The sequence below is a fragment of the Drosophila navojoa genome, chromosome 5, assembly GCF_054131105.1.
Source record: "Drosophila navojoa isolate 15081-1374.11 chromosome 5, UAZ_NAV_1.0, whole genome shotgun sequence".
NCBI lineage: Eukaryota > Metazoa > Arthropoda > Insecta > Diptera > Drosophilidae > Drosophila > Drosophila navojoa.
The window spans coordinates 19,756,492-20,296,892 of NC_142893.1; the positions used below are offsets into that span (position 1 = coordinate 19,756,492).

General features: G+C 39.9%; 45 protein-coding genes, 3 long non-coding RNA genes and 3 other non-coding genes across 151 annotated transcripts; 25 read left to right on the plus strand and 26 right to left on the minus strand.

The window, feature by feature from the left end:
- Positions 1 to 21,632: 21,632 nt before the first annotated feature.
- On the plus strand, positions 21,633 to 23,812 carry Pgm2b (Phosphoglucomutase 2b). Its single transcript, XM_018103211.3, has 2 exons — positions 21,633 to 22,648; positions 22,701 to 23,812. The coding sequence occupies exons 1-2, from the start codon at positions 21,730 to 21,732 to the stop codon at positions 23,630 to 23,632; spliced, it is 1,851 nt and encodes a 616-aa protein (XP_017958700.1). The 5' UTR covers positions 21,633 to 21,729; the 3' UTR covers positions 23,633 to 23,812.
- A 6,809-nt stretch (positions 23,813 to 30,621) lies between these two features.
- Positions 30,622 to 154,689, minus strand: LOC108654630 (protein 5NUC). Of its 2 annotated transcripts, XM_089261247.1 has the most exons (8): positions 154,530 to 154,689; positions 153,581 to 153,816; positions 153,368 to 153,518; positions 153,041 to 153,297; positions 152,681 to 152,975; positions 152,317 to 152,614; positions 151,678 to 152,250; positions 30,622 to 30,635 (listed from the first exon to the last, which is right to left on the minus strand). In XM_089261247.1, exons 2-7 carry the CDS (start codon positions 153,799 to 153,801, stop codon positions 151,691 to 151,693), a joined length of 1,782 nt encoding a protein of 593 aa, XP_089117373.1. In that variant the 5' UTR covers positions 153,802 to 153,816; positions 154,530 to 154,689; the 3' UTR covers positions 30,622 to 30,635; positions 151,678 to 151,690. The 2 variants fall into 2 exon arrangements, with proteins under 2 accessions (XP_089117373.1, XP_017961595.1); XM_018106106.3 differs by lacking the exon at positions 30,622 to 30,635 and having other exon boundaries at positions 151,546 to 152,250.
- On the minus strand, positions 34,454 to 37,481 carry hui (hase und igel). Of its 2 annotated transcripts, XM_089261248.1 has the most exons (4): positions 37,335 to 37,481; positions 37,184 to 37,269; positions 35,004 to 35,250; positions 34,454 to 34,933 (listed from the first exon to the last, which is right to left on the minus strand). In XM_089261248.1, exons 2-4 carry the CDS (start codon positions 37,236 to 37,238, stop codon positions 34,585 to 34,587), a joined length of 651 nt encoding a protein of 216 aa, XP_089117374.1. In that variant the 5' UTR covers positions 37,239 to 37,269; positions 37,335 to 37,481; the 3' UTR covers positions 34,454 to 34,584. The 2 variants fall into 2 exon arrangements, with proteins under 2 accessions (XP_089117374.1, XP_089117375.1); XM_089261249.1 differs by having other exon boundaries at positions 37,184 to 37,398.
- kn (EBF transcription factor knot) lies at positions 53,455 to 88,525 on the plus strand. 12 transcript variants are annotated; one of them, XR_016196917.1, is made up of 12 exons: positions 54,892 to 55,858; positions 60,059 to 60,276; positions 60,333 to 60,388; positions 68,856 to 68,929; positions 71,588 to 71,656; positions 83,456 to 83,537; positions 84,967 to 85,147; positions 85,366 to 85,647; positions 85,727 to 85,874; positions 85,938 to 86,230; positions 86,925 to 87,336; positions 87,785 to 88,525. XR_016196917.1 is itself a non-coding variant. In XM_089260882.1 (11 exons), exons 1-11 carry the CDS (start codon positions 54,146 to 54,148, stop codon positions 87,874 to 87,876), a joined length of 1,671 nt encoding a protein of 556 aa, XP_089117008.1. In that variant the 5' UTR covers positions 53,455 to 54,145; the 3' UTR covers positions 87,877 to 88,525. The 12 variants fall into 12 exon arrangements, 11 of the variants coding, with proteins under 11 accessions (XP_089117008.1, XP_017961439.1, XP_017961433.1 ...); XM_089260882.1 differs by lacking the exons at positions 54,892 to 55,858; positions 86,925 to 87,336 and adding an exon at positions 53,455 to 54,321; XM_018105950.3 differs by lacking the exons at positions 54,892 to 55,858; positions 87,785 to 88,525 and adding an exon at positions 53,455 to 54,321 and having other exon boundaries at positions 86,925 to 87,432.
- BEAF-32 (Boundary element-associated factor of 32kD) lies at positions 90,162 to 92,470 on the minus strand. 2 transcript variants are annotated; one of them, XM_018105953.3, is made up of 2 exons: positions 92,081 to 92,470; positions 90,162 to 91,046 (listed from the first exon to the last, which is right to left on the minus strand). In XM_018105953.3, the coding sequence occupies exons 1-2, from the start codon at positions 92,316 to 92,318 to the stop codon at positions 90,493 to 90,495; spliced, it is 792 nt and encodes a 263-aa protein (XP_017961442.1). In that variant the 5' UTR covers positions 92,319 to 92,470; the 3' UTR covers positions 90,162 to 90,492. The 2 variants fall into 2 exon arrangements, with proteins under 2 accessions (XP_017961442.1, XP_017961441.1); XM_018105952.3 differs by lacking the exon at positions 92,081 to 92,470 and adding an exon at positions 91,278 to 91,649.
- Positions 91,553 to 92,337, plus strand: LOC149091163 (uncharacterized). The gene is made up of 2 exons (XR_016196918.1): positions 91,553 to 91,639; positions 91,862 to 92,337. It is a non-coding gene; the product is annotated as an uncharacterized LOC149091163 (long non-coding RNA).
- LOC115561870 (uncharacterized) lies at positions 93,381 to 94,953 on the plus strand. Its single transcript, XR_016197105.1, has 3 exons — positions 93,381 to 93,568; positions 93,637 to 94,448; positions 94,516 to 94,953. It is a non-coding gene; the product is annotated as an uncharacterized LOC115561870 (long non-coding RNA).
- Patronin (calmodulin-regulated spectrin-associated protein patronin) lies at positions 95,786 to 115,875 on the plus strand. Of its 50 annotated transcripts, none has more exons than XM_089262135.1 (25): positions 95,786 to 95,941; positions 96,830 to 97,227; positions 101,299 to 101,610; positions 101,683 to 101,771; positions 101,837 to 101,972; positions 102,034 to 102,284; positions 102,345 to 102,445; positions 103,499 to 103,651; positions 104,762 to 104,875; positions 105,151 to 105,348; positions 106,213 to 106,275; positions 106,475 to 106,618; positions 106,693 to 106,822; positions 106,889 to 107,252; positions 107,363 to 107,464; positions 107,763 to 107,909; positions 108,094 to 109,815; positions 110,323 to 110,559; positions 110,631 to 110,826; positions 111,303 to 111,377; positions 111,677 to 111,766; positions 112,324 to 112,428; positions 114,088 to 114,282; positions 115,286 to 115,568; positions 115,633 to 115,875. In XM_089262135.1, exons 2-25 carry the CDS (start codon positions 97,198 to 97,200, stop codon positions 115,775 to 115,777), a joined length of 5,382 nt encoding a protein of 1,793 aa, XP_089118261.1. In that variant the 5' UTR covers positions 95,786 to 95,941; positions 96,830 to 97,197; the 3' UTR covers positions 115,778 to 115,875. The 50 variants fall into 50 exon arrangements, with proteins under 50 accessions (XP_089118261.1, XP_030238067.1, XP_030238078.1 ...); XM_030382207.2 differs by having other exon boundaries at positions 95,794 to 95,956; XM_030382218.2 differs by having other exon boundaries at positions 95,794 to 95,956; positions 114,088 to 114,156.
- Positions 117,434 to 118,243, minus strand: LOC108654517 (U3 small nucleolar ribonucleoprotein IMP3). Its single transcript, XM_018105955.3, has 3 exons — positions 118,015 to 118,243; positions 117,743 to 117,954; positions 117,434 to 117,681 (listed from the first exon to the last, which is right to left on the minus strand). Exons 1-3 carry the CDS (start codon positions 118,149 to 118,151, stop codon positions 117,485 to 117,487), a joined length of 546 nt encoding a protein of 181 aa, XP_017961444.1. The 5' UTR covers positions 118,152 to 118,243; the 3' UTR covers positions 117,434 to 117,484.
- APC10 (anaphase-promoting complex subunit 10) lies at positions 118,265 to 119,523 on the plus strand. Its single transcript, XM_018105954.3, has 2 exons — positions 118,265 to 118,529; positions 118,589 to 119,523. Exons 1-2 carry the CDS (start codon positions 118,391 to 118,393, stop codon positions 119,041 to 119,043), a joined length of 594 nt encoding a protein of 197 aa, XP_017961443.1. The 5' UTR covers positions 118,265 to 118,390; the 3' UTR covers positions 119,044 to 119,523.
- LOC108655072 (ras-GEF domain-containing family member 1C) lies at positions 119,254 to 122,558 on the minus strand. 2 transcript variants are annotated; one of them, XM_089262150.1, is made up of 6 exons: positions 122,357 to 122,558; positions 121,155 to 121,928; positions 120,326 to 121,087; positions 120,123 to 120,266; positions 119,861 to 120,066; positions 119,254 to 119,798 (listed from the first exon to the last, which is right to left on the minus strand). In XM_089262150.1, exons 1-6 carry the CDS (start codon positions 122,369 to 122,371, stop codon positions 119,561 to 119,563), a joined length of 2,139 nt encoding a protein of 712 aa, XP_089118276.1. In that variant the 5' UTR covers positions 122,372 to 122,558; the 3' UTR covers positions 119,254 to 119,560. The 2 variants fall into 2 exon arrangements, with proteins under 2 accessions (XP_089118276.1, XP_017962259.1); XM_018106770.3 differs by having other exon boundaries at positions 121,155 to 122,124.
- Positions 122,907 to 125,586, minus strand: CtsK2 (Cathepsin K2). Its single transcript, XM_089261730.1, has 4 exons — positions 125,439 to 125,586; positions 124,091 to 124,285; positions 123,814 to 124,022; positions 122,907 to 123,711 (listed from the first exon to the last, which is right to left on the minus strand). The coding sequence occupies exons 2-4, from the start codon at positions 124,277 to 124,279 to the stop codon at positions 123,009 to 123,011; spliced, it is 1,101 nt and encodes a 366-aa protein (XP_089117856.1). The 5' UTR covers positions 124,280 to 124,285; positions 125,439 to 125,586; the 3' UTR covers positions 122,907 to 123,008.
- Positions 126,903 to 127,335, minus strand: LOC108655107 (uncharacterized). Its single transcript, XM_018106818.3, has 2 exons — positions 127,152 to 127,335; positions 126,903 to 127,092 (listed from the first exon to the last, which is right to left on the minus strand). The coding sequence occupies exons 1-2, from the start codon at positions 127,245 to 127,247 to the stop codon at positions 126,949 to 126,951; spliced, it is 240 nt and encodes a 79-aa protein (XP_017962307.1). The 5' UTR covers positions 127,248 to 127,335; the 3' UTR covers positions 126,903 to 126,948.
- On the plus strand, positions 127,631 to 129,839 carry LOC108653063 (protein 5NUC). Its single transcript, XM_018103345.3, has 6 exons — positions 127,631 to 127,937; positions 127,992 to 128,127; positions 128,194 to 128,450; positions 128,506 to 128,782; positions 128,867 to 129,167; positions 129,221 to 129,839. The coding sequence occupies exons 1-6, from the start codon at positions 127,705 to 127,707 to the stop codon at positions 129,787 to 129,789; spliced, it is 1,773 nt and encodes a 590-aa protein (XP_017958834.2). The 5' UTR covers positions 127,631 to 127,704; the 3' UTR covers positions 129,790 to 129,839.
- On the plus strand, positions 137,472 to 143,723 carry nw (narrow). 3 transcript variants are annotated; one of them, XM_018106108.3, is made up of 4 exons: positions 137,473 to 138,105; positions 140,576 to 140,951; positions 141,048 to 141,197; positions 142,471 to 143,723. In XM_018106108.3, exons 1-4 carry the CDS (start codon positions 138,054 to 138,056, stop codon positions 143,411 to 143,413), a joined length of 1,521 nt encoding a protein of 506 aa, XP_017961597.1. In that variant the 5' UTR covers positions 137,473 to 138,053; the 3' UTR covers positions 143,414 to 143,723. The 3 variants fall into 3 exon arrangements, with proteins under 3 accessions (XP_089117270.1, XP_017961597.1, XP_017961596.1); XM_018106107.3 differs by having other exon boundaries at positions 137,474 to 138,105; positions 141,045 to 141,197; XM_089261144.1 differs by lacking the exon at positions 142,471 to 143,723 and having other exon boundaries at positions 137,472 to 138,105; positions 141,048 to 141,456.
- LOC108654637 (protein 5NUC) lies at positions 146,279 to 150,638 on the minus strand. 4 transcript variants are annotated; one of them, XM_089261662.1, is made up of 7 exons: positions 150,420 to 150,638; positions 148,463 to 148,701; positions 148,256 to 148,406; positions 147,938 to 148,194; positions 147,530 to 147,806; positions 147,172 to 147,472; positions 146,279 to 147,115 (listed from the first exon to the last, which is right to left on the minus strand). In XM_089261662.1, the coding sequence occupies exons 2-7, from the start codon at positions 148,684 to 148,686 to the stop codon at positions 146,535 to 146,537; spliced, it is 1,791 nt and encodes a 596-aa protein (XP_089117788.1). In that variant the 5' UTR covers positions 148,687 to 148,701; positions 150,420 to 150,638; the 3' UTR covers positions 146,279 to 146,534. The 4 variants fall into 4 exon arrangements, with proteins under 4 accessions (XP_089117788.1, XP_089117787.1, XP_030238064.1 ...); XM_089261661.1 differs by having other exon boundaries at positions 148,463 to 148,703; positions 150,277 to 150,638; XM_030382204.2 differs by having other exon boundaries at positions 150,162 to 150,638.
- Positions 154,690 to 156,808: 2,119 nt separating the features above from the next.
- Positions 156,809 to 158,881, minus strand: LOC108652856 (protein 5NUC). 2 transcript variants are annotated; one of them, XM_030382205.2, is made up of 6 exons: positions 158,625 to 158,881; positions 158,413 to 158,563; positions 158,104 to 158,357; positions 157,754 to 158,048; positions 157,401 to 157,698; positions 156,809 to 157,340 (listed from the first exon to the last, which is right to left on the minus strand). In XM_030382205.2, exons 1-6 carry the CDS (start codon positions 158,843 to 158,845, stop codon positions 156,856 to 156,858), a joined length of 1,704 nt encoding a protein of 567 aa, XP_030238065.1. In that variant the 5' UTR covers positions 158,846 to 158,881; the 3' UTR covers positions 156,809 to 156,855. The 2 variants fall into 2 exon arrangements, with proteins under 2 accessions (XP_030238065.1, XP_030238066.1); XM_030382206.2 differs by having other exon boundaries at positions 158,620 to 158,793.
- A 1,956-nt stretch (positions 158,882 to 160,837) lies between these two features.
- insb (insensible) lies at positions 160,838 to 161,731 on the plus strand. Its single transcript, XM_018106113.3, has one exon. The coding sequence runs from the start codon at positions 160,975 to 160,977 to the stop codon at positions 161,491 to 161,493; it is 519 nt and encodes a 172-aa protein (XP_017961602.1). The 5' UTR covers positions 160,838 to 160,974; the 3' UTR covers positions 161,494 to 161,731.
- A 2,913-nt stretch (positions 161,732 to 164,644) lies between these two features.
- Positions 164,645 to 167,909, minus strand: qkr54B (quaking related 54B). Of its 2 annotated transcripts, none has more exons than XM_018106110.3 (8): positions 167,686 to 167,909; positions 166,838 to 167,206; positions 166,654 to 166,778; positions 165,944 to 166,428; positions 165,778 to 165,879; positions 165,475 to 165,710; positions 165,007 to 165,314; positions 164,645 to 164,925 (listed from the first exon to the last, which is right to left on the minus strand). In XM_018106110.3, exons 2-7 carry the CDS (start codon positions 167,133 to 167,135, stop codon positions 165,232 to 165,234), a joined length of 1,329 nt encoding a protein of 442 aa, XP_017961599.1. In that variant the 5' UTR covers positions 167,136 to 167,206; positions 167,686 to 167,909; the 3' UTR covers positions 164,645 to 164,925; positions 165,007 to 165,231. The 2 variants fall into 2 exon arrangements, with proteins under 2 accessions (XP_017961599.1, XP_017961600.1); XM_018106111.3 differs by having other exon boundaries at positions 167,680 to 167,909.
- Positions 167,910 to 168,063: 154 nt separating this feature from the next.
- On the plus strand, positions 168,064 to 173,240 carry Tes (testin LIM domain protein). The gene is made up of 4 exons (XM_030382203.2): positions 168,064 to 168,505; positions 168,566 to 169,230; positions 169,973 to 170,894; positions 170,955 to 173,240. The coding sequence occupies exons 1-4, from the start codon at positions 168,199 to 168,201 to the stop codon at positions 171,569 to 171,571; spliced, it is 2,511 nt and encodes an 836-aa protein (XP_030238063.1). The 5' UTR covers positions 168,064 to 168,198; the 3' UTR covers positions 171,572 to 173,240.
- On the minus strand, positions 172,724 to 180,929 carry LOC108654498 (uncharacterized). 3 transcript variants are annotated; one of them, XM_018105861.3, is made up of 2 exons: positions 180,710 to 180,929; positions 172,724 to 176,377 (listed from the first exon to the last, which is right to left on the minus strand). In XM_018105861.3, exon 2 carries the CDS (start codon positions 175,470 to 175,472, stop codon positions 173,874 to 173,876), a length of 1,599 nt encoding a protein of 532 aa, XP_017961350.1. In that variant the 5' UTR covers positions 175,473 to 176,377; positions 180,710 to 180,929; the 3' UTR covers positions 172,724 to 173,873. The 3 variants fall into 3 exon arrangements, with proteins under 3 accessions (XP_017961350.1, XP_089118330.1, XP_089118332.1); XM_089262204.1 differs by having other exon boundaries at positions 180,593 to 180,929; XM_089262206.1 differs by lacking the exon at positions 180,710 to 180,929 and adding an exon at positions 180,321 to 180,345.
- Positions 180,930 to 181,528: 599 nt separating this feature from the next.
- Positions 181,529 to 182,066, minus strand: robl (dynein light chain roadblock). Its single transcript, XM_018103055.3, has 3 exons — positions 181,971 to 182,066; positions 181,833 to 181,911; positions 181,529 to 181,772 (listed from the first exon to the last, which is right to left on the minus strand). The coding sequence occupies exons 1-3, from the start codon at positions 181,971 to 181,973 to the stop codon at positions 181,561 to 181,563; spliced, it is 294 nt and encodes a 97-aa protein (XP_017958544.2). The 5' UTR covers positions 181,974 to 182,066; the 3' UTR covers positions 181,529 to 181,560.
- Positions 182,067 to 182,278: 212 nt separating this feature from the next.
- Positions 182,279 to 183,336, plus strand: robls54B (roadblock similar 54B). The gene is made up of 2 exons (XM_018103056.3): positions 182,279 to 182,394; positions 182,448 to 183,336. Exons 1-2 carry the CDS (start codon positions 182,371 to 182,373, stop codon positions 182,748 to 182,750), a joined length of 327 nt encoding a protein of 108 aa, XP_017958545.1. The 5' UTR covers positions 182,279 to 182,370; the 3' UTR covers positions 182,751 to 183,336.
- Positions 183,149 to 198,808, plus strand: EDTP (Egg-derived tyrosine phosphatase). Its single transcript, XM_018105860.3, has 6 exons — positions 183,149 to 183,818; positions 195,493 to 196,262; positions 196,558 to 197,196; positions 197,267 to 197,449; positions 197,521 to 197,940; positions 198,085 to 198,808. The coding sequence occupies exons 1-6, from the start codon at positions 183,702 to 183,704 to the stop codon at positions 198,218 to 198,220; spliced, it is 2,265 nt and encodes a 754-aa protein (XP_017961349.1). The 5' UTR covers positions 183,149 to 183,701; the 3' UTR covers positions 198,221 to 198,808.
- Positions 187,006 to 189,841, minus strand: LOC108658429 (glucose-induced degradation protein 8 homolog). 2 transcript variants are annotated; one of them, XM_030382162.2, is made up of 3 exons: positions 189,275 to 189,792; positions 189,023 to 189,216; positions 187,006 to 187,843 (listed from the first exon to the last, which is right to left on the minus strand). In XM_030382162.2, exon 3 carries the CDS (start codon positions 187,797 to 187,799, stop codon positions 187,185 to 187,187), a length of 615 nt encoding a protein of 204 aa, XP_030238022.1. In that variant the 5' UTR covers positions 187,800 to 187,843; positions 189,023 to 189,216; positions 189,275 to 189,792; the 3' UTR covers positions 187,006 to 187,184. The 2 variants fall into 2 exon arrangements, 1 of the variants encoding a protein (XP_030238022.1); XR_003979987.2 differs by lacking the exon at positions 187,006 to 187,843 and adding an exon at positions 188,818 to 188,907 and having other exon boundaries at positions 189,023 to 189,841.
- On the minus strand, positions 198,747 to 200,180 carry Lhr (Lethal hybrid rescue). Its single transcript, XM_018103057.3, has one exon. The coding sequence runs from the start codon at positions 200,055 to 200,057 to the stop codon at positions 198,969 to 198,971; it is 1,089 nt and encodes a 362-aa protein (XP_017958546.2). The 5' UTR covers positions 200,058 to 200,180; the 3' UTR covers positions 198,747 to 198,968.
- A 494-nt stretch (positions 200,181 to 200,674) lies between these two features.
- Positions 200,675 to 202,449, plus strand: Bap55 (Brahma associated protein 55kD). Its single transcript, XM_018105862.3, has 3 exons — positions 200,675 to 200,999; positions 201,084 to 201,926; positions 201,994 to 202,449. The coding sequence occupies exons 1-3, from the start codon at positions 200,798 to 200,800 to the stop codon at positions 202,227 to 202,229; spliced, it is 1,281 nt and encodes a 426-aa protein (XP_017961351.1). The 5' UTR covers positions 200,675 to 200,797; the 3' UTR covers positions 202,230 to 202,449.
- A 75-nt stretch (positions 202,450 to 202,524) lies between these two features.
- Positions 202,525 to 204,048, minus strand: Mtap (Methylthioadenosine phosphorylase). The gene is made up of 3 exons (XM_018105863.3): positions 203,858 to 204,048; positions 202,965 to 203,744; positions 202,525 to 202,903 (listed from the first exon to the last, which is right to left on the minus strand). The coding sequence occupies exons 1-3, from the start codon at positions 203,906 to 203,908 to the stop codon at positions 202,865 to 202,867; spliced, it is 870 nt and encodes a 289-aa protein (XP_017961352.1). The 5' UTR covers positions 203,909 to 204,048; the 3' UTR covers positions 202,525 to 202,864.
- Positions 204,049 to 204,313: 265 nt separating this feature from the next.
- LOC108653512 (threonylcarbamoyladenosine tRNA methylthiotransferase) lies at positions 204,314 to 206,160 on the plus strand. The gene is made up of 2 exons (XM_018104058.3): positions 204,314 to 205,415; positions 205,473 to 206,160. The coding sequence occupies exons 1-2, from the start codon at positions 204,420 to 204,422 to the stop codon at positions 206,139 to 206,141; spliced, it is 1,665 nt and encodes a 554-aa protein (XP_017959547.1). The 5' UTR covers positions 204,314 to 204,419; the 3' UTR covers positions 206,142 to 206,160.
- A 2-nt stretch (positions 206,161 to 206,162) lies between these two features.
- Positions 206,163 to 212,688, minus strand: l(2)k01209 (uridine-cytidine kinase-like lethal (2) k01209). Of its 2 annotated transcripts, XM_089261723.1 has the most exons (9): positions 212,482 to 212,651; positions 211,266 to 211,508; positions 208,406 to 208,692; positions 208,233 to 208,339; positions 207,992 to 208,162; positions 207,322 to 207,458; positions 207,075 to 207,261; positions 206,419 to 207,012; positions 206,163 to 206,355 (listed from the first exon to the last, which is right to left on the minus strand). In XM_089261723.1, the coding sequence occupies exons 1-9, from the start codon at positions 212,544 to 212,546 to the stop codon at positions 206,239 to 206,241; spliced, it is 1,908 nt and encodes a 635-aa protein (XP_089117849.1). In that variant the 5' UTR covers positions 212,547 to 212,651; the 3' UTR covers positions 206,163 to 206,238. The 2 variants fall into 2 exon arrangements, with proteins under 2 accessions (XP_089117849.1, XP_017959546.1); XM_018104057.3 differs by lacking the exon at positions 211,266 to 211,508 and having other exon boundaries at positions 212,482 to 212,688.
- Positions 212,689 to 213,160: 472 nt separating this feature from the next.
- cnk (connector enhancer of ksr) lies at positions 213,161 to 219,255 on the plus strand. Its single transcript, XM_018104047.3, has 3 exons — positions 213,161 to 213,433; positions 213,604 to 213,767; positions 213,996 to 219,255. The coding sequence occupies exons 1-3, from the start codon at positions 213,376 to 213,378 to the stop codon at positions 218,685 to 218,687; spliced, it is 4,914 nt and encodes a 1,637-aa protein (XP_017959536.1). The 5' UTR covers positions 213,161 to 213,375; the 3' UTR covers positions 218,688 to 219,255.
- A 44-nt stretch (positions 219,256 to 219,299) lies between these two features.
- Positions 219,300 to 220,365, minus strand: Prosalpha5 (proteasome alpha5 subunit). Its single transcript, XM_089261724.1, has 3 exons — positions 220,262 to 220,365; positions 220,049 to 220,195; positions 219,300 to 219,987 (listed from the first exon to the last, which is right to left on the minus strand). Exons 2-3 carry the CDS (start codon positions 220,179 to 220,181, stop codon positions 219,383 to 219,385), a joined length of 738 nt encoding a protein of 245 aa, XP_089117850.1. The 5' UTR covers positions 220,182 to 220,195; positions 220,262 to 220,365; the 3' UTR covers positions 219,300 to 219,382.
- Positions 220,366 to 223,355: 2,990 nt separating this feature from the next.
- Positions 223,356 to 225,146, plus strand: Vajk4 (chitin-binding protein vajk4). The gene is made up of 4 exons (XM_018104063.3): positions 223,356 to 223,479; positions 223,571 to 223,810; positions 223,873 to 224,352; positions 224,436 to 225,146. Exons 1-4 carry the CDS (start codon positions 223,471 to 223,473, stop codon positions 224,694 to 224,696), a joined length of 990 nt encoding a protein of 329 aa, XP_017959552.1. The 5' UTR covers positions 223,356 to 223,470; the 3' UTR covers positions 224,697 to 225,146.
- An 884-nt stretch (positions 225,147 to 226,030) lies between these two features.
- Roc2 (Regulator of cullins 2) lies at positions 226,031 to 252,008 on the plus strand. Its single transcript, XM_018104066.3, has 2 exons — positions 226,031 to 226,314; positions 251,688 to 252,008. The coding sequence occupies exons 1-2, from the start codon at positions 226,161 to 226,163 to the stop codon at positions 251,867 to 251,869; spliced, it is 336 nt and encodes a 111-aa protein (XP_017959555.1). The 5' UTR covers positions 226,031 to 226,160; the 3' UTR covers positions 251,870 to 252,008.
- On the minus strand, positions 228,031 to 238,252 carry Tret1-1 (Trehalose transporter 1-1). Of its 2 annotated transcripts, XM_018104048.3 has the most exons (8): positions 238,114 to 238,252; positions 234,749 to 235,032; positions 232,886 to 233,925; positions 232,452 to 232,602; positions 230,698 to 230,823; positions 229,158 to 229,943; positions 228,806 to 229,091; positions 228,031 to 228,746 (listed from the first exon to the last, which is right to left on the minus strand). In XM_018104048.3, the coding sequence occupies exons 2-8, from the start codon at positions 234,857 to 234,859 to the stop codon at positions 228,559 to 228,561; spliced, it is 2,688 nt and encodes an 895-aa protein (XP_017959537.1). In that variant the 5' UTR covers positions 234,860 to 235,032; positions 238,114 to 238,252; the 3' UTR covers positions 228,031 to 228,558. The 2 variants fall into 2 exon arrangements, with proteins under 2 accessions (XP_017959537.1, XP_017959538.1); XM_018104049.3 differs by lacking the exons at positions 232,452 to 232,602; positions 232,886 to 233,925; positions 234,749 to 235,032; positions 238,114 to 238,252 and adding an exon at positions 230,914 to 231,237.
- On the plus strand, positions 242,774 to 242,846 carry TRNAM-CAU (transfer RNA methionine (anticodon CAU)). Its single transcript has one exon. It is a non-coding gene; the product is annotated as a tRNA-Met (tRNA).
- Positions 248,395 to 249,500, minus strand: LOC108653516 (uncharacterized). Its single transcript, XM_018104065.3, has 3 exons — positions 249,250 to 249,500; positions 248,830 to 249,165; positions 248,395 to 248,777 (listed from the first exon to the last, which is right to left on the minus strand). The coding sequence occupies exons 1-3, from the start codon at positions 249,301 to 249,303 to the stop codon at positions 248,631 to 248,633; spliced, it is 537 nt and encodes a 178-aa protein (XP_017959554.1). The 5' UTR covers positions 249,304 to 249,500; the 3' UTR covers positions 248,395 to 248,630.
- A 35-nt stretch (positions 252,009 to 252,043) lies between the features above and the next one.
- On the minus strand, positions 252,044 to 252,116 carry TRNAM-CAU (transfer RNA methionine (anticodon CAU)). The gene has a single exon. It is a non-coding gene; the product is annotated as a tRNA-Met (tRNA).
- A 201-nt stretch (positions 252,117 to 252,317) lies between these two features.
- TRNAR-UCU (transfer RNA arginine (anticodon UCU)) lies at positions 252,318 to 252,390 on the plus strand. Its single transcript has one exon. It is a non-coding gene; the product is annotated as a tRNA-Arg (tRNA).
- Positions 252,391 to 252,429: 39 nt separating this feature from the next.
- On the minus strand, positions 252,430 to 252,935 carry LOC108653518 (small integral membrane protein 12). Of its 2 annotated transcripts, none has more exons than XR_016197171.1 (2): positions 252,686 to 252,827; positions 252,430 to 252,639 (listed from the first exon to the last, which is right to left on the minus strand). XR_016197171.1 is itself a non-coding variant. In XM_018104067.3 (2 exons), exons 1-2 carry the CDS (start codon positions 252,832 to 252,834, stop codon positions 252,509 to 252,511), a joined length of 261 nt encoding a protein of 86 aa, XP_017959556.1. In that variant the 5' UTR covers positions 252,835 to 252,935; the 3' UTR covers positions 252,430 to 252,508. The 2 variants fall into 2 exon arrangements, 1 of the variants encoding a protein (XP_017959556.1); XM_018104067.3 differs by having other exon boundaries at positions 252,705 to 252,935.
- Positions 252,936 to 253,546: 611 nt separating this feature from the next.
- LOC108653513 (uncharacterized) lies at positions 253,547 to 264,495 on the plus strand. Of its 2 annotated transcripts, none has more exons than XM_018104059.3 (9): positions 253,547 to 254,268; positions 260,814 to 260,930; positions 260,986 to 261,069; positions 261,159 to 261,253; positions 261,717 to 261,894; positions 261,962 to 262,150; positions 262,331 to 262,624; positions 262,688 to 262,900; positions 262,999 to 264,495. In XM_018104059.3, the coding sequence occupies exons 1-9, from the start codon at positions 254,233 to 254,235 to the stop codon at positions 263,104 to 263,106; spliced, it is 1,314 nt and encodes a 437-aa protein (XP_017959548.1). In that variant the 5' UTR covers positions 253,547 to 254,232; the 3' UTR covers positions 263,107 to 264,495. The 2 variants fall into 2 exon arrangements, with proteins under 2 accessions (XP_017959548.1, XP_030238050.2); XM_030382190.2 differs by lacking the exon at positions 253,547 to 254,268 and adding an exon at positions 259,608 to 260,336.
- On the minus strand, positions 262,997 to 271,809 carry LOC149091164 (uncharacterized). The gene is made up of 2 exons (XR_016196958.1): positions 271,563 to 271,809; positions 262,997 to 263,340 (listed from the first exon to the last, which is right to left on the minus strand). It is a non-coding gene; the product is annotated as an uncharacterized LOC149091164 (long non-coding RNA).
- Positions 265,256 to 288,724, plus strand: atos (atos homolog atossa). Of its 3 annotated transcripts, none has more exons than XM_030382182.2 (8): positions 265,256 to 266,379; positions 279,323 to 279,364; positions 283,163 to 284,506; positions 284,570 to 284,706; positions 285,161 to 286,541; positions 286,608 to 287,552; positions 287,629 to 287,972; positions 288,104 to 288,724. In XM_030382182.2, the coding sequence occupies exons 3-8, from the start codon at positions 283,337 to 283,339 to the stop codon at positions 288,297 to 288,299; spliced, it is 4,173 nt and encodes a 1,390-aa protein (XP_030238042.1). In that variant the 5' UTR covers positions 265,256 to 266,379; positions 279,323 to 279,364; positions 283,163 to 283,336; the 3' UTR covers positions 288,300 to 288,724. The 3 variants fall into 3 exon arrangements, with proteins under 3 accessions (XP_030238042.1, XP_089117360.1, XP_089117359.1); XM_089261234.1 differs by lacking the exon at positions 265,256 to 266,379 and adding an exon at positions 273,147 to 273,234; XM_089261233.1 differs by lacking the exon at positions 265,256 to 266,379 and adding an exon at positions 275,866 to 276,719.
- A 3,244-nt stretch (positions 288,725 to 291,968) lies between these two features.
- On the plus strand, positions 291,969 to 294,209 carry Egm (acyl-CoA dehydrogenase family member enigma). Its single transcript, XM_018104050.3, has 3 exons — positions 291,969 to 293,097; positions 293,220 to 293,544; positions 293,608 to 294,209. The coding sequence occupies exons 1-3, from the start codon at positions 292,025 to 292,027 to the stop codon at positions 294,130 to 294,132; spliced, it is 1,923 nt and encodes a 640-aa protein (XP_017959539.1). The 5' UTR covers positions 291,969 to 292,024; the 3' UTR covers positions 294,133 to 294,209.
- Positions 294,210 to 294,795: 586 nt separating this feature from the next.
- tou (bromodomain adjacent to zinc finger domain 2B toutatis) lies at positions 294,796 to 337,301 on the plus strand. Of its 11 annotated transcripts, none has more exons than XM_089262061.1 (19): positions 294,796 to 295,419; positions 311,243 to 311,616; positions 319,207 to 319,433; positions 319,517 to 319,774; positions 320,712 to 321,193; positions 321,649 to 322,394; positions 322,460 to 322,554; positions 322,753 to 323,720; positions 323,776 to 324,048; positions 324,197 to 324,553; positions 324,621 to 324,686; positions 324,766 to 324,810; positions 325,599 to 325,640; positions 325,705 to 329,886; positions 331,774 to 332,393; positions 332,690 to 333,163; positions 334,248 to 334,872; positions 334,938 to 335,059; positions 335,119 to 337,301. In XM_089262061.1, exons 3-19 carry the CDS (start codon positions 319,286 to 319,288, stop codon positions 335,273 to 335,275), a joined length of 9,660 nt encoding a protein of 3,219 aa, XP_089118187.1. In that variant the 5' UTR covers positions 294,796 to 295,419; positions 311,243 to 311,616; positions 319,207 to 319,285; the 3' UTR covers positions 335,276 to 337,301. The 11 variants fall into 11 exon arrangements, with proteins under 11 accessions (XP_089118187.1, XP_089118188.1, XP_089118180.1 ...); XM_089262062.1 differs by having other exon boundaries at positions 322,463 to 322,554; XM_089262054.1 differs by having other exon boundaries at positions 322,460 to 323,720.
- Positions 337,302 to 403,890: 66,589 nt separating this feature from the next.
- Positions 403,891 to 408,956, plus strand: en (engrailed). The gene is made up of 3 exons (XM_018105291.3): positions 403,891 to 405,855; positions 407,808 to 407,905; positions 408,276 to 408,956. The coding sequence occupies exons 1-3, from the start codon at positions 404,409 to 404,411 to the stop codon at positions 408,522 to 408,524; spliced, it is 1,794 nt and encodes a 597-aa protein (XP_017960780.1). The 5' UTR covers positions 403,891 to 404,408; the 3' UTR covers positions 408,525 to 408,956.
- Positions 408,957 to 431,608: 22,652 nt separating this feature from the next.
- Positions 431,609 to 479,578, minus strand: inv (invected). Its single transcript, XM_089261235.1, has 3 exons — positions 477,800 to 479,578; positions 432,294 to 432,454; positions 431,609 to 432,189 (listed from the first exon to the last, which is right to left on the minus strand). Exons 1-3 carry the CDS (start codon positions 479,193 to 479,195, stop codon positions 431,917 to 431,919), a joined length of 1,830 nt encoding a protein of 609 aa, XP_089117361.1. The 5' UTR covers positions 479,196 to 479,578; the 3' UTR covers positions 431,609 to 431,916.
- Positions 479,579 to 495,453: 15,875 nt separating this feature from the next.
- E(Pc) (Enhancer of Polycomb) lies at positions 495,454 to 509,462 on the minus strand. 6 transcript variants are annotated; one of them, XM_089261229.1, is made up of 11 exons: positions 509,287 to 509,462; positions 506,657 to 508,024; positions 506,427 to 506,562; positions 506,126 to 506,364; positions 505,894 to 506,048; positions 505,653 to 505,820; positions 505,035 to 505,225; positions 504,600 to 504,973; positions 503,725 to 503,849; positions 500,056 to 503,660; positions 495,454 to 497,673 (listed from the first exon to the last, which is right to left on the minus strand). In XM_089261229.1, exons 2-11 carry the CDS (start codon positions 506,807 to 506,809, stop codon positions 496,328 to 496,330), a joined length of 6,492 nt encoding a protein of 2,163 aa, XP_089117355.1. In that variant the 5' UTR covers positions 506,810 to 508,024; positions 509,287 to 509,462; the 3' UTR covers positions 495,454 to 496,327. The 6 variants fall into 6 exon arrangements, with proteins under 6 accessions (XP_089117355.1, XP_089117352.1, XP_089117354.1 ...); XM_089261226.1 differs by having other exon boundaries at positions 509,266 to 509,462; XM_089261228.1 differs by having other exon boundaries at positions 509,253 to 509,462.
- On the plus strand, positions 498,288 to 499,118 carry LOC108654183 (translationally-controlled tumor protein homolog). The gene is made up of 2 exons (XM_089262111.1): positions 498,288 to 498,415; positions 498,474 to 499,118. Exon 2 carries the CDS (start codon positions 498,519 to 498,521, stop codon positions 499,035 to 499,037), a length of 519 nt encoding a protein of 172 aa, XP_089118237.1. The 5' UTR covers positions 498,288 to 498,415; positions 498,474 to 498,518; the 3' UTR covers positions 499,038 to 499,118.
- Positions 509,463 to 510,623: 1,161 nt separating the features above from the next.
- On the minus strand, positions 510,624 to 523,679 carry qvr (glycosylphosphatidylinositol-anchored protein quiver). Of its 5 annotated transcripts, none has more exons than XM_018105296.3 (7): positions 523,113 to 523,679; positions 520,364 to 520,481; positions 520,228 to 520,304; positions 519,664 to 519,711; positions 518,022 to 518,078; positions 516,200 to 516,346; positions 510,624 to 516,097 (listed from the first exon to the last, which is right to left on the minus strand). In XM_018105296.3, exons 3-7 carry the CDS (start codon positions 520,274 to 520,276, stop codon positions 515,871 to 515,873), a joined length of 528 nt encoding a protein of 175 aa, XP_017960785.1. In that variant the 5' UTR covers positions 520,277 to 520,304; positions 520,364 to 520,481; positions 523,113 to 523,679; the 3' UTR covers positions 510,624 to 515,870. The 5 variants fall into 5 exon arrangements, with proteins under 5 accessions (XP_017960785.1, XP_017960786.1, XP_017960787.1 ...); XM_018105297.3 differs by lacking the exon at positions 523,113 to 523,679 and adding an exon at positions 522,878 to 522,962; XM_018105298.3 differs by lacking the exon at positions 519,664 to 519,711 and having other exon boundaries at positions 523,113 to 523,674.
- Positions 523,680 to 524,135: 456 nt separating this feature from the next.
- On the minus strand, positions 524,136 to 532,530 carry Prip (aquaporin prip). Of its 2 annotated transcripts, none has more exons than XR_001925722.3 (5): positions 532,311 to 532,530; positions 525,779 to 526,005; positions 525,576 to 525,719; positions 524,564 to 525,085; positions 524,136 to 524,491 (listed from the first exon to the last, which is right to left on the minus strand). XR_001925722.3 is itself a non-coding variant. In XM_018105292.3 (5 exons), the coding sequence occupies exons 2-5, from the start codon at positions 525,968 to 525,970 to the stop codon at positions 524,456 to 524,458; spliced, it is 795 nt and encodes a 264-aa protein (XP_017960781.1). In that variant the 5' UTR covers positions 525,971 to 526,005; positions 532,311 to 532,530; the 3' UTR covers positions 524,136 to 524,455. The 2 variants fall into 2 exon arrangements, 1 of the variants encoding a protein (XP_017960781.1); XM_018105292.3 differs by having other exon boundaries at positions 524,663 to 525,085.
- Positions 532,531 to 540,401: the final 7,871 nt, after the last annotated feature.

Consider the following 540,401-nt stretch of genomic DNA (forward strand, 5'->3'; position numbering starts at 1 on the left):
TCCCATTTTATTTTATTTACTTGGCGGAATACGCGTCGATTCGCAAGTCTGCGCGATTGCTCATTAAATTTGAGACGCCAAAAAAATTATATATAGTTCGTAATTAAGCATGAACAATTGAGCATTTGATTATAAACTGTTTCTTACCTTATTTCCTCTTCTGTGCAAATACAATATATGTATATAGAATTATAGTATATATCATAATCAAGAAGAAACTTTTAAGATTTTCCATTTGTATTGAAATCTCAACTATTTCTTTCCCTATTTCCTCTTGATAAATATACAATACAATACAATACAATACAATATATATATTTGTACATATATAATTCTACTAAACCTCCAACAAACTACATTTTTAATTACAAATTTTAAAATTATAGATTGATATTAAAACTTAAATTCGAAATTGAATGTAAATATTTTTATAATTTAAATTCATATATGTATATGATAAATATACAAGTTTTCTTTTTATAAAATAAAATAATATTCATTAAAATAAAATACATTTAAAAAGAAATAGATATATAATATATAAATAATTTACTTTATTTATGAGAGGTATGAAAAAAAGGGTTAATAAATTCTAAATACAAAATAAAATTACAATCAATTCAAGAATGATGAAAATTAGAATAAACAAAAACTATTTTAACTGCTAGAGAAAAGTTTGCTTGAATTTTATTATATGTATATTTATACATTTCTTATGTCTAAAGAAGAGTATTTGCGCTTCAAGCTGTTAGAATTATTATTAAAATATTTAACAGTTTTTATATTGTCTTTGTTGTTGTTTTGTTGTATTGTTTGTCATCCCAAAGGCAACGATCGCTCGCACAGTGGGTCACACAGTGGGCAAGACAAAGAGAAGCCAGCCAGAAGTCATCGCCAACACTGTAAACAACAACAACAACAGCAACAACAATAGCATCCACAGCAACAATAATTGTTGGAGCAGAACTAACAGTTGGCAGCTAAATAACTTGATCATTTGATAGAATAAATTGTGATTACCTCATTGATTAATTTGTTTGGCTTGGCGGCGACCTCAGTCGTAGACTTTATCTCCGTCATGCGCCTTACCTCTCTGGCCTCTCGCCCCGCCCTCTTTGAATTTTATATATATCCATTTTTATTTTTTATTATATTTTTATCAATGATACTTGGATACTTTGGCGTTTATTTGATTGGAGGCATCATTAGGTATGCATTACTAATTATTGTAATGGAATTATTTATGATTATTGGCAAAGCCAACGGCGATTCGACATGCACATTGTTGATCAACAGCTCGTGTATTTAGCAAAAATGTACACATAAAAAGAAAATAATAATAAAAAATTGTATTATCACAGCAAACAATCCTAACGAAAATCATCTTTTAGCTAATTCAATTGTCTTTTTATATTTGTTTATTAAGAAATATGCAAGCGAGGAAATAACTATTAAACAGCCTTCATTTAATATGCGCTTTTACAGTCAGGCATGTTCTCAAGCTAAGCTCAGCTTAGATCTAACTTCTTTAATAACCGTTTAGACGTGCATAATCAGTTTTACTTATTATAGTCATTAACTTGTCAGCAAAGACATAATATGAGTCTAGAAATTTATTAAGCCAAACAATTGCGTTTCGAACTTAATAAGCGAGACTGCAAAATGTTTATAAATGTAATAATGATTCAATAAAATGTTGATCTCTTTTATCCTCAATAAACATAATTGCTATATATCCTATCTTAAAAGAATTTTCTGTTGCTTTGTATTTGATTTCAGAAAAACTAAGTTTCTTTTAAACAGAACCACAAACCTGAACCAAGAACTGATATGCTCTTCATCTAGACCAATATATGGACTAATCCATTAACCGTAACTAATGATAGTTTGTAGAACGTTCTATTGAAGCATCTATCAAACTGCCTTGAAGACTTTTAGAAATTGTGTCATGATAAGCAAAAAAAAGAACGGGTTTAAGATTCAACTTAAAAATATACTTTGCGCAGAGTATAAAAAACTATATATTGCTGAAGAGTGCTACTTAAAAAGTATACACAAAATTCATCTTACTAACGATTAATATATATATAATGTATATATATAAATATACATTTTTTTTTTACTCACTGTGTTTCTTAATTATTTTGTTGGCTTAAAGCAATAAAGTTAGGAACAATTTAAAAAACTTGTTATTTTTAATGTAGCATTAATTAGCATTTAATCAATATATTTCATGTTATATAGATTAATTGATTTCAAATGCGCTTAGCTTATCTCGATGATACTTGCTGTCGATTGAATAACTTCATTAATCACATTCTAACTACTTAAATGGATGGAACAAGTCTGAGTATTATAAACAAAAATTTGAGATACGTGTATAATAAAAACACATGTATGTATAATGTCAAAACTTAACAAAATCTATTAGTTATATAACAAGAAATATTGAATGTGAATATTCTCTTTCAATTTCTCGTTCTTTTTGTCTGTCGAAAAAAATTGACTTTGTCCTTGAGTCGTTGGGCGTCAACAATTTATTGCACATGAAGGATATAGACTATAGAAGAAAAAAGTACTGGAATCACTTGGAAAAATGTGAAAAAAGCTGCCAGACAGTCATAAAATGTCAAGACAATAAGGATACTCGATGCAGGGGAAGTGGCAGGAGCAGGAGCAGGAGCTGCAGAGGCAGTGACAGCGGCAGCAGGAGCAGCAGGCACTTCCATTTCGCCATTTGCCATTTGCATTGCCATCTACATCTACATCATCGATGGCTTGAGCCATTGTCGCGCCATCGATTGTTATTCAAAGCAGCCATAATCTGTGCCAAGGAGTTGCCTGTCTAAGATGTTTGGCTGGATTGAAGGGGTTGGGTTTTGGCTTTGGCTTTAGTTTGGCAAGTGTTTGGGGAATTGGAAAACGACTCAACAGGTTTTAGCTTTTAAGCCCTTTTGTTGAGCAGCGCCCAGCTCTCTGGCCAATGTCGGATTCTGTAATCGCTAATGGATTATTTAAAGTGCAGCCACAGTTGCGACTTTAAAGTGCGCCACATACTCTCGGTGGCTGGCAGCCACCTTAGCCGGCGGCCACTGTAATTAGATTGTGTATAAAAAAAAGGTTAGGTTACCCTCGCCTGCACTGATGTGGGTCCGTGGTAGGGTGGATGTCCCTTACCCACAGCATAGCCAAAGGTCAACACCACTAAATGCTGCCATGGCTGACCACAAAATAAGTCTTTTGGTCCTTTCCTGCGGCTAATGTACGCCAAATCCGGCGCATTTGTTTTACGTGTGTGTGAGTAAAATGTAACTGTTCTTTTTGTGTTTTTATTGTGAGCCTGGCCATAAATTACATATTAGCTGTAAGGATCTCTATAATTTACGAGCGGGTTAAACATGACACTGGGTCCAATAATTACGCGCACATGGAAGACCTACTTCTAATGTTTCCAACTGTTTCGAGTTAACATTAGATAAAGCTGCCGACATGAAGCTGATTCAGGTTTTTGTTTCACATATTCTATATATATTAACTGTGGGAATATGGGGTGTTATATAAGTTCTCTTAAAGTACATAGGTAATGAGCTAGGTCTCTGTGTTCTCTAAGTCTACGCTTTTTGCTCCAAAAAATAACATGTGGAAGGCAACTGGTATAAAGGGAATGTAATATTGATATTAAAGTAGACCGATCCATATAGTTTTTATAAAATCGATTAAAATTTATCTACATATAAGAAACTTTGAATATATATTTCATACCGTACATATTCTTAGTACATCTACTGTACAATCTATATAAATATACATAAATATTTAGTAATAATCAGTTTATCACCAATTCTAAGCTCATCCATACCTTGAGGGTATTTCCTAGTCTTTCACTCTTAAGTTTGGAGACTGCTAACTATTGGAGGTAATGCCCCTTGCAGTGGGGTGGAAAGTTCAAGTGCTCAAGTGGCGTTGGCTTATTGTCGCTCATCACATGTCGTTGGGGTTTCTCTGACTTTTATTATATGACAATTACCACAATCTCAGACATATGCGAATCGCATTTCAGGCAACAATCTAATCGTAAAAAAGAATGAAACAGCACTTTAGGTAGCAAATAACCGTTATGTGCGAGCCTGAACTCTCAACACTTACATAAGGTTCACAATATTGCTTATCATGTGAAGAAAATGAACAAAGAGTTAGTGAATGTCAAGAAATGAAAGTTAATTCTCATACACATACATGCTGCAATACATAATACGAAAAGATAGAAGAGCAGTGCTAACGATATGCTCTTCTCTTAGATATTTTCTTTTATAATGGTTTTTATATAACTACAGATCAAAAGAAACCAAATTTATTATTAATGCTTGAATTAATATTATGGAATAATGGATAGACTATTCATGATAAATTAATTAAACTGAGCTAATGGCAAAGATTTTTTTATGTATATTATATATGTATACCGATTTGTTATAGTAAATTTATATAAATTATCAACTGTGAAATTCTTATAAAAAGTACTTTTCCAAAATTTATGACCATCCATTACTTGAATTATCTAAAATTTCAATGAAATGAATTTCTAATTTAATAAAATGTTAATAAATATTTGTAAATTATCTAAAAAAAATTTAAACAAATACGTTTTTTGTGTTATTTATTTTTATTGAAGGGGTAGTTAAAGAAAAACTAAATAAAAATCATTTAATTGAATACAAAATTTACTATTCATATATTTATACTTTCAACATGTTAATTATTGTAAATGATATTTATTAAATTAAATTAAACAATTTTTATTTATATTTTTAAATTAACTGAATAAAAATAATTTAAAAAAATATTATTGACAGAAAAAAGTATTTAATTTAATAACTGCACATATATATTAATATTTAGCATAAGTTATAAATATTTGTAAGTAGTATATATAACATTATTTCACTAATGCAATATGAAAATAAATTGCTTAAACATCAATTAGGTTTATTTATTATGAATTTAGTAGTTGATTATTCTTTTCTTGCTTCTTTCAAATATGTTTAAAGCATTTTTTTGGTATAAAGCCTTACCTTCATAAACTAAAGTGATTAAATTTTTTTTTTTTTTTATAAGTAATAACTGATATAATATCCATATTTAACATGAAAAATATTATTTGTTTTATTAAAAGAATCTAGATTTAATTTTCATGCATTTCCATAATAAACATAAATACTTGCAATTTAAAGACGTCGAAAAAGGGGATATTACGAGAGTAGGTCCGCATTTTAATGTTAAAATCTTTCGGGCAGCAGAAAAATAAATATGTATTTGGCTGGGAGCATAATAAATGCGTTTGCAAAAATGCTTTTGTTAGCCATTAAAATATTTAACGGCTCCTGGGGTGGGCGTCACTTGCCACATGGCACATGGCACATGCCACGTGTCCCTCGCCTCCTCTGCGGCTGCTGGGTAGACTGAGCTCAAGCTGTGCACCTAATGCCAAGCTCGGCGCAGGTCGTTGTAGTCGCCTCTGCGAAATGCCACCAATGCGACGCTGGCTCCGCCCTAAACTGCGTCCGCCGCTCACTTGGAAGTTAGACGACGGCGCCAACTGCGCAGCTGCAGAAAATTTGGATTCGTCCAGTTGGCGCATGAGGTTGAGAGGGGGCGCTGCCGATGCCAATGCCAATGCGGACCGAGTTTGAATCTGGCTTCAAAGCTGGCCAAGACTGTTTCAATCCCAAACCGTTTCGCTTGCCACGTCTGCACAAGGCTGCCTTCGAGCAGAGCCCGTGAAGCACATAGGAGACAACGAGCGTTGCTCTAGAGGCAGTGGGAGTGGCCGTGGGAGTGGGCATGGGAGCTGTGTGAGCGAGGCAGACGAGATGAGCATGAGCCGCCTTATGTAATATATTGTATGCTGTACAAACTACTAATAAATTGACGTTATTTCACGAAATGCAAACATTTTGTAAACAGAGATTGTTATCAGACATATTCTTAAAGTATTATGATAAAAATATATATACATATTAAATAAAAACCTATAAAATAGTTAGCAGAGAATAGCTTTTGATTAATTCTTATAAATTGTTACTAAAATTATTTTTTTTACTTTTTTTTAATATTTAAGAATTTCTTACATAGCAACTTTCAAAGTTGAAGCTTTGAGAAAAAAGAAATAATAAAATTTTAAAAATTTGTTTATTATCATTAAAAAAATCTCACTAAGACAATGCTGATCTTTAATGAACGTGTGATATATATAGAGCACATTATTTACTTTATAATTTAATTCTTAAAGAATATAAGTATAGAAAATACAGCCTAATACTATACGTAATTATACCCTGAACCCATTGAAAATGGGAAATCAGGGTATAATGGTTTTGTTAAAAGTATGTAACAGGCAGAAGGAGGCGTGGCAGACCCCACAAAGTATATATATTCTTGATCGGGGCGACAAGCTGAGTCGATTTGGCCCTGTCCGTCTGTCTGTCCGTCCGTCCGTCCGTCCGTCCGTATGTATGAACGCGTCGATTTCAGAAGATATAAGAGCTAGAGACTTCAACTTTTTTTTAAAATGTCCATATATATCACGCGCAGATCGAGTTTATCACTAAAAAACGATAACTCATTCCGATACTTTTTTATCGATAAAAAACCTTATCGAAGATCACTTAAAAAATTATATCTCCTACATCTTTCAAGCTAGAGTCTCCAAATTTAAAATGTATATAAAGATGTATTTTATACAATTTCGGTTTTTGTTTAAATTTACCCCCCACCCCTAAATCCACCCCCTCACCCACATCTTTGTAAAAGTCGTATATCAAATACTAGAGACTTGTGCTTCGGTATACACATACATTTAAACATTATGATTACGTTCTGAAAGTTTCATTACGATCGTACGTCTAGAAATTAAATTATTCAACAAATAAGTTCTCAAAATATTGCCACACTGCAGCGCAACCCAAGCGCAATCGCCTGTATATGTGAGTGTGTGTGCGCGCGTGAGTTTATATGTATGCGTGTGTGTGTGTGTGCGTGTGTGTTTGCTAATTATTATTGAAATATAAGTTGCTTGTAGGGTTCAGGGGATCTCGTAGTCGAGCAGTCTCGACTAGAGCTTTCTTTCTTGTTTTAGTATTGTCATACCCACAATTAATTTAGCTCATAACCCTATAAATAATGGATGACACAATATTTGAATGATAATGCCAAAGGACAGTCGTTATACCCGGAAGACCCTATAAACGAATAAGTGGGGACCAGAATATTCGTCGCAATATCCGTACGGATACTTTAAGAGAAGTCGTTATAGCCGTATTCTATTGTACTTTAAAAAAATTTGGGGACTTTTATTATCAAACCAGTATACTCTGATTTCCTATCTTCAATGGGTTAGAGTTATTTTTGTTGCCTCGAAACGAAACAAGAATTTTAATATTATTATTATTGTCAATTTTTTCCTAATAATACTTATAGATCAAAGAAGAAAGAGAAGAAAAAAAGAAGAAAAAAACTAAAAGAAATGAATTTGCTGTTTTAAGCTATTGTTAATATAATCGGATAAGAACTGATATGGTATATAAAAAACATTTCACAATTTATATGTACTTATTTATAAATAAATTCATAATTTATATACACTTTATATAAGCTAAATTCACAATTTATATAAACTACTTTATATGATATCTGCTAAAGTCTTCCTTCGATGTTCCTTTAAACTGAGCTAGTATTTCTATTCAATTATGATTTTATTTTTCAAGTTTACTTTAGGAGTTTTATTGATGTTCCGCTTTCCATGCATCTGCCTGTCTATACATCGTAGAAGTGCATTCTCTACTCCGGCTATGCATTTTGCTGTGTGCATTTGCATGCAGAGCACGTTGAGCCAATTAGCACTAATGCAAGGCTCATAATTTCACACCTTACGGCAGTGAATGTGGGCCTGGCCCGAAGTGAGGGCCAAAAAAGTGCGGGGTGGCGACGGCAAGTGAAGAGCCTGGAAAACCAGTTGCTGACTGGTCGCCAGATTGGAGAAGGAGTTGTAGTTCGAGTTGGAGTCAGAGAAGGAGTTGGGGCAGGGGTCAGCGTCACATGTACGCATGCAAATGAGCAGCTTGTGGAGCTCTCTGGCAAATGGAGCACGTCAATGCTGCATTGCGGTTGCTGTCCGTCTGTTCGTCTCTTTGTCTGTCCTTTGGTCCAGAAACAGGGTTTTTATGGGCACACCTTGCGCACGAGCATATGTGTGTGTGTGTGTGTGTGTGTGTGTGCGAGTGCTTTGTGGCTTTTGGACTCTGCCATATTGTGTTTGGTTGTTGTTTGTGGAAGGTGTTGATTATGCCTTTGATATGCAAATGAACCGGTTTTATAGTCGAACTCGGACTCGTTTCCCCGCACGACCGCCCGACTGCCCGACTGTAGCGACCTGGAACGTCCCGTCCTCTAGCTGTTGGCCAACAAATGGCGCTAATGATGGCTGAGCCGTCCAAGATGACGATGACACCGCTGCTGCTGTTGGTATTATGATACTCGTCAATGTACTCACATGACCTGCTAAAGACTTGTCGACAAAAAGGGTTCTAAGCACTTGCCGATTACGTGCCAAATCCAGCTCGAATTCCGAGCTACAGCTCCGACTCCAGCCCAGCTCCAGCTCCAGCTCCCTTTTTCATCCCCAATTAGAGTCATTAGGCAAACAAGCACAACATTGGCCGGGCCAGGTCACCGAAGGTGCGAAGCGTGGGCGGACTCCTTTGGAGTGATTTACGACACAAATTACGGGCTTAAATGGACAAACATGCGTAGTTTTAATCATAGGCATCCATTAACGCCCTCGCCAACTATGATAATGCACGGACGGCCTGCCGTCCCCAAGTGGGCATAAGGAATGTGACATAAATTAATTAACTTTTTCACACACGTTCGCCGTGTTCTCGGCTTGTTTGGCCAGCCTATTTATGCAAAACTATTTCCAGGACACGCTTCACAGCCCTTAGAATGGGTTTTTATATTTACTTTGTTGCGTTCATTGCTCAACGGGGTGAAGTTACAGATGGGCACTATAAAGTGTTGGAAAGTATCACCCATCTCAATTTACGCGGCTAATGAAGAAATCGTGTATCTAATTATTATTATTAAATGAACGCATATGGCTCTAATAGGCAAATGGAATGTGGAAAACTTTTCTTTATTCAAGAGGAATTTAGATTTAAAGTTGTTAGAGATTGCAGAAATACTGCTATAAATGGATGGTTAGGATGATTCGTGTTAATATTCACTGAATGAGTGAAACTATCAAATTTATTGGCTATTAGAATATAGGATCAAGGTTTTCGGATCTGTCAATTAAAGTATATTTACCCTATATACCCGAATTGGCTAATGTATTATTCTTTTTAGGTTGCCCTACAGATGTCTTTCAGGTAATTCCCATTTGGAATAGTCTTTATAATTTTCTAGCAGGTAATTCTAGGAGATGCTTTAAAGAAATGTCTATAAAGGGTTGTCCATATTCAATGGGCATCAAAAAATTATGTCTACAAATATGAAAAATTATGTTTATCGTCATCAGCAAGATAATATAAGAGAAAAATTATTAGATAACATAATAAATTATATATAATTATAAAAGTTTATAAAACATGTTTCTTAACAAATATTATTAATTTTATATTATATCTCTAACTACTAATTAAAAATAAAACATAGTTACCTTATTGAAAATCTTATTATTGAAACAACTGTCTTACGTTCTTATCCATTTCTCTGTATCACCTTGCTTAGGTTTTGGCTCTTGATGCCAAGATATAATAAATCAACCAACAAAATTTCTTGATAAAATTCTTTAGGCTCACATCAAGTGTATGTTTGCTTAATAGTGAAATATAGATTCGAAAATTGTTTTAAAAATAGATGGTCAAGGAATTTTGAAAGTTTGACAAAGTGATATTACTTGGCTGTGAAGTAACTTTCAAGATTTGGGTCAGGCGGGTTTGACACTTTTGATTGTCATGACCCAAACGTTGTCGCGTAACTTTTATCAGAAAGAGAGAGAGAGAGAGAAAAGTACTTGAAATGAAAATGTAAAAATGTCTAGGATAGAATGCAAAGCGGGGGAACTAACGCTTGGAAATCGCTCTCCCGGGAAATTATAAGTATTTTGCCTAAAAAAAAAAGAAAAGACACAAAATATTTAAAAAGTTGCGCCTAATTGTAAACGTTCGCTATGGATGGATGACACTTTATGAGTACTCCAGAGGGCAGGGAATTGGAGGGCAGGGCAGAGCTGGCCTGGGTGCGCATATTAAACACCAAAAAGAGCGTAAATTTTACACTACAACTGCGAAGGGGGCACATGCAATTGAATTAAAATGGGCGCAACAGTCCGACTGGGTTTGGGGGGCTGTGGACGCGCCTGGGGCGACAGGACACGGGACTTAACTGGCATTAATTATGACAGGGCAGAGGGCCGGACAACAAGCAATGGTGCCAGTGCAAGCAATGGGACACAGACGGTCCGTACGGCACTTGCATATGTCCACATCCGGCTAGCCGCTGGAACGGGGCCGGTGCAATGTCAAGGCAGGTGCGTGCTTCTGGCCAAATTTAATTGACCAGCAAACAGTGCAAACCTACAAAGCCAAGGACTTGCCACAACTGACACAGTGGCGCAACAGAGTGGATACGCAGAGTGGGTGTTGGTGCTGCACGCATTACGTTAATTCCATTTGGTGTTGTTGCCCGGCTCGCCGGCTGCTCGGCTGACTGGCAGCCTTGTATTTTGCGTGCCCCACCTGGGAGAGCACATTAAATAATTACCGCAAATGGGCTTGGCGATAATTTTTGCACCAAAACCCGTGGCCGCGAGGCAAAAAAGAAAAAAAAAAAAAATGTTTTTAATTGTAATTGCGAAAACAATAAACAAATGTGCCACGCACTGTCCCCAGTTTCCAGTTCCCTGCCTTCTGCTCTCTTTCCCCTGCTCCCTGTCCAGGGGACACTGGACATAACTCTGTTGCGTAGTGCATCCATAAATACACGCGGGAAATGCCCTTTGGAATCATATGTATTAAATAATTGTCGAGCGCCAAAAGGCTGTAGACTGCTCGACTGCGAGATACTCTGGATTATTTGTGTAAATTGTTTAAATAAATTATAGGATTCTACTAAATGTTTGATTTAAATAATTTATTTAAACATTTTTTTAAATTAATCCATTTTATTTTAATCTAACTTTGTTTATATAAATTTTTATTTTTTATTTATATATTTTTATTTTTTATTTATTTATTTATTTATTTTATTTTTTTGTATAAGTCAAATTTTACTTTTATTTTTTAATATTTAACTAATATATTATTTATATTTATATTTTTTTATATTTTATTTTTATCTTCTAAATTATTTAAAATTATTTCCATTAATTAATTTTCGTTATTAATTTAATAAGCAGTAAAAATGGCTAGCAATATACAATTATATATATACTAAAATATTATTTGAATATACAATGTTTAACAATTTCAATAGCACCCAGTTCGGTATCGAAGTCTCAAAGTTTGTGGAAACATCATCGAGGTAGTGCAGCATACCCCATGAGTAAATATGGAGAGGGTGCTGGTACAATTGGCGTATTATTTAATTATAGCCAAGGGCTGCGCTTTATTCGATATTCGTCTGTAAAAATGCAGCCAGAGTGCATTTAATTTGCATAAACCGTTGCAGACCTTTGGGCGCAATCGCATCGCTTTAAATAAGCCTCGATTTAAAGTCGATTGCGAGCGCATTTCACATCGATGCCACAACGAGCTGTTGGCACCTGGCACCATCCCAGGTGCCCACGCCTCGACGCTGCGCAACTTCTTCTGGCGCTTCATAATCATCTCCCTGGACGGTCGTTTAGTGCGGCCCATTTAAAAATTCATGTTCAAGGCGCAGTCCAAACCCCAAGTCGAGTTAAATTCAACCCGTTCGCCTCGGCTGCGACGCTTTCATCATTTGGCAATTAGTTAATTTTTGCTGGCGGCCGCATTGAAAAATCTTCCAAATTAAAACAAACAGTTGTCGCTGTCAAATCGAGAGCAGCATCTTGGGCCGCTGCGCAGCACTGGCTCATCGGACAAGTATCTTTTAATTTCTTATTAGCTGGCGTATTATCCCCGCGGACATTGCGGCCATTAATATGCAGAATCGTTGTTGGCGTCAGTCTTGCCATTAATTTTAATGAGTCAACAACAAGAACAACAACAACAACTACAACAACAACTACAACAACAACAACAAGTGCTTGCGGCGAAAGGATTTGGCAGTTTGCGGTTCTCAGTTAATTACTTAATAATTTGGGCAGGTGTTATTTTTAGGCAAGCCAATTTATAGAGTCACCTTCTGCCATATCAAGCGTTGAGTTTGAAACTTGAGTGGAAGCAGCGGGTGAGTTGACTAAGTAATTAGAAGGCTGCAAGCTGTTCAAAGAGATTATTAGGCAGAAAATGTTCAAAAAAGTTGGCGAAAAAATGTTGTATGAAGTGAAATTTCAATATACGAATATAAAATATTAAAAAAATATATATATGTATATATTCTCGATTTACGAAGAATTCTAAGCGAACCCAAATATGTTGTTATTTTTGTATATTTTTTAACTTTGTTAGTGACTAATAGAAATAAATTAAAATAAATTCTTAGAAATAATTCAACATGCCATCATTACAACGAAAATGTTACTCTTACTGTCAGCTTTTTTTTTCATTTAAAAATTAAATTAAAATTTAAAAAATTAACAATTAAAATCAAATATAGGTGAAATTTTGTATTCACAGAACAAGAAAATAATATAAATGAATTAATAAATAACTAATTAAGTAAATTATAACAAAATAAATAAGGAAATAGGAAAATAAATAAATAATTAAAAATAAATAAATATGAAAATAAATAAATAATAAACAAGTTTACAAATAAATAAATTAATTAATCAATAAATAAATAATTAAAGCATTAAATGAATAAATAAGAATATAAATAAAATAATATATAAATATTAAATAAATAAATAAGGAAATACATATATGAATAAATAAAAATAAATAAATCTATAAATAAATAATAATAAAATTCATAAAAAAAGAAATTAATTAAAAAATAAATAAATAAAAAATAATTAAATGAAGAAATAATAATTATCACCAAATAAAACATTTTTTTATTAATCAGAAAAATGTGGTACTATGAACTTGTAAGGCCAACGATGTTTTAGCAAACTTTAAGCTGTGTAATTTGGTTCTTTGTTTAACTTTAGAATTCTAAAAAATAATAAAAAATAAATTATAATGAATAGCTTATATATATGTATGCATGTATATTATATACAGTTGCACCACCATTGTTCAAACAGACAAATCTCTACTTAGATTGACGCCAATTTCGAGCAACTCTCAGCGATGATAGAGCACTTATTCCACACATCAATGCTCATATTTGCTTCAAATTGATTTCGGTTCATTGACTTTCAGACAACCAAGTTAGTTCCAGTTTAAAGTTTACAGTAAATATTTAAACTGAAGTTTAGTTACACACAAACCGAAATTTACAATAGGGAAACCTTCTCAAATCTCTGCCTAATTAGAAGTTGAGCATTTGTCTAATAAATGGCAGAAATTGTAAAACTTTGCAAGTGCTCGCAATTCGCAGCGAGATGCCAATGTGGAATGGAGCTCAATTTGCTTGCTAGACACGCACGGAGCTCTGTCTGCCAAATGGGCTGAAGAGCGATGACAGGGCTGCTTGTGGCTTAAGCCAATTGCACATTAATCCGTAATTTGCTCTTTGCCGGCGGGGCGGCTAATAATTTTTAATGGGAATCGAATGCCATATACGGACGTACTTGCCACTCTTTTTTTAGGCTGATGGCTGCCTCTATGTGTGTGTGTGTAAGTGTGTGTGTGTGTGTGGATCCACGCTGATCTGTGGAAGCCACAAGTTAAGGCTGATTTTGGCTTTGATGGAATGCCATTCGAAAATGCTCAGCACGTGCAGCTGCAGCCAGCTGAATTGTGGCATGTGAATGTGGCAGCAACTAGGTAGAAGCTAGAGAGGGGGGAGAGAGAGAGAGGGAGAGACAGAGTGAGTACGTAATGTCTTAGTAATTTATTGGCTTTAATTGCGCGCACTTAGCTGCCGTAATTAACAGTTAGTTGGCGACACTTTTAATTGAGTTTCAGCCCTTTTAATTTATGAACTGCCCGGCCATATTCGGCTTACGCTGAAACATTTAATCAATGTTCGAATATCTCAAATCTGTGCGCTAACCAAAGTTGTAGTCGCTCGAGCGACTCGCACAGCTTTATAAATATTTATGAATGTGCTGCGGGGCAGACCTAATGACAATGTGATAAGGACAATTAAGGAGAAAGCAGCGCTGCTGCAGGGGGTAGGGGCAGGGGCAGGGGCAGGGGCAGCAGGCCACAAATAAAATGTGTCAACGCGCTTCTGTGGGCATTCCTGCGATCCGGCGATCCGAGTTGTAAACAGAAACAAAGTGCTGTAAAATATTACTGCATCTTTGATCACTTGTCATCCGCGATGATGATGAACGATCTCTGCGAACGAGAACGCGAACGCGTCTCTGGTAACAGAAACAACGTCTTCAGCTCGTCCTCGTTGCATTCCCATTCCGCGAAACCTGTTGACAACACTTGCGACAAGCGAAACGATCTCGCTTTTTCTGCTCTTCCTTGACAAGAAAACATAAACTAACAAAATAAAAAAAATAAATAAAAAAAATACTAAAATAAAAAAAAACGTGCTGACCAAGGTGTCGATATCGCACAATGGTTTTAATGATGGGATCTCAGTCGTCTGCAACAAAAGAACAGAAGCAGCAACAACAGCAGCGGCAGCAGCATCCTGGACGGCAACGGGAATCGGGACTGAAACGAGAGCCAGCCCAGCCACCGCAAGCAAAAAAGTGAAACGTGGCTTGTAGCAGCAAATCGCCGAGATGCCATCGCTGATAATCAATAATTTTTATATTTTTGCCACATCGCTGCTGCGGCTGCGGCTCCAGCTCCGACTCCAGCTCCTGCTGCCAGTTGCAGCTTCCTCCTCAGCGTCGGCATCGTTCGTCACTCAAAGAACTCAGTCGCACATCAAGTTGCCTAACTGCCGCTCTCTAATTCAGTCTGGCTAAAATCAGAGCGAACAAACATTTTATGAAGTAGTGCTCACATTATTTAAAGTAATCTAAACCCAGAGAGAGGAGAAACATTGAATATGCGCACCTATACAATGCTGTATTATTGTATACAAAATCCAAACTGTACTATACTATACCATATTATAATGTACTATGCCATACTAAACTAATCTAATATCTATACCATTCTAATTTATGGATCATCCTATAAAGCTTTGCATTAAAACTGGCTTTTATTATATTCAGAGTAATCAAATTTAAATCAAATTAACTAATCCCGAAAATTTGCTTATTGGTTATACATATTATGTACATCAATTTCATAAATTCAATTCGAATCTCAAATAATAGTTTATTTTTCAATTTTGTTTACAAAACTTATTAGTCAGACATGAAATAGCAAAATAATATTTCTCATATTCAAGCGTATTTCGAATTTGCTTTGATTATTTGAAATAATTATTAACGGTTCAGCTTCTATGTCATAAAGCTTAAATTTAAATGAATTAATTATTATTTAATCAAAATTTAAGTCATAATTAATAATCATGATAAAAAAATTTTTTTTTAAATATTTTAGTGATATTTAATTAATTATAATTTAATATTTAGCAAAAATTAATTATTTAATCAACAATGAAAATTAATTACTTTATCAATAATAATTAATTAAATGTTACATAAATATTTTTTTAAATTATATATATATTTTTTTTAATAAAATGCTTCTATATAAAAATTTGTTTTTCGTAATTTCTTTGTTTTTTCCAGTTCATTCTCAAAATATGAATATTTAACTTCTTGTATTCATTTAATATATTTATATCATTTAATATATTTTTCGTATATATTTTTTTAAGCTTGTTTAGAAACAATTGATGTTTAAGAATAAACGAAAAATATTATTATATTATATTATATTTATTTATTTAAATTATCAAAGATAACTTATGTCTTCGCCCAAGAGTAAAACTCCATATCAACTCCATACACGCCTTCCTCATACGTATGTCTGTATGTATGCAATGCACACATGTGACTAGAGTTTTGTTGCACTAGTTATCTGATATTCCTTTTGCTCGTCGAGGCGGTTTACTTGGTATGCAAAGCGAGTTGACAGCCAAACTGAAAATGCCAAAACCCATTTAAGACAACTCGATGCAAACTCACATTGCCGTAGTTTCAGCTGTTTGCCGTGGAGTTAGTCTCCTGTGGCTGCTGCGCGTACACTTAACCCCTTAGTTGCTCAGTCATCCCCCCGCACCCGCCCCCTAGTAAATGAAAGGGTTTTTGCGCCAAAGTGCAAATTCGTGCACATGCGACAGGCACATTTCCAATTGGCATGCGAACCCACTTTGAGTTGTTGACACGTTTCTGATTTGTATTTTATTTTTTATTAATGCGCAGAAATCCGAAAATTTTGCGGACAAAAATGCCAACATTTCCATCAAAGTTCGAATGAAGGTTGTGGCCCAACCCTTTGCTAACGATATCATGGGTGTGTGCGTGTGCGTGTGCGTATGTATGTGTGTGTGTGTGTCTGTGTCTATGTCATTTTGCATGTCACATCTCACAGAGCCTCCATCCAAGCAAACATGAAAATCACATTGGGAAGCTTCAACATCATCAGCTGATTAGATCAGCATCAAAATGAAATCATTCCCAATTTTAGTTCGACTTCTGTCGAGTTACTTCCCCCCGCCAGGGCACGTGCAATTAGCCAGGCAGTTGGGCCAATCCAGGGCGATTCTAATGGTGATTGCCTAACCGCTTATGAGCTGCTCTAATCTTCTTCGCAGGCTGCCTGCCCAAGCAATCAAAGCTCGACCGTTTCCAATTAGACACGACTCTGTGTATGAGTGAGTAGCAACGGGTCCTAGATGACTGCCAGTCCTTGGTCCGTAGACAATTTTCGGTCCAGTTGCAGGGCACTTGGTGTTTCTCGTTGTGGCGGAATGAAATCAAAAGTATTTCTCATTCTGTGAGCCTTCACTTGATTGTCGAGGCTGCCTCTGCTGCTGCTCCTTGTCCTCCTTCTCCTGCCTTGAAGCTGACTGCACAGACGACTGAGCCGCAGACGTGGACCAAATTTGATGTGCAATAAAAATGTTTGTTCTTTAGATTTCTCATGTAAGAATGTTCTGAATGTGTGGCGAGGCGCTAAAGGAACAGCTGAAACTACGACATACCCTGTAATATAGGCAGCCAGAAGGAGAGCCTATGCTGCATATGCATTAATCATGAGAATATAGCTTGAAGGCAACTATTTATAAAAGAATCTGAAGAAGGCCTTTTATAAAATGTTTGGCATTAAGTTAGTTTTAGTAATATATAAACTCAAAGGTATAATAAATATATAAATAAATAAATTAGTAAAATTATTAAAAAAAAAAAATAAATAAATAAACGAATAAATAAATAAATAAATATACAAATATAAAAAACAATATATAAAAACGTATGTATCTTCTGAATATTTATAAATATATAAATATATATTAATAAATTAATATATAATAATAAATTAATAATAATGAATATGTTTATTTTTTTATTAATTTTAATTTTTATAATTATAATTTTAACATTTCAATTTTTTCTTTAATTTTTAAATGTTAAAAAATATATATTAAAAATTATATAAACTTATATTTATAAATATATATTTATATTATATTTATTTGTATTATTAATTTTAATTTAGTATAGTTTAAATTTGTAATTTAAATTTAAATTAATATATATATACATTTTTTTATTAACTAATTTTGTATAATTAAATTTTTAATTTTTTGTTTTGTGTTTTTTTTTATATTTTATTTATTTTTTATTTTTATTTTTTTTTTTTTTATATATACAGTAGTTATATTTATTTATTATTTTTGTCTATATATTACCACACTCTTGAATCTAGTTTCGCCCAAAAACATTTGCCGTTATATCATACTTCTGCTATCGTTTTTATAGGGTACAAAAAGGGCAAAGCTTTATGAAAAATTTTCTCAAATTGGATTTCTGACCCTTTGGTTAGCGATGTGTGAAGGTCCTTGGGCGATGCGACTGGGCATTTGTATTTGCATCTAATACATAAACATAATGCGTTAATTTAAAAGTATGTGCCAGACGCAAGCAAGACGGTCAAAGATGGTACGGAAATGTACCCAGAGAAGGGGAGAGAGAGAGAGAGAGGTTGCAAAAAAAAAGTATATTTATATATATGCAAACATTTTGTTGGGCGGTAATCAAATTTGCGATGTGCTCTCTGCCTTCCTTCTTCGGTAAAATAAAAATGTAAAAAATGAATTGCTGCGACTGTGCTGTGCAGGTTTCCCCCAAGGACATGTTTTTCTTGTTGTTGTTGCTGTTGTTTTTTTTTTTTGCAAGACCACAGGACATGAGCGATACAAATAAACAAATGATGTAAATTTCATTTTCACATTTTGGCATTTGGAAACGGGGAGTTGGGCAAATATATTCGAGCACTCAAATTGAAAATATGAAAAGCCACACAAACAAATTACGCAAATTTATTTCACTTTTTTTTTCCTTTTGCGAAGCCAAACTATCCCCCGTCTGAGAGCTGAAAGTTGAAAGTGAAACTGAAATCTAGACAGCTGAGAGCTGAGAGCCTTTGATTAATACCCTATCGAATTGGATTTAGCCAACAAAAGTTCAGCTCGGGCCATTTGCATGTATTTCGCATTTGTCAGGCGACAGTTAAATGTCCTCGTTCGAGACATTAAAAACCACTTTTCAGCTCTGGGCCAAAAGTGTCCAACATATTTCCATGGACGCATAAAGTGTCAAAGTCAATTTGAGCGGCATCCGAGATGAGATGAATGATTTGGTTTTAATTTAATGGATTCTAGCAGGCAGGTGCTTTTGCTTCCGCTTACGCATTAGCTCCTGCTTTCGCTCCTGCAATTGACTTCTGAATGACAAGAGACGCAGCTCTGACAGATTTCACTTTTTCACAATTTATTTGAAATGTATTTCGTAAAGTCAGCTCGCTCTATATTTTTGGTACCATTTCCTGTGGCTTCGCAAATGTATAAATTAGCATTTTAATAGGTTTGATAGCATTAGATATTGGACTTCCTTTGGCTTCCCTCACATGCTCTCGCATCGTGAGCGGAGGGCACTCGGGGGTGCCATAAAAGATTCACACAACGCCAATTTTGCAGTTCGCTTGTCCCAAAACAAAAGGAATCAACGTCGATTATATAGGCCGGGTCGGGCGAATGTCTATTCACCATAATCTCAAATTCCCATTCCCATTCCCATTTTCACATTCTCACAGATCAGAACGATTAAAATTATGCAAAGCACATTACGGCACAAGTGCATAAATGTGCACAGCCGTAGAGCATACGCCGTAAACACCCAATATTTGTTGCCGCAGGAAAAGATTTTATGGCCTGTGTCATAGAAAAAAAAACGCAAGCACAAACAAATAAATTGCCTAGCTATTTTCTATGCAAATTGGAAAATTAGCCAAAGCACCAAAAATAGATAGAGCCATAAAGCAGTTAAGGCGAAAATCAAAGAATGTGAGTTGGAGTAGTGCGCTTATTATATAAACTTTAATGTAGCTCAAAAAAGTCTCCTAAATTTAACTGGGAATAGTGAGAAGACTGTATGAATTGAATTTTTTAAGTATGAAAACTAAGCTGTGTGGAGGGTATTGAAGTATCCTTTCCTGTAGCCCTATCTAGTACTAATAATATATACAGTTTTCTATATATGAATAGCAAGCGTAAAATAATTAAAGGTCAGACTTTTTTCGATGCAGAAAACTCCATAAGAATATACGCTGTACTCAGCTCTTATTATTTCTATTCACATCTTGGCATCCTGTTTGATAAGTGGATAGAACTGGTTCCAAATATATACACATACATGGTAGCAGACAGACAGTAAATCTATCTGAACAAGAAACAGGCACTTAGGGACTATGTGTACTTTGAATACAAGACGTAAGCACAAAGTCAATCATAACAGCCAAAGAATTTTAATCTATTCTCTATTTCATTTTGAAAATAATAAACCAGTCTAATCAGTTTTATATATTTAATAGCAGTGATTGTTATCAATATATTTAGCTGTTGAATACCTTAGTTGCATTTGCTTGTATAAGAAATTCCTTCTAGTTTTAAGTCACGAAACAGCTTACTATAAACTGAACCCTATTCTTAAATTTCTCATCTGCCTGTAGATTGTTGTACAAGAAAGTCTTTGGATTACCAGGGATGTAGCAAAACATCTCTTGTTCTTATAACACAACTCCAAGTGCTACTTCTTTTAAGATTAATTCTCTTGAGCTAAGATTAAAGTATATTAAATTTTCTGCATTCATCAATTTGAATGCTCCGCCCAATATTGTACCAAAAATGTAAAGTTAAGCCGACAGGGCAAGGGAATTTGCGAGGTCAATTTGAGTGCCTCAGCAGGCAGAGCATATGTGGGCGTATGAGTGAGTGGGCGTAGCTGTAGGCGTGGTAATATGTGTCTATGCCGCCTGCCTGCCTGCCTATTCGAGTGTCCATTTTTAATTAACACTTTGACAATTTGACGCGAAATGCATTTTGTGTGCTCTCAACTAATTCTATGCCAGCGACAAAGAGAGAGAGAGAGTTAGAGGGAGAGAGAGAGAATGCGACTCAGACTGCCAGAGCGACTGCAACTGCTACTGCGACTGCATTCCGATGAGTTGTGGCTGGGCTCCAGCCGAAAAGCCATTGCGTTGAATGTTTAGAATGCAATTGACGTGCCAATGTATGTGTGTGTGTGTGTGTGTGTGTGTGTGTGTGGGAATGGGGTGTTACTGGATCAGAGCAGCATAGAGAGTGCCAAAACAAACAGAGAGTGCAGAAGGCGGGGGCGAGGGCCGTAGGGGGAGGTGTATCTAATGCCTCGTCGTGGGGTTACCTGCCTGATAAATGTTGCATGCGCCTGTGTAACCCAATTACCGTTGCAAATTACTCACACTTGCAGCGTGGAAATGCCAAGTTTGCAGCACGTAACATGAACGGTTAATGGGCGCAGGTTGGGGGCTCTAGACCCGCTTTGCATAATTGATGACAAATTGAAATCATGTTAATGCTTCCACACACACACATAGACTGGGGTGGGGATAAAAAAGTATAGAAATTTATTGCAGCAGAGAAATCCTTTAGCTGCAATATCTTAACTGTATTTGGCAATTGTCGTGGCTGGCCATAAATTCATCAAGCAGCCAAAATCAAATTGCCAATGGATCAATTTGTGGTTGTCAGTGCTTAGTCCAAATGGTGGGGTCGGTGGGGTCGGTCCCCGGGGCCGTATTTGATGGTCGTAAATCGAGATGAGCTTCACATAAATTTTCAATTGGTCAACTCGAACGTGGCCCAGCGCCTCGCTGTTGGCCGGGCCATGCAAATGCTGTGTGGGTCGAAATAGAGTTGCTCTACAACTCAGTTGAGACAGGGGCAGACAGCTCTCAGATCTGGAACTTGTTTTGACATTTTTTAATACGATAATATCTAAATTTTATAATGCTAGCACCAAATATTCCAACCACAGGAGCGGAGCTGCTTGAAACCCTACAGCTGTCCGGGCAACAGGATCTCGATCTGCAGATCAAAAACTGGATATTGTGGGACCGCAATGCGGCCACGGTGCAGCAGGTGGTCGACGCCATCAAGGACAAGGACTGGGACGCATTGCGCGCCCGTCTCTGCCGCCGCTGTGGCTTCGGCACGGGCGGCATCCGATCCGGGATGCGAGCGGGCTTCGATTCGATCAACGATCTAGTCACCATTCAAATGGCCCAGGGCCTCGCCAACTATTTGGTGGAGATGCATCCCAACGTGAAGAAGCGCGAGACTCAGGGCGTCATCGTCGGCCACGATGCGCGCTACAACGGCAAACGCTTCTCCCAGCTGATAGCGGCCGTGCTCTTGAACCAGAACTTTCGGGTGTACCTATTCAATCGGATGGTGCCCACGCCGTTCGTGGCCTTCGGCGTGGTGCATCTGAAGTGCCTGGCCGGCGTGGCAATAACAGCCTCTCACAATCCGAAAACCGATAACGGCTTCAAGATCTATTTCGATAATGGAGCGCCCATCCTAACGCCACACGACAAAAACCTACAGGCAGCGATGCTGAAGCACCAGGAGCCGCTGGCATCCTCCTGGGATCTGTCCATACTGGATGATAACCCACTGCTGTTCGATCCGTTCCGAGAGGTCTACTCGGCCTATTTTGAGCAGCTGAAGACTCAGCTACCCTTCTCATTCATCGAGACTAACGAGTGCAGTCAACTGCGCTTCATCTACACCCCGCTCCACGGGGTTGGCTTTCACTACGTCCGTGAGGCGTTCTACCAGGCGCGACTGAAGCCCGTCATTCCGGTGCTGCAGCAAAAGGACCCAGATCCCGAATTTCCCACTCTTCATTTTCCAAGTCCTCTAGGTAAGAATAAGCAGACTGAGATCGTTCAAATGCACATAAATCTTTCTTTCAGAGGGTCTGGGCTGCTTGAATTTGGCTATAAAGAAAGCGGAGGAGGAACATTGTACCATCATTCTGTCTAACGATCCCGATGTGGATCGCTTGGGTGTGGCTGAGCTCGATCCGAAGGGCAGGTGGAAGAAGTTCAATGGCAACGAGCTGGGCGCTTTGCTCGGCTGGTGGGCGTTGGAGAATTACAAGACCAGAACGCCAAAGCCCAATGTATCGAACTGTGTCATGATATCCACCGTGGGCAGCTCGAAGATTCTGGCCGCCATGGCCAGAGCCGAGGGCTTCACGTTCGTAGAGACCCTGGTGGGCTTCAAGTGGATGGCCAACAAGGCGCTGGAGTTGGCGGCGATTGGCAAAACGGTGCTGCTCGCTTTCGAGGAGCCCATTGGCTTCATGTTTAACGTGAAAGTACCCGACAAGGACGGCATTTCCGCCGCCGTCCAGGTGGCCACAATGGCCTGCTACCTGCGGAGCACTCGCAACGTGACGCTGATCGAGAAGCTGCGCGAAATCTACGACACCTATGGCTATCATGCCACCATTGTCAGCGCGCTGCACTACAGCAATGTGGATGAGGTCACCGCCATCTGCAATCGCATGCGCAGCCATGAGGACAACACCATGGGCACCTATCCCAAGTGCATCCTCAATGGCGAGTTCGAGGTGCGGTATGTGCGCGACTTGACGCTGGGCCTGGACACGTCGTTCCCCGACCTGAAGCCACGCCTGATGATCAGCGCCAGTCGGCAATTGCTCACGTTCACCTTCAACAACGGAATGGTCATCACGTTCCGCACCAGCAGCAGTGAGCCGAAGCTGCGCTACTACGCAGAGATGTTCGGCCTGCCCGAGGAGAAGGACTGGGATGAGCTGCAGGACACTCTGCAGCGCATGGTGGATGCCGTCATCACTGAGTTCGTCATGCCACCTTAGTCTGCTTGGCTGTGCTAGTGGGACATATACATATACATATACATACATGTGTATATGTATATATTGCCTAGAAATGGGTCGCATTGCACTTGGTACAGCGTTCGAATCTTGTTCCACGACATATTTACATATATACGCTTGACATATTTACATAGATATGAATAAAATTAGTATAAGTAGTGAGTAAATAATTTTTATTTTTATTTTTCCTTTTTCTCTGTCTTTATTTCTTCATTCACATGACACATACGAACAAATTTGGTATAAGAAGTGAGCAATTATTTAATATATTTATTTATAGTATTCTGTTTCTCCTTTTTTCTCTTAATTCTCTCTCGCTCTCTGACACTTTTTGTCTATCTCTCTCTCGCTGTCTATCTCTCTCTCATTTTTTTCCAATTTTATCTCTTACCTTTTTCTATTTTTCTCAGAAAATCTCTTCACAATCTTCGCCTTTCTCACTATCACAGCTCATCAATCTCTTTGTCTCAGTCTTAGTTTAATCTCTTATCCTTTTTATACCCTGAACCCATTGAAAATGGGAAATCAGGGTATAATGGTTTTGTTAAAATGTATGTAACAGGCAGAAGGAGGCGTGGCAGACCCCACAAAGTATATATATTCTTGATCAGGGCGACGAGCTGAGTCGATTTAGCCCTGTCCGTCTGTCTGTCCGTCCGTCCGTCCGTCCGTCCGTCCGTCCGTCCGTCCGTCCGTCCGTCCGTCCGTCTGTCCGTATGTTTGAACGCGTCGATTTCAGAAGATACGAGAGCTAGAGACTTCAACTTTTTTTTAAAATGTCCGTATATATCACGCGGATATCGAGTTTATCACTAAAAAACGATAACTCATTCCGATACTTTTTTATCGATAAAAAACCTTATCGAATATCACTTAAATAATTATATCTCCTACATCTTTCAAGCTAGAGTCTCCAAATTTAAAATGTATATTAAGACGCATGTCATACAATTTCGGTTTTTGTTAAAATTTACCCCCCACCCCCAAATCCACCCCCTCACCCTAATCTTTGTAAAAGTCGTATATCAAATACTAGAGACTTGTGCTTCGGTATACACATACATTTAAACAATATGAATACGTTCTGAAAGTTTCATTACGATCGTACGTCTAGAAATTAAATTATTCAACAAATAAGTTCTCTTAATATTGCCAACACTGCAGCGCAACCCAAGCGCAATCGCCTGTATATGTGAGTGTGTGTGTGTGCGTGTGTTTGTTTGTATGCGTGTGTGTGCGTGTGTTTGTTTGTATGCGTGTGTGTGTGTGTGTGCGTGTGTGTTTGCTAATTATTTTTGAAATATCAGTTGCTTGTAGGGTTCAGGGGATCTCGTAGTCGAGCAGTCTCGACTAGAGCTTTCTTACTTGTTTTCTTATTCGCCTATTCGCTTTATCCATCTAATTTGAGCTCTCACTTGTTTCTTTTTCAATGACGCCCACTATCTCAATTCCTTTATCTATCTCTCTGTACTTTTCTACAGCTCTATTTCTCTTTTCCTCGAGATTCTTCTATTATCATTATATTATCTCTCTCTCTCTCTCTCTCTCTCTCTCTCTCTCTCACTCTCTTCCACTGTTTCATTTTTTTACTATCCTGCGCTGTTTCTGTAATTTTCCTTCACTTTCTATACTAACTATGGGCTTATATCCTCCTATTCATTAGCCTACGTCTGTGCATACATATATTTATATAGTTACCACTAATATTTCGAAATAACTGTATGTGCTGTAGCATAGCTATATGAATACACATTTGAGGTTGCGAAACATTTTACACATTTGATCAAATGCTGTCGTACCGGGTCGTGTATAATCGTAAAGTCGTATCAAGATGCTGCTGGCTAAAGGAGCAAACGTCGACAGCTCATTAAAGTGTCAGAATAGCGAGCCGGGGTCACAGAAGGCCAATTATGCGTACGGGCCAATTGCCCAATGCGGCACTGAAGCAACAGCAACGGAGGGGGCGGTGTGGGGGTGGGGGCGGACGGTCCGTTGGTCCGGGGGTGTTGCGGCGATATGTGTGCTGGCACCGGGCATAGATATCTGTGCGAAAGTATCTGCCAAGACAAACACTGAAATTTTATAGTTCGCTTCCTAATTGCACTCTGGGGGAGTTTGAGTTTCTCTTTATTTTCGTTTTTGTTTTTTTACTTTGTGTTTTCTGTTACTCTGGTGCAGAGCTCGTCCAACGACCGTTGTAATCGTCGGCAATTGCACGGAATCAGCAAGTCGGCAAAAATAATGAAAGCAGTGATTAAGACAAAGAGTAAGAGAGAGAGACAGAGAGAGAGAGAGGGAGAGAGAGAGAGAGAAATGTCAGATTCTCATATGCAACTGGCATCAACTTTAACATGTGGAAAGGATGAAAAGGATGTTTGGTTTGCAGGTCAAACGGAATATTTCAATAGCCTAAAACGGGCAAGACACATGTGAGGGTAAACAGGTGAAGGCAAACACTCGGCTCTCCCAGAGGTCGCAGCCAAATTTGTTCCAAGTCAAATTTTGCAGCGAAACAAAGGCTAACAGAAAGTGAGGCATCCGCAAAGTAAATGGAAACTGGCAACAGTCGAGCACCCCTGCTCCTCCCCTGCTCCTGCTCCTGCTCCTCCCCCTGCTCCATTTCGTTTTCTGTCTTCTGTCAGCCATTAAATTCGCCCAAAATACAAAGTGGAAAAATATCCAAACGCACACGAATTAAATATTAATCATTGTCGACGAGGCAGTCTTATCCCAGACCCAATTCCCAATTTGAGTGCCACTCCCACCGCCCATCGCCCATCACATGCTTGCTTGCATGTGTGAGTGTGTGGACTCGGGCTGTAGGTTTATTTGGTTAGTGGAGATACGCGAAGGCTGGTGCATTATTAAGCACTGTTTATGCGACATTAGGAACATAAAAGACAGCCGGCTAACAGTATTCCAAATGAAATGAATGTTCCAGGTCTGCAGACACGGAAACTTTAAAATTGAGCGGAACAGTCGGGCGCATCATCTATGCATGTGGCCGGGCTACGGACATGTCTTGATCCTTGTTCCAGTTGGCTTCCAATTGGAGTCTCGTTGCGTTTTGTTGCGCATATGTTGCGGATATTTATGAACATTCTGTAACAATGCGACCGATTGGACAGCCCACCCCCGGCTGCAGTGCGGCAGCTCGAGGGGATGCGATGCCGGCGACTGCAACAATGGCATCTTAAATTCGCATTTGAAATGAGGCGCTGCCAAATTGATTACGTGCCACTTGCTCACATCGTCAATTTCCGTCCATATGCGCGGCAAGGGCTGCTGCAGCCGCCCTCCCTCCCCTGACCAAAACCAGCACCAGCATCGCATAACTCTGCCCTCCCACTCCCGCTCCTCCACTGCGAGCACACTCGAAAATTTGTGCGTCGCGTTAATTGCGCGCATTTGTTGACTTTGGTTTCTGCGGTTGCAGTTTTTCAGTTGATTTCCTCTAATTGGGATAAGCATCGGCTAAGCATTTCCATGTGACCTCTACATGAGAGGGGGATGATACACCACAATCAAGCCTACCAAACAAATAGTTAACAGTTTTAAAATGTGTTTAGATATGCGAGTACTTGTCCCTTAGCTTTAGTATTTTTGTTGGCTTCTATTTGGTATTTTTAGTGTATATTAAAAAACTGCAAATATTTATTCAAACTGATCTGTTTGCAGAATAATGTTTATTGTTAAACTTGGAATTTAAATTGGGGTATTTACTTTTAATGCTTTAAGAAGAGCTGATTATTATTATGTTTTATTATTATTATTATTATTATTATTATGTTTATTATTATATTATATAATTAATTTTTGAATAATTTTTAACATTTTTTTTATATATATTAACTTGTACAAAAAGGCGTTAACCAATTGTGAAATATGATATGATTAATTTTAATAAATTATATACTTTTCTAGTTAATATAAAAAAAAATTGTTGCAGCGATCTCTTGAAAAGTTTTTTTTAAATTATATTAAAAGTAAATTTAACTATATTAAAAAATTAATTTAAATGTTTTTAATTTTCAAGAATTGCATTTTAAGCTTTGACTATTTATTCTAAACGATTTATTTAAACGATTTATTGTTAACGATTTAAAATTTAAAGTCTATATAATTTTAAAATTTATTAAATAAAGATAAATATAGTAGATATTCAATGAATTTTAAATTTCAAAAATATTATATTATTTATATATATACATTATACATTTTTTGTATATATTATATACATTTTATAAATACGCACACTTATCAACCTATTTGAATAAAATTCAGGCAAACTATTCTATGATCTTTTATATCGCTGTGAAATTCTCATCACATTAATTCTCGATTATATTTTATTGTTTTATTATTTTATTCTCAATGAATGAAATAAGCTAGTTCTGCTTGGAGCAACTGAAAGAATATTCTCTGAATATTTCCGTTAGATTCTAATGGATTCATGGCAGCTGCAAAGATCTCTCTCTTTATGTCATGATTTTGCTGCTGCTGTTGTTGTTGTTGTCTACATTTATTATTGTTTTCACTTTTGTCGCATAAAAATGACAACAAATTAGTTTGGCTGCCACGCGGTTTCCCGCTGTGTTTTTCACAGTCCTGATGCATATATATATATATTTTTTTTTTTTGTTTGATTCTTTTTTTCTTTTTATTATTATGAGTGCACGTCCTTGAGTACTTGGTCATAAATTATGTGACCGCTGTTGCTGTTGTTGTTGTTGTCGTTGCCGAGCCGGAACTACCTATTCAGAAGGTATCATAGAACAACCCTCACGCCCCTCGCACCAACAGTGGCTTGGCCAGGGTGTAGTCAGTCGACGTGTTTGATTAGCTTTATTAAATATGCAAACAATGAAATTTTTGTTTTGTTTTTGTTAAAAAAAGTGGAAAATTTTTGACGTTGAATTGCGAGCACAATTCAATTAAATGAGCGAAGAGGTAGCACAAATATATTTTTAATACCACTGCCATTGCCTTCAGGACTATCTGCCTACGAAAATGCTCTGACAACCCCACAGATTTGTTTTAGCAAATTAAAAAAATATATATAGAAGACCTGGGATTGCATTTGAATTTTTAAATATTCATTTTCAGTTTTTTTCGCTTTTTTTTTGTTTTTTTTTTTCTGTTAAGTTACCGTAATAAATAAAAATGTGGCAGACAAATTTTTTATGAGCTTTAGCGTGCATAATTCAAAGGCGTTTCCATTCGGTTTTTTTTTTATTTCTGCTTCAAGTACTTGATATTTACAATGAACAAATATATTAATTAAGGCTGCGCAGCTGTCTGAATATTTAACTAAGAAACTTTAAATTTTTTACTAAGTTTTATTATTGAGAAATTTGTCATCCTATTTATTCTATTTTTATATGAAATCTTGGCAAATCAAAGTGGGATGTGGCCATTGGATTTTCTTATGCGACTCTAAATGCTCCAATCACCAATAAGACAGAGCTTGAGCACTCCCTAAGAGCGAATCGTCTGCCAAAAGAGAGCGCGCAACAGCAAGAGAACGTCGTGCACTGCTTTATCGACGCGCGCGCTGAGTGTGTGATGCCTTGCGATTACACTTGGATAAATGCTCTAAGCTTTAGATATACATATGTAGAATACTATATATGTATGTGTGTATATAGTTAGGTTTCGTCGTGAACACTAAAGCACAATTTTGGGGTTTTATTATGTGTATACATAATAATATCTAATAATAATTATTATTATTTTAAGTCTTATCTCCGTAGTTTTACTTAATAATGTAATGCAATACTAATATAATATTCTAAAAATTAGAATTTGTGCAGATCAAGTTAAAATGTCTTCATATATAATTTTTATTTTTTTGTTCTTTTACTTGAAATATTCAAGATATTTTTTAAAAAAATTTGTATTACTCATACAATTGTAAAAAAAAAAACGAATTGTTATACATAGAAAAACTATTTATATCATATAAGATAATCATCATAATTTGATCATTTTAGTAAATTTATTATATTAGGAATATCATAGTACTTTAAACAGGTAATTAAATTATTTTTTGGAAGAAATTTTAGTCTAATTCGATGATCTAGTAGGCTTGGTAAATTTGATCTTCAGCAACTCTATTGAACAAAGTTGATGCAACATGTTGTCGACTGACAGAAACTCTCCAAAAAATGTGTCCGGAGTCGTGAACTTGAAATTCGAAATATTTCATCTATATACGTATATTTTTGTGTCCATTCTCAAGGATTTCGCATTGTCAACAAATGCGCTTGCCACAGAGAAATGCCACGCAGGAGTAGGTGGATGAACGGAGTAAGGAATTCCCTGGTGGCCGTCAAGGAAATCCAAATACGTTCTGGTAGATACGTAGGTAGGATAGTATGCGCATATGTAGATGTCCATGTGGATGCGGATACGGATGCTGGAAGCTGAATGTTGTTTATGATGCTGTGCTTTGGGTTAGATTCCACCCTTTCGGGCATTGCCACTGGCATTAGCGTTGGCTAAAGGGATGCACTTACCGTTCCTTTAACTGCCAACGAATAACAAATAACTAAATGTCAGAAAGTGCACATATTGTATAAAATGGTTCATTAAAAATGTCAATTAAATTTTGCTACCCAAAAAATATATATACAATTTTGTAGAAAATTTTGAAAAGGATTTAATGAAAGCAATTCATTTAAAGTTTGAAGTGGATGCATTAGCTATTTAACAGAGAGACTAGAGCTAAGTAAAAACAAATTTATATTTTTATATATTTTTATTTCATAAATACAATCTAACAAATTAATATTATTTACATTTACTTTAATAATATTTATTATTTACAATATTATTTATAAATTGTTGCTTATATCTAATAGCAGGCGAATAAATGTATTATTGTTCATAATGATGAAGATCATATCAAAATATATAAATATACATATATTACTTGTGAAATATTTCAAATTTACAGATAATTACAATCAGATATAGTTATCTTAAATACTTTTAAAATTACCAGGTTTTCTTGCTATACATTTTAGTTTATTTTCACATCCAAGTAAAATTCCCATGTCAAAATCCAGTTAATACATTAATTAAAAGGAAATCCTTTGATAATCGTTCAATCTGAAAAAAAATATTCTTGTTTGCGCAATCGAAGCAGCTTAAAGCACTTGGCCAAATCATTTGCATTTGCCTCTCCGAATGATGCCCACACGCCGCTTGGCGCTCATCAATTATTCGTGCATCAGTCGGACTCTATCACGGTGCCTGGATGGCTCGCAGTTGGCAGTTGGCCGTTAGCTCGTCTGGCCGAGCATTGTTTAACAATTAAGCGAACAAGTTGTTTAACTTTACCTAAACGATTTAAGTCAACAGTGAACGAAATGCAGTTCCATTCCCCGCGGCAAACGGCTCACTTGGCTCATCCAGATCCGCATCCACATCCTTGTGCTTGCGATGAACAGAAATCACAATTTGCCTGTGCTTCCGCTTCCGATGATGCCAACGACAGCAGGCTCTCCTTTTTTATGGTCTTCTTTTTATCCATTTTCATTTTTTGTTTTTGTTTTTATTGCTCTTCATCCTCAGCTGGCTTCGCATTCGCATCTGCATCTGCAGTCGCTCCGCTGAAATGGCAAAAATTTGTCAACAGTTTTTTGATTTGCTTGCCGTTTTTTTTTTTTTATTGCGACTTCTGTCTTGGACAGGTTGTTTGTTTTGCAGCTCGTAGATTGCAGTGTATTCATTCAACAGGAGGCACGAGGAAGCAGGCAGGACGTCTGTCTAAAGAGTGAGAGAAATCATTCGATTTCGGGCAGCTTTGCCGCCCACCCAGATTCATCGGCATCCACATTGGCGATCCAATAATTAAATTCGCTGGCATATCGGCGTCTGCTCAATGGAATTAACTGTTGTCAATTATCCATGTGAGGACCCGCCGCTGCTTTCATGCCTCTAAATAGCAAAAACCTGGCCTTCTTGCTCTCGGACGCCAATAAAATGTCACTTGGCCAGCGTAGGAATCGCCAGCGTCATCGGCAGCGGCAGCGGCATTGGCAGCGGCGTCGGCATCGACAGCGGCGCTCGTGTCCGGCGGCAGTCGGCGTTGGGTTTTGTACACTGAATTTGGCATCGCCTGCAAATGGAGTTGGAGTTGGAGTTGGAGCTGGAGCTGGCGATCGTTCGATTGGAGTCTTCTGGCCAGGTGGCGTCTTCGGCGGTGGCCAGCGAGACCACACAAGTTGCTTAATTTGTTGCGCTCCATGCCCCAGCCACAAGTTGTCTTCGCTTGACTCCCCATCAATCAGAGAGTGGCCCGCTTTTTGTGCCACCGCCGCCAATCTCGTTTCATAAAAATTCAGAACACGAGCGCAGCTATGCGCTTTTTGCGTATGCCCCGTATTGTTACGACTCGAGCATTTCGATGCTCACGACGCAGCTTTTCTCTCCCCAGCCACTATGGTCATGACAGTTCCATCAAATTGCGTTTCATTTCTTGTCTAGCGACGAGCGATGACGAGTCGAGGCTAGAGGCCAAAACTTTGCTGACAATTGCAACACAACAAAAAAAAATAAAATAAAACAAAATAAAACAATGTTTACTGAGAATTTGCATGTGATATACTCTGGTACTCTGGCTAAATTAAGTCAACTCCAAAAGTATTCAATCAACTAATTAAATATTTAAATATTTATGTAGATTTATATTGTTATATTTTAAGTTGTAGATTTAAATGTTAAGTTAAGATAAAATTTATATACGATTTTTTAAGAGTTTTTCCCCCGTAATTGAATAAAAATAAAGTGTCCCACATAACTAAAGAAAATTAAAAATATTGTTATATTTATTATTATATATTTATATATATTATTATATATTGATATATATTATTAGCTTATTATAACTCAAGGCATAAATTGTGATTTATATACATAATTGACGTAATTACCCTTTTATGTAATGTTATTTATTCTGAGCATATATCAATCATCAGGCAGCAGGTAATATGTTACTTTATATAAACTTCTTGAGCTCAATTAAAATTATTTTTAAATTTTATTAAAACATATTTTACACATAAAAATATAAAAATATGCTAAGCAACTAATTTTTAATATATCCTTTTTTTGCTGCTCTGAAGAGGACGAAATTTAAAAAAAATAATAATAATTATAATTAAAATTTAATATTAAATATTAAATTTATTATGTTGTAATCTCTATAAACTCTAACAAAAATACATTTCATTTAGCTTCTAACCCAAAATCAACATTTTAAACTAAACTACAAGCAAATTATTAAATGCTAATAGATTCGGTGGAAATTGGATCAAAGTGGAAAGTATTTAAATAGAAGTAGGTAAACTCAAAAATTGTCAAGAGTATGAAATTCGGAAAGCAAACCATGTAGAGAATTTGATTTAATGCGTGCGCTAGTAAATTCATTACACTTTCACGACTACGTGGAATAAATTATAATAAAAGACGACGCACATATGCGCGAGAGAGAAATGAGCACTCAGAACCGCATGGCAAAGGGCAGAAGGTGGAAGGCATCTAAACGAATTACCCGTAAACCCCAACATAATCAAGTAAATTAATAGATGCGCCAACAGGCAACAGCCAACAGAAGAGAGTAACAAGAGCTGTGGAGCAAAACAGTTGCGGCAGCAGAGATCAAAGTAATTAATTATAATAATTAAAAACTTTTTGAAAAGCCGTGCGCCGAGTCGACAGCGAGCGAAGTTGCGAAAAGTTTTCAGTCTCTGCCACCAGGCGGGTGGATAGCTGTTGAGGCTGTGCTACCCTATAATAATACATAGAGAAAGGGGTATATACACGCTCGAGGACAATATATGAGATTCTTATATTATATTATCTACAAATTTAGCCTGAGACGGTGCGGTACAGCTGAAGAGCATGTCATATAATATATAATAAATATATGTATATGAATGGATTTATATTATCTTACACCTAAACACCTTAAACAATGTCAGTGCAGTCAGTTAGTATAACAAAACTATATGAATATAAATCAGAGATAAGTAAAACCCCAGATGATACCATAAAATACCTAATCATAATTCAAAGTCTAATATTTGAGCTCTTGAATGAAACGTAAAGAGTATATATATTTACTCTATGAACTCATCCAATCCCTATCATTTCAATACAAACCCAATGACTGTCTTATGTAGGATATTCTATAGTCGAGCCTTATATGCTATGATTGCTCATTTTCAGTTGAACTCTGGATGCTGGTAGTACTTAACCAGCTCGAGCTGGTGCCAAAGTGCGTGTACCTGTTGAGACTTGAGCAATTCCCCAAGCAAATAACATATTCATATCTTGTCGTGGTTGCTGCATCTTTTGATTTACATGCTCATCCACATGCCATCCAGCCACGCCCCGCGCCCCTGCCCCACGCCCATTAGGCAGGCCTGTCGCCATAGTTTGCCATTTGTCATTGCGGCACTACTCGTTCTTTTAATCAGCGCTAGAAGCCGCGTCAGGTAGTTCCGCTTGGTTGAGCAAGCTCTCTCGCTCGGTTGACGCGCAGCATTTACCAACACTGGCTGCATATGTGCACACGCCCACTTCGTTGCCATTGTTTGTGCCCAGTGGCGCAGGCTGTGCACTTTTTGCGAGATTAAACAGCATCCGCTCGCGAGCGGGTTGCAATCAGCTAAAGTGTCTGCCAGGCCCGAGCCCGAGCCTAAGGCAGCTGATGCAAAGCCGAGGGGGGCTGCGGCACGCCCACGTGCAAGCAATTGAATGACCTTTGAGCAAAAACAAGAAACAAAACACTGTGGCTGTGTATTACACTTTTTATTACACATCACTAGGCCACAGACCATATTTCTTAGCATAGGTGTGTGCGTATGTCTGTGTAGGGGGTGTGGGTAGGGAAGCGGGGGCGGAGGAGCGGAGATTGGCATTTAATTCGTCTTGTAGCTCGTCTGGTCGTATTTCCATTTGCCATCGCTGCCGATGGTGCCAGTGGTCTCGTGGTGCAGGTTATTTCCGTACGCATCCTTGGTATCCGTGTAGCTGATCACAACGCCTTGAGGCTTGGGTACCTTGCTCTGGCTAACTCCAGTTGGGCTGTAGCTGCCAGTATTGGTATTGCCGCCATAGAGGCCTGGGTTGTAGCTGCCAGTGTTGTAGCTGCCAGTGTTGTAGGCGCCTGTATTATAGGCGCCCTGGGTGGCTGCTGCCTGGCCAGACACTGGCCGATAGCTGCCAGTGGACGAGTCCTCACCAAAGCGTTGTCCGATGATGTCGGGCCTGAAACAAATACATACAATATGCATTGTAATATTGAAACTCTTCAATTCTATTTCGACTCTTTACGTACTGCACGATATGTTGAACGGTTCCACCGCTGATGGTGGAGCCATCGGTTTGCTGCACATGATGGGTCGAGGTGAGGAGGGTGGTGCCACCGTTCGACGAGGACGACGACGATGACGACGAAGACGACGACGACGAGAACACCTGGCGACGCAGGCGTCTCAGCAATTGGGCACTAACGGGAAACACATTCGATTTGTGACCCTCGGAGTCCAGTGTGTAGATTGCCTTGGGAATAAATTGGCCAGCGTCTGTTGAAATTTGCATAGAGCACAATGGGCATTAGATGTATTTGTTGTAATGCGCATCATTTCATAAAAAATATGTTTGTTTTTAAGAAAATGTAAGCATTCACCTTTCTTAGCTATATTAATATTATTCTAATATTATATATTATTTTTATTACATATTAATTTCATGCAAATTTGATTCATTTGATGCAATTGCGCCAGCAATAGACTTAGAAAAATTAAATAATTTTTTTAACTTTCTAAGAATTTCGTATTTGTTGCATATATAATTTATTGTTTTCTTTGGATGACAATTTCTCGATTTTTAACTTCATTAGCAGCTCAATATAAAATATACCACGTAATAAATTGTTCTATAAATATAACCTCTTTGAATACATTAAAAAATAAAATGTTGATAAAAATATAAATAATTTCTACCAATATTTTAATATTAAATTATTATTATTTTAATATAAAATTATTATAATAATAATATATAATATGACAAAAATCTTAAGTTAAAAATTAAAAATTAAAACTGTTAAGTAAATTTGCCTGTTTAATGAAATTTATAAATTTAGATTTCGCATATAGTATATACATAGTAATTAAAATAATACGATAACCAGTAATTTCTTAGTGAAACACTCCAATGAATATTGTACTAGACCTTTTATTATTATGTGTATATATGTATGAAGCTATTATGTACTATATACTACCAAAAGAGCTTAACAATATTTTCTGCAACATCAATGTTACTTTGAAATTCCATATATAAACCTGTTTGCATTATAAATATTTTTCGCCGTATTCAATGAAAATCAATGTCAACTAATTATAACAATTAAAGCTAAGCAGGATTAAGTCTTTGTTAACCGTATACAGAGCTAAAATACAGTTACTTGATAAAGCTGCTAGCAACTAAAGCTTGTATCTGATGCATAGCCTGCTCTACTACAACTAATTATAGAATTTAAGTTTAATTAGTCACAGGGCACATTTAAACTTGGCTTTAATGTACTTTTAATGGCTTAGAATGAAATGCTTAAAATACGCAGATCCCTATCAAACAGATGAACGTTTTTAAATGACTCAGACTAAGGCTGTTTAAGTATACCCAACCATTAAAACCAAGAATTAAATACTCTGCTTCGCCAACTAATTTTGAGAGAGTATTACAATAAATATCAAAACTTCATTTGCTGCCTCTATAAAACTTGGTAACGGTAATAAAGTATAAATGGTAATAAAGGTTTCGTACAGTATTAAATAATTCCCAATTCCATATCGGCTCTTCTATATAGTATCACTTATATGTATATATCATCCAGCATTGAAATTGTATTAATGTTATAATAATCTTTAAGAACTTTGAAAAACCAAATTTGATTTATCAACTTGTTTGCATTGGCAATCATCCTCCCATGGAGCCTTCAAGTTATTAGCTATAATTTTTATATGTACGCATTATAATCTATAATGAACATGACTAAGCGAAATATAATTATAATATATATAATTGTTGTTATAAAATGAACTTGAGATGGCTCTACAGCTATTCAGTTTCAATGAACCTGTTTTATTCATTATCTGCTTTTTTCGTTAGACAAAAACAGACAAAACAATGTATGGAGTGGGTTTACCTAAACATTTACTCATATTTATAAATACATATATATGCGAAGATGTTCTGCGTAGCTTGACTTTTTTTTTTATCACATTTTCGTATTAGCATACACGTCTTCAGAGGCGTTAATGACGAATAAAGTCGAGATGAAGACGATAATAGCAATCGTTGGGCCTGAGTTTGAGTTCGTTTTCTAATAGTCGAAATGCGTTGTTCATAGAGGATGATGTAATTGCGGCATGGGGCTTCCAACTTTAGCAGAGTCTATCAGAGTTCTAGGCGCTGATGACGCATCAGCTGTTTGGCTGTCATCGTACTCACCGGAAGCGGCACAGGCAACGGCGAAGAGGGCGAGGGCGATGACAGCGTACTTCATGTTGATAAACACAATCCAATTAAAGATCCAACTACAAATATTCACCAAACACACAGTCACAGATTAGTCAGCAACGGCAGAGAACGCAAAACTTACACAATACGAAAGACTTAAGCAACGAACGCGACACGATAAAACTCCAAAGCGACTAAACTGCCGATGCCGTTGCTGGCGGCTTTTATATGGAAATTTTTAGCGCTGACGTCGTGCGAATAACAAGAAGAAGAGGAAGAGGCGCTCAAATCGCAAAACCAGCCAGACAAACAAAAGCCCAGACCCAGACCCAGACCCAGACCAAGCCCAGAGACGAAGCCAAAGCTGAAGCAAAAGAACTCAAGTCATAAAATCAAAAAGTCTTATGAGTTGTTGAAAAACGGGAAGGCTTACTCCACACCAAGTGAATACATGAGCACATTATATAGGGAAGAGTCTCTCTCTTATACTAGAAATTTCCCATGTCTGCAGAGTAAATAGAGTCAAGTTGTTTTTAGATCGGCATAATTCATAGCATTTTGATGTTAATGATGAAAAACTTGCAAAACGAGATCGGGAATAGGTGTTTGTTAATTTGGAATATCTGGGGGATTTTGTCAAACTCGATTTGTTGATTTTGTTTTTTTGTTTGTATTTTTATTCATATTCACTCACTTTAACTTAATGAACCACGTGACGCTCTCTCTCTCTCTCCCTCTCTCTGTCTTTTTACATTACATCTCTCTGCCACTGAGGGCCTCTTTGTATTTTGGCCAAGTGTGGCTCTTGCCGGCTGAAGTGCTGACCTTATTTTTAAAGTATCTTTAACTTCTTTATTTCCTTTGCTGCTTCGGGCAATAACCTCTCTCTTTCTTTCTGTCTTTCTCCCTTCTCTCTCGCCTCATTCTCTCCTTTCTCCCTTTTTCTTCGTATCTTATATATATATAAGTATTTACTTCTCTTTCTTGGAAATGCAATCAAAATAATTCACATAATAAGTGTGTTCACAACAAAGTTCACATTGCTAGACTTCAAATAGGAAGCTATAGATAAATACCTAATTTGCAATTCAATATTTTGTTGACTTAAACCAGCTCAATTCGAGTTCGGCAAATTGATTAACCCGTTGACTACTAATTAGGAAATCGATTTAAGTGTTTGCGACACTAAACACCAAAATGTTAATATTATGTGAATTCATAATAATCGACTAGTGGGTATTGATTCCATTCCATTCCAGTTAAGCTGAACATTATCAAATTAGGAATATGGACTAGCGAATACCATTTATATATTTATTCAATAAATACCTAAAAGTTATTAAGGCTTAAAAATAAATTCCTAATATACGCTCTTCAAGTTGCATTTAATAACCGAATATTTAATTAGAATTAAATTAATTTTAAAACATTATAATCTCCTGCATCATTAATCAAGCAAAACGTAACCAAATTCACAATAATTAATTAAGTTATCTAAACGTCAGCATGACATGAACACACATTTAAAATATGCTGATAAAACTTGAATAAGTTAATTAATAGCAAGCTATATCAACTGATAATGGATTCGTGTATAATATTAATTTTTTAATAAATATACTTAAGGAACATTTAATATATTTTTAACTAAATATTTAAAAATTCATTACAGCTTTATTTTTATTAAAGATGTTCACTCTTAGACTATTCTCATTTAAATATTAAAATTTTTCGTGGCTATACATATTTGAATTTTTTTCTAGAAACGCAGACTGTTTTTGTTTTTTATATTCTTTTTTTTTTTTTTTTTTTTTGTATTAAGTAAACAGTAATAAAATCTTAAAACCGGTTTGATATCCAGTGTGTATATAATATATAAAAATGGCATATATTAAAATTTTATTGTAAAATTATGATAATACATATGTGATAAGACACAAAATAATATATTAGGAGCAGTTGCAAAACTATAATCACTAATTTAGATCACTCTTGAAATCTTCCACAGTTATGAGAAAGTTTCATGCATTTTAATACATATTTAATAATATATTTTAATTTTGATTATTGGTAAATTATAAATAAAGTTCACCAATTTAGCCTTTGCAAAACTAGTTTAAAGTAGAGAAATAAATCTGTCATTTCATATATAATGCAAATTTAAATATGGGCATCAAAATATCTCACGTGAATAGAATTAAATCTTAAGCAATTACATCAGTTACAATGCAATGCAAATGCCTTATTGAATGACAATCGGATGAGTTATGGAATTACAAATGTAATTTTCGGCCAGACTTTGCCAATGGACTTGTGTTTTTATGCATTTTGTACACGTTTAATATAAGATTAAATAAAAAACGGCCAGCAAATGGTGACAGGACAGTTTCCATGCTTTGCTCCCAGTTCAAGTAGGGTATTCTCTTTTTTTTTCTCTTATAAAAAAGTGGGAAAAAAGCGCAAAAAACAATTTATTATTTGGCGTTAAGGACTGGCAGCACATTAATCATTTGTGTCCGAGTTGTGGACACTGGCGAAAATTTCGACAACATTTTGTTTTGTGGGCTTGGCAAAAGTTTTCGATGATCCGCAGAGAAACAGCCCTTCGGACGTCGGAGTGCTTGCAACGTGTTGAAATTACACAAAATGCTCTACAATGTGTTAAAAACTCAAACGGGCTGCTATAATAAAAACCAAAATAAAATATTTCATTCACACAGAGACAAACGGCATAAATTTCCTTTGAGAATAGATTCGTTTGCTCCGAGACAGACGCTACAAAATAACAAAAAAAAAGAAAAAAAAAAAAAGAAGCAAAAGCAAAATATATAAAACACTGGCCTCTGATGAGAGGGTGTCTGTGTGCAGTTGTGCCTGCGTTGGCTTCGAGGCAGCGAGATTTCGGCGGGGTTCCGGCTGGACCTGCGGCTCAAGGTGATTATGTTTGACAGCCGACCTGGGACAAATCCTGGACATCTACGGGACATGGGTACTAAGTGCTGAACTCAACCTTAAGCCGCAGCTCCAACTCCAGGCCGACTCACTGAAAATTGGCTTTAGTATTTGATTTATTAGCTCATCACACTCTCGCCACTATTTCAAGAAACCTCACCATAGATATTATTCTGGTACAGATATGTATATACTGGCAGTTATTGAACTCAAAATTTAAACTAATAGATATTGGATGAAAATCATATTTTAAATGATTTTTTCCAATTCACTATAAATTTAATTTTAGCTCAGTTGAAAGTAGGATCAAAGACAATTTGGAATATATTAATCATATGAATAGTCTGTCATTTAGCTATATTTTTATGTATTTAGCGCATGTATAAATAGACCACTTATTATTTCTGCACATTTTGTATCATCTTTCCTAGCTGCCATTTTGATTTTAAAAAACATTAAATATATTAATATTAAATATATAAATAATAAATAATAAGTATAAAAAAAATAAATAAATAAATAAGTAAATAAATAAATAAATAAATAAATAAATAAATAAATAAATAAATAAATAAATAAATAAATAAATAAATAAATAAATAAATAAATGAATAATTAAATAAATAAATAAATATATATATAAATAAATAAATAAAGAAATAAATAATCAAATATTAAAATATGTAAATGTAAATAATGTAAATGGATATATTAATTTTTATTCAATATGTAATTTCGTGCAAGTATTTCGTATAAGTAATTTAAAAAAAATAGGTTTTTTTTTTCAAGTATTTTTTCCAAGTATTTTCTAATAGTATTTCCGCCAGGTAAATCATCTACATTTTGTCGTCTAAGTCTGCAATGCTTAGCAGAGCAACCACACACTTCGATTCACTTTACTGTACTGATCCACTGACCCCAACCAGGTCTAGGCGACTGAAGAAATGCTTTAGCTGCTGCCCCTTAAATAGGGCGATTTGCACTCAGAGCCTAGGTCGCGCTCAAATGTTGAGCTCGGTAGAGGCAGGCAGGGGTCGTTGCAGATGAGCTTTAAGTGACCAATGGGAACGCTCTCTGCTCTCTCTCTCTCTCTCTCTCTCTCTCTCTCTCTCTCTCTCTCTCTCTCTCTCTCTCTCTCTCTCTCTCTCTCTCTCTCTCTGCTTCAAGCATCCTAACTCCCCTTTACTTAAATATAAACACCAATTGATTAACGCTGCATACATATAAGCTTGATCTTGATCTTCTATTGCTCTTCCTCGTCCCTGGCTTTTGTTAGGCAGACAGACTGAGAGGCAGGCGGAGAAATAGGTAGAGTGAGTAACTGATATTAGGATAGGCATATATTCATATAACATATAGAAATATAATAATCGTAATAGCTTATGTACATTATTATTTATTATTATGAATAGGCATAGACAGCAGTTTCTTATGTTCCATATTTCTCTTCAGGACTAGAACTTCTACATTGTCTGCCAATATCTGGCTAAGCCATCCTATACCATTTCCAATGGATTTATTAGCCATTTCGACTTGTTCATTTTCATTTTGTGCCTTTCTTATATTTGATGACCCGAAAACCGAATGAACTCAAATCAAGAGAGTGAGAAACTCTTTTAATCAAGATCATTAATTATCCCATCACTGTTTCCACTTAGAATTTATTTCAATAGTAAGATTATCCTTGCAAGAGCAGCAACTTTCAACATCATCAGCATGAGCCCTGCCTACATTTGGTTGTCGTTTTGTTGCGACGCACTTTGCTGATTTCTCTGGCGATTTTGGCAATCAGAAAATGCGCACAAAATAATGCATGGCGATGGGGACATGATTAGTTTGTAGCCCGCAATATGAATAGCAAGTGGACCTGGTCCAAATGAAATCACTGAGAGCCAGACAGAGGCAGTCTGTCACACACAAAGCGAGCCACTCCAGACTCAAGAAGTCATCCAAATTAAAGCGTAATGAAGGCAGGACAACGAAGACAGCCGTCTGCCAGGCAGCTACGTGATGGTCAAACAGGAATACAGTGAGGTAAGTGAAATACGCGAATCGCATCGAAATTAGCTACACGAAAAACTCTCCCAGAGAACTTGACTTTACTCGACTGGAGTCGAAGCTCTTTGCCTGTTCAGGCTGGGATTATGTTCTCCAAGTAGCATATGCCTTATCATATCATTTAATATTATCTGCAACTGCATAATTCTTTTGTTCCTGGGAAAAGCAAATAATGGCTTTTGTTTCATTTTTTTTGCGAACTGGCACACGCCTCGACATGATTGCATCCGGCGTAAGGAAGCTGTAGCGGCGCATTTTGTTGAACAAGCGCAGTTCCGGGCCTCCTTTCCGTCCGGTTTCATCCGCAATTTTCACGCCCACTTTGTTTGATGATGACAAATCTTGTTGCGTGTTTGCCGATTTGCGACGTTTATCGGATTCGCCCTGTTCCGCTGCATCCCGTAGTTGGCATAATTATGTTTATTTTCTGATACTGCTCCCGGGCTCATTAAGGTCACGTGTCGCTGGCAGGTCGACTCGAACGAGCGGCACGTGCTAATCGGCGGTTGCATGTTCCTCTGTCGCAACACCCTCCCTGCCCCGCCCTGCTCTGCTCTGCCATCCCTCAGATACAAGGCTGATAATTGAAATCGCAAAGCCCGACATCGAATCGAAATGGCTTCATTTAAATGACCATTCCGCCGGCTCTACCCCTTCCAATGCCTGTGCGTTTTTGTGTGTGTATGTGTATGTAGCAAAAAATAATAAGCACTTAGCTGATTGTCTTGGCCAATTCTCGTTTATTAATTGTTGGCAATTTGTGTGCTTCAACTACCAGAGGGAGATGAATTTTTAGCATATTCTCTCAGATGTAGAAGGAATTTATTAAATTCGCCAAGTCCTATGTCTTTGCTTATATTTGAGAATTAGTAATTGTCATAGCTTCCACATATCGTCGTTCTGTTATTGCCAAGAGAAAGATTTATGAGTAAAATATAGATTTCAATTATGTTTTATATTTTACATTATTATTTTATATTTTATATGATATTGTATCCTTTTATTAAATCGTATATTATATTTCTTATATATAAACATTTATGCATTTATCATAGAACAAGGATGAAAAAGGAACAAAACAAGACTGAAAGAGCGAAATGGAGAGAAAAAAAAGAAGACATTGAAGAAAATTCATATTTCGTTTTACTTTGTAAGCCAATATCAAAATGTAGGGACAGCAAAAGAGAGAACGTATACAAGTATAAAACTATATCAATTAATTATTTCTTATCCATAAATATTATTCCTAATACTTCTCTAATATATATTTGATATTTAACATAAGCAACTTTAATGTAATCAAAAGAATTTTATTTAAATTTTCTGCTGCTTCCCGCTGTCTTTAAATTTCGTTGTAAATTGACAGATGCTTGAATTGAGGCTTATTAAGGAAGATGACTATCATACATGCACACACACTCTCACATACATACATACGCACACTTTCACACACACATATGTCGGTCACAGAGTGTGTTTTTTGGCTGTCGCCCGAAGGACTCATAAATTATGTATAAAAACCTCACACAGGCCAAAGCCTTTTTCCGAAACTTGGCTGCCAAGAAGTGTGCTAAATATTTTAATACGTGAAACCATAAACCTGAGTATTTATAAATTAACTTTGCCATACACACACTCACACACACACACATGTCTGACCCTTTGGCATAAGGACAATGGCCTTTGGTCGGGGGCCTGCCTCATCAGGCATTCGCACTAATGTGCCTGACTTAATAATCATCAAATTTATATGCATGGTTATGTGCTTAAAGTGATCCGTGTTGCCAAACAAAGCCCACAACTAAACAAATAAAGGACATGCCATAGAAGACGGCAACTGAGACCGAAGCAGAGACAGAGACAGAGGCTGAGTCTCGAGCTGAGACTGAAGGAGGTTCGCAAAATGCAAAGTGTCAATATAACAGCTCAAACGAGCTCAGCCTGGGTCTGGGCCTGAGTCTGGGCCTGGGTCTTGAGTTGGCCAGACTAGGTGTGGCAGGACCTTCTGCGAAGCCAAAGAACAATGACCACGCCCATACTCTATGCACATACCGTTATGTGTCTCTCTGTGTGCTGTTTGTGTTGTGCTGGACGCACTAAATGGCCAAAAGGTTGCTCCCCAGAGAGTCGCCGTTGTATCCTGCACTCTGGTCCAGTGCAGTGTAATGATAAGTCTTGGATATATTTTTCACCAAAAATTAATTATGAATACCGTAAGGATATGCCATACAAACAGACACACACACACGCACACGCACACTCACAGTTGTTTATGTTATTTTGACAAAGATTTTTATACTTAATTATTTTTGGCTACCAACGGAATGGTGCTGCTGTGCAGTCTCAGTTCTCTTCTCTTCTGCTTCGCTCTGCTCTGAGTGGATGTCAGGGACAATAAACACAAATTACAGTTACAAATAACGCATATGACCAAATTTTTTTCTACACACTTGCACGTAAATTAACATTTTCACGAAATTTCTGTCGCTCGCGCTCTCTCGCTCTTTCCAGCTCTCCAGCTCTCCAGCTGTAACCCCTTTTTGCAGGGGGTTGCTAACGCCCCGGACGACCTGTGGTAATCTATCGTCGCGGCACTCGAGACGTGGCGGCAAAAAATTGAAATAAATTACCAAAACTAAAGGCACAACTGTTCGCATAATGAAGTTAAATTATATTGGGCTGGCGCTGCAAATGAGAAGGGCGTCAGCCTCGGGCCTCGAGCCTTGGGCCGATGGGTGTGCCGCTTCTCATTATGCAAATCGCGGCATCGAGGCGCGATTTCGGTTCCAGCCCGGCCAGCGCAGCCATCGATAGCCACCCCCCGCAGTGCAACAGGCCGTAAATAGGGACATTAGCGTCAACAAGCATTTCGACTAACATCTATTCCGTGGCCCAAAAAGTGTGACATGTCACTCGAGACCTGGCCAAGGGGAGTGAGAGAGACTCGTAGGTGTATTGACACTGTCCAGTCTGCTGCTGTTGGACGATGTTATCATTTAATTCGTTGAAATTAACACGAACATTGTTAACTGTAAATGAGCTAATTAATCTAGCAAATGTCTCCCCAGCCATATACATATATATATATAGAGAGAGAGAAAGAGAGAGAGAGACAGAGTCGAGCTGATGCCATCGCCACATTGCATGATGCGAGCTATTCGCGTTTTTGTGGTTCTCCAGAGGCAGCCCCAACTCGGGCACACGCATGTTTACACATGCTCCTTCGCATTCCAGCAACAACTGCATTCGGCACTCCCAGCGGGCGCCACTAAACCCAAATGAGATGCACAAGGCACATCGTAAACTTGCTGCCTTCCCCCAAATGTGCTCTAAATAATTTACTGATCATTTTAAGCACAATTTTAAATTTCAAACTCTTCGGTCGTTAGGGAAAAAGGGCTGGCATAAAAACTAAGGGAGTGAAGGGGAAGAGTGTGCTGGAATAGAGAAGCTGGACAGAGAGAAAGAGAGAGAGAGAGAGGGGTTTATATACAATGCTATAAATATGTATAACTCTTAATTTACTTTGTCTTCTCAACTGTTGAGACATTTTTTGAGATGCAAAGCTAAATTGAACGTAGTCCTTGAATTCTTCATACTATTCGTAAATAAATACATAACAAGTAAGAAGACTCTAGTCGAGACTGCTCGACTAGGAGATACCCTGAACCCTCCAAGCTGATATTCTGATCATTCAGCACTTCTTTTATGCACGCACACATACATTTACATGCATCCACCCTCACGCGTCCGCGCTCTGCTAACTGCGCAGTAAGCAGCGACTGCGCTTGGGCTGCGCTGCAGTGTGGGCAATAGTATGAGAATTTACATGGTGAATAACTTCTTTTATAAACATACGATCTTAATGAAACTTTCAGGGCGTAATAATATGGTCAAAATGTGTGTACATTCCAAAACACAAGTCTCTAGTACTTGAAATACGTTTTTTACAAATTGAGGGCGAAGGGGGCGTGGTATCCAAAATCTGTTGATTACAAAATGTTTGTATTCATCATATATATATACACTGTAAATCTGAAGTCTCCACGTCTAATAGTACTCCGATGAGGCACAAAAAACAAAATCAATTTTTCGATTATTCTCGATAAAAAAGTTATCGGATGAGTTATCGAAAAAATAAAGCAAACTCGTACTGCGTATGGTATACACGAGTATGCACACAAAATTTCAGCTCTCTAGCTTTTATATCTTCTGAGATCTCGGCGTTCATACGGACAGACGGACGGACGGACGGACGGACGGACGGACGGACGGACAGACGGACAGGGCTATATCGACTCAGCTCATCGTGCTGATCAAGAATATATATATACTTTGTGGGGTCTGCGATGATTCCTTCTGCCTGTTACATACTTTTACACAAAAACATTATACCCTGATTTCCCATTTTCAATGGGTTCAGGGTATAAAAAGAAAATGCTATTTATAAATTGGCCAATGAGAAACGTATAAAATTTTAACTGAATTTTTTATTACAAGTAACAGCAGCTCCAATAATTATATAAAGGGTATTATAGTAATATTGCTGCTCTAGCTCTTAAGCTAAAATACCCTATGTGTTAATTAGGATGGTATACAAAATTATAACCCGCAGTAACTAGAAGGATTTATATGCACGACATGCGATGATAGCTTTTGATTAATCAAACTTATATATAACCAAAATTAGGCAGACAGACAGATGATGTATGTCTATCCGTTATAATACTCATTCATGTTTAGCGTTTATGTGAGTTTATTTGTAAAAATCAAAATCACAATTAAATTTAATAGTAAACTTAAGTCTTTTGGGTCGACAGAAATGGCCCATAAACAACACACGTTAGGGAATTTCCTATTCATATTTATTATTCGCGCAGCATTAAATATTTTTAAAACTAATTATGCAATTAATTATTTAATTAGTTGTATTTAATTAATTTTTTTATTTATTATTCAATTATATTATTTTTTAAATTAATTTTTTTTTATTAAAGAATAAATTTACTTTAAAAGTAAATAATATAATTTTAATAAAAAAATGATTGAACAAAAAAATAAATTAAATAAAATTGAAAAAAAATAAATTTAAATAAATTAATTAGTATAAAAATTGTTTTTAATGTAAAGCTGAGTAAATAATTTTCTGCATAAAAAATATGAAACTTAAAACAAAACTTGAATTAAATTTAAATTTTTATAAGTTTAAAATTAACCTTTGTATATTAATATTATCTCTGTTTACATGAGAACAAAAACTGTAATATTTACTATCATTTAAAGTTACATAAATTAACGATCAGCCTGCACCGGCTTCATATATAGATAGATGTTAAACTAGCAAACGAAGTTAATACAATATGGATAGCTCGCATTCATACAACATAATTTTATAAAATTTATAAAGCAAATAGTTTGTGCTGAAACTTAACTTTTCTATAATTAAATCAAATTTTCGATTATTTAGTTTCTCTAATTTTTGGCTAACTGTGATCTTTTTGCCCATTTGCAGTTGGACGTGTCTCCGAAAACAAATCGTGAACAATGAATCGTGAATCGTTGGCCAATTTTGGCCAGCTTTTGCTTTGAAGCTAATGAACTTTGTACCCAAAATTTGAAACATTTTCAATAACGCATTTTTCATAAGATTTTTCATTTGATTTGGTTTGCAGTGGCAGTTGCGCTTATTTGGCTGCTGCGTATTTATGGCATGCTTCAAAGTTGTTTTCCCTTCTTCAACTTATCGCAGCCAGAGATCGCGAGCCGATCTCCAAACAACTGGTAAATATTTATGAAACGGGCATTTCTGATGCTGTTGCTGTTGTTGTTGCTTTTTTATTTTTTCCGCCATCCAGTTGAGCTGTTCAGTTGCCAGCGACTGGCAAACAGGTCTGCTCCGGTGATAAGCTACTCGGGCCGGGCCATCCATCCATTGAGATGTGCGAAAAAGTTCAAACACCTTGAAGGGCTGTGAGAATCTTTCAAAGGACTGAGAGCAGACCACACAAAAAAAAAAAAAAAAAAAAAAACAAATCTCAGCAAAAAAAAAAAATATTTCTCTTATGTAAACGAAAGAACTGCGAACTGCGAACCCCCTGACGACGTTTAGCAAGCGCTTGGTAAATATTTAAACTCTGCTCGATTGTTCTGCAAAATCGTTGCATTTGGTCAAACACGTGTTCGAGATAATTTAATTAAATTTACTTGGCTTTTTTGTTACAGCTCTCTCGCTCTCTCTCTCTCACTCTCTCTCTCTTTAAACTAAAACCAGCCACGTGCCAGGCCCGCTGGCAACCTGACCAACCCACTGGCAGGAGGCACTCCAAACCGAACTTGACTCAAGTGGCAAACACTTCAGCACTCCGCCGTTACGGTTGGGGTAATTTCTCAATTGTGGCAAGTGCAATTTTATTTGAGAAAAGCGTTTAAGAGGGCGGCTCAGAGGGTTAGAATAGGTTAAGATGGGCAGATGTATATATACAATATATGTATGTGTATCTATTACCATGCATCAGAATCGTTTTCTATCTGCGCGCATCGAAACTTTTGGTGGTCCACGGCTTTGTTTGGCTTGCAGACAAAGCAACTGTCATATGTTGTCATTTCCAAAGATACTTTCATTGTTAGGCGTAGCGACAGCATCTGCCAGCTCAAATCCGCCGAGAGCAGAGAGAGTCTCAAACAAATTCCATGAATAGACGATGATGATGATGACTTGAAGAACTCTGCGGCTGCTGCACCTCTGCGCTAACTCTCTCTCTCTCTCTCTCTCTCTCTCTCTCTTTCTCTGAGAGTTGAAGTCGTCACAGTATCGAAGAGAACTGTAAAACTTAAAATGATTTATGCTCAGAGTGTGTGTGTGTGTATTTCAGTGTTTGTTGGCATCGCATCTCATTCAACTGCTGCGACATTACTCAGAGCTAATTTGCATACAGCAGGAAGAGGAAGGATGGGGAGGCGAGCAACAAGAACAGGATCCCAATAGGACCTCGACTAGCGGCACACTTGAGAAAATGCATAAAAGGAAACTAATTAAGTTGTTCGCGCCTCAAATTTCTCCGTCTGTCCGCTCGGCTTTATTTATGGCTCGCCCCTGTGAATGTCTTGCATATGGACAGAGTCACAGAAATATTCCTTTATCTTTGACAAATGGGCCATTTACATGCGAGTCTTGAGTTTTGAGTACGTTTAATTTATTCATGGCCCTAATAGCAAAATGGCGGCCAGCGAAAGGGAGCGCAAGGGAGTGAAGTGCGCCTTTGTTGGCTAGTGTAGAAAATAAATAGTTGCAAAAAAATAATTCACAGTTTTCACATTTAATTTCAATATTATTGACAAGTTTCTGAGTCAATTTATAGTAATCAAGTACTCTCGCAGGTATATTCTGTTGAGAAGAGATTAAGGGAATTCAACTAAGAGAATGTCTGATAGAGATCTTATATTACTTATGCTTATTTTACTTCATAATGAATAAACAGAGCATAGATGTTGGGTATTTGGAGTTTCTGAGAACAGGGAGCAGCGTATCATATTTCGAAGATCAATTTCTCATTCGTTTCGTTCTAACTGGAGAGCATTTAAGGAGCTAATTTCTATAGACATCAAACATAGACTGTATATTGAAAGACTTCTGGAACAAAACTATATTATAAATATGGCTGCCAGGCGAGACCTAACTTAATTGGCTAGCCAAGAATGGAGTTAGTATGTATTTAAATTGTGGACTTAGTTAAATAAATATACATACGTTTTTTAATAGAACTCGAATCGGGTCAGTTGTTAAAGGAAAAACCGAATATTAAAGTAACGCCAAATTTGATCATTTTTCGGCTTGTGCATAATTTTTGTTAATTATTTTAAATATACTACATTTGATTTATACTTCATCTGAAAGATCATTTTTTAACATACAATAAAGCATTTTCTATATTTTAAATTCAACTAATATTACAGGTTTTATGGACGTTTGATGGTGACAAATAAAAACCGAATATTTATGTTGGACACTGTACTTGCTTTTGCTTACTCATTTCGAGACTTTAAAATGGAGTCAATATTCAAATGTATTTTTGTAAATAATAATAATAATAATTAGAATATATATTAATATATATAATAATTATAATAATTTTAATAACTATATGAATAATATAACAATAATAATATTAATAGTAATAATAATAAACAGATCTTAAACAACTTTTGAGTGTTTTTATTTAATTTTTATTCTCATATATTTCCCACTCATATCTCTTGCCATAACATACAAAAAAGAATTTTCCCATTTGGAAAACTTAAAAAAAATTGGTTTTAATCTCCAGCTTATCAAAGTCGTGTCATCACTGTCAGTTCTTGTTGTCCTTGTTTACTTTGGCTAAAAGTCAAGCCGCACATTTATCGAGTCAAGCATTTGTGTTAATAAGCACTCATTGCGTGCAATGGAAGATAAACAATTTGGTTAATCCCCTAAGTCGAACAGCGAGACTTTAATTGTCAGGCAGGACTGTGACTGTGAATGTGACTGAGGCTGTGACTGTGACTGTGAGTGATGCTGCGGGGCTTATTATTTGGCAATGGGTTAGTGAGTCGCGGTCATGTAATCCAATTGAAAACAATTCGAATTTGCGTTCCCAATGACAAACAAATAATGGCAGGCAGAGCGGCCAAGGGGAAGGAGGCTCAATGGCAACTAAGGTGAGGGGAGGGGAGGTGTGTTGAGGCAAAGCGAGGTGTTCTATGACAGCTGCCAGGCAACGTACAAAATTTGGTACCGGGCCCCTGGGCCCACATCCCATGGAGAATAGCGCGTGATAAAAGGGGTTAATCGAACGTCCGCTAAAGTCGTTGGACCAACGACCGACCGACTATTCGCTCGGGAGCATCCAAGTTGCGGTCTCTGGCACGGATTTATTTTTTTGTATCTCCCTCTCCTTCTCTCTCTTTCTGTCTTTTTCAGTGAGGTTGACGCGGCGCTAATGAGCTGCCTGAACTGGAAAATTCAGAAATTTTTCTCAAGTTTTGCGCGTAGATTTTTGGGGCCTGACTTTGTGTGCTCCAGCAATTGCCTAATTGGCGACGTCTGGGGACGTGTTTTGTTGCCCTTTTGATTCGAGCATTAAATATGAATGTACTTCAAAATTCCTGCGCCTTATTTGACTCGCACAAATCTATTGGGAGACATTTCGACTGTCACTAGCTGGCCGAAATAGACTAGGCAATATGTAGACAAATACATGTAGAGCTATTGAGGCATATGCCTGTTCGCAGTTGAGTCAAAGGCAGGTTCGAACGCCCCTTGAATTAATTCACAGAAGCGAAACACAGGCAACCCTTCTGCTCTCTCCCTCTCTCTCTCAGTCTCTTTGAATGGCAACCGCAAAGGCGGAGAATGCAAATGGTTTGCCTGCCAGAGCCGACTGCCCGTTGTTTTTTCTGACGAGGCGTGAAAATTGTGAAAATTTTGTGGGCGGTTTCGCTTATGTTTGTAATTTTCGGACAACACACCGAAATGCTAATCCAAGTGCAGAAGTAGGTACTCGAATTTGTTTGACAACTTGTTTACAATATGGGAAAATCCGAAAATCATTTGACTTTTCGCCTAAAGTCAAAAATTAATGGAACTAGCTGAAGATGAATTCATGTAGTTAAGCTGAGAATAAGATGTTGAGATAATCATGTTCTTAGAAAATAAATCTATGATACAGTATATTCAATAAAAATGTTATAATATTATCAATTTTATAAAAATAGCTGCTTGATTGAAATTTATTTGGCATTTTTTTAAAAAAGGATAATAAAAAAAATAAATATATTAATAAACGGCTTATTAAACAGACTAATAACCTGTCTAGCAATATATTTAATTTAATATAATAAATAATAAAAATAAACTATGTATTTATTTATTCATCTGTACGTCTTATTTCATTATATATTTATTTTATTAAGTAATATTTATGTAATTCATTTGTGCATTTATAAAGTTAGATTTGATATCAAACTAAAACTAACTAAGCACTGGCTGCTAAAAAAAACTCAGTTTAATTTATTTAATTTAAATTGTTCGCGCAATATAAAAAAAATATTCTTTCCAGTATTTTGTTTCAATATTTCGTTTCGTTTCGCAGTGCACTGCCCGCAAGCAGTGCAACTGCTTAGCCGACTGCTTGGCTAAGAGCCAGTCGATACGCTCGCGCTCTCTCTCTCTCTCTCTCTGTCGTGCACACTGCTCTCTTTGGCTGACTGGATTAAGTGCCGTTGAGACCGCATTGGCCAATCAGAGGCAGGCACACAATGACATTTTGTTTCGATTCCCAAATGACTCGATGCTCGCTGCGCTGTGGGATGGGGCGTTGACACTTTTGGCTGCCGGTTGTGCTGCTGCCTGGGCACCGAAATGCTGGCAGCCGTTGTCTGGGAATAGCTATAGATAAGCCAACGCGAGCAGGGGGACCTGTACTTGGCCCAAACAGTTGGCACAGCGGACCCGTCTGGCAATACGCAATACACACGCCTCTCGCCCAAGGTCCATGGGGCACCCACGTGGGCTCTGCAGAAGAGTCGGAGACACCGATGCTGCTGTGCCAATTCCAACGTCCCACAACAGGTCAGCGTCGGCGTCCTGGTCCCCACGCACATGCACACACGCACACGCACACACAAAAGATATTCTCCGACGCCTCTGCTCTCCCGCTCTCTCTCTCTCTCTCACTCGCTCGCTCTTGCTTGTTCAAGTAGCTCTCGCTCTGACTCTTGGCTCTCTGTCTGGCCCACGTCCTCGCCCAGCGAGGAGCGTCGAGTCGTCATCGTTGGTGGATGGTTGCTGACAGTTCGGCTCTCGACGGACGTTGGACGACGGACGGGCACAGGTTTCCCTTTGGCCTGAGCCACGGCGACGCTCGATGCCTGGCCTGCAAAAACCACCACTCCCAGCGATAGGTTAGATTTCCATTCGCTCATGCCTTACGCGCTTACTCGGTCGCAGGCAAGTCTTGTTGCTGCTGCTGTTGTTGTTGTTGTTGCTGCTGCGGCAGCGTGCACCCTCTCCTGCCAGCCACCCGCTGTGCTCCTGCGGCGCACGCTCGTTTCGTTTCCACCGCGACTTCAACTCTCGTTGGTCGTTGCGGCTTGACTAGCGCTGCCTTCGCCGGCGTCGCAGCTCGCAGCTCGCAGCTCGCAGCACACAGCTCGAAGCTGCGCAGTTGCCTTGGCCGTTGCCGTTCGATTGCAGCAGCAGCATCGCAGCGGACTCGGATTCAGTTGGGGTTTAACAGCCACTCGGGACGGTAGCGCGCGCCGCTTAAACTTGTTGCGAGACCAATTTTCCGAAAATCCCAAATTCTCCGCGGTGCATTGGCACTTACACACACACATACTCACACGCGCTGACAGCATTCGCCCGCTCACCACGGCCTACACCAATACACAATACTGGGTTCAATTCAAATCCCCAATTACAATCGCCTTTGCTTTGCTTTCGCCTTCAGTGCCAATTTGTGTGCTCCGGTATTAAAATTAAGGGCTCATCTCCATCTCTGAATCTGCATTTGTATCGTCTCGGTATCAGTATCTTTATCATCAGTGTCTCAATCCGTGTCGCGCTTCATCGATTGGCCGTGCCTCTCCAGAGAGATCAAGTGACCCAGACAACAACAACAACAGCAAACAGTTTTTTGTGCTCAGTGTCAAATCGTGGCAATAATTTCAATAGCAGCGCCATCGTCAACAACAGCATTCACAACGGCTGCCACAATTGCCCCAACACCTGCCGCGAGCAACTATACAAAGGTGAACGAATATCCGTACGCTGATCTCCATCAGCATCAGCACCATCACTTCGCTAGCACAGCGCCCCTGACCAGCGCCGATAGCTTCAAGCTGCGCTCCGAGGAGCCGGTGCCGGGCTTCAGCTCGGCCTCGCCGTGGCCCACTCTGGAGCTGGGCATGGAATGGGGACGCAAGCTCTATCCCACCGCGGGACCCCGATCCGCTGGCGGCCTGATGTTCAGCCTGCCGCCCACAGCGGCGGACATGAACCAGCCGCGCGGCCCGATGACATCCCTCAAAGAGGAGCCCCTCGGCGGACGCTGGGCCATGCAGCCGGTCGTCGATCAGAGCAAGTAAGTGAAATGCTTCAAGTGTGTGATCAACTGAAGGATTATGAAACTTGAAAGTGTTGAACAAAGCGTAGAATGAAAGCATATGCATAAAAGTGTGGAATGAATGAAAGTAAAGAGTTGGAAAACACGGAAAGGTTTCACTTGAATTAAATTGTGAATGAATTATTGTAGTTGAATGAGATTCTCACAGAAAGTTCGTATGGCTTCAGATCATCTTGATAAATGATCAACAGTTTATTATCTAATTTAAAAATATTTAATAAAAATGCCTGTTTAATTTAATCAAATGTTCATTAGAAGTAAAATTTAATATTCTTATGAATCAAGTAAACTTTTCCATTCAAGTCTCAACATTTTTGCATTTGTTTTGGTGGCAACAATTTCGAAGTACTTCAGCAACATTTCACATTGAGTGCTTAATATAACAATTTCTAGGCAAATAATGAAATTAGACTTATCAGAATTTAGTTTATTAAAATCGCGATTTCATAGAAATTAAAGCTATTCGAAATTCTAGTTAATTTTTCTAAGATTTCCATTCGCATTATCAATTTCGAAAACGTGGCAACATTGCTGGCAACATTTCGCATGTTGCTGCAACAAACAAAAAAAGTTTAGACAAACAAAAAGTCTCCAAAAAGCGTTTGTTTACTTTTGGCCAAAGCCGGCTTTAGTCCGATGCGAGTGTCCCCCCAGGGGGGAGAGATATTTGCGAGAACCCGTAGTCAGTCGGTCGGTCAGGCCAAGGGGCTTTTTATGGACGCCCCCGCAGCATGGCAAACCAGACAACAACAACAACAACAAATTCCACTCAAAATTCCACTCAAATAAGAAACAACTCGGCTAGACATCTTCATAAAGGGCGCCGCACGCACTTTCCGGGGTTGACTCCTGATGCCGGAATGCTGACTCCGTAATGCGTAAGCCTCTTTGCCGTAGCCGTCGCAGTCGCCGTCGCCGTGAGTTGGTGTGCTTTTTATTTTGGACGCTGTGTGCGCTCAAAGGGATGTTTTTGTTGGAGCTTCACTTTCGCTTTTGCCTTCGCCTTAGCCTTCGCCTTCGCCTTGGCGTTCATTTCAATTGAATTACAAGAAAGAAGAGCGCCCTCCGGCTCAGTTTGGGGGTTTGCAACTGTGGCAAAAGCTTCGCCTTGTGGCACGCTGTTTTAGTTGCGTCTGAGATGTTTCTAGCGTGAGATGTTCGCGCCGAGAAGAAGTGCGCGTGTGGCAGAAAGCGAAACGGCAACAACAGCAACGGCAACAGCAATTGCTACTGCGAGTGCGAGTGCGAGTGCGAGTGTCACATTGTTGAAAATGACCGCGGGCTTTCATTCCGTGCATTCAGCGACGGCAAATCAACAGCAGCAAGCACACACACACACACACATACACCTGCACAGCGACACAGGTGGCCACGGCAGCAACAACAACAGCAGCAGACATTCGCATCTGCTGCACGAGGACAATCTGCTGCAGGATCACAATCACAATCAAACCCTGAGCAACAACAACATTAAGATAATGCGCTGTGATGTGAGGTAAAACGGCGTAGATTTATAATCAAGTATTTAATATACATATAATACGATAAGGGCTGTATGTATGTTTGTGAGTGTGAATATTAAGAGAACGAGAATTTTTAGCAATGTATTTATAGTTTCTTGACATGGATTAACATCGTCAAATCTGTGAAATTACTAGTTTATTTTTCTCAGCCTTTCAGAGTGTTTATTTATTTAATATTTTTTAGATTATTGCTAAAGAAAAAAACATTTTTTTATAATGGTCATTAAAATGATAAAATATTTAGAAAATTGTTATATATAATACTAATAGATTTTATCCAAAAATTTATCTTGTCGCTTATTTGCGATTGATTTTAAAATTAATTGAAAAATAAGTATATAAGTATATATATTTGAGGGTTTGAAAGTGGAGAAACATATCTGTAAAAATTAAACATAATGTTTTCAATTTTGATTTTGAATCATTAAATTTGCAAGCTAAAAAATTTGAATAAATTCAAATATAATTAATAGGCATATTTTTTCTAAATGATTATTAAATGTTATATTTTTAGAAACTGAGAAAATGAATTAAAAGAAATTCATATAATTTTTAAGCTCATGTTAAATACATATGAGTAAAATTAAATATATAAATATATTTAAAATATTTATATAAAAACTTTTTACAATGAGTAAAATTAAATATATAAATATATTTAAAATATTTATATAAAAACTTTTTACAATGAGTAAATTTAAATATATAAATATATTTAAAATATTTATATAAAAACTATTTACAGTTGTGTGAAATAATTCTATATTTTCGAATTGATTTTAATGAGCAATTTAAATGCAAAATATCCTTACAGTTTATTGAGATATTTATAATTATATAAATCTGTATACTTTCCCTAAAAATGTGCCTGTATTTGTTGGCAAATTTTTTTAAATTTGTTACGAGTAAAATTGTAAATCCAATAGAAATACGAATTGAATATTTAATAAGCCAAAGTTCTCTGGGCAAAAGTGTCAGACCAGGAAATAGGAGTTAGAGTGGCTTCTGCATTCTGCTTAGAGTAGCAATTGCAACTGTTTATTATCATACTCTTAGTTAAACCAATGTGTTTGGAAAACTTTGAGCAAGGAATAAATTGCCCACTTATCAGCGAGCTAATCAATATTATTTCCTAGGTAGACCTTCAGTTATTTATATATTTATTTATCTGTTGTCGCACACACATTGAGCTCAATTTTAGTCTAAAGTTGCAACAAAATGTTTGAGCATAAATCATAAAAAAATATTCGAAATTTATTTCAACAAAGATTGCGGCGAACTGCAATCGAGAAAAACAATGCAACAATGGCCATAAACTGCACAGCAACACACAGCAGCAGCAACAACAATGACTGTAATCGAAGTGTATTGTAAATAAAGTGTCCTTTTTAAAGGACATTCAATGGGAGTTTAGTGCAGTTGGAGCAAGCAATAAAAACAATAAAAACAAAAAATAAAAGAAAAGCGCAAAATGGAAATTCACGTGCGCGGAAATAGGCAAAACGTGACCACGACTCGTGCCCCGCCCCAACCTGTCCTTACCTGTCTCTTTTACCTGCTGGTCACCTGGGCATCGATTTCCGACAATTAAATGTTGGCATAATAAAATCAACAGCAAAACGGCCACAAAACGTTTTTCGCAAATTGGCGGCAAGCGCAAACAAGCCATAGAATGGAAAAGTCCACACAATTGCGACTGAAGTCGGAAAAGTCAACAATCGAGTGCTTAGCCACCGAGCAGGACACGGCCAGCAGCAGCGAGCGAACAGTTGTACACTCGCTGTTTTTTATTTGGCCAGCTCACTTTTTGGTGGGGTCATATACATACACACACATATATATATACAATACATATACATATATTTGTGTATGTAGTCCTCCTGCACTCCATAACAATAACCTTTCGCCCAGAATGTAACATGTCTGGCATTTATGTGTCGTACTCCAATATCATTCGCACTTGTGTGTGTGTGTGTGTGTGTGTGTGGGCAGCCACTCCCGATTCCCAACTCCACACTACCCACACTCGTCTCAGCTCCCCACTCACCTCTGTGCATTGGTCCTGCTCCTGTAGCCTGGCACATTTCTGCTGCAGCCACAAATTGTCTAATTTCATTTGTTTTTGCGAATCGCTAAATTGAAATTGCATTAGCAAAGGCGCATAGTTGCATTTTTCAACTGCCTCGGGGCCAGAATCGAACATTTTAGTAATTTTAGTCGTATTTTTACGAGTTTTAAAATGGAAAATGCTGAGAAAATTTGTGAAAGCTGCATTACTGCATGTAAATTATTTAAATAACTGCATATGCAAGCAACAAAAAATATGTTTTCAAATTGAAGATATTTTTTTGGAATTGACAAAAACTATTTTAATTACAACTACTCGATTTTTAGAAAGAATGAAGCTTAGTAAAATATAAATAAAAAATATTTAATTATGTTTGTTAAATATAAATAAAAAATATATACATATTATAGTTATCAATCAAAATATCTAAATAATATTTATAAGATCAATTCAAAAGATCAATAAATAAGAAAATAAAAATATTAAATTATGTTTGTTAAATGTGAATGATAAAATATATATATAATATAAATAGAATAGAAATATGAATAGAAAAATAAAATAAAAATAAATAAAAATAAAAAAATAAATTTGAAAAATAAAATTAGAAAAACAAAATTAAAAAATATAAAATATTAAATTTGCCAAATATTCAAATAAAAAAAAAAAATAAAATATTTTGAAAACCAATATTATAAAAATCAAAATAACTAAATAATACTAAAAATTAAAGTAAGATCTTATGAAACATATAGATGTATGTTATATAAAAACATATCGACATATATAAATATACTTTATATTGCATACGTATGTATGAGTAAAAAATCCCATTCGCTTTTATCAATATGCATACATTTGTCGCCGTTTCAATAATAACTCCACTGAATGCCCTTGAGAATCAATATTCATATTTTGTATGAATAATAATTAAAGTAAAGTAAGCAAATAATGAAAAAAAAAAAAACAAACGACATTTGCTGTTTGCATAACTTAAATTGCTTCGATTTTTTCATTGTTCTTGTTGTTATTGTTGTTGTTTAGTGGCGAGCATAGTAGATAATTTTCAAAACGATTTATCATTGGGGCTATCATTAGCTGAGCCAAGTCCTCTGGCATTATCCTTTGGCAAATGTGTATATAATTGCGCCTGGACATTGGATAGCTGGCATAGGAGTTGCTGTCTGCGCGATACTTCTTGACATTTGCCTGAATAAATAATAGAAATCTGATAAAATCAGCATTTTCTAAATTAAATTGTTCGTTATGCACACAATATACATACACATGTGTGTGTGTGTGTGTGTGTAGTATGTGTGTGGGTGGGAAAGAAAAACGCAGACGAACTACTCGGCCGTGTCCGAGGGTCGCCAGCTCTACGGCTAGGTAGTTAGCATTGCCCAGTAATTGCGCTGACAGACAGACAACAGCAGGAGAAGGAGGCACAGACACGAGTCATAAGCCATAAGGTGAGCGTCAGTCCACTAACAGGAGCAGTAGCAGGAGCAGCAGCAGTAGCAGGAGTCGGAACAGGAGTAGCAGTTGCACTGTTGACATTTGGCATATGGAGTGGACAAGCCTTTTGGCCCATGTCCCATATCCCACATCTCATGTCCCATGTTCATGTTAAGGTATATACATATGTGTGTGTGTGTGTATGTGTGTGTGTGCCTGTCCTGTACTTATAATTACAGTGTTTGCTTGGCCCACATAACATAAATATTTGTTGACGAGTCGCTCGCTCGCTCTTGGCCAGAAACGGACCCCTGCCTGAAGCTGTTGTGTGTTAATTCCTTTATTCATCAGGATTATTGTGTCACGTTGAAGTTGCGCTTATGCGCTTTTAATGATAGCTGTCACTGGCCACTAACCACTAGACACTGGACACTAGACAGTGGACAGTGGACAGTAGACTGTGGCTGCTGTTTAAATGTCACTGTCAAGTAATTGAGTTGTCTGTCCCAAAACAATGTGGCATAGCATTATTATTAGTTGGGCGTTCGCCTAATTGCGGCTCTATTTACATTGCTAATAGCATAATTTGAAGTAGGCCTACGTTTTTTAAAGACACCTCTTTTCGGGTTTTTTTTCTGTCTAATTGCAGCCTGGGCATTGGCCGCGCCCACTTTGAGAAGCAGCCGCCCAGCAATTTGCGTAAATCGAATTTCTTTCACTTTGTGATTGCGCTCTACGATCGCGCCGGGCAGCCCATCGAGATCGAGCGAACGGCCTTCATTGGCTTCATCGAGAAGGACTCCGAATCGGATGCCACAAAGACCAACAATGGCATCCAGTACCGACTGCAGTTGCTCTACGCGAATGGTAAGTGCGACATCTATAGAATGTGTACAAAGTGTCTGAACTCACCCTTAATGCAGGTGCCAGACAGGAACAGGACATATTTGTGAGGCTCATCGATTCAGTAACCAAAGCGGTAAGTTTAATATTTCCCATCAATAGACTTTAATAAATCCTGAATAAAACTTTATTTTCAATTTAAATTAAACTTAATCTATTCCATTCAGATTGAATATCAAGAAAAATTGAAGGGCAGAATCCGAGATTAAACTTTTATTTACTTTGATCAATCTTGAGATTTTTAAGACATTTGTGAATTTAAACTTAATTTGAGGCTTTTAATATAACTCAACTTTAGTTAGGTTTTTAGGATATCTTTTATGCTCACCTTTAATAACCTCTATTGCACGATTTTTCCATATTATATCAGTTAACAGCTCTTTTAAAGAACCAACCTTATCCATTAAAAAAACTAAAATCTTATATAGCATGAGCAAATATATTACGATTCTATACAATGAAAGCGCTCAGATATATAGCTTAATTTGATTGCTTCCCGGGGTAAATCTAATAAAGATTAATTTCAATACACTTAAAGTTCGCTTCCCTTACACTATCCGCTCGCTGTTCATCTTTTTTTAGGCAAATGCTTTGTGCCACGCAATCGAAAACTAATTCATTCCACTTGGCTGGAGTCGGTTCGCCGTCCGTGCACTCTGAACTGGCTGGGCAATGTTTTTCTTGCTGATTCGAGCATAAGTTGCATTCGAAATTGATTGTCACGGCTAATTAAGTGTGTCCCAGGTTCTATGCCCTGCTCTATGTATGTGTGTGTGTGTGTGTGTGTGTGTGTGTGTGTGTGTTCGTGTGTGTGTCCTGCCAATAAATTGAGTCGTCAAACGGTGCTTCGATAGCTTCGCAGTTGAAGCTGGGCAGCCAAACGAGCAATTCATTCACACAGCGCACTGCTCATCGCATCGCCTACGAAAGGGGTGTGACTGAGACTCCGGCGTCTGTCCCGGCCCAATCCCATTGAACATGGCTAATGCGCTTTGTTGTGGGTGCTGCGCATTGATGTGCGTTATACACGCTGCAGGCTATGCCAGTGCACCATATGTCAGCTTTGTCTAAGGCCTAATGCGTGTGTCCTGCCCCCTTTCGCTGTCGCCTTCCGTTTGCCTCCTCTCTTTTCAAGGGCAATTAATTTCTCGAGTGACAAATTTTTATAGACGTTTGTCGTTTCGTTTGCTTTCGTGCAATTTCTTTGGCATTCCATTATTTTCGCCTTCCATTGTGGGCGTTGCTCCATTCACCCGATCGCAATAAATTTATCCACAAATTATCGATATCTAAGCGTAGCCCGTAGCCCCCCTGGTCACCAGTGCTGGGAATCCATTATGTGCGCTGCTTGCAGTGTGAAGGAAATTGAATCGCAAAGACATTAGCAAACCCAGCTAAGCCCTTCCATTAGCAATCGATAATATCGTCAACGAATTGTCATTTGTGCATGTAATATTTATAATATATAATTATAATATTTATAATATATAAGACCTTGATTATTAAAATATATTTCAAGAACTAGACAACGAAATTGTTTATAAGCATATCTATAAGTCTATCTTTTCTATCGTGCGAATCTCTTGGTTCTTAGAACTATCTTGAAAGCACAACAATTATCAATAACAATAATAATATCAATATACAAACTGGAGAGGGTTGAAATAGGTTTATGTAGTCTACAGTAATATGTTAGTTTATGAATGCTTGTTTTACCATTATATTTTATATTGTAACTTTCAAAATATTGCATTTAATACAAAAGAATATTAAGCAATAAATAAACTCTCAAAGTTTTATTCAAAGTCTTCGAGTGCTTCACTCCCCTAAAAAGGCTGTGCAACATTTAACTGTCTGTCAGTTGTCAGACGAGTTTAAAATGAGTTGCAATTGCCAGAGTCAACTGAACTGAGGGCCAACGAAACAAAAAAGGCAGGAAAAGAACAATCATTTGATCGGATTAGTTGGATTTTGGTATACTTGCCAGAGTTGGTCAGATGTCAACCCCCTTTGGATATGTTTTTCTTTTTGTTTTTTTGCATACGCGTGTCAGGCGGCGGGCAGAGTGTTTTATCTGAAGCACAAACGGTGCGTAACAGGTAAACAAGGAGGCGAACGTGAGCCGGGGATAAGTGTATTCTTATCAGGGGGTGGCGCATGGGTGGCAAAGTGAAATTCGAAACTGTAGCAGCAATGCGATTAAACAGCATCCGAGTGCTGTGTGTGTGAGACATTGTCTTAGGCATTGATGTGAAAGCAATGCCAAGGCAATACAATTGTCACGTGCCGCAGCCAAAAAAGTGAACGAGAGCGAGGGAGAGAGACGACAGAGAACCCTTGCCCGTGGGCCGCGATTTTTATCGCCCGTGCCCTCACTCTGCTCCTGCTGGGAGGCTGGCAATGTTGCAAATCATCGTCATAATCATAATTACATTCGATCAGATAACGGGCAATACAACGCGACCAAACGCCACGAAGGCGGCGCAATTGCAATTTGAGCTAACGACCAGCAGCAGCAGCAGCAGCAGCAGCAGCAGCCATCAGCCAGCAGGAGCAGGAGAAGGAGGTGCGCTACCACGACATTCAGGATGTGTACGGCTCAATTGGTACGCCGTTCGCTTCATTTGCGCTCATATTTCATAGCGCTCATTCGCGTACATGTCCTGGCCCGGGTGCTCGGCCTGGCTTGGTGGACCCGGCATAAACATAAAACAAAAAGCGACTGCCAACTGCGACAACTGCCCAAAATCCTTTTGGTTGCCAGCCCCGATGCCAAAAATCGCGCTTATCGCGATTTACACGCATTATGCGGCCGGCCAAAAAAGCGCAGCGAAATTCTAAACCGAACAACAGTAAAGGGCGATTGGTGATTGGTGATAGGCGGCGATTAATGCAGCTAGATAACGGGATGTGCACATTGTGCAGCAGCAAACAACTCAAAATGGTGCAGCCTGCGCTCTCTGTGAGCTAATGAGTCGTTGAGTCGCCTAAAAGAGCCGTTACAGCAGCTAAGCTGCCCAATCGCAAGCGTTGATAAATATTAGAGATGTGTAACACTAACAATGACTGGCAGCAACTCACTGCGCTTAGTCGAATAACTACTGCTGCGAAAAGTAACATCGTCGCTTGTGTCACCTCTACATTGCTTTCATTTAACCAGTGGCGGCACTTCATATGCAAAAACAAGTTTGCAACCGTGACTCCAATGGAAATCGCAATAATGCGCATCACTAATGCATATTGGCGCACACACTAACACAAGCACATAGATCACACACGCCATTGCCAGTGCAGTCACGTTTGTCTCGCTCTTTTCGCCGCATGAGCAGCAGCGTGCGGCTTCTGTTGCTCTCTCGCTTGCGCCTTTGTGTGTTTGCGTCGCGTTAATTAAGCGATAATATTAATTTGTGTGTCAACACTTAAATATAAAGTGTGCAAAATTTTCGATTAATAACACATTTCACATTTCATTTTGCCATTTTATCCAGTTAACAATTGCTTTTGTTTTTATTGCTCTTATTGCTGTAGGCAATTCAGTAAATTTAACAGATTGCGCAGTGAAAACAGAGCGCCATTTGCGTTGCTGATTTGCTTACACACATACATACATATGAATATGCGTGCGTGTGTGCGTGTGTTCGTCTCTGGTGTTGTGCATGGCAATGCGATTAAAAATGCTTTCACGGCAAGTGCTTTTTTCATTTCTGCGGTCGCCGTTGCACTGTGGGGCAACGAGACAAAAAACTGCATTTCATATCGCGCTCATTATGCAAATATTTTTGTCTGCAACATTTGCACATATCTGTTGTGAATATATACAAATATATGTAAATATATTATGTTAATATGTCACACACATGCATATATATGAAGGTTATGTGTATATACATATGTTCATATAGGAAAGCATACGTATGTTGGTTTGTGCTCTCTTCTTTGTTGTCTATATCAACTAGAATATGTAATTTTACTCCATTTGAATTCCTTTAGAATTGAACATTAAAAAAAAATAAAACATTTTGAATTATCTCTTTTATTAAAACTATTTTTTATCAATAAATTTTTATTTCATTATTAAAATTTTTTTTTTTTTTTATTACAAACGAATTTTGTTTTAACATGTGAGTGTTAAATATTTATTCAGAAAATACTTCATTAAAAAAAACATATTGTCATATACGTATTGGTAAACACATACTCGTATTTGGTTGGATCAGCATTCTAATATCAAATTAATTATTTAAATATATAATATTCAAATATTAATTTAAAATAGCCAGAAATATTTCCCATCGAAAACCTTAAGTAAAGCACGCTCAAATGCATATACTGTGTGTATGTTTTTTATTATATATGTATATTCAGTTCCTCGTATAAATCCTTACATGTTGTCCTTTTACGAGTCCTGCATGCTGGACGCTGTCTGCCGTAAATTTATGCGTTAAACCGGGCTCGAGAACTGCGCTGATAAATGATGCTTTAATAAATTAAGAGTAACCCTCGATGTACTCTTTTTTTTATAAACAAAGGTTTTTTATTTGCTGTATTTTGCTTTTTGCTGTAGTCGTTTGTTGCTGCCAGCGATAATTTATCTCGTTTGGCGAGATTTTTATTTTCACGTTAAAATATGCAGCATGCAAGCGCGTAAATAATGCAAAAGCCGTTGCGCTTTTATTTTTTATTATTATTTAAAAAGCGATAATAACAATTTGCAAAAATAAAAGAGAGCAAGGCATTTAACGTCGCAATGTTGCAACATTTTTATGCAGAACGTTTAAAATTTAACAGCCACGTCAATCGCCAACTCTTCAGCTGGCAACAACAGCTCCAACTCCTGCTCCTGCTCCTGCTGCTGCTACTGCTCCTGCTACTCCTGTTCGTGCTGCTGCCTCAGCTTTCATTACCAACTGCTGCCTCCATTTGCCTGCCATCAGTTGGGCTCGTCACATCAACACTCTCTGCTCTCTTTTTTTATCATTTGTTGCTGTCTGTTGATTTTTTGTTGCTTTGATTGTTCGTTTGTCGCTTCTTTTTTTTTTTTTTGTTGCCGACTCCTGCTACTGCTCCTGTTTGGTTGGCCGCCAGGTCTGCTCTGGCCTGTGATAAATCGTAGTTTAAACGCTTTTACTCCAGTTTTTAGTGGCGTCCGTTTAGTTTTTTATTAGATGCAGCATTTAGGGGCACTTTGCCAGCCCAGATTTGCTCCAGATTTCCAGGCTCACTAATTGTTTCATCTCCTGTTTCTCTCCGAATGATTGATGGCTTTGGAATTTGCTTATTTATCAATGGTTTTCGATGTGAATGGCTTCTGTGTATGGGTGTATGGGACGAAGACTTTATGCGGGCGATTGCAGTCGAGGGAATATGAGGTTGAATGTGGTTTACACTAAGAAACGTAAACACAAATATGTAAATGTAGTTGAATAAATTTTATATAGACTACTATTACATATCTAATTTCATGCTAGGATTAAGAATTCGAATGTCTTAGTTAAGTATTAATTGATATCTGTTGAGTATTGATTAGATCTCTGTTGATTTACGTCAATCTTAAAATTATTATGCATATTAAATGTGTATTACATTTCATATATTATTATTTAATATTCTTTGAGTTAATTAATATAAATAGAATTTTTTAATAATATTATATCTAGTTGATATATGTATATTATATATTCATTCTGCCTACTTACCCTAAATTATTCATTATCTGTATTCGAATTCATCTAATATTTATATATATACTTGCCATATTCCACATATTATGTATTTTAAGTGTATATACATATCATATAGACGTTTTCCCTTGACATTTCTCTAAAATTTTATGCCTAATAAATATATTTTATATTCTAAAATATATCAATACTTTTTTAATTATCCGATAACCATTTATAATCATGACAATATTTTATATATTTTTTTAAATATACATTTTAATATATAATATATACTTATCTCAGCTCTTCTCACTTCAACCACTCATTATTATGTATTGTAAATATTACAAATACATGTTGGCAAAATCAATTTTGCGCAAACATAGAAAAGCCATTAGAACATTTGTCCGAAACAATCCTTGACGAAGGATCTAACAGCATAGCCTGTAGACCGGAAGGGAACAGCTTCGAGTTCGGGCTCGGCTTGGGTCTGCTCTATAATTAGCTCGCACTTGTCCCACAAAAAGCCAACTCACACTCTGGCACAGCTCTAGCTGGCAACTAGTTGACATTGAGCCAAGGCATTGGCTGGATATCCTTGGCAGGATAGTTGTTGTTATCCCGGGGACTTACAGAGGGCTTCGGCTGTGCATGGAAGGGCAAGGCTGTTAATGTTTTCCTTCCTTCGTTTTTGTCGAGAGGGGGAAATTATTAACCCGACAAAAACGGGATAATAAGGGATGATCATAATTTTACATGTGCCACTGATGCTGCTGGCTTTACCTACGCCACAGCGGGGGGTGGGCAGGGTGTTGCAGTAGTACCCGGTAGTACCCGATGCCACTTACCGGTTACCGGTTACCGGTTGCATTGAAATTAATTTCTGATTATCTGTTTGGCTTGGCCCAGCGCCCAGCGAAAACAATGCGCATATGCTTGTGACGTCAGTCGAGCCCGAGCGCACTCGTCCTTGACGCGCCTGCCCTGTGGCAGTGCGGCAAGTGCGGCATCATCCGCCGGTGGATGATTCGCTCCTCTTCCATGTGTATCTAGGTAGTTATTGTTATTACTTTTGCGTGTACACGGCTCACGGAGTACATGCATTTTTACAGCTCGTACTGATAGTGATGAATGAGTCCTCTGTACCCACCCGTGCGTCGGGTGGGCGGGGGTCTGCTCGCGCATATGCCGTGTTTTCACCCAAACTAATTCATTGGATGAGTGTTGGATTACAGCGGGAGTTGGCCAACCCGCTTTAATCATTTTTAAATTAGAGAACTATGCGCCTTTTTTGGGTGCTCTGGCTGGTTTGGGTGGTTGCTGCTGCTACCTCTCGTTTGTTTATCTATTTGTTTTTGTTCTACGCGAAGGCTAACACGGGCTCGAGTGCTCGCCCCTTTGCATCTTCAGCTCCTGAAATTGCAGCAGATTGTCTGACGAGAGAGAGCTGCACTTGCGGTTTCCATTCCCCTGCCTCGACGAGTGCCAAGTGCGTGTGCCTCGCACATGCCACGATTTTTCTATAGTCACTGCCACTGACACTAAAATGTTTTGCCTACCCCTCCGAGGTAAACATGCTTCACCGAACTTTACTTCTTTTTTTTTTGCCGCCTAAGCAAATATAAATACTAATACCGAAATTGTTCCTCCCACAGTTATTATTAGCCAAAATTTCGACCACCCGCTTCGAGTGTGTCAATATTTGCCCTGTATGTGTGTCCCATATGTCGTCCGACCTTCTGACCAGCTCGAAACTCTCGAGTAGTTGCACTGTAATTAGCATTTATGTGTGTTTGCATTCGCCTCCACACACTTGAGCAGGGTCAGGGGACGGGGCAGTGGCAGGAGCAGGGGCACGCTTGATAACAGGCTTCCATTGATTTGTAGTCATGATATATGTCCGTGGAGTTAGTCAACAAATTCTGAGCATTCAAGTCAATCAATGGCTTAGATCAGTTGACCTCAATTTGCGGTAAAACACACTTTAAGCCTTAATAAAAAAAAAGCCTGAATAAAAAGTTTTCATAGAGGCGAGCAGAAAATACTTTCATGGCTGATTTATTTGCAACTAAATAAGAAGTTTTAAGCTTTTATAGTAAAGCTAATTATTGTCAGTTAATTGCATTTAATAGTATTTATTTAACCGAATTAATGTTCTTAAGTGGATACGATAATGATGCTGATGACGATTTTTAAAATATGTATTAAGTGTTTTTTTTGTCTTGATTGATAATAAAAATAATAATTTTCGATAAATATAAATAATAAATATATAAATATGTATACGAACTACTTAATGGATTTTCCTTTTAATATATAGGGCTGCCAGGTGGGTTAGTCGAATATGGAAAATATATAAATATGCGTATGAAATAGTTAATTATATAATTATTTTCTGAACCAAATTTATTTTTTTAAGCTTCTCCTAAGTTTATTTTTAATCTATTAATAATATTTATATATTATTTTTTGTGAAGTTATTTTTATAAAATGCTGTATAAAACTGCCCCAATCAAATTTTAAGTGATTAGATGAAATCTGAATATTATTAGCTCATTCCTATAACAAGTAAGAAGATATTGAAAAATAATCTTCAGATAATTAAAAATGATATATAGATATATATTTGTATATATACATATGTATATGCTTTTTACAAAGCAAATCACAACTAAGCTTGACTAACAGATAAAGAATCTCTTTTAAGTCTTTCCCAAATTTAGTAATTTTTTGGAGAGAGTATTTATCAAATCTTCTCTTCTTTTGTGGGTTATAAACTGACAATGGGCAGACATCAATTCCAATAGTAGCTTAAGCCCATCTAAGACCAGCTAGCCAGCAATTACTTACAATTTGTGTTTCTGCTCTACTCCATTGCAGGCCATCATCTACGAGGGCCAGGATAAGAACCCGGAGATGTGCCGTGTCCTGCTGACGCACGAGGTGATGTGCAGGTGAGTGAATCATATACCGAAATGCGGATTCCGTTTTAATAATCTGCAAATGATTTGGATGCATTGACTTGTGCCTTGACTCGCGCTCCTCACACTAATCCACACCTTTGATTCCCTGCTCTGGCGCACCCTCTGGGGAGGTTTCAGTTGCCGCTCTTCTCAGCTCCCCAGAGCTTTGTCCAAGTATTTATATATTTGGCTTGTAAGCTTTGCTGTGCTCCTCTCTCTCTCTCTCTCTCTCGCTCTCTCTCGCTCTCTCTGTTGTGTTTTCTTGAAATTGGCAGCTACGCTCATTTGTTTTAAGCGTTTTCCGCGTGATTTTTCCCCTACCCAGCTTTTGTTTTCTTTTTCTTTTGAATTTTTCTTTTTACTTTCTTTGAGCTTTTTGTGCTCGCTGCCCTTTGGTGGCTGCTTTAATATTGTTGATTTTTTTTTAGTTTACCTCTTCTGCCCGCAGCTGCCCCTGTTCCTCTCCCATTTTATCCTATTGCTGTTCTGTCCTTCTGTCTGTCGGCCTTCGTTTTATTTTTACGCTCAAACGCACGAGAGCTGAAACGTATAAATGGCAGATACTCCTGCTCCACCTCTCGCTCTCTCTCTCTCTCTCTCTCTCTCTCTCTCACTCATTCCATCTCGCTTTTTTTGGCTTTTGCTATCGTCATCTAGCATCATCATATCTCTGGGCAGTTCACCCTTCTAGCGCCCAAACAGAGGCTGACAGTTGAAGGTTGCCTCCAAAATAATACAAACTGAAAGCCCCAACTGCATGAATGACTACACAATACCCTGTAATGTCACTGCTATGTAATATAAATGTCAATTCACTTTTTCACGTAATGAAACTGGCAATTCTTTTCTGTATAAAAACTTTAAAACATTCAACTTGGTTCAACTCGATTGAGTTTATTCGACTTATACAATGATCAGCAAATACCCCATATCTGTTGTCTTCCATCAAACATTTGCCTAGATTCGAATCACCTTTCCGATTATGGTGAACAAATTCATCTGATTTCAAAATAAATCCATTTTTAACTAGTTCGAAGTGTATTAAGCCCCAAGTAGCAAAAGAAAAAAATCCAAACGCACAACAAAAAATTACGCAGCTTCGCCCCCTTTTTTTTGTCAGCCAACAGCCCCTGCCCACCACCCACCGCCCATCACCCGTCGCCCAGCGCCCGTCGCCAAGCGCGATGCGGCACAGCTTCAGGGTGCGCTTGGCCGGCCATCTTTTATTATTTCGGATTGGCACCCAGTTTTTATGTTTGCGTAGCATTATCAAAACAAGGGGACAACGCACAGGGGTTGACTGGCCCCTGACTACAGTCGCTGCCCCCGTCGCGTCGCTCCCCCTTCGCTGTCTCTGGCCGCTGCTGCCACCCGCTTTCAGCCTTAGCTTTCGCTTTGGCCAAGAAAGCAGCAAAAATCAACAGCTTCGCGTAACACAAAGCAAATACAAATACAATGGCGTCGACGTCAGCGTCGGTGTCATCGTTAGCTTTTGCGTCGCAGTCGCAGTCGTCGTCGCAGTCGACGTCGCAGTCACGGCAATGGCTTCTTCTTTATCGTTTGGCATTTCGCCCATTTTAGTCATCCATGTTTATGTTGTGCCCAGGACGAAGCCAAAGCTCAAGCTTTAGCTGCAGCCACCCAGTTAGCGTGCCCACCCTTCTGCATAACCCCCCTCGTCATACCCACACCCTCGCGCACCCCCCCTAAAAACGCTGCCCAGCGGCTGTGCGGCCAAAAATTACGCAGCCATTGAACTCGATTCGAGTGCGTGCGTTCGTGTGTGTGTGTGCAAGTGTGTGTCTTGTGTGTGTGTGTGTGTGTGTGTGTATGCGAGTGCGTGCAAAAGGAATTGTAAGAATGCATAGCTCCAAATATAGAAAAAATCTTTTTAATACGTAATTTCATATTACATATTTTATTGCATCAAGTAAAATAGAACTTTTTTGCACCTATGTGGTTATTGTATAATACTTAAATATAAAATGTAATAATGAATAATATATTTTTGAAATATTTTTGATATGCTAATTTTTTTTTTCATATTTAATTTATATATTTATTTATTTATTATTTTTTAATTAACTTAATTAAATGTACGTTATTTAAATATACGTTTTATGTGCTGACAAATTTTTAATAGGCTTTCACTGCAATAAATATTATTAGCATTCTTTATTAAAATTACTTTTTATTTTATTTATTTATTTTTTATTATCAAAGTTTTTCTTTATAGTTTTAAAAAGCAAGAGCAGACTAACAGAAATTTTAAAAATTAAATTTTTATATTGTTCATAAATTAATATTGAAACTAAATACATAGTTTATTTTATTTTTTTTTTTATATTTTATTTTGCTTATGGATTTTTTTTTAATAATATTTTTTTTATTATTATTAATTTTTTTATTTATTTGCGTCTTCCTATTTATTAATAATAAACTATGCTAAGCTAATTTAAATAGGATAAATAAAAATTTTCAAAAATATTATTAAATTGATGTTTATTTATGCAATTTCTCTTACTTAAATTTCTCTACTTTAAATTTAAAGCATTTTATTTTGATTTCTTCTATTTAGACTGAAATTATATTAATTCAATTCACCTTTAAGATATTTAAGCAATTTCTTTATTTTTCGTTTACCTGCAGCCGCTGCTGTGATAAGAAGAGCTGTGGTAACCGCAACGAGACGCCATCGGATCCCGTCATTATTGATCGGTAAGTTGTAAGTTGTAAGCCGCAGTGTGTCCCCAACACAACTCCAACTTCAGCTCCACACAAAAGATGACATTTTAAGCTGCTTTTCATCAACGTCGCTTTTTTTTTTTTATTTATTTATTTTGCCTGCCTGCCTGGATGGCTCGATGGCTGACTGCTTGACTGCTTGGCTGGCTGTTTGGTTGGCTTGTGTGTATTGCGCATATCGTTGATTTATTGGCATTATTATCAACTGCAATGTAAAACATGATGCGGCAGCTAGCCAAGTCGAGGCAGCAGCCACAGAGCGAGAGCCAACAGCTCTCAAAGCTCGGAAAGTTCATCAAAAAGGCAAATTCTATTTTCATAAATTTTGTGAATTGTAAATTGAGACGAGTGCAGCAGCAGCAGCAGGAGCAGCAGCAGCCGCAATTCGACACCCCAAAGCCCTTGTTACCCTTCTCCCTCTCCCTCTCCCTGCTGCTGCTGCTGCTGCTGCTGCCTGACTGACTGACTGTCTCCGCCCCCTTCTCATGTCACGTGTCAAGCGAATTATGTTAATTGTATGCACATCCTTTGCGGCTGCCAGAACCGCAGCCACTTCCCTGCCGGCAGTGCGTCGGCTCTAATTGGCTTCCCAAAATATTATTAGTGGCATACAAATTGTTTGCACAAGATGTATAAGTAGCCACGCGATGGGCGGCACGCCCTCAACTGCGGAAGCTGAGGCGAATTCTATTTTAATTGAAACTGAAAAGCGTTTGTTAAAAATAATTTTTGAGCGCATCACATAGAGAACTCTTGATTTAAGCGATGTTGACGAAGATTTTGGCTACTCAGAATTGTGGTTGTATTAGCTCTGCACTTTCACTAAGAAAAATCTAGCTTGATCTGCAAGACTTGAAATCAATTTGCGTTCATATAGAATATCAAATATTTATTAAATCTAGTTTTTTCTTTTCCATTGTAAAGGTCTTCTATATATGCATACATCTTCCCCCTGACTCGTCTAATTCCCATCAGTTGCCCCTCATTCAGTTGAATAATTGAAGCGAGTGAATATGCCAACTATTTCAATACTCTGTTCCATTTAGATTTTCATTCTTCAAGTACGTTTTAGTTCGCTCTTCTTCTTCTTGCTGCTGCCTTATTGGCCAGCACAGGCACTGCACGCGACTGCAATTCAGCTGATCAAAGTGGATCGCACCTTATGCAGATGGCCAGCGATGCGACAACTTCATTGCAGTCCCTTCAAATGGTGTCTAAAACTATTTGGCTGCCGGCCGCATTTGTGTGGAGGCAATCGCCTTTGGCCAACTGGATGGGATGGCCCACCATGGTGGTATTCCACGAAAACTGGCCGCAGCAGCAACAACAAGAGACCAGAGACTTAATGATTCTATTACATATTGCGCAGCGAAGCTGCAGATGGAGCCTCATTTATGCGCTGGCCAGGCGAGTCTAGGCTGGCTGGTTGGCCAGGCTGGTTGTCTGGCAATCAGACCATAATTGGTGTCATAATTAAATTTAATTGATTGCCTGTTAATGTTGTTTGCTCTAAAACAAAATGAAAAGCAACAGCAGAGCCAGCCCCGGCAGCAGTTTGCAAATTAGGAAATCTATAGCAGCAGCAGGAGAAGCAGGAGAAGCAGAAGAAGCTGCTGTTGCCCAGAGAGCTGCGAATGGATGCGGCAAGATCTGAAGCCCATTCGCATTTATGATCTTGTTAAAATTGTTGAGCGTCTTCTTCTTTTTGCTGCATCGAAATGCCAGCAAAGAACAGTTATCGTCCAGAGGTACACAGAGAGGGATCTGGGATCGGATCTGTAACTGGTATCTGGTGTCTGGTATCTGGTATCTGCTGGATCTGTCCACGTGCTCAGGCGCGATATTTACGATTATTAATTCATTTTTCGCCTGTTTATTTGCGCAAAGCGAGCGAAGCGGCTTGTTAGCCGCACAGCTGTGGCATTGACCAAATTGGTTAATCCCAGCCAACATTCTCGACCGACTCTCGGTCAGTTGGCATTTTCGCTCGGCACATGTCGCATTTGTCAGCCTACCTGTAACTTTTGTCGGCAATCTCTGCGAGATGGGCGATGGTAGATGGTAGATGGTAGAGTGGAGCAGCGTGCCAGGGCGAGGTGCATATCAATCAGCAACTCTAAACTGGAGTCGGCATGGATCAGTCGAACTGTAGCTCCTACTCCTGCCTCGGCTCCTGCTCAGCTCAGCTCAACTGTGGCCTGGTCTCATTCATATGCCAGTAGTTCATGCCGCCTAAGGCCGACTAAGACGCAACTCGTTCTGCCTTTTGGATAATCTATGTGTATGCAACTAAATGTTGCAAGAGCTCCACACGCTAAAGCGCTAACTTGGCTGGTGGTCGTGCACATTTTGCCACTCAAGCAACGATATTGTGCCTGGGCTGAAAACTTGTCACTGGGCGCGCAACAATTGGAACTGATTGAAAATTCCGACTGAATCGCCGTCGACAGCATTTCAAAGTGCGCTTGGCTTGGCTTGGCTAAGCCAAAAACTCTTGATACATATGACAACAACAGCAGCAGCAACAACAGCAACAACAACAGCAGCAGCAGCAGCAACAACAGCAGCAGCAGTAGCCAATCGGCCGCCCAGTTGCCTGCCACTTTCATGACGCTCGAACGTGTGCCGTGAGAGCTGCTGCTGCTGCAACAGGAGCAACTCCAACTCCAACAACAACAACAACAACAACAGCAGCAGCAGCAACAACTAAAGCCTTCGTTTCCACATGTTTTATTGATGAATTTCTGTTATTCATGCAACGATCTGCAGTTGGCCGGCAGCGCGAGCGGCTTTACAGATCCCGAAATTGTGCACACAATGCAACGAGCGCACAGTGGGCCCAAAACATAGCCAATCAATTCAAAATCCATTTCATGCAATTATATTTAAATTATATTTATTCGACTGCTGCTTACCTCTCTGCTCCAAAGCATTCCTTAAAGCGCTAGGAAATGACTGTGAAAATACTTAGAGTTTTCCAATTTTATCTCCAATCGGACTTTGATTTATATTTGCCAACTGTCTAACTGTAAATGTAGAAATTGAGTTTTGAATCAAGAATTATTTTATGTATCGTAAATTGCTTGTCATTATACTATGAGTTGGAAATATTTAAGTTTTATTATTTAAGTTTTATATTTATTAAGTTTAAAATGCATATAGTATAGGGAATATAATAAAATATATATTTTTCTTATTAATTAATCTTATCTTAATTATTTTATATATTTCAATTTCTATAAATAAAATATTTTTTTTTTCTTATTTATTTTTTTTATAAATATATTTTATTTTTTTTTTATATTTGTTTATATTTTATTTTTATTTATTTTCTGTTTTAATATTTTTTTTAAATTTTAATTTTTTTATTATTGTTGAGCACCTAAAAACATTATTTTGAAAAGCTTTTAGGTGCAAAGCTAAAATAGAATGAATAAAACATAAATCTATTTAATGCAATATATAATATTAGTAATAATTTTAATCAGTTTTAATATAATGAACAGAAATCAGACAACTCTTGATAATAATTATTATGGGGATTAAATAAACTATAATTGTAGCAATAAGATAATTAATATGAACAAAGCCTTAAAGAACTACATCTCATTATTATAAATATTTAATTTTAATCTTTAGTATAGGCTTTACAAATTTAGTTGATAATATTTTTATTCTATCCTAAGTAAATTCTCAGTATTTTAGTCACAGTGCCTAAAGTTATCTGAGGATTTGCAATTACCAGCGCAGGTGAGGGCACAGTCTGCAGTTACAGCTACAGCTATAGCTTTAGGTTTCTCATCTGCCTCTCCTCTCGCTCCCCTCGCAGCTGATGCTGTTCGCTCTTCGGTCGCAAGTTTGAGGAACCGTCTCGGTTCAGCTTTTATTTATGATTTGCGAGGACATTCGCAGCATTGTGTGGATCGATTGCTACGCATTTTGTCTTTTTGTTTTTCGTTGATGTTTTTGCAGTTGTTGTTGCTTTTTAGGTATGCCCTTCGTGTGTGTTCCATAATTAAGTGAATTTAAAGCGCACTTCAGCGGTGGTCGCATTGTCGCCACCGTGGAAAGAACTCCTGCATTTCTCTGTTCCTGTGTCTCTCGTTGTTGTTATTGCTTTTGTTGTTATTGCTGTTGTTGTTGTTGTTAGGTTGCCCAATTTTGTGGTTGTTGCTTGTGTCGACTGCGACATGTTTCACGTTTTTTTCACACATTTTCGCTGATTGCTGTTGAGCTTGAGCTTTGTTTCTGTCTTCCGTTTTCGGTTTTTTTTTTTCCTCCAACTATAATCTCATTTCATGTGCCCATTACATGGGCCCATCTGGCGTATGCGTAATTAGGCTTTATCTCACTACATTAATACACACTCACATACACTCACACACACTACACTCACTCCCTCTACAGTCAACGATTATCGCGTGTCAAATTCCCGATTCGACTTTTTAATTTGAGTAAATTGTGCACCAAAACAAAAACAAACAAATACCACATCAACCATCTGTTGGCAAAGCGGAAAATTGTTATTTGCCAGAGTGGTCAACAGGGCTGACAAAAAAAGGGAGAAAAGAAGAGGAAGAACGAGGCAGAACAATCGAAAATTTGCCGCTTTTGCATTTATCCATGTCATTGGCAGTTTCTTCGCTTTATTTCAATTTTCTATATTTTGTACCCGACGCGACAAATAAACTAAGTGCAAATTCACCGGCAACTGCGCCCCGCCCACCAAGGCCCTCGAACCCCCAAGGCTCCCCAGCCAACCAACTAACGACGGCGACAAATAGAATTGACGTTTTGTGGTGTCCAATATGCAAACAGTTCAGTTCAATACAGTGGCGGACAAAAAAGTGAGTTCAGCTGGATTGAAATTAGTCTGAATTTAGAAATGCATTTTAACTGAAAGCCTATATGGATTTAGAAATATATATTAGCTGAAACAATAAAAATAATAAATAATAATGATTTTTATATATATGAGCTATAGAATCAAATGTGCAATATATATTCTTTGATTCATAAATCTCTCACTTCAGTTCCAAGCTTTGCACATTATTGCGCGCCACGACTGTAAGCACAGCATTGGCTGCGTGCGGCAAATGGTTTTTTTTTCCTTTTTTTGGCCATTGCATGCCTTGATAATCGCGCTAAAAATGATGACAAAACTGCTGCTACTTGTGGCTACAATTTTTAATTTTCTAAATGCATTCAAACCCATCCACTGCTGCCCTAACTCAACCAGGTGGACAAATGGCACGAGTCGAACGAGACTGTGCTGGTTGTGTGGCCACTCAGTCAGTGAGCAAGAGCGAGAGAAAGCATGCGATGTTCACGCTTTGGGGGAGGCTACTCAAATATTCAAAGCGACGCAGCAGAAAAAAAAGAGAAAAAATGTAACGAAAAGGAATAAAACGCAGACACAAATTTAACGGCACTTGTGGTCAGCAATCGACAGGCATATGAAATATTATGCAGACAGAGCGAGATAGAGTGTGTGTGTGAGATGAAAGCAGATAGAAAGGGAGAGCAGAGCTGAGCAGAGTCCATAACAGTTAATTATCGCCAAAGATAACCAAGCTCGTACATTTGCTTCTTTATCGCTGCCAGACAGTCGCGTCCCAACAGATGCAGCCACATTTCTTTGAGCTGGCTGGCATCGGCGATAGGCGACTGCGACTGCGACTGCGACTGCGACTGCACCTGATTCGCACCTCATAAATCAATGGGAGAAGCGCAGAAATTTGGAATATTCGAATTGAATTTTGCATTTCAAAGAGCTCGCACAATTTGCATATTTGTTCGCCTGTCTATTGAAATTGAATTATTAATGCAAATTGTTGCTCATCCTCTAAATGGCATTCGATGCGCATCGTTAGCTCCTGGGAAAAGAACAGTTTATTAAATCATAAATATCTATTTTCAAATTGCAGAATAATATTTTTCGCTCTCTCTAGTTTTCTTCCTCTTTTTTTTATTTTTGTTTAATACAGAGCACTTTATGCTGTGAGCTTCAATTTGCTGAATTTAAAAGGCTGAACATTGTAAATATTAGGCAGAATTTTTATTATAGTAGTATAGTATTATAGGAAAATAACGAATTATGTTTATATACTTTTGATTTCCCTAAACAATATTAGAACTTTGATAGAATGTCTGAGTTAATAGTTTCTTCCCTGGGTTTTAAGTTATTGTAGTGCTATAGATATTGAATATTCCCTTTTTAGGACTTTCATTCGTTATAGCAAGATAAGATATCATAGACTCTATTTTAAAATAGTTTTCTGTCTTTCACTCCACAATTTCAATTGATACTCAAATTCTACATGAATATCCTTTTGGATTATCATTTAAATACCTAAATTTACTGTTAATCCCATATCATTGATACGATTTCTCAGCCTCGTCGAGCACATGATGAATTAACAATGTGGTGTGTGTTTCAAATTGCATAATGTGCATAATTGAGATGACCGCGAGGTTATTTAAAATTTACAGATGATGCAGATAAGGGGAAAAACGTCTTGGATATATGTAGGTCTGATTAGGCAGCTGCTGAAGGAGCGCTACTCATATGTGATTCCGCTTAGCCATTTTCCGTCTCAGCCATTTACGCATACTGCATAATTAATTATATTAAAAGCGTTAACTGGCAGTCAACACACACACACACACACACATACATATATACAGACTTGCGTGTAGGTATAAAGTAGTTAGCATAATTTGCGCATTTCAATAAGGTCGATAATTTGATGGCTCCGTAGTTCGCCAAAGGTTAGCAGGCATAAGCCGAAAAGGAGTAGCAAAAGTTAAAGGCGCCCACAGATACATAGACACACGCACGCACACATGAACATCTACAGCTGTAGTAAGGCTGTCTAAGATACTTTCGTTCTTTGTGCTTCTTGTTTGTTGTATCTCTGTCTGCTTGTAGCTTTTATCGATGTCTGATATTTAACCTCGATATGGTATTTTTATGGTCACACACACACCCACACACACACATGCTGCATGTGTGTGCTTACAGAAATAATCAGTTTAAAGATGAAGAAATCGCAAACAAAAAGAAAAAGCTGCCATTGTTGTTGCCTTCTGCGTTCCGTGAAAACAAAAACAAAAATACAACAGAAAAACAAAAACAACAACAGTTACGAGGTATTTCCCTGGTCCCAGCGGCATGACACCGAGTCCCAAAGCAACCCCCAACACACACACACTCACGCACACAGAGCAGCAGCAGCAGCCGCCCCCTTCGCACTTGTTTAGATTCATTCACCAAAATGAACGCACGCAATGAAAGCTTCACTCAAAAGATATCCAAAAATTCACTCAAGCACTCACTCATTCACTTTCGCTCTCGCTCGCGCTCTTTTTGCCTCTTCTCTCTCTCTCTGTCTCTCTCTCTCTCTCTTCTCTCTCGCTCTGTCGGCATATGGCTGCTGAAGGCTAAGCGAAAGTGTTTTCAACAAGTTCCATGCTAATGTGGTTCTCTTCCGGATGAACCACAATGAAATCGAAAGCGTAACAACAACAACAACAACAACAACAACAACAACAACAACAGCAACGAAACCCAAGCAAACAACAACAAAATCCGCCCTCAAAGTCTATTGAAATACAAAGAATCCCAAAAGCTATGAGCTCTCAACAAGGCGAAGACGTTCGCAAGTCGCAAGTGCGATTCTGATAAGGATTGTGCCGACGCGACATCGAGACGGCTAACGGGAAATCTTTGTAACCGTTGAGGGTTTGCGTAAACTGTGGACTTTCGACTTGCTCTGTATATGTATGTATGTGTGGGTGTGTGTGTGAAGTCTTGTGCGTGCGCCGCGAAGCGTGCAGCGCTAAGCTGAGAAAGAGCATAAATAAAAGTTCCAACAACAATAGAGCGAACAACAACAGCAGCAGCAGCAGCAGCCCTGAACCTCAACCTTAACCTGAACAACAGCAGCAAAATGGTGACGTCGGCGGCCATCTTTTGCCTTTGTGTGCGTGTGGGTGTGTGTGTGCAAATGCCATGGAAATGGCGCCAAAGTAAGTTTATTCTGTCGCTCTGTGCGTCTGTGTGTGTGTGTGTGTGTGCGTGTCATTGACTTTATGCGGCAATAAAGTTGAAAATTTTGAATATTATCGTTAGTGAAAAATTAGCGCCCAGTCGCCCGCAGCGCCAGCCAGGTGAGCTGGGGCTGGCTCACCTGTGCCCGTGGCTCAAGCGTTTGGCGTGCGCCACAAACGCCTACGGCTACATCCTGTTGACGCCCTCAGATAATATCGCCGAATGCTTGAGCGCCCGAATGTTAAGTCCGGAACCCAAAACGATTTATGCACGTTTCGTATTCATCATTAAATTGTTGTGAAAAGCGATGCAAAGATAAAGCTCAATGTTGTTATTGCTGTTGTTGTTGTTGTTGTTATCTTTACTGTTGTCGCTGTTGTTGTTGCTGTTGCTGTTGATTCACAAATTCACAGTTAATCGTGGGCACGAAATTCGCTCGAAGCTGCAAAAGTTTACAACCGACTCGAATTTATTTCAATTGTTAGCCGAATGCCAAAAGGCAATTCCATTGAAATTTTGTTGTTTTATTGTTAAAAAGATATTGTTGCGCATCTGGAATTTAGAATGTTATACGATTACGATCATTCAGTGTTTAATTATCATTATTACTTGTCATATTATCTGTCATGAGAGCCAAAAGGAATTTCTTTTTATACAAGAAATGAAGAAACAAAAAATATTATGAAATTAATCATAGAATTTAAATTATATAAATTCATACATTCAAATTTATTTTGTTACTACGTCTAGTTTGTCCTTTTCCCAGATTATACGAATGCAAACGCAGCTAAAGCCTACGTAATCCTTCAGTAATAATCAATCGATTGTTTTTCTATAAATTTAAATGAATATTATGTTATAGTAAAATCTTACATTATTATATAGGTCAAAATACTAAGCATTTACTAGCTTCGTACAGCTGGTGAAACTATCATCTGTCTACATACATATATATTACAAGTAATTAACACAGTAGAATCTCGAGAATTCGAAATGGCAAGGGGATAATTTTTTTTTTGAGAATTATTGAGAACGAATTTTTTTCAAGGGTATAGAACTGATTTTTTATTTGTCGCGATTTTCGATCGAGACTCTACCGTATAATCTATTGATATATTATGTGTATATATGTACATTTCCATGCCCTTCTCCTTCACTTGAAGATCATAGAATCGTCCTCATCTTTAACTCCAACTTCAACTACTTAAGAATCCTAAGCAGCATTCAAGCACATCGAGCAATTGACAGCTTTAGCCCTAAAAAATAGATAGAAATAGACAGAAAAAAGCAACAAAAACAACAACAACAACAACAAATATGAATGACCAATTATGCACTTCGTTGGCTCTACGTGCTCTAGCTGCCAATGGAGTCGATTCATGGCCATTTTGTTCGTTTTGGCCATTTTGGCGTTGGCCCGGCCAATGTCATGTGCGGGCGTTTGATGATGCGTAGCTTTTCATTAAATGAAAATTTCGCGTCGCTGGCAAGCCACGGCGACGCCAGGTGGACGACAGGATACTTTGTTGGCGGCGGCCAGGACAAAGATGGAGAGACACTTTGATTTATTGGCAGGACGCGAGCTGAATTTTTAATTGTCCAGGACGACATAAAGTTTGCGACGCTGCGTGGTCCGAAATCCAGATACGGCTTCAATTGAATCAGCGCTGGGATTCTCACAGTCCTTCGCATCCTTCGCTCTGCGCTAGGCATATGCAAATGGGACGCCACGATTTTTAGCTCTCACAATTTATGCGTCCTGTCAGTATATTTGACAACATTGTAATTCAAGCGTGCGATGCGCCGTCCTCTCCTCGCTCGCTGCTTCCGAGAAAGTCAATTAGCTGCCCATAAAGATGCGCAATGCTGACAATGCGAGGGCTGGATGCTAGTCAAAGACAACAACAACAGCAACAGCAATGAGCGCAGCTCATGATCCATAAATGAGTTAACCTATGCAGCTCTCAATATCCACTCGATACGTATTCAAATTACAAAGTTGCATCTGTGGAAGGTCTCATGCGCTCCCTCTCTCTATCCCTCTCTCTCTCTCTCTCTCGCTCTGTCTCTTGCTGTGTAATTCGATATTGCATCTGACAGATACGACACGGCGCTCAGTTCCTAGGGGATTGCCGATGGCCTTGTTAATGATGCTGCTCATGTTGTTTGCTGTTCTTGTTGTTGTTGTTGTTGTTGGCACTGTGTATAAAATGAAAAGAACAAAAAAAAAAAGCAAAGATGTATGCATTGCACACATAAACACATCTGTTTTCATTCCCTTCCCTCACACACACGACTTCAACAAGTTCACAATCAGCTCGCGTGGCCATATAGCACCAATTTCTATAAATCGTATATATATATACATATGTATGTATATACATTACTCATAGTCCAAAATGTGTCCGAGCTCATAATTAATTTTTGCCTAACGCTCGCCGCACTCAAACTCTGCGATAAGCCAAAATGTTCTTTCGGGGCATGTGTGGCATGCGGCTCGTGTGTGTTTTTCTCTGCCTTCTCTTTATTTTCGTGATTTTTTATCGAATACAAATTGAATGAAAATGTCGCCTTAATTGCTGTTGCAATAGTTGTTTTGCGCTTAAAATTTATTAATTTTATTTTTTCAACAATTAAAATTATTTTTCATAAATCAATTTTCATTCAAAATCATTTGCGATAAACCTAAGCTCAAGAAAATATTCATGCATTTACGTAATGCTTTCATGAAGTGAAAAGGGGATCTGGGTAATGTCCGACTGGCTGTCCGTCTGTCTGTAAAACACTTTGCTTACACATCAACAACATGCCTGGCAAATTTCAAGATATCTGAAAAATATTCAACAAAATTTTAGATGAACTTAACTCTCATGATCTACAGTAAAACCATATTGGGCATCATGTTCGAATTCCCACTCACATCGAGGCAGCCTAGTTGGGCTCAGCTGGAATATCTTTCAGCACATCGGGGACAAATTTAGGATATCCTCTTAGGGTACACAACAACAATAACAACAAACATTTACTCATTTATGACACATATGCAGATGTTTTCGAGCTGTGCCCGCACCTTCCGCGCGCGGGGCAAGCAGCATGCAACGCCCTCTTCAGCTAATTTGTCCAATTTGTCGAGTGAAAAACAACAAAGAGCAGCGAGAGAAAAAAGTGTGGAGAAAAAATGGAAAGCTGCGAAAATGCCAGCCAATCGAGTGTAGGGGAACCCCCGCAGCGTCAGTAGCAACAAAATATTATTTCGGCAAATAAAATCAGCGAGCGTCGGCAAGGGGGCCAGAGGGAGGGAGGGAGAGAGGTAGACGACAGGCCGTGGGCTGTTGCTGTATGTATATATGTATTTTACCATTTAAATGCGCGACACACGGGTGTCAATTTCTCGCATATCCTGCCTGCAGGACATCCCATTCACATAACTGTCACCCTCGAAGTGCACGTTTATCGCACGCCGCGCTGTCACGCCGCAGGCAGAGCAGCTCAACTTTGGGCAGGCAAGTGGATTGACTCAAGCCCGAGGCAGCACATCTGCCACAAAACGTGGCAAGTGGCAAGTGGCAACTGCGAAAGGCGCAACCGATCATTAGCAGCTTACAAAGAGTTCTGACTCAATCAGTAACCGAAGCTGTTCCTTATCCCCCACAGTCTGCCTTCAATGATTCCATTGCTAATGGGTATTCATTTCGAACTCTTTTCATTTATTTTTGCAGCTTTTTCCTGAAGTTCTTCTTGAAGTGCAACCAGAACTGTCTCAAGAATGCTGGCAACCCACGGGACATGCGAAGATTCCAGGTGAGTTTTCATATGGAAATTAATCACGTATTAATTACTAAAACACCATCTAAAGTGAGAAGTCCGAAATTCCTTTGAATCTCTTGAAATTCTGTATATAAACAAGTAAGAAAGCTCTAGTCGAGACTGCTCGACTACGAGATCCCCTGAACCCTACAAGCAACTGATATTTCAAAAATAATTAGCAAACACACACGCACACACACACGCATACAAACAAACACACGTACACACATACACATGCAAACAAACAGACGCATACACACACACTCACATATACAGGCGATTGCGCTTTGGTTGCGCTGCAGTGTGGCAATATTTTGAGAACTTATTTGTTGAATAATTTAATTTCTAGACGTACGATCGTAATGAAACTTTCAGAACGTAATCATAATGTTTAAATGTATGTGTATACCGAAGCACAAGTCTCTAGTATTTGATATACGACTTTTACAAAGATGAGGGTGAGGGGGTGGATTTAGGGGTGGGGGGTAAATTTTAACAAAAACCGAAATTGTATGACATGCGTCTTAATATACATTTTAAATTTGGAGACTCTAGCTTGAAAGATGTAGGAGATATAATTTTTTAAGTGATCTTCGATAAGGTTTTTTATCGATAAAAAAATATCGGAATGAGTTATCGTTTTTTAGTGATAAACTCGATCTGCGCGTGATATATACGGACATTTTAAAAAAAAGTTGAAGTCTCTAGCTCTTATATCTTCTGAAATCGACGCGTTCATACATACGGACGGACGGACGGACGGACAGACAGACGGACAGGGCCAAATCGACTCAGCTTGTCGCCCCGATCAAGAATATATATACTTTGTGGGGTCTGCCACGCCTCCTTCTGCCTGTTACATACTTTTAACAAAACCATTATACCCTGATTTCCCATTTTCAATGGGTTCAGGGTATAAAAAGTGCAACTAATTAAATTTCTGGTTTTGCTTAAAAAAAAACTGTTCCCTCTCTAATTGCTCAGAGTATTAGTAGCATGTATCTAGAGCTTCTTCGGTTTCTAAATTTTCTTATTGAAATATGTCGGAGGCCAAAATATACATATATAGCTGAATCTACTTCAAGTAAATTTTCTGCATATCTAAAACTTCTTTGCATCATGACTGTATATTTGTAGATCATTAGAGTATATCTAGGCCTTCAAATATATATAATACATACTTTTTCAAACTTGGAACTTCTTGGCATATTAATATATCTATATATATATTTAAAAATTCCCTTAATTGTGGTTCTATTCATTATTATAACTCCTTAGAGAAGGTCCCTTAAAATTCCTGAAGTACCAGACTCCCAGAATTCTTCACCGTTTCCTGTTCTAACTTTTACTATGAATTATTTTTATTAACTAATCTTGCTCCTAACTTTATAATAATATTTATAATATTAACCATCTCTCGCAGGTTGTAATCGCCACCCAAGTGGCCGTTGACAGGGAACTGCTGGCCATCTCGGACAATATGTTCGTGCACAATAACTCGAAGCACGGACGCCGCGCCAAGCGACTGGACACCACGGAAGGTACAGGCAACACATCCCTGTCCATATCCGGTCACCCCCTAGCGCCCGACAGTACCTACGATGGTCTGTAACAAAATTCCAATTACTCGATCAGTTAGTTTAGTTAGTTCCATTTGTGGACGACTCTTATTTCGCTTTTGTTCTTAGCGATTTTCATTTTGATTCTGTAGCAATTGGCAACTCGAACCCGTTTCTTGATTTTCCTTCTGTTGAACGATCTGTTGATCAACGCCCAGCGAAACGAACCATCCAACTGACCATCCAACGGTCCTCTATTTCAGGCCTCTATCCACCTCTGCCCGTGGCCACGCCCTGCATCAAGGCGATATCGCCCAGCGAGGGCTGGACCACAGGTGGCGCCACAGTCATCATTGTGGGCGACAACTTCTTCGACGGCCTGCAAGTGGTGTTCGGCACAATGTTGGTCTGGAGCGAGCTGATCACCTCGCATGCGATACGGGTGCAGACCCCGCCGCGACATATACCCGGCGTGGTCGAGGTGACGCTCTCCTACAAGAGCAAACAGTTCTGCAAAGGCTCACCCGGACGTTTCGTCTATGTCTGTAAGTATAGATACTGCTGCCCGGCAGCCCCCAGCCCGAAGCATGTCTAAGCTTTCCGTTTGCATTCCGATCGATCAAGCAGCTCTCAATGAACCCACAATCGACTACGGCTTCCAGCGACTGCAGAAGCTCATACCCAGGCATCCCGGCGACCCGGAGAAGCTGCAGAAGGAAATCATTCTTAAGCGCGCCGCAGATCTCGTCGAAGCTCTCTACTCCATGCCCAGGTAAGCCGCCTCAGCCCCCCTCGCCCGAGCGAGAAGTATCGTAATGCTTCGCTTGCCTCTCAGCAGATCACCCGGCGGCTCCACCAGCTTCAACTCATACGCCGGCCAGCTGGCGGTGAGCGTGCAGGACGGCAGCGGCCAGTGGACCGAGGATGACTATCAGCGCGCCCAATCGAGCAGCGTCAGTCCACGCGGCGGCTACTGCAGCAGCGCCTCAACGCCACACAGCTCGGGTGGCTCGTACGGCGCCACAGCAACCACCGCTGCCGTCGCAGCCACCGCGAACGGCTATGCGCCCGCACCGAATATGGGTACTCTATCCTCATCGCCTGGCAGCGTCTTCAACTCCACTTCAAGTAAGTGCCCTAAGCGTGCCTCTAGCGTAATCTGAACTGATCCTTTGATCGGTGATCTAGTTCCTGTATATTGAATAGTTGAGAATCTGATATTAAACGTTCATGGACTAAGTAATCTAGAAGTGAGTTATATAAACTGTAGAAAGTCTATGATTTCCATATCATAGAAAGATCTATGATATTGATAAGAAATCATCAGAAAATTGAGAAATATTTCTCATGAATATACATATAATATCTAATATGTATTATACAAATCTATATAGGTATTTATTTAGCTCTCATTCTTTTATAAATCCTTTCAATCTTTAATAAAGCTATCAAAAATTTTAAATACCTCAAATATTATCCAAATACCCATTGTACATACGTTTTATGTACATTTAAATATTATTTATTAAACTTAATTCTCCATGCATTACAAAAATATAAATGCATAGCATGAAGTTGTACAAACTCATTAATTAAAGAGAGTTCGACGTTAATAGTTTGCTCAATTTGGATAAACGCTTAGCATATAGTATTTGTTTTATAATTTTCACAACCACTCAATCACTCATGAGATACCCGAAACAAACAAAACTACTCAAATATACTATATACTCGCCCCACACCTACCCCGCCCCAAAATTCGCCTACAAAGTGAATCAAAATTTGCTCAGCAAGTGCATTTTCGACATTACTCCACCAACAGTGACGACGCCTTGGCACTCGGCTCTAGTGCAACACCATCATGCCACCGCCGCAGTCGCCCACCCGCATCACTATCCGCATCCGCATCAGCCGTGGCACAATCCCGCCGTGTCAGCAGCGACTGCGACGGCCGTTTAAGGACTGCAGGATGAGGCGACATCACTGATTGCATGGAGCCTGGAGCAGGGATGAGGAAACAGCCAATGCAGCCAATACACCTACACACGCACACCCAAGCATACACACAGAGCACAATCTTATCGGCAGCGACGCCCCCTAAATGCTTAATCAACAATTGGCGCCATCTGTTGGTCGGTAGCAGCAGCTGCTGCTATGATAACAGTGAATATCATCAACTCCAGTTCCAATTCCAATTCCAGTTCCAGTTCCAGTTCCTGCGACAACTGCATTGCGTGAGTGTTTAAGATTCCGTCGTCGTGTCTGTCATAAAACACATACACAACAGCTACAACAACAACAACAACACACAACAAAACACACGTTTGCTGGTATTTTTAATTTTTTTTAAACATTTTTATAATGCTTAACTCATATTGAACTATGTATAAATATACATATATTCATTTTCATTTGGAAAGAAAAATATTTATTGGGAAGGAAAAAAATATATTCATGTTACAAGATGTCAAAATCCTGTATGATTGAACATAGAATATATCGAAATCTGTAACACTAAGTAGCTGACTTAATTGAAATTTGAATCATCTGGATAGCTACATTAGACCTCCAATTTTTAAGGAATATATATGTATAACACATTAAGCCATGAGAGACTTAGTTATACACCCAATATGTATATTCTCAGCTTTTAACAATTTCTTTGGTTTCTTTTACTTGCAGGAGTCAGCAGCTTGAGCTTCAATCCATTTGCCCTGCCCACCTGCAACACACAGGGCTATAGCACCAGTCAGCTGGTGACATCCAGTAAATAATATTATTAAGTTAGTCGGATGTCCTTGCTGGAGCAGCACTCACATACTCCAAATGTAACCAATGAAAATAACACAAAAACAAAAAGACGCTCGAAAGTGCAATAAGCGAATAAAAATATGTTTCCAATATTCAATAATATTTAAAATAAAATTACTTTAAATATTTATTGAAAAGAAAAACAAAAAATAATGAAAGCAAGTTGTTTATTTTTGATTGATTACATTTTTTGATAAATGTCCTTGTAAATTAAAATAAAACAAAAAGAGAAACTGTTTTAAGTCCATATCAAACTAACAGAAAACATATGAAAAATATTGAGAATAAAAACCCATTCATATCATATAATAATATCATAAGAGAATGTGAAAGTTGAAACGGAGCCAAGTCGACTCTCTGCACATTTCAGCTATGCTTGATTAATCTGTATATGTACATATACATATATATGTATAAATTATTTTATTTGGATGTAGTAATCAGAACTGTGAATAGAACAAAATATACCAATTTACACCTATATATACCAACACAAATACGAACCATCTGAAAGTAATACGAAAATATTATACAAATACAAAAACATGAAACTAACATAAATCAATTTTGGATATATCTAAATGCTTGTATACGAAAATTAAATACCAAAAATGAAAAAACATAAACTAATATATAAATAAATATACATATATAGATCTTTTTTATTTTGTTCACAAAGTTCAAGCAGTTTATATCATATACCATATCATTTTTCAAAAGTTATACGAAAACAAAGAAGCCCAAAATAAAAAGTCGAGCACGAACCGTAATCAAAATGATAAATACCTACAAATAAAAGTTATAAAGAAAATATATATACGATTGGGACTAGCTAAATATACCCAAGAAATATTGAAATTCGCAAATTAAAATAAATTAAACTAAATAAGCATAAATCATACTTAACGAACGTTCTTTGGCAGTCATATAGGTGCACTTAATCAGATCCCATCATGCATTAACTAAACTCTTTCAAAATCAAAAACAATTTTCAAACTCATTCGCATCCACTATAAGGAAGAAGAAGAAGCGGAAGATTAATCAACTAAAGACATTTGTTGACTAGCCTCATTACATAGGGAATATCGTAGATATCTATGTACATATATATAGATATGATATTTGGAGGTGCATATACATATATATATATAAATAGTAAGAACATTGTTTATTACTCGATCTGTAGGATTTATTGTAATTGATATTGTATAATAATATATATGCCTATTTCTAGAAACAAACACATTGAAAGCTAAAATAATAATACATTATTAATATAAAAAACAAAAAGGAAAAAAATAAATAAAAAACATTTCTAGTTCTAAGAATGCATAAGCCATACGAATTAGCTCCAGAAATCGATTTGTAAATTATACTATACTAGTAATGCTCTCTGTTTTGTAAATCTCAACAAGTTATTTAAATAAAATTTATTTAAAACATATGTCAATAATTTTCTCAAATACGCTTTTAGACTGACTCTAAATATCCTGGACTTCACGTTGTAAAAAGCAAATACGTTGAGTCTGTAGCAACTGGGGAGTTATTTAAGTAGTGGAGCTATATCTCAAAACTTTGGAAGACATAGTGGTATCTGTTCTACTATATATAACTGCTTTGTGATGGCCAGCCCTTCTAAAAATATCGTTTCTGTTTTGAGTCCCTACAATTAACAAATCTCTACGTCTTAATACTACTGAAGCGTACCAACTAATCTTCCAAAACTCGAGTTCCTATCAAGAATGTTTCGCAAAATCAATTATTATTCACTTCAGAAAGTCATATTCTAAGAGAGGATTCAAGAGATGTTTTAGTAAATAGAATACAACATATTTCCTAAAATATAATTTTGAAGCATAGAAAATTTATCAGCAGGGAAGCTAACTGTAAGTCATTATGATAAGAAAATTCTGAATATCTACACATATAGATGTGTTTAGAATTAACCAAGATAAGCTCATTTATGTTTGCTGGGTAAGCAGCAGAGATAAAATTATTTAATTAAGTTATTTATAGATTTACAGTTACTACAAAATGTGGTCTTAAATTGCTATTTGGAAAACTGGCTTAGTCTGCTGTGAGAGGCGGATCTTACACAGAAAATATAGAAGTGTTATAAAGACACATTAACAATCGAATTGTTTACAAAACTTTTGTGTACAGTTGCAAGCAATTTAATACATCATTGCATAAACAAATTTAGAAACGTGAATATAAAATTACTTTGTGTTAATAAAAGTATACAATATTGTGGAGTTCTTAGGTAAATTTATTAGCGTTTTGTAAGTTTTGCATTAAATATCTGAATACATATACAATCTAAATTATCAATATGAATTCGTCTCTGCTCAGATGTGTGTGTGCTTATTATTAAATGTTCCAACAAAGATTGCAAATTGTACGTACAAAATACGTAAAAAAGAAACATTTAGCCTACATGAATAGATTGATAAGATATTTAATATATATATATATTTTTTTTTCTTCTTTTTTTAATGGTTTTTCTGTTTTGTTTTCATTTACTTCGTGAATAAAATTAAAAGTGATTTATGTATATCCGTAACTTATACTTTGCATTACTATTCAGCTTTAGACGCAGCCTCCTCATTCTCTTTGTACAAAATTTCATGTATTTTTGCGCGCACATACAGCTTGCGGTTCACTGACAATTGTCGCATACTCGAAACGAGGCTCATAGCAAAATAATAGTCATCGTCCTTCACTTGTTCCTCCTGCTGCTGTTGTATGATGTAGCTAAGCTGCTCGCTGACAGTGGTCAGCCGATCGATGGATGTTTCCAAATTGTTCTTCAGGGTCTTTGCAGCGCTTGTGGGCGCTGAGACCACGGTGGCAACAACTGGATTAGCATTGGATACTCTGTTGCTGGTCATTACAGTGACTTTGTCGCCTGTGTCTAGCATCTCGTCCTCGACCACTTGTATGGGACTGTAGCAGAGCGGATCTTCATTGTATATGATATCTTTGATGTCCTCGCTCACCTCGTCGTTCTGCTCATACTCTTCCCATTTCTGTGGCAGTGCACCAGATATGGATGCATGCACGTCAATTTTTGGTTTCGCCACACGCAGCGGCTCTCGCACAACTTTTGCCTTCGCTATGCGAGATGTTTTTTCTGCAGAGACGACAAATGAGAAACGAAAGCCACAAAAATTTATTAGTTAGGCTCTGCGATAATAAAATCAAATGTCAATTAATTGCCGGCTCGCAGCTGTAAGGCAGGGCTGGGCGTCTCATCGTTTTACGATAGTTTCCAATTGGGGACAGTCGCGCGGGATCGATAGGTGCGTCGTCAATAGGTCAATGTATGTTGTCGTGATAAGCGCCAGTTGCATTCTACGTTTACCTTTTTTTAATGTAATAACTGCTGGTCGACTAACGGGGCGCTGTTGTATGGGATTAACGAGCACCTCGTCAGCGTGCTTGTGCCTTAAGTGCGTCCACAAATTGGTCGTATTATTTCCCTTTAGATTGCTGGCCATGCCACCACGCGATATATTGTTGCCGCAATAGCGACAAACCGCAAAGTTTTCGCACTCCTCATTGATGTCGTAATGCTGCCACACACTGCTAACGCGACCTTTAGGCATTTTTATTGAATTTTCTTAATAAATTTTTGCGCTCAATTACAATTTTTTCCCACAAAAAACGCAATAGCGATGTTAGCGTTGTTGGCGACGGTGTTGAATAACTTTAACCAGAAACAGTGTTGCACAACGATATTTTATCAAAGAAAAAAAAAATAAATAACAAAAAAAATATCAACATTTATGATTGCATATACAAAATTCTATTCATTAATTTAAAGCACTCAAAAACTGATTTTTCTTTTTATGATTCATTTATTGATATGTAGGAATCATTATATCTGGTTTTCAATTCGTTCAACGAACTCTGCATTTTTTCGCACCTCAATTACCCTCAGCTGAGTGCATGTAATTGTTTGAGTCAATTTAAAAATTTAAGAGACGACGCGGCCCGACCGATTGTAATGCTTCGAATTATATATCATGTTAAGTGCAGAGCACATAACATATCACAACACTAGGAAAAGCGGTGGCGATGACAGCAACAACAATAATACTACCCGTCTCTGAACACGCGTGGCAGTGTGAGGGGACGTGCGTGAATATCAGATCCAAAACTTACCGTTAGTCGTGTGCAAGCATCTATGGCGCAATAGGCTGCCAGTTCCTGTTTTCCCGCTATAGGATAATAGATCGCCACAGGTTTTACAGCAGGCATATGGCTCTATTCGATCATCACAAGACACCAAGTTAAAGAATCTCCAAACGCAGCTCTTCGCATTTCGTGGTTCGACCAATTTGCAACGCTTGTCCCCCGACTTAAGAAGATTTCTTAGCTCCGATTTCTTTTCGACGTGCATTGTTGCTGTCCTATTTAGACGGTATCAACAAAAATATATACAAAAAGCAAAATGTAAAATGTACTTTGCGACACGCATGTCACGATTTTTAGTCACGCACAAAACCGTGTTGCAAACCACAACAGTCCAATCGATGAAAAACTTTACAGCACTAATATACAAGTGCACGAAAGTTATGACGTCACAAATCAATTTTTTGTTTTGCGCCTATGGACAAATAGTTCAAATTTTGTAACGAAAGTCGGAAACAGAAGCTGAATTCAAACATCAAATGGTTTCAAAGAAACTTGAGTCTTAGCAATGAAATGTAGTGTTTAAGCATTTGAACTATGTCTAGTTTTTAATATTTGTTAGTGAAATAATTTACATACATATATTCTTGAGAATTCTCGAGAGAGAGAGAGACTGAAAAGATTCTGTAAGGATAGTCACAATTCATATGCTATCACTCATTGGGCTCAGGTAATTACAAAATTAAATTAAGAATAAAGGTAATACAAATAAATAAATTAAATATATGTATACATATACATACATGTAATATAATAAGGTCAACAAATGATTCACACGATTCAGATATGTTGTAAGTTAATTTCTGGTGGATATTCGATAAGTGTTCGATAATCTGAAATTTTGGTTGCATATTCTTACAAGTTTGTATACTCCAAAATGTTAATAGCAGTATGTTTGGAATTTTTAAACTTGTGAACTCGATTAAAAATAAGTCGTTTTTTTTTTTTCAATTGTTTAGTGCTGCATAATTTCTATCTGTTTTTGTATCAATATCTTAGCGCCGATTGTTAAGGCGGTCGGTCGATAGTCATCTTTAACATTATTGAAATACAATCACAACATAAATATTTAGTTGACTGACAACTATTTCATTGAGCTACACTTGGGTAAAAGCAGCTGATTGAGGTGAACCGGCTCACTCGCTCTTTTTTGTGAAGTGAGCCAACTCACTCATATGGCTCACTGGCTCACCTGCTGATTGCTCGTGAGCCGATAGTGATCGCAAGCAACTTGAAAAAAAACTGTCAAAGTACTTTTAGCTCACTCATTCATGAGCTACCCAAGTCTACATTGAGCAATAGCATTGAAAATATAAATGTCACATTCGCAGTTTCAATTGATTTAGTTCGGAAATTATTTCTATCTGTGTGAGAATGATACTGTGCTGGCAAACCAATCCACTCAATTGAAGTCAAATGACACATGAATCTGCATAATATTGTGTGACAGTTTGATTGGTACGTATAAAAATTCAATATTAGCCAATAAATATATATGGAATTTCATTCATTTCAACTATTAATAGAAAATAAAAGCCGAATAAAATGGGAGATGAATTGGGCAGCTATGACACTGCGGCTATAAGAGACAGAATTAAGTGTGGAGAATTTAAAGTAGTTCCGAAACGAAGTCACAGTACAGTCTGGAACATCTTTTCCAGAGTTGTTGATCAGAATGCAACTGAGATTAATTATGTGATATGTCGTACGTGTCCGAGTGTGTTCAAATTTAATGGAAGTACTTCGAATTTGGTTCAACACAAATGCTATCTAAATTCAATCGAAGAATCACCGATCGAATCAAATGAATCACCCAATGAGGTGAAGAGAGGGAATGTCAATTATTGGAATACAATTGTGAGTGAGAGAGAGGATGTACAGAAATACAGCGGAGCGACTGCAGGCCCGTTGGATGAACAAAATGGCTCATCTGTAGTAGATAGTGAACCCAAGGAGAAACTTGCACTTCTCTTAACTGAGTGGATTGTGAATAGCTGTCGTCCATTGGATATTCTGGAGGATTCCGGCTTTAAAAAAGTGGCAGAATATTTGATCAAAACCGGTGCTAACTTTGGTAATCAACTCCACGCGGAAGAACTTTTACCACACACCGACATCTTATCTAAGAGCATTAATACACATTATGATAACTTAATGAAGAAATTGGACTTCGAAATGAGTAAAGCTATGGGCAATGGATACAGCCTAACCTGTAGCACCATGCCAGACAGATATATGAAGAAAACATACCTGTGCATGACCATGCATTACATCAAAGATAGCATACTAGTCAATCGCCTGCTTTCATTTAGCTGCCTCGAAGAGCTGGACTGCACAGGTCAGCATTGTTGAATTTATATTATATGTATATTGAATTCAGATTTAAACTTATTTTCGTCCATTAGGTTCTTTTCTGGAGGATAAAATTGAACAAATCTTGAGGAGGGACTTGAGGGACGATAAACCCATATTTGTAACTGTTGCCGATTCAAAGCTTAATGAATCATCCTTAGGACTTGAAGTCGTAAGCTGTATTAGTGATTTGCTCAATAAAACCATAGAACAAGCGTTCAGTGAAGTAAGCGAACTTAAAGAATTCTTAATTAAAGGCAAAGAACTGACCAATGATTTGCAAGTATCGGGCGCCCGAATAAGCTTAGAGCATGCACTGATCAACGATGTTCCATCCAGATGGAACAGTATTTACCATATGCTCAACTCGATAAAAACCTTTTGGGTGGATTCGTGTAGAGGGGACAGTGTTGAATTGGAAAATATATTCTGTATGAAATACCATGACTTTTCGGCAATTGTTGAGATTCTCAGCCATTTTGTGAAATGCAGGAATATTTTGGAGGATGAAATGTTACCAACTTTGCATTTGGTCATTCCAATTATACACAGATTGCGAAAGCTGTGCAGCAGTTCATCTTCCAACTTAATTTTAGCTAAAATGAAGCTTAAGCTGAAAGAACTTTTGGATGAATTATCAAACCAACATATTCGAAAACATCACAAAATGGCCATGTACTTGTTTCCACCCACCAATCAACTGCTGCAGTGCACCCAGGCCGAAAAGGAAGAGATAATAGAAGAATGCAAGCTATTAATGAAAAGATATTATCTTTTAGAAAGCGAGCATAGAGAGGAGGAAGTTCACATCAAACAAGAAGATGATGATGATTTGTTTTCGGATTTCGTTATATTGCCTAAAACAAAAGATAAAATTATTTTAGAGATTCGAAGATATTCCAATCTTCAAGTGCCTCTAGAAGGATGCAATGCTTTACGCTGGTGGAACATCAACAAAGAAAATCTTCCACTATTATACCGCGTAAGTTGCAGCATTCTGGGCACACCTGCTTCTAGTGCAGCATCTCAAGAAATATTTGATAAGGCGCGAAATTTATTAAGTGATCGCAATCATAATCATGAAATGACTACTAAAATAATATTCATAAATAAAAACTAGACATACAATAAAATGTATTTATCTAAAAATAAGAAATGTATTAATACACGCACTACGGTTTAATACTTTTATAATTGATTGGTTTTCTCTATATCTTAAATTATTTTAATGACTCATTTGATTCAATTTAAGAATAGCGTTGCTGATGGTTTGATAAATTGTGGCGGCAGGTCGATTGGACAACAATATACTGCTGCTAGTGTTAATAAACGCCGTCTATCGACGCTGTCAAACACTTGCATTCAGAGAAAATTTTGGAAGAGCAGCAGCTAGTTGTTATTCGATATAAGTCCATTTGTAATTAAATAGAAAGTGTTAAATTGAATGCAAACCGAGCGCGTAACGTGTAAAATGCATTTGTATGAATCCAAGCGGTAAAGCAATGTTAAATATAAGAAGAATGTGCGTTTACCACGCACACATATCAACATTTTTCGGTCATCATTTCGTTGCTGCTCGCAAACTGACGTCAACGTTGGCGTCGCTGCCGCAGTCGCCGTCGCCGTCGTCATCATACGCCTAGTCGCCAATGAGAGCGAAGAGCATAACAGTGTCTACCAGTTCGACGGCGTATCGCGCATAAAAGAGAGAGAAACAACGGCGAGCGCAACAGCAACAACAAGCAAGGCAAAAAAAAAAAAAAAAATGTTTTCATTTATTACTGCCTGCAATCGCGGAAAAGTGGAAAATTGCAAAAAAGCGAAACTGCCACACTAAATATTGTGCATTAATAATCTTAAAACTAACGTCAGTTGATCAAAAAGTGCGTTTCTGTGTCTATTCTGACCCCTATTTGCAACAGCTGATGCTGCGACAAGCCACTAAAAATCATTGCCACCTCTGCCGCTGCGTAGCTGCTGATGCAGTGCACTGCGCTGCTCTACTCTGCTCAGCTCTGTGCTGCTTCGCTTCTGTTAGTCTGTTATTCTGTTATTGTGCCAAGCACAATTCCACGGCAAAGCCAACCCCCTGTTGCCGCCCACTGCAAAGTTCGCCCAGTGAATGATTCACAGTTTTCCTTTGCTACTTTTCTTCTCTTTCTATGTTTTGTGTTACTCCGCATGTTGTTGCTTCTGTTGTTGCTGTTGCTATTGCTGCTGTTACTGTGCTTCGCGAATAGTTGGCAAATGCGTGCGCGCAATTAATTTCTGCGAAAAATTCACAAAATATGTAGCTGTAAAAGTGCTTATAAATATTTATATATAGTATATGTTTGTAATGATGTGTTTGTGTGTGCGTGATTTTAGGCTGCTCGACGGCTGAAGTGAAAATTCCAAGCCAAAGAGAGAAAAAAGAAGCAGAAGAAGGAGAAAAAGAAAGAGAGAGATAGTGCGAGTACGAGAGCAGAAACCCCAACACAATAAGGAAAGTGTGGAAAATACAACAACGACAGCGACAACAACAACAATCAACTGCTCGGCCAGTGAAGAAAGAAAAGTGAACTGCAAGTGCAGCGGAGACTGGGCGTCGGACAGCCAGTGACATCCGTTGCCCCCGCTGTTGCAAGTGCAACTGCAACGGCAACAACAATTTCATCGAAAGAATTTTAGTCAAAGCTGTTGGCTCGGTAAAACGGTAAAGTGCAGCGTCATCATCGTCATCTCCCATCTCCAAGATGGATGCCGAAACACAGGAAATACGACAGGTAAACATATTTTTAGCCATTACATATGCCAAACCCCCCTGCTTTAACAGAAACTAATCCATGCTGCTGTTGTTGCTGGTGTGCGTGCGCTCCCACACACAGACTCGCTCACTTACATATGTATGCATACAAGTGTGTGTATGATTGTGTGAATGTGAGTTTGTAAGTGCTTCTAATAAGTCATTATGTATGTATGTGTGTGTCTCGCAAACTAAATATCGCGCTCATTAAAATTCCTGCACCGACTGAGACTTCGATGCCGCTGCCGCTGCCGCTGCCGCTGGATGTGCCGACGTCGCTGTTGTAGCTACTCCCCAAAGAGTTGGACGACGACGTCGCCGTCATTAATTCGTTTAACGCCTTTGCAATGCGCTCATCAAACGCTGCTAGCTTGTCTGCCGTCTGGCCATAAGCGTAACGGCATAGCGACGTCGACGCCGACGTTGACGTTAACGTTCAGTCAGCCACCTACTCTCTTTGCCAAAATGGTGCGCTGAGGTAACCGCTCACGCCACGCTGCCGCCGTTGCCGCTCCCACTGACCGGCCAAGTAATTGGCTAGCGCCTTAAAATGCGACCGACACCTACTTACCGTTTGACTGGTTTTAAGCCCAATGCAAACAACAACGGCCGCGTCAGCGTCAGCAGCAGCAGCAGCAGCGAAGTCAACAGTAACAGCGACGACGCTTGCAGAGCAATCAGTGTGGCCAGCTGCTACGTATTGGCATTGGCTGCCTGCTGGCTCGCTGCTGTTCAATCAACTTTAAAACTCCCATTCATAAATTGGTTCCGCAGCCGGAAAATACTTTTCAATGCGGCTGCTATTGCTGTTGCTATTGTTGTTGTTTGTGGCGTAAACGTTTGTTGTTGTTGCTGTTGTAGCTGCTGCCGCTGCTTTAACTGCTGTTGCATGACCTAATCGCTAAATAAAACACAGCCAAGAACAAACCTACATTTATATGTACATATGTACATATGTTTGCTTCTCTATAATGTACGCAAAACCAAGAAAATGAGACACACAACAAAATGTAACTGATTAACTGATGGTCTCACTTTTTGACAGTTTGGCAACCTTCAGAGCTCGACTCTTAGCTTTGAAATGGGTGTGTAGCTTGCTTGCGTGCGTGCTACCGGCTCTTGGCTCCCTTTCCCCCTCCCCCCTCCCCGTTCACTAAATTTGCTTCAGCTCCCTAGAAAGCTAAACGCCTCATAGACAATCGACTGTTTCCAACTTTTTATCTAGCTGCCATTCCAATAGCTGTTGTTGTTGTTGTTGTTGCTGCTGCTAAGCTCTTTAAGCAATTAGCGCATTATGGGCTTTTAAAACAACAAAAAATAAAAGAAAAGAAAAGGAGGCCCATATAAAATATAAGGCGCACGCTCAGCAGCCTCAAAACATTTGCCGACAATGTCTGCGTTGTTCTCTTCGCTCTCTTTCCCGTTCACTTTGTGCTCTCCGGCCTCTCGTTCTCCATTATCCAAAACACAAAAGTTCGCTCACAATTGTCAAAGCAAAGAGTTTTTGTGTGCTCCTTTTGCATTTATATTTAGCCTATCGTCACATTTCTCTGGCACGCCAGCCAAGAAGAAGAGCAACAACAACAACAACAACAAAAACAAGAGCAAGATAACGACAAATTCATAAATAGCGTCAAGCCGTAATTTGAATTGCGAGCACTTCCAATGTGAAGTGTGTATGGGTATTGGTGCACTCAAAAATACTCACATCCATGTCTGCACATGCACATACATACATACATACGTACATGTACGTGTGTGTTCCATATGTACTTATTTATACATACATACACCATGCTAGAAGCGACAAAAGTTGAACTATGTATCTATGCCATCCATGTGGGCGTTGAAGCCAACAGCAATTTATTATTGCCGCTGTGGCTGTTTGACAGTAAAATGTTTACATTTTGAAATTTGAGTTTCAAGCACGCACACAAACAAACACTTGAGCATTAGATAATCATAACAAAAGAGCTAAAATAAAAAATGCATTTTCTTGCCACTGTTGAATCTGGTGGAAAGTGTGTGAAGAAAAACTGGTTGCACAGGAAGTTTGGCCACCTGTCCACATCTGTTCATCTGTCTGTCCGTTCGCCATTCGACTTGTTGGCCAATTCGCATAGTTCGACGGTCTTCGACCTACGCCAACATATTCGACACTCGTTAACCTGTTGCTGGAAAGACTGCAGTACAAATGTATCGATTTTCAACTAAATATTCCTTTTATTAAAGGTTATAGATCGTAAATTGGGGTCACTTAGTTAAGAGCTCGATTAACTACATTTATTATAACTAAATGGTACTTTATTAAAATCAAATATAATTAATTCCTTATACTCTGTGTCCCATATAATTATTATATTAATTAATATAGGAGTTGATAATTTATAGACATGATTGGTTCTTTATTTGTATGACCTTGTTCAACCTCAACAACAAATAATTTTTTTAAATATTCTCGCATCAAAAGCCAGTTGAGGTCTTCGGATAATTCGCTCTTAAACAATATAGAAAACTTGTTTTGGCTAAACAGCAAAGCCCGTTGGAGCTGTCAGAAACTGCCTGCCAATTATGTTAACTTGTCTAATATATTACATTTATTATATGATTGAAAACCTACTCTCTATTTTTGAAAAGGAAATTATCATTTGACTTCCTCAAAATAAATCCACATTCAGTGAAAACTATTAATAATTCTGTTATTTGGTACAAAACAAATAGAAGTTCCTTATCTATCATTGGGTCAGTTTCACATGCCAACATAATCCGGCACTTATAAATCGTTCAAATATAAGTGAAAACTGATATTTGACTCTTTCTTATCGAGAACACATTCCTTAAAGACACTAAAATGTCGAACATATGTATGTTTGTTTTAGAATGGATTCGCCTGTCGATAAGACAAATTGAATCACTGTTAGAATTTGTAAGTCTTATCTATGAGTGCGTCTGCTGAATTAGATGATCGTTCAGCCAACTTGTTAAGAGATGAACGTTCTCATTCCGATTAGATTCCATTAGGAATCCAATTTAGCCAGACACAAAGAGCATGCTCCAAAAGTGGGCGTTACTTAAAGCGGATAACGGAGTGATTCCAGAAAGATAAAATAAAGATTTGACTTGATTCATAGTGAATCAGAGTTGAGAATTGCAGGTCTGGTCTGCAAATGAGTCGACTGAATCGTTCAAGTACTCTGTCAGATATGTCTGCTCCCATTCCGATTAGATTCCATTAAGATTCCAATTGCGCAAAAGGAGCAGTAAAAAGAACTAATAAGAGCTCATGCTCGAGATGCTTCTAAGAAGAAATGGGCAAAACTCAATGGCTGAGGCGTATAAAATAGAGTTGCAATGGAAATAACTCTCTGCACTTGAGATTCTCAAAAGATGCAACGGCTGCAAACGGCAATGGCAATAGCAAAAAGTGTTCACTGTTTGGCCACGGGCCCACGGTCTGGGCATTCCCTCTTTTTCATGCTGAGTGACCATCCAAGACAAACAGACACTCGGACAACTAGGCAGACGGAGAGACGGACAGACACAATGAAGAAACGGCGCACGCCAAGCCAAACACCAGCGAGTTTATCGAACTCATATTGAAGATTGTACGCATGGCTTCACACACATACACAGATGCAGCAGGGCACTGATACACACAGACCCAGCTGCGAGAGCGCACTACATAATTGCCTCGATATTAAAATGCAGTATTAAGTACGCCGTAAGGTTTGCCAGCCAACTGCTGAATTAATGCCTTCATTTCAATAACCTTCTCTGTTAGCCGGATGTAGATTTTGACGCAGCATGTTCAAAGAAATTGCACTCCAATTACATCAATCAAAGAGTGTGCAAAAAAAATCTGTATATATCTATATGATATACAGTATACAACCAATTCATTTCCATAGCTGAAATGGAAAGTCTTGCTTATGCAAATAGTATAAATGATATTATTTGACTGCTAATATTGAATAACTATTTAGTCTATAAGCACTTCTGTGTTTCCTCTTCTTTCTCCTCTATTAACAACATTTTCTCCATTGCTTTGCAGGCTCGTCAACGTGCTTCCGTCAAATGGCTGCTCTCGAAAGCATTCAACAATCGCGTGCCAGACAACCTTAAGGAGCCGTTCTATCGCGATCACGAGAACCAGGAGCGCCTCAAGCCACAAATCGTTGTGGAGCTGGGCAATGCGACGCTTTATTGCCAAACTTTGTCCAATTTGTACTCCGATCCCAACTACCAAAGCTTAAATCACTGGTCAATATTACAGACGCTAGCGCGCAAGGGTGTCCCTGTGGCCGAGTCCTCGGACATGCCCATTACCGAAACGGTATTAATTCAGACGAATCCGTTGCGAATTGTGAGTAATCCACGACAGTCCAAACATTAATTGAAATGCATTAATCAACTCGATTTTCTAATTGTTCTGTAGAACGCCCACATGTCTGTGATAGAATCGCTGATGGTTTTATATGCAAAGGAAATATCATCGGGTGACCGTGTTGTGTCGGCAATACGAAGGTATGTAGCAAGTCAACTTGTGTTTGTATGTATAAAGCTTTGCTAACATTCTTATGCACTTGCAGAATATCTGGTAGCAACTATCAAGCGCCTCCAGGCCAGTCCTACGAGCAGGGCCTGCTTGCATGGATATCGCATGCGTGCGCTGCGCTTAAGAAGCGCATTGTGAAGGAGCTAGAGTCAAGTGTGCCGGATGAGATCGTAAGGCGAACATTCATTCCAGTCGAATTCGCAATTTTAATTTCGATTATACTCTTTGCAGGGTACGCGTCTGCAGACGCCGGACATACCGCCAGTGCGGGATTTTCAGGATCTGTGCGACGGCATCTGCCTGGCGCTGCTCATTTCCTACTACTGCCCCAAGGTGGTGCCGTGGACGAGTGTGCGCATCAACTATTTGCCTGCCGTTGAGGACTCCATACACAACATACTGCTCGTTAGCAACTTCTCACAAAAGCATTTGCCATACGGCGTCTTCCATATGACGCCCGAGGATATAACATATATGCGAGGGTAAGTCCTTCTCGATGCACTCCACTCGATTATCATAGCTAACCTTATTCTTATTGACAGCTCAATGAAACTGAATCTGGTGTTGCTGTTGACGGATTTATTCAATTTATTTGAGATACACCCAGCCAAGTGCGTCTGTTACCCGGGCATGGATGGGCAGGGTAAGTTACAGACCATCTCAACTCAACTCATTGAACTATGCACCGCATCGCATTCCAAACTACCCCTCGACCCAACCCATTGGCCTTTGTGTGTTTTCATCTGGGGCATGTCGTGGTCCTCGTCGTCGTTGTCTGCGTTGTCTTTGTTGTTCTATGAAGTTTTGTTCAAAAGCATAATTTGCCTATGATTTGCTTTGCCTTTTATATTAATTTCTTATATATTATATTTGTTTTGCTTTAGTTTTTGTTTTATGGCTGCGTTTTGTAATAACGAAAGAGAAATTTAATCAGTTGATTTATTTAATTGGCTAACATTTCGATAAACTCTATGGGAAATAGAACACGTTAAGAAAGTATATTTTTACACTAGCAGATCGAGTCAGTCCTCCATCCTACTTATCGATTCGTAGTTCTCTGCCTATGAGTTGTTCTTTCTTTGCCTACACGCGAAGCAATAACCAAAGCAGCTTTACATTAGTTGTTAACAGTTTCACTAAGCAGATGTGCATTTTAGGATGGAGCAGCCACAAATTGAGTCACCCTTCGTTGATAGCACCTTTTCCACTGCCGCTAACCAGACCAGTAGACCATACGGAAATTGCTCTGATTTACTGCGGTTGGTCATCCCCATCACATCAATTGGCGCCCAACAATCATGTACACCACAATCATTTAGTTTTGATCATTTTATCCGGCTGCAGTCATCCCGCACGTGATCCATTTCGAAAGCAATATGAAGTAGTTAACCTAATGAACAATTCAATACAATACAATACAAATCAATTGAAATCAAATCAAATCAAATCAATTTTCTATTTGATTCTCTTTCTTTGTTTATGTGCAAACGCTTGTGCAAACCACAAATCACCTGAACTGAATGGGGTGCTAACACCATGCGCTCTCTCTTTATTCAACAACAATACACACACACACTGACACCCATGCAACTACAACGACAACTGCAACAACAACCAAAACACCAACAATATTATTATTGACAACAACAATTTCGTACACTTTGATCAACTGACACCTGGCTGACGTGTCGCGCAGATGTCATCCAAAGGCGGAGCCAGGGCGCCAATGAGCACGGAATCTGCCATAGACGGGGCCTCACCGTGCAACCCGTAACGCCCATACCCGACTTACGCAGCGATCTCGACCAGCCGCCCATGGGGTCACCCTCGAGTCGGCCGCCGTTTCAAGGTTTATCTCACTTTGTCTCTCATTCTCTCTCTATTAATTGCAAAACATGCTCGAGGGGTCCCCCCAGACCCCGAGAGTTATTTCTTTCTGTGTGTTTATTGTGTGTGCCCCGCCAACCCCAGCTCAAATTCCATTTGTTTGTTGCCTCGTTTCTTAACATGAATGTTTTGCATTTTCATTGTTTGCTGTTTGTTTAATTGTTCGTTTGCCTGTTTTGCTCATATTCCGTTTCTGATGTTTATTTCCCCCCTTTGCTACCCCCACCCACAATGCCGCCGCCGCTTTGCTCTTGCAATCTAATACTAAGCAATCGTAGCCCAAGTCAACTAATATCACAGCCAGCATTCAAATCGACACTAGCTCGTTTAGTAACAACTATAATATATCACTGCACCCATACCAAAAGTTGGAGTTGTTGCTGCCGCAGCTCTGCACACTCCTCTGTTTAAATTATTTCCTCACATGAGATCTTTAGCTCCAATGCATATTTTTTTAAAGCACTTTTTTGCAATGCATCCCAGAGACTTACACAACTAACTGACAAGACAATAGAATAATAATTATTATCAATTTTGAACTTTGATTGTGGTAAGTTAGAAGTAAATGGAGTGGAGTGTGAGTTTTTAGAGGTAAAAAAGTGTATAACTTTCAAACTAACAATCATTTTCTTTATAATTGATCAGCTCATCAGGAAATTTATTGAGCAATCCTTATAGATAATCTAGCTTTTATATTGTATAACTCAGATATACTTTTACAGTATGTTAAGAGCTTCCACTTGGAAAGATTGTCTGATTTTAATCATAAATAAAACTTTGAATTTAAGATCATTTAGACTGTATAGTTTTCTAAAGTAAACTTTTAGTCCATTGCTAGAGGTATATTACTGAAGATTTTTAGGGAAGTAATTCTCAACAATATTCTGTGGGCAAGTTTTCAATAGTTTCCCTAGACAGTCCACACGGATCTACGACCTCACTCTGCATTTGTTTATTTATTTTTTTGCTTTTGCTAATTTGCTTTGCTCATATGCATTGGCATTTCAAGTTTATGTGTTTTTATAGAATTGATTTTTATTTGTTTTGTGTGTATTTCCATTTGTATTTTTAGTTCCGCACACAAATTCATTTAGCGTCGGCGTCGGCAGCTTAAATCGCAGATCAACTCCGCCCACCGAGTATCAAACGATGCAGTCAAATAACTTTGATGGCAATCAGGCCGAAGGTAATTAACACTGGACTTTTATTTACAAGCTTATTTATTTTTATTTTCTATTGGTTTAACAATTTGTAAGCCGAAGTGTAAAGTTTTAATTTTAATTGAAATTATTTTGTTTTGTTTCTTTCTTTTCTCCTGAAACACCAACCGAACCATTAACCACACATGCTTAAAAACTGTCCGACTCCCACATCCACGCCCACCTGCACCGCAACGTGCTGCTAACGTGAACGTCACTGCCACCACCACCGTCGCCTCTCTCCTCGATTCGCATGTGTCAGCCTTCGTCGTGCACAAGTCGCGGGGCATTACCACACTTTCATCTATGCACTCGCAGCAGCAACAGCAGCAGCAGCAGCAACAACATTATCAGCTTCAGCAGCAACAGCAACCGCAGTCACAGCAGGAGCCCTTGGTTCCAGCTCGCTTGCGCCAGGCTAAAGAAAAGAACAATGTCGAGTCGAAGGCAGACGAGAGAGGTTTGGCAGACTTTTAACTCGTATTTCATATTATTTCGCCACACACACACACATTCGCGTGTCCGATCCCACAATTGCGTTAATTGAGTTCCAGAGTGTAGGCAACTGAATAATTAGCTGCATTACGTGTGTATTTATTCTATTTGAAGAGATAGATCATCGCCTCAGTGGTAGCTCAAGACAAAATATTCAGACTTGTCAGAGTTAGAAAAGAAGAGATTTTAGATTAGCAAGAAGTGAATGATTTAACTGCAGTAAGTTAAATCGATTCAGTTTATTCTAGGCATTACTTACGTATTCAAATGTCATTTACTGAGAAATTGCAAGGGAAATTAGAGGCATAGGCATAGGCATGCTATGGAATCATATATTTAAATAAATAGAAATACTTGAATTTTAGGTTGAAGCAACTTGATTGGAAGTTTCATGCAAGTGTAAGAGGAACTTTTAGATAATTCTTGAGTATTTTGATAGAGAGAAACTACATTTTAAGAGCTAAACATAGAATCGTGAATTGAAACACCAATAATGTTTTTTTAACTACACCAATATATATTCAATGAAAGAATATCTTAGAATAAAATATATTAAAATATAAAGTTCAGTTAATAGTTAGCAATAGGAAAAGTGAAAAGACTTCTCAACATTGAATTAACATAGATTCCCCTTAGAGCAATACCCTCGATCATAAATCACATTTTCTATTTTTATTTTATTTAAATTTTGTTCTGTTTGTAATCTTAATTATATTTTGCAAATCATTTGAAAACTTTCATTATCATTTTAGTTTGCATTAACCTTATGATTTTATTATTACATTTTGATTTCAAATTAATTTGATTCTTAAATTGACAATCGAAACAGGCGATTTTGTCGCTGCGGGTCGACCAAGTAACTGGGATCAGAACCGGCGTCCAAGTTTCGCAGGTATGCAAAAACAAATTCGTCATTAGTCGGTGTTTGAATTCCCGTGCGTGTTTGTGTGTTGAATGTACTTATATAAGATATTTAGTTATCTTCGCTTTTGGTTATCTATATTAACTAAATGCGAGTTGCTTTTCCCTTCCATTTGATCGACGAGCCCGTCAAGCGAACTGAAGACTAACTATGAATGATCACGTTTCAGGTCGTCGGTCGCGACGAAACTCCTCCAGCGAAGATTCGCAGCTGACGATCGAGAACTTTGGTGGCTCACAGGATCAGATAAACACGCTGGGACGCTACGAGCGTGAACGGGACAGAGAGCGAAAGCTATCGAACACAAGCGTGGGTAAGTAAAGATATATGAATCTATGATTCACTCATTTGCACTTTCTCAATTCGTTCTCTTTTATCAATTTTCAGAACCTGCCGTAGCTGTGCGATCTTCGATTGCAGATGCTCGTGGCACGTTGCAGCTAGGCTACGATACGGATTCGGGATCCGAAAAACAGGATCGCGAAACGGAAAAGTATTCAATGCGCCGACAGGCTAGGTGGGTGACCCAATAAGAAATCAATAGGAAAAGCAGCCCAATAACTATCTGTCTTCTCTTCAACAGCATCGACAATGTGCCCACAGCCTCTGCGCATAACCTGTCCAATGCGGGCAGTCCGTTGCCGGCGCGTAACAAGCAACATTCCATCGACAGGGGGGACTACTCGAACGCCGAGCACTACAATGACGCCCGTTCGAGTGGCTACGATCCGGAGAGTACGCCCGTGCGTAAGTCCTCGACCAGCAGCATGCCAGCGAGCCCGGCTACCTGGCAGTATGAGACGTGTGACGACGACCTGCGCTCGCTGGAGAATGCCACCAAGCTGTCGACGATGCGAATGAAGCTGGAGGAGCGGCGACGTCGCATTGAGCAGGATAAACGCAAGATCGAATTGGCAGTGCTGCGGCACCAGGAGAAAGTTTGTCAGGTTGGTAATCAAGGTGTTAGATTTGAACAGCCCTTGAGTTTAGTGTTTATAATTTAGTTTGTATACTTGTAAATGTTTTGTATTAATTGAAATTGTTTTATTTTTATTAGGAGGACTTGGAATCGTGTCCGGACGTCTTGAAGTGGGAGACCATGAGCAACGATTCAAAGCGCACGCCAGAAATGGATCCAGCCGACATGGACAAATACCAAGTGAGTTTCGCCGCCACACTCAAGTCTTGCATCTCAATGTGTCCACTCCAGAGCTTGTTCTAACCTTCGGATAAATGTTAATTCGCTTGTCTCTCTCGTTTTATATACCTCTCCCTACACACGTTGCGTTTATCAATGTTCGTGGTTGCTTCAACATAAACATAACAATTGTACACAACGAAAAACACACTCGACACTCACACAAACAAACACACAACCACCCACACACATTAACACACACTTAACATTGGTCTTGGATGTGTCGTGCCATGGATTACAAAACAAACAAACAAAACAGCAAAGCATTGCCATCATGAACATGAATCTGCAGGATATCCAGCAGGATATTCACCGGCTGGCCACCCAGCAAAGCCAAATGCAGGCGCAGCATTTGCAAGCGCAGCAGCTGATGCAGGCACAGCAAATAGCCAACATGCTGAATCAGGTAAGCGACACACAAACACGCACCACGCATCTCACCCAATTGCCAAATTAACAGATAAACTCAGTTCGGTTTGTTATTGCTTTTTGTTTTTGTTCTTTATTTGGTCTGCCTTTGTCGTTGTTTGTGCCTTTGTTCTCGACTAACTGTGTGTTTTGTGCTTCCCACCCGCTAACCGCATCCGCAGCAGCAAACCTATGGCTCGCAGCAGCATCTGGCCGAGCACCATTACCAGCAGCGACCCATGCAGCAAAGCTTTGGCTCATCACCGCATCTTCCGCAGGCCTTCAATGCGCCCGTCAGCGCCTACAACTCCCGTCCGCCCAGCCGCGATCCCTACCAGCAGCAGCAGCAGCAGCAGCATCATCCACATCAGCAGCCCATGCAAATGCCTCCGATGCAGTACGTCAACGAGCACGGCCAGTACATGTCGCCGCCCGCTCATTACATGCAGCCGCAGAGCATCTACAGCGACAACGGTGGGGCGCCCTACAACAACCACTCGCCCTATGGAGCGCCCCCGATGCAACAATACCAGCAGCAGCAGCATCCGCAACGCAACAGCGTCTACGATGAGTACGGGCAGCCGGCCAATCACTTTTACCTGCATGAGTCCCCGCCCCAGCCGCTGGGGCACCCGCAGCGTCGCACCTGGGCGCACTCGGCGGCAGCGGCTGCCTACGAGCAACAGCAGCAACAGCAAGCTCAGCAGCAGCAGCAGCAGCCACTGTTGGATGTGAATGCCTGGCAAACGCAGAAGAAGATGCAACAACAACAACAACAGCAGCAGCAGCAGCAAAGCTGGCCAAATCGGCCACCTTCCAGCGCAGGCGCGTCCCAGGGCTTTGTGCTGCATCAAAACGGAGGCGGAGGCGGCGGAGAGCTGCAGCACCTGTTCCAAGTGCAATCGTCGCCGCAGCATAGCCAGCGCATGCATGGCGGTGGCAGCGGCAGCTCGAACGGGGTGCAGCGGCAGCAATCGCTGACGAATCTGCGTGACAATCGCTCGCCCAAGGGCAACATGGGCCAGAATATGGGCATGGGACAGCCGGATGACATGATGGCGCCTCAAAGTATTTGCTTCATCGGCGACGAGGAGGATGTCGATGAGCTGGAACGAAATATTATCGAGTCAATGCAATCGACTCGCATTTCCGATTTTGTGGCGCAGCAGCAGCGTCTGCATCACCAGCAGCAGCAACAGCAGCAGCAGCAACAGTTGCCGGCGACGCACAGCGGACGCGGCAGCAGCTCTGAGGATTACGACAGCGGAGAGCTCATTTCCAATAAGCTGAACATCACAAGCGGAAATCTCACCTACCGCATACCCTCGCCCTCGCGCCCCTCCATACAGGCCAACAGCTTTCAGGATCCGCGTGGCGGTGGTGACAGGAACGGCAGCAGTGAGGAGCAGCGACCCGAGAAGGGCTTCTATATATCGTTCGACAACGACCAGCCCAAGCGGCCCAAGCCGCCTTTGCGCGCCAAAAAGTCGCCGAAGAAGGAGTCCAGCAGGGATAGTGTGGACAACCAAGTTGTCGTTAAACGTGAATCGCTAAGTCAACTGCACAACAGCAACAACATCGCTATCGAGGAGGCCAAAAGCGCCGCGGCCGCTAGGCACAGCATTCACAACTTCCCCGGCGGCCAGTCTAACTCACCAGCCGGCAATGCCACCTACAACAAATATACAGACGAGCCGCCCATCCAGCTGCGCCAGATCACCACGTCGGGAGCCGAGCCCGATGCTCAAGAGCGGCGGCACCTCGAGGACCTCACCAATCAGCCACAGCAACAGCCACAGCCGCTCTCTCCCTCGCGTCTGAGAGCTGAGCACAGTATCACCAGCGCCGAGGCGGCCAAGAATAAGGCGTTGGTCATAGGCGCCGACTCAACTAATCTGGATCCGGTAAGAAACGGGGGAAAATAAAACTGAGTCCTTTGAGATATTAAATAGATAGCGAATGCAGATAGTTACTAAATTAAGAGATATATATATATTTCCTAAAGTATTGCTAGTATTTGGTACAAAGGTCCTTCAATTATTTTCTAATTAAAACATAATGCGTTCAGAATAACTCTTCTGTAGAGACTTGCAAATCTACCAGCTTAAAACTGGTTGTTCTTTAAAACCTCAGCGAACAATTAAGATCGTCGTATTCATGATTAATCATTCAATATGAGAACGAAAAACTTACCTGAGTAGGCTTAGTTGGTAATAAACAGTTTAGTAATCATGTTTCGATATTTTTAAACTTCTAAAACTTTGTCACATATTTTTTTTAAATTTTGTATATTTTAAGTGTGTTTTTTCTAGTTTTTACATGTAGTGAAAGCTGTTTCAGCGGATGGTAGTAAAAGCCCTAATTAATTTGGTATAGGACAGTTTAAAGATTTTAATTTTATCCTTTTCCAGGAATCTGTTGACGAAATGGAGCGTCGTAAGGAGAAAATAATGTTGCTCTCGCTGCAGCGCCGACAGCAGCAAGAGGAGGCGAAGGCGCGGAAAGAGATTGAGGCGTCCCAGAAGCGAGAAAAGGAACGAGAGAAGGAGGAGGAGCGCGCACGCAAAAAGGAGGAGCAGATGGCGCGACGAGCAGCCATATTGGAACAACATAGACTAAAGAAAGCCATCGAAGAGGCCGAGCGTGAGGTAAATCACAAATCAAATACATATACATACATATATGCCATGTTTTAATGCTGATTCGTTTTTGTTTGCAGGGTAAGACTCTGGACAGGCCCGATTTGCATGTAAAGCTGCAGCCTCAGTCTTCAAGCACCACGCCTCGTCTTAGACAGCAGCGTGTGACCAGGCCACGCCCCAAAACCATCCACGTCGACGATGCCAGTGTGGATATCAGCGAGGCTTCAAGCCTATCCAGTCGGGGAAAGAAGGGCTCGAGCTCAAATCTAACCGGTGAGCGTTTCGTCGAAACTTTTGCACGTTTGCGCTTACTTTCGGCCTCAGACACACAACGACAACAGCACTCGGATCGAGTGAAATACCGTAGCTTTCTTCCTTGTCTGTGACTTTAGCTAAGAGAGGGCTGTGCTCAAATCTAAACTTAGGTCGCAAGTCTACTAAGACTTTCTCGAGAGTACTACTAAGCTATCTGTATTTATTTATGAGTAGTCTGTGTTCAATTCCCCGCTTTTTGAACTATGTTTTATGTGTATTACCTACTTGTAGAAATGATCCCTAAATGTGTATGTTGTTTGTTATGTGTGTAAAGAATTTCGGCTTGTCGAAATTGCAAACGAATTTTTTGCGTTACGTATTTTAATAATTTGTGCCGCTTTATTTGATTGATTTAATTTGTTTTGCCATTTGTTAATTTTTGTTTTTATTTTCGTTTTAAAACTTGGTTGTCCCTTAAAAAAAAAAATGTACAGGCTACGGTCAACTAAGCTCCAATTCAATGAAAAGAGATTTTTATAGGGGCTCACAAGACTCGCTTACAGTAAAAGGTAATTTATGTTTTTGTTGCTTTCTTATTTAATGTCATTGTTCATATCATTTGGTATATATTTTTATTATTATTATTTTTTTTTTTAGTTATATTAAGCATGCGATTTTTGGTTTGCGTAGAAGCTTGGCTTGGTTTTGATATCTATTTAGTTTAATTATTTATTTTACTGGTTTAGGAACTTGTGAATTGACGAAATTGTCATTTCTAAGCACTTGAACTAATGTAGCTCTTATAACAAATTGATTTTGGGACGAAGAATTTTATTGTTAAGACATAATTACTAATCTCGTTCAACAGAATCACCCGATGATTATCCCAGCACAAGTTCAACTCCGATTGGACGACGGGGATCTTACAAAACTTCCAGAGGTTGGTGCTGGGTAACAAGTAATAAGATTGTTTGTTTTTCCTTTGTTTTTTCTGTCCCTTCTGTTTTTCTACTCTTGCTTTTGTTGGTTAGTTCGTGTGTTGACAGCGAAAACCAAAAACCAAAAAGGAATCGCTGGCTCGGACTTGTAACATTAGTCCCCCCACACGCTGATTAACACATTTCAATTTATTCCCTTAACTATAGTTAATTAAGGCTAAAATACCAAAACAAAACACTGCTAAGATATTATATTTTTAATATACCTAATACACCCAAAAGCCACCTTATATATTTTAAACTAACCCACATTAAAAAAAAGAAACACGCACTGGGTAAAATTCACAGGGGTCAGCGTTATTATTATTTTCTTTTTATATGATTTTGGTTTCGATGTTAACTATTATGGTTTTTGGGGATCGGGTTGACATTTCAAAATGTCGCTTAAGTTTAAGTTTACCAATCGCATCATCATATTTTGTGTTGTGACAAAACTTTAAAGAAATCTGAATCTTGATTGATAAACGTATTATGCACTCGGCTCTCTCGTATCGCCCGTGGTGCCAACTTTTTACAGAGCCAGCCGTCGAAAGGGGTCGCACTCTATCGCGTATATCAGTTGCTAAGGGCAGCACACTTAATTTCCGTGGCAGAAAATCCAATTCGCTAATGAATTTGTGCGGTAAGAAGCGTTCCACAGCTAAAAAAAAAAAAAAAAATTAAAGCTGCTTGCCTTTTACTTTTTACTCTATTTTCTATCTACCTAACTTGTATCTGATTTTGTGTGGTAGCCTTAATGATGATATATCTTAATTTCTACGTTTTTGTGGTTCTGGTTAAATGCAGATAATTATGATTTATGTCTATCTATTTATTTTACTCTGCATTGGTCGAAGGTTTCTATTGTCATTATCCATTAGTGTGAGTGATTAGCTATATCTTGACTTATTTTCTTTCATTACCATCTTTGATTGTCATTTTCTGGTGAAAGTTTACATTTTTGTACTCGTACTTTGTGTAATTTATTTAGTAATATTTAATAGTTGTTCAATAGTCGACTTTTTAAATTTATTTATTTATTTACAAATATATTTTTATAGTGTTTCTTGATATCGAATGAGAGTAATGCAGAATAACAATTATAGTTCATATACATACATACATACATATGTATGCATATTATTTTTTACTAACCACAAATTTATGACATGAGTCAATCTATGAGTCTATGCTATGTATATTATTTTTTTATTATTTGTTCCCTTTTTTGAGCATTTATAAATACGTTGATTATTAGTTGCTTGTGAAAATAATTTTTGACTTCAACAGAAAGTTTTCCAGCTTGCATTACTCTCGTTAAAAACATTTTTCAATTTACATTTCGTAAGCTTAAATTAAAAATGTATTTTGCAAAAATACCAGAATTTTTATTTTTATGTAAATGTAGGCTTTTTTTCACTTCATTAGATTTTTCTAATGAGTCGTTTATTTCATTATATTTTATATTTATTATTATATTAAAATTTGATTTTTTTATTGATCAATTCAACGACTATAAATGAAAGCGGTGGCGGCATTTCTATAAACTGTTTCTATAATTTGAACACTCGAACAAGATTCCGTTGTCATTTTGGCAATCGTTTGATATAATTCGCAATTGGTTCTGGTTTGCTTTTCGACTTGTATTGTCCGAGTTTTTCTTTTTTCTTGGTGGGGAACAGGATTGTGATATTTATTCCCTAAATTGTGAATTAACCGCACACACATACATATATATACGCACATCAGCATACGCACACTCTCTCACAGTCACAAGCACACTCGAGCTTTCTCTCGCTCTCTCTATATCTCTCTCTCTCTCTCTGCTGGTCTCTCAGACTGATCATATTTAGGCCTTAAGTATATACGATCTACAAAATTGTTTTTAACTAAATTCAATGCACACATTCTCTTTTATTTCTCGTTTCTCTCAATTCAAAACTTGTGTACAAAAATGACCCGAATTAACAACAAATGTGAAAAAAATAACCAAAAATCTATTAACTGAATCGATAAATGCCTTAACATTCATCGCTCGATCGCTTCCATCGACTTCATCCTGTGGCAATTAACCAAATAACCAAATCGAAACTGCATCGAACCGAATGAATTGTTTACTGCATGGACGGCTCTTCTCTCTCTCACGCTCGCTCGCTCGCTCGCTCGCTATCTCCACCTGTGTCTCTGTCGCTGACTCGACTGCCTGTGGTTGTTGGTGGCTTTGTGTGAACTCTGTGTGTCTCAATGCATGCTTGATGACTGATGTTCGATGAACGCAACGATCTGCTCGCTTACCGGTTAGACACAGATTCGGGACTGGGACGGGCCACTCCGCCGCGACGCGCTCCGTCACCAGGAATGGCGGCATCAGGTAGGCATATGCCATCTCCCTCTGGACCAGGCTCTTTGCCGCCAGGTTTGATATCGAAGCGTCGCGGATTTGATGATGGATCAAGCGATACGTCTTTAACTGTGAATGCTAACATGGAATACTCGGGTTTGTACTTAGTCTCAAAAAATTCTCAAGCTATACATCCACAACAACAATCAATCAATCAATCAAACATATCGTACATATACACCATATTCACATATTGGTTCTTCATGCATATACATCATTTTGGAACGCCTCATAGAATATTCACATGTTTCGTTCATTTCATTTACATTTGTTCAGTTCTCGATTTGTTGCATCCATATACCAATTGGTTTTTTATTCGTCTCTTACGTGCATTCGTTTCCCGATTCCATATAATTATGATTTTGTGACATTAAACATACATATCGAGTGTTTCCGCATATAAGCCCTATACAAACGTACATCCATGTACTACGTAGGGACGTCGCGCGTATTTCGATTCCATTCGATCTTCCTTTACGTCGTCAAATCCACGATTTCGATAGTCAAACCGAGCTGTGTCTTCTATAATATTACTATTAGTATTATATGAAAATGAAATTCTAAAAAACCCCAATTCGGCCCAATTAACCGCTGCACACTTGCAAAAAAGAAAAATTAATTTTGGTTAAATTTAAATGCAAGCAATTTTAATAGTTTTAAGTTTTTATATAAATTTGTTTTTGTCTATTTTTTTGTGATTTGTATATTTGTACCTATTATAATTTTGGAATGTTTTAGAATAGCTAGTTCGAAATGTAAGTACACAATTATTATAAATTAGAAAGCTCATTCACAAGCTGCGGCCTGTTAGCTAAATTCCATATCAATTAATTATTTTGAGTTTCTGTATCAAATAATAACAGTAAACATGCATACAACTGCTCTACTAATCCAGCCCAACACAGGCCAAAGTTCTATGAAATAGACCAAGGATCACGCCTTGTATGCACGTTGCCTGCAGATTAGAAGCAAAAATAAAAAGAATCGAAGTATTTAAAATTGAGAAAGCTTGCCATTAACACCCGAGTAGAAATCCACGATTAGATAGCAAATTTCAATTGTTGTGGCATACTATAATATTTGTGATATTCATTCGTAGGTCCAAAACTCTACAAACAACCAGCGGCCAAATCGAATCGCGGCATTATTCTAAATGCCGTTGAGTACTGTGTGTTTCCCGGCGCCGTCAATCGGGAGGCCAAGCAGAAAGTGCTCGAGAAGATTGCGCGCTCTGAAGCCAAACACTTTCTTGTCCTCTTCCGGGATGCGGGCTGTCAATTCCGGGCCCTCTACAGTTACTTGCCCGAAACGGATCAAGTAACGAAGCTGTACGGCACGGGACCTAGTCAAGTCGACGAAGTCATGTTCGATAAATTCTTCAAGTGAGTATTTGAAACTAGTGAATAAAAACATTTCAATGACAATTTCGAATATATTTTCTTGCAGATACAACTCAGGTGGTAAATGCTTCTCGCAGGTGCACACAAAGCATCTGACCGTTACGATAGACGCCTTCACAATACACAATTCCCTGTGGCAGGGCAAGCGGGTACAGTTGCCCAGCAAAAAGGACATGGCGCTTGTGATTTAAGCCGAAGTACGAAGCTACTTTGCCCATGGCTAACTATTCTGCAACTTTGAATCATCTGCGAAAGCAAAACGAATTAAAAGTTTTTACTACGACACCAAGAGAGTGCACTAGTGCTTGGGTTTTGGGGCAGGACTCTGTGGCAAGGTCAGGGTCAGGATTAGAGTCGGGCTCTGGGTCTGGGTCAGGGTCAGGGTATGACATATAATGGCTTAATAACTAATTGCACACGTTTGAGCGACAGCAACAAATTGGAATTTACAAAAATATATTGTATTTATATTAATACAATGCGATAAGATATTTAACTTGAATGTATACACCATAATAATAGAAAAAAAACAAAACAAAAACAAATCGATCAATAGAAAAACCTCCCGATATAAGAGCCAAAATAAAATCCAGCGGATGATAGCTTACAATTTTTTTGTCACACACACACACATACACACATGAACACATTTACACACAACACACATACAGAGATAATTCAAAGATAATGAACAAGAGATATTGTAGAAAATCCTTATTTTATTAATTTGTTTTAAATTGTTATGAAGTTTTTTATGCGAAATATTGTTGTTTCGCCCCGAAAATTGTGAATGGGGGGCCAAGAACAAAGAATTCGCCAGTCGACACTAATTTTAACGCCACTAGCTATTTATTTGTAAGACTAATTAATATATACTTTTTATGCAAACTTAAAAAGGAATAATAATACAACTAATATTTAAATGATACATACATACATATATACCTATGCAACAAACTGAAAAAGAAAAAGACTTTTAACTGGCTGACACATTTATGAGCTGTCGTCCTTGTTGTACAAACTGTGGAAATGCTAAACACAATTCATTTACTAAATTAATTAATTATTTAATTAATTTGTTACATTTTTAACACACATGGATTTCATTGAAAAGTCAAATGCTTCAATGAACTCGACAAAAATTCGTAAGATACGAGGAATATTATTCAAAAATCATTTTTTAAGCTGTTTTCTTACTATATTTTAATGAATTTTCCTTTAACTTCACTTTTAAAGTCCCTGGAAAAATATATTTAAACTTGTTAGCGAATAACTGCCATTGACATGAATTTAGAAAAAATTGCCTAAACTTCCGTGAAAAAAATCCCTTAACTCTTTTCAGACCGCTCAACAGTGCAGCTAAAATCTGTTTGTTTTTTATATTTAGTATGCATATATAAATAAACTCATTTCTTTACTATAATTTGATTTGAATTTGTTTAAATAATCGATTATCGAGCTAATTAGCAATCTAAAAAGTGACAAACTAATAAGGCATTAAAACTGTGTGTACCGCCATAATTAGAAGGATTATTATTATATGCGGCCTCGGGCATATGTAACAAAATGGGATAATACGAGGATTTGATTGATAAACAAGTTTATAATATGTATGTACTATATATATATTTATCTGTGTGGGCGCTGTTGCGCCCTTGGCGCGAAAGGCTCCAACCTAATGAATTATATTAATGCGATCTAAACATTATTATATGAAATGTAATAAAGTTATTAAAAATGAATAATTTAACAAATTATGTTCACGGATGCATTTTCTTTTAAATACAAATAGAATTCAAAAGATGGAAAACAGCTTGCCTTTTTTACTACATAAGAAAACAGACAAATAAAATTTAAATGTCATATATTATCGAGCTTAAATATGGTATAATTAGTTTCTACATTTGGAAATCATCGCGCATATCATTATAACGTAAAACATGCTCCTTAATTTTGGAGCCATCAACCCATGTGACGAAATCTTGCAAATTGCGAGAGACCAGAAATGCGGGATCCTTAACCATTTCTGGGCCCACACGCACATGGCCCTGCTCAATGAGGTCGGTGGCATTCTTAAGGTTCTCCGCCATTCGCACTGCAATAGTAAAAGTATTAGACTATGTGCACATTATAAATCATGTATCATTCGAGCTCACGTTTAACCATAACCACGGGCAAACGTCGACGACAAAAGTTACTGGCACACATTTTGCTCGCGGTCTCTAAGGTGAGATGATCATTGGAAACACCCAGCGCATACAGTTTGTTCATTAGCATTGTAGAAGCCTCAGCTTTGAATGGATCAGTTGCATCCAGTTTGGCTATTTTCTCCACAAGCTCTCTGATCTCACGCGCCAATTTATTGTATCTATGTAAACAGAAGCAAAAATTTAAATGGTCAACAACTGAACGAATGTTGAGTCCTTACTTTGTGTAGTCCTCGCGCTTTTGTATGTGATAGCGCCGTAGGATTTTGTTCTCATTGCCGCTGTTGTCCACTTTCCATGTGATGAAATCTACTTTTTTGAGCAATTTCTGCTCGTGATATTTAAGTTTTCGCACCATTATGAATTTACTTTATTTTTTATGCTGCTCAAAATGCCTTGCACATGTGCGTTGTTGTGATGCAGTGTTGGTGAACGTAACGAGCCGTTGGAGAACTGAACTGCCGTCAGCTGTTTTCGTTTGGCAACCAGTGTTGAAAAGTTGTAAGATGAAGAATTCTCTGGCAAAATGTCAATCATAATTGAATAAACAATATTTGCAGTTTTGTTTACGTTTATCTAAGAGCTACTAGTCAAAATATGGCATCTACTATTGACGAAGAGTCCACCACTAAACCAGCTGCAACCAGCGATGAGGATCCACTCGCCGAGGAACGACTTGGCTATGTACGCGAAGTAGGCTCACAAGCTGTTTGGAGCTTGTCATCCTGCAAGCCAGGTTTGTTTCGAATAAGAATGACAATGAAAAGTGAAATTAAAAAATTGATTTCAAACTAGGATTCGGCGTTGAACGCTTGCGCGATAATATAATGGACACATACTGGCAATCGGACGGCCAACTGCCTCACTTGGTCAACATCCAATTTCACAAACGCACCAACATCAGCCAGATTTACATATACACCGACTACAAGTTGGACGAAAGCTATACCCCATCGCGCATTTCGATACGCTCCGGTACAAACTTCAATGATCTGCAGGAGCTGCAGGTCATCGATCTGACCGAGCCGAATGGCTGGGTGCAGATACCCATTAAAGATGGCAATGTGAAGTCGCTGCGCACTTTCATGCTGCAAATCGCCGTGATTTCGAATCATCAAAATGGCCGTGACACTCATATGCGGCAAATTCGCGTTCACGCCCCCTGTGGCGGAGAAAGCAAACACTATCCCCTCGAGCTCTTTGGCAAATTCGGAACCGTTGATTTTCAAAAATTTGCTACCATACGTTAATTTGAAAAGCAATACTCTGAACATCTATAATTTTCCATTCGAGTATTCACTGTAAATTCGTTGAGTATGACGCTCCTCACGTAAATCATTTATTTTAAGTTTATTTATATAGTTAGTTGGTAAAGAAAATCCGATAATCAAACATATTAAAATGCCCTCTAATTGAAATCTATTCAATATTGAGTACTTACACACCTTTATATATATATATTATTCATATATCAATTTATTGGAGCTTCAATTTGAATACAAACAACCAATTGTTTACAATCAGTTAAATATGTGTGTGTGTGTGTTGTGTCTGTTTGTAGCCTAAAGACTTAAGTACAAATTAACAATACGATTGCGTTTTTTTTTATGTTAGATTATTATCGTTTTTGCGATTGCAAATGCAACATGGAAGTTTCAACAAAAAATAATGTGTACAAACTTTGTGGAAGTTTGTGCGATGCTCGATTTGATTCAATATTCGCCCAAAAATGAAAATTCTGTCTTATGATATTTCGCATATGTTCGGTTACTTTGCAGCTTTCAGCTCTTTGTAATGATCTTTTTCTCCAGCATCGACTGGTGACTCGCATTCGTATGAAGCCTTCTTAAGACCGTCATCAGTAAAAACTTCAGCCTTCTGCAAATAGGCCACAACGTTGGCCAGCTGCTCGTAAGGGCACTCAAGCTGTTGGCACTTATAAAAGTTACGCAGCTGCGTGCCAAGAAGTGTGCACTTCTCAAAGTTAAGGGACCCATCAGCGAATCTGAAAATGCATTAATTATTAGGGCAAATTCAATTTAAATAATTCAATTTTGGTATGCTTGCCTAGTTGGATGACTCTCATGAATGGCGTAGATATCCTTTAAAAATAGCGAGAAGAATGGTATAATGGCACGTTCTATTTTATTAGCCGTTTCTCGTTCGGAGCGCCAAATGGCGGCTTTCATGGTCGAGCGATAGTTCTGATAATCGGAGCTGGGATCCATTTGATGTTCCAAGCCCTCAAACTTAGTTGTTTGCAGCTTAGACCACTGCAAGAAAAGTTTAGTTTATGATCATTTGATTTGAACTTAGAAAAGTTACTCACAGTTTTCTTAAGCCGTGATATAGCTGTTGTATTGAGAGCCGTCAAAATAGCCATCAAGCTGTTGAAATTTCCGATATTGAAGCATTCCAATGCTGTTTCAATCCAGAACTCAATCATCTGCACTCGCTGAGACTTTTTACCAAGCTGGGGAACGGAATATGATATGTGAACAAGTTATAATTGAAATGTGTTCATTTACTCACCTTCAGTATCTCCGTGGCAGTCAACGAGGATAGCTGGTTGAACCACTGCACGTAGGCTTCAATGCTCACCTCAGCCTGCTTAGCTGATGTGCCCTGGGAGCCTAGTGTACTGGCTTTTGTTTGCGACATACACACCTTAAATCCGCCGTTGCTTATCAACTCGATAAACTCCTCCAGCCGTAACTGTGAGAGATAGGCATATTCAATGGCATACAGTTGGTGTGCCAATTCGAAGGCGCTGCTGCACTTGGTCATCACATTATCTGTTTTATAAACATTCGCAGCAAAACGCTTTAGCGACTTAATGCTGCTCTGTCTCCCCAACGAACTGGCCGAGGCCTGCTTGGCCAGCAAATACTGCAGTTGTGAGCGATGACTGGCATCAATTTTGTCGAGGACGTCAGGCACGCCATCGAGAAAAGAGTTTACAGCTTTATTGGCGTTCTGTTTGCGCAACTGTTGAAGCAGTGTCTCGTTCCGGAAGTCATTGGGACACAAACGTAGCCAGTGGTTCAGCAGACGCCGTAGATCATCCTCTTGGCCGTGACACTGCTGAAGCAACAGCGACATCAGCTCTTGAATCGGCGCAAACAAACGTGCGCATAATATAAATGCGAATTCCATATCTTCGTTTTTGCAGCTAGCCAGGAGGGTGACCAGTGTGCTCAGATTACCAGCGGCTGGCAAGTCTTTGGCATAAGCTGGCGTTGTTTGGCAATCGTTAACTAAATCACATGGCTCTGTGATTTGTAGGTGCGCGCTCTGCAAATGGAGGACCATTAAAATTAATATTTGGTTATTATTATGAATATTTGCGAACTGCCTTTACCAGCATAGCGACCGACGCGACGTCAGCTTCATCAGACGAGCTGGGAATGTCACAGTACATCGAGTCTGTTTGGGTGTCACGAACATTGATTTTCGAATAGGGCATGCTCATTGAGACACTGTGGAAGAGGCCGTCGTGGCCTGAGTCACAGCTGCTGATATTCGAGCTCTTCTCGCCCAGTGTTGTGGCCGTTGACACATTGGAGGCCGAGGTGGAGCCAATCACTTGATCCGAGTCGGTTATGGCAGAGCTGCTCGACATGATTGAGGCATTTGAAAAAGTTTGATTCAATTGACGACCCAAAGGATCGCGAGCTCTGTTTTGCTCTCCATCTGTGGTAGTCTGTGAGGAGAATGTGGAATTGGAATTCGTTCGATATTTCAACGCATTCTCTGGCGTCGCACGTGCCAACGCGTTTTGCTGTCGAACTGGCTGCCAGATCTCCGTTTGGTGTGACTGATGGTTGAAGTGCTCTTTGGTTTCCACAGTTCGTTCGTCTAGCACCTGCCCGTTACGTGAGACCAGCACCTCCTCGGTGGTGGTCAGCGATGATTTGACAGTCAGCGATGTTTCCACTTCAATTGGCTGTTGCGCGAGTCCAGCACGGAACAGTAACTGATTCAAATGCTCCACAGCCGGCATCTGACCATCAAGCAGGGCGCTCTTGATAGCACTGGCATCATCCGCCGGTAAGCCATCCAGTTTGACCGGCACCCCATTGATCAGTAGCACCTCCTCCTGTTGCACCGAGGACGACGTCTCGCAGTCCACAATCTTAACATCCTTGCCGAAAAGAGATTCTACTGCATTCATAATGTCTTCATCCATTTTGATGTTTGATCAGTTAGTCAATAGTAGGGTATATGGTAATTAATTAGGTATATGATGTTGGCTTTGTGTTGGTAAAATGCATATGACCCTGGGGGTTTCTTTGGATTAATATCAATGCACTAGACTAGCGAGCACATTTCTGCAATAAGGAATTCGAATTAGGCAAATTAGACAACAAACGCGCACACAAAGAACAGTTGAATTATCAATGCGATCAATGCTTCAACAATGGGAATTGTTAGTGAACAAAACGAGAACGTGAATGAGAATTCAGCCTTGTGACACGGGGTTGACAACGCCCACCACTTTCCCAAAAAGTGGGTTGGGCATTTGGGGTTTCTGTCTTTTTTGTTAGAATTGTAGCTACACACCTGCAGGAACAACATTTGGTATTTGCGTTCCAATTCACGCACGATTTACATCTTTTATGGTGTCCGCATTTTCATGCACATTAATTGCCTGTTTCTGTTGCGAAATAAACAGTTTATTCGGCGACTATTTATATTTATTTATTTATTTCCCACTCCAGCAGTGTTGTGTTGTTCACGAGTGAGTGAACACTAACTAGAACATGAACTTGAACCAGTTCACTCAAAGGAGCCGGTTTCCAACACTACTATTGCCCAAAAATGAGCAGTTTTCTTCACGCTTGACTGAATATACATATATTATTTACCATATTCAATGGTAAAGAACACATTTAGATTAAATAATAAAACTACTTAGTTCATCCTTATACCTATTTAGACGGCAAGTCATCTTTTGAAGCCGTCAGTTTTATTATACTGCAGCCCTGAACTCTCCAGTGTGATGATTGGCGGTAAGTTTAAAAAAGCAACCGAAACGTGGAGACATTGCAAATTGATGAATTAAAATATATTGATATGAAATGAAATCATTCATATTCAAAATTGTAATTAATTTGTTAAGTCTTAAAACAGTGAAAATTTATTTGTGCGTCATTTTCTAAATTCCAATCTTCCAAAACATTGACATATATTTCGCTAAATAAACATTTTGTCGCTAAACAATCGGATAACTGCACTCGGTGGCGATCCCGCAGAAGTTCTTGCCACGTGGCAAGCGGAAATAGCCATCTTCTCCCCAGATCTTGTCCCACGAGTTCTTGACAATCCAAAAGTCCTGTCCATTTTCAGAGCCATAGCCAACGACCAGAACGGAGTGATTCACCTCGCCATTGTTGCATTCCTCATCGGCATAAATGCCTCTCTTGTACAGCAGCAAACTCTCCAGTCCGTACACCGAGCAGGCCAAGGGGCCCTGAGTTGCAATCACCGTTTTCATGGCTTGTTCGTCCTTGGGAGGAATGACTGCAAATCCGGTGATTTGGGCACCTGACAAGTTGCTTGTGTACTTGCACGTGTCCTTCTTATCCACGTAGGGATATTTGCTGCCAACGGCAATGCCATCCTGTTCCTTTACAAAGTTGAAGGCGTACTCCTGGTAGCCGCCGTCGCAGCCATCTAGACCCAGATGCCTGGGTCCACAATCGATCAGGTTTTGCTCCGACAGATTTGGCAATTTACCCGTCTTCCGGAACACATGACCCTCGATAGCGCCCGTGGTGGCAAACGACCAGCAGGAACCACAGTCGCCCTGAAATTTGACGGGCGTAACACCGCCCTTCTCACGCCAATCAAAGGAGTCAGGCAGCTTTTCATTGGTTGCCAGCTTGGGTGCCAGACGATGCGCCCTGGCACTCTGACTGAAATCCAGGGGAGAAGAAGAAGACATCACAGTTGAGCACATAATTAGTTTTTGCTATTATATGTCAAAAGAGTTGACTTTGATTCGTTTGCTCACTTACTCGCCGGACGATGACTTCCTTAATCCAGTCAACTGCTTGAGGAACTCAGCATTCGTTAGATCAGCAAACGCATTCACAGCCAGCTCATAGGTCTTAGCTCCGCCCTTGAAGGCCGCATTGGTGGCATCAACCAAGTTCTTTCGTGCACCAAAGATGCCCTCTCTCAACTGGCGATCAGCTGCCGAGGCGTAAGTTTTGCCAGATTGCGCCTGCGGAATATACATATATTTCATGTTGTTTATCCTCAACTACTTTTGCTGCGCTCAAATATACTCACCAAAAAATCACCAAAATTTTGTACATCTTTGAGTGCAGGGGGTGAGGGCAACGTGCTAACCAGTTGTGAGACTCTTTGATGCAGTTTGTTGGCGGCATTTCCCAGATTAGCACCAAAATGTCCACCGAAGCCACCAAACTGAGCAGAGGCTAAGGCCACGAACAGGGTGAGAATAAGCAACTGCCTCATTATGATCTGTAAGTATGAAAGAAAATTTCTAATGTGTGATTATTTCTGGTCAACACTTCAACTGGGCTTAAATCTAGAAGTTGTCTATGCCAAAACAAAACGTTGGGCACTGAGATTGACTCGGAGATATTATCTAATTATAAGTATGTATATACCAGACAATATAATTTCGCATACAATCACAAGTTTATAGAAAACTAATTAATTTTTAATTACTATTTAATAGTATTTAGAATTTCGCATTGAGAATTGTTGCCAGGCATCGTAAAATGCATTTTATAAGCTTTTAGTTTTCATCAAGTTTCGCCAGCTCATTAGCCGGCTTCAGGTTTGTCTCTATGAAACCAAATCAAACGTAAATCCACATCAATGTGTATTTATTATTATTGCATTTGCTTAATAATTTTCACTTGAGCGATGATTAGACGGTGCTGTAAAACCAGAAAACCTTGCACCTCATCAGATCGAGCAGATTACAATTAAAAAAAAAAAAAAAAAAAATCATTTTATTGACTTGTTGTGGCTGGCTATGGAGCTCACTTAGTTCACTTATTACGTAATTAATTGGTTTACACAAATCACATTTCGTGTTAATTAGTTAAGCATTTCATTTTGGTTCTTAATCACATTTGATTGACTCGCGTCAACATTATTTAAAAGCCAAGCATTTGATTCTATACACTTCTAAAGGTTTTTATTGTGCTCAATTTTCTTTATTAATTTTTAAGGTTCTGAAATTATTAAACACTATTCTATAATATAAACAAAAGTTACTTTTAAATATAGCTTGAAACAATTGTTTTAGGTTATTTAATATATATTTTTAAACATTGCTTTTTTTAACGAAAAATAATTAGTTGATAAACTAGATTTTTGTTTAATTTTAAAAGTTATTTTGGATTAAAAATCACATCTTTTAAATAAAGTTTTTTGTTATTACTTATACAAATAATTTTAACTACATGATGAAGGACGAAAAAATTCGTAAATCGTGTCTGTTGGCACTATTTTGATCAAATTGTCTTCAACTTCACTTTGATTCTTAGTCACACTTAAGAAGTTTTGTCATATATATATTTATATTATACACTAAATACCCTTCTATAAATGAATAATTAATTATCAGCTTTATAAGCGCTTCTCTAGTATTAGAAATAACCTTTCGGTGCGGTTCCGTCAATAACAATGCGAGACACAGATGTTAAGCGTTGCGCTTATAAAGCTGCGAGCGTTCATCGTTGTTTGATTCTGCGTTTTCATGCAAATTTAATTAGAAATGTTTAATACGAAAATTTATAGGCTAGTCGCCCCTCGTCTCTAGCTTTATGTGTGTGTGTATGCATATGTAAGTCACAAACAATATCGTACAAAAACTGGATGCTTTTACAGTTTCGGCTTGCCGCGACGCTTATAATATAAAGTGTCGACTGGTTTTTGGGATTTATTGTCGCTAATTAGCGACATGCATAATAGCAACAACTGTGTGACATGTTTAAAGATATACATTTTGATATACATATATGTATGTATATGCAAAAGTGTTTGTATACCTTCTTCCAAGAAAACGGAACACGTTCTTCTTTAGAGTAAACAAATTTTGATCGGGAATAAAAAATTTTTAATTTTCACGGGGACTCCCTGAACTGAATCTGTTTATGTGTCAAGGAAGATGCAGCACATCTTTAATTGATGTAAATATTAAAGTAGTATATAACTGAAACTATTACTTTATACACATACATACATACATATGTACATACATACATATGTATGTATACTTTAAGCATCATATGGATATACATATGTATTTTTCCCATTTGAGGAGCTTCTCTTCTAGGCTATAAACAATTTTGTTGCAGTCATTTTATTTAATCACTTAATTAGTTTTTGCTACTATATATCAAAAGCCTTGACTCTGATTCGTCCGCTCACTTACCCCCCGAACCCTGACTTCCTTATGACAATCCAGTGCTTAAGGAATTCAACACTCGTTAGATCAGCTTAAGCTCTGAAATTAAACCATTAAAGTAGAGTTATAAAATAAGACGTCTGCGAGGACACACACCCTACAAAATATATAAAATACATTTATATATTGTTATATACTATAGTTTTATGTTTCACTATCTGCACTTTTCCATACATTTTATTGCTGATATACTTTCATTTTCAAAATATAAATCTTTCAATCTTTAACCTGACATATTAGGAGCATATATTTAAATGAATTCTCTTGTGACACATTTTCGCAGGGTTCAAGCCGCTCATTGCTGTTTCTATGCCGCGGTTTTTATTTTTTGCTTGATAAACATGTTTTCCTGTGATTCAATATTTTGTTTTATTTGTGTGTTCATTTTAAATGTTAATTTGAGTTTTGCATATCTTAACAAAATACATATAAAGTATATATAAGTGTTTGGATATCACCTATATTGGGTTGTTGTTGTATAAAAAGCCGGTTAAAATTGTTAAAAATTGAATTACGTAATGAATAATGTATGCTGTAAGCTCTTGTTATTATGATTTGTTTCCTTAAATTACAAATAAAAGGTAATTAAATTGGCTGTTTATAAATATAATTTAATAATAACAATATAAATCATTTTTAGTATGTCATTTAGACTAACTTAACATAAAGCATTTAACTAATTTATACTGCTATAAGCACTTCAATTCTTTTTCAAGGGACGCGGACGTGATGTGAGCATTGGTTCCTGTGGCGTTTCCCTAATGGGCGTTGCCTCTGGCAGGAATATAACGGGTAGACTCAGGTCCACAGGTGGAGCTGCCCAATTGTCAGTCATGGCGAATCGCTGCAAGTGTTTAGGAGAATTGTTATCTAGGCTCAACTATGTATACTTTGGTTGCTTACCCCACTGGGCGCATAAATTGAGCCGCGTTCGAACTGAGGACGAGCTGAAGCCAAAGCCAGGATGAGAGCAACCAGGACTACATTGATGACCTTCATACTGTTGAGGATATGTTGCTAAAGATCCTTGTATAGGAAATGTTCTCACGATTCGAATGCTGTGATTGCAATGATTCTGCATTGCGGACTTTGTTTATATACATACACCTTTCCCTTTGGGAAACGGATGCAAAAACCCAAAGTGCATAATATAAAATGTTTATTTAAATTTTTTTAAACGAAGTACTTGCAATGCTTCCGTTGTATGATTCACATGCAATTTATAATGGAATTGCCTTCTGCCTTCATTCATTATTCACTTTCAATTGAATTTTTTTCACAAGTCGGAACCAGGTATTATTAGTGTGTCAAATGGAATACCATTCCTTTAAATAAGAGGAGATTTTCATTTCTTGTATAGGCAAGTTATAAACGTATGCTTGTCGAATTCCCTAGTTCGTAGTTGACTTATCTACTCTAGTCATTTATAGAGTAAATAATAGTATTATAGAAACAAATGAATTCAAGTTATAAAACTGCTTCAATGTTTTTTAAGTGGAACTTGGATTACTGGATACTCATAGTATTATTATTGCTCGTTGAACTGAATTTAGGCTTTAAGTTCTCCATAGTACACAACAATGATATACGAGGCAGATATGATTCTATCAAGAGCAAAGTAGAATCTTGTACCAAGGTCGACGATGAGAGGGGCCTGTGCTTTGGGGGGATGGCGCGAATAGCTACAGCGTGAGTATCTTCTATGAATTGACATTTGAATCGAACTATCTGCACTATCTTCAGTGTGGCCGAGGCGCGAGCTGAGGGTCCAACGATTTACCTGAATGCTGGCAATACCTTTCAAGGCAGTCCCTGGTATACTTTATATAAGGGAGATCTGGCAGCTGAACTTTTGAATATGCTCGAACCAGATGCAGTGGTAGGAACCTAAAATGTCATCAATTCACAAATCATCTTCGACTCACCCATTTCCTGCCCGAAACAGTCTTTTGGCAATCATGAGTTTGATGACAATGTCGATGGGTTGATGCCCTTCTTCAGAAAAGCAAAGTTTCCCATTGTCTGCACCAATATGGACTTCCAGAAGAATCCAATATTACGAAATGTAACAAATTTAGTCAAATCGTTCATCATCACTAAATTCGAAATGAAAATTGGAATCGTGGGCTATGTAACACCCAAGCCAATGAAGTCGGTGGCACGGCTTGAAGTGGAGATACACAATGAAATACCAGATATTAAGTGTGTCTAAAACTTAAATAGTTTTGTATAACATTAAATTACTTTATCCCCTCAGCGCCGAGGTGAAAAAACTAACCGATATGGGTGTTAAGATCATAATTGCCCTCGGAAACTCGGGCTACAAAAAGGATCAAGAAATTGCCGAAAATTGCCTGGGTGTTGACATCGTCGTCGGTGGACACTCGAATACCTTTCTATTCACTGGCTCGCCCCCAGCTGATGATATACCAGAGGGCAATTATCCGACTGTGGTGACCAGGTCGAATGGCCAACAAGTGCCGGTCGTTCAGGCATATGGCTTTAGCAAATATTTGGGCAAACTTGATGTCGAGGTAAGCAGAACTACTGAAATGGGTGGATTTAGGAGCTCCAGCAGTACACTAAGGGCATATATTTATAAAACTAAATTCGAATAGTTTGACAGTGGCGGATATCTGATAAAATATACGGGCGCGCCCATACTGTTGGATGATTCGATACAGCACGATGCTAGAGTGGACTCTATGTTGGCCGCAAAGCGAGATGCAATAGACAAGCTTGATGAAAACATTGTTGGGTCCACAAAGGTGCTGCTCAATGGAGATCCTGCCGTGTGTCGACAAAGCGAATGTAATTTTGGCAGCTTCATTGCAGATGCCTTTGTCTACGAACGTGTCATTGAGAACTACGGCGGGGCCTATTGGACAGACGCAGCAATAGCACTAATTAATGCGGGAGGTAAATGAGTCAAATGATCAGATATTTTAGCCATTAAGTAAACTCTATGGCAGGAATACGCGCAAGCATCGAACCGGGATCAGATGGATCTATATCAGAATTGGATATCATAAAGGCTTTGCCCTATGGCAATCAAGTGGTGGTGAGCCGCATTACTGGCCAAGATCTTCTCAACGCATTGGAGTACTCGGCCAGCCTGCGTCACTCCAAAAGAGATGGGGGATTTCTGCAGGTCTCTGGTATTCGAATGGTCATCAACTACAATCTACCCAAGGGAAAGCGCATCACAAAAGTAAAAGTTCTCTGCGCTCATTGCCGAATACCCGAATATCTTCCCTTGGACAAGCAGCGACACTATTGGGTGATTGTGCCCCGTTATCTTGTCAACGGTGGCGATGGTCACATTTACTTCAAGGACGCCACAGAACCGAAAATCGATGAGCTAGAGCTGATAGATAGGGAGATCTTAGCCAAGTACTACAGGGAGCATAAAGTTGTTTATCCCATGATTGAAGGTCGCATAAATATTGTTGAGAAAAAGCGTAAATCAAGTGCACCATCGTTCCGACAGAAATTTGTCGTAGTTTCCATTACTGTAATCACAACATATTATATTTCTTGAGTTATAAATTCGATTCGATTTCGTAATATACTTGTATGAAATCAATAAAATGTAAGACAATTATGCTTAAAAACTAGGCCAGAATTCTTTCGTCTAGATATACCGTGAGATATCAATGAAATACAATATAGAGCAACTCGATCATCAGAATTCAGAAACATATATGATTTTGCTATAATCCACATCTTTCCTCTACCCGTTATATTAAAAAAAAAAAACACATTTAAACTAGAGTATCTTGTAATCAAAAGGTTTCTTATTCGCTATTAGCCACATTCTGTATAGAGCAACTGCAAGAGACTCTTAATCGCAGTCATTAATTGACAACAATACCTTAAGCTAAGGTCTGAGTAAGTATAAGTATATAATACGATCATCTTCATTCTTCCACGGTAGATCATTAGCGATCTAATGTGGACTTTCGTCAGCTCAATTTTGTTGTTGTTATTTTTTGTTTTTGTTAATTACTTAGTGTCGGGTCGTCGTACCGCCAGCTTGTGCATTGACCCTCCACCATTATACGACGCCCTTGGGTGAAGATGTGTGAAGTTTTTATTTAACTCACCTAGGTATGTATCTGTATATATAGAGACCCTCTCTGTAACAAGACACGCACTAATAAACATGGTCCGCTTAATCTGCTCGCGCCTAACCTTAGCTACCTCTTTGTCTGCCTGTGATCAACATGGAGCACCAATTTAATCTAGTGTTCTAAGCATGTTAAGCTCATCTACATGCTGATGCAATTCGAAAGGCAATTAATTCAAGAGTTTAGCAAAAAATATGAAATATGAAATATATAAATATAATTATTTAGTAGATTCCGATCAGTTTTCTTTAACAGACAAATTTTAAGAAAGTTTACACTTTAAACTATTATTTAAATTACAGTTGAGGCGCCAAACCTAAGATAAATATCGGATATTATTAAGTCTTAAAAGCGTGAAAGCTTAACTTTTTCGAATCCAATTAATTTGATTTAGTATATAAATATGAATAAAATATTTATTTCTTTTTCATAAATGTTACTATATTAACTCAACAGAATTTAACAGAAATTAACTAAATAAAATTCTAGTAAATAGCAAAATAATTAAAGATTTATAAAGCTACGGAGAATGTAGGCAGAAACCTAAATTAACCGCTTTGTTCTGTTGAGCTGAGAATAGAATATTAATAAATTGTTTTTTATTTATAAATATATTAATAAATTGATTTTTTATTTATAAATATGTAATCATTTTTTATATAATACATCTGTCCATAGAATATACCGATAAAGCTCCCAATACTCGCTGGACTATATAAAAATGTGGCATTCAGCAGATTTGTCAACGAAATATAAAGTAAGATCATTTCTTATTAATAATTTAAGGATTTTAATAAATTTATTACCGTTTTAACTAATTCAGTTCAAGTGTTCCGCCTTTCGAATGGCCTCTTGGTCAACTTGCTCCAATGTGCATTCGCGTGTGCTCGTTGAGCTTAAGACCTCCGCAATCCTTGCGCCCGCCCTTGACTCTAGCTGCCCGTAGCTACCGGCGTGCTTTGCAGCTACTGCTGCTGTTGTTGGTCTTGTTCTTGCTGCTGCTAAAGTCGTGAGAAACACACATACATACAGGCATACAGACATGCATGCACTTGAGAGGCAGAGCTAAAGACAGCAAATGACTCGGTCGTAGGCGACACACAAAACACTATCTGCTGGCTCGGGCTTTGACTTTGACTTTGACTTTAACTTTGAGTTTGGCTTTGACTTTGACTTTGACTCTGGCCTAGGGCTTATAGCCCCGGTAACTGGGAAGCCTTCTTCTTCTTCTTCTTCTTCATCTCGTTCTTCTGTAATTATAGCGAGCAGCTCATACTTAAACTCTGTCTCGCCACTTGATGTCAGCTGTGCTTTGGATTCTTAGTTTTCGGCTCTCCCCGGGGTCTTTCGCTGGGCGTCGGTCAAGTGCAGAATCGGGCATTTTGCACGGCACTTTAGCTTTCAGCTATCAGTCATTCAGTCATTCCATCATTCAGTTAGTCATGGCTAACAACAATAACAACAACAGCAGAAAAAGGTTCTTGAACTCACCCACACCCGCACCCGCACCCGCATTTCTATTCGCCTTCATAGTCTTAAATGCCGAGATGTTGGCAGTGGCATTTCAATTTCGCAAATAGACTCGCCACTAACTAAGTGTGCGTGTGTTTGTGTGGGGTTGTGGGTGTGTGTGTGTGACCGTAGTCGTGGAAAATAGACCTAAGACCATCTGTTAGGCCAACACTTGGTAAGAGCTCTCTCTCTTCCCTTCCCCAATTTGAACGGTAAATGTGCTTATAAAAGAGAACTTCCGTCTTTGAATTTCATTGCTGATTTCCTGCACTCTGTATTCTAATAGCCATATTAGTGGCATTAACTGGCATTCACGCTGCTCTACATCAAATTGAGCCGAGGAACTGTAGGGCACGTGAGTGTCCCCACGGAAGATCATGTTCAGATGATAAGTAGGTTGGGGGCTGAGTATGTGGAATAACAGTTGAAGCAACAAATTAGTTGAAAATAATCTTCATTCAGTGCGATTTTCGTGTTTTGACTGTGCTGTAGTTGTTGTTGTTGTTGTTTTTCTTTCTCCTGTTCATGGCTTTGTTATTTTGTTGCCAGTTGCCTATTGCTTTTTGCCTTTTGAGTTTTGCCAGTTGGTCGTGATTTTTTTGCCGCAGTTCGCCAGAAACGTTAAATTGGCTTCACCTTTTGACATGGAATTCGAAATGACGTGAATCACACAAAGAGGAACTCAAAACTTCGCTGCTGTTGTTGTTGCTATTGTTGTTGGTCTTTCGTGGACATCACTGGCATGGGCTAAATTTGCCTCGTCCTCATTCTATTGATTGCCTAGCTGGCCAGCTAGCCAGCTCTCTGCTCAGCCATAGGCCATTAGGCATCAGGCATTCGACCAAGAATCGGGCATCGGGCATCGGGTATTGGGCATGCCAAATGCTCATGTCTCTTTGACTGGCTTTTGTGATCGAAATTATTTACCGTTGATATGGTTATGGCTAAAGCTGCTAACAGCTTGCTCCGATATCAAGAGGCGAGCCACAGACGAGTAATCTCCTTAAAATATAATACCCTAGCATAAGCATATAACAGCTCTGTCACGATTCGTGTAACGCATGAGTGGGCGCATTTCCCGATTCCTGCAGCGTGTTCTACACATATTTTATGGTCATTCATTTATATAGGTATATGTATACATATAAGTAAATATATTTATATTGTTAAGTTTGACTGATTGACTACGCTGCTGAAAAAAAATCAAATATAAAGCATGAAATACTTGAAAAGTAATAAAATATTTTTTTGTCATTTTTTTTTTTTTTTTTTGCTTTATCATAAAGAAATTTGGTAATACAGTTATCTAATTTTGCTTTGGAATAATAATAAATTATAATTTTGCCTTTTTATCGAACAATTAATAATGTGGGCGAGCCTCTTAAAAATCATATAGAGACTGCCTTTATCTAAAAGGAATTATTTGCAAGCATTTCCTATAATGATGATTTTACATACTTGATACATACTTGATATCTATTTAAAGATAGCTCAGTTTCCGGATGATTTGATACTCGAAATATGTATAGATATATAAAGATATTTTGAATAAGCAGAAGAAGCCAATGTCCGACTAGTGTTTGTTAGGTTGATAGAGATTATATTATTATTGGAGTATATCTTGTATCTGCACCTCAAGAATTTGATATTCAAACCATAATAGTCCGCCCTATTATTTGGCAGGGTATATAAAGTTCATCCTGGGTAATAATTTCGTTAGTTACGCTTAGCCTTTATTGCAAATGCTGATCGCGATTTCGCATATTTTAATAACTTATTGGAAAAGTCGATGGGACTGCGAAGCATATGAATTTATGTATGAATAAACCGGAGGGCAATTTTCTGGGCTTGGCCATCACGACACGTGGTAAGTGATGCAGGCCAAGAGATGCAAATGCTGATGACCTTCGCATATCAAGGACAACAGCAGGCAGCAGCAAAGGATGGTTATAAACACACACACACACAAGATGTATATGTATTTACGTAGATATACCGAGTTCAAATCAAAAGCAAATGCCAAATGGGATTTTAGCTACGGATCAGCATCATGAGCTGAATGTCATTATAGAATATTTAATCCTTTGATTTGATGCGGAAAATCTACCTGTATAATATGGTTGATAAGCATTCCCGTCTTCGGTCTCTTCCACTCTCCATTCTCCACTCTCCAATAGGCAACACACCATGACCATGACCATGTCATCATCATCAGAGCTCAAGTTGACGCTAAAGTGGATTGCGAGTTGCTTTATACAGGAGCAATGCACGCACCTGAGATACAGATTCAAATATTTATTTACATTGGTGTGCGCGTGCTAGTGTGAGTGTGTGTGTGTGTGTGTGTGTGTGTATGGGTTGGGGCAAAAATAAACCGAAGCAGAAGACGCGCTGTTGCGCGTCTGCGCGTGTTGCCAAAGTCCGTTTGCAAAGTCGAGGATTTTCTACCAAAAGGCGAATTAAATTCCTCAATCTTGTGCCAAGTTTATTTTTAGACCAAACAGCCGCAGAGCACCGAACAAGTCGCTGCGAAAACTAGCAATGAAATAAAGCAAAGAAAAGGGATACAACAAGAACAACAACAACAGCAACAACACAGAAGGTGAAGAAGAAGCACAACAGCAGCAGCAAAGGTGCAGACGAAGACGAAGGTGAAAAGAACAAGAAGAAGAAGAAGAAGCATCAGCAGCAGCAAAAGACGATCCAACAAAGTAAGCACACAAATGGTGAAGATCAGAAGATCAACTAGACGCAGCAGCAGCAGCAGCAGCCGCATCATCAGCAGAGGCAGCGCAGCAGCGACAGCAGCAGCACTAAAAGAAGCAAGGGAGCAACGGCAACATGTATGGATGGATATGGCTAAATGCTGTTAAGACGAAGGCCATCCAAATAGTTGCCTTTAGACGCCAAAGTTCTTGATCCAGCAGCAGAGCTGTGTCGATAGGTTCAATTAAACAGATCATTCAAACGAACTACTGAACGATGCACTTCAAACGTCCATTAACCACTTCCTCTGCACACGTCAGTTCATTTGATATCCCATATGAACTGGGAACTAGTACGTGAAATGAACGACTTACATGTGACTCATTGAACTTATTCATCATACTGAACGAGAATGCTCAACACTAAATCCAGATAGCGAGGAGACGCGACGCGGCGGTCACATTAAACTGAATGCGTCGACAGGCCTACGAGTACACTGCTGCAGCAGCGGCTGCGGCTGCGACAGCGACGTCATCGTCAGCGTCAGCGTCGGCGTCGGCCCGGCGGCAAAATCAGCCTCGACAACAACAACACGAACAACGTCAATAAACGTTACACGTAGGGCGGCCCAAAATCTTGGTGCGTTCCTCGATAGAATTTTTGATTGCAATACGCACGCACAGACCCAGCCACAAGCTCAGCCAACTTTTTGCTGTTGCTGTTGTTGCTGCGGCTGCTGGGCAGCAGTCAACAACCGCCCAGATTCGAGCTGATGCATAGGCCCAGCTCTACTTAGTACTAGACCCATTGCCAATGCCAATGCCAATGCCAATGGCAATCGCAGTGCGGCAATGCGAGGCGTTCGCAGGAAGCGTCTTTTAAGCCTGGCCAACTGGGAAAATGAACGCATTCCATTTCCCATGACTCTTAATCACCTGGCCATTATTATATTTACTCGAGCTGCGCGACTCGCCTATAATTATACCCCACACCCACCTATCCAGCTAACCAACTATTTAACCATCCATGTGTCGAATTGGATTAATCATCGATTATGCCGCTTCACGTTGAAAAGACACAGCAAAGCAAAGGGGGATGCCACAAGAAACAAGAAGATGCTGAAGCCTCAGTCTAGAGGAATTTCTAGACAATACGAGATACCTAATCTTCTTATTTATCTGATTGGAAAATCCCAATAAGACTTTAAACGCTTCACACAATTTGCTAAAATTTAATTTATTTTAACATTTTCTCTATAAAGAAATAAACAAGGTATTACAAACATTGTAAACATTTTTCTTTGTATATTTAATATTTGATTCTATTTAAAAATACAAAAAATATATATTAATTTTAATTATATAAAAATTTTAAATACAAAAAGTTTGACATAATATGTATTATTAATTGGTATTATAATTAATTAATACCAACCATTTTTTTTGTTTGTTATTTAACACAGGAATTTGAATGTTTATAGCTTCCTTGTTTCTTGTAACATTAAAGGAATTTTTTTTAATTAAAAAAGTACCTATTCAACAGATGAATGAATAAGAAATCATAAAATGTTACCCATTAAAATGAATAACTTTTTCTGAATTGAAAATCCATAATATATTCCTTGGTAGGCACACATACATACATACAAATGTATAACGAGTTTATATGTGCATAAATATGTATGCATATAAAGCATTCTCCATGTATACGAATTCATATTGCGGATCTTTCGCTTGACTCTTGACTTGATGGTATATTTGATGGGAGCACCCGCAGAATTATTGTCAAAATGCAAAAGAGAAGATCATTATTACATTTCACGCTTCCAGGCAGGGATCGTAAAACCGAAACCACAAACCAGTCGAAACGTCAGCGGCGCAGTCGACATCGTTGACGTTGACGTTGACGTCGACGTCGACGGTAACTGCGATAGCGTACCAAATTAATGGAACCACCGCGCAGGGCTGGAGCACTATGGGCAAGGAGGCGGCGGTGTTCGCGACGCAGTTGTGGCAACGGGAACGGGAACGTGAACGGGAACGGGGCCCTGCCACAAGCCCAGGTAAGAAGTGGGACCAACAGAAGAACCTAAAACCAAAGCCGCGTTGTGGGAGAAAGAATAAAACTAACAATGAACAGCGCGAACTGCGACTCCCATTGGAATGATGGCAGCAGCGTGCAATCCAGGCACGTTTGCATATGTGTATGTGTGCGAGTGGAAGTGTATAAAAGTGGCTGTCTGTCTCTCTGTGTGTGTGTGTGTGTGTGCCTGTGTGTTTGTGTTTGGTATTTCGGTTTTGGCCCGCTTGTCTGTACCTTTGCACCGACGCCGACGTCGCGGCTTTATTGCGCTCTTTGTCTACCAGTCAGCTCTGTTCTACTCTGTTCTGCTCTGTTCTGTTCGACTAAGAGCAAGAAGTCATCAAGTCTTAGTGCCGCACGATCGCAAGCACGCACACAAACAAACAAACACACACACACGCACGCACACACTCACAGCTATTGCACACGATCACGATATGCGCAAATAGCCGTTCGGCTTTTGGGAATGGGTACGGGTTCGGGCTTGGATTTGGGTTCGGGTTCGGTTTCGGATTCGGACTCGGATTTGGTTTCGGGTTAGTTCTTGTAATTTCTTTTCTGCTGCCATCGTCACACGACATACATATGCATGTACATGTATATACATTAGTATTTGTATTCTTAGCTGCTTTCGTTGAGCATTCATTCATGTTCACACACATACATATGTATACACCCTGTATATATGTATATAGAGAACTCTCTCTGCCATACATACACACGTGTGTGCACATATGAATCGGCCTTTTGGGCCCGGCCGCCAATTTCCTTTTTAAGCTAACAATCTGGCCCTCTTCACGACATTAGCCATTGTGTACTTGGCCAAGCAACAACCGATCCGTACAGAGCAACTTCAAGCAGAAGCAGCCAAAAGTCCTCAGATTCTATTTGTGTGTTCATTTGGTGCAAGGATTTAAGACGCGTCACTGTGGTGTTTGTGTGTGTGTGCGTGTCACTTTGTACTTTGTGCCTGTGTCTGTTTACGTGTGTATGTGTTGGGTGCGAGTCATCGGCATCGTCCATCGGCTGAATTCGTAACGTGCTGCGCGCATTGGAATAGGAAGTTCACATCGCAACTGGAAACTGGAAATTGGAAGTGTTGGCGTTCTGGAATCAAGCAGTCGCAGCAGCAGAAGAAGTCGCAGCAGCAGCAGCAGAAGCAGCAGCAGCAGCAGCGGGTTTCTTCTTCGACTCTTGACGGTTCGCGGTTGCGTGATATAGCCTGGCTATCAGTTAGTTCAGTCGAAGGCTTACAGTGAACGCGACGAAAAGTGCCAACGGTTCTTCGATCTTTCAACAGCATCTACGCGTTCGTTATTCAAATTCAATTGTGCACAAGAGATCCCCGAGAGTTTCAAACCTCTTGAACAAAATCATGGCCAAAATCATTTTGTTTTGTGTGCTCAGCCTCTTGGCATGCGCTGCAGGTTAGTAATAATATAAGAAAAATTATAAAAATAATACAATTGAAAACAAATTAAATTAATAACAATGTGAAGATTGCAAACATATATTTTTTTAAATACTTATAGCTTAGATTACTTTTGTTTATAAAATATGTTAACAGATATATTATCTGAATTTTTGTCTTTTTTTTTTTTAATAGGATTTTTGAAAGATTGTATTTAGTTTTTACTAGAGTTTTAACTAAAATCTTAATTCGAAGTATTAGAAAAAATTACATTGAATTTTCCAATATTTCTATAATATTCCTTAGGATTATATAATTTCTTTCTTTAAAGCGGCATTCACAAACTGAATAAATCATTTTTATTAACACGTAACCTTCTTCCCTTTTGAATTAAAAACGAATTAACTAAAAGAACAAACTATGTAGATATTTGATAAAGTTTAAGAAGGAATGATAGAGAACCTCCATCATTATTTCAAAGTCATTAAATATGAATTTTCTTCAAGCCGATTAAGCCGAATCGTACCCGCTTTTCAAATGCTTTTTTTTAGAGCTCTAAGCTATTTAGATTTATTTTTTTTCAATCTTGTTCTTAACCCGACCCGATCTCGAGCTGATCGTGCATAATAATCATTTGGCTGCTAACCGGAGGGAAGTTAGGTGCCAACAAATAACTAGGCAGGAGACCATCATTTGATTGCATTTGCGCCGCGAGGCTCGTGAATCGAGATTTGCGATTTGCGATTCGCGATTCGCGATCTGCGATCCGCCATCACCAGAGCTGACTTTGAGTGCATCATTAGAGACGTGCTAGATTCGTGTAGAAACGCTACAGAATGAATATGGGGGCCTGCAAGGAGAGCCTAGCTAGGCAATTACCTGGAATTATAGTGCTCCAACTAAGTTTGGAGTCGAGAAACTGGGCGAACTGCAGTTCAATTATTGGGTTACCTGATGGGCTGTTCATGTAGAGGTCCAAGCCAAATTAGCGGCGATTCAAAATGGGTTCGCAACTGCTTTTCCGCGTCTTCAAGTGAGAAGGGGTGGAAGTGAGAGACGAATGAAAATAAAATCAATTATATTTTAGTTAGTTATCTCTAACAAATATTTGATAATATAATAAAAGTTATTCACAATATTTAGAGAAAAATTAAAAATAGTTATGAGATCGCTAAAGATATTTCTCAGTTCCAAATGCTTAACAATTTATATTATTTTTTAATACTATTAGAAATATTGAGATGAATTTGAGCATGCCGAATATTCTATTCACGAATTATTATATATGCCTAAATATAATTAAAATTATCTGGCATCGCTTCAATAAAAGTACTTAATTAAATTCACTGTTGATGTATTAATTATAATGAGAGTTTATGGTACTTTGAGTCTTTATTCATTCACTTCAGTATAGGAAAAAAAAGATCCGAATCTAGATACAGAATGCATATATTCATTAACTGTCCGCCTGTCTGTCTATCTGTTCATCTGTTTGTCTGTCAGTGCTACGTTTACTTTGACTTCGGTGTGTTTGTGTCTTGCATTTAAAATTGCCGGAAATAATTTCATATACAAGCAGAAGCGAGGCAAACATTGGACCCTCACATAGGGTCTACAGGGTAGTATCCATATAGTTCTCTGTTGCCTATCCATGACCAATTCCATAAATAGGCTCTTCCGTTTGGCTAGAGCCAACGAATCAGCATTGAAAATGAAAATATAGCTAAAGCTGTTTGTACAACCAATACAACTGCACACACACCCAGATTGTTGTTCTTGTTGTTGTTGTTTAGCATGGTCATGAGGTATTCGACCATTCAAGCCAGCTACCTGTCAGCTCATGTCCAAGCAAAGTCAACTCATTGTCATCTTTGAGAGTCCCAGACGATTATATAAGAGAAGAATGAGAAGAAGGGGGTAAATAGAAATCCCAAAAGCTGAAAGATACTTTATTATTATTCTGGATACCTTCTAAAAACATTTTTCTTGGCATTGAGCTAATTAATGTCATCATCGCCATTATTTTTCATCAGATTTTATGTAATTAGCTTAAGTATCTGTATCTGTATCTGTATCTGTAGTTGTCCATCTGTACCTTTGTGTATGTGTCTGTGTATTTGCTGCGGGTCATAGACCGATAAATGCTTCTGTTCATCATCATCATTATCATTGCCATGAATCATCAAGCACTTGACTCTAACTCTGTTTTCCCTTTGTCCAAGTCCGAGTCCAAGTTGGTCTTCTGCTTTTTATAGAACCGTGTGTTTGTCATTCGGATTGCTCGTTTTGGTAATCCTATTTAATGATATTTACTTTGGATACGATTACGATTTCGATTCCCATTGCCGTTACGGTTACGCATTGCGATTGTTCAGTATTCAGAGCGGATTGTCTCATAGGTTCATTGACCTACGATTTTGTTTTTTGTTTTCATGGAATTTGATTTGATTTCTGTGGTCTTCTTCTTTTCTTCTGCTTTGGATTAGGTCAACGCATTACGACTATACATTTGGATGGTGTGCAGTACTTTATCAGTCGTATGAATCCGTATTCACCGGAGCTAAACTATTTCTTGGCCTATCAATACTGCCGATCACTGGGCCTGCAATTGGCCTCTTTCGAGACCAAGGAGAAGGCCGAGTCGATGACTACATATCTGAAGAATGCCGGCTATGGCAATTATGATTTCTGGACCTCCGGAAATCGTTTGGGCACGGGCATGTTCCTATGGATGAGCACCGGACTACCGTTCAATGCGACATTCGATTTCTTCGAGAATTCGGCCGATGCCATCCAAGCGGGCCTGCTCGATCCCGTCGATCACAATAGCAACACCTCGCCACAGCGCACGGCACGCGACAGGTAAGACATGATTCGATTCTCGGGATGACCACATATTGAGGCGGCAGGACACATTTAACTTGAGGCTACCTAAAATTGTTTTTGTCTATATAGCAGCAGTGGTGCCGAGAAGGGCTGCGTCATACTGAAGCAGCCGACGTTGAAATGGATGCCCGAGGACTGCTCTGCCGTAAAGGATTTCATTTGCGAACAGACCCGCTGCTATTATTACAACTATGGCAGCATTCCGGTATCGTCTGCGCAGGGGTAAGGACTACTAGACAGAGAGAAAGAGAGAGTGAGAGAGAGAGAAAGCAACGAAAAAAAAAGCAAATATCTAAATTATAAATCATAAAGGAAAATATAACTTAAAAACTACGTCTACAATTCCCTCCTCTAAGTAAAATAAATCGAGCTATACGAATGCTTAAGTTGCACTTTAAGCATAAATCCTTAATTAAGTATATAAACAGCCAAGCCAACCCAGCCCAAAATAAATATTTATATAACGAATAACGCAATGATACGTGATTGATAAAACAAGTTAATTTAGTTGACCACAAAACGAAACAAAAGATATCAAACAAGAAAACAGAAACAGAGACTCACTATGGAACGTTGCCAAGCGTTCAGTTCAAAAAGTAATACAATACTTAATCAAATAGGTGAGCTAAACCCCAAATCGTTAAACTATACAATTATTACACACATATGCCATACAGATATGCAGATCCTGAACCTAGTTCTGGCTCTGCGTATCTGTATCTATGTTATATACCTAATACAGAAGACTAATGCGCAGCTACCAGCCTATTTATTACTAACTTAAAGAACACTACCAATTTTAATACATATACATATATATACATACAACAATTCGAGGTTTAAAGAAAATATTTCAAACCCGAAATTTGAGAAATCTAAACAAAAAGTATATCAATTTGTGCAAGCAACGAGAAAAATAATGAACAATTTTTTTTAAGCTAATAATGTTTGCAAGATATGAAAAAAATGTAATACAAAAATATATTGAAACATTTTAAAACAACCAACAAAAAAATAGAATGAATGCTAAATATTAAAAAAATAAAATACAAACAATTTTTTTTTGAAAGATCGTTAAAATGAAAACAAACAAAAGTAAAACAATATAGATATAAAAAAAAAAATAATTGAATAGGCTGAAAACATAACACTTCAAAATTTTTCGAGAGGTTTGCACAAATTGGAGCCATTTGAGCGTCACTTTCGAGACTCCTATTGAAATTTGGTGGTTTGGGGCTTAGCTTCTCCTATAGAATGTTGTTGCTGTTGTCGTTGTTGCTGTTGTCACTAAGATTTGTGCTCAACTAACTAACTTTAGCTTCAGACTCGCACTTTCGCACTAACCCAAATGCCAAGCTCGCTGCAAGTCAATCGGCCTACTATGTAACACACTGATGTACATGTATACACATGTACACATGCATTGCTAATATATAAATACATATGGTTATGTACATATATGTAATCTTGGTTTATTTTGTTCCGCCTGCTGCAGACGCCCCATTACTTCAACCACACCACGCACACCTGCCGATCTGTTGAACCTGCCATCGACCACGCCACTGCCCCTCATCATGTCCACCAGCGCCGGCAGCGGCAGCGGCAGCGGCGGCGGTTTGTTTGCCAAGCCCAAGTCGTCGATGTCGATGTCCGATTCAGCTCATCAGCCGTCGACTGTGTGGTTCAAGCTGAATCACGATCGCTCGCTGGCTGATGCGGATGCCGCCGATGTGGATGGCGACCTGGAGGCTGATGTGGAGGAGCACGATGATGCTGATGGCGAGACTGATTTCGATGAGCATGAGCACGAGCATGAGTCTGGCGATGCCTCCAACGAGCACGCACGCGAGCTGGGCGATGCCGACGGGGATGTTAAGGAGCACGTTTTTCCACTAAACGACAACGAGCTGCACAACGAAATGCATTCGATCGAGGAGCTACAGCTGCAGCTGCAGGCTCAGGCTAACGAGGAGCAGCCCGAGCATGAGGAGGATGCACCAGAGGCGGATGAGAATGCCAGTGCAGACCATGAGTCGGAAGCTGACGCTGAGTCGGAATCTGAGCCTGAGGCGGACTCGCACTTCGAGTCGTCGGCCAGGGTCAGCGATGCACCAGCAGCCAAGCTGCCCAGTTCCACAGAGTCGCCGGCCATCGAGGTGCGTCTCAAGCAGATAGCACAGGATTTCGAGAAGATGACCAGCTCCCAGGAGCTGCAGCGCGCGGCTGCTGCAGTCGTCAGCAAGGATGAGATTACGCCACAATCATCGCTCTCACTCAGCGATCTCATACGCACGCTGCGTCCCAACGAGCAGCAGATCATACCACAAATCGACTCCGACTACTCCAATGCAATGCGTGTACTGGGCAAAACATCCGCCGTGGTTGGCAACGAGGACTCACGCAAGTTCAAGGTGCTGCCCGAATCACACAACTTCTAGGAAACCTAAGGCATAAGTGCGAAGTGTAGGCTTCAGTTTTGTGGGGCACTGTCGTGGGTTCCACTGAGGAATGTTCATTAACGATGCCCAGAAGGTGCCCAATGGCGCTTCTCTCTGCGGACCCACCACAGCTAACACATACTCTCTCTCCATAGATATTAATTAATTACAATTTGTCCAATCCGAGCTGAGAGTCTGACACACTTCTTATATACTACTTACTATATTACTATATAATAATATATGCTTTAATTGTATGACAAAAAATAAAAACTCTTGATTAATAAAACGAATTTGGTAAATGTAAAAACGAGGCCTTTCAAATAGCTCCCCGAGGTGTTAATGAGTCGTACTGCAAACGCTTTAATAGCTTAACAGCCAATAATCGTAAATTACTTGACTGAAGTTAGGCGATGAATCAGAGGGTCTCTGCAGAAAAGTGCAAATCATTTTTCTTAATTTAAAGAGGATTAAAAGTGCTAAAACAGAAAACGAAGCTGAAGCTGAAGCTGAAGCCGAACCTGAACCAATGTCGGACTGTTTGTTGGTCAGTGAAGTCAGTTGATTGTGGACAGAAGACATTAACCAGAGGGCGAAGATGTCTGCCAAAGGAACACCGTCTGCAGTTTAGCTCTAAAGCCAACTTCAACTGCTGCTCAAACAATGAGTCGAGTTCGTTTGAACTGACTGATGCGAAAGGCAGTTTTACACCTGCCCATATACCTATGCATATATGCGCATCTATATATTGTATGTATTTGTGTATATGTGTATGTGTATGTGTATGTGTTGGTGTTTGTGTGCAGACTCTTGGTTCGTCGAATAACCTTGAAAAGTTTTGCTGGGTCCAACGAACGTATAAAAAAGAAAAAAGAAGTTTCTCTTTTCTTGCTGAAACGGCAATCTCAGACACACAAAAAGGTAAACATTCCTCACGTACATCTTTGAGCAGCTACAACAACAACAACAATAAAAGTAACAGGGATAACTGAGTGCGGAACTTTTTCCTTTTCAGTTTTTATGGCCTGCACCCAAATGTTAAGAATTTTTGTATATTAAGATTATATGTAATAATAATAAAAACTGTATTATAAATGTCTGGTCGTTAACGCTACGAAACTCAGGTTTATTTGGTCTTTTACATTATAGTATATAGAAATTATTTGGAAAACCCTTGTTATTACAAACAGCTTGAAAGCCTATAAAATCAGCTCTATGATACGAAAGAATGCCTTTTCTTTAATCCGACAGATTATTATACGAATCAACATATAATAGCCATCTAAACTAGCGTAAGACATGCCAATCGTTGCATAGGAAAAAATACATTAGGACTATGAAAACCACAATGTGTATAATGCAAGCCATATAATCTGGAGAGTTTGACATGTATTCGTCGGAATAAAACATTTTCATTGACGATTTATTATCTTTAGCATCCAGATAATCGACTCGCTGTCTCTTAGCATCCAATATGCTCATAATATCGGCGTGATTCAGAATCGACTTATCCAATAAAATGGGCTTACCACTGAAATTAGTTAGATGTCCATAATCGTCAAACTATAAATGGGGATATTTAATGCAAATAAATATGTAAGATTGTAAATTCCATAAAGATAAATCAAAGAAACCAAATCAAATGACAAAAGATTGAATTAATCCTTAGAAGATTCCCTATGAGACTATAAGCTACCCAAAAGACTACTTACTACTACTAGAGGATCTTATAGAATACTTTTGATTAGGCTTAAAAATAAATACAACTTTATAACTTTGACAAAAGTACATAAATTACAGCACACACTTAGCTTTCCTAAGCGCACACTTAGCTTTCCTAAGGAAAGTTGTCAATTCGACCAGGTCGTCATGGAGTTCGTGATTGCCAAGCGACTATAGAGTAGAGTAGATAAACATTGATGGCAGAGTAAACAAAAATGTATAGGTTTTATATATGGATCTTACCAAGGCATCGGGATGTATTATATTCAAGAGATCAGCTGTCCATTCCCCCTTATGGGCTGTTTACCAATTGATGCCGTAAAAAGTATCGCCTTAAGATAAAGCGTTGCACCCTTAACTCGAGCCCTGTTCACACTTTAAATTATCCAAGAGTTAGTTTGCATTTTACTTGGGTTTGTCCAAATAACAAATTATCTTACACTGTAGCTACCCTACCCAATCCTCCAAAACACAAGCCCTTCTCATCGTCACCTGAGGGACACCGCTGACAGCTGGATCGTATCGGGCGTGCATATCATTATTATGTAAGATTGTGAAGCTAAGACACTGAACGTGTGAGAACAAGAATGTTAAAATTATTATAAAACGCAAAACTATTAAGCAATCCATGGAAAGAATCCAGTAAAGTTGCTATTATTTTATTGTTGAATGTAAACATGTTGCCAGATAAAACAAGTGTTACATTGTGAATCAAATTATACAAAATATATCGATTCTAGAATAACCGTGTGTTTTAAGCTTAAATTTATTCAGCTTGCCTGTGCTTATAAAGCAAAACAGCCTCTGGTTCTGTTTAACGTAATGTTTGCAGTCATGTATTGCAACAAGACGTAACATAACGAATTTTTCAATGACTCTGTTAAATGACAGTTCAGATTATTGTCCAATAGCGCTTAATACCATTTGAAACTGAAGGTGCTTTGAAGATCTTGCACGACAACGTTCAGAGCTTCTTTCCTCTCTCGAGCCCGCCAGACGCGTGTCCAATATATTTAGTGTTTGTCCACAAGATTTCAAGATGCCGATAAGTCAAATGCGAGCTGCTTGAGGTTTGTTCGTTCGCTTAATCGACTCAAGGCCATATTCAAGGTAAATATCGAATCAAAACAAATATCCTCAAAGATTGTGCACAACAAAATAATTTATACCTAATATTTGGCCTTTCTATATATCATTTTTCTTCAACGATTACATACATACATACATTCATACAAATTAGTTGTAGCTATAAGTTTATATAACTTTTTAAAACCAAATATAGTATACATACATTATGTTCTTCTTGATGATGGCAATGAGTCAGAGCATTAAAATTATGCACATAATTTAAATGACTTGAAATTCAAAAAAATACTATGACTATATACACATATTAGAATTAATTAAAAATACGATTTACTACAACTGTAAATAGCATCAATGCTAAGGAACTCAACGTGTTTTTTATGGAATCAGATCCCGACGATTTACTTTTGCCGGAGCCTATGAATTGGATGCGACCTTCGACATCGGGATAAATGTATTTACGTTCCTGCAGATATTGACGAACTGCTTCAACAATAGTTTTTTGCATACGTATGGACACAGGATTAACCCGATCAATCAGAACGTGTCCGTCGCCACCATCGACCAGAAACTGTGGCACAATCACCTTATAGTAGGCGCTGTCGTTCAGATAGCTGTACGATGGCACCAGGCAGTCGGCGCAGCGCACTTGCACAGACACAACTCGTTTACCCTCTGGCATATCTGGATTGTAGACCACGTGAATGCCGGATACTTGAAGGAATGCTCCATCTGAGTCCTTGAACCTAAGTGCAGCGGAACGCTCCAAAGCGATCCTCAAGGTTTTGCCAGTGATTCGTGTGATATAAAGATCGTTTTCAAAGGGCAGCACGGTAAGCAGATCACTCTGTGTTATAGTGCCATCGGGTTTTCGATCGATTGAACTACGTATACCTGAAATAAGAGAGTTAATACGTCAAAGTTGCTCTGAATTTATGGCACGAACTTACCGCCGCCTTGATGCAAGGCAATAGCTGCATCTGTCCAGTAATCACCGCCCTGATCTTCCAGTACACGGCTGAATATCATTGCATCCGTAATTAGATTTCCCATATTACACTCTACAGAACGACAATAGTTCTTACGGCCCTCCAAATACACTTTCGTATGGCCAACCACAGACTTCTCCAGGGCAGTAATATTCTCTCTGTACATCTCTAACAGATCTAGTACATCCTTCTCTTGCGCCACTCGAGCATCAAGTAATATCGGCGAGCCATCGAACTCAATGAGATTTCCATCTTTATCGAACTGTTAAAATTTCTCAATGTACATATATTTCATAGAACTGTTTTAGATTCGACTTACCTTCACATGCAATTTCCCCAAATACTTTGTGTAGGCGTAGGCCTGTACGACAAGAACTCGTTTTCCGCTCTTCTGTGTTATTATAGTCGGATATGGACCGTCAATACTTTCGACGCTTGGCTTTGTTCCATTGAACAAGAATGTGTTCGTATGTCCGCCTATGACGATATCGACTTCGGGACAGTTTTTAGCTATATCCTGATCCTTTTTATAACCAGAGTGTCCTAAAGCAATAATAATTCTATGGCCCTGTGCCTTAAGCCTAGCTGCCTCTGCGCTGAAATTAGAAAACTTATGTAAGACTTGGATATATATGTGCGTGAGAAAAAAGTGTTAATAGTTTTTTTTACTAGAAATTTTATTTCACAATTCTATTCTATTATCATAAAATTAGTTCATAGTACTTACTTGATAGAAACAATCTCCTCATTAAACTCCACATCGTTTTTTATTGAAAGCGATTTCGTGTCAGGTGTTAAATATCCAATCACAGCAATTTTTGTGCCATTTGCATCGAGTATAGTTGAATGGGCAAAATTTTTAGAGGCAGCTATTGCTGGTTCCTTGGTAAGGTTGAGATTGCAGGCCAAAACAGGAAAATTTACGTCATTCAGAAATGGTATTAGACCCTCTACCTTTTCATCAAACTCATGATTGCCCAGAGACTGCAATAAAAATATTATAAATTAATAAATCATTTAAGTGCATTTTAATAATGTGTTTCACCGTGGCATCTGGTTGCAGTCTGTTGAGAAAATCGCTGGCAATTTTATTTTTAAAGACTGCAAACCATGCGGTTCCGGTATACGTATCACCGGCATTCAAATAAAACACCGGAATTCCGCCATTTTTAGCCTCGGCACGATATTTGCGGACTCTGCAATAAAATAATATTCGTCAGTTGAGCAATAAAATATATTTAATACAATTTACTCATGGGCAATACGCGCAAAGCCGCCGAAACATTTATTGCTTTTGGCATCCTCCGGAGAACAGCTTTCGCTGTTGACATTCGTCTGCTCGAACCTCCCGTGCATATCATTGTTGTGGAGTATTAAGAACTCGGTGGCTACTACAGGCTTCACTTCTATAGGATTTGCCGTTATCCAATTGGTATGGAACCAGAGAAGTGCCAAATATTTCCATTGCATAATCATTTTATCTCTATATTCCTCTAATAAAGAAAAGAAAACATTACAATGGATATTTTATTGAAATTGTTAAGTTGTTGTCTCTTATAGGTTCTATACGATATGATAGAATATAAACACTTAAAATTATATAATATGCTAAATTTGCTGATTAAATATTCAACTATTTAACTATAGATTATCAAAGGTGTTTTGAATATACTCTATCGTGACATCCGTTTTTTCCCTAGATTATAGTTATACAATGAATCAATTACTCATAAATTGAAAAAGAGCAAAAACTGCTATCTATTAGGTTGTCAACGTATTGCCATGCGAAAAGATACAATTATAAATAATTTAGTAATTCAAGAGTCAATTATTAATGTAGTCTTTTATTCAACCTATCTTTTTTTACACAATTATCCGAAGTAAAAGTAAACAAATTTTTGCGTGATAATAATATCCATTAATTAAAGGGACTTTATTTGAACTATCATATAAGTTACATTTGTGTGCTTTTCGCATCTTTATTATCAAAGTTACTTGTCTAGCTTTGAGATAGTTCAAGCTTAATTTATTTGCAGTCTTCATAAACGACTTAATCAAATTTAAGTTTGCTGATTCCAAATGATTATTGTAGCTGTACATAGTATCATTTTATCTTTTTGTCAACTGCTAATTGGAAGACATAAACACGATTATATTATAAATATAAATGCATCTGTAGTTTCCTTCCATCATCTATTGACTAAGGGTAATAGTTTTATCTTTCATAAAACAAGTTATCTGTATTGCCTCTTTAACATTTATATCCGAGCAAGCCTCACACTGAGCGTTCCACTTTAATAAACAAGTTTTTGCTTTGAACAGTAAATATTTGTAGCCCAGCTAATTTGTTTATTTAACAATGATTTAAAATGTATTCAGTCTTATAGCGTATACTGCTTCCACCTCAAAAATTACGTTTTCATTTTCTATAGATGTCAATAACATTTAAATAAAATCTCCCGCTGTTTTTTCTTAAAATACCTTGCCGAGCTGCTTTTTACAAAAATTAAAATCTTAAACCTTAAATACCCGATAAACAAGGGTTTCATGTGTAGAAACAGAAATCAATTTAATGTTAATAACAATTAGTTTGTAGTATATATGTATATTTAATAACAATTAGTTTGTAGTATATATATTTACTACAAACTAATTGTTATTAACTTTATATAGCCCGATGATTGCCTTTAACGTTTTGTATTAATGTATGTACATATATTAAAGAACATTTACTTTAACAATTAGCCAATTTTATATTTTATTGCCACAGCAAATTAGTAATGATTTGAAGTGTTGTTTAGCATGAATATAAACTCATTTTGTAATTTTCAATAACATATTATATATTATGCCGTCAACATTCAAATAACTTAAAATAATCACATGAAAACCAATTTTCACGCTTCACAATTGCCATGACATGGAAAACTCAGAACCGTTACCTAACTTACAAGCAATTACTTTGAAAGCGGGTAACCACTCCACGAGAGCTTGTTTATTTTCTAATATACACTCAAATAGTACGTGTATGCACCCATGCCAAAGTCTTGTGTAAAGGCTACTTACAATAGGCAAATTCGAATCGATTATGAAAACTGTAAATTATTGGTTGCCTGGAAACAGGACCACTCCTCGCTGATGTAAACAAATGCTACTTCACATTCGCGAAGATCACAAAGCCAACTTGTTCGCGCTGCCAGCGAACCAACCGTCGAAGCCAACGTCCACAGTCGCACTGTCTGCGATTCGATGGCTTTCAAATGCCGCCAGAGAGTCGAGTGTGTTCAAACAAAGGCGCAGACCTCGTGCGCTCTTTGAGTGCACCGCCGATCGGTCGTTTATAGAAATTGTGATACACTTGCGGTTCTTATTGGTGCTGAGCAGAGTGGAGCGAAAACAACGCAAAGCACAGAGACCGGCGTGCTCTGTGACCTTTGAAAGAATAGAGAGTGAGATTAAGAATGCAATATAGACATGCTTAAATGAGAGCAGGCAAGATAATTTACGCTCTGTTTGAGTTGCCTTTCGATCGATCGCTAATTTAACGACATTTATACTACTTCTATTTCTGCTTGGCAAGCGAAACATCCACGCCAAATGAAGAGAAGCGATAAATAAGAGGTGAGCGGTCTGGCGCAGAAAGCCAAGGCGAGAACGTTTGGGTGAGGGAGAATGAGAGTGAGAGTAAGAATCTAATCTAAGAGAGTGTCCAAGTGAGAGTCTTAGTGATAAGGGGCATGGGAACGGAAGTATGAAATAAAGCACATCATTGGAATTACTTACAGTTGCGTTAGCTGTAGCATATCGACTCTTTAAGTGCGATATCAGACGCATGCATGCACAATTTATCTATATTTGTACAATCTACATACATACATACATATCTTGGGACGGTGTTCAAATTAGATTGAATAATTTTGTAATTCGCAGACGCATTGAATCGGAAATTAAAGTAAAGTGTCTGTGAAAAGGATTTAATTTTAGAGCGCACATTCTCCAGACCAACAGAAGAACCGAACACATGTCTAGTTTATGCAGGGCATATCACGATAAGCATACACAGTTTGATTCCATTTCATTCTAGTTTTGCCCGATCTGAATTTCATTTACTTACGCAAAATAATAACATTTTAAAATTGCAAAACATTCAAAGTGATAAAAAATTAACTTATCTCAAGTTGAGATTGGACTATAAGTTATTATGATAATAAACTTTACTACATGAACGTAATCTGTTAACGTCTCGATGGCTCTGTTCTAGTATTTGCCGCCACACGTGCTGCTATAAATATAAATGAGACGAAAGACTTTTCGATGGCTAGGTAATGCGTGGAATATTGTGCTAGAGATCTGTAAAGGCATTACGATATTTATTGTACATTCATCATCTAATAAATTCAAACTTTTGTATTATGTACATTTAACAGTTGGGATACGTATTCTGTTCAGACATATGTATGTAGTTACAGTTAGCTATAAACTAGTTAAAGAAACGTGTGATCAAGGAAGACAATAGAATCAAGGCCACAGAGCCAAAGATGCTACCAGCAGCATCCTTGGGTCCAATGATAACGATGCGACCCTCGATCTCGGGATAAACGTAATGGCGCGCCTCCAAGTATTCGCCAAATGCAAATTGATCGTTTTTCTGCAATAGCTCAGTGTGCGGGTTATTTTCTTCAGTGAGAACATAGCCATCGCCGCCGTTCAGTAAGAACTCCGATATGATGACATTATAGTAGGCAGACATGTTAAGGTTGCTATAGCTAGGCACATTGCACTCGGCACAGCGCACGAGAGCAGAGGTCACACGATGACCCTCCTCCATGTCGTAGTTGTACTCCACTCGCAAACCCGCAAACTGAAGAAAGCCTCCGTTCGAGTCAAGGTTTCGAACATACGCCGATCGCTCGAGGGCTGCATGCAATGTTTTTCCAGTTATGCGCGTCAAATAGAGCGTATTCTCGAAGGGAAGGGTTGTTATAATATCGCTGCCAGTAATCGAACCAATTGAGTTCTTGTCAATGGATGCTCGTATTCCTAAAAGAGAAACATATGAATCATATATCATGGGAATATAAAAATGTGCAATTGTATCAAACTTACCGCCTCCTTGGAGCAGAGCTATGGGTGCATCAGTCCAGTAGTCGCCGCCCTTGTACTCTAGCACCCGAGCGTGAACCATGGAATCGGCAATCAGATTGCCCAGATTACATTCCCTTAGGCGGCAAATATTGCCACCCTCTAGGGTGACCTTCGTGTAGCCCACGATTTTCTCCTCCAATCTCGTGATATTTGGCCGATAGACTTCGAGCAAATCTAACAGCTCTTGATCCTGAGACACTGATGCATTCAGCAGAATTGGTGCTCCGTCGAACTCAATTAAATTCCCCTCGGCATCGAACTAGCGTACAAGTGTAAATTTTCTACTGTATCAATCATACCATGTATAAGTCTAATCACAACTAACCTGCACGTGAATCTTTCCCAAGTATTTTGTGTAAGCATAAGCCTGAACCACTGGCACCTTTTTTCCGCTCTTCTGAACCACTGTGGTGGGATAGGGTCCTCGCACTGCTTCAGGATTGGCGTCGTTCTTGTCTGCAACAGGTTGATTGGCGTCCAAATAGGTGTGCGAATGACCACCAATGACTATATCCACCTCGGGACACTCTCTGGCAATATCCTGATCTTTTTGGTATCCGGAGTGACCCAAGGCAATAATAATTTTAATGCCCTGAGCCTTTAACTTCTCTGCTTCAGCACTGGAAGTAGATGATTTCGTTTTGATTTATCAAAACTATTACAAGAAAGACTCGAGCGAAATTACTTGATCGATACGATTTCCTCTGCAAATTCCACGTTGTTTTGGAAGGAAAGATCTTTGGTATCTGGAGTCAGGTAACCGATTACACCAATCTGAACTCCATTGCTCTCCAGTATCGTGGAGTTGGACAGTTTCTTAGCGGCAGCCAATCCCGGTTCCTTCGACAAGTCCAAATTGCAAGCCAACACAGGGAATTCCACGGCGTTAAGGAACGGAATTAGGCCTTCGACGTTCTTATCAAACTCGTGATTACCCAGCGACTATCAAATGGAAAATACGAACAAAACAATAAATTAAACAAATCAAATTTATAATCCGAATCGCACTCACAATAGCATCCGGCTGTAACATGTTGAGAAAGGCGCTCGTAATGTTGTCCTTAAAGACTGAGAACCAGGCTGTGCCGGTGTAGGTGTCACCTGCATTTAAATACAGCACAGGTGTGCCTCCCTTCTTGGCCTCCTCACGGTATTTGCGAACTCTGCAAGAATTTGAGTATATACCATGAATCATCGTTCAGTCGCGTCAAGTCGAATTACTCACTCGGTGGCAACACGTGCAAATCCGCCGTAGCACCTGTCCGTATTGGCATCCTCCTTGGAGCAAGTGCCTCCATTCTTGTTTGTCTGCTCAAATCTCGCGTGCATATCATTATTGTGCAAGATAATGAGCTCTGTTGCTACACTGGCCTTCGGAGTAATGGGATTGGCATAAGTGTGGCTCAACAGCAAAGTACATGCCACGATAATCAGCTGATAAGTCATACTCGACCTGAAGAGCTAAGTACATACATATGTACATAAACATACGTGGTATATATCAGGTTAATTTTTTTTTAATATAGCAATTCGATCTGAGATTTTAATTGCAACTGTCAGCAAATAAGTAAGTATAAGCTCTGCGCTCTGTGGGGCTGATCAATGCAGTGATAAGTCAATCAGAATAAACAATATATTCATTATCATTAATATCTAAGTAAAATTAAATGTCATATTCAATTCAGAAAAACTGTTATCTAAATCAGCTTATCAAAAACAAAAACCACAAAAACAATCAATCTTCAGGTTTATTATAGCGTCTAAATCTAATCACTGGGTATACTAAGCCATCGTACATGGCTGACGCGTATGTAATACGTGGAACGTCAGAACTCAAATTTTCGTTCATTCATATTGATTTATGATGTATGTTTTAGTTCTAATTCTATTTACTGTTACGTATAACAAATAGTTGGGCATATAATATGTACCGAGTACTATTGTTATATGTGAATGGCTAACAATTAGCGGATGTTTCTGCGTAGGCTAAAAGAATGAATCTATGCTGGAAGCTATATACCGCAAGTACTTTACTCTCTCTCTCTCTCTCTCTCACTCTCACTCTCTCATCTTTTGTTAGCACAATAATACAATTGACATTTGCACGATATCATCTGGCACGGGTAATTGCTCTTAAATTACTTTTACAGATCGCTGAAGCCGCTGCTACTTACATGCTCTTCTCGCACAATCCGCCAACAAACTGGCCCGAAATCGTATGGAGCAGCGGCTATAACCGAAACACTTGAACTGAGGAGCGAACGATTACGATACGAGCAGCGCGTGGTTGTGACTGCCTCTTTATTGTTGTTGATGTTTTTTCCCGTTTTTTTTTTTTTTTTTTTTTTTGTGTTTTTTTTTTTTTTTTTGGCTCTGTTTCAGGTAGTGGCAATGATTTTTAATAGCTGTATTGTATTTCGTTTTTGCTCAGTAGATACGAGCACTACGACTCTAATAATTATTGCTCTTTCCGATTATCTCTTCGAATTTGTATTAGTTTTTGTAGTTGTTGTTGCATTTGTCAAGCAGATAGAGCGCTTATCACCTGCCGAATCTGTATAGCAACTGGTGTCAATTCACTTAGCTAGCTGATAAAAAAGAAATGTATTCACAATTTGCAGAATATTATAAATATATAAATATGCTTGTATACCTATAGACAATACTGTCATTTCACAGGCACGAAAGGCCTACATACAAAGTGTCACTTATCCCAAACAGCTGCTTCAACAGAACGTGACGTTCCCACGCAAACATCAACAACAATCCAATCATACACATATGCTCTTTTCGTGTATTTGTTTCAGCTACTGTAACTTTCGCAACCGTTCAAATATGTGTACTCATACACATTCATAGCTCATATTTTAGTGTCAGCACGAAATACCAAAAAACAGCCGCTTTGTGAACTTGCAGTCACAAAAAGTTCAAGAATGTTTAAATAAAGATCTCTACAACAAACATTACACAGTCCAAACAAAAGTATGGTAACCAAAAATCGAACTATGCATTGCGAAAGCGTTTTGATTGTCCTTATATGGGACTATCATAGAAGCTCTTTAAAGTTGATCAAATGTACATATTTATTTATCACTGCGAGATTATCATTTAAATGCATTGATCAGCTGCTCTTAACCAACTCTCGAATTTTATATTAATATAAAATGATTTTTGGTTATTAAATTTCATCAAGTTTTGTTGGCCTGTGTTATTTATGTTTTCCAAAAACTTCTTCAGCTATCAATATTTGATTCGTCAATGTGACAACAAAGCAGCATGTTTGTGCTCCCAATTGTAAATCATCAGAAAATCTGAAATATGTATGTCTCTCTTTATCATTCAAATTTATTATGTATGTACATATGTATGTAGAATACTGGCACAGCGTACAGACTCGTATGCCTGAATATATAACATAAATTTTGTTTTTTCTAGTTGGCACAAAATATTTATTAGGCTTTCTTCCAGCTATGTATATGATGATGTTCTTAAGTTCTTAAAACGTCTGACAACTTCCGCACGGTAATATCTTAATACTTTTACTGATTGCTTCCATTTGCCACGGTATTTTACGTATCGGTTTATAATATTGAATTATATATAAGAGGTATTTGAACTAATTATAGGGTCATATTTGGTAATATAAATATGGTCCAGCAGAATTGATGCGGAATACCATTGCAAAGAAACAAATTTTTTTCAATTTGGGGTTTGCTTTTCTAATAATCATTAAAATCATAAGGATGAGCAGGTAAACATGACTAACAGAGCTTAACCCTCATCCTGATCATATTGTCTATTCTTAGGGAATTGTAGCGGCTTATCTGGTCAAACCATTGGATCGAGCTGCCAGTTGAATTTACTGAATTTTGTTTCCCTGTCTTTCTATCTCTTTCTCTTACTATGTGAGAGTGCTGAGCCCGGAGCAGAGAAGCCCGGTAGAGTTTTCAATTCTAGTATTTCCTTGGCCTCCACATTTTATAAAGTGTAAATAAATGGCGTTCCTATTTGCTTTGTTATATTCAATATGGAAATGACAACACTGATGTAAATAACTGTTTATCTTATCTCTGCAATGCGAATACTATTAGAGCAATCTAGATAGTCTGTTTAATTTATAAAATAATCAAGGCCACAATCATTATTTGACTATCGAGAAGTTCACCTAATTTACTTATGACACATTCTAGCTAAAAGTGCTAAAATATTTCATTATCACTTTATTCGTCATGAATTCAAAAAGTATTTATTTATTTATTATAAAAATAGTTTATAATAGATAATAACAAAACACATGAGTATAATTCCTTACTTGACTTTAAAAGGGATCAATAAATTTTATAAGATATATATATATATATATATATATATATATATATATATATATATATATATATATCTATATATATCTATATGTATATTATAATTAGTTAAAAAGGTATAGATATAGATATAGTGGAAATAGAAATGAATATTTATTGAGCATTTCTTGAGAATAATCTATGATTTTGTTATAACAATGCGATTCTCCATCCCGGTATAAATAAAGCTGTGACCCTCTAGGTACTGCTGTAGAGCACCCTTATCATCTTTCTCCAATAACTCAGTGAACTGATCTTGCTTTTCGATGAGTTTATATCCATCTCCGCCATTCAGATGAAAATCGGTCACAATAACGTTGTAGTATTCCGTTTCATTGAGTTTGCTGTAGGAAGGAACACTGCATTGGGCACAGAGTACTAGAGCGGAAGTTACTCGGTGTCCCTCAGCCTTATCGTAGTTGTACTCCACACGGATGCCAGATAATTGTTGAAAACCACCGTTGGAGTCTTTGTTCCGAACAGACGCTGAGTGCTCCAAGGCATTGAGCAGAGTCTTTCCGCTAATGCGTGTCACAAGCAGACGATTCTCAAAGGGAATCGTTTCAGCCATGTTTCTATAAGTTATGGAGCCATTAGCATTCTTATTGATGGAAGTGCGTATGCCTGAAAAATGTGGATTTTTCAATTGGGGAACCATCATTGATTTATCTACTCTGTACGTACCGCCACCCGGTATCAGAGCAATGGCTGCGTCAGTCCAATACTCGCCGCCCTTGCTTTCCAACATGCGAGAGTAGACCATAGAGTCGGCCATCAAATTACCCAGATTGCATTCTCGCCAGCGACACACATTACCTCCCTCGAGATGTACCTTAGTGCGGCCTATAACTTGCTTTCCCTTGGCCGTAATATTTGGACGTAAAGTATCCAGTAAATCCAGCATATCTTGCTCCTGTGCTACTGAGGCATTCAACAGAATTGGCTCACCAGCGAATTCAATTAAGTTTCCATCCGCATTGAACTAGACTCAAAACGCAGTTTATTTTAGGTAAATCGAATGAAAGTTCAGGTATTACCTTCACTTGCAACTTGCCCAAATACTTTGTGTTGGTGTAGGCCTGAACCACAGGAACCTTCTTTCCGCTCTTCTGAACCACTGTGGTCGGATAGGGTCCTCGCACTGCTTCAGGATTGGCGTCGTTCTTGTCTGCAACAGGTCGATTGGCGTCCAAATAGGTGTGCGTATGACCACCAACGACTATATCCACCTCGGGACAATCTCTGGCAATATCCTGATCCTTTTGGTATCCCGAGTGACCCAAGGCAATGATAATGTTGATCCCCTGTGCCTTTAGCTTTGCAGCCTCAGCACTTGAAATGAATCAGTGAAAATAGTTAAGAGCGACAACTACTAATGTATGCTCACTTTATGGATGTGATTTCCTCATTGAATTCTACATTGTTGATGTAGTCCTGCTTGGTTTTTGGCGTCAGATAGCCTATTATGCCAATTTTAGACCCGTTAATCTCCAGAACTGTAGAGTTGCTCAATTTATTAGTGGCAACCAGGTCGGGTTCCTTTGAATAGTCCAAATTCGACACAACAACTGGAGCGTTTATATCCTCCAGAAATGAGACAAGCCCTTCGATGCCGTTATCAAACTCGTGGTTCCCTAGACACTAAACCCGGCTATTAATATCAAACGGAGATCATTGTGGCAGTCAGTTGTCCTACCAGCGCATCCGGTTGAAGTTTGTTGAGAAAAGTGCTAGCAATTTTATCCTTAAAGATTGTGAACCAAAGAGTTCCGGTGAATGTATCACCTGCATTTAAGTATAATACGGGAGTACCGCCATTCTTAGCCTCCTCGCGATATTTTCGCACTCTGTAAAAATGTATAGATTTGTAGATATACGAATATAGCGGAAGTAAGTAGACAACTTTACACATGTGCTACCCTTGCAAAGCCACCGAAGCATTTATTCATGTTCGCATCTTTCTGAGTGCATACTGCGCCATATTTATTCGTCTGCTCGAATCTCGCGTGATTATCATTATTGTGGAGAATTGTGAATTCAACAACTTGTTTGATGGAGTCTTCGATGGGATTCGCGCGAATCAACGCAGCGAATAGCATGCAAAAATCTAAGATATGAAATAGCCTCATTTTGAAACTGAAATGAAAAATCTCATTCTTTAACGCTTTTATATAATTCTAGCTCAGTAACGCCTCAGTTCTGCTACGGCAATCAAGTAATCTTAAATAGACTTTGCAGATGCTTGCTCTAGTGAGCCAAATTTAAACCCTATTTGGATTACACTTTAAATCTAAATCTCAATCAAATGATTAAAATAGAAATCCATTGCCATGTCTCAGTCAGAATATATAAAGATCTGAAAAAGATCATCACACAACATTCAACTATAATTAAAATGAAATGAATGTTACGTACACGCTCACAATATAAATATGAACTGGGTATCGCTCTTTCTACTGCTTACTCTCTCTAATGCTTTACATATATGGAGGGTAGAGTAGCGTAATAATACAATAATACATGTTAATAATGTTATTAGAAAAAGTTAATGCTTTCTCTGTTATATCAAACTAATAACATTGTCATCTAACATCTACTGAGCATATTTAGGCTTGAGGAACATTTTTAAATATCCACAAAATATAGACAGTGTGTCTTACACTCAACTCTATGCACTCGTCCTACGATCTGGTAGTAAACTGAAATCAAATTGTTAGAAAACAGCATTTAAATCTATTTCAATCTCTTTCTGTCTCTCTCTTTCTTTTGCTAAACAGGTACCTCTGGCGATAAGTTGGCTCTATTTGTTGCAAAGAGCACGATCTGATAATTTCAATTGCTCAATGTACGGAAGCTTAAGTCTATCTCTCAACATTTAATTTGTATAATCACCAATTCACTTATTGCAATTAATTGTTAATTCTCAGAATTGATTTATAGATGATGAACTCAAAAATAAATGGAATGGCAATTTAATTTTTATGATATTATGATATATTTAAGATATATGTAATATTTTAAAATTATTATAATATATTAATAATAAAGTTATATTTCATAATATGAATAATAAAACCTTATCATATAATAAATAATAATATATTCAAATACAAAATATATAACATATTCAATAATCCAAACTGATCAATATTACTAGAAATTTATTGCATAATTTAATTGATATAGATGCTATAAAAGCCATATATTCAATATATATATTTCAATCTGTACTTTACTGCACACAGTATTAAGTCTCTATATTAAACTATCATTCATACGATCTAATCATAAATTTTAGTTGCTCCTAATATAAATAACTTTTGTGTTTGCTATAAAACACACTGAAAAAAAATTAGATTTTACCAAAAATATTTTTCCTCATAATGTACCTATGTTTTTAAAGAGATTCATAATATTGAGATTGATAATACCGTTATAAATTATATATAACTTCAATTGTTTGTATTCAAATAAAATAAATAAAGTTTATAAAGCAAACATTTTATTTATATCAATATTAATTAAGGTAGCTTAGTATAAGAAAATGTATATCATATTGATGATATAGGACCTTAGGTAATGCCATAGAGTTGCATAGTATTTCCACGTTATGTGAATCTAGATTTGCAGTGTATTTATAGGGTGTGCACTTATCATTACAATGACAGGTCAAAGCGTAGTCTGCAGCCATCGAAATCGAATCGAAGAAATGGCTGTGAAGCGTGCCAGCTGCAAATGCTTGGTGTGGCTAGCAACGACATGTCGAATGCGCTGCACTGTGCAACGGGGAAAGGGAGTAGAGCAGACGAATGTGAGGATGGCCGACTCAGAGGAACCGCCACGAGACAACAGAATAACTGGGCGAGGGTGAGCGGGAAGTGGACGAGATAGCAGGCCGCTGCAGTTAGAGAGCAGATTGTCAGGGGTTGCTTTCGATTGCAGCGCACATATCCTGCCTATATCCTGTTGCCTTCCCGCTCCAGCTGCCGGCAGCGGCCGACAAATTTAAACAGCTGCAACAATTTTTCGGTTGCCCTTTAGTTTCCAGCCTGGGCACATCCCTTAATGCCCGCCTGTCTCTTATTGCTGGTTGGGGTTGCTTTCAGGATCGCGCTCCCTGCAACAGCTCGGCTGGGGTGCATTGGACGCTCGACGTTCAGTTGTTGTGATCGCCAGGTGAACGAAGGTTGTGCCGCGGAGCAAAGCGAACTACAGTATACATTCGGAGCACGACGAAAACTGAAGAAGAGGATCTCCTATGTCTGGAAAATTGATTATGAAACGCAAACGAGCAGATCAGCTTAGGACTCAGCAAGCGGACCAGCAGCATCAGCAAGATGTGGACACTGAGTCGACTGCCGAGAAGCGCCACCGCTTGGAGCTGGATTCCAGATCTAATACACCACCCGTGCAGCAGTCGCATAGTCCAGCCATCGATGCTGGCGATGCGCCGAATAGCATTTTGCTTGAGGCACTGCAAAAGATCATGGAGTTGCAGTCAGAGCTGGATTCGTTCGAACACGATTTGGATGAGCGGGAGGCCGGTGCGTTTGATAGCGATGAAGAAGTGCAAGCAGATGCCGAGGTGGCAGCCAACTTTCCACCCCAACCCGCAGTCCCAAATCGACGCAGTGAGGCCGAAGCATTAGGCTTTGCCATGTGCGCACGCGAAACGTTGCTTTTTCTGCAAAGCGAGGGCATCTCCACGGAGTCCGTGCTGTACAAGGCGCTACTCGGAAAGCTGGTGGGCCAGAGCGATGGACTACTGCATGCCTAAGCAGAGGAGCACTAACAAGTCCCGATTTGGGACATTCTAGTCAATTTACTGCAATTATATTGTACGTAAAACGAATATAGCAAAAGGAGTTGGGCCTCAGACAGCATACGTTATGGGTTCCAGCACTTTTTACAAATTCTAGTTTTAAGTCAATTAACTCTAGTCGGTTATTGTACAGCAATATAAAAACTAATTTAAGTTTATTGAATAAATTATAAAAAATAAATATACACTTTAAAACATCCTCGATTCCCTCTTTCTGTTGAGGCAAAAAATTAATTACAATTTTTTATAGAGAACTTGTAGATGGATATATCTCACTTCTGGTTTGTGTCTTTGCTAAATAAGGTGACATAATCAGCAGCCTATGACAGCAAGCAAATTTCAAAAATTGAATTTCTCAAATTGACAAAACGAAACTAAATAAAAAATCATGTTTCATATATGTATTTCTCTTATCCTTTTAAATAATGCGTACACAACAAGGTTTTCAGCATACATTTTAAATATTTTTATTATTATTTTCATTATTTAATTGTACATGAAATAATTAATGAGAATAACTCAATATTTGTTTGTCTTCGTAGTTTTATTGTTTAAACATTTTAGGGCGGGGAAGTTTTTTATTTAGTATTGAATATTATTGTTTGTATTGTAAATTGTATTTTAACTTGCCATTCAATTTAAGTATCTTTTACATATATAAACATATATGTATATGTATATCATTAAAGTTCAGTATTATGGTTTAGGGAACCGATTTTAAGTATGTTTTGTTTATTATTTCTATAATAACAATAATTACTTGAAATAAATGTATGTATCTTCTTTTTTACTGATATTGTTTTACAAACTAGATTTTAATTGTTTTTAACAATTTAACGTTCACATGGTTATAAGTAAATATTTTTCTTGCTTTCTTTTTTGTTGGACAAGATATTCAATTATCTGTTTTCGTTATGAATACACATCACTAACAATAGGTTAGAGTTTTTATTTTATATATTTATATATTTGTATCAATTAGCTCAGCTTATAAGTCATACAAAATAATAGTAATAATAGAAAATCATTGAGAGGGGCTTTCAAAATTATTCGAACTTCGACTTATTCGACTTCGTCTATCGAACTGGAAGATTGTGTTTCAGAAAATATTATTGCTCCATTGATTACATTTGGCACAAACTGTCTTTCGTTTTTTCTAGTTATTTCACACTCTATTTTTATTTTGGCATGTGCTGTATATCTTTTGGGGAAATATTTTTGCTTTTCATCGCACAATTTTTTAGGCAATATGCAATAAATTAGTTTACGCAAGCTTACTAAAGTAGAAAATACAATTGGGAATTATGTTTTTGAGCTTTTTGACTTCGCAGACAATAAGTTATGTAAATTCAATGAGTATTATTTTCGTTTTTAATAGTTTTGTTTGTTGTTTTAATAAAGTAATCATTTGCAGCATTATCCACATATGGGCTTCGTCTCACAATTTCTGAATAATATAAATACGTATTGTATATTAAGTTATCGAGTATTTGTTCATATTAATATTTTATAAATATATTTTTAGTTTTACTTTTATTTTTATGTTGTCAATCGTTTTTTTTTTTTTTATTTTTAGTTATTCGAATGTAAATATTCAATTCTGTATTTGTATATATAGTTATATTTAATTTATTTTAAATGTGCCCAGTTATATAGTTTTAAGTAATTAATCTCATAGATTTCCAGCCCTACTGCTCCACTGCAGTGCACAATCACACATACATATATATATCCTTAAATATATATACATGTCCGATCTTCAGTATATAAATGTTAACAAGCAAAATAACCTGTGGGATTATTGTAAGTTGTAAAAACCATTGATTTATATTAATATTCGAATTAATTTTCTATTTATAACTGCATTTTTAGTTTTAGTTTAGATTAGTTTTTAAGAAATGCATTTCTATTCTGAAGATCGAGCATAATATACAGAAATATATATGTATGTACGTATTCGAGAAATGTTTACAGTTTGTTGTTCAAGCCGATTTATAATATTTATAATAAATATATGTATATTAGTATTTTTTTATTATATGTATATGTAAGTTAAAGTATCATAGCCAGCTTTAAGCTGACCTTTCTAATTATTTAACGGTCTCTTGATAATTTGTTATTTATGCACGCACTTTTATTACGAATATCTTAAAGATGTTTTGCTCTTCGTGTAAATATAGATTAAAAAACCGGACAATATATCCTTGGCATAAATTGTCTGTCGTTCATCGTCCATCAGCCAACACAAGGTTAAAATATCAATTTGTTGATCCAGCTGTATTATCATCCAACGGTTTCCTTGCACTCAAAAAAATATATATATTACATATATATTATATTAATTATTTTAATATATATATTGTATATGTTTGTATCTAGTATATACACGTATGTATATATAAGTATGTATATATATTAGAGGTTTCGTTTGTAAATATTCTTTCCATTTAGTGTACAAAGTATTTGTGATGTTGCTCTCGATTTGTTGTGGTTGCTTGTTTCTTGTTGTTATTGTTTAACTGTATTTTGTTATTGTATCTGTTTAGTGGTTCAATGTGGTTTAGAGAAACTGCACTGGCAAGAACGGAATCTCACGAATATGAAGCGAAGGAATGGAAGGGCTGTAAGAGAATGCAAGTATTAAGAGTATTTAGAGATTAGAGAAATGTCAATTGTGTTCTCGGATTGTGGTGTATTACGTCAGCAGCGCCTATTTGTGAATGCAAACAAATAGTTTATCATGATAATAAATATTGATATATAATTGAGTATATGCATTGGATATGTATATTGCAACAAGCAGGCATAATTTTGAACTCTGTCTACGTATTTACATCTCAAATAGTTGCTGTGACATGCGCTTTGGCTGTGCAAGGAATCATGAAGGAATACTGCACTGGACTGAACAAGGGATGGTTGTAATATCCATTTGATTAACTGTGCTCTGAACTGCTTTTTGTTTTGCTTTGTTCAATACCTTACTAATAGCATACTGGACGCAGTTAAAGTTGTTGTGTTGTTTTGGGTATGTTGCATGTTGTTCTTGTTTTTGCTGCCTAATGTGTGAATGTTGTTGTTGTTGTTGTTGTTGTTTTGGCTGTTCATGTTATTCTGGCTGTTGCTGTGGATGGTGCGTTTGCCGGCAACTGCAGCACTCATTTGGCCATACATCACATTCGCAGATATAGAATCTGATTTAATATTCACATCGTTGGAACTGATTTTATTATTCCTATTTAAATGATTGTTGTTATTGTTGTTGTTTTTGTTGTAACTGTTGTGCGGTGGGAAATTTTGTAGTGAATGTTGTTGTTGCTGTTGTTCATGTTGCACTGTCAACAATTGTTGTGGAATATGTTGTTGTGTCTGTTGTTGCTGCTTCTGCTTCTGCATTATAAAATACTCATTATTATTATCAGAATACATCAATTCAAAGTAATTGCAATATGCCTCGTCTCTGGCTGTTACCTTGTGGCTGCCATTGCTGTTGCCCTTTTTGTTGTCATCTGCCTTTTGGTTGTTGTTGCACTCCACTTGCACAAGGCTGCTGCTGCGTTTGTTGTTGTTGTGGTTCCTGTTGCTACTGTTGTTGATGAATCGGGTCATATAGTGGGGTTTCGGTATGGGACTTGTCACACTCCTTATGCTTCTCACACCATCTCCATTGCTCGCGTTTCTCGAACCCAACAAATTTCACCTGTTAACATGACTGCGATTGTGGTTCGAATTTATACCTGTTGCATTGTTCGGATTTGATGACGCTACGGAGCCACTAGCTGCAAAGATACAAGCCTGTATTTAGTTACTCAAACTTAAATAATTTTCTATCATAAAATACAAAGAGTTTACTTAAACGAACTAGAATAATTAATGTTGGCTGATGAAAAGTTGAGCTGCAACTCTAATATTGCCTATATAAAACCTCTTCTTATGTACCTGCGTATCCAGGTGAATGTTGATAGTAATCCCTTCGAGAGTAATCCGTTTCATAATCTTGAGTTTCATAGTGACCGCCACGAGTTCCTCCACTGACGCCGCTGATGTTGCCAACGCCGCCCAATATGTTGTTGGGCGGTCCGTGAGGCCCATGGGCGTGTCCACCGTGCGATGCATAGCTGTAGGCGTCATAGGTTTGATGCGGATCATAGGAAATGCCGTCGTCATAGCCCCGCCTACAAAATACCAATTAAAATAGTATCATAAGCTATTGGTGGCTGAATTAATTTATTTTAAGCTCACCCGTAAGTTTCATCCATTGCTGTTCTGGCCTTCTCTAGGATGGACATGACCTTCTGCTTGGGCGCCAGGACATTTTTGCTAAACGACGCTTGTTGCGAACTTCTGCGTATTAAAAGAAGTTCGAGTTAGGCCAACAGCTAATCTCTAATGCAACTATAACACTTACCTGTAGTTGTGATGAGCCGAATTTTTCGACATACTGGAGCCACCACCGCCACCACTTGAGTTAACCAGACCCTGACCCCCCATGGCATTAGCGCCGATGCCGGCGTTCTGCATATGCGCAATTTTCTTGTAGTTACTCTTGGAATTGGAGTCGTTGTCATTTAGGCTAGTGCTATCCATCAGCTCACGCAGTTGCTCCTGCCGTATAATATCGTTGCTATCCGGTATAAGATATTTGCGCAGCTCGGCCATGGCATACGCGATGCGCGCATATGCCTCTGCGGGTGGCGCAATCGTTGATATCTCCACGTGCAGGTCGCTGTTCAGGTGAGCGTACTTGGGATCCTTTGAGCTGCGTAGCTCCTCTTCCTTGGCACGATCCCTCATCGAGTTGCGACCAAGCACCGTCATCTTGCACAGCGTTTCCTCCTGCAGGCGACGCAATGAGTTGCCCTTGGGGCCAAGCAGCTTGCCCACAAAGTTGAACTGCAAGAAAAGAGATTTGAGTGTTAACATTTGTACATAAAAGATAGATATATCAAAAATTTGAATAATCTTATAGATTAATTATAAAAATATATCATCTAAATAGTCCTCCTAGCCAATTGAATTCAAATCTTAAGCGACAGATCATCTTATATATAGTTAGATTACATAGAACTGTATATAACAATTCATTTTGGCTACAATGAATATCTAGTCGTAAATCACCTTCGGATGCTCGCGTATGGGCACCAACACCCGCTGCGATATGCGCAGTGGCTTCTCCCGGTATATGTCTGCATACTTTTGTTCCCGCGACGGAATGCGTCCAGTTGTCTGCACCTTTTCAATCTCTGCAAAACACCAAATTGTACTATTTGCCATATAAACTGAACTTAAGAAACACGCTCACCGCCTTCCAAGAGCTTCTCGGCAATGGGAAACTTCCGATCCATGCGATTCTTCTCGGCCATGCAATCGCGTATGTACTCGCTGGCCTTTTCGTTCAGCTGCACATTGCCGCTACCCTCGGGGCCGCCATGATCGCGATCGCGATGATCGTGGACATTGCTGTCGCCATTGTGGGCGCCGCCGCCGCTGCTGCCTATGCTCTTGCGTGGTTTTCCACCACCACCTCCGCCAACATACTCATTGCTGTCGTCCTCATTATATGCGGAATAGTCGCCGTTGCTGTCGTACTTTTCGGTCATGTTTATGGGTCAATCAGGTGGCAAGTCAGCGTTTGATTTGGCTAATGGATACTCAATGACCCGCACGGCAACTACAATAATCAATCAACTAATTGTTAAATGTAAGTATATACATATATATAGGTATATGTATATATTTATATGTATTTATATTTCAACCCTTTGACAAAGTCTCACTTAAATCAGTTTTCATAGGCGCATTCAAAATCAAATGCAGCTACTTCTCCCCACCTACCCGCTTATACACACACTAACACACACGCACACATTCATTCGCATACAGCAAAGCAAAAACAACCACCGTGCGAAATTCAAAGTCAATTTGTTGCCGAAAGACAGGAGAGACCGGTAAAAACGCACATTAAAGCAATTTTATTTCATTTCGTTTTCAATTTATACACGATTTCTGATCTTTGCCAGCTTGTTGGCCACTTTTTGCCACTCTCTGGCTTGTTCAACCGTCCGTCCGTTCGTCGACTTCGCTGTCTGTCCTGCTGCTGCACTTTCACTTTTCAGTGGGACGCAGTTGTTTCCACCTACGTACACATACATTTATTGCATTTTCTTGATATTTTAGCCAAGACGGTTGAGATCTTTAAGATCACTTTTTCTATAGCACTTCACTTTATTGCTTTCCAGTATGCAAAATTCAGGTATTTAAAATCTATTTTCTAAACGTTTTTGCACGGAATATGTTTCCATATTTTCTTTATGCAATGGCTGGCAATAAAGTTTTGGTTTTCGCGAGGGCTGCAGATTCGCGAAAACAATGCACAGCAAAAGAGAGCTGCAGCCAAGTTAGCTTTCATTCGAAATTCGAAAATCAGCTGAGCGAGAGTTTCAAAGGTTGATGTCTAAACTAAGAGAATTGAATCCACACTTAACGAAATGCAACTGTGCCTTCGCTTAGCCATGGTATTTTTGGTAATTTTCTATTATTCGTGCCCAGTCACACTAATAAGTGCTTTGTCTTTGCGAAATATTCATTTCATTTGTTTCTTATTTCATTTAATTTAATAATTCCATTTAATGACCAGTATATGAGGAATGACTAATTGACAAGATGCCCAACGCCACTACTAACAATGGCAACGCCAACTCCTGCGTCGAGACGCCCACGGCGCCGGAATGGCTGTCTAAGCTGGAAAGCCGACGCGAAATGTTGAAACGTTCGAAACTTGGCCACGAGTCAGGAGCCGGCGCTCCTTGTGGCGAGTGCCTGGACAAGTGTCCTGGGCTGGATCTGCACTTCTGGCGCAAAGTTTGTCGTAACTGCATGTGCCGGAAAGACCAGCACATGTGCACGGACGATGATGCCACAGGCTGGGCACAGTTCGAGATTCTGGGCCAGATACGAGCCAAGCCAGCATGTTAGTATTAGTAACCCTGGTGTTTGTATAGATCTATATTTATGCATCCTTCTCTCACAGACATCAAGATTAAGGCCCTGGCCAGCCAGCCCGTCCAGGTGGAATGGGTACCACCAAATGCCGCGCCGGACGTGATCTCGGATTACATGGAAAAATTGGGCGCAGCTCAAATTCCTGTTGCTGGCAGCGACGCTGCACACAAGCGCAAGCAGCAACTGGAGTTCCAGGTGCCGCCCCATGATCTGGACGCTGCGCTCTGCGACAATCTCACGGAGACAGAGGCCCAGCAGCTGCAGCAGTACGTCCAGAAGCTGCGCGACCAATGCGTGGGCCAGGGCATCGTTGTTCGAGTAGGCCGTCTTACCCATGCTCAAGTGGAGCACATTGTGCCGCCCCAGCTGCCGGCTGCACCAACGCCAGTCGTGCCCGAGGCCGCGCGCAAGGTGTTCCACTCCTTGGGAATAACGCCCGTTGCGGATGCCACTCTAAACGAACTGTTAGCCAATCCAAAGTTGGCCAATGCCCTATCCCTGCAAGGAGCACATCCCCAGCCGAAGCTGCTAGTGGCCTTCTCGGAGCCCTTGAGCGATTCCACCACGGAATTCGATGCACATCCCGCTCTGAGAGCCGAAACGAAAGTAAAACTGTTGGGCATCAGCAAGCCCTCCATGCAGAGCCTCGTCACGCATGGCGTCATCTACGATAAGCTATTGGGATCGTTGAAGGTAAGACTGTCACTTTAGCCAAGCTCTCTATTTCCATTACGCATATTTATATACTTATTGGAGTATATGTGAACTCGTGTCGTAGCAGGCAGCTATTGTCTTGTGTTAATTACTAATAAGCATTATTATTTCGTTATGGGGTATTATCTGTTAGGTGAATTTAAAGTATATATGTTTGGAGAATTTGTTTTGTGGTGTGTTTTTAAGTCTATGTTCTACTGAGGTGTGCTTTCTCATAATTTGGTGTATATATGTATGTCATACAATCGAGGCTACTCGTGTCGTAGCAGGCAGTTATTGCCTTCCGTAAATTACTAATAAGCAATATTGTAAGTTATTTCGTTATGGTGTATTACCTGTTAGGTGAATTTAAAGTGTATATACTTGGAGAATTTGTTCTGTGGTGTGTTTTTAAGTCTATGTTCTAGTGAGGTGTGCTTTCTCATAATTTGGTGTATATGATTTTAGGTGAATTTGCCGCCTTCAATTTACTTGATTCAATTTTCATTCCATGTTTGAAAATATGGTGAATTTGAAGTCTCCATTCTACTTAGGTGAATTTTCATATATTTCCTTACCTCCTTAATTAATATTCACCAAAACTGAAATGTATATCCGATAAATTCAACAAAACTTAAATGTCTCACTCAACAAATTAATTTTAATGATTTAATTAGTTCAATCATTCTTTATTGATCAATCAATATACACTCATTATCACTTTTATATTATCCACTTGCAGGAAAAGAACCTTAATATTTCACGGGATGCTCGCCTTGGGCCAATCTCTGAGTTCCGCAAGGAGTATGTGAGCAATCCGCAGTTCAGAGCGGAGATCAACACGGTGTGTCCTGCGCCTGTTATGAGCACAACACCACTCAAATCGTCGCCAGCTACGCCGTTCCACTCGCCACTGCCGCTTAAAAATCCGGTTGCCGCTCGCTTTGGCGCTCAAATGCGTCAGGACACGCCCATGCGCCGTGTCAAATTTGGAGGCGTGTCCACCATTGTGTACGATTGTGGTCTGCCCGCCCACATTGACTACGACCGGGACCCAGTGTTTGCGCAAATCGTACAGGCGGAGCCTTTGAAGCAGGCTCTACAGGAGGTGCGCTCCGGACGACCTGCTGCTCCAGTTGTCATTGCATCAACACCAGTGCCCACGGCTAATCTTCATCAGCTCCATGGCCTGGCGCCTGCCACCAAGGCGCAGCTGCAAACCGTGGGCGTGGACAAGCACATGCTCCACTCGGCCGTGGCCAATGCGCCCTACTACAATCGCCTGTTCCAAACGCTGCAGGAGAAGGGCATTCGCCACGATCAATGCCAGCTGCTGGAGCCGCTCAAGCAGGTACACGATTGGCTGCTGAACGATGAGCAGCTGCTGGACGACATCGACAAGCTCTTCGCAGACATGGCCAACGCAGCCAGTGCAGGCGGCGACATCAGTTATGGCAATGAGATGCTTACCAACTCCGCCAGTCACGACTCGGGTTTCTGCTCGAAGCCTTCGACGCCTGGACATGCGGGCGAGGACCTCAACGCCAGCTTGGGCAAGTTTGCAAGCATCCCAGGCATTGAGCACATGAATATGTATCCCAACTGTGCCGCCATGTCGGAACAGTTCCAACAGCTACACGTGGGCGACGCAAGCGCACCAGGTGGTAAGTAAAGTGGGGCAGACCGATCTAATTATATACTACACATGTATTCTCTACTTGCAGATGCCGCAGCTACAGGCGCACTCGCTGTATCGAATATCAAATGCCGTGATTGCGGCCTGGCCATTGAGTTCGGCGAGGTGGCCGTCAAGGCGGAGCGAGCGGGCAAGGAGATCGCTTGGCATCCGGGCTGCTTCAAGTGTCAGACGTGCCGCGAGCTGCTGGCGGACTTGGTGTACTTCTTCCACCACGGCCAGGTCTACTGTGGACGCGACTTGGCCATCAAGCTGAAGATACCCCGCTGCAAGGCCTGCGACGAGCTGATCTTCACCAAGGAATATACCGCCGCCGAGGGCGCCACGTATCACATCAAGCACTTCTGCTGCCTGCAGTGCGACGAGCCGCTGGCTGGCCAGCAGTATATACCCGATGAGAAGTCCAACATGCCGCTATGTCTGGACTGCTATGACAAGTTCTACGCCGGCACTTGCAAGCGCTGCCAGTTGCCCATTGGGCCGGCCGATCAGGGCGTTTCCTGGGGCGACATCCACTGGCATGGACCGTGCTTCGTCTGTGCCGGGTCTCAATGCGCCAAGTCCTTGATTGGTGGTCGCTTCTGTGTCAAGCAGGACATGCCCTTCTGCAGTCCGGCCTGTGTGCGCAGCATTATTCCAGCCTAAATCTCAGGCAACTAACAATCCAAACAGTATTTCAATAATACGCACAAACAATTCTTCAGATATATACATATATGTATGTATATCTATGTAGTATTTCCACAAGCCATGCAACAATGCACAATTACGAGGTTGAATTAATCCTGCTATATTTAACTAAAGTGCCTAGCCTATACGCCTATATAGTATGATGATCTACCAATATACATATATTTATATACGTAGCTCATACTCGATTTAAAGCCGTGCCAATTTATGGAAAACATTTACACGCTCGCCTTTGAGTATATATATTCATATATTTATATGAAAGTGTCTATTTATACATCTAAAGTATTATCTATACACCTTTTTTACAACATTTTATAAAGCACTTTACACAAAAAAGTTTTGAAATAAAATGCACTCTAAAAGGATATTTGTTTTCTATACAGATAAATATGGGAAATTATTGGGAGAAGATAAATAATGAGCTTGCGAAACCTTTCAACAAATTTGTAAGGAGTCATACGAAACCCAAACCCAAACGCTTCAAGAAAACACAGGAATATTGTTGTATTAATTTTTACGTATTTGCTGGTAGTTTTTATTGGTAATTGCATTTCATTATTAATTAAACATAATATTTCCATTTTATATGTATTATGTGTGTATGTATAAAGATTGTTTTCTGTTTTTCTTTATTTTATTTTGACATTTTGAGTTCATTACGAAAAGCGAAACAAAAGGAAAATCACATAATTTGCTGAATTGGAGAATCGGGAATTGGGCTTGTGTTCAACTCTCAATCGAGAGCTCCAAGGATTAGGTGGCCTGCAAACCCTTTGCAATTTCTTCTTCGGTTTGTCGTATATATATATATGCATATGTTGGCGTGTACTCTCTGTGTCGTCTGATCTTATATGGATCGATCTATATTTGTGTGTCTGTATGTCGTTCAGTGAATCGAAACGCCTCGCAGGGCAGGTCTTTTCAGTGGATCACGATTTAGTATTTATGTATAGGTGTAAATAGGTGTGTATAGGTTAAATGAATTGATTTTTATGTCAAATATATGTTCAGCATGAGTTCTATGTTCAAATGTTATCTGTTTTTATTTCTCTTCAGTGTGAGCTACCAATTTGTTGATTTATCTTAACACTATTTTTCTTTTGCTCTCTCTGTCTCTCTCTCTTTCTGTTTCGCTTGCTCTTGTTTTGTTTCGTTAATTTATATATTATATTTTAATAAGTATTAATTACATTGATAATTAGTTTAATTATTATGCTTGCTGGTAAACAACTTTACATGATAGGATTTTTAGTTTAGATTTCTTTTCTTGTTTGTTTCTCGTTTGTTTCTTGTTTGTAATTTGCTATAAACAGAAAACTATGCCTTAAAATAATACTTTAGTTACAAGTTTTATTTCTCGCGCTTTGCATTAATTTTGTTCGCCTACTTCGTTTGCATAACTAAAAAACAATCAACAAAATGAGTTAGGTGCAAATAAAATAATGATTATTATTATTTTTGTTTCTTTTTGTAACTAATATTTATATATATATCTATACGCTTGGGTGGGGGAGTGGAGGAGGGTACCGGGTAAGAGGGAGTTTTCTATATAAAACGACAACTAATAGTAGGCCTTAAAGTTAAGATCGGGGATTCGCTGCAGAATAAAATCAAAACAAAACAAACACTAATTACAAAGCGATCTGGCTACATCGGCTGTGTGAGGGGTCCTGCAAGCAGCCAGTGTTGCCACACGTTGGGCGCGAGCAATTCGCTTGAGTTTTGTTCCATTTCTTCTTCCGTTTAATACATAACCAAACCGTGTTGAATGCAGGCAGTGGCAGATACCAGACACAGACGCACAGATACAGATACAGATACGGACATCGATTCGCATTCAGATTCGGATGAGGATGCAGACTCAGTTGCTCCCGTCACACACGCACACTTCCTGACACACACACACACACACACACACATGCATACATACACACACGCGCCCACATACATCTTAAAGCTATACACAAAAAATGTCAAGTTAAATGTACGAAAAGATTTGCAATCGCCAACGTGTTGGAGGCCCTCCTAGAACATAATGCGTGCGAGGAGCAACAGAAAAAGCAACGGCAACGGCAACAGCAACAGAGGCCGTTGCCATGCGAGGAAGCTTCTGCCATTCATTTCCATACTCTGCCCGCTCCCGTTTCCATTTCCATTTCCGATCCCCTTCCTGCTCTTGTTCCTGTTTACGCTTAGCATCATCTTCACTGTCGTCTTCGCATTCATTCGCATTCGCGTGTTGCAGCGTCGGTTGTCAACAATTCGTGTAGACGCCTTGAGTGTAATACAGCTCGGTGATCCGCTCCGGCAGCGTGCTGTACAGGTTGGTGATCAGGTCGTGCGGCAGGCGCGACCACGCCTCCTTAATGCGGAAGATGAGGTCGTCCTTGCGCGAGAACTTTCGGCCGCCATCAAACACCTCGCGTATCAGCCAGCCCCAAATGTTCTCCATGATGTTCAGATCGTGGGCAATTGTGGGCCACTTTTGCGTCTTCAATCCCTCACCGTTGAGCAGCTCCTGGGCGGTGGGCAGAGCATGCGACATCCAATTGTGGTCTTGCAGCACAAACTCTGTGTTGCCGCCCAGTTTGCTGACAATGTTGGGGCGCTCCCGTAAGATGGCCTCGATGCAGGATTCGGGCCGCTGCTTGGCGGACGAGACCTCCAGATGGATGGGGCCACCGACGCAGATCATCAGGTAGATGTAGACGGAGTTGCCACGCGGCCGCTGCGACAGCGTGCGCTCATAGTTGCGCAGATCGTGAAAGTAGTAGGAGAAACCATCGGGGCCATCCAAATTGAAGCGTCGCTCATCATGGAAGATCACACGGCGCCAATGCTCCTCGCTCCACACGATGTACGTGTTGGCAAAGTTGAGTCGCTCCGTTTGATTGTATTGCGAGAGGAGCGGCTCTGTTTTCAGTTTCTTGGCACAGTTGGCGGAGCCGGAGGCGGATGTTGACGAGGCGGACGACGACGTTGAAGAGGATGACGACGATGAGCCGGACGACGATGCAGATGCTGACACTGATGAGGAGCCAGGCACACTGGCCGCGGCTGTGGCACGCAGCAGCGCATTTGCCGCGGCAGCGATATTGCTGTTGCTGCCACCGGCAATCGCAACTGCGCCGCGTGGCTGATGGCTGATGATTGTGGGTGAGACGCTGGAGCCGTTCGATTGCTGTGTGGGCGCATGGCTGGAGGCGGTGCCTCCTGTGCTGGAGCTGGCCGCCGAGAAATTTGAGTTCTGATTGAGCGCATGCACAGGCAAATGATTCTGTTGACTTTGCTGCACCTGCTGTTGCTGCTGCTGTTGCACCTGCACCTGCGCCTTGTGCTGGCCGTGATGGCTGTGGCTCAGCTGCGACTGTTGCTGTTGCTGCTGCGGCTGCTGTTGGTGCTGCTGGTAGTAGGGATGGTGATGATGATAGCTGATGTGCTGCTGGTGCTGGTGTATGGTTGGCTGTTTGAGCTGCAGCTGCTTCAGCTGTGTCTGCGACTGCGCGAGCAGCTGTTGCTGCTGCGCATGAGCTGCGGCTGCGTTGTTGTTGCCTGCCGCCTGCGCTGTGCCCACATAGTTGCCCTGATGATTCAGATAGTACTGCAATGCCATTAGCTTGTTGGTATTGTTCACTGCGCCCGCGCCGGCGCCTGTGCCGCCGCCCCCCACAGTGCTCATCGTGGTGACGGGCACCGCTGTGCCGCCTGCCACTAGCTGCACGCCTCCTGGATGTCCATGGGCGGCTGCTGCAATGGCGCCCGCACTGGCGGCCAACTGAGCTGCTGATTTCGGATCGTAAATGAACTTGTTAAAGTTCTGCAGATCGTCTGGACTGAGCACTAGTGTTTTCATTTGAAGTCTGGATTGAATCGCTGCTATTTTGCTGTCCCTTGCCCTGGGGTGTTCTCTGCTGTTGCTGTTGCTGTTGATGTTCACGTCGTTGTTATGGATTTATGCTCTATGTACTTTCATGTGCGCAAACGATGTGGCAACTCTAGTATTTCGTAAATGCAGTCGACTGAGTGCGCGGCTCCAAGTTGATCACGCTCACGCACACGCACACGCACAACGACAACTACAACGACGCACTTTCACGAATGCGCGCTGCTCGTCGACTCGCCGCTGCCGAGATTTCCAAATTCGTTGTGCGTCCGAGTTCGAGTTTGTAGTAACGGTTGTTAAGCAACACCGAACACCGAACACTAAAATGCCGAACAGCTACAGCTCTACCAGAGTCTCTCTCTCTCTCGCTCTCTGTCACTTGTCTTGCGCTCTTGCAATGTCCAGCTAGGTACGCTCGTTCGTTCGATCGCCTTTGACTACGCTTCACAGTGGGCGTACATGCGTGCGTATGTGTGTGTGTGTTATCAAAGGGCTAGCCCTGGCCCTGCTGCGTGTTTGTCGAACTAAGCTTCAGCTCTCGGTGGCTCTCTCGCCCGATTGCAAAACTCGACGACGTCGTAAAAAGATGTCGGTTTACTTTCCCACGTACATACGTGCAAGTTGGCAGCTCCGTTGTCGTCAGTCTGTGTGTGTGAGAGGGTTTGTGTGAGTAGAGCTCTTTCAATATGTTATCCTCTTTTGTTGAAGTGGTTTTTCTTGTCGGTTGCTGCTGCTGCTGCTCTTGCTGTCGTCGGCTGGTTGCTGTGCAAATGTTTCCTTGTTTCTTTATTCTGCGTGCCGCTGCTTCGATGTTGCCCCTAGCTGTTGTTGTTGTTGTATTGCCGCTTTTAGGTATTCAGTTGTCGTCGATTTACCTGGAATGAAATAAAGCAGGTACGTATGTGAGAAAGAGTCTTGTTTCACACTTTGCATTGTGTTTTCCCATACAATATATGCAGTACACACACACACACACACACACACACACACACTTATATAAATGCATTCACATACACGTATATATATATATATATATACATATGCAGATATTTATATACATATATGAGTGTGTACTTCAAGAGTTGCTCGTGTGTGCATGAGCCGAAACATGTATTCCAATAATTTCTTGGTGAAATCTTCTTTGTGCCCGACAATATGAACAAAAAAAAAATCGAAACAACAAAAACAACCATTCGGAACAGATGTTCAACGTACTCAGATTTCAGGTCCCCGTTTCCCTATGCCAAAAAGTAAATAAAAGGTCGTCTGTCTCTCGGTCGTCAGCGTCATCGTCGCAGTTGGTGTCTTTTGTCGTTTCTTTCAAAATGAGAGCACACGCACACAAATGCACGCACAGCCAACGGACCCACACACACACATGGACAAGTGCAGTTGCATTTCGCATTTTGGAATTTTGTCTTTTTTTGGGGAATTTTTGGTCGGTTTTGCGAATTTCACTTTGCAGTTTGGTGTTTTTGTGTGTTTCTCTGTTTTGTATTTTCGGCACCAGCAGTGATTGGGTCAAAGTTCAACTGCTCAAGGAGAAATTCACAACAAATACGTCTTGTGCATATGCTGCGCAGGTAGCCAGATGATTCCGCTGGCAGGTGTTAAAACTAAACATCCTAAATATATAATCACTATCCAGCTGCTATGAAACATGTTTTCGACTGATTCAACAGCGGGGAATAAATATGTCCATATATGCACGCACACAGATCCATTCACACATGCATACATTCATAACAGGGACTAAAAACCGGTTGCGAATTGATGTCTAAACTAAATGAAACTAAACTTTAATAATATAATATATTATTATTATATTATACAAACATTATTTAAATGAAATGACTATCTAGAGTTTAAAATCTTATATTCAACATGAATCTGTAATCAATTTGTAGTATCTATTATATAATTGAAATCAACTAAATTTTAGATTTTATACAAAAGTTTAATTGCTTTCCTAACAATTTGAAATATATACATTTTCTTTTTAAGAGAACTACCATTCAATCGAATTTGTTAAATCGACATTCATAGATCGATGATTTTGCAGCCCTGGGATATATTCAGACACAATCTGTTTTAAAGAGAGACGGATTTTGTTTTGTGCAATTTTGTTGCGTGTTGTTCGGGAAAAAACGAAGCCAAAAATAATTTTGCTATATTTGAGTTTGTTGTTGTTGCTGATTTGATGTTTTTATACCCTGAACCCATTGAAAATGGGAAATCAGGGTATAATGGTTTTGTTTGTTTTTGTTTTTGACGATAACGCTACGCGGCATTTAATATATGCATTGTGCACACTCATACATATACTTATATATATTTATATATACATATAAAAAATCTGTATATGTACAGAAGACATTTAGTATACACATAGGCCAATGTTTCTACGTGTTGTTCCGAGCTTTGCGAACAGAGCGACAGACAAACGCTTCGGTAGACACGAGTAGCAGCACGCACGCACGCATGCACAAGCTCCACTCCCGATATTTCAGTTGCCCCTGCTCCTCCCCCTTGCCGTTCGTCCACAACAATTAGCTAATAAATTTGATTACTTTGTATTTGCGGGCACAGTATTAAGCTGGCCAGGCCAAGAGCTGCCAGTATACGATGGAGCCATTTCCTAAATGGTGTGAGTTTCCCATTTTCTCATTACTTCTGCGATTTCACAGTAATAATAAAATGAAATGAAATGAAAACCAAGTCCACATAACAACAGGGATGAAAACCGGTTTGGTGCCCAAAAAACTAGAGTAAGGGAAGAAAGAAAGCTGCTGCTTCTGCTGCTGCTGCTGCAGGGCCATTCGCCTCTGTGTGTGTGTGTGAGTCTCTTTGGGGTTGTTCTTTCGACAGTATGCGTGCGTGTGTGTGTCTTACTGCTGCTGCGATATAAGTCGGTCGCCTGTCGGTCACTTTTGATCGAAGCGAACACAACAGTTCACAAACTAAGAACATCACCAAATGTTTTTAAATACATATTTATGAAGATTCATTGAATACACATTATATATTATAAATAATCTTTTTTTTTTTTTTAATTATAAAAATATTAAATGTGGTTGAAAAGGATTTTTATAGGCTAGATTCATCTTTTTAATCTAAATCTCAAAAATATAACTTATTAACGAATATAAAATCACTTGAAAGTAAATTTAATTTGCATCATATATTGAATTAAAAATCTGTTTATATATACAAATATAGTCAAATATTGAAAATAATTGAAAATAAATTCGGATGTTATAATTGAATGATTTAGAAATTTTATTTTCTGAAAATATTATAATTAATATTAGTTTAAACCAAGTTTAATTCATAATAACAGTATAATTGATTGATTAAAGTTTTTTTTTCTACATGAGAAACATATAAAAAGATCAAGTTTAAAATATTTTCTATCTATACGAATTCCAATCGAATAGATTACTCGAATAGAGCTCAAATACAAAAAGCGTCGATCATTTCACACATTTTACACACTGAAGGCGGAGGTCGAAAGTTCAACGCGAAGAAGACGAAACCACTTCGGTCAACGTCACGAACAAAAAGGTGTTTTTTTTTTTTTTTTTCAAATTGGTCGCTTGGTATGTGCATTTATCTATTCCACACCTGATACGATAAGATATAAGCAAACAACGATCGCAATAATATAGTTATTATTATTATTATTATTGGACTTCAAGCTGTAACAAGCTACGCCCGATAAAAATAGATGTATGGTTTGAGCGTAACTGTTTTTCGAATTGGCTGACTAAGAAAATTCAAAGGTAAAAAAAATAACACACGTTTGACTCATGTTATCTCTGCCACATGATTTAAGGAAGCAACTTTTTTATTTGTTATTATTTACTGCGACTTTGTTGCTGCTGTTTTTCGCAAGTAATTTTTTTTTTTCAATTCACCATGTGATTCACACCTGAGAATTTATATTTACAGCTTCACTGTTCCCAATAGCATTGATTATTGATTTCAAATTGATTATTGCAGGTACAGATGCGTATAACACTAATGTAAAGTCAAATTTTAGGACACTTTTGTCTGCTTTCAATGCAGTGAAAAATATTGCAATTCGCTCTTGTTGTTGTTGCTGCCATATTGAATTCTGCATGCGTATGTGTGTATGTACATGTGGAATGCGACAAAAAAACATACGCGAATACGCGTTGTGGGTGGGAATTGAAACGTTTGAACAATTACGTTGTTTTGTATAGCGTCGCGTTTTACGTTTTACGTATCATATATGCATTTAACGAGACCTCTCCTAGATGCACATACACCAAACCAATTCAAGCACATGTAAATATATACATATGTAAATATCCAAAAATATAAACGAACCCAACGACAGCGACACCAACAACAGCGAACTGATGTTCGCTCGAGCTGTACGTAATAAAATCCCTAGCGCTGCAATGCAGTCGCTGTCGTAGTCAGCAGCGCAGTTGCTGCGCAGCACATGCTTCGCCTCTTATTTATAAATTGAGCCAGCCCTTATGTGTTCAACTCTGTTATGTACCAGCAGCAGCGGTTGGCGAGACATACATATGTACATACACATTGTCTCTACGTAGTACGTGCGTGCATGAGGTTTGTCTGAGTTCGTATGCGTGTGCGCTCTTGTGTGATGCCATCGTCGATATTGAAAGTATGTATGTATGTATGTATGAACATTTGTACATAATACGACGTATCGATGTTGGTTTGTATGGTACGAATCGTTGAAAATTGCTTGGGTTTGCGAACAACGGGACGAAGATTTGATACGAAGTGATTCTTTTTTCAGTTAATTGTTTATATACATACATATTCATGAATGTATGTATGTATGTATGTACATATCATTTTCATTTTTCACGGAACAAATATGGCTGCACAGAAACTTGCGTTGAAATCGCTTACGCTGCTCACATTAAAGCTTATAAAAACTTTTCACATTCACACTAATTATATATACATATATATGTATATGTATATATACACAATAAATATAAATATATTTATATATATTTACACATATGTACGTAAGTATACATGTATTTCTGGTTTTTTAATCAAATATTGAAAGAACGAACGACCATTAAATGCTGACTGGCTGATTGGGGAGCGTAGATTCCGTTTGCGTTGCCGTTTGCTGGTTTGAGTGCGTGATTACGCCATTTTCTTTACTCTTGCACGCCCAATTTCACATTTACCTCTTTGTTAAATTTTTGTAATTATTGCTTTGCACACGCGTTCACTGTGTTGCCGATTTATTTAAAGTATTTTGTATATATAATATTTATATATTTCACTATTGGTTAAATTTTTGCTTTAGTAATTTTTTAAATGCATTTGTTAAAACTTATAAGTTTTCACCACTACCACACACACGACTTGTCGACAGACTCGCTGAGGTTAGGGAGATGGCAGAACGTCGATATTTCACAAGCGATAATATTTGTACTATCGTAAATTACAACAACGACCCAAGCGCTATCGATTAGTCTGTATTAGATGTGAAAATTAGGTTTCAAATTTGAATATACAATTTTATTTCAAAGAATCTGATGTTTATTTTTGATTATGAACGAAGATGTTTATTTATTAATTTTTTTTTGGTTAAATTTAAAAGACATTACCATAAAACAGTTGCCTTTCAACATAGAATATCGATTACATGTTGAATGATTATAAAAATGTTTGTGGTTGTATTAATGAATTTAAATAAAGTAATACACGTTTTTAAATAAATATAAATTTAAAGTAATTAGAACTAACAAACGGTATATGTATACTTCAGTGGTCGAATATTCTCTCATTAATCGATTGGTAACATTTGGTCATTGAACAGCTGAGCTTTGTAGATGTAATGTTAATATTTTGCTTTTCAACCAGCTGCTAAAATCCGTTCCCAAATGTTAATAAAGCTGTTAGCTCCCCAATGAGATCACAACATGACTTCAAAGGCTTTTTATATGTATGAGCGTGCCAAATTACTTATTTCTATATTCTATTAATGAACTACACAACTCTTTATCAGCAATAAGTTTTGTTTAGTAAACATTTAGTCGGTTGGATTTTGAATAACAATGAGAATAAAATCCTTGTCGGGTGCGACCATAATTTCATGTTTCTTGGAGCGCACTCGAAGGAATGTCATATCGTTGGATGGGTCGAGATCGCGTACCACACTCCGCGCTTTGTCGGCCAGTTGACTCATCAGACCCGCATATTGAACGGTTGTTGTGTTGTCAAGCGTCGACTTAACTGGAATACCTAATAAGCCAACTATGTGTGAATAAGGTATCACAAAATGAATAAAAATTATGAATGTACCTTCGTTGTTGACGACAATTGTTCCAACGACACCCTTATGGCTTTGGATTCGCTTCAACGTTTCTTCTACTTCTTGCGACTGTTATTAAAAAAGAATATAAATTTAGTATAATTTTGTATTATTCATAATTTATTTACCATTTTTCTGAGAGTTTAGCTTAATCTCTTAAATATTCAATTTTTTGCAAAAAAAAATAAAAGTTTGTTTGTTCGATACGGCGGTGTGACCACCTTTCAAGAACAGAAAAAACCAAATTAAGTTAAAAATACCAGTCCACTGTTGTTTGTTAATATATGTTGAGGATTGCACAAATGATCTTTATATATATATTTTTCCTATTACAAAGCTTAGAATAATATCAGTTAAATAATTGTGAGAATAAAAGAAAAATACCATTTACGTAAGTTAGCTCAAAATGGGGCATACTAGACACCGGTACTTGACCTGCAGACCTACATAACAGTCGTAAGCAGGTCCATGGCAACCAAATAAAGTAAAAAATATGTGGTATATAGTGACTGAATTAATTGATTAACTATGATTAAAGCTTCTCCTGAAAAGGTAAAACCTAAAAAAATATCATTATTTATAAAATAATAATTATTTATTTATAGCCACGAAGAACGCTTCAATATGTTGAAGAAGCTTTTCGACAAATTGAAAAGAAGAAAAACATCCGCGATATTGTTATTGTTAACGAATCGGGTCATCCAGTAAAAAGCACAATGGAATTTAAGTCATCTGTCAAATTTGTTGGACTATTTCAAGAACTTCAAGGCAGAATAGAGCGAGGAATAGAACACATTGATCCCACTGATGAATTGTTGATGCTGCGGGTACGCACTAAATCCCATGAAGTTTTGTTAGTGCCAGACTCTAAAATAACAATAATTGTAGTTCAAAATGCAGATAAATAAAATTGGTATCAATTTTCTGATAATAAGTATTCAAATTGAATTGGCTGATTACCGGGTCCCGCCTTGCGTCATTTTTGCGCTAACAGTAGTATGAACTGCGTTAACATGTGCTATCGCTGTCATATTATCGACGTCGTGCCTGTTCTAGTATTTTGACATCCGACTCTGTTCTAGAACCAGATTATCACTGTTGTGGCAATGTTGGTAAACAAACTTGGCCATATATTATGGTTGTATACACAATAAATGATGAATTTGTTTCTTTTCAAATTTTTATGTAATATATTGATAACAATTTGAGAAGAGTTGTAAAGACATTTGAAACACTGTTGTTGCGCTGTTAGTGTTATGTTTATAAAATGTTAAGTTAACAGACGAAATGAACGGGAGTCAAACCCAACACATACGTACGCAGAGTTTTGTTGTGTTCGGTCGGTGTGCTATTTACGTCGTAATTAAAGTGAGAGCAAAAATACTAGCGCGTAATTAATTAATCAAATTTGTACGACTTTGCTGAAAGGTGTGCAAATTGGTTTGTTTTTAACGCGCGGTGATGCTGAAGTGGTTGCTGACGTCGCGGCAAAAATTGATGACGTCGCGTTTCAGCCTAAAAAGGCGTTGACAAAACAAACTTGAAAACGGAACGCAAAGCAAATGCAGACATAAAAGCACAACAACAGCAACAGCAAAAACAACACAATAACAAGAAAAAGAAAAAGAAAGAGCAACTATAAAATTCTGTCTAAAACGTAGATACGATATAAGCAAAGCAGAAGTCGATAAATTATATTGTTTAAACAAATATTCAACGATACTCGTATTCGCATTCGTGTGTGACTGTGTGCGTGTGTTTCTGCAATATAAGATTGTGCAAGTGTGCGAATCAGAAATAGAATTTACATACGAACGCGACACCCACACAAAACGTACGGTAAATGCAGCGCCGCAAAAATGAGCAGCATAACGCTAAACGAAATGGTCAACGTGACACAGCTGGATTTACACGATCTATTAGAAACTTTCGAAAAAAAATCATTCGAGGCGGTAGCCTTTGAGGAAGGCACAACGGTAAGTCGAATGCCTGTAAGCCATCCGCCAGCCTGTAACATCAAAAGCCTGTAAGCGGCGCACGTGCACGTGTAGTAACATTTCCACTAACAGTGCTGAACATTGTCAAAAGGAACATCTAAAAGGAGAAGGGGATGCAGAAAGGTCGCTAAAATTTGCCTTAACAGCAACATTTGCCTGTAACCCACCCCGCCTATCCTTTCCCTTTATGTAGCCGCGCCCAACGGTCTGAAGCGTAACCACTGCTCTAAATTGTTTGTCATTTGCTATCTCTCTCTAAGTCCCATTACTCTTTTTAATAGAAATCGATAGGCGCATCTTGAGATTTGTACGTTGTATATCAATAGCCAAAAAAAGAAAACGTGTAACTCGTAACGTATATACTTTTCTGCTTCTTCTTAATTTTCTCCTTCAGCTTGACATGCTTTGCCCTCGTTTCGAGCTACGGCTATGTTTGTCGCTAGTCAATTACAACATTTACGACTGTTACAACAAACATTTGACACGCACTCGACTAATCTGTTTGTTGGCCCCATTTTTCCAAACTTTTATTTATGAGGGCTGCATACAATTACATTTTATGCGGCAAAAAGTCGTATTAAAAATAAAAAATATATAACGTGCAATAAATAAAGAACCATCGAAGAATAAACTGAAACGCTTTTGCTATATATTAATGGGGGCGTAAAACAAAAATTTGCATCTCTGTTGCATCTTTGATGTTCTCTGTTAGCTTCCTGTTAACTTCCATGTTAATTGACCGCTAAACGCTAGCCGGCAACAATAACAACATGTGTAAATGCGAATTCAAAAGAGCTTGTGCTTGTATGTGTGTGGGTGTGTGAGAGAGAGAGAGCGAGAGAGGGGCAGAGAGTGCATTTATTTATATATGCAAATGACAACCGCAAACAGTTGGCAACAGCAAAACAACAAATGATTTCCACACGGCCATACACAAACGTGTGTATTACAAAACTTGGCACGTAACAACAACTAGTACACTGTTACCCTTCTCCTTCTCGTCCAGGTTCCACTTTCCTCATTTGCTCAGCTGCAATGCAATAATGATAAGAACAAATGGCTTGCAATCAATCGAAGTGAATTGGTAAAGAAATATCCAAATGTTTGTCTTGCCTGTTTTGCGTGTTTAATGGCAGTTGCATTGTAAGCTTTAGAATGTTGTGCACATTATCTGTTCTCTTATTCTTGTGCCTTTATCAAACCTTTTATGTGCTTATCAGCTTAGAACTTGAGTATTTTCTTATCAGCGGGCAACATTGTCAACGCTAATATCAAAATAAAAATAAATATATATTTTTTAATATAAAATTTGAAAATGGAAATAGAATAATGCTTTGTGATTTATTTTATTTTGTTTACATCATAAAACTAACAAAAGAAAAACTAATGAACTCATCATACCCTTGTAATGTCATGTAATGTACTTATGTAAGCGTGTATATTCGCAATCAGGAATTGAATTACTTTTATAGCATATCAATTGGGCACGTACAATCTGTACGTGTTTCAGAGGTTTCCACAAATTGAATTTGTAACTATTTAAGCAAAACGATCTTGGGTCTTATATGTATTTTTTGTTTCTATGCAGTTCTGTCTAAACAAAACTCAATATTTCATTCATACATTGCTTAATTTTTGTTTTTTAATTCAGTTGAAAAATTAATGAATAATCAACAATCAAAGACTGATGATACTCATCCACTATTTTCTTTCGCATTTTAACCATCAAATTTTAAATTTTGTAGTTCTAGATCCGAAACTTTCATAACGCCCCAAAAGGTAAATAATTTTTGTTAAATCTGTAGAAAGGGTCAACGATTTACCTACCGTATTTTCTATCTGTTTCCAACTCTACTTAAAATTTGTCTCAGCTTCCTAGATAACATAATAATAATATATAAATCTCCATTTTCCGTACCATGTACGAAGTTTGTTGCATCTTAATTTCAACAAAACAAATTTGAAGAATCAATTTCAGTCTGGACTTAATCGATTTATTTTCTCGTTTTTCTTTGTTTATACACTGTTCAATCAAACAACAGCAATCATTATAAATCGATTAGACCCGTATCAATACTCTTTTTTATATACATATATAACCCGAGTTTCTTATCAAATAGAAAACAAAAATTAAGAACATTGCAGTTGAGCGTTGCCGACTGCAGAATGCCCATTTATGGTCCAAACACTGCCAGATTCATTCCTCGAAGGTATACATATGTCCATGCCATATCATCAATCTATAATAATGGCCAAATGGCTTAGATTTATACGGGCAGCAGGACGGACAGCAAAGCGTACATTGATTGCACAAAGCTAATATACTCATTTCACGCTCGTGTTAGAGTACAAAAACAGGTGCACCTCGTACATCGCGAGCTGCATTTTAATGCGAAGCCCTGCGTATTATGTTTTTTTTTTCTCTGTTCTCTTTGTTTAAAGTTGTTTACTTAACTGCTTTTATTTTGTTTGTTTTTGTGTGTTTTACTTAATGTTTTATTTTCGCAGAAATTATTTATAGCTTTAATACTGGCACGTGAGCAAACAATTTGCGCGTTAGATTTAGCTTTAAATGGGCGCCAGATCAAGTCAGCTCTGACTGAACAGGAATCAAAGTTTCATTTCTGGGAATTACATAGCAGACAAATAATAAATAAATGTAGGAATATGCAATAAGAGTAGAATCGAATTACAAATATGGACAGAATTGTTATCGAGGGAATTATTATAAGGCCGACAGGGAATACCGGTCGATTGGATCGGACTAGATTTACACATTTGTTTGTCAACAAAATCAATACATTAGTAAATAATAATTAATATACAAATTAAAGATTATAATTTTAGGAAGGTTGGAAAAGCAACTTAACGCAAAGTTTAGGGTAGCTCTTAGCCACTACTGACTAAATGCCTATATACATACATATATATTATTAATTACTTTCAAGCAAATAGTAAGAAAAATGAGATTAGATAGACTCCGCTCATGGAGAGCACGTACAAAAGAGAGGGACATATTTTGATTTCTAACGGCAGATAAAAGGACACCAAGCACTAAACCAATATACTCTTTAAAATTTTGGGACCGACTACGAATTTCCATCTTCAATTAAGTTGACTTTATCTATCACCGAGCTAGACAAATCAAGAAAAATCAATTGAAATGGTTACACATCAAGATGTTTGAACATTATATTTAAGCACAACAAAAAAAAAAAAAAAAAAAAAAAAAAAAAATTATTTTTTTATGTATACATTCATTAATATATCTAAATATATTTTTTTTAATATTTGTATAATTAGCGGTAGGCATCAGATGTTCGCCTTATCGTTGGATCGACTGATCTAATTGTTTTGCATAGCCCTCTTCAGCTCGAACTCAAAGTCATTCATCTCGAGATCGAATGCCTCACATCTAACGGCGCAGCCGTCCTTGTCGAGCTTCTGCTGCGCCCAGAGTATTAGCTTCACCAGGAACATCATTTTGGGCTCCATGCAGGCAGTCTGACCGCCTCTGCGCAGAGCTGAGTCCAGTTCTCGTTTCTCCTCGACGGAACCTTTTGCGGTCCGTTCTACTTCTAGTTCTAGTTCCGTTTTAATGGAAGCGTTGCTGTTGTAGTTGTTGCTCTCGCGGATGAGCTCAATGAGATGCAGCTGCTGCATGTGAAAGTACATGTAGTTCTCGCTCTCAAATAGTTTCGGATACAGCCTTTTGGCCATATCAATGGCATATTGAACCTGAGAGGTGCGCACAGCGTCCTTAATACGTTTCTGATGCTCCACTGGGTCCAGCTGTGTCGTTTCAGATTCCAGGCGCGCCACTGCTTCGAATCCCTGGGCCACATCCAAATAGCCTTCAGCCACTAGATACTTCATGATCAGCCAATTGATGTCCGCCTGCTTGGACTGAAAGCTCTTCATGCGATGTGGCCAACCAGCTCGTGGACTACTTCCAGCCATCTTCAATATATTTACATATATACCGTTAGTTTGATGATAAAGCTCTATAACAAAATATAATATTTTATATAATGATAATATAAAGATATGGAAGTTATATAGATTTCATAAATGTATTTGGGTATGGTTGCCATGTATGGCTCTAGTGATTCCCTAGCATTAGAATAAAGGCAATAATTTGCAATCAGTTTTAATCTGTTGTCAAGGTGATTGAGCTGATTAAATGTTGAACTTCAAATGCACATAAAAATGATTGCAAATAACAATCTCAAAGCAAGCAAATAAGAGAATAAAATACTTGAGAGGAAGCGACACAGGGATACTCTGTAAAATACTAAAAAATAATATTACGAGAAACTATATACCAAGTAAAGTATAAATAAATTGAGTTTGATATAGATTTTAATCGATTCATAGATTTATGATTGTTTTAAAGTTTATTTAAATTTAAAATTATAAGTTTCTAAACAAGATTCAATTGGTGATCATGATCATAAAAATACACATATGTGATCAGTCATGTCTCCTTGAACCTGTTGCATACAAAAAAGATCAATCCACCCGGTTTTATATTTTTTAATGGGCTCAACTTATAAAAACTCTAAATGAAAAAAAAAATATACATATATACACATATATGTGTATATATAGTCTATACAATATATATGAGTACAGTGCTTGCTCGATAAGTTATTAAATTAATGTTATAAAAAAAAATGTCAATAGTTTTTAAAACTGTTACAAAAACTATAAAAATGATTAATTACTTAATACTAATAAACAAATTTGTTCACGACATTTTTAGACTGATGAGTCTTATCGAAACAACACTGTACATGTTAAGTGCTCCGCATTACTTTGCTTATGAATTATCATTAAAATTAACAACAATTTTCAGTGCTCGTTTTTTATGATTTGTTTTTAGCTTTGTTTGCATTTGCTTTTCATTTTTTATTTTTATTTTATTTATAACAAACCTTGCCCAATGACATTGACATTGTGTGTGTGTGTGTGTGTGTGTGTGTGTGTGTGTGAGTGTATATGTTTGTATGGGTGTGTATGTGCAGCCCGTTATCGTGTGGGCGCCAAAATGAGATTGTGTACGGGGCTGGCAGATAAAAATAGTTCAAAACAAATAAATATGCAACAATGTACAGTCGTATGTGTATATATGTACTTATATATATATAGAGTATATATAATTCACTTTCAATAGAACCCACCTGTTGTTGTTGCTGTTGTTGTTGTCGTTCTGTTTAGTTGCTGTTCAGCCAAATGCCAATGTTGGCCAAAATGCAATCGAAAATGTTGTAGACGACGACAAAGAAGCGCAGCAGGCAATAGAATTCCAAAGCCAGAAGGCTAAGGATGGCCACATATAGATGATCCTCCTGCAGCAGATCCATGCAGACCAGCACTAGATGGATTTCTATGTAGATGTTAATTTTAACGAATTATCTGTTCAAATTGTGTACGTAATCAAATTTGTTGGGATTTGCGACTGCGACTGCTGCAGCAGCTGCAGCTGCGTTTTCTCGTTTTCCTTCCGTGTGTTTTGTGTATCTCGCCTGGCAGCTCGCATCCAAATCGTTTCCAGGCTGCAAAAACGCCCACGCGACGGCAGAGACAGCAGCGGCAGCAGTGGCAGCAGCAGCAGTTGCACTTATCGGGGGTTGAATGCGGCCGGCAGTACAGTGTTGATTCGCTAAGCGAACGAGCTGTGCATCTGGTCGCCAGTGCGCAGGACGCCCACGCCATCGCCTGTCCAACTGCAGCTCTCTGCTCTCTTCTGTGCGCCTATGCCGTTTGGCAGCGCCTGTGTGGGTGCAGCGGCCGAGCTTCAAGCTTCTCGTTCTCGTTCTTGTTCATGCGACTCCTCTGCCCACTGAAATGCGTTGTCGCTGTGTGGGCGCTTTGGAATACGGTAGACAGGCGCACATAAATCAAAGAAGCCGCTCAGCTGCAGCGCATTCCAGCGAAATGGCCAAACGTCAGCGCACAGTGGAGCAAGACAAAAATAAATTTAAATATAAATTATAAATAAACTTATTACAGCAATTAGTTTAGTTAGTGTAATATAACTTAGTTCAGTTATTTTACATATAATTCAGTTGTTTAGGAAAAGGAGCATTAACTCAACGGAATCATGAACTGAATTGTGAAGCTCAAAAGAACGTGTAAACCTTAAGCTGTGGATCAAAACAAAGTTCAATTTAATGATTCGACATAGATCGTAAACAGATGGCTGAACTTGATTAAAGTTTGGACTCACTTAAAATATTATTGTATAATACACGAAATGAGAAACAAGATCATCAAAAAAATTGATGAATTAAAGTTAATTACATTTGAATTATTATTCAAATGTAAATTTTTGATTATGTTTATATGAATAATTTATTTTATGCAACGCTTGGGTGAAAATTAATGTTAGAAGTACCTCTAAAATAATACTACAAATTTGGAACTAGCAAGGACGTGTGATAATTATATATTTCAACAATCTGAAAATGTTTGGATGTGTATATATTTTACTTCCTTCAATATTTCACTGCATAAAAATATAACAAAATAAATCTTTGGAATTATATATTGTTACATTTTATTAAATAGATCATTTCATTTCATTCATCTCATAATAATTTATAATCTGCAGCTAGGGAAATTTGTATTTTACCAATTAATTACTATAACTCATCCCACTGTGCGCATGGCATTTTGGTCCTGTGTTTCCTCCTATCTGCTTCTGGTTGCCTGTTGCACGGTGAACTTAAACCGTGGAAGCGCTGCACATCAGTTGGCCTTGGGCTCGCTTGGCCTGCTGCCTTTTCGGGCAGCTGCTTCGGTGTATTTTAGCGTGGGACGCGCCACAGACACTTGGCACAGGTGTGCAGAATTAAGCGAAGCGGTCGCAAATGGGCATCCGGCAAGTCGAGCGCATGTCCGGGAGAGTGAACAACGGGAGTCGCTGCTGCTGCTATTGCAGTTGCAGCTCATTTTGATTCGATTAGTCAAAAGTTTCCAATGCGTTGCTGCCACATTCCAAGAGCGAACGACAACTATCAGACGGACGGCCAATGGCCATCATGATATCTGACCCGCTCCCGGGCGCAGTTGAACGCCAGAAAATAGGTGCGCATGATTTGTTCATCCAGGCTCCAGCTGCACGTTCACATCCGGATTAGGAGATGCTGATGCTGATGGTGATACTGATGCTGCCTGCTTTTTATGAATGCCTGCTGACGAGCAGATAAAATCGATAATAATTGAAATGGCGAACGCATCTCTGACAAGATTTAATTGTTGCCGCGAGTGCAACGGCTCTAGCTGCATATTTTTAGATTTTTAGTTTTTTATTAAATATAAATTATTTATGAAATATTAAAAAAGAAAAATTATTATTATAATCATGTAAGATTTTCTTGTAAAAATAAGATTATTTTATGGTCATTATGATGATTATTTTATATTCTATATTCTATAGCCCATTTCTAAAAGTCCTAGTAATAGACACAGCTCTTTGATTTCTTTAAAAAAAAAAAAATGCATACAATTATTACAATCGTTTTTAATATACTTAATATTGCATGCATGCATACACACATACACACACATACATACAAACATGCACACACACACGCACACAAATTGAAGAAGAGGAGCAATCGACAGCCAGGGGATCAGGAATGCAACTGAAGAAGCGACGCAGAAGGCTTGCCCTTTAAATAGGCAGCGATTCACCCACTACCACTCGAAATCGAACTCAGAGAGTAACTCTTAGAGGCGAGAGTACACTCTGCAGTTTTTAGAGGTCTACCTGCTGCCGCTCAGCTTCTGCAGCTGCTACTTTTACACTTGCCATATAGAAGAGCGCTATTGATTTACTTTAATATTAAATATTCGATATTATACAGTCTGAGAAGCAGTCACAGAAGGACATGCAAATGTATGCATATTGTCGCTAAGCTAAGCGAAAAAGAGATTATGGAAATCAGACAAAAATATCATTAGGAGAGAAAGAGGCGATGTTTATATAAATAGAAAATATATTAATTTTATAAAAATATATTTAATATTAAAATACTGATTACTTTTAATGCGATTGTATTCCTGATTGCAATGTCTCTTTTGCTCCCACTCTCTCACTCACTCTCACGCTTTCTAACAACTATTGCCAAGTTAAATATGCTTCCGTTAAAAAACAAGTATTTATTATTGTTATTGTAAATCGTTTTGGCTAAAGCTCTTTTAAAAGTTGTTAACAATCGAGATATGCAAATGCCATTAATGCCCATAAATTCCATATGTATGTATGTGCATACATATATGTATAATATGACCTTGTCAATCAACCGAAAGTTTTACGAATGAATAATGCACATTTACATATTTCATATGGTAATTAATAATGCCACGATAACTTGCATTTCGATAACTTTGTGCTTATCGAAAACTTGACCGAGGTCTTTGAACGCTATAAAACTCAAAGAAAACAACAAAAACAATTTATGTATAAACATGGAAACAGCAACAAAGAGCAAACGGAACTTTACAGAATGCATGTACCAGGTGTGGTCAGTGGCCCGGCCTATTGTGAACTTGTTTCCAGTGACGCTCTGTCGCTGAATAATTCATTCAAGAAAAGCAATTTTCCGTGTTCAGCGATTGATGAATATGCATGAGCTCAAAAAACATACAGCATACATACATACATACATGTGCATGCGTGCGTGTGTGTGTGTTTGTGTATGTATGTATGTGTGTGTGCGTGATGATATGCATGATAAGCTTTGCCAAAAAGCCAGTACTTACATGCTGTGTGTCTGGTTTGTATATTTCTCTTCTCTTTTTCTTTTCTTGTTGTCGTCATTATTGTTGTTGTTGCAGCTGCTACTGCTGCCGTTGCTGCTGCTGCTGCTGCTGGCCTGGTCTTGGACTGTCTTGGCGTCGGTGTTGCTGTCGCTGGTGGTGTTGGTTTCTCTTCTTGATTGGCCGTTCGATTGCAGAAAGCGCAGTTGAGAAGAAAAAACTAACTGTGGAACTGTGTCGCGGCTGCAGCGACGGTTTCTGCGTGCCCAGCACTGGCAAAGTCTTCAAAATCCGGGTTTGTAAGAAAACTGCATTGCTTGAGCCAAGCGTCTACCGTGGGAGAGAGATGGCGCGAGGAAGAGCGAGATTCAGCAAGAGACCGACCCCATGTAAACTGCTTAGTTGCAGCAGCGCCAGCGACAGCCTTCGTCTAAAATTTGTTTTTTTGGGTCAGGGCAGCAGCTGATGCTGATCGCTGCTTTAGTTGTGATGTTGACAGCAGCAGTAGCAGAGGCAGCGGCAGCAACAGCGACAGCGACTGTTGTTACGATAGCTGCGAAACTATATTGCATTGGCGTCTGTCGGTTTCTGTAATCGCTAACCGACGACGACGACAACGCCAACAACAAAGTCCTCAAAACTATTTTGCTTTCGCGCTCGTCTGTTTGTTGTTTTTAAGTTTTACAGCGCCTTATTAACAGGCGCGCAGCGGCAAGAGCACAGCCAACTGCATGCTGTGCCACGATTCCTCGCTTCCCCGTTTCCCCGCTTCGCCTACAAGCTAAATATACATGTGCACTACAACAACGCCAACAACAGCGAGCTGTATAAATGTGCAACAACAATAACAGCGTCCAACCAGCAAGCAGTTCAATATACGCACACACACACACAAGTCAATCTCCTCGCTGTGCCGTTGTGGCTGCAGCTGTGGCTGTATTGTGTGTGCGTGTGTTTTCGCTTGTAATACAAACAACAGCCAGACAGCGAACAAGTTGCCGATAAAAATGCCAAGACTTTTCGTTTCTCAACTACACGCATACAGTCGAATAAACGCTCACTGACTGACTCTTGACTCTCTGACTCTCTCGCACAGGCCAAACACTTGTGCAAACTTTTACATGCATCGAAGAACAGCGATTACAGCCTCTTATCTGCCTGAACCTGAGTGTGCGTCCCATAAAGAAACATTCTTTTCGCTGATGTAAACAATAAACTATTGTGACATTTGTCTTAGAATTGAAATCTATACTACATTATTTTTACAGAGATGTAAATGTAAAACTAAACATCTTACACACATACATAAGTGAGAAATTAACCGAATGCAAATTTGTATATTGTGCAATTATTGTTAATTACTTATTAACACTTATACAGCTTCTCTGATTTTACATTCATGCTGTCTTTTGTTGTTCTCTAAACCGCTGCCTACACTTAACAGTTTCTCATCGTCAACTTTCTCACTTCAACCGGAATTTACTCTCCCGCCTACTGTTAGCTTGTAAACTCTCACCTCGCACGCACACATTGACAGTTTCTCAGCGGCTTCTGTCAATTGTGGCTTAGTTGTTTTGCTCGTTTGTTTTGCTCTGCATAGTTGTGGCATGTGAATGTATGTGTGTGTGTAATATACACACGTATTTTAACAGTGTGTTAAGTGGGTGTCTATCTTTTTGCCACGTTTGTTTTGGTATGTGGGTTCGCTAGTTGTGCCGCATTCGCAGTTTTTTGTTGCGCAGTTTTGCTTAGGTCTTGCTTTTATTCACGTTTCTCTTGGTTTTGTTTTGTTGTGGTAAAAACCGGTTTGAACAGCTTCGCATCAATTTCTGTCAAGGCTTAGAGGCTTCGCGTTTATTATCTCCCCTTTACTAACTATTCACCGACCAACAAATTATGGCAAATGCATAAACCCTTTAGGCTTGCTTACAATTTATTTTTAGTAGCGAAATTAACTCTTGATATTCCATAGATTAGTATTAATGGGCGTGATGCATTTATTTTTAGCATTACATTGAATAGATTAGTATATCAGATATTTTAATGCGAATCAATTACCTTTACATTGTTGCTATATAGATATATTCAAGGTGTCGGAAATATGTATATCAATATACATATGTATGTACATACATATAACCAGATGTGCTGTAAACCTGATATTATAGGGAATAAAGTAGCCAAAGTACGAAATAGTCAAATATAAATGAAATCGACCTAATCAATTGAAATGGAGAATATTCCGAGCCAGATGTTAATATCCAAATGCATTATAATCTACTTCACCGCTCCACGCATGTTGGGATCTTATCGGGGAAGGGGTGTCTGCTGCCTCCAATATTGATGAGCCAAGTCAATTGACCTTAAAAAAATCCATTGTATTTTGCTTTTTATCTGTACAACATTTTATGCTTAGTAATTTGTTGTTTGTTGAAATTAAAAAAAGAAACAAAACAGGAATTGAGAATTTCACGGTTAGTCGACTTTATTTTATATGGACGATAACCCCCAGTGGGATCCCAAAGCGTTTAACTGCGAGTTTCAGACTCTCATCATGATGATTATCGCATGTTATATGTAAAACGCGTGCCATCTGCCAGCTGCTCAATGAAATTCTTCAATTCTATATATATTTCTGTTCATATTAAATATAATCAGTGCTGAAGCGTAATGGTTCAGCGATATTATTATAAAACTTGAAATAGGATTCAGAATACAAGTACAGTACGGGGTGTCTCATATCCACAGATACTCTTTTAAACTATGATATGTAAACTTATAAACCAATGTAATTGCTGAAGATGTTCAGATGTTCAGTTGGAAAACTATAATCCTATATATCTTGTATATAATAATAACTCATCTATATCTTCATTCTTTACAGGAGTATGCCATCTCCAAAAAATGCGAATTTCTGTTCAAGCTCGACTATAGCCTCATTGAGCTGGACAATTCGAACGGGCTGTTGAGTCCGCGCTATCCTGGACGCATACTCATACCGGAATACGAGCATGGCCATATGGCCAAGACACTGATACCGAACAATGGGCTAGTTGGCGGCGGAGGGTCAACGGGAACAACGGCAACGGCAACGCCGCTGAACGGAAGCGCTAGCAGCAATTGTAGCAACGGCTCCAATGCTGGTGTTGGCATTCAGGCCTTTGTGACCTTTGCCAATCCGTTGCAGACGCCACAGTCGCATCCCCAACAGCAGTCGATGCCGCAGGCGCCGCACCAGCAGTCGCAGCAGAACACAATCTACGAGGATCAGTATGATATACAGCGCATACGGGAGCTGGTGACCATGGCGAAGTATGCGCGCTGCAGGCAGCGTTTCGCAGTGCCCGTTATAATGTATCGAGGCAAATATATCTGCCGTTCGGCCACACTGTCCGTGATGCCGGAAACGTACGGCCGTAAGGTTGTGGATTACGCCTACGACTGCCTCAGCGGCAACTACGCCGCGCCCAATGGCGAGGAGAATGAGGCGGACACCACGGACGAGTCACTAATCAATCACATCAACGATCAGGCACAGTCGCAGTTCAGCTACGATGAAGTCATCAAGAGCGACATCCAACTGCTGAACACACTGAACGTGTCCACCATAGTAGACCTCATGGTAGAGAATCGCAAAATCAAATACTTCATGGCGTAAGTCAACAAATGCAAATAAAAGACTTTAATTCAGAACAAAAGCTCGAGAGAACTGTTCATCATTTTATGAAAACTGTTGCGGAACTTATTCAGTGAACGATAAACATTATCGGTTCATATTCGATATTCTGTAGTTCGTGCTCTATTCAGTTTCTCAACTATTCATTAATGAAAAGTTCTTTTGAGTTATCGAACGACCCAATGTCATGAATCGTGTAATCGAGCTAGTGCATGAATCGACTGCGATTATATATCAAATTTGAATTAGTAATCGATTCATTGACTTTTACAGCGTCTCTTCGTCAGAGAAGGCGGATCCGAACAAGCACTATAAAGGCTTTAACCTGCTATCGCTGCCGTACCCGGGCTGTGAGTTTTTCAAGAAGTTCCGGGACAACAATTACATGGCCAAGAATTTACACTACAACTGGAAGCAGTCATTTAACGATGCCAACATCAATATACCCAATACGGGACCCGCCGCCGACATTGACATTATTTGGCCAGAGTACAGGGACTGGGATCTGGTCTCCATTACGCAAAACTATCTGCGTGCCACGCTTAAGTATATTCAGGAGGATAACTCAGGGCTGCTCATACACTGCATAAGTGGCTGGGATCGCACGCCCCTCTTCGTCTCCCTGGTGCGTCTGTCGCTCTGGGCCGACGGCCTCATCCATCAGTCGCTGAACGCCTTGCAAATGGCGTACTTTACACTCGCCTACGACTGGTATTTATTTGGCCATCAGCTGCCAGATCGCCTCAAGCGAGGCGAGGACATCATGTTCTTTTGCTTTCACGTCCTCAAATTCATCACCGACGAGGAGTTCAGCATTGTAGAGCACCGCAAGCGCACGAAGACGTCCAGCAGCAGCGGCAGCAGTGTCATTGTCATCAAATCCGACTGCTGCGACGACGAGCCACTCAAGGAGTAAGTAAATATAGCTTAAGATATACTTATTATTTATATACAAAATTTGTTTTCTTTCGAATTCTCGCAGAGATTACATTTTGGCCTTCGATCAAGACAGCAACGATAGCTACTCAAACTGTTCCAACTGTGATATGTCCATAACAGATAACTTCTATGCCACAACAACAACAGCCGCAGCAGCAGCTGTAGCAGCGACTGCGCCACCAACGCTCGTTAATCCGCTCACCAGTCGATCCCCGAATCCGAAGCGGTAATACATAAATATTCGGATTATTAGCTTGAAAACACTATTTAACACAATGTCCTCTCTTGTTCACATAGTTCGCGCACTAGCCCAATTTCAGTGCCTGGCTCGAATGCGCGCCAGCGCCAGGAGTCGACGTCATCGAACGGCAGCTGGCAGGTGGTCACAGACACCGGATCCATTGACTCCATGATGAATGGTAGTTACATGATGCGCTTTGTCTCGCAGCAGCATCAACCACAGCATCAGCAGACGGACAACATTCCAATGTTCAATGGCGGCAACGGATATCATTGCAGCACAGCCACGCCCAGCGCCTATCCCAGTGCCAGCGGCAGTAGCAACAGCAACAGCAACATGAGCAACATGAGTAACAATAGCAACAGCAACAGCAACAGCAACAGCAACAGTAGCAATAACCCGCACGGTTTCGTTAATGGTTCCTCCAAGGATGCGGCCAGTGCCAGCGTAGCAGCCTCCAAGCAGAGCATTAATTTGTAAGTTCAATTCAATCCATTATAAAATAGAGATGGTAAACTCATCGATCAGTTCAGTTTGAGTTTCAATAATATGGCTAGGCTTAAAGACTTAATTGTACATCCTCATACTTATTTAAATAAATAATTCATGTTTTCTTACAGACGCAAGCAACGGTTAAACGCTGTACGGGCGATTTTCATACAAGCCTATGGCAAAACGATTGGACTGAAATTCAAGGAAGGCTCCTCAATGAATCTGGCCACGTTTATTGGCAATTTGGCGGATCAGCTATTTTAGTTTGTTTAGCTGATAACTGGACTAAATCTGGAACTAGAAATTGAACTGGAACTGGAACTGAAATGTGCACCCGTTGAAAGTATGCCACATGATCATATCCACAAGGATCGAGCGATTCGATGGACAGACTGCTGGGATTGTGGCTTTGTTGTTTGTTAGTTAGCCTTGTTAGTGCTGCGCTTTTTTACCATGGACTGTATTTTGTAGACATGTTGAATTACGTTCTTTGTGACTTGTTGATAATAAAATGGAAAACAAATGCGAAAACACACACACACACACACACACACACACATAAAAAAATAGTAGAGGAAATATGCAATGTACAAGTAGCCAAGTTCCTTGAGCGCAGCTCAGCGCCTGCACTCCACATCCTATGGACATCAAATATATACATCTAAATATATATATATCGTGCAATCCTCTCCAGGCGCTGTAGCAAGCCAGCTCAGCTGCATGCATGTCCCATTTGTTTCGAAAAAATGTTTGTTTATAAAGAAATTGAAATCAGTTAAAATAATAGCTCTAAGTTGTAATTTATAGTAATGTATTTTTTAAATAAACTTATTGTGCATTTGATATATAAAACTAAGCGTTATATTATTCTACCTACATATATGTATGTACACATGTATATACAGATCGAGGCTTCACTACAACTACTTGAAGCATTCTTCATTGTGAGCTCATCTGACTGAGCGAGCGTCTTATGTGGCTGATCGAATGGTTGCCTTGTCTTTGAGAACTTTTACTTATACATTTTAACTCTGCATTTGCGTAACTGTCGCCTCTGCGACTGTCGCACATAGTCCACCAGATCTAAGCGTTTCACTCTCACCCGCACGTTTTTCACATAGAGCATGACTTTGTTCAGTGGAACGTAGTGCAGCTGAATCTGAGCTGATGTGTCTCTTAGTTGTTTCCTTAACTCTTGCTGCTCTACTTTGAACAGATCTGGTGGTTCCTCTTTGATGATCAACGGTTGTCTGAACAGTTGAATTGGTTTATGCTTGGGATGCTCTGTTTGAGGCTTTGGAGGTTCTGGTTTAGAATTTGGGTGTTGTACTTTAGTAATGACCACTGCACTCTCATGTTTATTAGCTATGCTTGCCATAGCCTTGGAGCTGTCTGGGTTACTTTCCGTGCTGTTGCGGATGGAGTTCCTGCGGGAAGTTTCATTGTTGGGCAGCTCCTTGACGCGTATTGTCTTAAGGAACTCTTCGTACTCGCTCTGTGCCAGTTTCGTTTCATTCTCGTCTAGGGAAATTCCCTCTGATCTCTCTTCCATAAATATGGCATTTAGAATCTCTACCTCCAACGGCCTTTGTAGAGAGAGCGGCAGTCGTTCGATGAACGGTATCTGCTCAAGAATAAACGATTGGGTTGGAATATTTTCCTGGAAGTTCATTTGGGGTGCAGCGCTCATCAATTGGTTGATTTTACTCATAATACTACGAAGTTTGGTTGGCAATCGGCTACGCTTGTCCTTGAGCGACTGACACATGGGCCGCAAGAAGTCCCAGCGCCATCGGAGCTCATCAATGCTAAATGGAGTGCTGAGATCCAAACCTTCATAGCTACAGTTGAAGGCATTTGTTATTTGCTCCCAGCCCCACTCTTCGTAATCATTATCATTGTGGGGATCCACAGCATTGCTAAATAGATATGGATGCATGTAGATCAGCTCCAAGAGCCGAAGATCATTCAAAATTATTTCAGATTTGGCATTTATATTTTCAACGTTGATTTCCATTTCTGGTGTATCCCCGGAGACATCATTATCCATTCTGTTCAATGATCTCCCTTTGCTTTTGTGTCGATCGCTTAGACTTTTCATTTAACTTTCACATTTTTTACAATAAAATATAATTAATCACTAACAAAAGAACACATGGTCAGTGAATTAAAATAAGCGAGCAAAACAAATAGTTTCAAAGCTCTCGATAATAATATTTTCGTGTTGGTAGGACAAAAACCATCTCTAATAAATCATTGCGGTGTCTATAGTGATGACAAATCATTACGTTAATTGAAATCAACAGTTGCACCGATATATCAAAAGTGGACTATTTAGAATATAATTTACAAATGCAGAAAACACATTTGATATATTTTTATGTATACATCAAAGCAAAGTACTTATACAAATTTTGAATTTTAGTTGGTTGGGTTGGTTTCTAAATTATTCTAATGTATCGATGTTTACGCTTGTTTACTTATTCAATACTTGTTTAAATGAACTAGTTTTTGTCTATGAAAGTGGTTCATCTGTAATTAAGTGCTCAATGTTTTCTGCCCAATTATTATTATTTATTGATTTTATTCTTCGTTTTTAATAACTGTCCGAATTAGATTATTTTGATATTTATTTTATAAGCCTTACCAATTTTGAATATCACAGAAATAATTTACTCGCTCAATAAGGTGGTTGTATTTTTTTTTTTTAATTGTTACGCTACCCAACACTGTTTTTTAAGCATCTGCCGGTGATTTGAGGCAGCCGTGTACACAATATACACACATTTTGCAAATAATTATATTGTGAAATAAGCGAAAAAACGCAACCAAAACGCCGAGATGAGTGGCGGAACAATGTTGTACGGCGGCGATGAGATTGGTGCACTAGTTTTCGATCCTGGGCACCATTCGCTACGCGTTGGATACGCTCAAGAGGATTCGCCCAAAGCTGAAATCCCTTCTGTGGTTGGCATTGGCACAAGCGCTCCCGACACGAATCTAGATCCCGAGACGAAAACAGACAACAACGCTACGCCAAATAGTGAGTACAATCAATATATTGCATTCATATTTACATTATTTACATTTCCCTCATATCTCGTACCCCTTCCATCGTTCACAATAGACGCCGACGCGCGAAAGTTCTATGTGGACACAAACTACGTAAATGTTCCTCGGTCGCATATGGAGGTGCAAACATATATGAAGGATGGCATGATAGACAACTGGGAGCTGTTTGAGAAGGTCATCGACTATGCGTATGCAAATGTCATACAATCGGAGCCAGAGTATCATCCGGTGCTCTTCTCAGAGGCGTCATGGAATGTGCGAAATAACCGCGAAAAGCTAACCGAGCTCATGTTTGAGAAATACAACGTGCCAGCCTTCTTTCTGGTGAAGAATGCAGTGCTGGCCGCATTCTCCAGCGGACGTGCCACAGCTCTTGTAGTCGACAGCGGCGCTACACATACGTCGGCTGTGCCCGTGCACGAGGGCTATGTGCTTTCGCAGGCAGTGGTCAAATCGCCGCTTGGTGGCGACTTTCTTTCCAGGCAGTGCAGGCAGCATTTGGAGAAACTAAACATTGACTTGTCACCTGTGTATAAAATAGCATCGAAGGATGTTGTCAAAGAGCGCGACAATGCACGCTTTACACTGCGAAAATTGCCCGAGAATCTCACACAATCGTGGCAGAATTATATGGTGCAGCTAATGATGCAGGATTTTCAAATGAATGTGCTGCAGGTGCTGGAGAATCCGTTTGACGAGCGCGTCGCCTCCCAGATACCCATGGTTCATTACGAATTCCCCAACGGCTACCACCAGGACTTTGGCTCTGAGCGCTTCAAAATTGCCGAAAGCCTCTTCGACAATGCAATGCTAGGAGCAGGACAACTCGCTTCCACCAGTGTTGGCATGTGTGATGCAGACGTGCGCCTATCGCTGTTCGGCTCCGTTGTGGTGACAGGTAAATGATAGGTGCTGCCAAACAGCCCAATCGAAATACTAATTAAATTTAATGTTTTTCTATGCAGGTGGCAATACACTGCTGCAAGGTTTTCCCGAACGGCTAAATAGAGATTTGCAATTGCGTGCGCCGTCAAATACGCGTCTTAAAATGATTTCAGCGAACGGCAGTGTGGAGCGAAGGTTTGGCGCCTGGATTGGTGGCTCCATACTGGCCAGCATTGGCACCTTCCAGCAGATGTGGATATCATCGCAGGAGTACGAGGAGGCTGGCAAGAGCCAAGTGGAGCGCAAATGCCCATAAATCCAGCTCGGTGCCAAGCAAACGAATTCCAATTATAATTGTAAAGTTAGTAAGCAGATGATCATTTTGTATGTAAACTAGTGCGCACCCACAACCATGGGCTGCTTTGTCTACTGGCCTATTTAGGTCCCATCAACAAGTCTATAAATGTATTTCTTTATAATTTTATTTCACGAATTGTGGTTTGTCCCTTACCTCGAATAAATGGCATGCCACTTTATAGAGATATGTTTAAAATATATGATGCTTGGCAATTTATTGAGATTCTACTGTATTTGGTTACGCAGTTTACTAGTTCGATAAGATACCGTTCGTTTATTAGTGTTCAGACAACGCATTCAAGATATACTAAAAATCATCACTTGTCACAGATTAATATTAGTCACTAAATATATTCGTTGTGCGGAAATGTTGCAAGTTTAGGATTGAGCGTTCGGTGACGGAGTTCTGTTATAATTCTCTGGTTTTATGGTGAATTCTCTTCGTCGCTTGCCAGGCTCCAATTCATAAGCAATGGATATTGAGAGAACTCTTGGCTCGTGTTTCCTTGAATACTTTGAGAAAATAGGCTGGACAAGTGGCTTTCGGCGCCGAATGGTATCTTTGGTTATTTGGGTGCATAACAGCAAAAAGCGTCACATGGCACCGGACATAGTGTTGTTGCAGACGCATTGCTATAAATGGAATTGAGTTGAATAGAACAGACCATGAAATTGTGCAACTGTATGTACATACCTTGGCATTTAAAATATCCTCGGACCAGTCTTCCTTAGCAATACGGCCAACAGCATTCACTAGAATCTTCTTCACCTTGGCCACATTTTCGGCAAATGTCTTGAGCACATCCTGCACGTTAACGCCTTCGCAGCCCATGCGCCAGCAATCATAGTCGGTCGCAATGGCCACTGAGCCATATAACAGGCCTGCCTCCTTGGCCAGCACAACTTCCGGGCAAGTTGTCATATTGATCAGATCTCCGCCCCACTGTCGGAACATGTTGCTCTCTGAGCGGGAGGAGAAGCGAGGACCCTCTATTGTGACTATAGTAGCCTTATCATGTGCAGCATATCCCAGTTCCTTGGCCGCATCTAGTAGAACCTTACGCGTGCGCTCACAGAAGGCTGGATACATGGGCAAATGACAGACGCCAGCCATGCCCTCATGCTGGCCATCATAAAAAGTCTGCGCCCGCTTGGTGGTGCGATCAATGAAGTCATGTGGCACCACCAAATTACCTGGCTGAATGGACTCTCTTAGGGATCCACAAGCAGTCGACACAATCAGATGTGTACAGCCCACCTGACGTAAAGCCCAGATGTTGGCACGATAGTTAACATTGGATGGCATAATATCATGCTTGCGTCCATGGCGAGCCAGAAGGACGCACTGTACCCCTCCGATTTCGCCTTCGATCAGAGCATCAGATGGATCACCGTATGGTGTCTCCACTATCTTCTCTTTGCGTTGTTCTAAAATGTCTGGATCATCCAGACCAGAGCCACCAATGATACCAATCTGTAAGTGAAAATTGTAATTAATAAAACACATGGGTATGTATATATGTATGTATGTATAAGTTGTCAGCTCAATGTATTAATGTATGTATACAGATAAATAAATGACCTCACCTTGACTGGAATCGGATCTAGATTGGTGTCTTTACATTTGATGTGTATCATTGTGATAGACGGATTAAAATGCTGTAGACCGGATTAAAAATGTGCTGAGGAACTAGTCGCTGTCTCCGCGCTGATAGCGATGTTGCTGATAAGATGTCAAAAGTGTAGCGCAGCTGAAAATGTAGGGCATACTAATTAACAAGGTGTGGGAGTTAAGCTATCGAAGGCGACGGCTTCATGTGAATATGTAAATTGTATCAGTACTAAAATAAATATAATTGTAATAAAAATGCGATAATATTGTTAAGATAATACTTTTAATAAATCATTTTTTGCTAATAAATTACGCATGGCAATATTTTATGGCTACGGTAATTATTTGAATTGTAGGGTGCAGCTCAACTCGTCGCAACTCAATCTCTCAAGCCTTTCCTGACAGCTTACACGAGAGAATCTTGTTTTTCAACACTGTTTTATGACATCTTTCGGTCACACTTCATTGACAAATGAAAACAGCTGTGTTCATGTAAGCACATGTGCGCCTGTACCGGTATTAAAAATATAATCAACGATGGGATTCGAAGTGGATTTGCCTGGTAACGATATAGATGATATAGAGGATTTGATATCGGCCGAAGATATAAAACCCCGTGAACGCTATGAAAACAAAAAGAGTGTAACCGTGCGTGCCAAGAAACGAGCACAAATTAAACCCACATTGTGCGATGGCGAAGCCGAAGCGACGCCACAGCCAGAGAAAACTATTTACGAAAGTGTTATTCCCGGCACCCAAAAGGTGTATGTGAAGACCTGGGGCTGTGCACACAACAACTCGGATTCGGAGTATATGGCCGGTCAGCTGGCGGCGTATGGCTATAATTTGAGCAGCAAAGACGAAGCAGATCTATGGTTGCTGAACAGCTGCACCGTCAAGAATCCCTCCGAGGACACTTTTCGCAATGAAATCGAGTCGGGTGTACGCAATGGCAAGCATGTCGTTGTTGCTGGTTGCGTACCACAAGGCGCCCCAAAGTCAGATTATTTACGCGGACTATCCGTAATTGGCGTTCAGCAAATCGACCGGGTTGTCGAGGTGGTCGAAGAAACACTTAAGGGACACAGTGTGCGCCTTCTACAGAACAAGAAGGTTCACGGTCTTCGAGTGGCCGGCGCGCCGTTGTCGTTGCCAAAGGTGCGAAAGAACCCGCTAATCGAAATCATATCCATCAATAGTGGATGCCTCAATCAGTGTACCTATTGCAAAACAAAGCACGCACGTGGAGATTTGGCTAGCTATCCGCCGGCTGAAATAGTTGAACGTGCGCGCCAATCCTTTGACGAGGGCTGTTGTGAAATCTGGCTAACTTCTGAGGACACTGGTGCCTACGGCCGTGATATCGGCAGCTCGTTACCGGAGCTGCTATGGCAGCTTGTCGAGGTTATACCTGAGCACTGTATGCTACGCGTTGGTATGACGAATCCGCCCTACATTCTGGAACACCTCGAGGAGGTGGCAAAGGTGTTACAGCATCCACGCGTTTACGCCTTTCTTCACGTTCCAGTGCAAGTAAGCGTATTTCAACATAAACCATACAAAATCTTTATTAAAACTTCTCCTTTATAGAGCGGCAGTGATTCGGTGCTAGGTGAGATGAAGCGCGAGTATTGCCGCAAAGACTTTGAGCATGTGGTGGATTTCCTACGGTCTCGAGTGCCAGGTCTAACGATTGCCACTGACATTATATGTGGCTTTCCCACAGAGACAGAGGAGGACTTTGAGGAGACAATGTCGTTGTGCAAAAAATATCAATTTCCCAGTCTATTTATTAATCAGTTCTTTCCCCGACCGGGCACGCCAGCAGCCAAAATGGAGCGCATACCAGCTAATCTGGTAAAAAAGCGTACTAAGCGGCTAACCGATCTGTTCTATAGCTACCAGCCGTATGCGGGTCGCGAGGGCCATGTGTACACAGTGCTGGTAACGGAAATATCACATGATAAGCTTCACTACGTGGGCCACAACAAGAGCTACGAGCAAGTGCTGCTCCCGATGCGGGACAACCTGCTGGGCACTCGAGTGCGTGTGCGAATCATAGGCACAAGCAAGTTCAGCATGATGGCCGAGATACTGGACGAGGAGAGCGACTGGACACGTTGCGACAGTAGCAAACCAGCGCAAGTTGCGACCAGTAGCAGCCAAAGCAGTCGAGGCCAGCACTATATAGGCGTCGCTTTGATCATAGGTGCCATTGCATATGCGTTACAATTGCTTTACCGTTTGTTGGTTCAATGAAATAAAATAACAAGACAAGGATTCATGAATTGATAATTTAAGTAACGATTTGCTTAAACCTAATTGTGTATATTACTTAAGAAACTTTTGTTGGCCGTTAGTACTCGTCCGAGGGCTCGGTGCCAAAGTAGCGATCGCCAAAGTTGCCAATGCCAGGTATAACATAGAACTTGCTATTGATCTCGGGGTCCAAAGCGGAAGTAACTATTTTCACCTGCTCAACAATGAATTATTAGTATAGTAAAAAAATATATATTTATTAGTGTAGGAAAATTACCTTGGGGAAGGCATAGGCGATCGAATGCACACCAATTTCGGCCATCAGCAGTGAGGCAAGAATAATATTTTCCTCGGGAACATCATGATCGAGTAGCACTCTGATGGCCATCATGGCGGCAGCGCCAGTCGCCACGGTAGCATCCATCAGTATCACTTTAAAGTCTTTTATATCTTTGGGCAGACGCAGATAGTAGAGCTCCGGCTCGCCCGTTTTCAGATTTGTCTGAATAAGAATCTTGCCAATGCGTATGTCCTTGCATACATCACAAACGGCCTGCTCCATTGTCTCACCAGCTCTCAGTATGGATACACCGCATATCTTACGGGACTCCATGCGTTTGCCCTCGTATAGCACACCTTGCGGTGTCTCCACACAGGTTGACTTAAATGGAAACAAACTTAATGCATATTCAATGACCAGCCGTATGAGCCGCTTCGAATAGAAAATGAACTCATCCCGCGACGTATTCTTGCACCGTATGAATGTGTGCAGACCTTTTATTTGTGGCGTTGGATGCAATAAATGCAATGAATCTGGCATTGGCTGGTCCTTATACGAATTGGCCAATGTCTCACGTAGCTTGAAGCCGCGCTGCAAGACAAATTCGATGCATTTCAATTAGTTGGTCAATCTCGGTGAGGCGCTTCTCTTACCAGTTGGAGCTGCGTGTGTACATGTTGCACTATGAGAGCTATTGCCACTGTGTTCTCGCCCCCACGTGGCACAATAATGTCCGCATGGGCCATTGTGGGCGCTATGTAATTTGCATACGAAGGCTTCACCATATTCAGATATTGTTTTAGCACGCCCTTCAAATCTCGTCCACGCTGCGAGATATCACTGAAAGTGTTTATCGAATTATTATCTGATCAGATTGCAATGACAAATCGTTTCGCTTACCGCTTAAGTCTTCTTGCCAGACGGATGTCCGGGTCTGTGTCTACAAAGATCTTCATGTCGAGCAGTTTCAGCACTTCGGGACTATGAAAGGTAAGTATACCCTCGAATATTATGACATTGGCGCCATACATGGTTTTCTAAAAGTATAACAAATTATTATTATTCAATATTGATAATACATAATAATGTCTGACCAATTTATCTTTTATATTTCCCCAAAATTTCTAATAATATTGAGATATTGCACTTCGATTGCTGGTATATGTATATAACATAAAAGTTAAGTACTCTTGTAATCTGAGCGATAGTTATAATTGATATCCGTACTTGTGCTATAGATTTTATATCATAGAATGATATTTAATATTATTTTGTAGCTGTTCTATATTACGTATTTCTTAGTTATCCTATCAATGGAATTTGCTTTACTCTTCGAAGTGAAAAATCCAATTGATTGACGTTGAAAGCTCTCAAGTTCTGTTTCACAGATTTCTATAATTCATATTAATTTGTTAAATAGTTCAAAATGGAATATTTAGAATTAATATATGTTACTTAATCCAATTATATTTAAAGTAGTACTAATTAAGCTTCTTACGTATTGTTTACATAGGCAAATTCGTAGTAGTATTGTTATACCAGTTAATATTAAAAGCTGTAATCAAATTACCGTCTGACTCTCTCGGCCATGCGTTACAAAATTGTAAACTGGAACTTCCACCTTTCTGCCCTCCTTCAGTTTGGTGAGAACATCGATAAGCAGATCAATGTCAAATGCATCTGGATGATCAAAGTTATATTCATTAATGAGCGCCAGCTCATGTTGCTTCTCATTTAGGATCTACAGATGAGGTAAGGGAGCTTTAACATGATCTTCACTTTCTTCTGCCACATTCATCCATTTTATATACCTTGTAGAAGCAATCCATGGACAATAAGGTCACCCAAGGCACATCGAGGCTTTCTATGATTTTTTCTGCCACGGTCGTTTTGCCGGATGCACTGCCTCCGCAAATGCCTGGAAATATATACAAAAACAAATTAATAATATATCGTTTATAGCTAACGATTAGGACTTACTCACCTATGACAAAGGGTTCGACCTGTTGGCCGGCACAATTGTACCATGGTGGACGTCCGGCCGTATAAATGGTGCGATTATTCGACCGTATTATGCCCTCGCATGGATTGGCAGTGGTTGTCTGATTGCCAATCGACGTGGTTCGCTGCCGACGTCCCGAACGTCGCATCGGCGACTCAAAGGCCGACTTTGCTGGCACAGTTGTTGGCGAGGCTGGGCAGCAGTTGAGTTCGCTGCCCATTGAAGTGGCATCAATAAAGATTGGCTCGGTAGCATCTGAGCGATCATCGCTGTAAAAGTATATCAAATTTTAGTAATATGCATTTTTAATCGAATGAATGGAATAATGATTAACCATCACACACATCTGCAACACGTTTCAAGTGCCAATGAAAACATTGTTTAGATTAGATTCAATTGGCACGCGACAAACACGACTCACGATTTTTAACAATAATTGTCCAAACACGTTTATCAACTAATAAAATATAATAAAAATATGAACCCGAAAGTACTAATGAGCATTTGATGTATTTTTTATAGAATCTAAACATTATTTTCGCTGAGATAAGACCCATGTGTTAACTGACCTCTGAAACTTTATTTAAGTTAAGCCTTTTTTTTTTTAATATGTTAAGAAACTAAAAGATTATAAATGCATTCATTTTAAAATAATTACATTTATGTACGTTGATAAGATTTCCACTTCTATAATGTAGATGAGAAATGCCCCCAGGAACTTATGCTGCATTCATTCAGCTACATGTACTAACTTGCTTTGACTCATAGAATATATTCTTGATTAATAAAGAATATATTCTATAGTATTAGATTCATTATGCATTACACATTATATGACAAATGTTTAGTTGGGCGGCTAAGAGTATTAAAAACAATGCGCAAAATTTAGATATGTTAATCTATGATAAGCAATGACTAAATAGCTCTATCTGCCTATCTTTGTTCCGCACTCCCTTTGCGTCATATGTATATGTATGTTAAACATGTCGTTAGGGTATAAAATGGCTTGATATTTAAATAATTTGCATAATGTAAATATTTTGTTCACAGTTCTTGATATACTCGATGATAAACGGAAATCAAATGTATTATCAGTTTTCGTTAGCATGTTTGCCTTGTCTTGTTTATTTATTTATTATCCAATTTTTAGAGTCTAGACAGTTCGCAATAATAGAGAGACGTGCAGACATCACAGAAATTCATTTCAGACACACATTGCAGGCATTCCCGATACCAAAGTAATAGAAATCTTGCGAGCCCCGAACAGAATCGACAAAAATACGCGCATGCATGTTTACAATAGTCTATATGTATATGTACATACATATGCATATGTATATTTACGAATACATAAAAGATATATGTACATATAAACCGATATGCGTCTCAATAAAACTGACAGTTTATGTAAATGATAATAAAGTTAATAATCAAAAGAAACAACAATGATGGAAGTAACAAAAAAAACATCGTGATTGCATATATATATGTGATATATGTATGTATGTAAGTGTGTCAGATAAGGCTATATGAACAATCGGAATATTTAACATCCAATTCAAAAGATAACATTTATTCCTGTTATATGGGCATTATTTCGATTCCTAAAAGGTGAGCCAGTTCAACCAGCCCAGGTAAATAAGTTTCAATATATGTCGATATAATACAGCCTACCCTTGTCACCCCAAATTAACCAACCATTTCCAGTCTGGAAGTATGCAAATTGAATGGACAAAAAAACGTATTCTCAGACGAGCCTCAAATAACCCTTGCACAAAATGTTCGCATATACATACATACATAAATACATACATATGTATGTACTTTCCAGACAGTCAACTGCATTATACATATACACATACATATGTATATATGTGTGCAGTAATTACGTCTTGTATAAGTACCGTACATTGCACTCATTGTGGGTGCCGCAAATATTTCACAGTATTTATTCCTTAGACTTATTCGCTATTTTCAGGCAATTGCTGCTGCGCCGTTGCTGCTTCTGCTGCTGCTGCTATAGCAATTCTCCTAGTTATTTATAGTTGAACTACGCATGAACATACTTACATACATACATACATACATACATATATATACATATGTATGTATGCCTGTAATATATGTATGTAAGTAATATATACATACATACATATGTATATGGTGTGTAAGCATCGATGAGACTTGATACAATGCGTTAAAAAAAATATGGCAAAGGATTCCCTTCACGTGCTGCGACCAACAGGTTGGTAGGTTCCAAGGACACGACAGACACAGGTAGAGGCAGAGCGAGTGAGAGAGAAAGAGGCAGTAAGAGAAAATTCCTTGCCTACACATGTATGTACATACATACATATGTACATAATTAGAGCGAAAAGAAGATGGCACATTGTTAGGGAGCATGCATAGCGGCAGACGTGGCTTGATCGCAGCCATATTGAAACGAAACCAACAACAACAGAAGTAGCAGCTAAAGCAGCATTGACTGGCGTCGTGTTTTTTTTCTCTCTGTGATGCCAACCCGACAGCGGCTAATAAATGGTTGATTCAGCAACTCGATAAACGATATTGAAAAGAACGTTAATTAAAGACAGAAACAGATACTGGGAGTAATAACAAAACAATTAGAGCTTGTGTGTAAGCACACATACATATGCACATAAGCAAACAAGTGCATGGATATGTGAGTGTGAACTTGTGTATGTGTGGTGAAAATAAAAATCCAATACGAATAATACAATGATATGGACAGCCAAACACGTACACATACACACACACGCATATTCATACATACAGATATGAGTATGTTAATTAAATGTGAATAAAAATGCATATGATTTACATGTGACTATGACCGTTGCTTTTGACTGCAGCCTTAACCTTCTTCGACGGGGTGTGCAGTTGTAGATGTAGCTGTGATTGTGACTGTTGTTGTGGTTGCTGCTGCTGTAGAGTTTCTGTGGCTGGTATTGATATTGCTGTTGGCGTTGGTGTTAGTAAGCCGGCTGCTGCAAATACTGATGAAGGTGTTGCAGATTTTCCTTTTGCGTTCGCATCTTTATTGATATTATTACTGCTACTTTTGCTGCATAAAAACGTGATGCTGCTCATTTTACCCAATGAGCTGAAACCAATTCAACGACGCGTACTCGTTCAGTATATCGAAATAAAGCAGCAAAATGGGTCAATCACTTGCGCACACACAAGCACATGCACAGTCACAGACACGTCCACAAGCACGACGCACTCCCACACTCACACACACGAATGTTTTCACAAAGTGCACAACGATTTCGCATGTGGGTTGCGATTTATTTACTGGCGGCGCTACAGCAGTAGCGTGCTTTCGAACTGAATTGTTGTTGTTGTTATTATTATTACAGCTGCTTGATATTATTTTAAGTGTTAGATTAGCTTTTGTATATTTGCAGTGTATTGGCTACCGGCACCGGTCAAAATACAAGCAACACGCTGCAGACGCGTTGGAGAATGACTAAACGTGTGTGAAGAAATCGCAATCGGCCGTTGTCTATTTCAGCGACTGTCTATTCGCAGAGCTAAGGTTAGAAGCAACTAACGACGTCGACGACGACGACGACACCAGAACAACGACAGCGACGACGACGACGAAGGTAGAGCCGAAAGGTAGAGCAGCCACTTTTCGTTGCTGCTGCTGCTGCTTCACTGCGTTATAACTGTGCTTGTGTTTCTTGTTTGTATGAAACGTTTTTTTAATTTCGATGCTACAGCAGGCGGACGTCGAATTTCAGTAGCGAATGAAAATGAATGTGATCATATATACATACATACATATGTGAGTATGTATACATATATGCGTATGTATATTTACATGACACGATATATCATACGGTTATGTATAATAATAATAATTATTCAAACATACATGCGTGTTGGTGTGTACCTGCATACATACATACATTCACAGGTATGCGATTTGACAAATTTTAATTGCGTGCTCAAGTGTTAGGGATTTTTGGTGATGAATGACTTTTGGGTGAATTTCACGTATCACAAATATCACCACATATTTTTGTTACCTGTCAGAACTTGCGGAACTCGTTGGATGGTAAAATTTGATTTGTTTTGTCTGTGTCACAGACATATTCCCCTAATGTTATGTGCTGCTGCAATTGCAATGTGCTCAAAACGTGAGGAACCACGCGGTGATTGCTTTGTCGTCTCTCTTTCTCACTCTCTCTTTCGCTCTCACCCCATGAACTCGTTAACATGTAGTAAACCTCGCCAATGTGCGCAGTTGCGTTGTTATTGTTTTAATGCTAGTTGAATCTAATTTAACAATAAGCTGTATGTAATGTACAAAAATTTAATAAGATATTTTATTCATAACATTTGGACATCAGAGCAGATTAAAATTTATTGTATAGGTATTTTCAGTATTTTTTGTTGCTGTTGAGCAGCTGTTTTTGGTGGTGAACATGCAAATCGAGCAACGGTTACTTAACACTGATTATTTAAATCAGCTGTTTATTGTGATGGCTAGACAAATAGAGGCTGTGGCTGCTGCCGATATATTTTTGATATCTGGCGATGTTTTACAGCACTACAATATTGCTGTACAGGAGATAAGGGGGCTAGTATTTAAATTTATATTGCAAAATGTTGCAGCTATATAGTTAGTAGATGGAATTGAATAAAATACATAGTGATAAACTCCTAACTGTGATTATGTTCCTCCATTTAAGTTATTCCATGACAAACTGTGACTTCAGCATCTCGTGATAAGTAGCAGTTGCTTACAATACGCACATCTCTATTGCAGCCCAGCGGACGCAACAATATCAGATAACTTCGTGAATAGCCAGCCCTGGCACTGGACAAAAACTCTTTTTTATTTTAATCAATTGTTTATGTTGTGTTGAAATTATGATGGAGTAGCTGTGCGAAATCGGCTAGTGCTTCTTTCAATTAGTATGGCCTATATAAATATAGCAGAATGGACGCCCGACCAAGTTACAGACTGGATCCGAGGTAAATCTATAGCTCACTTAACAGGTCAAGGAAAAGTGCAGCAGCAGCAACAGCAGCAGCACTAACAACAACAACAGAAGCAAGAGCAGCAACAGCCACATTCCTTTCACAAGAAAATCTTAATTGAAATAATTTTATTAATGGATTTGCTTCTGTTACTTGTTGCACAGGTCTCGACGAGTCCATGGAAGCCTATTTATACGAATTTTCAAAACACGAAATCGGAGGTCGAGCACTGCTCAATATACGGCCATATGAATTGGAAAATTTGGGCATGAAGGCTATTGGTCGACAGGAAATCGTCCTTGAAGCCGTTGAGAATCTGCGTAACTTTGTAAGTTTTTCCACAGTGTTTAGTCTATTCCAGCGGCAATTAGAGGATATATCATTGGAATATTTTATATATACATATGTATATATATATATATATATATATATATATATATATATATATACATAGGAGTGTAAAATATTATGATGCAGAATCTGAAGAAAAAATTGTCGCTGGACTTGTGATTTATTTTCATTTTTTGAATTACTAAATGATTTTTCTCCTATTCAGCATTATCACTTGAAGAATGATAATCTACAGTTTATGGCACTGCACGTGGGTACTGCGGCCCGCAATTTGCATCGTGAACTCGCCAAGAATCATGCGGATAGCACAAATATCGACACGCGCACACTGCATGATATTACGCGCACGATTGCGACGCTGAAGCCGCTGATTGGGAATTTGGAGCGATCGCCGTTTCGCAATCAGGACATGTATCGGGAGTATTGTGGCAATGTGTTGCGCTGTGGCCTGGAGTTGGCCACGATAGCGCACAGAGATCGCTTTGCGGAGCGACCAGTTGCTCAGATCAAAGCGACCGCAGAGCGTTTAGAGCGTCTGGCTAACTTCATAATCCAGGATATTTCGGATCCGATGGTGCTGCAGCCGGCGTCGCTCAATCTTGTGACACTGAAGAAACGCGAATCGGATCTGGGCTTTAACATCGAGTCGAGCTACAATGGCATACATCGCGTCACAGACATCAAATACAATTCACCCGCCCACAACTCGGGCAAGATTGAGGATGGCGACGAAATTGTCCAAATCAACTACCAGACAGTCGTCGGCTGGCAGCACAAGACTGTGCTGCATCATCTGTGCGAAGCGCTGCCCGATGTGGTGCTCACTGTGAAGAAACGGCCAAAGCACACCAAGATGTATGGTCAGATTTACATGCAGCCGTACCGGCTGCCCAGCAAGAAACGCAACATGGCCAGCCGATGGGCCGACAATTTGCCCAGTCCGAGTCCACGTGCCGCATTCTTAACCCTTGAGTCAGCGCACAAAACGCCGCGAAGTGATGACGGCCAGGGCGTCAAGGTGAAGGAACTTGTGAAGGAGCAGGTGCAGGCGCATGCTGCTTCCGACTCGGATTCCAGCTGTAGTGATATACCCACACCCACGGATCCAAAGTCTGCCAGCCGCGAGATGCGTTTGTACTATCCCAAGCCGCGGGCGCTGCTGCAGCGACGCAACACAATTTGTGGTGATGAATTCCTTAGCCTGAAGCATCCACATTTGGTGATTCCCTCATGGCATGAACGCAAGCCAGGTAGCGGCGGCGGTGGCGGTGGTGCTATCTGTGATCCTGGCTCGCCCAGCATTCGAGACAAGTCCATATCCTTTGGCTATGGCCTCGAGATAGCGCCTCGGCCCACCACCTGCATAGGTCTGGCAGCCAGCGAGAGCGCCGACACGGACAAGCGGCTGTTCAACGAGGCGCGGAAATTGAAGCAGCTGACGGAGGCGGGCCTGGCGTCCCAGCAGCAGCTGCAAATGCTGGACCGCTACAAGCCCGGTGTCAGCAAAGTGGTGCGCTTCGATGCCAACATGAAGGTGGAGGATTATGTGGTTAAGAACGAGAAGTTTACGTGCAATGTGGAAAACACAATACTGGAAACCTTTGAGCCAATACCCTTCGCCGACGAGGGGGACGAGGATGCGTTAGAGACGCTGCGTAGCTGTGCCAACGAATCCAGCGCCGAGCTAATCCAAGCCATGGAATTGGCCACGCGCGAAACGCCGCCGCTGGCGGAGGCCATCAACACGCCGCTAATCCAACAGCAGCAGCAGCAGCAGAATCGACGTGGCCGCCTGGACAAAAGCCACAGTACGCCGGCCTATGACAATTCGGGCGAGGAAGAGTCCGATACGCCGCCGCCGGCTATTGAGCCACGCAAAGAGTTTTTGCTAGTGACGCCGCCAGCGCCGCCGCCACGGCCGCGCAAGCCACACGAACTCACACCCGTTGTGCCACCACCGCCGCCAAAGCCGGCGAGCATGCAGCAAGCAAGCACTGCAACTGCAAGCACTGCAATCATGGCAACCACCGCAACCACTGCAGCGGCTGCAGCAATGGCAGCAGCCACAACGGCTGCCACAATAGCAACCACAATAACCACTGCTAAGGAGCAGGAGGCCAGTGAGCTGTTGACGCCGAGCAAGACGCGCACCTTGACGCTGAAGAAGAAGCACAGCCTGATGGCCAAACGGCGCAACACGAACCTCAAGCTCCTGGGCACTGGCGACATCCAGGGTCATCTGTACAGGCGTACGAAAAACTTGCGCGGGGTCACCTACTGGGCGCGCATCTACTTTGTCATGCTGGATACCATTCTGTATGGGTTTCGCAGCAAGCAGAGCTCCAGCGCCAGCTTGGTGATTTTCCTGCCCGGCTTCACAGTGTCGCTGGCCAAGGAGGTGCACTCGAAGCCGCACGCCTTCAAGGTGTACCACACGGCCAAGAGCTTTTACTTTGCCGCCGAATCGCAGGACGCGCTCAATCAGTGGGTGGAGTTTCTGCGGCTCGCCTCGCTCAAGCTGCCAGCGGTCAGCAACGAGACGTGCAGCAGCAAGGATCTGTACTCGGAGAATGAGAGCTCTGGGGAGGAGGAGAGCGATGCGCTCATAAGCACAAATCTATGCACACCGTCGCCGCAGGCGTCTAAGGATGTGGTCGCCACACTGGCAGCCAGCGGCAGTGCCACGCCCACCAGCAGCCTGAGCAGCAACAACAGCATGAAGCACGATCGCGGCTACTTCGACTCGCTGCGCAAATTCACAATGGGCACGTTCAAGAGCAACGCGGCCAAGAATAACTCGAGTGATATACCCGTGCCGACGGCGAACTTTCAAACGTTTCGCAAGGTGCCCGGCGGCAGTTGTGGCATTCAGATAGGCGCCAATACTCCCGGCTATCATGATCCGGCACAGCCGCCCACGCCCACAGCCAAGCCGGAGCTGCCGCCGACAGCATCGTTGCCGCGCAAACTGTCGCGCAGCTCCAGTCGCAGCTCGGTAGTGAGCGCTGCTTCGGCTAGCCTGGGTCCGCCCAATTCACCAGCGCCCACGGTCAACTCGCTGCAGCAGCAGCAGAGCTACGACGAGAGCAACAGCCCCAGTCCTAGCCAGAGCCAGAGCCAGAGTCCCAGCCAGAGTCAGAGTCCGAGCAGCAAGTCGAGCCTGAAGAAGGTGCCCTACCATTATCTGCACGCCTCGAATCCGAATTTGGAGGTCTTCGAGTACCATCACTCGCATACGAAAACGTTCATGACGAAGAAGGTGGGCGGAGACGGCACCTTGGATCCGCACCATCAGACGAACAACATACAGGGCTATATGACGCTGAAGGATCTGATGCTGCGTAAGCAGCTCGAGGAATCGCAGGAAATGTACAATAATCGCGTGCATCTCGGCGTCGAGAAGCACAACCGGCACTTGCGCACCGACTCCAATGCGAGCCAGCAAACGGCAGCGGGAGCAACTGCTCCGCCAGCAACGGCTGCGAAGCCAGTGGTCAATGGGAGTGGCGAGAAGCCGGCAAAGATACAAAGCTTGAGTTTGCCCAAGACGCCGGACTATGAGTTTAGCTTTAAGCCGGAAGACGAGAGTATTAAGCGCACGCGCACGAAGGAGGGCCAGAAGCTGCGTGACTTTGGCTACGAGCTCATCTTTGGCGATGAGCCGGCGACGAGCAGCAGCAGCAGCAACAATAACAACAACAGCAGCAGCAGCGCCAGTGTCTCCAGGCAGACCAGCTGCAATGAGCACGAGAGACAGCTGATGCTGCAGCAACAGCAAGAGAAACATCAGCAACAGCAGCAGCCACAAAGGTCCAAGTATTTTCTACGCTCGCAGCAGCTGTCCAGCTTTCTGCACATGAGCAGCAAGAAGCAGCACCAGCACGATCACGGCGACGTGGGCTCCCAGTCGAGCAACGCCAGTAGCAGCAAGAAGAGCAAAAGCAAGTCCAGCAGCAGCAGCATCAGCAGTGACAGACGCTTTCCGTTCACGCACATGACGATGACGCTGCCGCTAAACAAAAAGTCCAAGTCGAATCATGCGATCGATGGCGGCAACATCAGCGGCGCGGGCAACGCCAGCAGCAGCAGCAGCAACATCAAGAAAAGCCAAACGTACAATCAGGATCTGCGGGACAAGGTGGTGGGCACTAAATACGATGCGCATCGCAAGAACTCGGCGCCCATACCCATCTTCTCCAAGCTGGCCATATCATCCTCATCCGGCGCCAGTGCGACGCCAACACGACCCTCGAAGGAGAATCGATTTCTTGGCTCACCGCTGCTGCATCGGACGCTGTTCAGCCACCACCAGCAACAGCAACAGCAACATCAACAGCTGCAGCAGCAGCAGCAGCTGAATCAGCAGACGCCCAGCAGCGCCGACTTGGATGCGGATGGTGATCAAGAGATATTCTCTCAGGTCATATTCCCAACGCAAAGTAGTCAGCGTAGTTATCGTTTTACGGCTGCATCCAATACGAATTTGTGTGCATCCGAATCCTTGTTGCCGCCGTTGCCACCAGCTCCGCCGCCACCAATATCAGCAGCAACAGCAGCGGCTACTGCGCCAGCAGCTGCTACTGCTACGGCTGGTGGTGGTGCCACAACAATAAGGGAAGATGTTGCAATGGATCAGCCAGCAACGCCAAAAGTATCGAATGCCAATTCAGTCGATTCAAAGGCCGCCACACCGGACTATCCAAATATGGAGTGTCCGCCCGTCTTTGAGCCGGAAATCTACTCGCTCAGCGAGCCCAACACGAGCCTCTCTCGGCTTATGCTGCGCAACAACAGCAGCAGCAATACAAACACCAACAACAACACCAACACCAACTGCAACAGCAACAGCAACAACACAAACACCAATAGCCCCAGTGGTGGGGAACATCAAACTTAGGTGTGATGTAAACAATTGTGAATGCTCTATATATTTATGTATGTATATGCATAAATGCGTACATATATATACATACATAGATATATGCATACTCGTATTGATAAGTATATACAATTTTGTTCATTTTTGGTATTTGTCGACTTATCCTTCATATCCTTTTGTACTCACATGCCCCCATTAGCCTGATATATATATATATATTTAGATTTATGCATACGAGCCTTGATTTGCATTATGAAATTGTGTTTTTCATTTATAAACAAAAGTATTTAATTGATTACACACACAAAAATCAAAGTCTGTGCATCGTAGAAAAACGCTAGAAAAGAATATTAATGAAAATTCTATATGATTTGCCTTTACAATGCGATTAACCAAGTTAATCGAAGCTGTTTGATTTGCTCAACAGTTCATGTCTAGCATATATATATATATACATATTTATACATAAATGCATTGTAGGGGGGCCTTTGGGGCCGCCCAAACGGGTTCCCTCAAATACTTTAGTTAGCATACACAAAGTAAATCAATACGTATAAATAAAGTCAACTGTATATAAAAAGATAAATCCTGATTTGTGTTTCACTAATATAACACTAATGCGGAAGTGAATCGATTTAGAATCCCTTTATTCACAAATAGTCTGATAACCAAAATGTTGCAGTGTGTATAAAATAATGCAGTTGCAAATGCAATTAGGCCAGATTTTCAATAAGCCGCTTCACTTCATCCTCGGCCATCATAGTGAAATCTGTTTTTGTTGTTGTCATGGTCATTAGCTCGACATTGGTCTCGTTAAGCTTCTCCTCCATGACCTGTTTCAGGGTGTTTAAGCACAGGGTGATGGCATCGTTCAGTGTCATCTCTGGCGTGTATTTGTCCTGCAGATTCTGTTGGGCGCCCTCGCTGCCGGAGCCAATCGCCTTGGCGCTGTAGCGTATGTATGTACCGGAGGGATCCATGTGCCAGAGCTGGGGCTCGCCGTTCTCGATGCCAGCGAAGAGTATGGCCACACCAAATGGACGACTCATTGCGGAGGCTCCATCACCGTCGCCACTGTCACCGAACTGTATGGCCAATGTGGACACTGCCTGGGCGCACGATTCCACAGTCATCGCTTCATTGTACACGAACCAATGATTCTGGCATTCGACGCGTGCTCGTTCGATCAAGGTGCGCGCATCGGCCATTAGTCCAGATGTGGCGCAGCCAATGTGGTCATCAACCTTAACAATCTTTTCCACGGTCTTCGGCACCATCATTGGCGAAGTGATGCGCTTCTCAACGGCCAATACAACGCCTGCACAATGCTTGCGAATAGTAAATTTGACGTTATTAATACAAATTCTCACAATACTTACTGTCTTTTGTGCAAATGCCAATGGCAGTGGAGCCCAATTTGATAGCCTCAATGGCATACTCGACTTGAAAGAGGCGGCCCTCGGGAGAGAAGGTGTTTACACCACGATCGTACTCAGAGCGTGTTAGAAACATGACTATAGTTTTATCTGCAATTCAGATAATAAATTATCATTGATAATCGACATATAATTGAATGAATAAATGTGGCTTACTTTTTAAACTGCCTCTGAAACGACAAACAAATCAATTTCCAAATGCCGGAGTCACTTTGATGCCGAAATGACTTGCGTATAAAATGACAGCGCGAGTAGTGCTGCTAATGCCAACAGTGAACAGTGCTGCATAACAGAATCAGTTGGCACATTGCAAACGGTCACACTGTAGTTTGCCTTGGCGCCGGAATTTAAAATGCCTCATTATTCATGCAAATAAAACTTGTTGCGTATGTATGCACGTCACTTTAATTGATCATATTTATATTTAATTGATCGTAAAAGACTTGGCAAATATTGCAGTTTAAGTGTGTATGTAATTATATAATAAGTAGTAACTTCAGTTTCGCATTAAAAAAAGTGAAAAAAGTTTTGATTGATTTCCCTTTCATATCCAGTTTTCTGTTGATCCGGTGCATTAAATTGAAATTAAAGCGAAAAACTGTTGCACGCATACAGGTAAATAAACTGATTTACTAGTTGATGTTCATATTTAAATGTGAGTTTCAATAAATATGCTCAACATAATTTAAAAACATCGTAAATATGTAAATTTTGACCAGTTCAGTTTCATTTCTGACAATTTCAAGGACTTGTGACAAAGATGTTGGCAACAATCTTTTTACGATCGCCTAAGACTGATTTAGTGATGCCTCTTGAAGGCATTAAATAAACTGAAGTAAAGAGCTAGACAATCTCTTTGTTAAATGAACTAATTAACTATTACTTATTTCGTTTGTTGCCAAATAAGAAATTCAATTACTAGGTCAAGGTGCGGTAACGTGTGGCAACTGGCGTCGAGCAACGGGCAGCCGGCCCTTTTATTACACACTTCAGCTTTTCATAAGCATCATACAAAAATAGACTTTTCCAAAGGGAGAGGCACTCACAATCAACACGAAGGTCATTGACCATAGTAATTTTGTTGCATATGCATACAAGAAATATATCTGCTCATTATATCTAAAATCTTGTTAGCTGTATAGCTGTAAATATGCGACGAGAATTGTTGTAACACAAATAGTTAACTCTAATTCATAATTAGAAACGCAATAATGGGCAATTAGTGCGCGAAATGTAGCGCTCGAGTGCATGTTGAAATAGAATAGGCATGTAAATGTTTATGTGTGTGTCGTCCCCCCTCTCCCGTTGTTCCACCTCTCCCATCGTTCCGCATGTCCCCTCTCTCGCTCTCTCTCTCTCCTACTCTCCTCGTAGACTGTCTTCCGCGTCCATAGCGAGTTTCGAAAATAAAAAAATGTTTTATGTTTTATTGTTGTTTAATACATTGCTAATGTTACTCAGCGAATGTCTGTCTCTCAGTGTGTGCGTCTGTATGTGTATGTGCCTGTACATATGTATGTTTAATTTTGGGCTTTGTTTTAGTTTAAAGCGCACATTAAGCAGCCGCAGCAGGCCAAAATAGCAAAATAGACAGGGGTACCTGGGTATCTATTCAATTTAATGACTCTTATTGCACAAACAAAACCCAACACACACACACATCTGCATATATGCATGCATACATATGTATGTATGTATGATCATGTGTGTGTACAGTCACGCTGTTAGCTCCTACAGGCTGCAATCACGAATCGTGCCACATCGAGTCAAGTCTCCAAATTGTTGTTGGCTCTGTTGGCATGTTTGGACCCAATCAAGGCTGAAAATAAAAAAATGGTTTTTGAACCGAACCACATTGAACCCGGAAACCAGAAACAGCAGCTAAAAGTAAATCTGAAAGGACTTAAATGTTAGATAGAAATAGATATTTTATTTTTATATTATTCAAAATTTAAAATTTAAAATATTTATTCTATTCTTTGAAATTTTAAATAGATATAATATTATTAATGAGTGAAACAAATAAATAATTATTTAAAATATATATTAAAGCATAAAGAAAATTAATACACCTGTAATACCTTAATAAATGCTTGGAATTTAACTAAGAGCGTTAATTAATAAGTCTGCATTGAATATTCATGAAATTTTATCTAGCAAACTTGCAAAGTTTGCAAATGACATTTTGGTTTAAGTATGTAATATGTGTATATATTAAAAACCTGTAATTATAATTAGTCAAAGTAAAATGTTTTCTTTAACTGTTGAATGTGAATAAACAGCAATTCCGTTTTTTAATGTATATAATAAAAATAACAAGTTGACGAAATGAATGGTAATGTGTTAAGGGCCTAACATAAAAACTCCCCGATCAATAGGAGTCTCTTTTGGACAGATTTACGACTCAATGCCAATAAAAGAGCTCTAAGTGTGACAAAGAGCGAGCAGACAACATAAAAGGGGATAAGGCGTAAACAAATTATGATGTATGGGCTATCAAATGTCGTCTGCATTTGGTTTAACCTTCTTCATTGTTGGCCCCTTTGCCACTTACCACACACACAATTTGTTGGCGGCGTGTCAATGGAATAGAAAACAAATGCAATCGCCGTTCGATTTACATAATCCAACTGTGATATCAGCGTGCGTCTATTGATATGCCCCTGAGCGTATCCCATTTACGCAGGCTCCACGAAATTGGGAACGGAACGAGACGAAACGAAACGGAATCAGAGCGATGTCAATGTCTGGTGGCTTTTGGCATTACATAAAGCCTATAACTGGAGTTACAACTAGCTTAATTCATATTGTTAATATGGATGTATGTGTGTATTTGTGTGTATGTATATATGTATATTTATTTGCATTCAGTTTTCTGGGTCTTTGTAACGATTTCCTAGCTATTGTTATAGGATAACGACCCGAAGACAGCGCTGCAACACATCAAGCATAGCTCCTGACTTGGCCAACGGGATGGACGCCATTCGATATATGAGAAACAAGTTGTTGCTCATATAACACACAGTTCCCCTCAACAGTTCATTACTAAGCCAAATCCAACAGAAACAACAATAACAACGACAACGACAACAAACGCTTCAAGTTGCGAATGTGCCGCAGCTTAAAAGTTGTTGTCGTAGTCGTTGGTCGCTGATCGGAGATCGGGCGATCGGAGCGAGGCGGAGCGAAGCGGGGGCTAGGGGCTTAGTGAATTGCGTTGCGATAGACCAATTTTTTGGTGTGTATAAAAGCCGAGTGCAGCGAGTCAGCGAATCAGTACCAACTGGGATCTCGTTATTGGTATAACACAGTTTATTGTGGAGTAATTGGTTTTCCTCGTGAGACGTCAAAGCAACAGCTCAACAATGCGAATGGTAAAGGAAGGCTCGTTAGCTGTGATCCGTTTAAGGAGTGCTCAGGAGTATTCTAAATATATATATGTGTGTGTGTGGATATCCTTTGCAGTTCGTTTTTCCTTGTCTCGCCGTGTGCGTGGCAATGGCCCATTGTGCGGCCATCGAAGAGAAGAAGGCTGAAGAAGGCAGCCAGGCTGAGGATGCTGGCAAGACGGTGGAGAAGCGTGGCCTCCATTTCGGTGACTATCATCATCACCATCATGAACACATCAAGACAGTGACCATTGAGAAGAAGGTGCCGGTGCCCTACACTGTGACCAAGCATGTACCCTATACGGTTGAGAAGAAGGTAAGACGGTGTGATCCAAACAGAAAGAGTTTGTTTCTTCATGGATTCGCACGATTCACTAGATTCCCTACGAGGTGAAAGTCGATGTGCCACAGCCTTACATTGTAGAGAAGAAATATCCAGTGCATGTTAAGGAATACGTCAAGTATCCCGTCCATGTGCCCAAGCCCTACATTGTGGAGAAGAAAGTCCCATATGAGGTGAAAGTGCCCGTCGACAAGCCATACGAAGTGAAAGTCCCTGTACCAGAGCCCTATGAAGTGATCAAGAAGATTCCCTATGAGGTCAAGGTGCCAGTGCCACAGCCCTACGAGGTGATCAAGAAGGTGCCACATGAGGTGAAAGTGGAAGTGCCAGTGCCCAAGCCCTACGAAGTGATCAAGAAGGTGCCGTACGAGGTTAAAGTAGAGGTCGAGAAACCCTATAAAGTGGAGGTTGAGAAGCCCTACGATGTTGAGGTCGAGAAACCGTACACAGTCGTTGTCGAAAAGAAGGTGCCCTACGAGGTGAAGGTGCCCGTCGACAAGCCCTACAAGGTTGAGGTAAGTTATCCAGAGAGCGCTACTACATCTTCCCCAATTTACAATCTAATTTTTGGTTCTATAATTTGTTCTTGTTCTTCCAGGTGGAGAAACCATATCCCGTGCACGTTAAGGTGCCCGTGCCACAGCCCTACACCGTTGAGAAGAAGGTGCCGTACACCGTCGAGAAGCCCGTGCCGTATGAGGTGAAGGTGCCCATTGAGAAGCCCATTCCCGTCTACACGGAGGTGAAGGTGCCCATTCACAAGGAAATTCCCGTACCAGAGAAGTACCACGTCGAGGTGCCGATCTTCAAGCACCACGAGGATCATCATAGCCATCATGGTCATCATGGTCACTACTAAACATGGAAACTAACAATAGAGCGTGGCATTGCGGCCACCACAGAACGCGAGCACAAGGAGTATACGAACAACAACAACGCAAGAACAACAAGAAGAAGAACGACGAGAAAATGGAATATGTTAGAGAAGACACAAGGACAATGGCAGAGAGTCTTTGTCGCAACGTTGAGCTGGACGTTGAACGGGTGATAAACACAAGGAGGAGTGGAAACAGAGCAGGAGGAGGAGTAGTACAAGTAACAGCACAGAGGACAAAACTGATTAGCTGGCTACTTGGCAAAAACAACAACAACAACATGAGATCTGGCGAATTTCGTTTAGCGAAATTCGCATATGTTTTTAAGCCAAATGTGTTATACTTTTATTTGTATCATTGTTTTAGTTTTTTATTTAAATTATAAGCAAAAGAAACACTGAAAAAAGAAAGAAAAAAAAAAAACAAAAACAAAATCAAAAGCCAAATCCATTAATTGGGCGGAACGAAGTGGGAAATGGGCCGCTTGCCATTTAAGTGAAAGTGAAAAGCAAAAAGTCGGCGACCCACAAAGCTCACAGCGTAACACAAATGAAGACGGAAAACGGAAAATTGAAAGAAAAACCAGTTAGCAGTTAGTCAGCATTGTTGCTGTTGTTGTTTTCGTTGTTGTTTTTGTTGTCGGCTTGTAGTTGTTTCTGCAATTTCATTGTGTATTCTTGGCCAGTTGGTTATGCAAGCGATTGCATCACTGAAATTAATTACAGGAAGTGTAGCTTCATACACTCGAATTAACAAAATCTGTCTGGCCAATCACTTGGCAATTGTAAATTTTCGCAATTTTGTTGCTGTTGCTGTTGCTGTAGCTGTTATTGCTGTTGTTGCTTTACTTTGTTTTCTTTAACTGCCTTGTCATAAGACGTTCGAAAATTTTTGAGTGCTGCATTAACATAGATACTCACTTGCATACACACACACACACATGCATAGATATCACATTTGCTTGTAAGGTAAGACCTGTCTTTACTTTGTTTAAGCATGCCGCATTTTATTTTTATTGGTAATTGAAGCTGCGCCACCTGCTGAAACCCAACAAAATCAAAGTTTTTGGCCTCGTTTTTGGTAACGGTATCGTGATATCTCATGTGGCCAAATTGCTACATTACCATTGTCTTGCGAAATGTTAAAGCACTCGAAATTGCAATTAAAATACAAAATCTTGCGCAACGCTGCAATTGCTCAACAATTTGAATTGTGCGCCTTAGCGGTAAGCACCCTGTGGCAAACCCAGCTGTTTCCCATTTAAACACAGGGTGTACCCCTTGTGGATGTTGTGGATCGTGCGTTGTCGTTTACACTCGCCCATCAGCTGTTAAAGTCATTGTAGATGTAGAAGAAGAAGAGTAGCATTCACATTTCGTATTGAAAACAAATTAATAAATTTATTATAAATACTTTGTGTATGTGTATATGTGTGTGTATGTGAAGAAATGGCCGATGATGGTGAAAACTCAGTGGATAACAAGCCAACAGACGACAGCAAGCCAGAGAAAATGTTCACGCTGAAGAAATGGAATGCAGTTGCAATGTGGAGCTGGGACGTCGAATGCGACATCTGCGCCATTTGCCGCGTTCAAGTCATGGGTAAGTCGGACTAGATTTTTCCAGTTACTATGTACTACATATGCACATCTGATTTACAAAAGCAGAGCACAAAATGCTGAAGTGCTACGGTACTGTAAGCAAATGCAGCAGCTACGCAACGAGCAAATTCAACTGGACTCGAAATTGAGAAGGGGCTCATTGGCAAGATGAGGGTTTCTATGAGGAATGAAAGTGTTAAGATCCCGAAACTGATATTTCTTTAGCCGGCCATATTAACTGACTTGAAAATCTTGCAGTGCTTCTCCCTTTTCCAAAGAGACTCAAATCCAAGCTCTGAAGATGTGTCCCTGTATAAAATATTTTAAATATGAAACATTTTATATGGATTTCATATGGAACGACCTTAACAAGATATAAGATCTTTGATATTCGATATAGTACTACCGAATTCTTAGTTTCTAGGTATTCTGTATACATATATACCAAGTTATATGAATTGATTGGATTGAATTCAAGCTGGACTCTACTCTCATCTAGTCAATGGCACTTGCATACGTTAAAGATTAAGTGTAAGCGTCGGCAATAGTTAAATCTTGTAAAATATATATATTTTAAAAATTATCTTCTGGCACTACGCACGAATGTTCCCTTACGTAGTATTAACTAATTCGTAACCATTCCAAGAACTTATATTTCTTATGATATGATTATGAAGAAGAATTTTCTGGATTCTCAAGTCTAGTTAGTCATGCTCACTCTTTATATATCAGCCAAAGATACAGAAATATCTGTGATAAAATCTTATACATCTGATTCAGTTGCCTATTCAAATAACTGAAAAGAAGTTGATCAGAAACTTTAAGTTAATTTTCTACAATATGGGGATAAACAAAGGAACTAGTTCTTCCATAGTAAAAGAGTCACCACCGAAGACAAACAATTTGTCAACTCCATTCTATATTGCCTCTAAAAGCCTATGCAAATATCAAGAGCAACTATTTTTTCATCAGTGTATCTTATAGTTTAGATCGATTATTAAAATCAATATTCTTATATTTCAATGATTACATGAGCTAAGGAATTTACAAATGTTTATATGTATATATTTGAACATTCATAAAGGGAAACACGATTGCTTATGCAATTTATTTATTTATTGATTTTGCAGTAAGAACGTCTATTTTTGTATTATTTTGATTGTTTTTACTGTTGCCCTGCTTTGATTTATATTATAAAATAGATTCGTAATCTCAGCAGTCATCCAATAAATGCAACGCCATAAATTTTGCTCTATAAATTGGATTTGATTATGCGCCCGTAACATCAGCGATAAGCCGTAGATAGAGTCGAACTGGTTGATTATCAAAGACTTTGTATACGTCCAATATTCTGTGAACGTCAGTTACATAGAGTCTAGCTCTGATTACGTTAAATATGTGTATATACCTATATATATTCATATGCACCTCGTGTGCACCCCATCTATATGTATGTGAATGCATATATGGTGCATTCTAGAATGGGAATCGGTATATAAATTTATATATACATATATTTACGTATGTACATATGCAAGTTACAATGCTCACGTATTTGCGATCGACATTGTAAAACTGTAAATTGCGATTCGAAGGTCGCATGCAAATATTTGATATTGCTTTAAAAATAGTTTTTTTTTTTAGCATAGTCGCACCTTCTTTGATTCCCAGAGGGGTTCGTGCTGAGCTCATTCGAAAGAAAAGAGGAAGAAGTTAATTTGATTTGTTTGTAATTATATATTCATTAAATGTAAGTTATACATTATCATCCTATTATCTAAATAAGATTCTTATATTCTTTTACATGTTGCTTTTGCTTTTTGTTTCTTCTTTAGATATATTCGAATAGCCAATTAGATTGAACTTGTTTAGAGGTGGGGGATAGGGATTACAATAGTAGTGGGATGGTGATTAACTTGGCTTTTTTGTTAGGCTTATCAACTACTTATGTCATTTTCTACAGAGATTTATCGATGATTAGCAGCATCATAATTCATAATTTACAGCATCATAGAAACTAATGCGACTTAGCGACGATATAAATAATAATAATAATAATAACAATAAAGGAAATTCTTTTGCTAAATAAAAATAAAGCCACGCTCAATCGACAATCGACGCCAGCTCCAATTATCGATGTTATCGATGACGTCATTGTTATACAACTTAAGCACTAAGGCACTAGACTAATATTTGGTTTGATCGCTTCAATGATCCTTCACATTCCGTATGCCACCAATCAGAATTACATGTTGAAGGACAATGGCTTAATATTCGCAACCGAGGACATGCGACGGACGCGTCCCATCATCTTGCGCTCAATATCCTCCAGCGTCTTGCCCTGCGTCTCGGGCACATAGAATATCACAAAGAACAGGCCAACGAAGCAGATGGCGCCAAACATCCAAAAGGCACCATGTGCGCCCATAACATCTATAAATTCAGATAGTTTAGTAACCATTCCCGGAATATCCCTTGGCTGTGCGGCTTACCTATCATATCCTGGAAGGACTTGGTCACCACAAACGTGCAGGACCAGTTGAAGGCGGTGGCCACTGAGGCCGCGGAGCCGCGTATCTTGGCCGGCAAAATCTCGCCCATCATTAGCCATGGGATGGGTCCGAAGCCCAGCGAGAAGCCCAAAATGTAAACGACAAAGCAACTCAGCGGCAGCCAGCCCACATTCGAGGTATCCATGCCCGTGGACTTGCAATAGAAGAAGCCGCCGAGCACAAACAGCGTCAGGATCATGGCCACATTGGAGACATACAACAGAATCTAGAAAAACGAGAGAGAGATAAAGATTTATCTGCTGAATAATTAAAATTTTCCTGCTCAACTCACCTTTCGGCCAGCGCGATCGATCAGCACCGTTGCTATGAACGTAGCCATAAAGTTGACCACGCCCACAATGATGGTGCACACATTGCCGTCGATGGTGGAGCCAGCATCTTGAAAGATTTGCACAGTGTAGAAAATGACGGCATTGATGCCGCTCAACTGCTGGAAGAACATCAGGCCCAGCGATATGGACAGAGGCTTCAAATTGCTGCGCTTGAGGAGCTCCAGCATTGTGTTCTGAGTCGCCTGTCTGTCGGCATCCGCCTGGGAGCGCATCAAGCCCTTCAGCTCCGGCTCGACATCGGCCTCCTTGCCGCGCAGCCAGACGAGCGCCTTGCGTGCCCGCTCCTCGCGGCCACGGCTGACATACCAGCGCGGCGTCTCCGGGATGAGGAACATCAGTATGAGGAATGGAACTGGCAGCGCGCCGCCCAGGAAGGCCAGCATCGACCAGTCCATATAGGTGCCGGCCACAAAGCACAGCAATATGCCAATATTACCAAACGCCGTGGGCAACAGACCCAGCGTGCCGCGCACCTCCGGCTGAACCGTTTCGCCCAGATAAACGGGCAGCGAGAGCGATGCAATGCCCACACAGAAGCCGGCCAAGAAGCGTCCACAAAGCACCATCACCACATTGACAGCACAGGCGATCAGCAGCCACGAAATGATGAACGGCACAGCTGTGGCCAGGATCGTATTACGCCGGCCCAGATACTCTATGAACGGACCGCCAGCGATGCCACCGGCCAGACCAGCGAGCGGCATGATGCCACCGACCCAGGATGCCTGCAATCCAGAGAAATGGGAGTGCAACGGATTAGGAACTAGCTTAAATATAGGGGATAGACTCTTCAATTCAATGATTTTCCTGATATTAGACTAGGATAAGGATATCATATTTAGGAGTTTAATTTAAAGCTTGATCACTTTCGAAAATATTACAATCACAATATGAAATTCAGCTATTTTCTGCTGAGACTTTTCATAAGAACAACATATCTACATTTGCAAATAGTTCAGGAACTGCAGATACAGCCCGGGGTCTAGAATGTTAGCCATTGCGAAGGTTAGCTGGTTTCATTCTCCATTTAACTTTATGACAATTTTAATATTAATATGAATGCTCCAAATAGATTTATGAATTTCATTGAGCATAGCAATGTTACTGAAGTTGAAAGTTTATGGATTGATTGAAAGTACTTGAAACTTGATGCACAGATTTTAAGAGCCTACCAGCTATGGATAATAAATCATGCTTATTTACTTTTAATACTTGAAACAGTATCATAAAGTTGAATGTTTTCTAACTGATTTTAACTTAAATGTGATTAAAGAGCTTATCTCTATGACACAGAGAACTGGACGTTAAAGAATTTCAGTTTAGGAATCATTGATTAATATACATATATATTTTCTAATTAGAGATCGGAAAGTCGTTGTGGGAATTTGAAAGCGGAAGTCGAAATCAGCGAGAACAAGGAACAATTTACTGAATATTATTATTCTTAGCCTAATTTATCGGATTTATTGTCAAACTTACCGCTTGGGGCGTGACAACAAAGGACGTCAGATTGGCGTTTGTCATGGAGACCAAAGCGGGCGAGGTATAGGCGCTGGCAAAGCCCACGACCAAGGAGCCTAGCGAAACACTCAGCGCAGCAAGCACCTGAAATTATTATATAAGAAGAGTTGATGATGATATGTATATGTAAATAAACTATTTATAGATATGGGTGACATTAAAGCCGAGATTAACCTGAGAGTAGGTGCACTTGGCCTTGGGCTCATCGATGGGCACCGAGAAGGACACGTGGGTGTCCGCGCGCATAAGGATCTTCATGATGGATCAAACACTGAATAGCACTGTGACTCGATTCGATTCGAAATGAGTTTGTATTGTCTATGGTCTATTGTCTGTTGCCTGTTGCCTGTTGCAACCTTGTTGCACTACCGCCTTTCACTTTGCACTTTCGAAGCCTTGCTAACTCTATAGAGCGTTCAGCGGACGCTTCTAATGCATTGCCGGACGGATGAAACTCAACTGAATCTAAAAACCTGTCACTTGGAACTCGACTCGAATGCAAGCTAGGCCGTTAGATGTTAAGTACGATTCGCTCGGTCACGTACATAAACTGCATATATACATACATACATGTATGTATGTATGTATAAATAAATTTATGTACAACTATATATATATATATAAGTATTTTACACCAGCTGGTATTATAGACTGATGAGCGTCTTATCAATAGGCATTTCATGAGAGCTAAAGCCCAATAATTGATTATGATGTCTCCGAGCACAATTGAGACGAGCTTCGGCTAGAGCATCAGCCACAGCTGTTGTCATTCGCTTATCACGCTGTTTACGTGTGCCTCTTCACCAAATAATCGCGATAAGGCCCAAGACTGTCCCTTGAGTCGGTTTGAATCGGTTTCGGTTTCGGTTTCGCGTCTTGCGACGTGCTGCGACTAAAATGCGGAATGCAACTGAGCTAAGCGCACATTTGGCCATCAGAAGCAGAAGCAGCACTAGCAGTTGCAGCTCAATCATGATTGAAAGGGGGTAAGCAGAGGGCCTATAAGATACAGCTGACAGGTCTATCCAAGCGACCATTCATTCAGTTATCATTGAGGCGCTGGCTTGTATTTTTAGTCTCGCATAACTAACTAACTGCGTTATTTCAGTTTCAATTTCAATTAAAGACATCGCTTTATGGAGGGGGCTAGTCCAATCCGGGCGTGCGAAAATAGCCCGCCACGCGCTTCGCCAATGGCGACCCACAAACGAAGCGCTAAATTGAATGCCCGAATGCTTTATGGCGATATTAATGCCATTCATAAGGCCATACCCGAGCCACACATCACATCACATCACTCTCTCCTTCATCGTCGCCCACTCGTGTACAGTCACACGCCGGAGTCGAGTGCTCCATTATAGGCGCCAGTTTAGCAGTGTCAGCAGTCGACGCTTAACGATCCAACAATAGGCCGACTACGATCGTGTTTATGCCGTGTTACTCTTGACTAATCTGAATAGATTTTGATCGGACAAAATGGGGTATTACGCATGGGATTACTAGATAGTGCGTAGACTCTTAATACTTCAACTCTTTAGGCTCTCATATATGTATATAAATACTTGACTTCACAGTCATCTCATTATATCTCTTTTAGCTTGCGTTCTCATCATTCCCTATCTAGAGCAGACAGACAGTTCGTATAAACGTCATAGTTTGGCCATAGTCACTTATCAATCTGAGAGAGCGCTGTCGTCATTCGTTTGACCTACCTGTGTCCATATATAGATGGGATTCGTTGTGGGCCTGTAGACCTCCAGCTTGGGCTTGCCATCCTCGGTGATCTGTCGGACAAAGGGCACAGCATGGCGTATGTTGTCCCCCCGTTTATTGCCCATCTCGTCCATTTCGTACGGTCGACGGCTGTAAATAATAAAAAAAAAAAAAGAAATTGCGTTTCACAGTCAAATCAAACAATGAATTAAATATAATAGAATTGCGTCATCTTAGAACGCAAGTTGAGAGATTGGAAATTGGGGCTTGTGAATCGAGGATTGTGGGGTGCGAATCTCTGATTCGCTGTCAGCGATCACGTGAACAGAGAATTGGAAGCCAGGGATTGCGAATAATAAATCAGTATTTGCTGATCAGGATTCGGAGATCCGATGTGGGAATTTGGAAATCAGGAATATGGCATTTCACTCACCTCTTGCGTGAATCTGTGCTAATGGAGCGCTGCTGCTGGAAATTCTGTCGCGAGGTGAGAAAATCCTCGTCGCTTTCGCTTTCCAGATCCTTCAGGTCGATAATGACTGGCTTGGTAATGTCCTTGGGACGATGTATTAGGCGCTTGTGCTCGGCGTCGTCGCCCTCCTCATCACTGTCGGTGCTGGAGCCCTGTAATACTTTGTCGAGCTTGAAGGTGACCCGTGGATCGAGACTCTGATGTTTGCGCCCCTGGAACTCGCGACGCGTCTTATGGAACTCCTCCTCGGACGATGAGTCCTTGAGCAGATCCTGCAGAAATCGTGTGCCCTTGATGTCAAGCGAGACGTGCTTCTTCGCCTGGAACTGACGACGATTGTCGTTGGCCAATATATGACGCAAATCCTTGAGTATGCCCTTGTGGTCCACGCTGGTCGCCTTCTGCTGCTGGAACCCGATGCGCTTATCCTCGAAGCTATCCTCGTCGCTGCTCTCCGCGGCCTTGCTGTTGCCCTGCTGCTGCGGCTTCTCGAAGGAGACGCGCGAGCCCTTCAGCGATTGCTTGCTGCGCTGCAGCTCCTCCCCCCCAGTCACAATGCTGCGCTGCTGGCGATCACGATGCGGCTCCAGTGATGTGGGCGGTGGGGGCAGAGGCGTTAGCTCCAAGCTGCCACTCGAACGCAGGGCTGATCTCTGCTGCTGGATCTCTTGTGGTGGCTCGTTGATGTCGTCGTCCTCGAGCAGCGGACGGAATGAGAGCGGCGGCTCGTCGTCCACGTCGTGCAACAGTCTCAGCTGTTGCTGTTGTTGTGGTTGCTGCTGCTGCTGCTGCTGCTGTTGTTGTTGTTGTTGTTGTAGCTGTTGCTGTGGCTGTCTCAGCTGCTGTTGCACTGGATGCAAGTGGGGAAACTGCTGCTGCGGATGACGCTGTGGCGCTGCCTGGGGAAATGGAAACGGATCCTCTGGCAATATTGTGTCCAGACTGGTGCCCGTATTCGATGCCGACAGATTGCTCTCCACGCGATGATAGCCCAGCTCCTCCTGCCGAATATGCAAAGAATGAAATTTATGAAAATCCGAAATTTAAATTCGTCAAGCTTATGCTTAAGCTTTCAATTGCGAATTAGTGAGTCGTGCCCCGGCTTTTTCTGGTTTTTATATAGGCGCTCGGCTCGACGATTACTACAGAGAGTTGTTCTTGAAATCAAAGCCAAAGGTTGTCGAATCTTATCTCCTGCCTTCTGCTCTGACAGCAATTCCACATATTCCAGACTCTTTCAATCTCTGTCGGCAACACGGCTAAGCTTTGAGCATAATGGGTGTCTATAGACAGTGGAGCATGATTATAAATTGTGTATTTAGTTTTTCCTAAGTACTTGAGCTATTCTTTTAATTTTGAATTATAATTTGGGAGTATTAGCAGTGTATAAGCTCTACATAATTTTAATTGGTTAAATTTATTCTAAAATATTCCATTGAATTGACTATATTTAACTATTAAAAATGCTATATTCTAACGTATAGCTCGAAAATTATGGCTGTGTAAGACCATTATATTATATGCATCGAAAGTATTTCGCTAATATTGTAACGTTCAAATTTCATTCATCATTCTATATAATCTTTATAAGAGTTGCAATGAGTATTCTTCGGTATTCTACTCTTTTCGCCTGCTCTGTCTTCTCGTCTCTGAATATTACCCAATAATATATTCACTCTACATATATGGTAATACTTTATTATGTTTCAATTCCATCGTTCCTTCACGAATATTCGTTTCGGACTCTGTGAGTAAATATTATCAGAGACCGCATATATACATGTATTTATGTATTTCTAGCTGTTTGTTGTTTAGCATACTTACACCGGCTCTGGTTAGTTTTTCCTTTAGTTTGCCCATGGCGCTGCTCAGCGGCTGGTGATGATGGCCTCCACCTCCGCCCCCGCCGGCGCCTCGATTGTCGCGTCCGCTCATCTTATCAAATTGTGTCTAATGTTGAACTTGAACTCTCCGCTTCGACCTTGGAAAGTTGAATGTCTTCTCTTTGTTTATATAACGATTGTCAGCTGGGAGAGAGACTCTTGTTTGTAAATTGTAAACGACGTCTTTTTTTTTCCTTTCTGTGTGTGTTTGAATTTATGTCTTTGCTGCAAAGAAAGAAATAAGTAATACAATTGAAAATTATATAGAAATATAAGTAAATGTGTATTTAGGGCAGATTACAAAGAGAGAAATGGAATAAAATAACAAATCAAATCAGGCCAAAAGCTCTACAATTTAATTGATATCTTGATCAAATTTCATTTTGAGTTTAAATTATTTTCACTTGAGATAACATTTTAATTAGTATTAGAATTATTAGAGGAATTGCTTCTTTGACTTTATTTTACTTATCAAGCTTTTATAGATCTAGTTTCTCAAATTAGATTCAAGAAAAAATCTTAGTTAATATATTGCAAATATTGAATTGAATTTTTTTTATATATTTATATTTCTTATTTTATTAGTATATATATTACTATAGCTTCTCTTCGCTCAGTGTATAGGTATTTATAGTTGTTGCACTTGGACGCCAGCAAAAATTTGGCCAGTTCAATTAGCGTAAAAACAAAGGAATAGATAACGGTTTATATTTGCAAATGCTATTTAGATTTAGATGTCTGGTGTTTATCAGATATGTACATATTTGGAGCTGTGTGCTTATTGATAATGCGAGCCCCCTCCCATATAAATATGGTCTGATATAAGGTGCACACCCACTTTTCAAGTGAATTGTTGTATATCTACAAGGTCTGTATGTATGTCTAGATACATAAATACATATATATAGGTATGTGCGTATTTTCGACGTGGGTCTCAAGTCTGCACGCGTGACCAATTATACAGTTCTTTGCAAAAGTATATGTTCATTAAAATGTATATCTACTTAAGTTGGGGTGTGACATTACTATGGGCACTCAATGTTTCTAATCTGTTTTAAGCACTTGTCAAAAATATTTAAAAAATATATCTACTGTTCTATTAGCTATTATTAATAATATAAATGACACATTTTCTTTCACTCGTGCCAAATTCTCTTTTCTCTTCCTTTTGCTTTGCTGGCGCCTTTTTTCACTTTCACAAAAAAATATTGTTTATGTTTTCAAGAATTCTGTTTTTTTCTTAGCTGGCATGCGGCAATTGGCAATATTTTCATTTTCAAAAATTTTCCACATTCGACTTTGACTTTGCGACATTTTCGTGTATGTATGTACATACATATGTATGTATTTTTTCGGTTTATTTTTAAGTTTATAATAAAAAAAGAAATAATAATCATTTTTGTGGGCCAGCGCAAGCTAAAAAAGAATTATATACGAGTTTATTTGCTCCTGCGTCATGTGATGTGATGCTAACGGTAAGCGTGGGCGCCATGACGTCGACGCTTTGACCGGTGACTGCGACAGCCGGCGACGCTAGCGTCGACGCCTTTATGGCTGCTGACATCTATTTATTTATTTCTCTCATCTCTCTCTAACTATCCTCTATTGATTCGAGTAGTGACATAACAAAAATAGCTATTATTGCCTTTCATCTTGCACTGTACACATACATACACATGTATGTATATGTGTAGCTTTTAGCTTGCATTATTTTCGCAAATGCGCCTTAAATCGTGTTGCTGCCCTTGAAACGTTCATAAATGCATTAATGCGTGAGTGGTGTTGCCGCTATGTGTGTAGGTGCCGCTGTTGATGATTCACGTTAAATACATATATGTACATATATGTATGTATGTATTAGTTACTGGGGTTGCCTATCTCGAAGTGCTCTATTTAATTAAGATCTACCATGATAACGAGCAACAACACAGCACAACATAAACATAAGTATGTGTACCTCCTAACACATACTCACTCACACATTTACATGTCAACGACGCGTCGTACTTAACTTTGTGCTCTTAAGCGCAGCTCACAGTGTGTGCTCTCTTAAAATTCAATTTTCTCTTATACATATGTGCTCACGTGCTGTAAGCGTCATAAAGCTCTCCGACAACAGTCACATACATACAAACATACACACAATTGCCCACACACAGGTGCAAATTGTGTCTGCCGTGACGGCTTACTGTCAACAGTGCAACGTTGCGCATTTCGATTTGGCATATATATGTAGGTATATATATATATGTTTTTTGGTTTTTTGACAATGTATTTTTAAAACAAAACCTTTAATTTTTAAATGCGGCTGTGTTTTGTTGTTAATTAACAAAGTCGAGCCGCAAGTTGCGGTTTAATGTGAGGCAATTAATCTGAGCTACAGACGAAAACTTTAATTGACATCGCCCACGTTTAGACGTCTGGGACATATTTAAAATTTGCAAAAAAATACGAAGTTTAATATATAAAAGCTTGCTTATATTTTCTCAAAATACGCAAATACACTACAATACATACATACAAATCAAAACTATCTATCTCTATCTATTTGCACAATTATGTGAGCGTGTTTTTCTCTGTATTGCGATAAAAACAAATTCTAAATTTAAAAATATTTTCACGGTCGAACGTTCTCAAAAATGTTTCGACTATTTTGCAAATTTAGCTCCTTTTTGCTTATTATTATTGTTGTTGTAATTGTTGCTGCCTCTCTTTCAATTAGTTTGTTTTAGCCTTGGTAGATGGGGTTTTTTGGGAATTTTTCAAATTTACTCTTCTGCTGTTGCTTTATTGTCATTTTACCATTCCGCCACACAAATTACGTAAAACTATTGCATTAAATAACTTAAGACACCCGACCGGGCATTAGGGTGGCTCATTAATATATTATTTTTGGCGAATTGACGTAGTGCGAAAGAAATGCGCATAAATTTACATAGCGATTGGCTAATAAATTTTTGCTGCCAGACAAACCAAAGACTTTGTTTTTAAATGTAGCATTTAAAAAATTGCCTGAGTTTTGCTCAAAATTTAAAGAAAACGACACGACACATAACATTCGATAAGGGTACGACCGGAAATTGTAGCACAAAGAAATATAACTATGTACAATGGATTGGCAACAATATATAATATTCACAATTATATACTTAAAATAGTTTTTTTTATAAACTTATTTTTCAGTTGAATCAATACGACAATTTTTGAATATTTTTTATTATATACACATAGTTGATAACGAACGTGTAATTTTGCATAGTTTCGCTATTTCTTGTTCGCTTGACAGAAAAGCTGATTATTTTTTACCTTTTAACAAACTACTAAATGTGATATCCACTATTGTGGCACTGAAGCACGAGATTGGAATGAGCAACGTTTATATAGCGCACGCCAATTCACAGAAACTCGTTCGAGCTTTCATGCACTCTTGCGGTTGTCGGTGAGCAACGGCAAGAGAGTGAGAGCGTCACTGCTCTCCCACTGTGCACATATTTACAATATACATATGCAAATGCTGATATATGTGTGTGCGTGCCGTTACTTGGGCTAGTGAGCAAGGAAACTGAATAAATTTGTGAGAGCGAAAAGAGTGCGAAGGTCGAAAAGAAGGCATGAATGAATTGAGGCGCCAACACATGGATTTGTTTGTGGTTCTCTGTATGTGTGAGTGACGACGCTAATATTAGATGACAAGAGCAGAGTCAAAGGTCTCTGGAGTTTTTTTCTTGTTGCTAGCGATTTGCGCGCCGGCGCGACTGAGACGCCGCTAATGTCACGCTTACGATGCTGCGCTGCTTTATGACGCACTATGGGCATTTCTTGGAGGACGTGCCGCGACACAGTGGCACCATCAATATTTTATTGATTTGTTTTGGCTACAGCAGCTGCTGATGCTGCCGCTGCCCCTACCGCTGCCGCTGCCCTGCCGTGGAGTCGTGTTAATAGCCAATTGCTTTGCTCGCATGCGTTTGGTTTGCGCCAATTGATTTTTATTTACACATATTTTCAATTGAATATTATTAAATTGACTTTGAGGGCGCGTGCAAATTTTGCAGCCTTGGAGCACATTTGGCGTGCCAACTCTTCAGTCCAAGCAGCAGTCCAAAAAAACCCCAAACCCGAACCCAACCCAACCCAATCCAATCCAGCCCAGTCCGAGTCCAAGTCCAAGTGTGAGTTCGAAACAATCAATTTTGTTTATGAAAGCTTAATAATTGATTATTGTTATTGTGGCATCGTTTGCTATTAGTTTGTTTTCCGCTTAAATGACTGCAAAACGCGCCCCCAATTGTCGGGGGCTCGTCTTTCTATGTATTTCATAACAAATCATACACATTGCCTATCAATGAGTGAGCTCGCACAATTCCCTACTGCTGCTTTTACTGTAAACGGATTGTGCGCGCAGACAAACAACTACAAGTAAAACTACACTGAGAGGCAGACACACACATGCATATACATACATATGTACATACATATATGTTGAGATATGCTTGCCCGCACGTTCGCGAACCTACACACATGCATAGGATACCGCGAGCGCATGGGTGCGTAAGTATGGATATATGTGTGTGTACATGATTAACGGAAAGTTTTAACTGAGATTTCTCAACCAGTCACGTGTTGCTATAGGGTATATCAATTCACAATGGAAAATCATCTCTATATATCATCACTCATATGTATGTATGTTCATATGTGTAAATATATACCTATGTATAGCAATACCTATGCATATCTGTATTTCCTTTCATAGTAGGCTTAGGTGGTAATAATTTCAAGTACTCATACTTGCTGAACAGGGTATGACAAGGCTCATCAACATATGTTTTTTTTTGCTATTTTTTGCAGCTTAGTTTTTAGCAAACGACCGTCATTTACCCTCGACTGTGGTTCGAGCTACTCTCGTGTTTGACCAATAATTATTGCATATATCAAGGTTTCTCAGTAAAACAAAAGTAAAATCACATACACATGTATGCATATGTATATATGTACAAATGTGCATATATGTATTTATGTATGATTTATATACATATGTATATATGTCTTTTGTTTGATTAACAGGGGAGGCCAAGCACGAGTCATCGTCACGAGTCTTTTTAGCAGCAAAACTTGTTTGGCAGCCCAATAGGGGATCTTAGAGACTTGGACTTGCCAAATAGGGTACGAATAAAAGAGTTAACATAAACAAACAAAATAATTAAAGTGCAATGAACTTGAAATTTATATTTGATCCAGCATGTAAGAAAGGATGTCATTGCATTACAAGGTTAACAATTGCAAAGTTGTGGGGTATCAAACGTGTAGAACTTTCTACGTACATATGTAGCTCTCTCTATATATATTTTTTCAATTAATCACTTTATTGGGCTAAAATATGTATACATACATATGCATGTATGCGTAGACATCTTATCGTGGTATATCAATATCTTATGTAAACATTTCAAAGACATCAGGTTTATGGGTTTAAAAAAAAAAATATATAAACAATAATTTCATTCACTATAGTTTTTACACTAATATAGGGTAACATAGCAATAAGTATACCCTCGAAATATTTTCATTTTTGTAAATCAAGTGAGTCACTGACAATAAATTATGATCGATTATCACAAGCTTTTATTTTCTCCGAAATCTACATGATAAGTTATTCATAATAATTGAAACTATCTTTAATAGTACTTGCTATATCAAAACTGACCCCTAAGCATGACGCAACAGTTATTTGTGATGTAGTATGTACAAATATACAGGTGTGTGCATTTATTAGTGTATGTGTATGTATATATACAGCTGTTTCGCTAACTACTAAAATAATAACTTCGAACTACAATCGCTTCCTCTTCACCTATTTTTAGAGGGAACTAATTGAAAAACGAGCAAAAACTCGAGCAAAACGAGCAGAGACAAGCCCCCAAGTCTTTGCAGTTGCTACTGCACGAAAATAACGTGCTCATAGCGGCAACAGCAGCAGCAACAAGAACAAGAATAGCAAACAGAAAAAAACATACAGAAGAGCGAGAGATAGAGAGAAAAAAGCGTCGAGGCAGAGCAATTGGTAACAGTGCTCTGAAGATGCTCGCATTACATACAGAGCTGAGCAGGCGCTGCAGTCGGCGTAGCGTCTCGACGGCAACTTCGACGCATGCGCCTCCACTTGTATTGCTTAAAAGGCTGATGCAATTGGCTGTTATTGCGTCAGCAATTTGTGAGCCACTAATTTGTGCGTTAACTGGGCAGAAAACTCAGAGATATGCAGACAGAAAAAGTAATGTATAGATATTTATAAATGTGCGTAAATTAAGTACATATGCATTTAATATAAATAAAAATAACTTGCGTTAATTAATGTTGATATGTCCACGCCTTCGTTTTTGACGCTTCCGGTCCGTCGGCCGCAACACACAGCACGCGCATATTTAAATCAATTACAAGAAATCATTAAAAGCTTATTTATCTAATTGTTGTTAGGAGTCACACACAACACACAAACACACATTGCTAAGAGATACATACTACCCATTATACCCGTAGTCCCCTTTTCGCATAGTGCCATGACACGTAGCCGACATGGAGAGAGCGCACTTACAGTTGTAGCCGCACGTCCGCTCTCACATACTTACACATACTTATGCACGCAAAAGAGCGCAATGCTTTTAGAGCGCGATCGCATCGCTCTTTTTCTGCGGTACGACAACTCAAATATTGCTAAATTTAGCATTCAAACTCGAAATTCTACAAATAAAAATAAGAAACAAAAATTAACTTAAGCATGTGATGTCGGACGTTGCCTCGCACACCCGTTTGCACGCCTAGAAGTAAAACAGTTGTATGTAAATGTGTATGTATTTGTTTTTGTGTTCATATCCAATGTGGGGGCCCATTTTGGCACACGATACATGCAGAAATACCATTTAGTGTACATACATATCTACATGTGTATAGACATACATATAAACACGTACAATCATACGTATATATGTACATATGTATATATGCTTGTTTGCTAGAATGTAATGATGGCGGTTCGTATGGTATAAGCTTTGTGGCGGCGACTGACGAGCCTCCAACTAATACACACAAATAGCCAGCAGCATGTATGTATTACTATATTTTGTGCTCTAAATTTGCTGCTCTAAAGTCTAAAGAGCTAATCAACTATTGGCTTATCGAAATAGAATGCAGTACGTTAGGTGCAAATATTTATATCGATACGTTTACGAACATAAACGTACTTTATTTTCGTACTTTAAACTTTGAAGTTTAAAAATCATAAACAAAATTTAACGATCACGCTGTCAAATCAAACGTAAGAATCAACTCATAGAGGTTGCAAATTCCAACCGGTAAAGTAGTTGCGACTTCCAATTTTAAGCAAATATGTATGCTTAATTTTTTTAGTTTTGTTCATTATAGTGGGCTCTTGCTTACGTACTAGATACGTACGTAACGTAAAGAGTCGAGCAGCATACACGTGCAGCGACTGCAAGTATTTGCTCTTAATGCACACTCATTCGAATAATTATGGCTAAATGGCAAAACCAGCGCCCTTCACTCAAGGTCAAAGTCTCGCGGCGCTGACCGGTTCAAAGTTGTCGCCGCGAAGTCGTTGTCTAGCGTGAATAAAAGCTTTACGTAGATCGCACCGTATTTTGCTAATTAGTCACACACACATATACATATGTGTATGTACATATGTATGTATATACTCTATGTGAATCTATGTTATATGTATGTATACATACATATGTTCCTATATACTTTTATGTATTATGTATTTAGTAATTTTCCATACCCTTAAATTACGTGTAAAAATGTTCTAAGTCCTTAGTAAATTCTATACAAAAATAAATAAAAAGAAGAAAGAAGCATAAAATATTTGTATTTGCGTCTAAAAGGAGAAAATGGTTTTGCCACGTGGCTGATATGAAATTTGCAATCGAATGTGCGGCAGGCATGAGCCTCGGTGGCGCAGTAGGCAGCGCGTAAGTCTCATAATCTTAAGGTCGTGAGTTCGAGCCTCACCCGGGGCATGTAATTTTTTCTTCTCCATTGTTATTTTTATATTTTTTTTAATTTTAGTTCGTAGCCTCAAATATATTTTTCACTCAGCCACCCAATAAAAATGTCAAACGAAATGACAATTGCGTGCAACAAATAATAATAACAAGAATAGCTATCATATTACGCCACTGCTTTATAACGGTTGCCTGTTCCAGTTCCTTCATTCCCGCTTCAACATTTTATGACAGTTAATCTGTCAGACGACAGTTTGCTTGTCTGTCTGCCGTTCGTTTGGTCGTCAGTAATTCAGTCATAGGTGTAGCTTCTATTTACATTCACAATTACAGTTGAGGTTCAACTAAAATGACAAATAACAATAGCACGTCATTACAAATGGCATTCATAGCCGATTTAATTTTGTTAAGAAAAACGTTAAATAAAAATGCTTTTTTTGTGGAGCTATTGAAAATTTAAAAAGTGCGCCACAAATTTAAATTTAATGCCAGAATGGGCCGTCTTAAAGCGATCAAGCTATGTTCTCAATTTTTATAAGAGAGATCTGGCAATAATGATTTTCATCGAATTTACATAGCTTTACATACTCTTATAAATGTGTGAGAAATCGTCCGAGTCCATTAAATCTAACGCTCTTGTGACATATAAAATTACATTTGAACAAGTTCAAAATGCTCATGTCAATGCTCTTTAATCAAATTTTTAAAATGGGATAATTTGAGTATGAATTTTGCTTCAGTTATGAATTAAAGTCAGCCCACAGTAAGTGGCTAAAAAATTAGAATTATTCTCGACCTGTCTTTGTAAGAGTTTCCATATATGCAAATATTTACACACATTAGCGTCGCGTGGACAATAACAAAAAAAAACTGTCGAGTCTGAAATAGATTACAACTGGGCTCTATAGTTTAGGTGGGAATATTAACTAACTTTTATATTAAGACAAATATAATTTGTCTTTGATATGGCTTAAGAATTACAATCCATAATATTGTGTATACATACGTTGCATGTGAATATTATTTAAATTAGATCTCTATCTGATAGTATGTGATATTTAAACCTACCTAAAATAATGATTTTTAGAATGCAAAATACATTGCTATAATATTATCATATATTAGTCTTATAAAAAGGATTGAATATGATCTCTTCTGATCCTGATCAGAATTGATATTTTATATATAAAAAAGAAAGCTAATTATTTAATTTATTCTATGATATCAAAATATTGCCTTTCTGTCTGCTACCTTTCTAGTGCTATAAGTTGTACCAATTCATATTACCCATACAGATACAAATCGGTAGGTTTACAATTTGATGCTTATCGCATCAGTCGCAGACTTGCCTAAATTGGCATTAATCGGACACCTACAAGATAGAAAACACGTGCCGCTCCCTGTAGAACGGCTTATGTAAAGCGTGCCGGAAGACGAGATCTTCCAGTTCACGTTCCAGCGTCGGGCGTTCAAGGTCAGCGGGACAAGATATTGTGATAAGAGAGCTATTGTGATATTATGAAAATGAAAAAAGGGAGGATTACAATGTTTTCGTTGTAAACACGATTAGCGGAGAACGTACGAAATTATAATCGTGTAACATAATCTATTTGCTTTGGTCTTACGAATGAGGATGAGATACCTTAATAATATATATACTCTTTTCCATATGACATTAAAATATATGGAATATTTTCAAAGTGAAACTTTTTTAGCCAATGGAATTTTTTTCCCTAAGCGTTGGGACATGAGGCAGCTGCAATTGGAATCTTTCGGAATGAACACATACAGCCCTAAGCAATGACCTATCTATGTATGTACGTACGTATGTATGTGTGCATAAGTGTTTGGCGTGAATTAAGTCCTAAATTTAACACGAGAGGAATTTTTTATGGAAAATTCCCACACACACACACACACACGCACGCAGACGCACAAACACTTTGCCATATGCAGAAGTGCAAGCATTTGGAAAAGTAAATGTAAAAGGCAAAAGCGAAACGAAAATCGAAATTTTCCATTCGTTTGTCGAACGCATCAGACGATGGATGCACTGCAGAGTCAATACCCCCGTCCCCTGATTGCTATCACATGCTTGTTCGCTCTGGTTCGCTCTCTTGATCTCACGGCCCTCATACAAACACACACACACACAAATATATGTATATATGTACATTCGCTCACAATATAACTCTTTCGCGTATATCGATTTTGTTTTCAAAATCACTTTAAAGTTGGCAAAGCTTTCTTCTTGTATCGTGCCGGTTGTTATTGCTTTCTTCTTTTGCTCTCTTCTTATGTGCAATTTGTCTACTCTCTGCATGTGACTGCGATCTTTGGACTTTGGGCAAGTCGACCTACAAGGGGAACCTGCCAGAATCTCCTGGTTCCGCCTCTGCCCTGATCTGGTTAATGCACTTAGTTACTCTGCACGTTTTCACAAATACCTCGTGAATGGCAGGCAGGTTGCCAAAAAGATGCCAACGGCTTGATTTCCGATTTGGCTTTAGGTTAAGAATGCTATAAGCAGGACACATTGTTATTTTGTTTAAATACATACATACATACATATGTATGTATATTTATAACTGCATAAGTACATAAGTATATGTAAATAAATACATTTTTGTTCTATTATAAAATAAATTCTCTAAAATATGTACATGAGTATATGATAATTAAGTAAACAGTTGCTAACTGCGTTCATTAGGCTGCAGCAAGTTAACAGTTAGCTAATAACATTCACACTTTCTACTGGGTCACATGTGTGATTTTGCACAGATCACACACACACTCGCACGTTCACATGTGCACATACATACATACTCACACCTACACGCTATAGAGCATCAAAATATCCCAATTCAATACTTCACCAAAAATCCTTCGTAAGCAACTTTCGACTGAGCTGTAAAGATTTTCATTATACATTGCACATTTTTGCAGCGTCTTAAAAAGCTTCACAATTTATTTTTGCATTCATTTGGCCCTCGCCGCCTATGCTGAGCGATGCACTTAAGAGCGCAATGCACAGAGCGAAGAGCAGAGAGCGCGCATCTAGGGTAAGAGAAAGAGCAAGAGCGAGCCGGTTTTGGGGGCACGTTCGTTTTATCGTTGTAGTTGTTTATTGTTGCTGTTACTGGTGCTGCTGTTGCTTTGGTATACAAGACAAGCCCCCGTGCGTGACGTCACGTAAACGCGACCGTTACTGTAAAGCGAAAAAGAAGAAGAGCAACGACGCCAACGACTCGAAAACGAGTTGTGTTGGCTGGGCGAAAAATGTGCAAGACAACAGCAAAAAATAGAGACGAATGCGGCGAAATGGGCTGCTCATAGCATGGCGAATCGTGCAACGTGAACGCAATTGATCAATCAGCAATGGAAGCAGCGAGAATAACGGAGAGGGTGAAGGAAAGAAAGAGTGAATACACTACCATGTGACCGATCTGTCATTGCTTTACTCAGCCGATAAGATATTATTCTCGAAATTGGCCCGGCCTGTCGCGCACTCCATAGGCGTGTCACAAGTGTGAAAAGTGTCGAGCAGTAATATTATTTATTTCAGACACAGAAATGTCATATCGCTAATAGGAATCAATTGTCATACAGCGAACCGTTCGGTGGATCGCTTGGCCGTTTACCCGCTTACCCGCTTACCCGCTCACCCGTTAACCTTGAACTTAACACTCGCAGCGCAGTCGCACGTTACATAAAGCTCAGACAGAGACGGGCAGCGGAACGAGAGAGAAGCCGACAAAGAGAGACGGCACATTTGCATATTTCGCCTAGTAGGCGCGACGCGCTAGGTCTGAATGCATTAGGCCCGGTTCACAGGCGTCTAGTCAGGTGTTGCAAACCGGAATTTGAATTGTTTAAACTTTGCGATATTTATAGATGTCTGGTTGGATCAGCCGACTTGTCCAATAAAAATAATTCAGATGCCAGTCGAGCAGGTTTATCATGCTCTCTTCCCCTCCCTCTCTCTGCCAGTCTACATTTCTGTTCTCTTACGTTTGCTTCTTGATGAAATAATGCACATATATTGCGTTATATGATTCAGTTCGATTGAGCGAGAGCGATGCTGAGTGAATCAGTCATGGGATCGCACATTGTAACACTCATGCGTGCTATTTTTCGTACATAGGTCTACTAAATAATTCACGGGTTGAATAAAACAATTCAAGTAGCCTAGAAAATTGATTGATTTTTAATGATTAGACCGCAAAAAGAGTCGAGTTCAAATTTGGTATAATTAAAATCCGTTTGGGGTTCATTTGTTTCGACTCACTGAGCCAGTTAAGTGATATACTCTAGATGTCTTTGGGAAGAGAAGTGTAAAGTGATTACTAACTTCTTAGCTTATAATATTGGGATGAGTTACTCCACTAACCTTTTGGTAATCCGGTTAAACTTCCACTAGAAGATATTTTATAGTCGAGCTGCCAACATTCCATTCAAATAACCTACCGAAACTTGAAAAATTCCAATCAGCATTCCGCTCCAGACAACCCACTCGATGCAATAGAATTATTCTCATTACGTAACGCCCGTAAGTCACCTGAGTCTCTCGGCTCTCGGTGCACGATCCCAAGTCTGAGTTTCTATCGCGTCATTTGTCACGTTTTATTTGTCTGCGCCATTTCATTACCACCTGACCATGCACATTCTTAATTATCTCGTTCTAATCGCTGTCGTCTGACTGTCGCTTTCTATACTCGTTTGGCCATTTGGCGCGAGATGCTTGAGGCGGACACACCCTCCTTTTTCCGGCCCTATCAGAAGCGAACAACTTGCAGATACCCTGTATGCGATGACGAGTTGACTAGACTTTTTTTTCCAACTCAACTGAGAAAGAGGTTCATTGAAGTGAAATCTTTCAAATGAATGGGTTCGTTAAAAATAACCTGCTCGGTTGTATGAACCCTCTAAATACAATTACACTAATTCAACTGTACAAGATAATGGTCTAAATAAACTGAACGGTTCAATATAATGAACTTGTAGTACTATTCAATAAAACATGAACTAGTAACCTTATTCAAGCAGCCGATAGATCAGAATGAATCAGTGAGCTTACGTAATTGTATAGTTCATCAAATGGAATTAGTTTAGACCTTTAAATCAATATTAAATATTGCGTATTCTCGCTTTTGGCGAAACTTAACGAATTTAGTTGCCCATTCGGATATGTTTCAATGGATTGCACGTTCTGCAAGCAAAACTAACCCATCCTATTTGATATAGGGTATATAAAAAACAACTGTGCACTTAATTAATTGACGCACTTGAATTGTTATACCCAGTATCCATTGAAAATGCGGATTCAGGGTATACAGGTTTTCTGATAAAGTATGTAACAGGCAAATAAATACGGAACTGAATCCATTATATGCTTCTGATCAAGGGCCCAACTAGCTATATATACGTCTAAAATCAGCTTTTCGCAGGGCTCAGGCAATTCCTGTGCTGAAAACAATGTTGATTAAAAACAGTTTCGTTTATGTTGCTTATTTATTTATTTTTATTATTTCTCACTTTTCACTCAATTTTCGTATACTTTCGCAACACTGTGCGCCGGCATCCATAGCAAAACAGGCCCTCGTAAGATTGTAGATATGTACAATATATATATATATATATGGTCAATATATGGTTCTTTGTGACAGCGGTAATTGTTTATTGACTTGATTGGCCTTAACTTGCCCAGACAAACAATTTATTGTTATTATAGAAAACAGATGAGTTCAGATGAAGAATAACGTCAACCACTGCATTGAACGGCTGCGTAATGCCCTAGCCTCAGTCTAGTTTCTCGAAGTATACCTGAGTTAGGCTGCGTGCAATGCCATAGGCATAGAAGGTAAAGTCCAGACGGTAGACACCTGGTGGCACCGGCATATTCATCTTGTTAATGTCCAGAGCGAACTTGTCCACCATCATGTAATTCTAGGATGTTGATTGACAGATTAAGCACTCACTGTTTGATTGATTGGCTCACCTCAGTCCAGGGACAGGTGTGATTGAAGTTGCTGTGCTGTCTGATCGTATCGAAGACGAATCGCTCGAATGAGAGCTGATATTTGCGTGCACCCATTAGCTTGCAGAAATCGAAGAGTATGTTGTAGAGAAAGGGACGATACCCATCCCTACGCTGGAAGCACTGCAGTCGGGTAGTTAGATTCGTGACGGGCAGCTCCAGCAGTGTAACCTTCAGCGACAGCTCCACGTGGTTGCGTCGCACCACCTTCAGGCGGCAATAGTCGTAGCGGCAGAAGCCCCCATTTGTTGGCAGCTCCAAGCACTTGACGTTCGTGAATTTCAGGAGGCGTGCATGCTAGGGTATATCAATCAGTCAGTTATTGCCCAACCCTCCCTCTCTCTTCTCATCTCCATCACTTTTTGTGTGTTTCTCGCTTACCGTTGCCTCATTGAGCAACATCCATAGTCCCAGTTGTAGCCACATTGTACGCATCTTTCTGTCTAAATTTCAATTTCGAATTTCGAACTTGTAGTACCCATGGCTAAAGTGCTAAAACGTAATTGTGTTTTACCATTTATAAGTCGATTAGCGCTAGGTTGTTTACCTCTAGCAGATAGGCAATCAAAATTACAGGTCAATTTTTTGACAACAAAACAAATATTAAATAAATAACCATTAGTATTATAAGAGAGACAGAGAGTGTTAGAGAGAAAGAGCGAGATATAGATGTAACTTCTGAGAGATGAAAAGAGAGACTTAGAGAAAGGGGAGTGTGAGTGGAAGGGTATAATAAGTGAGACACAGAGAGAGATAGAATCAGATGCAAAGAAAGATAAGGAGATAGAGATAATATTTGATGGATAGAGGAAGAGGTGGAGAGACAGGAAGTGAGAGAGATATTTAAAGAGAGCGAGGATAAAAAGATAGAGAAAATATATGTACATACATACATTTCAACCCAATAGTGAATTCCTAGTCCCATCTAGAACAATCATGTATCATTACGTCCTTATAGGCATCATAATGAAAATAATAACTAACTAATAAGTATAGATCATCAGTTCAGTTTCAGTTTCAGTTCAAAGACCAATAGCCGAATTAAGTTTAAGGCGCAATTTTCAATTGTTCATCGGCTGTTGACTTCGCTAGCTGAAATTCGTGGAAAAGCCCTACAAAATATGTTAATAATTTCCTGTTGTGGGTTTTCAATTACAAAATAAAATACAACACAAAAAAAAAGGTAAAATAAAATAAAAAATAAAAATTGTCTTGCGCTTTTTCACACCAAATATGAACAACATAAAACGTAATTCTTTGACTCATTCAATGCTAGCTCCACTTGACCCTCCTTCGCACCCTATTTCTTTCATTTATTTCGCATTTTCATTTCTAATTTCTGCCAACGTCAGCAGCCGTATCTGGCCCAGCCAATGCGGCGTATACTTGTTAAATGACGACGCTCTCGATCAACATACGACGAATCAAGCGAAATACACCGTTTGTAAATTCAGCTAACGGTTATATGCCTATCCAAGAGCCGCTCGTATTTTTAATGATTTACACAATCGACTACAATTCTTATTGGAAATTTAACTTATCTGATATTCGGCCAATCAGATTAGTTTAGTTTATTTTATTTTTTGTCGCTTAAAATTATGCTACAGTTTTTTTTTTTAAGTTTTTTAAGCAATATAATGAAACGTTTTATAAATAAAATAAATAAAAACTGAATAAAAAAAAATGTGTTAAAGTGTAAATTTTTTGTACTTGTAACAATTTTTTTTTGTTATTAACATTACAGTAATTACAATATAAAAAATATTTGATTTTCTGTTTATTTGAGTAATAATTTACTTTCTATTTACTTATTTTTTATTTTTTTTTAAATTTATTTTATTATAAGTGCTTTGCTATTACTTTTGTTTATTTATTATACTTGGGTGTTGCAGTTTTTTTAGATAAAAAATTGTAAAATACGTCTCTGCAATGTTTTAAAGAGTATCTTTTAGTCGATATCATGCACTAGAGCCAGCGTACTTACCTGTGTTTTTTTATTTGATTTTTTTTTTTTAATGTAGGCAGTAGGTATTAATATATTTTCGCAAACGCGTTCAGATTTCGAAATGTCAACACCAACACCTGCACCTGAAATTAGCGCAGCTCAGGTGATGCCTAAACACACACACAAACACACACAGTTGCAGCTTAGCTTTTGCATTGCCTTGGCAAATTTACAAAAATTCTCAGAATTATTATTTTTATTTTGTATTGTTTTTAGGTGAAAACCGATGCGTTTCCAATTGGGAAAGTCAGTGACCTCTCCCACGAAAAAAGGGAAATCTGAGTTGGATCATGTACGCGCGCTTAAACTATACTTAACATAATATTGAATGAAGCGTCAAAAAAAATATACATGTGTGTATATGTGTGTTTGTGTGAACTGTTGAATGAACACGAATTAAATCGCGCGATAAGAAGCCACATCAAATTGCAAATTGAAAATTGCGAAATTCGCGAAATCGTAAACAGCGTGAAACGGGAAACAGCATTGAGTCAATCATACACAGAATACAATTGTTCTACCAACGCATAACATTTGAAATAATATCTGCGATCTTAGCGTAATAGCTCACCCCTTCTCTCTCGCTTACTCTCGTTAAGCAGGCCTCTAATGAAGTGCTGACAAATAAAACAGCTGCAAGTGATTGACTTTATATAATTTTTTCCGTTTTTACTACGTCACATTTTACGTACTACGTAGCACGCATCTAATTGTCGGCCAATGCTAATTGATGACGTTTTTCTCTCTCCCTTTTTAACTGCCCGCTACTCGATCGTTGACGCATTTATAACTATTCTGTTTCTCTTCTTTGCAGATTCGTGTTTGCGTTGCCAGGCGGAGAACAAACGGGACGTGTTAGGTCGACAGGATTGTGTTGTTGTTTGGGGCGAGTGCAATCACTCGTTTCATCATTGTTGCATGTCGCTGTGGGTCAAGCAGAACAATCGCTGCCCGCTGTGTCAGCAAGAATGGTCCATTCAGCGCATGGGCAAATAGGCCAAGGCGTCATCTCACAAAAACAATAATTAAGCTAAAGAGCATGTTAACGTTTCTGATATAAGCAATAACCTAGATCCATTTAAAAAAAAAGTCAAGCTGAATAAATATAAAAAGAAAAAAAAAAAATAAATACAAACCACATTTATAAAATAATAACAAAAAAAATGTACATGCCCCGGGTGAGGCTCGAACTCACGACCTTAAGATTATGAGACTTACGCGCTGCCAACTGCGCCACCGAGGCTATGTTCGTCATAACGTTTAACAAATCACTTGACTCAGAATCGTTCTAGATGCCTCAAATTGTTGGTACAGCTTTAAATATGCATAGAGACGTTATACATTTTTTGTAGACAGCTGGCAGGCGCAGTGAGCTTTTGCTTTAGAATAGTTTGAAAAAACTCGACTTGGCTTGTATAAGTTATTGGCAAAGCGTCCACCACCTGTCCCTTTGGCGCAGAGGATAGCGCGTTGGACTTCTAATCCAAAGGTCGCGGGTTCGATCCCCGCAAGGGATGTTAAAGTGGACTTCGATTTAAAACTTGAGAATGTCCATCTAATTTTTTACTTTTATTAAACTAGAATTTTAATTTACATTTTTTATAATTAGGTAACATGCTACTCTACAATTTGCAATCACGTTTTCGGCTGCAACGATGGCGATAAATTACGTTCCAGAACGGGACTCGACAGCTTTAATTTCTCGACATTAACTGCATTTTCTATCTCAGCAACTTGGCGCTGAGAGCGTATCTCTTGTATGGAAGCTATAATTAAAAATATGTATATTAATTTAGGCTGTTATGTAGTTACGAGTAAAAATATCACTCACGACTATATGGTGTGTACTTGTCTGACAGAAGACTCTCGAGATTATAGCCAATAAATCCAACGACGGCTGCCGCTGGTAAAGTGATGTAAACAGCATTCCGCCGTAGAAGTGCCATAATTACCGGCCACATTTTTAGATCTTATTTGTTGATGAAACAAAACGAGAAAGATTTCTGACGGAAAAACAACAAACCAATGCTGAATGTACTTAATGTATATTCACACAGAATACTAAATGTATTTTTTGGACACAAAATATGGTCACACTTGCGGCACCGGTTAATTGTGGATTGTATTGCTCAAATAGATAAATCAAACATGTTTTTAATTTATACCAATAGTGTAATAAATATATTGAAATAATATAAATAAATTTCACATATAAAACAAATAAAATGATATATATTTATTAGTTATTCAGTTTTAAATTGGCACCGCGCACTATCGGGTTTGCTATCGATATTTAGCGTATCCACAAAGTTCACTTTTGAATTACATGATAATTTATTTTAGATTTCTTTTGAAAACAGGTATAATTTTGCATCAAATTTTTCACATGCTGTCATCAAATTCTTATGCATTGTATCGATTATAGCAGTGCAGTAAACTCTCAATAGATTATCTTCGCAAATCGATGTATGTCACATAAAACCTATCCCATTTAATTCGTAGTGCACATACATTTATATTTCATAAAGCATAAACAAATTTAATCAATAGCTGGTGTACATTTCAATTGCTGTTAATTAACATATCTTCTTGAATTTCACAGCTGACCTTGTTTAAGCTCATCGTAGATTGCATGTCGCCCATAGAGATGAGCAAACGCGCAGCACAGCTGATTTGCATCGATTCATCGGATTCATCGCTACTTTGTGGTTATCTCGTCGAAATTTTCACAAGAAAAATAAACATAAACAGAACAAAGTTAGAGCGAGACGCGCAGAGTGGCGAAACGTATTAAATGTATTGCAGATTTTTCATTGTAATGCTGCAATTGCAAAGCAAAATCGCGATTGAGAACAGATAAAAATAATATCTTATCATTGTGTATATTCGTACACGATAAGTTAGTGTAATGTGCATAAAAATAACTGCAAATAACGATCGAAAACACAATGAAAAAACTGCTCGACAGGGAAAAGTTATTTACGCATTAGGAACAAGTCGGCTTAATTACAATTTCAGTTGGTTATAATGTATAATTATAACGACGCAACAGCAGCAGTAGCAGCTACAACAACGTCGCAAAAGAACAAAGAACTCCAGTGCATTAACAACCAACTGGTACAAACACAGCAGCAGCAGCAGCAGCAGCAGCCGCAGTGCGACGCATAATTTCCTGCTTACCCACACTCACACACACTTACACACAGGCACTGAAGAGCGTGTGCTGTTGTGCGCGTGGGAAGGGGACGCCGTAACGGCCGACCAACAAAGAAAAATATCTCCACACAGATAGAGAGCGTGAGCGTGAGCGAGAAAGACAGAGAGAGAGAGGGCAACGACAGCAAATCGCAACGCATAAAATGACCAATTCGAACCATCGCCATAATCGAATCGATGTAAGTAGAATATCTTATGTACATTATACATGAATATACATATTTACATGTCCTCTGGATGCAAGCAAATATGTTTGTATGAGTCTCTAAATATATGTATGTATGTATGTTGCTCCATTCACACGAAAAGCGTCATAAAGCGTAAAGAAAACAGAACCTTGTTTACTTTGTGTGTGGGTGGGTGTAGGCTAAACCCATATTGGTAGCGCATATGAGAATTTTGTGTTTCCTTTACTTTAGTCTGTTTAGCTGACTGGGAATGCAATTTAAGAGCAGTGCCAACAACAATCAAAGCAATAAAAGCCAAAGGCAACAATAAACAGCTTCAGTGCCTCTCATTGGCTATTCCATTTTAAAATATCCGCGAATGTGTGTAATATATGTATGTATGTGTATCTATTTGTGCATCTGCTCATAGTTGTTGCTCTTTTGTTTGCGCGCATCAGCCACAACACTCACCCACACACACACACGCACATAAACTCCAGACAACGAGACAGTCAGTCAAACAAGATTATCGCCCTTCGTTCTACTTCCCCCTTATACACGAATGCAGTTGTGTTATGCTCATGCACACATACATACATATATACATTTATTTCCTCTTATGATTTCTTTTATAGCAAGTTGGTTCTTTGTCACGAGCAAAATGTCGCCTTTGTTGGCGCTGCACGCTGTTGCTTTCATGCCCTAACCGCTCCTAAAAGTGTAAGTGGCTGCTAACCCAACCCCAAACTTGTCTCACTGTTTGTCTTTTTACACAAGTTAACAGCGACTTAGCAAAAGTGCAATAAACTCGTTGACGTCGACCCCACTGTCGTAACTGTTCACATCCAGTCTAGCTCCCAGCTAATGACCAGTGTTAGGAACTTCTTTGAAGTCTTCAATACATAAACACACATCCACACATCCACACAAACGAGGGTTAGAGTAAGAGTGTGTTTGACTCAGCGCTAGACATCTAATTGGAAGCAGAGTGCAACAGCCCGCAATCCACTCTCCGCTTATAGAGTTGCCCAACCCATGCTAATTGCCTGAAGGGGAAGGCGGAAGGTGTCTGATTTTGATTTGCGTTGTAGCTATCGTTCTTAGCTGTCGAAAATGGATTAAAAATGTACATGAGTCAATGTGACTATGAGTGTGTGTGAGTTCTCGTTTACAGTTAAATTGTGTCTGGATTGCTATTGAAATTAAGTTAACAGCAATAACAACAACAAAAGCAAAGATGACCACAGGGCTTTTCAGCGGAAAAACAGCTGACATGAAATTACAACTGTCTGGCAGCACTATGCATGCAATTAAAAAGTGAATGCAAACATATGTACATGTATGTATGTAAGTATTATACAGCCATTCATAGTGTTGGTGGTGTTGGTGTTGGTGGCGCTTTAAACGCAGCAGTGGAATTTTAGTTGGTTCCATGCCGACATTTGTTTTTGTTTGTCAAACGCTTGCGCTCTCTCACTCTCACTCAGTCGCTCGTTTGTTCGCTCTGCCTTCGGCGCGCACACACATACATACGCTCTCATTGAGACTTTCGTGTTGTTATTTTTGTGGGTGCATTGCACCGCCCCCTCGCACGCATCTGGCGCGCGCTCCATAGTATATGCTTGCATGTGTATGTAGTGTGTGTGTAATTGTAAGTGTGACCCCACATGCATTTTCGAGGCCCGAGCAGAGCGCATTCGAGCTGCAGCTGTTCGCTGTTCGCTGCTCGCTCAGTTACCATTCTGTGCTCTGTTGTTATCCATGTCGTCGCGTTGTTGCGGTCGTCGCTGCGCTGTCATTGTCTCGCGTGTCTGCATTTACTCTGGTTGTGTGATTTTGGTTTTTCCAGCGCATCCACATAACAAAAAGTAAAAAGTCAAAATTATTTGTGTAGAAATCTTTGAAATTCTTTTGCTGAATTTGTGCGCGTACTATGTAAATCGTCGCACAGTAATAAAAGAAGACCAATTCAACAGAAATTAAACATTAAAAAAACAAATGGTACGCGATGTATTTTTTATTTATTTACTGTGTTTTTTTTATTATCAACTGGACATGTAAAACTTAAGTGTAAATGTATTAGTGCTCGCTCTCATACATATGTGCTCGTGAGTGTGACTGTTTGGTGTTTTTGCATACATACATATAACACTTTATTACAGTTGCCTTTAGTTTGCGTGTGTTTTTTTCCTTGTGTGTCGTCAGCTGTTCTCTGTTCTTTATCGCTGTCTGTTTTGCGCTCCAACGGTAGTTGGTCCCACACTGCTGCAAAAGGGAAATTGTTATGCTTTTGTAATTTAGCTGTCTCTCTGTGCCTCTGTCTATGCTGATAAGGTTTTATTCTTTTTCATTGCTTTTATTGCGTCTCGCTTTTGATTGTTATTTGCGTGCTCGCATAATTCTTTTTAGGTACATGCATGCAAAAAGCACGCAGACATATGCACGTACGCACATGCATATGTATATGCATTATACATACTTACATTCATATACATAGATAACTGTATGTAGCACAGATATGCACACGACTGACCCAGTTTTCGGTGACCTTGTGGCCTTCGAGAGCCCCATATACAGATTGTCATATACTTTTTGTATATACATGTACATACATATGTAAGTATGTATGTATATCAGTGCAATAGACTCGCCAATTGACACACAGCTGACTGCATGACTGGCTAGCTGGGCTGTTTGATTTGGCCATGGCTTATATAAATGCAGTTCGCTTCCCAATTTTTTGTATTTATATTCAAATACAAATATAAATAGCTTTTATATGCAAATACATACATGCATATATAGGTTTGTTGTTCTTCTGTCCATTACATTTGGTCGAGGTCGCTGTCCATAAAAGCAATAAGACAACAGTGGTCGATATGCAGAGTTTGCATTTTAAATATTGTTTACTTTTTAAGACGATCAACACAATAGCTCTATCTCTGTCACACACTCTCTCGCTCTCTCGTCTTTTAGCACCTTTGCGCTTTTTTTTGCTTTGCTTGTGCCTTTGCGCCGTAATTGCGTTTACGATTCCAATTTATTTTCGACATTATGCCTCTCAGCTGTTCGTAGAGCGTGTTTTTCATCTTCTTCTTTCTTTTTTTGTGAGACTTGGGCTGTAGCTTCGACGTTCCTAACAAATCAGCGTACAACGTCCAGATAATAGTGTACCCAGAATCACGTACTCGAGCGAGGGCAGCTCATGTATTATTAATTATAAATAAACGAATGCATATATTGTTGATTGATGTAATTAAGTGATCATACATTGTTTATTGTTTGTTTATTTTTTTTATATAAAAACGAATGTAATTGTAATATCAATTACTTCTCAAACGACCCTCGGACAAATAATCAAAACTTCTGCCTTCTGTGTGACCGTCGCTTCTCATTGTGGCAAGTGAAAAGTGTGCACCTAATCATGCGAAATGAATTAAAGCCTTTTAGTTGAGTTAAAATAAATAAGAATTTTGATGTGAGATGATTTCACACAAGCCATGAAACATGCGATAACTGTGTGCTCACCCCTCTCTCTCTCTCTTCCCCTATCTTTGTTGCGGCTTCCACTCAGCCCTTTCTGCTTGCTTACGCTATTCCTATGTATGTAAGTGCATAGAAAGATTTGTGTATCATATCGGTTACATAGATTCGCATAGATTTGACAGTATAAGAGTTGGCCATATAAGAGCATGTTGATAGTTGTTGCTGTGAGCCATTGAAGCAAGGCTACAAATTAGCATAGACATAAAGGCATGATGAACATGCAACGTGTGTGTCATGCATGTCTATTTAAATGCATATGTATGTACATTTTCATTTTACTTCTATAAATACGAATTTAATTCAAAAGCTTTGTCACTCATCGCATGAGTCCTCCAATCAGCAATATAATGATCTTCAATGCGACGAATAAAGCCTCATTATATGTACCTATTGTAATATAATACATGCATATGCACATGTGTATATGTAAATGTGTGTCCATTTAAAAAAAAAAATGGGGAAAAAGGAATTTTAAGTCTTCTCTTGCGCTATAGTTTGCTTTTGCTCGCTCTTTTGATATACTTAAGCTTCCTTTTAATAAATGAACGCAGATTGAGTTGTGACACTCTTATACATACATACATACATATGTGTGTACATAAGTGTTTATATATTGAGCATTAAGCTCATAAATGAACTTTTTATTTATATATGAACAATACTTCATGTAATATTTATAATTTTTATATTAATATTTATGCACACATGTCTACATGTATGTATGTACATATGTAAGTTTTGCATGTATTTTTGGTCACTCGCTGGTTACTTCCAGTTATTGAGCCGATCATCAAGTTCCAATCAGCTGGTCTGCTGTATGCTTGTCTGTATGTATGTATGTGGTTTTATTCTTTGGTCGCTTTACTCGAATTCGCAACACGTTCGATTGCCTTTTTAAATTGGCTTTGATGATTTTTCATTTAAGCTGAATGCCATACACTTTAAATATTTTAGGGGGAGGTGGTGCGGAATAAGGGGAGTTGGCGCATGGTCATTGACTGGTCGTCCGTTTTTGGGGTCTCAGTCGGAGGCATAACGCGAAGCGTGTGAGTTGTCAATTATGCGCGAGGCAGAAAGATCAGTTGGCCATATAGGTTGAAGACAAATATAAAACAATATACATATGTATGTATACAAATGTATATTACATTATTAAGAAATTCATTTAAATCTGCATAAGTTGCATTGTAACGACGTCAACCTTGGGTGGATATTATGATGTCTTTTAATATGTATTTCTGTTCTATTTCTCACGTGCGCGCCACGCGTAGCTATAAAGTTAAAAGCTAAACCAAATATCGAAACAAAAGCAACAATAATAAAAATACAATGAATAAACAATTCAACAAACACAAGTTCCTGGTGTAAAAAGTAAAAAGAGCAAAAAGTGCACTCGATACGAAGAGCGGCGGAGCGAATGATTGACTAAGCACTCTTGATTAAATAAGCGATTCGAAGAGCAGCAACGGAAAAGAGCGCGACGAAGTCTCTTCATTGTAAATTTATGGTTTGTTTTCGTCAAGCAGCAGCAGCAGCAGCAGCAGCAGCAGCCAAAAACAAACAAAAGTCAAAGAGAGGGGAATATATCACGACATAACCAAATACGCAATTTGTGAATAATTTAATCGTGCATTCACACGAAGACACAAACAATAGCGCGCAACGGCTAAGACCTTTCTCTCTCTCTCTATCTCTCGTTCGCTCTCTCGCTGAGTGAGTGAGCGTCAGTCGAAGAGTTGACGCTTTAAAGAACAGAAGGCAACGGAAGAAAGACTAGAGCAACGCTGCTTTGCGTTTGAAGAGCTTACACGAACGAACCCTTGATGTTTGCGCGTAGTGGTATTAGTGCTGCGCCTAATAGTGGCAGTGGCAGAGGCAGTGCTGATGACGGCGGCGGTGGCGGTGGCGTCGGCAGTGGAGGTGGTGGTGGAGTCGCTGCTGGCAGTATTGAGTTGCTGTGTCCACCCAGCGGCAGCAGCAGCATTAGCGGCAGTGGCAGCTTCAGCAGCAGCGGCGCCAGTACAACGGCAACTAACAGCACCAGCGTCAGCGTAAGTGCGTCGACGCCTGCCGCTGCTGCGGCCTTGTTGGATGACAGCGCAGAGAACAACAATAATGCGAATGCCAATCGAAATTTGAGCTTACAGCTGAGCAATAGCAGCAGCAGCAACAGCAACAGCAGCAGCAGCAACAACAACAATGTGAACAACAATAATAACCACAGCAATGGTAACGGCAGCGGCAGCGGCAGCACAAATCTAATCAGTGGCATCTGCAGCAGCATTTGGCGCACAGCAACCTTTGGCAGCGCAGCGCCCATTGCTAGCATTATGGCTGTTAACAGTAACAGCAGCAGCAGTAGCAACAGCAGCAGCAGCAGCAACAGCAGCAGCAGTGGCACTGGCAGCGGCGTCAGCGCCAGCTACTCATCCAGCGCATCCTCAATTTCGCCAGCAGCAGATGAGGCGTGCGTTGTAGAGCAGCAGCAGCGCACACAAATGCCAATGCAGCTCGGTGTGGAACAGGACGAGTCCGTAAGATTAAACACAAAAGAAAACAAAGACAGATCAGAAAAACAAAAACAAAGAAAAAAAAAAAAACAAATACAAATATTGCTTTGATTTTCGGTTTCCACTCCATTCACTCGATATGGCATCTCTCAGCGGTCATTCATCAAGGCTATCATTTTGTACATAGCCCCACGTCTCGCCTCGCCCTGTTGTATTCTCTCTCCTCTATCTTCCCCACTCTCTCTCTCTCTCTCTTTCCGTCTCGAGCATTGTTCATCAATTAATTTGTTCTTTTCCTTTATTGTTTGAGCATTGTTTTTGGGGCAGCCTCAATTAAGATTGGAGTCAATTGTTTTGTTTTGGTACGACAGTCGCATCAAATTTCTATTAAAAACAAATTACTCATTTAACACTTGTGTGGATGTCAGAGCTACATCCACATATATGTACATACGTGTGAGTGTGTGTACGCTGGCTCATGACTTTGTCATTTATTCACAGCAAACATTCCTAGGCGCCACCGAACTGGACGATGAGCTAATCAAACAACTGCCAAAGGAGGTATTGCTGCGCGTTTTCTCCTACCTGGATGTCGTCTCATTATGCCGCTGTGCCCAGGTGAGTCGCTCAACATCAATATGCATACAGATGAAACTAAATTATTTGTGCGTAGGTGTGCAAATATTGGAATGTGCTCGCCTTAGACGGTTCCAGCTGGCAGAAAATCAATTTGTTCGATTTCCAACGTGATATCGAGGTGTGTATTTAATCGCTATGCATTACCTGACTTGGCTACCTTTAATTATCATTATGCTTTTTCTTTCCTTGCGCACGCCGTTCATACAGGGCCCGGTGATCGAGAATATATCGCAACGATGCGGCGGCTTTCTCAAATCTTTATCGCTTCGTGGCTGCCAATTCGTGGGAGATCAGTCCATAAAGTAAGTAACAATATATGTATGTATATACACTTATTTATACATATGTATGTAATACATATATGTACATACATATGTATATAATAAAGCATAATTCACTCTAACGAAATTGAATGCGTTTAAATTGCGTTTTTAATGTGAAGCAAGCAGAGTGAGAAGAAAAAGAAGAAGAAGAGATAGAAAAAGAGCATCACTCAAAAAAGTGAGAGCGCAATTTTGATTGAGCGCAAATAAGAACCAACAACAAAGTGCAGCTTCGCTCAAAGAAAAGAGAGAGAGAGAGAGTGAAAACAATTCAATGAGACATAAGGGCAATACAGTGAGAGGATATAGAGACAGTTATTTCCTTTTGTGTGTGTGTAGTTGGAATTGTAACTTAAACCGAAAGCATTGAGGAATTGAGAAACTTGCATTCAAATTATTAATTATAAATAATAATTGTATAAAAACGTTTTTTATTATGCAGAACTCTAGCAAATCACTGCCACAATATCGAACACCTGGATCTGTCGAAATGCAAGGAGATCACAGACAATGCAGTCGCAGACATAAGCAGATACTGCAGCAAGCTGACGGCCATCAACTTGGACTCCTGCTCGAACATAACAGATAATAGCCTCAAATATATATCGGATGGCTGTCCGGTAAATCAACTCAATATTAGCCTAATTCCGAAAAAAGTGAAGTAATATGAGTGTGCTTATTTTGTAGAACCTGCTGGAGATCAATGTGTCCTGGTGCCATTTGGTGTCCGAAAATGGAATCGAGGCGCTGGCACGCGGTTGTGTCAAACTGCGAAAGTTCAGCAGCAAAGGTTGTAAACAAATAAACGACAATGCCATCACGTGCCTGGCCAAATACTGTCCCGATCTAATGGTGCTAAATCTACACAGCTGCGAGGTAATGCCAATTGTAACTGGCTAATTAATAATTGAGATAGCAAATGTGGGGAAATAAACAAATGAGAAGCTCAAGCTGTATTTCTAGGTGTAGTGATCTCCATATCAGATCTGTTTCCAAATGAAATATCTATGAAGTTTTCTTTAGCCTACATTTATAGCTGTATCTTTGCCTTTGCAGACCATCAGCGACACGTCCATACGGCAGTTGGCCGCGAGCTGCCCTCGACTGCAGAAGCTGTGCGTGTCCAAGTGTGTGGAACTAACTGATCTCTCGCTGATGGCCTTGTCGCAGCACAACCAACAGTTGAACACCTTGGAGGTGTCGGGCTGTCGCAATTTTACGGACATTGGCTTTCAGGCGTTGGGCCGTAACTGCAAGTACCTGGAGCGCATGGATTTGGAGGAGTGTAGCCAGATAACGGATCTGACGCTGGCTCACCTGGCCACCGGCTGTCCCAGTCTTGAGAAGCTGGTAAGCTTTCCTAGAATACCCTATAATTGAGTTAGTTTTATACATCGTTCGTTTCCCTTATAGACGCTGTCGCACTGCGAACTGATTACGGACGATGGCATACGGCATTTGACTACGGGCAGCTGTGCAGCTGAGAGTCTATCGGTGCTAGAGCTGGACAATTGTCCATTGATCACGGATCGAACGCTGGAGCATTTAGTGTCGTGCCACAATTTGCAGCGCATCGAGCTCTTTGACTGCCAGCTCATTTCACGCGCAGCCATACGCAAACTGAAGGTGGGCGTGGTAGCAGGCAGTAGCTATATATATATTCGAATATATGTGTAAATCTATAGAGTATATACCATTTGCTGAACTTTCTGTTTTGCTTTCAGAATCATCTACCAAATATCAAGGTGCACGCCTATTTTGCACCTGTCACACCGCCCGCTGTGACAACGGGGCATCGTCCAAGATATTGTCGCTGCTGTGAGATTCTCTGAGATACGGCCATTGGCTTTGCCCGAAGGATAATGCGCAAATCTGCCACGGACTGATGTTGGCCTGTTTGCATCATCCTGATTGCCATGCTCCTAAGCCTGATGCTCATTGCGATGTTGTATTATCTCAAATTGCTTGAAGGCGGCGACTAATGAACGGTGGATGGTGGATGCTGGAATGATGGATGATAAGTGCAGGAAGCAAAGCAAAACACAGCTACGCTCACACACAAACACCTACAACACACACACACACACACACACACACACACACCGATAGAAACTGTGTATAACTAAAGCAAGATTCTAATAACTCGATATTTAAGCATTCGAAACACACAAAAATTGTAACGAAATTCGTTTTACTAAAACGAATCGAAGCAAAACACTTTTAATAGTCTTTAGTTTTATTACTTTCAAAGAGTTTCTAAAACTCTGTCCTTCAAACATGTAAAATTGTGATTATTTTATTTAATATGCTAAGCTGTTATGTTAACTAGATAACGTTTAATGATTTTTGTGTGTATTATTAGCCATTATTATTTGTAAAGTTTTCATGTTTGTTTCATCTATCTGATCTTTTTTGTTTATCTTTAAGAATAATTGTCAATCAAATTAGCTAAACATGTTTTGCTTTTGCATGTAGATATACGTACATATGTATATGTATGTATACATATATTTTCACTTGAATATTTTCTATAATTTCACACGCCCACACGATCACACAAGCATACACATACAACTTGCTTGCATGCTGTTTAGGTGTTGATACAATTATGATTTTATGATTAGTGAGAGCAAATGCATATAATACTAATATATGTGTATATGTATGTATATATACATAACTGAGATTTTAATCAAGTCTAAAGATGTCGATAGAACCACAAAGCGTTCACCCACACATACAACTACACACACACACACACACACCTTACAGTCAATGAATAATTTTAGGCTATTTTCCAATATAACTGTTGCTATATTCCGTTCTTTTTTAATTTATTGCCAGCTAAATCATATGTAAGCATATACATATATAACAAAGAACATTATACATTATGCAATATGCAATAAATATATAGTCACACAGCACGCATCGGCATACATGTGCTTGTGTTTGTGTCTGGCTGCACACAATGTCAACGAAATACAATTTGTATATTAAACCATAACAAACACAAACTAAAAACAAAAAACGAGAAAAAACAAAAAAATACAAATAATAACCATTCAAGTGCAAGCAAATCTTTTACACACAAATAAACAAACAAACAGATGGATCACGTTTCTAAAACATTACATAAACACACATGGTAAATAAATCAATATATATATATACATTATGAGAAAACAAAATATATATATATTTAATTATATAACTCTATACATGTATAATTGTCTATTTTGTAAATGTATTCCACACAAAATGAAGAGCGGGTACAACATTTCAAATTGGAAATACTTTTTGTCATCTCCCTTTCGAGTTTCTACCAATTGGTTTTTACACAGGTTTCTTATATGAACTAAAGCTATCTATGCTACATAGCTGGGGTATCAAGAAACCGAGCTTATTTCTAATAAGAGTTAAAGCGATCTTATTGGTGATTACGCATCTAGACATATTTACATCTTAGTAGAGTAAACACAAAAGGCACGCTGCCAGTGGGAATTTAACATTTAATATATGTGTAAATTTATTTGTTGTGCTTAAAACTAAATGTAGCATTTAAAATATCAATTGGTTGCCTCATCTAATGGCTTGTAGCTAAACAATCTATAGCTAATTAACTAGTAATTTATGTGTTTCTATAATATATGAACCAATAAGTGCATCAATAGTTTTATGATATCATCAACTTTAATTAAACTTACCTTAAGGTCTATACATAAAAAAGAAAAACGACAAATATTTATTTAACGAAATAAAATGTGCTAAGCTTTCGAAGGTGAATATGTAAGTACAGACATATGTGTGCAAAATCAGATTTTTAATATGGGCATGTCAAAGAAAGATTTAAAATGAGCGCGCATTTCAGTGGTGCTCCATTAAGAAAACGGTAATAACGTGACACTGTTTTCTTCGATAAGTAGTTATCGTTCAGCCTCCTCAGTTATCGCCGTCATCGTTTAATGATTATGAGATACTTTTCGATTGCAATCGAGCTGTAGTTGTTTAGTTTGCGCTAGACGAAGGCATATCGAAATAATAAACAATTATGTTGAGATTATTAACAATCTGTATCTGCAGTGAATATTAAAAGCGTGTGTTTGTGTGTTGTGTGTGAACGCGCTTAATTATGCAAAACGCAGCAGCCAAAGACGCTCCTAACAGCGGTGAAAGTGTTGTTGTTGTTGCAGCAGCGAAATTGGTTTTGTTCGCTAGCAGCAGTGACTGTGGTTCAATTTGTTGTGGTATTCGCTTTAGCAGCAACGATCAATTTTCCCTAATAAAGACAACAAAGTGAAACATAGGAGACGAGAGCGAACGAAAAGTGCGGTAGACAAGTGAATAAAAAAATCAAACAATTGGCTTTTTTCGTTTAATTATTTTTCGGTTTTCCGCATTGTACGCCAATAAACTTGCAGTGCTGCTTGCGTTTACAGTTACACACATACATAAATACAGAGATATGTATATGCTGTATGCTATAATAAGTTCAAGGAAAGCAGAAAGCAAAATGCGAGAAACAGAATGTGCAATGCAGTAGTAAAAGAAAGAAAGCAATTGACGCCTGCTGCTTGGGCCTCGCCTCGCCTCTGTACATTTCATATTATGTAAAAAGTGGCTCTTTGTTGACTCTGGTGCACCTGAATTTAAGTGTGCGTGCAATAAATATTAATTCAATTCGAGCTGCATGCAATAATAATGTTCAAAACGGAGCCAAATAATCGATGTGCGAAAATTTACCGTTGTCGGCTGTAAGCTGGCGCGGGGGCAGCAGCAACCGCAGCATTTGTAGCAACAAAGCACAGCTGAGCGTCGGCGTCGGCGTTGCTTGATGTGTGCGTGTGCGTCTACGTTTGTGTGCAATTGAATAAGGAAGGAGTGGAGAAGGCAAATAACAACAGTCCCAATCGGAAGCAGGAGCAGCAGAAGCAGCAGCGGATCTGCGAAGCGAATCGAATCAATATTTATTATGCGAAAGTCCAACTGAACTGCAAAAATGTCCAAGTGAAGCAACTAAACTAATTGGCAACAGGAATAAAATCGGAAAGCTGTGGGGCAACCTTGCAAGTTCTTTGCCCTTCTATTTATTCGTTGGTTAAACGGTAAGTCAGCCATTTTGATTACATTTCGCTTTGGTTTTGCGTCTTTAGCGAATTACGTACCCAATTTGCATTACGTATGAAAGTCTATGACTATTTCTGTATGTATGAAAAATATGTATGCATGTAAATACAAGAAACATACTATGTACATACATATATGGGCAGCATTTGAATTTGAGTATTAACATGTTAATGACAGTTAGAATTCGAATTTCACAAGAGAACTTTGAGGATTGCGTTGTAGAGCTTAAAACTTGTTTCTGTTCTACGTGCGTGTGTATGCATGTACATACATACATGTATTTGTAGATGTATGAAGAGGTAGTATGTACATCGCATAGCAACGTTCTACTATGTACATGTATATAGATTATACATATATTATACATACATACATACATATGCATGTGCTACTCCGCATATGGGAATGAGTAAATGATTTCAATTCACGTCTCACTGCGTCTCATTTCAATTTTTTGTTGACAGACAAACAGCAGTAGCACTAGCAGAAATAGCAGCCAGAGCAACCTCCCCTCTTCCCATCCATATTTCGTACACCCCCGCTGCAAGCACACACGTTTACTTTTGTTGTTGTCGTCTTAATCAGCTGTGTGAGTCTTGCCGACATCAACGTCGACGTCGCCGTCAGCTTTGCTTGGGTTTATTCTCTTCTGGTCTTTGCTGCAGACAAAGAAACTGTTAACGCGCTCTTTCTCTCGTTTTCTCTCTGTCTGTCTGGCTGGGTATCCTTGATTTTTATTCGCTTGAGTTTTTAAGCGTTATTTTATTTCCTTTTGACGACGCCAGAAGCGGGTAGACAACAAAGAAAATGCTTGTGTATAGGTACAGCGAATTCATATTGCAATAAACACAAACACACATCTTAAAGTTCATTAAACGGGAGTTAATGGGAGATAACCATAAAGCGTTAAGTTAACAGTTCAGGAGAGCTTAGAAATCACATATGTACATACATAAATATGTATGTATATCTAATACATAACTATTTTTGCAAAAGTCCAAATGCATCTAATTGCTTTTACAAATTAATGATCTTCAATTAAGCTTTGACGAATCGCGCTTAAATTTAGATTTTTTTTTTTTTCAATATCACCATTGTAATTTTACAGTGCCTGTATTATGTATAAGTTTAAGGTGAAAAAGAGCTTACTCTTGATTTTTCAAATTCATAGCTCTTTTTGATGAGTAAGTTCAGCACTCATTGGAATAATGTGTAATATCGCCTACTGTTAAGTAATTGCAATTTTAATAATGTTATCTTAACTTTTTGAGACTTCCTGTTGCTTGATTTCCGCATTCGTCGACTTATCATCTCGGGCTTATCGTTGATTTTGTATTCTTATTTCCCTCATTGCTCTATTTATCGTGCATACCTGTGTGGCGTCGTGACTCCAGCTCATGGCTAAGCATACATACAAATATTTATACATGTACATATATATAGCAATGCGTAAATCCATAAAAATTCATAATTCCATAAGACCCCTATATATAGAATGCAACTCCATAGAGCTTGAACTTTATTTTCATGTAATATTATTTGAGTACTCCTAACCAATTTAATAAATTGTGAAATCTTGTTATTAATATTAGAATAAAGTATGTACATATGTACACAATATTTATGTATACATACGTATGTGCGTATGTAATAGATTTTTTTAGACATGATCATGCATATTTTATTTCATTTAAATGCTTAAAATTCTCAAAAGGTAGTTAAGTGCGAAAGATTACCATAAGTAGAAATGTATACAGGCATACACACACACATACATACATATGTATAGATAAGTTGACGTGAAAAGAGAAGCGAAGAAAAAGCTTGTTGCGCATATTGAAAAGTGAATAAATTCAGCGTGTTCTATTTTGTATGTAAATAATTTCGTATATGCTATGAATTTAACCTACTTTAGCTATCTCTGAGAGAACATTATTCATTTTCCTTGGTTTTTTTAAAGAGCGCCCTGATTGGGAAGGGTATTGGCAGGTCGTTAATAATTGTGAAATGTCAGAAAATGTTTTTTATTCTGTTTTTCATCTGTCATTTTGAGTCAATGTCCAAGCGTTTGCGGTTGCGTTTTATATGGGCCTGCGGGCCAGATAACAGAATATAAAACGCACAGTGGTCTAAGCTTATCATATTCATATACCGACAGCCAGTTTTATTTCTACTGATAATCTGACAGTTGGCGTGGAGGTGGGGGAGGTCATATATTAGTTTTGGTTGATAAAAAAAATACAAATGAATTGAAAATTGTTGACGAAAATGTATATCAGCAACGCCGCATGAACACATTAGTGTATGTATGTATGTGTGTGGTGCACTGCTCTAGAAATTAACAGACATTTAGGCGAGCTGTTACACACAAACACACACACGCACACGCACACATACAGTTTGCCCTCTCTTTGCGAGTTGATCTCTAAATGAGTTTCAATGAACACATCCTGAGTTTGCCTGGCATCGAGCTTCTTGAGTTATTTGCATTGCATTTGCTGTTTTGAGGGAGGCTGGTCACACTCACCACAATCGCAGTAGCAGTAGAAGCAGCAGCAGAACTTGCTTTGTTGTTTTGGAGACCCGTGCTACGCAATATTTTCAAATTTTACCCCATTGCTACTTGTTGTTGTTGTTTAACGGACGCTAAGCTAACAAGGGGAAGCGAAGGAGAGTAGTGGGTGAAAAAGAGAGTGATAGAGAGAGAGAGAGGGAGAGTGAACTCGCTCAGTGACCCCGCCAGGCACCGACGTTTCTGTAGCTGTTGCTGCTGCTTCCCGTTCCGTTGCTGTCCCAGCCGCAGCCGCAGCCGTCGCTCTCCTCCTTTTGCGTTTTATTTTACGTTATTTGGTTTTTGGGTTGAATGACTTTGGACAACGTGTGCGCAAAAAATAAAAAGAAAATAAGAAAATAAAGAGCGTAACATTTGAGCGTTGCCAGAGAGCCATTGAACCCACCAAAATGTAGACAGCTGATGGACGGCACTTTCTGTTAGAGAGACGGTGGCAGAGTTAAAGGGAGAGAGTGAGGTAGGTGGCTGTGAGTTAGAGATGGACAGTGTGAAGGACTGGTATGTAGATGTCTCATGGCACCCTTCAATAACAGTTACAACAATGCTTTCTTTTCGTTTCTTTGTTATTTCTATTAAGCTATGTTCTCAACTAACTTGTATAACGGAATGGGAGGGGGTTAGCTAGCAGACTTGAACGATTTCGCTTTGATTGATATTCGTGTGCATTGTTTTGGTGGAATTTGCGTTTCATTTCTATAAAGAAACACACGCACACACACACACACATGCGCACAGAATTTCTCTAAACACGTTAGCACAAAACAATTTGCTTAGAGACGCACACTTATGTATGTATGTGTGTTTGTGTGTATGAATATATGTATGTATTTCTGTTGTGCTTACAAAAATAAACGGAATGGAGTCATCGCACGACAAGAGATGACGCCTGCTTCTTTGACTCGACTCGTCTCGTCTCGTCTCATTTTATTTCATTAAGACTGATGCCAGCACTCAAAATTAAATTTAATTTGAAGACTCTTTTCTCCGCTAAATGCTAAATATGGTTGGACTCTTTGTTAGCCAAGTTAATCAAAGTGCGTCACTGCTTAAAAGTGATTTTTTATTGTTGCCAAATTAACATTATTACAAACTTACAACTGTGTGTAAGTGTGGGTAGATACGTATTTAGATACATAAATACGTATGCGTATACGTATCTAATTATGGATATATAGATACATATGTATATATTTCTTGTAGAGTAATTAATTCCATTTCAATTAGATGTTAGAATATTTATTGCTCACATGCATGACTCATAAAAGTCTTAGGTAATTTGTGTGCGAAATAATTTAAGTATAAACATACATATATTGTATTGTACATTGGTTAAATTTTTCCGCCTTGAGTTATGATATTACAGTGTGATAGAGACAAAAGATTGGATCTACAGTCAAGATCGTAAATAATATATGTACATACACGTATGTACATACATGTGTATGTGTATACAGTCACACCTAATTTGACTGGTTTTGCAAAAGACATTTAAAAGTTACGAAATATGTTTATTCTTCTTCTTTTATGCATAAAAACATAAACGTTATTTACGAGCTACAAATGTAGCTACACAACTTTATCACCGTCACCCACTTTAATATCACAAAAGTTTATAATGTGATATATTTGCGAGAGAATTAATCTTTGGAATACAACAAAAATGTTTCTCAGGTGGTAAAGTCTTTGTTTGTCTAGAGAAAAATCGAGAAAAAAAAACAGTAGTTGAGGGTGACTCCCATAAGTATACAACGTGCATATCCGCGTGAATAGATATGTATGTGTGTAGTTATATATTCCTTTTAGTTACATACATACAAACTTATTTACACAGTACGCGTCCCTTGTATAACAGTCGTCTGCCGAGCGTCTATATTTGCTCGCAATCAATCTCAAGCGGCAGTCCAATGGTCGCAATACAAACACGCACACACACATACATACATACATACATAGAATCGACAACAATTTGAGCAATTGCGTTCTATACAATTTCACATTTATAGCAACGTGCGGACCATAACAAAAGTGGAAGCTCTATAATTTATAAGTTATGGTAAATAAGGCACCCACACAAATGATTACATATACATAGGCACACACGCACACATACACATAATTACAAAGTTGCTCGCGTTTACCGATAGTACCATAGTGACAATATTGTACATACATACATATTATGCCGCCTGCTGTTTGTTCATTTTATTGTTGTTCTATCTTCGCTTTCGTAACGCTTTTAACCGTTTGATTGTTAAAACAGCTGATCGTCATAATTAAAAACAACTGCGCACATACAAACATATGCACACTCACACGCATACACTTGCAAAGCAGCCAACAAACACTTGCACTCACTCACACACACACACACACAAGGAAAGAAGCGCTGTCTTTTATCAACACCTATTATACTCTCAACCCCCAACACTCAACAGCAACAACAACAGCGGCAGCAGCTGTGAAGCTTAAGTGCTGCCTGTAAAAAGAGAGACAGAGACAGAAACATAAAGAGAGGGAGAGAGTGAGCGCGAGCAAGAGAGCACAGAAATGAGTGCGCGAGCTGGCAACATTTTTGGCATGGCCCCCCACATGCACACACACAAACACACAGAGAGAGACGAAACCAAAACAGTTTGTGCCCATTTATGTTAGTGGAAAATAAGCAATTAACTTATTTAAGCGAACAAAAAATATAATATCTGAATATGTACATATAAGTATGAATAGGCAAACTGTTGAGGTCTGTTATTATTGCTATTTCTCAAAGTCACAAATAGAAGGAAATTGCATCGTTATCAACAGTTTATAGTGGTATTTTCTCAATCAATTCTGATTAATTGTTTTAGTTGAGTTTAATTGGAAATTTTAAGTTGAACGATTGAGTCATTTAATCTTCAACTGCTTTCGTTCATCTCCTTCTTGCGGTCTTTCTTCGCTGTTTCTCTTTCGTCAGCCTGTTGCGATCTGTGCGACGCACCTTTTTACCGTTGGCTTTTGCTTGTTTCTCTCTAATCATGGAAAATTTTGAAAAACGTTTCGGTCTGCAGTATTCTCACTATTTTTGGTTTTCTTTCTTTTTGTGGGAACACGTTTTATTTGTACTACTAAGTACGTAACATCAGGAACACTCCAGTCAATATTTGTCATCTCGCGATAGAGCTCGATAAGCTAAGAGCGCGAGCGACCTTAAGGTCGAGACAAATTCAAGAAAAACTATACATTTTTTAAATTCTCACTCTTACAAGCAGAGAACATAAAGATTGGAGAAACCAAAATAAACAGAATAACTTTGTATTCATACAGATGTATGTTCGTATGTACGTATGTGTGTATATACTTGGTAAATGTGATAATTTTTCTTAAATTAATATGAAATTAATATAAGGCTACTAACCAGAATTAACTCTTGGTGAATTTGTACATAAATGGACTACATTGAATACAGCATAATAACATTATTATACGTACTTGTCGTACACAAAGATCAATTTACGCAATATACTTTGTTATTATATCAATTAACTTGGTAATGATCTCTTTAAGGAGATTTTTTTTTCTAAAATAAACATGAAATTAATTTAGCCACAGCCTAAAGTTAAGTATGTATGTGCTTTCTGTATTATAAGAACAAAAACCCCAACAAATCATAAAAATCTAAATATTAATAAATAATAAATGTACATAAACTTTTTGTACACAAAACTGCAAATATACATACATACTACATACTTGTATATGAATGTAGATAGTTATACTGATAAAACTTCCCTCTCACGGTCGTTTATATGTGTATATGCGTGTGTGCAGACGACAAGGCAGACAAATCCCAAATTCAAGGGTTCAACAATTTCTTTGCTTTCCTGTTTTGGCACAGCAGAAGACAGACAGAATAAATACGTATACGTGAGTGTGTGTGTGTATGTGTATGTGTTTAGGATTTTTAGGAGAGCGCGGCGGGTCAGACCCAAGAACCCAGACAAGAAGAACACGCCAAGCATTTTCTTTGTGCTCTTTGCTTTTGCTTTTTTTTTTTTTTTGAGTCTTTGTTGTCTCGACGCTGTTGTCGCATGTCCTCCGACTTTGGTTGCTTGGGTCATTAAAGTTAGCGCTTGGTCTTGCCGTTAAGTGATTTTATTTATGTATGTATGTATGTGCAGTGCACAGTACGGAACGGAACGTTGCAGAGCGCAAATCGCAGTCAAATCATATCATATCAGCTTGGCCGATGAGAAAAACAACAATAAATTATGTACGCACGTAGGTATGTATGTATGTGGGTGTGTGGGTGTTTACTGATAAGGTCGTTGATGCAGTCCAAAGCAATGGCCGAAGAATGGCAGAAAGAAAATAAAATCAAGCAAACATCAATCGTATCGAATTGAACCTTGCTGCTGGCGTTGTTGTCTGGGTCGCTAACGGCGGCGCATGCGTTTCTGCGATGTTTATTTGCTTTGCGAAGCGAGTAAGGAGCCAACAAGTACTCAACTACGCATACACACGCAGCCACACTCAGAAAATAGAATCTGCCATATAAATACATACATACACACAAGAATAAGTATATAAAGCAAAAGCAACATCAGCACTTAACGACTCGACAGCAGCAGCAGCAGCCATCAAACATATGGAAACGGGTTCGCTGTATGTATGCATGCATATACATATATACAGTGGCTCACACCTTATTTCGTGCAGCAACATAGTACAACTTTGAAACCGTATTCCCGCTAAACCAGTTAAGATATCCCAAAAATTTAAATGAGGTCTTATTTATTGGTTATTCATTATGTATTAACGCTTTCAATTATTTTTCTATTATAATTTATAAGATTTAAAATTAAAGAAAACTAAAAAAACAGCCCTTTTCCATGTCACAGCTTATTTCGTGCACTTCACTTTCAATGACTTTATTGTCCAAAAATTCTTAAATTAGGATAATATTTTAACTCATTTTTGTTTAATCACCTCCTTGAATAGTGATTCCATCGAGTTTACTCATTTTCGGGTGATTCCGCTGGAGATTTTTGGCCAATCCTCCAACACGGCCGTTTTGAGGTCATTTTTATTGAATATTGACCATTTCCGAATGGCCACGCCCAATTTTGCCCACAAATTTTCTATAACGTTCAGGTATGACCACTGGGCCAGCGGATTTACCACATTTGGACTGTTCCAGATCAGCCAGGACTAGTCGATACCCGGTTTATTGTTTTGGTCATTTGCCTGATGCAATCGGGATCGCCCTTCTAGACCCAGTTCTTCTGCATTTTGGAGCAAATTCTTCTTCAAAAAGGATAGGTACATGTTATTGTTCATATTACCATCAATGAAAACTAAGTATCCAACTCCCAAACTCGACTTGCAGACCCAACCATGCAACAGCCACTGCCATAGGTCATATTTGGTTTTAGGTGCAGATCTTAGAGCTCGGTATTTGCTTAGCGGCAATCATATTGGAGCCCATCCGACGCAAATATATTAAATTTCGACTCATGTGCATATATATGGGTCGGATTGGAAGCAATCTGCCTGGCGCCCACCAAATACTGAGCTCCAAGATCAGCACCTAAAACCAAATATGAGCTATGGCAGTGGCTGTTGCATGGTTGGGCCTGCAAGTCGAGTTTGGGAGTTGGATACTTAGTTTTCATTGATGGTAATATGAACAATAACATGTACTTATCCTTTTTGAAGAAGAATTTTCTCCAAAATGCAGAATAAGTGGGTCTAGAAGGGCGATCCCGATTGCATCAGGCAAATGACCAAAACAATAAACCGGGTATCGACTAGTCCTGGCTGATCTGGAACAGTCCAAATGTGGTAAATCCGCTGGCCCAGTGGTCATACCTGAACGTTATAGAAAATTTGTGGGCAAAATTGGGCGTGGCCATTCGGAAATGGTCAATATTCAATAAAAATGACCTCAAAACGGCCGTGTTGGAGGATTGGCCAAAAATCTCCAGCGGAATCACCCGAAAATGAGTAAACTCGATGGAATCACTATTCAAAGAGGTGATTAAACAAAAATGAGTTAAAAAATTATCATAATTTAAGAATTTTTGGACAATAAAGTCATTGAAAGTGAAGTGCACGAAATAAGCTGTGATATGGAAAAGGGCTGTTTTTTTAGTTTTCTTTAGTTTTAAAACTTATTAATTATAATATAAAAATAATTGAAAGTGTTAATACATAATGAATAACCAATAAATAAAACCTCATTTAAATTTTTTGGATATCTTTACTGGTTTAGCGGGAATACGGTTTCAAAGTTCTACTATGCTGCTGCACGAAATAAGGTGTGAGCCACTGTATGTGTGTGTGTATCGCGTTGTCTGCATGGTTTTGTTATTGAAACGCTATCACGAACACCACCAACAATTTGCCTTTATATGTACATACGTGTATTCACAATATATACTCATTTCCTTTTTACTTGTCGCGCATATGTTTTGACGTGCTGCTTCTTATATTTTGGGCTCTCTGGCTCTCAATCGAGTGGAAATCCCATATGATTTTTGTATACATGCGCAGCAACATTGTTGATGCAACATTGTTGATCTTGGCAGCATATGTTGCTAACAACGTAAAGTGTCTGTGATACGTATTGCCATGCCAAAACTAGCTACATACATAAACGTGTACATAAATAAATGAACGGCGTAGTTTCAATACATAACACACTCGCACACACACACACACAAGCAATACATATATGCATGTATATAAGGCACGTTCGCTTTATACATAAGCAACTCACACATATACACAAGCAACAAAGCAAGCAGCGTATATACCTTCATATGTATTTATCTGGCGTGTGTTTCGCTGCTGCTGTCGTGTGGCTGGCTGGCTGGCTGGCTGGGCTGAGGCTCGCTCAGCTGTTTTAGAAAGTTGCTGGCAGCGCTGGCGTTCATTCAAGCAGCGACAGCGTAAGCGACAACATCAAAACGTCCGAGGTCGAAAATCGAGAGACAGCCAAAGCAAAGCAAAGTGAAGCAAAAGCTCCATCGAAGCAAGCTAAAACTTGGCTGGCTGCTGGTATACCACAGCAAAAGTGCAAGAGACTAAGACATATACATATACAGAGATATATGTATATATATTCAGCAATAAAGCAAGAACTGAACAGCCAAATATTAAAATCGAAGCAGTGAACAAGTTTTTCAATAATTTTTTTTTTGTATTGCGTTTAGTCGCCCAGGTGCCCTGTGCAAAGTTTACCACACTCTCGCAGTTGCCTGCTGACGTTTGTTTTCTTTTTCTTTTATGTTTTGTTTCGCGTTCTCGTGTAGAGCACACACATATAGACATTGAGCAGCAAAGAGAGAGAAAGAGACTGATACGCCTGTTTATTAGTGTGCGCGTGTGTATGCGTGAAGCAAACGTCCTCTTTTAATTCATTTCAATTCAGTTGAGTTCAGTTCGAGTCGATTTCAGTTCACGTTAAAAACGCAACGCAAAACCGTTGAAAATTCAAATGCTACGTTCACATTTGGAATGCTGCTGCCGTTGTCAGCCGCCAAGAACTAAAACAAAGCAAATACAGCAACAACAAAACCAACAGCGACAGCAACAGCAACAACAACGGCGACAAAAAACTAACACGGTGAAGAGTTAAAATAATGCAAACAAAAAGGAACAGTTGAAAATGCAAGGCACAATTCAAAATTAAATCAAATTCAAAAGTTTTGAAAGCGAAGCGCAGTCAGCAAAAGTGTTCAAAAAAATAACAATTTGAGATAAAAGGTTTGTATTTATTTATGTATGTATGTATGTATGTTTGTATGTTTTGAATTACTAACATGCGCATGTATGCGTACTGTGTGACGTCGCTGCAGGCACTCAGCTGTGCGTTGCGCATGTGTTGGTGACGTAATACAATGGCATAGAACAGCAATAACAGCGTAATAGCCAAAGCTCATAAGCTTGCCCACCCACACATGCGCACATGTATATAAATATACATATATATATATACTTATTTATGTACATATGCATTGGTATATAATATAAAGTGACACACGCGGATAAGCTTTGCAGTTAGCGTCAAAGTTGAATAATTGCAGATCACACATACACATACACATGCACATACACACATATACAAATGTCACAAACAGAGAAACTCTCTGGGAGACTATGCGACGCCCCCTTCAGCGTTGGCGTTACGCTTGTGTAACGAATAAATAACAGAAAAGCAATTCAAATATCGCTCTTGCCTTTTGCTCACTCGCCTGCTTGCTTAGCCACTCGCTCACTCACTCACTCGCTTGCTCCACTCCTCCACTCCCTCAAGTTACTTGCATGTGTGTGTGCGTCGGAGAGACTATGGGTGTGTGTGAAGTCAGGAAAAATACATGCTTTTGAGTTTTTTTTTTTTTTTTGTAATATAATTGACACACATTTTCTAATTGTGGAGTAAAGTTGCCGTTTGTTTTCTCGCTCACTCTTACACATTGTATGTATATGCACATATGTATGTATGTATGTACATACGTATGAAACGTGGATCGTTTATCAAGTTGTCAAGATTTGAGGCGCGGCGCTGCCAACTTGAGCCACAATCAGCTGGCACGTCGCAGGTGCGAACAGTCGAATAAGCAACATCGTGCAGTTGTTCGTTAGAGCTTTGGTTAACAGTTGCTAATGGTGCTAGCATTTTGGTAACTGATTTACATCAGCATCAGCAGCCGTTGGCCTTGTGTAACACGCAGCGACGATAAGAATTTTAGAAATAGAGCGTCCAGTTGCGCAACAGCAGCGTCACGCACACAAAGATAAAATTGGCTGATCATCAAGGTTAAGCCAAAAGCAATCATCAAGCGAACCGGTTCAAGCTTGGCTCAGATGAACTAGTAACAAAATTGTTCCGATAATGCTTGAATACAGTAAGAATTTCAACTGGGTCGCATTAATTTCGAACCAAAGCGTTTTACAGTCGTTTTAAAATCCAATTTCCAATTAGATTCATTACAGCTTTCACTTATGCATACACATACAAGTTTACGTATATATGCATGTATGTGTATGTGTGTACAGACGATTTTATTTGCATAGATAAGAGAATATCCGAAAATGGGCAATCAAATGCGAGACTCGAAATGAAAACAAAAAACAAAACAGACAGCAAACAGCTGTTGTTATCTTACGAATATTTATATATTATATATGTATGTATAAGCATATACTAAAATAAAAACATACATATGTATAAACTAAATTTATTTGCTTTCATCTTGTTGCTGTTATGGGGCCAATTTGTAGCTTTTGTTGCCGTATTGGGCACTGTAAAGCTGTAAAATAAAATGAAAGAGCGATAAAAACAACTCACCCATACATACATACATACACACTCAAGAATTCAAAAATGCGTCGCATCGCGTGTAATTTTATACGTGCGCAGTTGGTAATGTAAATGAGCAGAGAGCTGAGAAAGTGTGTGTGTATGTGTGTGTGTGTGTGTGATGCAGAATAGCAAAAGCAAGTATTCCATAATCAAATAAAATAAGAAACTGAAAGAAAAATGAGTAAAAATAAAATCGTGCAATGCGCAGGAGGCATTGGCTCTTTCTTTAGCTTCTCCACACACTTGGCTCGACCGAGCGGTCATTTGCTTTTGCTCCTCGTCGGCACGTTGCTTCAGCTCACAGTTCAGAACGTGAATGTGCGTTTGCTCTCGATTTGCAAAGCGGCAGCATTTTGAATTTTTTGGCTAAAAATAAAACGCAAGCACGCACACACAAATACATGCACAGTTGTAAGTAATTGCGCCTTGTTGTCCTGTCACCGTTCACCTCTCTTCTGGAGACGTTCCCCTTCCACTATTTGTGGAAGCGAGACGAACTCACGTGCTCACGTTACAGACAAAGAGGAAGAGCAGAAGCAAGAGCAAAAGTAAACGCGACTGTGTTGTTGCTGGCGTAGCTGCCGCTGCCGCTGCTGATGCCTTGCGTTTGTTTACAATTTAATCGTGTGGTTGTGTTTTTGCTTTTTCCATTTACTGCGCACATGTGAGCGACGCGACGCGACGCTCAGATTGTGGATGTGTATGTGGCTGTGCTAGGGAGAGTAAATGTGTAAGAGAGGGAGAGAGCGAAGCCATGTAACTCTTTGTTGAGCATTGTGTAAGAAACAGGGTGCCTCAGTGTGTATCAATTGAATAATTAAGCTTTTCTACTCAAATTAATTTATTCCCCACTCAATGAACACAGATAATGCCGATATCTAAACAATACCTCATTATGTACACGTGTATAAATGTGCACAGTTCTCCTTTGATATACAATATATTTATGGTAACCTTGTTTAGCTGCAATTAAATAACATTCATCCTCTCATTCTAATTGCAGCAACAAAGCAAAAATAATGGAATTTTAACAAAGGATCGAAAGGTAAGTGTTTTTCATTTCGATATTGTATCGAATGCAGAAAAGTGCACTGCCAGAGAAAAAAGTTTAAATTGTTATAGTACATATGGATGTATGTATGTATTTGTGCATGCACGGGTATTTAAGCTCCGTTACGACAAACTGCGTTTTTTCATATTCCTTGTCGAATTTAAAAACCTTGGGATTATGGTATCAAACGTTTTTAGCCAGCAAAAAGTCGTGTAACGCCTTAACTTATGGCCTCTCGTCTATAATAATGTATACATATTTACATATACAAGTATGTATGTATGTTTATGTATTACACTTCAAAGCGAGCCCCGTATCGGAAGGTGCGCCCTCTGGAGGCGCCCACTCAAACGCAACGGTCGCTCAGCTGTGAAAAGAGGGCGGCAAAGAGGGTTGTCGCCACACGTGTAGCCACATACACATATGTATGTATATGAATGTATGTAGCAATGTACATAGATGGATATGTGCATATACATAGATAGATATGTAGATACATACATAGATAGGTGGATGGGTAGCTTGTAACATGGGCACTTTGTAAGGTCGACAACGAGGTCAACAGCGATTTGAAAAGCTCTATTGTCTAATCAAAGTCATCTGCGGGCTTCACACACACAAAGACACACACTCGCATGCTTGAATAATTGGCCAGCTCGTGTAAAATGGCATTCAATATGAGTGAAAATGAGAGAAAGATAGCGAAATACACATACAAACATATGTATAAATATATATTTGTATATATTGTGTGATGTAACGTGCGATATATATTGTCGACTTGTCTTAATTACGATGCGACACTTCCGCCTTTCGTATGACTTTGTTTTGAAAAATGAACTGAGAATTAAATGCAATAATAAGAAAATCTATACATACATACATATGTATGTATATTCTTGTGACGCATTTTAGCAAACGGTGACTAAGTAGACAAATTGGATGTGCGTTGGAAACGTTTCCATATCATTGACGCTTTTTCGTTGTACTCGCCGACATCGGGCATTGGACATGGGCGTCCGTTGCCTTTGGCGCATTTCATAATCAAATGGCAGCCAAACGCAAAGGAAGCAGCAGCCAAGCGAAAGGCGACTGCGAGTGCGGCAGCGACAGTGGCGGTGGCGGTGACGGTGATGGCAATGGCGACGGCGACGACAGCGTCGGAACTTGTTTTCCAAAGTTTTGCAACACTTTTTGCTTTTCAAATATACAATAGTGAACTGGTTTTTGTTGATTGCAGCGCCATCTAGCGACGGTATAAGCAATTTTTATGGTATATTGTATATATTTTTTGTGTGTGTATGTGTGTCTGCAATTTTGTAGAGCTGTGCGCACATAGTTTACCTTTCACTATTGTTTTAACAAAATATATTTTGCTTGGCTTCCTTTCCGTAATTTTGCATAATGGCACACCCATAAATACATACATACATACATATTTCAATCAAATACATAAATGCAAATTGTGCACTGCGCCTCAAAGAAAAAGTGCATTAAATAGGCAGAACGTACTCAGCTAAAATGATTTGCACATGCATTCATATATGAATATATTATGTATATGTATATTTATGTATATGTACATAGAGAGCGGGAGCGAGAGAGAGAGAGAGAGAGAGAGAGAGAGATACAACACATGCATTGACACACAAACGATGATTGCAAAATCAAAAGCATGCCAAGGACGGCGACCAAAGCGAAATTTAATTAATTCACAATGAAAACAAAAAGTGCAATTGATTAAGTATGTTGCCAAAATGCCGTTCACTTAATCTCAGCTAGCTACCCACACATACATATACACACAGCCAGCCATCGCAATTCTTCTTTCCCTCCCACCTCCATTAGTATCTGTAGCGAACTGCCACGTTTCATTTTGTTACGTTCCGCCACGAGCTGTAAGCGATTTCAACTGCGTCATATTTTAAATGATTTATATCTGGCTCTTTCCTGGTCCCAAAAAAAAAACACACACATGTGTTCAAATATACATACATAGACCTGGTAAATAAAAATATAAATAAAAGAAAACATAATTAATGCAAAAATAAAATAATAAAACAAACAAAAAATGAGTAAAAGCGAAAATGCGATAATGTAATCAAATATTATTAAACTCCTCTGGTGCTACTTTTGCGGTTTTTGTTGTTTGGACTGTTACGTTCCATTCGCTTGCCCTCATTTTCGTACGAGCTGTTATGTTTGCGAGTGTGTGTGTGTGTGTATGCATACATATATGTATGTAAATGCTTGTCTATTGTGGGCCAAGTGTATATGTAGATAAGTATGTAGACGCGAGCGACCATAAACAAAACTGCTCACGCTCACATCTACGCTCAAAATACGTGTGAGCAAACATTACCAACTGATTGCGAACAAGCAATACAAAAATCATATGTTTTCTAACAGCGCTCTCATACAAACGCACACTCACATTAGTAGTCAGTCAGGCACTTGCCTCTCTTTCTGTAAGGTTTATACTCTGTGAAACACAGACACATAGACGCACACAAACACATAAGCGTCGTCTCGCGCGCTAGTTATATATTGTGTATGCAGGTCAAGAAGAAACGCAAAAACAAAAGCAAAAGTAAAGACAAACATGTTTACCAGTCGACTGAGAGCCAGAGAGCGACACACACACACACACACACACAGTTAGGCAGAGAGAGGCAGAGAGCAATAAAAGCGTGCTCTCTGACATTTGTGTTGGTTTTGAGAACATGTTGCCAACGTGTTGGGCAACACATGCATTAAAAAATTTAACACAAATACTGAACAGCTGTTTTTAGCAAATTGTATTGAGCATTTGTTGCCAAGCGTGACTTAAGTAATTTTTTGTTGCAATTCCTCTAGTTGTCTGACCTTCGAAACACTGCTAATTGTTTATATGGACAAAAAATAGCATGTTGCTCACTAAGCCTAGCTTCTGCTATATTAAATGACGTCACAGCGTTAGCAACATGTGCTGTTGCTACTGGCAGATTGAAAAGCTGCAAAGCCAAATGCATATTACCTCCCACCCTCTCTGTTTCTGGTTTCACTGTGCTGTTCTCTGACATAGCAACAGCTGCCTGATTAAGTAACGACCTGGTTGCCTGGTTTTTTTTGGTGCCAGATTTTTGAGGCCGTGTTAGTATGTCGCCGTCTATAGCGAAACGCATATAATGCACATGCAACAGAACCTCAGGATCTAGGCCAAAGTAAATTTCTATCGGTTTATACATAGAGATATATACAATGTAGATATATATGTGTATGTATTGGTACATGTTTATGTATACAGGGGGACCTTCATAGCATAATTCAATTTGACTTACAGGGTGCCTCTGTTGACCTAGTTCCCATCCAAAAGCTGGTGACATTCAAGCTGCATTTCCCCAATGCCATTTCGTACATTTGTATTTACTTTTTTTTCTCTTCTCATATACAGAGACATTGGATATGGGTGTATGTGTTGGGCCATTGCAATCAATATGAAAACTATTCATGATTGTAAAATGACAAAAATTAAAGCTTGGGCTTTTACAATCTATGAAATGTAGGGAAATAAATGACGAAGCGAGGCTAGATAGAAATAAATGACGAAGCGAGGCTAGATAGAAACAGTTTGTGTTGTAAACAGATATTACAATTATGAATTTAAGATATTTTTTATAAAGAGCTAACTAGAAACCATTATCAAGCAGTAAATAAGTTATTGAGTAACTGAGAAACTGCGTAACGTTTATCAGTTCAGTTCACTAGTTCATTTGAACAGCTTGACTAATCATTCTCTTTCCGTATTTGCAGTGTACTTCTGGTGCAGGTGCGAGAGGACGACAACCACATCTAAAAGGGGAAGAGAATCAGTAGGCGCAGCAGAAGTATACAAGCGTGAGGAGAATCCTGTTGAGACTGGAGGAGGAGAAGGAGCAGAAGCAGAAGCAGAATCAACAACACCACCACCACCACCACCACCACCATATGATACCCACAAGCGTTACCAACTCACCGCCAGCCGCTGGCCTGGCACAGAATGGAGCCGGAGGCACAGCAACTGCTGCTGTCGGCGGAGCTGCTGCTGCTGCTGCTGCCACAGCAGCGGTTGCAGCGGCAGCGGCATCGTCGGCGGCAGCGCAGCAAAGCAACTACAATTCAATTGTTCTGGGCCTGGCCTCGCTCATACTGGAGGGCAGGCCCATATCTGACGACGAGTACCAACAACAATATCAGCCGCAGCCGCAGCCGCAGCCAGCGTCGAGCAGCGGTCGCCATTCGCCACGCCCTTCCACTTCACGGGCCGCCATCAATATAACAACGAATCCGTATGCAATGGCCAGCGGAACGCCACGTTCCGCTTATGGCCAGGCTCAGGGATATGGATATGGATACAACTGTGACTATGGACAGACCAGCAGCAGCAGTGGCAGCGGCAGCAATGGCTCGAGCGCCAGCAGCGCCACGCATCAACGCTGGACGCAAAAGCTCTGCCAGCTGCGTCAGGTGTCGCCGGCGGCTCAGAGCATGAGCGCAGAGCCGGAGCTGGTGGCGCTGTCCATAAATGACCTGAATGCGGATCGTGGTGACTTTGAGATTGTGCGCCGTGTCATGTTGAATCGAGCTGGCGCAACGGCTGGTGGAGGAGGATTGGGAGCTGGAGCTGGAGAGCACCTGACCAACAATAGCTCCAGTGCTGGCAGCTCGCCTGGCTCGGATAATATATTGCACTCGCTGCAATCGCTGGCCACCACCTGTCTGCGGGGAGGACCCGCTGTGACCACCGAGGCGCGACCTCTAAGTCTGGGTGTAGGCCTCAGCTTTGGCTCGCCAACACAAACAGCAACAGTCAGCGCGGCCAGCCTGCTGGATTATAACTGCAGCCGGACACCGTTGGGTGGTGCAACTGCTGGAGGAGGAGGAGGAGGAGGGGGAGTTGGAGGAGGAGTAATCGGAGGTGCAGCAGCCACATCAACAGCCACTGCCAGCAACAGTGCAACTGGGAATGGAGCTAGTTCAGGTTCCAGCTCCAGTTGCACCACACGGCCCAAACACGGGCCACACTGTGATCAGTTCCTCAGAAAGATGGGCCTCGCCAAGGGCGACTCCACTGATACCGAGGAACATTTCTGTGATATGTCTTACGTTAATATAACCGTGAGTTGGCTCTCTCTCTCTGTCTCTGTTTCTCTCTCTTGACTAGCATTTGCATTTTTACAGTGTTCCCGCTGGCGTGCCCACTGTATGAAAATGGAGGCCATCCTGGCACGTCGCGAGCCCGTCTGCATCGAGGTTTATCTGGGGCCAGCTGGACATAAGATTCTGCTGGAGCAATGGATCATCAGCGGCAAGGAGAAGTATGTGTGAAATCCAAACTAGAACTGGAATTATATTAGAGATTTGTGATGGAGATCTATGTGAGAGATTTATTTTAGAAATCTCTGTTAAGATATAAGCGAACTTAGATTTAGAGATCTATGTTAGAGGTCTATTGTAGAAACAGATCTGTGTTGGAGATCTATGTCAAAGATTTATATTAGAGGTCTATTGTAGATATATACGTTAGAGATCTATGTTATAGGTCTATTTTAGAGATTTATAGTATATCTCTATCAGAGATCTATATAAGTAATTAATATTAGAGATCTATGTTAGACATCTATATATTAAAGATCTTATTAGAGAGAAATAATGTCAGAGAGCTTTTAGTTCAGGCAATGCCTCATAGCTCCTCATAGTCTCTAGTATAGTCCCTAGTCCTAGTCCCACTTCATTGTTTGTTCGACTGCTAAATCTGGACTACTCTTGCAGAGTGCCACCGCCGACAATGACGCTGCCGTCGCTGTGCAGCGCGATTCGCAGCCAGCTTTACTTTTCGCAGATCGTGGCCTGGTGCGATCTGCTGCGCAAATGCGATCCCTCGGTCTATGACAGCGGGCGCGTGATCTTTGCGAGCGGCAACAGCAACAATGCGGGTGATCTGGCCGGGCAGAGCGGTGCAGCAGCAGCAGCCGCAGCGGCTCGAACGCGACGGCCGCGTCTCAATATCTTCTACAGGATCAGGCCCCACGATCTGAGCTGCAGCAATGCCAATGGCAACGACGGCGGCTTCAGCGCCAAGGCGAATGTGCACAACTTTCCGCACGTCAACATCGCCGAGAACTTCAGCGTTGCGGTCTGTGTGAAGAGTTTGCCCCGGTTCAATGGCGGCCTGCCGCACGTGTCGCCGTCGGTGGCCAAGCAGCGGGTGGTGCGAGCTGTGCCGGCGGCCAGTACGCCCACTGGCGGCGGTGGCATGTGCGCGGCCACGCCCACTGGGCTGGGTGCACGAATTGTGATAGGCACAACGCCGCCCGCCAGCAGCTGTGATAAATATGGGGGCAACAGGCAACAGGAGGCGGCGGTGGAGGCGGATGACTTGGACGGACATCGGGAGAAGCAGCTGCAAAAGTATCGCAAGCGAATGCAGCGACGCGACAAGAAGCGTGAACGCAAACCCTCGGAGCAGCTGGAGTCCATGGAGCCCATGGACGAGGGCAACGAGGAGACGCAAACGCAGGCAATGGCGCTCACAGTGCTGGCGCCGCCGCGTCGCATTGCCATGATCTCGACGGGCACACAAACCTCGCTGAGCAGCTGCCAGCAGTGCGGCAGCGAGAAGACGCTGCTCTGCTTGAGCTGTGAGCATGGCAACGGGAATGCAGCGGACGATGCTGGCGATACGAGCGCCTCCGAAATGGAGGACACATCCAGCTGCAGCTTGAGCAGCTCCGATCTCATTGTCGGCACGCCGCGCAGCAAGGCCGAGCTGCTGCTGCAGGCCATACAGCGCACGCCAAAGAACCGCAAGCCGATGCCAAAAGCAGCAGCAGAAGGAGGCGGAGGAGGAGGAGGAGGAGCAACTGCGGGAGCAACGTGCAACGATCTCAATGTTGGTTTAGTGCAGGGTCAGAGTCGCAGCAATCAGAACAACAATCAAGTGAAGCCGGCGCCAAGCAGCGGCTGTCAGGTGTGCAAACGCCAGAAGACGCAGCACAACTTTGCCAATGGCAAAGCTGGGGGAGATCAACAACAACAACAAAAGCAGCAGCAGCAGGCAGAGCTTCACTCGAATGGCACGAATGGGCACAGCAAGGATGGCGGCAGCGTGGAGCAGGACGAGGACAACAGCATGGAGCAGGAGTTGGCATTGGTAAATCAATCGACAAATATCCTTATTCATGTGCCCTCATATGACCTCATTCATTCATCCTTGCAGAGCGGCTCGACAAAGCTGACGCCCAACATCGATCGCTGCTCATTGAATGCTGGCCAGGAGCGTTGCCAGACGCCCACGGATGTGGCTGCCGGCTGTGTCTTGGATGAGCGCATTGTGGTGCAGTTCAAGACGCCCATCAGCCATGTGCCGCTCAAGCTGCAGGAGTTTCAGCCCCAGCAACAGCAGCAGCAGCAGCAGCAGCAGTTGGCGAATCTGCCTGCCAAGGCGGCGAATCAGCTGCGGCTGAACTGCAATGGCTCCATGCTCGACAGGGAGACACCGCCACCGCTGCTCTCGCCGCTGCTGCGCAAGGCCTTGCCCAAGGTTAACTTGACAACGATCTTCTGCAGCAGCAGCAGCAGCGGAAGTGGCAGCGGCAGCGGCAGCAGCAGCTCGGCGCCCATTACGATTGACAGCAGTCTGGCCTTTTGCTTCGAGACGCCAGCAATCACCTATGCCCAATCGCAGTCGCAGTCGCAGTCTGCGTCGCTGCTGACGCCGCCGGAGCTAGTGGCTGGCAATTTGCCCGTGCAGAAATCCTATTCGGCGCCCACGTTGCCCAATGCGCTGTCCGTGTCGCCGCGCTTTGCCAAGCAGGCGGCCTTCTACAAGCGACGCTCGCGCCATCTGAGCGATCGCTCGGATCGCAGCTCGCTGGGCTCCGACGAGCAGCTGTCGGACGAGGATCTCGAGTCGGGCATGTGCAGTCCGGCTGGCTCGCCGCTGAAGTCGCGCGCGCGCCTGGCCACACAATTCGGGGGGCGACCGCTGCTTGGCAATTTGGAGGAGTCGCTGCTGCAGAAGCGTCTGCTGCCCAAGATCGAGGTGGCGGGCTTTCGTCTGCAGCTCGGCGCCTCGGGCGGCTTCTGCCCCACACAGCTAACCATTCCGGCTTCCTCGTACTTCTATGAGCTGCACGGCGAGACGCTCAGCACGCCCTACCTGGTGCGTACCCCCGCCTTGATATCTGTGAATGCCCACACACTAAACGATTCTCTCAATGCTTTGGCTCTCATTACAGTGCGAGATTCGATTGCCACGCAAAGGTTACTTTGTGCCGCGATCGGGCACTGTGCAGGCCACGCTGCTGAATCCCATGGGCACGGTGGTGCGGATGTTTGTCATTCCGTACGACATGCGCGATATGCCGCCGCTGCATCGCACGTTCATACGCCAGCGCATCTTGGCCGAAGAGCTGCCGGGCGCGAGTGCCTGCGTCAATGGCATCGCGCTGCAGAACCAACAGCCAAAGCCTTGTGCACGTGAGCCGAGCAGCCCGACAGCAGCGACGAGCACCACCAGCAAGTTGGGACACTTTATTACCGCCGAGCAGATGAAGCGATTGCGCTACTCCATCCACCTGAGGTCAGTGAAGGGAAAAGAAAGCTAGAAGAACGGAAAGAATATGAATTTTGGGGTGGGGGCAAACCTCGACTAGGTTAAGCTCAATTAAATGCAATCATGTATTGAAATGTTTGTATCGCTGTGGCTTACAGGTTCCAGACATCTCGATCGGGTCGCCTGTCGCTGCACACGGACATTCGGCTGTTGATCTCACGGCGCACGGATTGCGATACGGCGGCGGCGCACGCCAAGGGCCTGGTGGAGGCGGCCAATGAGCTGGTGACGGACACGCTGATGCCACAGGAGCCGCGCTACAGTGCGCGTCAGGAGAGTCCCGGCAAGATTTAGTAGTTGCTAAACGTCCTGGGCGTGGCATGCGCCAGCGGCCACAGCTGTGGGAACGGCGGCGACATGATACGGCGCCTCTGGAAGCAGCTGCAGGTGCGCTGGCAACTCTGGCAACACTGTCCCAGATATCAACTGTAGGCAGGCAACCCTAACAGCGGAAATCGAGACAAATTTCCAATAATTTACACACCGCTTCATTAGTTACTCTAACTGTACTCTACTCTACTCCGACCTGCCCAGCCCAGCCCAGCCAAGCCCGGCCTCTGTTTTAGTCACTTTAAGGCCTCTAGTTTAAATTTGAAAGAGAACATTTCGATGTACAGCTAAACACAACCAACTCTCTATCTATCTCTATCTCTAACTCTATCTCTGTTTGTGAAGGGGCCAACAACAAAACAAAAACAAAAAGAAGAAAAAAAAGAAAAGAACGATACAAAGAAATATCTCAATTTACACTGAATCCTTGGAGGTCCACCATAATATGGGCAGCTAACTCTCGGCAGGAGCAGCCGCAGCTGCAGCAGCTCCGCATAGCAATACTAAAAAATAGTTACAACAAATCATATGCAATACGAATATAGAAATGGGTGCGAATGAGTGAATTAAGTGTGCGTGTGAGAATGAATTTATCAAATGGGCCAATGGGGCGGCAAGAATGGGATATCTATCAGTATCTAGAAGAGAGCCGTATTCATTTGCCTTGCCAAATTATCCAATTGACGTAGACAACTTCTAACACTAATTAAATTTAGTTTAATCATAAATTTGATTTGGTTAATAGACGAGAAACATATTTTAAGCAGAGCTAAATCTACTATAATCTATTATAATCCATGAATCGTTAGAGATGCTATGTCTATCTCTGTTTAAGTTTCGATATCCTAGCAGCCCTATCAAATTTATCGTCTATACAAATGTTTAACGTTTTCAAAGTGAATTTGTTTTCACACAATTTCGTAAATCAGATGGAATTAAGATATATCTGATTTATATTTCTTAATATGTGTCTCTAGAAGTGTTTACCGAAATAAGAAATTTGGAAAGTTGTGTGCGTATGGGTGTGTGTTAGTGTGTGTGTGTGTTGGCCAGCTCATATCGATCGTTGTTGTTAGCGTAGCGTGCGATCTACAAGCGTAGATTCTTCGTCTATAGTTCTGATCTAATTGAAACTGAGTTCATTGCGAATATTTCAATTATTTAAATATCTTTCTAATTATCTTCTCTTTTTAACTTTTTTTTGTTTTTCATTGAGTGAGTTTTTTTGAAAGCGTGCCTGTGATACGATATGAGCTGCTAGATGATGAGGTATTTCTATATAACATATATAGATCTTTAGTTAAACACAATTAAACAAATTTAGTTTATTTGTTTTTGTTCATTACAACAAATGCAATTTAAATGGTAATTTAGTTTGTTTTTGTTTGATTGTTTCATTTTTATTTTATTTTTTTCAATCTCTTGCATATGCAATAAGTGCTTGAAAAATTTGCGAAGTAAATATATATAAACATCCATATATATGTACTGTATATATGTTCTCGTAATTGAATCGAGCAGCTTTCAAGCACAACTGTACTTCAATAATAATGCTATAGTTAGTGCGTGTGTGTGTACCACTTGGTATACGATATAGGCATAGGCGCAGGTATGTAGTTACCTGTGCCACATATACGTCTGCGTGTGTACATACTTACAACTGTGTTAAATTCTAATACTAAACTCTTATTTCCATTGATACCTGACTATAACTATGTATAACTAACTACCGCTATTAACAAATTTTCAATCTAGGTGGTATACAAAGTAAACAATAAAACAAAAACAAAAAAAGAATATATACAAAAAGGACAACAGTTCCACACAAATAAGTGAAACTAACAGCAGAAAATATAAAATATAAAAAAAAAGAAAATGAAAAAAAGAAAACAATTTGAATACACAACACACTAAAACAAAAACAAATGTTTCTTTATTCGTTTAACTGTTTTAAGTAGAGAGCTTAATGTGCCCAGTCAATAGCAATTATATAACACCAATATACAAAATGAATCAAATAAAGGGTTTTGTGTTTTTAATCCAAATGAAAAAACTGTTTTAATTTTTTATTTATTTTTAACCGAAGAAAGTGGCAAATTTTAATTTTATTTCATGAATATAATTATAAATCAAGAAATTCTATAAAGTACATCGTCATTCCATACGTCAATACAAATTCAAATTGCAATAGGACTTCATTAAATTCGTGCAACATTTAAAATTTTAAACTGCGCGCTGTCACAGCTGCAATTCCATTTCGTTTCATTCCATGCATTCCAATCAGAAGCAATTCCGATTGCTCGCTCTCACACAGCTGATTTACAGTTTCTTTAATAGTGAATCCCCAGCTGAAACGCTGAGGTGCGACGTCGGTCAACAATCGCATCTGATCTTCGAACAGCAACACCAAATGGGAAATAGTAGCGCGAAATACGATTTCGAGACGGGATTAAGTGACTCCTGCTGGGAGCTAGTAATATCATATCTCGATGTGATCAGCCAAGTGCGTTTGGCTCAGGTCAGCAAACGACTCTACAGCATCTTCAGGAACTATGCAAAACGCCGCTACAAGCACTTGGATGAAAAGCTAATCCAAATGCTGAGCGCTGAGGAGTTGGAGCAACTGCTGCAGCTGATCGGGGACCAAGTGCAAAGCTATGTGAAGTATAGTTGCGGGCATGCATTCGAACAGCTCTATAGACGCCACTTTGAGATCATCGTTCGGAACTGTAAGCACCTGGAACGATTCGCCCTATACAAGGTGTTGTTGTGCCCGGAGCTTATGAGTCAATTGAGCCAGCTGCAGCATCTGTGGCTGCGGATCGATGCGGGCGCCCTGCGTTCTAGGCTGCTGGAAAGTCTTATTCCACTGCAGCTAGAAGTGCTGGTACTACGGGGTCCGCAGCTGAATGCAGAGGAAACGAAATACATTTGCAACATCACAAGCCTAAAGGAACTGGATATCTGCTGTGCTCAAACACCCATTGAGCAATTCCTTAAGCTGCAACAGCTAGAAAAGCTTCACATGGTGATGCCTTGGATTACAGATGACCAGTTTTTGGCACTGATAAAAGGACTGCAACGACTGCAAACTATCTATGTGCGTAAGTGTCCCTTAATTAATGAGCAGATTGTGAGTCAAGCATATGCTTGGATCAGTGCAAATGAACAAAGAAGACATAAACTCCAAATCAGCTTGCATAAATCTGCCATAAAAATGGATTTCCCTGATGACATTATTTCAGAAAAAAACTAATTCAGAAAAAGACAATATGTAACAGCAATTAGATATAAGTTATAATAGACGCATGTGTTCACAAAATACTCTTTAAATGACAACATCTGAAATGTAATTTGAAATAATTAAGCGCTCGCCATAATCATCGACTGACATACTATCGATACGTTGATATATAACCGTGACCAGCTCGATGGTCCGTTAAAGACCGGCAATATCTCAAATATACAATGCCAGTTACGCCTTATTACCGATTATTAAAATTAACTACCTATCTTTATTGATTATGTTACCTAATTAAAATTAAGAAACATTAATATGTGCAATATACCGAATTTGAAAAAAATACTTCAGCACGAGAAATCGATAACGATGTTACTATCGAAAGCGGCAAATGAATATAAATACCGAATGTGCATCTCTATTGTTCGTTCACATTACCTAATGCAAGATGCGCTACCAATTGTTTTCGCGTGCTGTCAGAATATTAAATAAAAATCACAATAGATGCGGAACATTTCTGTTAGCTCGCAGCGCAGGCAGCAAAGCGACCGCCACAAGCAACAGCAGCGTCAACGCACAGCAATGGGCTGAGGAGAGTCGATCGCCGGAGGAGGCGAGCGCTGCAGCGCAACAAGGACTGCCGGCACGTGAACCGCTGGTCAAGAACTTCTTTGTCGGTTTGGCGGACAATGAGCTGCTTGGCTATCCAGAGGTCATTAATCGGGAGGATATGGCCAGTCTGCAAAACGCACTGCTGCCGGTAAAGGATTACTTTGCAGAAGCTCCTCTCCAGCCCCACTCGCTGGAGAATTTGCAGCAGCTCGGCCTCTACGGGCTGAACGTGCCCACAGACTATGACGGCAAGGGGTATGCCTGGAGCGCCAGTCTCATGGCCAGTGAACCAGAGTCGAACCACACCAGCTTGGCGCTCAGCCTGCAGACACATCGCGTGGTGGTGGACATGCTGCGGGAACTAGGCACACCGGAGCAACAGCAGAAATACCTGCCGGAACTGGGCAGCGGCAAACTGGTAGCCAGCGATGCCATTTTCGAGTACGCACCGCCCGAAAACGATCTCTTTGGCACCAAGGCCAGCTACGATCTGGACAAGCACACCTGGACACTTGAGGGCGAAAAGGCATTCGTTGTTATGGCTCCACCCGGCGCAAGTCAACTGTTCCTTGTGCTCGCACAGACGCAGAATATAAATGTGACCGGCGAACTGGGACGTGAGCTGACCCTATTTCTGGTCGATGGGAAGCAGCCAGGCGTGCGCCTGGGCGAAACGCATGCTACCTTCGGCTGCCGGGAGGCGGTCATGCGACGCATTCACTTCGACCAGGTGCAATTGAGCAATCAGCAGATATTAGGCCGGGCCTACGAAGGCAATCGCCACTCGGAGCAGCTGATGCGCTTCAGTCGACTGCGGAGCACTCTGCTCGGCATCGGCTTATCCAAGCGGCTGCTGAATCACCTGACAAATTTCAGCGTGGAGACAACGCAATGTGGGGTGCAGGTCAAGTAAGTGGAAAGGCATAGCCAGGGTAGCACCTACCAGCTAGAGTATCCCCATGCTCATCCTCTCTTAAGTCAGGGAGATCCATTAGTCAGATTGTTTCTAATCAATATTCTTATTCTTTCAGAGATTTGGAGATGACCAAGGTAAACCTTTCACAGGCAATGTGCTCCATATACGCCATGGAGAGCATGCTCTATCTGACAGCGGGCCTGATGGACGAGTTTAACAACCAGGATGTGACGCTGGAGACTGCCATCACGAAATATTACACGCTGCAGCAGCTGTACGCAATCTCCACACAGAACCTGAGCCTGCTCGGGCCGGCGAGTCTGCACAGCGGACAACCAGCGGAGCTGGCCCTGAGGGACAGTGCTCAGTTGTGCACGCAGGGCGAATCGTTGACCACGCTGAGCATGTTCATAGCGCTGTCTGGACTACAGCATGCGGGCGTGAGTATGCAGTGAAATCAATTGGAGCAAAGCAATCTCATTCGCTTCTCTTGCCATTCATAGATTCGCATGAATGAAGGCGTGAGAAAGCTACGCAATCCGCTCTTCAATCCCGGCTCGATTTTTAGCAAATTCCTAAGCTCAACCAGCTTGGAGAGTCCCAAGACGAACATGCGGCTGGCGGAGCATGTGCATCCCACTCTCGAGGCGCCTGCCCAGTACATTGAGCACTCGGTGGCACGCCTGAACATGGCCGTGGAGCTGATGTTTACACGATATGGCAACTCTGTTGTAGAGCGGCAGCACGAGCTACAGCGCCTAGCAAACATAGCGACCATTATCTATGCCATGTGGGCGAGCATAGCGCGTGCCTCGCGCTCCTATTGCATCGGCCTGCCGCTAGCCGATCACGAACTGCTAACCGCTACAGCCATTTGCTCGCAGGGGCGGGACGATGTGCTGCGCCTTGCCATGGAGATCTACAATGGCAACTATATAAACAACGATAACAACCTGCTGCGACTGTCCAAGCAGGTGGCCAAGAGCAAAGGCTACTTTGCGGTGCATCCACTGACCTTTAACTTTTAAGCATTTCAATTTACCGCCACCCATTGTTAACTGATTTTTCAACTGTAAATGAATATACCAAATCTAAGATTGATTGAGATACTGTATATATAAAGGTTATAGAATCGGTTGGGATAGACCAAAACCAATTGAAATTTGAATAACAGCGCTCAATCCAATTGTATGTAAAATGTAATGCTTGAGTTCCCTGTTAAAATGGACTCAGGCTTGGCTTGAGTTAAGCAGTGCAATTTACCGCTTCAGTAATTTATGTTAACAAAGTTAACAGATCCATGTTGAGTAACAGCGCAAGCGTTATTGAGTGCCTTTTGAGTTGACTTGGTTTTGTTTTTCCAAATTTGTACTCCACACATACATATGTAAAGATAATATAAATGAAAGAGAACAATGCTGAGCTGAGTATAAACTCACACTCGCACTCAAGCCACTCTGCCTCACAGTAAACTCAATAAAATGCATATATTGTATCTCATGTGTCAATATTTATAATTTTGTTAATTTTTTGGCTCATAATACGAAATATTCAACACTTAATTTAGAAAAAAATGTATAAAACATTTTTCTAGTGTTAGTTACACTCAAAATTCAGATCTGTCACGCTCTCTTTTGGACAGCGCTGCCGGCGTCAGACGTACTCGATTCCACTTCATTTCAGTTGCCATATTATTGCATCGGTTCATTTTCGTTTCGGTTGTCGTGCGGTTCACGCGCGGTTTTATTGACGGCAGAGCGAAAGTGCGAAAAAGTGTGTTGCAAATTTCAAGCATTATTTTCAAGTTAAAAATTATATATATACCAACAAGTACTATGTGCAGTGAACAGTGAAAACTGTCGTAAACCGATGCACGTTAAGCTTTGTGGGCGGCTGCACTTGTAACAATTGTGGCGACATAAATGAGAAAATACACAAATTTAAAAAAAAAAAACCAATGTGAAGAAAAACGCCCACGGCGAAAATTATTGCCCCGTATCGACGTGTGCATGTGTGCGTATACATATGCGTGTGCCCGCGAAACTGTGTACATATATGTGAGTGCGGGCAAAAATAAGGGGAATAGGTGAATTGAGCATATGAAATTGTTTGCCAAAAAAGGGAAAGCCGCTGAAAATCAAATGAGAATTGCGGGCAGGCCTAAAGCCACGCAATCGCCAAATTCCGTTTCTGTGCGAGTGTATTAGAAAAGCAGAAGCAGAGAAGCAGACAAACAAACAACGAAAGTGCGCAACAAAGCGAGGACGTCGATAAGCAGCAGCAGCAGTCGTCAAGCAGCGTTTTACTTGACACAGGTAAATTTTTTCAACAAGACAACAACTTGGCCGCATTGCTCACCAAATTTTACCCCAAAATGTGGGGTGTTACGCACAATTTCTATTCGAATTCGCATTTTTTTTTTGTGCCGGCTCGCAATTTTTCGTTCCTTTGTGGGGAGGAACCGAATATTGCTGTGCTCTGTGGCGAAACAACAACAATGGAACAAAGTTGGACAAGAGAAACGGAACTAGAAGTGTCCCTTTTCCCTAAGAAATAAAAAAAAGGTGGTGGGGGTCACTTAAATTAAACACCTTCAAATCAGAGGGATTGAAACGGTTCTCGTAAAATCTTGAGGGAAGAACTGCGAGAGCCAATTCACGCACAAGTCAACCGAACCAAAAAAAAAAATAAAAATGGTTGAAATAATATACCAAAGAAAAAGAGTACCATCAGCAGCAGCAGCAACAGAGTTTTGCCTTCTATTTCATTTCGTTTCGTTCCGGAGAGTATGTAATTTTTTGTTTTGTTATTTTTTATTTGTCTCGGGGACAGTGAACGCCATGAGCATTGGCACACGACACACACACACTCACGTGAGTGAGTTTGTGGATTGAGAGAGAGGGAGGCGACCAAGGAACATAAGACAAGCCGAAAGAGTCACCGGCCAAACGATTCCACTGGATTGTATTTTTCTCGGCCCGTCGTGGCTGTGCGTGAGTGTATATATGTATGTATATTTATATGCATACAAATATGTGTGCGTGTGTATGTTTGCGGGCTACAATCCATCAACGCAGCAGAGCGTCGACTGCGGCAGCGACGCTACCTCGTCGTTGACTCTGCTTGCTTTAATTTGAGATTTGCTCACGAACTTTGCTGCGTGTGTGTGTGTGCATGTGTGTTAAAATTGGCAATGTGGGTGTATTGTAGTTGTTGTTATATGGCATCTAGTATTTGGCCTATGTCGGGCACAGCGCCACGAAGTGGATTGAATTTGGATTTTGCCATCTTTTTATTTTATTTTATTTTTATTTTCGTTTCTTTTACGGCCCAATCTCACAGTTCCCCTCCGTTCAGTGTGCTTAGACTGGAACTGCTGAATGTTGTAGTTGTTTTAAACGTATGCCTAAGCTTTTTTTCGTTCGAATGTTATTAATCAATTAGCTTTAACTCGTTTCTGTGAGTGAGTAAGCATGTCGAATAGCCAATGCAGGGCTAGCGCGAGCTTTGTTTGTGTTCAGTTCTTAAGCTTTCTGATTGTACTTGAGCATTACTGCATATTAACGGTTCGCTGCTTGCGCCTGCGCTAATTAGTCATACGGCTTAACTTAATTGATAGTAATTTGTAGTTTTACTTGTTTGCTTTTGTTAGGTATTTTTACTATTGTTTTTTGGTTTGCACAGTTGCTAGAATGTTGGAGGTAATTGTGGGTGTGATACGCCGTGTTGTCACACACGCACAAATCGATTTCGCAACCCTCATTTCGATATGTTTGACATAAATCATTTTAATGACGGGCAATACGTTCTATGTATGATTGTACACACATGTATGTATATACATATACACACAAAATGTCTATTGTTGTACATATGTAGGTATGTATGTATGTGTTTCTCTACATTCGAAATATTATCCAAACGCATAAAATCGATTTCTAATCGTGTAAATAAATGGCGACAAATGCTGCGCCCCAAATGGCAGGTGGCGATGGCTGCGGCAGAAACGTCACATACTTATAGATACATACATACATACATGTGAGTTCATTCATGTGTGTGTGTGCGAGAGTGTGTGTATGCGAGTGAGAGAGAGCTTGTGCATGCTTACTACAGTGCCTGGCATTTGTTTCACGGCGCGTCTAGCTGGCCCAGGCCCAGGCCCGTTGCCAATGTTGCACCTTGGGCTCCCACTCGAGAGATGCGCGCGGGTACAAAATGGGAACGGGAATGACTGCGATGGCATCGGGCAACCGAAATCGAAACGACGAACGTTTAAGCTGAAGCAAAAGCAAAAGCAGAGCACAGCAAAGTGAAGCGTAGTGTGCAGTTGAGGGCAGCGCAGCAGCAGCACCAGCAGCAGCGTCGTTTAATGTCAGATAAGCGGCAGCGTAAGCGAAGAGTTCGGGACAGAACAACAACAACAGCAAGACACACAAAATGGCAAATGCCGAATGCAGACAGCAACAAAAACAACAATAACGACAGTAGCATCGAGAGGCCATAAAAAGCAAACGTTGTGAGGCCCGTTGGAACAATGAGAGTGGGAATCAAAACTGGCTCTGACTGATGTCAGTTTGGGGAGGGGAGCTGCCCACTAATTGGATATTGGGTTTGGAAAGGTGGTGGGCAGAACTGTCACTCTCCCCCTCCCACCAATGTATTGTAATGCACAGCCACACATTTTATTTGTTTTCGGCGCACTCACACGCATACTCACTCACACACGCAAAGCACATTTCAACTGCACAGTTGAAAGTGCAAAAAATCACACGCCATAAATGGGGGGCAGAGCGAGATAGCAATAGGCAGTCAAATAGATGAATAGATGAGCCGATGGATAAATGAAAATTGAATTTGCTGTCGTCGGTATTGATGAGGATGCCGCTGTTGTTGTTGCTGCTGCTGCTGCTTCTGGCAACGTTTTGAAAATATTGGCAACAATTGAATTTATGTTGTGCAGCTGCAGCAACGAAAAATTACAAATGCTAAAGATGAGTGTGAATGGCAAAGTCCCCAAACTGGATCTCGTCGTCGCCCACTCTGTCGCCTATCGCTGTCCCGCTCGCTCTGTAGTACAAGTTGTTTCGTTGGGTGCTTATTTGTAACGCGCTGTCAGCGCCGCCGTCGCTGCTAACGGTAAACAATATTCCATTGCATTTTGTACATTTTCGTTTTGATTGTGAGGGGAAAATGTGTTGTTGTTTTCCTTCTGTTTTCTGTTCTCTGTTCTCGTTTTCATCGGACCAGAGTTACAAAAAAATTTTAATTAGCTCTTTTGATTGAATTTAATTGTGTAGCTGTCTAATGCGTACAGCATTGTAATTAAATGTATTCGTTCCTTACATGCACGTAAATATCTATGTACATAACCCTATGTAGAATAGTCGTAAATATGAATTTCTTTAGATTATATTGTGTGGTACTTTTCTCTAAAATTCAACGATTAAATGAACGATATCGGGAATTAATTCTATTTGCAATAAAAAAATTTGTAAAACATACATAATTTTTTTAAATTTGAAATAATATATATAATTACACTTTTTGGCTAGTGTTCCCATATGTAATTGATAAACCTATTCGTCTTTTATGTTTAGATCTCGATAAGTTTAGATAGTTTATAGATTAGGTGAATTCTGATATTGTATGGTAAAAAAAATCCTTAATTGTATATAGATTAAGCAAAGGTTGCATTCAATATGCCAAGTACACGATATGTAAGGGCATTTCGGGTATTTACAGTTAAAAAGTATACCACAACAAAAAACAAAAACAAAATAATGAAAAAAGATAACTGTTCCTTCTGTCGCTGCAAGCTGTTAGCGCAAGGGAAGGACAGTTATTCCTCGTGCACATGCATACAAACATGTGTATGTACATACATACATATGTATGCATGAGTGTGTACATATTATTTGCAAACTAACACAAAGCTCTTTGCAATACTGCAACCGGAAGCGCTGCGACAAAATGGGTTCACTTGCGACTGCAATGGGCCTTATCAGAGAGCATTTGGCAACACTTCGAGCTGGTTGCCCTGGTCGTCGTCCAATCGCTTTTGTTGTGTGGAGAGTTGGCACCAAAAAAAGAAACGAATCATCGAAAAAAAAAAACGCAAGGAAAAAACAGCAGAAACCAAAAAAGAAACTAAAACGGTTCTCGTTATTCTCGTTGCTTGTTGTTGCTTTTGTTATTGTTGTTGTTGTTGGGCTGCTGACGCGACTGCGGCTTTGGGTGGAATTTGTCGTTGTTGTTGCTGCCTGGACACGCGATTGCCTGACTGGAATTGTGAGAGTAAACGTAGAAGAAGAGAGTGAAAGAAAGAGAGAGAGAGAGCGAGAGCGAGCTAGGGCGCTGGAGTGAGAGATGCAGAAGCAGAGGCAAGAGCAGCGCAACCCCAAAAGCTTTTACGCTATACTTTATTATGGGCATGACAAATGTTCAAGTGTGACCCGATGTGTATGTGTGTGTGTGTGTGTGTTGGTTGTAACAAGAAGCGGGCAGTCAGGTGGGTGGGTGGATTGAATGCTGCTTATAGCAAATGTAACTGCGACTGCGAGGACGACTTCGCCTTGACGGCCGTTATCCCACGAATTAAACGACTCGCACATGTGGCTATGACGACGTGTATCCACATAAGTGGGGAATACTGTAGATGTAGCTTGTGTTTGCATGCAACGATGGTTTGTCTACCCAGCAGCAGCCCCTCTACTTGCAGCTCCAGCTCTGCTCTGCTCTGTAAACTTTGCTGTATGTATGTGTGTGTGCATCTTACATCTTGTATCTGCGCAGCGTGGAGCATTTTCTTGGCTATTGTGGAAATTATACAAAGACGACTGCGAGGACGACAACGACGTTTGTCACCATGTGAAGCACTCAACTGTGCCGCCATCCCCTTGCCACATTTGTAGTTGCATTAGATACACACACACGATGCAGAAGAACGAATAAGCACACACACACACACGCACACACATTCGCATTTTGTATCTATTTCTGTGCCCTGAATGCGGAAATTCTTGTAATTTGCAAAACTTGCCCGGGACCCGCTTGTGCGGGGGTGCAGATGCTGGGAGGCGTGGCTGGCCCCCACTGTCACAGCAGAGGCAGATGAAGCATCAAGCAGCCAGCAGCCAGCGCATTATCAATAATTAATTAGTGCACGCTGCATCAACTGTCGTGCAGTTGCAGCCATAGCGAGTGTGCGTCACAGATGTCAGTTGGCAGCAGGACTCGCATAACAATTAGTACAGCTCACGCTTCATTTACGGAACTCCGTTGCAGTTGCATCGTGAGTCCTGTCAGCGGAAATTCATGTGCTACGAGCTTCACAAAACAAATTCTATAGCAAAAATTTCAATCGAATTTAAATGTAATACAAATGATGTCACAAAAAGTGGGTAATAAAACAATTATTTAATTTAATTTTTGTCTATTTAGTGCAATATAATCATTTATATATTCCCTCCAATCTCAATCCCTCAATTACCAATTTAAATATAAGATTTCCTGGGAACAATCAAGTTAATAGAAATGAATTAATCTTTTTAATAATCATAATGAAACTGACATTTAAATATTCATCCATAATTAGCATATCAAACCGAACTAATCACATATAACAGTAATGTGCATATACATATGTAAATCACTAAGTCAGTCAATAAATCATTCACTTAACTAAACACAAAAACTAGTGTGTCAAATGTTTGTTTTGGGTAACTCCCCCACCTTGAAACCTCCTCCAGCTAGTTTTAATGAGCTTTTATTTAATATGCGATATATCGCAAATATTGATATACTTCGTATTTCAACAGAAATTCTCATTTTGAATACGATACAAAAACATATTTGTTTTGACTAAAAGAGCAGGTTCGATTGCATTAGACGGAAGTATTTCATTTGAAGATACCGTAAAGTCAGCACGTATCTAAATTTCATGGGAACGGACCAATTTGTTGTTGAGATAACACAATGACTAACTGATACGAAGTGATAACATACTCTTTAACCACCATATTAACGAAATAGCTCATACCGTTAATAAATTCATCAAAAATTTAATACTCTTTATTCTTATTTGTTGATTGACTTCTGCAGCTTTACTTGTTTCATTGCTACATTGGACTAACTCATTGATAAAAGTGCAGGAACTAATAAATATCAATCACCGTTAGGGTTCACTATTCGAAAATGAACTACTACGTCGAATTTAATTAGAATATTTGAATTCTAAAAGCTTTTCTTCTTGCTTTGCTAAATTAGACTGACTCATTGATAAAAGCTCTTCATCAATTTATCAAATTATCATTGAATGTAATTTGATTTAAATAATGTCCCGTCTGCGCATTGTTTTTGGTGTTGAGTAATCATTTCTCAGCCAATTAGTTGAAGTTTGAGTTGAGTTGAATTCGCCTGCGGTTGCTCGTTTGCCTTTGGCTGGTTATATTTCTGTGCGCTTCAGTCTTCGCTCTCTTTCTCGCTCTTCCCTTTTTGGGCGCTGTTGCACTCATTTGCTCAACTGATGAAAATTAACAAAAGCAAAGAACAAGAAGAAGGAGGAGGAAAAAAACGTCGCTCGTTTTGTTGGCTTTGCGCTGTGTTTCGCTCGGCTTTGCTTTGGGCGCTGCTTTTTGGCCGCGCTTCGCTCTCATTTATTTTGTGTAGAGTCGCGGGCGACGGCGACGGCGACGACGGCGGTGGCGGCGGCTGCGGCAGTGGCAATGGCAGCGACGGCGGCAGCGGGAGTAGCCGCAGTTCCTTTTCATTTCAAAGCGACCACAAAAACGTCGACAGCGCGGGCAGCAGGGTATATGCTCGCACATACACATAGGCAGACGCACACTCTTATGCTCTTATACACATGCACACACAAACACATATACATACTCATGCAGTAAGACACGCACGTACTTATAAATTTTTTCTTCCGCACAGTTTTTATGCATGTGTATTCATCTTCTTCTTCTTTAGTGCTGCTGCTGCATCGGACAGTGGAGAGAGGAAGAGCAAAACTTAGCCCGTGTTGTTGTAGTTGCTGCTGTTGATGTTGCTGTTGCTGTTGCCAATGCCACCTTCTGCACGGCACGACTCGACACGGCATGGCACGGCTCCTCTCGCTCTCTAACTCTCTGCACTCTTCGCACTGTCTCTCCCTCTCATTCTCCATGCCTTCTGTCTCATTGCCTCGCGGCAATGGCAGCCAGCCAGGCAGGCAGGCAGGCAGGCATGCAGGCCGGCAACTCTGGCTGACGAGCAAGTTTGAATTGTAATCCTTGTTGTTGTAGTTGGCACGCTCGCCTTTAGCTCGCTGCCATTGTAGTTGTTGCTGCCGTTGCCGTTGCTGTTGCTGTTGCAGCTACAACTTTGCCCCGACTTCCTCTGCTGCAGCTCTTCGCACTTCACTCCCCCGCCAACGAACCAGTCAACCCAACCAACCAACTATGTTCGACATCAGGCACTGCCTTTGTGCCTGCCCCTCCCGCTTCTGCCCTTAACTGCTATTGCACTATGCGTTTCCATCGTGTTGTCGTCCTTCTTCTTGTTGCCCTTTACATTTCATTTCTCTTACTCAGGTCCACCAAAACATTCTGCGCTTGATACACTTTTTAGTTTCAGTCGTTGCGAATTGTTATTGAAATTACGAAACTACAATATTGTTAATTCTCTTATGAAATTTTGCATTCTATTTAATTAGTAATAAATATAAGAATTTAAAAAAAAAAAATATATATATATATATATATATATATATATGTTAATCTTTCAATTTATAAGTTTAAAAATGAATATTTATTCATATTTAGTTTGGTCACTCCAAATGCATTTCATATGCGATGTCTGTGAGAGTATTAAATCGTCGACTTGCTTGATTTTGTTTATTCTTTTAGTTATATTTGCGCATAACTGTGCCTGTGTGCATGCGTGTGTGTGTATGTGCTATACTTGAATATGGATGTGTGCGCGCCTGTGTACACATTTTATTTAGATTTTAGCTGACTTTTGTTTCTGCTCGGACTGCCCACTGCCCACTGGCCACAGCTACAACTACAACTACAAAAGCAACGACGACGACGATGATTGCAACAAAAGTGCTCCATTAGCTGCAGCCGCTGACGCTGACTGCGCAATCATCTGCAGCGCGCGATTGCTTTTATTTGTTATTGTAGTAAATGTTGTTGTTGGATATGCCCTTTTTTGGGGAATATTACAACATTGTCGCAGAATGCATGCACAAGTGTAAAAATATAAACGTTCTATAATATACATAAATAAATATAAAAGCAAACGCATATACCTCAGTGCTTGAATAGTATGAGTAAGGGTATTTTATTGCTCATGCACACACATGCATACATATAAACAGACACATCGTATTTGAATGCCTCCCTCAATGTACACACTGTCAGCCATGGCATGCCACGCCCCCGAATGGCACTGTTATGTCAACTGCAATACATTGCATTGCATTGAAAAGTCTTATGCTTGTGCTTGTGCATGTAAATATATATGTATGTACATATGCACATATGTATGTATATATGTATGTGTGTGTACATACATGTAGTTGTATATGTAGGTGCATCTTGCTGCCAGCTTTCACAATTCGTCCATTTTCCATTTCCATTTATCATGCGCGCAATTTTACTTGACATTATTCAACAATTTGCATCGCTGTTTCCGCACCAACAGCGCCAGCAGCCAAAGCAGCAGCAGCGCCAGCAATACGCATATCCGCTGCAAAACTTTTGGCAGCGGCAGCGGCAGGAGAATCAGTAACAACGTCAACAACAACAACAAAAGCAACATGGCGATGGCGGCGAAGAGCAGCAGCAGCAACAGAAAGACAGTCAAACTGACAACCGAACACCTTTACCCAGCTTCATTTATATTACGCTACACTCTCTCTCCAACAGACTCACACTTATACGCCCGCTCTCACTCACACTCACACACTCATGACGACTACAAGCAAGTACAAGCCGCAACATTGCAAAATTTGCTTGCTCACTTCCACGCGCCTGGCGTGCTGTAGTTTTTGTTGCTTTGCTGCGTCTCCATGCATTTTGCTTAATTTCTCACTTGTTCCTTTTCCACATGCACGCACACAAACACAGGCACGCACTTACTCACTCACGCAGCTGCTCTCCGACGCTCATTTGATTTAGTTATTGTAGCAATTTTAATTACCAGCACTTGAATGAGCGACGGCGTCGCTGCTGCCGTTGTCTCTGCCTCTGCAGCTGCGTCGCAACCGCAACGCCAGCAGCAGCGGCAGGGGCAGCAGCAGCAGCAGCAATTCCAAAATATATATTTAAATGTAAAAAGAAATTGAAACAATACAAATGGCTCTTCGGAGTGACTGCTTGTCTACTTGCCGGGCTTCCACTTTGGCCCCTGACAACCGCCAGGCTCTGACACCTTCTTCGTCTGTCCAACCGTCCGTCCGTCTGTCGCTGCGCTGCGCCCACAATTTCAAACAGCAGCAGCAACAACTACAACATCAACAACAACAAACACGTTCGTTAAATGCTGAATAAATTTTCTCATATAATCGTCGTCGCAGTCGTCGACGTCGTCGTCGTTATTTTGCTCCCCCTCTCTATCCCGCACTTGGCACCCCACACCACCCCAACCGAAAGCCATTGGCAAGTGTTGTTGTTGTTGTTGCTGTTGCTGCTTCCATCAGCGCTCTGCTGCCGGCGTCGATGTCGCTGCCACTGCCAGTGCCAGTGCCCGTTGCCATCGCCATCGCCTCGCTTCGCACTTGGCTTCGGCTTGGATTGGATGGTGTCGTTTCGTTAGTTTAGTTCGGTAACTCGTCGGTCGCACAAGCAACAGAACGGCAACAGCAGACGGCGCTAAAGCTGAAGCTAAACCGAAACCAAAACCAAAAGCGGGCGGCAAAGCTAAGAAGAATTACGAAAAAATTTCCTGTGCGCCCCAAAAATAAATTAAACGTATGTGAATTTATGCGTGTGTGTGTGAGTGAGTGGGAGAATCAAATAGATGAACAAAAGTGTTAGCAGCAGCAACAACAAACGTAGAAATACATACAGTTGAGCTCTGCACTCACATGTGTATATCAATATTTATTTATTAGTGCAAAAAAGCTGAAAGCAAAAAATCAAATAAAATAAAAATCGAAAAGATACGAAACGCAACAACAATGTATTGGCCAAAAGACGTTGACGCTGGCGGTCGCAGGAAGTGCGACAGATACAGATACAAACACAGACACAGAAACAGATACAGATACACAAATGCCAAACCAAACCAAACCTAACCAAATCGTTTGGGCCAAAGCCAAAGCAGCCAGAGGAGAAGCCAGCGCGAGAACTCAACCAAGCGAGTAGAGCAGAGCAGAGCAGAGCCCATGGCAAAAGCAGTGACAGAGGCCGAAGCAGAGGCAGAGGCAGAGCAGCAAGTTCTGTCTGCCTCGACGAGGCTGCATGTGTGTGTGTGTGTGTGTGTGTGTACGCGTCTGTGCCGCTCTTCTGTGCATGTGTGTGTGCACCCTGGCCACCGTATATTCTTTTGTCAGTTGTGTGTGAACTCTATGCCCTCTCTTTTACTCTGCCTCTGCTCCTTCAAAGACGCAACCAAAAAGGATTTAAAATTATTCACAGTTGCGAGATGCTGTTCGCTATTTGCTATTTTTATACATACAGACACATGTGCATACAGCTGTATATAAATATGTACGTTCATACATACATATGTGTACGTTCAATTTGCAGTTATCTAAAGCCGCCGCCGCTGCTGCTGCACGTTATACACACAAAACAAAATTGTCAAATCAATAAAAACGCGAGCAATGTGTCGCCGCAGTCTCTCAGTCGCTGTCACAGTCAGCGCCTAGCTTCGCGGTTAGCGTTCGTTTGCGCTTTGCTGCTTAACTGTTACCATTAACTGTAAAATTCCAATAGAGAGCACATCAAATACTTGTTCAAATGACAAATCACACAAAAGCTAATCATAAATTTTATTGACTACACAGAATGTGCAAAACAAACGCAGAGAACAAAGTCCGGTGCCTTACGGCTGGGCTTGTTCTTGTTGCTCCACAGTGCTTAAACAAGTTACTGACCAATGCAATAATTAGCTAATTGCATACATATGTACATGAGTAAATGTGTATACACACATATATACATGCACACGTACGTCTAGCTATTGCAACTCCAATTGGATTTATTGCGTCAACCTCGGCGTCGGCGTTTTCAGTATTTTTATTTTTTCATGTATCAATAATTACGGCGAAGAAACGTTAAGAAAAACGAAATTGAAGCAGCGGCGCAATGAACGAATGGCCGAACGAGCAGCAGACCAGCCGACAACAAAAACAACAACAACAACTACATTATTGGAGACATGTTTGCGCGGCAGCGTCGCTCATTTATTTTATGTCTCGCTGTCGTGGTTGTTATTATTGTTGTTCTTATTCTTCTTCTTGCTGCTTGGCTAGCTGCTTTTGTTATTGTTGGCGCTGCTTGCTTGCCCAGCCCGGCCTGTATGTATGTGTATTATTCATATATAAGTGTGTGTGTATACCAAATGTGTGCATGACACGACCCGCAGCGCTGCTAACGTCGCTGCCGTAGTCGCAGTCGCTGTGGCTATAGATGTTCACCGTTGTCGTTGCTGCTGTTAGCTTGGATATGCTTTGCGCTTTTTGTTTTGTGCTACGGAACGCCCCTTGGCTGCTTGTCTCCCTTCTCCTTACGACGATCGCCTTGCTTCACTGTGCAAATCGAGCAGTATTTATGCTGTACACAAATATAAATACATACTGTACATACATATGTATGTATGTACATACGTGTGCACACACAGATACATATGTATGTACATAAATAATAGAAAAGTGCGTGGATTTTATTATAAGTCTCTATTTGCATTCGCTTGGGCATCCAACTGCATTTTGTTGGCTTAGCTAACTGACCGATTTACATGTCTTACATGTCTTTTTTGACGACTTATCGGCGAGTTAAGTTTACTTTGTTCCATAACTCATTCCATTCAGCCCAACTCAATTTGGCTCAGCGCCTTTCAGTTCACCCATTCGTTCACTTCTTCTTCTTCGTGTTGTAGCGTTTTTGTTTTTGCTATAACGCAGCTCAGTTGCGGATTTGTGATTTCGATATTTAGTTGGATTTTCTGTTGTCCGTTTGTTTTTTCCGTCAGTCTGGTTGGTGGACTGTCGGTCTTTCTGTCTTTCGCACTGTTTGTACATAAAAAGTTGCCGTCTGTGTTTTGTCTGTCTGTCCGTTTGTCATTTTGTCGTTCAAGTTTTGTGATGCCGCCGTCGTCGTCGTCGTTGTTGTCGTTGCCTCTGCGCGGCTGCTGCTGCTGCTGCCGTTGGTGGCGGTTTTGTCTCGTTCCTCGCTGATTGCTTGCCTCTCCCCCTTGCCGTTTGCCTTTCGTTCCCCTTCGCCCAGCTCAATTCCAGCTCGTTTTGGGTGTACGCCGCTGTGCAGTGTTTCTTTTTCATATTGTTTAATTTATTTCGTTGGTTTTATTGTGGTCGTTACCGTCGTTCCATGTGTGTGTGTGAGCGCGCGTTTGTATGTGTGTGTGTTTGTTTTTGTGAATTCGTCATTTCGTGCTGTTGTTGCAGTTCCAGTGGCGGCCTATACTTTCATTCGCTTTACCTTTTGCGCACGCTATCTCGCTCACACTTCTCGCTCTGTCCATTGCACACTCAGCTTCGCATTATCACCATCATCATCCCTTCAAATTGAACTCACATTTTTGAGGCATTCATCATGATTTTGTTTTCTTGTTTAATTTTAGTCATTTATTTGCTTTGGGCCCTTTTTTTTTTTTTTCTCCACGTTTCCATGCCGCACTTCACGCCAGTCACCCTCGCAACACGCACACACACATACACAACTGCCAATATCCACTTCGTTTCGACACACACAGCCATACTTCTGTTGCATCTGCATTGAATTCGAATCATTCACGCAGCTCTGAGTAAATTTTGCACATTTGCTGCGCCTCTTTCCACTAAAAACAGCAACAACAACCAAAAGCAACTCAGCAGACATTTGATCGCCATTCAGTTTAGTATTTCCAGCTTCCAATGGAATGAACAAGCTTATGTCGAGTCACCGCTAAATTATAAATAGAAGAGAGCGTTTTTTGTATGGCTTGATAATTACTTTCAAATCCAAAACAGATATATGTACATATGTAAATATAAAATGGTAATAGAAATATTAAACATTCATACATGTATGTATGTATGTATATGTACAAACATGTTTGTCTATGTATAATGGTATCAATAATGTCTTCGTACTGCAGCAACTTTTTTCTTTGGAAACGAATATAAGTTTAAGTTCTTATAGTCTTATATCTATTTAAAAAATTCTTATATCTATTTAATAAACTTGCCGTAGCCAAAAATATTGTATAGCTATGATACACTGTACATAGCAGGTCACATCAATAATGACTTATTAATGGATTATATATTAATGTTTTCATAACGAGCATTGTGGCGGGGCTTATCGTTAGTTACCCACACACACATATGTATATTTATATATATACGATATTTATGAATGTGGATAGTTAGGTTAGGTTAGTTTGTTATCAGTTGGTGCGGCGCGGCAAAGGTGCTTTCCGTTTTTGCTGTATTTACTTTTGCCATGGCTTGATTGCGATTTAGTTGCTTTATGCCGAGAATTAGAACACAAACCGTTAATTGCCCACTCGCTGTCTGATTGCCGTCTCTCGCGTCTTCTTCTTCCGTTCGGCTCATCGTCCGTTTCGCTTCTCATTCATTCCATAAGTTGAATTGCATTTCATTTAATTGGGAATGGACGAGCTGGCGGTTGTGCTGCTCGTTTATGGTGCGAAAAGAGTATATTGGCTTTTGATTTCTGCTGCCCTCCCTCTCTATCTCTCTCTTTTGTACATTTAAGCGTTCTTTAGTTAATGGAAATTTTCGCATTTACTTTGAGTTCAATGAGTTAACTACAAAATAAATACAAATAAGCGCACGTGTATTTGTATTTACAAAGGTATATGTGCATATGGATGTATGTGTGTGTCTCTGTACGGTTCTTTAATTTGAAGTGTCAAGCGTTAACTATACAAATATTGCCTTAATCTGCACAACTAAAAGATTTCTCACTGATAGGCCTAGAATACCCTTTGGCAGATATTAATTATATGTAACTTTACCCACTTCTTATATCCAGAATCCAGAATCTCTCGAAAGTCGTAATATCGGGAACTGTTTTGGTTTTATTTGGCTTATGGTGTATTGCACTGCTACTATTTACACTCATGATGAAAATAATAGGTACACTTCTTAAAATTGAGTTTAGTTTAGCAAAACATTTTTTCTACTGACCTAAACATTAAAATTTTAATGCACGTTTCTGTTTTAGGTATTTATAAAAGAAAATAAGTAAATTTGGAAAAAAAAAATTAATTTTTTCAAAACTTACAAACAAAAAATCAAAAGTGCAGCTTTTGTGCTTGACTGAAATAATAGGTACACTTTACTTTGAAAAGTTGTATTTAAATTTTTGATCTTCAAATCATTAAAAATCTTTTGCTATTATATTGTTGGATTAATATCCTATATATCCTTTTTGATTTTTAATAAATATTTCTATCCGCTTGGACATACTCCTAATTCAAGTTTGGCAGGTCCCAATCGGGATCTCTCTCCAAGTTTCTTGGATGCAATCCTATAACTGGCGTTTGTTATCACATTTTTTCTTTACCATTTGCTTTTTCAATTCACTCCACGAGTTTTCGATTCGATTCAGATCAAGAGAATGACTGGATCAAGCGAGAGTTTCCACTTTATTAACATAAAACCAAGTTTTTACTCTTTTTAGACGAGTGTTTCGGGCCGTTATCGTGTTGAAAATCCCACCGCAGGGGCATGTTTTTCTCAGCATATGTTATTTTTATATTTTCGATAATATCCCTGTAGTCAGCTGTTTTCATAATGCCAGATATTAGAAAAATCGGATATACTCCATACCAAGAGAAGCATCTCCACACCATAATGTTTCCACCGCCATGCTTCACTATTTTTTTTGTTTAGCGAGGATCCAATTTTTTTCCTTTAGGGATTCTTACATGTCTAGAATAATCATTTCTATATAGGCGAATTTTGGTTCCGTCGATAAATAGGATATTACGCCACTTTTTTTTACTTTCAGATCCCTCCCAGGCGATGTGGTCTTTAGCAAAAGTTTTGCACCATCATCAAATTTTTTGATGCGTATTAAAGAACCAATTTTTCGATACGACCTGGTAGCTTAACCATATGTAGTCATCCCCCAATTGAACAGGCATCAATAATATTATCTATTTCGGATGCATTGACCCTTGAAGATTTGAAAGGGTCAGATTCTGCAATTCTTATAATGCATCTGTCCAGTTCTGCTGTGGTTTTTGATGAACGTCCACGTGTTTCTTTTTTATTTTGCACCCTTATAGCAAAATTAAGAGATCTGTTCATCAGTTTGGCGATTTCCCGCAAAGATTTGCCACTCCTTATAAGATTTTTAGTAATTCTGCGTTCCTCACTAGAACAATGAATATTCCGACCCATCTACATATGATATTGATTTTTTTTTTTTTTTACTTATAACATCTCTATGAAGACTACTTAATATTTTATAACAATAGAAGACGTTTTTCTTTGGTTAAAATTTTTTTCCAGACTGAAGAGATCGAGTGTACCTATTATTTTCAGCAAGCTCTTTTCAATGAATTGTGACTATAAAAAATTTACGGGAAAATACAAAAAAATTTTTTGCATACATCATATTGCCAGATGGTTTCCTTAAAGTTACCATCAAATTTTTTTCAAAAATATCAAAAATTAATTAGTTATGACAGAATTTCTAAAAAAAAATTTGGTGTATCTATTATTTTCATCATGAGTGTATATGACCGCAACTGTAGATGATAATCAATCAAATCATAATCATAGACATATGACATATAGTTTCATCAGCCGAATGAATAATTATGATGATAAAAAAGAAAAGAAAAGAAAAGATTTGAAATTTATTTTTAACTACAGCTTAAAAGCTCAATCTAATTCATCTGACCTCATGGGTATTCCCATTTTCTCTCTTCTTCTCTTTTTAGCCTCTTAAATTCCACTAATCATTTATTACAATTACTGTGAACAACAATCGATCGTGTGTGTGCGGTATCTCTGTGAGTGTATCAGTGCTGGTGCGTGCGTGTGTGTGTGTTAACAGGGCCAAAGAGCCGACAAATATTCAAAATGAAATCATTTCAAAGTGAATGAGTGAGCAAAAATAATAACACTGAAATAACGAAACAACAACGAGAAGAAGAAGAACGACAACACTATTAATTATTTAAATATGAAAATTTGGATTACAACAAAACATCAACATCAACAACATAATCATCAACGACAACAACAACAAGTGGAAGAGCTATGAGACATCCCAACTGGAGGACAACATAAAGACGAATCAAGGATTGTTGTGGTGAGTACAATTAAAGAAGGAAGAAGGAAGAGAAAGAGAGAAATAGACAGAGAAGGTGACATAGAAAAACATAGCTAGTGAGATGGAGATGGGGAGATAGAGGAAAAAGCAGATGGAGAGTGAGTGAAGAATGGAGAGATAGAAGGATTGAGATTGGGAGGAAGATGGGGAGATAAGGCAAAAAGACAATGTTTCGGGAAAAGACAGTGAGAGAGAAAGAGAGAATGTAAAGATAAATAAGAGACAAAGTAAAAGTGAGAGAGATGGAGAGATCGAAAGAAAAACAATATGTGATAATATAGAAAAAAAATAGTATAGTATATATAGTATATATGCATTTGTAGCCAGATATTCAGTCAGATCAGTCTTAATTGTATAGCAAAAATGTTGTCCCTCAATAGAAATGTACATATGTTTATTTTAATGTGTTTCGAAACAGTTATTTGAGACTTTTATGGGAGTTTATGCATTTAAATGTGGGCTATAAATATATTCCGCTGCTGCTACTGCTTCTTCTTGCTTTTGTTGCTCGTGGCGTATTGTGTTTTATCCTTTTGTTGAATAATCCGATTTAAGATTTAATTAAATAGCAGAGTTGCTTTATCTCTCTCTCTCTCTCGCTCTCTCTTTGTCTTTGTCGCTTTCTGTTTGTCTGTCGCTGTGCGCAATACATATTACATATTAGATTACGTGCAACAAGCATTTTAATTGTATTTGTTGCCTAATGAAATCACCGCATCATTTAAAAGCTTTTCCACTCGCACAGACAAGAAACGAAACAGTATGGGAAAGATGAAAGGGATATCGAATGGGAGGGAGAGGGCACAGGTTTCTACTGCCCTTTTCTCTCTGTTTATCTGTCTGTCTGGCCATTCTGGTACAGTTGTTATCATTAATCATGGCATAAAGCGTCTGACATTTAACATTTCGCAGAACTGAGCTGACCCAATCTGTGGGATCTTACCACACTTGAACACTTCTCGACTATCTGTGGCCATGATTGATGTCAATCTGTTTGATGCGGCTGTGTTCTGATGTCTGATTGATGTCTGGCCCCAGGCGCTACCAAAATTGGTTAATTGCGATTAGCCAATCTGTGAGATAATCTAAAATGCAACATGTTCGATGCGAAAGCGTCAATTCTGAGTTCCCACTGCACAGTTACCAGTTCTCAGTTCCCAGTTCCGCAGTTCCGCAGTTCCGTTGCCTGCTCTCACTCTCTCTATCGTCTTCTCTCTTATCAATGTTGTTGCTGGATAACTACAATGACAGAGGGCAGCCAGGCACTGAGCACATTTGGGTGAATTCTATGTAGCCGCAAAGCCACCCAACACACATACTAACAAACACATGGACACACACACACACACACAAGCACACATCCTAACCCCTAGCTGCGTCTATTTCACAGGCATCCTCTGCAGCCATGTCATAGCATGCCATGCATTTGTATGTATGTATGTGCATAAATATATGTATGTGTGTATGTTTATGTTTGTATTTGTGCACTTGCTCCAACTGCTGTCAGAGCTGGGACAGATGCTGCCTGCCTGCCTGGCTGGCTGGCTGTGCTGCTGTGCTACTTGCACTGCGTGCGACGTCTCTGCTCTATCCCGAAGCCCGCTTTGAGTTTTGAGTGGGCAGGAGCAGCAGCAGCAGCAGCAGCAGCAGCAGCAGTGGCATCGGCATCGGCAGGCGACAGCGAAGGCAACAGCGGCTTTGGTCTGTTGCAAATGGCAAATACGTCAATGCCTTCCCGCCATTCCCCTATTCCACCATTCCGCTCTCTGGCCGACGCTGCCTGCTGCATTGCTCATTCTCTTTTCCATTTGTGTTTGCCTCTGCTGCCTGCCGTCTGTTCATCTGTGTGTACGTTCGCTTGCTCTCTCTCGCTCTCTCTGTCATCTTCCTCTCTCACTCTAATTTATCAGGTCGTGTGCGCGGGTGCCCGTTCCACTTCGCCTGTCTTTCCCATGCATTCCACCTCCTGGCTGCAGTAGCAGTCGTAGCAGCAGCAGCAGCAGCAGCAGTAACAAAAACAACTACCACAAATACAACAACTATTTCACCGTTACATAAATACCCAACTACAGCAACAACAGCCGCAGCAACAACTGCAAGCTGCTGCTGGCTGCATAAATTCATTTGTTTGCTGTTGTTTTTGTTGTTATTGTTATTACAAGCGCTGCCAGCGTCGCTGCTGTCACTGTCACCGTTGCTTTTGCTTTTGCTTTTGCCTTTACCGTTGCCTTTTCCCCTTTCGGCGCTGGCGTCGTTGCCATTTTCAATTTTAGTTTTGCCCGTGCGCCTTCGTTCGGCTTGGGTTCGTTACTGCCAACTTCCACTCCTTTGCTTTGGCCGCTCACTCACGCCACCCACTCCGTTCGCCTCCCATTCGTTGTTCTGCCACCCACGCAACGTGTGTCCTTGCGCGCTCGTTTCCTGTGTGCGCTCGCTCGCTTTTAGCCAGGCCAAGCCAAGCCACGCCAAACTGTGCGACAGCCCATGGCTCTGGCTGGGACTTGGTCTGACTCTGTCTCTGACCCGACCCATTGTCCCGGCTGAGCTGCCCCGTATGCCGCATGCCCTCAACTTCTTGCTCTGCCTCTCCCCCTTCTGCTGTTCCACCTAGCCTTAGCTCGGCTCAACCATCCCGTTTCGGTTCAGAGTTTACATTTTATGTATGTTTGTGCAAGTGCCTGTGTGTGGGTGTCAGTATGTATATATATATATATATGTATACATACATCCACATGTGTGTGTGTGTCTGTGTGTGGCCTTTTTTTACACAATTTCCTTGAGCGCGCACAGCCGACAGACCCAACACCCCCAACGCCCTCAACCATCGGCTGGTTAGCGATATCCTTGATAATAATGTGTACAACACCAAAAAACAAGTGGACGAGCCAACATCTTCTGCACCCCCGCCCACGCCGCTGCCTTCGCCTGCCCTCCACCTTCACTTCTACTTCCACTTCCACCTCCATCTCCACCTCCGACCCCTTTCACGTTCCACTTACTCGCTGGGCATTCCAGCTGTACTGAAATCCATTTTATTTTATTCCGGTTCTGTTTGCTGCTCCTCTGCGTTCCATACCCGCCCCGTCGCTCGCTTCACACACTTTGTTTGTGTGCAGCACGAAAGTCGCAGCAGAATTAGCGCCCGTTAGAGTACAGTAAATATAACTAAAGAAGAATGAAACAACACAATATTAATTAATAATTTTTAGGTTTACCTTGAAATCTAATTTAATAAATAAAATATGTTAATATATGTTTGTATCAATAAACAAGTTAAAAATGCTGTCAGTTTACGCTAGACCTATTTCACTGTTTTAACATCGATTTGTAATGTGATACATACAAATATACATATATGTACATACACATAAACAATAATATGCATACATATATGACAAAAAAAATAAAATGTCGAATATGCTGTTCTGTTGGTTCGGCCGCATTTCACTGTTGTCATAAATGCAGCAAGCTTAATGCCAAATTCTTTGAATTTCAACTAACAAATTAAATGTACATACATATTTTAATGTACTTAAGAAATTGTGAAGGTGATAAATGAATTTAATTTGTTTATTGCTCTAATCAAATGTGGAACAAATTTGAAATGTCTAGCGCGAGAGTGAGAGCGAAGCGAGAGAGGAATGGGACGGGGGAAATGGCACATAGAAATTGAAAGAGGGCAAAGCTGTTTGATGTTATTGCTGTGGTGTACTTGTTGCTGCAGTCGCCATCGTCGTCGCCGTCACCGTCGCAGTTGCAGTCTGGATACAAACGGTGCAGAAATGGGGCATAAGACAGAAGACCAAACGAGTGAACAAATGAAGATCGCGACGACGGTGACGGCGATGGCAAGTTCTCTTATACTCTGTGCGTCTCTGTCTGTTGCTCGTTGCTTGCTGAGTCAATAACCTCGCACCGAAGGAGAAGAAGAACAAGAAGAAGAAGCGGCAGCAGCAGCAGCAGCAGCAACAGCCACAGCAACCAACAAGCATGCGAACAAGAGGTATAAGCCCTCTCTACTCCAGTCGCTCTCAGCAAGAGTCGACGTGAGTAATGAGAAAAGGCAAAGTCAAAGTGAACTGAAAATTGTCGGAGCGTTATAAAGCCGCCAACAATCAAATGAAGGCGTGACGCGACGCATGGTAGGCAACAGCAACAGCAGCAGCAGTGACGGCGGTGGCGGCGGCAGCAAGAACAACAACGACGTGTTCCTAAATCTAAATCCCCGCCCCAAGAATGCCAGCAAAATTACAAATGCATACATACGAACATGGGTATATACATACATACGTAGGTGTAGATATGTGTGTATTCGTGGGAGCGTGTTTGACTGTATGTCGAGTCAAAGATGATCAGCGAATGCGCGGACAAGTGAACATAAATAAATAAAAATGTGTGTATTTAGGCATGTGTGCATGTGTGCCGAAAGCGCCACGGTTGGAATTGAAACGCGCCAAAAGGGACGAGAGCAGCCAATAATCAAAGCGACCCGCACACACTCATACATATAGTCACCATTTATACACTCATACCCACTCAAAGCTCTCCTGCCTTACATACACACATACATACATACATATATACGTGTATGTGCATGTTACGTATGCATGTTGCACTCAAATTGTTTCATTCCAGGAACATTAAGTCTTCTATGACGTTAACCCACAATTTGCATTCATACGCAAATAAAAACAAACAATTTAATTAAATAACTTCGTTTATGCAAACACAACAAACTTCGAATTCTTGTTAAGGTTTCGATGTGTGGAAAATTCGTTTAATTCGATTGAGGTTTAATGGGGGCAAGATATTTGCATGGAAGCGAATATTGTATCAGCATATTTAATAGGAAATCAACAAAATTATTATAGAAGGCAGCTGCGGCGACGATATTGTTCTTGTTGCTGCTGTTTTGTTGTATGTATGTATACATGTATAAAATGTACAAAAGCAGCGGCGGCATTTGGCAAAGATACACAAAAAGCACACATACATACATACATACATATTCACTCACTTGCACACACAAACACACACACATACACACGCTTAAAAAGCGACTGACGGCTGCCAATTGAGCTAGAGATAATCAAGAGCACAAAAAGAAACAACAACAACAACAACAGCACAAGAAAAACTCGTGTGAGTTAGCAAAGTAAACGGTAAATGGGAAAGGGAGGGAAGTGCGAGAGGGAACAGAATGAGTATCGACGGGCAGTGACGCCAGCAGCGGCGTCGTCGTCGGAGCACAATAAAAAGAATTTCGCATTTGTACTGTCAGTCACAAATATTGAAACGACAGCAGGGCAGCAGAGATGGTCGTGGGTCGGTCGGCCGGTCAGACAGTCGGACGGCTAGTCAGTCACTCACTCAGTGGAGTCGAGAGAGTCAGCAGGCATCGTCAGTCATTTGCTATGGTCAAAAAAAAAAAAAAAAAAATACATACACGTCAAGTTTGCAAAAAAAAAAAAAAGAATAAAATGAAATGAAAAAAAAAAACAAGCCGCCGTCGCTTTGGATGTTACCTCCCCCATGCCCATACGCACGCTCCGCGCACCTTTTCATTGGCAGCGCGTCGACGCCGGCGTCGCGGTTGACGTTGTCGACGGTGACAGCGTCCACGATAAATGCTCGAATCATATTGTTGTTGGCGCGCGCTTGCTCTGCTCACACCCTCACACATACACGCGAACAGACTGGTTCACATACACACATCCCAATACAAATACAAATACAACCTTTTTTGCTGCCGTTGCCGTTGACGACGCTTTGACCCGAGCAAAGGTCCAACTGTGCCAACGGTTGCCGTCATAAAACTTTAACCGAAGTATAAGAAAAGACACAAAACAGCAGAAACAAAAGAAACAGGCGAAGAACGAAGTATTTGCTTTGCAATATTATTTGCTATATGCGTACAATAATTACTCTGGCTCGCGTCTTACAATTTGTTAGTTTAAGCACATACACATACAAGCAAATACACACTCTCTTCATCCTCCGCCGCTTGCTTTGTGAATGATAAGCAGAGGAGACATCTGTCGGTTGTGATGCGTGACAGCAGAAAGCGCAGTAACTTTTATTGAGGCAAGATGGGCAAAAATGCGCTCCACCTTTATTGTGGCACTGTGGTTTGCTAAACGTATGCTCATTAAAATGATTAATTCATAAAATTATGCATTTTCTTTTTAGCAAAAGAAAAAACAACAAAAAATATGTAATTATCAACCACTGTGAAAACGCGTCGCCTTTGCCGTTGCCGCAGTCGACGTCAACGCTGGCGTCGACTTCGGCATCGGTCCATTCATTGCCTCTCACACTCGTGCCATGGCACGAAACGGCTCTCATGTTTCAATTCCACTTGTAACGTACCGAGCGCGATTTTGTTTTCTCACTATTGTCGCTCTCAGTCGCGACGTTATCCCACAGATATTTGGTTTGCTTTTCGCCACAGCTCGTCCGTAAATTATTTCAATTGTGGATTAAATATACAAAATACGGTGAAAAATATAAAAAATATGTGAAATGTATGAGAAAGTATGCCAAATGCATTCTATGTGCCAATTTTCAAGTAAGCATCTGTGCAAAGTGGATGCATCTCTTTTTTTTTTATCAAAAAGCCGACAGACTATCTGTGTCTCAGTCAACGCTTAGTCAGCGGCGTCGGCAGCGCGGTGACGTCGTCGGCAGAGGCAGCATTCATATGCAGAATGTGTGAAATGCAAATGCAAGCAAAACTTTATGAATGAAATGTATAAAGAGAAACCAAACACATGTATGTAAAATAATAACAAAAAGGAAAAGTAGAAAATACAGCTACCAAATGTACTCATTAAAAACGTCTCTAAGTAAATCGAACGGCATTTTCTTTTTCGCCTTGTGTATGCATCGTTCGCCGCTGCGGCTTCTGTATGCGCCTGTAGGACCTTAGGCTATATACATATGTATATATATCTATGTGTGTATGTGTGTAGTGTGTGGGTTTTGTATAATTTTAATTAATCAAAATATTTGTGTTTTGTGATTTGCACAATTGAATAAATTCCGAACATGAATTAGTTCGTTTTTCAGTCGATTTAAAATGCAATTTATACGTTTATTTGTGTTCGCCGCATTTTTTCTGCTACGCCGTGTGTGAGTTGCGCGCTGCGCGACGCTGTTAATTCGCTGTGTTTCTGTTTGCCCCTGTATGCAGGTGTAGTGGTGAGTGAGTGAGTGAGTATGCCGCACAGAGACGCCGTTCTGTTCTTACTCTCTCACATTGCTCTCGCGCACACAATTACAACAACAGCACGACCGCTGCCCGTTTCCGTTCGTTTTATGTGTGGAAGTTGTGTGTGTAGTTTTTTTTTGTAGTTTTGTTTTGCTTTTCATGTTCCTCGTGTTTTCTCTTTGTGTTCGACGTTCGCATAGCTACCGCTACGATAGCGTTGCCAGCATTGAGAGCGAAAGCAAAATTGAAAGAGCGGCGAATTAAGCGAGAGTTGAAGAGAGTTCATGTGCTATAACTGTAATTTCAATAATATGCTAACTATTTTTTTTTGCATTCCCTCTATCTCTATCCATTTGCAGGCAGTGACAAGCACAACAATAACAAAAATAATAACAATAACAAAAAGGAAAACAAACAACAAAAACTTTGAACTTTAACATGAACAAAAATGCCGGCGATGGCAGCGGCAACGATGGCAAAAACTCAAATAATCACGGTGGAAAAGGGGGCTCCGGGGCGGGTGGCGGCGCAGGGGCTGGCAATCCCCATGATCCCACCGGACTGTTAGATGCGGCATCGCTGTTCGGTATGTAATCTAGAAATAATTAAAATACATTTAGATATAGGATTTCATAATTTCCATTTATTTATTGTTTTTCTTGCCTACAGCCTATTGGGGCCGCGATCCAACTGGCGCTGCAGCTGCGGCTGCCTCAAACCCGCTCTTCAACTCGCAGTTCAATGCAGCCGCTGCCGCCGGCTTGGGCCTGTTGCCAAATGCTGCGGGCGCAGCAGCAGCCGCTGCCAACGACCGTTATTCATCGATGGCCGCAGCAGCAGCGGCAGCTGCCGGCGCCCACCATCATCAGAACACAATGGCCGTCGCGGCCTCGCAGGCAGCCAGCCTAGCGGGCCTGCATCCAGCAAGTGAGTAAAATGTCGGCATCGACACTCGTCCACATTAATTAGCATACGAAAAGTGAGGCAAAGCAAAGAAACCAAGAGAAGAGTAAAAGAAGCCGCTATGCTACACGCGACGCCGCAGCTGTGGTGGCGCTGCCCGCTAAAATGCTGAAACGGATAGAATTGATACAGAGAGAACTCAGAGAAAAGCGCCGCAGGTTCAAATCTTGTCGGAGTCAAAGCGGAAATAATATGAGGGAGAGAGACAGAAAGAGAGCTTTTGTTTTTATATGGGAGTGCAACAGCAAGTGTTTCGTCCTTTGTGCGCGATTCACTTGAAGAAAACGCTCCTAGAGGAAAACTGTCTATTTATTGCTTTACGCTTGTTGACTGAGGCTTTCAATAGTTATTGGTCCTCAAGTGATGAACGGGCAAACAATTATTTTGTTTTATTATATTTAATTTACTTATTTGAAATCTATTCCAAAAAAAGAATAATACAAACTTATATTTGTTGTAGAAATTAATATTAAAATTTAACAAATCTAGCAAAAATAACATTTTCATTTTTAATATATGTTCATTTATTGTAGTGGATTTTATTTAGGAAAATATTTTAGTTTGATTTAAGTGATATTAATATTTAATTTATGAAATAATAATAATAACAATTTTAAAATAATATTTCTAGTTAATTAGAAAAAAAAAACTTAAAAAATATTTAGATAATAATTATATTAATATTTTATTTATTGATTATTTTGATTAACTTTGAATTTAAAAGTTTTATTTCAGTGTTGCTGAAGATTATTTTATATTTGATATAAGTATTCCTCAAAATTAATTTATATCTTATCTTGTGTATTGATTATTATGATTATTAGACTAAAATATAATTAAGTATTTTAGATATCTAAAGATTGTATTTACTTATATTATAATTCTTTGTTTCCTCTTATAGGTTGGTGGTCCATGGCTCAGTTGGCAGCGCAGGATTATTTCAGTCGTCTGCAGGCATCGGGCCTCTCGCCATTTCCCCATCCCGATCTGGCCGCTGCCTTTGGGCCCGCTGCCATGGCAATGGGCGGCGGTGGCAGTGGCTCTAGCGGTGGTGCAGGCGGCGGTGGGGGCATGGTGGGCGTTGGCGGCGGTGGAGGTGGCGGCTCTGGCGGTGGCAGCAGCTCCAGCAGTAAGTCGAACAAATCGCGCAAAGAGAAGCGCGCCGCTCAGCAGCAGCAGCAGCAGCAACAACAACAGCAGCAGCAACAAAATCTGGCCAACAGTTTGAATGCCGCAGCGGCAGCCGCGGCCGCAGCAGCTGCGAACAATCCAGCCGCAGCACTGGCCAGCATGCATGGCTTTGGACTGCCCGGCACCAGCATGCCGTCCTCGGGCAGCAGCTCCTCAATATCAACAAGCAGCGCCGGACACGGTGGCTATAAGGTGGGTGGAATGTGACGAGACGGGAGAATGAAGCATGAGAATTAAAGAGGGACAAGTGAAGGGATTAAAGTGAAGATAATTTAAGGAATATTGAATAGTTACTCCACACGTAGTCAAGCCTTGAAATATATATATATGTGTGTGAAACGTGGAAATGGAGCTGTGAAGAGTGAAAACAGAGTGTAGAGAGCGAAAGTGCGAGAGTGAAATGGAGATAATTTAAGGGTATATGGAAGGATTTCTAAGAGCTTATACGGATGAACATTATGACAACTTCAAAAGTTTTTAAGATTTATCGTAGAAGTTCAAGTAAATCATATAAATATAATGTAACAGTAAAGTGATAAGTGAAGAGTTAGCCATAATTGTTCTCTAGATAGATCCAGCTATGCTATAATCCTTAGTTTAGCCTTTCTCAAAACTTAAAATCCCAAATATATTTTGCAATTTTATAGAGTACTGCCAGCGCGTATGGAAAGCCCTCGACGATGACCAGCAGCGGCAGCGGAAGCAGTATTGCAAGCAATCCCGGCTCTGCATACGATCCGGTCACCCTGCACAAGGAGCTGTTGGCCATGCAGGCCGTTGCAGCGGCTGCCTCGGGCTCTGGAGTGGGCGGCATGTCGGGCTTGGGCAGTGGGGGCAGCTCCAACAGTTCCTCCGGCAAGAAGTCCAGCAGCGGCGCTGTTGGAGGCGGCGGTGGCGGCGGCAATTCGTCGCTGCATGCTCATGGCTTATCGAATCTGGCGATGAGCCTCGGCGCCGGCAGCAGCAGCGGTGGAGGCGGTGGCAGTGGTGGCGGCATCATGTCCAGCAGCAAAGCTTCCACCAATGTCAGCTCCAGCTCGAGTGGTGGCGCCTCGTTGGGCAGCATGCATCCGGGCCTGGCAATGTCGCCGCACGGCAACATGTCGGGCAGCGGCATGGGCAGCTCTGGCAAGGATCGGGATCGCGATAAGAACAATCCGTCGCTGAATGCGCTCAACTCGCTGTCACAATTCGGAGCACTTGGCATGACGCCCCAGCAGAGCATGCAGGCGGCGATGAATGCCTTTGCCGCAAGCACTGGGGCCAACGCCACGGTCACCTCGTCGGCCCACTCGTCCCAGCAGCAGCAGCAGCAGGTGCCCAGCACAACGATGGCCGGCGGCAGCGCAGGCAAGGTGAAGGACTATATGAGTAATGCGGCCATGATGAGCAGGTAAGATCGAGCATTAAATTGGTTTGATAAAGTCCATTTTGGTATTAATGGCATTTGCTTTGCAGCAGCAGCGAGCATCCGTCGCTGTTGGGCGTGAGACTGCCGCCGGATACGGAGATTATTAAGTACACGTCCTCCATCGTGGGCCCCAAGATTCCTGGTAGTACTTCACGCGGTCGCAAGAAGACCATATCTGAAACAGAACAACAACAACAACAGCAACAACAAGCCACACAGAAACAACAACACCAAGCAGAACAACAACAACAACAGCAACACCTTACACAACAACAACAACAGCAGCAGAAGGATTTAGAAAGCACAACAAATGCAATTTCCTCTCTGCTTGCATTTCCAGGGCTCAGTCCAGCAAAGCGTGCCCGACTCGAAATGGAGTACGCAGCCATGGCGGCGGCGGCGCAGCAACAACAGCATCTGCACGGCATGCTGGGCGCGGCCGGCATGCCCATGGGCCTAGGCATGACGCCCATGGAGCAGCTGAGCAGCGTCTCGAAGGCAGTTGTGTCGGCCGCATCGTCCTCCTCGACGGTGACCAGCACCGCTGGCGGCTCTACCTCGGGCCACAGCCAGAGCCACAGTCACAACCAGAATGCGTCCAGCGATCGCGTGGAGGTGATCAAGTTGCCACCGACCATCACCTCCAACGGCGCATACAATCTGTCCAGCAAGGGATGCGGCAAGGAGCTGCACGACTTGACCGGGGATCCGGCTCTCGCCTCTGGCGTCAATCTCAGCCTCAAGTCGAGCGGCGCGCCCGCCAGCGGTGCCATTGGCTCGGCTTCCAATCCCATTACCATAGACGACTTCGATGCTCCGCTTAATCTGTCCATGAAGCCCTCGGACAAGAGCAGCGGCAACAATGCGAATTCGACAGGAGGCGCATCCTCTGCTGCCTCCTCTTCAACGGCCTCGGCGGCGTTGGGCAATCTAGCCAGCGATTATCAGACAGGCCAGAGCAGCACCGGCAACGGATCGAACAGCTTGCAGAGCCTGAGCTCCATAACAGCCGCCTTGGGTGGCACCGGTGGCATGCCCGGCGGTTCCATCTCTGGCAGTGGCAGTGGGGCAGGTGGTGCATCGCCTTCGCCGGCGCAGAGCAGCTTGCCCGCCGCTTCGGGCACGTCTGGCTCGTCCGGATCCGGATCGGGCTCATCGACCTATAAGGAGGGACGGCCACGCAATCTGGGTCGCGGCGTATCGAAGCCCAAGAAGAACACGGTGGCCTCGCTGCTGGCCCAATCGCGTGCCGTCGGACTCAAGCCCATGCTTGCCACACAGCAGCTGCTGCAGCAGGGCGCGGACATTGTAAGATCACTTGTCTCTGCTTAAGAGTTTCGATTAACGGTTTCCTTCCTTGCAGGAGAAGATCCGCTTGGCGCTGAGCGAGGCGAACGCGCACATGGAAACGTCGACAGACTCGGAGAGTGTTGCCGCCGAGAGCGGCATGTCGGAGTCGGAGAGTGAGGATGCGAACATATTGAATGTGGCGGAGCTGCGCGTGCCATTGGAGCTGGGCTGGAAGCGAGAAACAGTCATACGTGGCCTGACCAAGCAGGGCCAGATCCGCGGCGAAGTCACCTACTATGCCCCGGGCAGCACCCTGCCCCTGAAGACCATTGGCCAAGTGTTTGCTGTGAGTTTGTAGGGCGCGTTTGTAATTTGTAATACGTGACACACACTCGTACACATTTACAAAAGAGAGAGAGAGCGAACATCTCTTCATTTGTGACTGAATTAACATATATTTCCTCCTCTCCCCTTCTTTCTTTGCCTCGGTGCAGCTCTTGGATCAGCAGCCATCGAATCTGACGCGCGAAAACTTTAGCTTCTCGGCGCGTGCGATTGTCGGTTCGTTCCTGCAGCCGGCGCCGGCGCCCTATGCCAATGATGGCGAATACATACGCATGACGGACGAGGATGTGGCCAAGCGGCTGGAGGATCTGAAAGTGTTCACGCGCCAGACGCTCAACGTGGAGCAGCGCATCGAGATTGCCAAGCAGCAGCAGGCAATGCGCGACGCCAAGAAGCAACAGAAGGAGGAGCTGGCACGCAACAAGGAGAAGGCGCGGCAGGAGAAGAATGCCAAGCTGGAGCAGCAGCGCAAAGAGAAGGAGCTCAAGAACCAACAAGCCATTGAGGTAAGTCGCTCGAATAGTCCTAATTCCAAATAAATGCTCAATTACTAATATTGATTCAAATTTGCAGGAGCGCAAGAAGCGTCAAGAGGAACTGGATCGTCTCAAGCAGGAGGAGTTGCTCAAGAAGCAGCAGGTTAGTTATATTTCGTATTTATGCATTCGCTGTCATGCATAGTTTCCCTTACAAATTGCATTTTCTTTGTAATATTTAGGAGAAAGAGAAGCGACGTCAGGAAGCAATTCTAGCTAAGGAACAGGTACAACAACAACAACAACAATTATTGAACATATTTGTTACTATCTGTGTATCCTGTAATCCTTTTTATTTCACATACTCTGTGCTTGCGTTTGTTGTCGATATAAATTATAATGTTATCCGATTTGGAATTAGCTTCCTTAAAGCTAAATTTCAAATTTAAGTTCCTTATGTTGCTACTCTCTATTTTGTTTTAAAGATCATTTAAGTAAAGGGAATGTATTTGATTCACAGTATATATGCGTGCCCAAATAGGGTATATCCTTTAGTTTCCTATATAGTTCTTCAAAAATCAATTAATGCATAATATTGATATTAAAGTCAATTTTGTATGAATCGAATTTTCATGTTACACATTTGAATATCTTTTGTTATCTATCAGCTTTTTATATTTTACTTGAGATTGCTTAGTCTTTGTCTAGCGGTAGAGTTGGTTTCTCTGCTTTATTTCGATTCTATTAAAATTATATCAAATCTGATATTTTGTTGAGTCTTTAGTGAATGCAATCTTATCATATTTGATGGCTTAATCACTTCAACTTACTTCGCTATATTTCGCATTAGTTTTTACCATATGTTTTCTATCCCTTCAATTTCATTGTTTATCGAATTGACCTGACTTCCAGCTTAAGCTGAGTTGAAACCTAATTAATTTGCAGCCTATTTCCTCATCTTTAGTTATTAGCTCTTACTTTCTGACTATAGCGCTTCGTTTAGTTTCCATTTGAGCTCGAATTCATTCAAATATTACTTTGCATTACTCATCTATTCCTTCTCTTCCCGCAACAGGAACTTCAGAAGCAAAAGGAGCTGCTGCTAGCTGCCGAAATGGTAAATAAATGCGAATTTTACTTGCATAGTGAAATATTTAAGATCTTTCTTAATTGGTTTTTAGGAGCGCGAACGTCGTCGTCAGCACATGAATCTGATTCGCATGCTGGAGGTGCGGCGCAAGTTCGAGGAGCGGGAGAAAAAGAAGCACCAGCTGGTGTTGGATCGCCTGATACTGCGCGAGCGTCGCATGGCTGAGCGCAAGCGGGATGCTGAGATTTTGCAGCTAATACGCAAACCGAGCGAGGACTCGGAGCTGCCGCAGGAGCTGTCTGTGCCGGAACTGGAGCGCATCGCGGGCAATCGGTTGCCTGGACAGGCGATGGCCGATCTGCTGATGGTGTTTGAGTTCTTGCACAACTTTGGCGAGACGCTGGGCTTTGACATGGAGTCGCTGCCATCGCTGCAGAATCTGCACGACGCGCTGATCAGCGACAGCAACGCCGACGCCGAGGAGGAGCTGTTGTCGGTGATGACGCACTTGCTGGTCTGTGCCATCGAGGATCCGGGCGTGCCCAATCCGGGCCGCCATACAACGCTGCTGGGCCAGTCGCTGCGCAACGCGGACATAACCAATTCGAATGTATCAGAAATTCTGCGCATCTATCTGTACGCCACGGCCACCGGCGAGATACGACAGATGCACGGTATCACAGTGGACAGGGAGCGCGAGCGCCGAGTGCCCGACCATCATCAGGTGGATGCGGACACGGCCACGCACTCGGCCAAGAATCACGAGTACTACAAGCTGCTGCACGAGAACGACACCTGGAAGCTGTCGCATGCGCTCAAGGATCGTCCCTTCGTGGCGCTCAATCCGACGCGCAAGGCGCAGATGCTGGCGCACCTGTGCAACGACCTGCTGATGAACAAGGCCGTGCTGCGGCAGATCGACGGCAGTTTGGAGACCTGCGCCCAGATGCGCAAGGAGAAGTACATGACTGACATGAAGGTGCGCAAGTACAAGGCGCTGCACCAGCGCAAGGCGCGCATCGAGGCGTATGAGAAGGCGCAGGCGGAGCGCGAGGCGGCCATGCAGGCGCTGCTGGCTCAACAGAAGCTCGATGCGGAGCGGGAGCGCGAACGGCTCGCTAAGCAAGCGGAGGCCGAGGCCGAAGCGGAGGCCAACAAGCAGGCAACGGCTGAGTCCTCGGCCGATGGAACAGCCGCTGCAACTCCGAGTGCCGCGGAGGGCAGTGCTGCGGGCGTCGACTGCAACAGCGAGGATAAATCGCAGGAGGATCAGGACAAACAGGAGGAGCAGCAACAACAGCAATCACCAGAGGCGGAACAACAATCACAGCCCATGGACTTGGATGGCGATGCAGCAGTTCCAATTGCAACCAACAACGATGCTGTGGCATCTCAGGGCGCTGCCTCCATGGTCGAGGTGAGCCCGTCGAAGCAGCTGGCCAAGTTGGAGGAGTATCAGCAAAATGGCGGCACAGCCGGAGTCGGTGGTGCGGTGGCGGATGGTGGAATGTCGGCCATGCTGCAGGCAAAGAAGAGCGGCGCACGCAATTCCATCAATGAGGATGGGCACACGCAGAGCCACGATGTGAGCATCATCGAGGATGACCTCTCCGACTTGGACTCGGAGATCACCAATGTGGAGGAGGACGAGGACAATCGCCTGAGTGCGGACGAGCTGCAAAAGAAGCTGGACAAAATTGTGCGCGCCTCGCTCAACTGCAAGGAGGCGCTGGAGAAGAGCACCAATCAGCTGCGCGCCGCCTGCTTTGGCCAGGATCGGTTCTGGCGACGCTACTGGAAGCTGCCAAAGGCCGGCGGCATATTCATCGAAGCTCTGGAGTCGGCCCAGAACGAGATTTGCGACTATCACGAGGCACTGGAGGCCATGGACGAGCAGCAGCAGAAGCAGAAGCCAGTCGAGCCGGCAGCCGATGCAACGGAACAGATGGCCGTTGATGATGGCGCTGCGTCCGAGGAAACGCCCGAAGCTGAAGCAGATGCGCCACCAGCAGCAGCAGCAGCAGCAGCAGGAGTAGCAGGAGCAGCAACAGTTGATGCAACTGCAGCAGAGTCCATGGAAGTTGATGAAGTAACGGAAGTGGACAGCGGCAAGGCGCAGCAAACGAATCATCAGGCGGAGCATGTGGTCGAGGACGACGATGACGATGATGATGTGACGGAGATTAACAAAGTGGAGCCGGAGATTGTCGATCTGGGCGACGACGATGACGATATGCCACCCGCCATTGTGAAGCCCGCCGAGCCAATTGTGACGAGGCCCGAGATTAAGGTCAAGTCGGAGATGGAACTAATGGGACCGCCGCCGACGGTCATCTCCACAAAGACGGACTTTGAGGCCGAGATTAAAATACCCACCATTCCGGGCCTGATACCAACGCTCAGCAACAACAACAACAACGGCAACAGCAATAATAACAACAACAGCAACGGCAACGGCAACTGTGAAAAAATGGAGGCACTCACTCAAGATGATCTGAAGAAGGAGGACGACTGCATCATTGTGTCCACTACACAGGTGGGCGAGGACACCACGCCCCGCTGGTTCTCGATAGTGAAGCGCGAGGTTCCGCTGATCAGCGAGCTGCCCGCGGAGGAGGGCGGCGTGGTGGCCCCAGAGCTGCAGCTGAGCTATGCCAGCTCCCAGAACTGCAGCGCTCAGCTGCAGATGCAGGGACATCCGTGGGATCTGATCAACAACATGCAGTACTATAGCATACCCATGGAGGAGTGCAAGGTGGATCCGAGCAAGTTCAGTCAGGAGTGCATCTTCACGCTCTCAGGGCTGGACGAGAAGCAGATGCAGGCCAAGCTGGATGAGTACGAACAAGCCAAGTTAACGATGTCAAAAAACGGTCTGGCGTCTCCTCATCGTTGCCAGACAACCGATGAGGAGCAGCAGCAGCAACAGCAGCAAGAGAAGCAATCACCGCAACAGCAGCCAATGAGGCTGTCCAAATCCGAATCTGAGTCGGATTCGTTTTTTCGTTTGCGCGCTGATGCCGCACCGGACACAGGGGGCGGGAACGGCGAAGCTGCCGAACTGAAGCCCAAGATTGAGCTGCGTCTGGATGAGGCCCTGTCCCAGGCATACTATCACAACATAGCGAACATGTCGCTGAGCAGCGTGCAGACCTACATACCGATCGACATTCCTCTGCCGCTCTCGATGACGCCGGACGAGCACCGGCTGCTGGAGCAGGTGAAGCTGGCCGGATTCCCGGAGAAGGTGCACGGCGTCTATGTGCCACGCCGGCAGCGCTATGGCTGGTGGCAGCTGGACGACGAGCAGAAGCTGCGCCAGCTGCTAAAGACATTGAATCCATCGGGATTGCGAGAGCGCGAGCTGCAGGAGAATCTAACGCGATTCCTGACTCTAGAGCAGCCATTGGGCATCAACTATCAGCTGAAGCTGAACGACGCCCAGGCTGAGCTGGTGGAGTACATGCTGCCGGATCGGCCGGGTGACTGGAATCCCAAGGTGGCCAGGCGCGTGGAGCTGGCGCTGCTGGAGCAGCTGGAGTCGCTCGAGGATAAGATAGCGAGCGCCTCGATGCAACTGAAGAACTGGCAGTTGCCGACGCGCAGCGACAACGACGTCAGCCTGGCCGAGCAGGAGGACTTGACCGAGGCGGACTTCGTGAGCATCATACCCATGATCAGGGAGCGCATCATCGATCTAGAGGCGAACATTGAGCGACGATATCTGAAGCCTCCGCTTGGCTCGCAGACCGGAGATGCCCACCTGGCGGTCATTGCACAGAATCAGCACACCTCGACGCAGACCCAGAACTCTGCCTCGGCGGCCGCATATCTGCTGCAGATGCAGCAGCAGCAGCAACAGCAGCTGATGGCCCAGCAGCAGCAGCAGCAGAACCAACAGCCCGGCAATAGCCTCAATGCCTCCGCCTTCAATGAGCGTACCATGGCGCTGGCAGCGGCTGCCGCGGCAGCTAATCCAAGCAGCCTTGCCTCCGCCTCCTGCGACCCAGCGGCGGCGGCAACAACAGCTGCAGCAGCAGCAGCCGGAGCAACTACGTCAACAGCATCAGCTGGCAGCGTGGAGCCCTGCTCTGGCGCCGCATCACCAGCGAGCAACTGCGACAGCGACAAGGACGAGAAGGTGGAGAATATACCCAAGGGTTTGGTGCAATGGCGCGATGCTGTCGCCCGATCCCACACCACCGCCCAGCTGGCCATGGCGCTCTATGTGCTGGAGTCCTGCGTGGCCTGGGACAAGAGCATCATGAAGGCGGTAAGTGTTCTTTCATCTTGTTCGTTTCCTCTCTTTATTTTGTGTTTGGCATTTGCTTACCTCTTAGCTTGGCACCCCACTACAATCCACCCAACCCACAGAACCCACAGTCTCCCCACTTGTGTACCCCCATCCCATATCCCAACTAGTGTTTGGCATTCATATATATACTAAATGTTCATATACGCACATCCAAGTACTTGACACTAACTACCCCATAACCAGCGTACACACACACACATACACCCACTCATAATACATCCACACACACTCACACATACACTTATACATGACATGTGCACTAACCATTTTTCACCAGCTTTCGTTTTAATCGTAAACAATTTCTGTAGGATCTTTGTGACCCAAGAGCTTAATTAGAAAACTTGTTTTACATTTATTCTGAATTGACTAAAAAATATTTTATTTTTTATATACATTATTAAGTAGTATGATGATTGATGATGATGATTTGAGGCTTTCAAGAAAGCTAACTTTAAAGAAAGTTTTACATACATATATAGGAGAAAAATAGATAAAATAGTAATATATATATTTATATATGTATATGAGTATATGTACATATATTCCGCTGTATGCATAGTGGAGTCCAGATAATTCGACCAGCTTTTTTAAAAACTACGCAGCTTGTAGATTTGTCCAGGTTTACATTTATAGAGGCACAAAAATAATTATTAAATTTATAGGAGTATTGAAAATAAATATAGAAAATAAGTAATAAAAATATAGATCCTATGAAGCCATTTGAAATTGGATAAATGTAGAAAATCACAGCGCTTAAAGAATTGGAATAGGTTTGCAAATAAAATTACAATTTATAGACTTAAATTTAAATAGGCTTAAATACAGTCATAATATAACTGGGAATAATTATAAATAGGTATAAATTTATATGAATATGAATATAAATGTATGTAAATAATACAAGGTACACTTATAAAAACGTATAAATGTAAATGGGATTAAATATTAGGGTGTGTAAATAGAAATAGAAATAGAATAAAACATAGAAATTAAATATATATAGGCATAAAATATTATTTGCGTTTATTAAGGAAACATCGAATCAATAAGAGAGTAAAAAAATTGAGTTATCAGTTCTTAGAAATGATAGAGATTTTAAATTTAGCTTTAATCAAGTTAAAGCAACTCGGCTGTGAAAGAAAATTAGATATGAAAGAAACGAAAAAGAAAATATATTTTATAGCATTCTTAGGTAATTCTTAGGCAATTTTCTAGCGTAGTTTTTTATTATTTATGGGTCACACACTTAGAAGTTTTCTCCTTATTTCGCATGCTTCTTCTTTATAGAGTTTTGTAGCATTCTATTTCCTTTGCAAGCCCTTTCGTCCTTAATTGAACAAAATTATTGACTGCCTTGAAATTAATTCGATGTTTTTATTGTTTGTTCTGTTTCTTTCTTAACACTTTCGCTGAATGTTTGACTTGTTTGTTGTTTGTGGTGTTCAATGGTGTTCTCTTGTTCAAAAATCAAAAAAACGAATTTAACGCTTTCATACTCACACACACACACACATACATCGCCCACACACCCACTCATACATACCTACATACACACACACACACACATACATTCCAATTCACAACAATATACATGCATACATCCAAATACACATACATACTCACACACATACACACACTCAAACCTACATACGCCATTTGTTTCACAATCGAATGCTTTTGTTGCCATACCCGCTACCGTTATCCGTTAACCCGTTTGCCCGCTGCAACGAACGCAACATTTCCTTCAAACTGTGACTCGAACTGCAACTCGAACTCGAACTCGAACTCGAACTCGAACTCGAACTTGACGTGAACCAACAACAAACAAACGACTGCGTACAAAAGTATGCAATGCCCGCAAAGAACAACAAGTCCAACAAGAAGAAAAGTAACGCCAAAAAGCAGGCAACACCAAAGAAGAAACAACAACAACAACAACAGCAGCAGCAGCAGAAGCAGGAGCAAGCTCCATCAAAAGCCAAACAATCAAAGAAAGAAAAGGAAAAGGAAAGGAAGCAAGCGAAAGCTGCAGCAGCAGCAGCCGCACAGGCCAAATCGAAGCAGGCGGAAGCCGTTAAAGAGGCGACGCCAGCAGCGAAGACTGCACCGATGACCATCAAAATCAACTTGAAGGCTTTGGCACAGAATGGATGCGACCGTGATCGTGACCAGAACAACGCCACACCCAACTCGAACTCCAACTCGAACTCGAACTCCAACTCAGACTCGGACACGGACAGTGACTATTCGAACTCGCATTCGAACGGCAAACGGAAACGACGACGACAAGGACGACGTTCAGGCACTACTACAAACTCTTGCAAATATTCAAACTCCTTACAGAATTGCCAGTTCTGCACCTCGGGCGAGAACGAGGACAAGCTGCTGCTCTGCGATGGCTGCGACAAGGGCTACCACACCTACTGCTTCAAGCCCAAAATGGACAACATACCCGATGGCGACTGGTGAGTACAAAGAAAGCCAACTAAATCCAAGCAAACCAAATCGAGCCGAGCCGTAGTCGAATCTAATCAACTCAAATCGAAATCATTTATCATTCGGTCATACATCCATGCACCCCTCTCTCTCTCTCTCACGCACACATTTGTCGCATTGTTTTGAATCTTGTTTACTTTTGTTTTGTACCACCGAACCAAACCAAATCAATCAATCAACCGCCCATCCGCTCGCCCGCTGTGCCGCGTTCCGCCCCCTCCCAAATTCACCTGCTAACAACTAATAAGATTCTCCTGCTTTACAGGTATTGCTACGAGTGCGTCAACAAGGCGACCAACGAGCGCAAGTGCATCGTCTGCGGCGGCCATCGACCCTCGCCCGTGGGCAAGATGATCTACTGTGATCTGTGCCCGCGCGCCTATCACGCCGACTGCTACATTCCGCCACTGCTGAAGGTGCCGCGTGGCAAGTGGTACTGCCATGGCTGCATCACCCGTGCTCCGCCGCCGAAGAAGCGCAGCGCCGCCAGCAGCGGCGGCAGCAGCAGCAAATCGCGACGGGATCGCGACGCCAGCACCGCAGCCAAGCGACGAGGCAGCGACAAGCAACAACTGCTGGCCTCGGCTGGCAGCATGGAGCAGCTCTGCTCCGTCGACCAGCATCAGCAGCAACAGCAGCAACAACAACAGCAGCAGCAACAGTTGCAGCTGCACAGCTCTCAGCAGTCGCTCAACTCGTCGCACGATGAGTCCATGACATCCTTGCCAGCGCCGCTTAGGTGAGCGACTCTTTCTAATTGTCTAATTGTGAAATAACTGTCGTATCTCATTTCAATTCAATCATCAATGTAAAATGTATTTCAAATGCGCATTACTCTAATCCTGTACATACACACATACGTATATTATATGTATAAAATAAGACATATCCTAAATATATGCACAATATTTCATCTCAAGCACTTTTGTATTCAAATTATTGGTACGCAAAGGAAATTTATGAATGGAAGTTTCTAGCTATACAAAATTATATCAATTTATATATTTTTTAAATTTATATGTATTTGAATAAATTTATATTTTTTATTTAAATATTTAATTTGGATAAATTTATATTCATATAATTTATAATTTATATTTGATTTGATTTGATTTATTATTATGGACATTGGCACAAATAGAGCCGATCAATTAAAATAATTTTATATATATTTTTATATATCGAGCGATCTTTGTTTAATTAGAACTCTGAATTGATAAAATTCCCGTTTATGAATGGAAGTGTTTCTATATATCATAATAATAATATAAATTGATATACATATGAAAAAATGTGTATTATTTTATATATATATATTTCTTTTTTATATATCAAACGATTGATATCAGTAGAGTTGTGAATATTTTCTTGATTTTTTCGCTCATTCCAAATCACTGGTATCTCAAGCCAATCTCTTTAAATTATATTGAGCTTAAGTATATTGGTAAACTGATGAAAAGGTAAACTAATGCAGAGCTCTCCCATTTCACAAAAATAGAGTATATTGCTTGAACTTTATATTTGAGGATCGCTTATCGATATATACTTAATCGTTACATAATCGTTCAGTTGGATTTTAGAGCTATAGAAAGAAAAGTTCAATACGATTAATCTAAGAAATTTTTGGATACAAGCTCTCAAATTCAGCTAGATAAAGTTTCCACTCCACTGCGGACACGCCTTGCCCGATTTAGGCAGAGTCTGCATGGAGTAGCGGAAAATGATCATGTACAGAGGGAAATTAGATATTATGTCCTTTAAATTCATATAGTGCTATAACTTCAACTCTAAAGAGAATTTTGGGTCTGTTCTTCCTTTCGCAGTCCGGCGCATTCGATTGCCTCCGGCACGTACGATGAGCACCACCACAACAACTCCATCGATGCCAGCCGCTTCCAGGCGCACGTCGGCAACAACAATGGCGGCGCGCAGCTGGAGGAGAATGCTTCGTTTGCTGCTGGATATGCAGCGCCGAATAGCTTTGGCGTGGTGCCGACGCAGCAGGCGCAGGGAATGCAGTTTGCGGCCATGTCGCCGCGCGCTGTGACGCCCACACGGACACCGACGCCAACGCTGACGCCGACGCCCACCTCGACGCCTGTGCCAGCGCCAACGCCGCCGCCACCGACGCTGACTGCGCCGCTGCAGCCGCCGACGGCAAATGTGGCGGCACCTGTGCTGATGCAGTCCTCGCCCACGTCGCTGCTGAACGTTGCCTGTCAATCGCCGCCGCAGCAGCAGCAGCAACAGTTGCTGGCTATGCCGTCGCCGAGAACGTGCACACCGACGCCACCGAGTGCTGGGACGCAAATGTCGCCGCCCCCGATTAACATACACGCCATACAAGAGGCCAAGGAGAAGCTGAAGCAGGAGAAGAAGGAGAAGCACGCCACCAAGAAGCTGATCAAGGAGCTGGCCGTCTGCAAGACGCTGCTGGGCGAAATGGAGGTAGGGCAAACAATCTAATCTGGATGCAAATTTGAATTTTAGTTAATTTATTTATCCTTTGACAGCTGCATGAGGACTCCTGGCCGTTCCTGTTGCCAGTGAACACCAAACAGTTTCCCACATATCGCAAGATCATCAAAAGTCCCATGGACCTCTCCACAATCAAGAAGAAACTGCAGGATTTGAGGTGACTAAATGAAATTAACTGTAAATTAACTTTGCTTACTAAATTTATTCTTGCTTTAGCTACAAGTGCCGCGAAGACTTTTGCGTGGACGTGCGGCAAATCTTTGACAACTGTGAAATGTTCAATGAGGATGATTCGCCAGTGGGCAAGGCGGGTCACGGCATGCGCAAGTTCTTCGAGTCGCGCTGGACAGAGCTCACAGACAAGCACTCCTGATACTCTACTCAGACGCAGTCAAGTCCAGCCGCAGCTGCAGCAACTGGAAGTACAACAGCAACAATAACAGCAGCAGCAGCAGCAGCAGCAACAACGATGGCGACGGCAATGCAGCCAACAGCAACAGCGCAATTCTGGTAGAGATCGGGGCAGGGGCGGGAGAAGTCAGCTTAGCTATAGAAATTGTATATACCGGAAGATAAACCGTAGTAGGGGGCTAAGCATAAGTATGTAGCGATTGTTTGTATTATTACGCATTATATTAAAACAAATATACATACACATACTATATAGGGACAGAGAGAGATAGAGAGAGCAGGCAAGATTCAACGTCCTAGGTTACATGCAAAGATCTTCGATCTGTGAATATATCTGCAGCAGCAAACCGACAAGAACTCGTAAGCAGCAACAGCAGCTAACTAACTGTAGACTACAACTACTAAATTGGTAGAAGAGCTGACTAAGCTAAAATGAAGAGTCATGTGTGTGTCTATGCAACATTTGAACAGTATTTGCGCACAAAGCTGCTTTTGCTTTGTTATTATATTATTTGAGTTGGATTAATTTAGTTGTTCGGATTAGTAGTTAAACTGTAACTGTAAACGTAATTGTAACTGTAACTGTAACTGTAACATGTAACTCTTAACTGTAATTCTAACTATACCTACCTACTATAAATATAAACCCTATGCTTTATGGTTTACCCTATTGTATTTGATTTGTTAGAAATCACAGGAGCGCTCATTTAAGTTTTAATTTGTATCTGTACTTATATGAATATATATTTAGTGAAACATTCAATTGTATTTATATATGTATATCCTCATATATATACATAAAAATGTGACCCAAAACCTTAATCTAAATCTAAACTTACCTATAACATACTCAAAAGGTAGATGGCCGCATTTTGTAAATGAATTCAAAATTAAATTAAATGAATACAACATTTGTTTATTTCAACAACAACATTTATGCTTTTACATTCAAATGTTTTTGGCAGAACGCATAATCGTATAGTATACAGTATTAAAGGAAGCACACACACACACACACACGCCAATATTTATGAATAAAAAATTATAGAAACAAAATAAAAAAGAAATTTAAGGCAATTTTACAGCTTAGCTTAGAGACGATATAAAACGAATATGAACGTGGCATATTAGGAAGCTGCAGCTGCAGTTGCAGTTGCAGTCAATTGCATAAAGCACAATTTTTAGCTGTAAATACAAGAAATTTAACAGAAATGAATAAATAAATGAAATATTAAACAAATTATACATAATCTCTCGAAACACACACAAAATCAATTTAAATATACACAATATATAATATATATACATATATATATACATGAGAATATTTACATAATGTGAAATTTTCAATAAATTTATTATTCATTTGCAGTGCCGCACAATAATTGAATGAGAACAAGAAAGAACAAATAAAAGCAAACAAAAAAGAAAAACAAAGTTGACATAGAACAAAGCGAATCCTAAGCAAGTTGAATCGAAGACAAATCAAATCTGTTTCGATTCATTCACAATAGCCAGAGCCACAGACAGAGAACCTCAGCAATCGAAACTACCTAAAGTAAACAGAAATTGGTCAAAGCAATATATTGGATATCCAGTGCCCATTTTAAGCCAGGATTAATACCATGTAAATAGTTAGCTTCCCACTTGATGATGATGATGATCCCCTCACGCTTCCCAGTCCCCAATCATCCTAATGTATATACTTTTTTGGCACCCGCTCATATCACACGCACTCACACATACAGTCACACACTCACAACTGACAGACGCAGCCCATCATTTATCCCAGTATCTATATAGCATATACACATAGTATATATAGAGCCTGATTTGTCGACAAACAATAACTGAATCGCATGTGTGTTGTTGTTTTTGGTGATACATAACAGAAATACATTTATTTTTAAAGCGTATTTAACTACAAATAATTATTAAAAAATATCTTAACATATACAAAAATAAAAAAACAAAATTAAAAAAAAAAACTATTTAATGATGGAATATTTAAACATATGATTGTGAGCAAAACAAAAAGTATTTAAAGAACATAAAAAAAACCGCAAAAAAACTTACGATAAATCGAAGATGGATCATTAAAAAAAAGTAATTTTGACATTTGTGCACTCATGGAAAACAAATACAACTAAATAATATCAAAAATGTATCCTGATGAGTCTTTTACTTAACTAAGGGTTCTTGGCTTTTAGAATCGAAATATAATCAGATAGGTAAAACAATATAAATGCTAGTATGCTTTGGGTATTTAGATTTTTTTTTTGGATGTGCTACATATTTAGTTCGTTTGATCTTAGTTTTCAAGTTGAGGGTGATCCAATAACCCTTACCTAATCGTATTTTCATACCATAGATGTTTATATACACATACAAAACTCGTTTAATTTTTTAGCTTTGTTCAGCCTTCAAATACATATTGTTTTGATTTAAACTGATATTATAGCTTTGTCGAATTTCCTGTAAGGTTTTTCTTTCTTTATGAAAAATATTTTTAACGCTTTGCTTTGTTTGAAAAAAGATGGTATTAACAATCGTCGAGAATACTTACGCATCACCTATTATGAAAATAAATAATTGGATATATATTTACAAGAGTATGACTATAAGAATATGTAATTTAATTTTAATAATGGCTGATGAGTTGTTATATAATATCGTATATAATATCAGTGAATATTGTAATTGACATGGAACATTTTTTGCAACAGCCTTTCAAGTTAATTTGAACTAAGATTTTAATATTGATGTTTAAGGAAATAGTAATATGAGTTCTGAGTTTCTCATATTTTCTGGTTGAGATATTGACAATTAGGCGGATATATGGATAAAATATACTTCATAAAATATATACCAGCTTCATATGACCAGCCACGCCTGCTGTTACATGCAATTAGTAGCTCATAAGGAGGAAGCAACCATGCCTACTCTTGCTGCAATTATCTTAACATGAAGTGGAAATGTAAATGCATCCTTCAGAATTCCGTTTCTTCTGCCTGCGGATGCCTGATCTGGCAGTCAGCCAACTCAACGTCAGACAGGGGATGTTTTGACCGCAAGCTCCATCAAGTGGTAAGACTCGAGCCCCATTGCAGCTGATTGGCTGGTGCAACACGTCATTTACCGTTGCTGTGTTGCATGGATGCGCTTGTTTGATCAATGGTCATCCGATGACCGGATCGCTCAAGATCTGTTCAATGGCCATAATCAAATGAAATGCATGACAATTACAAATTTGCGAGTTGTTGGTTTTGCAAGCGCATCAAAAAGTTACCACAACTGTCAGTCGGGGCCCTGATCACTGGCCATGTCGGATCAGAGCAGCTCTTGCAACTGGTCAATTGGCCTGAGCGAGGGCTGGCCAATCAGTCAGCTGAATCGCAGTCGCCATGGCCAAGTGGCATGTGGCAACTGCAGCAGAAACTCAGCCAAGCTCTGGCAGCTGCAACTGTAAATCAAAATATTTTATTTTTTCTGTTCATCTTTTTCGTTTCCTTGGCAATTTGCCGAAAAATCAATCAATTTCGGCTTCAATTTAGTTGTGGAGCCTCATAAATCTACATTTTGTATATATCCGCATATGCTGACAGATTGGCAATCAAAGGAGCCTTTCCCGAACTTTTATGTAGGTGCGATTTTTACTGTGAAATTTGGCCGCACATAAAATGTTAGTGTGGGATTCAACGGTGTGTGGGAACAGCGGCCCCTTTAGGTGTTAATACGCTGCCCTTTTAACGATCCACAAATACACATACACATACACATACATATATATGTTCATATACACACATACACATAATCCGGAACAATCAGCTTTTAAAAGCCGACAACCTGCGCACGCAAACGACTCATTAAAAGCGGAGACATTTTCGTATATAAGTTTGTAAGTAAGAGACTACCTCTACATATACATATATATATATATATATATAAATCTCTATATGCATACCTATATCTGTGCATATATATATATATATATAGAAGTTTATATATGGAACTGGGGCCTGTGCTCTGGCCAATGCCAATGCCATTGACAGTTTGAAAACTGGAAACTCGAAACGCTTTAAAAATCACTGATTTATGTAATTATTCGGAGCGGGACAAGAATTTCGTGCACGTCTGCATTATTGTTGTTGTCTGGGAGAGCTGAGCCGAAATCACAACACAAACTACTGATCAGCTAATAAATACCTTCTAGGTATTGAATACCAACAGCAAATTGAAGAGATCATGATAGAGAAATTATATATAATATTATTATTATTATTGTATTATAAATAAAAGATTTTTTTTTTTTGAATAATTTAGAAAAAAAAAAATTTAGAAAATGAGCTTACCAATAAGTTTTATGTTATATAAATTTTAAATTTTCATTGTGATATATTTAAATATTCTTAAATTCTATTTTTTGTGCAGTTTAGTATTTCTTATTTTTGAATTTTATATATTTTAATTTTCTGATTCCTTTATAAAAATTTAAATTAAATTTAAAAAAATATATTTTAAAATTTGTAATATACACATTTTCATATTTAATTTTGTTATACTTAAAGTTTATTTCTAAAAAAAATGAAATACCAACAATTTTTGTGTTTTATTAATTTTAAATTTTCATATTGATACATTTTGATATCCTAAAATTATAATTTTTGTGCATTTTAGTGTCTTTATTGTAATTATTCATATTTTAATTAATGTATTATTTCTTTTATTTCTTTTATTTTATTACTATTTATTGTTGATAATTTTCACAATATTTTCATATTCAATTTTCGTAGGCTTTAAGTTTATTCGTAATTATTTTGTTTTTGTAGATTATAAAATGTATTTTTTATAATATTTGAATTATTGAATATGTCTGTAACTTATGTATATAACATATTTATATTTAAATTTTTAAATAGCATGCTTGCCTTGCCCTTTTTCTGGGCAGCTTGTTATAACCCCTTAAATTGAACAGCTTAGGGTATAAATGCGACGACAACAGATGTAAGAGCCACGGACCAGGCGAGGCGGCAGCTGCAGCGGCAGCAGAAGCAGCAGCAGCATTATCAAAACATCATGGAAGATGACCAAATTAACTGCGCCCAAACAACAACAGCCACAACAACGACAACAACAACAACAATTGAGGCAGACTTTGTGGCCCACGATGGCGACGTCTCCAACTGCTTCGATATGGACTCGCACGCTACCTGCGACGAGGGCAATAAAATTGCCTCCATCGAAATTAAGAACGTAAAAAATGTATTGAGAGGCTTTATGTGGAACTGCAGTCGTGGGAGATGGGGGAGACAGAAACAGAGAGAGGGACAGAGAGAGAGACGAAGTGGGAGTTGGGCACTGCAGCAAAACTAATTTAGTGCTGTGCAACGAAACGAGTTTCATGGAACGGCACAAGGTATAGGTGGAGGGGCAAGAACGAGCGGGGCTCCTCTATACATATGCATAAATACATATGCGAGCGGATCGCATCGGAATGGAACGCATCCCAAAATGGAGTTTGGTAAATGGCCATTTGGCCGTTTGGGTCTCCGCTTTGTCTCGTTTCTGATTGGGACATTAATTAAGACACAAAATGCTATTAAAAATACAATGGCTGCATAAATGCCTCTATAAGTCATAAATATTCAGGCACTCATGAATATGCATCAGTTAATGACAGCTCAATGGGGACAATAATCATGCGAGCTTTCAATGCGATTGTTTGATACTCCGCATACTCAGAATATTAAATAAATTTCGAATATTATTATAAGGCGTTCTTATATTATTATATCAGAAGAAGTCAATGGGGACAATAATTCCCCGAATACTCTGAATATGAAATTGGATGCACATAATATTCTTGAGAATATATTTTACTATTACAAGTCGATTTTATATTTATATTAAATATTACAAGTCGATTTTACTATTACTATTACAAGTCGATTTTATATTTATATTAAAGGAAGCTTTTGCATGCGAGATTGAATACTCCATAGAAATCTGAATTTTATACTCTTTAGAGACATCTTCTAGTTTTAAATTATCAAAATAATTTAATATTTAAAACAAAAAAGTAAATAAATGTTCTTATAACAATTTATTATGTTTTATAAAGTTTTTTTTTTATGTTAAACTACTAAAGATAGCTTTCAGATTTATCAGTCAGAGTATATTTATATTTGTATAAATACAACAAACAATTAATATTTTAGATTTTTTAAATATGTTATTTTACTTAAGTGCTCTAAGTTTTTGTTACAATTTTTATTTTATTTGTTATTTTACTGTGTTTATTTGAATATGTGCAACATTTTAAATAATATTAATATGCTTCACTTGTTCACCTGCGTTTTCTTTTGTCTGATAAATTACGTCCCCCTCAACAAACTAATGTTGCTTTTATAAAAATATTTAATAAACTTGTTAGTAAATGGTATATAGTTAAAATACAACTCAAGTCGAGTTGCTATGCTTATTTTGAACATGTTTGCGAGTGTCCCATTACATTTGCAACATTTGCAATTCCAGCTGCCAACTGTGAGGATCATCAGCAGCAGCAGCAGAGGCCAAAGGCAGCCGCTGATGTGGATGACGATGCCATCTGTTGGCCTGCGTGCAGCAGACACCAGCCAGCAGCAGCAGCAGCAGCAGGAGGAGCAGCAGCAGCAATGTCTGCACCTCAGACTGAACCCAGCTACAACATGGGTTTAGCTTGTAGAGGCACAAAGCTCTTCTTCTTCTTCTTCTTCTACTTCGTTTAACTCTTGTTGCTGCTGTAGTTGTTGCTCTCTCTATTATCGTCGCGTCTTGATCGTCGTGGGTAACAACAACATCATATTGTTGACTGTTGACTGGTGACACATGGACACAAGGCTAGCAAAAAGGAGTAGCACTCCATAAAGTTGGTCGTGTTGTTGCAACTGCAGCGTGCAACGTGCAACATTTGCATTTTTGTCTGCCTTTTGCAATATCCTGAACATATTTAAAATGGTTAGACCTGGGGTATATTGTTGCTGTTAAGGTGAGCAGGAGAAGAAATTCATATACACTTGATTTAAAGCAATTGCCTAGATCAATTTAGACAGTTTATCTGTCTGTCTCTCCATTCGTTTGTTCAGTTGACCCTTAATCCCATCATTTATTCGGTTCATCCTGTCTCGTATCTATTCTAGCCGTACGTCTATCCATACGTCTATCCCTCCATCTATCTTTTCGCTAGTCCATCTATTTGACCGTCCACCCGTCTATTCAATCGTCAGACCATTCAGCCTATCGTCCTGTCATCTCTGTTCTATAGAAACTCTTGATATTTTAGATCTCCCTTAAAGTATAAATAAGCATCGAGTTTTCAACTCTCGTCCGTTCGTACCCTTATAAAATCGAATCTTTAAAAATAAAAACTACAATTAGATTTAAGGCAGCAGTTTAGCACGTGCTCTAGGGTATTGCCTAGTCTTCTACCCCCTACTATATCACATTGATGTGTTTTTGTTGCCGCTTGGTACAAGTGGCATAGAGCCAAGTTAAGGTAGATCCATTTTGGTAAGCTGTTGTTGGTCTGCTGTAAGTCTGCTGTTGCTGTTGGCTTACTTATCGGGAAATAAAAAGAGATCCAGCAACTGGGGAAACTCCAGCGAAGCCTGAAAACGGGCGGTCGAGCGACCGGGCGATTGGTCGGGACGGAAGGGTGTTTCAATCATTATACATAAGTGGCAAGAGTTTTTGGACTTTGCGTGCTTTAATGGCCCAGCTAATCATGACTTCCGCTCGCACTATTTGCTCAGCTCCAAATGAGCCGACAGATTGAAATAATCTGAGAGATCTGTAGGCGGCATAACTTGTTTCAAGTTTCTAGATTTCAGATTCGACGAATCTTCATACTCGAGTTTCAAGTTTCAAGATTTAAGTGTAATTGTCTTTTTTTTTTGTATTCTTTAGAAATTGCAGCGGGCACTTGATTTATGCGCCAACTACACATCTCTGTATATATATACGCATATATGTAAGTATCTGAATAGTTTACTTTGAAAAAGTGGGGGAAATGGCGACTGAACAAATTTTTAATTAAAAAAATTTAATGCTCAATTTCTGACGAACTGACTTGGGCTCTCGCTCTGACTGTGGCTCTGACTCTGGCTAATCGCAGTGCATTAGTCTTCTGGCCGGCTGCTCGGTTTGTCGGCCATATTGTCGGCCATTAAAACAGTTCTACACATTTTCCACGGGCGGACGTTGACGCTGCTCGCATTTTGAAACTAAATTCAACTCCGAGGCTGAAGCTGAAGCTGAAGTTGAAGCTGGAATCGTAGTCGTAGTAGTAGTCGTAGTCGTCGTCGGAGTTTGGAATCGGAGCGGGGCACCCATTAGTGCTCAACATGGAAGCTTCGGCGCTCATTCGATTTTAATTGCCACCTTTTGCGTGGCCAGCAACAACAACAACAACAACAACTTGACTTGGCTTGGCCCTTTTCGTGGGATTTTTGTTGGTGTTTGGCTCTTGGCCAGTTTGTTGCTGTTGTTGTTGTTCGTTTTGGCCTGGTCATTAGCGCTGGCTGCGTGTAAAATGGCAGCCGCAGCCCCCGTTTGTACAAAGTTGTCGACATATTGAGGTTGATTCGTTTGTAACTAATCCATGGCGAGCTCGTCGGGGCCTGGGTCTGTGCCTTTGCCTCTGCCTCTGCCTGCTAACTTGGCACATAGTATGTAGCCATGGCCCTCTCGTGTTAACTGCTCTGAGCTGCATCACATGTGCAAAGTCATCAGCCGACAACTGTGAGCATTGGAATGTGTTTTTTTCTCTTTCTTTATGATTATTTTTTAGTCTGATAATGATGATATATGGCACATTATAAACACACACACACACACTTATATATATAGTAGCAGCAACTGACACAGGTGGACGGCAGCTAATGAAAATTATTAGGAAAGGTTTCCAAAGAATTTTGAATTATTCCTTTTGATTGCGCACTGCGAGTCGAGTCGAGTCGAGTCGAGTGGAGTTATTCGTGTAACTCGTGTCTGAATTGTAATTACGATTATTGGCCTCAATTGCCGATGTTGGCAGGAAATCTGGTAATTGGCATCGGTTTGTGTGCGGCTTTTGGCAATTAGGACTGTTCGAGTTAATGATTTTTGGGAGTTGTTTTTAAACATGCGAAGCGCCTTCACAGCTCTGACTCGAGCTTCCAGAAATCAACCTTCAGCCTGAGCCAATCAATGCATAACTGATGTGATTCCTAGGTGTAATTGCAAAAGTAATTAATATCTATATTTATAAGTAATTACGTCTAATTAGAAGTGGTTTCTATTTATGTTAATGTGATGTGGAACGTATATTTTTAGCACAATTATTAGCACTGATTCTTATTTATATTAAAGTCAAGAGTTGGATTTTAAGTTTAATATAATTTTAAAATAAACCCAAACTTAATTAGGATTGAGAGTGCGGCAGAAGTATAAATGGTCCAATATTCAGAAAAACTTATATACGCAAATTTATAGGGTTATAGCGTCTTCCGGTCTCCTCCTAGTTACAACCGAATTCTACTGTACTTCCTTTGCTCTTACCTCTTAGCCTTTACTCTAGCTGAAAATAGTAAGGATTACTTCATCAGTTGAAAAATATGATCTTTAGCAGAAAGTTTTTCTCCTTATAATATATATACAGGAATTAGTATTTTGTTAGCATATTGGTATCGGTATTTCTCATAGTTTATTTTTATTACCAAAGACTTCAACAATGAACTAATTTTTGGGGAAGTGAAAATCCTAAACTTCTTTATAAACAAGTTTATATTGAATGAACTCAGCATACCGAGAGATAAGCGAAGAACTGACCGTCTATAATTGTTATAATCAGAAGAATACCTTATAAAAGCGTCAAGCACTTACTTTTAGAAATACATGTACATATAAAAACCTTATCACGTTCGAAAGTTTCTATTCGATCGTGTCGCATAAAGCACCTTCAGAAACTACACCATTCTGGACGAAATTGATGACAGATTTGTTCAACGGGGTACTATAATTTTTAGGACTCGATAGTAAAACTCAGCGATCCTAGGTCTACGAATAGTATGAATTTTAATTTGAACGTATAAAAGTGTGGTAATTGAGCACCTTCTCAATTGCGTTATATATATATAACATACACATTCATATAAATTATATTCGCTATTTCTTTTTATTGGTGGTTTCCTCCAAGTTCCTTAACGAGCTAAATATGAATACAAATTTCCATTTCTGAACCGCAACGAACGAAGTATTTATGTTATAAATCCAATTAGTGTGAGCCAGTTAAACATTTCTTAACTTGAATTGTTTAGAAACAAAGCGTGGAAATAATAGCAATAGTAGCTAGATAATACAAACTTTCAAATGCTGGCATTTCGCTAACTGACAATTTCCGCAAATGCTCAAAGCAATGTTAACTGGCTGAGAGCCTCGACTGCAGTTGCCTCGCCTCATCGCCTCAACGCCTCATCGCCTTGCAGTTAGTGAGAAATGCCATTGTTTGGGGCAGGCTAATAGCTACTGCTCGAGTGGTAACTGAACAATAAGTAGATGCGAGTGCTTGAATAATGGCAAATAGATATTCGCATTCGCATTCGCATTCGGATTGTGCGTCAAAAGTGTTGAGCACGCAATTCCGTTGAGGCCTTTGGCTTTAGCTTTAGCTATGGTGTGTGTGTCTGTGTTTGTGTCTTTGGCTAAATGCAATTAATTAGCGCCATTTCCAACTGCCTGGCAATCAAATACAAATACTTTAACACACACAAACACAAACACATTCACATAGTAGTCGCACAGTTGATTGCAATTGAGCTCAATTGTAATTCGTTTGCCTCTAATTGCATTTAATGAGGCAGCCTGAGGCAGAAAAAAACGCTTTAACACATTTGTGGAGGGGGCGAGGGAGTTTTGGGGGGCTATGCGGGAGGGCGGGCAGCTCTTGTAAAATGATTTTGATCTGATTTTGAAGCGTTTTCCAGTTACGTGCGCACATTTCGCACAATTGCGTTAATTAGCTCGCTGGTTGGCTAGTGGTGCTGCCGCTGGTGCTGCTGCTGGTGGTGTTAGTGGCTGGGCACTGTGGCTTTTGGTCAGTGGTTGTTCGATGGCTGCCGCTTCGATAGATCGCTAATGGTCTACAACTTCATTGGTCAGAGCGTTTGGCTCAATTTAGTTTTAATGATGATCGCGACTTCAACTCCAACGGCGGCGTCTTTAATTAACTTAATGAAGCGCAGTAGCCGCTGCCAACGTGCAACGTGCAACTGTCAAGTTATGAACATGCCCCATGCAACATGAATCGCCATTAGCCACAGTTTCGATTGCAGTTGTTGAGACTCTTAGATACGCATTGAGGCAATTAACTGCAGCCATTGTTGCTCTTGTTGTTGCTGCTGCTGCTGTTTGCTGCTGTTGCTGTTGTTGTTGTTGTTAAAGCTGATTGGCAACGGACATTGGCATTGAGTCTCAGTAATTGCAACGCAATTTACACTTTGATTTCAATCAATTGCTGCTCGGCTCTTGCCATGAATATACGCAGTCAGACTTCAGTCTCCATTGGCTCTCTCTCTGTCTCTCTTGCTCTTCGTCTTTGTCTCTGCGAGTTCTCAGCTACCCATTGTGCGGGTCTGTCTGGCATTTGTGGTTCATTAACAAATATTAGTTTCAATATTGTTTTTATCATTTTCAATTTATGTTCGCTTTAATTGGCCATAAAGAACTGAACGCTCTGCTGGCTCTCGAGCTGGGCACTAGCTGCCTTTGCGGAATTGGGCATGGAATGCGGGCAGTTGACGTTATAATACATAAGTCTCCACGTACTTGATTATTGCATTACGACTGCTCTAATTTATTGGGCATCCCATTATGAGCGCTGATTGGCATTGCTGCGCCTGCGTGGGAGTAGTTGCCATGAATCGTTCATCATTATAAAGTGAAAGTCCATTCAAAATGGCTGAAAAACGATTGAGTGCGAGTGTGAATGTGAATGATCTGATCGTAGCTAGGCAACAACAATTTTATTTCTATATAATTTTCCCATATAAATTCATGTATTTTCTTTCATTTTCATTTTCATTTTCATTTCAGAAATATGTTAATTTAATTGTGCATAAAAATAAGTAAAGTGGAACAAGTGGGCGTCAGCTATTCATTATGGGAAATTTTCTATTCAGTTGATAAATTGTCATTGAATTATCTAACTCTTTTAAAAAGTAATTTAAATTCATTTCATCCATTTGTCGAGTGTATTCAGTCTAAAGATCATCATTATATAACAATAAAATTAAAATATTTTAAATAATTGTTGATAGTAGATATAGGGAGAAGGGAGTTAAAATTCACATCTAATGTGAGTGGAAATGGGGATCTAGATGTATATATGTATATAGGATAGATCGCCTGGAGAAAGAAAGACTTATGTGAATATTATTATCAGCATTAGAATAGAATTAATAAATGCTGATTATATATTTTTAGATATCAATTTTTGCTAGACTTAAGTAATAAAATAATACGTCTTTAAAATACAGTTTTACAAATTTGCTTTTGTATAATATTATGAAAAATTTTGATTACATAATACAAAAATAATGCAAATTTAAAATTTACAGTAATATAATATATATAAATAATATACATACATAATATATAATAATTATTTTGACTGTGAGTCTCCAACTACTTATCAAATTTTTAATATTTTGTGTAGAGTATAGCTAAGGTACTTTCTTATAAAAGATATAATTTCTTATACAAAATATAAGTTATGTGTATATATTGTTAACATACACACATATATAATATATAGTTATATATCTCAAAACTCAAGCATAATTATGCTGCTCTGTGCTTAGACCTCGTTAAATGTCGATTGCCAACTGTCTTCAATATATTTTCACAGCTCGCAAATTACACTCAATAAATTTGATGTCAACGTCAGAAACAAACAGCAAAACAAACACAATATGAGGGGTATACAAAAAAAGAACAAAACAATGAATTGCTGTAGATACAAGCAGCAAACAAGCTCTCGACTGCGAACTCCATAAAGCAAGTTGCCCAAAAAAAAAAAAAAAAAAAGAAACCAAAGGAAAGGAAATAGAATAAAATGAATTGGCAAGTCGAAAAATAGACGCGAAGCTCTACTAGCTGCTAACCCCAGGCTCGTTTAGCTCGCTGGGGCCATTAGCTGAAACAAAAATAAGCAACACTAATGGTAACAACAACAACAACAACAACAATTCGAATGCTAACAACAACTCGGGCCACGACATTTGACAACGCTAATAAATGTGCTGAATTTCATATTTATGGCTTCATAATTCCATATAACAACAAAAACTCGGCTAGCAGCGCGCAGCTCGAAGAAGCAAGTTCGAATGGCACAACATTTGTACAAGTCCATGTCTGCGACTCAGGACTGAGCTCCACGAGAACCTGGCCAAGGAGTTGCTTGCGGTGCTGAAATTTCATATGCTCTCCGAAGCAAAAGACGCCGCCAGCTCCAACTCTAGTCTCAAGTCTTGGCTTTAAATGCAAGCCCCGATGTTGTTATTAGTTTCGTTAACTAGTTATACCCTGTATACTAACAGCCAATAAGCGTATACTTAGGCCATCTCACACTCAATTATGCAGTCATTCAAAAGCATTTCAAGATTTTTATTGAATTTTTATAAGCGAAATTTGTATTCTAATCGGATATTTGATATTGAAGCAATATTAAAAGTATGTCAAATTGGCATATCAGATCTTCATATTTTTAGATTTAGCAAGTTTTTGTTTTGTTAATTTAAATACTTGATATACTCGAAATTATCTTATGGGCTTAAGAGTTGAGATTTGCTTTAAGATAGGATTTGCTCCATTTCTGTATTTAGTTATAACCCAACTATTTGAGTATATAAATAATTGAATTAAATTGAAATTGGTAAATATATTTATAAATATATTATGATTAACGTATATGTACCATACTATGTAGAATTAATTACACATTAAGTAGGTGATATTTGATTTAATATTACATATATATGGTGTTTAAATTCTTAAATAATAATATTTAACAATTTATTAATTTTTAAAGAATGCGTATATATAATTATTAAGCTATTACTAAAATGTATATTTGCACTTAAACGATTATTTTGCACATCTATTTTTAATTAATAAGAAATTTTATATAATTTACATATACAAATACGTTTCATTTAAGTTTTTCAAAGGGTTTATAATTAAAGTTCATCAAAATTTGAAATTTTTCATCAAAAATTTATTTAATTAAGTATATAATATATGGAAATATATACATATATTCTCGATTAAACATAAAATTTAAAATTTATTTTTATTTTTATTTTTATTTTTTTTTTTTTTTTGTAATGAAATAATTAGTAAACCCAAAAAAAGACGGCTCTGAATTAAGCTCGATTGACATTCAATCCCTAATTTAAATTAGAAGTAAAGCAGAGACTCTACTAATTTGTCATCATGTATCGATTGGCATTATATTGTCTACAGGGTATATTAATAAGCTCGAACATAGGTTGACATCATTTGTGCGGTTCTTGAGTCAGCTAAAGGGGCTCGGCCTAGCCAAGCAACCAACCCGATCCCAGGCTCAGTAGGAGTCTGGGCCTCGTCTCGTCTCTCACAATAAACGCCAATTAAAGTCGCATAACGCATGGAAGGCAGCTGGGGAGGAGGCGGATGGCGGGAGGAGGCCGTGTAGGCAGCGCCAAGGCGCAGACAGGCGACATTTGTTAGTGTTTGGGGGCTTGGGCTGGCGGCGCACGTGAGCATAAATCAAAGAGATTAATCGAACATGGCTCAATTGCATGCGAAACATGGCAACAACAGCGGCCACATAACGACATTTGAGTCATGAGCACATGAGCACATGAGCTCATAGCCTGGTCAAGACGCGGTCCGTGTGAGAAGAGCTGTTGCCAAAATCAACTGTGGATAGACTCGACAGGCTGGCCAACTCAAATGGAGTAGCCTCTGGCCTGTGGCTCGCTTAAAATGCAATAAGAAACGCATCAGTCTGTGGCTCAGCTAAACGCTTGACCGGCCTCCACTGCCTGCACTCTGCCTGTCCCCTTGCTTCTCTCTCTGTCTCTCTCTCTCTCTCTCTCTCTCTCTCTTCACTGCTGACCCCTTGGGCTACAAATGGTGGCTCATAATTACGTTCGCATCGCAGAGGTGCAATCAGCCCAGCCGCAATCGTAGTCCGTACGTACGTCCATAATTTGAATTGCACTCCAGACGCAGACACACACACACGCAGAGACAGGCAGAGTGAGGGAAAGGGAGAGGGATATAGAGAGAACAATTCGAACAAGTTGAACAATCGGTACGCAGGGCAAACGCAAACGTAAACGCAAACGCAAACTCAAACTGATAATTTTGATTTACAACATGCCAGTTATTATTTATAACTTACTTAGGAGCAAAGAGTTGGCCATTTATGGCAACGACCATGCTCGAACTTGGACTTGGACTTGGACTCGGACTTAGTCTGGCCTGGCCTGGAGTGGGACCTGCTGTTGTCTGTGGATTGTCTGCTCCATGAATTTCTAAAATGGCCATGTTGTTCAGTATTCATATTTAGACCTGCAATCGTTCGCGTTCACGTTCGCCTTCGCGTTCACGTTCGAGTTTCTCGTCCCGCCCATTCACGTTCCAAGCACCATCTTCGCCTTCTGACCGCCAGCGTTTTGCAATGGCAAACTTAGTTAGGAGTGAAGTGGAATGGAGTGGAGCTAGGGGCAGGGTATAGACTCTGGGCAGGGCAGGGCAGGGCAGGGCAGCGCAAGGGCAAGGGCACGGGCAGCGCAATCGCAGCGCCAGGAAATAACTTACTTTTGTCAGAGATTACTCGCGATGCTTTATGGATGCCAGCTGCTGGGCCCGCACTTCGTGGAATTAGGGCAAAACATAATTGGATATTTTGTGAGAGGCTGAAACTTTCAATACGTCAATTAAGATGGAGTTTCTTGAGCAAGAGATTTCATTTTGTGGAAAAACAAAATGATTAAAAAAAGAATATATAGTCTGAATAGTAACATACATATTTTAAGATCTAATGGAGTTCTGCATTCGGATATAGGAAGCTAAGTTGGATATAGGGATTGTGAGAAAGAAAGCGACTGGGAGAGAGACATAAGGAGTGAGAACGAGAGCGAGAGATACGGGAAGAGAGAACAACAGAAAGATAGAGGGGAACAAAATTGAGAGAGACACAGGGAAAGAGAAATGGAGGGATATAAAGAGCGTGAGAAAGATAGAAAGAGAAGGAGTGAATGAGAGAGAGAGATAGAGCATAGAAATTGTAGGTGCCTGATAGTGAGAGAGAGAAGTATGAAGAGAGAGGCTGAAAGGGATAAAATTATTTACAGAGTTAGATAGGACTAGAGAAGGGAAACCAGATAGATGTATGTATATATTATTCTCTTTCACAAACGCCACCGACTCCATATCTTTCAATAAATTAATCGCTTTGAGCGAGAAGAGAATAGAAACATATGGGTTATAGGACTATTGTAGAAGGTTCCGGTTTAAGGGACGGTAGACCAATTGATATTTATAGTTATTAATTAATAATAAAAGACAAATCAATGCACATTTGAGAATTGAATCATATAAAAGCGCCAAAACGAGCTAGATATTTAAATCGTCAATTAGATCTAAATATCATAAGATAACAATGTTTTCTTTTTAATAATTTTGTCGTTTTGTTAATAACAATTTCTTATATACACCTCTAATAACTCTTATAATATCAACTAATATAACCAGCAACTAATTAATTTTCATATTGAAATGGATATCAGCTTTATTGCATAATTTGGCAATCTGTTCAAGCCCTTCGCTTTTCCTTCAGTTTATTGCAATTCTCTTGGGATCACGTTTCGGCAATCTATTTTATTTGATTTTTTTTTTTTTTTTTTTGGTAATTTCAGACAATTTGTGCAACATAATCCAATCAAGCTAATTTAAGTTAGAGCTCAGCACTTGTTGATTTTTCATTTTCCATTTTGCCATAAGGTTAATATGTTTAAATTCCCAGCAACAGCAATGCCAGCAACAAGAGCAACAATGGAGGCGCTGAGCTGTTATTAAGAAATGAAAATTTGTTGCTTTATTAGGTTTTGTGGCAGCGACTGGCCGGTTCCATTAAAATCATAATCACCGCATCAGCAGCCTTTACTTTTTGGCCATAATACACAAGTGCTGTGTTATTATAATTATTATTATTATTACTATTGGGGGGCATGTCCTGCGCCTCCTGCCAGCCTCCTGTCATGCAATCTGGAGTCTCAGCTCTGGTGTCAGCCTCAACTTCAACCTCAGACTTGACTTCACGTTTTCATCGTATCGAAGTCAGCGCGTGACTCTGTTGGGTGTTGCTTGGCTTTTGGGCAACGATTTTAATTTTCGAATACCCTCACTTATTGCAAGGCAATAAGATTTTAATTATGAAGGTATTATTTTTAAATTTTGGTTAATTTAGAAAATTATTCAATTGGATAAATACCTAAGGTAGGTAAAGAGCTAGTTATATATTGTTTGTTTCAATTTCTTTCAAAGCTGATGTTTATTTTATTTATTACTAGTTCAAGTATTGAAAAGTATTCCCAAATATAATACTTAAATAAATGAAACAAAATAATATGCAAATTTTCTTATCTTTATTTGAATCTACGAATGAATAAAAATCTGTAAGGAAGCTAAGATATTATACTGACAATGAACAGTTATGCTACAGTAGAGTAATTAGCAATTTTAATTTTATATACATATTTTATAATTAACCCTTTTCAAATATATATTATGAATATGAACAAATACTCCACAGGTAGTAAATAGATAGATAAGTCTACTACTAAAGTCAAAAATATTATTGTCAAGAAACCATTCGATTATTTTATAATAAATATATAAGTGAAGTATAAAATATAAATATATATGCCGAATAAGCAAAATATGTTTTTAATTTAATTAGATAATAAAATAAATTAGATAATAATAAACTCGTTAACTTTTAAGATAAAATTAAATTTTTAATACATATTTGAAGTGTCTTTTAATATATATGTATATGTATATGTATATGTATTAGAATTGGTAGAGTTTTGATTTGGTATTGCGGAATTCGATAAATGTCTTCAAGTGGATAATACTCTTTTTATTTGGTACATATATGTATTTTTTTTTTAACACTCAACACTTTATTAGGAACATTCTGAAACCATTCCCAACGTAATGATTTATGTAATTCTCTAAAGAAGTTTATTCTACTTTCCCCATGTGCTTGACTTGTTCTGCCAGCAACTGGACAATGCCAGGGTATTCCATAGTTGTGCATTCGCCACATAGTCGTGCACACTTAGTTGTTTTTGTGTATTTGCTGTTTTTGGCAGCAACAACAATAATAGCAACAACAACAACGGCAGTCAACTAACTTGGCTTTAGTGGGCGTTTAAGTTGTGGCCGTTGAGCGATGTTTGGAGGGTTTTTTGTTCAGGCTGGGTGTAATAATTTTGATTGCCTTGTGGCACGAGATGCTTAACAGATGCCCAGTGCGGCTGGGCCAAGGAAATTGCCTAAGTGAAATTGACGCCTGCCCAGGGCGGCCCCTCGCCTGTCGCCCGTCACCCGTCTTCCTTATGGCTGCAACATTATCAGGCCGGAGACGATGGCCCATTAACTTGACTCGATGCGATGCGATGCGATGGGGTTGCACGTTATAAAATGCCACGCACAGATCACGCAGTTGGTCGTTTATGGCCGCTTATGGGTCCGCTCGAATCATAAATGAGGCAGCAGACCATTTAAGTGCGCAGCGGCTTGCCAAAGTTTGTCCATAAATGCGCTCAATCTCAATCTCGGCTGTGAGAGCCAATCGCCCAATCCGTTGCAGCGGCGGCAGCTCACGTTCGCGCTGTCCAAGCGCCGCTCGAGCTGAGCTCATGAAATTCCAGGAAACAGATATTCTCACGCTGCTGCGTGCGGGTGGCCGAGCCGTGAGCGGCTGCGGCTGCTCAGATCTGAGCCCATAAATAAGGCTGGCAGGATAACGCAGGATAGCAGGACAGCAGGATAACAGGGCAGCGGACAATGGGATGAGCCAATGCCAGGCAATTTGTGAGTTGACAAAATACGAGTCCTGCATCTCGGTGCGTGCGCGTTTGATGTGGCCGCTGCCGAGGAACCAAAGTTGGCCAACTGTGAATGCATTTGTTATCCCGTAAATATTTAGACACAACACATCCTGGGCCAATCGCCTAAGCGGATTGTGCCACAGATCTTTGACTTTTCTTTTCTTTTATTTTCCTTTCTTCTTTCTGATGCCGAGCGGCGACAATCGTTGTGACAATTGGCGCTTGGGTGGCCCGGGCCTCGGGCCACAACAGTTGGCAATTGTTGGCCAAGTGAAGTTATGTTGCCACTTGTAAAATGTTATCCCAACATGGCCAACTGGCAAAAATGCGGCCCCCAACAAGTTGTTGGCATCCCGACGACGCGACGTCCGCTGCAATTGGTGTCCATATTTTGCCGCTGACAATAAAATAATTGTCGTCAGCGGCTGTCAATAGTGACAGCTAATCAACGAGGCCGACCGGCTTCATTCCGCTCCGTTTGCCCCTCGCCAGCCTCCGACTATCGAACACGATCATCGTGCACATGCGCATAATCATTCATAATTACACTCGAGCTCTCGGCGCGCTGTTCCTATTGCTGTTGCTCATAACTGGCCGCCCTATATGGACTCTATACAGTTGTTACTCCAGCAGCCACAACAACAATTATAGCATAGAGAGCAAATGAAAATGCTCGTATGAAATGTTGTCTCTAACTGCACTTTACTTCCATGTGATTCCAGCTTCCAGTTGCCTCGCACTGAAGGCGCATGCCGCTCGCTGCGGACAGAACTGGGCAAATGTTTTCTTTGCTTTGATGTTTTAAAAGTGGACACATTCGTATTATTATTATTATTGTACTAACAATTTATTACTATTATTATTATTTTTATATCATTAGTAATAGACATATATATATGTATATATATTATTTTTATTAGTATTCATTGATATAATTTCTATTTTATTTTATTTTTTTTCTTAGCGACTTTTGAATTAGTCATGTTACTGGCTAGATCAAGCAAAAAATTATGAATAAAAAACAATAAAATCTAAAAATACAAACTATATAAATCAAAAATTTATAAATATATATTTTTATTGTTTTCTTTATGTATTTGTTTCTATGGGAATCATTCATATTATAATGATAATTAATTATAAAATGTGCTGACACTTCAGAAATTTGACAACTAAGCAACTTCCCCAAACTCTCAAGGCTATATATCTATTCATTTTATATACTTCTATATTATAATATACATATATATTATGTATAAACACCTTATACGTCTTTTGCGATCTTTGATTTTATGCATTTGAAGAAGAAATTAGTATAGCTATGTGATATTAAATATTATATCTAGATCTAATTGCAATTCCTTTGTCTTATATATAGTTTTAATATATTTAATATGACATCATTGATATACCAGGTATATCAGAATATGCCTCAGCTTGGTGTAAGAAGCGAAAATTGGAATGGAAAACTATAGGGACTACTTTGCCCTTGTTCCTTGCTCTAAAAAACTGTACTTGATATTAAAACAAAACCTTAATTTACTCAAAAGAGTCTGAATGGTTTTTGTATTTAAATACTTATGCACAGTGTATATTGAAGAGATATTCAATTATAATAATGCATTAATATTTACTTTTAATAATTTAATTTTACATGCCTGCTCTGGGATGTACGAGCCCTGTCTGCTCTTCACCCCACCTATTCACGGTCATTGGACTTGAATGTATTCACGCGCTTGTCTTTCAATTAAATTTTAATTCAATAAAGCGCTTTTCGCTTTTCGTTTCGTTTTCCCTAACAATATGGAGAAGCTGGCGCTCATCGCACGCACAGTCGACGAGTTGGTGGATGGAGAACGGGGCCATATTATCCTGCGCCATCGTTGTCGTCATCCTGATGCCCTTGCCCTGGCCGGCGCTAGCAACCCTTAGGGCTCTCTAAACGTTTCTAATTTGCTGATGGCACACAGGGGAGTGTCTGATGCGGTGTCGGGGTTTTGAGTTTTCAACCCCTGACGTTGCGTGGTTTCTACTCGGTTTCTACTCTGCCCTGATGGAATAATAAAAACGCGCGTGTTTTTACTACAAATTGACGCTGCAAAGATCAAATACCTATTTTGGCTCACAGAAAGAGACAGAGAGATGGAGAGAGGGATGTGAGATTTCTCTTTGTATAACAGCAAATGCTGGAGCAGCAACTGGAGCTGGGGTGGTCTGGCTCCACGGCGTAGATTGAATTGAATTGCTCGAGGGATTTTATGGCACGTTGCGGAAATCGTTTTATTATCCTTGTGGCTGTTTGTTGTTCATTTGCCGGCGTGCAAAGTGCGTGGGTGTGCCCGAGGCCGAGGCAATTTATTTTCTGACGCCAGTGAGAGTAAATAAACTTGGCGAAAATGGGCAGACCCAGACCCAGTCGCAGTCCCAGGCCCATGCCCAGGCCGAGACCGAGACCACGACCCAGGACTAGCGTCTGCCAGTGCCTCTGCCCCGGCCTCCTGCTTGGGCACAAACACAAACACAACAATTGCGTGAAAATGTCACGGCTTGCACGTAACGAGCTAAACAAGATCCGGCGCTGGCGATAAGCCGTAATCAAATTATGCACAGAAACCAGGAGAAAACCATCCGATGGGCACATCAGGAGCAGCAGCAGCAGCAGCAGCAGGAGGAGCAGGAGCAGGCGTCCAACCGGCCGGAGCTGAGTTGATTTCAAGTTAATTAAAAATCATGACAAAACAACGCCCTCAACGCCCACGCCCCCCTCTTCGGCCCGATTGGCCGGGCTCTGGGTGGGTTGCTCTGCCTTTCGCTGGCAGCGGCATTTTGATAAGCGTGTAAGTGCACAGATTGAATTAATTAGGCCTGGCCAACGTTGTGTTGACTGTGCGAGCGAGACAGCAGATGTCGTTGCCTGCATATTGTTTTGGTCATTTTTGGCTCCTACCCGAATAAAAGAAAGAAAAAACAGAATTTTTGTGTGTGTTTTTTTTGACCCTAATCAAGTGTCGTAAAAGTTGTGTTTGCGCTGCTTTTGGACTTTTAATTATGGGTTTACTGGCAATGGCCTGCGTTGTATTTTCTCTCTGTATACCAAGGCTAAAATTAATTAGCCAGCACACCCGAAAATTCAGTCGGTCCACCCCACGCGGTCCCTCTCTCTCTCTCTCTCTCTCTCTCTCTCTGTCTGTCCTCCTCTAACTTCATTTCTAATTCCCATTCACATTCCCATCCCAATTTCTGTTTTCATATTCATTTCCATTTCCTTTTGCTGGCGCTGTAAAAATGAGATTTTAATTAATTCAGTTATTAGCTTAAATATATGTTATTATAATTATGATGGTTTTTCGGCCAGCTAGCGCTACTTAGACTCTATGAATATATGTGTGTTTATGAGCGTGTATGTGGGTGTATGTGTGTGCGTGGGTGTTTGTGTAATTAGCCAAAGTTTAGTTTGTCTACCTATGAACGCATGAAATTGTTTACTGGCCCAATTGTCTACGTATATATTATTTTTTAATGAATGGAGTTCCCTCTTCTTGTGGAGGAGTTGTGGAGTAATTACTGCCTGCTGCAGCTCTTAAGTGCTCCATATTTAAATTTGTCGCAGGTTTTATATTAGCTTAATTATAGCTAATTACTATTTAGTTCATGTTGTGTATATTTAAATACAGGTTTTTAATCCTACACTTTTCTTATATATAGGTTAGGTTAAGGTATTAAGTATAGGTATATGAATATATTATAGGTAAAGCTTATTTTCACTCTAGGTATATTCTTAATTCTGTTATTATTACTTTAAGTTGTCTACAATGATTTTTAAAATAATACAATATAATATAATATAATTTTTATTTATTTTCTTTTAAATTCTTACGGTTTAGAAATACATAAAAATAAAATTATATAAATATTTATCAACAGTTCAACAAATATTTTACAATTTGCAATTTGTTATACCACATAGTTCTTAAAATAAGAAAACTTTTTTAGGAGAAATTTCCATTTTAAAATAATGATTTGCAAAAATTAAAATCTGCTGCAAAATACTTTTATATGCTTATACATAATCGCTGTTTAACTATATATATTTATTTATAGGCAATTTCTAGCCGAGCATAAAATCGATTTATAAGCACCGTTATTTCAACAGCTGCTAAATTTTCCATTCAATTAGAAAATGAAAATCAAATAGAAATTGCAAAATGAACGGCGAGTCGGCCAGTCCCACGGGTGGCGGCACGGACAACATGTTTCCGCACCCTGTCTGCCCACTTGGTTAGCCCACCGGAAAAGCTCAGAGGTTAAGTTGAAAATTTAAACTTTGAGACAACTCGCACGCCCCCAACGGCAGGTACGCCCACAATGGCAGGCCTGGTCTGCTTAGATGTGGGCGAGCGCCAAGTCGAAGGCAACAAATTGACTGATACAACAACAAACTCGGCCCGCCGGCCACTTGGGGCATTGTTCGTGGCTGCGCACGCAATGCGAGACAGAGACGGCTGCAATTAATATTCGCTTGGCGCTGCATAATTCATTGGCCAAGGAGTGGGGCCAGCTGGTGGGCTTATAATTTCATTAGCGCAGTGGGCAAGTGGAAATCGGCTCTTGTTAATGTCGCCCGTCGTCCGTCGTCTAATTATCGCTACCTGCCGTCGCATTGCCCGGCAATTAAAACTATCCCTGCCAAGCGATCCCTAACATGGCCGAGAGCACGGAACGGAAGCGCATGGCAGCATTTAGCGAGCGCCATTTGCAGCAGGACTCGGAGGGTGGTTTCCGAAAAGGTGAACCTTGGTGTACCAGCGATTGGGCCAATTAATAACTGCGTTGCGTGCGTATTGAATTATGAATTCATTAGCCAGCCTCGTTGAAGTAATTTGGCTTAGTTGGTTGACCCCAGCCAGGAGAGATTGTCCATCGATTCTCCGATTTTACAACTCTATCATAATGAAATGGTGCTCCTAAGAGGCCTAAGAGTGAACAGCTCGAATTGCCAAAGGCTCTTAGGCTCTCAATGCATAGAGCCGCTCGATACATTAGCATTAAGAGCCACTTAAGCTGCGACAGCCGCAGCCTCTGTCATCCCTGCAGTCGCCCCCTGCCCCCGTACCCTGCCATGTAATTATAATACGCCATTAGGAAGTCTCAAGTGAACGGCGAACGGTGGAGCTGCGTCGCCTGCGTCGTTTTTAGCAAATCAAAGAGTCGGCTCGTCGTCCCGTCAGCCAAGTTCCCGGCAATCAGCTCCATGGGACCCCAAATGAGGCAAAAAATTAAATAATTTAATCTTGTTATTGCTGGAAAATCAAGTTGTTGACTTAAAAATCAACTCGCGTGAAGATCGTGCAGCTTGGTTGGCCAGCGGCTTGCAACCGGTTCCTGGCCAGGCCAAGGATTCACACACACACACACAGATACATGCTCGCACACATTCACACACATGCAAGTCTTATGACTTCATAATCTTAATTAACGTTTTCGCGTTTGCTTGCTGCACGCGCTGCCCCCAATGCCGATTCTTAGCCGTAGTCCCAAGCCTTGGGTCCCAGCAGGTAAACGCCTAAGTGCAGTCCCCAGTCTCCACTCTGCAGTTTGCAGTCCCCAGTCCCCAGTCCCCAGACCCAGCTCCAATCAAGTGAAGTTGTAGCAAAACGTGTTGTGGCTGTGTGGAGCAGCCCGCTGCCCGATCGTGTTTAATAAATGCGTGGCAGGTAGAAAGCTACAGCCACGACGCCGTCTACGCTGGCTTCCAGTTCCAGCTCCCATCTCCCATCTACCAGCCGCCCCTCCGCCGAGCCCTATGCCCATCCCGATGCCTGGTCCCGATTTGACCAGTTCGCTCCAGCGACCAGTTGGGTCTCAATTGCGTTATGGTGCGCGGACACGAAACGTTGGTAGCCGAGACCCACTCGGGGGTCTGGCAGGTGAGGCGGGGCCGAGCCGGGCAGGCCCTTATGTATTCGAGTGTTGCTTTGCTTAATGATGCCTGGAATCCAGCATGGCCGCAACCAAACTAAAGAACTTGGCCGTTTATTGAATGCTTTTTTCGACTGTTGCTCGAAATGGCTTGAAATGCTTGCCAATAAAGATATTTGCGCAAATATTTCCGACAGAGCTCACAAAAAATAAAAGAGAGAGCGAGAGAGAGATAGAGATAGAGAAAAAAGAAACTGAAATGGAGCAATTTGTTGGTCGAGTGAACTGAGCTAAAAACCAATCAAGAATTTTATGCTAACCCGAAGAACTTTAAAATAAACAAACCTATATTTATGTCTGAACTGAACGAAGTGCTCATGAGCGGAGTTCATGGAAGGCGTTTGTTGGGAGCAATAGCATCAGAAATGTGCAGCAGCTGTTGGCCTCTAAACTTTGTTTTAGGATCTATGATAATTTTGCCTATAAGCAAAGTAGTCAAAGTCTTAGTATAGTCTGCCATCAATATAAATTTTTGATTGTTTTGTATTCCAATAATATATTTGTGTACGATAGGCTAGTAAACTCTTTGATTAGCATGAGTTAGTGGTTTCTCTATTGTTTACTGATACTGATAGTTACAAAATATCCAATTTCATCTAATGCTATGTTATTTAATTATGTATATATCATATTATAATAGCTAAAAGCATATTTAAAGAATTCTAATGTAATGTCTGAGTGATTTGTTGTCGATGTAAAGCTAATACATAATAGATTTCTAATTATTTTATTGTATATAATAATAAGTTATTCAAAAATATCATTCAAACATTTCTCCTAAGTGGAATTGAATCATCACAGAAATTGGCATCGAATTGTGAATATTATATAAAGTATTTAATGTTATAAAATTTAGTTTTTTATTCATATATTGCGATCTTATTCATTATTACAAATTCTTAAAAATTACTTTTATATCCAAAGTTGAATTATTCGTAAAACTGAATTGCATTTAGTTTAGTAACATCAAACCGTGACAGAGCAATAGTCATTGATCAACTTCGAAAGCTAGAATACATTCATAGTCGAACACATACATATGAGCATGAAGACACACATACATTTATGTATGTGAGCATGCGAGATGCCATCCAGTGGTCATAGAGGGGGAGAGGTAGAGGTCGGGCGAATCAGTCGTAAATGTTTCATAAAAACATTTATTTTTTATTATTAAAAGGCATTTATCATGCGGATGTGCACGCTGTCAATGGACGTGTAACTGATACTTAACCACAAATGTTGCCACAACGTCAAGCCCGCCTCCCGCCTCCCGGCTTTATGTTCACATCCTCGTAAATCCACTCAGCAACACAAAATGGCGCCCAGCATCTGTGCTGGCAAGTGCCAGAAGAGGCGGGAGGGAGGTAGGCGTAACATTTGCTCTGTGCGGGTTGTGTGGTCGGAAAATTGCGTGCGTGTGTGAAAATGCGAGAACTACTTGGCTGATTTACACGCTGTGCTAACGAGGGGATGAGTCCAAGGTTTTAGCTGAAGCAATTGCTGATGCTGATGCTGCTGTTGATGCTGAGACGGCTTAGCCGAGGGGTTGCTGCTTGCCATGACAGCCGTCGTCAAATAGCAATGCTCACCACATCCACGTCCAGATCCAGATCCAGGTCTAAGTCCATGTAACAACTGACGTCGACACGAAAGTGGCTTGTGGTTGGGATTTGTCATTGGTTTGTGCTTCTTGTGTGTGTATGTGTGTGTGTGTATGTGTGAATGGAATGGCAATTGTTGTTGTTAGGCATTTATTGCTATTAATGAGCTAGTTAGAGCTCTGGCCACAGTCGGGCTGGGCTTCTTGGAAGTGCGGAAATGCTTGTGAAGTGTCGGTGAAAGTGCGACAGCTGCTTGACTGAGTAAGTGGGGCAACTAATTGCTTATGAATACTCACAATGTGGACTGATGAGCACCGTTGGGAAGCAGCAGCTGCAGAGAATTGCTAAGATTTATATGAAGACAAGGCGAAGAAGTCTAGTTAGATTAGATTTGGAACTCAAAACGTTAAGTATAATATTTTATTCTACTTAAAATTTAAATTTTTGTGTGATTTATATTTATAACTGTAATTTAAAATTTTATTTATTATTTTATTTTATTTATTTGTTATTATGAATTTAATAAATATACATATATTTTTATAAAACCATCTGCTTATATGTATAATAATTATAACAAACTTTTTTTTTTTTTGTGACTTGTGTATATAAAACAATTGTATTTTATTTAATATAATACAATTTAATATTTATAATTATATTATTAATTATGTAATTATTACAAAATTATTTTTATAAACAGCCATTTTATGCATTGCTAAACATTTCTTTTAAAGATATCTCTTTGGAAAACCTTTCATCGAAAATTGATTCGATTTTTATGCTCGAATCACGTCTTTAATTTGCATCTGATTCATTCCGTTCATCTGAATCATTTTGAAGCCATCTCTTCAAAAAAACTTTTCATTTAATGCTCGTAGCACGCGCTAAATTTGCATCTGATTTGTTTTAGGGTTTATGAAGCATGGTGGGAAACCTAAATATTTGACAGCAGCCAGAGGCCAAGAGTTTCTGAGCGAGCTTCCAGCTCGTTTAGTTTTCGTTGGCTTTTTTTTTATCGCAGTTTGTTTCTTGGCGATTGGGAGAATTGATTGAAAAACTGTAAGCGTTTGACACGCCATTTTGTGCATATTAAAAGATAATGCCAAAAAATCAACAGACAGCGCACAAAATGAAGTGGAAGGAGGGGGAGGAGGAGGAGGAGGAGGAGGAGGAGGCAGCGATTTCCGCCAGGCAAAAGCAAACACCAACAACAAAAACTGAACTGAAACTGAAAATTTGAATGTGGCTGGGGCGCTGTGGCAACAGCTTAGATTAATGCGGCTTTATGGCAAATAGGGCTTTCAATTTTGCAGCCAGCAGCTCCATTTGCTGCCCGTATCTACATGAGTCGAAGCATGAGAGTTTTGGGAGTTTGTATCTATTGATTGTTTGAGCAGAACTATGAGATTATTAGCACTTGGGCGCAGCTGCCGCACAGCAGCTCACACAGAAACAGAAAGACGGCAGCATATTGCAACGCCCTCTAAAACATACACACACACACATATACAGACTGTATGGATTGCGTGTTGTACGTCCATTTTAGAAATTTTGCTGCTTCATCATGTTGCGGCTGTGTCGATGGCGCGTTGCATGTAATCTCTCTCTGAATGGCTGATGATACGCAACTACGTAAATATACACGGCGATTGGTTTTTAGGGTTTTATGTGCGCTTGCTTGCCATCATCATCATCAACATCAACAGCAGCAGCAGCAGCAGCAGCAGCGACAGCAGCAGCGGCAGCATCAACAGCAACAACAATAGCAACAACGACAGCAACATTGGAAAATTTATGGCCAGTGGCATTAGAGAACATGGGTTTTAGTTTTCCATCTCTACCCTCTCTCAGCGCAGCCACATTATCAAATTCAATTTTTGGTTGTTTGATTGCCCTAATGTGTTTTCCAATTGTCTGTCTCTGTGTGCATGTGTGTGTGTGTGTGTGTGTGCTACACAGCATGACGGTCCAACATGTTGTAATTTGTTTGCCTGCCAGGATGCAGCACATCATTTATAAACCGAAAATAAAATATCGCTTGATATGGCTGCCGATATGGAGGGGGCGCCGCACATTTGCCAAAAAAGCCAGCGATAGCATTTATCAACACTCAGACAGGCACTGAGAGAGCGGGATACAGATAGAGAGGGAGAAGGAGAGGGAGCCGCACAGACAGTTCGCAAATTATGCCTGTTTCTGTTTTTTTTTTTTTTTATTGGAGCTCCACTTCCACTTTACTTATCAGACGCTTACTAAAGTGGGACTTCTGCATTTGGCTAATGGAGTGCCGCAAAGGAAACCCGAGATCGAGCTCGAGATGTAGAAGAAAAGACCATGCACAGTGGTACATATATTTGAAATAGAAGTAAATGGAACTTGGCCTTTGTAATCTGCTAATATTTTAGATGCAATTTTGCTTAATAAATCGAAAATTAAGTTTAAATTAGCAATGTTACCAAACTCTCTAGCAATCATCGGATATGCAGAAATGTGCGTAAGGGCATAGAGTTTTCGTGCGTCAAGTGGTACGAGCTTTATGATTACCTGACTGCATTTGGCTTATATAACTCTTATTAGATTATTAACCTGAAGTTTATGTTTTCAATATTTTCCTGTTCTGTAAACAGAGGTTTGGTTGACGTCAGAGTTTCTCAAAAATTTTCAATATTTTTGGCTTACATCTTAGTGAAATTGAATATATTCGCATATATTATAATGAGATAACAGCTCTAGGTATAATTGAAGTTATTCATTTCCTAAACTTATATTGCTTTTGTCTTGTCTTTGTTTAAAGAATGATTTTTTAAATCTATATACCAAGCTAAAGTTAAAATTATAATATTATTTCTAAGTATATATTATATATGTGAACGAATGTAAAAAAAAAATTTAATTAATTATATATATATATGTATATATTGTATGCTTGCTTGAGTAGATATATAAAAACAAATTTTTAAAAAATAATATTAACATTTATTATGTATAATATTTCTGTATTATATTACTATAAATAACACTGTAATTAGATGCTATAATTATAGTACTATAATATAATACTATTGTTTGTGTATATTTTTTACATTTCTATATCGTATTGCTGTTTGGGCATTCCAGCATCAACAACTCGTATATCTTACAATACTTTTTATAGATTTCTAATACATTGTTGACTAAGCTGCTTTTGATTAGAATCCACTGTGCGAGGATTATTACCTGCTGCCTTTTTTGGAGTCAGTAAAAGTTGGAGTCCATGTAGTCGATGTCGGTTCAGCGGTCTGTTCAGCGGTCAGCGCCTATTTAGAGACTCCACGCCCCGACGACTCGCTTGCATATTCATAAACTTTGTGGTGGGCAAACTGTTTATGGCGGGTTCCTGTTTCGCTTTTGGTGTTCTCAGCGACAGTTGGTTGCTGCTTGCTCCGGGACGTCTCTATACTAGCTCGAGCAGAATTAGGAACTGCTGCGCATATGGCCAGACGCCATATTAAAAGTATTGCTGGCTGACCGCCTCAGCAGTTCGGCTCGGCCCAGGCTGCGATGCTAACCAACTGCTGCAGCTACGGCGGACGAGTTGGACTTAATTGCAGCTGCTGTTTACCGTTTTCGGGCTGTACACATTAATGCAAAGTATGGCCACATAATTTGTTGCTACGCCAGTCAATGGCAGCCGAGAGCCGTCGTCGCTGGGGTTGGGGTCGGACTGGGCAACAAATCAATCATCGATCATTTACAAAACGTTCGACTTGATAGCGCAGCGATCAAATTGTTGTATTGGGCACAATCAAAAATGCGGGGAAGCATCATAAATTAAATATACAAGTCCCATTTAATGCACGTATCGCAGGTATAGCGATACACACAGGTATGTGTATATAGTAATTTATACATATGTTATGTATCTGTGTCGATCGATCCGCCGAGTTAGCTCGCTCTTGCGTATTATATGTGTATATAGTAATATTATTTATGTTTATGGGTTTTCCATGCGGCTCGGGGGCCCCTGAGGCAACTCCATTTTGCCTCTGTTCCCGCGCCAAGTTTTTCAATATGGCTGTCGTCGATTTGGTGGCTCCTCCACATCTCCATATCTCCATATCTTTCTCTCCTTTGCTTTGCGAGAGAGTCGCAGCTGTTGGCGTCGTCAGCGTGTTTAACGATTTTCGATTTTTGAATTTGGCTTTTACAGTCTTTTCTTTTCTGTATACAAAAATTAACAACAACAACAACAACAGCAAACCAACTCTCGGCGCGCTCGTAAAATATTGTTGACAAGTTTCTTTTCTTGGCCCAAGCTGGAGGCGGCTTTTGTATTGAAATGAGCTTTGAGTTGGATTTTACTCTCATATCTGAGAATTTGCTGTTAACTGTTTCCAATTGCGCATAAAATTTTATAATCCGCCCGATAATATTTTATGATCGGTTTGTGATTCCACATTTTCGAGTCCGCAGAAACAAAGGCGAAACGTCACAAAGAGGAGAAAAATCTGAAAACGTTTATAACATGGATCGTAAAATTAGTGAACATGTTAATGGTTGATTGGCGCTCGTATATCTTCCGCTTACGAGTTCGTTTCTTGCCGCCACTTCAATATTTGCGTTTCACATCTCTCTCTTATATTTTTTCTTTATATATACAAACAGGGCTATAAAATTGATTGGTCTGCGCTGAAAATATCATAAAAGCGCTTAAAGCAGCTGCTCATCTGCTTCTTTCTTTTATTATACTCTGTGGTTATTAGATATTTATTATTAATATGTGGGCTGAACGACTAAGTGATTATTTGATATCCAATCGCATGTTTATAATACATAAAATATGTATTATTTGTATTTTAATTTTATAATGTATAATATATTATATTCAAACTCGAATTAATTATTAAAGACAACATAACCAAACTCGTAAAGATCAATAAATTTGAAATAAAATTATTTGAATATTAAATAAATGTTTGATATTTACATCTATTAATTTGAATGTAAAATATATCTTTATTGTATAACTGTAGTACTGCAAACACAATTAAAAATCATATATTGAAACTACATATGTATATAGCCTACAGAAAACAAACTTTTCAATAATACATTGTTATACTTTTTTGATCTAAAATATTTTGCAATATTTTTATATACAAATATTTATGCTATTGATATTGACCTTATGCAAAACAAAAGGCACTCAAATATTCAGTCAATGCATTCCATACCTATTCAAAGTTTTCTTTTGAAATTATTATAGCTTTTTAGTTTTTTCATCTTAAGCTGGCATAATCTTAAGTTTATGTAGTTCAGTAAACGAAAAATACTTATAAATAGAAATGTAAACATATGTAAAGTGATGTCCAAAAAATGTTTAGTTTATGTTTATATAAAGTATAGCTAGTTAATATCTAAGCATATAATATATATTTAAATTATACAAATAAACATAAAGGCAAATACAATACAAATAAACATAAGACGTTAAGCATTTAAAAACAAATCTTATTTGTAAATATTGTTGGCTTCTATTAACAATAAGATTGTATATTTGTCTCAACTATTTTTCAATTAAAAACCTAATGCCATATTGTCATATATCATTGAACCGCATGCGTCTTCAATAAGTTTTTCTGCACAGTATTACTAAATAAACTATTTTCAGTTAAACATAATATTGACTTAGCGACTCATTCGGTCAATAATCAATGCAAATAATGAGCTTAATTTGATAATGGCTCACTTAAGTTCGATTTTTGAGTCAGCTCGCATAGACAAACTAGTTTTGTCCTGCTGCCAAATTGGATTGCTTATTTCAGGCCATTACGCATAGCATATTGGGTCCGTCGCAATCATTTGGCTGTCACATTTCTTGACATTTTAGTTTTTCATGCTGGGCTGCCCCAACTCCGGGGAAAATGTGACACATGTCTGCAGTTTTTGGGGGGCAGCTCAGCATGGGAGGGGGAGAGGAAATACTTGGCGCGCGTGGCATTACTCATAGCCGAGCTCGTTGTTGTCCTTGTTGCTGCTGAGGTATAATTTAATAGCTAAGGCATATTATACGGCAAATTATTATTTCCACCAAAAATGATGAAAACATTTGAGTCACGCAACAATTTGGCCAAAAAACAGGCCCTGAATTGCCTTAGCCGCAGAAAAACTCAATTTACCAAAGCAGCCAGCCTGAGGCCATTGGCAGGTTGGCCAACTTAAGGCGGGAGCCAGGCCAAGGAGCTGGCTTCTCGGAAGTCCTGGCGACTGGCAAGTGTAACTGATGGCAGTTTTTGCTTAATGAAATTTGTTTGCTTTTGTGGCAGAAGTCGCCTTGTAACTAGTTTTTGTTATGGCCGTTTGTTCCTCCCTTTTTATTTGGCAAACAAACACGTGTCCTGCTGCGTTGCATCCTGCAAGGCCAGCTTCTGTCTGTGGCCGTTGGCATTGTGCTCACTTTACTTTTTGCAAACAGGATGCGTTTGCCTTTTTGCTTCGTTTGTTCTTGTTGCTTTGATTCGCCTAACCGCACAGAAGTCAAAATGGGCCAAAAATGTACCGCAAGGATCCTTTGTATCGACTTGGCCCTAATGTCGAGTCAAATCTCTAATCCAACCCAATCCCCTACACTCGCCCTCTCGCTCTACTGTACTCTGTACTCTAGTGCCAGCCCGCTCCGTTGGTCGTGCTCATTATGTAATTGATTTTATAGCTGGAAATGTCATTTGTTGCTGTTGCTTGTTTGCTCGCTTCGCTGGCCACAATGCGAGGCCTAATGACGAGCAGGCAGAGGCCTGCTGGCTCTGCTGCTGCTGCTTCTGCTGCTGCTGCCTCATGGCCTGTGTCCGTTGTCTCTGCACATCTGCCGCTCGGGGGATTTATTTAATTTGCTAACATCGAGCTGGCTGCCAATGGCAACGGCTGTGCCATTATCCTGATTTCGGTTTTATTGCCTTAGTTTGTTGTCAACATGACGCGCAACTCCAACTCCTGCTCCTGCTCGTGTTGTGGCTGCTGTGCCTGCACTTTTATTGCCGTTGACTTTTGGCCAGCAGCCACAAATCCCATTCCTCTCTCTTGGCTCATATTGTAGTTTTCTATTGCTTTTCTTTTGGGTCCAAATATTAATTTTCTTTCACATATGAAAAGAAAACTTTGTGCGCGTGCTGTTTGTGTTCCCATTGGCCGTTGGCCCAATGGGATTGGTCACCTGCCTACTGAATGGGAGCCGAGAACGCTTCCCTCATTCCTCGTCATCTTCTTTATCTGCTTCCTCTTGCTCTTCTTACTGTTTATTGCTTTAGTTTGTGCAGCTGTTGCCATTGGACTACACTGGGGTGCACCTCACATTCATAAATATATCAAAGAGCTCAAGTAAAACATATTGGGCAAAATGGCAGATGAAAGTCTTATATTGTAATTTCCGGCATCATTTGTATTTATTGCTGGAGGATATGAAATTAAAATGCGAAAATATAATTTAATTAATTCATTTAATGAATATATAAATATTAAATACATTTATTGAAAAATGAAAGAACTGAAGAGTAAATTTAAGTTGATGTAACCAGCAGTAATTGCTCTAATTTAAAGATCGTTGATGGTATATAGAATATATTTATAATATATGCTATATTATTATAAGATAATTATATACTAGATGCAAGTGAAAGCCTTATATATATATTTATGTGTGTGCTCTAATATAAAAAGCGGAAAATTATGAACTTGAAAAAATATTATTGAAAGTAATATTTAGGCTTATGGCAGCTTATTGACTATGAGTAAAAAATTAAAACAATTAGATAAAACAAAATATATTTAGATTTACTAAAAAGTGTAAAAGTAGAGAACAACAAAATTTTATATAAATAATAAATATATCTTTGTTTGATTGCACAAAATGAAAAAAATTTTGTTAAATATATATATTAAATAACAAATTATATTAATTTGGCAAATTAATTTGTTTGTATATTAACCCAATCTTCCTTGAATTAAATAATAATTACATACATATATACATTTTAGAGAATCATAAAAATCCTCAAATAAATCTTCAGTTAATAAACTTGAAATATTGTTGTTAATTTACTGCAACAGTATGAGAAATAATATATTAAAGTTCAGCTAAGCAACCAAACAAATAATTGTATATATTTAGCTGATAATTTGCATGCTTAACAATGCCAACAATGCAATGAAAACAGCTCCAATTAGCTGTCAGCTTATATAGTATTTGAATATACCTACACACTCATACACACACTCAAATGTATATATATATATATTGTGTGTGATATTTTTAGAAAGAATGAGATTCGGAACTGTTTGCCTGGCTCAACGCATTTCAGGTGTCTATTTAGGCATGTCCCACGCCTCGCTTGGCAATTTGCATGAGTCAAAATATTTGCTTAATAAATGCGAGGAATAAAACGCCGCCACTTGGCCACATCAAAAAGGTGCGAAAAGCAATCATTAAGGCAGCGTCTGCTCGTGGCCAGCTCGTTTCGGCCACGGCTACGGTCGGCATCATTAAAAAAGCTTTAATTAATTTTTTGGGCAACCCACGCGCAGTTCTTCAAAGTCATCCCTCAAATGGAGGCCCGACCTTTTGGGTGGTCTGTGATTGAGCACCGCGACACTGGAATCGCGTCCAGATTGAGACTGAAAATTGTGAATGCGAATATGTGAATGGGAATGAGACTGAGGCTGAGATGGAGACCGAGACGGACTCGGACTCTGGGAGAGATGTGCGAAGGCGGCGCCTCTGAAGCAGTAAGTGGGCCCCCTACTCGGAACTGGTCGCATTCGCATTCGCATTCGGATTCTCATTCGCATTCGCACTTGAGCTGACATCAACACCGACACCAACAACGACACCAATTCCGACGCCGACTCAGACGCCGACTCGGACTCGGACATGGTTAATTGATCAACTCCCAGCGGGCTGCTGATTTGGGTATGGCAACAAATTGGCCAAATTAATTTCAAGCTTATTCTGCCCCACACTCACTCACTCTCGCCCTTTCTCCCTCTCTCTCTCTTTCTTCTGTTAAGTGTTTTGTTGTGATCTGTTTTGACTGGCAGCGACGCGTGCGCTTTGCTCGTGAAATTCAAGAAAATTAATTAAAATAACAATTTACGCGCCAAGATGTAAATTTCCAGCGAACTCCAGCTCCACTTCTCGCACTCACACTCGAGCTTGGGCTCGATCTTGAGCTCCAGTTGCGACTGTCTTCGGTTTTACGAACTGTCAGCCATGTCAGTCATAAAACGTTGTTTATGTGCACCTTCATTTCCATATGCTCAATGGCTGGGGCTCCAGCGGCTTCTCCATTTCCATTTTCCTATTCCATTCCCAATCCCATTCCCATTTCCACTTCCATTAGGCACAGTGTCAGCGTCAGCTGCTCTCTGCCTGTCCCTTGCCCTCGCTCTCGCCCTCTGCCGTTGGCCATTGGGTCATTGATAAACATCATATATAGCCGCTGGGGCAGCCAATAAAATGTCACGATAGACTCCGATAAGCACCTGTTAGCTGCTCCGCTCAGCTCAGCTCTGCTCTGCTCCGATCCGCTTGGCTGCCCCTGGCCGGAGTACAACATCAAACTGTTATTCAGTGGAAAAGTTATAGGTTTTTCTCTCTCCAAGACTACAGCAACCTGTGCGTATGTGTATGTGTGTGCGTATGTAAGTGTGGGGGTATATAAAACGCACTATTTTATATACAAGCGAACAATAAATTCTTGGCTCGGCCACAGCCTCTGCTAAAGGCTCTGTCGTCTTCACTCTCTCTCTCTCTCTCACTCTCTATCTCTCTCATCCTCTTTTTTTCGATCTCCTCTGCGGTTAGTTTTATTATCCTATTTAAGCCACATTAAAATCAACGGGGTGCGCGACATTTGACAACAATTTATTGGACATTAATGTACGCCGCCAGTTGGTAAGAGCCAAACGCAGCAACAACAGCGACAAAGACGACAACAACAACAACTACAAGGCGGGGGGTAAACAGCCTGTTGGCATTCCAAATGGGCGCGGCACCTTCAAATGGCTAATAGAATGAAGTTGGGCGTAAGTCTTTGAAGATTCGTTATCGCCATTTTTGTTTTGATTAGACAAAAACAAAAACGAAAAAAAAAATTTATTTATGACCAATGCAGGCAGATAATGAATCAAGATTAACAGCAAAACAACAAAAGGTACTTAGCAGCAAATAAAAAGGAATACTTTGTTCGCGTTTCAGCTAAATGCAAGTAGATATATATATGTTTGTAATAGTAATATGTATAAACTATTTGCTATATACCGTTCAGCAGCTTTTGCAAATAGTATTAAAAGGCTTTCATATTTAGTATATTGGCTTGACTTTCTAATTTTCCTTAAGCCAAGGCATATAATTACATTTCTTTGGCATTCCTCAAAATTTTTCTATAAGAATTTGTGGCAAAATCCACATTTTAGATGAATTAAAGTATCTTAAGCTTGTTTGCACTTTATTCTGAGAGAGTTTTAGAAAATTACAAAACAATAAGAACAATAAGAATATATAATTAATTCCAAATTTTAGAATTTGAGAAAATATTAGAGCAAAAGCTTGTCTAAAAAGTGGCGAATTTATATTTTGTCTATATTACAAAATCATGGTAAGTCTTAAAATACCCTGTATAAGCAAGTATATGCAAGAATAGGCAAATATAACTAAGAGTGTGAGAATATACATATTTTAAATAACATTAATAATAATATATATGAAACATTTTATAAATTCAATTTAAGGTAAATAAACAAATCAATAATAATAAATTATATTTATTTATTTATGAATACTAATAAAATCATAAGTGAATATATATTACATATATATAAAAATTTACTCATATACTGAAAAAGAAAGAAATATAGATATATTTAATTTAGGAGCATTCTATTCTACAAAAAAAATTACAAAAAAATATAAATAACTATACATCAACTAGCACATCATTGCAAGCATAAAAGTGGTTCATTATAATCCCCCATATTGGTTAAATAAAAACAAGTTTATTCAGTCCGCACAGCCCTCCCTGAGCCACTCGAGACCTTCCGTCATGCTCACTTATCGCCCGCACAGCTTGCAGCACTGGCGAATTCGACTCGCATAGGGGTGTACGGAATGCGTCTAGCCATTGCTCATTGCGCGGCAGCGGCGGCCATTTTGTTTCATGGTTTCTATTCTGCTATGCGCTAAGCAAACATTTTAATTGCCACCCTTAAGCGCGATCGCGGGGTGGTTGAAATGGAAATGGGAAGGGAAATGGAAATTGAAATTCATAGCAGCCGCTAGGAGGTGAAATCACCCGGCTCAGTGCCTCGGTGGCAATCTCATTATGATTATGTCATTTGCTTTTGAGAACCACAGTGCGGATACAGGAAACGATCGAATGGGAGAGAAACTCCTCCTGCTCCTGCCGACTGCTGGCTGTCGCACTGGCAGTCCATTGTCTACTTCTGGATGGGTTTGCGGGGCATAATTTAGTTTTCTGTTTGCCCTTATTAGCGTGCACGAATCAATTCTCAAAGGATTTGCTGAACAAATCCCCTTTGTGGTATTACGTGGCTGTGTGGCCTTTGATTTATGTCACGCGTCCTGGGAAACTGCCGCCCCGCTCTGCGCCAGCCCGACTCGACCCAAAAAGGGTTTTGTTTGACTTTTCCGTATCGTTTATTGCCATAATAAACTGACTGCGCAGATTCAGATTGGACATGGTTCGAGTGTCATCCTGTTATCCTGATGAAACACAAAGCAAGGGGCGTAAATTTGTCAGCTCCGCAGCGAAGCACGTTCGCTCTAGCCTGGGAAGCTGGCGGGCAGTGTGAGGTGTAAAGTCTGAAGACTACAAATGTTTGGAAACCAGAAAAGAAAACCGCCGTCGATTGCTTTAACCGGTAGCTTTAAAATTCAATTAAATATAATTAAGTAAATTATGCGGGGCCTACAAAAGTGGCGATCAAAATCATAGCAAACGCGAACCAGCCAAAGCCAAAGAGCCAAGCCGAGCTCGAAGCACGCATAATAGCTTACTTAGCTTGGGCCGAGACGCAGCTGGCACCTCTGCATCCCCGCTCGCTCCCCCTGCTTTGCCAGCTTCAGTTCCAGTTCCAGTTCCATAGAGCCACGCACTCAATCATCAATCTACGCAGACAACGAACAACGAACAGCAAACAACAAACAAAAGCGTCAGCTACAGCTCAAGCCCAAACCCAAGCCCAAGTCTTCTGGCCTCGGCCTAGTGATCTCTGCCAGCGATCGATGATTGAATCTGTGCCACAGAGCAACTGTATCTGTATATGTATGTGTATCTATATGGGCAATGTATGTGGCTGAAAGCATTTAAAAAAAGTTGTGGCTGCTGTGGCTGCTTGATCATTATGCGATCAATGTTGATCATTTTATCCCGGGGCTGTTGACAGCCCCAGCGCGCGGACATGACATGCGAGTCGAGTAACTTGCAACAAATACAAATGCATGCATGTGTGTGCGTGTGTGTGTATGTGTGAGTGTAGAACCTGAAATGATCTTCATCATGGTGGACTGAACACAACTCTATATATGCCCACATATACATATACATATATTTATACATATAATTACTAAAGCGGCCGTAGACCGTCGCAAATAACAAGATCTCGAAGAAACAAACCCGAAAATGTATACAAAAAAGCGAAGAAAAACAACAATATAAGAGTCAAGATCCGCGTCGCTTCTTAATTTTCTCAATTCTCGATTCTCGAGCAGCATCCTCTGACAGCCTGCTGCTGCTGCTGTTGTTGTTGTTGTTGTTGTTGCTGTTGCCGTTTGCCTTTAATGGTTTTCTGGCGTAACCGACATTTTGTTTTCCCTTCCACGTACCCTATAAAAAATGCAAAATTATGTACAAGCCCGAAACGACGTTGTTGCTATATTGATCCTGTCTGCCTCGCGGCTTCACTGGGTGCTCCCTGTGTGCTCGTCCGTTGTCCGCCGTCCGCCGTCCGCTGTCCGCTGTCCGTTGTCGGATGTCTGATGTCCGGGGTGGCTGAGCTCCTTTTGGGCCTTTATATAGTTGTAGCTATTGCTGGCATGGCTGCACTTCGTCGTAGCTGCTTCTCATTTTAGCTGCCTGCTGTTGCCTTCGCCTTCCCCTCAGTCTCAGCCTTTGCCTTTGCCTCAGAAAGAGCCTTAGCCTGAGCCTTTGCCGGTTCTCGAGTTGTTTTTCGCTCTTTTATTTTTATTTTTTGGCATATTTAAGCACGATCGCCGTTTGCTGTTTTAAATGATTTCTTTCTGTAGTTTTTGTTTGTGCTGCCTTTTCTTATGAACCAATCAACACACACGTGTTGCAAGCCCCAATCCCAGTGTGTTAGTGTGTATGTGTGTGGATCCAAGATACAGAGACCCAGACGAAACTTGTGCTCCTGCTGCTGCTGCTGTTGGATTGCTTGCGTGCGCTCCTTGTACGGCGATCTTCCGCAAATTGGCGGCCATAAGCATTGCAAAATTATCTCGTCGCTGTCTCCTCAAATGTGCTCAGGCGACGGCTCTGGGAAGGAAGGCTGGGCGGAGGAAGTGGACTTCAATTCGAGTTCCACAAAAATATATTCTGAAAAATGTCTTTCGGCCTGCTGCTCGGCCAGACAACGCTGGCTGTTCCCCATTTTTTTTCTCGTTTATATTTGCAATTTTACTGCCATCCCACAAAAGAAACCATTCAGTTCTTAACATTGAATTTGGACGAACGAATTGCAAACGAGAGACTACAGATCAATTTTAAGGTCTCCAAGTTTGTTGATCCTTGCAATACGTTCAAAGAAATTTGGATTTGGAGAACCAGTTTGTATAAATGACTTAGATTTATATATATAGATTGATTGAGATCACATATCATAGCTTATATTATTATATTAGAGTATAAATTTATATATTTTTTTATTTTATTATATATATTATATTATAAAATTTATTTTGTATAAAAAATTAAATGATATTTAATTATAAAATCTTATAAATTTAGCTTGGGCTACTCTAGTTGTTTTTTCTCATTTATATTTTGTTTTTAGCTGACATTTTAGTTAGTTGTTCGCTCTTGCCTAAAAATAATCGCATTTTCTCTTTAACTATTCGAGGTGCCTTAAGTTCATTCAATTCAACTCAATCGATTACTTTCGCTCACAGTGAGATTCGCAGAGTTTTGCAATTGCAATGAGCTCAGCTCTGGGATGGAAGCGTTTATAAATAGCTTCGCTTGGGGGCTGACATCATGAGGGCAGTTCCGTTTCGGCCATGGCGGTCATTAAATGCCGCTTAGTGGGCGCGATCGGAGAAAAAAAATTTGAAAAGGAAATGCGGCAAGTGTGGCGAATGCAATAAAAGGCTTAGACGCAGCAAATGAAAGAAAATCCCGACATCGAGATGAGCTGGGCGAAATAAATTACAGAAACTATAGAGAGAAGGAGAAAACGAGCGAGAGAGAGGGAGATAAATGCCTGCTAGCTCTTAGTGTCAAAATATTTATGCGCACAGCAAGACTTCCTGTAAGCGATCGAACGGCCGATAGATGGGCAGATCGGGCAGACAATTGGACAATTGGCTGATCGGCAAGATGACTTAACGTTTTAGCCGTGGGATATTTGGGCTCTCAGTGTCTTTGTGTGAGAGCAGCTAAAGCATCTGTGGCTGCTCTTTGATGCAATTCAGGCGCGCCGACAGCAGGAAAACACTTTCCCCCAGGTAGTCTCAGCTCTCTGGCCGTCCATTGGCTGAGCCTCTGTAAGTGACCATTTATTACGACGATGGCGACGACGACGATGCCGAAGAGGCAAAGCAGAGGGAAGCCCGAAGCCATTAATTTAACTATTGTCAGTCTATATATATAATCTACTTAGACTTTGTGTGTCCTTTTTAGCTGCAGCTCCTTGCGCTCGATGTCCTGAGAGTCGTGTGTGCTGTGTTGTGCCTTTTGCTGTCACAACAATTATGTCGGCATTTGCTCAAACGCGCCCGAAAATGTCAAAGGGATTTTTTATTGGGTTTTTATGTTGTTAACTGACCGACATAATGCCCAGTTTTGTGGGTGATTACCACAATAGGCGGCCATAGGAGAGGGCAGGGCAGGGCAGCTGGCTTGGGTGGTCCAGCAACAAGTGGCGCGGCATCTTGGCTCAGATCTTTGGACAGCAACACATGTGCGACGATGCCATGATATATGATTGGTATAATTGCCGAGTCAGTGGGTGATCGCAATTGTTGCTCATTTGCCAGAGTCGGAGTCAGAGTCGGAGTCAGCTATTTGGCTTGTTTAACAAGAGCGGCCAACAAGCTGGCAAACAGCTTGTAACTAAAGCTGGCCAAGTGTCAAGGCGACAAAACGACTTGCAGCTCGATTCGCTGACGATCAATCGATCGTACGTTCGATCGATCGACAACAACAATCAGCAGCAACAAACAATCAACAACAACAACAACAACAACAAGAGCAACAGCAAACAAACAACTTGAACAGCAGCAGGAGCAGCAGCAGCAGAAGTCAGCGACAAATGCAGGCAACAATACAATAAATATCAGCCACTGCCAACGACAAGAATTGAGGACAACAGGTAAGGTGAGGTGAGACAAGGCAAGGGTAGGTTAAGGCAGGGGGACCAGCGATCAGTGATCAGCGATCGGCTCCTGCCGGCTGCCCATGACAGTGGCTCTTTGTGTCTCCTCTCGCTGCGACTGCGACTGTGGCCGAGTGCCGAGTGCCGAAAGGGTTAGCAGCTCGATGCTATCAACGCATTGAGCATTGAATTACAGTCACACATAAACTGTGCCCCCAAACCGACACCGAAGACTCGGGCTCAGGCTGCAACCCAAGTCCACATTCACATCCACATCCAATTCCGACTCCAACTCCAGCTCCGAGTCCTGCTCCTCGCTGGCTACAAGAGTTTTGTATCGAGATCGGTGTCTGTGTCAGCGCTTAAATGCTCATTTAAAGAGATTTACAGTGTATGCCACTTACATACAAGTCCACAGTCCCCATTCCACAGTCCACAGCCCCGAAACAGTCTGATAACGACGCTTTGTTGCATTAATTTTGCTGTCCATAAAACACGTGCGAGGGTCGTGCGACGATTCCTTTTTCGTCATTTTTTTTTATATATACATATAAATATATATTCATGTTTTTATACATATATATTACGTGTATAATACGGAAATAAATTAAACTCGTTTATATTCAATTGATAATACAAGGTGTACATAGGTTATGGATTGCTGCATGCGAATTTAGATTATACATGTATTTGATATATGTATTTTTAAATTTATATGCAATATATATATTAATTTAATCATTTTTATAGAATATCTATTTTATGATACCTATATTCTAAAATAATTTAATTTATTTATCTAATATTTATTTATTATATATATATTTATTTTTAAGAATATATTAAGTTTATAAAATATTGTATTCTAATTGTCTTAAAAATAAAATAATTAAGTTCAATAATTTTAAAAATATTATAGAAAAATAAATTCTTATCTAATTTACTTATTTTAATAATTTTTAAAATATTATTAATATAAGTTATTAATATAAATTTTATATTTTCATAAACATTATAGGTTTGTGATCGATATATAGAAATTTAATATTTCATACTTTTAGTTGAATTGATCAAAAAAAGTACAAACCATTCGATCTGAATCTAAATAGTTTATATATATGTATTTCAAATTCAATTATTATGATCTTAGCGATGCATACTACTTACCTAACGCACATATTTCTTACAATTATTTGGAGCTACCCTCGTGGAATGTGAACTGCAATACAAAATGGTGAAGCAGCGGCAACTCCTACGAATAAATGCAAGTAGATTAATTGCCTCGGTCATTAAATGCACTGCGATGGCATCTAATGCACGATCAAATGCCATACATCAACATCAGCAGCAATGTGGACAGTGAATGCTCAGCCTGAGCCACAGCCACAGCCACAGCCACACCCATATCCACCTATCCACATATCCACATATCCACATTCAGAGTGAGGTCCACATGAGATCGCAATGCACCTTTGTAGGCGTCGGCAAACATCTTGTTATCCCGACTGCTCTCAATACAAAGCATAAATCGTGTTGTTTTGACAGCAAAATCGACCGCAGGCAGGCTCTACCTGACCTGGCCATTCGGATACGGATTCGTAGGGCGACTCCTGTTCGCTGGGCCCACACACAAGCTGCAGATCAAAATAGTGGACAGGCGGCACGCATTGGGCCTTGTCGTCGAGTGCAACGTATCCTTAGATACGAGTCTTTGCCTTCGCCTTTACCCCTGCCCCTGCCCCTGCCTCTGCCGCTGCCCCTATCCCTGCTTCTGCCTTTGACTTTGACCGAAACTAATCATTGTTGCGCCAACAAGAAGTCAATGCATTGTCCTTCGGCTGCAACGATGCGGCGTCATGCTGTGCAGCAGACATGTGTTGGCCAGTTGCGATTCGAGCTGCCTGGCCAGAGTCCTGCCTCGCAGCAGCTTACGCAAGGTGTCCTGCACACTTTTTGCGCTCAGAGCAGCAACAGCAAAGCAAATTAAATTCTCTGCGGTTAGCGACATGCGGCGTCTGCTGCGGTTTACCAAATGTTTAGTCGGGACTTGGCCTCCAGTTGAGTCGCTGCTGCAGTCTGCGGCAGGAGCCGGGGCGATTCTCACGTTCCTCTTTGGCCGCAGCGCGAGCATATTTCAGTTGCTCTAATTGCGTCGCTTTTCGCTATTTGGCTTTTAATTTTGGCCTAGTCGCAATTAAAAGGCAGCCGCACTGGCCGGGCCAAAGCGAGCACTAATTAGATTGCCAGCTTTTGGCTGCGCTCCTTTTATGGCGGCAGAGTCGGGCGAGCGTTGGCATCGTTTGTTTAATGGTGTAGATTGTTGCACGCTGACAATTTGGCCGACGACTTTTGGCCAGGCCAGGGCAATTGGAATTACAATTGCGATCTGCATTGCAATTGCTGACAATTGCCAATTGCCAACTGCCAATTGCCAATTGGCAATTGCCAGTTGCCAATAGTCAGCTGCATTTGGTGCAGAGAATGTCGCGCCTATTCTCGTCTTAACTAGATGCTAAATTGTTGGCAAAGGTTACTTGTAGCACTTCCCAGCTGCCGTTGCTCCACATGAACTTTCAATTGTTATGCGGAATGCAGCCAGAAGCCGAGCTCTAAATTATGCCCTCACCCGGCAAGCGCTAGAGTAGCTAGAGATTTCTTATGAAATCTGTGAAGCAATGGCATAAGAAATATTTTTTATTTATTTATATTTCTAATGACATATATTGACAAAAACTAAAGTCGAGCCTGGGTAAACTATAATAAAAATTTAATTGCTTAAAAGAGTGCAGAATATTATTACTAACCCGTTGAAGGTATTTTATTTGAAGGACAAATGGAAACTTAATATAAGTATTCAAATGAATATTAAAGGATTTTAAGTATAGTAATTGCATAACAAATTGAAGCATTAAAATAATTAAAAGCAGGATCAGAAATAAAGAGAGAAAATGAAAAAAGGACAAAAATAAAGAATATAAGATAGGCTTGTGAGGTAAAAGCAAGGATTTTATCAAGTTTGAATTATATTTTCATTTTTATACATTGCATATATAAAATATATAAATATATAATTTATTTAAATAGGTAGTCACACAGAAAAATTTCATAATTAATATACATATTTAGACATATAATTATATTTAATTGAAATTTATTATTTATCTATATTAATAAAAATATTTGTATGTAACTTTCAGAAAAAGTTTTGATTGTCAGAGGGTTAAATTTACTTTACTTAACTTTCTATATTTCTACGCCTTAATTATTATTTATATCTGAGAAACTTGACAATTTCCTTAGCTAAACTTTGCTCATTTCTCTGCCTTCTCTAATCTCTGTTGAATCTCCGTTATCAGTGTGAATGAGACACACATCTGGGTACATGGAGATGGAGATGGAGATGGCCATCGTGGTCTCACCTGCCCAGCCAATTCCAGCTTGCAGCGCTGTTGCAGCTGATGAGGATCACTTAATCGATTTGAAGCGCCCGCAAACACAATTTCAAATTCAACAACAGCAAAAGCAACAGCCAAAGCAAGGGGCAGAGCCATGGCTGGAAAGCGAGCAACTGCATCAATTGCATGGTTATCAGCGCCAATCAAACTGGAGTTAAGACCACAACCGCATTCGATCTGCGAGTGGTCCATGCCAGCCAGCCGTGCCCCCAACAGCCCCACCATCTCGGTGTGCCTGAGCTGGCCAACCGCTTAAATGCAAAATTAAAACATAAATCGTGCGCGCCATTATGGTTATTACAATGCAGTGCGCCCGAGGCATCTAGCGAGGTGGTATCCCAGGCAGGTGTGGCGAGTGGGGTGGAGGGTGCAGCCGTGATTGAGTGGAGGCAGGCAGAGCAATGCAAGCTGCACAATGATGGCCACTAAATTGCGCTGCAAGTACGCGCAAAATGATCGTTCGATCAAATGAAAGATTGTGAGTCCAGGCAACAGGAAGAAGGAGCAGCAGGAGGCAGGCGGCAGGCAGAAGCTGCTCTCGGCTGAGCAAAATCGTATATATATTTATACATATACAATATATATGAGCAGCACTCGGCTGGGCCCCTTGGCCATGTAACAGCTATGGCGGCATCCGCATTGTTATTATAAAAGCAAAGGATCACTTTGCCCACCTCAACCCGAACTCCCCTTGGCTGTCGCATTGCTAAATTGCAATGATTTAATACCAACGAAATTGCAAAATGAAGACTCACTCACTCACTTACCCAAAAAAAAAAAGAAAAGAAACCACTCTGTGGGCGTGGCATAGTGGCCCTTGGCCTAAAAAAGAAACAGAGAATAAAAAGCAAAAACTAGTTAAATGCGTAGATCACGTGCTTATTAAATAATTTATTTAAGCACCCAATTCAACTTAATAATAAAAATGTAGCCACAACAACTAAAACAACAACAACAACAACTTAAGAACAACTCGTTCAACACAGTTGCCATCAAGTGCATAATTGCAATGTCCAGTCAATTTTAATACCTTGGAAAGTTGATCACAGCAGGGATATCAAGCAGTTCACTAGATAGATAACTTCTATATATAAATATACAAAATAAGATATACATAGATAGAAATACAAAACATATGAATATTCAAATACAGAAACAGGCGATAATATGTGTGTAGATTCTGATTAAAAACATGGCCACTGGCAGATGGAAATGCAGATAGAGATGCAGATTCAATTATATAGATACCGAGAACAATATAGTTGAAATTATAGACTAAATTTCTATGCCGAATTTACCATTATTTTGGTATAATTTTCTCCATAATTGAAATTTAATTCTCTGCAACTTTTCTTTGTTCTATATTTATGATATTTATGAAAATTCAAATATAAATCTCTAAGTAAATATAAATAATTACCATTTAGGGAAACATTCCAGGAGAGTCGGTCGGAGTCACCTTTATCACTATATGAGCTTCAATATAATTTATAAATATTTTGTATAATAGTATATAGTATTTTTGTATAATTTTTATAAACTTGAACAATATTAATGAATTAAAATCAATATAATATTTAAAGCCAGAATTCATTATATATATATTAATATTTATACTTTTACGCAGTTTTGAATATTACTATTTTTTTTTTAAATACCCTGCTTAGTTCGACTCAGTCTCAGCACTTCAATTAATTGCGTGGTATTGCCACGTTTAGCACTTGCCACATTCGCAATGTTTTTATCGCACCTTGCTCTTCGCCACTTTTTGCAATATGCAATTTTCTTGCCGGCAGAGCCTTGTTCATCTTTACATACTTGCCTCGTCTGCAATTAGCTGGGTGGCAGCCAAAAGTGGGCGTGTCGGCAGATACGCGTTTCCCATTTGCCTGCCTAAGTGGCCGAGAGACAGAGCGACCGAGAGACGGCGGGACCGAGAGCCAGACCAAGGCCCGGGACCAGCACAGAGCCTGCTCGAGTGCATCCTGTCCTGCTCGCACTTGCTCATTAATTTAATGGTTTAATTGCAGTTTGCAACTATCCAGCATGGCGATGGGCACTCTGGGCACCCTGGGCTAAATTGCATAGCGTGTGTCGGAATGAGTTTTAATATCTAGCTGCCTCTCAACTGATCAGGCTCATCATCATCAGGGACAGGCTTTACAATTTGCCAATTTATGTCTTCATAAAGTTGTCGCCGCTGATGGCTGATGGCTCGCATGGAGACAAGCGCAGCTGCTCCGATTTAGGCAACGAAAACCCCGTTTTTGTGGTTCTCAAATCCAGAACGTGACACAGTTGCTATCAATTTGCATTGTCTCGCATAACACTTTGTGAAAAACCCAGAGTGAGGGCTATTCACAAAAAAAGGAATTCACTTTTTACAGTCGCTCTACCTCTCTCTCTTTGCCTTTCTACAATTAAGAACCGGATATAAATACATCCAATTGTTGTGGGCCTCGTCGAAACATTTCTATTGTATTGAGACGAACCAGCCTCAACTCGATAAACTTTAATCTCTGAAAAAAAAATAATAATAATTTTCGGTTGAACAAATAAATGCGTTTCATTTCTAGCCCAGAGCAAACAAAATAAATAAATAAAATAAAAATCGCTGTGCACCTTCTAAAAATTGCAACGAACGTTTGCAAAAGCGAAAAGCTAACAACGAACACGCCCACAAAAATAAAAGCAAGCGAACAGCAACAACAACAACGGGATGATCATTTGGCCAATCAATATCGTAAAATGCAATTTATGATTTGTAGCTGCGATTTCTAAAACAAATAAAAGAGCGCAACAGCAAAGCGTTAGGCAACAGCAACAGCAACAGCAACAGCAACAGCATGCAACGTGCAACATGCAACATGCCAGCCCCAAGAGGCTCCACAGCATCTGCATCTGCATCTGCAACAGCAGCAAATGGCCAAAGTTATGGCACAATTTTCACATCATTTTCCGCGTCGGTCCCTCGCCGATAACTGAGTTATGGACCAACTGCGGGGCCTCTGCCACGGCACGTAAAATAATTTAGCCAACGTTTAACCTTAGCTTTTGCGCTAGCCCCCATTCAGTTGGGTATGCCTTGTTTGCTGAGCCGGCTAATGGGTATTATTATAGGTGGGCTAGACTTTTCACTGAAATGGTTGAAAGTTCGTTTTTCATAAGCCTCATTCAGTTGCAGTTTGTTTAGTCAGCAGTCGAGCATACCCAGTCTGGCAGCAATTGTTATTTTATTTAGGAGTTACAGATTTGCTTATGTATATTTCAGTTATTTATAGGATTAGTTTAACTTTTCATTCAGTCTACTTTAATTTTTGACTATCTTTCTTATAGTTGTGTATGCCTTCCTTGGCGCAAAGTTTTAATGGGTATCACAATATGATAGTCAAAGTCTCTCTTTATCTATAATGGACTTTATATAGTGAATGAATATTATTTCGTATTTTACAGAGTATCTCTGCGCCTGGCATGCCTCTTCTGCTCGCAGTCGGTCCGGCCGCCGAGCGTTGATTATGATGAAGTTGTGCGCAATTTGTTGGCCGTCTGTTTTGCTGCTTTAAAACGCTACAAGGCACAACGGAAATTGGAGAAGTGCGAGGCTCTGGCCCAGGCTTTAGCTCTGACTCTGACTCTGGCTCTGGCTGTGGCTGTCCCGATGGCTGTTGGGGCAGTTGTTCGCTTGGTGTTGTTTGGCTGGCCAAGCAACTCGTGTGTAAGATCGCTTAATTGGCCGCAGTGCGCAGCAAAGTACCTATTCCGCTTGCTGTTGTTGCTGTTGTTGTATATATGTACATATGTTTGGGGTTCGATATTCGTTTCGTGGGGGCTTTTGGCGCAAGACTAATTAAATTGGGAACGTGCAAGTGTGTGAACCGTGTCCAAGGTGCGTCATAAATAAAACGTTGATAATTCCATCAGGCATCCATCCTTGAGGAACTGCGCACAACGAGATAAATATCTTAGCTGTAAGTATGCGTGTATGTATGTGTGTGTGTGTGTACTTGGCTCCGCCCCTTCGTTTAGCCGCCAGCCAGGAACCACCACCAAAAGCAGACTCCACTTGATGCTGTCTCCCTCTACAGCTTAAACTGTATCTGTGTGTGCGCAGGAGCAATGCTTGCGTGTGTGCGTGTGTGTAAAGTGTGGAGAGTTTTTTTCTCCATACTCAAACTGGTTTCGAAGTTCGAACGAGTCGATGTTTTTTCTTCTGCTCGCCTTTTCCCCAACTTCGAAAAGTATCTGACAGATACACGTTCTACAGCAGCACAACAGTCGGTGAGGCAGCGGCTACAATTATGACTTAATGCTGTGCATTCGTCTCGAAACGTCGCAATTTCCTGTTAAATGATACGTGGCCCAAGTACCCACATATGTATGTGTATTGTGTATTATGTACATACATACATATGTGTGTGTGTGTGTGTGTGTGTGCTGTGTGTTGTTTAATTTATGCCACCTTTGCTTTAATATTAGCTTTGTCACGCTTCGCCGCTGCTAACTGAGCCCAGGCCAGCCCCAAATGGCCTGCTAATTCCACAGTAGCCGCAATCGAGTTAAGTTTTTAATTTCCCCTCTCTGAAAGCGCCCCTCGACTCCTCGGCTCCGCGGCTCCTCGTCTCAATTCTGGCGGCCCATAAATTATGTGCAACGTTTTCATTTTGCCCGAGTGTCGAGGAAATGGATCACGATTAAAAGAAGATGCAATGCCAAGCTAATTATGCACTAACCAGCCCCAAGCCAAGACAACTCGCTTAGCCAGTCTTCGTTCTTCCAGCCTTTGGTTCTTCTGCTCTTGGCCTGTGCCCGTGCAAAACTTGGCCAAGAGGCGGCCGGAGGCGGCGAAGGCGAAGCTTTGCGCACTGCTGCACACAAATTGCCAGAGGCAGCGAGAGAGGGCTGCAGATATCTCCTACAACAGCAGCACGGTTGTGGGTGACTGCGAGCGAGACAGGGAGAGAGAGAGAGAGAGAGGGAGACGGACAACGCTTAGCGCTTTTTAGTCGCTTGTTTGGCGGCGTTGCCGCAATTTAAGCGATAAAACAAATAATACATTGCACCTACTTATTTGTGCAGTGTTCGTTATTCGTTATGTTTGCATTGTTCTCATTGCTGTTGCTGTTGCTGCTACTGCTGTTGTTGTTGTTGTTGCAGCTTGTTTGCTCGTCTTCTGTCTGTTGATTTGTTTGCCCCAGCTGAGATAATGAAAAGGTGTAAAATGTCAGTTTTGTTTGCAATGCTCCACCTCTCTCTAAAGAGTTACATACGTATGCACATATTGCAAATGTTATGGCCCTTCATTTTGTTTATTGTTGTTATGACTGATGATCACTGCAGGTGGCGCCACAAGTAGTATTATAATATGTTCAATGGATCAACTCAATTAATGCTTAGTTTATTTATAAATTTTAAATAAATGCTATGTGTATAAAGAAATGTAGATTTTATCTTCCTAATGAGCTAATCTTAGTTTAACCACAATCTACTGTTTATATGAGTCACTTTATGACATCATTTCGACTTTATTAATGCCGATATTTATTTCAATATACATACAAATATTGAAATAAATAATATTGAAAAAATAATTTAAACGTTCTTTTGATTATATGTATATTAAATCCGTTTGTAAAGATATTAAGTCAAGTAATAATTTATTTTATTTATTTATTTATTTTTTATTCTATGAAGTTTTACTAATCTATTTTTACAATCATATGCTCTAGAATATACAATACAAATATACAATTTAATTATATAAATCTGTACTTATACTACAACTTTTTTATGAACAAAACCCTGTGCCTTCTTATCCATTTTACATTAATTTTAACCATTTTACATAAATTCAAATACTCTCCAAGCGACATCTGATTAACATAACGTAATCTACACAGCATCATCTAAGAGAACATGCCTTCAGAGCATATCCCTCCATAAATTATTAAAAATTTATAGAATATATATTGCTTGCAAACTATATAGGGAATATCTTTGCTTAATACATCTTTAGAGTATATTCAGCGTTCAGGTTAATTTATCTATATTGTGCTGAATCTAACTAAATTTTAATAGAGATATTTTTAGCTCATTAAATAATACAAATTTATTTATTTAGATGAACTACATGTAATCACAGATGAATTTCAACATAAAACACATAAAAATTTAAATAATAATAGAAGCTGCATTAACTTTAATTCTTATCACTAATTTAAGCTGCCATTTGCTTCATGGCATTTGCATTCGCATTTGCATTTGGGAGATCTACGTGCCGTCATGCAGTAGCTGGGAATTAGTGACGCTTCGCTGTTAACTTGGCTAACAAGTGCCGTGAAATATGCAACGACAGTCAAAGGCAATTCAAAAACTAATTACGAAATGCCACATACTGAAGGTCACTAGAGATAAGTTGATTTTTTTTTTATGTATGTATATGAGAAGCTAAGTGTTGTATATAAAAAAGAATACACTAAAGAGTTTGATCATCGATATAAGAAACCGTCTAATTTAATATAGTTACGGCCACTTAAAGAGCTGAGAATGACTTATATCAACATGCTAACCAGATGCTCAAAGTGGTTTATTGGCTTCGCCTTGTAGATTTATTGAGCTGGTAATTGGCTGAGCTCGCTTCAATACTTGAATAATACCAGCCAATTATTGGCTCTTCACGTTTAGCACTTGCATGCGATAATAATATTTTGATGTGAATTTATGTATTTAATGTGATATGATAATATTCATCACTAAACAGCTAATGGACATGACTTGCAGAATAAATAAATGCCACAGCTAGAATTATATCAAGATTAGTTTCAGCTTTGTAAACATTTTCCTGCAATAATTTCAATATAAAACGTTTGATTGCCCAATTTCGAATAATTTCAAATAACACTTTCATCGCAGAGCTCATAAATTATAGAAACTTGGAGCAGATTAACAGGGCCACAGATCTGTGGCTATAAATGGCGTTTGCTATCCATGAACTCACAATTGGACAGGCGCTGCGGGTCAAGATGTGAGCGAAATAAATCTCAACTGCAGTCAAAGAGCTCCAGAAAAGTCAACGAGAGCGACCATTAATTTGTGAACAATCTGCATGCAAAATCAATGGGGAATGGGAATGGAAATGGAAGAGGAAAAGGCAGTGAAAACGGGGAAAGGAAGGGGGCAAGGCCTGGGCCTCGAGCAGCGAACGTGTCCAAATGGGCAGAACTGGCTAAAGATATTGCTGTGCGCAGGCAGGACCTTAATTAACTCTAAATGCTGATTTCTTTGAGACGAGCTGGAGGGGGTAGGGGCTGGACAGGCTGTCGTGTTGAGGGTGCCAGCAATGGGGTCAATTCGCTCAAGTTGTCAGCGAAAGTTTCGCGCTGTTCGCCAGTTTGGCAATTTGATTTATGACAAGCGGGTTGGGCCCACAGAAAAGCTACAGGAAAAATAAAGCTGCAGAAATCGGAAAATCGACTTCATCAATCAACATGAAAACTATTACAAGATTTTTCCGGCTGCAAATGCAATGGCGACTGCGTCGGCCAGCCACGATGATTAATACCAATAAAATTGTACAAGCTTTGCATTTGTTGGCCACAGCTGCGACGATGTATGAGAGACGGCGAGTCTCCATGCCGACTGCAGGCAGCTCCAACTGTCAGTGAGTCAAGCTCCCAGCGCTAAATGGGTCAGTGCCGACAGTCGGCAGTCGGCAGTCGGCATTCGGATTACAACGTCTCCTGGATGTCTCCGACAAAAGCTGAAAATTTATTATTTGCACTCGAATCAAAGACAACTCCAACTCCAATTGCAGAGCCTGAGCCAAAGGCAGAGCCAGAGGCAGAGCCTCCTTCATGCCTTGGCAATGGCTTTCAAGCGCAGCATGTACATCAGAATTTGCGCTCGGCAACTGCCTCGGCCGCGCACACACAGATACAGATACAAATACAGCTACAGCCACACACACATATACACATTCACACAGATACAAACACAACTCATTTGCAAATTCCAACGAAACACTGTTCCACAGAATTTCAACGATCATTTAGAATTCAGTTTGGGTGTCTCGTTGTTCCACAGCTTTTGTCTCTGTATGAGTGTGTGTATGTGTGTGTGCGTGTGTGTTGCATGCAAGCTGAATCTGAGTCCGAATCCGAAGCCGAAGACAAGAACGAAGCTGCCTCCAGGTTGCTTCTTGTTCGTGCTGGTTCGCTCTGGCCATGCCTCATGCCGCATGCTGCATGTTCAAGTTGGAGCCCGAGCTGGAGTCGGCTTTGAAGATGCGCCGCAAAGTTGTTCGAGACCACCCAAGTGGACGTCTCTCAGGATGCGCATGCTCTAAGGGCGCTGTTGCTGCCTCTGCCGCTGCCGCTGCTCTTTCTCTGTGTGTGCGTGTGTGTATTTGTATCTGTATCTTTGGCTGCGTTCGCGGTCGCAATAAATGCGCAAATAAAGTCACAATTAGAGTTGAACTTGTGGGAACGAGAAACGAACGTCTTATGGCTTACGCTTTTTGTGCATATTTTCAACTTTGAGTGGACCCTCTGCCCCAACCCATACGGTCCTCCGCACCGCACACATATTTTGAGATGCGTGAAGAATGCGCCAATGCCGGACAGCAAGTACATGGAACGAGCTCTCGGCTCTCTAGCTTCAGCTGCGGCTTCTGCTGCAGCTGCAACAGTTGCAGTGGTGCCATCACCTCCTCTTCCCTCTCCCTCTCCCTCTCCCTCTCCCTCTCCCTCTCCCTCTCCCTCTCCCTCTCCCTCTCCCTCTGACTGTCTACCTCACTTCGTTCTCACTCCCTCTCTGGTGGTAAAGTAGAAATGCGTGTAGTTTTATTGCCGGTCCGGGCCCATTGTCAGTTGCCTGGACATCCATCCGCCTGTGGCTTTGTAAGGTCATTGATTTGTTACGAATTTATTAGTCAGAAGTCCGCAGCCTCTCTGGCATCGCTTAGCAGTTTTGTATAAATGATGGAAGTCATCTAGAAAATATGGCAAATAATAAATTCCTTTTAAAAAGGTGAATTGAATTGATTGATTAATTCATTATAAACTAAAATCAAATAAGCCAAGAGAAATAACATCTGTGATAGCTTTAATCTACCCCAATATAAAATATATCTCAAGCTATTTTCATCAATAATTAAAGCGCTTTCACTGCATCGATATATAGCCACTTGGTGGTGCAGTGGTGCAGTGTTGGCAATCAAGCCAAATGCATCTGGGTAATTGCATTGCTGTTCTCTCACACCGTGGAACCGTTAAAAGCAATTAGCCAGCTCATCGGTTGGCCATAACTCTGCTTACTAGCTGATGACGAGGCGGAGACTGCGAGCTGGAGCTACTTGTGATTCGCCTGCCGCGTTGATCTTTGGCCAGGTCCGTTATCAGCATTGGCGATAATTGCACAAGGCAATTTGTAAGCGCTTCTTATGAACGCATATGACACGCAGACAGCCAATATAATGAGAGATCTATGGCCTCGCCTCAGCCGTACCGCAATTGCAAATTAATAATGCCCAGCCTCCAACTCCAACTCCAACTGCGACTCCTGCTCCAGCTCCGTGTATGGCAAACGCATTTATTTAGCTTAATACGATTTTTATCGATGCCGAGTGTGTTGAGCGGGCAGCCAGGCAGCCAGGCGGGTTGAGAGTGTGGTTCGATACTCCCATAACAAATCACCGTTAATGAAGTGGAGCCACCCAGCCCGAACTCTAGCCATATATGGCGGACGTACTGTGGAATGTGCTCGGCCTGGTCTTAAGTGTGGACAGGCAATAATCGTACTCAGGGCCATTTGAAGCGATTTGTGGAAAGCGGAAAAGCCAAGGCCAAATCCGAATCCAAATCGAAGGTTGCTCGTAATGAACCCAACTGATGGCACATTGTAGTAGCACTTGCCACGCGCTTGACTCGGCCAGGACAATGGCAGGTCACACGACTCGGCACGCGTAGCTCGCCAAGGACAAGGACGTGCTAATAATGGCAAAAGGACCTTGACTTTGACGACGTCTCTTAATGCTGACGATTGCAATTGTTCATATACATAGTTTTTCTTTTCTTTTCCCGTTTGCCGAAGGCCCCGTTAGCAATTTATTAATTTATGAGCAACAGTTTCGCATTCCGCCGTCTCCCAGGGGAGCTGCTAGACACAATCGCTCCCAAGCTCACCTTGAAACGACAAGCACACACACACACACAGATAGAGAGAGCGAGAGGTAGAGGCAGAGGCAGAGGCAGAGATATATATTACATGACATACAAATCAATCAGTCACAGTAGAAGCTAAGCCCTCACCAAAGTCTGCCTCTGTTGCTGTGCTTCCTGGAAGCCACTGGGGCTTCTGTTCCGCTGGCTTGTCTGTCATTGTTTGTCTCAATTCGTTGGCTGCGGCTTTGTGCAGCACGACACTAATCCCGCTTATAATTTTATTATGCCCAACATTCAGCCCCCGGCGCTGTTGCGTGGGTGTGCGGCTCGCAGTTCCAGTCGCAGTTCGCAGTCGCTCAGTAGCAAATTTTTGACACGATGCTTTTGCGGAGCAGCGCGGCAATACATCATCGACTGACCAGCAGCTGGACCGAGGATCGAGTCGGTCTTTTGATAGTTTAATTGTATTTTTATTCAGCCAGAGTGGTATTCAGATACAATCAATGCTCAGCCAGTCAGAGACATTATTTCGGCTGAAGTACATGTTGGCAATTAATTGAGCTAAACTTCTTGGGACAGCTCAAGTTTGACAGGCAACCTTTCGTGTCTTTTATTGCCGGACAATTAAGTTGTTATGAATGGGTTATAATTTCAATAATTGATGCTTGAATATGTAGGAAATAGATAAATCTATTGTTGTGCAGTGTGAGAGGCCTTTGAAAATTCTAGAAAAGTAAGGACAACGATAAATAATGTCAATTTTAATGTTGCTAAGATTCTATAAGAATTTAGATTTTTATGTATTTAAATTGGAAAGTTTTTAGACTTTAAAAACAACATTGCATACTTAAGGCAATTCGAAAATAACAATATGTGCAATATACATGTATTTTTATACTAAGCTAAACTTTAATTTAACCTTGTTTAAATATTAAATGTATGTAGAATATTTATTTATTAGAGATTAGAATTAATTTAAAATTAAGACCATCCGCTTGTAAATATTAAATAAACTTATGAATACCGCTGAACATCAAATCAAAATTATTTTCATGCAATTAATATATATTATATTAATCTAACCTAATATACATATATTATATAATATATATTCTCTAATTTATTTCTTAATAAAAAACATAAATATTTCCAAATCTCATTTATTAATATTCTTTATCTATTTATTGATTTGCTAGTCTGCATCTTTCATAAATCCATTCACGCTGCTGACACGTGCAGAAAACATTTCCAACATTTCTGGCTGCTCTATACGCCCCCTTCCCAATCAGACACAACTCAATTGGTAGTCACGCTTTTAGCCAATAGCAAATTAAGTTTTCATAGGCAATAACAAGGTCGGCGATCGGCCAAAAAGAGGGGTCGGAGGGCGGTGGGCGGTGGGCGTAGGGCGGGTCTGGGTCGGGCTAGTAGGCATTGTTGATTGGCAATGTCAGTGTTATAAATTTGAAATTTCCTCACGTCGAGCAACAACAACAGCGACAACAACAACAACAACAACAACGACAACAACAGCTAAAGGCAGCTGCAGTAGCCGCTGAAATGAAATGAACTTTTGAAATTGAATTTTTGAACGATTTCATGTTAAATGAAGCTCAGGTGCTCGGGTCAGCCATATCAGCGTCAGCGATATAGTTTATGAGTCAATGCGATACGACTGCAAACATGGGTGCAGGGAATTCAAGAGAAATAACAACGGGAGCCGACTCAACTCAGCGACTCGCTCCAATGTCGGGCGGGAGTCGCTGATGGCGGCACTCGAAATTCGCAGTGTGTTTGGGAATCGTGTTAATAATTTAGTTGCTTATCGCGCGTGTTGACGTTCAAAATGGTTTCGGTTTCGGTTTCAGATTGCCAGGGCTCAAGCACCGACATCGCCTTTGCCTTCCACTTCGCCTTCGACTCTGACTCTGACTCGGAGTCGCCTGTCTCCCAGTCAGACATACTCTGTCAGCGGCTGGGCGATAGCCAGATAGGCGCTGCTAGATGCCAATTAGCAGCCACTTGGCACTTGGCACTTGGCACTTGCCATTAGCCATACACACACGCACACACACACACACACACACACTCTTGTGATAGTCGAGCGCGTGTAGCTATTTGGTCTAATTGGCAGGCGCGCTGGAAGGGGGCGAAATCTTATCAGCGCTGATAAGGCGTAAACCTGCGCGCAATGCAAACTGCAAAATGCGAAATGCGAAATGCGAACTGCGAACTGAGAAATGCAGCTGTGCCAAAAAGGAGACAATGGCAGCTTGCGTACAAGTATTTATGTAGATGCTCATGTTGATTGGGGGCTTTATTGCTGCTGTCGCAGCAACTGCCTTGCCTGATTGTTGTTGTAGAATCGCGGACCACACACGATGCTGCTGCTGCTTTGGGGCCCAAGAGTCGTTGGCAGGCTCAGGGCCAGGGCCAGAGCCAGAGACAGAGCCAGAGACAGGGCCGGGCGAGGCCTGCCACAAACGAGATTTAAATGAGTCGCAACGACGACGGCAACTCTCTCACGATTCTGAATTTCAACGAAATCGGCAACTGTTGCAGATCGCTGTTGTTGTTGTTGCTGCCATAGTTGTTGCTGCTGTTGTTGCTATCGTTCTTGCTGTTCTTGTTGTTGTTGTTGTTGTTATTGTTGCATGACATTCTACGCATGCCAGAGATACTTTTGGCACCTTAGCGGCGATTAAATGCACACGCACGCAAATGCTGATGCAGATGCAGCATCTCTTTAAGCCGATTTCGTTGCTTTTAATTGCCAAGTACAACAAGTCACAGGACGGACCACACACACACGCACACAGTCGCACACACGCACCTGATTAGAGCGCATTTAAATGACAATCGACAGCAGTAGGATCAACAGCAGCGGGAGCTGCCCCTATGAATAATGGTGCAGGTTGTTAGCCACTCGAGTGCCGTCGATGATAAGCGGTCGAGAGTGCTCCCAAAATGCAACCGCAGCAGCAGCAGCAGCCGTCGCAGCAGCCGTCGCAGCTTAGGCTGCGGTCATGTTCAATGTGACACTAATGTCCTGTTGCATTGTCGCTTGTCGTTTGTCGCTTGTCGCTCGTCGCCGCTTATCGGATCGGTCGCCGCATGGAAACTCTTTGTTGCCCCTCTTTGGCCGTCCGCTTCTATGATTCTCTCATAATTTACGATTAGAGACGACAGCAGCGGCAGCGGCAGTGGCTTTGCCTATCAGCGCTTTACAAAGTGCGTTCATGTGTTTTTCTCTTCTTTTTCTATCTATTATTATTTGGGGTTTGTCATCTTCTTCTTCATCTGTTGTTGGTGAACCGCCATTATCAAATGCCTGGAGGCTGTGGCGTTTGGCTTCAGCTCTAGCTTCATCGTCATCGTCATCATCATAACACTAATGATCATTAACGCTAATAACAATATTTTGCTTGGCTTTCGCCTGATCGAATGATTAAGTGGAAACTGGATTGAATTGGTTTGGCAGCTACTTAGTGAGCTGCCATTTATTGAGCTTAAAACAATCAAAATGTGTGGCATTAAAGAACTGCTAGACGGGGAGATATCCTGTTTTTAAAAAGTATTTTATTTAAATCAAATTTAATATAATTTTATATATTTATATTTTTATATTTGTCCGCTTACATATTTTATATATTTTATTGAATTTAATTTATTTTAAAAATATTTTATATTAATCTTATTACTAGTATTTTTATACTTATCTGATTATAAACTATACTATATTTACTTTATTATATTAATTCAATTAAATTAATTCTTAATATTTATATATTATTATTAATATATTTAAGGAATTTTTAAAATATGGTTTTGGTATTTATAGTTTTACAATTGCTTGACTTTGCTTCGTAAAAGTTGTTATCTAGGGTATAATGGGGAATTCAAATGTATAAAAAGCGGTGATAGAGTAGTTAGATAAAGTAATGAGCAGCTTGATAATTCCTCTTACTAGTCTATGTATGGATAGTGGACCAAGCTCAGTCCAATTCGAAATGTCCAAAAACATATAAATTACTCATATTACTTTTAGATGAATTTATACGATTCTTACATTCTTTCTATAGATATATGTATAATTATATTAAATGTTCTATATTTGTATAAAAATCGAAATAAAGATGTCCATAAATATACACTATAACATATTTAGAAATTGGGACAATTTGTCCATAGAAACATTGTGCAGACCCATCTAACCATGATAGCTTATAAAGTATTTGAAGAAAGTGAGAAATGCGTTAATTTTCTGCCAATTGACGAAGTGAACTGTTGGAGTGGTCGAGATGTTGGAGATGGAACCAGGGGACACTTAATAGCTGCCATCTGATTGAGCAAGTGCGCCAACTTGGCTTTAACCATTTAGCCATTTAACCATTTAGCCATTTAGTACGTGCTTAGCTATGAACAGGCCCGGCGGCCAGACTGTCGGCTAGCTGCTAATCAGCGTGCTGTTTGACTGATTGAATTGACCAAGACTCGAGACTCGAGACTTGAGTCGCGGGCCTGGCAACTGTTTGCTGTGGCTGTCGAATGGGGCTCGGAAGGCCAGTGTAAGTGGCTGTCTCAGCTGGTTGCGCTTGATTGGATAAATGAATAAAAAACAAACTTTAGTTAGGCGGAAAAGCTGCGTGGCTGCTGTTAACATTTGCACTGCACTTAGCACTTGCCCCCACCCAATTTCTCCCCTCTCGGCTGCTCTCGACTGCTCTCGACTGCTCTCGCCTTGTCGACCATTTGAAAGCCTCAATCAACAGTTGGGGCCAATTATGTGGAATGAGGTGCTAATTTATGGACTTAAGACTTTTTCTTAACCGCACAATTTTGCGCGTCTATAATTTACACACTGTTCAGATTGCTCAGCCGATTGCTAACGGTTTCTATGTGCATAAAGCATTAAGCCACTCGCCGGTCGGCATTAGGCATTCCATTCTACGATCAGATTAAATATAAATGTAGCTCGCTGACTCTGATAGTTCTGTTAACAGGTTTCTCAATCGATATCAACTCCAATCGCAAGCTGACGATTGGCTTTGACTTTCTGCAAATTTACTGACAGAGACTGGAGATTGGAGATCGGATTTTGGGTTTCATTTCCAGCAGCTAATCGTAAATGCTTTGGGTGATCTGAATAAAATCCAATTGCCAATTAGATAAAGGAATAGATAAGCAAACGCTTTAGTATATAAAATATATCACAAGACCTGGGGCAGCTTGTATATTACATAACTAACTGAAAGCTTGAATATTTTTTGATGATACTCCAATGTTTATATACACGTAGGATATTAATCAATTTATATATCAATATGCTAATATTTCAATATATCACTACATATAAATATATCAATACATCAGTATATCAATATAATAATAATATTGTATCAATATAATAATAATATAACAATCTATCAGCTTATAAATCTAACAGTCTATCAATATGAGAACACATGCGTGAAACACTTTTACCATTCGCCCCTATTCTCACAGTACCGTTACTTATGTAAAATGTTTTTTACAAGCTGCTCGTCACGTGGGTTTCAGGGCAATACTTAGTCGAGTTGTTCAGTGAATAATGCAAGTCATTTTTCAATTACCCAATGACTAATTTGTTAAAATTGCTTTCACAATGTAAAAATGGAGACAAGCCTCGATTGCATTCATATATAATATTCAGATTATATATGAATATTTCAACGACAAATTGGCATTCAAGTGAACCCCTCAATCAAGTCCGTACGGACTGGACATGCAATAGACGTATGCATACATGATATTATATACCTTTGGTATACAATTTTCAGATATATGGCAATGGAATGTGTGGAATATTAAACTAGGTAAATAATACATAGCATATGCTAGACACTCATTTATCTTACTTAAGCGACATTTTCATTTGATAGCCTGAATATTAACAATTCATAAATAATAATCTCTGCCTCCCAGTTGGCTCTCCATTAAATCATTGGAGCGGGGTCCAGGCTAATTGTCGCTGCGTGACCCTTTTGGCCAGAGTCACCAATAGGAGAGCGTCTCTTAATTTATGGCCATGCCAGGGCATTGGTTGAAATGAAAAATTGATTACCCTAATCAGACTACACACAATCTGGGCCCGAACACACATGCGCACATCTGTATATATATGTGTGTGTGTGCGTGTGTGTAAATAAGTGAGAAACCATGTATAGCTTAGATACCAGCTTATAGAGACAGCAGCTGAGACATCTTGAAGGTTTTCTGTAGGTATATGCACACACATAGGTGTCTATGTATCTTTTGTATCTATGCTATGTATCTGTATCTGTATCTGTATCTGTATCTGTATCTGTTTCAATTCTGTGCTATGTGCTGGGGCATCGTTTGAGTTGAAGGGGCGTGTTTGGTTTAAGACTCATTTCTTCTGATGCGCCCCCATCCAGAGTCGGTCCTCAATCAGGCGCGTAGCTGTAGCTAATTATTTATTGGGCTCTGCGGTCTATGCGTGAATAGATATAGATACAATTTGTGAGCGTGTGGATTGGGCTGCGTTACCTGGAAATACGCTTATTTATGGCGCTGTGTTATGCAGCTTTGTTATTAAAATGTTATTGGATTTCTCTCGCTTTCCAGCTGGGCTCGCAGCGACCAAAAACTCTGCCATCATTAAGCCAGTCGGAGGAGTCGGAGTCGGAGTCGCACCAGGTACTCCATGTTAACTTTATATGTGGACTGGGTGTCATGATAAATGATTTGAATTTCCATTTGGCTGCCTTTTTGTTGTTGTTATCGTTGTTATTTGTTAGCCTCTCGGTTCTCGGTTCTTGGCTCTTGCTTCATAAATTAGTTTTCATAGTTTTCCATTTTCCAGTTTCGACAATTTTCGGCTACAAATATTCTCAGCAGCTGGAAAAATGGCGTCGCCACGTTTGAAGTTTGTAGCAAGTGCTTAGCGTGAAGGTCCTAGGCTGGTCAAGGCCAACTGCCAATTGCCAATGGCCAATTGCCACCCAAGCGGCTGCCGTTGGTCGTGTGACTGCTTTATGACTGGCTGGCGGCCTTGACCAGGATTTGAGCGGGCCATAAACATAACATATACTTTAATGATCAATGGCATCATTAGGATGAGCAAGGACATGCACGTCAATTGGCCGTGAATCAAATCAAGTCAAGGTCAGGGCCAACTCATTTGCAGTTGCTGCTGTTGCACGGCTGGCAGCAGCTTCTGTGTTTCAGCTGCGTCCAGTTGAGAAACCACACAATTATGCACAAAGGGACAGAAGGTCCTTTTGTTGAGGACAACCCGCGGCGCTGTTGCCAATTGCCAATTGCCGTCAAGTCGGGCCGCACTTGCTGAGACGCTGGACGCTGGACTCTGGACGAAGCCTTGGGTTCATTTGTTGCTGATGCCTGTCTAATCGGCCTCGGCCTGCTTTCATGCTTTGCGGTTTAATCGAATTTGCAGATTTGCCCGAGTATATCCCAGTATATCCTAGTATATCCCTGTGTATCCCTTAAATCTAGCCAAGCTGTTTGCAAACACACACGGCTCAGACAATTGCCTTTGGTTTTTATTGGATTAGGCCACACAAAAGTGTGTTAAGACGATGTTGGGCATTTGGCTTATGCAATCCGAAAAATCTCTTGGCAAATTTCCTAGAAAATTACAGGACCTAAACGAATGACTTAGGACACAAACTTGGCAAGTGTTAAACAATTAAAAAAGAGAGACGTGAGGCATGATTGATTAATAGAGAGACTGACTTGAGCTGGACTTGATGGGCAACAGAAGACTTAAGACACAAACTTGGAGGCAAAGGTTGATGGGATGAAATTTTCTTATTCTCAATCAGTTTTTCAAGTGAAAGAAAGAGTTATTGCAAAAGCCAGCATAAGAGCTTAAAAATAGACACAAAGCCAATTCACCAAACGAAAGACTTAAGACACAAACTGGAAGAGTAAGGAATCTTCTCAAATAAAGGAATGGGAATAAAGTTTGAAGAGAATAAATTGAATAAGACTAAAATACTAATACTACGGCATTCTAATTTCAATTTTACAATAATACTACTGAACCCGCAATTTTAGTGACTGCTTTCATTCTCCAATGCTTTTAGCCGATTTCTTCTCACAGAAAACCTTCTAAACGAACATTCGATCGTAAGCTACAAAAGTTGTTAGCAAATGCTTTCACAATTCGAACGCAACTTTCGATTTCAGTTAACGACTGCAGAGGCAGCAGTGGAAAGCGCCAACAATTAAGCAAATTGCTTAAACAATAAAGTAAGATATTAGCCTTTTTTTTTGGCATTGGCTTCCAATTAGCGACTTTAACGAGCCAACGCTGGAAACAAAGCCAAGCGTAGGCAAATTGACAAATTAGCTGAGGGAAAAACAATTTTGTTGAATTACAGCCGCAAATTAAAATCCGCTCGAGATTGTTTACCAAATGCAATAACAACAGGAACAGCAACAGCAACAACAACAACAACAACAAGAAAGCTGCAACAACGATTAAAGATCTGTTAATTGATTGAAAACACGTTGCGTTGCTGTCGTGTTGTTTTCTTTTTGGCCATGTTTGGCCAATTTGACAAACTGGCCAGCGAATGCAAATTCGTGTTGCCTTAAAGTGATGAAGTCATAAAAAATTTATGACTCTCAAGCATCGGCTTATATGGTTGCTTTTATTTATTCTCCAGTTTTTATAACTTTTTATATTATTAGACTCGTTGAGTCGTAAAATTTGAAAAAATAAAATCAAATAAAAACTAATAACAACAACATCCACGATTGGCCATATAATGTTTGTTAACTATCTCTGGCGAATCGAATAACCCGTTTAGTTGGCTCCGCTCCTCTATTATGGCAAATAAAGTAGTCAAATCGCATAATCAACAAGTTCATTAACATTTAACCCTAAACGCATTCAACCACCAAAGGCGACATCTGTCTTAAAGAAATAACCAAGAAAACGAAGCACAGCAAAAAGTCAATATTAAAAAAAAAAATTAAATTATTTTCGGGCGCCTCGGGCGTTATTTGAAAAGATTTAGTGTGGCAAATGCTGAAGTTGAAGTTGTTGGCCAACGATTAACGAGTCAACTTCAATTTTAATTAAAGCACAGATTAATCTCTGTCGAGGCTACGAATATTCAATACCCTTACTGGTGAAGTATAATGGAATACTTTCTAAAAATATTAGTAACTGTTTGCAAAGAATTTTTAATTAAAATATTAAAAGTGTTTGTTGTTGCAATAAATAACAAATAGGTTTAGCTGCTTGTACGCTTTTATAAGTTCTGTAGTTTCTATGAAAATTGAAATACATAAACTTGGCATTTTTTTTAGGATAAGTAATAGGGTAAATACTCAACTTGAAGGTTTTTTTGTGACGATTAAATGATAAGTATTTTAAACAGTTTTATTTGATGTGTTATTTATTCAATTATTTATTTATTTAATACAAGCTTTAAAACTGTATTTAAAGTAGTTTTTTGCGCGCTACTAATATTCATTATACAGTTGCTTTTTGACTGAAATTTTACTAATTTATATGTATATCTATGTTACTATATATAAGACTTAATTTGACTACTTAGGGTTACTACCTACTTTTGTTACAATATTTAACACTAAATGTATTACCTCAACTTTGTTGAACGCTGTAATTAGAAGTTTACAAATTATCCTGCAATAAAATATACATATGGATGTCGTAGACGCAGGCTTAACCGAGGGCAAGGCGCTCAAGTCAGGAAATCGGGTACACGCCGAGGCGTAATACTGATACTAACGCACTAATACAACTATATACTAATGTGCGTGTGTGTGTGTGTGTGCTAATGTATATGGTATGCTCTGGCTTAAGCTGGCATCATTAATAACTCTCGCCGCCTCTCACGCTGGCACTCAGCACAAGCTGAAGACCGACGCATGGAAAACGCGTTTCTTCTGTGTGTAAAATATGAATTTTAAATTACCCCCACACACTAACACACACAAACACACACACACTCACACAGACAGAGAGATACAGAACACACTTGTGGGACGACTCCAAACTGAGAGTTGGTTATAACCGTTTAGCTTCGTTGACCGCCAGAGGGCGCGCTCGTGGCTGCCTTGTCAGACATGTGTTTCTGTTTCGTTTCTTTTTTGGTTAAATATTAAAAAATTGAGCTGGGGGGAGAGCTGAAATTGCATATGAGATAAGCGAGCGAACAGAAAAAGTGTCGCGGGTCAAATTAAGTTGTCGCAGCAATTAAGATTAAGATGCATTTTGCACTTGTATTCATTGCCTGCAGTAAAAAAGGCAGTATTCCAGTATAACAGTATATGAGATAGCAAATCATTAGCCGCAAACAGTAGTCAGTGTGTTTTTGGGAACGGGAGAGAGGGAGAAAGCTTGGCTCATTAGCAGCTGGCAGGCAACTCCCAGAGCTCGTTAGATACAAGCAGAGAGACACATAAAAAATGTATGTACGTGTAATCAAAAACAAGTTAAAAAAGTTTAATTAACGCGTTTTTACGCAACTGTCGGCGGCTGTTTAACCCTTTGTGGCCATCGCTTGTCGAGCACGCAAATCCAAAGCAAACATGACAACAGTAATAATTGAAAATCATGGCAATAAAAGCGTAACGCAAAGGGGTTGGCGGCAAGCGCTAAGCGGAAAAATCAACAGCTGCTTTTATTGTCGCTCAGTGCCGTCGGCAGCGCAGCGCAGCGGTGCGACAGCAAAGCAGAAACAAGAGCAACAGCAACAACACCAACACCAACAGCAACAGCAACAGCAACAGCAGCAGCAGCAGCAGCCATTGTTTTGGTGCTCTCTATTTGTGTGTGGCTCAGCTCAGCAATGGGTGCGAACGGGCCAGCTAGCTGTGGCAGCCTGCTTTGGAGTTCGAATTTTCGACTTTCCAGTGGGCACGTAATGGCTGACTGCCGTCAAGTGGACTGGAAGTGAGTGAGTGTTTCGAAACGGTTAACTCCGAAACGGTTAAGCACGCTGTTAATGCATTTTTGCTTATCGCTATTTAATTAATTTAACTGTCCAAAATTAGTTTATATCAATATATTTATTTATTTGCTGCAATTTAAATAAAAAATGCGCATAAAATTTAAATTAATTTTACGTGCGTATATGGGTGTGTGAGGCTTTTGTTGCTATTCCATAAAACGGGTTGAGTTTGAAAAAAAAGAAACATCCAAACTCAACTGAAATTTGAAATCTTTGAGATTTTGTTGGGGCGTTCTTATGGCTTATTGATTATGTCGTTTCTGAATAATAAATGAAAATAGGAAACCAGAAATGGCATTCGTATTGTTATTTTATCAAACATTAATTTTAATTCGGAATAAATCAAGAGTACAAAAGCTCTCATTCACAAGACGGGACAGAGTAAGAAATATTAACAATAAATATCACATTTTAATGAATTTCATTAGCGAGCGCAGATTTGGTCATTCCTCTTCTTCTTCTTGATTTATCTGATATATTTAAGCAGTTATATCTACATACATACACATGTATATATGTATTTGCTACACATGTTTCACGTTTTTCGTGATTTGATTTTAGATAAGAGTTTTTGGTGTTTTGGTGATCAATGCCATATTTCGTTAGCTTTATATGAATTTTTATTTGTGTTTTAACGCTTCGCTAAATAAATTGATATTTAATATGTATTCAATATGCAATGCGCGCCATTTAAATAAATAAATTAAAAAAACAATTAAATATCAATCAAAGCGCTTCACTGAATCAATTAATTGATTCAAGGCATCCAAGATATACATATATGTATATACAAATATATATAGATATATTTGTGTAGATATGTGCGTGTGTCGATTGTCGATCATTCTGTTCGTCTGAGTGTCGATAAAGTTGTTGTTTTTAGATTGAAACGTCGCGGCCAAAAACAAAATCAACACAACTAAATGCGGACTGCTCATCAGTGTAAAAGAGAGAGGAGCATAGGAGAGTATGTGTGTTTATGAGAGGGGTGGTGGGTTGTGTAGTGGGTCGCATCAGTCAACCGTTTCAACAGAGACAGAGACAGAGACTGAGACAGCGTCAAATTTGATAAATCAACTAACAAAACCAACAAACGCAGCCATTTTCCGCCGCATGCGCATATGTGTGCAAGCAGGCCAGCTATACTGCCGCATGGCAACGCCCCACTGCGAGAGAGCGGCAGCAACAACGGCAACGACGACGACGACGGCGACGACGACGACGCAGACGCAGACAGCGACACAGTTGTCAACCGCATGACAGCTCCCAATAATAAAGTCATATCGAGCCCTAACAAGCGCGGGCCCCAACGCAAAGTGAAGGCGGAGTGAGTGAGCAGGCAAGCGAACGAGTGAGCGAGCAAAAACTCAGTACGAATTCCAAAAACCGGTTCGCCGTTGATTCGCTCTTGTATTGCGCTGACTGGAAACATTGTCTCGCTGTCAGATTACAGGTGACAACAGCCCAGAGTGTCACAGCCAGAGAGAGAGAGAGAGAGAGCGAGTGAGAGAGAGTGAGTGTGTGCGTGTCAGTGCTGAGAGCTGAGAGCAGCGACGGCAGCTCTGCCAATCGATCAGTCGAACAGTTGAACAGTCGAAGTCTGAGCATCGTCTTCGTCACTGTCAGAGCCCAGACGACGACGCGACGCGACACACTCTCTCGCTCTCGCTCTTGCTCGCACACACGGACGCACACATACTGGCGCATGCATACGATTGTGCACCCCATGCGAACACGAACACTGGCGACTGTCTCGCTCTCGCGCTGACAGTTCAATCGGTCGCTGGCTGCTTCTGCTGGCTTCGTCGCAGCGGCAGGCAACTGTGATTAGTTAATTTAGTCGTTGAGCTCGCATGGAACAGACGTGCGCGTCGCAGTTGTCGGAACAGCAAACAGCAACAGCAACAGCAAAAGCAAAACGAGAACGAAACGAAGATACAAATAAATAAAGATACAAATTTGGCGTATTACAAAAACGAAAAGCAAACAATTGCCAAAGTGAATTCACGGCTCTAGTGAAGTGTAAAGTGTAGAACAAGAAGAAGTAGTAGTATAAGAAGAAGAAGAAGCAGAAATTGAATTGAGCAAGTGAAGTGAACAAATGGCCCTTGAGGATCGCTGCAGTCCACAATCAGCGCCCAGTCCACCAGGTTGTTTACCACACTCGCCTCCACAGCAGCAGCAACCGCATCTACTGCAGCATCCGGCAAACATTCGCATTCACGCAATACCCATATCAATCTCCGCCCTGGACATGAGTCTGCAGGGTCCGGGCCCAGCCGCTACGGCGGCAACGCTCTATCAGCAGCAGCAGCTTCAGCACTTGCACCAGCTCCAGCAGCTGCAGCAGCTCCATCAACAGCAACTAGCCGCCTCGGCTGGCGTCTTTCATCATCCGGCCACATCGGTGGCCTTTGATGCAGCTGCTCTGCATGCAGCTGCACTCCAGCAGCGGCTGAGTGCCAGTGGCTCGCCGGGTGCCCATTCAACGGGCGCCTGCTCCACGCCCGCCTCCACGCTGACCATCAAGGAAGAGGAAAACGACTCGATACTCGGCGACAGCTTCCACAACCAGACGGCCACCACCATGGCCACCGAGGAGGATGAGGAGGAGGACGATGACATTGATGTGGACGACACGGCCTCGGTGTCCGGCTCAGCTCGCCTGCCGCCACCAGCGCACCAGCAGTCCAAGCAATCGAAGCCATCGCTGGCCTTCTCCATCTCAAACATACTCAGCGATCGCTTCGGGGATGCGGCCAAGCAGACCAAGCAGGGCGAATCATCCAGTGCCGTCTCGGCGGCTGCCGCTGCGGCCAGCATCTTTCGCCCCTTCGAGGCGAGTCGAGCCGCCGCTGCCACGCCCTCCGCCTTCACACGTGTGGACCTGCTGGAGTTTAGCCGGCAGCAGCAGGCGGCGGCCGCGGCAGCCACCGCTGCAATGATGCTGGAGCGCGCCAATCTGCTTAACTGCTTCAATCCAGCTGCCTATCCACGCATCCACGAAGAGCTCGTGCAGAGCCGGCTGCGCCGCAGCGCCGCTGGCAATCCGAATGCTGTGCTGCCACCGACGGCCAAGCTGACGGAGTCCAGCATGGAGAAGTCCGCTTTGGGATCACTGTGCAAGACCGTCTCCCAGATTGGGCAAGCGCAGTCGACGCTGCCCCCGGCAACAACGCCGAACAGCAGCAGCAGCAGCAGCGCCAGCCAGCTGGCCAGTCCGCCACCCGCCTCCAATGCATCCACCATCAGCAGCAGCAGCTCCTCCACAGCGGCCAGCAGCAACAGCAGCAGCAGCAGCGCCTGCTCCTCCTCCGCCAGCTCGCTCAACTCCTCGCCCAGCAGCCGCCTGACCGGCGCCAACAATGCCAACAATGCCAGCAGCCCGCAGCCCATACCCCCTCCATCGGCCGTCAGCCGTGACTCCGGCATGGAGTCCTCGGACGACACGCGCTCCGAGACGGGCTCCACCACCACCGACGGCGGCAAAAATGAGATGTGGCCCGCGTGGGTCTACTGCACGCGCTACAGCGATCGTCCCAGCTCAGGTGTGTATTGTTTATATGTGGATATGGATAGATAGATGGGGGAGTTGTTATTAAATAGGTACTACTATGGAACATATAAAAAACAACTGGAATCATCTATGAATTTATAGAAAGAAATTATTGATTCTAACTGACAGAAGTGATCTTATATAGAAAGTGATACCAGTTCCTAAGTGAATTTCTGAATCTCTAATTGAATATTTTATCAGTATATATACTTGATTTAGATATTTATCTAAATATATATTATTTAAAAAGTATATATATATATGTATGTTTATATGTACTACATACAGTTCTGTCGGTAGCTAATCAAAGTCTGAGTTCTCTGCTGTACTTTAGGAGTCTGGATTTTAGGATATAGGATTCCTGTAAATAGGAATAATCTTTACTGTTTTCCATCCTTTTGCTTAGTCTCAAAATTTATTTTGTAAAAATAGAGTATTAGCTTTAACTACTGAAGTTACGTATTTATCTTCTAGTCTTCCCCGATTTCCTGTTAGTTGGAATACTCTACGGAATTCCTTGCTTCTGTTTAGCTAGTATCGAAAACCCTTTTGTCTTGCCTTCTACTACTGCAGTTAATCCAACTCTATTTTGTATGCTCGTCTTATCGATTGTTCTGATTAGTTCCTAAATTATAAATCATGCTCATAAATCGTAACGCTCACACATGAGTCGCAGGGCACATGGGTGTGTTTGTGTTCGGTGCGTTGGACCACCTCCAACGCGGCGAGCAGCGGCAGCCTTTCATGAACGTGTTTTGTGTCTTGTTGACTGTCATAAAAACCGAAGGACACTGCAACAATTAGGTGTTCGGGGCTCGCTTCTCAATTCTCGATTCTCAATTGTCGATTCTCAATTGTCAATTCTCGATCGCCGATTGTCGGCCTTTGGGTGCCTTTGGCCCTATTGAGCCTTCCGGGTCGGGCCGCACGCAGCGCGGCTGCTCCTGCTGCTGCCTTTTGAAGCTGACACTTTATGTGACAACATGTAGCGCAGGCGGCTCGTTTGGCTATCGCCGACAGCCAGCCGAAGGTCAGAGGTCACGATTCACGCATCGACTTCATATTCGATTGCCACTAAAACGCGCTGACGATTGACGATCCCTGCCGTTGCCGTTGCCATTGCCGTTGCTCAGAGAAAGTGCCCATTAAAGAGCAGAGAGCAAAAGGAAAATCTATTTTCCAAGCAGCATGTGTGTGTGTGTCTGCGTGTGTGTGCTATTGCTGCGATGCGTTAATTGACAAGTTAAGTGCTTTTTTATGACTCGAAATGGTTTTTTAATTTGGTGTCGATGGAAACAGCCCAACAAGATCCACTAACAACAAGGCGTTGATAGCCGGCGATTACGTAGCGCGAGATTAATCAAATTATCTAAGCAATCGGGCAATTAAATTATAATTTACAATGTGTCGACGATTGCTCCAAGTCTCTAAACTAAACAAAATTCAAATCGCCGGTTGCGAAACAACCTCAGCTCAACTCGCCTCGGCTCAGGGTCTAAGCTGGCAATTAGCTAAGAGTAGAAATCGTTTGTCAATTAGCTAAATATGAATTAAGCAGTTTGGGATTATTAAGTCATTTTCGCTTGACTTGACTTTTGGCACTCTCGCTCACTCTCTCTCTCTTTCTCATTGGGAACTTTGACGCTCGTCATATTAATTAAAAGTCGAGCCGAAATGGCGAATGTCGTGTCTGGAATGGACGTTGCTTCCGTTTAGTTCGTTAGACGCTGCTCTGACAGCTGACAAATTGAGCACGCGGCAGAGCCGCTCGCTCGTTGCATGCCACAAGTAAAAGCGTCTGGGGCAAACATACATATACATATGCTAATTAAACCATTAATATCATTAATTATATGCGAGTTTCGGGTGGAGGGAAAGGGGGAGACATTCTTTTGTTTTCAAGCACGCTCGACTAACTTTCTTCTCTCTTTTATGGCATTGCAGGACCCCGCTACCGTCGCCCCAAGCAACCAAAGGACAAGACCAATGACGAGAAGCGACCACGCACTGCCTTCTCCAGCGAACAATTGGCACGCCTAAAGGTAAGCATCTTCTCCATACCAGCCCATCCCACTCCATCCCAATCCCATTCCCAGTTATCCCTCCAATGTTGTGTCATATTTACAACCAAAATATTTACACACTTTACACACTCTGCGCCGCCCGCTGCGCTGCATCCTGGCGACGGCGACGGCGACGGCATAGCCATGCCAGTGTCCTCAACTAAGCCAATTAGACATGCTCATATTTCACTCACACTACCCGTCTTTCAACTAAACCGCAAATAATTGATTTGCCTCAGATTCTACCTAGCAAAGCAGACCTGACCCGACCCTAGTTGCCTTTTATTGCGCACACAATTTGCTCATCTCTCCCTCTCTCTCTCTCTCTCTCTTTCGCTCTCTCTTGCAGCGCGAATTCAATGAGAATCGCTACCTCACCGAACGACGACGCCAGCAGCTGAGCTCCGAGCTGGGCCTGAACGAGGCACAGATCAAGATCTGGTTCCAGAACAAGCGCGCCAAAATCAAGAAGTCGACGGGCTCGAAGAATCCTCTGGCCCTGCAGCTGATGGCCCAGGGTCTGTACAATCATACGACGGTGCCGCTGACCAAAGAGGAGGAGGAGCTTGAGATGCGCATGAACGGCCAGATACCGTAAATGGCAAACAGCTTCTCCCAGCTCGTCTGCTCGCCTGCTACCCGGCTCCCCCACTCCCCACACTCCCCGGCTGGTCCTAAGTGTGCAATATATAGAAGAGAAGGCGCCATCCTCCAGCCTTTCGCTGGCTGCTGGAATCTTTGTGAATTTGTGCGGCGTACAAAACTGTTCCATGTGATATAATTGTAATATATATAACTTTAAAAATATCGTAATATCGTATATCGTATCCTTAAGCTTATCGAGTTCTCTTCAAAGCTCTTGGCCCTCTAGCAAGTATTTATTTTCAACTATATAAAAAAAAAGTATTATCATTTAACTGGGCTCAAGCTCCAGCTGCTTCATAGTTAAAGCTTTTGCAGTCTTGCCACGAATAGCTTACCCAATCCTATTTCTATAAAACACCTACGTTCTTGTATAATTCTATATATATACACACATACATATGTATATGTATGTATGTATGCTTGACATGTTATAAGTAATTTAAAAGTTCTTTAGATTAATTTCTAGCTTAGACAAGACACACACACACACACATTAAAGCGCTTTGGCGAAGAAGTATTTCTAGTTTTTAAGACGCAAAACGAAATTGTTATGGATACAAAACATAAAAAATGCTTTAAAAACAAATAAAAGAAAATACAAAGTTTATGAACAACCATTCACATGCACCTAAACAAAAGCAATTTATCGAAATCCATGTGCTAAAACAAAAACTTAAAAACAAACAAGAAAACTTAAAAAAAAATTAATTAAAATAAAAAATATATTTGAAAAAATTAAAATGCGATTTTTTATTTATTCTTTTTAAAAGTGAAACGGAAAATAGCCTTTACGCATTTTTTGAGAGAAATTAAAATTTTCAGTCGTACCGAAATATCACCAAGAAAATTGTAAGGTTTGTTATATAAACCTGCCAAAATATCTGAAATATGATGTTAGATTTTAAAATGTTAGCAATGAAAGGGATGGAAACTTTAAGACTTAGAAATGAATGAAAAGAATATAATTTGGTACTAATTATTTATGAGCTTATATTAAAACATTGTAACTCCAATACATCCCATGCCCAGGGCTAAATCGAATTGGGTATTGATTCTAATTGAGAATATATATATCCTATGAATTGGAAAACCTTTCACATTCCACGTACACATTTTCAAGAACTAAGTAAACTCGAACTTTCGCGTTTATGAAACTCGACTATGACATTGCTAATCACACAAAGGATGCCCTAATGACAAAACCCTCTTTGATGCCTACAACTAATAGTATTACTTATTGTATTAGGATTTCAGTGTAAGCTTGATCAAAATGAACAACATTATACCCTGATTTCCCATTTTTAGTGAATATGAACAACTTACTGATATATTAACTAATTCGACTTTTTAGTAACAGAATGGAGCTAATAATTGATATTAATGCATATTTACTGGGATAATTCAAGCACAACATAAGATTGTATCGAGTTGATTTATCGATATGGCACTCATAGATATGCATATATAATGTATATTAAGTATTATGTATTGTATCGCATTATGTTACGATTGAAATAAGATTATTTGCACAAAGCGTAGAGTTATAAGATTATGGTTCTTATTAAACAGTTTCTTTATAAATGCTTCTTTATCATTAAAAAAAAAGAAAAATAAATAATTAAGTGAGAAAAAAGAAAACCAAATAATCTAGTTTTTCTCATTCCTTCTTTATTATGTATAAATATATTTATCTATAATATAGGTATGTACTACCCGCTATAATTAATATATAAAATTGTGTAATTTATTGAAAGCCTTAAAGTCGCTTATGAATATGCATAATGTAATGTTAACATGGCGTGAGTAAATGTTTCTATCTGCATCAAAGGTGAGTGATATACGAGCTAATGATTAATTTGATACGCTGAGAGTCGGAGTCGGAGCCGTCGCGTTGTCTCATGTTGTGACGGCAAATATTTGATATGAAAATAGCGGATTAGTCGTGTGAGTTGTGGCTGCATTCAGGTTAATAGGCTAGCTCCCAACGCCTTATCCACTGAGCAGCTACTGCAACAGCAGCAGCAGCAGAAGTCAGACAGGCGACGGCGCCTTCATTCAGATGACATGTCCACTGTCGCATTCGCAGTCGCATTCGCGTTCGCATTCACATCAAAGGCCGTCGCCGGCGCAACTTTAAATCATGTAAACTTGTCACCAGTCGAGGGCGGGAGGGAGAGGGAGACTGAGAACCAGTCAGAGAACACAACGAAGCAGCGCGGTGGAGGGGCGAATATGATTCGCTAATTGCACAATCACAGCCCAACGAGGACAATGAGAATGATGTGGCTGAGTCGGAGAACGAGCATGAGGATGGGGTTGAGTGACGGCAACAGCATTCGATTCAATTTGATGCTCTGCCATTTAATTAAAAGCCAAATCTTCATATAAACAAATATTGTGACAAGACAACACGGTTGCCATCAAATGAAACTGCACCCAGCCGAACAACAACAACAACAACAGCAACCACATCAAATGATTTATTAGCACAGATTTAGCGGGCGAACTGCAGCTCGCGTTAATTTGCTGAAAATAAATGCAAAAATTTCAAAATGCGAAAATTCATAGACAGACAAAGTTGTTGTGGGAGGCAGCGAGGGGAGGGTGATGAGGTGGAAGAGAGATGGGGAACCAGATCGGTAGCTGACATTTACTGGCAAGCGTTGATGTGTGCAGCTGATGCTGATGCTGATGCCGATGCGAATCTGGCAGAGATCGGGCCACATAAAATGAATTAATGCCAACGCTAATTGCGCCAAATGCTCGCCACAACAAAAATGAAAGAAATACGATTATGTGCGTTGCCATGTTGCCACATGCCATACCACACATGCACACCACAGCCTCACCGCCCTCTGCCTTTCACCCCCTTGAAGCGATTGCCAAGCAGCTTAAATCAGGCGTCTTATAGAGGCGCAAATCCATTTGCGCACGTAATGAACCAATTAGACAATTGCATGTGGCTCAGCTCGACTCAAATGAGCCGGAAATGAGCTGGCTCCGCCGTCGGAGCTGCTAGCTGGAACTAGTCAAAAGTCTTTTTCAACACTTCTAATTAGCAGAAATTGCCAAGTGACACACTAAATTTCACTTTGCCATTCCGGCTTGAGGAATTCCAATTGCGCTTTGCTACATTGTAGCGATCGGCTATTAAAAAGCCACAAAATCCCATATGTGCGCGTATGCCATATAAGTCAACCTCATCATGCCCAGCCACCACCCCCACCCCAACCCAATGCCGTCTACACTTGCCGCTTGCTGTGTGGGCGCCCAACGATCTGCAGCGCCCCCTGGCCCCCTCGCACGCCTTCGCCTGCCCCAAGCATCTGTGATTTATGCGCCTTTGAGGCACAAAATCTTCTGGCATCTTCCCCTTTGATATCGCCACGTGGCAGCCCCTTCGCTAATTGCATTTCGGCTTCGGTTTTGCCTACAAACTCCGAGGCGGCATTTTACAGTTTGTCGTATTAATTGCTGGTCCCACAAAGTCGCTTTGTGATGACTACACTGCACGAAACTAGAGCAGTGACTACAGGAAAAATAAAAATAAATATTAAAGTAAATGAAAAGTCATTTTAATGCATCGTATATAACAAGTTTGCACAATATTCTATATTTGTCGGATTTCGCTCTCTGTCTCTCCCTTTCTCTTTCTATATTCATATATTAAACTGCAGAAACATTTAATTCATACATAATCGAAAGTTACTGAAACTGCATTGAAAGCCAAATTCATTTTCATTTTGGATTTGTTTTGATTGACAGAATCAATAAATAGAAGAAATCATTTTTCGAATCATATTACAATTATCATTACTATCCCAATGAATCTTTAAATATCTAAGTTATAATAAACATACCATATTGCGTTCGCATTAACTAAGGAATATAATAAACATTTATTACCTGAATACAAATTAATTTGAATTAATTTAATATTACTCAATTTTCTGCTTTTAACCATAACTAAAAATCTGAATTGTAAAATAAAAGTCAATAAATTTTAACAAACTGAAAGGACAAATTTTAGGAACGAGCTAAATTATATTTTGAAGTAATACATTTAAAAATATATTAATAATCAAGAAGATCATTTAGTATAATCTATTATAATAATAATGATGTAACACACTTTTTCGTATTTTCGTAGGTTTTTTTGTAGAATTAATATGTATTAATATAATAAAAGTTTAATAATTTATGAAAATGTAGAATAAAATATATTATAATATTAATTTAATTTTTCGTAGAATACATAAACACAATATTCATTAAAAAAATAATATTAATACATAATATACATATATTAAAATATTTATAATTTAATGATTGCCATAACTTCTTTACTTTTTCGCCGATTGTCTTTGATTAGAGTTTCATTTTCTCGCAGTGTCAGCGCCAATAATATTCTCTATATTTGTGCGCATCTAGTAAATGTCGAAAATGTTAGCGGCGTCTTCTAGATTTATTTGCTGCAATGGGCAATTGGAGCTGCCACTTGTTTCCGCTTCGTTTTATCAATTGATTTACGATGCGATAATAAAATGCCACCCCCACACCCAACCCATGGACCCACAGTCCCACAACCCCTAGTGGGATGCGAGGCACAGCTTTTATGTCTGATGTACGCCATTTGCGCGTTTATAGCTGCCGTTGCAGTTGCAGTTGCAGTTGCAGTTGCAGTTGATGGTGCTGGCGCAGTTGATGGCGCAGTTGCCGATGGCATTTCATAATCGCTGCCAGTTCCATGGAAAGTGCACTCAATTATGGCCAACAGACAGGCGCTGAGTTTGACTCGGCTCGGCTCGGTGTCTGGATGTTTGGCTGTCTGGCTGTCCGACTGTCCGACTGTCTGGATGTCTTGGTGTCTCTCGTGGCTTTGGTGGGATAGTGAGTGTCTTGAAGTGAACGCTGCTGTCCCGCTCTGGCGCTACAGGGGCTACAGGCTAAAGCGTATCTCATGCGCTGCCAACTTGGCCTAAACAAACATTCAAATGCGAGAGGCAATGCCAGGCGGCAGCCACACTTGGCCACATTTTCAGCAGAAGTCAACGCCAACATATCCACACACTCGCACTCACACTCACACTCGCACTCACACTCACACTCGCACTCACATTCACATCATCATTGCCGTCAACTCGAAACGTCATTGTGTTGACTCAACGCATTTGAGCGACTTGCTCAAGACTCTCGCCCAGCTCCAGGCCGAGATCGAGCCAGAGCTGCGACTGGAACTGACTCGAGTCTCCAAATCCAACCCCATCCCCATACCCATTCCATGCCATCTGGCGGCGCTTAGCATTGCTTCAATATTTGAGCTGTTAACTTGTGAGTTTTGTAACTAAGTATTAAATACGTAATTGTAATTGATTGTCTTCCCAGAGCGAGGGTGGGAGGGTGCTAAGCAGCGACTGGCAGGACGCTAATTGTTCCACTGCTTGCGCCTTTGTTTGACTGCCAATTCGCACTTGCAGCGCTCTCAGTTGATGGCGGGCCTCGTTCGGATCTTGTTAGTGAGCCGCTAACTGCTCTCAATGCCCCGCTAAGTGACTCGGTCAACAAAGGCGCCCCGGCCATTTCACTATCAATGGACGTGCCAGCGACTCAAAACGATTCTCAATTATGGAAACACAGCGTTTTAGCTCATTTAAACTGGTTTCATTTAAATAATAGTTGTAATGGAACAAAATATATATATATAAAAAAAAAATTGTATATGCCATGAAAAGAACTATCAATATTAATTTATTATATATGTAAATAAATATTAAATTATATAATAATTGATTAAATATTTATTTCGTACAAATTTGGAAACTTGGTCAAAACGAAGAAGAACTTTACGTTTTATTACTTTTCAAATCGTCAGAATGAGCGAGTGAGAGAGGGAGAAGGAGAGACGGACAGAAAGCTTTCCTGAGTCTAAGCTTTTCATTATTCAAAATCTATACACAGTAACTCAAAATAACGTGCTTTATAATAAATATTCCTTGATAAGGAAAATATTCTGTTCTAACTGCCAACAGTTCGAGCACATAACCATAATACAAAATATTAAAAAGAATATACCAAAAATATAATATAAACAGATCTTACATCCATATAACTTATAATTATTCAACTCCATTTCCTTATGCCATAAAATTAAGTAAGCTGCGTGGGTCTTTTATGACAAGGAATCAATTATATTTTTATTCTTTTCAGGCGAATGAATGAATTCTTTTTCAGAAACTAATCTCAAATATTATGTGATTACAGCCAGTTTTTATCCACACATACATTTATTACTATTCTCATGTAAAGCTGTTAATAAGTAAACTGTAATAAAAGAAAATATGAACGCCTTCTAGGCTTCACTTAATGCGCAAACAACTTGAGTGTTTGACACACTTAAACACTTTATTTATTCAGTTATTCCCATCGAGTAGACAAGTTTCGCTTTATGACCTCACAAGGCCATAACAACAAACGTGAATAATAATTTACAAATCTAATAAAACATGTGAACTCATATGAAATATGAAATGTCCGTTGGGAGCTGTCCAGGTGTGGCGCCACCGGACCACCAGACCAGCCCGCCCAAAAAAAAAAGCGGATATGGTCGTAATTGAAGGCATTGAAATTGTTAACAAATGAATTGGAAATTGAATTTCCCAAAGAGCCATAAATACATAATGAATAAATGCAATCCACACACCGGCTGGGAAAGGTCTCAAATCATTTCCAATTGTCGAAGTTTTCCTGGGGGGCCTCAACAACAACAACAACGAAGACGACGACTATTATGATGACATTATTAACATTATTTTGTGCTTATTAATGTTTAATGGCAAAACACACACACACAGACACAGTCACACACATATATGCACACACACAACATTTAATAATCATAGGCCATAAATGTGGCAGCCAATTGAATTTTATGCAAATGTCACTGAGGTGTTTCCCCAGACGCCGTCTCAAGGCGTGCCGCAACATCTTAAAGACTCGTGTTTAGACCTTAACTGAAAATACGAATGGAGATTGAGGAAGGCGGGAAGTCAATAGACAACGGCAACAGCAACAGCAACTATGAAGGAGACGACAAAACCGAGGCCCGAAAGTAACAAGCGAAAAACAATTATTTATTTGAACTGTGGGTCAAGCAGCCCCACAGAGCTGTGAAATTAATAAGCATGTACGGAGTGTAAAGAGATACTGACTGACTAAAAAATACCCTGTCATAGAGATAGGAGTTTAACTTTAAATTCTACTTGTTTTGGTTGAATAAGAAATTACAAGTTTTCAAATTATACTTCGATAAATAAAAAATAAATAATAATAATAATAAATAATAATAATAAATTCTCTTCATTTTAAATTTTGAGTTTTAGCATACTGAAATTCTACTATTGAAGCTTGGAGAATATTCGAGAATTTCGGAGTTTGTTGTACACTTACAATAAATGTTTTTTTATACAGATACATAAAAACTTTTGTTTATAGATGAAGAAGAAGAAGAATTGGTAAGCAAAAATATTAATATATATTAATATTATTATTTATATTATTAATAAATATTAAATTATAATAATACATGATGAATTTAAAGTGCTTTATAGCTTTAATTTTAAAAATATATTAAATGTAATAAAATTTACAAACACTTTAAAGTACATCATTATTTGTTTCCATAAAAAAAAAAATTTAAACTTTAATATATTAGTTTTAAATTTGTATTTGAAGCATTTGGCATAGAATTTAAGTTTAACATATACATACATACATATATAATAATAATAATGAAATTAATCTGCATTTTGAATTCGGGGTAGAACATTTAATGTCTTATATATATATTGATATCATAATTTTGTGCGATTGGAGTAATTATAGAAAAGAACAAATATATGATACAACTGATAAAGGCAAGCCCATTAAGCTTTCAATGTGTTTCACGGCACTTCCATAGCAATTCAAGGTGAGATAAATATATATTAATTAATTTTAAATACCAAATACAAATAAATTAAAATAAATATTAAATTCTTTATAAACCTAAAAATTAAAAAATAATGTCAAAAGTAAAGATAGCTAATTTGTTTCTTTGAGTCAAATACTTTTTTATAAACAATTTTAAATTAAGTTTTACATATTCCTCGGTATGCATAGGTGTTAGTAGAACATATTTGTAGACTTCATAAAAATACATAAAGCATGATCCTATCACAATGCAAACGCTTGTAAGAGCATTTGGCTAACAAGCTGATGCCAGAGTGAGGAAGGTTATTGACTGTTGGCGACAGAAATGCATTAGCTGGTGGGGATAAGTATGCGAGTGGGGCGTCTGTCTGCCTCTGCCGCTGCCTCTGCCTCTGCTGTCTGTGGTGTGCTCTGTGTTGTGAGTTGGCCCCCCAGGAGCAGAAGATGGCAACACCAATTGCAAGACAAATGATGCGAACCGAACACAATGTCCAGGCAACAGGGAGACAGACAGACATGCGCAGCCCGATAATGACAATATTTTGGCATTTGAATATATGACAAACAATGAGTTTTAGCTCTTTTCGAATATCGCCGGCAAAGTGCGGCGGAAATTTGTCATTTATCATGCGATGAAATTCGCGTAATGCAAAAAGAGTTCCCAAATCCAAAATTGTTTGCAACGCTAACGATCTCTTGCACTCACACACTCTCTCTCTCTCTCTCTCTCTCTCTCTCTCTCTTTCCATTGTGAATAAGCCTCGATCATATATCAAACTCGCACGTAAGCATCGTGCCATTGTGGGTGGGCTACAGCCGAATTTGATTTAATTAGTGGAGGCCGAGTGTGAAGCCGCGAGCGCCGAGGCCAGAGCTGGGCCGGAGTTAAAGTCACTTGCGACTGACCGAGCCCAAGACAAACATTTCGCATTTCAAATTAAATGAAAATATTTGCGCAATGAAACAAATTAGTTTCGTATTGTTTCGCCATAACAGCCAAAAGAGGTCACAGAGCATAATAGCTGGAAAGTTCAGTTTGTGAGGAAACAAGAGGAGCGGGCAGACAGACAGAGAGAGTGGAGAGAGAGAGACTCAGAGATAAAAGAGTATTTGTTTTCCACTCTGTGAGTCTTACCCTATTTGTATTCACATATAATCTAGTTTCAGGTGTTGAAGGATATTTCCAATTCGGCTTTCTCATTTTTCGCAAATCCTGTTAACCACAGCGAGTATTTCATTATTACTTTTTCTCCTTTTTTTCGCCCTACACAAACGCGGCTAAATGCATGCGAGTGTCAAAACAAATTGTTTATATGCAAAGTGAGCAAGTTTACACACACACACACACACATTCGCACACATGTAACTGTGATGTAAACAAATGTGGCTGATTCTGATTCAACGTGAAACAACCCCAGCGCTGCTCCAACAGCCGCCCCATTGTTGGGGCAGCCAACCAGCCAAAGCACTTGAAATCGGAATCAGAATTGGAATCTGCAGCCCCGCCGCCGCTCCCTGCTGCAACCCAGCGCCCTGTCGCTCCCTTTAGCCAGCGGGAAAAATAAACATTGTGCGCGCAAGTTGTAAAATTTCAAATTAAAAACGTGATCTCGGCGCGAATTGGAAAGTAAATTATTTGATTCTGCACTTTTTTAGTCTCTTACCTGTCCCCAGTCCCAGCCCCAGTGGCCACCCCTTGTTTGCTGTCCTGTTACCAACACCAGGCAGTCCAGGCAGACAAGCGAAAGTGCTGAAAGCTCAATAAGGCAAACAAAAAGGAGCTAAAAACAAGCTTAAATGAAGAGAAAAAAACAAAAACAAAAAACTGCAGCTCCAACATTGGCGCAATAAAAAAGGACGCGAATGCAGACGGCAGGAGGTGGCGCAGTGTGGAATAAAGTGCTGTGAACGCAGCAAAAAGGATGTTGTATGTATCCTGGCGAAACGTGTTGAAAATTGCGCTGCGCCGTTGGTTATCTCTCCATTCAGAGGCCAGCACCGGCCCGAGTCGGAGTTGCCGCAGGAGACGTGGAGAGGAGCAGGAGCAGGGGCAGGAGGCGAAAAGCGCCAAACAGTTTTTATCTGCGTTCGTGCAGCGCTTCAAGCACGAGTTGGGGCCATAACTCAATGAAGGGTGGTTGGGTGCCTGAGTGGTTGGCTGATTGGGCGCTTTGGGTGTTTGGGTGGTGCGGAAACGGATATGCGCCACAAGCACAAGTTGAACAGCTTTCGCACCACTGTGCCATGGTGGCGATGCCTCGACGACGCCTTAATTGAGGTACAAATTGAGCTTTTGCTTCGCGCTGCCTTTTTTCATGCTTTTCATTCTCAGAAAAATTACCCTACTACACACACACATACACAGAGAGAAGAAAATGAAACAAGAATGTTGCATAAAACGCTAGTGGGCGGCTGGGCCAGGGCGTGGCAGACTGGCAGAATTCAAGTGGGATTTCGCCAGCGAGATTTAATGCGCTCTTTTGCTTTCTTTTTGCAGTTGCAGCTGAAACTGGAAACGGAACAGTGAACACACAATAAATTGAAGGGAGACAGACCTACTTTAGGGCGTGAAGGAGCAGGATAGTCATAGAGAGAGGGAGCGGGTGGCAGCATTAGATATGCAGGCAATTTGGGTTTTATAGCAACTAGTTTTTGAAACGGATGCAATTGATGTGATTTTTATGGCATGTAATTCACAAGTGAAACACCAGAGAGCGAGAGAGAGAGATAGAGCGAGAGAGAATTTCATTGCTCCACGATTGCAATTAGAGTCGTATAGCAATTCTCATTCACTTCTCTGAACATTTATGACAATTGATTTAAGAATGAAATAATTACACTCTTAACCAATGTAAGCTGATATTTTATCAGCATGCTGAGCTTTTAATGCCTCGCAGTCTTAAAAATGTTTAAAGTCGACTGTTAAATGATGCTAAAATGTATGCGAATCAATTCGGCTTTATGGCATCTAGTTTCGAACTCTGCATTTTATGACGCTCAACTCAGAAAGGAACTTAAAAGTTGTATACAAAATGTAAAATGTGAATCACTCGGATTCAATAAAGGAATGGAAATGGGCCAGAAGCGTGCTGTAAAGTACTTTTACATGAGAGATGGAGAGGGATGTAGGCAGATGGAGAAAGGAAGTAGAGCTGCCTAAGAGTCCACGTATGGTCCACGTATTTTTATCTAAATGAAATAAGAAAGTCTAAGTACTCTAGGTAAGGTAAATAATAAATAATAATAAAAAATAAATAATAAATAACAAATAATAAATAATAAATTATAAAAAATAAATAATAAATAATAAATAATAAATAATAAATAATAAATAATAAATAATAAATAATAAATAATAAATAATAAATAATAAATAATAAATAATAAATAATAAATAATAAATAATAAATAATAAAGAATAAGTAATATATAAGTATCTAAATAGAATTTAATAAATGAATTAATTAATTTCAAACACGTCTCACTTTCTACAGCATAAAGTCATAGAAAGAAAATGCGTTTTCCTTCTACAAGCCCCAAGATAATTCACTGATTGTTAAGCCTGTCTATCAATTAACTAAGCTCTGTAATTACTTAACAAGCACGCACACTAGTTGCCTTGGCTGTGATAAGAAACTCTCAATTGATCGACTCGTCTCGACTTGGTTCGACTCTATGCTGCAATTGCCTAACAGTCAGAGTCCAAGCAAAAGCCAAAGACTTAACTCGATGCGGCTGAGGATGTTCTCTTAGATGTTTGAAGCTGCTTTTTGCGTTTCTCTTGGCGCTGACTGTTTGTTGCCTGACCAGAGATCATAACAGCTACAACATCTAAACGCTGTTTTACTTACCTCGCTGCAATTTGGCGCCGCGCCACGACAAACCCAAATGATGAACGCGATGATGAAGATCGCTCGAGGACAGGACCGAAGCCAAAAGGAGATTGGGGCAGGCCCTGCGACTGGAACGTAACGAGCCGCAAAACTACTGTAGCTGCAGTTCTTCTTCTTCTTCTTCTTGCTTGTTGTTGTTGCTGTTGTTGTTGTGGTTGCCTGTGGCGTTGGAGCAAGGAAGTTGGCTTCGTGTGAGGTCCTCGATGTGGCAATGTCTTCTTTTAGCTTCTTTCAGCTCTTAGCTAAGAGAGAACGATTCAAAGAGAGACAGACAGAGAGAGAGAGAGAGAGAGAGAGAGAGAGAGAGAATGCTTTGGGCACAGTAGCTGCATCACGTAGGCAAGGCAATGGGTTGCATTCGATTCAAAGTGTCAATAATTTTAAGTGCAATGCATTTTTGCGCTCTTTTGTTGGTCGTGGCGCTCTTCGCTTTCGAATCGCATACATATTAATCACTCCTAATGGACTGCAATTGAATTTCAAGTAATCATCGAGTGCCTCAACTCGGGGCAAGCTTAATAGCTGCCGCCGTTGCTTTGTTGTTGTTGCTGTTGTTGTTGCCGGTATTGCTGTTGCCGACTGCCACTCGCCAATGGTCTTAAGCCAAACGCAACTTGGGTGGTCCAGATGCCGTGTCTGTGGCTCAGTGGCTCCAACTGTGGCATGTACGAAGCTGAGACAGAGACCGAGGCAGAGGCTGAGAGACAGACGTCGACTGCAGCTCTGTATGATCGTTTGTTGTTGCTGGCCGCGGCTTTTGGCAAGGGGAGGCCAAAGGTTTTGTGGCCGTGGCAAGAAATGCGGAAAAGCCTTTTACACGGTACCTGATGAGCAGCGGGCAAGGCTTGCGTCTGCCTCTGCGTCCAGTTGGGAATTGGAAAACTCAATTTGATGGTAATAAACAAAACAAAAAAAAAGGAAAAGAAGAAGAAGAAATAACAACATCTACATTAATGACTGCAATTTTTCATAATACTCGCAGCTAATTAAGTTTTGGAATGTTATTTTCGGTATCGAAAATTAATTTTCGTTCGCGTTCGATATTCCAAGGAAAGTCAACCAAGATCCAGAAGTGATCAGCGATACAGATGCCGTCCGTTGCAGTTGCTGCAGAAGCCAAGGCAGATGCAGATGCAGATACGGACACAGATACAGATACAGTAGCCGTGGCCATTGAGCGCCTGATGAGCATCATTAGTTAAGCGTCGAAATTCCACGTAAACTGAGAATTCCACACACAGGAGGGAGAGCAACTCGAGTCTCGACTCGAGTCTCCGACTGCCGCTCACCTGCACATCGAAACTTCTCTGGGGACACCTTCGACAATCGATCGAAGGCCTGGCCTGGACAACATGTGCTGCTCGCTGCTTGCTGCTTTAACTGGACACACTCGCAACGCTGGTGTTCGTGAAATTGAAAAATTTGAATCGACAGCAAACAGCAGCCATATAATTTCTTTTGGGCCGTGTTTTCGCATCGATCACTGAAAAACCCACACACAAATTCGGTAAAAAGCAAATGGGAACTGGGAAACATGACATCTTGGCTGTATGGGTGTATGTTGTTACCTGGCTAATTGACAAGTTGATTTCTAATTAGACCACCGAGCAGTTAGCAACGGTGGCCACCCCGGACCACTCTAAGCCACTCGTCTCTATGCACATGGCCAAGTGTCGCGTGGAGCAATTTCAAAGGCATTTTGCCTTTGGGCCAGCAACCGAACGTCGACTAATTTACACGCGCAGGTGTCAGTCTGTCGACGGGCCTAGCCGATACATAGTCAGAGTCAGGGCCAGAGCCGAGTTGTAGCTGGGCCCAAGTCGCGTCGAGTGTGGCCCTTATTTATATTATTATTATTTTTTGTAGCGGGGCTGCGTGTCCGCGTGCTGTTGGCGATAAATTATGGCTTAATTAAAGTAAAAACATAGAAATGTTTGCTTAATACATAACTATAAGCATATTACCTTGTCTGCCTCTCCCTCTCTCTCTCTCTCTCTCTATCATCAGCTCTCCCTGTCTATAACTGTCTGTGTGCAAGGCTTCGAGTCTAGAGTCTAATTATCGCAACGATACGTTGACATTATTCATTCATGCAACATATTAATCAGCGGCTTATCGGCAACCAAATTGCTGACAATTGAATGCACTTAGAAGTTGACTTGGGCTGACATTTCATGCGCTCTAGCCGAAGCCTCGATCCAGTCCATCGATTGTCAGCCGAGTCAATGCGACAGCAATGCATCAACCGGCCGTGGGTAATTAATCTAATTGGAGCGCCGAGAGTGTTGCCTGCTCGGCCGATTGCTGTTGAAGTGCCCAAGTGAGTCACAATTTTGTATTGGACACTTATCAATAGACGCGATCGGGAACGAGCTCTGAGCTCTTCGGCGAGGCCTCGCCCCACGAATTTGATGAGTGTTTTGTACAGTGACAAATGTGTGACAACAAATCACTTTCATTGATTAAGATCACTTGAGATCGAAACGAAGGGATTGAGAGGGCACTAAAGAGGGTTCTCTCTGAGGAAGTCGAGTCTATTAATATGCAGAAGATAATTACATGTTAGGTATACAAATTAATAGATCTAAAGTTAGTTCGGGTTGAGATACATATATCAACAGAATATTTAAATTTGATCGAATTGTATATTTTATCATCATATAATTAATTGGCTATTGCTGATCTCGGCAAAGTCTGATGAATCACATCAGTATGCAGTCTCACGCTCGGATAATGCCAAAAGTCGTCGTGGTGGTCCTTGCTCTTCCTTTTTTCGGTGATCTGCAATCTCTGGCATCTGCATATCTAAAGAAAAAGAGCCCTAAACACACACACATGCAGTGGTTTGCTCCACATTTCGTGGCAACTGTCCGTGTGGTCCACGCAATTGAGCCATCAGCATCAATGACCGCAAAGAAATCAACACTGGTAACAGCAAAAAACAATGAAGAATAAAGCGGTGCTGCGATCGAGTCGGGCATCAAGCATATGCCAGCTTTGATTAACCCAAGCGGCAGAGGAGTGGCCCACGCTGTGGCACTCAAGTGCCAAAACATGACAACGCACTGATCTCGGCCTGATCCTGCAGTACGTGTGGCCCTCGATGAAGCGCCTCCAAAGTACCAGGAATCAAGCACTCAACGGCTTAAGTGTGGCGCACCACACACAAGTCTCGACTCTCAGCCAAAGTCACAAAAGATGAAAAAATGTGCCAGGCTGCCCCAGGTGTCTCCAAAAGAAAAAGTCGCACGATCATCGGCACCGATCGACGGCCAAAGATCTGCGCGCCAGCTGTAGCCTGTAGCCTCTTAATTTGACACAAAACAAGATCAGATGTCACTCATCATATATGAGCAGTGAGCCGGGGCCAGCTTAGCGACCCTCCACCTCTACCTCTACCGTTGCCCCTACCCTCTGCCATTATACACTGTACAGGACACACACGCATGCAGATGAGCACGATTCGTCAGTTGTTGTTGTCTTGTGATGCTCATTGGGTATGCGATGATCGCCTCTTAATATGCATGCGCGCATGCGTCGGCCGACTTAAGATTGTAAAGTGGCAACAACATTGTAGCTGCAACTGCAACTGCAACTGCATCAGCAACAGCAACTGTCAACTCGCCGGTGGGTCTTTGCACTTGCGAATGAACCCTGAGAATGGAGAACTGAGAGCTGGACAGTTCTGTATGGATCGTGCCGTCCACTCTCTCTCTCACTCTCTCTCTTTTTCTCGCTTCCCGTGTTCTTCGGCTTCTAATGTGCACGCCCTTAGCATAATTAATGCGCATTTGGATCGGCATCGGAATCGGCATTGGGTTCAAGGCGAAGGCGGGGGTGAGGGCTGCTTTCATGACAACCGAAACCTGAACCTTCATAATTTTTGGTGACATTTCCTTTTTGGTGGGGCTTTCAACGACTCCGCGGCCGATTTATGACTTTTAATTTGTATGTCCGACTCGCAGTCGCAGTCGCTGTCGAGTCGATTAATTGGACCTCCATGAAGCCCTGGCTACTGTGCATATCATTTAGTGGCCCGCTCTAGGCCGGGGCTAAGGATCTGGCCGAGCTCATTTAGGGCTCATTTTATATTATTTAATTATGTATGGAGCGCAGTGCAACTGAAATGGGTTGACTGACTGACTGAGTGGCTAACTGACTGAGTGCCTGACTGAGTTGATACGACCTGACTGGGGTGTGTGTCATTAAATGCTAAATGTTTGCCTTTGCCTCTTCTTCTTCTCCTTCTGGGAATCGTATGTGCAACACGTTTGCCAGCGCCTGCTGTGCGACCTTGCCACTGTTTGTGGCATTCGCTATTGTGTTCGAGTTTTGCGGTTCGCATTGTTCATAATTTATGCAAGTAATGTTTTGATACACCTCTATTGAGCGCTGCTTTGGCTTCAGGTGTGCACACCCACACGCTGTGGCATGCATGCTGAAAGCCCCCTCTGAGGCCCATTCCCAGACGCAATCAATTTCTGTTTTGACAGTTTCCACTGTCAAGGGACTTGAAGTGTGTCTAATTGATGTTGCAGCCAGAGCTCTGACAGCGTCGAACCGAACCTCGGCGCAGATGTTTAATCAAACAGCGCTTCAGCGCTGATCAAATGACAATATGAAGTAGTGGGACAGGAAAAAAAAGCAAACAACAAAAATAGAAGGACACTCAGCTGACATCTGCTGGTTGTCCTGGCGACACTTTTATAACACTTTCAATGTTGTTTGGGTTTTGCGTTACGTGTTTATTGCCCGGCACTCGTGGACATGCGTGTCCAATCGCGTTAACGAATGCCAGCCCGAAAGGGTTGTCCGCCCGAATCGGGGATGGGCCGGGCCGGGGCTGACGCATTGATACAATTAAAATTTGCTGCGAATGTGCCATGAAAATGCAATTCAAGGGTTGGGCCACATCGTTAGATTTTACGATGCGGCCCCATTATCTGCCCGCTCCACTTCCCGAAGAGCTACACACTCGGCATTCCTCTTTCTAATTGAATTGAAACTGAATTTGAAACTCAAACTGAAACTGGAACTGTAACTGTAACTGTAATTGAAACTGAAACTGGCATAGACAAAGTTTGGTTTTAGGCCAACTATTTAGCCAAAGGTATTCACGTTTTTGGCAGGTTCATAAACAGCGCCAACAGAGCCAAGACCCCCGACTCGGTGGCCAGGTAAATAGCTTGTTTTGCATGTTAACAAGATACTTCCGGGCCAATGGCAAACGGCAGTGTTAACCACTTCGTGTAGTCGCTTGCTCAATGGCTGAACTTAAATGAAATTTTCACATTTTCATATGTCACCAACAGCAAGAGCAACAGCAACAACAACAACAACCACAGTGAAGTATTTTTATTGCATAATTAACCCCGCCCCACGATGGGAAAGGCAGCCCTATTCGCCCTTACGTTTTCGTGCCATAAACAAATTTAATGGACAAAACTCAGGTAACACTGAGAGGTCAACCTAATAATGCCGATGCTCTTTATAATCATCATCATAGCTAATTATATGCGCATTTAATTGATGATGAAGTTGCTCGGGTGTATAGAGCTCCACAGAGTAGTATTTAATTTAAGAATGGATGTTAAGGACGACGCAAATAGATGGATGTAAATTATTTATAGAACAAATATAAGTATTTAATAATAAAATGTATAATTAGTAGTAAATATATGAATATTTATTGTATAAGCTTATAAAGTGAAATACAAAGTATGTTTTTATACCCTGAACCCATTGAAAATGGGAAATCAGGGTATAATGGTTTTGTTAAAAGTATGTAACAGGCAGAAGGAGGCGTGGCAGACCCCACAAAGTATATATATTCTTGATCAGGGCGACAAGCTGAGTCGATTTGGCCCTGTCCGTCTGTCTGTCCGTCCGTCCGTCCGTCCGTCCGTCCGTCCGTCCGTCCGTCCGTCCGTCCGTCCGTCCGTCCGTATGTATGAACGCGTCGATTTCAGAAGATATAAGAGCTAGAGACTTCAACTTTTTTTTAAAGTGTCCGTATTTATCACGCGGATATCGAGTTTATCACTAAAAAACGATAACTCATTCCGATACTTTTTTATCGATAAAAAACCTTATCGAAGATCACTTAAATAATTATATCTCCTACATCTTTCAAGCTAGAGTCTCCAAATTTAAAATGTACATAAAGATGTATTTTATACAATTTCGGTTTTTGTTAAAATTTACCCCCCACCTCTAAATCCACCCCCTCACCCTCATCTTTGTAAAAGTCGTATATCAAATACTAGAGACTTGTGCTTCGGTATACACATACATTTTAACATTATGATTACGTTCTGAAAGTTTCATTACGATCGTACATCTAGAAATTAAATTATTCAACAAATAAGTTTTCATTATATTGCCAACACTGCAGCGCAACCCAAGTGCAATCGCCTGTATATGTGAGTGTGTGTATATGCGTGTGTTTGTTTGTATGCGTGTGTGTGCGTGTGTTTGTTTGTACGCATGTGTGTGTGTGTGTATGAGTGTGTGTTTGAAATATCAGTTTGAAATATCAGTTGCTTGTAGGGTTCAGGGGATCTCGTAGTCGAGCAGTCTCGACTAGAGCTTTCTTTCTTGTTAAAATTAAATTTCAGGGGACTTAAATCTTAATAAAATAAATAGAAATAGTATTTGTTTTCAATTCTATTGTTATTTAAATTGATTGTTTTAGTATTTATGCTTTATAAATGGAATACAATTTTATTAAATACCTAAAACATATTCTAACTCTACTATCAGATAATAGACGTTCTTCAACTTTAATATGCTACTGTTCAGAATGAGAAAATCTCAACGCAGAGTGTAGCTTAGCATTGAACATTTTTTGTCTAATGAAAAAACTACCCAAATAATTTTCCTGCCTTTTCCTGACCAAAGAAATACTTATAGCCAAAATGCTTTTACAATTATGAGTTAAACACTTTATAACTTGAACTTATTGGACTATTAATATCATTTAACAACAATCAATTATGTTACGTACTTTTGGAACGACCCACGATATCTACGCTTTTGTTGGATATGGTGTATGATTTGAATTCTAGAGGTCAAACCATCCCAACTCTATCTTTTCATAAAGTTATTTATTTTTACTACAAAAATGTGAAGATTACTTAATATGGAAAACATCTTGACTGGTATAAAAATACCTTATGCATTAAGTGTTATGTGATACACTGAAAAAATAGTGATAATAAAATTAAACTATATAAAATACTCCGTTGCAATTTGATAGCTAGCAATAACCTCTACGCCTTGCTATATGTGTATATATATAATCTGATCTAGGCATTCGCATGAACTGGATTCTGTGCAAGGAACAACTCTCACTTAAGGCTAGGCTCCCCACACACGCACACACACACACACACACATACACAGCTTTAGCTGCAAGAGAACACGTTCATAGTTTATGACTTCTTTAGAGTACTTACATATATGGCTCAATAATCGGGCTGAATGAGACTCATTTAGTCTATCAAGTTATCGCTGGAGCGGCTTTAGCTCCCACGCCTTACCACTCACACTCTCGAGTTAAAGTTGTTGTTGTTGTTGTTGTTGTCTGCGCAGGCGTAATGAGACAAAGGCAATGTCAAATACGCAGATCTCGAAATGTGATTGGCGCTGCAGAGACGTGGGTGGTCTCGCCAATAACACTCTGTGAGTGCAGAGTGAATGGGAGCTGGCTTTGGAGCCGTGGCAGGGACTGAGAGGGGCCACGCCCACGCCCACATGCGTAGATCGAATGGGGTAGAATTGATGCAAGATTTGCATGAGCCAACAAAAAATAAATAAAAATAAAAATGAAAGAATGAGAAGAGAAACCTCATTAAGAGAGCCCCCACGAATTAGATGCACGTGAATAAATCTTTGGCCAAGGGGCGCTGAACAACAAATAACAACAAGGCTCAGATAAAGGCCAACACAGACACACTAACCGGGCTAACCGAGATGCCAAAAGATACCGAGTGGAGTCTGTCGTTTGTAATGCCGGCACTTGAGCGCATTTCCCTGTAACTCTGTGTTTCATTAATAATCCGAGCGAGCGAGAGAGAGAGAGAGAGAGTGCGAGTGAGTGAGAACAAACGCTTCATAAATCTTGTGTCGCATAATTACAGTTAAAATTTATAAGCTTATCTCCTTAGCCGCAAATTTATTAGCGTGTTACAAGGCGCAACGGACGCTGCAGTTCGTCAAAGTCGAATGATGTCGTTGATGCCGGCTTTGTCTGACCTGGAGTTGCAGTCGGAGATGGAGTCCGAGCTGGAGCTGGAGTCGTGGCAGCGGCCGCGCTCATTATGGCCAAGTATCGAAAATGTGTATTTAAAACGGCGTGAAAAACAATTTGTTGCCAATTTTATGACACCTCGCGCCTTGCCACAACTCATCTGGCAGACGAGGACCGTGCGGCAAGTGAAGCACCAACAGATTCATTTGAAGTCCATGGAGCTGCAGCTGTGACGCGGCTGCGGCTGCGACTGTGACTGAGGCTGCGACTGAGGCTGTGGTCTCGGGCCGAAAGCGGTACTAAGTGTCAACCCCATAGATTTATGCGTATTGTCTTTTTTCGGGTTACTTGGGCTCACATTCCGGGAAGGCTTCGGCTGGGGCCAAGGCTGCTGCCAACCGACTGCCGAACATTAATCATTGGGTCTGGGGGTCCAGCAGTCAGCGGCAGCGGCAGCGGCGGCGGCAGCAGCCGAGGCGTTGTAATATGCCTCTCAGCTTCGCACTGCCAACCGGCAAATGGCAATTTGGAACTGAGAACTGCGAACTGCGAGCTGAGAACTGGGAACTGGGAACTGGGTAGCGGCACTTCGGGGATCTGGACCTCGGCATTTGGCGGGATTAATATATGAGCGCGCAAGGTATTTTGAATGGGCTTTTTATGGTCACATTTATTGAATTTATAACGTAATATACTCGCGCCATGACTCATTCTTAGACTTGCAACGCAGACACACTGCCCCAACTCCGATTCCACCTTACAGGTCCAGGTCCAGGTCCAGTTCCAGTGCCGACTCCACTGCGAAAGTGAGAGCAATAAAAAATTATGCTTAAACAAAATACTTAACTATAAATTCAACAAAATATTACTAAACTTAAATTGACTTTTTATGAAGCGCGTGCCATAAAAATTCACTTAAGCAACAAAACACCCACACTCGACTCGATCGCACACTCACTCTCCGGTCCGATCTCATTCCCATACCCTCTTTCGCCCCTGCTGAACAACCTGTGCGCGAATAAACTGCACTTTGTTATAATCGTGAGCAACGCGACTCGGATTCGGATTCCCCTTCGCCCGCGCCAACCCATCAAAACAAAACAAACCCGAAATATGTCACCAAACAATGAAACCCAATCCCAACTGTAAATCATCCACGGAATTAAGATGTTTGCACAGTCATCTGCTGTTTGTTGTTATTATTATTATTTTCTGTTGTCATTGTTGTTTTTTTTTTTTTGTCTGACTGCGGACATTTAATAACAATGTACTGAACCGCAGTAAATATGCAAATTTCCATTTAATAACTTCATTTTTAGACATTCTTTAATAACTTTTATTCTTAATATATTCATATTTTCTGCTCAAGTACGGTTGCTTGCGATTCATAGCGAGAGAGTGAAGAGGTAGATCGACACTCCAGCTCATTTAGCTCCATACCAAATGTTGTTCCTATGAAAATATTTACTTATATCTATATAATATCTATATTATACCTATATAATATCTATACAAGATCTAGAAGTTTATTTCATAAAAATATAATTTAAGCTTTATTTATTTTGATATATTAATATGAACATAAATCTTCACTGATAAAACATCCACCCAACCAGTTCTCATGTTCGTGTAGAAAGGATTTACTATTAAGTATTAATTAACTAAATATTATTTACATGTTCTTTTTCAGTACAATATAGTTCTCTCAGAAATATCCTTTAATATTTTTTTATCAATATAATATAATTCTAATACTTGAAAGAAAATGCTAAAAATTTTTTTTTCAGTATATAAGAAAATGCCTAAATATTTTTTATCAGTATGATATATATATTTTTCTGATACCTTTCAGGAATTGCTTTAATATTGTTTATCAGTATAATACTAATAAATGTAAGAATATCCTAAAAATAATTTTTATCAGTATTATATAATTCGTATACTTCTGAGAAAATGCTTCTCTCTTTCATTGAATAAATAATATTAAAGCCACTATCATCTACTAAATATATTAAATGTACTAATATTATAAATAACTAATTAATTTGTTTAATAACAGAATTCTGCTTTAAGCTTAAGATTCACAAATTGCTTTCATGCAACATACTCTGAGCAAACTTGAGTAATTATTTACTGTACTTAAAATATTCCCTCATTATATGAACATTATGTATGAGCTCATGTGAATTCTCGTTGTACAGCCTCTATTATGTGGCACAAGAGTTCGTGTCGCATTCAATTGCATTTCCATCAACATTATAATAATTTCGAGCATTTCATATTTTGACATCTTGCAGCAATTCGTTTCTTCTCCCGCCCCGAACCCTGCCAGCCAAAAAGACCCAGACAGTCGCTTTTAACACCTACGCGAGGCTGCGATTCAGGCAAAAGTTAAAAAGCATTTGCCGTCTCTTCAAGGTGTCAATTTCTGCCGCTGCCACACATACACACACGAACACACACACACATACACTCACACAGTTGTCGGTTTGATTTTTTATTATTTTCTTGGTATGCAAATTTAATGGCTAAATTAGAGAGAAAAACGTTTACGTTTTAGGCGCGATTGTGGAAAAAAAAAAAGAGAGAGATTGCCTTCCAGCGCAATTTGCATAATGAATTTAATGCGATTGTAATACCAGCAATTGTCGCTGCCCGATCTTGCCGAGCTCGACGATCTCTCCGATCGCTCCCATCTCAGCGATCTCAACGATCTCGCCGTCTCATTAATTGAGTAATTAATGCTGACGCCCACGGTCCATTAGGGCGGCAGCTGCCACGCCGATAACGAGCTAATCAACGTGATCGGTTGCTGATCTCGCCGTGGACCACCTACCTGGCGAATCGAATTCGAGATCGAGCTCGAACTCGAGCTGAAATTGTAAATATATGCTAAGTTCGAAGTAAGCAAATCACAACAAAGATTTCTGTATAATTTAAATGTTTATTAAATTATTTATTTTACTTGTGTACGTTTTTTGTTTTAATTTCTTTTCTTGTTTTACTTTAAATTTATTATACAAAAACACGCAGCGCAGCACACCATTCCCATTCGCATTCGCATTGGCATCCGCATCCGCATCTACATCCGCATCCGATTGGGCAAATCGCGTCGCGTGCGCCGAGAGGGGGACTAGAATATTTTACAACTTAATTGTTAAGCAACTTACACGCTAGGCCATACATTTAAATATTCATATTATTACTGTTAATTATACAATAAATATAGCGGCCTACGATGGGTCGGACGCTGCCGCTGCCGCCGCCGCCGCCTCCTGCAGCTCCTGCAGCTCCTCCTCCTCGCGCGTCAGCGGCACTGTGGAGTGATTGTAGAGGCCCTGGGCCATCAGCTGCAGCGCCAGCGGATTCTTGGTGCCGCTCGACTTTTTCAGCTTGGCTCGCTTGTTCTGGAACCAGATCTTGATCTGCGCCTCGTTCAGGCCCAGCTCCCCGCTCAGCTGCTGGCGTCGCTTCTCCGTCAAGTAGCGATTCTCGTTAAACTCGTGCTGTGTAAGCAGGCGAGTGAGAGACAGAGATAGAGATAGAAAGAGAGAGAGAAAGAGAAAGAGTTAAGCTTTTGCCCAGCTCAGCTGTGTGTGTCTGCACTCACCTTGAGTCGCGCCAGCTGCGTGCCGCTAAAGGCAGTGCGTGGTCGCTTGTCCTCCGGCACACCGGCGCAGCCGGAGGCGCCATCCGGATCGGACTTGTCGCCGCTGCTGCTGCCCGCAGCGCTCGATGCGGCTGGCTTCTTGGGCTTGCGAGTGCGTGGACCTGCAGAGAGTCAAAGAGGGGGAATGTAGAGGCGGCAGGTCATAAAAATTCCACGGCGCAGTTAATGGCAACAACATGACTGGACCACGGACCACGGACCACGGACCACGGACCACGGCCGGCTGCCAACTCATCGTGCACACATAAATCCTGCTGCTCATATATGCAACGCTTATGGCCAGCAATTAATTCACATTTAAATGCGTACCAGACAACCCCTGGCCAGCCGCCAGCAGTCAGCCCCCACCCGCCCAGCCTACTCCACCCCTGCTATTACGAGGGCAAAACAATTAAAGTTTCGAAAATTTGCGCGCGTCATTTTCTAAAAGTAATCAACGCAATGACTTTTGACTGTGGCTAATTTCCATTGCCAACCCCCAAGACAACACCCACACCCACGCCCACTTTTCACGACTTGAGTTGTCTTCCTTTTAATTAACAGCTGCGTAACAGACAAGCGCACAAAATCAACGTCTCCGGCACCCTCCGCCCCCATTCCCGCCCCATGCCTGAAGCAAAGTTTCAGCTCCTATCGAATCGCTAGGCAAATAACAAAATTTTGTCGTAAAAGGGTTTTGCCGAATGGACTTCGAAAAGTTAAGCTCATTTCAAGAAAATAGTTGAGCCAAAATGAAGCAATTATGAGGTTTACTAATGGGCGTTTCTGGTACCAAGGAATGCATCCTGCCACTGCCAGCCAGTTGACCGCAAGCTGTTTCGGTTTCGGCTTCAAACGTCTGCTGGCCAAAAGTATTTTGTAATATCAGCTTTCATTCATCATAAGCCCATTCGTTCTACTCCTCCTCTCCTCTTCTACTTAGTTCTTAAAGACCTAAATTCCTAGTGTAGTTATATTTTGGTATTATTTCGGTATTGAGTAGTGAAAAGATGATATTTAAAGTGCGCGGAAGTTAACTCAGAAATAAGCAGGAGTTTTTTTAGAAGTTCTTTAACTAATAGGTTTTATAGCTTTGCGACATGAGATTCGTGAATTACTTAAATTGTGGTGGAAGTTTCATAGATAAAACTTAATTATTTATCAGCCATTGAAGGCTAAGCTATGTTACTAAAGGATTCTATTTGATTTAAATGTTATCTGCAGTCGAGGAGTTATTGTGTAACTTTATTTATTCAACTTAAAGTCTCCGGTGCTTATTGCAGTAGCTAGCTATCAATCTTTCTCTGAAATATTCTATTACCATGTGTCCCATATTTTGATTTTGTCGTTATAAATCTTGTCTACAGGACAGAAACACTTTGCTTACTGAGTCTAAAGCTATCGAACTTACTAGAACTTCTCTGACCACGTATATATTACATCCACATTTTAGAGTCCACTTCAGATAACATCAATAAAGAACCTCTATTTAAGCTTCACATTTCCGTACATATACTATATATGTTATATACTTATTTTAGATATAGCAGATCATCTGTCAGATTTATAAACTCATTTGCCCATGATTTGTAGCCTGCAATTATAAGTTTGACTTCTGATGAAAAATAAATAAGAGATTTATATATAAGTTTTTTTAAAAGAGGTTGATGAGTTCATTCCCTAATTATTGTTCCACTCAAAGTCAAATTTCTCCATAGACAGAAACTATGCTAACTTATAAATTGATTTCTTCCTACATCGAATAGACTCACTAAACCTCTAATTAGCCCCCAACTAAATAAAGTCCCATAATACACAACACAGCTCGTTTCACTATCCCATGGCGCTTGACTTCTCTTTGGTCCATAGTGCGGCCGTGTTATCATTTTCATCACCATCCGGCCACTCGAACATCCTCTACTTACTTCGACCTGCAACGATAAGAAATGAAAGGAAAACATGTTACTTTTAAGAGCTGGAGCAATTGAAAATTAAATTTGCTTTTAACGCGAATCAATAAAATATCGAAAATTGATTAAATTCCTTAGCCGGGCAGCAAAAAGTTTCTGCGAGACGTGCGAAAAATTCCAAAAGAGAGAAGCGAGTAGCTTCAATACAATGCTTCGCGTTGGGCAAACAACCTTTAAAACAAATGTACCGGAACTAATGGCAACCGAGTCATGGACCTAAAGTTAAATCGTTGGAAAAATTGAACAAATCAATTTTGTCAACAATTTTTAGCCCGAAAGCTGACGACGGGCGCGAAATTAAACCAAAAACATTAACGGAACAGGGAACGTGCCTGTCTCTGCACGTGTTCTGCTCACAGAAAGGGGGCGTGACTAGCAGGCGAGACGGGGAGGGGGCTGGTTGTGACTGAGGTGTTATCACGGTTTTAAATTTCACACGCAGCTCGACAATCAACAACAATAACAGCAACAACAAACAACAGACCTTGAACCTGTCAGACAGCCAGGAGACGACGCCACGACTTCTGCCTCGTCATCGACAGCGAAAGGAGGCGCGGGGGCAGAGCAAGGGTCGAGCAACCACCCAGTCCAGGAACGCATGTTGCTGGGCAGATAAGCCGGCACAAGTTGCATACCAAGGCGTAGCAAGGACATTGCCAAGGGGTTGGCAGGTTGCCAATGGCCCTCATCCGCCTCCTGCTCCTGCTCCTGCTATTCACTTGTGTTCTGCAACAATTGCTGGTGGAAAATCTGTTCTGTTGCTGTTGTTGTTGCTGCTGTTTCTTGGCTGGGCATTTCCCTTTTTGTGAAAATTGTGATTTATAGCGTGTTAAATTTTTCATTGCTTGCTGCTCAAATTTGACACAATAAAAACTTGCAGCGCTGTGCCAGGCCATAGGATGAGCGCTGAAGGGCGCCCGCCGGGAGGTTTTGCCAAATTGGCTTTAATAGAAATTATATGAACTCAATCAACGACTGCGACAAGTTTGCTTTCAAGAGAGGCCGTAGCAGGGAGCTGGGTGTAATTCTAGGCAAAGATAATTCAAAGAGGCTATATTAATTGCTTGAGAGGGTATATCAATCTGTTGGATATATTAGAAAATTTAAATGATATGCTGAATAAGAGAAAGTATATGCAATAAAGGGATTAAAGAGATTTTAGAGAATGCTGATCCGTTTAGGGAGTGTTAAGTAACCTTTTCTCCTACTTCTTTATTGAATATGAAAAACTCTGTTTTATTTTATATGTTTTGTCATATAATATTTGTTTTGAACAAACTCTATATATAATTGTATAATATAGTGAAAATATGTATTCAAGGAATAATTTGACAGAACAAAACGGAGATCAACTTAAGCGGATTATAGCCTTGGCCAACCCACAATTTTCTGTGGATATTATTATATTAAATATATTACATAAGACTACATCTCGATATTTCAATCAACTGCTCTATGTTGCTTTTATAAAATAAAAATTTATATCTGAAATAAATTATGTAAAAGCTTAAAAAAAAGAGCAATACAAAAAGTCAGCCTTTCTCTGCGCTTCTCAGCTGTATACCTGTTCACTTTTCCAACTTAGCTCATTTGACTCTGGTCAAAAGCTGAGCAATAAAATCTATGCAAGAGCCTGCCAAAACGACGACAGCAACAACTGATCGACTTAACATGCACAAGGCTAAAAACGCGCAAATGCATTCACATAAATTGCGTTCATTTGGGAGCGGGCAAAAAGAGGACAGAGATACAGCAACTGAGAGGCAGCACAAGAAAATGCGGCAAAAACGGGAAGATGTCTTCATCATCGGTTGTTAAACGCAATGACCCAACTTGGTAAAAGCCGCTGCCAGCTGCCAACTGGCCAACAACAACAACTACAACTACAACAAAGAGTCAACCGATTCAGAGTCCAAGCGAAGTCGACTCCGACTGGAGTGGAGTGGAGTGGAGTGGAGTGAACTGGAGTGGAGTCGTTGTCCATTTGGGCATATGTTTAAAATAAGCGCATTTGTTTTATTTATGCTTAACATGAGTTGCAAATGCCAAAACGAGCCAAGGCACTCAACTGGAAGCAGATGAGTTACCATTTTGGCAGCCGACAATGATGCAACGTGAATGAGCGCACAACTAAATGCCAAGGGAGCTAACATACAATACATAATATCCGAACTCCGATTTGAATGTCTTAAATGGGTCAGCTTGGAGGACTATGGGGCCAGATCATCTGGCACACACAAAACTGACTGAAATTGACTTATAAAGATCTCAAACTAACGGGCCACACACAGCTTCAGCCGTCACACCGGAGCCGCAACAGAGTGAGAGAGCGAGAATTAGAGGGTGAGAGAGAGAGGCTGAGAAACCGGCCAGAGGCAGCTGGTTAGCTTGGGCCCAGGCGGCGACTGAGCCATGTAAGCGATATGTTTGACAGTGTCGCAGGGACGCGGGACGGTGCGAGGCTTTGCCTCAATTTTCTTGTTCTCGTTGGGGGCCTCTCGACTGATATCGGATCTTGTTGCCCAATCTAATGATCGGCCAGCTCATTAATAAGCCATAAAACCAACACGTTGCCATGGAAATTTACGCGTCGCAAGTGAAAGTCGATTCATTATGACAGTCCATAAATATGTGACGAACGTATTGAATGATTAAATGCACTTTTCTTCATATGGAGCCCGGTAAAATGATTAACACTCCAACGGGGGGACAGTGAAAGGTATACTTCTTATCTGCATAGTGCGTGATCTTTGCGCGCATAAAATAAATAAGCCAAAGCGGAATAAGCTGGCCTTCTACAGGCATCATATTATATATGAATAGTCAATAATCATGTATCAAATTAACGTGACTCCCACAACTTCTCGACATCTCTCAAGATAGTAAGATCAAAAATTTATTCTCTTTAGTTTTTGAATGTCTTTTTCACTAAAAAGATTTTGGATATCGTGAGATATGGTGAGCTATATACATTTGTATTTATATATGCCTAGGAAGTTTCTAGGTTGAGGCTAATTAGCTATAAATTACTCAGCTAACAGAGAATTAGGTTTAAACTTTTCAAAGGTTTCTTGAATCTGACGCCCAAGTACATTGTTACTCAAAACACTCTACCCTAAAATGCACAAACTATCTTCAAGAATATTCAAGAACTATTCGTATTCCTCTAAATATATATAAATAAATGATATATCTGTTTCGCTTATACCCAGTATTCAGCAAGTCGTTATGCAATTGTTTGAATATATATCATCAGAAAATCTTTTAAAACAATTTGCCTACGGAACAATCGCATCAATGTAATTATTACTTTAAAACAAAACAACTATTTATTTTATACTCTCACACAGCTCATAATATACCACTAATATGTGTAATCACTTCGACTTGTACTAACCCAAATGAAACGTTTGTGCAGCAATCCATGTATTTTATACGAAATTGATTTAGCTTTCATCTTAATCTCCTCTCTTAATGCACATTCCAATGGCATTGGCCTATTGTCTTCTACCTGTTGCCACCTACAAAAAAATCGCAGCGTCAATTCGCTGTTGCTATCTGTTACGCCCGCAGCCCCTCTCGCCAACCCCCTCTATCTATCTACGATGCTCTAACGATCGCATGACAGGCAAATTAACGCTGCGGTTGCGATTGCAACTGCGATTGCGGCACCAATGCCTGAGCCATTGTCACTGATGATGATGATTGACACGACGATTGATTCGATCGCACGTTAATTGAAATGATTGACACGCCGCAGTCGCAGTTGCAGTAGCAGTGGCAATCGCAGACACAACTAACATTCTCCAGAACTATATATATATGTATATGTATATATTATCGATGACTTGGATGTCGGCAGTTGACAAACGATGCCGAAGCCGAAGCAGTTGGCGATACTTGTGGGCCGGAGGAGGGGGTGGTGGCTAGCCGAACTGTCAACGGTTTGTCTATCGCTCAATCGGATCGTGGCGCAAATCAAAAATAGATACTGCACGCTAAACGGCTAAGATGGCTTGGCTCTTAGGCCTAATCCGACGACGATCAAGTTGAGACTTGTCGGCCTTACCGCACACAACATTCCAGCGCATAGTCTGCGCTGTCACATGGAAATATTTAGATATATTTTTAATTGCTTTATCAATATTGTTGTTGTTGGCTGTTGGGCGTTGCTGTTAGCCGTTGACTGTTGCAGCTGGGCCATTTGCATGTTTTGGCCATGTTTCGCATAGCAATTGGCCAATGTTGAGCCTTTCATCGACCGCACTGCTGCGCTGTGTGAAAGGCGTCAAAAACATGTTAAACAACTGAGGTCGATGCGAAAGGAAAGTGAAGACTCGATTCAGTCTTGAGGAGTAATAACTTATGATTTATGCTGGATATGCGAGTAGTGCTACTCACTGGAACTAACCTAGGTAAACTGCCTAACCAGCATACATATATCATAGGCTTTTGGTCTTTAAAAGATTATTAGACCATTAACTTATTGATTGATTATAGCTAAACAAAAAGTTCAGACGTAAATTGTAACCAGTGAGAATTTGGTAGAGCTAAAACTACCTGACTAGACGATACTCAGTATCCTTGCGGAAATTTTTTTCAAATCTTCAATATAGTTTATTATTAAATAAATAGCTATTCCACGTATAGATGGGTAAACGATATAAGCAGATAGACAGATAAAACATCTCGAGCATTGATTTGATTGGCATTTGGCTTCTTTTCAAACTTACAAAATATTTGCTTCATCTAGTCAACACATTAAATATTTATATGTATGAATAGACTCTTCAAAATACTTAAACTCTTTCTTTCCGTTTCTCTCCCTCTTTCGCTCTCTATCTTTATTTATCTCTTACTAGCTAATTGTTTACCCTGCCCCCAATTACCGCATTCGATTGGAAACAACTTCATTTAACCTTTGCAATTTTCACACTAACACTTTTACGCTTCAGTTGGCGAGTTGCGATCGTAAGTAAGTGCTGCGATCGTATCGTATCGGATCGGATCGGATCTATTTCGGTTTTCGGTTTCAGTTTCACATATATGCGAATAACATTGATTGGGTCCCTGTGAGACCGCACAGCGACTGCAACTGCAACTGCAACGACGTTAACGACATCGAAAAAAAATTGCAAACCGCATTTTCCGCTGATATTAGCAAACAATTTCATTAAGAAACTGCAATCGATACGAGGAGGCTGAAGCGAATCTGCTTCAAAAGCCATCAGGTGGTTGGCTTACTGGCTTACTGGCTGCCTGAATGGAGATGGAGGTCCGCTTCGATATCGATATCGAGCAGCCAGAGTATCTGAAAGTATCTGCATCTGTAACTATGAAAGCATTTGTATTGCTGCTGCTGCTGTTGGTGCTGCTGGATCTAGTATCTGGCTTAATAGACCCGTCGCACAGCTTTTGCAATTGAGGTGTGAACATTTCACGCTTCTATGGATATTTCGACTAAATTAGCGCCGACTGCGCCACATCTACGGATCTCAATTAACGCAATCGCTAGCCCACAGATTACTGCAATGCGGCATTAGCTCAAGTTCGAATCGAATGGAAACCGCGAAATGATTGGCTGACTGACTGGATGATTAACTTACAGAGTGATTGGTTAAGGCTATGATCGACTGACTGGATGAGCTAATCATCGAGAACCTTATGATCGATATATTGATTAGCTCACTGAATCACTAGCCAATTGATTGCGATTGACTGAAGAACTTAATGACTAACTGGTTGACTGAGTGATTGACCGACTAGCTTACTAATTGATTCATTGATTGACTGACTAGTTAGGACTCTTGTTGGCTGAATGATGGACTATAAAATTTACTAATTGATTGATTTCGTCACTGACTGACCGTATGATTGATTAACTATATTTGGCTATGACTGATAAAATTGCAATTGTCTGACCGTGAATGACTTATAGAGCAACTATTTGAATAATTGACGGTCTGAATGATTGACGAGATTGACGGAGAAATTTACGTTTCTGACTAACAGAGCAAGTGTTTGATTGGCCTCAATGACTGACTGCTTGAATGCTTGACTTATTAAGATATTGATTACTTCATATTCTGATTGACTTTCAGAGAATTTTACTCATTGTTTGATTGCCTGCATGAGTGACTGATGAATAAGCTAATTGCATCATTAATTGATTGACTAGCTGCCTAAGTAATTCTCCAAACTTACTGAACTACATATTGGAGTGCGATCCATAAAAAACTTCTTATTGATTGATCGACTAAGCGGCAGACTGACCGACTTTCACTCTAATGAGCACTCCACATCAGAGCTCCAAATCTTTATGTTCTTGTGGATGGGACCACCCCAAAGTCTGTTTGTTTGCTTATCCGTTTGTTGCGGTAGTCGAAAATCGGCCGCCATAAACACAAAATTAAGTCAAAGAGAGCGATCGATGCGCCAGCTTCCAATTTCCAATGCTCAGACTATTTGCCTAATGAATATTAAGATTACGAACGCGTTCGAAGTCATTGTTAAAGGCGAGAAGAGCGACCCAAGCGGCGATCACTGATCATCGATCGACGATCAACGATCAACAATCAACTTTTGACCCACCTGAGAGCTGAAGTTCGGGCCACGGCATGGCGTCAGCTCCAAATAATTTGTAGTTCAATAAATGTTCGTTTTATGGCTCTATTAGTGGCCCATTCGTCGCTCCATGCTGATAGCTGTGCTGGCTGGGGCTGGGGCGGCTCCCAAGCTGCACATTTTAATTACGATCGACGTGTGGGGCAGCACATGGAAGGCACGGACCAAGCCTATGGCCGAGTAGCAGTCATAAGAAAACAAATATGCGAATAAGTATGTTCACACCATGCCCACCCAACATTAACATCAATCTTCCACGGATCAAAGATGCAAAACACTTGAGGACCACACCGATGAGCTCAAAACAAACCCACCAGACGCCGACACAGACCCAACGATCATCACGACGAGCGACGCTGATGATCATGATGATGCGCATTGATGCAGAAGATGATCAAGACGAAAGCAAAGCCAAAGCCAAAGCCAGAAGACTCCGACGCAGACGCAGACGCAGACAATGTCTCGAATGGGCAGAGGCCACCGCAGTCCAGAGCTCACTGCGTTGGGCAGCAATATCAGTGTCTGAACTTGGGTTTGGCTCTGGGTCACACACAGTGGAAGCTTCAGAACTGCAGCCGATGCGCTGCAAGTGTAACACTGAGGTATATGGGTGTAGATCAGTGAGGGAAATGCAAGTCAAGTCAAGTCATGTCTCTTCTAGATGCTGCTGGAAGCTGTGCAAGAAATCTAATATTATGCTCATCATTCAAGACTCCAGCTATATTTGCTGTTGCCTAGCCAGTCGTTGCAAACCGACTGAGCTGAGTGTAGGGTATGAGGCATGTTAAATCTGAAAATGTCTTAATAAAACAATTAATAGCACAGCTGAGCTCATAAGTTTTTATGCTGAGCGCATGATCAGAGAAGAGCTCAGAGTACAGGAGCGCATTCAACCGAAGCAAGAGTAAGGCCACCAACCGCTCAGGGCTGCAAAAATGCAATGATCCAAGCTAAAGCCTCGAAATGTGAAGATTTTCTAATATATCGTATACCCAAATAAGTTTAAATATATAAAAATTATATTCATTTTGCTGGTCTCCAAATAAGGAGCTTCATTATTCCGCACCTGCTACTTTTATGGCTCTGTATTTTTTTTGTTCAGTGGACGGCGATCGTATATCGTGTACGTGTACTATAAAGTAATTGAAAAGCACAACAGATTGTTTTAAATATCAGGCGAGCCGCCCATGTTGACCACCTGTGTGTGAGGCTGTGGATGGGGCTGGCGCTGAGGCCTTTGCCCGTGCGGATTTATGGCCCGCTGCCAACCTTCAGCCAGATCTGGCCCCTGGGTCTCTCAACCTGACTCTGGCTTGCAGCTGATCCAACTCGGCTCGGCTCGGCTTAGCTTGGCGCTCTTTGCTGAAAAGAGACGAGAGACGCCAACGAAAATCTTCAGCTCTTTGCGTTCGTCTGCTCTTATGCTAATTTCAAAGCCCGCGTCGAGGTTGGGTCTAAAACTGAGCCAGAGCCACAGTCAGAGTGGACCACACACGTCGAGTGTTTCGCATGCCAGGGCTGTAGCGAGGGGGCACGGAGCGGAGCTCTCGCTTTTATGGGCCCAAAGTATTCGCCACTGGGTTTTCGGTTTTTTTGATAAATTATCGATAAAATGATGCGATCACTTCGAATTCGGTTTATTCTTACCTACCGCATTCTTGGCCAAATTAAAAGCATATACGTATGTCTGCGTATGTGTGTGTGTGCATGTCTTTGGCTATCAGAGAGTAGAGAAAAAAGGCGCCTCTGTTTGTATTTCGAACTGTGACCGAATAACTAAAACTTGATTGAAGTCGATGCCGACGAGCGGACCTTCTTCACAACTTCTGTTCTTAATTAAGTTATCAAAGTTTTTATGACGTCAACGTGCGTGTGTGTGTGTGCGAGTGTGTGTGGCATTCGCAGCTGGCGCCAGTAGCGCATAGAAGCTCACATACAGGATGCATACATATGGATATATGTATGGGTGTGTGTGTTTCGAGTGGAGAATGTGGATCGTTTACGTGGCTACTTGACAATTTGTGCGCCATTTCCTGCTGCCTGTCTGATGTCTTTACAATGTGCCCGACTTGTCAGAACTGGCAAAAACAAAAGAACATAATGTGGGCAAGGTATTGTGTGTGTCTAACGAGTCGAACAAGATCATACCCTAAGTTTGAGGGGATATGAGAAACGGAGCAAGTGTGATGTGTTGCATATAAAAAGGTACCCAGCAGAAATAAATGGGTATGACTAGGTAAGTCAGATTCTGATAGAGATATATTGGGCGTTACTTGCTGAATATTGATTCTCAGATTAAATGTACTAATGCATATACAAATATATTAATAAATATCTCTGTTTTCATTATGATATATGTACATATAAATATATATATAATAAATTTTTTATGCATCTGTTGCATCATCTGTTGCAAATACCAAAAAAGCGAAATTTTTTAGGTTTTCTTTTTTATTAATTAAACTTTTTTAATCTTAAAATATTAAATCGTTTGCAAAAATTAAAGAAATGTAATTTTATCATTATTATTTTATTATTTTTTTTCTTTAAATTGTAAATATTGTATTACATTACTTGCAAGCACTAAAATTGATTATTGTTATTATTTTTTGTTGAAAATATTTAGTCATTTGCAAATACTAAATAATTTAAATTTTATAATCTTTGTTTTATTATATTTGTCCGCTGGTTCGTCATATCGAAGATATTTTATATATATATATATATATATTAGTTTCCGATTATCATCATATATCATAGATATTTTATTAATGCGTTATATACATACATTTAAATGTATTTTTCTGAAACCATTTCATGAGCCTCAATTTGATCTAATATTAATTACTTAATTGCAGTTTTTGTCATTTCCTCTGAATCAATGTCCTATATAGATTAGAATGCTATTAACTATTAACTTTCTTCGATATGTATATATAAATATTATTAAAATGTACAAATATTATCCTACATTAGTATCTATAAATCTCTTGAAACTATACCTGTACCCTGCTAGGCCTATCACAAATTGAATCTATAATTGTTTTCTAGCAACGTTCAGCGGGCTGTCCAGGTCTATGTAACTCCTTCGTAAGCGTATTTAATAAATAAACAACCTGCTGCATGCCAGGCTAATTCCTGGTCGACCCTATTGATCGGATCTGCGGTTCGATTCGTTTGTTAAAATTCTCACGCTCCTCGCTGGCGACTTTTAATTACTCGAACAGCTGAATCGATCGTTTGTTGATGTTGAAGTCTGCGTCTCCTAAATGGCAAGCGATTGCGCCTTTAATTAAGTAATTAGTAAGAGAGGAAAAGCCAACACAAATAAAAAGAGTAAAACAAACAGACAAAGTAAAGGAAGCAACAAAAACAAACACAAGCTGAGCTGAAAAAATTCAATTCAATTTCAGTCGTAATCTCTGCTTCAATTTCAACTGTCATCGGAGCTGAAGTTTATTTCCCTTTGCCTTAGCTCACCTCCTATCCAACACCCCCTCTCACCATCTCACTGTCTAGCTTGATGGGATAAGGGTTGGAGCCGGGGTGGGGGTTGGGATTCGCTTGGTGGCTGCATCAGAAAAACTGTCATTTGTCTATTTTTAACAGACACGCCGACATGAAGGATTTAATTAAATTCAACTCGAGCTGACAGCTTCCATGCAGCTTTGATAGCTCTGAGAGGCGGGAGTGAATATATCTGCAAGTGTGTGTCTGTGCTGTGTGTGTGGGTGTGGCAGCACTCCAGCTGTGTGTGTGTGTGTGTATCTTCGTCTGCAGACGCTCAATTTTCGATTTGTTGATTTTTGATGCATTCACTTTGAGTTTTTTCTTTATTTAACCTTTCAATATGCAAATCGAATCGCAGCGTTCGCATTTGAAGCGCACAAAAAGTGCAGCTCGAATTTTCTAATTGGCTGTTGGCAAATTGAAAAACTGATCAAACAGACATTGATGAGTGAGCCGATGTAGGCTCATGTGATGTTTTAGAAATATTGGTGTAGATATACAGAAATATATGTATATAAAACCAGGAAAACTGAGTGCCTTTTATTAAATTTCGGGGAGTGTATATAAATTTATACTTATTTAATTTTTTTTTTATATTTATAAGATTTATTAAGTAAAAGTAATGCATATTTAATACTTGCTTTGTTTATAAATATTATAAATAAAATTTAAAAATAAAAAAAATTGAAATAATATGAAATTAAGTATAAACTTTATTTAAAGCAGTTCAATTCTAATTCAATAGCTCAACCTACATTTAATAGAAATATTTAAATTCAGCTCATATAACTTTAAATTTATACCCTGGACTTGGAGGGCAAAGTTATCTGATGCCCAAGCTGTATATATGAGATTATTTTTATTTTGTCAAGACAGACGCGCTCAAAATTTAAATAAATATTTAAAATCTGCGTATCATTTTACAGAATTTACCTGCATAGCTTTAATGGGCTTGAAGTAAAACCTCTTAAAAAAGTAGGTCAAAATATTGAATTTATTATATATATTAGATATTATATAAACCAGATTGACGAACTAGACAAAAACTTATATACCTTATAGAATGAGGGTATACAAGCATAATAAAATAAATACGTATGTATCTAGAATATATCACTCAATCTTGATGGCCTCCTTCAATTAATAAATAATTGAGCGAATCACATAAAATTTCATTGCGCAACAATTTACCTAGATTTGTGTCGCTTATCTTCAGCTGTCGATTTCGTATTCGTTTTCCATTTGCAATTTGCACATTATTTATACAGGCCATTAAATCACAGCTAATGACTCACTTTGCCAGCAATTACATTCCAGATACAGGTAACTGACAATCTCAACCCACCTCAGCTCACCCCGATTTCCACCTGCACAAACTCAATTAGCCAAAATGAATATGTCACCGTCATAATTTTCATGAGCCAAATTGGTTGACTGGCAGCAATTTCGTAGCAGCAATTGTTCTACAACCAACAATCAGCGCCAGTTGTGTTGCATGTTGCACAGACGACAACAACAACAACAGCAACAACAACAACAACAGCTTTGCATATAAAGAGCCATAGCAAAAAAATGCCATAAAACTAGCGTTGGTAGCATAATTAAGAACACGAATTGGCCAAGTTAGTATTAGACACATGCATGTGTGTGTGCATGTGTGTGCATGTGTGTGCATGTGTGTGTTGCCAACAACGTGCATCAGTCAACATGGCAGCAATTTGGTAGCTAAAAGCCGCACGCCGACTCATTTAGACTCGACGAGACGAGACTCTGTATCTGGAGCCAAGAGATTGGCTCCGTTTGCTATGGCCATTTATGAAATTAAGTTATTTTGCTCTTGGGGCTAGTAGCTGTTGCACTTGCAGCTGGCTGCAGCTGCAACAGCGACAACAGAAACAACAACAACAACGACAACAACAACGTTGTCAGCCACTTTTAAATGAGTTATTAGCCTCCAGTTGACAACGAGTTTTGCTGCTGCCAGTTGAAATGCTTGTCGCTGAATTATGGCCACGCCCACATTTGTAGCATCCTTGCGCAGTGACCTAGCCACAAATTAGATGTAACACAGTTTACTTTAACTCTCCCTCTCTCTCTCACTCTCACTATCTCTCTTTCTTTCTTTCTCTATCTCTCTCTCTCTCTCTCTCTCTCTCTCTCTCTCTCTCTTTCTCTCTCTCTATTCAGTTTGACATGCTGTAAGTCGTGTTTATTTTGCACGCTAATCATAAGGCCATAAACACAGTCAATAATCCAACCACCAGCACCCCACAGCACACAGCACACAGCCTCACCAGCAACCCCCACACATCAACACACACACACACACAAACACACACAGCTCGCTGCGTGTGTCGACAAGATAAGCCGCATTCATGAGACCATTTAAGCACTTGATTGCCGCACGTGGCAGCCCGAAGGGCAAACCTGCTTGAAGGGTGTAAGTATTTTATTGAATTAGAAACAAGTATAAGTGCGCTAATAAAGCCTTTGAGATACCCTATACTCGTGTGTTTACAATAGCAAATCAAGTGCTTAGCGCAGCTGTTATTGGGCTAAACAGCGGAGCTAACGCGGAAAACAGATTAACATACGTTATGCAGCACCCTTGAGAATGCCCTATAAAGTATGTAATTGAAGTAAGATAGTTGAAGGGAGAAGACTTTCTATTCTATTTATCTATCATAAATTAGAATATTAGACTTAGTATAAAGAATTTTATTTGATGCAGTTCCAAAAAAAATCTTATACCTTTATCTTCATCATATATCATATACATATAAATATTAAAAAAAAGTATTACATTTAGCATTACACACTCCAATTATTTTCTTCACGAGGCCATTATACTTCATTATATATTGAATATGTCTTCTGTTATCTATGAATAGTAATACTAGTAATAATAGATAGTAATAAAGCTATTCAGTGCATATTAACCAATATTTTAAAATAACTCTCATATAGTATATAAACATAATATAATGAAACCCCTCTAAAATACGTTAATCAGACAAACTCAAATTAATAAATTGTTCAAGCTGATTATTCACACTTGACAACACTTGGTTTAAACAAAAACAAAAATCTAAAATATATACAGTCTGAAAATACTTTCCGCCTTTCTAAAATGATATTAAACTCTTAGGTAAAGCAAATACAAATTGCTCGGCCCTCCCACAATTCGGTCACCCTCGCCCGCTGCTGCTTTTTCATTTGCATTGATTGTGAACGGTAAAATTAATTAAGTTTTGGCCAAGCCGTGGCAACTTGTTGACTAAATGTATCACAATAAATGGTCGGCCATCAATTGGCAGCTGCCAGGCATCGCGTTTCATTTGCGTAATCCCTGACAGCAGAATTCGATTCGCTTTGTCATGTTCGCACCCAAGCGAAAAAGGGCGAAAACTTTTCAAAGCATTCAGCGAACAGTCAATGAAAGTGTTGCGCCTTTTGGCCAGCATTTAGCTTAGACGCTAAAGAATGCACAATCATTGCAGCAGCCCTCGTATGAATACACACGCGTAGCCATTGTGACCATTGTGTCTATTGTCTAAGCTGAGCATGGGGCAACAGTGCGTATGCGCAATTCATTCAGCTCTCTGGACAAAGGCAAAGACAACAAACAACAACGACAACAACAGCGATTGCAACAATTACATTTCAATTAAATTTGTCAATTGCCACAAAAGTCTAAATGAATAATTGTCCAGATATATACATACATAGTATAAATATATATGTGAGTATATACCTATATACATATATGTATGTATATTTCAGATTGTGCTACATTTTCCATTCAGAACTCATTCATTATTCAAAGTTTGCAATTGTCACATGTTTTGATACCCATTGTAGGTAGAAATAAAGGGTATATTTGTTCTATACAAATGTATATAACGGGCAGTAGAGTCTATATACTGATCAGAATCAGATGCTGTATGCAGCTAGGCATATTCGTATGTCTATAGGTTCATCTAGGTTCAATTCAGGGTATCTTTTAGTCGCGCACAGCCACGACTAGAGCTCACTTGCTTGATTTGTTTTTGTTTTGCAGCTACTGGTAGCTGCTTGTTAACACGCTAAATGTGTCTGCTACACAAATATGTATCTGTATCTGTAGCTGAGTAGCTGAGTAGCTGTTGTATCTGCAGACTGCACGGCCACAGAATATTAATTACAAAACTGCAGTAGCAAACAGACAAACAGAGACAGAGAGACAGACAGAGTGGACAGAGTTTAATTCATTGCCCATTCGATTCATTTCATTTCGTTTCGTTTCGCTTCGTTTCGTCTCAGCTCGAGTTGAGTTTCTCTCACACATTGATTGATACGCCCCAAACTCGATCGATCCGGCCAGTTGTGCAACATTTTTATTGAAATTGCAACAATTTATGCAAGCAATTAAGTAGTCGACAATGGCTGCAGGACTCTGTGGCATGCAACGAAATTTGTCTGCGGCAACTGCATGTGCTGCATGCGCAATGTGCTCCGTCCCATTGAGGAAGTGAAACAGGCTCATTAAGGCAGACCGAGGCTAAATTTCATTTGAGGCGTTTATTGATGAAAATGTTGTTGCCACAACAACAGCAGCAACAGCAACAACATCGACAACTACTCAAAGTTGTTGATGGCGCCATGAATAAAGAAATTAGCGCCATAAAATATGTCGGGAATTTCGCATAGAAAGTTCAGTTCGTTCGCAATTTATAACACCAGCCACGTCCCTGCCCCAAATACAAGCCGTGGAAATTGCAATTGGAAAATCCATGCAATATTCAATCAACATAAATCAGAGAAGCATGTGAGCTATTCGCATTCACAAATGCATTCACTCTGGCTGCAAAATTAATTACTACACACAAATATATCAATATTTTATAGATGGAAATAATTCGAATAAATCATATATATAAATCTTTTCGGATTAGACACACAGATGGATCCAAGTATTTATGCTATTGGGTTATTGTGGTATTTGTGAAATTTAAACATGATTTTTTTATTATGCAAAATATATTATATGAAATGAAATTTTATTTCATGTAGATTTTCGTGCATTTAACATAGCGCAGTTGCCGTTAGCCACTCAAGATATTTATATTTGTAATTATTATCAACAGGTGAGCTTAGCCTGTCCACCTTGTCCGTTAATGCGATTGACTTAAACATTTGATTAACTAAAGATATATGTAAATTTGGATAACTATACAGGATTAATGTCAAATGCGTATTAATTAATATTTCCATTCACTACATTCAAAGAAAATTGGGATATTGTACGTGTCTATATCTGAAATATATTCATTATGATCTTGATCTTTATCTAATATTATAATAGAAATTGTTAATTATTCTCTATACTTTATTCCAATACATATTAATATTAAAAATAAATATATATACAATTATTAATTATATAATTTTGATATTTGTAATTCCGAATGAACCTTTTCCCTTCGCTCATCTCATGGACTGCAATTGTATTTTAGGTCCGACATTTGGAGGCCATTAGCATACCTTTAAGGCAACCAATTTGACATGAGTGCCACATGCCGCATACTTTCTCCTCTCTCTATACTCTCCCCGCTCTCTACTCCCCTCACTCTGGTGCAGACCCCAACTAATTATGTGTGCATCGTCATAACAATAATTCTTAATAGGGGGGGGGGCTTACGATGAACATGTCTGATAAGATATCAGATACAATTCCAGTAACTGTGTGTGTCTGTCTGTGTGCCTTGCACTCGTGTAAGCCAAGACACAAAAGATGTCTCATCTTTGGGCTTAATTACTCGCACGCGTGCTAGAAATTTATATGAGCAGACGGAGCTCGCGACGTCCCTCCGCTGTCCCTTCTGCGCCCTTGGTGACACTTGTGCCCAGATCGTCTGCCTTTGGGTCTCTCTCTTTCTCTCTCTCTCTCTCTCTCTCTCTCTCTCTCTCTTTCTCTCTCTCTCTTTCTCTCTCTCTGTGTGTTTTTCATTCTCCCTCTCTTTGTCTCGGTTTTCTGGTTCTGGGTCTGGGGCAATCGTCTGCTATAGCCGCGACGAAGACGTCTTACTTAGGCCCTGCCACCAGCAAGTGCCAGCTGCAGCAAAAGCTTCTTCCACACATTATTTTCATACGCTTGAGTTATTTAAATCTGAGTCAAAAACTCACTCTTTTTATGCATTATACTCTATTCGACTAGAGATGTGGAGATATGTATATGGCTACAGATATATTTGAAGTAAAGTTGAAATTCACTTCAAAATGAATACAATATTTGACATAAAATTGAAAATTTATATTTTAAGCCAAATATTAGTTCTACTATAACTATTATATTTTATATAAAATCAAAATCTTAAACTTCCTGGTATATATTCTATGGACATATATTCATATACGTTCTTTGAAATATATAGATTATTCATATATAAATTTGTTTTTTGTTTTTTTTTTTTTAATCTGCATATAATTTAGTTTTCATCTTCATTTGACTATAAATTGTAGGGTATTGCTTAGTCGACTTTAGTCGTATATAAGCATATGTATATGAGCATACGTTCTTATTTTGCTTAACATTTCTTGGCCATATGTTGAAAGTTGTTGTTGTTGTTGTTGCAGTTGCTGGCAACGAATTCGTTTATCTGCTCATGTAAAAGAAATTGTTGCTGCTGCTGCCGCTGCTGCTGCTGCTGTGGACCCACAGCAACGTTTTTGGCATCGTTAATTAACACATTAACATTTGCCAGTTGACATGATCAGCGGCTGAACAGAAAACTGCCGTATCGAATACGCCAACTCTTGGCAACTATATATTTATATATGTGTGTATACTTATGTATATACATGTGTGCATATATACATATGTATGTATATTTATTATGCAGTACTCAGGTCTCTGGTCTGAAGAGTCTGCTGTTGATGAGTTCATTAGCGAACTAATTTCAACTTAAATTAAACTTAATGCGAACTGATGATCGTCATCAGCAGAGCAAACAAAGAATTAAGGCGCTAAAAAAACAAACAAAGCGACAAGCCACAACAAGACGACACAGCCAGCAACTGTAAAAAGGGGAGCAACAACTACGAGAAAATAAAAATGTTTTAATTTGCAGCTTCTGCCCATTCGAGCGGAAAAAATCAAAGGCGTAAATGCCGCGGCAGCCCCAAAAACCAGCAAAACCAACAACAGCAATAGCAGCAACAACAACAACAACAACAACAACAGCAGCAACAGTCGTCAATTTGCGTTGATCGCTGCTTCGTTTAAGCGCGCTCTCTCAGTCCAACATGCGGCTCCAACATGTTCGAAGCGCAGCGCTGAATGCGCGAGTGCGAGAGAGACGGAGCTAGATGGAGAGAGACAGAGAGAGAGAGAGAGAGAGTGTGTGCAGATTACACGAGTTGTTGCTGTTCTTGTTTTCTGCGTTTGCTGCGGCTGCTGCTGCTCGAATCGGACACAGTGCACATCCGTTTTGTATTGGCGACAGAGCGCCCCCTGGCCCACAGCCCCTACCCTCACACACTGCAGCACCCGCTGGCTGTGCTCCTGTCGCTCCGCTGTTATTAATAAAGACCACACATTTTGACAACGAGAGGACCACCCAAGTGCAGCTGCCTCTGCCGCTGCCGCTGTCGCAGTTGCAGTCGCTGTCGCAGTCGACGTCTCTTCGTCTCATAGTTGGCTGCCCTTTTGCATGCTTTGCAATTTAGAGGCCTCGCTTAATTATATGCGGCCAAGAGGGAACGCCGGAATGAAAAGCAGCGGCACTGCGAGGCGCCCGCGTTCTTCTTTAATTCCCAAATGCTCGCTGAAATGCAAATTGTTACGAATGCAACCCCCACCAGCAGCCGAGCAGAGCGACGAAGCGATGCAGCGACGCGGCGAAGAGCGAAATACGATGAACGGTTAACAGCGAACAGCGAACGGCGAACCGCGAACGGCGAGAGCGAGATGCCTATCGGTGTTTTGTAATTACAATCGAGGGTAAATATTTATGGCCGCCTGCTTGCGTGTGGTCAGGTTAGTTCGACTTCTTCTTTGCGGCGCGCGCTCATCTGGACGGGGGTTGATGCTAACGTTAGCTGCTGCCAATGGCGCCCACCAGTTAATAAAAATGTCAACTGCCAAATGCCATTATGCAAATCCCAATAAACCAACAACAACAACAGCAGCAACAGCAACAGCAACTGCGACATAAACAAGCTACCCAAGAGAGGAAAAACAACATCGAAGATAACTAATCCACAATCAATCGAGAATGACAACAACAGCAGAGCTACAAAAAAACAGAAGCACAGCGTCGTCAGCAACTATCGATATCAGGTGAATTACACTGTGCTACAAAAGTGATTGAAATTGGGATCTGTATAAAATTGAAGGAGAATTAAACAATGGGGAATTAAATGAAAACATAATGTGGATATGTTTAAAGAATGTAAATATGTTTAGAAATCATTTGAATAATAGGAAAAAGAAAATTAGATATGGGAAATAGAAGAAATAAAAGAATATAATAGAGAGAAAATATCTCCAACTTTTATTACTTTAACTATGAATAAACTTTTATGTACTTTAATATGAATAAACTAATCCATTAAAAAAGTATTCTTATTAATTTATTTATTATTATTATTATTATTATTGGACTTATTTTTGTTATAGTTAACATGATTATGTTAATATTTTTATTTGTATTATTATTAATATTGCTAAGGTATATAAATATACAATAGGTATATTCATCTCCATTATTATTATTATTATTAGTCAATGTATTAAAATTCTTTTTACAGAAAATATTCAAGTAGCCAAATACTCAATGTCCCTTCTGGTTAGTGTAATTATTCTAAGCTGTTCTCATCTGTGTTTACAACTTACAACCTTACGAAGCAACAAAAACAAATACAATAGAAATCACAATTCATTTTTTGTTTTTGTCGCAGAGTGCTGTTACTAGTGTTGTTGTTGTTGCTGTTGTCGTTCCTTTCTTTCTTTCTCTTGTATTTTGTTTTTGTTGCTGTGTTTAGCGGCCTTCATTTACAGCCGGCAGCAGTAGCAATGCTACCAGCAACAACAACAACAACAACAACAGCAGCAGCAGCAACGACAACGGCGACAACAACAACAACAGCAAGAGAAGAGCAAAGACCACCCCTAAAGCAGCCTCATCCTTAGCTTCAGTCGCTGCCTACACTGATCTTCCTTGGTGGTCCTGCTGCTGCCGCTGCCTCAGTCGCTGCTCCCATTGTTGGCGGATTTGCCAAACTTTGACGCCAACTGAGGCCCAGCTCAAGCCGAAGACGAAGTCGAAGTCGAACTCGAAGCTGAAGCCGAAGCCGTCGACTGGTTTCACTTTGGCTTGGACACAGTGAGTCACAGAGAGAGGGAACTCCTAGGTGGAAGTGGACATGTGTGTGGTCCGCTGACGTACTGAATCATCGACCACGAACCCAATGGAGAATGAATATCAACATGATGATGATGATGTCTGTGAAGCTCATCATTGGATTCTTGTGTGCGCCAGTTGCGGGTGCGTCTTTTGGTCACTGAGCCACAGACAAAGATGAAGCCGGATAGGCAGAAGGAGAGGGAAAGGGAGAGGGGGATGGTGAGTGGACGAGGGAGAGGCAGATAGGGAGCACAGCATCAGCTTGGGCTGTGATCGCGGCACAGATCTCCAATTAGCCTGCCTTCTGGTTGATGACTTAATTAAGTCTGTGTGGCGCCTGGCTGTGGCATTGTTGCTATTGTTGTTGCCGTTGTTGTTGTTGTTGTTATTGTTGTGGCATCGATTTCGATTGATTTGTGTGGCATGGCAAGCAAACGGTGGCAGCCAGAGCAAAACGAAACTGAGAGCCCAGACAGAAACAATCTGTTGGCTCTTCTAGTTAATTGGAAAGAAAACTGCAATGCGAAAATGGGGAAGACTGCATGATTTATATGCAAAGATCCCCACACACACAGAGAGAGAGAGAGAGAGAGAGATCATCATGCAGACATGCAGCATGCAGCAGGCAGCATGCAGCTTTGGTTTAAGTGTTTTCCAGCATTTTGTGACATCTTTAGCGTCACATTTCGCATGTTGTGAAATATTTCACAAATCTCAGCCAGCAGCGGCGCCCTTTGAAGGCAGCAAACGGAATCATTGTGGGTGGCCCCCCTTCAAAATTTAATGGCTTACAATGAAAAATGTGCGTGTGTGTGTGTGTGTGTAAGGAATTAGGTCTAGTCGTAGTAGATGTGTGTGTGTGTGTGGTCTTCATGACTCAGTTAGCCAGAAGTGGAGGAAGGGGACAGAAAGCGACAACAGCTTTTGAGCCAAGCTGTCGCTGTGTTAGCCCGAAACACTTATTGAATGAGCCACAAGCTTTGACAACAGTTGCGGGCGCGCCCCGTTTTAATGGATTTTTAATGACAAACATTTGGCCAGCCAGTTGACTAGTTGACTAGTTGGCCAGTTGGCTAGTTGGCCCCTTTGCCAGTTGGCTTTAAAGATACAAAAAATAACTCATTTTGCTGGGCTACCGTATGGCGATGGCCTCTGTCCTCAGTCCTCGCTTGGCATAATCACATAATCATATGGCCGCAGCCACAATGGACTGCTCCAACCACTCGCCCCGACTAATGTCAACAAATTGACGACAATTTTGTTACGCAGCTCGAGTGCCGCCCACAATTTAGTGGCCGCCGCGGCAGCCCCGACTACAGCTACAGTCCCAATGGGCATCGCGCTGAGCTCTCAACTGGAGCGCAATGATTCGTTCGAGTTTGCTTTGAGCGCGACGTTCCGGCGGTTCCAGCTGCCTGCGTTTCCAGTTCTGTTTACTTGCCGCCGTTTGTCAGTTGAGCAACAAGAATTTAGCTAGCTCCATCAAATAGGCATTTAATACCCTGGAAACTAGTTGCCCGAACAGCTCTGATGAATACAATAAGAACTAACGGACTGGGATATTAAGAGAGCTCTACTCAATTCAGTTACTCAGTTGAAGTTGAACTTAAGAAAGCGTTAAGGCATATATGAATTGAAGACTAAGGAACATCTAGATGTCTGGAGTGTATAGATATAGGACAAAGTGAATAGATGCATGCAATCTTATATGTATGTAATCTATATCAGAATTTATATCTAAATAGTCTAAGAAACGATTTCTGAACTGGATGCCTAATCAATATAAACTAATCCTAATCACTCAATAAATTTGTTAGTTCAAGACATTAGAAACTTTCTGTTAATGTATCCTATATTCAATATATCAATATATCAATAAATCTGATTCACTTTTTACTCTTTTATATTATTAAAATATGTATAAGTACCCAATAATTATCATAATGAAGAATTTAATAAATTTTCTTCTATGGTGAAAGCTTACCCGCTTCAATTATTTATTGCTATATTTATTACAACAAGAGCCTAGCCCAAACTAATCAAAACTTACAGGGTATTTCAGAATCTCTTCTTTTTCTACTGTTGTCTATATCACTTCAGCACTGAACGTGCCCCGTTTACCACATGCCAGCGATTCGCATTGCATTTGCTCGTCTTCTTCTTGAATTCACCTGCACTTGCTCCACGCTCCTCAACCTTCCTCCCTGCTCCCATCCAACACCATCCATACACCATCCATTGGCCGTGAGTATTCAACGCTTAGGCATACAAACAAACTGTCAGCTCGCATTTTGTGTAGCTGATGGATTTTACATTAAGCGCACACACACTCATACACACATAGATATATACGTATGTATATTCAGCTAAGATTTGTTGTGTTTACATTTGAATGAGAAGGTCATTTGAATTACAAATGAAACTTGGGCTAACTGAGCGAAAAGAATTATGAAAATGAAGTCGAGGAATTCAATGTGGAGTAACAGTTTCTTCAATCAAGAGGAAGAGTAGGATCAATCAAGCTCTCCTACATAAGCTCTATTTTCCCAATAGCTGACGTCGCACAACTATTAACAGCTGTACTAAGTAGTTAATATATACATGTTAAAGGTCAATGTTAAGTGCAGCTTTACATTTACTCTAAACACTGTGATCTGTCTGAGATCAAACGGATCGATGGGATCAACAATGCAAAGCTGCAATCAATCAATTAATAGAGTTATTTAACGACAGCCTCACATTAAAGCAGTTTGTTATGCAACTGCATGATTTGTCAGTTACAGGTGGCAAAAGGTAGCAGCCATTTTTACCTGTGTGTGTGTGTGTGTGTGTGTGTGCTGCTGCTGCTTAAATACATTTGCACACGTGTTAAAGATGTGACCCGTTTCTTGAGTGATGGCAGCTTGAAGCACTCGAAAAAAAACGACTCAAGTCGAGTTGAGTCGAGAGTGGAGAGTGGAGAGCGCAGAGTCGAGACAAATGGTGCACAGCGCGGCTACAGCAGTTCACGAAACTCAACCTGGACAATTAACACCTGCCCCGTCGACTGCGAGTAAAAAAGCGACTGCGGCAACAATAATAAATAATAATTGCTCCAATGGTAAAAACATGGCCAACAAACGCGTTTGTCAAAACACCAACAACAACAAGTGAAAGAACGAGCTACACACACACACATAGACACACATACATATACGCACACCTGCTGCTGCTGCTGTTGCTGCTTTGGCTGCTGTCTCAACACCTGGGCAACTGCGCACGGAGATGGCGAATGGCCAACGTTTTTCTGTTAGGGGTCTGTGTCTTGGCTCACTCACGACACACGACAGCAACAACACAACATTCGCGCAACAACATCATTAAGCATAAAACATTATCTGCACACACATAAACACACTGAAATAACTCTTTGACTACATGTATTTGTTTTTTTTTTTTCCGTTATTTTTGTCGCGCTTCAATTCGAAAAATTGTGGAAATAAAATGTTTAAACGCAACTCGTTTAGCAATTATTAATACATATAAAGAAAAATAAATTAAAAATGCCATTAAAAAGACATTAAATTGTTTATCAAAAATATGACATACACTTACAACAACAACAATGAGACACAGGAAAATTATGAAAGTCACTTGTATCGTTGTTTCAAAAAAGCATATTAATTATGATTAAGGCAGAGTGGAAGAGGTTGTATAATGAATATAAATAAATATATATATGTATCCATGTATATATATGTATCCAAATATAAAATATATTTATAGAGAGATGTATAGATAACAATATAGATTATATAGTTATATATATAAGTTTTTTCTATTCGTCACTATATTCTTCAAAAGATGAGAATAAAAGTTATTCTGAACTCACCCCTCAGAGTAAGTTCAAGATGTAATCCATAGGCAATCATATGATATTCGATCTTAAATTGATGTTAAATAGAAATAAATATAATTTAGCAACTCATTATCGAATTGAATTGAGTTTTTAATTTCCCCATCAACATCGCTGCCGCTGAGTAATACACAACTCAGGCAACACTTTAGCTCTGCTAGAGCATTACGAGTCCTGGCCAACCACAGAAATGCGCTCAGTAATCTATAATTACAGGTCAACCACAATTGGAGCTGCAAAATCAAAACTTGCGCTGGGAATTTAAATAAATGTAAGTGCAGGCCACAAATGAGAGGAACAGCAGATCAACCACAAGAAGGCCCCAAAACAATAAAAATAAACAAGAGAAACCAAAAATATGCGAAAACAGGCGCCACGGGCTGCATTGAAGGCCAGCTGCAGATGTTCGAGATGCTGAGCTCAGGTGAGTCTGAAGCGGAGCTCAACTGAGCGGAACGTCAACTAAATGCAGATGAACGTCGCCAGGGATGAATGTGGGCCTGTCGGCTGCTCCATCAAACGGAGTACCACACGCATATCCAATTATTTAAATCCCCAAAAACTGCCAAAGAGAGAGACAGAGGGAGAGAGAGAGAGAAAGAGCGACTGACTACCTTGATAATGAAATGTTTCAATCAAAGGCAGTTAAATCATTTAAATTGCCCCAACTCTGTGCGACTCCACAGCGAATGCTGAAAAACTAACTGCGAATAATAAAAATATGATTACGATGTATAAATGCAAATGGAGCTCTGCAAGCAGGAAACTGTTAGTACGACTAAAGCCATATTTTAAGCATCGACCTCAGATATCAGGCAGATGTTTTGTTGCTGTTGTTGTTGTTGTTGTTATTTAATTCCGACTACAGGACATGAGTACTCTGGGGACAACTTGTTAATGGACAACATTCTTCTGATTGGACTCGATCGAGGGTTTCTCCACAGCTATGCTGGGCCTGGGTACTTGCATGTTTTGTACCTTTTCTTCTTTGTTTGCGGATTTGTCGGCATCATATTAATCGAATAATCAGTTTCTTGTCAACAAGATGTTCTTGCATAATTTAGTTGCCTGTGGTACAGTAAATACACCACTAAGTGCTATAAGCAAAACTTTCTCAGCAGAGAAACGAAACCAAAAACTTGATTTAGAGAGAAATTCTGACTGATATGAATAAAATAATGTAAATAGTGAATAATAAATAATAAAATTATAGACTACTTAAAATGAATAACAAATTCAATTATAATAATTCATTAATATTAACCTTACTAGAAAAATTTAATATAATGTGATTGGAAATATTAAAAAAATATTGATTTATATGAATATAAGATGTGATATTTTAATTTGGATTATTATTTATATCACTTATTATTTTATGTAGTAAATGATTTTCTCTGACTGTACTAACAAATTAATAAACGGATGATCAATCTTCGGTACTAGCTAAGCTTCACTGTAGCTGTGCCTGCAATTAGAACAGATTTTGGACAACTGTCACAGTTACATGCACACTCATTACACACACACGCACACATTTACATATCTACATCTGTATATCTATCTATTTATATTTAAACACAACTTTTGCGGTTAACCGATTCCTGATTGTCTCGCTTGTTTCATTCAATTGCTGTTTATTTTTTACACGACACTTTTTATAGTCATGCACGAAATCGAAAATGAAATGAGCCAACACAAAAAAAATTTGAGAATTCAGTCAGTGTCCAAATTAGGCGTAGAGTCAATTGCAATTAATCAATTCCAAATATAAGCATAAACTACAAAGTAATTTAACCTTTGAAAATGCAATTAAATTGTTGCGACAACAGTCAATTGCCTAGGAACAATTACAAATGCTCAGATGCAGACAAGAGAGAGAGAGAGAAAGATAGATATAAAGATACTGATAGTCGGATACAGAAAAAGATACTCAGATACAGATACAGATACAGATACAGATACAGATACAGATACAGATACAGATACAGATACAGATACAGATACAGATACAGATACAGATACAGATACAGCTACAGATTGACAGATACAGATACAGATTACCAGATACAGATACAGATACAGATACAGATACAGATACAGATACAGATACAGATACAGATACAGATACAGATACAGATACAGATACAGATACAGATACAGATACAGATACAGATACAGATACAGATACAGATACAGATACAGATACAGATACAGATACAGATACAGATACAGATACAGATACAATATACAGATAACAGATACAGATACAGATACAGATACAGATACAGATACAGATACAGATACAGATACAGATACAGATACAGATACAGATACAGATACAGATACAGATACAGATACAGATACAGATACAGATACAGATACAGATACAGATACAGATACAGATACAGATACAGATACAGATACAGATACAGATACATAGATAAATATAGATACTGACAAACAAATACATTCAGATACAGATACTCAGCTACAGTCAGAGAGAATCAGATACTTACATGGCAAATGGGAATTGAAATCGCAGTTAAACTACTTTGTTGTAGTTGTTGTTGTAGTTGCACAATTAAAAGCTGAAGGCTCAACAATCAACCATCAACCATCAACAATCAACAATTAGCAATTAAATAAATAAATAAATAAACGAATGCGCCAATTACCTGCAAAGAGAAGAACAGAGGCAAAAGGCAACTCGCATTAATGACCAGCGGCAACAAAATAAACAAATAAAACGCAGCCACTGCCGCGCACATGCAGCATTAGTTTACAATTAAGCAATTGGACATCGGATACAGATACCGATACAGATAGAGATACGTGTGTATGTATATGTATATATAGAGCAGAAGTCGGTGCGATTTTAATCGCTTTTAGCGCTTAGTGCGCGTTAATTGAACCTATTCGAGTTCTGAGAAGCCTAGAATCTAGATACTCTAGACTCTAGACTAGCGGACTAATTGAAGCACGACGATCGGCGGCGTTCCGTGGAACACTTTTCTTCTTACAGACCAAATCGTCTGTCAGTCAGGCAGTCAGTTCGTCAGTCAGTCAGTCAGTCAGTTAGCCAGTCAGTCAATTAAATCAGCTCAATGTCAATGCACTCGCCGCTGCGTAAAAACATTTTAATCAACTTATCAAAAAGTGTCAGTCAAGTCGGCAATCAACATTTGCCTGCGTGTGTGGTCCACATCGTCATCGTCATCGTCGTCTCCAGCACAGCTCCAGCTCCAGCTCTGACTGACACCAAAGTTAAGTGGCGCACACACACACACACACACATACACAGGCACACATATTTATATGAGAGCAATTTCAAAGCCAAGTCCGCTTTGCTCTCAGCTGAAGCCAGTTTCAAATGCAACAGTGTTTCTATGTATATCTCTGTATGTGTGCGTGTGTGTGAGTGTATCTATGAGCGTACCTCTGTCTAGCTGAAGCTCAGCCTGTGTAGTTCAGTTCAGCTGGGCTGTTGCAAAGCTTCAAGCCATCAATCTTATTGACACCGTTTTGAGCCGAAACAAGACCAAAATTCCAACTCTACTGAGGCCTACGGGGTACTGGGCCAAGACGCCATAGCTGTCGAGCAGGCGTAACTGCCAATTGAGTTTTGAAACTAATTTCAACGAGCCTACGAGCCACGAGCTGGATGTGGTGTATGAGTATGGTGTGTGTGAGTGTTTGCTATAATAGATCAGCGCTAATAGATCAACAATTACGAAATTATCACAGCTGACTTAGAATAGCAGAGCAATGAAAGAGTAGATTTCAGATTAGGGATATTCCCATTTGCCGATTTGCTTAATTCAATTAATTTCGAACAATTCATCATTCGCTTATTAATTAGCATTTGGGGATTTTGATGTTTGTTTTTTCTTAAGTGTTTTCATAAGACTTTCACAAATGATATAACTCTGTTAATTATGGATGTGGGTGGCATTTGAGCTCTAGCCCTAGCAGCTCATCCATCACAGTATTTATGAATCATTCATCATCATTTTAATCAATTGATTTTGCATAATTTTTAGCGTTCGTCTCTCTTTCTTTCAATTGAAGCTGGCGATACAGAAATGCAATTTAATTACTAGAGTTCAGCCAGATGATCATCGTCGCAATCATGATGATGATCGTTGTCATTGTCAGTTGTCAGCAGCTGGACTTGACTCGACTCGGCTCGACTGTGATTGTCACAATTATTACGCACATAAATCGCAATGAAGCCCCAATGAGCACATCGACAACGATCACGATCACATATATCAGCATCATTGGAGAACGCTAAGGACAACGCCAGCAAATTGAATCGCACTCACTCGCTCTCACACTTGTTCTCGCTCTCTCACTCGTGCAACTTTGGCTGATCGTACGCAGTTATCGCTGCGGATCAGTAGCTGCACCACTTGCCCCACTCTCTCTCTCTCTCTCTCTCCACTGCAAGCTGCATTTCATTAATGCTCGTTTCTAACTGCTTAATAAAATTTATTTTGTATGCACTGGAACGTGGAACGTGGTCGAACAAGTCACCAGCAGCAGCACCAGCAGCAGCAGCAGCATTCGAGCTTTATTAGAGTGGCTCCTCGTTGGCTCTGGCTACGATTCCAACTGCAGAGTCTGTCTCTGGACAAGCTTAAGCGCTGTTCGTGTTCGCTGTCAACTTGGGTGGTCCCAGTCAGCCACAGCCAGGCAACAACCAGGCAACAACCAAACAACAACAACAGCAACGCGAATTTTGTATGAGGCAGAAAAGCTGAACGACTCGACTGCTGCTGCTTGTGCATTGACTTAATTTTATTATGCGCCCATCGCCCGGTCGTCGCAGCATGCCACATGCCACATGCCCCCTCGCCCAACTGGGCCCAGCTGCAACAATATAGATCAGAGTTAGACAATATGCGATAGCCTTATGCGAACTGCGCTTGCTTAAGTCATCAGCCTCTGCATTATCGCGCCCTGACATTATGATTGCAATTAGCCAAAAGACCAACAAAGCGCCTCAGCGCCTGCAACTAAATGGATGTGTGGGAATAAGCAACACGCCTTCAGTTTCAGCGGAACTCAAGAGCCAAATTTAAATTTATGCATATAAATATATGGAAAAGTTGAATATATTAATATAATATTAAATATATCTTATAAGTTTATGCCAGAAGACAGCAGTTCCTGACAATGAGTGAATGGCTCAGTTTACTTAAGCTGAATTACATTGAGTTATCAACTGGTTGTAGCTTAGCTGGATCTGCAAAGTAATGAAGAGACAGTGGCCTACAGTAAACTCTGTTAACGATAGTTCTAGAAGGTGCCTGAAGTAGACATACCAGTTGTCTTGCTATTACGATATACCAGAATTTGTTTTATTTCTGATTGGCTTTTGCTTAACAAAAGTAAAAACAAATTTTAATAATACAAATATCAGTATTTTCATTTGTACATATCTAATTGAAAGCGGATTATAATGCGTGCTTTTCCTCTTCATATATCGACGTTACTCTGTTCATTATAACATTTTTTGTAGAAATCAAACTAAATTTTAAAATTTTTCAATAAAACGTAAAATAGCAAAATTTATTAATTATTTACAATATTTAATTGATTAGTCAATTAATTTTCTGCTTTTTGCTTAGTTATTAGAAGACTAGACTAGACTAGTCTAGCCTCAAAATAACAACAGTCAACAAAAAACTCTCTTTGATTGTAAAGCTTATATCATGCCCATACAACATGTATGTATGTTTACTATTCTCAATACAATATATGTATCTATGTCAATATATAGAAAATACATGCATTAATATACAAATATACACGCACACCAATTGGTATGCAGTTGAGCATGTGTATCAAGTTGAGCTGCTGGTCCGCTGGTGGATTGGCGCCCCTTTGCGGCACTCACGCCGCATCGTTTCCGAGAAGAAGACTTAGAATCTCTCAATTATCGTGCGCTACGAATACGAATATTTACAGAGCACTCGAGGCATGATGGCAACACCGTTTGGAGATCAGCTTCGTAGCTTCGTAGCTTCAGCTACAAATTTCAGCAACAGCTTTTCAACTTGTTTCCGTGGGCCGACGATCGCGCTGCGCTTTGTTTCTCACTAATCTCAGCTGATTTGGATTTGCTTGGCCACACAGCTGAAGAACTCTTTTGAATGGTACTCAAGTGTCAAGAGATTATGAGTTGGCCAACTCCAGCTCCAGCTTCAATACCAGCTCCACTACCAGTTCCAATTTCAATTCCAATTGGAGCCCAAAATCATTTCACATGATAATGAAGCAGTAATTCCAATAAGTGTGACTATCGGTTTTACTGCGGGCCGCACGACGCTGGCCCCACGATCGCCACGAACAAGTAATTAAAGCGAAACAAGTAATAAACAAACAATAAGCAACTCGACGCCGACGCCGACGCCAACAAATGTGGGCTCAGGCACTGATGGCTATGCAAAGCAGCGGCAGCATCAGCAGCAGCAGCAGAAACAACAACAACAGTAAAAAAAGTGAAACCAAGAACCATCAAAAAAGCAACCAAAAGCCCAGCTCGCCTCCCAATTAAACTTGACAAATGCGGTTGACCACACGCACGCATCGAAGCATCGAGGCATCGCAGCATCATCGAGGAGGCATCGGTCACCGGTTATTGTACACTGTGACTCTCTGTGACTGTGACTGGAACTGAGCCCTGCTGTCGTGACTGCCCGGCCCGCCCGTCACTCACTGGCATAAAATAATCAAAGTTTTCCCCCTCATCCAACGGACATGTCAACTGTATGACAACCACATCAGACCCAGCAACATCAGCATCAGCATCAGCATCAGCCCCAGCTAAGGCAACGGCCAACGGCCAGCGGCCATCAAAATGTCAATGAGAGCCACAAATTCCTGTACAGGTTTCACTCAGCCCGAAGCCATTTCGAAGCTGTGATCCGAAGGGTGTTAGTTATGTGCCTCAATTAACGCCACGCAACATTAAAGCTGCCCACAAAGAGCAAACAAACTCAGCGGAACTGATTGATCCATAAAGATATCTAAACTCAACTGAGCTCAGCTCAGCTTCAGCCTAATGGCTATAACTCAACTCCACTAAAATTTGGCAACAAATCTTCTGCTTGGGGGCGAGCCAACGAGAAGTTTCGATTATCAAGCTCTCAGGTTCCCCGACATATGTATATCTATAAATGATAATCTAGAGTTGGTGCTATTTATTAAAGCAGGTCTAAAATATTGGCCAAAGCTCAGGCAACACTTGTAGCCGTCTGCTTTGGCTAATAAAATTGCATACTTAATTTCGCTGGCTCTCGAATTGTACTCAATTAGCATCTGAGCCCCATTAAAGAGCTACACATAAAATATATGGCTTTTAGTAAGACAATTTAATGCCCAAGCATTTTAAATTAATGAATCAGTGCAATTCAATTGAGCTCGAACAAAACCAAAAACACGAGCTTGAACGGGAATTCAGAGAACAAATCAATTGAAATTGAAAAACGAATGCGAATAATCAAATACCCGTATTCATAAATAAAGAACCAATTTGTAAGGCAGAAAATAGAACTGGATAAGATCTGCAATCAAGCATCTTAGATTTGAGCTCATTATTGAAAGCAAGCTGGGGTAGGCTGAGACAGAAATGAATGCGAAATAGAAATAAAGATACAATTAAAGATATATTAATTTGTCTTTACGTAAAGACTTAAAGATTTTTAGGTATACAGATATATAGACTTATAGATACATATAGGTATAAAGATATAGACTGATAGGCACATATAGGTATAGATATATATACATAGATATGGCAGGGTAGATAGAAATACTCAGAAAATTATATCAGATAGAGATATATAGATATATATATATATATAGATAGATATAGATGTATAGATTTATAGACCTATAGTATAAAATTGTACAGATATAAGCAGGCCTGATACAGATACTCAGATAGAGATATATTATATGAGATATAGATGTATCGATATATCAATATATCAATATATAGATTTATATAGATTAATAGATTTATAGATATACACAATTAAATACTTATAGATATATAGTATATACATAGTTACAGAGATATAAGCATATCTGTATCTGGATATTCATGCTGCAGGTACAGCGACTCAGCTCTAGATATACATATATTCAAGCGCAGACTGAGTAATAAATAAACGATTAAAAGGCCACAAACAAATGAATTGTGGCTGCCGTCAGGTTTAATTAGTTTTCAATAAATTCTTGCCCGAGTTGTTGCTTTTATTGTTGTTGCTGTTGTTGTTGTTGTTGTTGCTGCATTCGCCTGCTGTCTGTAGTCATAATGAGGCTTATTTTGATTATTTGTTTATTTGTTTGCTTGTTGGCTTTTAATGCATGTTTATGCCAGCCAACTGACTGACTGACGGACTGACGGACTCACTGACGGACTGACTGAACGGACTGGCCCAAAGATTGATCGCACACGAAATGAACACGAATAATAATAAGAGAATATGAAATACCTGCCCTGCCCACTTTGGGCAGCTGATGAATGAAGTCATTTGCTTGTAGAAAATATTTTGACAGCTGTAAATATCGACGGCAAGCCGTAAAACATTTCGAGCTTTTTGGTGGTGTCTTGCGGTCTGTCCGCCCGTCCGTCCGTCTGTCTGTCTGTCTCTCGATTTCGATCGCAACGCGGCGCGTTTCCAAATTAACACAAATGAAGTTATAAAAATGATTTTTATATGCCAGCAATGCGATTCATCTGAATTCATCTGAATCCAAATGCGGAAACTTGTCTTTTGCGTCGAGCTCGGCTTTTTGGCTTTCTGGCTTTCTGGTGCCCCGTCTGGGTGGTCCCCAAGGTACACGATCTCTGCCTTAGCCGCGAGCACGTTACGTATACGCATAAAGTAACGAAATCAACTGTGGAATTTCGGCATGTCGTTGGCCCCCACACACACATTTTGGGGCCATGAGTGTGAAATTGTGCAAATGATAAGGTGGAATGCCCCGAGCCGAGAGACGAACAGCAACGCCCATTATTAATCTAGCGCTGCGAGCGATAGCTGATAGGCATGCGATGCCTATGTAAATATGGGGTATTCACTAGCTGTTACCCTGTAGAAAGCAGTGAGTTTAACTTGAAAACTCTTGAGGATTGTTTCTATATACGTAAAATCATTCATACAATTTTTTAAGTTTTGCCGGTTTTTTGGGAACATTTTCTTTAGAGTCTCGAAAATGATATGCGTAAGTTTGTGGTTATAAAAACAAATCCAAGCATTGGGCATTCTGATTTTGTGATAAATACGAAATATGATAATACAACAAAGGCTCTTTATCATAATTTAGTACTCAAGAAGCTGCGTTTCATAGATGATGTTTGTTAATTTGGTAAAAATAAATAAACAAATAGAAAATCAAAACAATAATAAAACACGCAATCTGTATAAAATCACGCTTGCCCGTTTTCAGTTTAGTAATTGAAGAGCGAGTTTCTCTCTCAGTGCAGAGCTGAGTGCCATTGAGCACACACAGATAAACTGGACGCTGGCCCCACTCACTTTTGCTCTCTTTGCAGAAGCTGCTATCTTACGATTCTGAATTGGTTACAGATCGGCAAGAGTAGTAGAAGACGAACCAGCAGCCAATTACACAATTTGCTGATGATAAAATTGGGAGGCTCTTCAAAGAGTATCACAGACAAAATGCTTACAAATTGCGTGTTAAGACTTGTTAATTTGTTGATTATACATACGAATACATGACCTTATAGAAAATAATATGTATACATATATGAGATGTGCCTAATAATAATATAATAATAATTAATATATATAGTATCATTAACATATTTAATAGTATAGTAATTCATATATAATAATCATATATCTTCAATGAAATTTATATATTATTAACGACTGGGAACTATTCTGAATTGTTGAGCTATTAATCAAATTTAAAAACTGTGTAAGCTAAACAAATTAACTAATATAAATTTAATCAATTCTTTTTTCATACTTCAAGATTATGATGCTTGAGACTTAATATGAATGCATAAATTTAATCCTCTTCAGATTATATTTAAGTTTATTATGTTAAATTCATTCTATGTAATTTTTATTGCTGCACTCAGCTGCTAAAACATAGTAATTCATTAAGTAACAATAAAATCGTTAATGTTGAAAAACGATTAAGTTACCGATAAATAAAGCTGCTTAACAACTTTTCTGTTGGAAATTATAATGCGTTGAAATTCCATTGAAACTGTGAAATATTTCATATTTAATTTTATTTTAAAATTGATATTTGACAATACGCACATATGTATATATATTCATATTGTTATAGTTATATATTACAATACTTAAACTAGGTTATCAGTTATAATAAACAAAAAACATTTTAGTTTATAAAATGAAATAAATTAGAAATAAATCTTTAATAAAATACTTTTGCCTGTATTTTCCTTAAATACATACCTAATTATATATTTTAATTAAAAAAATATATACATACATTTAATTAAATAACTTCAATAAATAATGTAATCCAAATAAAAAATTAACCACAAAAGCCCCGTAACATTTCCAATTACAACAAGTAAGAAAGCTCTAGTCGAGACTGCTCGACTACGAGATCCCCTGAACCCTACAAGCAACTGATATTTCAATAATAATTAGCACCCACACACGCACTCATGCAAACAAATACACGCACACACACACACTCACATATACAGGCGATTGCGCTTGGGTTGCGCTGCAGTGTTGGCAATATTAGGAGAACTTATTTGTTGAATAATTTAATTTCTAGACGTACGATCGTAATGAAACTTTCAGAACGTATTCATTCTGTTTAAATGTATGTGTATACCGAAGCACAAGTCTCTAGTATTTGATATACGACTTCTACAAAGATGATGGTGAGGGGGTGGATATAGGGGCGGGGGGTAAATTTTAACAAAAACCGAAATTGTATGACATGCGTCTTAATATACATTTTAAATTTGGAGACTCTAGCTTGAAAGATGTAGGAGATATAATTATTTAAGTGATATTCGATAAGGTTTTTTATCGATAAAAAAGTATCGGAATGAGTTATCGTTTTTTAGTGATAAACTCGATATCCGCGTGATATATACGGACATTTTAAAAAAAAGTTGAAGTCTCTAGCTCTTGTATCTTCTGAAATCGACGCGTTCAAACATACGGACAGACGGACGGACGGACAGACGGACGGACGGACGGACGGACGGACGGACGGACAGACAGACGGACAGGGCTAAATCAACTCAGCTCGTCGCCCTGATCAAGAATATATATACTTTGTGGGGTCTGCCACGCCTCCTTCTGCCTGTTACATACATTTTAACAAAACCATTATACCCTGATTTCCCATTTTCAATGGGTTCAGGGTATAATTAGAACTAAACACCCACAATGCCCACTGACTGCTGGGTATAAAGAGACAGAGAGAGAGAGAGAGAGAGAGAGAGAGAGAAAGAGAGAGGGAGACGGAAGGAGCTATTCGGCGTGAGTTAATAATGTTTTGCTGCAGCAATTGCGGGCCAGAGCTGTGCAGCAAATGCAATAATAGCAGCAACAACAGAAACAACAACAACAGCAACAACAACGACAACAACAACGACAACAACAACAATTGCAGATCGCATTAACCAAATGCGGTCAACAGCACAGTTTAAACGACATTTTTGCTGGCTGATATGGTCTCGATTTGGAGTGCGGCCCAACTCGGACAGTTTTATTGCCAGAGTTGTTGTTGTTGCAGTTGTTGTTGTTGTTGTGCCTTAAAAGGCGCTGCCAGTTACAGTTGTTGCAGTAACTGCTGCCGCATCGGCTGCCTCGGCTGCTGCGATAGCTAAACAGTAAAAAATTAATTTTTGTCACTTCATGAATCGCTAAGCTAGCAAGGCCACGCCCACACTCAAAGCCCCAACAAGTTAGAGCATGCGCTATTCGTTGTTATTGCCAGGCCTACTGCCCTTTAGGTGTTTGAGTGTTGAATGTTGAATGTTGAAGGCTTTTAGCGTGCGTCAGGAAATGCGCAACATTTTCATTTAATAACAACAATAACAACAACAACAACAACAGAAGCAATAACAGCAAATTGTTAGACTCGCAAGTTGCCTGCTCCAATGGCTTAATTTGCCTTCTACGGCAGGCGCTGTGGCGCTGCTGCCAAAGGAAGTTGCTAGACTTCCAGAGCCCCGACGAGTTCTGCCTCTATGGCTATATCATGATTATCATATGACGTGACAGCTTCGTATTCATATTTGATGTATGCATTTGGGTCATAAACCTCCTCAAACTAAATACTGTTGTTACCGCTCTATGGCTGCGTCCCAGCGCAAACTGACTTCGAGTTCTGTTGGCTTTGAGCCTAAGCAACTTGGCCTGGTTGAAATCAATTGCGAAACTTTGACACAATTTAGAGAACTTTATAAAGTCATTTAATTGATGTCAACGTTGAATTTGCCTGATTTACTAATTAGTCGCACATATTGAGCTGCGAATTGCTAAAAGTTTTCAATTGTAAATGACAAGGGAACCTGGCTAGTTTTATTGGCATACAAGTAGTAATAGTAATAATGGTATAATAATAGTTGACTGTGAGTTACTTATAATAGAAAATAATATATTGAAATATATTCCATATATACTCAAAGTCATGTTTGCAAAAGTTGAAGAGATATAGAAACAGAGAGAAAGGGAGTGGGCTATAAGGAGAGGCAGAAACAATGGAATAACTACAGAGCTGTTGAGTCGACGAGGCTTGTCCGTGCCAATTTTATACGGGAATAAATGTAAGTCAATGCGGATAATTCGTATTGCGTAAGTTCCTAGTGTGGTTCGAACGTCGATTTTGGGATGTCTTTGGCGACGTCTCAGTACTCTCATCCGATTACTGACTAATGCTAAAAATCAGTTTGAAGTGAAACTTCCAATGCGACATGTTAATAAACGATATGTCAAAATATATAAGGCTGTCAGATGAGTCAGTCGAATATGGAACGCCCTGTATATATGAGAGAGCAACGTCTTCTATTCCTCTGTTCTTATAATTCATCAAGAGGAGCCGCTCAAGATTTCAGATTCAATTTAATTTCACTTAAAACCGCCTACTCCCTCCTCCCCACACCAATCGCTATCTTTACAGGGTATCTGCTAGTCGCACACACTTACAACATCACTTAGTCAGCCCATCTGCAACAGAGGGACTCCATGCACATGGACGGAGCCAACTAATTGGCTCACACAAGTGCCGGCACTTGCCACCAAATGTTGCATGTAGTTGTTGCAAATGGGCTAACAAATAGTTTTGCACATAGATTGTCGGGCGCCACTTATTGATTCCGTGAGGCAATCGAAGTGCTATTAGCCGGCGTCCAATTGACGCGCACCGCCCCCCGACCGCTCTAGCCCAGCCATGCCCTGTTTTACAGGGTATTTCGAGCTATTTGCGATGGGAAATTAGAAACGTTTTGAAGTATTTTCGTTAAACTATTGTAAAATTGCGATAAGCGAAGCGTTTTACTGGGGAGTTGCCAAATGGGAATTCTTCCCCAACGACGCATCGTCTTCATCGTCTACAGCTGCTGTTTGATGTGCCAGCAAATCGTTTGGGGGGCCAATTTGCTAAGCAAATTTTCCATTGAGAAAACGCGCACAGAAAGGCAAAAGGCGCAAAACTTTCAGCTGCGTTGCGCGGAAAATTCTTGAGGCGTGTAGAGAGTAGAGAGAGAGAGAGAGAGAGGGAGGGAGAGCTGAAGGTAATTGCAGCTAAGGCTGATGGGTAATTGAAATTCGTTTGTTTATGTTGTCATTGTTGTGGCAGCCACAGCCACAGCCGCAGCAGCCGCATGTTTGTTGTTCTGCTGTTGTTGGCCGTGCCTCGTTCTGGGGGCAGATTGAAAATTACTTAATGGTTCAGTGGCGATCCGGCTACGGCTGCGGCTGCGACTGCGGCTGCGGCTGTTTGGCTACTGTTAAATGAGCGCCAAGTGCCGGACAAATGCGAAAATTGCCGCGATTCGAGCAGAGACTGAAGCTGCAGCTCGCCTTGGCTCAGCTGCAAGTGGCAACAGTGTGGCAGCTGCGGCAGCCAGCAGCTTAAGCGTGTTGACAACGCATATTTATAAGCCCATTACAATTTTATGGACTACAACATATTTCTGATAGCTGGCCAACAAAAGCCAGTCGCATTCATTTTGTGGTCGATCACTTTTTCGTTAACCAATGAAATGGCATATTGCGTTTCTATATATGTCATTGGCAGCAACGGCAATTTGTGGTTCAATTCATAGGCACAGAGCTATGTAATTATAAATACATAAGCCCAACATCTGCCAGCAAATGCAATGAAAAAATGTAATAAAGTTCCCAGCTCGCTTTAAGCAAAGAAATTTAAAAAACAAGTAAGAAAACTCTAGTCGAGAGTGCTCGACTAGATACTACCCTGAACCAAAATAATAGAAAAGCACATTTAGTATGGTTCAAATTTCAATTTCGATGTATTTAAAAATATAAATTAAATAGAAAACTCATTTAATTAAATAAATAAAAATTTTGAAACAATTAAAAAAGATAATTCCGACACGCTCCGGGTTTGAGCCCGAGACCTTGTGATCAAGCCGCCGCGCTTTCTACCTTGACGCCACCCTTCTGTTTTAATTTTCAATGTCAAAACTGAAATAGATTCACTGCTACAGCGCCATCTACCAAATCTAAGTCAAACTAACTGCTGATGTGACTTTAAGAATGTGCAAGAACAACCAAACTAATAAAAATGTTAAAATTTCAATTTCGATTTTTGAAAAAATATAAGAGAAATTTAATCACAAATATATAAAAGTTTTGAAGCAATTAAAAGAAAACTACATACGCCCAGCAGGATTTGAACCGGGGACCTCGCGATCGAGCGCCGCGCCCTCTACCATGACGCCACTCCTCTGTTCTCATTTGCAATGTCAAAACTGAAATAGATTCACTGATGCAACGCCATCTAGCAGAACTAAACGATTGACTAAACCGAATTTAATGAAACTTTCAGCATATGATCTACATATTCTATTGAATATTTGGCATTTAAAAGAAAACATCAAATCAAATCATTCACAATTAGCTATACTAGCATCTGACCTTCACTGGGGATTCTGGTGAATTTGGAGCCGGTAAAATATAACAAAAACCGAAATTGTATAAAATGCATTGGAATATACTTTTAAAATTTGGAGACTATAGCTCTAAAAATGTAGGAGTTATAAATTTATAACCTATTGCGCTTGGGTTGCGCTGCAGTGTTGGCAATATTATGAGAACTTATTTGTTGAATAATTTAATTTCTAGACGTAAGATCGTAATGAAACTTACAGAACGTAATCATGATGTTTAAATGTATGTGCATACCGAAGCACAAGTCTCTAGTATTTGATATACGACTTTTACAAAGATGAGGGTGAGGGGGTGGATTTAGGGGTGGGGGGTAAATTTTAACAAAAACCGAAATTGTCTAAAATACATCTTAATATACATTTTAAATTTGGAGACTCTAGCTTGAAAGATGTAAGAGATATAATTATTTAAGTGATCTTCGATAAGGTTTTTTATCGATAAAAAACTATCGGAATGAGTTATCGTTTTTTAGTGAAAAACTCGATATGCGCGCTGTTTTTACGGACATTTTAAAAAAAAGTTGAAGTCTCTAGCTCTTATATCTTCTGAAATCGACGCGTTCAAACATACGGACGGACGGACGGACGGACGGACGGACGGACAGACAGACGGACAGGGCTAAATCGACTCAGCTCGTCGCCCTGATCAAGAATATATATACTTTGTGGGGTCTGCCACGCCTCCTTCTGCCTGTTACATACATTTTAACAAAACCATTATACCCTGATTTCCCATTTTCAATGGGTTCAGGGTATAATAAAGACTTTTCCACAAAAAACTAATAAAGGGGTGAGTAAAGATTACTGTAGGGATGGTGGGTCGGACCAGGAGATATCCCAAAGTAGGCGGAGAGCTGCTCATTCTCCATATAGCTACATACGTACACGGAAGTATGGACAGACGGACGGATGGACAAACGAACGGATGGATAGACGGATGAGTGGGCAGTTGGAGAGATGAGCAGACGTATGGATGACAAACGGGTGAGCAAGCGGTCAAGTGAACAAACGGACGGACATGCAGACGGACAGACAGACGGTCAGATAGACTGACGGACAGAAAGACTGACGATCGGACGGTCAGCCAGCCAGATGGACAGACGGACAGGCAGATGGACAGACAGACAGACGGGCGAACAGGCAGACTGTCGGACAGACGGACGGACAGTAAGACGAGCGGGCAGACGGACGGACGAACCGATCTATCGCCGGACAAACGGACGTTGGACGGAAAGACATATGGATAGATAGGGGAATAAATAGATTGAAATGATGAAAAATACATGAATAACAAATAGGCGCACAGAGAAGGAATCCACGAAAAGAGATTTAGAGACAGTCGAGAGGCCAAGCATTTGTAAATGGAGTCAACTCATTGTCCTGATCTAATATTCTTTATTATTATTTGAAGAGTCTACCACATCTGCTTCTGCATCCCACTTAAGCTATCTCAAGCACATTATACCCCTCATTTGCATATTCAAGGTAAGGTATACAAGCAACAATAATAAATCAATATTGACTAAGTCTATATCGAGCGCAACTGCAATTGGCTCAACTTCAATGCTAATTTAGCCCATAAAAATATTTTGCTATTTTTAGTATTTTATTTCAAGTATATTTGAAGCAAGCTTGAAACATGCAAGAAATTTGATTGCCGTCTCGTAATTATTAAAGTTTTTCGTTTAATAATATTCAAATGTTTTGTAATAAATAACTGTTTTATGAGCACAGTCGACTAGCTAATTCCGCATAAGCACACCCACTCACACTCACACACACACACACACATACACATGTGTCGCATTAATTTGTCAAATTAACACCTTTTAATAAAGTTTAATAATCTTTCTTGTCGTAGTCAAGGCAATTTTTCAAAAGCTCTAAATTTATGACTTTTATTTCAGTATTTCGAGTTGCATTTAAATATTTTTCCCTTCTCTCTTTTGCTGTTTTTTTTTTAACTGAAATCCCGCAGCTCCCGCTTCAGTTTCAGGCCAAACCCCCTCCAGCTCCCAGCTCCAGCTCCCAGCTCCAGCTCTTAGCTCCGACATCAACTTCATCGCCTACAACATTCATTCAAATTATGGAGCCGAAATGCGATCGAGATCTCGTTTTAGTCACGCTAAATTTAAAAAATCCAAACAAGCAACAACAACAAGCGCTGTAATAAAATGCATAATACATTTTTACAACAAAACACACCTTAAAAAAAAAACTGAAAGAGACAACAACAAAATGGTTGGAAAAAAACGTTTCGTTTTCTGGTTAATTAGCGAACGCGACAAACCCAAACAAAAGCGATTTATGCACTCAACTTGAGCTTTGAATGACCGATTGGAGAGGGAGCAGCAAACGGGGGAATAGGAGAGCGTAGTGAGCAGCCACATATAGGGGGCTGGGCAGGCAGATGGGCAGCTGGAGCTCAGTTGAGCGGGAAGTCAACTGTAAAGCCCACATTAATCAGTCTAAAAGACTAAGTAAAATCTTGAAAATTTACTATGCTACACAAGTTTAGCGAGAGTGAAACAGTTGCACATATGCTAGAATCTGTGCCAATTTAACATTCAACCAAAGATCTGTATTTCTCTTGACATAGAACTAAGAGTATAATGGAAGCAACAGGCTAAACTTTAATAACCTAGCCTAATATCAATTGTATTCGTAAATGAATGAAATTTGTAGAGTATAAGCTATCAAGCTATCAAGGTGTTAAGAGACTAAAAGTGTTAAGAGATTAATGTGTTTTTGGAAACAAAAATATAAATTTAAAATAATTTTACACTGTATAGACAGTATGTACATATAAGCTAAATTAATTTATTTGTATATGAATATGTATATACAATAATTTCAATCTACATATTAAAATATATTTGATATGTGTAGGAAATCCACACTATAACAATATTTATATGTATTATGATAGGGAGATAGAGTCGTAGTGTGAGAAAGAGGGAGACAGACAGAAGGAAAAAGAGAAAATGGTTAATAATAATAATAAATATATCTCAATATATCTATATATCTTTACTTCTCGATCTCTCCCGTTATATACATGTAAGTATATCTAAATCATGTAAATAATGCCAACTAAATGTCTTCAAATCTTCAATCAAGAGATTATTACCTAGCTTACCTTACGCACATTATTCATTACTCATTATTCATTACGAATTTAGTATCCAGTCAAACGCGAATATAAATGATAATAAAATTTAATTAATAACCAAGTATCAAAAATGAAGAAGAAGAGGAAGGAAAGAAGCAAACCGAGTCTATTTGGTTATTGTGACGCCCACTTGAGAGCTGTGCGTGGATGGATAATGGGAAAAGCTAACAAAATGACAAGTTAAACATGAAACGACCCTCGCAAACAACCCCAAAGCCAAAGGAAATATTCAGTTCCGAGTGCCTCAAGCACTAGTTGGCCACATAAAATTATTAGGCAAACGATTACCGAAAATTCCCTGCGGTGGCATAAACTAAATTCATGAGTGCCATGATTATGGGCAGAGGAGGGGGTGTGTCAAAGCGAGAGAGAGAGTGAGAGAGAGGGAGAGAGAGAGGCACGCGCATAATGAGCTTAAGTTATGTTACATAAGCCATAAGGACATAAAAACCACTCGAGCAAACACTTCATGAGTGGCTAAAGGAAGTCGAATGTGAACTTGGTAGCTTGAGTACGATGCGAGGGTGCGAGGGTGCGGTGCGGTACTGCTGGTAGTGGTGGTGGTGGTACTGTGCCATGATGGAGTGAGCGTGTCATGGCAGTTGCCCCTTTCCTTCCTCTTTCACTTTTTTTGTTGGTGGTGGTTGCAACCTAATGAGCTGCAGATTGACGCCGCTGTCTGGATACGGTGCGGCGTACTCTGTGGTTGCCACATTGTTTGCTCAACTGTTTATGAGCCACTCAACCACTCAACACTACCCACTCAACACCCTGTCCATCTATCTGTCTGACTGCCTGTCCTCTCTGTGTGTGTGTGTGTGGAAAGGAACTATATGAATTTATCTAATCGAAATATTACTTCCTTAGAATCAGAGTTTAGCTCGTAGCTGAGCAGCATCAATGAATAATATTTTTATGGCTTAAAAGTTTATTAAGTGTTAGATTTTTATGGGTGATCTAAATTGGCAAACATTTTTAATTTCTTTTTAACGTGTTTAGTATTCATTTCACTCTCAGAACAAAGTTTATATTACTTTTAGCACAATTTTGAATCGAAAAATTAGCTGGCTTTTAATTGAACTCCTCATAGTATAATTGATTATTGATTATCAAAAACATAAAGAATATTCCTGCATAGAAATTAAATATTATTTTATTCATTTTTGTATATCATATTATTGTCAAATATACATAACTATACACATATCACATACATATTAGTTGTTACTAGACTTTCATTTATATAAATACTTTCAATTTCATTTAAGTTTTGCAGATAATCCAGCTGAAGAGAACAACAGTTGACGATTGTATTGAGATGAAAAATCATATATGAAATTTAAAATGTTTACTTAAAATTTACAAAAAAGTATAGAGCATGATTCCAAATTTTATATATTTATCTAGCGACTATCTATTCTATTTATTATTATATACATTTATAAATATTCTGTTTATTATAGAGTAGACCACTTAAAACAATTATTGACAAATGATCTGTGATCTATTAACCTAAGTAATTCTATTTTATAGAATCTGCTTCAATTTCTCATAAGATCTCTCCTTTTGTTTTAGTTCAATTTCTTCGGCTGGGATGGGCTAAAGATTTTAGGTCAAATTTATACAAAGAACATATATGTAGTTAGCATAGCTCTCGGATTAGTCCAGTATACCAATCTCCATTTATATTCATTTAATATTATTCTTTCCCCCCTGCGCGGACACTCACCTGAGCTGGGGCGATCGCTGTAGCGCGTGCAATAGACCCAAGCGGGCCACACAATGGGCGTGGAGCTGGTGGATGTGGCTGTCGCGGTTGTCCCGTTGTCATCGGCTGCCGCCTTGCCAGTGGCTGCTGCGGCCGCTGCTGACGCTGACGCTGACGTTGGCGCCGGCGATGTGGCACTGGGCGACTTGACCAGGTCAACGGCTGCCGGATTGTTGGCGGTGCTGCTGCTGGTGGCGGTGCTGTTGGAGTCGTTGCTATTGCTGCAGATGTTGGCCAAGGTGCTGGAGAAGCTCAGGCTGGGCTGCGTTTGCGTCTGCAGCTGCACCAGATTCAATGGCTTCTGGCTCTTGCGCGGCGTCTTCAGCGCTGCTCCGGCGCCAGTTCCAGCGCCGATGCCAGCGCCAGCGCCTGTTGCGGCCAGACGCTGCTGCAGACGTGATCCAAAGTCCGCTTTGAGTATGTTGTCGATGCTGAACTTCAATGCGCGTTCATTGTCATTCAAGTTGTGGTTGTTGTTGTTGTTATTGTTGTTGTTGTAGTTGTGATTGCTCTGCAACGGCTGATAAGGATTTGGATGCTGCTGCTGCTGCTGCGCCTGCTGTTGTTGTTGCTGCTGCTGCTGCTGCAGCTGTTGTTGCATGAGCAGCTGATGTGGATGGGTTGCGGGCGCTATGCCCAACGCTGTGGCCGTCAATTGAGCCAGTGCATCCTGTCCGGCCGTGGGCCTCATGGCCGCCATGGCCATTTGCAGCTGCTGCGTGACCTTGGGTCCACGCAGGCCGCCCAGCGGCATCACAGCAGCTGTGAGCGCGTTCACCCTGGCCGCGGCCATCAGCTGCATCTGCTGCTTCATTAGCTCCTCCGCATAGAGCTGCGACTTACGCAGAAACTCCTCCTGGAAGCTGGCCGGCGCAGGCATGGGATGGGCAGCATCCTCGGCGGCTGGCGCATGAGGACTCACATTGTTGGCCACGCTGCTGAAGGCCGACGGGCGATAGAGCTGACTCATGAGCAGGCGCTGCCGGGCCTGGGCCGCCGCCACCTGGGATTGCTCCTGGCCCACGCTGAGGACGCTGTTCTCGCTGCAGCAGCTGGCCGCATCATCCAGCTCCTCATCGTCATCCTCATTGGGCTCCTCCTGGTCATCCAAAATATTCACCATATGCTCGTCGCAGGCGGAGCCCTCGTCCTCGTCCCCATCGTCCGGTTTCTGTAGCTGTGGACTGCTGCCGTGGCCACCAGCTGCACCTAGTGGCAGTGGCAGGGGCAGGCAATCGGGATGCATTGCAGCAGGCACAGCTTCTGGATCCTGATGCTGATGCTGATTCTCGTTGCTGCGTTTCAGTGTCAGATTCAGCGTCGGATGGCGGCTGCTGGCCAGCGTGGACATAAGTGTAGCCAGTGTTCGATGGCAGTTCAATGCGGCAGACGTGCGCCTAGCCCAGGGTTAGGGGCTGCAAAGCCGTCGGCATTTCGATGTTGCGCTATTTACAATTCACAATTAGTTCACACGCACACACACACGCACACAGACGGTGGATATGCACACACGGGCACACACACACACACAAGCACTTTCGTTTCGTTAGGTCGTCTCGCCGCTAGATGGCGCTCACGCACGTCTGGCATTCAATATTCAACATAATACTATTTAACGTTCGAAAAAACAATAAAAACTCTCGCCCGGTTTCCGTTACGTGCGCTCTGCCAGTCAGCTGAACCAACTGAAGCTCCCGCGAACTTGCAACTAAACGAGACGGCAAAAATGAGCAAGAGCGAGCAGTCGCCAGTCAGGCCACAGGCCCAAAACCGGAACGGCAATAAGAACAAAACATATACTCACACACGCACACACGCAGAGCGCAGATACTGCTCTCGTGCGCTCTCTTTTCCACCGCTCTCTCGCACAATTCGAACATCCAATGAACGGCGAGCTGCGCAAGCTGCCGACTGACTAAGCATGTGTGTGTGTGCACGAGGGTGTGGGGTAAATGTTACACTAGCGTTGTCTCGCTCAGTCAGCGCTCTGCCTGGCCCGACCGACCGCCTGTCAGTTGAGGTTATGTTAAGTGTTTGTATATTTGTTAATTAAGTGCACTGCCAGCGTCTCTGCTTTTGCCGGCTCCTGCCGCTGCCGCTGCCGTTGCTCCTACTGCTGCTGTTGGTCCTATTCCTGCGGATGCCTCGATACCAGCTTCATCTCCGCTTGTCTTTTTGATTATGCGCTGCAGCATTTAAGTCGTAAATCTCCAACGTACATAAGTTTCTTGCTTGTGGCTGCGCATCTGCAGTCCTTTTAGTGGCATACTCCATCCTCTTTTTGCACACATATACAGCACACAAATGCCTGTGCGTCTGTGTGTTTGCTTTTGTGTATGTGTAACACATGCCACATGCTTTGCCACCATTCGCTTCTTCGTTTTTCTTCTCTTTTAATAAAAGACAACAAAAATGTTGCGCTTTTTGATGTCATTGTTGTTGCTGTTGCTGTTGCTGTAGCTGTTTTTAGCCCTGCGCTTTATAAATCACCACCACAATTTTGTTTCCAACATCTGCTGTGATTTCATAATTGTTTTTGATGCCTTTTTTGCTTCACACATCGACCGTTGATGATAGTTATACACAAATACTCATACATCCACCTCTGTGTATGTGAGCTTGTCTAATTGGGCTCTAGTACATACAATTCATACATAAATACGCACACACACTCTTACAGTTAATGACTCTCTTCGCCTTTATTAAGGTTATGTTGAAATGTACTGTTGAAAAGCCTTTAGAATTACTTTGATGATTTTCTTATATACTCACACATACACACACTCACACACATACGCAACTAATTAATAAGCTAAATGTATCTTATCTGCATTCATCTTTCAAAATGGGCCATTAAAATGTTGCTCTTAGCTCTTTAGACAACATCCGTTGGCCATAAAATAGAAATTCCACTGTTGTTTTTTCCTCTTTCTCAATTTTTTTTTTCTTTTCTTATTTACTTTATCGCCACAGTTGCTTTGCCGCCGTCCATCGAAAGCTGTCCACGGTTTATTATCTGGCCGGGCCGACTGCCACGCCCCAATTGCACACCCAATCCAGTTTAATAACTTTGTTGCCCCGATCCGAGTCACTCGCAGTCGAACGCAGGTCGCGGCCCCCGGTCTGGGGCCCCAGATGCCGACGCGTCGATAACGCAACCAACAAATTAATCAAGCTTAATTTCAGTCAGAGCGCAAGAGAGAGAGAGAGGGAGAGAGAAGGCAAGCAACAATTATACGGCGATTAAAAGAAAGATGAAGAAAAGGCGAACAAAATAAAGCCAAAACCAACAAATAGTTGAGAAACCCTAGACACGAATTATGAATAACATTAAACGCAATTGCTCAAATGTCTGCACAATGCGAAATTCAACCGTTCCCCATTAGGCGCTCTCTCCCCGCTCCAGCGCCGCCCCGCTCCGGATCGTTCCAGCTCGTTCCGACGTTCCATGAAAAGAGACATGATTAAACTTGCGCACGAAACGCTTTTCACATAAAAGAGGCCGCGTAGAGCGCGCGCGTAAGGCGATCTTTGCCAGTTAATCGCGCAGAAAATCTTCATCAGAAATGGACGGCAGCAGCAGCAGCAGCAGCAGCGGCATCGGCAGCAGCAAAAAGTAAAGTTACTCAAACTAAAATAAATACAATCAAAACATGAAGCGTACAACGCAAGCAATAAGTAACAACAACAACAACAACAACAACGGCAACCTAAAGACCCAAAGCAAAAGCAAGAAAGTAAAAAAAAAATCAACTTAAAGCGCACCGGCAAAACATTACAAGAGAATCGCGGCAGTCGCTGCCGACTGCCGACTGCGCAGTCGCAGCAACAAATAGCATAATCGCACAGACGCGACGGGCTCCCCACACAATTTAGATGCGCCCCGATAGATAAACTTAAAGAGGCTTTTATTTAAACAAAGCGCAGCGCAGCGCAGTCACCGACTCGGAGTCTGCTGAGGCTGCGAAACAAACGGTGCGAAAGACACAGCAAGATAGAGAGAGAGAGAACCGCTGTCGGCGCTGACGCGCAAAAATGTATGTTGCTTACAAACGAGCAACATAAGAGAAGAGAAGAGCAACAACAAGCCAGACTTCTGCCTGGCTGCTTGCCTGCCTGCAAGTCTGCCCTCTCGCTCGTACTCACTGCGGCTGGCTCGTTAGGCAGCCGCTCATTGTCAATCTTATTGGAATTGCATTTTTTTTCTTCCCCTGCTGCTGCTGCTGCTGCCAGTCTTCTCGTTTCGGCTGATCTTTTAATCGAATCGTAGCATTTATTGTTGAGATTGTCGCGATTGTTTACGTTGTTGTTTGTCTAATGCCGTTTAGCAAACAATGGACATGACTGTGTCATAAGTCAGAGCACAAAATGGCTGCAACTGTTGCGCAAATTAATAATTTGTGTTGGCATTGCGCAATCTTATTGGAGCATTCCCCTAACTCCGCTTTGCTTTGCTTTGATTTCTTGTCATGGGGCATTTGTCTCAATTTATGTTTGCCTTGCCCATTGACAAGCAAACAACCAAATAGGCTTACATACATACATACATATATTGCTATTTGAATAACAAATACACACGCATGCACAAACATGGCCGCTCTAATTGGAATTAACACATGATAATGAACAGCCGTTGATTGCCCTCCAATTCGACCAACACGAATTCAGCCCAAAGGCAAAATCAATAAAAGCCCATGTGAAAATCTAATTGACAGCTAAACGATTTTCCACTTGCCATACAAATGGCTTCCAATTAGATGGGCAGGCGTATCTGCTATCTAATTGGAGTGTGTTACAAGCAATTACAAACAAACGCAAATGGAATCGGAATTTTTAATTTTCGAGTTCACTTTTAATGGAGGGTTTTGTTTATAAATTTTAGATGAACAAAAATGGACGGAATTGGGTAATTGTTTGTTTAAAGAGTGAGCGAATTGAACTGAAATGGAACTAAACTAATTGGAGATTATCTAATCAAGACTAATACTATTTGATTGAGTTTTATGTTTATATATTTTATTGTATTTTTAATTCTATTTGATGCAACATTCATTTCGGAAATTTTCGCTATGAACTGTAAAATATTAAACCACAAATCAATTTTTCAATACTTCTACATTTATAATCGACCGATTTATTTATAATGGTTCTAGTCTGGAGTTAATAGTAGCTCGAGCTTAAACCCAAGTCAACAATACCTTTCACTTTCCATTTGATTTTAAATTTATCTTAACAAATATCTTTCCTGCTTTAAGCAATTTATTATATTGTAGAGTCAATTAGTAGCATTTGTGTTCCTCTAAATTTTTATTGGTCTATTGAACAAAATTAATCTTCAAATAACTCTGTCCATAACTGATTTAAGATAAGATGAGATTCAAGCTAGACGCCATTTATCTTACTAATACTTTTGTTGGGGTTCGGCAAGAATTTATTTCAGTTAATTGAATAAATTATATTAAGATTAAGCAAAATTAAATTCTTATCAACAAATAGGTATTTTAAAGAAATAAAATGATTTAAATTTAAAAAAATATATATAAATAAATAAAATAATAATAAAAAATAATAAAATAAAATAAAAAACTGGGTTTGGTTTTATTTTTAGTTCATATTTAAATATGCATAATGCATTATAGTCTATCTAAAAAACAAAAAAAAAAAAAACAAAAAAATCTAATTCAAGTTAAGGTTAAATGATGACTGCTCCATAGAGTCTAAGACAAAAAGCTGTAAAAATATTTTTAAAAAATGCTTCGTTCCTTTAAAAAATCTGTTGATATTTTGATGTGCTATGCTGTTAATATAGCAAATCCACTTCGCATTTATTCCAGTCAGAGCCGTACTCTCTGTTATCTCCTTTTGGAATACACTGCTTAATATTAGAGTTTTGAGGTCACACGAAGTACTTATAAGTATATTTTCAGCGGCATCAATCCAATCAGAAAACATCACGATCTAATAAGAGTAACACATGATAATCGAATAAACAGTGCGCTAACTTGTTAGCTCCGGCAAATATCATATTTATTCATGCAATGAAAAAAGAAAAAACGTTAACAATGCGAAATCTCTCATGACATTATTTGCGTAGCAAATTACGCACTCGGATCATTGTCAACAATCATATTGGTGCGAGTGAACCTGAAAAGCTGTTCAACGGTCGATGGTAATTATAGTGCTTAAGAGTGGCAGGCCCCAAATGAAGGGGAAATTAAAATGCGAAATACGAAATACGAAATGCGAAAATGCATTCATTCTGCGATTCCATTCAGTTTGCATTCAATCAACAGCCGCAATCATCTGTCATTAGTTGCAATTGGCGCTCCGCCTTAACGATCAACCAAGCGCTCCATTTCCATTTGCCAACTGTTACACACACACATACACATGCATACATATACATATATATTTACATAGGTGGCGCAGGGGCAACAAAAGAATCGTAAGGCAAGCAAACAAACGCGACATTTGAACCGGGCAGACAATCACCTAATTACATACACACATACAAGCTCGTCCAACTCAACCCAGGCACAGCTCGGGCCCCAGCCCAACCGAATCCAATTCGAACAAAAAAGCGCACCACAACCTCAAGCCGTGGGTAAGGGTAATTGCAAGGCGATGGCCTGTCATCAGTTGCCTTTAGCATTTGTTGGGACGACGTGCGAGCGAAACATCTAAGCAAATAGCATTAAATAAAAGGTTAATAAATAGCACGGAACAGAGGCAGCACCAGCAGCAGCAGCAGCAATCGTAACGGTGTCTCCACAGTTGACTGAGAGAGCGCGAGCGAATGAGAGAGCCCGCGCAAAGAGCGGCAAATACAATATGGCCGACAAGGCAAAGCGAAAGCGCTGACAGCGCAGCGCAGCGCCGTTGCAGAGGCCGAAGCAAAGGCAACGGCAGAGGGAGAGCCCAACCGATTTCATGTGACATGGACATGTGTGTGATGGCTGTGTGCGTGTGTGTCTCTCTCCATCTGTGTATGTGTGTGTGTGAGCAGTTTGTAACGCCTGTTTATTTATGTATTAACAGGCAGCGAGGAGTCCTTTCAATTTAACCGACGTCGCAACGACGTCGACAGCGCGGCCCATGCAAATGTCAATTGTCAGTTGGCGTTTATAACAAACTTGTCGTATATTATTGTTGTTGTTGTTGTTGTTGCTTGTTTATTTAGTAAATACAACAATCAACTAATTATGGCTTGTTAAATTGCAGCCATTGAAATGACCATTTAAACCATTCAATTTCCATCGCATGCACTGCCCTTGTGCCCTTCTCCTCTCCCCTTCCCCTAGCCCTATTGGCTATATATATTTGATATATTGCTGATGGGAACTTGCCCTGCCCAATGGCAGAGACGAGCGAGCATTGGGTCTGTGAGGAAGTGCTTTCACCCAGCCTCTGGCACGCCCACGTCGATGGGGCTATCTGTGCCGACGTATCTGATGGCCAGATGCTGACGCCTTTGCAATTTGTTGTACACGAATTGCAATTTGCTTCAAAATTTATCGCAATTTAATCATCAGCATGCAAAATATGCAACGGCAACAAAACTATTAACGCCAACAATTGCAAACGGCGATGGTGATGATCTTTCCACCTGCTTCGACCTGCCGCAGGGCAACACCAACAACAGCAACAGCAACAACAGCGAAGGAAAAGCAACAAATGTTTTCATTCATCGACATGCAGCAGGAGCAGCAGCGCCAAAGGGCCAAAGGTCAGACGACGTTACTATCCTATCTCTATCTCTCTCTCTCTCTCTCTCTCTCTGTGTCTCTCTGTCTCTTTGGTACTGTGCAACAGATGTGAATGCTCGTTGCCATAAGCAGGAAATTTGCATTTTTGCCACATTTAACGGTCTTTGGGAGAAGAAGAAGCGGCTCAATGCGCGCCTAAAATTGATTTGTTCATGACGAACTCATTTCGGAGGCCATGCAGATGCAAATGTAAATGCTGATGCCGAAGCCGAAGCCTATGCTGTTGCAGTTGCTGCTGCTGCTGCCAGCTTGGCAAACACTGCGAGCAATCAAAGCAAATGCAAGTATAAAATGTATAAAAAAAAACCCTAAATCTATACATAATTGACTGTGTTAGGCAATTAAATATTAATTAAGTAAACTAATTTAATTTTTTTTATTTATAATGAACATGTAATTTTGTAGACTTATAATAATCTTTACAGAATTATAAATTTAGAAAAATATATCTAAAAATTAATGAATTTAATTAACATTTAATTGCCCAACACACTCAATTATTTCGCTCAGTGTGGCGCAACTGAAATACAAAGCATTTGGCCCACGGCCCCGTGGCAGCTGCATACAGAAATGAGAAACGTGGAATCGGCCATGGGGGATGGGGTATGGAGGAATCGTGGAATTGGGGAATGGGCAATGGGGAACGCGGAACACGGAATGGGAAATGTGAAGAGTTTCAGCGCGAAATGCCGGCGATGAAAGCGACTCCGATTCGCAATTAAGCGAAAATGTTGCTCCCCACATAATGGTTAACGGTTAACGGTTAATTGTGCGACGGACACAGGTCGTTGGCTCATTAAAGCCGAACAAAATGGCGGCTCGAGTAGAGGTCGCAGCCGCAGTTGACACCATTCAAATCATTGGCAAATTTTATTTGGTTTTCTCTTCTCTTCTTCTTCTCTTTGTTTTTTTAGCTGCCCCGAAAATCGATCAAACTTGCCGAAGCCGAAGCTCATTTAAGTTTGATTTAAACTTTGCTGCCTGGCCAAAAGTGTCAACATGGCTCGAATGAAATCAAACACAAGTCCATCGCTGTTTGCACACTGAGCCAAATGCCGCTGACACTTTCGACAGCCGAGCCCCAGCCAGGCCAAAGCGACAGCCGCTGAATGGCAGAACAAATTAGAAACGAGTAATCAAGTTGCACACAAATCGATAAAAGGCATGAAGAAGAAGAAGAAGAAGGCAAGCAACTGAGTGAGCAACTTAAAGCAATTGAAATGACTTTAATGTGAAAAATGTGAAATTCCAAAAATAATCATATTTTATATACAGCTGCGAAAAATAAAATATCACCACTTGCATATGCAGAGTTTGAGAAGTTCTCCTACATACATTTATCAATGTATTGATCTAATTTGTTGCCCACATAAGCAGAAATTCATTAGTTATTACAGCAAAAAAGAATTACCACAAAAATATTTATAATTTTTTTGTATTCCAAAAAATTCTCAAAAAATTCTCTCGAAAAAATACCGACAAAAATAATAGCACCACTAGCCTCATTCAAGGTATTAATAACAGTTAAAAATATAATTTATAGATCTGACTGGAGAGAAGATCAATCACATGTAAAGTAATAATTCCAGCTGTAAAAGGATTTTTAACAATTTAATTGTATATATTATTAAAGAAATGATCTATCACAGACAAATTTAAAGAGAATTTTTTTCCGATTTAACTTTATATATTATTCTATACCTCTAACTCTTAAAGTAGGGAGCCTTTAGAGTCTATATTCCTTTAAGATTCAATAAATAAAGTTCCAATGGGCGTATACTTGATTTAGCTTAACACGCATTTAGACCAACTGACAACTGAATTGATATCCCTAAAGATCTCTCTCCATTGTAAAGAGTTAAAGTAACAATTAGATAAACATAGCTCAAATCCAATATACCCTATTGCTTGCAAAACGAGAAAGATGAGAATTGAATAAATTCCCTGATTAACTATTTGCTATACAGACATACATGAATCCATCTCTAATTTATATAATCAACTGCAGCAGTCAAGAATTTCGTTGAACTTGTCACTGAGGCGAACGAAATGGAGCTCCATTTCGCACTCGCTGCAGGGGCAGCAGCTGCTAACAAAGGTGGCTTAAATCAGCTCATGACAAGTTTAACGAAGCAGTCAGCAGCAAATGAAAAATCAACAAGCACAGCAAACAGAAAAAAATAGAGGAAAAAGAGCCAAAAGGAAAACGAGTGAAAATCTGACTCGAATGGAGCTGAGCAACACCTTCCCAGGCTGCGCCGGCTGTCCAGGAGGAGGAGCTGCTGGAATTGAGTGCAAAATATGGAGAGCAGGCGAAAGAGAATGGAGCGAGCGGGGCTGAGCGGGGGTGAGCGAGGTACGAGGACTGAGGAAGGTGAGTCTTGTCTTGCATTCTGGAATCCATGTTAGTTGGCACGTCATGTAGCCAATTAAAAGCGAAATACGACAAGCGAAAATTTTGTGCGGAGCCGAGAGCTGAGAGTCGCGAGGCGCAGAGACATCCAAATCGAAAGGAGGCTGCGCTGCAGTCCCCAAACTCTCGAGTCACGTTTGCCACAGCCCAGACACACAAATCTAAGGCTCGCAATCAAATTAGGCAAGCCCCAAGGCATTGTGCTCCAACTGCAACTTGTGACCCACAGAGAAATGCATGGCAAATACGCGAAATATTTCTGCGAGGGTTGCTCAACCGTGTTGTAATTGTAATAATGGCAAAATTTAATGAAATTAAGATTTATGGGATCCGTGAATAAACTAATTAAAAAGTGGATTGAAGATAAATTTTAATAGGCTTAAATTAATATTAATTAATTGATCATAATTTTTATTTTATTTTTTATTTTTATTTTAGTTGTTTTTTAATCGAGTTTTCTTAAGTTTCTATAGGCACAATTTATTATATTCAAATAAATGAAAAGGCATTTAAAATCTCTAAAATATCTTTAACCTATAATATCGGTTATCGTATTATTCTCGATGGATTACGAATATTGATAATAACTTATAAAGTCAAATTTAATGAACAATTTGTTTACGTGTATATAAAATATTAATGAATTAGGTTCCTGGAGATAATAATCCAATAAGCACTTTTTATTTAAATATTATAATCAATATTATCACACTAAATACATAAACAGACCCTCAAAATTAAATTTAAAAAAATAATAATTCTAATAATATCTTTTAACCCATACTCTAAAATGTATAGCAAATATTAAATAAATGAATGCTGAAAATACCCCAATAAAAACTTGAAGCAATGTTTTGAGCTACCCTCGTCATTACCCATGTGCACATATGTTATATATACATTCATAGCTACATATATATATGTTAAGGGAAGTCTCTCGTTAATTGCGATCTAATGCCGCCTAATCAGTGCATGAGATTTCAATTGTGGGGCATATGCTAATCGCGACGCTTTTCGCATTTAATTTGCGAAAGGAAGAGCACGGATGTGGGACGGGGGGAGAGTTGAGGCCGGGCGAAAGGTCAGAGATTTACATGTGCTATGTCTTGGGCAGATCTTGATATGAGAGTGTCAACGTACCGTTAACGAATTTCCAAACTGGAAGCTGGAAACGGAAAGCTGAAAACTGAAAACTGGAAATGGCAAGCGGCAAGCAGCAGGAGTTTAGGCATCCGCGCAGTGGGGCAGATGGCGGGGGGCAGTTGGTACATTGCAACATGACACCTCGACATGACAACAAAATGAGCTTCTGTTGCTCTTTCGAATGATCGCAACAACAACAACAACAACAATAACAACTAACAACAGCAACAAACAGTGAGTGACAACTGCAACGCAACGCAAGCTGCTTTCAAATATTTAACACTAGTTGCAGTTGCAGTTGAAGTTGAAGTTGCAGTTGCAAATGCCTGGGCCAAACGCACCAAATGGAAATCAATGCCAACTCGAACGAGTGGCCGGAGAGGTGAGAGGAGTGGCAGAGACTAACAGAGTATAGGAGTCCGAAACGAAATCGTTGTTGCTATTGAAATTCGTTTTCGGAATTGAGTGAATGTGCTGAATGCAAATCGATTGTTAAGGAAAGATAAGCTGCAGGGGAGAAAGGGAAAGGATTATGTTAATGGATAATGAGCACAGGCAAACAGATTGCAGCTAGAGTCCGAATCGGATTCGGAGTTTCTCTCAGAGCAGATAAAGACAAAGGAGAAAATAGCAGAAAACAGAGAAAATACATCATGGTCTCAATCCATAATGAGCACAGACTTACAGACTCTGAGTGGGATATATAGCTGAAGTTTGAGCTGGGGGTTTCGATGTTGCGTGCAATTCCCGAAGGAATGCTGATCAAGACAAAAGGAGACGAAGGGGGAAATAGCCGATAGACTCTAGCAGCTGTGTAGTGTCCGAATCGGAAACTAGTGTCTGAATAGGAAACTAAACTATGCTCAGAGTGTAATTCAATCATAAGAGAAGAAAAACGAGGAAGAGAAAAGAAAAATGCCAGAGATATGGGCTGATATATAATGAAACAACAGCAGCAACAATCCGAATAGAATCTTCCTATTTTAAATCGTTGATAGCAGATGAGGAGAAAAGAATTAAAGCATAAATGAGGAGAAAATAGATGTGCCAGAAATATTGCAGAGAACTAAAACAAAAAGCTTGCAGCTTAGAGTCCGAGAAGTAAACGTAGCAGCAGTTAAAGCTGGATTCGGATTCGGATTCGGAAAAAGTTAGATCCATGTCATTTTCTAAAGTAAATCGATCATAGCAGAAGAAGAAATCGATTATAAGAGCATAGGATCAGCCTGAAGCTTAGAGTCCGAATAGGAAGCGTAGCAGCCATCAGAGCTGGATTCAGAGTAATTAATCCATGTAACGCTTTAATACGTATTAGCCATATATATATTATAATTAATTCGACTTACTTAACTGTTTTTGCTTACTCTGACAACTTTTTTGCTTCGATATTGCTTATCTGCACTCTAAGTGGCTTTTTCCAATGGGGCTAAAGTAGATGTTGCTTAGCTGTCCCAATCTGTCAATGGACAGCGGAAAACCCAGCTTCAAATTGAATATTTGCACCTGTCTTAGGCGCTGGAGCTCAATTAGCACTCAGCTGGCCATAAAAACGCCAAGCTGCCAACCTGTTTGTTTACTTTGCGGCTCGTTAACGTGCCAAAATCAATTAAGCCAGCCAAAAAACCAAACTCGCACTCGAAGCCGCAGTCTCGACTTGAGCTTTCCACTTGCGAGATGCGTTGTCCAAGATCCGATTCGAGTGCATGAATAAAAAGCGAAATCGCAGTCCAAATGCGAGCGCCTTGGGTTCGATTCCAATTCGGATTAGACTGGCTTAGCAGAGCTCTCTCTTTGTCTCTCTCTCACCCACTTCTCACCTTGCATTTCTCTCTTATTCTCCTTGCCTCTCCTTTTCTTTGCATTCATTTCCATTCCAATCACGCTTCACTTTGACTGCTACGATTTCGACTCCGATTCGGACTCGTCTACATATCTTAGCAGAAGGCTAGAGCTGTTGTCACATTGTCTCTCCCACCCGTTTTCCTTTCCTCTGACTTTCTTTGCATTCATTTCTATAACATATACCTAAGTAACTTCGACTCTACCTACAATGTTGATTCCGATTCGGATTTGGCTATCTGAGTAGGCAATCAGAGCTCTCACCTCTCGCTTCTCCTGCTTATTCTCTTCTCCTTACGCATTTATTTCTATTCCATATGCACTTTACTTTGAATTCTACTATTCCGACTCCGAGTAGAGATCTCGTTTTGCGTCCCTCACTTATTCACATTCTGTTTGCATTCATTTCCATTCCATTTGTCTAGGTAACTCTGATTATACCTGCGACATTGGTTCCGATTCGGACTCGTCTATTTTAGCAAGCGATCAGAGCTCTCGCCACTTATCTTGCCTCTAAGAATCCCATATGGGTAATATATATTTATATATATCATAGGTACATCCGTATACATCATTATACATTACCATTTACTCAAATGTTTTAATATATGTATGTACATAATAAGTATGCCATTTTCCCAGTATTTTCCTAATCAAAGAAGAGAACGAGAATTAACTCGCAGAATCGTGTCAAATCGGTTTTCATAGATTTTATTTTGCATATTGAAATGTTTTTTTTTTTGTTTCGTTTTTAATTTCAATTTGTTGATCAGAGTTTGCAAGAAACATTTAAAATTGTTTATGCTGTTCGTTTGTTATTGTTATAAACATTAATTTATTTTCTTTTTATTGTTTATTTATATGTATATATATATACGTGTATATGTATATATATATGTACTATGTATTATAAGTGTTGTGCTTTAGTTTAATTTTTTACAGTATACCAAGTTTTGTTTTCTAATATGTAGATTATCATATGAGATATTTGTTTATATATATATATTTAATTATTTATATATATATATATAGATTTTTTTTCGTTTTATTTATTTTTTCTCAATTTTTTTGGTATATTTTTGTTTCTGTTTTTTTCTTAATTACCACAACAAGCGTTTCCAGTTTTCTTATTTGATTTACTAACAAATAACTATTTATAGATATATATATATACTTCTAGAAAACAATCGCTTTATTGAACTCGAAAGCCAATCAGCGATTACACACATATACATATACATATACATATATTCGAAATGGATTACCGTTTTCTAGTATAGTTGGAATTTTATACAGAGACTCTATGCATATTTAAGCTATTAATACTCGTTTGGTAATTTTACATACTGCTCTCTAATTTCAAGAGAGTTTTATCCGTTTTCGCATTATTTTCTGTGTGTGATGTGTGTGGGTGAGTGGAGGGCATATTCGGAATTTCGAACTGAGATTCGGACAACAATTTCCAACATTTTGTAATGGCTATGTGTGTGAGCTGGGTGTCTGTTTGAGTGTGTGTGTTTATATTATAATTATGCTGATCTGTGTCTGTGTCTGTGTAGTTTATATTCATGTTGTTTATTTATTCGCTGTAAATAATTATTAAAATTAAGTTTTCGTTAGTTTAATTTACTTTTTATTTATTTAAGCTACCCTTAAATGGTTTTTTCTTGTTAATTTATTTTCATATATATATTATCCCATGCAAAAGAAGAATCTTAAAAACGTTTTAAGTACATATAAAAAATATGATATATATCAATATATATATAAACATATATATATATATATATATATATATATATATATATATATATATATATATATATATATATATATATATATATATATATATATATATATATATAATTTCCATTACACTCATACATACATATACATATATACAAATACAAGTTGAGTATGTGAGCAACTAGTGAAAAACTGGAAACGATGAAATCAAATCAATCTGGAAAAGATCCCATGTGGATCAGATCAAAGCTATATATGTATGTTCTCTAAGATCGATTATACAGATTGCGTAAATGCTGAAAAGAACCGAAAGAACGTTTGTTTAAAAAAAAAACATGCAACAACGAGAGTTCAAATCTATATTTAATGTCTATAGTTTATTTATTTATTGTATATTTTTAATTTATTTTATGTTTTCAAACAATATTTAAACAGTCTGTGTGTGTGTGTGTGAGTCTCCATAAGTATGTGTGAGCATGTATGTGTATGCTTTAATGTGTATTCAAATACCATTATTTTTCCCTATATTTCTTGGTTTTTTTTTTTTTTAACTTTTGCTTTGCTTTTTTACCCGTATTTTAAGTTGCAAATTTCAAATCATAAAGTTTTTAACATCACATTTTTATTATTTTAATGGAGAAGAAATAGAGCCGAGAAATCCAAAAAGATAACTTTCATGGATATTCTGTATATATATATATATTTGTTGTTGTGTGTGTGTGTTTGTGTATAGAGTATTTAAGTCTTAAAAACATTCATTTTTATAGATTGTATGTATTTTAGTTTTTGGTATATTATACAAAACATGCTTGGCCATACATATATGACATATATAGGTATATATATATTTGTATAAGCAGCTGGCTGTGTATGTATGCAGGTATGAATGGCTGCTTGTGTATGTGTGTGTGTGCATTCAGTATTTTCAAGTTGCACTATGTATGCCTGTACATGCTTGCTGCATATTGATGAAGACATGCATGTATGCAATGTGTGTATGGATGTATCTAATGTAAATATGGATGCTCATATGTGTACATACATACATACATATGTGCTCTATATGTATGTAAAGTCAAACTAGTTCAATAAATGAATTATAGAATTATATATGTATGCATATGCATAGCTACTAGCTTCATATGCATGTGTATGTATGTATTAAATGTAATTCTCTCCTACAGCATACTCATAGACAATATGCATGCGTGTGTGTGTGTGAGCATATTTATTAAGGATAAGCCTCTGTCCTTTCACACCAGTTACATAGGCATGACAAAAGCTGCAACTGTATGCATGCATGACATACATAAGTACCTGCCTCATGTGTATGTATGTATGTATGAGTATAAGCAAACAAAGCTTTACATTTAACACGCAGAGCCAGCTGCAAATGCAAGAACTGTATGTATGTATGTGTGTGTGTGTGTGTGTGCTGAGTGAATATCTATGTATCCATGTAATATGGGCCAAAGAGTCATTAGGTTTCTATATAGCGGAAGTCGGGGTTGATTTCGGTGTGTAAAGCTTTTTTTCGTCACAAATGCCGTCGTTTGAGTAAATTTTCTTCTTAAATATATTATTTCTACGATTTAAACTGAAAATAAAAGAATTGTTTAGTAAATGAAAATCCAATGCAAACAACAAAAAGAAATCAACAAACCAAAAATGTTCTTTAAAGAATTTACTTTTTTCAAATGATGTATTTGTTGCTGTTGTTTTGTTTTTGTTTTTTGTTTGTGTTTTCGGTTTTTATTAATTTTGTTTTTTTTTTTATATATATATTTTTAAGTTGCATTTTTTTGTGTTTCCATTTATTATCGCTTACACTTACAATGCTAATTGTTTACACGCTAAAGAAAGTACAGCTACGCATATTAATTGTAGTTTATTAATTTTATGTATACATACATATATATATATATATGTAGTTATATATATATATATATATTTATTTATTTATATGTATTATAATTTTTCGCATTTTGTTTTGGATTTAAAATATTTACCGAATGCATAAGCATTAAAGTTGTTGCAGTTACAATTAAAAATATTACCTTGTATAAAAATAATAATAATTATAATATTAATAATAATAGCATACATTAATAGTGTATTCTCTGTGTGTGAGTGTGTATGTGTGTATGGGTATGTGTGTGTGTGTTTCTGTTGCCCAATCGATCTCACATATAAATTTTTATCGAATTCGCAACTGCTCCTCTCTATCCGCTTCTCATTTCCGTATTTCATAGTTAAAATACCTAAATGTAGTTTAATTCTTGTTACAGCATAAGTTAATTTAATTTACGTACATTGAAAAATGTTGCTCCTTCCACTACATTCTCATATTTTCATTAATTTTTTTGTTTACTTTTTCTCTTATTATTTTTGTAAACGCATGCTGCCAGCGCCTATTAAGTGGGCGTGGCAGCGTTGCTAAAGCGCATGGTTCTGAAACGGCATTTAGCTGGAAAGCTCAATAGCCAAGTGTTCATGAATGTGTGGGTGTGTGGACGTGTGAGTGTATAAGTGTGTGTGTGTGTACATGTTGAGATGCCAACTAACATTATTTTGTATTGTATTACCTAACATATTTATTAGCTTTATATCATTCAAAGTTATTATCAAATATTTACAGTTCGCTATTTAACACATGAGTTGTTGTTGCTGTTGTTGTTGGTTTTTGTTTTAATTTGTATATATTTTTAAGGTTTAGTCTAATTTAGTTGGTTTGCTTGGCTGGTTGCTTGCTGAGGGCTGAGCGCTACTATGTTTAATATATATATAGATATATATTTATATATATGTATGTATTTATTTATACATATATGCTAATATTTAGGCTTTAGGGTTAGGCGATCTTGAAAATAAGACCTGAATCGTTACACACATATCTAAAATTAAGCGAACTTTTGTTAGTGGTGGCTTCTCAATTATCGACCTTTATACACTTTATCTCTTCGTTTCGTTTCGTTTTGTTTTGTTTCGTTTAGTTTAGTTTTGTATGTATGCAAGTGCAAGCAACTATCCGAAAACAAGTTACATATTACATAATAATCATAAGAGTTACATAAATCATAACGCCCAGCCCTACTCCACTCCACTCCACTCCACTTTCCACTCGCCACTCTCCACGGAGATCCCTCCTCCTATCCGAACCGATGCCAATCCATTTTCCAATATATTTTACATTCATCCACTCTTGGGGGCTGGCGGAGGGGGGTCTCGCAATTTGCAATAATCCACATCGAATATTTGTAGGTTTTCGCTTGATATACGCAATATCTATGTGTACATATATATTGTTTATATATTTATGTAATTGCAGCAGCAGCAGCAGCAGCAGCAGTTGCTGCTCCTCTAGGCAGACGTCTGCTTGCCCAGCTTCACCAGGCAGAGGGCACAGCAGCACTGCGGCGGCTGCAGCAGCTGACCCAGGGCCACCATCAGCGGACTGGACCGCGGTGCCGCTGCCGCTGCCGCTGCCGATGGCGCCAGGCTGAGCGAGGTGCCGCTGGGCAGATTAAGCGTGCAACAGCCTCCACTTGTCATTGGATGTTAGCTGCCGTCCGCGTCTCATCTGTTTATCGTCGGAGTCGCGTTCACATTGCTCGTTGTTGCGTTTATGCCGCCTCCGCCTGTCCCGCTGCCATTGTTGTTGTTATTGCTGCTGCTATTTGCATTGCTGTTGCTGTTGTTGTTGTTATTGTTACTATTACTGTTGTTGTTGTTGTTGTTGTTATTGGTGGTGGTAGGCAACACAACGCCGCCATTGTTGGCACTGGCAATCACCTGCTCCACAGTCACATGCACCTTGCCCACCTCCTTGGCAATGGTGTCCGCTGCCGCTGCTGCTACTGCTCCCACATTGTTGGTGACATTGCTGCTGACCAGCTGGCGTATGGTTGTCGGAGTGCCTCCAACGCCACCTGCTCCTCCTCCGCTGCCACCGCCACCGCCGCCGCCGCCGCCCGTGCTGTTGACCGTGGTGCCCAGCGGCAGGGTTCGCGTCAATATCGCCGAGTTGTTCAGCCGTCCACGCAACACCTGCTGCAGTCCAGCGGCGCCGAGCTGCATCTGCATCTGGCCGCTGTTGTTCTTCTTCACATTCAGCAGGCTCGTGTAGAGCACGCGCTTATCCCCAGCCGAGACGGGCACCTGCACCTGCGTGCCGCCCGTCTTGAGCTTCTGGTGCTGCTGCAGCTGCTGCTGCTGAATGGCGGTGGGCAGCGGTGAGCCAGTCTTATTCAGCACCACTGTGGTGGCGCCCAGCTGCTGCGACGCCTGGGTCACCAGCGCGTCGCCCGCATTGCCCGTTGTGGCGGTGCTCACGAAATTCAGCTTGACATTGGCATTGGGCAGCTCCTTGTAGTGGAGCTTCTGCTGGCCCGCGTTGCTGGCAGCCACCGCCGCCTGCAGCTCGCTGGCGGTGGCGATGAAGTTGCCGCCGCTGCCACCGCTGCTATTGCTGGTCAGGAAGATTTTGTTGGCCTGCTGCGGCGCCGCCTGGGAGGTTATGATGGCTGTGGCCGGCTGCAGGCTGTAGTTGTGATTCGCCGCAATGGCCGCTGCTGAGTTGGGCTTCTGCTGCTGCTGCTGCTGATTCGTCTGCTGCTGCAGATTGAGGTCCGACACAATCAGCGGGAATGGCGACATTTTGAACACCTTGCCGAATTTCTGTAGCTGCTGATGTTGTTGCTGCTGCTGCTGCTGTTGCAGATGTTGTTGCTGTTGCTGCTGCAGTGCATCGCCTCCGTCCTGCAGTGTCAGCTGCTCGCCAGCTCCACTAGCCACCAGCTCATCCTCTTGCTGCACCAGCTGCTGCAGCTGCTGCTTCGTTAGCTGGAACTGCTGCTGCGTCACTGCCTGCTGCCCCACCTTGCGCTGCGAGAACTTCCGGTTCAGCAGCAGCTTGTTAATATCTGCAAGAGACAAAGCCAACCAATTATTACAGAAGTGGAACAGAAAACGGAATTCAGCTACATTGTGCAAATTTTGTGGGAATTTTAAGTTAGAAGTGAAAGAGGGAGAGAGAGAGTGGTGGTGAGAGATTGAGAGCTATTCGAATTTAAGCCAATTTCAAGGTAAAGTCAATTCTATATATATGTATATATTTCATGAGCTGATCGAAGTCCTGTGGGACGCTGTCAAGAGAGCTGTGGCAACTGAATTATCATCGAGTCGTTTATTAAAATCGGCATCGAATTCCTCTGAAGTGATGAATAGAGAGAGCCTCATCCTTTCCATTATATGAAGATTTTAATCTATGTATAATACTTAATATTTGAACTTGGTCTAATTTTAGTTCTTTCCTTTTTTTCTCTTCTCTTTTTATCACTAATTCTTATAACAAATGTTTCTTCTCAGCTATCTATAGTTCTCTCATGATTCATCATTATTCAACTTCAAATTATTGAAGTCCTCTTACTCCCAAGTTTGTAACTGAATAATCTCTAAATTAATCAACACAAATGTTAAAATCAATATGCCTTTGATATTGTGCTCTTTAACTGAATTTTAACACAGTCTTCAGTCGCACTGCTTTTTTTGTGAACACATCTATATACTCTGTTCCCTTGCCAGTGGAGATCTAATTTATTTAAATTCTTCTGTTTCAACTCGGAGCATTTCGTTTTATGTCACAAGAACAAAACATTTTTTTAAGTAACATGCACAGAAAATTCTCAAAACTTTCTTATCTATAGTTTAACTATCACTGTAGACTTGGTGTCCGCTTTCTGTAACGCACGCTTCAAGGACATTCAGAATGAAAGTGTACAAGGATATCTTCACTGGGGACGAGATGTTCACAGATACGTATAAAATGAATTTGGTCGATGACGTTATCTATGAAGTATTTGGCAGCTTGGTTACGCGCAATCAGGACAACATTGTGCTGGCCGGTGCCAATCCATCGGCCGAGGAGGCCGACGAGGGCGCCGATGCGTCCGTCGAAAGCGGCGTCGATGTGGTACTGAATCACCGACTGCAGGAGTCGTTTGCCTTTGCCGATAAGAAGTCCTTTACGCTCTACCTCAGGGACTACATGAAAAAGGTGCTCGAGCATCTGCAGCAGACCGCTCCGGCAGAGGTCGATGTCCTGAAGGCCAACATGAACAAAGCGATGAAGGACATTCTCGGGCGATTCAAGGAACTGCAATTCTTCACTGGCGAGTCAATGGACATCGACGGCATGGTCGCCATGTGCGAATATCGCCAAGTGGATGGCGAGAGCGTTCCAGTTCTCATGTTTTTCAAACACGGCCTCGAAGAGGAGAAGCTATAAACTCTGGCAGAAACTATATGAAAATTGTATTCCGATGTGTGCTAAATTATAAAAATATTTGCCAAGGCCTTCGCCTCGGAATCAGCGAGTTTTATTATATAGGGTCATTGGGCCTTAGGGGAGATTAACAATTACTAGGTCGAAAATGTTTGATTATATGAAAAACACCCAGCAGGAGACAAAGTATTATTCGATCTGGACCTAACGGGATCATCATAACACTTTATCAGACGAGGGTAAATGTTAAACAAAATTTATAGTTTAAAGTCTTTAGGTTTGAAAGCGGCGGAATGGAATACGTTCACGCGGATAGATGGACAGCAAGTTGGATGGATTCCTGCATGAATATAAAACCCATTTATCCCCAATATATGTGCTATACAATTCGAATGTACTCTTAATAATATAAGCAATCAACGTATAAAATCCAATCTTTCCAATCGAAAATATTATAATATATGACAACTATGAACATCGAAAAGAATCTACAGCTTCATAATGCGTGCGATGCATTAGATAAAACATGCAATAGATAAAATATAGAAGAAAATCTTTCAATATTAGAAGACTTCAGTGCACTGCAGTGGCGCCCCAAAAAAGTATGCTACACAATTTTAAGTGACTAAAAACTAAAAAACCAAAAGTATTTTTTTGGAATTTCATAAACATAAATGAAGAGACAAAGAAATAAAATAATTAATAATAAGAGAGAAACACAAATAAATAATAGAATTAAAAAACTATATATAAAAAAAAAGAATAGAATAACACCATTAAATAAATAAAATGAAATAACATTAATGGACTTGCTCAAATCTAAAATCCAATTCATAATTTAAGGAATACAACAGTATAATTAATAATCAAATTGCAAATAAATAACAGAAAATAAATACATATATATTTACTGAAATATCCTTAAGGCCCAATTCATGTTCATTCTGTACTCTCTCACTGATTTATCGAAATTTGCATTTGCACAATGCATGCTTGCATTTATTTATTCAGCTTCACTCACCTGTGTTTTCGGGTCCGTTCTGCCGCTTCTGGGTGGCTCGGCTCGTCCACACAATCTTATTGCCGACCGCTGTTGCCGAATCGGCTGTGGTGCTGGAGAGCACCGCTGTGGTGGCCACCGCCGTGTTGGTGCCGCTCACCTGCCGCCAAACGATTGGCTGCTGCTGCTGTTGCTGCACGATCTGTTGCTGCTGCTGCTGCTGCTGTTGTTGATGCTGCTGCTGCTGTTGCTGCTGCTGCTGGTGGGCGTTGTTGTTGCGCGTGGTCACAATCAGCGGCGTGCTGGTCGTTGTCACCTGTTGCAGTTGCTGCTGCTGCTGTTGCTGCTGCTGCTGAATGCCAGAGATGCTGTGCACCGCCAACTGTTGCCCGCTGGCGGTGTTGATGATGTTCACACTCGATGGCTGCGAGGCGGAGGATGAGTTGTCATCGTTCTGCAGCTTGACGTTGGACAGCGTGATGACCGTGTTGGGCCCAATGGAGGCGCTGCTGCCACCGGCGCTCTTCTGTATGGCATATGTCACCTTCTGGGCGCCCACCTGGCCCGCCGCGGTCATGATCTCGCCGCTGCTTGTCGTATAGATCATGTGGTTGCCGCTGCGTGACGTCACAATGCTCTGCGAGGAGATCACAGCCGGTGAGCCACCAATATCACGCTGCATTTGCAGCAGAAACTGTTGCGGCTGTTGTTGCTGCACCTGCTGCACTTGCTGCTGCTGTTGCTGCTGCTGCTGTTGCTGGGGTGTCGCCTGCCTCTGCTGCACCGTGACATTGCGCAGCTGCGCCTGCGCCAGCTGATGCTGCAGCTGCTGCTGCTGCGGAGTCAACGCCGGCAGCGGACTGCTGCCCGTGTGCGGCGTTATGGTCACGATATCCCCCACGGCCGTGCCGCTGCTGACAAACTCTGTCCGCGCAATCAGCTGAGTGGCAGCTGGCGTCGCGCTGGCGGCAAACTGATTCAGCAGCTGCTGCGTCACAGCCACCTGGGCAGGCTTCGATTGCTGCGGCAATTGTTGCTGCTGCTGTTGATGCTGCTGCTGCTGCGTTGTGATTTGGGCGGGTATGTTGAGCAGATGGGTGGCGGCTGTGCTGGTGGCGATCAGCGGCGCTGCAGTTGGTGTGGCTGGCACCAGCTGTGGTGCTGGCACTGGCACAGCAGGCGCCGAAGCTCCAACAGGCAATGCGTTGGCGGGCGAGGATGTCGTTAGGCTGATTTCTGCTGAATGTGGCAATGTGATCGAGGGTGTGGTTGTGCCCTCCGCCGGTTCCACCTTGATGGCTTGCGTTTGCTCTGGCGGTGCGGCTTCTGGCAATGGCTGCGCCGACGGCGGGGGCTCCTCCTTGACGGGTGGTGCCTGGCAAAAGAAGGAGGACGGCACATCGGCTGTTCTGAAGCTGGAGCTACCGAGGGGAGCGGATGGGCCGCGGTGGTGCGAGCGATGGCGTGCCGCACGCTTCAGTTCGGAGGCGGTGGTTGCTTTGCAGTCGAGTAGACTCTCAGCGTTGTCCACATCATCGACAGCCGTCTCGCCATCCAGGATGTTCCAGAAGTTGGCAGCCTGATTCTTGGGATCATCCATGCTGCACTCGTGCAGTATATTGTTGACCAGATCGTCGCCCAGCAGATTGATATCGTTGAGCGAATCGCCGCCGCTGAGGTTGAACTCCAGCGCAGAGCCCTCACCAGAGGCCGAGCCCAGGCCCGAACCAGTGTCGGAGCAGTCGCCGTTTGTGTGATCGGGACTTCGATCGCTGCTGTCGCGCGCATAGTCCAGCGCATAGGCGGTTTGCAGCAGCTGAGCATCCGCGTCGAGATCCGTGTACTTGAAGGCGGTGCTCATGAAGTGGGCTTCGCTGGCGGGATCGTCGTCGTCACTGCACTTGCCCAACAGGCTCAGCTCGATGCTGATGGGCGTGTCCTGTGTCCAGTCGACTACCGCAGCATCGCAGAGCTTGCCATTGTCCTCGTCCTCCTGATTGCTGTCCGACAGCTCGTCCGTGGGCGTCTTTGGCCGAAAGTGCAGCCAGTCGCGCCTGATCTCCGACAGCAGCTCATTGCAGATGTCCAGGCGCTGGCTAGATGTTGGCGACAGTCCGCCCATGTAGTCATAGGCCTCGCTGTCGTCCTCCGTTGGCCCTGGAGCCGTCGCATCCAGGTCCCCAGCGTCAATGTGCAGTTGCTTATCGTGCAGACGAATGACATCGGGCATCTGATTGAAGCATCGTGTTTGGCTCTCCAGCTGTTGTTTCTCCTCCTGCCTTTGCCGCTTCTGCTGCTGTTGCTGTTGCGCCTGCAGCTCCTTCTTGACGGCTGTGTGCTTTATAATGCTGCTGAGCTGTGCCAGATTTACATCATCTTCGGCCTCGTCGTCGTCCATCAAGTCCTGATGCTGCTCCTGCTGCTTGCTCTGCATTGATGCTGCTGTACGTATGCTGCTCAACGGCTCGTTCGAGTCATCGGCATCGATCAGTTCGCGCTTTATCGTCCTGGCCACTTCCTCGACCTCGGCCTCGGTCGCTGAACTTGCAGATCCGATTGCATTTGTTGTTGTCGCTGCAGCTGCTGCCTCGGCAGCGCGGGCTGCTGCTGCCGCTGCTGAGGTGGAGGCCACAGGCTGCTCAAGCCGAGTTGTCCCATCGTCTCCGTCCGCATCCTCATCCTCCACTTTTATCACATTGAATTTTTCGCTAATGCTAACATTCTTATTCATATTACTACTACTACTACTATTGTTGTTGTTGTTGTTATTATTAAACACGGTATTGTTGTTGTTGTTATTATTATTATTGGAACGGTGGTGCTGATGATTAGCGTGGCGTGACTGCTCTATCAGCTCATCGCATACTTCCTGCTTCATCTCCAGCTCTTGCTGCGGCTGCTTTCCCAAACTCATTCCGTTTGCATCCGTTAACACTTCCGTCTGCATTTTCGTTGCAGCTGCAGCTGCAGTTGCCTCTGCCGCTGCCGCTGCCGCTGTAGCGGCCGTCGTCGTCGAATGCAGCGCCAGTGCCAAGCGTTGCAGATACGACCTAGGCAGCGGAAGCAGTCGCGGCGTATCCTCGTCCACAGCCACGCCGTCCTCGCTATCCACGACTGCGCTCTTCAGACGCTTCGCGGCATTCTGCTCCCGCATTTGTTGTTTCTTGCGGTGCAGTCGACGGCGTTTCATGCGCTTATCGAAGGGACTTTGCTGCAACGTCACCGCTGAGCTGTAGATGTTCAGACGCGACACATTCTCATCCTCTGAGCACAGGTCATCCTCTTCGTCAACATCTTCGTCCTCCTCTTCCTGCTGCCGCTCCTCCTTGGGCAGCACCTGTTCACCGGCCGGCTCGACCTTAAGGACCGCCTCGGGTGTCGCGCTGCCATCCCCAGTTATCTTATCCGCCTTGTTGGTGGGCAGATCCACTACGGTTGGCGGGGAGCTGGGCTTGGACAGTTGCTGTTTACGATCGTACTTCGAGGGCTTGCCGCTCTTCACAACACTGTCCAGCACCGTATAGTCGAACTGGGACCACAGGTCGTCGTAACAGGTGCTGGCCCGGTCAAGCAGCACACGTCCGCCGCGACCCAGACGCCGGCGCGCAAAGCCTATGCAGCGTGGTCTACAAAAAACAAAGAACCATTGAATATGCCATCAAAATTATATAAGTCACTAAGCCATCGCACCTGTCATAGTTGATCGATGTTAGCGTATAACGATATTTAGCGTCAACACCACCGGCCGCACCGGGCGGCGCATCCTCGTCAGCGGGCGCTTCCCAGGGCCAACGACCTTCGTCAACGGCACGCGTCTGTTAAAAGGGTAAAGGAATTAAGATTTAAATAAGAAAGATGTAATATTGTCGAGATCGATAATTTGTAACCCGCTAAATAATAAAAAATTCTATCTATTCTATTCTCAATAATTTGAATTCCCTTGCCATTTCGAATTAACGGGATTCTACTGTATTCCAAATCGTTTAATAGAACTGAAACATTAAATCATTTTCAATTTGAATTTGCCCATTGAATTTGAATATCTATGTTAGAATTAGAAGTTAAATTATCTCTCAAATATAGATGACTTTGTCAAACTAGAGCAAACAAAGTGCTAAATATTCTTATATTCATATTAACTTAAATATGCAATCAATATAAAATATCTTGGTTGTATAAGAAATCTATTTGTATATACTTCGAATACCCAGAGGCGGGTCAGTAACATATATGAATTGATGAGCGAATTTAAGATTAATTTCACTGAAATTTATAACAAGCTTACTGTGAAGAGAGAGAGAGATATTAGAGCTTTGAGAAATACATTAGGAAAAACATAAAGATAGATAGCATTATCAAGTTATCAAGTATTATAAAACAAGATAAAGTATAACATGTCAGATATGTTCCCCGTAATTAACATTCCTGCCAGTTATTTTCATTTGAATAGTTTACAAATATTCCCATTGTATATATAATCGTAGCAAACTCTCTTACGGGTAGATTTATGACAGATTAAGCTAAGTTGTTGGCCCTTAGGCCCATCTTGGTTTAAGTGAACTTACCCGCAGGTAATTACACCTGGGCCTGCGTCTAAATGCAAACGGCGCCTCCTCCTCGCTCTCGGAGCCCATCTTATTGCCGTTCTGTGCGCCGACAGCGAGATAGTCGTCCTCATCGCTGTCCGCAATTGAGTCGTTGCCTGCCGGCGATGAGCTCTGGCGATTAAGCCGATGCAGATGCGCAGGCGAAATGCCCGACGCTGAGGACGCCAGGCCCATGCCCGGCAAATACTGTTGTTGCTGCTGTTGTTGTTGCTGCTGGTGGTGTTGTTGCTGCTGCAATTGCTTATCGCGCGGAAGTTTGTGTTTGCGCTTCTTATACGGCCGTTTCTCCTTTCGACTGCTGCTGCCGTTGCCACTGCCAGCGCTGATGCCCTCTGAAATAGTATAAAAATATTATGAACAGACTCGAAATGCTTATGACATTTTTTATCTTACCCATAGTCATACTCGATGTGTTCAGGTACTGCGATGCCTGCCCATAGACGGCCGCGTTGCTGTTCGCTCCCGTTGCCAATATGCCAGGAGACAGCACACCACCGCCAGCTAGCAGAGCACCACTGGCTGTTGTGCCAGCCGCCGGAGCGCCTTGTGAGTATTGATTCGCATACAACGAATTGTATACGGGTCTGAAAGCAATCGTTCAATTATTATTCAGGTATTACTAAAATCTACAACTGCCTAGTGATCATAATGACAACTACCCGACTAGCAGATACCGTGAACTATTTTATGATCTGATAATCTAATCAATCTCAACGGGGTCTCCAAGTTTTGGTAAAGACACTTAATGAAATGACCGATTTTTACCGAGTTAACGGAAATAATGATAAATTATTACTACGTATGCTACACATGAGACACACAGACGGACATGGCTATATCGACTCAGTTCGTCGTGTTGATCAAAAATATATATATTCTTTATGGCGCCTGGCACGCCTACTTCTGTCTGTTACGGACATTTCAACAAAATTCTTTGAGGCTGATTTTCATTATTAATGCAACCAGGCTACAATCATCATTAGTGATATATATCTCGTAACTGAATCGCACCTCGAGTTCTTATATTGGGCATTCAGCTCCGAGTAGACTGCACCGTTAAAGTCGCGCATCTCGACACGCTTCTCAAAGATATCGACCGTCATCTTCAGATGATCTCGCTTGGTTTCCTCGCGACGTCGCACCATTTCCAATATAGTTGTAGCGCGTTGCAGGTCGCGTCTGCAAAACATTGAAAAGGGAGAGGAATAGCTTAGAAACAGATCAAAGAGGAAGACTTGAGGAGTCCAATTACCGCAACTTAAGCATCTTCTCGTAGGAGGCTTCGTCGTTTTTGCGATTCTTTCGGGTTTGCATCTTCTCAGTGCGTCGTCGAAACGCCAGATAGGGATTATTGGAACTCGCCCCCGGTCGGCTCTCCGTCTTGACGGTGAGTATCAGCGGATGTTGCTGCAATGGCAAGACGACGCAAATATTTTCAATTTCAGAGATTCAAGAATAATTGTGCTGATTATTTTGTTGTTTACCATTTTGAGGCGCTTGTTCAGCCAGTAGTCGTACACTGATATGCTAGTCTCGTCGTCCTGATTGAGCAACGTTTTCGCCTCATTGAGTGTGACAACTGTTTGGCCGGAGCTCTTCTCCAGCCGATCCATCATTTGTTCGAACTTCAGCTCGGTCAGCTGCAAGCGTTGCTGTTGGCTCAGCCATTCCGCATCCGCGCTATCCAGGTCATAGTCCGGCACCTCAGTGTCCAGGCCCAGGGCTGCAAATTGACATTTTCAATTGATTACGAAGGGAAAACAAGATTGAGACTCGAGAGCTTACGCTGCATGTGAATCATTTGGCGGGGCATTTTGTAGTCTGGCGGATAGTAGGCATCGTAGAACTGCTGATCCGTTTGCAGCACCTCTGGCGTGGGTATGATTAGCCCAGTGCAAATGGCTCGCTGCAAATGATGTTCCTGCAAAATGAGTAAATATGTATTAGCATTAGCAAAGGGTTGCAATGGACATCAGTTCTATGCCAATCTCAAGTCACCGACATCAATAACTCACCGACTCTTCCTCTTTCTCCATGCCACTTGGCATCTGTGGCACGGCGCGATTAATGGCCGAATACTCTGGCAAATCGGGCAGCTCCTCCGCCAAGTAAATGGGCATCTGCTTGGACGGATCCAGGTGGCGTGCTCTAAATGATAGTTTCGACATTTTGTGGCTGTTACTTCGTCTCCTCCTTCTTCTCCTTTCTTTGTATTTTTGGATGTTTTGTGTTGTATGGAACGTTGCTGTCTTGCTGTTATTAACTGTTTGTGGAATTGTTTGTTGTCTGATTTAGTTGCTGATTACTTCAGTTGTGGGTGAGGGGTGATGGTGGCGGTGGTGTTGCCTCTTAAGTTGCTATGGATGCCTGGTTTTGGCAACTGCCAATGGCTGATCCCGCAACGACCACTGGCAACGGCTGATTCCGATCTCTACAGCAGCGATTTGTTGCTCCTTGTGTTTGTGTTGGTGTTTGTGCTGCTGCTCCTATGCACGAGCCTTTCAACAGATTCGTTGTTCTAATTGTTGCAGCAGCAGCTACTGTTGTTAGCCTCGCAAATGAAGCGTCTATGGATGGAGGAGATATGCTGCTCTTAAGCTTATGTATCGACGTCAACGTTAACGCCGAGCGAGTCTTATTTGTTGTTGTTGTGGTTGGTGAACGCAGCACCGGCTGCTCTGCCTGCGCCTCCGACTGAGCACCGGGGCTGCGGTGGCAATGGCTGCTCTGCCAGCTAATATACGCAGCCCCTGTGCCCGCTTCCGTTTCCGTGCCCGTGCCTGTGCCCGTACCCACGTCCCGGCTCCGGTTGCTGCTGGCGGCTTTTTTGTTCGTACGCCGTTCGATCACGGCCGCGCCAGTTGCGACTGCTGTGTATAAAGGAGTGTCCAACGTAACTGTTGGATAACTTCTAACTGATGCTGTTGTTGTTGTTTGTGTAGTATTTGTTGCTACTGCTGGGCCGCTTCCTCCGCCGCTGCTGCAGCTGCAGCTACTGCTGCTGTTGCTGCTTCTGCCGTCGTCGTCCGCCGCCTCTGCCTCTGCTGCCGTCTGCTGCTGCTGCTGTCGTTGCTCGTGGTATGCAAACAGCGCTGAGAGGACCAACAGGGCCAAAGAGATTAGTTTATTGCAATTACGACGACAACGCAGTGGTAGCAACAACAATAACGAGTGCAGCAATTGTGTCGACGACATTTTTCACGTTGAAATCGAAAAAATTATGTGAATTGGCATAATTACGTTGATCAAATTTGCACATTTCAGTTCATCTTTATTCTTAATAAATTTATTCGGTTTCTTGTCTTCCTATTATTATTGACTTTCAGTTGCGTTTCTTTAGTTTCTGTTCATTTCTTGTTCTCCTTGGTATTGCTTTATCAAATCTGCAAAGCAACAAACAACAAAACGAATAAGTAAACAAACCACTCACACACACACACACACACACACACTCTTGATTGCACGTTCGCACAAATACACACACACACTCAAACACTCATGTCAGACATACAGTCAAACAAAGCAGATAATGATACACACACACATATATAAACGCGCGCGCGGGAAAATTATTTCGGGCTGTGTTTTTCATTTGCAAATGCACAACACACAGACACACACATGCACATTTATCCCATACAAGAGAAGTCCCACGCAAAACATACACACACACACGCATGCACATATTATTTTGTTATTGTCTGACGCTATCGGAGAATATGAGATCGTTAATTTGCTGGCGACAAAATTGATGAATCATTTCAATTCATTTTTCAGTGTGAGTGTGAAATGAATAATAAAAAGAGTTGTAGTTGTGCTTTAAACATTCGAAACAAAAAATGCAAAATCATAGGGTACGCGAGAAGATAGAAGCAGAAAAGCCGCTCCGCGCCGCCGATGCGAGCGTAAAAAAGGCGGCATAAACAAACACACACGCGGCGAGTTCGCCCAAACAAACGCGGCGAATTGTACGATGAAAAAACACGAAGCCTATCCGCAAAATACGACGAAAAAACGTAGCGCTCTTCATGTGGGTTTTGTTTTTTGCAATTATTAGCCAAATCATTTATATATTCCAGCTGCGGTATTTTTTATGCTGTTTCAATTAATTTTTAACACACGTTACCACGCTTTTCACACGCCTGCACGCACAATTTTGTTGATAATTCGTTAAAAAATTTACACAAATTTCACGAATTTTGCGTATAGCGTGGTTTTGCTGGAAGCAGTAATGGCGGCCAGAGCCGAAGACTGACGACGGCGAGTGGCATTCCCAGGCCGCAAATTGTTTGCTTCTAACGTCGGCGTTGCATAAATGCGACTAGGGCACAACGATAACAAATATTTCTGATGGCGTATTAAAATTAGGCAAGAAGCTCATGCGAAAATATTATCTTTTCATTGTATTATAATAAAAAATTCGTTGTTGAGGCGCGACACATAAAAACAATAGTTATCGATTGGGCAAACAACGGCGTTGGCGACTAAAAACACGGCATAGAACCCTGCGACTCCGAAGCGTGTATAATACCGCCCTCTGGCGAGCTGCACTCGCAAGAGGCAAAGGCAGCTAAAAGTTTTTTTTTTTCACAAACAAGAAAATCGATTTACATTTTTCACGCACATTTTTTGCAATTTATTTGACCTTATCACTTCGCAATTGAGTGGAAATCATATGCTTTCACTGTATTTTTGTTTTCCGCAGCGAAACCAGCAATATTTTGGACAGTTTCGTCAACAAAAACGTTTGAAATTGTTTTTCTTCTGCGGACACGTTTTTACTTAATGGCGGGTGGCCATCACGAATTGATACTAAAGCATTTTCGGAGTTGAACGCTCGTCGCAATGCAGTGGAAATTATTTTGGGTAGCTTAAATTGTGTTGCATTTGATGAATTTGAATGGGGTTTTTTCTAAAAATTGCAGAATTTAAATCTAAATTAAATGCATACAATGGGAACATAAATAATCCGCTACATATGTCCAAAAAATTGTTATTAATTTTTTGTATCATCAGCGGACTACGAATGCCAGCGGCTTAGTGATGTAATTAACATAACGTTAACAATACATCGATATAAAATGGAATCTATCGATTGGTATGCCACAATCGTATCTGTCGTAGTATTTACTTAACGAAGTATCAATTATTTACTCTATAGCTCGAATATTTAAAAAATGTTACGCGCCAACAATGTTAAAACGAGCTGAATAATAAGAGAAAATATTGTGTGTAGCGTAGTGTTTCAGATACTTAAATATCGAAAAATTATGGTTAAAAAATGTTAAAGACCCAATATTTCGAGAAACAATTTATTTTTGACCGAACCGAAACGAAATCTAAACTTGGAACTATTTCTGTCCTCCTCATAATATATGCCAGCTCCAGGTCTTCGTGTGACACAGTTCATAGCTTTTGACAGAGCTAAGTGAAGTAGTTGGACAATGTTTAATATGTAGCAGCCCTCGTCAGCGAGCAAACTCATCCTGGAAGATCGCTGTAATTAACAGTTGAAGTTCCTTGCTTACATTTAGAATGTTTCCAGGTTCTTGTCTCCACTACAGATAGGATCCACATTTTACTAAATATGAAAACAAGTGGTTTTATATCGATTTTTTTTGTTTTTATTTTATGTTTATTTTATTTTTTTTATTGAATTATAATAAAAAATGCAAAAAGTTCACATTTGATGCGCTTTTATTTGTAAATAAAGTAATAATATATGAATTTATATATGAAAGCGGTTCTTCTTCTTCTTCGTCTGGAGATTTGCTTTGGATGATTGCTTTATTGAAATTTATATTTTAGGTACATTAATTGAACTTCATAGATTGGAAATAACTGTGATATCGGATTACTATGGTACTCATAAGGTAATCATATAATAAATATAACTGATACCTTGACAAACTCTTATAGAACTAGTTAATTTCAGCTAAAGGCTGGATAATTATTATAGCTAAAGCTTTTTCGATAACTAAGGTTTTCTTTTTTCCTTCTTTTTGTGATTAATTATATGTATTACATTTATAATGTTTAACACTTATGTATAGAGAGCTTAAGAAAGAGAGTCTAAAATTTGCAGAAGCTTAGGCTTAGGCAAAGAAAATCAAAATCAGAATATAACTAAATCAAAGCATATTTAGACTTAAATATTTAATTGCGTATAGCTTGAACAAATAGAAAGCTTTTGCTTTTTGGTGTTCGAATAGCTTCGCAAAAGCGACTAAAAGCCTTAAAGCTCATCTTCGTTTCTTTTTACTCCGTTGTTGACGATGTTGTTGTTGTTGCTGCTGTTGTCGTTACTGTTGTTGCCCAATCTGTTGTAGCTGCTGCTGTGGCTGTTGCTGTTGTTGCTGCTGCTGCTGCTGCTGTTGATGCTTTGATTACGCCGCAGCGACGTTCACATAGTATACATATAAGGGTGGCTGGCCCTGTGACAGTGTGCGCTTTGTAGCCAGACGGGCAGGCAGGCGCGCACACATACGTACGCACGCGAACTCACTCACACAGGCACAGGGCCGAGCCGACGGTATGCAGTTGCACAGCAATGTGCGCGCGCAGTTTGCTCACAATTATACTGCAAACGCACATACATGCACTCACACTCACGTACATACAGTCTGTACGTTTGCATGTGTGGCGTTTGGTTGTGGAGCAACTGTCGCGCCATTGCGGCTACTGTCATGGTAGGCGATGGCGTACATGATGAAAAAATTTTAAGTCAGACAGTGGTGGCGTATGTGAAAAAGCACCATAGCGTATAACGGTAATGGTAACGGTAACTGTAATCGTAATGGTATTTAGGTAATGGAAGCGCATATCCAACGTGATTGAGAGTGGAAAACGAGATAGAGATAGAGGGAGAGAGAGACAGTGTGCGAGTATGGCAATAGCGCTGCGAGAGAGAGCGATAAAAACAATTGCGCACACTGCGTGCGCCTGTGCAGCTGCTGTTAGAGAGGGACAGAATGCGACTTATGCCTATGAAATGTTGAGCAAAATGTGGCGAACTGAGCACAGGCCATTCGACCCAACTGCAAGAAGTACATGCATGCACATATTTATATACGCAGCTAGGAAGCTCCGTACAGCAATATGCATTGCGAATGCGTGCCGGTAAATGGATGGCGTCTGGTGTATGGCTCTCGTAGAGGGTTGGTGAGTCTTGTGACAATGCACAAAATACAATTTGGTATTTCTTTTTGTATGCGCATGTAGGTGTGAATGTATGCATGTGTGTGTGTGTGCGCTTGTATGTAGCGACTCGGTGTCCATGTCGAGAAATGAAAGAAATCATAGAAGAAATAATGATTCAACAAAGAAGGCGACGCACAGGGCTCGGGCTCATCTCGGGATTTGAATAGAGGCGATTTCTGAATGAACATAACTTTCGAAATCAAAAAAAGAAAAGTATATATACATATACATATATAAGGAAATGTTGGTTTTTCTCAAGTTCGTTTTCGTTTCTGTTTTTGTTTGAGTTTTTGATTTTCTGTTACAATATTCAACAACCAATACCAATATTCTTCAACTTTTTTAACTGTTATATTGGTAATGTCTTGATATTAATTTAGTGCTTTTTGTATTGTGAGGAATTTATGGATAAAAAACGGAACTATTTTTCTACCCTTCGATAGGGCTTTCATGAAGAAAAAAATAGATTGAATTAGAATCGCGCCTGGTATAAAATTTTAGTTCCTATGATTTGGCTCCTTTTGGCTAAGACTGAACTGTGTTTTGTGCTGTATTTTAGATCAGTTAGGATATGCACTTGAAACTTTGAGGAAGCGGATCTAACTTTTCTATATCAAAGGTCTGCAATAAGAATTGGGTTAAGTTACATACGTATCTAGCATGGCTTACAATCATAATCCAAATCCCAATCCCAAATCCCAGTAACGAGTGCATATCTCTCATGGGGAAAGTGTGTGTGGATAGTATTTTCTTTGATTTGATTTGACGTGTGGTTTGCTTATAGTGAACTACGGAAGTGTCTAAAAGAGTTCTATGTTTCGTGAAGTATAGATTAGTAAAAAGATCGTTAAAGAAAATAGAGAGAGAGAGAGAGAGAGAGAGAGAGAGCTTTGAGAAATATGAGATAAAGAGAGATAAATAGAGAGCGAGTGAAATATATATATATATATATATAGAGAGAGAGAGATTTTTTAACTACAAAAAGTACTAAACTAAAATAATATTTTGTTTGTTTGTTTTTGTTATTCTTTTTTCATTTTGCACTACAAATCTCTGTGTGTGTGTGTGTGTGTGTGTGGGAGTGTGTGTGTGTGTGATCGATCGTATTACTGTTATTGATGCAAATAAATTTAGTTCGCATTGAAACGCATTAACTGTCAATCAAAATACTGGTTATAATAGAATATTGCCACATTCACAAACCGAAATTGGTTAATATACATATATATATATATATAGAGTACTAAATATATATATATGTATAATATGTATATACTTGTATGCATATTGTATGTATATAGTCAAATAAACCAACATACCACAAAACATAATCAAAACAAACTCAACTGTACAAAAATCAAAAGAGTAACTAAAACTAAACGTTTGCCACATCCGGATTTGCCAAGGGAGAGGGTATATATAGTATATATCCAAATCTCAGCTGTATTGGAAGTCTTGTGCTCCTGGTCCTTCAGTTCGGCTTCGTTCTGAGAGTTGAGTGCAAAAGAGAGCTTCGTGGAACTTACCTTCGGGGTATGGGGCTGGGAGGGATTGGATTTATTTTCAATTTGGCTAGGCTTCATCTATATTCATATATGGTATATACTTTATAAAGAACATGCGCCACGCTTGGACGGAGATGAATTGTTAAAGCTTCAAAGCAACACCTGAATAGTTAGTTGGTTAGTATAGCAAGTTAGTATGTAACTAAAGGCGGCACTAAAGTATATATATGTATATATATATATATATATTACAAATGGAAGGTGCAGTTGAGAAAGTTGATATCTAGGTGATTTATATAGTATATATTGATAGATAGTTAGATAGATAGTATAAGTGAGAGAGTTAAATTAAGGTACGAAATAAGTATATGTAGTAAAAATGTTTATTTCTGATTATGCCAATTTTTTTGTCTATTACATAAATGAAAAATCCAAATTCTTTTCTTACAAATTCCACTTGCGATTATAATTACGCTATAATGTGTGTGTGTGTGTGTAAACGAAATCAAATCAAAAGCTACAATATAACTATAAATATATCTATTTATAAGTACACAAATGATTTGTTGGGCTTGCCGTTAAAACTATCACTAGCATGATTAACAAATGAGAGCGTAACAGTCGGCCTGCCCGACCACTCTGATACCCCGTACACAGAAAGACAGCAAGATTTATAGCAAACTCGGACTAGCATCGAGAGTTTACCTCCGATTTCATTTAGCTCTTTCCAGAATTCTGTGTATGGGGCTGGGTTTTGGAGCTACTTACTGGCTAATTATCACTTGTTGACTAACAAAAACTTAGGACAATGAAATGGATTCGATTCTTTATACAGAACTTAAGTTGAGGTGTTTTTGTGTGTGTGTGTGGTGTGTTGGGTGTTGTCTAGTTACTACTGGACCTAAGTATATGTGTGATATGACAGAGGACATAGAGCTTAGCTTAATGATTAAGAGATTCAAGAAGAAGAGTTACGTTATGCATTCGTGAAGCTCTTGACCTTGGAATATATAAACATGATGAGCAAATTTCATTTGAGTTAATGCGGCAATTGACAAGCATTCAATCAGACTTGACCATTGCACAATACTTTTTATCATTATCTTCATCGATTTCTCGTTTTGTTTCATATTTAGTTTCCATTCATCAGTTGCGTTTTGATGTATGTACATTCGCGTAGGTATGTAGTCTACGTGTCACATATACCTAGTAGATCGTTAGGCTTACTTATGATACATAACATATGGAGTAGTAATAATATGATAGATGTGTTCTGGTTTTGGTTTTGGTTTTGGTTTTTGTTTTCTCTTCGTCTCTATAAATGTAAGTAACAAAATGTAAAGAAATGTAACTACAGATACGAGTACCTACTTAAGCGCTACATGCTTTAGCATTAACAACATGCATTTCAAATACTTCAGATGCTGACTTGAAGCTCGAGTACCAGGGACTCCAAGCACCAATGTACCAAGTATTGGGCACAGTACTGAAGGAACCAAGGAACTAAGTACTATATACCGAAGTACCAAGTACCATGTACTTTAGTACGAAAGTAAAAAAGCAAAGTAACAAAGTACCAAAATACCAACTAATATAATATATAGTAATATACCAAAATTTAAAAATTTCAATATATAAAATTTCAAGAATTATTTGGTACCTTATACCACAGTATTTCAAATTTAGTAGAACTGAGTTCTTAAGTAGTACCAAGTACTAATGTAGCAAAGACCAAGGTAAGTTCGTTTCTGGTACCTAGCAAATACTCTACTCGTTGTACATAGTACCCTTTACTTAGTACATAGTAGGTAGTACCTAACAAATACTCTACTCGTTGTACATAGTACCCTTTACTTAGTACCTAGTAAGTAGTACTTGGTGCCCCATATTTGGTACCCAGTAGCTGGTACCTAGTACAAGAGATTCAATGTCATGCGTCTGGCAAGTGCAGCAAGCTTGCATTTTGATTCATTGGACTGTGTTAATCGATATATAGATATATGTATATATACATATAGATACAGATAGATATTTATATATGTATATATGTATATGTATATACATATATCTAGATAAGTAAGAGAGTCGTATGCAGCACTTCTTTATATGGAAGTCTTATTATGCAACGTCTTTTGTTTTTGGTTTTTAGTTGTTTTAGTTTTTTGGTTTTTTGTAATCTATGTTTATGTGCAGTCAAACTTTGTATCTACTCGTAGCATTATTATAGATTAGAGTATAGTTAACTGTGCTTGCAGAACCAAAATTAACATCATTTTACATTTTGTTTGAGATGCGAAATTTAAATAATCAGAACTTGGGCTACAAAACAATTTCAAGTTACGTGTAAATGTGTCTTCTATGTGTGGGCATGATATATGTCACTAGTTAACTGTTACTGGTGTGTGTGTGTGTGTGTGTGTGTGTTTGTGTACTGTTCTTTTAAACGCTTCTGGGAAAACTAACTAACTGATCTGATCGGATCGGATCAAATCGGATCTGATCTAATCTGATCTGATTTGCTGATCTAGCTGTGCACAAACTGTTGGAGCAGTATTAGCCATGGCATTGTGATGATTATGATTTGTTGATAACCGTTAGCGAATGAGTATAAACTTTGACTAGAATTGCACATATCTTCCTCACAAAAGCACATATGTCCATTGCCTGAACTTTCCATCATGCACACGTGATCGACCATGAATAAATTGATTTGTAATTGTGACGTACACATGCGTCGCACCACCTCGTAGGCTGCAAGTACAAGGACAGGCATCAACCCACATATCGTGACACGTGGCACGTGACACGTGACATGCGATATGTGACTCGTGACTCGTTAACTGTTTAACTTACGTGATCGCTGATGTCGCACCATCTTCACACAGCAGCCATTGCAGGTCATCAACGGCGGCTGGTCGCGCGGCAATGCCGTGTAGTTGAACGGATCCTTGCACCGTGCATCCGTCCACGAATCGCACTCGTAACAGTAAATCGAACGCGCTGCAGTATAGAGCACAACATATATATTACCGAACAGCATAAATCAAGTGCGAAAACAGAATTCGTCTGCTCATCTGGTTCTTCAACTACTCGACTAGAAGCGTCTATATAAGTAGATATTAACTCTACGTATATCATTCTTACAGAAATACATGCAATCAAACTAAACTCAACTCGAACAGCTATGCAAATGTGTCTACAAATAATAGCAACTTTTATAGCATTATTATAGCGTTGTATTGCGTGCATTACGGAAATCATTTTTAATTGCAGACTACGGAATATTTTTGTGCTTAACATAAATAATAAATAAATGTATATAAAAATATAAAAAAATAATAAATACTCTTCCTTTTTCCATATATGTACATAACAATGCGAATGAAATATTACTAAAAATTTGATTGCTTTCAACAGATATAAAGTTTTTATGCTCGTCTAAGAAACCAACTAAGAAAATTGACTTTTGTGCAATATTCGTCCTTCTGAATTTTCAATGAAATAAGTATAATAAGAATTTACTAAGATCGTACTATTTACTGATTTGGAGAAGAAAAGTGTATATTTTGGCTTGTAAGGCTTTAAATATATTTATGTACAAAGATTTTAATATGATAACTTTTATATTTTTGCATTTCTATCAACTCTATAGTCAAAGATAAATGTACATATTATATACATTTAGATAACATTGCTCTATTAGTGATCTACTGATCTTGTTTTACTTTCTTTCAGACTTAAGCATTGAACAAAAAAATGTATATGAATATATTCAGACTATGACTGATTGTTTGGGTAACACTGATTCCTTACTATTTCTTTTAAAAACGAGAAACAAAATTCTTATTTGAATATACTTTTCGGTAAATAAATATATTTGATCTCAAAAAGCAATAAAGTGTATAAAAACTGTGAAACGATAAAAGCAGCCAAAGGTGTTCAGAGCACATTCGGTGATAAGGAAATATGAACAGATTAACAAATATTCAAGATGCTTTGATTAACTAATTTTAAAGGGAAATTACATGCGGTTCACAAATATGAAAGGTCAGGGATAAAAGGTCAAAGGTCATATCGGAAAATGTGTTAGAGACAAATTTCTGCAGAATATTTGTTTTTTCATTTTTTTTGTATTACGCACACACACGCACAACAAAATAAGGCATACACACACATATATATATTGCAAAAGTAGAAGAGAAATGAAAAGTAAAGATCAAAAGTTATCTAGGTAAGTAATGTTAGAAACGAGTCAAGTTAAAGCTTTTGGGTTCTTGGAATATGCAAAGTTCAGATCGAAAGAAAATGTTGATAGAAATGTTAGAATTGATTTTTTGATATTTAGGAAATCAATTTAGATATAAAAGAAAAGCAAAGGCTTTGAGAGAGGGGCTGGACTGAGAGTAAAATGAAATAAATAGGCACATAGTAGGTGTATCAAAACATTTATAGACAATTAGTTGCGTATTCACAGAGCCTTTCTGAACAAAATGCCGATAAAGAAAAGTTCTGAATTCTCTATTTTCACTTGAGTTAATTAAATTTTCAAATTATTACAAATAGAATTTTTTTTTTGTATGTTGTTATTCTTTTCGTTTTTTTTTTGCCAAAAAAGATTATTATATAGTATTTATTTAAGCATTTGTATATAGGTAGAGGATTAATGGATTCATACTTTGACATTCGGCTGAGGCTGATGGAATCCATACAAAAGTCAGAAATCCAAATATGGCTGCAAATAAACAATAAGAGGAAGAGCAAAGTAGAAGACAGGAAGATGAAAATGAACCGTTCACAGTTGCTGTGTGGAAAGGTGTGAGAGATACAAATATACATTTACAAAGGACATTTCAGGCACAGGTCGCACTCAATGGAATGGCTTAGGGTTATCATAGATTATTCATTATTACATATATGTATATCTAATAGAAATTAGGACATCTAATTTCGAACATATCAGATTAAATTTCAGGACGCTGAATAAGCACAGGATCAGCTTCGACTAATCCATTTCGAGTATGTACATATTGTTAAAACATTTCGATATTCTGTATGCTACTGTATACCATATTATTCATGTTATATATTTCATATGTCATTTACACCTTTCATCTGTTATACAGTGTTATGTAAAGCGCCATATAATGTGCTATACAATGTATTATGCAATGTTATACAATATGTTATACACAGTGTTATATATTTAACTTTTATAGCTTTTTGTTATACATGGTATATATACATAGTGTTATAATCTTTGATATACTCTTCTATATTATGTCTATCATCCCACCACAATAACATCTCATCTGTTATAGACCTGCCATATATTATACTGTGCTCTACAATTTATTGTACCATTCCATTAAACGGACTGTGCATGCATTGGGAACGTGGGATATACAAACTCTGGGGTTGGATGCGCGCCACACACAAATGAAAACTGAAAAGAACAGAATAACCTGACCTACGATTATAGTGGAGTACAATTAGTAGCGAGTGTGGAGAGTAGAGAGGGTGTAGAGAGCAGCTGTCAAGGATGGGAGTAATTACACAGTTTGTGAAACAGTTAGACTTATAAGTATCTATACATATTTGTTTAGGTTTTGTAAATGCATTTGTACAGTGTTTCATTACGATATGTACCCTTTGGCTACGCAAGACATGATACGAGCACACGACACATTCTTGCTGATCGTCATCTGTGACTGTGGGACTGTGGGTGTGTGTGTGTGAGTGTGTGTGTGTGTGTGTTCAAGGAGTATATGTATTTATATACGAATGTTAATACGATTAATCGACAGGAACAGCAAAACTCAACTGAAGGCAACCGAACTCAATCAACTGCTGTGGCATTTACTTAACTTATTTACGTTTATTTTACAGGGGACGGCAACTCAGCTGCTTTAAGACAAACTTGCAGTAGAATCAAATATCATTTATATAGTTTTCAGAAAGATTTTTAGAATAAAAAGTATTTACACTTTAGTTCAGTCAGTCTAAAGGTTTTCAATTTAGCAATATATAGAAATAGGAAAGTTAATTTTCTATATTTCTATATTTTCATTCATTTAAAAAATCAATATTAGCTCAATTTTATCTATGTAATTGTTGTTGTTTTGAAAAACTGCAAAAATACTTTAAGCTCTAGCTGAAGTTTTTGGATATTGGATTTTGTTTTTAGTACAAATACATAACTAAATAATATACACGATTAGTTTTTAGTAATGAAACGCAAAATGTAAAACAAGGTTCTGTAAACCATATGCAAAACAGAAATCGTTGAATGAATTTTGAAACCGAAAACTAAAACTTACTTGGAAAACAATTATCAGCTGTACCGAATTTTGCCAATGCCAAAAAAACTTGTGTGAAAAACGAAATCGTTGTTAAATTAATTTTTGATCAAAATGAAGGCAATTACTAACTAATTTAGAGGGAGAGTCAGATATCAAACTGTTATTATCTTCTACGCTTCAAGCCACACACAAAATTCATGTTGTTTGCTCATCTGTTAGCACATCGCTCATACGACGCGTTGCCTGACGTTGTCAAATGTGTCTTTGTGTGTGTGTGTCTGAGTGTATTTGTGTGTTTTTGGTTGTGGCACATATTTAGTTTGTCTATTTATACACTTCACACATTCTATATTGGTTCACGATTATAGTAAAACATATCAACAAGATTCTGCTTCCATTCTGCGCTCGTAAATAATCTTTGTGGGGTCTTTGAAGTGCCTCGCGTTTGCCTTCGACTTTTTGGCTAATAAAAACAAGTATTGGCCCATAAAGCAGCTGCTCGCTACTTGTTGGCTGGCCTTAATTGTGTATTAATACTTAATCGTAATCACTTGCTGTCGATTGCGTTTATGGTGTCTTTACCTGCCAGGGCCAGCAGCCATTGTCTGGCTGCGCTTTCTTTAGTCCACATCCTTGTTTGATGACTTCACTCCTTAGTTCTGTAATTTACAAATATATATATAAATATGTATATAAACATAGAATTTGGCTATCTTACCTGTCTAACTCGTTTCGATATGATTGAAATTGTGTTTGATAGCCCGTTTCGGCATAGAAGCGCTAAGACTTGGAGCTGTCCAGCTGCATAACTTCCTATCTATTACGATGTATCGCAACTGAAGGTGGAGAGGTTGATATTTGTTTATAATAAAAATATTTATATTAGTTGTCTGTATATGCAATAAAATTCATATAAACATCCGACTAAATTTATATGGTAAGCGCTCCGCTAAAATTGTAAAATTTATTCCAAAATTAATATAGCCAGAAAATCTATAAATAGAATGCTGACATTGTTTGTCTTTTTTGAGAGAAAATTTAATAGGAGTGGATATTTTCTAATTTTCTAAGAAAGACAAAAATGTTCAACTATGGTAGAGACATACATCACTTAGTTTTGTATATGTAGATAAAATATTCATATCTAATGATACTCTATCAATAGACAAACCACAAGAGAAGTTGGAAGTCGTTCTACCTTTCCTAACATTGTATATAATTGTTGGATTTTATTTAAATTTTAAGTATATATTCCAAATTTCAGTCTGTTTCCTAAGATCATGGTCAGATTTTTCACACTCTACACACATGCTATAAATGAACAAGGCAAAGGAGTCTAAATTTTCTAAATTGTCTACTACAGTTGAGAGATTTTGTAAACTTGTTTAAAGTTCACGAACTGGATATTAACATGTTTTTCTTCTTCTTCTACTTCTTCTACTGAATCAATAAATTGCATTTGACAGCTGTCAAAACAAATTAGGCTCACACTTGTGTGTGTGTGGAGAAAAGTTCCTTAGTGATAATAAATTATGCTATATTCAAAGAAAAATCAACTTGATTTCAAGTGAAAGTTTGTGCATATTAATAGATCTATCCACACCGAATTATAAACAAATTATTGAAGACATTTGAAAGAACTTTGTAGCTTTGCGTGGCATTTAAATGTGCCATAAATGACGAAGTATTTAATGATCCCAAAATTTTGATGATAATTCTTTACGAAATTTCCGCTTCGTTGGCCTCCAACTCGTATGTACGTCATATGAACACTCACACACAAACACACACACACACACAGACGCATACGTATACGTATAAATAAATATATTTCAACAGATTTATCTATATTTATTTTGAGCATTATCCATGCATATGGAGAGTAAACTATTTATAGCAACGCATAACCTCTAATAAGTGTTCTAGGTCAATGTGCGAGACCAAATGACATCGCTGCCATTGATGTCAATAGAGTGTGTGGCAAAGCCAATCAATGTGTGCCTGTGTGTGAGTGTGTGTGTGTGTACACATGTGAGTGTGTGCATTGAACCCATCGAGAGCGACCTGCGCTTCTGTCAATGTAAATATACTTGTGTATATTTACATGTGTGTGTGTGTGCGTCGCATATAGGATTAAGTATGCTGGAGGCAAAGGTGTTCTAGTAGGCTATAAAGGAAGTATCCCACAAAAAAGATAATGCATAATCTATACATATTGGACTCACATGTACATGTATGTATGTGTGAAAGCATTTATGTGCATATATATGCATTTGAATGTATTTTCATCAGATATCAGATTCGGGTCTCTGCTAAGATCTGTTTCGAGACTGTTTCATTCAGAGCAGGTTACTCTAATATAAACCTACAATTATTTCCCTTTATTTAATTAAAACTATCAAGTATTCGTTTTTTTTTTTTTATATATATGTATATTTATAATATGTACATTACTATTCAACAAATTTTATTCTATCATGATAATAATATAATGTTAGCTATAATAATTATACCTGATCTCATATACATATATACATAGGAATACATGAATATGCTTTCTTAAATAAAAATGAAAACTGGTATAAAATAATAGTAATTGAAAAATCGAATAAAACATTTTGTAAACAATCCGAGTTAGTCAGGCTACACTGTACTATAAATTTTCAATCAAACATTGTGTTACTAGCAGACACTAAAATTCGCATTTCTCTGCAGATGACATGAGGAATTCGCATCATTTGCGCTGAACAGAAATAAACCGCCAAAGCTTTAAGTGTATAAGTAGAGTACGTACATATGTGTATCTGTGTGACACACACACACACACACACTTTGTTCTTCTTTATTGACAGATTTTGGGTGAAGGTTTTATTTTTATTATAGCCACTGACTATAGAGTTTGGTTTGTTTTGTTGTTTATTATTGTGTTTCCACCCGGCGAGTGCTTGATTTATGGCAACAAACAAATGTGTGTGTCAGTGTGGGTGTGTTTGTATATATAATTGGCAGCTATCACATGTATAAATGGGGCGCTGATTTCGCTCGAGTATGTGCTTAGCTAAATGATTTAATTAATTGTTGCTGTCAAACAACTGTTATTGCCCTTTACAGTAGCCGGTTATTAAGCAGGGCTCGCGCCACAGGCTGAAGCACAGCTGAGACGGAGAGAGCAGAGAGCAGAGAGAGCAGAGCGCGAGCCAATGTAAACAACACGCACACAGCTGCAACTCACACGCACACACGCTCTCACGCTGGCCTTTGCTCTTTGTCGACTCTCTTTGAGGCGTGCGTTCCCTCTCTCTCCCTCTCTCTCGCTCTCACTCTATCGGCAGGGCAGACGGACTGCGTGTTTCCTTCTTCGCACGCACTTTAATATTTTGCTTTTGTATGTAGTTTGAGTTTGGTTCTTTTTCATTGCTCATATTATTTTAACTTTCTGTTCTTAGGCGAAATGGAACATTTATTACCTTTTGCACTTGCACGTGATTGTATTGATTGGCAAGGTGTTAACTCGCGACCGGAGGAGCACTGTCCTGCGGGCTGGCTCAATAGTCGCGCAGGTGTTTCATAATACACATGCAACTAGAAATCGATTTGGCTGCCCAAAAGTGGGCCAAACGCGACCCAATGCAGTTTTTTCTGCTTATACTCGCCTAAGTTGACCGTTTTCTTTAGCTTCTCGGCCCGTGTAGCGGCTGACTTGCCCACAATTGCAAGGCTGTTGGCTTTAACAGCGTGAATTCATATTGATTATGCTTCCTTTACTTTGACGTTTTCGTTTTCGAATCTTCTATTTGCAGTCGACACGAAATTTGTTGCTTGAATTAACACTTTATGCAATTGGAAATCACAATCATTCTTCACTAATTTTCATATGTGTAGATTTTATTATTTAGTATATTAATTTATTAATTTTATTTATATTTATTGTCATCTATTTATTTACAAGCGACAATTTGTGTCTTTTACGCTTTCAGCCAACACGCAACGACAGCAACTGAGTCTATGAGCTACATTTTTCCATTTTCCTTCTGTGCTTTCTCTCTCCACTTTGGCGCATGGCATTTTGTTGCTATTTTCAAACACTGCCTGCTGCCTGTGCGTGCATGTGTGTGTGTGTGTGTGTGTGCTTTCTGCTACTGTTAAGCTTCTGGCGCCAACATATTCCAGTATTGGCAAACGCTTTAAAAGCTTTAGATATGAGCTTTTCAACTGCTTTGCCGATTGAACAGCTATGAAGGCTAACACTGAATGTCGTAAGTCTTACGATACGATAACGAAACGAATTAGCTTGCTGTTACAGTAGATTAAACAGAGTCATTCATATAGACAGATGCTATATTCTATAGAAGCATAGGTTATTCTGAATTCTCTATATATTATTAATTTTTAAAAGCTGAATGGACAACATGGTTTGATGGTCCAGCTTGCTCTTTCGGTTACCTTAGGAGTAACTCTACAATTAATTTACAGAAAATGCATTGTGTATATTTTGTGGATAATACTCTTTATTATGAACTGAAATCTGTATAGAAGTAGTTTGCTTGAATTTGTGTGGGGTTAAGCACAGCTTAAATTAAATATTAGTGTTTAAAATGATGTTGCATAAATAATATAACATAAATACTCGCACATACATATATAAATTAACACGTATACGAAAATATTATTCAAGATTGTAGCGAAACGGAATCTGGACGAAAGCAATTCCTTCGAATTCCCTTTCAATTCTTGTTGAGCATTTCGACTGGCGACTCGACGGGCTGTGAGTGGCCTTCGAACAGGATGTTTATACAGGATATTCATAGGACTAGGCATAGTCGCGTGATCCTTCCAGTTTGCGGAGCTGTAAAGGGACGAAGGAGTTAAAAAGAAGTCAAGCTGTGTATTATATGAGGCTATCAGGCTACTTATTTACAATCTGAGTGTGAGTGTAGGTGTGAAGGTGTGTGTGTATGTGTGTGTGTGTGTTGTTTCAATAGAAACTCTTGTCATGCCAAGCCGCAAAAGCTCTCACCTCACGTTCATCGGCATGCGTGCGATATTTCTCAGCGTTTTCGCTGCTCTTGGGCGTGTCCTTCGCCTCCAGTATCTGAGTATAGATCAGCGCGGCCGCAATGCCGCCCAGTATAGGGCCGGCCCAGTAGATCCAATGGGCGCTCCAATTGCCCGTGGCAAAAGCAGTGCCCACAGTGCGTGCCGGATTCATGCTGGCGCCCGTATAATGAATGGTGCCCAAGTGGCCCAGGGTCACCGCCATGCCAATGGCCAAGGGAGCGGTGTACCGCGAGTCGGGCTTGTTGGCATCGCAGGCCCCAAACACGGTCAGCACCAGCACGAGGCCCAGGAAGAACTCAATGCCCATGCCCTGCAGCTCCGTCAGATTCTGCGCCAGGCTGGTGTGACCGAGTCCATTGTGATAGTTTGAGTCGAGCAGGATCTGGAATGGCCAAGAGATTTCTTGAGCATAGACTATATGCTATATAGAAATATCTATTCTCTCTAGATTGTAAACTAAGTCTTTTCAAATATTTAAATGTATTTATTGTTGATATTGTTTTGTATAGCAATACCAAAATTTAAATAATTGTGTTTGCAAACTTTTCTTTACTTTTAAGTATTGTTATTTTAATTTATATTGGAATAAAGTAAACTAATTTAACGACTGCAATTTTTGATGTGAAACTAGCAATTATATGATTTATTTATTATGATTTATTTATTTAAAATACGAATATAATACGTCTTCCATAAATATTATTCAATTATATATAGTATTTACAAATATTGAATAATTTAATTTTAAGTTGTTAAAACTAATAGCCCAATAAACTAAATATCTAGGGATCATTATATTTTTGACATAACTTGTTAGTGAATGTATTAGATTCATATACTTGTTTTTATTATCATATCAATTGATTACTCACCTTAACAGCCGCCGTGCCTGAAATGGCGCCCAGACACTGGAACACAATGTAGAGGATAGCGCGCAGCACGCTGATCCGACCCGCTACCAGCATAGCCACGGTAACAGCTGGATTGACATGGCCACCGCTCAAATGGCCCACGATCTAGCGGAGTTAATATCAATCAATCATATCAATCAATCGCGCAGTCAAGCTTTGCTTACCGTAATGGCCATGAAGACACCCAGGCCAAAGGCCAGCGCCTTGAATGTGCCATCCTCGGGCTGTGTGCAGGCGCCGCAGGCAAAGAAGTTCAATATCAGATTGCCAATGAACTCGCCGATGAGCGCCTGCCAGAGACGCAGATCCTTCGACTTGAACTCATTGAGACCCAGGGAATACTCGAACTTGCCCATCTTCTTCAGGTGGCGATCAGCTAGACAATGACACACTGCAACACACAAGACACGAGACACAGTCCAAGAGGTCTATTAATAATGTATGTATGTGCACTCTCTGCTCGGAACTGAACAATTGTCAAGCATAAGTGGGCGATGACCGCATTTGAATGCAGCTCTTAATACGGGCCACAGACCAGCCGGACTCGATGCGAATATGAATGAGTAATGTCTATGACAGCCATATCCGTTTGATGACATCGTTGTCATGCTACATAATTGGTTTTCCGACACCTCCACAGTTACATTTGCAGCTAGAGACACAGGCAATTAAATTGACTGTCAGAGAAGCGCTTAGATATGCATTCCATTTCACTGAATGGGGAAAATACCCATATGTGATATATATATTTATGTCTTCTTCTTAATCTGATTTTTAATGTCTTTGAGTTTGTTTTCATTGGTATACATTGGTTTTCAGAGCCAATTCTCGAGCTAAAGCCTCAATTGAATTGATAAAAGTAATAGACGAATGGGATTCTGGAACCATTGCAATGCATTGGCATAATTAAGTGTTTAGCAGAATGTTGGCGATGCGGAAGAAAAATACTTTAGTAAGTTTAGTGGATAAGTATTTATATTTTAAGAAATTCGCAATTTATTGTATCCAAGGGAAAAAAGAAAATTAAAAACACATTACTAAACACTTCATTACTCATCAATTGTTCTAAAAATTCAACCCTATTTAAACACTCACATTTTGACCACTTCACTTTATTCTATAAGCACTCTACAATCTTAAGGTTCACAAGTCCTTATACACCGCCAGCACTTTCGACATTCCCTCCACAACCTTAACACCCTATTTTAAAGTAGAATACTCTACTCTACTCAATTCTAGTCTCTTCCACTACTATTCTTACACACTCTATACACTCGACTCTTCATTATGAATCTATAAGCACTCTATATATATACATATATACTCCCTACACTGTCTACCCTATCTACACTGTCTACATTCCCCATATACTCTAAATTCTACATTCGCTTCACTCTCTACAATCACTACACACTTTCTATGATATACTCTCTACATTCGACTACTCACTCTGAACTATCCAAACACTTTACGCTAAAGTCTACACTCTCTACACCATCCACATGCGTTGAGTACTCTACATACGTTCCACTCTCTACAATTCATACATTTACTACATGGTCTACATACTCTGCTTACGTTTCACTGTCTACAGTGTTATATATTCCCAATCTTTTGAATCTACGCACTCTACTCACTCTACACTCTTGTGCACACTTAACGCACTCTATCAGTCTACTCACTATAAAGTTTATAGTATAAACACTCTACGCTTTCTGCACGCTCTACACACTGCACTTACTTGACGCGCTTTACACACCCTGCACAGTGTGTAGTACACACTCAAAGTACTCCAAATACTCTACAACTCTACACTCTCTACACGCTATGTACATTCCTTACACACTGCGTTGCTCTACTCTTAACGCTTAACTCTTTTCTCTACTCCACTCTACTCCATACATACACTCTACACATCCCACTCTCCACTCCACTCTACACTCTTAGGGACGTTGGCCTTAGACGTCACTTAAATAGCAAATAAACATATGAAAAATTGTTAATTGAGCATTAAGCAACTATTGGCTCAACTGCGTATTGTGGCGATTTCATTATCAGCATATAGAATAGAGTATTATTTGCATAATTGGCAACAAGTCGCGAAGTTGGGGTAAATATTAAATGATAAATATTGACTGCAGAGCGGCATATGTGTGTATGAGTATTTGAGGCTTAACCTAATTGAATGCATGATTCCAATCGCTGGCAGCTGCCCTCACCCTGCCTGGAGAATGACATTGTATGAGTTTGCCCTTGAACCTCAACCACGCATGGCTCGGATCTGGGGGATAAGCTACAGCAGCTGGAACCTCTGCCCGTCTCCCTCCCTCTCTCTCTCTGTTCTTTCGCTTGCAGAGTGGAACATAAGTACTTGAGCCACAGCCTAATTGATTAGCTATAACTGCTGCCCCTCTTGACCTTCCTCATCCGCCCAGCCTGCTTATGGTCGGGTCGTCTGTTTGCTTTTCGTATTTGGCGCAAGTGCTGCTCGCAATACGGTCAAGAGCAGTTGCCAGGCCAAAAATGGGTTACAAGCGGTTGGCCATGCCATCGCAAAGCAACATATCAGACACAACCACAGCCACAACAGCAACAACAACAATCATACTTTACTTTAGATGAAACGCATGATAAATGTGTTCTAAGAGCCAGAGACTTGCCATAAATATCAATCAACGATTACGCAATGCTGAATTCGAAATGAAAACTTTAGACTTGAAAACAAGATTTTATTTTTATTTTTTATGCAAGTTTTCCATTTATTTATTTTTGCTTTTTTAATATTTTTTACATTTTTAATGCAAGTCTCAATATGAAAAGTTCACAGTGAGAACTTTGAATACCCTATAAAATAAGAGGGAAAGGCAGAAATAGAATAGATAGCGAAAATAAAGTGAAATTTTCTATAATATTAATATCCCAAGTTTTTTTTTATTCTTCACGGATAAACTCAATTTTGGATTCCAGGGTATGTGATAGCAGGTCACTTTCTAGACGGTTGCCAGTGACGTTTGAGTGGGAGCTTGTAATATATCAATATATCAGACACATGACTTCAAGTGCTCTTTTGATATCGATTCCCATTCCGCTTTCGAGTTTAATTGCCGGCCGTTAATAGATAAATGTTCGAGGTGACATCTTGTTTGGGACTTGCCATAAATTCAGATTGCTGAATTGACAAAGATATTTTCAATTGGTTGACAACAGCTGGCGCACCTCAATCTCGACGTTCCTTAAGTTCCATCTAAATTACATACGATTATCAAAATAGCTTCAGCAAATGCTGATTACTCCGTCAATCGTAGATTGTTTATGAAAGTTCTTCTTAATTCGTATTTTTTGAAATCATATTAATTTTATTATAATGTAACACAATTGCTTTTTAATATTCTATAAATAATTCAGAAGTTATTTCTGCTTTTCATCAATTCAATAAATCAATTTATATTCTTTATGTTGAAATATTTTTTGCATTTATTTATGGCATTAACCTAATTTATACTTTATTTCTACTATACTCCCAAAATCAACATAGTCAAAACCATTTAGTTCGATCTATATTCTGCTCTTATGATGTGAAAAGATTATATTGACTCACTGAATAATTTATACTCACACAGTCTGTAGATAACATGTTGAGATTATAGCACTAATCGAGTATATTTAAAACTAGTCAATCTAATCAAATATATAACTGCAGCTACTTGGGTTGCTCATGAGTCTTCTGTATCTCATATATTCTGCTAGGGTATTACTTGGTTAAGTTATTTGTCATGAAGATTATTCATCTAATAGCACCTTGGGCCATAAGAATTTTGTAATTAGCTTTATTACTTAAAACGAATTATACATTTAATGAGTATTTCCCACAAAATTTTTCAATTAAATATTATGGGTTTTACGATGTGTCTAAGCGATATTCCAATGCTGCTATTGTTAATCAGAGTTAAGAACCTTTACATTGTTTTTTTTAACACCTGCCTCAAAGTATATTTATCAATTCAATACTCTCAAGTGGCAATGATAGCGTGTTCCAGTTGTACAATAGTGAAAATTAATCAAGAGAAGCTTATCTCTTAACGATTAGTTTTAGCAATAGGAACACAAAACAATGCCGATCCGTTTTTATTTCTATTTGTTGTATTTCTGTAGCCAAAATCAAGTCCGATTCATGTGCAAATACATATTGTATTTAATAATTCTGTAATTGCGCTCGTGCGTGATATTTTGTTGATTTGAGAATCGTGTAGTTTGCTCAATGTTTGCTCAACAAATTAACGACCCGCACACAAATTAACTGAATTCTTGCACACAAATGAAACAAAAGACGCCGCCGCCGCAAATAATTCCAACTGCGAAACATCTATAATCGGAATACTGCATTCTGACACCTTCCGAATCGTCAAAAAAAAATATTAAATACAAAAATAAAATAAAATACACGCATACATTTGAAAGAAATTCCAGAATCGGCACACAAAAGTTCATGAACTGTGTCAGTCAGTCGATCCCATTAAATTAACTAACAATATAATAAATTTAATTTAAACACCAAGTAATTAAAATGCTTTTAATTGACAAAGCTAATGCTCTCATTTGATGTCAGCTATTCAATTTATTGGTGACATCTTATCAATATTACGAGTCAAACATTATGTGAAATGAATAACATATAATATATATGACATAAATATGAAACAAATTGAATTAATATAAAAAATTTCTGATCAGATGTCGAATTCGTCAATATATGGAATCTTCAAAATAAGTGTTATACCATAGCAATTTTATCAAAATGTCTGTCCTTATATAAATAGGATAAAAATCGTGGCATTTACATAGTGTTATACTGTTAGGCTGATCAATTAATGACGTTTTAATAGTGTACATATGTAGTGTTATACTGGAAGTCAGTCCAGTAAATATCAAAGTACAAGGCGTATATACAACGTGTTGAATTGATGATTCTATATGAATATTTTTTATTAGCCTCAGCTGATATTATGGATATAGCCTAAAAGGTGTTATACTTCAGTCCAATGCTCAAAATATTAAAATACTTCATATGATTATCGCATACATATAATTGTTATACATGCTTCAAATATTCACTTGTAGACGATGATCACATGCCTGCTATATAATCATCGTATATATAGAAAGTGTTATACTCGAATATTCGAATTATTAATGCCAGATGCTGATAGCATTCTTATATGCTGCATTAAAGTGTTTTGCTGAAGATCAGTGCCAGCCAATGCTCAAGGCTGATGACAAGTCTTGCCATATGCTCATCGCATACACACAAACTGTTCTACTGGAGATAAGCCGCAGCCCACTGAGCAAAGTCTCTCCATTTGTAGGGGCTGATGACATGCCTTGATATTATCGTCACATGCCACAGTCGCAACTTTGTCACTTAAATAGACATAAAACTCACTTAAACCACAAATAGAAATTTGTATGCAGCGCGAGCAAAAAAAAAAACTTTGTATTGAGTTCGAGCTGAGCTGAAGTAACAGATGTAAAATAAATTAAAAATAAAGCTTATCGTACGCACGTTACGAACCATTAAATCCCAAACTAAGGCCGGCCACGTAACTGAAATAATCTGATTATTCTCTCTGTATCACACACGGTATGATTAGTTTCTCTAATTAGCTGCACAATGGAGCTCAACTTTGTCATATGCAAATCTGTTATATTTGTATAGCTAAATTCGCATGATTACACGCATCGCCGCGCTTACAATAAAGGGGTCTTGTTTATAGTCCGACATATATATAAATATAATATCTAAAGTAATTTCTGTGGCTACAAATTCAGCATTTAGCCAAAATACATTTTTATTTTAGTATACATTTAAATACATATACATATACAAATATTTTTTTTATAGCAATGCATCATTTTCTAATGAAACTCATATCTTTACATCTCAATTTTTCATGTAAGCATTTTCTCAGAATACTTTGTACTCTTTATTTCGTTTTCTTGATTCAATTTACACTAAAGTCGAAGACAATTTGAATTTTTTTTTTTTATAATCTCACGTGTGTTTTGAGTCCAAAATTCTGTGTCTTGCTGAGATCATCTTTTGGGATTGTCGGTCAAAAGAGCAGCAAGTAAAGCGAAAGCATAGTTAAGAAATGAGATCAATAGCAAGGTAATAAATTCAGTGTATAACAGCAGACCAAACGTGTGTGTGTGTGTGTGTGTAGACGCAATTGTCACACTCGAAATCCTACGTTTTATTTATATTTTGTATGTGGGGCAATTTTTGTATATGCCAGAAAGTCTTGTGGATAGTGGAATAAAAAATATAATAGTATAACAGTAGTCAGCATATGTGGGATGTTCTATGCTTCTCTTTACTCTTTTGAATATAACACTTTTATAACAAGTTCAACGTACCCAAGGAAGTTATTTGAGAAACGAAAAGAAAACATAATTTATCAGTACAAGATAAATTGAGCATTTTGATATATTAATTTATATCCTGATCAAATATTTTGGCATCAAAGTATATATTATATACAGTAGTTCCGATTACAGTTTTATGCATAGTAAATTAATAGCAAGTTCAACAAACGAAATGAAGACTTGTGCAAAGCGTAATATGAAATAGTATGACAGAAGGTAAAATGTGCATTTGTTAATTGGCAAATTCGATACGTTTTGTTCTAGCATATTTACCTTGTTTTATATACAATAGCTCTACAACAATCTCAACAGCTTATTGACACCTCGGAAACATGCAATAAATGCCACCTTTTCAATTATGTACACACCAAAATGTTTAAAACTCACAAAAGACTCAACGACAAAATTAAACTTATCTAGGCAGGAGTCGATCAGACCTCCTCTAAACGATCCGCGCACTTGGACTTAACAACAAACACTGCGCGCCATAAAAACCGCAAAGTTCGAAGACGGCGAACACAAAAAGCGAAAAGTTAAGCGCACTGCGCTGCACAGTGGGCCCCATCTATAGAAAATGTGATGAATCGAAATCATGGTATTTATGTTTAGATTTATTAAATTCACTTACTGGGTAGCCACTATAATTGCTACTGCTATTATTTATAGCTTACATTAGTCATAAAGGTTCAAGATGAAATCGTACATTTTTATGGTGAACAATTTTATTTTTGTGTTTCTTATCAGCAACGATTTTTGTTTCTTTTACTTAGCTACTTATTTGAGCTAGTAAGGCTTAAGAGAAGTAAATGTGTACGAATATATATGGTTTTTTTTCTTATGCATTCTTATATTAAGATAAACAAAACTTAAGAAATATACATATATAATACTTATGATATACTTACATATATTAACGAATAAGTAAAATCGTATGTATATGTTATAGAAATATCTTCTTCAGTAGATATATTCGGCTGAGTATGTCTATGACAACAATGTTTAGATAAATATATAACAGTTATTTATACAAAATTAAATGTTGATACGTCAATGCAATTTAGCTGAAAAGATCATAATAAGATTATTATTCGCTCATTATTTAGTCTAGTATCGGAATCAACCATCTGGCTAAAAATTGATGAATAATTTATTTAAAGTTAAAGAGAATCTGGATTAGATAATACAAAGTAAAGTCCATATACTTTTACCGAAATAGTCTTCTAGACTTCTCTGCGAAAACATTTCCATATAACAAAGTGGAATTTTAATATTAACTATTCCGCATAAATAATATCTATCAACAAAAATCAAAAATATATATATATATATATATATATATATATATATATATATATATATATATATATATATATATATATATATAGACTAAATATGTGAGCAATCAGCATTTATTAACTATAGTAAAATAGATTAAATGTCCCATATAATATATTTATGGACTAATTCATATTTATCATCATTAATTAACTATAGCAAAGCAAACTTTTTGCCACTTGCACAAAATTGATACTTTTATTATAATTTAAATAAATACAAAAATTTGTATAATTACAAATGCAAATACTGTAAAATTTTTATTGCTAATGCTAATTGGATATTCCACTGTGCTGGCTGCGTTGGCGAATGTTGTAATTAGCAGAGAACAGAGCAAACAATCGGTAAAAAAAAACGTTATATGCTTCGGTTAAATAGAAGCAGCAAGAGAGAGAGAGAGAGAGAGAGAGAGAGAGAGAGAGAGAGAGAGGAGCAGCATGGAAGGGGGCAAATCAGCCGAGTAAGCGCGTGCGCGCACCTTCTTGTCGGCTAGCGTTGCTCTTGTTGCTGCGGTTGTTGTAATGTAATGTAACATGATCTAGAATCTCGCATATGGCAGAAATGTACCCAAAAAGGGTATTTCATTGTAAGCCATGGGACATTTCTGTTATAAATATGTAGTAAATTTCCTACTTTGAATTATTTATTGCCTTTAGGCAATATAGCTGTTATTATTTGTAATATATAGCATATATAAGATGTTAAATGTCGTAAAAATTAAAAGTTAACTAAAAAATATTAAATAATTTAATTTAGAAAAAATGTATGCAAATATAAATAAATTTTCACCGTGCTTAAAAGCAAACATTAAGAAATATTTTTACATAATTAAGAAGTAATTTCAAATAATAAAAAAAAAAAATATGTAATTGAAAAAAAAAAAATATAAAAGCCACAAACTAAAATACTGTGCTTAAATGTATTTAACTTTGTTTACATCATTCATATTTGGCAATAAATTATATTTTATTTGTATGTAACAAAACAAAAATGCATTTAAGAATTTAAAAAATGTAAACAATAAAATATGCATATAAAGTCATTATTTGCAAAATACATATACTCAAGGTTTTATTATATTATTTTGCTTCTGTAAGAAATGTGTTACTTTAAATATAATGTTTATAAAATACATATTTAAAAATAAACTTATAAGCACATCAATCTAAATTTGCAAGCTCTGACATTTTTATGAATTTGCAGCACTTTAAAATATTCTATCTATAGTATACCATTCCAAACAAAATGTCAATCGAAACGCAAAGGTGTAGGCGTGGATGGTTAGAGTTTGTAGAAAGGATAGGCGAACGGGGTAGGTATGGGTGGCAAGGGTAGTCACGCTGTGTGACGACAACGCGACAGTGGGTGCAATTACTGCCAATGCGCTGGTAAATAAACATGTGCAATCAGCGATATATTGTCTTTTATGATCTGTTTAAATATTTAGACATTTATTGGCGCAGAGAACACAGGGAATTGGTACGCAAACAGCGAAGCGCGGGTCGCGTGATGTTTGTGAAAAGTTGCCGCCCCGTTTTCATTGCTGGGCTTATCAGAGGCGAAAGTCAAATAATTATTTGGCGCAATGTTTTGATTTTTTAATTTTTTGTACTTTTATTTTATGTTTTATTTACTTAATTAATTTAGTGCATGCCAAAAAACTTTTCCACTGTGGTATGCCATAAACACTGATTTATGGTAAACAGAGCCGCATTCAATTGGCTTTACGATCCCCCATCGAGGCATATGTCTGAGTTCGTGTGTGGGTGGGTGCGTTAACTTGGAAGACTATCAGATTACGAGCTGTCATTCGCATGACGTTCAGCTAATTGTTGCCGTGACAGCCGATTAGAAGATCTCGCTTGTAAATCATATTCATCGTGTGTGAGTGAAAAGCTAATTAAATAATGTACTACGTCTCTATTTTGGTCATTTTGAAATTGCAATTTCTTTTTGTTTGTTTTAATTTCCTCGAATAAATATATCCTAAAACTCGCTCTTAACTTTGCATAATTTATTAAATTTAAAAGTCATTGAAAATATTTTTTGGTTACTGCCAATAATTAATTGAAAAATTTTATATAACTTTAAAAAATACATATTTCATATATCTATTTTATAATTATTGAATAATTTATTTATTAATTAATAAAATGTTTATTTTATATAAAATTTTTAGTTATGATACTATATTATTATAATTAAATTATATTTATTAATTAATAAAATATTTATTTAATACCAAATGGTTTATTTAATGTAATATTTTATTATATTATTTTATTGCCCATTGCATTTCTTGCGCCATAAACTGCAGCATACTTTTATGATGTGCCATAAATTATAGCAGGTTCGTGTCTTTGCTCTAGTTACTTGTATACGCTACTTATTATGTTACTAACTACAGTAGAGAAGAAACATTAAATTAGTTTACGGAAAATCATTAATTTCTATCAGGCTCTCATGCTTAGCCCTCCAAAATTAATTGGATCTTTCTGTTTAAAATACGGCACGTACAAATATAGCGATTATTCTGTTTAACAGCTTAGCTCAGCTTATGTAACATGTAGTGAAGCAATATGAATCGTAAAACTTATGTAAATGAGAATCTCTCGCCGGGTTTCAGTCTCAGCGCCGGCCAGGCTGACTTTTCATTATTCAAATTTATGAGTTGCTCTGCGAGTTTTTGACAGTTAGCTGACTTGGACAACGCCCAGTTGGGTGCCAGGACACGCGTCCTTGAACTTTGAGCCGCCCAGCATGACAGAGCAGTCTATTTGCACGCCTATTACCCTTGAGCAGCCAGGCGAATGTGAAATCGGTGAGGTAACACTGCTTGGCCTGCGAGCGACCCTTGTGGCCTCTGCCTGATGGGAATGACAAATGAAAAGCCGGACGTACATAACTCAAGGGGCTTCTCAATCAATTAAGCAAATTAAACATAAAGTGCGCACTAAAAGTTCTAGTTCAATCGTAAACTGCGGAAGTTTTGCTTAAATCACATGCAGCAGCAGCAAACTAGCCGAGGCTCGAAATTGGCAAATCTGTTTCTTATCAGCGATCCCAAAGCATATGGCGAATTGCCTTGTTTTTATGAGAGCATTCGCACTCGCCTTTACGTTTCCATCCGTATTTCCATCTTCATTTCCATTTCCATTTCATAGCTCATGACTTTTGTTTTACTAGAACACGTACGAGCTATACAAACAAAAGACGCCGACCGCGAGCAAAAAGTTAACTATCGAACAACAAAAACTGTAGCAGAAACAAGTAAAAGTGTGGAGGGCTCAGACAGTGACTGACTGGGAGATACTCTGTAATATGAAATACAAGAGCAGATATTATCCATATTCCACATGTTGAGTATGAGAATTTGTCTTCTAGTCTTCGACTTGTAGTTTAAGGTGCGTAATCAAAGTATCGATATATATCGGTGATGAAAGGATTATCAGATGTTATCGAAATATTCTGGATCTGGTGAATATGACTAAACTCACCCGATTCTACGTCTACATCAAATCTTCTACTTATATAATATCTAATTTTAATTCCCTCGCCCTTGGCTATTACATACATTCTCAAATAAGCATTATACCCAGAATTCTTAGCCTTAATGAACTAAGTGTTCAAGCTCAGCCGAGGAGTAAAAACAAAAGCCAAGCCAAGTTAAGCTAAAAACCCAAAGGGAAAAAAGCCAAATTGAAATACTGTTCTCGGTATTCGGCTGAGCAAATACGATTATTTTTATACTCCAACAATTAAGCAAACACAAATGGCGAATTTCGAACTAGACAAAAGCCAACACACGCACTTGACTGTGTCAATCAATTTCTGTTTCGGACTCAAGTGTTCTACTCAAACGGCTAAAGCCGAAACTGAAAAGAAAAAAATGTATATATACCTTAAGATAAATAAAAACTTAATACGAAGATTGTTAATTGCCTGCAATTTTGGCAGCGCACGCGCCTCTCTGGCAGGAAGTGCCCCAAGACGACGCCTCATCAGTCAGAACTGAGCGATCGGCGCACTCTGTGCTGAGAGTACAACGAATGAATCGTGATGGACGTCAGCTAATTCTGTTCGAGTATATATTGGGGAACCGAACCACTTTTAAGTAAAGTGGTTTCGACTCTTTCAGCATTTCTATCTCTTGAAATTGAAAGCATTTATCATTCGAGATTGTATTATACTTTCTGTAATCATGCAAATTTTATGGGATACAATTAATCAATTGTGACTTATGGTTTTAATTTTAATTTTTACCTACCTGATAATATAAATTAAATTAAATTAAATTCTCAGAGTATTTAAAAGTCGATCAATATCGACTATAAAGAAAAACACAAAGAGCTGTGATAAATCGACAATGAAAACCCAAAAATAATTACAAAAAGAAAGTTTTAATTAAATAATCTGTTTTACTAGAGTCTTTCATTGCCTTCGACTTCTTCAACAACCAAGCAAAACCAAAAAACACTTGTAAAGACACTAGTTAAGGCAGGTCTTTAGTCTTTTTCATTATACATACATATATAAGTATTTGTGTAAGCAGCTGATGCATTGTTGAGGCATTAGCAAACGCCCACATAGAAACATTTGGGTGATTTTTTGAAGAATTTCCCACGCTATGCGTGCGCTGAGCTGCAAAAAAAATGTGAAAAAAAGATCATTTTGTCAATAGCCCAAGATTTCGAGCAGCAACAATAACAGCACTTAATGCCTCAAGTATAACGGTTAGTCATAGTCATGCCAAGATCGTCGTCGTGGAAGACGAAGTCGAAGAGACAACAAAAACAACAAAATGTTGGCCTTATTGAAACACGCGAATAAATACAACTTACAAATTTAGCCATAATATAAATAACAATGAGTGTATGAAAATATTAGATACAAATTGCAGATCTTAAACATAATTAAAACGACACGGGAGACGGTGACAGTGACAGCGAACAGCGACAGCGAGAGAGTCTATATATTTACATATGTATGCAGGCTGGACTCGAACTCGAGCTCGAACACTCGAGAGTCAAATTCAAATTCGGATTCGCACTGACTCAGAAAGATTGATGGATGTAGCTAAATCTGGGCACTGAAGTGTCAAAGCGGGCGACATTGACCTTTATTTACTCTCTGTGTGTGTGTGTGTGTGTGTGTGTGCGTGCACATACAGATCAAATTAATGATCCGCTCATAGCTCAGAGCTCAATAACAATTGCACGTGGCACACTCCCAACTACACCTGAGCGAACCACAAAGTGTACCAATTTTTATTTTGGCCATTTCATGGCTCCATTTTTTAACTGAATCATTTGCGTTTATTGCTGCCAGTTGCCAGTTTTGCACACGAAATTCATTTCGCCGATTAGCCATGCCAATAACTGTAAATCATTCGGGCCAATAACAACAACAGCAACGAAAGACCAAGAAACAACTCGCCGATCGAAGCACATCGCTCAGTTTTTGATATTGTTTTGTGGACGGAATTTCATTCAAGTCCAATATATATATGTATTTTCAATGGAAACCGAGTTCGATGTGGAGGAGTTTGGTTAGAGTTGATGGTTTACTATGATAATACTGGGAATTTGTTTTAAAAAGTTTGAAATGAAAAAGGAAATTCTATTGGCCATAAAAAGGAATTCGAATATATGTTTATATGTAATATATGAATGTCCAAAGTTATTCGATAGATATTTGATAAAAGAGCTCCATAAGTTAGAGTGAGTGGAGGAGAGGGTTGAAAATATACATATATGGCAGTAAATTAAGATGACGATATTTTCGAGTCAAATAAAGATTAGAAAATAATTTAAAAATAGTTTTTAAGATAAGCAATATTACCTTTAGACAAAGAAATATAAAAAAAAAACAACATAATAATATATTTATTATTAATGGCAAAAGATATGAACTAATATATCTTATTATTGTTATTATTGTATAAAAATCTAAAGATATTAAAAATATTATTTATATATATCTAGGATCAACTAACCGGCATATAAATTCCTGAGTAATTCGCATTTTAGTTAGAATATCTTCAGACTAGATTTTATTAATAATAAATGATCAATTCAGAATTTAATTCAGTACATATGCAAATGCTTAGTCTGGATCTTTGTTACAAAATTTGACAGACAGCTAAGCTGTCTAAGTAGCTAATAATAATACGAATAATAAATATAATATATATATTATATATGTATATTCTAATTATAATATTACTCTGTATCCAACACTCAATACTTCCTGACATTAATTTGCATATTAATTCATTTTTAATTTGATATCAACTTGCTAACAAATTGTTTTCTACTTCTTATTTGTATACCTCGAAATTCCCATTATTATCAAGTACTCGCTTTTTGTTCATGCTCGTTGATCAAAGCGTATTCGACAATTAAACAAAAAATAATATGTTTTTCCGCCGTTTGAATGGGCTCGCAGTGAGAAAGATGAAGTAGAATCGGCTTTAAGTTCACAATAGTAAAAAAGTGTAATCAAATTTCTTGGAAATGGAAATACCTAATTTGTATTTATATGACAGAGACCGCCTAAAAAAAAATCTAGGCTGATGACATCAACAAATTTGTTTTGCCCAGTCTTAGGTGCGTGCTTCTGCAAATTATTTTTGAAGTAGAATCAACAAAAGGAAAGAAACAGAGTGGCTCTAGCACATTTGAGACATGAATGATATGCTAAATTTCCCATTATTTTTCAATTTGTGATTCGATACGTTAGTTCTTATGCATGCAATTTGCATAGGTCTTTAATTGGCTCATATCGAATCGAATCGGAGCAAACACAATGGTGGAACAACTATGGCGTTCGGTATAACAGTTGCGATCTTAAGCATCGTAAATTTCGAGTTCGAATTTCGAGTGGCACTTGCTTGCGGGCTATTTTTATGGCCGTCTGGCTTTGAGCACATACATATAATTCAATTTATCAGGCAGCTAATGGCCAAATGGGTTTCCTGAGCTGCGAAAATCCGTCTGAACAGGCATTATTTATCGAAAAAAGTGCGCG

Coding starts and splice junctions, on each gene's coding strand:
- Pgm2b (XM_018103211.3), top strand. CDS start 21,730: ATGCTAGCACCAAATATTCCAACCACAGGAGCGGAGCTGCTTGAAACC. Junction 22,649..22,700: donor TCATTTTCCAAGTCCTCTAG/GTAAGAATAAGC, acceptor TCTTTCTTTCAG/AGGGTCTGGGCTGCTTGAAT.
- hui (XM_089261248.1), bottom strand. CDS start 37,238: ATGAAGTACGCTGTCATCGCCCTCGCCCTCTTCGCCGTTGCCTGTGCC. Junction 35,251..37,183: donor CGTTGCCTGTGCCGCTTCCG/GTGAGTACGATG, acceptor AAATTTCAACAG/ACGCTGGCCAATTTATTCCC. Junction 34,934..35,003: donor ACCGTTCAACATATCGTGCA/GTACGTAAAGAG, acceptor TATTTGTTTCAG/GCCCGACATCATCGGACAAC.
- kn (XM_089260878.1), top strand. CDS start 55,518: ATGTTCGCGCCGAGAAGAAGTGCGCGTGTGGCAGAAAGCGAAACGGCA. Junction 85,648..85,726: donor CGGACGTTTCGTCTATGTCT/GTAAGTATAGAT, acceptor CGATCGATCAAG/CAGCTCTCAATGAACCCACA. Junction 85,875..85,937: donor GCTCTCTACTCCATGCCCAG/GTAAGCCGCCTC, acceptor CTTGCCTCTCAG/CAGATCACCCGGCGGCTCCA.
- BEAF-32 (XM_018105952.3), bottom strand. CDS start 91,521: ATGCCTAAAGGTCGCGTTAGCAGTGTGTGGCAGCATTACGACATCAAT. Junction 91,047..91,277: donor AGTTATTACATTAAAAAAAG/GTAAACGTAGAA, acceptor TCGTCTCTGCAG/AAAAAACATCTCGCATAGCG.
- Patronin (XM_089262135.1), top strand. CDS start 97,198: ATGGATGCCGAAACACAGGAAATACGACAG. Junction 101,611..101,682: donor AGACGAATCCGTTGCGAATT/GTGAGTAATCCA, acceptor ATTGTTCTGTAG/AACGCCCACATGTCTGTGAT. Junction 111,378..111,676: donor AGACTCGCTTACAGTAAAAG/GTAATTTATGTT, acceptor CTCGTTCAACAG/AATCACCCGATGATTATCCC.
- LOC108654517 (XM_018105955.3), bottom strand. CDS start 118,151: ATGGTGCGAAAACTTAAATATCACGAGCAGAAATTGCTCAAAAAAGTA. Junction 117,955..118,014: donor AAGCGCGAGGACTACACAAA/GTAAGGACTCAA, acceptor CTGTTTACATAG/ATACAATAAATTGGCGCGTG. Junction 117,682..117,742: donor GCCCGTGGTTATGGTTAAAC/GTGAGCTCGAAT, acceptor TTACTATTGCAG/TGCGAATGGCGGAGAACCTT.
- APC10 (XM_018105954.3), top strand. CDS start 118,391: ATGGCATCTACTATTGACGAAGAGTCCACCACTAAACCAGCTGCAACC. Junction 118,530..118,588: donor CTTGTCATCCTGCAAGCCAG/GTTTGTTTCGAA, acceptor ATTTCAAACTAG/GATTCGGCGTTGAACGCTTG.
- LOC108655072 (XM_018106770.3), bottom strand. CDS start 121,982: ATGGATGAAGACATTATGAATGCAGTAGAATCTCTTTTCGGCAAGGAT. Junction 120,267..120,325: donor CTGCCACGGAGATACTGAAG/GTGAGTAAATGA, acceptor TCCGTTCCCCAG/CTTGGTAAAAAGTCTCAGCG. Junction 119,799..119,860: donor CATGAGAGTCATCCAACTAG/GCAAGCATACCA, acceptor ATGCATTTTCAG/ATTCGCTGATGGGTCCCTTA.
- CtsK2 (XM_089261730.1), bottom strand. CDS start 124,279: ATGAGGCAGTTGCTTATTCTCACCCTGTTCGTGGCCTTAGCCTCTGCT. Junction 124,023..124,090: donor AAAATTTTGGTGATTTTTTG/GTGAGTATATTT, acceptor TATATTCCGCAG/GCGCAATCTGGCAAAACTTA. Junction 123,712..123,813: donor AGGAAGTCATCGTCCGGCGA/GTAAGTGAGCAA, acceptor CCTGGATTTCAG/TCAGAGTGCCAGGGCGCATC.
- LOC108655107 (XM_018106818.3), bottom strand. CDS start 127,247: ATGAAGGTCATCAATGTAGTCCTGGTTGCTCTCATCCTGGCTTTGGCT. Junction 127,093..127,151: donor CAATTTATGCGCCCAGTGGG/GTAAGCAACCAA, acceptor AAACACTTGCAG/CGATTCGCCATGACTGACAA.
- LOC108653063 (XM_018103345.3), top strand. CDS start 127,705: ATGAATTCAAGTTATAAAACTGCTTCAATGTTTTTTAAGTGGAACTTG. Junction 128,451..128,505: donor AATGAAATACCAGATATTAA/GTGTGTCTAAAA, acceptor TTATCCCCTCAG/CGCCGAGGTGAAAAAACTAA. Junction 128,783..128,866: donor TGGGCAAACTTGATGTCGAG/GTAAGCAGAACT, acceptor AAATTCGAATAG/TTTGACAGTGGCGGATATCT.
- nw (XM_018106107.3), top strand. CDS start 138,054: ATGGCCAAAATCATTTTGTTTTGTGTGCTCAGCCTCTTGGCATGCGCT. Junction 138,106..140,575: donor CCTCTTGGCATGCGCTGCAG/GTTAGTAATAAT, acceptor GCTTTGGATTAG/GTCAACGCATTACGACTATA. Junction 141,198..142,470: donor CCGGTATCGTCTGCGCAGGG/GTAAGGACTACT, acceptor CGCCTGCTGCAG/ACGCCCCATTACTTCAACCA.
- LOC108654637 (XM_089261662.1), bottom strand. CDS start 148,686: ATGATTATGCAATGGAAATATTTGGCACTTCTCTGGTTCCATACCAAT. Junction 148,407..148,462: donor TTTGCGCGTATTGCCCATGA/GTAAATTGTATT, acceptor ATTTTATTGCAG/AGTCCGCAAATATCGTGCCG. Junction 148,195..148,255: donor GACTGCAACCAGATGCCACG/GTGAAACACATT, acceptor TTTTTATTGCAG/TCTCTGGGCAATCATGAGTT.
- LOC108654630 (XM_089261247.1), bottom strand. CDS start 153,801: ATGACTTATCAGCTGATTATCGTGGCATGTACTTTGCTGTTGAGCCAC. Junction 153,519..153,580: donor TTTGCACGTGTTGCCACCGA/GTGAGTAATTCG, acceptor AAATTCTTGCAG/AGTTCGCAAATACCGTGAGG. Junction 152,251..152,316: donor AGCTCTGCTCCAAGGAGGCG/GTAAGTTTGATA, acceptor TTTCTCTTTTAG/GAATACGAGCATCCATTGAC.
- LOC108652856 (XM_030382205.2), bottom strand. CDS start 158,845: ATGAGGCTATTTCATATCTTAGATTTTTGCATGCTATTCGCTGCGTTG. Junction 158,358..158,412: donor AACTTCAACCGGATGCGCTG/GTAGGACAACTG, acceptor AGCCGGGTTTAG/TGTCTAGGGAACCACGAGTT. Junction 158,049..158,103: donor GAGGAAATCACATCCATAAA/GTGAGCATACAT, acceptor ATTCATTTCAAG/TGCTGAGGCTGCAAAGCTAA.
- insb (XM_018106113.3), top strand. CDS start 160,975: ATGTCTGGAAAATTGATTATGAAACGCAAACGAGCAGATCAGCTTAGG.
- qkr54B (XM_018106110.3), bottom strand. CDS start 167,135: ATGACCGAAAAGTACGACAGCAACGGCGACTATTCCGCATATAATGAG. Junction 166,429..166,653: donor CCATACGCGAGCATCCGAAG/GTGATTTACGAC, acceptor CTTTTCTTGCAG/TTCAACTTTGTGGGCAAGCT. Junction 165,711..165,777: donor GCAATGGATGAAACTTACGG/GTGAGCTTAAAA, acceptor GGTATTTTGTAG/GCGGGGCTATGACGACGGCA.
- Tes (XM_030382203.2), top strand. CDS start 168,199: ATGCCCAACGCCACTACTAACAATGGCAACGCCAACTCCTGCGTCGAG. Junction 168,506..168,565: donor GATACGAGCCAAGCCAGCAT/GTTAGTATTAGT, acceptor CTTCTCTCACAG/ACATCAAGATTAAGGCCCTG. Junction 170,895..170,954: donor CGACGCAAGCGCACCAGGTG/GTAAGTAAAGTG, acceptor CTCTACTTGCAG/ATGCCGCAGCTACAGGCGCA.
- LOC108654498 (XM_018105861.3), bottom strand. CDS start 175,472: ATGAAAACACTAGTGCTCAGTCCAGACGATCTGCAGAACTTTAACAAG.
- robl (XM_018103055.3), bottom strand. Junction 181,773..181,832: donor AATTGTCGTCAACAACGAAG/GTACATTCATAA, acceptor TTGGCTTATTAG/GTATTCCAGTTAAGTCGACG.
- robls54B (XM_018103056.3), top strand. CDS start 182,371: ATGATTAAAGCTTCTCCTGAAAAG. Junction 182,395..182,447: donor TTAAAGCTTCTCCTGAAAAG/GTAAAACCTAAA, acceptor ATTTATTTATAG/CCACGAAGAACGCTTCAATA.
- EDTP (XM_018105860.3), top strand. CDS start 183,702: ATGAGCAGCATAACGCTAAACGAAATGGTCAACGTGACACAGCTGGAT. Junction 196,263..196,557: donor AAAATCAAATACTTCATGGC/GTAAGTCAACAA, acceptor TGACTTTTACAG/CGTCTCTTCGTCAGAGAAGG. Junction 197,941..198,084: donor TCCAAGCAGAGCATTAATTT/GTAAGTTCAATT, acceptor GTTTTCTTACAG/ACGCAAGCAACGGTTAAACG.
- LOC108658429 (XM_030382162.2), bottom strand. CDS start 187,799: ATGGCTGGAAGTAGTCCACGAGCTGGTTGGCCACATCGCATGAAGAGC.
- Lhr (XM_018103057.3), bottom strand. CDS start 200,057: ATGAAAAGTCTAAGCGATCGACACAAAAGCAAAGGGAGATCATTGAAC.
- Bap55 (XM_018105862.3), top strand. CDS start 200,798: ATGAGTGGCGGAACAATGTTGTACGGCGGCGATGAGATTGGTGCACTA. Junction 201,000..201,083: donor CAACAACGCTACGCCAAATA/GTGAGTACAATC, acceptor CGTTCACAATAG/ACGCCGACGCGCGAAAGTTC. Junction 201,927..201,993: donor CGGCTCCGTTGTGGTGACAG/GTAAATGATAGG, acceptor TTTTCTATGCAG/GTGGCAATACACTGCTGCAA.
- Mtap (XM_018105863.3), bottom strand. CDS start 203,908: ATGATACACATCAAATGTAAAGACACCAATCTAGATCCGATTCCAGTC. Junction 203,745..203,857: donor TAGATCCGATTCCAGTCAAG/GTGAGGTCATTT, acceptor TTTCACTTACAG/ATTGGTATCATTGGTGGCTC. Junction 202,904..202,964: donor AGGATATTTTAAATGCCAAG/GTATGTACATAC, acceptor TTCCATTTATAG/CAATGCGTCTGCAACAACAC.
- LOC108653512 (XM_018104058.3), top strand. CDS start 204,420: ATGGGATTCGAAGTGGATTTGCCTGGTAACGATATAGATGATATAGAG. Junction 205,416..205,472: donor TTCTTCACGTTCCAGTGCAA/GTAAGCGTATTT, acceptor TCTCCTTTATAG/AGCGGCAGTGATTCGGTGCT.
- cnk (XM_018104047.3), top strand. CDS start 213,376: ATGGCCTATATAAATATAGCAGAATGGACGCCCGACCAAGTTACAGAC. Junction 213,434..213,603: donor AGTTACAGACTGGATCCGAG/GTAAATCTATAG, acceptor CTTGTTGCACAG/GTCTCGACGAGTCCATGGAA. Junction 213,768..213,995: donor TTGAGAATCTGCGTAACTTT/GTAAGTTTTTCC, acceptor TCTCCTATTCAG/CATTATCACTTGAAGAATGA.
- Prosalpha5 (XM_089261724.1), bottom strand. CDS start 220,181: ATGTTTCTAACACGCTCTGAGTACGATCGTGGTGTAAACACCTTCTCT. Junction 219,988..220,048: donor TGGCATTTGCACAAAAGACA/GTAAGTATTGTG, acceptor AGCATTGTGCAG/GCGTTGTATTGGCCGTTGAG.
- Vajk4 (XM_018104063.3), top strand. Junction 223,811..223,872: donor CCTATACGGTTGAGAAGAAG/GTAAGACGGTGT, acceptor ACGATTCACTAG/ATTCCCTACGAGGTGAAAGT. Junction 224,353..224,435: donor ACAAGCCCTACAAGGTTGAG/GTAAGTTATCCA, acceptor TTGTTCTTCCAG/GTGGAGAAACCATATCCCGT.
- Roc2 (XM_018104066.3), top strand. CDS start 226,161: ATGGCCGATGATGGTGAAAACTCAGTGGATAACAAGCCAACAGACGAC. Junction 226,315..251,687: donor TTGCCGCGTTCAAGTCATGG/GTAAGTCGGACT, acceptor TCTTCTTTGCAG/ATTCGTGTTTGCGTTGCCAG.
- Tret1-1 (XM_018104048.3), bottom strand. CDS start 234,859: ATGAGCGGACGCGACAATCGAGGCGCCGGCGGGGGCGGAGGTGGAGGC. Junction 233,926..234,748: donor AAAAACTAACCAGAGCCGGT/GTAAGTATGCTA, acceptor CATATTCGGCAG/GAGGAGCTGGGCTATCATCG. Junction 230,824..232,451: donor CCATCTATATATGGACACAG/GTAGGTCAAACG, acceptor TAATAATTTCAG/GTGCTTGCTGCGCTGAGTGT.
- LOC108653516 (XM_018104065.3), bottom strand. CDS start 249,303: ATGCGTACAATGTGGCTACAACTGGGACTATGGATGTTGCTCAATGAG. Junction 249,166..249,249: donor TGTTGCTCAATGAGGCAACG/GTAAGCGAGAAA, acceptor GATATACCCTAG/CATGCACGCCTCCTGAAATT. Junction 248,778..248,829: donor ACACCTGTCCCTGGACTGAG/GTGAGCCAATCA, acceptor TCAACATCCTAG/AATTACATGATGGTGGACAA.
- LOC108653518 (XM_018104067.3), bottom strand. CDS start 252,834: ATGTGGCCGGTAATTATGGCACTTCTACGGCGGAATGCTGTTTACATC. Junction 252,640..252,704: donor CAAGTACACACCATATAGTC/GTGAGTGATATT, acceptor TTTTAATTATAG/CTTCCATACAAGAGATACGC.
- LOC108653513 (XM_030382190.2), top strand. CDS start 259,626: ATGTTTGCGCGTAGTGGTATTAGTGCTGCGCCTAATAGTGGCAGTGGC. Junction 261,070..261,158: donor ATTTCCAACGTGATATCGAG/GTGTGTATTTAA, acceptor CCGTTCATACAG/GGCCCGGTGATCGAGAATAT. Junction 262,151..262,330: donor TAAATCTACACAGCTGCGAG/GTAATGCCAATT, acceptor TTGCCTTTGCAG/ACCATCAGCGACACGTCCAT.
- atos (XM_030382182.2), top strand. CDS start 283,337: ATGATACCCACAAGCGTTACCAACTCACCGCCAGCCGCTGGCCTGGCA. Junction 284,507..284,569: donor TGTCTTACGTTAATATAACC/GTGAGTTGGCTC, acceptor GCATTTTTACAG/TGTTCCCGCTGGCGTGCCCA. Junction 286,542..286,607: donor TGGAGCAGGAGTTGGCATTG/GTAAATCAATCG, acceptor TCATCCTTGCAG/AGCGGCTCGACAAAGCTGAC.
- Egm (XM_018104050.3), top strand. CDS start 292,025: ATGCGCTACCAATTGTTTTCGCGTGCTGTCAGAATATTAAATAAAAAT. Junction 293,098..293,219: donor CAATGTGGGGTGCAGGTCAA/GTAAGTGGAAAG, acceptor TTATTCTTTCAG/AGATTTGGAGATGACCAAGG. Junction 293,545..293,607: donor CTGGACTACAGCATGCGGGC/GTGAGTATGCAG, acceptor TGCCATTCATAG/ATTCGCATGAATGAAGGCGT.
- tou (XM_089262054.1), top strand. CDS start 319,286: ATGAACAAAAATGCCGGCGATGGCAGCGGCAACGATGGCAAAAACTCA. Junction 322,395..322,459: donor AATGCGGCCATGATGAGCAG/GTAAGATCGAGC, acceptor TTTGCTTTGCAG/CAGCAGCGAGCATCCGTCGC. Junction 333,164..334,247: donor TCCTTGCCAGCGCCGCTTAG/GTGAGCGACTCT, acceptor TTCCTTTCGCAG/TCCGGCGCATTCGATTGCCT.
- en (XM_018105291.3), top strand. CDS start 404,409: ATGGCCCTTGAGGATCGCTGCAGTCCACAATCAGCGCCCAGTCCACCA. Junction 405,856..407,807: donor CAGCGATCGTCCCAGCTCAG/GTGTGTATTGTT, acceptor ATGGCATTGCAG/GACCCCGCTACCGTCGCCCC. Junction 407,906..408,275: donor AACAATTGGCACGCCTAAAG/GTAAGCATCTTC, acceptor TCTCTCTTGCAG/CGCGAATTCAATGAGAATCG.
- inv (XM_089261235.1), bottom strand. CDS start 479,195: ATGTCCACGCTGGCCAGCAGCCGCCATCCGACGCTGAATCTGACACTG. Junction 432,455..477,799: donor TCGCCCCAGCTCAGGTGAGT/GTCCGCGCAGGG, acceptor GACTCTCTGCAG/GTCCACGCACTCGCAAGCCC. Junction 432,190..432,293: donor CGCAGCTGGCGCGACTCAAG/GTGAGTGCAGAC, acceptor CTGCTTACACAG/CACGAGTTTAACGAGAATCG.
- LOC108654183 (XM_089262111.1), top strand. CDS start 498,519: ATGAAAGTGTACAAGGATATCTTCACTGGGGACGAGATGTTCACAGAT.
- qvr (XM_018105296.3), bottom strand. CDS start 520,276: ATGTGGACTAAAGAAAGCGCAGCCAGACAATGGCTGCTGGCCCTGGCA. Junction 516,347..518,021: donor AGCCTCAGCCGAATGTCAAA/GTATGAATCCAT, acceptor TCTATACTGCAG/CGCGTTCGATTTACTGTTAC. Junction 516,098..516,199: donor GGTGCGACATCAGCGATCAC/GTAAGTTAAACA, acceptor TTGTACTTGCAG/CCTACGAGGTGGTGCGACGC.
- Prip (XM_018105292.3), bottom strand. CDS start 525,970: ATGGGCAAGTTCGAGTATTCCCTGGGTCTCAATGAGTTCAAGTCGAAG. Junction 525,086..525,575: donor CAGGCACGGCGGCTGTTAAG/GTGAGTAATCAA, acceptor TGGCCATTCCAG/ATCCTGCTCGACTCAAACTA. Junction 524,492..524,662: donor CGCATGCCGATGAACGTGAG/GTGAGAGCTTTT, acceptor GTCCCTTTACAG/CTCCGCAAACTGGAAGGATC.